A 576,716-nucleotide genomic window follows, 5' to 3' on the forward strand; every position below is an offset into this window, starting at 1 on the left:
CTTTCAAAGAATTCTCATCTTATGTTCTTCATGATTATTTTGTATACATGATTAATTTTTGAGATATTATTTCTTCCGCATCCACCGTTCGTATAAAAATGGGTCACTTCAATCTGTTTTTGATTTACTCCGATATTTGGGAATACATTAAACGTTGATTGGATTTGAACAAATGGTTGTATAGTTTTTGGTTGTTTGAAAATGAAATTTTTTACTAGTATTTTTGTGACGTTACAATTGGTACTAAATCCTTGGTTTGAGGGATTTGAGCATGCTCTCTGGTGTGTCTAAGCTCAAACTGAAGAGTTAATAAAATCTTTTAGAAGAAATGAGTTTTTCCAAAAAAAAAAAAAAGTTTTTAAGAAAAAGTGGTATGATGCGTGCAATCAACTAAGCTCAAGTATGTGAATCCTAAAATACCCATACATGAATGTTATATTCTTGTATGATTGTGATGATTCCATGCTAGAATAGGACTAAGGATCTGTTCAAAGTTTCATCCTAAAATGCCTATTATGAGATATGCCTTTATGATGCCTTGTTACATGCATAGTTTTTCTACTCGAATATTGCTTGCTTTGTGCTTTGTAGGGATTATATTGATGTTAGTTAACTATTAAATGAATGTGTTAAGTTACATGCCGCAAAGGTTAAACTATTTTAGAATGATTGATTTGGCTCTATTGCGCAGATCTTGTTTGATTCCAACCGTTGTAGTGCAAGATCTTTTAGTCAAAAAATTATTTAAGTTTTGTTGCACGTGATTGTATTCGTGAGGTGGTTAGCTAACATTAGTAGGAGTCTTTCAATAGCTAATAGGAGGGTGAGGTGGAATTTGGAAACACTGGGAGAGATTAGGAAGTATTTGATGGGTTTTATAGGCTATAAGAACTATGTGCTTGTGGAATTTAACTTAACACTTAATGGCACATGTAACCTAAAGGATCTATGTCATACACTTTAAATGCAACATACTATGAACAAAAAAAATAGATGAACCCTAATATAAAAAAATAAAATACAATAATTAGAGTTACATACCTTTGATTTGTTGTAGTAAACAAATCACTTCAATCCTTCATTTAAAGAGCTTGGAAAGGTAGAACCAAAAGTATGATGCCTCTAATAGCTCACACCCAAACCCTAGAACTAGAAGACAATTGAGGAGAGAGGAGGAGAGGTATATTTTTTTTAAAAGCTTCTAGGAAAGAATATCCATGAATTTTGATTCCTAAGGGGTCCTATTTGTAATTTAGGAAACTTCCAAGCAAACCAAGATTTAAATGGATTTAATCCCAATCAAAATCTTCTCCTTATATGCATCCAAGAGTTTTCTGCAAACCTTAAGGAGGCTCCGAAAACCTTCCACACTTGGATGGTTCTAGAATTGCCTCTTTTGTTCAACTATTAAACAATTACGATTCACCCATTGCAAATTTAATTAATTCCGATTAATTCTGATTAATAATTAATCAATTCTAATTAATTTCGTATTAATTTATTAATCACATATTAAATTAACAAATCAATTATCTATTTCCAATTAATATATTAATCATATAATATATTAACAAATCATTTATTATAATTTATTAGTCATATAATAAACTAATAACTTTATTCTCTCTCTATAAACATCATTCTAATTAAGTTCTATTTATGAGGGCAACCTAAAAAGGGCTTTGCTTCTAATTACAAGTTCATACCAATTTAGTTATGAGCTCAAACACCTTAATACAATAGTCTCTCACTTAGATAAGTCTATAACTATAACTGTAAGTATAACCTTGAACCAAACAGAAAAGTGTGATTCCCAAGCCGCAACCAAACTTTTATTCAAATCAAAAGCTGAACCTAAGATAAGTGATCAGCTATTCATTCGTTCTATAAGATATCATATGAATAGATTCATGGATTAAATGATCAACCTCATGTTCATTTGTTCTATTTCTCGATTTCCTAATTAGTGATTAAATTCAAACTACAAAATCGAACACATCAATTTAGTCCGGACTAGGCCTAGTTCTTATAGATCAAATCAAGTCACTGACGGGCCCACATATATCACTTTTCCTGTTAAAGAAAAAGGAATGAATAAACTTTGACTACATAATTGTAACCATTACTCACCAAGTCATACATGACACTACATTTTATAAAATCATGTTACTGATGCATTTTCACAATACCAATGCACAACCGACTTGTAAATTACAACTTATGTATCTCCCTTTAAATAATAGAAGATATTATCGTCTTAGAATTACTTGTGGTTAAATCCATGAAGTAATCTCTAAGTGTGGGTTTATCCAATACTTAAAAAATCCTATTTTAAAGTATACATGAATATTACAACAATCTCATGTAATGTCCAATCTCTATGGACAGGCTACAATCGATTCATGAAAGTCTTAATTTACTACTTACTTCCAAAAGTACGAACGACTATGAAATTTTTTAATAATATTTAAATTACTCATGGAAGTAAAACATGCGAAATGAAAAACAATAATAAATTAACTAACTATTGTATCATATCCATTGAATATAAATAAAGCTTTATTACTTAATCACCATAACAAATATAAATTTATTCGTTGTACAATGTTTCAAGTAATCAATTAACCATTTAAATTAAATAACATCAGTCACACCATGTTATGAACATTCATATTATGCCTCTCTATGGTCCTTCATTTGTGAACATATTGATTGGACATTGCTTCAATGATGCTTATTTCATAATTCCAAATTCTTATCATTATCTAAGATGTAGTAGAATTACATCTTTACATGCATTGACCTTTTGTGATGTCGAGGTTCTAAAGTCAAAGAGACTGAGCCTTTGATATTACAAAATGTTCCACTGGAATTTGTTACTTGAAACAATTCCATCGTTACGAATTCTCAAATTCAAGGTACACTCCTTGAGCAATTCTCTTGCATTAAAAGTTCTAACTCATACGTAGATTCTACAAGCATCTCCCATTATGGAAACATTTTCATATTCCCATATGATCGTCAATTCTGACTTCAAATTATCTCAACCCAAAATGTGTCACTATGGTTTTGACCAAATAATAAAATACTTCCAACTGTCCTCAAGCAACCAATCTTTGGTAAAACCTCATAATGTTCTTGATAGTTGTTTAACAACTTTAGTCACATGAAAATATAATCCTTTTCACATAATACTAAAGGCATTTGAAAAATTAGAATAAGTGAATATTATAGCATATACAATCGATCCTATATCCAAAGTATATGGGACTTGACTCATTATGTCCTACATAAGGATTTGATATATGTTGAGTTCCTTGCTAAAATATTTCTATATATTGAATCTCCCATGTCGAAACATTTCAACATGATATTCAGATATGTCTTTGACTAAGTTCTATTAAGCTATACAATCTAAACCGTTAGATTCGAAATGAAGTATGAGCACCGTCTCCCTTAAGTCCACTATAGCGAAATAGTTCCCGAACTTTACAATTTGCAAAACTAGAGACATTGTTTCCTACAAACAATATTTTCAACATGCAATACCAGCATAACAATTATGCTCACACTAGCCTTCACATGTACCTATAAATCAACTAGACTTCTAGAAATCGATACCCTTTGAATTTCTTAAGGAGTGTAGATTTCTTGTTACATGATGCTTCGATAAGTCTCCAACTAGACTCATTAAGCTTATACACCTTAGTTGGATAATGTGTGTATGTGTATGTGTGTGTTTAAACCCTTTCAAGATTTTGATATATATATATATATATATATATATATATATATATATATATATAATTCAAACAATTCCTTTCCATTCCTCACAATTCCAAATATGAAGAGGGATGTCATAATCATATTGTGAGTTTAAGAATACAACTAACATAACCAATATCCATATTGATATTTATCATATCTTTAAAATCTATCAGTGAAAGTATTTCCTCATAATCATTTTTATGAATTAGAGTGAAACCTTTTCCATTTAGATTTCAAGGTGCATACCTTCCCATCCACGTGAAATTGTCATTTCCAAACTATGGTCATAAGACCAGGTTTAGGACAAACCAAATTTAAATTTATTTTTCTTTCATGGACTGAACTTTGCTATTTTTACTTTATTGGCTTTAGGCAACTCAAGGGCCTACTAGTGCTTCCATGTTGTTAGCAGCTCACCCATATTGATTTGTGTACTTTCGATGACCTATATGCTTTACTTTTGTAGTTAAATGAAGAACATAAAACTCATAAGCATTGCCAACTCAACTGGAAGTGCACAAAAATAAGAATATGTTAATTAAACACAACATGTTATCAACCCGAGGCTGCTTGCTAGTGATGACTAAAAGGATCATTGTCGGTTGACTCTTGCAAGATCAAGATCAACATGACTCCCACTGATTTCTTGACATATAAGTTTCTCTTTCAAGGAACATTCCTTTTGATCTAAAACAAATGCTTAGAAGTTTGTCTAAATTCCCGAAAACAAAACACTTCATAGAATAAGACTCGGTTTATCTTTTGTTTCTCGATCCATGAAAAACATCATAACTCCAATTTTAAACATGCTAGAGTAAGAAAACATTACTGCACATGTTACAAGGTATCATCAACCTTCTTAGTTTAAAATGTGTTTTAAGATATGATTTATAGTTACTAGATCATGGATCTAAAACTTGATTTGGTAATGAAGCATGGCTCATCTATAATCAAACCATTTCCAACAATGTTCAATTCCTATTCTGTTCTTGGAAATTTAATTGTGATACAATTCCATGATTACCAAGATGATCATAAAACATGATACTTAAGTACTCTCTTTTCTTTTTAGATTGGAGAATCTTTTATCCTTCTGCCTCATAGATTCTTCTATTCGTTCTGCTACCCTTTGAATATTTTCAAAAGTATTAGAATTATGCTTAATGTTATAAAAAAACCATTTTTTTTCTAAAGCATCAGTAAATCATGACGAATAGAGTTATCATCCCTTGTATTGGATTTGGAAAGTCCATATCAACATGTACTAGATCTATTAGTCCTTCACATAAACATGTGAACAATGAATTACTCATAATTTTTCAATGAACAAGATTCTCATGCATCATGCAATTCGAATTGTATTACTCCAAGTTTCTGTTCAATTGAAACTTGATGGTGAGAGTTCTTTTCACTTGGTTAGTTATGAGAGTACCACAAGCACACTCTAGAAGAATCAATATCCACTATTAATATTCCTATTATTAGAAACATAAGCAACACTTTCATAAATGTCATTGCAAGGAAATATATAAATAAGGCAACTTCATAAAGCAAAACTTCATTTTATTGCTAAAAAGAAAATTGGAACTTGTCCTTACATTGCATAAAATGAAAAACTATATTTCTATACATTTCCGAAGAGTAATAATAATCTATTAAACTATCTTAACTCCTTAGTAGTAGCTCCAAACTCTGGCCATCGAACTATGCGACAAAAGTTCATCTTTCACGATCAGATTTACCTCACTTTATCCAAGCTTCCTTCTTTATTTTAGATCTTGTAATACCATCAAAATGTGATCATCACATTATGTATTACGAGTCTAAGAATATGAACATATGGAGTTAGGTAATGTACGTGAGAAATCCCCATTTTCACGGCCAGAAAAGACCGATTTTGTTTATGCTTTATAAAAATCAGAGTATTTCTTTTCATAAAAATGTTGCGGAATTTGTTCCCAGAAAAACATGATAAATACGTTATCAAAACATTTTTGAAGAAACTTATTTTATTCATTTTAAAACGTTTGGGATGTCATCGTCAATACAGGAACATAAGCATAAACGAAACTTACATTTATTTACACTAGTGATCTATATCTCTTTAAATCTCTCAGTGTAATGTCACTTCATATCGACACATGTGATATAAATAAACTGAGTGGGTCAGGTTGGAAAACCTGGTGAGCACATAGGGTTTTCAACCCATAATAAATAAGTTTATTAACTTTATCAAACAAAACAAACCCGATTACCCGTTCGCGTTATCCTCACTTTACGTCCCTAAAACATCTAACACAAGGGACCTAGTCTAAGGACTATCATCGGGATGGACACTACTGCTAAGGGGATTCCTCAACAAATAAATGTCCTTAAGGCAACCATGTAGGGGATGGAGTACATCTGGTGAGCACACAGTTCAAATAAACACCTACAGGTTGCAAGCCTGCTAGTGTTCCACTGGACTGTCTAGAGTCCGTGGTCGTCATCTATACTCCGCTAGATGACTGGATCATCAATAACATCTATAACGAGGCCTCTCATTATTTTATTTTGTCACACAGCAACTATTACATCTACCCATGTTTTACCCAACACATTTTGTAGATATAAAATACATATACAGTTTAAGTCATTGAAACATGTATAAAACGTTCATCCAGCATAGATAGCAAGTATTCAGATAATATGCACACATAGCACGTAATTTATATAAAATACTTCATATCTATGTGTAAGCTGAAAGTAACTATGCACTCACCTGGTAAGGTGGTGACTCGGCACTCGGACAGCACTGCGTTACTTCTTAAAACAATTTTTCCTTGACCAAAACCTAGTATTAATACCACTAGAGTTTAGTTTTAACGTTAATCGCGACTAATTAATAGTCTAGCTATTATTACTATTATATAAGCGTTAAATAAGACTCAATATAACTGATAATAATAGCCCAAATAATTATTTTAAGGTCCTAATAATGTTACTGTAATTAAATAAAAGCTATATTAAATATAGTATAGGCGTAACTCACTTACAACGGGTTTTTATTAAAAATCGGGCTTCGCTGGAGCAGCGTTTCCGAGCCGAAAGCTTTTCTTTTCGGAACCGTCGGGCGCTCCGGGGCTTTTTTCTTGTGATAGGGAGGTTCCATAGACTTGGGAGGGGTTTAGGGAGGTTAGAGAGAAGTTAGAGAGAGAAAGAAAGGTTTGAAGGTGTGAGGAAATTATGAAGAGTTCATGTCTTATTTATAGGAATTGTATAGTAAAGTAGTCTCCAAGATTCGTCCGTAACTTTTGCATACGAGCTCCGTTTTTGTCTGTCTTCTTACCGTTGAGTTCCTATTAATGAGATCTTCAACTTTCATTTAGATCTCGTTGGCTAATTCTCATTCTATCTCGGATTTACAAAAATGTATCGAATTCGCCACGCTCGAAAAGTAGAGACTAAGCTTCATCCATAACTTTCTCATACGAGCTCCGTTTTTGTCTGTCTTTTTACCGTTGAGTTCATATTAATGATATATTCAACTTTCATTTAGACCTCGTTGGCTAATTCTCACTCTATCTCAGATTACAAAACCGTATCGAATTCGCAACGCTCGAAGAGTAGGGACTAAGCTTCGTCCATATCTTTTGCATACGAGCTCCGTTTTCGACTGTATTTTTATCGTTTAACTCCTATTAACGATATCTTCATTTATTGTTTAGATTATTTTGGCTAAAAATCAACCGATCTAAAATTCAGATTTCGGGTTGTGCACTACTATGCTAAATCTTAGAAAAATCATAACTTCCTCATACGAAGTCAGATTTGGATGTTCTTTTTATGCACACTATCGGTTTAACATATACTACGAATTTCATTTAGATCGCTAAGGCTAAATCTCACTCTATCATAAATTCACTATTTTCGCCTCTCATTATCGTGTCGGTTCCGTCGCGAAACTTCGACGGGTTATAACTTCTTCGTTATAACTCAGATTTCGACGCTCTTTATATGTACGGAAACATTGTAACATATACTAGAACTTGGTTGAGATTATTTATTCTTAATAATCTTTTGTCAAAAAGTCGTTTTCGACCCCTATTGTCTCTAAATTGACTAGCTCGGATCTACGGGTGTTACAATTATCCCCCCCTTAGGATGATTACGTCCCGAATCATCAACGAAACAGGATTGTATAATGACTCCATACGTTATCTCTTCATCCTAGGTAATAACTGTAACTTCTATGTTGCTTCGAACGAGTATCTAACTCTTGGACTCCTTGACTGCAGGCGGTGCTCGGTCTTGCACCTGCTCGTTAGACTTTCAATCATGACCTTCGTGTCACATCCTCATTCTTTATCAGATACTCCTTCTTCTTAACAAACTTAGGATAAGTTAATTTGATTATTACAATTGACCGATGTGTCATATTCTAATGACCTATCATTGTATATAACAATGCTTAGACTCAGGTCTCTTAGAGTCAAATTCCGGAATGGAATATGCCTTCCTTCATCGTCTAATGTGATATAATCACATTTTAACATGTAACATTTCTAGCTACCAACTTCTTTAACAACGAGCGTGATACTTCTATTGATTGCTTTGATTTTAATCGTTTGGTTTAAGTCGGACGCTACATAAAACTTGGTTCTCTGAACCACGTAACCTACTCATCATAGTCGGACTCAATGTGATATGACCACTAGGGTCGGGATAACAACAATCTTCTTAGTCATTACCCAAACAATAGTAACAACATAGTTGAATAAAACAAAATCAATTACTAGTTTCTTGGTAACATTGTGACTTTCCCTGATCCAAGTGTGAGTCCTGTGCTTCCGGTAGTATAGGCCTCTACTACCTCTCACACCTACTCATACTCGTCCCAAGTATTGTCCCGTAGTTTTCCAAGTCACCATACAAGAAAATCACATAGAAACTTAACACATAAAATATCAAAATGAAGGTTTTATATTATTCCTTGAAACGATTACATGGGTGTTCAAGTTCACCCTAGATTATGCCTCTAATAGGCTACACCATATGACACTATCTACATGGCTTCTTCATAACTTGATCTCCATGTATCCATCCTCACTCCTGATTCCTTGCATCGTCAGCTGCTTCGTCTAGGATCATATGGAATGCTCTTGCCTTTGGTTTTGGCGGAATGTTTGGTCTTGCCGCCTCTTTCTCTTTCGGGCAATCCTTAGCAACATGCCCTTCTTCACGGCATTCATAACACACCCTTTTTATGGCAGTGCACTCGTTGGCGTAATGTCCGATCTTCCTACACTTGTAGCAATTCACTTCTTCGCTACATTTCCCAAAGTGATTCTTCTTGCACTTTTCGCACCATTTCACTTTGTTTCCTCCTCCGCTAAACTCCTTTAAACCAGACTTGATCCTCTTATTGGGCCTCGTAGACCCCTCAAACTTCCTCTTTTCGCCAATCTCAATCTTGTTGGCAGCTCTTCCCTTAATCATATCTTTCACAGACTTGGCAGCCCAGATAGCTGCCTCCAGAGTAGGTGCCTGATGCACCGGCACCGCGTACTCCCATGGAAGTCCCTTTGTGTACTTGTCGATTTTCGTCAGCTCATCCGGAACAAGGTGCAAGGCGAACTCCATCTTCTCTATGAAGTTGTTGGTGTATTCATTAATTGACATGCTTCCTTTCTTCAAGGTCAGGAACTGGTTCTCTAGCTCGAGTAAGTTTTGAGCTGAGTAGTACTTTCGTTTAAATTGCACCAGAAACTTTGCCCATGCTAGTTGCAGGGGCTCATTGGGGCTCAAAGTCTTCCTTAGGGTATTCCACCAGTGAACAGCACCTCCTCTGAATTGACGGACTGCAAACGTGGTTTGTAGCTTGCCTTTGCAACCACATGTCATGAAGGCCAATTCCATTTCTGAAATCCAATCCATGACCCCGATCAGATCTTCCTTCCCAATGAAAGTTGATGGCTTGCAAGTTAGAAAATCTCTGTACTTGCATCCATTCCTCTCGAATCCTTCATAATGATTGTTCCTCCTAATCACCGGGGGGATCAGCTTGACCAACGGTCCTGCTGTCGTTCCCTTCCTCAGACTGACCGTCATTCAGCTCGGGCTGTTCAATAGGTATCATAATTTTCTCTCGAGCTTGTTGAAGTAAACGCCTTATTTACTCCATTTGACGATTCACCATCATCTGGATCAATGCTTGCACTCCGGCCATCGTGATTGGCTCGGGTGGAACTTCTACTACGACTAGTATTTGCTGTATCACTGGGGGCTGATCTCGATTCCCATTTGTATTCACGTTTCCGCTACGGGTCTTTGCCATCTTGATCTATACACCGAATAAGGTGAATCTATATCTTTATTTAGGATTGATGTTTAAATCATCTTTATCACTCTGAAACGTTTATATGCTAGTTCTAATATCGTAGTTAAACTCTTAGAATCCTAAACACATAAGGTTTCCAGATCCGTTCGGCAACAGACCATAGATCCGAACAAATAATAGCATGTTAGGCACAAGGCATTTAGCACATAAAAGCATTTTAGGCATAATCCCTAAAATAAGCTAGTGCTCACACCTCACAATCATCGCTTAGCATTCTAAGTTTAAGTCTAGAAATCCTACAAATTTCTAGTTCGCTTAAACTAATGCTCTGATACCAACTGAGACATCCCCATTTTCACGGCCAGAAAAGACCGATTTTATTTATGCTTTATAAAAATCAAAGTATTTCTTTTCATAAAAATGTTGCAGAATTTGTTCCCAGAAAAACATGATAAATACGTTATCAAAACATTTTGGAAGAAACGTATTTTATTCATTTTAAAACGTTTGGGATGTTATCGTCAATACAGGAACATAAGCATAAACGGAACTTACATTTATTTACACTACTGATCTACATCTCTTTAATCTCTCAGTGTAATGTCACTTCATATCGACACCTGTGATATAAATAAACTGAGTGGGTCAGGTTGGGAAACCTGGTGAGCACATAGGGTTTTCAACCCACAATAAATAAATTTATTAACTTTATCAAACCAAACAAATCCGATTACCCATTCCCGTTATCCTCACTTTACGTCCCTAAAACATCTAACACAAGGGACCTAGTCTAAGGACTATCATCGGGATGAACACTACTGCTAAGGGGATTCCTCAACAAATAAATATCCTTAAGGCAACCATGTGGGGGATGGAGTACATCTGGTGAGCACACGGTTCAAATAAACATACAGTTCAAATAAACACCTACAGGTTGCGAGTCTGCTAGTGTTCCACTGGACTGTCTAGAATAGTCCGTGGTCGTCATCTATACTCCGCTAGATGACTGGATCATCAATAACATCTATAACGAGGCCTCTCATTATTTTATTTTGTCACACAACAACTATTACATCTACCCATGTTTTACCCAACACATTTTGTAGATATAAAATATATATACAGTTTAAGTCATTGAAAACATGTATAAAATGTTCATCCAACATAGATAGCAAGTATTCAGATAATATGCACACATAGCACGTAATTTATATGAAATACTTCATATCTATGTGTAAGCTGAAAGTAACTATGCACTCACCTGGTAAGGTGGTGACTCGTCACTCGGACAGCACTTCGTTACTTCTTAAAACGATTTTTCCTTGACCAAAACCTAGTATTAATACCACTAGAGTTTAGTTTTAACGTTCATTGCGACTAATTAATAGTCTAGCTATTATTACTATTATATAAGCGTTAAATAACACTCAATATAACTCATAATAATAGCCCAAATAATTATTTTAAGGTCCTAATAATGTTACTATAATTAAATAAAAGCTATATTAAATATAGTATAGGCGTAACTCACTTACAACGGGTTTTTATTAAAAACCGGGCTTCGCTGGAGCAGCGTTTCCGAACCGAAAGCTTTTCTTCTCGGAACCGTCGGGCGCTCCGGGGCTTTTTTCTCGTGATAGGGAGGTTCCCTAGACTTGGGAGGGGTTTAGGAGGTTAGAGAGAAGTTAGAGAGAGAAAGAAAGGTTTGAAGGTTTGAGGAAATTATGAAGAGTTCATGTCTTATTTATAGGAATTGTATAGTAAAGTAGTCTCCAAGGTTCGTCCGTAACTTTTGCATACGAGCTCTGTTTTTGTCTGTCTTGTTACCGTTGAGTTCCTATTAATGAGATCTTCAACTTTCATTTAGATCTCGTTGGCTAATTCTCATTCTATCTCGGATTTACAAAAATGTATCGAATTCGCCACGCTCGAAAAGTAGAGACTAAGCTTCATCCATAACTTTCGCATACGAGCTCCATTTTTGTCTGTCTTATTACCGTTGAGTTCATATTAATGATATCTTCAACTTTCATTTAGACCTCGTTGGCTAATTCTCACTCTATCTCAGATTTACAAAACCGTATCGAATTCGCAACGCTCGAAGAGTAGGGACTAAGCTTCGTCCATATCTTTTGCATACGAGCTCCGTTTTTGACTGTCTTTTTATCGTTTAACTCCTATTAACGATATCTTCATTTATTTTTTAGATTATTTTGGCTAAAAATCGACTGATCTAAAATTCAGATTTCGGGTTGTGCACTACTATGCTAAATCTTAGAAAAATCATAACTTCCTCATACGAAGTCAGATTTGGATGTTCTTTTTATGCACACTATCGGTTTAACATATACTACGAATTTTGTTTAGATTGCTAAGGCTAAATCTCGTTCTATCATAAATTCACTATTTACGCCTCCCGATATTGTGTCGGTTCCGTCGCGAAACTTCGACGGGTCATAACTTCTTCATTATAACTCGGATTTTGACGCTCTTTATATGTACGGAAACCTTGTAACATATACTAAAAATTGGTTGAGATTATTTATTCTTAATGATATTTTGTCGAAAAGTCGTTTTCGACCCCTATTTCCTCTAAATTGACTAGCACGGATCTACGGGCGTTACAGTATGTACCTGAATTCGAGTCGCACGACTTTAATTTACCATCCTTAAGATCTTTAAGGTATTTTGGGCAGCTTCACTTCCAATGTCCCTTCAGTTGGTAATAGAAACAAATGGAATTATTTGGGTAAACATGTTGAACGATCTTAAAATGAGCCTTTCTCTTTAGCATATGATCAAACGGTTTGACCTTGGCCGATCCCTTTCAATTGGGAAGAGAAACCTTTTCTTGATCACCATTTTTACTATTGTTAATGTCCATGGAATTCTTGAGATTAGAACTTTTAAGCATTTTTGCTTCAGTTGTGTTGTTAAGCATTTTTGCTTCAGCAACCATCAACATATGGATTATATTAATTAGGGTCACATTGAGATTCCTCATATGAAAGTTCTTAATGAACCGGCCATATGACTTTAGAAGCAAAAGAAGAACCAAATCAATGGATTTCTCCTTTTGACACTCATACTTTCCAGCTTGTCAATGTACGATTTCATTTTTTGAACATGTGCACACACACAAACTTCATCTTGATGTCTACGTGCCAGTAAGGCTTCAGTAGTCTCATATCTTTCAACTTGAGGAAAACATAATGTTGGGAGAGTCACAGGAAGAGGAGGTGGAGGTGGAAGAGTTGAAGAAGGACGATGTCTAGTTACACCATTTCCTAAGAAAGGGAAGACATTTCACATTTACTCGAATGTGGAAGACCATCTCTAGAAGAACAAGGAAAAAAATTTCTAAAAGAATGAGGAAGACCATTCCTATCTTCATAAGACATCTAAAATTAGGAGAAGATAGAATTCAAGAGGGTTGGTTTCAATCCTTAATTATTAACCCATAAATTAAATTACGGTTAGGATCCATATTTTCACTTTGTAATATAAAGAGGGATGCCATATTCATATCACAAAATTATTTTAGGTAGGTAGAAGCATTTCACCAATTTCAATCACATGAAACTCCTAGACCTTTTGAGATTCATTGAATCTTATCAATGACATGTTTAATCTCAGATTATTCTCTTACTAGTTGTGACCCCGATGCCGATGATCACAATTAAGATGTGAATAACCATGCAAACCCACTCAAACACCCTTGATCGATTTATAATCTCACATTGATGCGTCGGTTAACCACATACACTCCATCAATAATTATAAACACGATTTGTTTCATCATTTCATTTTTGTAGTCCCAAATTAGTGTGTCGGTTAACCACACACACTCCACTGACAACTCATAAAGAAATGATGTGCGTTTTCGTGGATTAGTATACAATATCACATTTTTTTCTAAAGTAACTAGAGTGAGATTTTAAAGAAGGTTCTAATACACTATAGATTATACTTTTAATCTTTTATGTCTTAACAAACCCATTCGGTTAACGACCCTCCAACATACAAAGGAGCGGTGGGTTAAAAGGACACTCATTCAATGGTCATTTTATAAGCCGTTTCCTTATACCCCTCTTATAACATAGCTTCGTGAATAAGGGCTACTATTGATTTGACAGACTATTAGTTATACATATAATATTAATCGTATAATATATAAGGGTGTATTTTAGAACTTTTTTAAAACACAAGGCTTAAAGATTAATTATCTAAATTAATCATATAATTAATTGACTAATTTAAACCTATCATGGATTTATAATTATCTTTTAATTAATCTTATAATTAAATTAATTATTAAATCCATAAGGATAATATTAATTAATCTTATAATTAAACATAATCTTATTTAAGATTATCTCCTAATATTTAGGGTTTTATTTTAATTATCTAAGATATGCAAAAAAAAATCAGATTTTGGTAGAATTCAAAAAAGATAATTACCAAAAAGTAACCACATCAATCAGATTAGACAGACAATCTTGAATTTTCGCATTTAGTTGGTTTCATGTCGTGACAGGAAGGGTGTCGCGACATGACCAACAAATTTTACCAAAAATAGATTTTGTTCGGTTCATCTCAAGTACAATCAATGTTAGACACACCTAACCTCTGATACCACTGGTGAGTTTTATAGGTTACAAGAACTATGTGCTTGCAGAATTTCACTTAACACTTAAGGGACATGCAAGATAAAGGATCTATGTCATACACTTTGAATGTAACATACAATGAACAACAAAACTAGATGAACCCTAATATAAACTAAATACAATCAAGAATTAGGGTTACATGCCTTTGATTTTTTGTATTAAACAAATCAATTCAATCCTTCATTTGAAGAGCTTGGAAAGCTAGCACCAAAAGTATGATGCCTCTTACTAGAAGACATGGAGAGAGGAGGAGATGTATGATTTTCGTTCATAACCTTCTAGGAAAAAGTACCCATGAATTTTGATGCCTAAGGGGTCCTATTTATAGTTTAGGTAACTTACAAACAAAAAAAAGATTTAAATGGATTTAATCCAATCCAAATCATTTCCTTATATGCATCCAAGAGGCTTCTAGAAACCTCAAGGAGACTACAAAACCATCCACCATTTGATGGTTCTAGAATTGCGTCTTTTGTTTAACTATTGAACTATTACAATTCATCCCTTCCACCTTTAGTTATATCAAATTAATCCCGAATTAATTCCGATTAGTAATTAATCAATTCTAATTAATTTAATATGAATTTATATAAATTAAAAAATCAATTATTTAACAATTGATTACATATTAATTTATTAATCACATAATCAATTAACAAATCAACTATCTATTTCCAATTAATATATTGATCATATAATATATTAACAAATCATTTATTACAAATTATTAATCATATAATAAACTAATAACTTTATTGTAACGCTCATGTTCCAGGTATTGTTCATAAAGGTCCTTTGTGGATTTATTATTAGCAAATTTGTCCCTACACAGGGTGTATTTAATAGGTACGTCGGGTGTAGGTCATTTAAGTGAGTCGTGAATTCTGTCGCATACTCATGCAGGATGAAAACCCTAAATTCTATGGTTTAGACCCTATAAAACCTTATTAACTCCCTTGAGGTAGGCCTTATCTTCATCCTTCATCCACTAAAGCAACCCCCTCGAAACCATAGCCCCATTTGTGAGTTTCTTGAGCTCTTTGAGTGATTTGGTGTGTTTTGGTGCTTATGAAGAACAAGGAGCTCATTGGAGAAGTGCTGGTTAGCTTGGAACTTGTAGATCCAGATTCTACTCTCCTTCATCTTCTTCCAAAAGGTATAAATTCTCAACCTTTATGATTAATTGCTTAGATCTAGTTTAGCATAAGGTTTTGGCATGTTTTGGTCCCATGGGTTGAATCTTGTGAATAAAAGCTACTTCAAATTTTGATATGATAATTTCTTATCATTTATGAGGCTGTGAGATCATAAAAATTAGAACTTGGTTGTTGTATTTCAACCATGCAATATTTGTAGCCCATTAGAGTATGATTTGAAGTTAGGGTTTGGTTTTTGGCTTCATTAAGCCACACATAGGCATAAACTCATGAACTATATTATTTTAGACATTCTTTAGAGTTATATATGAGTATTGTACGTTTTGTGTTAAAGGATTAAGTACTTAATGATAAGCTTAGTTAACAGTGGAGTACATGGGGCATACCCTTTGGGTACACGCAATGCAATGGGTTGAGTCCAATTTCCTTTTCTTTTGGAACCCAGTATGTTAGGCGTAATGGGGTAGTATGCATAGCATACTCACCAAAGGTTATTTAGGCCATTTTGGGCATTGGTTCATTATGAGTTTGGGTCATGGTTGGCTAGGTCAAGTGAGAAAAGAGGTAAAATGGTCTTTTACCCATAGCATGATAGAATGTGATATAGACCATTGATTAAAGGTTATTACTCTGATTACTAATTAGCATTGAGTTTCGATATGTTCAGTATGAGGAGCCATGATAGAAGCAGCCCAATAGTATGATTTGTTATCATCAGACTGAGGTGAGTCTCCTCACTTTACTTGTAGCTCAAAGGCACCAATGTTGGCCGACTGGATTATGTTGTAGGATAGGAGTGGTCTTTATGACACTTTCTGATATACATGTACGTGCTTGTTATCTTTGGGACTCTTTCTAGTATGATTGTATGATTATCTGTAGGGGTGAAATAGACCCATACTAGCTAAAAGATACTGATGTTAGGGTACAAAGTTTTCCATGAATGACTTTGTAATGTTTGACTTTTGTAAAACCCACTTGCATGTGGAGTATTAGCCTTGTGACACATGAGAGATAGAGAGTGAGAGAGAGACATGTAAACACCTCTATAAATAGTGGGTTCATACCACTTGTAGAGGTGTGCTTGAGAGATGTAAAAGTGAGTGTGTAAGTGTGTGTTATTTATGTAGTCTAGATCTAGATCCTTTTTGTAACACCATATACAATCAATATATCTCTTAAACACCCAAATCACCATGTTCAATTGTGCAAGCTTTAATTCCGCATTCCAAACCATGTTCTTATGTCACTACAATTGGTATCAGAGCGGGTCTTCAATATCAAGGTGATTATTGAAGAACGATTCTCGGTTTGGCAACTTTTGTCGCATTTTGAACAATTTTGGTGAGTCTCTCTCTATGATCTCTCTTAATTTCATTGAATTCGTGTGTTGTGTTCTTGATTCATGATTGTTTGACTCATTGGATCAAATTTTTCTTGAAAAACCCTGTTGTGTGATGCAATAATTTTTTGATTAGATCAAGCCAACCAAAATCAAAATCAATTTACTGTTCATTAATGGAGCCCAAAGTTTGTTTAAAATTCAATATGAATGTTATCTTTTACTGTTCATCGGATTGATTCAAAGCTCAATTGATTTCCAATATTTGATTCCTAATATCAATGGCATTTGTATTCATCTAATTGATAAGCCCAAAGTTCCGATTGTTACTATTCATGTTTGTGAGCCCAAGATCGCTTTAAATCCGTTTGACTCTAATTATGTGTTGTTCATCTTTTGTACGCCATATGTTTTAATGATCATAAGCTGTTGATATTCTTGTATCGATTTTCGATCATTTTTTTTCTTCTAATCATCAATCTTTAAAATCGATTAGCAATCCTTGTTTATCAGTACTTGTGAATTGATTTTCTCAACTTTGTTAATACCAAAATCGATGATGATCAAGTCAAAGTGTAGAATTCTAAAATTGGTCCATTGATTTTGATAATCTTGACCAATAACACTTGAATGTAATGAAGAAAAAGTTGAAGATTCTTTGTTTGATCTGAAATTGGGCAATAGAATCATGAATTTGGTGCTTTTTGATCTTTGACTCCGAAAAGTCAAACTGTGAAAAAGTCAAAGTCGATGATTGTTTGATGAATTGCTGAATTGAAGGCTGAAATCATTTGATACAAGTTGAATATTGGCTGTGGATGTCAAAATCTTATTTGATTTGGAATTTGATTTCGAAAATTAGTTGGATTTATGGTCTTGATGTGGAACAAAGATACAGATAACGAATGTCTGGAATCGTGAAGAGTTTCTGTGATACTGAAGATTTTGGAATCGTTGGCCTTTATTAACGAATGGTTGATGATTTATTGACGATTCGTGAAGGAGAAAGCGAAGTCATGGGATTAAACAATTTAGTTAATGGTTAAAGATGTTAACTAGAAATCGACAAATTGGGAAGTCGAATGAGAACGAAGCGTGAATGGATTCCAATCAGTCATGATGTTAAAAACGAAATCGATTTGGTTTGATTTTGCATCGAGTTCTTCATTCGCATTTGTAATTGTGGTGTGAAGACCTGTGAAGATTTGGAGTTCTGTTGGAATCGCATTTGGGTCTCAATATCAATTTCGCATATAAGGTTGTATTGATTGGGGTTAAAGATGCGAAGGCTTTGATTCTATGATATTGATTGGGTTTTGGTTTTGGATTCGGTAATTTGGAATTGAAGGTTTGTGTTGATGCGAATGACGAAAATTATGTGGTTAATGGTAAAACTGTATTCGTATTTGCGTGAATCAAAATAGGGTCTGCATATAAGGATGTGATATGAAGATCGCATCTAGGTTTCAAAGGTTTCAAAAGTATTTCACATTTGGTTAACTGGTTTGAAGGTCAAGATGATTCGCAATCTGTGATATTTTTTTGGAGATGTTCGCATATAAGGTCAAAAAGGTTTGCATTTGGTTACTTTGGTTAGAGATGCGAAGTCTTCTTATTCATGGTTCGCATTCATGTTTCAGAAACAAGCGAATTATTGAATTTTCATTTCCCATACCTACATTTTATGCGAATTGGCAAATTTTACCCAGTTTCGCATTTGGGGTAAAATTTTTGAGAAATGGGAATATTTTTGAATTTGGTCCCTGCAGTTTGTGCGAATTTACACATTCTACCCAGTTTCGCAAATAGGGGTGTGTTTTGCATATTTGGCTGTTTTGGGCGCAACTCGTCACTGCAGAATTTTGAAATTGACAATTTCTACCCATTTTTGAGAAATTTTGTCAAAGGTGATCCGTGAACGAAGCTAAAAATTGATTATTTTTTGGATTTTCCGGATTGAAGCACAAAGTTTATGCCACATGTTAAGGGGGAGTTTTGATACGAAAAATTCCGAATAGAGCACGTTCTTTTTTCCTTTGGAGTTTTATAATCAAATTTCGATTATAAAAAGGGGGAGAAGTTTTATATGGAAATTCAAACTTGAATTTTTCATATTACGCGGATTTGAAGACCAAAGTGATCTTGAAGTTTTGAAGCCTACGAGATAATGCAATTGGAAGTTCGGAAGTGGTGTATTCGAAATGGGTTTGGAATTATTGAAGATTTTTGGGGTGTGTTTTTATGCGCAACTTTAGGGTGATTATTTGGAGTTTGGAATACTCTTGATCATTCGTTGCTGCTCGGATTGTATGGTCTCACATCCTAGAGCCCAAATTGAAGAATCATGGAAGAATTGAAGATTGAAGTTCGTGTTGACATGTGTCACCTTTGAGGCTCGAACCGCGTAGTTGCTCGACTTTGGAAGATTTGAAGTGGGTCATTCATTCCTAACTTTGAGGGGGAGAATGTTAGGGTACAAAGTTTTCCATGAATGACTTTGTAATGTTTGAATTTTGTAAAACCCACTTGCATGTGGAGTATTAGCCTTGTGACACATGAGAGATAGAGAGTGAGAGAGAGACATGTAAACACCTCTATAAATAGTGGGTTCATACCACTTGTAGAGGTGTGCTTGAGAGATGTAAAAGTGAGTGTGTAAGTGTGTGTTATTTATGTAGTCTAGATCTAGATCCTTTTGTAACACCATATACAATCAATACATCTCTTAAACACCCAAATCACCATGTTCAATTGTGCAAGCTTTAATTCCGCATGCCAAACCATGTTCTTATGTCACTAAAACTGAAGGAGTCAGAAGGGACTTAGAGATTCGAAAGGGACTTAGCTATTTGTAAGGAACTTAAGGACTCGGAAGGGAATCAGAGAGTCAGAAGGGCCTCTTGCTAGTATGATTCTACGACACACTTAATGGTTTTGAGATATATGATTGATGGTTTGGTTGATTTTAGACAAAAAAATTTACTTAGTTGGGATGTTACTATTGGATTTGGTGTCTAAGCCTATAACTATAATTGGTATGTACTTGACCTGATATAGTTACCAAGGGACCCTAAGGACCCATCAAGTTGCTAACTTTATGGAGTCCATACACTCTAACTCTTATAGTCATCGACAAACGTGCATAAAATCTTAGATCTAGCAACAAGAAATCAAAAATATTGAATCTTGGTTACTTAAAATGGTCCTGAGTTGTTGCTAAAGGTTGTAAATACAATCTCCAAGTTGAAACTATGCTCCAATGGCGATCTCTTCTTCTTTAATCCACCACAACTCAACCAAAAGAACAAGAATCACAAGGAGAGGCTAGGGTTAGGGTTTTTCTGTGCTTAAGGATGAAGGAGGCTGATAAGTATCCTTAAAATGGTGTTTATGGGGTTTAAATATGAATGAAACCCTAAAAGATCATGGGCTTGGGCTATATCGCATCTCATGTCGTGAGCTCCTATTGCTCACCTTGTAAGGTTAGTTTAAATCAGAATTTTCATCTGATCACTCCTCATGTCATGACCTCTCTATAGTCACATTGTGACACCTTGTTCCAACCAAAAAATCATGCCTTTGACTCCTTGAATCCCTAAATCGATCCATTTTGAAAACCGGGTGTTACAACATTCATGTGATTAAAATAGACCATTGACTGATTTGGGTCGAGTGTGATGTAAGACTATGATTTGGCCTGTGGCATTTACTTGGGGGAAACATACATATTTTCGTTCGTGTGTTGGTTAGCTAGTCATTTCTTGTTTAGACTTAAGGGTTGTTAGATCCATGTTGATGTATAAGCTAGGATAGCCTTTACCATTCAGACTCTTGGTTGGAGTCTCGTTGTTCGACCATTTGAGGGGTTTTCAGCTTTAGCAGTCAACTGGGGATTCTGTATTCTAGTTTACTATTAGGACGGCGTGGGATCAGTAAGATTTCGGACATATTGAATTTTTGAGTTTTTTTGGTCAGTAGGATTGATGTATGGGTTGGTGGAGCTTAAATTGTTGGGGCTCATGTTTGGATTCGCCTTTATATTTGAGTGCGAGGTTGTCGGCATTGGTAGATGGTCATGGAGTCTTCTTTTCAAGTATCAGTAAGGCGGTGAAAAGAGCGGGGAGGTCCTGTTAGAACCAAATTCTATGTGATGGTGGTCAGTATGGGGTGGCCCTATCAACTTGGGAGTTAGGCATGGCGTTGGAATCCTCAAGGATTTGAGTGTAGAAGTTAGTCCTTCTCGTTGAGGTCTAGTGAGGGGCATATTGGAGATCGTTCTTCATCAGGTCACATATCTCTCGTTAAAGATTGTTTCGACACCAGTGTCACAAGGAGATCATTGGTTAGAGGTGTCATCTTAGTGTTATATTAAATGCAATTTTAGCATATGATAGTTTCCGCTTGGTCTTGAGCTATGCGTCTGGTTTTGGAATTCCTTGTGACTATAGTCACAGTTTCGGGCATTCGAAGTGGCATTGTGTCATGCAAAAAGAAAGTGGAATGGGAAGAACCCTCGAGGGGTTTGACAGGTGTTTTAAGAGTGACCTATAAGAACATATTTTGAGGACGAAATCTAATTTAAGTAGGGAAGAGTTGTAACACCCGTTTCCCATCATGGATCAGTTGATGATAGAAAAGAGTCAAAGGCATGGTTTTAGAGGAAAAACCATATGTCACGACATGATGGGGAGGATGTCACGACATGGCATACCAAATGTGTGATCGTGTATTAGGATGGCTGTCATGAAGTGACAAGAGGAGGTTCATGATGTGACAGTAACGACATCCCAAGACAATGATCTTTTAGGTTTTCTTCCATATTTAACCCCCTATAATAAAGGATTAGGGCATTCACTTCAGCCTCCAACCCTTTCAATGAAAGTCTAAACTTTCTCCTCCATTTTTGAGCTCATTTTGGTGTTCTTGGTGACTATTGAAGGAAGAAGAAGTCTCCACCACCATAGAGAGCATCTTGGCAAGCTTAGAGGTTTCATTTAAGCATATACTGGACCTTTGTAAGTAATCAAGTTCCAACTTTTATGTTCTTTGCTTACAGATCTAGGTTTTTTTGTGCATTTTCTCCATGATTGGGAAAGTTTGGAGAGATAGATTCCATAAAGTTGGAAACTTTACGCACCCTTGAGGTCCCTTAAAGGTTATATGTTAGGGATCTAAATTTTGGTTGAGTTTTTGAATCCATGCATGATATTTTGGTTTCAAATTCATTATTTTAACCTAACATGAGCTCAAGACATGCATTTGACATGCATGTCTATAAATCATCAATTTTTAGAATGTCCTTGGAGTAAAAAAGCCCTTTGGAACATTGGGATGGATGGCTTAAAGGATTAGGGCTTAATGCACTAAGCTTCCCCAATGCAATATTCACGGCGTGGCATTATGGGTGTCACGATGTGATGATGAGGCTCCTCGACTATTTTGGATAGACTCTACCACGACGATCGTAATAGTTTTGAGCGGGACTAAGATTTTGACCGAGCGTAGGTTCGTTTTTCACGATGTGACCATGGATTGATCACAACGTGGAAGTCAACTGATGTTGACTTGATTGTTAGCTTTTTGATTGGTTGACTCTGGGGAAAATTGTTAGTATTTTAAGTATGGATAAAAGTTTGACCTTTTATATTTCGATAGGTGCGTTGTAGCACTGGTTTTTGGACTTTTCGAGTTGTGATTGTTCGACTGAGAGAGTGAGGTGAGTCTTCTCACTATATTATGTAGGTTGTTAGTTGGTCTTTGTGTCTCTTGCATGAAAGACTGTGGTTAGATCACAAGACTTGTATGTGAGATTGTGGTTGGATCGCAACACTTGCATGAAAGACTGGGGTTGGATCACAACACTTGTTTGTCTTTGTGACTTGCATGGAAGACCATGTTTGGATCATGGCAGAAAGGCTATGGCTGGGCTGTATTCTGGAAATGACTATAAGACTATGGTTAGATGATAACATTCATATAGGTTGAAATACAACCCTAGGGTTGGGCTCACTGACATGTATGGTATGTGGTACTTTGGAGAAATTCACTAAGCTTGGTGCTTACGGTTTTGTGGTTTAAACTTTTCAGGTACTTTAGGTTCCAAAGGGAAGGGTTTGACATGATCGTACTACATCCCATTGAGTTTATTTCCGCATTATCTGTTTTTTATTTACTCTTATATTTGGGAATACATTAAACATTGGTTGTCTTTGAACAAATGGTTGTATGGTTTTTAAGTGGTTTGAAAATGAAAAATTTACAAGTATTTTTGGGAAATTACAACTCTAAATTTGTAAAACAATGTAAAACCCTTAAGAAATTTTCAATTATATTTTGTGGCTTGCTTTTTAAATTTTAAATTTTTGTTTATTTTAAGCTCAATTTTGATTAAATCGAGAAACCTTGTTTCATTCTCAATTTTGGTTAAAATGATAAACCTGTGTAAAACCCTTAAGAAATTTCATTCATGAGTTTTGAGAATTCTGAGGTGTATATGGACTTTATCTTTTGTGACTTGGTGTTAACATATAACTATGCATGTGATCCATTCTACAACTGTACCCACAACTATATCGTACCAATCGAGAAAAAAAATTTGAAACCAGAAAATGGAAATTTAAGGAACCGAGAACTAAGCTGATTTACATATTCGGTTCCTATATGGTTCTGGTTCTAGTTATGTTCTATGATTCAATTCTTTTGTATTTGGATGAGGTCAGTTTCGGAAACGGATCGTACCGATCTGAAACTGAAAAATGGAAATTCAAGAAATCGAAAACCAAACAAAATACCCTTATGAAGGTTCGGTTCTTCGGGGGCGTTTGACTTAGCTTTTTAAGGGCCATAAGTCATTTTTGGAAAAGTTGCAAAAAGTCAGGTTTTTCTGACTTTTCCAAAAAGTTGATTTTCCTTCTATCAAAAATCTAAAAATAGGTTTTAAAAATGTTTTGCCAAACATCTTTTGCCTTCTATCTTTTTCTAAAAGATCTTTTGGCTTTTCAAAATCTAAACCAAACACCCCTTCAATTAATTAGTACATTCGTAGTATGCACTTTGATAAATTGTTATTATCGTAGCCACTATGGAAAATTTATTGGAAATTTGTTTCGATTTGTACATTTATGATCAATGTTTAATAAAGTCGGTTCTACTGAACTAACTAAGTTAGGTTCAAATTAAATTAGATATTGAGCTAAACCCAAACTCCAGTAAACTCGAAGTCGGTTTTACTGAACTCATTTGTAGTCCTGGTCCATGTTGAATTTTGAATTGACTCCCTTGCTACAGCCTACATGACATTACGCGTTAAATCTTAGCTTCCAAAAGCCTCCCAATCTTTACACTCAAATGGCCGAAACCCCACCACCATCGCAGCCTCAGCCGTCTCCACCACCGTCTCCACCGCATCCAATCTCTGCTGCTGTACCTAATAATCCTCATACCGAATACTGGTGCTACCATTGCGAAAAAAGTGTCGCCGTCGAAGCCCTACCCGATCATCCTGACGTCATCTGTTTTGAGTGCAAACTCGGCTTCGTTCAATCGATCTCCATCCCTCCATCACATATCGGCGACCTAATGGATGATGAAATTCCACCTCTCAGCAACGAAATTGTTCAGTTCCTTAGAGCAATCGCTTCTCCTGAAGACGAAAACGATTTGCCCCTTCCTGATTCTGCTGTCGATGTCTCCGTTCATGTCTTCGGCGGGGTTGAAGAATCGGACGAAAATACCGATAATCATCATGAAGATGATGCCGATGAGAATCGTAATCGAGGAAATCGAGATCGTGAAGGATCGGATGATGAAAACGAAGAAGACGAAGAGGAAGAGTTGCGTCAGAGACAAAGGCGTCATCATCTCCGTCTTCGTCTCCACGACCACGGTTTATCCGCGGCCGTCATGACAGGATTCTCGATTGGGCGGAGCTTCTGTTACAACTCGAAGACCAATCAGTCACATTCGGTCAACAGCGTCTCGAATTTGAAGATGATTACATCGGAAACCCAGGTGATTACATTGACGCAACTGGATACGATTCCTTTTTACAAACCCTAGCCGAGAGTGACAGCAACGATAAGAGAGGACCGCCGCCGGCGTCCAAATCAGCTGTTCAAGCATTGCAAACGGTTGAGGAGAACGCACTGACCTCTTCTGAATCTTGCGCTGTATGCAAAGATGGAATGTTCAATAATGAACAGAAGATTGTGAAGCAATTACCTTGTGGGCATATGTATCATGGCGTCTGTATAATGACATGGTTGGATTCAAGGAACACTTGTCCGATTTGTAGGCATGAATTACCAACAGATGATCCTGAGTATGAAGAAGAGAGGAAACAGAGATTGATGGCGATGGCTTCAACAATTGATCATGGCTGCTCTTCAAGTTCTGGTAGTGGGGTTTAATAACTGGTATGTAACTATGTATGTCCTTCTCTTCACTACTTAAACTGATGATCTTAGCTTTTGTTCTCCTTTTGATGTAAATAACAACAATTTAGTTTATGGGTAGTTATTTGACTTAATTTGATGCCATTTGGAAGTTGGAACAATAACATCTTATGATATATTTGAATCTAGTTTATTGGGCTAACATGTAATGTGGGAAGTATGATATTTTTTTTTGAAAAGTTTAAGAATTTAAAATATGAAATTCATAGATACGTAGTCAACTGACGTTAAGGGACTAATTGGTCGACTGACTTGGATTAATTGTTAGGTTCTGTTTGACGTGATAGTTGAGAAGCCAGCTAAAAGCTGAAAAACTTGCTGTTAAATAAAAAACTACCTAATAAAAAATGATGTTCGGTATAACTAGTTGTAAAATAGCCGGAAGATATAAAATTACATAAAAGGGCATTTAAAATAATGTGTTTCTATAATTAATTAAGGAATGTATTAAAGGGTTGTAAAAAAAAACAACATAAAAAAGCTCAAAAAATAAACTAGCGGTGACGTGTCAAACACAATCTTAATTATAATAGAATTTGTTTTAAAAAAACAAATATTACCTAAATCTCATCAAAATAAGTAAATAAGTAAATAACTATAAAAGTTTGACATATTCAATAGTCAAAATATTGAAATCATTATATATCATAATTTTTAGACTAATTGAGAATCTTTTTCACAATTTTAGTCATCAATCTTGATAATTAAGTCACAAATTATCATAAATTTGAATTACTGTAGATGTTTTTGAAAATTTTGACTTTCTAACTTTTTGATCCTCCTAGACATTAAGCCGTCTAGATACGCCCAAGAGTGACTAGGACCGCCATGACAGATTCGAATTAACTTAACAGACTATCATTTATTGTAGACAATAAAAGCCTAATTTTTACAACGTTGGATGTATCATAAGCTTTCAATCTTACCACTAAAGATAACGTTTTAGATTTAAAATATATATATATATATATATATATATATATATATATATATATATATATATATATATATATATATAATGTATTTTGTGTAGTAAAACATGTCTGAAGAATAGAAAATCGAAGGCCAAATTGCCTCATATAAAACCAAATATGGGTTTATATCAAGATTTAACTTTAATGACTTATGAAATGTATTTTTCGCCATAAAAATACTATTTTAAATTGTTCTAATTATGTTTTGGTCATGGTTTTGAGATTTTTAGTATTTTAGCTACTAACTTGACATAAAATCGATTTACATTCGACTATAACTATTGGTTTTACGGTTTAAAAAATGCATACTAAAAAACACACCATACATAGTACAATATATATGGAATTAAACCACATAGAAACTCAATCACAGCTAAAAGCACAAACAACACAAACATAAAAAGTGAACCATAACCGATCTAAATAGTTTTCAGTTAGCCAAAAATCGTTACAACCACCCTAGGTCTACGGCACCTGAAATTTTATAAGATCAAATTGTATTTCTTTAAACCCAAGTATATGTTGGACCAAGCCCAAAAAGAGAACCTAGCCCAGATCATTCGAATTGAAACTTTTTACTAGATGGACACTTGCACGTTTTAAATTTGCACCTTTATTCGTAGTATTTTTTCCTCTATAACCTTAAAGATTTTGAATTTTTGATAAAAGATAAAAGACCACTTTTATGAGCTATAAATGGTTTTCTGATTATGTCTAGGATAAGTTATATAATTTAACCATGAAAACTTTGCAATTTCTTTATCAAACCCCTTACCTTTTTAATTTTTACAGTAAATTGTAAATAGGGATAAACTTATATCTGTCTTTCCCAATATTTTTTCCACTGGATTTGACAATGTTCGGCAAAAATAAAATAGTTTATTGTAATTTAACATTTGGTTAAAACAAATAACGATTGCTTATCATAGTTTATAAAATATTATCTTATAAGCTAACTTATTGATAATCTAGCTTGAGATAGCGTGATGATCAACTAGTTTATAAGCTAAAAGATAATTTTTAAGCTACTTTGCTAAACAATATCTTTGTATTTTTTCGTTTTCTCCTCTGGAAATCTACATTCAAATCGAAGCATTGAATGTATAGGCAAAATCGAATCATTGAATGTGTAGAGTTAGATACATTGTGGTTTTCACATAGATCTTTCAAAAATGGATCTAGCTATTATGATGTGAAACATGTAACAAAAATATGTGTTGAAAGAAAAAAAAAAGAACAAACGTGATTGGGTCAAAGATTTAAGGTTTGTGTCCAAAATCATAAAGGGGAAAGTTGGAAAATCCTAATCGTTTGATGGTTAATGGTGTGGAGGTTTTCGGTGAAGCGAGATGGGAGTTTATGTGCCCAATTAAAGCCCATACAATTCATGTCATGATTTTTTGCGACATAATCAATATAATCAGGACAACTTCTAATAGGGCTGTGTTTTTGTATAAAAAAAAAATACTTTAGAGTATTTGTGGTTAAATTATAAAAAGTTCCTCGGACGATTAAATTATAAAAGTGACAAACTGTATTTGTTTTATTTTAAAGTATTGTGTGTGTGTGTTTTTTTTTATATTTTCTTTCTTTCTTTTTTAACAACACGAAAAAATTAGAATTAAAAGTATACAAAGATGTTAATACTACCAAAAATAAACCTAAAAAAAGTTGGCAGCATTGAATTATAAGGATATTTTTTAAATTCAAAGTTTTTTAAAATTATAAAAAAAGTCTTTGTAGTTAAAATAAAAAATTAAGAAACTACAATAGTTTTTATATAATTGCCAAAAAAGTGTACTGATGCTATGATAGTTAAAACATTTTTTACACCAACATACTACACTCCCATGAATCATAATCACACACCAATACACCATAGTTAGCTTTTAGTTATCTAAATGAACAACTGAAACAACAAAACACAAACATAAATATAAAAATGAATTAATCCAAATCCGAAATTCTAATTTATCGAACAAAACTAGTAATGATATCAAACTACAAATAGTATAATCAAGACAAAACTACAAAAAATGACAGAACATTGAAAATTGTTATTTTGATCCATAAAATTTGGACTAGCAAAATTGGTTCAAAACTTTTATTTTGTTGCGTTGATCCATTAAAAAAAAATTAAATGCCTATTCTACTTTTTGCATTTTATTTTATTTTCATTTCTTTTATTTAGATTTTAGGTTTTCTAATTAAAACACACACACACATATATATATATATATATATATATATATATATATATATATATATATATATATATATATATATATATATATATATATATATATATATCTTTACTACTTATAAAAGAAATCTAACTATTTCTATAAATAGATTGAATATAATAATATTATTTTTTAAGACGTCCAAACTATTAAGCTTGAAGTACAACCCATTTATAATATAATAATATTAAAACTTTAACCTTATCTTTATCCCCTAAAAATCTCATATCAAATTAATAGAAAAATTAATTTGCAAATTGAATCCGTCAATCTCAACACTTCAGCCATTTGAAACGGTCAATGTCAACAATTTATAGAGGATCTTTTTTCTCACATTGGTAACAAGTCATCTCATAATATTTATCTTCGTAATCCCTTCAAAGTAAGAAAATATACGCACACTCTTTCGAAGAACCCTAACCAGTAACCAAGACAGTATAACCACCACCACCACAGCCGCTCTGCCTCCTTCCGCCTTCAACCAACCACTATCACGACTACCGTCATTCCTCTCACCCACGGCATGAACTTTCTTTTGGAACATAACATTTTTCTTTAAAAAAATATCGTTGAAAGAAGCTATTTATCCCCGCTACTGTGCGCGGGTAACGGCTAGTATATATATATATATATATATACACACACACACACACACACACACACACAGACACACACACTACCTTATAAAAGAAATCTTACTATTTCTATAAATAAAATCAATATAATAATATTTTTTTTAAGACGTTCAAATCTTTAAGCTTAAAGTACAACCAACTATTAATATAATAATATTATAATATATATCTTACAAATGATAATGTAGGGATATAATTATTAAAAACACATTTAAATTAGTATTTTCTTATTTTTAGGGATTGAATTAATATTTTCATCAATTTTGACCCAACTTGTACTCCTAAAATATCTCTTCTCTGGTATCTGGTGCATTCGAAATCTGAAACACTAATTTTCGACAAATCGTTTGAAATTTGAAAGCTCATTCAAATTGGAGTTCCCTAATTTTTTGCATAAAATATAGTTGACTGGAAACTAATTCAAATCTTCATCTCATTTTCCTCAATGAAATCCACCACCATAATTTTTTTTGGTTTTGGCATTGCACTTTTTATTTTTGTGAAAACGATCGATAATGGTGCAAGTGTTCTTAGAAATATAACATGTCTCCGAATAAAACTAATTGCTTGAAAGAAACTATCCGCCGCCGCCGCCGCTTTGCGCGGGCAAACGGCTAGTGTGTATATATATATATATATATATATATATATATATATATATATATATATATATATATATATATCCCCTCCTACTAACCCATCAAACCCCATCACTCTTTAAGAAATTGACCGCATCGAACTCTTTCATACCACTTGCCAGACCAACACCATTTGTCAAAGCCACCATTATTGTTCGGGTTTCCATTTTCGCAAGAGCACCACCATCCTATCGCCATCTGTTGTTATCAGATGCCATATTTTATTTAATTCTTGTTGGAGTTGGAAAGACGGTACATATCTGTTCAAACTCACTAACACACACACCCTAATAATTGTCGGTGTTACCCATTTAGACGATTGTATGCTTTAAGTTTTTGCCACAATACTTTATATACTTTCACAATTTTAGTCCATTTTGTATGTTTCAAGATTTTGCCACAATACATTGTACAATTTAACAATTTTAGTCCCTGGCCTATTGTAATTAGAGATTCACCAAATGTACTTATTTTTCATTACAGATTGGCGATACGTGTTTTAATATTTCTTACTTCCAGTCCCTTTAACCATATTGACCTTTCTTTTGTCGCTTTTCCGTCTACTGATTGGCGACATGTGTTATAATATTTCTTACTTCCAGTCCCTTTAACCATGTTGACCTTTCTTTTGTCCCTTTTCCGTCTACCGATTGTGCTTCCATCTTGGGCTTCTTTTAGTCATTGTTTTCTTATTGTAATCCTTTGTGAATAAAACAAGACACATTTTAGTAATATCGAGTTCAATAAACGTATAAGAACAACTACAAGGGTGACTTGTGGTTCACCATGGGCTCACCTACTAGTTTATACTTATTTTTTACATATAAATACATTTTTATGCGTGTAAATATCTATTTAAGCTTGATATGATTTGGTAGTTTATTTTATTTACTTCTTTTTATTAGTTTGTTTTAGATTTTTAGGTCTTTTTATTAGTATTCCATTGTATTTTATTTATTTTCTTTATTCTGGATCGTATCGGGGACTTTCTATTTTGCATGAGGTATTTTGTAGTATTTTGGAGCTTGTTGCGGTTGTGGATTAGCTTGTAAACAGGCTTTGTGGGCTTTTGAGACATTATTGGGCTTTACGGATCCATTGAAGGAGATTTGAGCTTAAAAAGCTAAAGACTTGGATGAAGTAGGCTTGTGAAGATGGGTTATGAGTTTTTATTTTGGGCTTGGAGCATCCATATTTGAAGCTAGATGATAATTGGTTAATTTGAATCATGTGGGATATGGAGGGGACCAAGGGAATCTTGGGTAGTGGAATGATGTAGTGGAGGAAAAATGAGCCAATAACATTCCAACAATATTTGCGAGGGTAGATTCTCACGCGTGCGGGTATCCGCACAACTGCGCAGTTTTGGGCATTTTGGTCATTTGGCTCACCATTTACCTTGGGGTTGGATCTAACATCAATAACTTCGATTTTCCATGATTAGAGACCAGAAGAGGCGATTTTTGGAGCTTGTGTGACAACCCGAAATTTTCATTCGGACAAACTCTAAAGTCAATCACTTCAAATTAAAAGTCAATTTCATTTTTATTTATTTTTAGCAAATTTAAAGTTTATTTGATTATTATATTAATTATTCTTTAAACGAACGGGTGAAAGCAAGTGCTGTCTCGAGTCTTGAAATTTCAAAACCGCAAATACCACGTAGTTAAGAAATTCACGGCCAAACTTTTATGTTTAGGCCGTAAATTCCTCCTAAAACCGTAATCTCATGCCTTAAGCACGAGTTTACTCCCCAAACTCCTAACTTCTTACTTTCATTCTCAAGAACAACTCCAAAACTCTCTCAACTATCATCCCGTCTTTCACCCGATTTCCCGAAAATGTAAGTATTTCTTGACTTGATTTGTTGTTATATCATAACAACTAGTGATTATACATGTTTTCATCCACCCATTTTCGTGTTTTTCTTAGATTTTCAAAACACCAAGTGTTCTTGGACTTTTGGCTCATTTCAAGCTTCTATATTGTAAGTGCTTCTATCCTAGAGTATCATAGTGCTTAGTATACGTCCATACATAAATAAATCACAAGGAAACACCAAGATCAAAGGTGTTTACGGTCCAAGAACACCTTGGGCCGTAAACCCTTCTTTAGAGGCCAAAAGTGTCCCTAGTCCCTTCCTATGCCTTATTAACTAACATAGATCCCTTCATTGATATGTTAAGGACTTGAAAACATAAAAATACCATGATTAATGAGGGTTTATGACCGTAAACCAAAAGGGAAATGGTCTTAGGGCTATAAACCCCTCAAATGAGGGAAATGGTGCCCTAACTTCTTCCTTAGGCTTATACTTCAAGTGGAAACACTTCTAAGGACTTATAAGGCTTCAAGTCAACAAATGGTCAAAGGAGTGTGAGCTTACAGCGGTAAACTCAAGGGTTTATGACCGTAAACTCAATGGGTTGAGGTCACAAAACCGTAAACTCAAGAAAGGGGTTCTTTTGAACCCTAAACCCAATAGCTTTGTCCTACAACACTTAGATGCAATTGTTGGGACTTATAACACTTATATAAGGTGTTTACCATGTCCTAGGATGTCTTAACTTTGCTTATTAGTTGTTTAGAGACTAATTGGATACATATATGTGATATTATATGATAACTAGGATCCTTGTGTGTGTTCAAGACTTCACTTGACACCTAGCAATCCTATTTCATCTGTTAATCCATACCACTCACTACAGGTGAGTTCATACCCCTTAATTAACCTTTTAAATGTTTTTAAATGCTTTTATGGGGGGGGGGGATACAAGGAAAGTTACTATAGTTATTATATCAATCACATGTTATTAATAACTATCAACAAGTGAATCTCTTACTTTCAAACTATATTACTTCAAACTGTCTTACAAACTCTTTTACATACCAAATGCTTTTACGAAACTTATTTTATACTTTGAAATTTTCAAATTCATGCCTATGTATGTATCGTTACATAAATAGTGTTTAAAGGACTTAGGAAGGCTACCTCGCTTTATCTCCTTTTCCTCGTTGGGATGTGGCTTTAGGGCATCGGTTATCCGTCCGAAGGTCGTCTAAATATTAGTTATATATTATGTATACATATATAGACATAAAAGTTCTATCAGTCAATTCAATACCCTTGGGTAGCAAGGGCATACGTTCATGTTCATAAGTACAAGTCATATTACTAGTAACTACAATAGGTATAGTTTAGGAAGTTACAAATACTATTACTAGAACAGTAAATCATACAATGAGTCAGTTCATACATGATTCAGTACATTACTATACATGCTAGATAGAGAGAGAACACGCAATACAGCTATTGCACACAGTACATTACTATACATGCTAGATAGAGAGAGAACACACAATACAGCTAACACATACATTACATATACATTCATGCAGTTTTGTGAGCCACTAAACGGGGCATGGCACTACCTGTCATGATCGTTTTTGTATCCAGAATCTCCTCAATTGGGGAGCGTATGAGTTTGCGTATAGATCTATACTGGATTGACTATCCTACACCTTGTTGCTCGCTACAGTGGGACTTGCAAGTCTACGGGTGCCAAATGTTATTTCTTACGGTGTCTTACATCGTCGGTTTACTATTGAGTCGGTAGCAGGGTACATGTTGATCACATGGTACTTTAAATAACAATTGGTTTAAGGTAGTTAGTACAATAGTAGTTACTTAATACAATACTATAGTACTATAATATTTCTGCCATTACATTCACTTCGTGAACATTCACACGATGCACGATAATGTAAAAACTATATTTTTGGTTAATGATAGTCGAATTTGGGAAAATACACACTCTTTCAAGAGATACATACACAGTTACTAGATGCCTTGGTAGAAGGATACTTTTAGTAGGAAACATAGGGTTTTCTAGGAGTGTTCAAACAAATATAAACTTATACATTACATCTTACAAATGCTTTCATACAAACTCAGATACTAATATGCTTATGATCTCACCAGCTTTAAAGCTGATAAACTCTTTCAAAATAACTTGTATTCTCAGGTCACCAGTAGACAGGTACTGGTGCTAGGTTTTTTAGAAGATGGAGCTTGTTCAAGAGTCCTCTTTTATTTTGATGTACTTTTTGTTGTCTATATAACTTGACAGAACACAGTTGTATGAAATTATATAATTAATGCAATGGATGATATTGTTGTTTGTTTACTACTTTGCATTGTTGTGATACTATACATGACGTCCTCCACCCCCGTACGATTCCGCCGTTCAGGTTTTGGGGTGTGACAGATTGGTATCAGGGCATTGTTTATAGTGAATTGAGTGTATCAACCCATTAAAAAGATATACGAACTATAAACACAAGCGGGATTAAAACACTCTGATTAAGAGTTTATACTTTTAAATATTAAAATATTTAACTAAGTATACATACCTGCATTCATACTAAAATCCGTGTCACTAGACAGAACAAAAGTATTACGATTATTGGACAACACAAGTAGACTTAGAGACATATGGTCAACCCTGGGAAGATGTAGCCTGATCAACAACATTATTCGAGGAGTGACTAGCATGTGCCTAAGGATGGTTGTAAGGTTGCAACAAGTCTAAAAACTTACCAACACTACTACAATAAGAACAATAGAACATAACATTAAACTTAAAATACTATAGGAGTATTTTGTGTTACTATAATTACTTATCTGAGAACTAAAGGTCTTTATTAATATGGCAATGGTTGTCTAGTGGATACACTAAGGTTATATGTACCTAGGATGTCATAGACTAAGAATCTATGAATCTTTTCTTTATTTCCTGTCCTTGTTTGGTTGTGGGCTTAGAGTTAGGATCACTTATTCGAAGGTCTATCATGTTCCGGAATACATATAATTGGTATACCCTAGACAAGTATTGGAGTAACTGATAAAGATCACCTTATAATTATCTAGTTAGTTCGTCTATTAATTAATTTCTTACCCTTTTTCTCGCATAGATATCATGGCTGGATTCCATCATCATGACGACCCGTACTTTCCACCCAACGACAATGTTGGACGGCTTGAAGCAGAGTCCGATGATGAGCATCAAATTCCTTTGGATGATCATCAAGAAGAAGGCTTCTCGGATGGATCTGACTCCGATCCCGAAGTCAACAACATACCTCAAGTAGGTTAAGCCCTGAATAACAACCCCGACCCACGTTTCAAGGTACCACACCCTTGTGGGCAACAAACTTGAACCGTTGGGGCGATGAACAAGGTCAAACCTTACCCTACATTGGGGACTGAAGCTTTTTCAACATAAGCGGGGGTGGATCGGTTGACCGAGCCCTACCTATCATGGTCTGTAGGATTGCTCGGAATGTAGAGCAAGTCCGAGCAGCCATCGACCGAGTAGTGGAGATTGATGCCAACACTGGTGTCAACACGGTCCACATTCACCATCTCGAAGAAGCAATGGAAAGAGCCAGGAGGACCAATGAGACTCTGTAGCAACAACTAGCTGCCTCCCGAGCTGAAGTCATAGAAATTAGAGTTCGCCAGAGGGCTCACGAATGACACCTCCAAGGAGTGGTCCGGTAGATGGAAGACCTTAGGGTTCGCCCGAGGAATTCCATCGCCATTAGAGGATGTCTAACACGCCTTCTCTTTTGATTAAGGAATAGCCTTTCTTATCCATGCTCTATGAAGTATTTGTTTGTTAAATATTCCTGTCTTTCAAGTACTTTATTAGACTACTAAACTGCCAATATTTTACCCTATGGTATGATGTAAGACCTTCAGTTAGGTCATTTTTCCTGAACTTATGTACATCATAAATACCAGTAATTTTGGCATCTTATCTAGTTTATTTAGAAAACTCATACTATCACCTGTTGTTGAACTATGGCGATTTAGTTCATGAGACACATTCATTCTCTATATTATTGAATTCTTAACATTGTTTTATCTTTTCAACTTATAGTTGAAACATGCCACCTCACAGAAATCCAAGGCGTAACCCAAATAATGAAACACCACCTCCTCCACCTCATCAACCACCTACTCCTCAATTCGACACGACAACTCTAAATGTTGCTGTAGCTGCGGCTGTGGCTACAGCCATGGCTCAATATCATTCATCAAGTTCCACTGGAGGAGGAACCCTTGTCCTATCTACTCATGGTGAAATCCCTATACGCTTGAAAGAGTGCTCCTACAAGGACTTCACCAACTGCAAGCCATTGTCCTTCAAGGGGACTGGCAGAGTCATTTCCCTCTCGCAATGGTTCGAGAAAACCGAATCGGTTTTCGAAATCTGCTCCTGTCTAGAGGAGAGAAAGGTCAAGTTCGCTGCTTGCAATTTTGAAACAAAAGCCCTAACATGGTGGAATAGCCATGTTAAGTCGCTATCTCTCATAGCAGCTAATGCTATGGGATGGGAAACTTTGAAAGACCTCATGATTGAGGAGTACTGCCCGAGGGGCGAGATCCAGAAGCTGGAGGAAGATTTATGGAGCCTAACCATGAAGGGCTCCAATGTAACAGCCTACACCACCAGATTCTGTGAATTGGTGGCCCTCTGTTCCAACATGGTTCATACTAAGGGAAAGAAAATTGAGAGATATATATGGGGGCTGGTGCCACCATACCAGGGATATGTCTTGGCATCACACCCCGCTACATTTGTTAGTGCCAAACGATTGGCACAGCAGCTCATAGACCATGGGGTTCGTACCCCGGCCGCAACAACAAACCTGGCCATCTCAGAACCCGCAAGAACTGCTAATTCCAAGCGGAAGTTTTGGGATGACAAAAAGAAGTCAAAGGCTACCAAAAAGCAGCATGTCGTGGTAGTACATGCTGCAATAGCACCTGCCGCTGCTGCTTCGGTAAAGCAGTATGCTGGAAGTTTGCCCAAGTGCAGCAAATGCAACTTCCATCACGTTGGTACATGCCGGGAAATGCAGTGTTTGAACTGCAACAGGAAGGGGCACACTGCCCGTTTCTGTAAAGCTCCGGCGAAGCCAATCAACCAAGTCCCCGGCGCTGGAGTGGGCCAAGCTTGCTATGGATGTGGCGAGGTGGGCCACTACAAAAAAGAACTGCCTGAAGGCAGGGTTTGTCGGTGGAGTGGCAAGAGTTCTGGCCATAGGCCATGAGGAAGTGGTAGCCGACCCCATAGTGGTCACTGGTACGTTTCTCCTCGATAACGATTATGCATGCATTCTATTTGATAGTGGAGCAGAGAGAAATTTTGTGAACCAAAAATTTGCTCATTTACTTAACCAAAAATCACGAGCACTTAAAGAACCGTTCAATGTAGAAATGGATAATGTCAAGATAGAGAGCACTAGCAGTATATTCGAGGGTGTACCTTAACTTTAGATAGCCATTCGTTTTCGATCGATCTCATGCCAGTCTCAATTAAAAGTTTTGACGTCATTATCAGCATGGATTGGTTGAGTTCTCACCATGCCGACATCATGTGTTACGAAAAGGCTGTTCGCTTAAATCTACCGTTTGGCGAAACCCTAATAGTTTTTGGCGACAAACCCGGCACGAACCTTCATATCATCTCGAGCATTCAAGCTCAGAAATTCTTGCGGAAGGAATGTCGAGCATTCCTTGCTCATGTGGTCGATGTGAGCCAAGAAACAAAAGACATTCAGAACATTCCAGTAGTACGCGAGTTTCTCAACATCTTTCCAGAAGAACTCCCAGGATTACCTCCGCAACGTCAAGTCGAGTTTCGAATCGACTTAGTTCCAGGGGCTACCCCCGTAGCCAAATCGCTTTATTGTCTAGCACCTGCTGAGATGCAAGAATTGTCTTGTCAACTTAACGAACTACTCAGCAAGGGCTTTATAAGACCAAGCTTCTCACACTGGGGAGCTCCAGTCTTGTTCGTCAAGAAGAAAGATGGATCGTTTCGTATGTGCATAGACTACAGGGAGCTCAACAAAATGACCGTCAAAAACCAATATCCGTTTCCTCGTATTGACGATTTATTTGATCAACTTCAAGGGGTGAACTTCTTTTCAAAAATCGACTTAAGATCCAGATATCACCAACTACAAGTGCTAGGGGAGGATCCTCCGAAGACAGCCTTCCGACCTTGTTATGGATACTACGAATTCATAGTGATGCCATTCGGATTAACCAACGCACCCGTAGTATTCATCGACTTAATGAATAGGGTGTGGCATCCTTACTTGGATCAGTTCGTCATCGTCTTCATCAATGAAATACTTATTTACTCTCATAGTAAGGAGGAGCATAGTCAACATCTGCGACAAGTCCTGGAAACATTACGTTCGGAGAAGCTCTACGCGAAGTTCTCGAAATGCGAATTTTGGATCCGACAAGTCGAATTCTTAGGGCACGTGGTTAGCGAAGAGGGAATACACGTGGAACCTTCCAAAGTCAAAGCCATTGAGAACTGGTCAGCCCTATAGACGCCTACATAAATTCGTCAATTTCTAGGCCTCGCTAGCTACTATCGCAGGTTCATTCAGAACTTCTCCCACATAGGAAAACCTCTTACAACACTGACCCAGAAGGGTGTGGCCTTTGATTAGGAAGAGAAGCAGGAGAGATCATTCCAAACGCTCAAACGAGCCTTGTGAACCACACCAATACTATCCCTCCCCGAAGGGATAGAAGACTTCATAGTCTATTGCGATGCATCGAATCAAGGGCTTGGATGTGTTCTGATGCAGCGAGGTAAGGTCATCGCCTATGCCTCGAGACAACTGAAGACACATGAGGTCAACTACACGACCCACGATCTTGAACTGGGAACAGTTGTGTTTTCTCTGAAGATCTGGAGACACTACTTGTACGGAATGAGAAGCACCATCTTTACAGACCACAAAAGCCTGCAACACATATTTGATTAGAAGGAGATCAACATGAGACAACGACAGTGGGTCGAGCTACTTAGTGATTATGAATGTGAAATTCGTTATCATCCGGGTAAAGCCAACATAGTAGCTGACGCCCTAAGTCAGAAAGAATATTCTGGTCGTAGAGTCAAATCATTGACTATGGCTATCCATTCACACTTGTCCACACAAATTAAGGCAGCTCAGCTCGACGCCTTGAAACCTGAAAATGTGGCGGGTGAATCCCTTAGAGTGATGGATAAGAACTTGGAGGTTAAGGGTGGCGGGGCTTATTATTTCATGGATCGGATCTGGACCCCGAAACTCGGTGGTTTCAGAGACTTGGTCATGAACGAGGCACACAAAACTCTTTATTTCATACACCTGGGTTCAGATAAGATGTATCTGGATCTTAAAAAGTTATACTGGTGGCCTAACATGAAAGCAGAGATTACTACCTTCGTGAGTAAATGCCTTACTTGTGCTAAGGTCAAGGTCGAATACCAGAAACCCTCCGGTCTACTACAACAGCCTGAGATACCAGAATGGAAGTGGGAGCGAATTACTATGGATTTCATAACCAAGTTGCCCAAGATAACGGGTGTACTTGATACCATATGGGTCATCGTCGATAAATTGACCAAGTCTGCACACTTCCCGCCGATCAAAGAAATAGACAAGATGGAGAAGCTTACAAGAACTTACATTAGGGAGATTGTACGACTGCAAGGTGTTCCTTTATCCATTATCTCGGACAGAGATAGTAGATTCACTTCGAGGTTCTGGCAGTTGTTACAAAGTTCCTTAGGAACTAGGCTGGACATGAGTACAACCTACCATCCACAGACTGATGGGCAAAGTGAGAGGACTATCCAAACCTTGGAAGATATGTTGCGAGACTGTGTGATCGACTTTGGGAAAGCATGGGATACTCATTTACCCCTTGTCAAATTTTCCTACAACAACAGTTTTCACACGAGCATAAAGGTTGCTCCATTCGAAGCCCTCTATGGCCGAAAGTGCAGATCCCCTCTGTGCTGGGCTGAGGTGGGTGATACCCAATTAGCTAAAGGACGAGTTCCTAACAGCACTTTCACAGGTCCAGATATCATACGGGAAACGACGGAGAAGATCGTTCAAATCCACGAACGATTGAAAGCCTCCAGAGACCGACAGAAAAGCTATGCTGATAAACGTAGGAAACCGTTGGAATTCCAGGTGGGTGACCGTGTTTTATTGAAGGTCTCGCCCCGGAAGGCTTGATACACTTTGTAAAGCGTGGAAAACTAAATCCAAGGTACATTGGGCCTTTCGAGATTCTCGCAAGAATCAGTCCTATAGCTTACAAACTTAACTTACCGCGCGAACTCAGTAACGTACAATCTACCTTCAACGTATCAAACTTCAAAAAGTGTCTGTCCGACGAGACTCCTGTAATCCCACTCGACGAGATCGAGATCAACGAGAGCCTCAACTTCGTGGAAGAACCAGTAAAGATCATGGACCCGGAAGTCAAGCAAATGAAACAAAGCCATATCTCGATAGTGAAAGTTCGCTGGAACGCCAAGCAAGGAACGAAATTCACATGGGAGCACAAGGATTAAATGAAACTGAAATATCCTCATCTTTTCGCTTAGTTATCTGTAATCACTTTATTTTCTAAGACTTTAATTTCGGGACGAAATTCCCTTTAACGGGGGGATGATGTGACAACCCGAAATTTTCATTCGGAAAAACTCTAAAGTCAATCACTTCAAATTAAAAGTAAATTTCATTTTTATTTATTTTTAGCAAATTTAAAGTTTGTTTTATTATTATATTAATTATTCTTTAAACGAACGGGTGAAAGGAAGTGCCGTCTCGAGTCTTGAAATTTCAAAACCACAAATACCACGTAGTTAAGAAATTCACGGCTAAACATTTATGTTTGGGCCGTAAACTCCTCCTAAACCTGTAAACTCATGCCTTAAGCATGAGTTTACTCCCTAAACTCCTAACTTCTTACTTTCATTCTCAAGAACAACTCCAAAGCTCTCTCAACTATCATCCCGTCTTTCACCTGATTTCCCGAAAATGTAAGTATTTCTTGACTTGATTTGTTGTTATATCATAATAGATAGTGGTTATACATCTTTTCATCCATCCATTTTCGTGTTTTTCTTAGATTTTCAAAACACCAAGAACACACACTAGTGTTCTTGGACTTTTGGCTCATTTCAAGCTTCTATATTGTAAGTGCTTCTATCCTAGAGTATCATAGTGCTTAGTATACGTCCATACATCAAGAAATCACGAGGAAACACCAAGATCAAAGGTGTTTACGGTCCAAGAACACCTTGGGTCGTAAACCTTACTTTAGGGGCCAAAAGTGACCCTAGTCCCTTCCTATTCCGTAGTAACTAACATGGATCTCTTCATTGATATGTTAAGGACTTGAACATAAAAATACCATGATCAATGAGGGTTTACGACCGTAAACCCAAAGGGAAATGGTCAAAGGGCCGTAAACCCCTCAAATGAGGGAAATGGTGCCCTAACTTCTTCCTTAGGCTTATACTTCAAGTGGAAACACTTCTAAGGACTTTTAAGGCTTCAAATCAACAAATGGTCAAAGGAGTGTGAGCTTACGACGGTAAACTCAAGGGTTTATGACCGTAAACTCAATGGGTTGAGGTCACAAAACCGTAAACTCAAGAAATGGGTTCTTTTGAACCCTAAACCCAATAGCTTTATCCTACAACACTTAGATGCAATCGTTGGGACTTATAACATTTATATAAGGTGTTTACCATGTCCTAGGCTATCTTAACTTTGTTTATTAGTTGTTTATAGACTAATTGGATACATATATGTGATATTATATGACAACTAGGATCCTTGGGTGTGTTCAAGACGTCACTTGACACCTAGCAATCTTATTTCAACAGTTCATCCGTATCACTCACTACAGGTGAGTTCATACCCCTTAATTAACCTTTTAAATGCTTTTAAATTCTTTTATGGGGGGGGGGGAGAATACAAGTAAAGTTACTATAGTTATTATATCAATCACATGTTATTAATAACTATCAACAAGTGAATCTCTTACTTTCAAACTGTTTTACTTCAAACTGTCTTACAAACTCTTTTACATACCAAATGCTTTTACGAAACTTATTTTATACTTTGAAATTTTCAAATGCATGCCTGTGTATGTATCGGTACATAAATAGTGTTTAAAGGACATAGGAAGGCTACCTCGCTTTATCTCATTTTCCTCGTTGGGATGTGGCTTTAGGGCATCGGTTATCCGTCCGAAGGTCGTCTAAATATTAGTTATATATTATGTATACATATATAGACATAAAAGTTCTATCAGTCAATTCAATACCCTTGGGTAGCAAGGGCATACGTTCATGTTCATAAGTACAAGTCATATTACTAGTAAACTACAATAGGCATAGTTTAGGAAGTTACAAATACTATTACTAGAATAATAAATCATACAATAAGTCAGTTCATACATGATTCAGTATATTACTATACATGCTAGATAGAAAGAGAACACGTAATACAGCTAGTACACACAGTACATTACTATACATGCTAGATAGAGAGAGAACACACAATACAGCTAGCACATACATTACATATACATTCATGCAGTTTTGTGAGCCACTAAACGGGGCATGGAACTAACTGCCATGACCGTTTTTGTATCCAGTATCTCCTTAATTGGGGAGCATATGGGTTTGCATATAGATCTATACTGGATTGACTATCCTACACCTTGCTGCTCGCTACAGTGGGACTTGCAAGTCTACAGGTGCCAAATGTTATTTCTTACGGCGTCTTACTTCATTGTTTTACTATTGAGTCGGTAGCAGGGTACAGGCCGATCACATGTTACTTTAAATAACAATTGGTTTAAGGTAGTTAGTACAACAATAGTTACTTAATACAATACTATAGTACTATAATATTTCTCCCATTACATTCACTTCGTGAACATTCACACGATGCACGGTAATGTAAAAACTATATTTTTGGTTAATGATAGTCGAATTTGGGAAAATACACACTCTTTCAAGAGATACACACAGTTACTAGATGCCTTGGTAGAAGGCTACTTTTAGTAGGGAACATAGGGTTTTCTAGGAGTGTTCAAACAAATACAAACTTTACAAAACTTATACATTACATCTTACAAACATCTTACAAATGCTTTCATACAAACTCAGACATTAATATACTTATGATCTCACCAGCTTTAAAGCTGATAAACTCTTTCAAAATAACTTGTATTCTCAGGTCACCAGTAGACAGGTACCGGTGCCAGGTTTTTGAGAAGATTGAGCTTGTTCAAGTCTCCTCTTTTATTTTGATGTACTTTTTGTTGTCTATATAACTTGACAGAACACACTTGTATGAAATTATATTATTAATGCAATGGATGATGTTGTTGCTTGTTTACTACTTCGCATTGTTGTGATACTATACATGATGTCCTCCACCACCGAACGATTCCGTCGTTCAGGTTTTGGGGTGTGGCAGCTTGGATACACATTCTTCTTATCTTCCAAAGTAATTGTTAGTTTCTTGATGCAATTAGACTTTTGGGATTGTTATTTTGTTGCCATGAGTGGCTGATTTCTCTATTTTGGTCAACCTTAGCTGAAACCTTTGAATATTTGTGGGTTTTGAAGGATTCATGCTTATTTTTTATTTATCTTATGTTTATGATTCTAGTTCATATTTATTATGTTTGTTTAATACTTTTATCATGAGCTTGTTACTTGAATGAGCAATTGTTGGTTTATTTGTTTGGTTTAGCATTGAATCATTGAATTTACTTAGAATAAGGGCTTTATGATGGTAGAAATCATCTCAAGCTTATGAATCATGACTCCTTTATCGATGTGTAAGCATTGACATCCTCTAGAAATTGAGGATTCCTTCATTCTTAAGGCTAGTTAACTTCATGGGTTCGATTGCTTCAATTGAATCCTTGATTTTGTTTAAGAAGGTGTGTTTGGGCTTCCCCAACCTCTATACTACCTATGAGGAATCTTGGTATATCATGCTTAATGATTGCTATAACCAATTTGAGATGAATGATAAGCTTCATATTGAATCCTAATGATAAACACACAAATGTTCACTGTGTTGAATTGCCTTAGTTAACCAATTATCCCTAATATTTGAGCATCTCATCATCTTGTTTAATTGCAAGCTTTTTAGTTATTCAAGTCTTTTAGTTTTCAAGCAATCACAACACCCCCCTTTTAGTTTAATTGTAGTTAGTTAGTTTATTAACACTAGTTCTATTGGATTTCATTGGTGATTGAATACAACCATTTCCCCGAGGATCGATACCCCTTTTTACCATTATATTACGTTTTATTTGCAAACAAAGGGTGTAATTTGCTTGGTAGACTTGACATCTCACCAAGTTTTGGTGCCGTTGCTGGGGAAATTGGTTTTTGTTATTTGATTGTTTATGCCTAGGTCTACAAGAACCGGTGAACTACTCTACAATCCGAAAATGGAAAAAGAAGCAAAGAGGTTGAAAAATTTAGCCAAACAAGCAAAGCTACAACAACTCGTTCAAGCTTTTTTTTAACATCTGGATTTCCAGGTATAATAGTTTTCGTATTTTATTTTGAGACATATGGAGTGACTTGACGAGTTGGTGCCTCAACTCGTCGAGTAGAGTCGTAACCGGTGATGTGGATTAATGAATGGACTCGACGAGTCCGAGAGCCGACTCGTCGAGTCAGCACTGTTAAAGGAAACCCTAATTTCTCCAGCTTGTGGCCTATTTAAAGGACCTTATGGCCTCCCTTAGCGGCTACCTTCCCCAGAGAGAAACCCTAACCTGCCTTTCGTTGTGTAGAGAGAGAGAGAGCGAGCGAGCGAGAGAGAGAGAGAGAGAGAGAGAGAGAGAAAGAGACCTTTTTGAGCATTCTTGGGCATTTTGGAGGAAAGATTTGAAGAGCTTGGTGGGTCTAATCAAGAGGAGGTTGTGAATCTTGCATTCTTCTGTTATTAGCTTCTCTTTTGAGGTAAAAAGCTATTACCTTGTCCTCATATTTGTTAGATCTGATTTTGGGGAGTTTCTAGGGTTTTCTCCCAAATCATCTTGTGCTTTTGAGTTATTTGAACATGGTTGACGTTAGAACCTTAGATCTGAAATAGAGGTCTTAAAAGTCCAAAGATTCGAGCTTTATTGAGCTGGAGGCAAGCTCATGAGCATTTAACCCTTCTTGGAGCTTGTAATGGCGTTATGGGGCATATATACCATGCATAAACGTAAAGATGGAAGCTTTACGTGACATTCGAGCCTAGGGAGTCTAGATCTAGTGTTTGGAGTGATAGATCTACCCAAAAACATCTGAATGGGAGTTTGGACTGGATGGACTCGCCGAGTCCATGTGCAAACTCGACGAGTCGATTAGGGTTTACTTGATAAAGTCTATGCGATGTTACTTGATGAGTAGGCGAGACTACTCGTCGAGTAGAGTTGGTTTTCATAAGGCCCCTGAGGGATCGAGGGGAATCGATGAGTCCTCCCAATGTACTCGACGAGTTAAGTCAACATGGGCCGTTGACTCAAGTTGACTTCCGTTGACTTTGTAGCTTAGACCAATTATGAGTAATGGAGACCATGAAGGGTTAGAATAGTCTTTTACCCTTACCAAGAGTTAGAGAGGGTTAGTAGAAGTTTATTAGAATAATTGGTCTAATTATAGATAATCACCATATGTATTAGGCGGAGGTTGATTTGGTGATTCGTGTACGAGGAGTACTAGCTTGCTTACTTCGAGGTGAGCCTTCTCATTATACTTTACCTAGAGCCGTAGTTATGTGTGACCAGAGGGTCTTATGTGCTTGCTTGAGTTATGCATGTTTGTGTGATATGTATTGTATGCTACATTATTTGTTGCTTAGACCGAACCGGAGGGTCCAACGAACTATGAGGCCGGAGGGTTCTCAATCAGACCGCACTAGAGGGTCCGATGAGCGGTGGGACTGGAGGGTCCCACTAAGACACATTGACCGAGAGGGTCTTCCAAAGCTATAGCCTCGAGTGGCTAATTATTTGTACGTGGTATTTTGGGGAACTCACTAAGCATTTGTGCTTACCGTGTTATGTGTTTATGAGTTTCGGGTACTTCCGAGGATCACGTGAAGGCACCGACGTGACTGTACACACACCCACCGTGTGGGAGTTATATGTTTTATGGATCATGGATTGTGATAAATACTTTTGAAAACTGTATTGTTGATGGATAATTCGTGTTTTGAGAAATGTGATATGTGTTTTTATTATAATTAAAAAGGAAAATTTTGTTTGAAAATTTATGTTGTTACATTTTCCTCTTCTCCGCTAATCAACATAGAAGATCAAGTTCGTACTTCAAGTGATACCGACACCGAACCAAGTTCTCCAATTGTTGGTCATTCCTTTGAAGAGATTATGTTTGAAAACGACATAGCCATAAATCACACTCCACCTCACAATCCCACCCCAAACCCAAACAATCAAGATGCCAATACACCACCCCAATGACCAACACAACAACACCAAGAAACTCTCATTGATATGCTACATTGGAGTCAACCATCTCCTCAACCAAATCAACCCTATTATCAACAACCATAACCACAAAACCAAAACTTCCACCAAAACAATCAACCTCAACACAATGCTTTTCAAGTTCAAGAACAAGTACATTACTCAAATCCACCTACTTACCAACACTCTCCAATGTCCCAACAACCAATGTACCCACAACAACAACTCCCCTACAACCAATATCCCAATTACCAACCTTATCTACCACAAATGTACAATGACCTTCAATAACCATATCTACCTTACCAACCACATCCCAATTACATGAAACGATATCCCAATAACCCCAATCCACCCAATCCCCCTCAAGAGTTGACACTTAGACAAATGATGGAGATAGATGTTACTAATACACCCCTTGCTATTGTTTATCCCACAAACCGCCAAGGGATTGAATTGAAGTCAAGCTTCATACATCAACTCACCAAGTTCCATGGTTTGGATAGAGAAGATCCTCAAAAGCATATGATGTCCTTTCATATGATATGTATTAGCATGTTACCCGGACATGTGATATTGGATGATTTCAATTTAACCGTCTTCCCGCTCACCTTGGAAGATAAAGCTAGAGAGTGGTTATTCAACTTACCACCAGGATCTATTCACACATGGGAAGAGTTACTCAAAGCCTTCAATAGCAAGTTTTATCCCACCACTCGGATATCAAGTCAAAGAAGTGACATTTTGGGGATTTGTCAAGGAAGAATGAGAGTTTTCATGATTTTTGGGAGCAATTGAATAACTTGTGTACAAGTTGTCCTCAACACAACATTCCCGAACAATTACTTCTCCAACAATTTTACGAGGGTATGAATGAAAAAGATCGGAGGATGATTGATGCTTCAAGTGGTGGTGACATATTCAATAAGACACCTCATGAGATACGCTCACTTTTTGGTACCATTTCTTAAAATCAACGAAACTTTGGGACTTGAAATGAAATAAAGAGAAATTCCCCACAAGTGGTTGGTGAAGTTAGCAATACTCAACACTTGGAATCGAAGCACTTGGACTTGACTAATGTGTTAAGTCAAATGGTGGTGGGACATGGTCAAAAATTAATGGTGTGTCATATTTGTGCAATGACAGGACGTTATACGGATAAGTGTCCCATAATTGGAGGAAAACCGGAGCTTGTTGGGCGAAAAATTGCAAAAAATGTCAAAATATGCAACTTGCACGGGTACCCACACAAATGTTGCGCGACCTAGCCCTAGTCGCACAAATCCAAGCTCAAAAATCACCCTAACATAGGATACATTCTGATGTATGCGTGCGGCTGATCCCCCACCCGCTCAGACGTTTGCGCGGCCGACTGCCACCCTCACAATTGATTGCGCGGCTGGCTTCCGCCCTTGCAGATTGTTGCACGCCCGAGAACAAATCTTTCCCCTTCCTTTCAAGACCAATGCTGCTAATTCTTTATATGTGCGACCTAGCCATCACTCGCGCAAAGTTTGCGAGACTACCCCCTCACCCGCGCAGAGATTTGTGCGGGTACCCGCACAAATATGCCACTTCATAATAAAATTTTGATCCGTTGCACCAGCTTCCTTTGCACGCCCAAGCTTTCAACCGTGTGTATTTAGGTGGCCAAGAAGTTCACGCACACATCATTTTGTGACCCATGCATTGCTGCCATACCGTCCTCATGGGCCTCCTCCACCTTGATCCCAGTATGATCATTCCTTACTCTCATCCTAAGCATTGAGGACAATGCTTCATTTTAATCTTGGTGTGAGATATTCTTATATTTGAAAGGGGTGATCTCGTAGTTCTTGGTCTGTGAAGATGCGTTGTTAGGTGCTCCATTTTTATTTTCCCATTGAGGCCAAACCTAAACCTGTGCTCGAGATTTATTTTTGATTGCATTTAGGTTTTATGTTGTTGCATTTAGAGTACATCATTTAGGTCATTCATAAAAATTCAAAATATTGCATATTTTGTGTTTGTTTTTTTTTTTTCTATTTTTCATACTTTTTAGATGCATTCTAGTTTAAGCTCATGCATTTTTGTTCTCTCTTGTCTTCTCATCCTTACGGGTACCATAACATCGAGTCATAAGTATTGAATCATAGATTGGTCCCGGGTCTTGATATGAAATTCCTTGTATTTGATAAATGGGATAAGTTTTGAGCCTTGCAGACCACTTTGTGACCGTTTGTGTGGGGGTCAAATGCAGGTAGCTTGATTGGGTCTAGGTGCAGAGGGATGTGGTTGGTGAAACCGATATGTGTGAGCAAAGATTAGCCTGATATGGTATTTTGAAGACATTGAAGAGTCGTATCTTGGTTTTGGGGGGAATAGTCCTTTGCACTCCCGAGTCTCGTCCGAGCCTTGCTTACTTAGATTCTCACCACCTTTTTAAGATATGTTATCATTTTTCTTGGGATCCAGAGTAGATAGTTAGATAGAATTTGTTTATCACACCTTGCATTGAGGTGCTTGATGAACTTTGAAGTGGGTCCCCCAATTCACATCTTTTGGGACCAAGTTTTTTCGGTAACACCCATTTTTGAGTCATACTCCACCCTTTTTAGTTGATGTTGGCACATTGTTAATGATCGATCGGTGTTCATGTTAGCCTCCATCCTATGGTACATGGTGAAATTCATTAGATCTTCCAAGAAGAAAACACAAACAATGAAGAAATTAGAAAAACAAAGATAATCAGAGACAATGAAGAAGATTAAAGAAAAGCAACAAAAACAATGGAGAAAAATGAAGAAAAAAAAGCAACACAACAAGAAGAACAAGACTCAAAGTTCAAGACTTCTCTTCAAAAAAAGAAAAAAAAAGAGAAAAGAAAAGCAAAGGGAGAGAAATAAGAAGACAGAAGATCGAGTAGCAAGGAGACTGAAGACCAAAATAAAAAAAGTTCAAGATTGAGGATTTAAGTTGTAAGGTTAAGTAGAATTTTTTCTTATTTTATTTTATTTTTGATTTTGGTGAGAAAAGGTTATGCCGATGAGATGGTAGATTACAAAGGACAGTACAAGGAAGAAGCCTCTGAAACCAAATGTTTACCCGGAGGCCATGCTGCAAAACCCTATTTCGTTACTATACACTTTAGCCTGACAAGTGTAGGAATCATAGTGTGTGAAGAGGCGCCTTTACTTCATGCATTATGGTATGTATTGGTGATTTAAAGTGTCCCCACTGGGCGTAACCTCTGTTTCCTTTGTCTTGCATACCGCGACTACATCCAACCAGAATCTATTCACCTGTCAAGTGGTTTGAGAATGTGGGTTATGGCTCTAAACCCGGGAACATTTTGAAGATGTGTAGGTTCCATGAAAGACTAATTCTGACCATGTTGACTAATGTTGACCAAGTTCTATGGTGTCTTTCTTGTTCCCTTTTAGCTTAGCTCATCCCGAGCTCATTTTAGTCTTGTTCTAACTTGAGGACGGGTTAGGTTTAAGCTTGAGGTGATTTGACATTTTATTTTATCTACTTCTTTTTATTAGTTTATTTTAGATTTTTAGGTCTTTTTATTAGTATTGCATTGTATTTTATTTATTTTCATTATTATGGATCATATCGGGGACTTTCTATTTTCCATGAGGTATTTTGTAGGGTTTTGGAGCTTGTTGCGGTTGTGGATTAGCTTGGAAATGGGCTTTGTGGGCTTTCAAGGCATTATTGGGCTTTGCGGATCCATTAAAGGAGATTTGGGCTTAAAAAGCTAAAGACTTGGATGAAGTGGGCTTGTGAAGATGGGTCATGGATTTTTATTTTGGGCTTGGAGCATCCATATTTGAAGCTAGATGATGATTGGTTAATTTGGATCACGTGGGATACAGAGGGGAACAAGGGAATCTTGGGTAGTGGAATGGTGTAGTGGAGGAAAAATGAGCTAATAACATTCCATCAATATTTACGAGGGAGGATTCTTACGTGCGTGGGTACTCGCGCAACTGACCAGCTTTGGGTATTTTGGTCATTTGGCTCACCATTTACCTTGGGGGTTGAATCTAACAGGAATGACTTCGATTTTCCATGATTAGAGACCAAAGGAGGCGATTTTTGGAGCTTTGATACACATTCTTCTTATCTTCCAAAGTAATTGTTAGTTTCTTGATGCAAGTAGACTTTTGTGATTGTTACTTTGTTGCCATGAGTTGCTAATTTCTCTATTTTGGTCAACCTTGGCTAAAACCTATGAATATTTGTGTGTTTTTAAAGGATTCATTATTATTCATCATTTATCTTGTGTTTATGATTCTAGTTCATATTTCTTATGCTTGTTTAAAACTTTGATCATGAGGTTGGTACTTGAATGAGCAATTGTTGGTTTATTTCTTTGGTTTAACATTGAATCATTGAATTTACTTAGAACAAGGGTTTTATGATGGTAGAAATCATCTCAAGCTTATGAATCATGACTCATTTATCGATGTGTAAGCATTGACATCCTCTAGAAATTGAGGATTCCTTCATTCTTAAGGCTAATTAACTTCATGGGTTCGATTGCTTCAATTGAATCCTTGATTTTGTTTAAGAAGGTGTGTTTGGGCTTCCCCAACCTCTATACTACCTATGAGGACTCTTGGTATATCATGCTTCATGATTGCTATAACCAATTTCAGATGAATGATAAGCTTCATATTGAATCCTAATGATAAACACACAAATGTTCACTGTGTTGAATTGCCTTAGTTAACCAATTATCCCTAATATTTGAGCATCTCATCATCTTGTTTAATTGCAAGTTTTTTAGTTATTCAAGTCTTTTAGTTTTCAAGCAATCACAACACCCCCCTTTTAGTTTAATTGTAGTTAGTTAGTTTATTAACACTAGTTCTATTGGATTTCATTGGTGATTGAATACAACCATTTCCCCGAGGATCGATACCCCTTTTTACCATTATATTACGTTTTATTTGCAAACAAAGGGTGTAATTTGCTTGGTGGAATTGACATTCCACCATAGCTCAAAATATTGAGACTTTTTTTTGTCGATTTTCCATTGTTCAATGGCTAAAAATCTAATCTTGGTGTTTGACTTAATATTTATAACATAAGAATATGGAGGAATTTGTGGTAGATCTCATAAAAGTATTCAAGAAAAAAGACAAGAAACGGGTAAAACATTATGTTTTGGAAAGATTTGTGTCTCGAAGAAAGTTCTTTTAAGCACAAATTGTTGAATTAATCTGTTTGTTTAACGGGTTAACATGCGGGCGGGTTGTGGATCATGTGTCATTGGATAGATTCGTATCAACAGAAAACCTGGTCTTTAGTTGACCAAGTTTGGATAAAATAACGTGGTTTAGTAGCTACTTGATTGGTCTCACATGTTTTGCTATCTTCTAGTTTTTTTTGGTGTATGTTAAATAGGTGTGAATTTTCTCTGTTAATGTATTAGATAATAAAAAAAACTAGAAAACTTCTCCATCTCCTTCTGCCTGTTGCAACTTTGGTTTCATATACATACATGAGTGTTATGTGGAGTATGTTGTTGGATTAGTGTCTAAACCCATAACTATAATTGGTATGTACTTGACCCGATTTGGCATGGTTCATTTGGGTTGCACTTCACCTGAACAATTTATATGGATAGTCTTTTGAGAATAATATGTTTATGATTTATATTAATATATAATAAGTTTTAATATATTAATATGGAATCATATTATTTAATTAGTAGTGATCAAGAATTAATTTAGTGATCAAAAGGAACTAATTAAATAGGGACTTTATATATAGTATGGGCCAAGTTCATTTAGGTTGGGCTAAGCTTGCTTGGATAGTCCATGGAATTTTTAACCCATGGATCCTATGGAAATGAAAGGGCATGGGTATTAGGGTTTACATGGATGAAACCCTAATCCTCCATACTATATAAAGAGGTCTTTGGCATAAGAAATGGAACTAGTGTGTGAGGATACAAGAGTGGGCTAATTTCTAGTGTGCTTACTATTCTCTCAAGTTTTCCAAGGTGGTTTTGGTGATTTGTGCTTCCACTTGAGGCTTCCACACTATTGGGCTAAGCTCTTAAAGATCAAGATTTCACGCTTCATCAAAAGGTATGTCTTATAACTTGTTTATATTACCCACGTATCAAAGATTGTATGCTAGTTAGGGTAATACATTGGAAAGTTCAAGTTTGCATGTATAATAGAGAAAACATAGATCCAAGGTATTTAGGGTTGCATGTACACCATAGGAGTGTTAGAATGCTCAAAACCCTTCATATGTAACCTAAACCTACATTTGGTATCAGAGCAAAGGTTGAAGAGGTCCGGTTTGAGAGTCAAATTTTGAAAGGGAGCGTGTGCGAGGTTGCCATTGCAGCCATTGCAAAGGAAGCATGATTATTTGATAGTGATTTTCTTGCGGGGAGTAGTAAACTGTAGGTTTATGGGGAGCAATGTTCGAGACGACGTGGGTGATGGTTCAAATCATGGGAGATTTAGAAGAGGTTCTAAGTGAACTAGTTGCACTTCAATAAGGTTCTGTGTGAGCCGAGTTCAAAACATGAAAATCTATGTGATTAGAATTATCTATGTGATAGAGTTTTGGAGATTAATTAGTGTGAGTTAAAAGAAAGGGTTGTGTGTGTGTTGAATCCAAGTTATGGGTAAACCAAGAAGATTAGAAACCTGTGAGGTGAAGATAGCATGTGTGGAAAAGCAAGTTAATGTAAGAAGAAAATAGATCTATGTGATCAGAAGATAAGAACTGTGTGCACCTGCAAGTGTGTGTGGGCAGGTTGAAGAAAGAAAAGAAGATATGTGTGATCTGTTGGTACTTTACGAGAAAAAAGAATCAAGTTAGGAACAATACCAACAACAAAAAAGGACTTTGGACGTGACCGAGGTGGAGGTAGAGGTCGAGTGTCTGAGAATGGTCGATATGGTTTGAGGTGTAAGTTGTTTTAAGGGTGATTTATTGTTGGTGTGAGTGAATGGCGTGGACAAACCGATTAAGAGGGTGAGTGTTTGGTTAATCGATTTGTTTAATGGGTTAACGAACAAGAAGGTCGTAGATGACATGTCATCGAATAAACTTAGATGAACAGAAAACCTGGTCTTTAGTTGACCTAGTTTGGAGAAAATAACGTGGCTTAGTAGCCACCTGATTAGTCTCACATATTTCGGTATCTTTTAGCTTTTTCTGTTATCTGGTATATGTTAAATAGGTGCAATATTTTCTCTTTTGGCATATCAGATAATAAGAAAACTATAAAACTTCTCCATCTCTTTCTATCTATTGCAACTTTAATTTCATATACATACGATGAGTGTTGTGTGGATTGTGGACCTGAACCTACAAAAATTTCCAAGACTTAATCTTGTTGAATCGGATTAAAAATATTTAGTTGCTAATAGATGTTTCGTTTCGGTTAATTTAAGCTTGTAGTGGGGTTGGGACAGGAAAAACATAATCAAAATTGGTTGCATTGAAAAATCAATAACAATTAATATGATGATTTCGATTTCAATTTCGAATTTTGATTGAGAACCTAACTAAAAAACTAAGAAACAAGAATATGGATACATAAGAAATCGGAACTTAGAAGTCACTTTTTCATTTAATATGATGATATCAACTGTTGGGGAAGAGACTTAACGAAGATGTTGTCTAGAAAATTAATAAAGTTTCGTTTAAAATTCTCCTTTTGCCTCCAAATTTGTTTCCCTATTTCTCTCTGATGCTTATATATATATATATATATATATATATATATATATATATATATATATATATATATATATATATATATATATATATATATATATATATAAAAGCATTAGAGAGAAATGGGAAAACAAATAGGGTATTTATACTTAAATATGTTAGATATATTGGAGGACCATGCCATGCCCAAGTCCTCCCTAATATTGGGTTGACAACTAAAATGTTCATTTACTTTTTTTTTTTAAACAATTGATCATGGTGTAAGATGTGAACATGGTGTGGGCTTTCATGCATTCCAAAAAATGAGCTAAATGATATGACTAGTAATTATATTGTTATTTCATACAATCTGCCTCATGTCCTTGGCTGTTCCCTTATCTTCTTAAACTTAAATTGAACAAGTTGAATATTTATCAAAAACTTATCTTTCACACATACCAAATTGTAAACCATGGCACCTTGGGTGGTTAATAATCACGATGATGAAAATTCAGAATCCGACTCACCAAGTGATTCCTAAGAGATATGGAGGATTTATCTTTGAGTGTTCATTAATTATATTAATTTTGGTCGGTAAAGTGACACCCGGGTAAACTGATATTACATCTTACATTACATTCATTGTCTAATCCCGTATGCCATTATTTGTTCACTTATGTCTATTTAACGTTTCTGTTGCTGATATTACATTCAGTCTATAAACCAATATGAAAATTTTTCACCATGAAATCCACTATATTAATAAAAACCTAAAATAAGATGATTGATCCGTGTAATTACAAAATAATTGACCTAACAAATAATATTAATTGTCATTTTAAGAGACTATACCTTAAATTAAATTAAATATTTATAATGTACTTTATGCGATGGTAGTAAGATCCTTATCGTTGTTTAGTAACTAAAAGCGACAATATACTATTTTTATATATATTAACTTATGTTAGAATAATAGAATTCGAGCAAGTAGCAACACGGGCCCTCCCTTGCACACTCACCAACTGCCGAATATTTTACTTAAGTTAATGTCATACCAACTTTTAATTTTATAAATATAAAGTTCAAACGTTTATCTTCAAAATATGACATAAAATGATGTATTATGTACTTTACCAGCACCAAAAACAAAAACTACTTTATATATTTCTTATGATAAATTGCAACCCAAGATGAAGTAAACAACTATTATTCTTGAATACGATGACCTTTAAATCATTTAAAGGAAAGTGAGAATATTATAACAAAACCAGTAATATTTGCTTCATTTTTAAACAAAGCAAGCAGTTGGATTGTCACCGACCTTCCACCGAATTAAAATTCATAGAATCTTGATTACGATATCTTACATTTTAAATTATTCATACACCTCTTGGATCTGTAAATGTACTTATTTATAATAAAACTTAATGTTTGATATAATTCATAATATATTTAAAATGCCTTTTGCCAGAAAGATGATTAATAGGAGAGAATTTTGGGACCGAATAATTGTTTTTAAAACCGAAATCATTCCCAAACTGGAACCAAGGTTTGTAATTTTATGATTTTTGATAGTTAATATTTACGATGTGTAATGGTCAATTTTTAAGATTCAACTATCACTATAGATTATAGAATAGTATACTATACTTATTCGCTTTTTAATGCCAACTAAAACCAACGTGGCATAATGGATGAAAACAAATAATTCAATGTGAGTTAGCTGGAGAGGAGTTTACCCATGACAATAGAATTTTGTATCTTTAAATAAATTTTTAACAACTTTCCGTTTTTTGGCTGGCTTTTTGACTAACTTTTATTATTAAACAAGTTTACAATAAATATAACTCAAATAAACTTGCAGAAAAAAATATATAGAACTTGACGTTTTTGCAAACATAAAAATAAATTACATTCAAGACTTCCAAAAAACTTATTTTTGCATTCATTATCGATCACCAAAAATAATAAAGCATTAACTATGTACGGCAGTCGATGGGAAGTAAAACGAAAAACAGAAACATAATGCTCATTTTTGAAAAACAAATTAAATAATATTATATTTATATATTCCTGAATGCGGTCAAGCAATTGTAGAACTTTTCTATACAAAATTGCTCAAATGATTACAATTCAATTTTTTTATATATTTTCTTTTTTATAATTGGAAAAAATGAAGGACAATAAAAGAAATTAGTATCAATGCAAGGGCATTATCGGGAATTTGTCTTGTTGATCCTCCAATGGTGAAACTTGGCAACCATGATGAACCGTTTGGTTCATCTTCGAGAACGGGTGCTCTTGGAATCATCGGTGGTGAATTTGTTGTCGTTCCCGTTGATGGATCGGTTGAAGACTTTCGACTGAAAATAACAAAAAAATAAAATAAAAAATCCATCAATCATATATCTATAACATTAATTAAAATCATGTTATTTACTTCTTTGTTATGTAAGTTTACTCAAATTAACGAACATATATAAATGAATAAATGATATGATTTTACCTTGTTGATGTGGGGCAAAAAGTAATTGTATAATCCGCTCCCATGCATGTAAACGTACTAGTGGCATCATCATACGCATAGCTATACGATCTTGGACATGCCGATTTAAATATTTCGGAATACACTGATGGGCGACAAGTATCGGGTGATCCAAATGATCCGCTACAACAATATTCCTCATTCCCAAAAGCCTCACATGCACTTTTGCAAGCTTGTCCATTTCCTACTCTTAATTCGGGTGGACACATTCGGTTCAAATCGGTCACACACCCTGTTGTACCGCATGCGCCCGATCCACCACTAGCATCAACTGCCATAGGTAAATTGTACCCATCCACTAGGCTTACATCATAGAAATCTAGCGTGCTTGACCCTGATACTGATCCTGATACTGATCCGATTGTGAACTCGGCTAAGGTTGCAGGTGGGGTCGCTCCGGCCCCATTACATGACATTTGATTGGAGCCACAGTCAGCGGTTGCACAACTTCCTTGACCATTTGAGTCAAAGGTGCAACCGGTTCTACCCCAAAATCGACCTGACCAACCGGGTGACGCTTGTAAGGACCGTGACTCACCCGGGCTGAGTTCGAACCCCGTGCTATCTAATGGTGTACTGCCCGCACTTGATAATATCCCGGGCCAAACCATGTAATCACACCTATTTTTAAAAGTGAATGTACTTCCCAATATTCCTGAAATTACAAAATCAATAGAAAAAAAAATGTAATTAGAGATTCTTCAAATGTTAATTTCACAACAATTTACTCATAACCATGTTATTTCATATTTTCATTTCACTATTTCTAACTTATATCTATAAGTTAGAAACATTCATTTTTGCATGTATCCATTGTGGAGTACGAAAGAAATGTTTTCTATAGTTAAACTCCAAAGAGTTCACGTGACTACACCTTTTTCATGACTTGAGAATCCGATCTGATTGTGAATATATCAAGGGATGGAAGCTTGCGCTGCAGTCACCAGATCCATCCCTAGTGATTTACAAACAACCCATAAATGCAAGTTTCAAACTTGAAACATTTAATGTATAATAAAAAATTTAGTTACAAGTTACAACCATTTTGATAAGATTACACCATAACTACATGATACATGATATAAATGTCTTTTCAAACTGTTGTTGTATGCTTAGTATTTTCATTGCACGAATGATCATGCATCCCCGTCGATACTAACGTACATAATATCAAGGGTTCGTTTGAAAATAGGGTGAAAATTTTGTTTCTCTATAATCTTTTAACAAATTGTAAGATTAATGTTTGAACTTAATTTGGAAACGTTGAAGTTGCGTTAAGATTCATTGAACCCAAATTAGTAAAATAAAAATAAAAATTGCTTACCTTTAGAGATCGTCAAGAAAAAGAAGGCTACATAGCAAGAACAAGAAACAAATGAACGTGTTGCCATTTATGGAAACATGCAAGTTTGAGTATAAGTTTGTACAACTATTGTTGGAGGGTTCTTCTGGGGTATGAAGCACCACCGATTAGAGGGTTAGAACTCCTTCTAAACGCTAAAGAAATGTAGAATTCAGTTAGGCCTATATGAACTTGAAGTTTTAACAATGAAGTTTTTGGTTTGCTTTGAACGAAAAATGACAGAAAGGGGGATCTTGTGAGATTGCCAAACTATGTTTTATAGGGTGTTTCAATGTACTAGTGTGTGTGTTAAGTATGTGTTTTGTCTGTATGATGTATAGATACAAGCGTGTGTATGGATAGGAATTTTATTTTAATGGGAAAGAGAGAATATAAGGATGGAGATTGGAGAAATGGAGGTGTAAAGTTGAGGCAAACTTTAGGAAAGTTGGTTACTTGTTTTCTATATCACTTTAGGTCGATGTGCTTTGTTACTTGCAATTGTAAGGTGGAAGTTAATATCTTGTTATCCCAAAGCCATTAACTATTTCATTTTTTTTTTTTTTTTTTTTTTTTTAATACGGCAAACATCATTATCATACATACTTATAAAGCTAACATTTATGCTTGAATCTCATGCATTTGAAATTCCTATTCTTTTTTCTTTCACCACATTCATTTGAAACTCCCATGATTTTTCAAATTTCTTTATCATAATAGTTATAATTTGTTAATTAGGTTACGCAAATATCAAATCAAAAGTCTGTTCATATATAAACTAAATTTCAATTATTAAAATAATATCTTTAATTCTACTTATAAAATTATATTTTTTTTTAACTTTTAACATATTATACTTAATTTATTAGTTTTAATATATTGTTGGATGTAAACCATTATCATTTTAAATGTATAATTTTTGAACAATTTTTATAAAATACTTAAATTATTAATTAAAATATAGCATTATAGGCTCAAGTTAAATATAAATTTTATTTAACTTAAACAGTCCAAAGATTATTTTATACATAGTTAAAAGTGATAAATTGTAGTGTCTTTCTAATAATGATTGTAAGTTGGTTAATAAGGTAAAATAAATATCAAACTTAAAGTGTAATCATAAATAGACAAAATTTCAATTTTAAAATAATATATTTACTTCTATTTACAAAGTTATATCTTTAAATTTTAACATATTATACTTAATTTATTAGATTTAAAATGTTGTTGTATGTAAACCATTATAAGTTTAAAGTTACAATTTTTGAACAGTTTGGACAAAATACTTAAATTATTGATTTAAATATAACATTATAGTATAAACTTAAATATAAATTTCAGTTCCACTAAAAAAAACCAAATAATATGTTGTAAATAGTTAAAAGTGATAAATGTAAAAACTAAATTGTAATATCAGTTTATCTAAAATATTTCCTAAATATATTTATATAATCGTTAACAATTTTCAAATAAGTAGCTTAAAATAACTTATAATAACAATAGTTAAAAATAACTCTATATAAATGATTATATTGTTACCTTTAAAATCAAAAAAAATATGTTTGATGTTTTAAATAATTATAATGATATAAATTAAAACATTAAGCAAATAAATTTTAAAAACTTAGTTAAAAATAACAAATACAAATAATATTAAACCACATATAATATTTAATTTCATTGATGTGTAACTCGCGAGTAGAAGTCATTCAAACAATTGAGATTATGACGTTATAATGGATTTATATATTATCATATAATTCAAAATAATATATTATGTCAAATTAATATACAAATTAAAATTTAACAAAAATGTTAGTGTTATATTTTAAAAAATATATATTTGTAAAGACTTTAATTATATAGGTGTTTCTACGCATTACAATGTCAGTTCAAATATAAATTTCAGTTCCATTTAAAAAAAACTAAAAAATATTTTGTAAATAGTTAAAAATGATAAATTGTAGTGATAAAAACAAAAACTAAATTGTAATCTCAATTTAATTGAAATCCTTTTTAAATATATTTTTATAATCGTTAAAAGTTTCAAATAAGTAGCTTAAAATAACTTATAATAACAATAGTTAAAAACAAATCTATATAAATGATTATATTGTTATCTTTAAAATAAAAAAAAAACAATGTTTGATGTTTTAAATAATTATAATGATAGAAATGAAAACATTAAGCAAATAAATTTAAAAAAAAACTAATTAACAATAAAAACAACTATAAACAACATCAAATCATATATTATATTTAATTTTATTCATGTGTAACTCGCGGGTAAAAGTCATTCAAACGATTGAGATTATGAAGTTATAATAAATTTATATATTATCATATAATTCAAAATAAACAATATATTATATCCATTTAGTATATACAAATTATTATATCAAATTTAACAACAACGTTATTGTTATATTTAAAAAATTATATATTTGTAAAGACTTCAACTATATAGGTGTTTCTGCGCAACGTTCGTACATTCGCCTAGTATACTTATAAAACTTGCATTTTTTCTTAAACCACATTCATTTGAAAATCCCATGCAATTTTTCCTTTCACCACATTCATTTGAAACTCCCATGACTTTTCAATTTCTTTCAAATAATTATTATAAGTTGGTTAATAAAGTTAAATAAACATAAAACCTAAAGTGTAATTATATATTAACTAAATTTCAATATTAAAAAAGTATATTTTCTTCTACTTATAAAGTTTGTTTTTAACTTTTAACATATTATACTTAATTTAATAGATCTAATATGTTGTATGTAAACTATTATCATTTTAAAGCTATAACTTTTGATAAATTTGTATAAAATACTTAAATTGTTAATGCAAATATAACCTTACAAGATCAATTTAAATATAAAATTTAGTTCAACTTAAACAACCCAAATAATATTTTGTAAATAGTTAAAAATGATAAGTTGTAGTGTCTTTCTAATAATGATTATAAATTAGTTAATAAAGATAAATAAGTATCAAACCTAAAGTGTAATAAAAAATAATCTAAATTTCAATATTAAAATAATATTTTTAGTTCTACTTATTAAGTTATGTCTTTAACTTTTAACATATTATACTTAATTTATTAGATTTAATATGTTGTTGTATGTAAACCATTATCAGTTCAAAACTACAACTTTTGAACTGTAGAACAAAATACTTAAATTGTTAATTTAAATATAACATTACATGGTCAACTTCAATATAAATTTCAGTTCCACTTAAAAAAACCCAAAGAATATTTTTGTGAATAGTAAAAATGATAAATTGTAGTGCTAAATGCAAAAACTATATTGTAATATCAATTCACTAAAATATTTCGTAAAGATTTTTTTATAATCATTAAAAGATTTGAAATAAGTAGCTTAAAATAACTTACAATAAGAATAATTAAAAATAACTCTATATAAATGATTATATTGTTACTTTTAAAATAAAAATAAAAAATTATTTGATGTTTTAAATAACTAGACTGATAGAAATTAAAACGTTAACAAATAAATTTTAAAAATGAATTAACAATAACAACAACTATAAATAGTATTAAACCATATATTATATTTAATTTTATTCATGACTAACCTGCAAGTAGAGGTTATTCAAAAGATTGAGATTATGCAGTTTCAATAGATGTATATATTATCATATAACTCAAAATAATCAATATACTATATCAACTTAGTATACAAATTATTATATCAAATTTAACAACAAAATTATTGTTATATTTAAAAAAACATATATTTGTAAAGTTTCAGTTATATAGATGCTTCTGCGTAACGCGCAAACATTTGCCTAGTTATATATATTACTTGAAAAAGATCGAGAAGCTAAAAAAACAGATGAAACAAAGGAACATAAACATAACATATTTTAGCACATTTCAGCCAATGAATTAAAACACCGGTCACTCCATCATTATCAAATAGAAAACATTTCAACCAGGTTCTAAAATGCTCGTCATGGCTACAAGTCTTATACTTGACACCAAGCTTTAATATACAAAATAGTTATCTTTCTTTTTTTTGAATGATGGTTTGGTGCAGTGGGTAGTGACATCCGGCCGAGCAATATGCCATAACACCCAACGAACTCGGGTTCTATCCTTTTCCGAAGAGATAACAACAACATCCTTAACAACCTCGTTTCCTATTAAGTCATACCTTACAAACGACGTGATTTTCTATGGCTCGTAAAAACTTGAGGTTTGACTTTGCTGCCAAGTTACACCTAACGTTTATTTAGAACATTGATTTTAAGTATATTTTATCTTTAATTAAAACAACTAGGTTCTATATATTAATATAATTCCCCCAAAATATATAACTAATTTGGGAAATATTAGAAAATATCAAAGAAATGATAGTTGATTCTTACTGTGGTGCTGTATGAAAAAAAGGTGTGGTAGTTATCTAATAATTAAGACAGAGACACTGATGAAGATTTGGGTTGGACATCCACAAATTCTGTCAAAACAGATCTACATATTCTTTAAGAATGCGAAATTGTGATACTTTTTACATCATAGTTCACGAATTTTGTTAGTCTCCAAAAATGACATTTGAATCTCAATCAATCTGCATTAACAATGTTGTTATTTTTTAAGTGCTGGTGCAATGATGTTATTATTTGTCAAAATTGCATTTGCATCATTATTTATCTTATTTTCATTCATGTATTTTACTTTAAAAATATTTTTGTATCTTATTCTTTAATAATGAAAAACAGAAACAGATAATATTTCTATGATATTTAAGTGTTTTGATATAAACTAGTTCGTATAATCTCATTATTTGATATGTTATTAGTTTAAATATTGTATTTGTGTATAATGTTATTCCAATAATGCATTTTTAAGAAAAAAAATTAATTTCATATTCATAAACATATTCTTTAAGAATTAACACCATACTAATAAACATATTCTGTCGGAAAATCTGAATTAAGAGAGCAATTATCCTTTAAAATCATATTTATTTGATTGAAATAATGAATTATCCCTTAAAATTTAGAATTTCGTTTTTTAAATATAACTTAATCAACTAAAATACACTTAAAATGATATTAGTGATATTATATTGTAGATACACTTCCATTTTAATATGATACATTCTAAATCATATCCTTCCATTTTTTTTTTATTGGTCCATAATGGTTTTTACTATTACATAGTACTTGTTATCAACAATATAACATAACTTTTTTTTTTTTTCTCTCTCTCTCTCTCTATATATATATATATATATATATATATATATATATATATATATATATATATATATATATATATATATATATATATATATATATATATATATATAAAACCTAAAATTAAAGCATATTTTTAATAAACCCACTTGTACATCTTGACAAAAAAAAGTTGCATACATGTTGGAAACTTTCGGTGGAATTAGATTCTCAATGATGATTAAACAATTAGATTATGGAGTAATTATGGATAAAACCGTCACTTTTGATTTTTACATGTTTAAGTTAATTAAAGATTAAATTAAATATAAAAGTCCATTAGAAATAGATCCACGTTAAAGTTAAAGTATTGTTACTTTATACAAAATAGTGTTAATAATATAACATCCTAATTTCAACAAAAATAATAGCAATAAAATGGTGTTAAATAAACCACAAATAACCATAAACCCGTAGACATCAAGTGCGTTATAATCACTAGTTGCACATGAAGAATTTTTACAATGTTTTTGTTAGGATGTTTGGATAAATTAGCTTACAACTTATTAACTTATAACTGTGTGAGAAAGCAGTTTTTGCAAAAGTATTTGGATTGAAAATATACTATAAGCTATAAACAAGGGAGATGTTTTTTTTTTTTAAATTAGCTTATTTAGTTTATACTAACCACAATAAACTGATTTTTAATGTTTCCTATACAAACACTTAAAATTAGCTTATAGTAGTGGGGATAAGCCACAATCTGTAAGCACTATCTTTTTCCCTATCCAAACACCTTCTTAGTATAAAGCGAATGTGGTGTACACTTAAAACAGATTGTATATGGAACACCCATAAAATTCATGTTAATTTAAAACTTTTAAATTATTAAAAAACCAATAATTATTAAAAATTTGTTTTCAAAATGGTTTCATGTTAGAGCATCACATAATCAAATCATAAAAAATAAGAAGGTGCACGGTCACGCCTTCGCCTTTTCGCAATCATCAAAATTACCTCAAACATAATCAACAACTGTAAGTTCGAAGCTTAATGAGTTCCCTCAAAATACCAATGCCATACAATCATAATCATATCATATAAACAAACAACCTGCATAATGAGCCATCAACCTGATTGGACCGCCTCACAGGGCCATCAGTCGATCTGGACCGCTCTCCGAGCCATCGCCACGTCTGGACCGCCTCTCAGAGCCTGCAACCTAACCAGACCACTCGCTGAGCCTTTGGGTTGACTAGTATGCCCTCTCGAGCCTGCAGTGTATCCAATTCGCCCTGGGTGTGTTGGCCTTCAGCACAAAGCAGGTCTGCCTCAACTCAACCCCCAAATCAAACAATCATGTGCGCATAAATATCATACGCCATCATATATAACAGTTATACCGATTAAACAGATCTCTAATCATAGCATACCAGGATACCGACCTAATAGGTCAGTAATATAGCATCATCCTATATACCAGGATACCGACCTAACAGGTCACTAGCATAACATCATCCTATATACAATGATACCAACCTAATATGTCACTAGCATATCAACATGTAATAAACCCGGATACAAATCCGAAAAGGGTCGATATTGGTGCCTTTGACCCTGTTAGTATAGTGAGGGCAACTCACATCACAAGTAGCTTGGGATGATAATGTCAAACTCCCCTAAGTATAGCTCCAACTCAAACACCTACATCCACCAATGATCCACTTTCATAAATTTCTAAATTACTAAAATAACCCCCCTCATACTGGTTAACCCTTGGTCAAAGTCAAAGTCAATGGTCAAGGTCAACAATCCAGGTTGACCCAACTCGTCGAGTTCTTCTAGAACTCAAGAAATCGAGAAAACCCTAGCTGACTCGCCGGGTTTCCAAACAACTCGTCTAGTCCATGCGGTGTCTAAATGTTGGGAAAAATTCTAACTAACTCGTTGAGTCATCTTATCGACTCGCTGAGTCCATGCAAAACCAACACATGGAATCTTCATCCGACTCGTCGATTTGACCATGCAACTCGTCGAGTCATTTCATTCCATTTCTCAGTCAGATGTTTTTAAGCTATCCCAAAGCTCCAAATTGTAGATCTATCTTCCTAAGGCATAGTTACCATGTAAATTTGCAAACTTTACGTGCATGCAAGGTCTTAAAGGCCAAAACCAAGCCAAAGAAGAAGTTTTAGGTAAGGAGAAGGCCATAACTTGTTAAGGGCTAGAACTTTATGACTATAAGGGGCCAGAGGAGTCCAGATATGAAGTTCCAACTTCAGATCATGCCCAAAAGCAGAAATAACTCCACACCAAACTAGGAATAGCCATAAACCTTTTCATGAAGATATCTAACTAGAGAGAAGCCAATGTAACGACTTGTTACCTTCAAGATAATGTTAAGATGAAGTAGAAATCAGATCCACAAGCTTCTCCTTGATCCAAGCTCCTTAGAATTCAGTCTCTCTTCACAAAATCCACCTTCCAAGCTTCTTAACACACAAAAATGGAGAGTAGACGCGATTAGGGTTTTCTGAGCTCAAGGGGGATGGTAAGGGTGGCAGAGGGAGGCTAATGACCCTTTAAATAGGGTGTAGAACCCTGGAAACTAGGGTTTGATTTTCTAGCTCCTACTCGTCGAGTAGACCTCCTAAATCACGCGGCCTGAATGGCTTCTACACGACGCGTTGTGGCATCCAACTCGTCGAGTATGTCTAAGAATGTGACTATAAGCTTTAAATTTTATACCTGGGATTCGGGTTGTTAGATTTCCCCCCACTTAAACTAGACTTCGTCCTTGAAGTCTATTGCGGTAAATAACTCTGTCAAACCCCCAAACCAGAACGGCGGAAACGTTCGGGGGCGGAGGACGTCATATTCAATATCATTAAAAGTTCTTAGAAAGGAAAGTACACACCACCATATATATTAAAGTTTCCAAGATGTTTACATAATTGTATTCATTACATGTTCAAAAGATAAATACATAAACATCATTCAAAAGAAGTAATTAACGCCAACACGTTAATCCCAAAAGTTGATTGCCAAACCTGCTTAGCGGTTCCCTGAGAATACAAGTTAATTCAAAGAAAAAGTGTCAACAATTAAGTTGGTGAGTTCATAAGTAGTTTAGAAAAATTGGATGCCATTCCAAAATGGGTGTATGTTTTCCAGAAAACGCAGCATTTCAAATGTAAAGAGTTGTGATTTGTTGTGTTGAAAGTGAATGTATTAGATCCAGAAAATACCATATTTTCCCTAATGGTTGAGATACGAGTTGTTGTGTTTTCCAAGAAAAACCCTTATTTTCTTATAAAAGTATGAAATGCATATGAATGTTCGTGTTATAAGTTGTAAATAATTGCACCAGGAAAATCCCTTATTTTCCTATTAGTTGTTTGGTTTGTATGCAGGAAAAACCCTTATTTTCCTAACATAAATGGCAGTGTCTAAGACCGAAAATCGCAAGAAACCGACGTTCTCAAAAGTTGTGTCATAGTTTTATATAATAAAGCTATACGAAGATCGCATTTGTTAGATGAAGAATAGTTTTAATAGCTACTCGTTCATAAAAGCATAATACCATAATAATTGTATATCCGATGAGTTTTATAACCATACTAAACATAATATGCCTGTAACGACGTTCTTCAGGCGTCGCAGCGTTATGACAACTGTCACCCCAAAAGACGGACTGTAGCTAACAGTCAGGGCGCGGGATCATGACTTCCCGTATAGATCTATACACATTTGACACGTTCTCCGAACGGGAGACTCTGGTTATAGACAGGACTTGCAACATTACTTTCTAATAAAGTAAAGTAACGTTTGAAGATATACACGTCTCATGGATTCTCAACTAAGCCCGTATTAAAGTGATAGTTTTCTATGCAAAGTTTATCCTTTTTCACAATGTTTGACAAAGCAAAATCATAAGTTTTAGAATGTATAAAACGACTTAAAAATGAAAGGTACTTTGAAATCATTATATACTTTGTATAAGTCTAATGCACACAAAGTATGACAAGAGTTTTCCATAATAGTAATGAGTTCCAAGTGATTTATTCGATAAAACAAGTGAAGTGAAACTTTATATAATACACGATAATAACCGTATGTTTACTTGTATTCCCCCCTAAAAGAGTATAAAAGCATTTAAAATGTATTTAAAGTGTGTTTGAAAGGGGTATGAACTCACTTGATTGATTGAAGAAAGCGTGACGAAAACCGAGCAGAACTTCTACTCGAGAAAGCGGATCTCTCGAGATTCTCGGGAAATCTCGGGAGTCTAGGGAGTGTAAAACTTTCTTCCCACCTTGGATATGAAAAACGGGCCTTTGGGATGATTCCGAGCGTTGAAACGCAGAGCTTCGGCGTGAGAAAGGAAGGAAATTAGCAATTTTGGTCGGCACCCTCGCAACCTTTTTATAGGGGTCTGGGAGGTTGCGTTACGCGGGGCGTACTAGAGTACGCACTGCGTACTCATGCGTCATACATGAGCGCATCCTCGGTCGTAACATTGGAGCGATGTGGGCGAACCGGAGCCTAGCATCTGAGTACGCTGGGCGTACGAGGGATCGGACCGGTGACTCCTTCTTCGGATAATACCGGGCTTTAATTTAATTTATATTTAAATTAATTAACAAACTTAAAATTCATATCTTTCTCATACGAACTCCGTTTTCGACGTTCTTTATATCCACGCGAAGGTGAGACTACGATCTACAACTTTCGTTTAGACTCCGTCGGCTAGTTTTGACTTTATTTTTAATATTATATTTTTAATAGGTCGGGATAGTAAAAGTCCGTTAAAGTTCCATAACTTCTTCATCCGACGTCCGTTTTCATCAGACTTTTTACCGTTGCGCTAGAATTATTGATCCCTTTGGTTCTCATTTAGGTTGTTTTGGCCAAAAGTCTCTCGATCTCTATTTCGAGTTTTTAGCTGTCTACTGCTATATCTGTAACTTAGAAAAATCACAACTTCCTCATACGAAGTCAGATTTGGACGTTCTTTTTATGTACGGTTACGGTTTGACGATATCTATGACTTTCATTTAGACACCTAAGGTCAAAAAGTGTTTCATTGAAACTTTGCGTTTTTACGTAACTTCGTATTGCCGGTTTTTGTCGGGAAACTTAGAATGGTCATAACTTCTTTGCTATAACTCGAATTCTAGTGTTCTTTATATGTATGAAAACCTTGTTACAATATCTACCACTTAGTATACTTAATTACGGTTTTATAAAATTTTAAATTTTGACCTGAATTTTGCTATTGTTTTATAAAATTACGGTTACAATATCTACCACTTAGTATAGCTGAGCGTGCATCCTATGATGCTTAGCCTTGACCATCCGGCAGGTCAGGCACCTATTAACACACCATGCAATCTCCCTCTTCATGTATGACCACCGATAACCCAATCGCAAGTCTCAATAGATCTTTGTTGCCACCGGGTGAATAGAGAAGCGAGACTTATGAGCCTCCTCTAGAACAATCTGTCTGACCCCACCAGACATCGGAACCCAAACCTAACCGTAACGGGTCAATAACCCCCGACTATCCTGCAAAAACCGGGTGGTCTCAGCCCTAATCCTCTCAAGCTTCCAATTCTCCTGTCGCATACCCTTAGCTTGAGCTTACCTAATCTAGCTCACAAGTGGAGAATCCACTGATACCCTCATATATATTGCTGGAGTAGAAGATCCAGCTGGCTTGCAGTTCAGAGCATCCATAACCACGTTCGCTTTACCGGGATGGTAAAGGATCTCGCAGTCATAATCCTTGACGACGTCAAGCCACTTGCGCTGTCTCATATTCAGCTTCGGCTGATCCATGATGTGCCTCAAACTCTTATGGTCTGTGTATATGTTATAGCGGACCCCATAGAGGTAATGTCTCCAAATCTTGAGAGCGAATACCACCTCTTCTAACTCCATATCATGAGTAGGTTATCTCGTCTTGTGTGGCTTCACCTACCATGACACTTAAGCTATCACTCGTCCTCTCTACATGAGGACTGCTCCCAGTCCCGTGATAGATGCATCACAGAACACTACAATATCCTCAACTCCCTCCGGGAGAGTAAAGACTGGAGCCTCGCAAAGTCGCTGTTTGAGGGTCTCAAATGCCCTCTTCTGCTCAGGGCCCCACCGGAAATCCACCCCCTTCATTGTCACACGAATGATGGGTACTGCAATCTTGGAGAAATCCTATATGAATCTCCAGTATTAACCTAGTAATCTTGGAGAAATTATTTATGAATCTCCGAGGGAGATTTTGTAACCTCCACTTGCATAACCACCTCGATTTTGGCCGGATCGATCAAAATCCCCTCCTGGTTAATGAGATGGCCAAGGAACTGAACCTCTCGTAATTAAAACTCGCACTTAGAGAACTTGGCATAAAGCTGTTCTCGCCTCAAAACTCCACATAGTTCCCGAAGATGCTCCTCATGTTGCTCTTTGGTCTTGGAGTACACCAAGATACCATCTATGAACACGATGACCGAGCGATCGAGAATCGGTTTGCAGATCCAATTCATCAGGTTCATAAATGCTCTTGGCATATTGGTGAGCCGAAACGACATCACCATGAACTTTTAATGTCCATAACGAGTCCAAAACGCGGTCTTCTCCACGTCCACCTCCCTAACCCTGACCTGATGGTACCCGGACCTCAGGTCTATCTTGTAGAACCAAGATGCCCCATGCAATAGATCAAAAAGATAATCTATCATTGGGAGTGGATAACGGTTCTTCACCGTCAACATTTTCAACTCCTGGTAGTTGATGTACATCCGGTGTATACTATCCTTCTTCTTAACGAAGAGAATCGACGCTCCCAACGGGGAACTGCTCGGACGAATGAAGTGCTTGCCCAATAGTTCCTACAGCTCTTACATCTCTGGTGGTGCCAAACGGTATGACACCTTGGTGATAGGGGCCGCACCTTGCACTAGGTCGAACCTAAAATCGACCTGCCACTCCGGCGGCACTCCGAGTAACTCCTCCAGAAACACGTCAGAGAACTCCCTGACTACCGGAACCTTTGAAACCGTGGTCTGATCCCTGACCTGTGTATCCACCACCTACACTAGATAACCCGTGCTGAATATACTATCGAGCCCTGGAGGCTAAGTAGAACCCTGAAACCAACCTAATGCCCTCGCTGTAGATAACCAGTTCTCCTCTACTTGGGGTTCGAACTACCACTCGCTGGCCCTCGTAGTCGATCATGGCACCGAAGCAACTATGACCCACAATGACACATACATCCCCCATGGGAATCGAAATCAAGTCTATCAGGAAAGATACACCGAAGATCTCCAACACATAACCCCGATAGATAGAAGAAGCAGAAATCCCGTGTTCGTTGGTGATAGAGACTCACAACGGATACTCTAGCACTCCTACTGGAAAATCGAGCTCCCTACTGAATGATTGAGAGACAAATGACCGACTTGCCCTCGTGTCAAATAATACCAAAGCAGGTAAGGAGTTCAATAAGAGTGTACCTAACATTGTACAACACAGATAAGCATAAAACAAATATAATCAGTAAGATAAGGGACATAAACATACCAGCAACCATGTGTGGTATTGCCCTGGCCTCCTCTGCCGTAAGCTGGAAGGCGCATCCTTAAGCGCTTGGTGGCGCTGCTCTACCCTGATTCCTGTCAGTAATCCTCAATGTAGCCAATGCTGGAGCCTGCGCCGGACTAGCAGCGAGCTGTGGATAGTTGGTCTTCACATGACCGACCTGATGGTAGTGGTAGCAGATCCTCACATCTTGAACTGGAGTTGGATAGCGATAATCCCTTGCAAAATGCCCCTCCTTGCCGCATTTGCGGTACACGATACTTGATTTGCAAACCCCTGAGTGACCTTTCCTGCATTTGCCACAAGTGCGGCCCTACTGGCCTGACAACCTAGAATCAGTGGTCTTAGACCGCTTTGGCGCCGATTGCGACTAGGCCGGGGCCTGCCTCTGCTCCCAAAACTGTAACTCGACCTCAAGCTCACACCTCCTAGCGGCCTCCTGTAACTCCAACAGTGTATCACAATGCTAGGTAGCAAAAAACTGATAGATTTCAGTCTTCATCATGCTCAGATAACGTGTCATCTGAGCTTGCTCAGAAGCAAACTCTAGGCAGAAATCTCCCTCTTCGTGAACGTACTGGTGATCTCCATCACCGTCTCTACACCTTGCCTCAAATCCAGAAACTCCTAAGCTAATCGATCCCCCTCAACCAGCGGAATGTAGCGAGCGTGGAAAGTATCCCTGAATTGCTCCCAAGTAACCGCAACTTTCTGATCATCAGTGTATGACCCCGTCATCAACCTCCACTAGTCCTTTGCCTCAGACCTCAGTAAGTACAGGACACAAATGACCTTCTGGTCAGCAGGACATGAGCACGTGAAGAAACACCCCTCCACATCAGAAAACCACCTCATGGATATAATGGGGTCCTGAATCCCCTCAAAAGTCGAGGGATTCGTGTTATCAAAGTCCCGATACTGAAAATCCCGACTGGCTCCTCCCCCTGCCGCCATTACAGCTGCTGTGGCAGCCGTCTCAGTAATGGATGCATAGCGCTCGTCAAAGTACTGAACCATGGCGGTCTTAATAGACCCAAACATCTCTGACAACTATTCCCAGCATAGGGTAGCAACCTTATCATGCAGGATCTCTCTAATCCTAGCATCCAGATCATCCGACCTCATTTGACTAATGACCTCGGGCACTGTCGGTCCCTCCTGACCGCCATGTCCTGATCCTGATCCACTCACAAATCATCTAGTAACCACCATGCTGAAAATACACCAAGAAGATATAAGTTATTGCATATAATAATTCGAGAACCAACTCCCAACAAAGCCCTAGGGGTTGTTACTTCCTTGCTATGCGTATGGGTTCTATGCTTTCAGTAGTACGGGCCCATACTAACTTCCACACCTACCCATATTTGTCTTAAGTATTTTCACAATACCCTAACAATATACATAAGCATGGTGCGTGCTCCATCCTCACTGCTAGAGGAAGGCTAAATATCTCATAACTGGCCTACTGCCCCACACAACCCACCCATGAAACTTCCATCTACCCTGCAACACTCGTGTATGCTAGCCATACATAACGTTGGACCCTATAGACTTTCGAGTACCTGATCCTACCCTAAGCCATTCTTCAAACAAGAACATGAAATAAGGCCAAACCAAACATTCTATGGCTATAGGATCTTAATTATGTATAACCCTGATGCATACACTAAGCAACTACAATAATGATGTTGTAACACCTAGAATCAGAAAGACCAAGAAAGGAAAGGAAAACCCTAAGTTAAAGGGGTGAACTCGGTGAGTGCATGGGTGAACTCGGCGAGTTGGAGTGGCACCCGTGTCGGGGTTTAAGTGACCGACTCGGCGAGTCAGGTCTGGGTTGGAAAACCCTAATTTTCGGGTTTAGTGCCCTATTTAAGCATCATTTCAGGCCTTCACCCCAGCCTCCATCACTCCCTTTACCCTCACTCGAAACCCTAAGCAGCCATTGAGTGTCATTGAGCTTCTCTTGCCATTTTTGAGTGATTTAAAGCTATAAGGAAGAAGGAAGACTTTGGGTGATTCATGAAGTAGCAGTGGACTTTGTGTTGGTGTGTCATTTCAGATCCTAGAAAGGTATGAAGCTCATACCTTGACTGTTATTCACTTAGATTCCCTTTCCTAGTTAGATTTTGTCATTTTGGGCCATTTCCAAAGCCAATTCGTGTATTGTGCCTTTATGAGAAAAGAGAACTTCGGATCTAGGGTTGTCTTGGCCTAGAAACCCATAAAGCAGTAGTGTTTTGTGGGTTGGTGAAGCATGCTTGTCACAAAACCAAGCCTTAGAGTGTTTTAAGCCTATAGCATCTTGGTTTCAAGTAAAGTTTGCAACTTTTCGTGAATGATGGGCCTTAGAAGAGTGGATCTACAGTTTGGAGCCCCTACATGACTCGAAAAGCCACTGTGTTGATTAAGAGCTGAAGCTACTCGGCGAGTCACATGGGTGGACTCGGCAACTTGGATGAGGTTGGGCAGGAATTCGACGAGTTGGAAGAACAAATCGGCGAGTTTGGTGAAGATTGCCTTGGACTCGACGAGTCTGTTCTTGAACTCGGCGAGTCAAGTCACAAAAACACAAACCCTTCAAGTTAAGACTCAGATTAGTGAGTTGAGCGGGGAATTAGTGAGTAGGACAGGTCAAGACTCGAAAATCAGTGGACTCGACGAGTCATGGACTGACTCGGCGAGTCGAGTCGCGAATGGAAGGACTCTGAGCATATGAACTCGGTGAGTCAGTAGGCACACTCGGCGAGTAGGGTTGACCTGGAAGTTTGAATTTGACTACGACTTTGAATTTGATTGGAGTTCACTTAGTTGGAATTTTGGAGTTCAGTTTGGAACTAAGTGTTATGTTGATACTAGTAGCTATTGGAGCTAGTGGAGCAGCGGTTCATAGGGTTGTTGGTCAGCAGCCAGAGGATTATCAGCAAAGTTCAGCAGTGCGAGGTGAGTCTCTTCACTGTTTGTATGGGTCTAAGGCACCAATTTCTTCCCATTTAGTTCATGTACGATAGGAAGACCCGGGGGTTAGCCCTAGGAAAAATGCATGAAAGACCAGGAGGCGGCTCCTGGTAGACAGTATGTTATTATGTATGATAGGAAGACCCGGGGGTTAGCCCTAGGCAATATGCATGAATGACCCGGAGGCGACTCCTGGCACACAGTATGTTATTATGAAAGGTAGGAAGACCCGGGGGTTAGCCCTAGGCAATATGTATGAAAGACCAGGAGGTGGCTACTGGTGCATTGTTTGCTATTATATATGAAAGACCAGGAGGTGGCTTCTGGCACACTGTATGCTGTTTAGCTAAGTAGAGTAGTATGTACGGTTGTCTTTGTGATACTTGAATAAAAGACCTGGGGGGTGGCCCTTGGCACTTGTTTATAAGACCTAGGGAGTGGCCCCAGGTTTGACCAGGAAGACCACGTGCGGCCCGTGGCATAATGGAAAGACTATGCTTGGCACATAGCACCTTAGCAAGACTAGGTTTGGCACATAGCACCTTAGCAAGACTATGTTTGGCGCATAGCACCTTACTTGATTATGGATATGTTGGATTTGAATGGCATGTATGGATCAGTTGGTTTGTATGGTATGTGGTATCTGGGGAACTCACTAAGCTTTGTGCTTACAGTTTTCAGTTTTGGTTTCAGCTATCAAGTTTTCAGAGAAGGAGCTCGAGAGGGTTGCAGTGCACACACCATGACAAGTTAACCTGGGATGTTTTACTCTGATATTTAAACAAGTGTTTGGAAATGAGACTATGATTTGTAATATAAACCCTTTTTGTAAGTTTGAATGACTTAACTATGAATTAGTAATGTTTTTAAAAGAAATTTTTGGACCATATTTTTGGGGCATTACATGTTGGTATTAGAGTTTTAGTTTGACGGATTTGGGCAGACTCTCGGGCGTGTCTGAACTCAAACTGAGGAAGTGGTATAAAATTTCCAAAAGAAAGACCATAATGATAAAATGATTTTGAGGAAAGAAAAGGGTTTTAGAAAAAGCAAAAATGAACTTTGGAAAGAGAAAAGGGTGTGGTGCATGCAATCAGCCGAGCTCAAGTAAGTACCCCTAATACCCATACAAGTTTATGTTGTGATTATCAATTTGTAGAACAGCATGCTAGATTAGGACTAAGGATCTAGGTAGGATGCCTTATGTTCCTTTTATATGTGCTTTGAGCTGCATGATAGTTCTGGTTAGACAATAGTATGATAGCTTGTTTAGGTTATGCCTGAGTTCATGAGTTGTGTTGCATGCTAGTACAGATTCCTGATATGAGATTATGATTTCTTGAGTATGTTATGGTTAGATTTTCCCTTGTCCGAATGCTGCTTGCTTTGTGCATTGATGGATTCTGAGTGATGGGAGTTAGCCATTAGGTGAATATGTCACGTCACATGTGATAAGGGTTGAGTAATCTCAGAGTGCTGGATTTGGCCCTATTGCACAGCTCTCGTTTGAGTCTAATCGTCGTAGGGATGAGTCTTTTACTCGAAGGATTATCTGAGCCTCGCCACATGTGATGGTATTTAGGTGATGGCTAATTGGCATCACAAGGAGGCCTTCAACAGCTGAGGACTGGTTTGAGTTGAGTGAGAGGTTTTCCTAGGGTAAGCCTAGGATGAGATAGTGCTGAGAGGTGTAGTAGTAGAGAATGGGACCTGGTGGAGTCGAAGTAGTTCTTGAGGAAAGTACGGATAGATGTGGAAGGTAGTATGGGCCGGTACTACTGAAAGCATAGGATCCGTACTCGATTTGAGAAAGGCCAAGATGACACCGGGAACCTAGGAGAGTGTGTTAGACCTCTCGAGAGTATGTATGATTCTGACATTTACGTGTGTATTTTCAGCATGGAACAGGAGGGTCTGGATTCGGTTCAGGATCAAGTTCGGGCGCGGGATCCGAGCTAGTTGATGATGTGTTACGCGAGTTCATCGCGTCTGAGATTATGAGAGGCATCCTTGAGGCGATCCCGGTCATTTTCGGGTCGATCAAAGAGGGGATCATTGAGCTGATGGAGGATCGCCTCCGAGCTTTCAGGAGTGATGTGGCGTCTGGCCAGGCGAGTACGCGCACACTGTCATTTAAGGACTTCAGAGGGAGTGGTGCCCTAGATTTTAACGGGGTGTAGGACCCCATTTCTGCCAGGAGATGGATCGCAGACATTAAGTCTTCACAGTTGACGAGCTTCTGTCTGGAGGGGTCGAAGGTCCGCTTTGCGACGGGATGTTTGAGAGACAGAGCTAGACATTGGTGGGAGTCACTTGGTGACTCATTGGGAGCCTCGGTCGTCGAGGCTATGACCTCGTCAGACTTTGTGACTAGGTTTAGGGCAGAGTTTGCACCGGTAGTGGAGCTTCAGTAGCTGGCCAGAGAGTTCCTAGACATGAGACAAACGACAGAGTCGGTGGCGGAGATTACCGCCAAGTTTCGGGAGAGGGCCTTATTAGTGGCTCAGTATGTAAGGGACAATGAGATACAGAGGACCCGCTATCATGACATGTTGAGGGCGGATATTCAGGAGCATGTCAGCTTCTCGGCATGCTCGACCCTGGACTCTATGATTACTAGAGCTAGGGAAAGGGAGATCGATATGGAGCACATTGTGAAGCGGAGGTCAGATTAGACATACACTTTGGAGTGTCCCAGGAAGAGACCCAAGACTTCAGATCAGCGATTAGTAGGTCGACAGGGCCGAAGTCAGTGCAGCACATGCGGGAAATTGCAAGAGGGAGTGTGTCGTTCCAGGGGTTCCGGCTACTACAAGTGTGGTAGTGATGGTCACGTCAGCAGGGATTGCCCACGGGTAGCAAGCCCATTATGTTTTCACTGCAATCAGGTGGGCCACAAGAGTACTAACTGCCCGACAATGAGGGGAGGAGCAGGGAGTGCGTCTACCCCAACAATTATGAGGATTACGAATGGGCGAGAGGGTAGGGCTTTGTAGTGACAAATAAGGGAGATCTGGATTACAGTAGGGAATGTTGCAGGTACGTATCTATGGCTATTTTCACTTCGGTGTGAATTAGGGAAGTTCTTACCCCAGACTCAGTGGATAGTATGAATGAGTTGTCTCTCTGCTTGCATTTGGAATCGTTATGCCAATTGCATACCAGGAGTTATTAGTAGCTAGTGTAGGTCATCTTTCACTTCGGGTTCGAAGTGTCCAGTATCATCTCAGTTACGGCTGAAAACGGTTTAGGGAGTAGTCAGCCACCATCATCAGGGTTTGATGGTTCTAGTCTTGGCGTTTGGGATAGCTGTTGGAAGCATTAAAGGAAGTGGCTTATCACCGAGGAGTTTTCCCTGGGCAGTAGTTATTCAGACCATAAGGACATTAGTTGGAGCTCAGGGGAATTACAGTATCAGGGATATGGGAGGTGTTCATCTAGTATTCAGTAATCATATGGTATTTGGTGTGGGCTAGAGACGGATCGCTAGCAGGGATAGGGTGATGGTGGTTATCATGCCTATCGTGTAAGGAAGGACGGAATGGAAATCTTCGGGTTTTCGCGTGCAGTAAAGACTTAGCTGAAGCTAAGTGGGGGAGAAACAATCAGGTTATGGGAGTAGAAGGGGTTTTGAAACTAGGATAAGTTTCGCTCTCCTTTTAGGAAGAAAGACAGCCCAGGTGACTATATGAATGGAGGACAGTGTAAATTGGAAGTTGGGAAAACTTGCCAATTGTGAGACCTCATTCTCGAAATGTCTGGTCGCAGATTACAGAAGAATCGATTGGGAGTTCCATTTGGGACATAAGTACCACTTGGGGGGTGCTAAATTGTGCTTGTATGATCGACTATGGGTTAGTCGCAGCATCCACTAACAGCTAGTTGGTGTGGAAAGGTGTTGTCAGACTATCGGATGGCCATAGCATTCACCAGTGGTCGGATAATAAGAGAAGTATAGTAAGACTGCGGTGTGGCCCGTAGCATTAGATTAGTAAGACTACGCTGTGGCCCGTAGCATTAGATTAGTAAGACTACGGTGTGGTCCGTAGCAATCGTATCTGAGGATAGTTAGTAAGACTGGGATGTGGCCCGTAGCATTAGATTAGCAAGACTGCGGTGTGGCCCGTAGCAATCGTATGTGAGTATGGTGTGGCCCGTAGCACTGGTTTAGTAAGACTACGGGGTGGCCTGTAGCTTCGGTTGGCTGGCAACGTAGAAGTGTTGTAAGACTACGGGGTGGCCCGTAGCATTCGTCGGTCCCTATTCGCTAGAGCGGATGTATCAGGTGTATGATTCAGTGGCAGGTTTTTAGGTAGTTAAGTTCAAGATGGGGCAGCCACCCGGATGTGAGCAGTCCACATTATGATGGGGTCTGGAAGACGGTAGGTCATTGGTGACCAAGAGTGGCACAAGACTGCGGGTAAGCCGTGGCATTGATTAGTAGCTTGGTTCGTGGAGTGTGGGTGAGGGTCCGTATCTCCGAGGTAGCATGGGGGAAACCGGTATTCCGTGTAATGGTAGACCAGTAGGACCAGGGCGGTCTCGGTTCATCTGGTAGGCAGATGGGAGTCAACAGGACTACAGGCAGGAATGATGGTAAGGGATTCGGTGTGAAAAGCCGTGAGCTGATCGGATGATGCTAAGCTGCTCATCGCAGGATCGAATAATCTCAGAGTAAAGGATTTGGCTCGGTGACGCCGTTCGCGGCTGAGCCCGAAACGTAGCAGAAAGCAATCTGGTACCCGAAGGATTGTCTGAATTCTCAAGAGTGGGTGGAGCTTTCAGTACTAGAGCATTGTATGGGGATCATTCCGTGAGTACTGGTTTGACGGCTGGCACTGGGAGTGGCCGGGATTGCGGTTTCGGCATAGGATTGGTCCTCGAAGGAAATTGGGAAGATTGTTGCTTGTGGAAAGTGCCTTAGAAAGGCCAGTGACAGTGTAGGGTGAAAGAGTAAACCCCTTGCGAATCAAGGGTAGGTGTATCAGGAGTATTGGTATGATTACCGGTTGGATAAAGTGTTGTACTCGAAAGTTGCTAGTAACGGGTTATTCTGAAGATGGCATCTTCAAGTTTTGGATCGAAAAGGGGGAGTGTGCACCTTATGGTAAGTGGCGACCAGATGGTAAGGTAGTTGGTCGTGACAGACTTCGAGGACGAAGTCTAGTTTAAGTGGGGGAGTGTTGTAATACCCAAAATTAGAAATACGAAGAAAGGAAAGGAAAACCATAAGTTAAAGGGGTCAACTCGTCGAGTCCATGGGTGAACTCGGCGAGTTGGAGCGGGACCCGTGTCGGGGTTTAAGTGACCGACTCAGTGAGTCGGAGGGATCGAGTCGACGAGTCAGGTCTGGGTTGGAAAACCCTAATTTCCGGGTTTAGTGCCCTATTTAAGCATCATTTCAGGCCTTCACCCCAGCCTCCATCACTCCCTTTACCCTCACTCGAGAGCCTAAGCAGCCGTTGAGTGTCATTGATCTTCTCTTGCCATTTTTGAGTGATTTAAAGCTATAAGGAAGAAGGAAGACTTTGGGTGATTCAAGAAGTAGCAGTGGACTCTGTGTTGGTGTGTCATTTCAGATCCTTGAAAGGTATGAAGCTCATACCTTGGCTGTTATTCACTTAGATCCCCTTTCCTAGTTAGATTTTTTCATTTTAGGCCATTTCTAAAGCAAATTCTTGTATTGTGCCTTTGTGAGCAAAGAGAAATTCGGATCTAGGGTTGTCTTGGCCTAGAAACCCATAAAGCAACAGTCTTTGGTGGGTTGGTGAAGCATGCTTGTCACAAAACCAGGCCCTAGAGTGTTTTAAGCCTATAGCATCTTGGTTTCATGTAAAGTTTGCAACTTTACGTGAAAGATGGGCCTTGGAAGAGTGGATCTACAGTTTGGAGCCCATGCATGGCTCGAAAAGCCACTGTATGGATTAAGAGTTGAAGCTACTCGGCGAGTCACATGGGTGGAATCGGAGAGTTGGATGAGGTTGGGTAGGAAGTCGAAGAGTTGGAAGAACAACTCAGCGAGTTTGTTGAAGATTGCCTTGGACTCGGCGAGTCAAGTCACGAAAACCCAAACCCTTCAAGTTAAGACTCGAATTAGTGAGTTGAGTGGGGACTCAGTGACTTGGACAGGTCAGGACTCGGAAATCGGTGGACTCGGTGAGTCATGGACTGACTCGGCGTGTTGAGTCACGAATGGAAGGACTCTGAGCATATGAACTCGGCGAGTCAGTAGGCAGGCTCGACGAGTAGGGTTGACTTGGAAGGTTGACTTTGACTAGGACATTGAATTTGACTGGAGTTAACTTAGTTGGACTTACGGACTTCAGTTTGGAACTAAGTGTTATGTTGATACTAGTAGCTAGTGGAGCTAGTGGAGCAGCGGTTCAGAGGGTTGCCGGTCAGCAGCCACAGGATTATCAGCAAAGTTCAGCAGTTCGAGGTGAGTCTCCTCACTGTGTGTATGGGTCTAAGGCACCAATTCCAGCCCATTTAGTTCATGTACGATAGGAAGACCCGGGAGTTAGTCCTAGGAAAAATGCATGAAAGACCTGGAGGGGGCTCCTGGCACACAGTGTTTTATTATGTATGATAGGAAGACCCGGGGGTTAGCCCTAGGCAATATGCATGAAAGACCAGGAGGCGGCTCTTGGCACACAATATGTTACTATGAAAGATAGGAAGACTCGGGGGTTAGCCCTAGGCAATATGTATGAAATACCAGGAGGTGGCTCCTGGCGCATTATATGATATTATATATGAAAGACCAGGAGGTGGCTTCTGGCACACTGTATGCTGTTTAGCTAAGTAGAGTAGTATGTACGGTTGTCTTTGTGATACTTGCATAAAAGACCTGGGGGGTGGCCTTTGGCACTTGTTTGTAAGACCTAGGGAGTGGCCCCAGGTTTGACCAGGAAGACCACGTGCGGCCCGTGGCATAATGGCAAGACTATGCGTGGCACATAACACCTTAGCAAGACTATGTTTGGCACATAGCACCTTAGCAAGACTATGTTTGGCGCATAGCACCTTACTTGATTATGGATATGTTGGATTTGTATGGCATGTATGGATCAGTTGGTTTGTATGGTATGTGGTATCTGGGGAACTCACTAAGCTTCGTGCTTACGGTTTTCAGTTTTGGTTTCAGGTATTAGGTTTTCAGAGAAGGAGCTCGGGAGGGTTGCAGTGCATACACCATGACAAGTTAATATGGGATGTTTTACTCTGATAATTAAACAAGTGTTTGGAAATGAGACTATGATTTGAAATATAAACCCTTTTTGTATGTTTGAACGACTTAACTATGAATTAGTAATGTTTTTAAAAGAAATTTTTGGACCGTATTTTTGGGGCGTTACAGATGTCAATTTCATATAAGGAAAAAACCTAGGCTATTAGGCATTATAATCAGGAAATTCTATCATGAAATTCCTGAAGATCCCTAGCCCAGTACTATCATGCTATTTTATCATATCACAAAATCACATAATCCATAAGGTATTTTGGGGTCTACTCACTAGCTTCGGCTGATCGTACACTTGCATCCTCCTTTAGTATTTTGAAAACTATTTGAAAAACCATTTTAAAATCTTGTCCTTATTTTGAAACTGGAGACACATGAGTATTCCCTCTAATTCACTCAAACCAAGGCTCTGATACCAACTTGTAACATCCATAAAGATCATGCTAATTTAAAACTTTTAAATTATTTAAAAACCAATAATTATTACAAATTTGTTTTCAAAATGATTTCATGTCAGTGTATCCCAAAATCAAATCATAAAAACATAAGGATGTGCACGATCATGCCTTCGACTTCTCGAGATCATCAAAAGTATCTGAAACATAATTAACAATTGTATGCCCGAAGCTTAGTGAGTTCCCCCAAAATACCAACGCTATACAATCATAATCATATCATATAATCAAACAACATGTATAATAAGCCATCAGCTTGACCGGACCACCTCGTAGGGCCATCTGTCTATCCGGACTGCTCTCCGAGCCATTGGCACGTCTGGACCGCCGCTTAAGGTGTTCAGCCTATACGGACCGCTCACCGAGCCTTTGAACTGACTAGTATGCTTTCCCGGGCCTGCAGTCTCTCCGGTCCGCCCTGGGTATGTTGGCCTTCAGCACAAAGTAGGTCCGCCTCTACCCAACCCTAAATCAAAGAATCATGTGCACATAGATATCATAAGCTAGCATATATAAGAGTCAAACTGATCTAACAGATCACTAACCATAACATCATGCTATATACCAGAATACCGACCTAACATGTCACTAAAATAACGTCATGCTATATACCTGGATACCGACCTAACAAGTCACTAGCATAGCATTATCCTATATACCAGGATACCGACCTAACAGGTCACTAGCATATCAACATGCATTAAACCCAGATACCAATCCGAAAAGGGCCGACATTGGTGCCTTCGACCCTGTTAGTATAATGAGGATAACTCACCTCACAAGTAGCTCAGCATAATAATGTCAAACTCCCCCAAGTATAGCTCCAACCCAAACACCTACATCAACCAATGATCCACTTTCATAAATTTCCAAATTACTAAAATACCCCCCAGGAAGTCAAACTGGTTAACTCTTGGTCAAAGTCAAAGTCAATGGTTAAGTTCAACAGTCCATATTGACCCAAATCGTCGAGTGTATCCCACTGACTCGTCGAGTTCTTCCAGAACTCGACAAATCCTAAAAACCCTAGTTGACTCGCTGAGTTTCTATACAACTTGTAGAGTCCATACAGTGTCCAAATGTTGGGAAAAACCCTAACTAACTTGTCGAGTCATCTTACCGACTCGCCGAGTCCATGCATAACCAATACAGGAAATCTTCATTCGACTCGTCGAGTTGACCATGCAACTCGTCAAATCCCTTTTGTCCGTTTCTCATTGAGATGTTTTTAAGTTATCACAAAGCTCCAAATTGTAGATTGTAACAACGAAAATTAATTTTTTTTTCATTTTTGCAAACATCAAAAACCATCATTTAATATTCTAAATTCAAACGTGAACAATGTTATCATAACAAAATACATCCCATGATCATAAAAACAGTTTCTCCGACAGTGTGTATAATCACGCCGGGGCCTTCCGACGGTCCTCGTTAGTACCTGAAACACATAACACAACAACTGTAAGCATAAATGCTTAGTGAGTTCCCCAAAATACAACTTACGCACATACACCTTTCCAGGCCCTGACCTTCCGGTCCATGTGTCTCAGGGGACTTCCATCCCAACTAGGTAAACCTTCTGGTCCTACCTGCATCAACCTTACGGTCCACATCACAACGCCTTCCGGCCCATAACATATACGCCTTCCGGCCCATAACATAATGCCTTCCGGGCCATATCAAGCATATCATACATGGCACATATAAACGATTAACATATCACATACAATGCATATAACTCATAACATATCTGACCTTCCGGTCACACAATAAAACACTTCCGGGTACAGTATAGTGAGAAAACTCACCTCGTGGAAAGTCTAAGATCTCGCATACTCGCTAACTCCAAATCCCAACGACGACTCTACCTCGCCTAATCATAAAAATATCATTTTAATAATCAAAGACTTCCAAAATTAAACTTTACCCCTTATCGTCATTCCTCAGAGGGTAAAAGACCATTTTACCCTTCCTTGACCCAAAGTCTTCATGCTGACCACAACCCTAAAAGTCAACAAAAGTCAACCTTGTGAGTACGTAGGGCGTACTGCTTGATGTAAGCAAGGCGTACATCGCCAACCCATGGACCGGGGTCTCCACCCAGTACGCTGCGCATAATGGGAGTTACACCCAACGTAACCATCAGAATTTAACATACTTCATTTCTGGTCTTAATCGGTTAAGCCATTACTCCAACTTCTAGATCCGACTCTGTTTATGCTTCTATACCCATAAAGTCGAGACCTTTAAGCCTTGGCATGGCTGTAAAGGCTCCAACACTTCTTAACATCATTCTGTTCCAACTCAAGGACCTAGATCTCATGCATGGTGTAACATTCATGTCCAAGATATCATTTTTATGAGTCTACAACTCCAATAGACCAGAAATATGATGGATCTAAGCTTATGCAGACCATTTGCGCAAAACGTCTCCACCTTTGGGACTAAAACCCTAGAAAATGGTACTTGAAGCATATAACATGAACCATATGTCAAGATCCGAACTTTTTACCTGATAACGAAGCTTCAACCTTTGCAAAGCTCAGATCCACACTTGAACACCACTTCTAGCCTTCCCAATGAGCTCTTCTTCTCCTTTGCTACCTTGGAATGGCACCACCAAGCTTAGAATAGTCACAAAATGGCCTAAGAACGAATGCACACTCTCTTTAGGGTTTCTCTCTGAGGGATGGTGGCTGAGAAGTCCAGCCACACATTCCTTTTATAGCCCTCCGAATGGATTAGGGTTTTTAGGTCTGGACCGGTTACGCCCAGCGTACCCGAGGGTGAACGCGTCCAAATGAAGCGCGCAAGTACGCGCAGCATAATCCTGGTACGCTCAGTGTACTCGCCTAACATGCAAACCCTAAATGTAACATAGCAAGGATGTAGGGCTAAATAGAAAGATACCTGGATTTCGGGCTGTTACAATTCTCCCCCGCTAGAGCTAGACTTCGTCCCCGAAGTCTCAAACTGAAAACAACTCCGGATACTGATCCCGCATCTTAGACTCGGACCCCTTCCGATGTTGCCACTGCACTTGTACCAAGGGTACTTCCTTGTTCCTCAGAACCTTAACCTTCAGATCCCTGATCGCCACTGGTCTCTCCATATAGTTCATGCCTGCATCCACCTGAATATCATCTAATGGCACCACTGCCGACTCGTTGGCAATACATTTCCTGAACTGCGAGACATGAAAGGTGTTATGGATCTGTCCTAACTCAGCAGGTAGATCCAACCGGTAGGCTACCCTGCCTACCCTAGCAATTACCCTGAAAGGTCCAATATATCGGGGTCCCAACTTGCCCCTCTTCCTGAATCGTATCACTCCTTTCCAAGGATAGACCTTTAGGAGCACAAGGTTACCAACCTGAAACTCAAGCTCGGACCGATGCCTATCTGCATAACTCTTCTGGCGACTCTTCGCGGTCAACAATCTCTGCCTGACCTGCTGAATCTGCTCGGTCGTCTGGAGTACAATCTTAGTGCTACCCATCACCCGCTGCCCCACCTCTCCCCAGCAGATGGGGGCGCGACACCTCCTCCCATACAACAACTCTAAGGGTGGCATACCAATGCTCGAATGATGGCTGTTGTTGTATGAAAACTCTACTAAGGGTAAATAGGTGTCCCAACTCCCTCCAAAATCCAAAACACATGCTCGGAGCATATCCTCAAGCGTCTGAATCGTCCGCTCGCTCTGTCCGTTCGTCTGTGGGTGGTATGCGGTACTGAAATGCAGCCTCGTACCAAACTCCTCATGAAACTTCTTCCAAAACCTGGAAGTAAATCGTACATCCCGACCTGAAACAATCGACATCAGAACCCCATGCCGCGATACCACCTCCCTCACATATAATTCTGCCAACTTCTCCGCAGAAGAGCTCTCACTGATGGCTAGAAAATGAGCGCTCTTCATCAATCTATCCACAATCACCCAAATCGCATCGACTCCCCTCGCAGTCCTCGGCAATTTGGTGATAAAATCCATGGTAATATGTTCCCAGCTCCATTCGGGAATCTCCAGCGGCTGCAATTTACCGTGTGGACGCTGGTGCTCGGTCTTAACCTGACGACAAGTCAGGCCCCTCTCAACGAACCATGCAACATCCCTCTTCATACAGGGCCACCAATACTCCTTCTTTAGGTGCAAATACATCTTAGTAGCCCTGGGATGAATCAAGAATTTCGATCGATGTGCTTCCTCCATCAAAATAGTACGCGTACCGCCCACAAACGGTACCCAAATCCGACCCTGAAAAGTCAGGAGTCCCCAACCATCCGTAACGAATTCCGATACCTGACCGACAACCCGCTCCCTCTTCTGGTTTTCTGGTCTCGCAGCCTCTGCCTGAGCTCCTCGGATGGTGTGCAAAATCGGAGTCATCACCGTCAACCTCATACAAATGTCTCGGATCGGGGCGCTTTCCGCCCTACGACTCAACGCATCGACCACTACATTCGCCTTGCCCGGGTGGTACAGGATCTCAGAATCATAATCCTTCACCACATCCAACCATCTCCTCTGTCGTATATTCAGATTTGGCTGATCCATCAAGTACTTCAGACTCTTGTGGTCCGTGTATATGGTACACTGAACCCCATAAAGATAGTGCCGCCAGATCTTGAGGGAAAACACCACAGCCCCCAGTTCCAGGTCGTAGGTGGGATATCTCGACTCATGAGGCTTCAGCTGCTTTGAAGCATACGCTATAACGTGTCCCCTCTGCATAAGCACCACCCCTAACCCCGATATCGATGGATCACAGTATACCAAAAAATCCTCCATCCCTTCCGGGAGTGCAAGCACCGGGGCCTCGCATAATTTCTGACGAAGGGTCTCGAATGAGGACTGCTGCTCCGGTGCCTATGAAAATGAAACACCCTTCCGAGTCATCTTAGTAAGTGGCACGACGATCTTGGAGAAATCCTTGTTAAAACTTCGATAATAGCCGTCCAATCCTAGAAAACTCCTGATCTCAGTGGGTGATCTCGACACTTCACATCTCAACACCGCCTCGATCTTGGCCGGATCGACCAATATCCCTTTCTGGTTGACAAGGTGCCCTAGGAACTGGACCTCTCGTAACCAGAAATCACACTTGGAGAATTTGGCATACAGCCTCTCCGATCTCAATACTCTAAGAATTTCCCTCAAATGCTCCTCATGCTGCTCCCTAGACCTCGAATATACCAAAATATCATCAATGAATACGATCACCGACTGATCCAACATCGACCTGCACACCCTGTTCATAAGTTCCATGAACGCAGCCGGGGCATTGGTGAGCCCAAAAGCCATCACCACAAACTCGTAATGTCCATAACGAGTTCTGGATGCAGTCTTCTGAATGTCTTCGTCCCGAACCCTCATCTGATGATAACCCGACCTCAAGTCTATCTTAGAGAACCAAGATTCCCCCTGCAACTGACCGAACAGATCATCGATCCTAGGTAACGGATACCGGTTCTTAACCGTCAACTTGTTCAACTCCCGGTAATCGATACACATCCAGTGTGAACCATCCTTTTTCTTGACAAATAGAATCGGTGCTCCCCAAGGTGAGCTACTCGGTTGAATAAACCCCTTTCCCAACAGCTCCTGAAGCTACGAGGATAACTCCTGCATTTCTGGTGGAGCGAGGCGATAAGGCACCTTGCCGATGGGTGCCGCTCCCGGAACCAGATCGATACGGAACTCCACTTGCCTTTCCAAAGGCACGCCTGGTAATTCTTCGGGGAACACATCCGAAAACTCGCATACTACTGGAACCTCGTCAACCGAAATTGGCCTCCCCGCGGCCACTCGAGTGTCCATCACATAGGCTATGAATCCACTGCAGCCCTGCTGCAAACTCTGCCTCGCCCTGGCAGCCGAACAAAACACTGACCCACACCGGGTCCCCTCGCCATACACAGTAAGCACTACCCCACTAGGGTCTCGTATAGTCACCAGCTGTCTCTCGCAGTCAATGACTGCCCCAAACTTACTCAACCAATCCATGCCCACGATGATGCAGACATCCCCCATCGCTATAGGAATCAAGTCTGTAGGGAACTTGACACCAAAAATCTCGAGCACACATCCTCGAATCACGTCAGTGGGGTATACCGCTTTCTCATCCGCTATAGAAACCCGCAGGGGTCGACTCATCACCTCCCGATCTATACCGATGTGCTGGCTAAAAGCCAAAGATACAAAAGACCGACTCGCACCCGAGTCAAATAATACCAAGGTAGGTACAGAATTCACAAGAAAAGTACCTACTCATATCATAATATAAGCACAATATCTTAGCATAAAAGTAAATACACGAAAGAATACATACCAGCTACGACATCGGGCGCCGCGTCGACTTCCTCCGCAGTCAACTGAAAAGCTCTCCCACGAGCCTTCGGAGCCTCGGTTTTCACCGGCCGAGTCTCAGTAACCCTAGCAGTAGGCGCAGATCCCTGGTGAAACTGAGGGCACTCGGCCTTCCGATGGCCGGTCTGGTTGCAATGAAAGCAAACCATAAATCCCTTGGGGCAATCCCTAGCAATGTGCCCCTTCTTGCCACACTTGTAGCAAGCACCCGATCGACATGCCCCCTCATGACCCTTGCTGCACTTTCCGCAAGTGCGGCCCTTCTGACCTCCCGTCCTCGAATCGGCGGACTTGGTCCGCTTGGCTGCCGACTGGGACTGAGCTGGCCGCCGATCCACCCGCTGAGACTCGGCCTCCTCCCTGGCCTGAGTCCCCAACTCGATCTCTCTCTCTCTCTTCCTGGCATTTTCCTGGAGCTCAACGAAGGTCTGGTATGACGAGTTCGATATGAACTCCCGGATATCCCTCCTCAATACACCTAAATATCGGCTCATCCGAGCCTGCTCGGTGGACACCTGCTCAGGGCAAAACATCGGTCTCTCATGAAACTTCTGAGTGATCACCGTAACCGAATCATTACCTTGCTTGAGGGTCAAGAACACCTGAACCAACCGTTCCCTCTCCACAGAGGGAACATACTCATCTCTAAACATAGAGGTAAACCTCTCCCAAGTCACGACTAAAACCTCCGCAAGAGTGAAGTTCGCTGTCACGAACTTCCACCAATCCTTTGCTCCCAGGCGGAGCTGGTTCATAGCGAACCGTACCCTCAGATGCTCCAGACATGAACAAGTGTAGAAGCATCCCTCAATATCAGTAATCCATCTCATTGCAACGATCGGATCCTACGTCCCGTCAAACTCGGGTGGCTTCGTGTTGCTGAACTCCCTGAACAACGAGTCACCTCCCTGTGGTCTGGCAGCGACCACAGCTGCGGTAGCTGTAGCGGCTGCGGCCTCAGTCACCACGGCGTACCGCTCATCAAATGTCTCCATCAGAGTGGTCTTAATAGACCCAAACATCTTCGGAATCTCGGCCCAGATCGCCGCAGCCACCTCTTCGTGAATCATCTGACGAAGCTCCTCGTCACTCACACCGCTCGTACCAGGTCTGTGGCGTGGTCCAACCATAATGCCTCCGAAATACAGCATAAAAATATCAGAGACTCCATCGAGCATAATCGCACTCGATAACGCTACCCTACTCGGTCTCCGATACACAAGGATTCTTACTTGGGTTTCCCACTGACCCGGTGTCTTCAGTAGTACAGGCCCAATACTACCAACTAAACCACATCAACATTCACCCCAATTCCTCCTCCCCGAACCCCGGATCATGAGTACTCTATTCTTGCCATGCACTGGTTACCCACTCGCTCTCAAAGCCTCTCATAGCAGCAGTTCTCCCTAGACTAAGGCATCACAAATCAGGCCACTCATGTCCTAATATGAATACCTAGTCTACTAGCATGCGTATCATCTCATAACATATCTCACAACACATATTGTAAGAGTATTTTGGGGATTTTACTGTTCGGGCGCTGACTGACCGTACACACTGGTTCTCCTTTGGTTGTTTCGAAATCCCTTATCAAACATTTATTGCTTTTATTAATTAAAATTTTCCTCAAATCCCCGGTTTGAGTTCAGTTACGCCCGAAGGTGTATCCGAATCCCTCAAACCAAGGCTCTGATACCAACTTGTAACAACGTAAATTTTAAAACAAAATTTTCATTTTTGCAAACATCAAAAACCATCGTTTAATATTCCAAATTCAAACGTGAACAATGTTATCATAACAAAATACATCCCATGATCATAAAAACAGTTTCTCCGATAGTGTGTACAATCACGCCGGCGCCTTCCCATGGTCCTCGCTAGTACCTGAAACACATAACACAACAACTGTAAGCATAAATGCTTAGTGAGTTCCCCAAAATACAACTTACGCACATACGCCTTTCCAGGCCCGCTGACCTTCGGTCCATGTGTCTCAGGGGACTTCCATCCCGACTAGATAAACCTTCTGGTCCTACCTGCATCAACCTTACGGTCCACAACACAACGCCTTCCGGCCCATAACATAATGCCTTCCAGGCCATATCAAGCATATCATACAAGGCACATATAAACGATTAACTTCTCACATACAATGCATATAACTCATAAATTATCCGACCTTCCAGTCACACAATAAAACCCATTCGGGTACAGTATAGTGAGAAAACTCACCTCGTGGAAAGTCTAAGATCTCGCGTACTCGCTAACTCCAAATCCCAACGACGACTCTACCTCGCCTAATCATAAAAATATCATTTTAATAATCAAAGACTTCCACAATTAAACTTTAACCCTTATCATCATTCCTCAGAGGGTAAAAGACCATTTTACCCTTCCTTGACCCAAAGTCTTCATGCTGACCAAAACCCTAAAAGTCAAAAAAAGTCAACCTTGTGAGTATGCGTGGCGTACTGCTTGATGTACGCGGGGCGTACATCGCCAACCCATGGATCGGGGTCTCCACCCAGTACGCTGCGCGTACTGGGAGTTACGCCCAGCGTAACCATCAGACTTTAACATACTTCATTTCTGGTCTTAATTGGTTAAGCCATTACTCCAACTTCTAGATCCGACCCTGTTTATGCGTCTATACCCATAAATTCGAGACCTTTAAGCCTTGGCATGTCTGTAAAGGCTCCAACACTTCTTAACATCATTCTATTCCAACTCAAGGACCTAGATCTCATGCATGGTGTAACATTCATGTCCAAGATATCATTTTTATGAGTTTACAACTCCAATAGACCAGAAATATGATGGATCTAAGCTTATGGAGACCATTTGCACAAAAAAGTCTCTACCTTTGGGACTAAAACACTAGAAAATGGTACTTGAATCATATAACATGAACCATATGTCAAGATCCAAACTTTTTACTTGATAATGAAGCTTCAACCTTTGTAAGCTCAGATCCACACTTAAACACCACTTCTAGCCTTCCCAATGAGATCTTCTTCTCCTTTGCTACCTTGGAATGACACCACCAAGCTTAGAATACTCACAAAATGGCCTAAGAACGCATGCACACTCTCTTTAGGGTTTCTCTCTGAGGGATGGTGGCTGAGAAGTCCAGCCACACATTCCTTTTATAGCCCTCCGAATGGATTAGGGTTTTTAGGTCTGGACCGGTTACGCCCAGCATACTCGAGGGTGAACGCGTCCAAATGAAGCGCGTGAGTACACGCATCGTACTCCTGGTACGGCCAGCGTACTCGCCTAACATGCAAACCCTAAATGGAAACATAGAAAAGATGCAAGGCTAAATAGAAAGATACTTGGATTTCGGGCTGTTACATAGATCTAACTTCCTAAGGCATAGTTACCATGTAAAGTTGCAAACATTAGGTTCATGCAAGGTTTTAAAGGCCAAAACCAAGCCAAAGAAGAAGTTTTAGGTAAGGAGAAGGCCATAATTTGCTAAGGACTAGAACTTTATAACTATAAGGGGCTAGAGGAGTCCAGATCTAAAGTTACAACTTTAGATCATGCTCAAAACCAGAAATAACTCCACAACAAACTAGAAATAGCCCTAAACCTTTGCATGAAAGGATGTAACTAGCGAGAAGCCAAGGTAATGACTTGTTACCTTCAAGATGATGCTAAGATGAAGTAGAAATGAGATCCACAAGCTTCTCCTTGCTCCAAGCTCCTTAGACTTCAAGCTCTCTTTACAAAATCCACCTTCCAAGCTTCTTAACACACAAAAATGGAGAGTATATGCGATTAGGGTTTTCTGAGCTCAATAGGGTGGTAAGGGAGGCAGAGGGTGGCTAATGACCCTTTAAATAGGGTGTAGAACCCTAGAAATTAGGGTTATTTTCCAGCTCGTACTCGTTGAGTTGGGGCCCTCCAACTCATCGAGTAGACCTCTTAAATCATGTGGCCTGAACCGCTTTTACATGACGAGTTGGGGCATCCAACTCATCATGTAGGTCTAAGAATGTGACTATAAGCTATAATTTTGATACTCGGGAACTTGGTTGTTACAATATAGTTTGACCAATGATCTTCCTTGATATTATTTAGAAATATAATTGTTAGCTTTGGAAATCAACTAGAAAGTCTATAATGGTCATGGTATGCAAGCGATGCTAAAATCTCAATCTCCACTCTATTATCTCTCTTATCTCTTATTCGTGGTGCTGCCACCGCTACATCCTCCTCAGATTTCATCCCCTTGGTTTCTTTATATTTCTCATCATGGTTGGTGATCAACCTACTACACCGTAGTAGGCTTTCATAGTTACCAAAATTAAGTCCTAGATACCTCTTGTTATTGATTTGGAACGACTAAACAACAACTCTCAATGTGAATTACTCTATACTCGAGATGTCGATGGATTTCACCTTCCTCAAGCTCTCCTTCAATTGTTCTTAATAGAGATTCCATGGCCCTTCAAATATATCTAGACCTAAAAAAACATTTGTTATAATAAATTTAAATGGCCTTCTTGAAAATAGTGAGATACAATATAAACTTAATAGCTAGATACACAATATCTCCATAGATGATCTTTCTATCACAGGCTACTGCTAAAAAATCAAAGATATAACTGACCTTCTTGAAAAACTCGATCTGGAATCCAAGTCCCGAACAAACATCTTGTCATCTAGATTACTAAGGAACTCACCCCTATTTTGACTACGTGGACAGTATTATTAGGCATTGATTACCGTTTCATACCTCCATGGAAACTAGAACGAATCGTGGATTCTCTCCTAACATCATAACTACATGCACCATACATATCATTTATTTGTCCATCCGTTCTCAACACTAGATCAAATGATTCTTCATGTGGAAACAATCATTACAAAAACCACTAACTGCCACTAAACTACCGCTAATATCCGCCAAATATGGAAGAAAACAGTTACGCACGAGCCATCCTCACGACTAATTTACATCCTGCCCAGGTTAGCATCATATGTTGGAAATATGACCATTGTTGCAATAAGTTAGCGATCTTCTATAATTAGCAAAGGTATTTTGTCTGTTGTAATTTAGGTTACACACAAGATAAGATTTAAGCTTAAGATGACAAAAGATAGATTAGAGGGACTAGTTTGTTAATTTATCATGAGATCGTGTTACCTCTAATTATCCTTAATTCAAATTAGTACATATTTATCCCTTAAATTAAGGGATTTGTATACCGATAAATGTGTGATAATGTTTACACATTTAACCCTAGTCATCACTAGGTGTAGAACTGACCCTTTTTCCATTATGTTCCTCTCTTGGTCTCAACAATTTCCCATCCATGATTTAGGGTTTGGTTTTGGCCATTAAAAAAGATAAATGTTAGGTCATATTGCTTGCTCATTGTCTTGTGGTGAGATTACATTAAATGAGTTATGGTTTGGGATCTCCCTTGTGCAAGATAAGAAAAGTATTCGACTAAAAAGAAAGGCACTTGATTCTTAATTAGATTCTCCATTTCTAGTTATTTTATAGTTGCAAGGAATCACTTAATCTTTGATCTTGATGGTGTAATGCCCACGTTTCTGGCTAAGCATTAATATTATGATGTAATAGTTAGGCTTAACAATTCTAACCTATTTTGAAGTAACGAAGAGGAATTATTTGAGTATTATGTGATTTATGTGCTACATATGAGCTTATAACGATGAAATAAAATAATAATAATAATAGGCGTCAAAAATAAAATAATAGTCAGACTCAATATCTATGAAGAAAGTTGTAGTGATCATGACAAGGATTACAGAGATATAAAGAAAGCTGAAATTCGACTTATAACGACGAAGGTATGACCCGCCGAGGTTTTGCTACAAAATCGACACGACATTGTGTATCATAAAAAAAATTAAGTTTGCGATAGCATACGTTTTAGCCTTATCGATCTAAATGAGAGTCATATTATACGTTAAACCTAGAGTGTGTATGTAGAGAACATCCAAATTTGACTTCGTTAGAGAAATTTTTGATTTTTTTACGATTTGGCATAGCAGTATGCAGCTCGGAAATCGAATTTTTATTTCGATCGATTTTTAGCCGACACAATCTAAACCAGAAACGAAGATGTTGTTAATAGGAACTCAACGATATAAAGGCAGACAAAAATGGACGTCGGATGACAAAGTTATGAATTTTTAACGGACTTTATCTGTCTAAGCCTTTTAAAATATAACTTTTAAAAATAAATTCAAAATTAGCCAGCGTAGTCTAAATGAAAGTTGTAGATCACGTCACTAACTATGCGTGGATATAAAGAATATCAAGAAATAGAGCTCGTATGCGAAAATTATAGGATTTAGAAGATAATTAAATTTTGGTTAAGATGCGAGGCTGACACATGTCGCAATCCTGACTGTTTCTTCCTCCCCACGCCTTGCCATCGGATGGTGACACCTGTCCATGTACGCCCAACATACTTGTTATGTCTGTCCCGCGTACTCCGAGTTCCTAGCCTATAAGTAGAGGAACAAATCTCTCATTTTCTTCACACCAAAACCATTATTTCTCTCTCAAATAACCTCCTTAGCCACCCCCCCTCCTTCCTTATAACTTCTAAAGTGTTAGAGGTGAAGCCTGAAGCGCCATAAGGCTTGGAGAAGAAGAGATTTTGGCTTAGAAGTTCTACCCATACAGATCCCGACTCCTAGCTATACGCCCCCCCCCTTGTAAATGAGTTATGCTGACCCTACTTTAAGTATAACTTTTGTTTAAGTTCATTATTGTTATTATGAACCTACAAACAAGATTTATCAGTGATTCAAATTCATTATACTGATTGATCTACGTATGGGGAAGATGTCTAGCAGAGTATAGATGACGACCACGAGCTATTCTAGACAGTATAGTGGAGCACTGACACACTCACAACTTGTAGGTGTTTTTGAACTACGTGCTCACCAGGTGTACTCCATCCCCTTCATGGTTTCCTTTTTGATATATATTGCTAAGGAATCCCCTAAGCAGTGTTGTCCATCCTGATGAAAGAATACTATAATTATTCTTTTAAAGTCGATGAATGAATCTTGTCTTAAGTGGGTCTAAACAGTTTAAAAACAACCACTCGTCCTAAGAACAGAAAACACAATTTGTAAATGTGAACGAAACTAATAAGAAATGTTTATGACAAATTAATTTAAACTAAATAGTTTGATTAAGTATTATTTTTTTCCAATGCTTTTATTGATTTGTATTTATGTTACTTAGATGGTTTTTCGTCACATCTCCGGTCGGCAGTGGAAATGCAGACCGTGCGACGTAGGGACATTGGATCATCGTAACAAGTATATTGAACAATACACAAAAATATAACACAAAATTACTTTTATTTATTATTAATTATTTTAGAGTTACATTGTTTGGAGTTTAAGCATACATCCTATTAATAAGTAAGTAAGCTAAAATGAGTTTCACCAATTTCCTTGATTACTTCTTTCCTTCCACAGATACTATCCACACTCATGTTTCCGAGAATACAAGTATTTTTAAAACTTTAAGATAAAGTTGGTGATTTCACAAGTTTTTATAGTTTTCTGCTTTATCCTTTTTGTTAAATTTGGATTTCCTTTTTATTTGAAAATCTTTCTTTTTAGGACATAATACCTATCCTAAACTTTCAAAATTTTTATTGAAATGATTTTTAAATCAAATTATACAACTACTGAAGGCGTCCATCAAGGAAGTTATGTTAAGATTTCCTAGACAACATTGCCATGAGCCCCTATAATTGATGTTGTTGACCGACTGTAACATCTCAATGTTAAGGTACTTCTAATTTTGACCCTATAATTTGATGGGTTTTGAGCATAACAACAAAAACGTATGTGTTCATGCAACCCTAATGCTTTGGATATAGGTTTTCACTAGTTGAACATGAAAACTTGAATACAAAAGAGAGACCATAATACTTATCTATAAAATCAAAATAAACCTAATACTAGGGTTTAGGTATGGAATGTCCAGTGCCAAAGTCATGGATTTTCGAGCACTATAACATCGCCATGGTGCACATACAACCCTAACGCTTTGGATCTAAGTTTTTTCTAGTTATACATGCAATAAACAATTTTCCAAGGCATGAAGCCAATACTAGCATACAACTTGATATATGAGTCATAAAAACTTGTTAGATGATTACCTTTTGTTGTAGCTTGTTGTAATTGGCCTTTAAGAACGTAGCACCTTAAATGGTTCACAAAACACCACCACAAATTGGAGAACTTGAGAGAGAGGTTAGAGGCACTCAAGAATCGACTATAGTATCTCTAAGATCACTAGTGTGTTCATATTCTAGGCCAAGGGGTTACATATATAGTGTAGAATTCCAAGGGTTATGTGTAAACCCTAATTCTTACACTCGAGCTTGTAATGGACTAACGCTATATGGAAACTTACATAAGTTAGCCAATCACTAATCAATTATGTATTATCAGCCCAACCTATATATATATATATATATATATATATATATATATATATATATATATATATATATATATATATATATATATATATATATATATATATATATATATATATATATCATTGATTTACACAATCAACCCGTGTAAACTTAATTAGTCTCTTTTGATCACTAAATTAATTCCAAATTAATTCTTGATCAATACTAATTAAATAATATGATTCCTCAATTAATATATTATACTTATAATATATTAATATATCTTAAATAACATGTTTCTCAAATGTCCACCCTATCAGATTGTTTTGGTGAATGCAACCCAAAATGGACCATGTTACTCTCGGGTCAAGTACATGCCAATTATAGTTATGGGCTTAGACACCTAATCTAACAGTCCCCCACTTGGATAAGTCTAATAACTATAACTGTAAGTACGACTTAGAACCCGACTAGAAATAGTAGCTGTTAAAAGCCGCTGTCGAACTTTGAAGCGCCATTTTAGATAAGGGATTATATAATCCTCTGTTCTACAAGATATCATGCAGAAAAATACATGGAACATAATCATACTTATTGTCTAACAGTCTGTTTCCCAATTTCGGATTTTCTTAACATAGAACTTAATCGAAAACATCAATCGAACATATCAATCGAACACATCAATCATAACTGTTAAAAGCCATTGTTGAACTTTGACATGCCATTTTAGATAAGGGATCATATAATCCTCTGTTCTCCAAGATATCGTGCAAAAAATACATGGAACATAATCATACTTATTGTCCAGAAGTTTGTTTTCCAATTTCCGAATTTGTTTGACATAGAACTTAATCGAACACATCATATGAGTCCTGACCAAGCCCAACACATAAGTCAAAACAAAATCATCGAGGGGCCCAAGATATCGCTTTTAATCCTCCAAGGATTAAAAAGAACATAGAAACTTCGACTTATATTCTTGTACTAACTACTCGTTAAATCATACACAATATCACATTTTATAACATCAAGTTACTAATGCGTTTTCACACTATCAATGTACAACCAACTTGTAACGCCCGTAGATCCGGGCTAGTCAATTTAGAGGCAATAAGTGTCAAAAATGACTTTTTGGCAAAATATTCTTTAGAATAAATAATCTTAACCAAGTTGTAGTATATGTTACAAGGTTTTCGTACATATAAAGACCGCCAAAATCCGAGTTAAAACGAAGAAGTTATGACCCGTCGAAGTTTCGCGACGGAACCGACACGATACCGGGAAACGTAAATAATGAATTTACGATAGAGTGAGATTTAGCCTTAGTGATCTAAACGAAAGTCGTAGAATACGTTAAACCAGAAGCATCAATAAAAAGAACGTCCAGATCTGACTTTATATGTGGAAGTTATGATTTATCGTAGTTTTGGATTAGGAATGTACAACCCGAAATTCGAATATTAGATTGAGTGGTTTTTAGCCGACACAACCTAAACGAGAATCGAAGATCTCATTATTATTAGCGTAACGATAAAAAGACAGACGAAAATGGACATCAGATGAAGAAGTTATGAGATTTTAACAGATCAATCCTGTCCCAGCCTGTTAAAAATATCACTTTAAAAAAAGTCAAAACTAGCCGACAGAGTCTAAACGAAAGTTGTAAAGTACGTCTCCACCTACGCGTGGATAGAAATAACGTCAAAAACGGAGTTCGTATGAACGAGATACAAATTATAATAGCATATTTACGTATTAAAATAAAGTATAAATCATATATACGTACACATATATATACATATGTATATATCATTAGAATGGTATCGACGATGCGGTCATTATAAGACTAATATTGAGTTCTTTCGATATTAGTTTAGTACAAATACCATTAAATCTATTTAAAATAGTATTATAAAGGGGTGTTTACTTGTTTATATAACTATAAGGTCATTAAGTAATTATGGAGGGTAGTTTTTGAAAATTCAATTAGTATAAATAAGGGACTCTAGCTCTCATATTTCTTGCACCATTCTCTTGATTCAAGAGTCTCTCTCTCCTTATCCCCCGAGCATTTTGGTCCCTCGTGATTCGACTTCTCTTTCTGTAGTTGTAGTATAGTAAGGTGAGCGCTGAAGCGCTGCACGAATCTTTCTTAGAAAGATTCAGCGATGAAGTTCTGCCCCTGCAGAGCCCGACTCCTAGCTAAAATCCCATTGTAAGTAAATTGTGCTTACCCTATTTTAAATATAGTTTATATTTAAATTAGTATTGTTATAATAAATTTATAATAAATATTTGAGCTATTATTATGACTTATATAAGTGTCGTTATAATATCTTTTTAACTAGTCACGGTACGGGGAATCTTGTTTAAAGGGCCGCATAGGGTTGTTGGATTTCAGAAGTGCTATACGCCAAAATGGTCCTGCCCTCCGGTGTTTTATGTCTGGCCCTGTCTTTACATAGTGGTTGGAAAATATTGTTTAAACACTTATATAATAATAATAATAATAAGACTAATAATTAGTCACCGTAAATATTAGACTAAAATCTAGTGGTAATAATACTAGGTTTCGTCGAAGGAAATTATTTTAAAGTAAACGAAGCGCTGTCCGAGTACCGAGTCACCACCTTCTCAGGTGAGTGCATAGTTACTTTCATCTTACACATAGATATGAAGTATTTAATATAGATTACGTGTTGTGAGTGCATAATTACTTTCATATTACACATAGATATGAAGTATTTAATATAAATTACATGTTGTGAGTGCATAATTACTTTCATCTTACACATAGATATGAAGTATTTTATATAAATTACGTGCTATGTGTCCATATTATCTGAATATTTGCTGTATATGCTGTATGAATGATTTTATACATGTTTTAAATGATTTAAACTGTATATGTATTTTATATCTACGATAATGCTGAGGTAAAACATGTGTAGATGTAATAGATGGAATATGAGTTTGATGACGAGTTGAAAGGTGTTATTGACCACGAGGTGAGGGTGAAAGGTGGATGATGTGAGAAACCTTTTCCCAAACGATAGCCCCGTCATTCAGCAGAGTATGGATGATAACCATGGACTATTCTAGACAGTGCAGTGGAACCTTAGCAGGCTCGCAACCTTTAGGTGTTGTGAACGATGTGTTCACCTGGTGTACTCTAAACCTTGGCAACCATGCAGACTTTGTGCCTAAACCTTGGCGATCATGTAGACTTGATGCCTAAACCCTAGAGACTATGTAGACTTAGTTCCCATTGTGTAAACCTTGGTGATCATGCAGACTTGATGCCTAACCCCTGGCGACTATGCAGACTTAGCGCCTATTGTGTAAACCGTGGCAATGATGGACTTCGTGCCGATTCCTTAGGATGATCATTAGGAATAAACGAATGAGGAATAGCTGATTCTTAGGGTAGATCCTTAAGAATAAAGAAGATCATGTGTATGGGTAATTAGGTCGATTGCTTAATTGTTTAAACATAATAATTATATTATTGTGGGTTGAAAACCCTATGTACTCACCAGGTTTCCCAACCTGACCCAATCAGTTTATTTATATCACAGGTGTTATTATGAAGTCACATTACACTAAGAGATGAAGGAGATATAAATCACTAGTGATAATGAATGTAAGTTTTGCTTATGCTTATGTTTCTGTATTGACGATGACACCCCAAATGTTTTAAAATGAATTAAATTACTTTTCTTCGGAATGATTTGATAACCTATTTATCATGTTTTACTGGGAACAAATTCAGAAACATTTTTATTAAAAGAGGTACTCTGATTTTCATAAAGCATAAACAAAATCGGTCTTTTCTGGCCGTGAAAATGGGGATGTCACACAACTCATAGTCAATAACTCATATATCTTGGTTTGAAGATTATATGATATTATCATCTCACAATCACTCTTGATAGATTCAATGAAGTTATTCATGTGAGTGTGGGTTTAATCCAATACTCAGACCTTATGAGTACTCATGAATATTATAGCAAACTATTTCTATGTATAAACACTTTAGACAATCTACAATCTAAATTCATGACAATCTTGCCTCAATACCTACTTCCAAAGTATGATCCATTGTGGATAGTTTGAATAATCTTAGTATTTTGGAAGTTAAAACATGCAAAATGAAAAAAATAGTAAACAATTAACATAAGATAGTAACTTTACTCACAAATAAAACTCCTTTTATTTAATCATCAAATGTCAATTACATTTTATCTATTACAAGTTTCTAAACATCTATCTAATCATTAACACTAGTATTATCCTTCAGCCCAATGCTCCTTGCATGCTGCAAGTGCTTAACCTTACTCAGTCCCTTCTTAAGGGGATCTGTTGGGTTCTCCTCTAATGGTACCCTCTTTGATACGAGGAGTCCTTCTTCTATCCGATGTCTTATGAAGTGATATTTTCTGACGATGTGTCTGGATTTTCCATGATCCCTCGGTTCCTTAGCTAAGACAACCGCACTTTCTCTATCACAAAACATATTCATAGGCTCCTTTATAGCTGGTACAACTCCAAGGTCTCCGATGAAGTTCTTTAGCCATATCACCTCCTTCAACGCTTTACTTGCTGCTATATACTCTAATTCGCACGTTGACTATGTAACTCCCCGACTCTTAGGTGATAATTTTATGGCTTTAATTTTCATAATTTCAAGGTCTACTCGACATGTTGGATGCCCTGATTCGTCGAGTAGAACCGGATTGAGCCACGTGTTTAAGTGACCTACTCGCTGAGTCCAAGTTAGGACTCGACGAGTAGAAGTTGGAGGATAAAACCCTAATTTCCAGGGTATTTCACCTTATTAAAGGATCATTTTCCTCCTTTAGCCCCCTTACAGCCTCTTAAGAGTCCAAAAACCCTAATCCATGTGTGTGATCCATTCCTGTGTGTTTTAAGCTTTGGAAGGTGGATGTTAGTAAGAAGAGTTTGGAGAGCAAGTGACTAAAAGCAAGGAACATGCAAGGATCTAAAATCCACCTCAGTTTGCATCTTCTGGAAGGTATCAAGTCGTTACCTTGACATTCTTTCCTTCTAGATCTGATTTTGTTGAAGATTAGGGCTTTTTCTAGCATGTTAGGTAGCCTTTATTGAGTATGAACTAGGATTTGAAGTTTCAACATCAGATCTGAGCTCACCTTGGTCTTTAAGTCCATAAAGTTCCAGCTTTAGCAAGAATGAACCCTTCCTTCTGATTTAAACCCCATTTCAAGCTTGGATTTGGCATTCTAAGTCATTGGAGCCTAGCATGCACGTAAAGTTTCAAACTTTACATGATAAACATGCCTTGGGAAGTTGGATCTGCAATATGGAGCCTTGGAATGGCTCACAAAGCATCTAAATGAAGAAAGGTCTGAAGGGACTCGGCGAGTCCCATAAATATTTTCGTGGACTCGGTGAGTCAGTAGGGTGACTCGACGAGTCAGCTAGGGTTTTAACAACTTTTGGCTTGCCTGAACTCGGCGAGTTACAGGGAAACTCAAAGATTTATGACTACTCAAGTTCTAGAAGGACTCGATGAGTCAGTGAACTGCACTCGACGAGTCGGGTCAACATGGATTGTTTACCTTGACCGTTGACTTGACTTTGACAAGGTTTGACTAGTTGACTTTTTGGGAATTTTGGGAAAATTGGAAACTTATGAATATGCTTCTATGGTGAATATAGGTGGTGGAGTTTGTGGCGGTGATCTGAGAGTTTGAGCTTATCAATTCTAGTCGACAATTGAGAGGTGAGTTACCTCATTATACTAAGGGGTCTAAGGCACCAATGTTGACCCATTGGATATGATATCCTAGCAGTTTGTAGTATGATGTGTATGAGTTAGTGTTGCATGTTTGTTGCTATTCCAATTAGGTAGATCTGTAGTACTACCTGTAGTATTATGTGATTATCTGTATGTGCATTAGTTGTGTTATATGTCGACATATTATGTGGGATGGGTTGAGGTGATGCTGCTCTGTGTGGAAACCAACAAACCCGGGAGCATTATAGATACTAGATGAGGGAGACTCTTACTGTGGGCTCGATGGCATTTCAGACTCATACTGTGGGCCTAGGGGTAATCAAGTCTATAAAGTTGTGGACCAGTACATGATGTTATTTATATATGTGTTATGTGCATTGTATCAAAATTTTAAGGGAAACTCTCTAGGCTTTCGGGCTTACAGTTTTTAGTTTATTGTTTTAGGTACATCAGGAGATCATGGCAAGGCAAAAGCATGATCATAGAGCTCCTCATGTTTTGTTTATGTTTATGGGAAAAACTCTGATATTATACATTTTGAAAACAAGTTTGTAATGATTTAATGGTTTTGAAATGTTTTTAAAAGTTCAAATTTGGCATGATTTTATGATTGTTACAAGTTGGTATCAGAGCCTTAGATTGAGCGAATTGGAGGAACATTCTTGTAAATACAGTCTCAAACCAAGGAAGGATTTTCAAATAGTTTTAAAATGGTTATCAAAATGAAAAAAAAAGAGGATGCAGAGTGTACGATCAGTTGGAGCTAGTAAGTAGATCCCAAAATACCGTATGGTTATTTGATATTGTGATATGTTAGAATAGCATGCTAGTACTAGGCTATGGATCTTTAGGAATTTCATGATAGAATTGCCTAATTAAATGATGCATGCTAGCCTAGGGTTTTCCTTATATGAGATTGACCTAATTGCTGTAGTTGCTTGTGTATGTATCATAGTTGTACATAATTAAGATCTTATAGCCTAAGAATGTTTGATTTGGCTTTATGTTATGTTGTTTTTGATTTGGGACTTAGGGTAGGATCAGATATTTGAAAGTCTATATGGTCCAGTGTTATATATGGCTAGCATACACTAGTGCTGCAGGGTTGGTGGATGTTTCATGGATGAGTGAGTTGTGTGAGGCCGATAGGTCGATGTGACGCAGTTAGCTTTTCTCTGAGAGTGAGGATCGAGTGACCACCATGTGAATGTATATTGTTAGGGTGTTGTGATGATACTTGAGACAAATGTGGGTAGGTGTGGGAGGTAGTATGGGCCCGTACTACTGAAAGCATAGGACCCATACGCGAAGCAAGGAAGTCACAACCCCTAGGGTTTAGACAGGAGTTGGTTCCCTGTTATTTATGTGGATTATCTGATATCTTTTGGTATGCTTTTAGAATGGTGATGATGAGATGCTTTGTGACTAGATCAGGGTCAGGATTAGGATTAGGAGACTGAGGCCAGGAGGGGCCAACATCACCTGAGGCTGTGGTACAGATGGGTACAGATGAACTAGACGTCAGGATTTGAGAAATCCTGCAGGATGAGGTTGCCACTTCGTTCCAGGCACAACAGCCAGAGATGTTTGGGTTTATTAAGACCATGGTGGTAGAGTAATTCGACGAGCGTTAAGTAGCTCTTGCAGAGACAGCTGCCGCTGCAGCCGCATCGGCTGTAACAGTGGCAGGGGGAGGAGGAGCCAGTCGGGGCTTCCAGTACAGTGACTTCGATAACACAAAGCCCCCTACTTTTGATGGGACTCAGGACCCCATCTAGGCTATGATGTGGGTTTTTGATGTGGAGGGGTTTTTCTTTACTTTTTTGTGTCCTACTGACCAGAAGCTCAAGTGTGCTCTGAACCTAATAATGTCTGGGGCCAAGGACTGGTGGAGATTGATGACACGGTTGTACATTGATGATCATATAGATGCAGTTACATGGGAGCAGTTCAGGGATATGTTCCACGTTCGTTACATCCCTCAGGTTGAGCGGGAATTGGATCAAGAGTTTTTGAGATTGAGACAGGAGGAGGAGTCGGTGACGGAGATCACCCGCATGTTCATAGAGAGGGAAACGTTCTGCCCAGACTTTGCTTCCGAGTTGGCTCAAATGACTCGTTATCTGAGCATACTCAAGACTAACATCCTACAGTTTGTGTCTACCCAGCAATGTGATACTCTTCTGGATTTATAGGAGGCTGTGAGGCGGTTTGAGTTGGAGATTGAGCTACAGTTAAGGGAGCAGCGGTAGGTCCTGACACAATCGTAGCCGATGCAAAAGTGGTCTAAGACCGCTTATTCTAGGATCGGGGATCAGCAGAGCCGCAATTGTGGAAAGTGCGGCAAAAGTCATTTGGGTTTTGTTGAGATGGTAGTGGGTGCTACAGGTGTGGCAAGGAGAGGCATTATGTGAAGGATTGTCACCAGATTGCCTGGTTCCGAGTATGACGTTATGTTATCATCGGTGATTAGGTTGGCCACTTGAAGGCCAACTATCCTTTGCTTTCCGCTAAGCAGGTATAGGTTCCCGCACTGAGTGCATTGAGGACTACTGATGGGAGGCCAGTTAAGGCAGAGCCTCCGAAGGCTTAGGGGTGTGCCTTGCAGCTTACAATAGAGGAGGACAAGGGAACACCGAATGTGGTATTTGGTATGTTTCGATACTCTATTTCTGTTATTAGATTTGTTTTATGCTTTTATGTTGTACCTGTGATTAGGTACATTTTTAGTGAACTCCTTGCCTGTATTGGTTTTATTTGACTCGAGGACGAGTCGGTCGTTTGTATCTCAGACATTTAGTAGGGAGTTCAATATGCCAGTAGGCGAGTTTAAGTGTCCGTTGCGAGTCTCTATCGCCAACGAACATGGGATTTCTGCTTCTTCGGTCTACCGAGGATATGAGTTGGAGATTTTTGGGGTGTCCTTCCTGATAGACTTGATTCCTATTCCCATGGGGGAGGTATACATGATTATGTGGATGGACTGGCTTAGTAGATTCAATGCCATGATTGATTGCGAGGGTCAGCGGGTGGTAGTTTGAACCCTAAGTGGGGAAGAACTGATTCTATATGGCGAGGGCACTAGAGAGGGATCAGGGTTTTGTTCAACTACTAGGGCTTGGTAGTATATTCAGCATAGGTGTGCGGGTTATCTAGCGTTTGTGATGGATACAGAGCTAGGGATCAGATTTCAGTTACAAAGGTTCTAGCAGTCAGAGAGTTTGCTGATGTGTTTCCGGAGGAGTTCCCAGGGATACCTCTGGAGAGGTAGGGCGAGTTTCGGATCGACCTGGTGCCAAGTGCGGCCCCTATCGCCAAGGCATTGTACCAGTTGGAACCACCAGAGATGCAAGAGCTATCATCACAGTTGCAAGAACTACTGGCCAAGCAGTTCATTCGACCAAGCAGTTCCCATTGGGGAGCATCGATACACTTCATCAACAAGAAGGATGCTTCACACCGGATGTGCATTGATTATAGGGAGTTGAACAAGTTGACAGTGAAGAACCGTTATCCACTTCCGAGGATAGATGATCTCTTTGATCACTTGCAGGGTGAATCTTGGTTTTCCAAGATAGATTTGAGGTGTAGGTATTATCAAGTCTGGGTCAGAGAGGAGGACATGGAGGAGACTGCGTTTTAGACTTGTTATGGGCATTACGAGTTCCTGGTGATGCCGTTTTGGCTCACCAACGCACCAGCAGTATTTATAAACCTGATGAATAAGGTTTGGAGACCGATGCTTGATCTCTTGGTCGTCATGTTCATAGATGATATCTTGGTTTATTCAAAGACCCGAGAACAACACAAGGAGCACCTTAGGGAGTTATTGGGAGTTCTAAGACGAGAACGGCTGTATGGCAAGTTCTTGAAGTATGAGTGTTGGTTACGAGAGGGCCAGTTACTCAGACATCTCGTTAAGTAGGATGGGATTTTGGTCGACCCGACCAAAATCGAGGCAGTCATGCAATGGGAGGTGCCGAGATCTCCTTCATATATCAGGAGTTTTCTGGGATTAGCAGGGTACTACTGGAGATTCATTTGGGATTTCTCAAAGATTGCAGTACCCCTCACTCATCTAACGAGGAAGGGGTGGATTTACGGTGGGGCCCTGAGCTGTAGAAGGCAGTTGAGACCCTCCGACAACGTTTGTGCGAGGCTCCAGTTTTGACTCTCCCTGTGGGAGTTGAGGATTTGGTGGTGTCTTGTGATGCATCCATCACAGGTTTGGGACGGTCCTCATGTAGAGAGGACGATTGATAGCCAACGTATCACGGCAGCTAAAGCCAAATGAGACAAAATACCCTACACATGATCTGGAGTTGGGGGCGATGGTATTCGCTCTCAAGATTTGAAGGCATTACCTATATGGGGTCCGTTGTACCATATACACGGATCATAAGAGCTTGAGACATATTATGGATTAGTTGAACCTGAACATGAGGCAGCACAGGTGGCTGGATGTAGTCAAGGACTACGATTGCGAGATCCTTTACCACCCCGGTAAAGTGAATGTGGTGGATTCTCAACTTGTGAGCTTGATCAGAGATGCTCAGGTCGAGGGCATGCGACCAGAGTGAGAACACCCGGTTTGTGCAGGATAGCCGGGGATTATTGAATTGATGCGGCCGAGTATGGGTTTTGATCTCTGGTGGGGTCAGACAGATTGTCATGGAGGACGCTCATAAGTCTCACTTCTCTATTCACTAGGGGACCACAAAGATGTCCAGAGACCTGAGTTTGAGCTACTGGTAGCCATGTATGAAGCAAGAGATCACTTCGTACATCGAAAGGTGCTTGACTTCTAGGATGGTCAAGGCCGAGCATTAAAGGCCGCATGGTATGCTGAAGCCCCTGGAGAATCCCATGTGGAAATTGGAATATATCAGGATGGATTTCATTACCAAGCTGTCGAGGATGGTGAAGGGGTTTGATGGTATATGGGTCATCATTGATCGAGTGTGAAGAGTGCCTATTTCTTGGCTATATGGGAGAGTATCGGCTGAGAAGTTGGCCGACGTGTATGTTTGAGAGATTGTCGCTCGCCATGGGGTTTTGGTCTCCACTGTTTCCGACCGAGATGTTAGATTGACCTCCCATTTCTGGCAAAAGTTCCACGAGGAACTGGGCACACGACTGCATTTTAGCACAACATTTCATCCGCAGACCGACTGTCAGAGCGACCAGACCATTCAGACCTCCGGGGATATGTTGAGGGCATGTGTCATCAACTTCGGTGGAGCTAGTATTCCCACCTATCTCTTGTAGAGTTTGCCTTCAACAACAACTATCATTCCAACATTGCGCCCCCGTCTTTCGAGCTGTTCCATGGTCGGAGATGTCGCTCCCCGATTTGTTGGGGTGAGGTCAGACATAGGGTGATGTGGTGGGCGGAGGTAGTCTTGCAAAGTACCGAGAAGATTCAGCATATCAGGTAGCGGCTGCAGACCACTAAGTGTCGACAGAAGAGTTACACCGATAGGCACCTATCTGAGTTAGAGTTCCAGGTCGGTGACATGGTACTCTCTAAGGTCTCGCCCTGGAAGGGTGTGATCCGCTTCATGAAGAGGCGGAAATTGGGTCCATGATATATTGGGTCATTCAGGATCGTTTCCAGGGTTGGCAAGCTGGCATACAGGTTAGAAGTATCGGAGTAGCTCAGTCCGATCCATAACACCTTTCACGTTTTGCAATTGCGGAAGTGCATTTTGGATGAGGAGGCAATAGTATCATTGAATGACATTTAGGTCGATGAACGCCTGAATTTTGTTGAGAATGTCGTGACCATTCTAGAGAGGAAGGTGAAGGTTCTGTGGAACAAAGAGATGTTGGGTTTTGAGCAATCTAACACTTCCTAAGTGTGCATGCAACCCTAATAAACCTTGGATCTATGTTTGTCTAAATACATGCAAAATAATAATTTTCCAAGGTTTATAACCTATCTAACATGGCATGGGGAACATTTCAACATAAAAGAGTTAGAAGAGATTACATACCTTTTGGTGAGTTTGGTTCTAAGGAGTTTGAGGGCCAAGCACCAATAGTGTGAATGCCTCAAATGGAATCACAAAACACCACAAACTCTTGGAAAACTTTGAGAGAGTATACACACTTGTATAAAATCAGCCACACACAAGCACACACACACTAGTTCACTAGTTTCCTCTTAGGCTCCATTTCATGCTCCATAAGCATGCTTATATAGTGTGCATGGTTAGGGTGAAACCCTAATAACCCATGTCTCTTCCTTTCCAAGGATCCATGGGTTAAAAGCTCCATGGATCATCCATGGACTTCCACATAAGCCTAGCCCATTAACAAATGAGTATTAGCCCACACTATATAAAACAAATAGCCCATAATCTAATTAGTCTTCCTTTTAATCTCTAAATTAATTCATAATTAATTTAAGACTAAAACTAATTAAAAAACGTAACTTCATATTAATATATTATAACTCATAATATATTAATAAACATATGTGTATAACTCTCATAAAATTATCCATAATAGTTTGGATGAGATGCAACCCAAATGGACCATGTCGGTCGGGTTAAGTATATATACCAAATAAGTTATGGACTTAGACACCTTATCCAACAGACTCCCACTTGGATAAGTCTAATAACTGTATTTGCCTATAACTTCAGGAACCAACCAGCAATCGTAGCTCTCGAAAACTCCCTCGAACTATGAAGACTCTGTTGAACTATGAAGCGCCATTTTAGATAAGTGATCACATAATCCTCTGTTCTCATGATATGAGACGGACAAACACATGGAACTATGTCTTGCTTATTGTCTAGCAGTTGTTTCTCGATTTTCCGATTTGTTTGACGAAGAACTTCACTGAACACATCGGTTTAGTTCTGACCAGGCCTGGTACGTGGGTCAACACAAAATCATCGAGGGGCCCAGATATCGCTTCTATTTCTAGAAGGAACATATAAACTTCGACTGATATGCTTGTTCTACTACTTGTTGAATTGTACACAAAGGCACATTTTATAACATCAAGTTACTGATGCGTTTACGTGCAATCAATGCACAACCAACTCATAGGTAACAACTCATAACTCTAGGTTTGAAGATTTATATGATATTATCATCTCACAATCACTCGAGATAAATTCCATGAAGTGATACAAGTGAGCGTGGGTTTATACCAATACTCATAACTTATGAGTACTCATGAATGTTGCAGCAACCAATGCCATGTCTAAACACCTTTAAGGCATCTACAAACCCAATTCATGACAATCTTGATTTATACCTACTTCCGACATATGATTGATTGTGGAGGTTTAAATAAATTAATTATTCTGGAAGTCAAAACATGCAAAACTGAAACAATAGTAAATAATTGACAATGATAGTAACACTTTACTAATAAATATATCACAAATTTTATTCATCATCAAACATCGATTACATTTTACAAGTTTCAGGAAAACTATCTAATCTATAAAACTAATATCGTCCCTCAGCCTGATGCGTCTCGCATGCTGAAAATGCTTAACCCTCGTCAGTCCCTTCGTAAGGGGATCTGCAGGATTCTCATCCGACAATATCCTCCTTGTCACAAGGAGTCCTTCTTTAATCTTGTGTCTTATGAAGTGATATTTTCTGTCAATGTGTCGGGATCACCATGATCTCTTGGTTCCTTGGCTAAGGTAACCGCACTATTATTGTCACAGAAAATCTCCATAGGTTCCTTAATAGCTGGTACAACTCCAAGGTCTCCGATGAAGTTCTTTAGCCATATCGCCTCCTTCGCTGCTTCACTCGCTGCTATATACTCGGATTCACAAGTCGAATCAGCCACAGTGTCCTGTTTGGAACTTTTCCAAGAGATTGCCCCTCCATTTAAGGTAAAAATCCAGCCTGACTGAGAGCGGAAATTATCCCTATCAGTCTGAAAACTAGCATCACTATACCCTAATACTCTCAAGTCATCACTGCCACCAAGGGTAAGGATCCAATCCTTAGTCCTCCGCAGGTACTTAAGAATGTTCTTTACCGCGGTCCAATGAGCCTTGCCAGGGTTCCCCTGATACCTGCTGACCATGCTCAAAGCAAATGCCACATCAGGGCGGGTACAAGTCATAGCATACATGATCGAGCCAACTGCGGAAGCATACGGTAATTGGCTCATCTCAGCTATCTCTGCCTCTGTACTCGGACTCTGAGTCTTACTCAGTTTGGTATTGCTTTGGATCGGTAAATCTCCTTTCTTGGAATTCTCCATGTTGAACCTTTTCAACACCTTATCCAAGTAGGTACTCTGACTAAGTCCAATTAGTTTTCTACTCATTTCTCTTAATATCCTTATCCCTAGGATATAGGTAGCCTCCCCTAAGTCCTTCATGGCAAAGCACTTCCCAAGCTAGGACTTAACCTCCTGCAAGGTTGGGATGTCATTTCCTATGAGTAGTATGTCATCCACATACAGTACCAAGAAGCTAACTATACTCCCACTAGCTCTGACATACACGCAAGACTCATCTTCGCTTCTCGAGAAGCCAAACTCTTTTACCTTCTCATCAAAACAAAGATTCCAGCTACGAGATGCTTGTTTTAATCCATAAATGGATTTCTCAAGCTTGCATACTCTATTAGGGTACTCTGCACTTACAAAACCCTCTGGCTGATTCATGTACACATCCTCAGCCAACTTACCGTTAAGGAAAACGGTTTTGACATCCATTTGCCATATTTCATAATCATGAAATGCTGCAATGGCTAGCATAACCCTAATAGACTTAATCTTTGCTACCGGCGAGAAGGTTTCATCATAATCAATACCTTGAGTTTGAGTAAAGCCCTTCGCAACCAGTCGATCCTTATAAGTATGCACTTTTCCTTCCATGTCTGTCTTCTTCTTGAAGATCCATTTGCACCCGACTGTTTGACGGCCTGGTACATGGTCAACCAAGTTCCAAACTTGATTGTCATACATGGACTGTATCTCGCTGTCCATAGCCTCCTTCCATTTAGCAGACTCTGGGCCTGCCATGGCTTCCTTAACACTGCTAGGTTCATCCAAATTTACCAGTGTACTATCACTGATAAACGTATCACCTTCCGTAGTAATATGAAAGCCATAATAAAACGATGGTGTGTCCTAACCCGTGTGGAACGCCTCGGAGGTACAAACTCGTCAACTGGATCAATAGGAGTTTCCTCCTCAGGTTGATTGCAAGTGTCTGAGGTTCCTTCACCAATTGATTCTTGAATTTCTTCAAGATCAATCTGCCTCCCATTGTCTCCTTGGCTTATAAATTCTTTCTCGCGAAAGATCCCTCTTCGTGCTACAAAGACCACATTCTCACTGGGTCTGTAGAAGAGGTAACCGAAGGATTTCTGTGGGTAGCCGATGAAAATACACCTTTCACTTCAGGGTTCAAGCTTATCATGAGTCTCACGTCTCACGAAAGCGGCGCAACCCCAAATTTTGATGTGGTCCAAATTGGGAACCTTCCCAGTCCACATCTCATGAGGTGTTTTGGTAACCTTCTTTGTAGGGACTAGATTAAGGATATGGGCGGCAGACTCTAAGGCATACCCCCAAAAAGAGATTGGTAACGAAACTAGACTCATCATAGAGCGAACCATGTCCAAAAAAGTTCGATTACGCCTCTCAGCTACACCATTCAGCTGTGGTGTCATGGGAGGAGTCAATTGTGAGACAATCCCACACTCCTTAATATAATCAAGGAACTCGGTACTAAGATACTCACCACCTCGATCGGATCGAACCATCTTAATGTTCCTGCCCAATTGATTTTCTACTTCCTGTTTGAATTCCTTAAACCTTTCAAAGGTTTCTGACTTATGTTTGATTAAGTAGACATACCCATATCTACTAAAATCATCAATAAAAGTCACATAATACCGATTAGCATCCCTTGTGGCGGTTTTGAATGGTCCACATACATCAGTATGTATTAGGTCCAACAAACCCTCACCCCTCTCACAAGTTCCAGTGAAGGGTGATTTTGTCATCTTTCCAAGTAGACAAGATTCACAATTATCATCTGATTTAAGATCAAATGATTCCAAGACTCCACTCTTTTGGAGTTGGCCTATGCGTTTCTTGCTTACATGTCCAAGACGACAATGCCACAGTGATGCTTTATCTAGGCTAGTAGAAGAATCAATATACAACACATTATTTCCTAAGTTGTCTACAATCGACACAGTTTCATAGACACCATCACAAGGTAACACTTTAAAATAATACTCATTTTTAAAGAAAGCATTAATATCACCACATTCATTATCAAACGAAAAGGTAAAACCTTGTTTGTACAAAGCATGAAAAGAAATAATATTCCTCGCCATTTCAGACGAGTACACACATTTATTCAAATCTAATTTTAACCCATTATTAAGCAACAAAGTATAAACTCCAATCTTGGAAACAGGTGAAGCCTTCCTATTCCCCATGATTAAGTTTATCTTCCCGTGCTCCACATCCTCACTTCTTCTTAGGCCTTGCAAATAAGAACATATGTGAATACCACATCCTGTATCAAGCACCCAAGATTTAGAATATGTTGAGTAATTAGACAATATATTGTAAATACCTGCATGGGTGGGTTTCACTTTCCCATCCTTTAGATCCTGCAAGTACTTAGCGCAGTTTCGCTTCCAGTGTGCCTTTTCATGGCAATAAAAGCATTCAGCATCCTTGGGAATGGAAGGAGTGATAGAACCGTTCTTAGTCTTTGATGAGGAGCCTTCAAGAGACTTTCCCTTGGTACCCTTCGAAGGGTGCTTCCTCTTTTTCCCTTTGCCTTGCGCGATAGCTAAAACAGGGTTAGATGTTGGAGTAGGAGTAGTAGAGGTAACAACCGCCTTACCCTTAAGACCGGATTCCGTGGTCTTCAAGAGTCCTTGAAGCTTGCGGAGGGTAACTTCCTCCTTGTTCATATGATATGTCATTCGAAAATGATCATAACAAGAAGGCAAAGAGTGCAAAATGATGTCAATTGCCAACTCCTCAGGGATGTTAACATTCAGCTTCAGCAAACAGTCCACATACCTTTGCATCTTTTGCATGTGGCCCATGACGGATTCACCGTCCTTCATGCGGGTAGTTATTATGGAGGAGATTATTTCATACCATTCCTGACGAGCACTCTGATGGTACCTTTCCATCAGGTCTTGGTGCATCTCAAAAGGGTAGAAATCTTCATATGACTTTTGGAGCTCGGCTATCATCGTGGCCATCATGATACATGCCACCTTAGTAGCATCTCTCTCATGAGTCCTGAATTCAGCGATCTCCTTAGGAGTAGCAGTAGACTCATCAAGTTCTTTTAACTCCTTATCGAGGACATATTCTTTGTCCTCGTAACGAGTAATCATCCTGATGTTCCTAATCCACTCCATGAAGTTGGAACCATCAAAGATGACCCTCCCACAAAGATTCATGAGAGAGAAAGAACCAGTTAGGTTAGAGCCTGAAGCATTAGTGTTGGAAGACATCTGAAAGAAGAGAGTAAGTTTAGATTAGATATATAGGATCCTTAATAAGACACCCAAATGTAATATTAAGGCTAGGACCCAATCACAATATATTATACTTAGAAGAGGGATGCCGTAATCTAAGTAATAATATATTTGAAAGGTAGGTGAATGACGATTCACCAATTTCCACCATGAAAACGAAATGATTTATTAGGTTTAATTGGATTTGAAATTCCTAGATTCTTTTGAGATTCATTGAACTTTTCAATGACATGTTTCAATCTCGATTGTGCCCTTCATGTTTTGTGACTGGGATGCCGAGGATCACAAAACAAGGTGTGAATAACCATGCTAATTCACTTGGTACCCTTAATATTATCACCTAATCAATGTGCTGGTTAACCACACACGCTCCATTGATCTATGACGAACATTAAGTCACCCTTCGTGATCCTTACTAGTCCTAGTTAGTGTGCCGGTTAACCACACACGCTCCACCAACGACTTGGTAAGGTACAAAGTGTGAATTCCATGGACTAGCACCATGTTGACATTTTTCCTAAAATAACTAAGATTGGGAATTAAAAGAGTTTAGTTACTTTATAATAATCATTATACTTTTAATGAGGATTTAAAGTCATTGTTCTACCCGTTCGGCTAACGACCCTCCACCGATCAAGCAAGCGGTGGGTGAGAATGGACACCCATTAAGTCGCCATTTTATAGGCAACAACCTTATACCCACCTTATAGACCGGCTTCGTGAATGAGGCCTACTAACGGTAAAACGACTTATTCTTATACATATATATAATAATTAACCATTAATGTTATAAATAGTATAAGGGTTGAATTTTAACTATTAAAACTCTAAGGGTTGGAATTAAAGTTTATTAAAGTGTGTGAAACTTTACAAATTCCAAAACTTGAGGGCAAGTTTTGTAACTTTGCAAAACTCTTCATTTCATAACTTATGAATTAAAGATTCATAAAAATGAAGACTCTTCATTTTCATGTAACTTATGTGTTTTAAGTGTGTGTTAAATAAAGGTGACCTTTGGAAATCCATAACTTGAGGACAAATTATGGACTCCATTAAAACACATAAATGATCAAGAATTAATCCTAAACAATTCAGCAAATAATTGCTATCATTTTCCAAATTCATAAGAACATGAACATGATCATCAAAAATTCAAGAATTATATGAACACATAAAATCATGGAATTTTGATATATGCTATTGAAAATGGATTAGAACAACCATTATACCAACTAAAATAAGTTTTATAACACCAAAACAGTTTAGGGTAATGTTTCTAGTCCATTTCCAACAGCAAAAGTCGAGAAACTGCACTCTTTCGATCCTACTCGTCGAGTGCATGAACTTACTTGCCGAGTAGGTTGAAGTTTGCCTTGGACTCGTCGAGTCCTCCCCATGGACTCGGCGATTCCATCATGCAGACAGCAATGATTTCGACTTTTATCACTATTTTGCATCAAGTATCAAACAAGCAAGCCTAGGCTCTGATACCACTGTTGGGTTTTGAGCAATCTAACACTTCCTAAGTGTGCATGCAACCCTAATAAACCTTGGATCTATGTTTTTCTAAATACAAGCAAAATAATAATTTTCCAAGGTTTATAACCTATCTAACATGGCATGGGGAACATTTCAACATAAAAGACTTAGAAGAGATTACATACCTTTTGGTGAGTTTGGTTCTAAGGAGTTTGAGGGCCAAGCACCAATAGTGTGAATGCCTCAAATGGAATCACAAAACACCACAAACCCTTGGAAAACTTTGAGAGAGTATACACACTTGTATAAAATCGGTCACACACAAGCACACACACACTAGTTCACTAGTTTCCTCTTAGGCTCCATTTCATGCTCCATAAGCATGCTTATATAGTGTGCATGGTTAGGGTGAAACCCTAATAACCCATGTCTCTTCCTTTCCAAGGATCCATGGGTTAAAAGCTCCATGGATCATCCATGGACTTCCACATAAGCCTAGCCCATTAACAAATGAGTATTAGCCCACACTATATAAAACAAATAGCCCATAATCTAATTAGTCTTCCTTTTAATCTCTAAATTAATTCATAATTAATTTAAGACTAAAACTAATTAAAAAACGTAACTTCATATTAATATATTATAACTCATAATATATTAATAAACATATGTGTATAACTCTCATAAAATTATCCATAATAGTTTGGATGAGATGCAACCCAAATGGACCATGCCGGTCGGGTCAAGTATATACCAAATAAGTTATGGACTTAGACACCTTATCCAACAAGAGATACCTTTGGTAAATATACAGTGGGAGCACGGAAGACGGTTCGAGTGGAAGTGGGAGCCGGAGGCGGAAATGTAGGAGCACTATCCAGGGTTTTTCACGATAGCAGACTTCGAGTACGAAGTCTAGTTCAAGTGGGGGAGAATTGTGATGCCCCGAGTCTCAGGTGATAATTTTATGGCTTTAATTTTCATAATTTCAATGTCTACTTGATGAGTTGGATACCCTGACTTGTTGAGTAGAAGCGGATTGGGCCACATGTTTAAGTGAACTACTCACCGAGTCCAAGTTAGGACTCGACGAGTAGGAGCTGGAGGATGAAACCCTAATTTCAGGGGTTTTGCACCCTATTTAAAGGACGATTTGCCTCCTTTGGCTCCCTTACAGCCTCTTGAGAGTCCAGCAAACCCTAATTCGTTTGGGTGCTCCATTTTAGTGTGTTTTAAGCATTGGAAGGTGGATCTTAGTAAGAGGATCTTGAAGAGCAAGTGACTAGAAGCAAGGAATGTGTGGGGAACTGAAATCTACCTCACTTTGCATCTTTTGGAAGGTATTAAGTCGTTACCTTGACCTTCTTTCCTTCTAGATCTGATTTTGTTGAAGATTAGGGCTTTCTTTAGCATGTTAGGTAGCCTTTCTTGATTATGAGCTAGGAATTGAAGTTGCAACATCAGATCTGAGATCACCTTGGTCTTTAAGGCCATAAAGTTTTAGCTTTAGCAAGAATGAACCCTTCCTTATGAGTTAAACCCCATTTAAAGATTGGATTTGGAATTCTAAGTCTTTGGAGCTTTACAAGCACGTAAAGTTTGCAACTTTACGTGATAAACATGCCTTGGGAAGCTGGATCTGCAATATGGAGCCTTGGAATGGCTCACAAAGCATCTGAATGAAGAAAGGTCTGAAGGGACTCGGCGAGTTGCGTGGCCAACCCGGCGAGTCCGATGAAGATTGTCGTGGACTTGGCGAGTCGTTACAGTGACTCGACGAGTCGGATAGGGTTTTAACGACTTTTGGCATGCATGAACTCGACGAGTTACAGGGAAACTAAAAGATTTAATTGGGGATTTCAAGACTACTCGAGTTCTAGAATGAATCGACGAGTCAGTTAACTACACTCGACGAGTCAGGTCAAGATGGTCTGTTGACCTTGACCGTTGACTTTCACTTTTACAAGGTTTGACTAGTAGACTTTATTGGCATTTTTTGAAATTGGAAAATTATGAATATAGTTCTATCGTGAATATTGGTGGTGGAGTTTGTGGCGGTGATCTGAGAGTTTGAGCTTATCATTTCGAGTCGAGAGTTGAGAGGTGAGTTACCTCACTATACTAAGGCGTCTAAGGCACCAAGGCCAGCCCATTGGATATGATATCCTAATAGTTTGTAGTATGATGAGTATGAGTTAGTGTTGCATATTTGTTGCTATGCCAGCTAGGTAGATTTGTAGGACTACCTGTATTATTATGTGATTATATGTATGTGCATGAGTTGTGTAATATGTCGACATATTATGTGGGATGGGTTGAGTTGATGCTGCTCCGTGCAGCAACCAACAAACCCAGGAGCATTGCAGATATGAGATAAGTGAGAAACATACTGTGGGCTCGATGGCAATCTTGATGTGATCTGTGGGCCTGGAAGGCAATCCAAACTCACATTGTGGGCCCAGGGGTAATCAAGTCTGTAAGGCTATGGACCAGTACATGCTGTTATTTATATATATGTTATGTGTATTGTATCGGTACTTTGGGGGAAACTTACTAAGCTTTCGGGCTTATAGTTTTTAGTTTATTGTTTCAGGTACATCTGGGACCGTGGCAAGGCAAATGTGTGATTGTACAACTCCTCATGTTTTGTTTATGTTTCTGGGAAAAACTTTGATATTATACATTTTGAAAACAATTTTGTAATGATTTAATGGTTTTGAAATGTTTTTAAAAGTTCAATTTTGGCTTGATTTTATCGGTGCTACAGAATCATCTACAATCTCCTATTTGGAACTTTTCCAAGTGATTGCTCCTCCATTCAGGGTAAATACCCAGCTAGACTGAGAGCGGAAATTATCTCTATCGATCTGAAAGTTGGCATCACTATACCTTGTCACTCTTAAGTCATCACTCCCATCGAGGGTAAGGACCCAGTCCTTAGTTCTCCGCATGTACTTAAGAATGTTCTTTACCGCAATCTAGTGAGCTTTACAAGGATTCCATTGACATATGTTGACCATACTCAAAACAAAGGCCACATCATGGCGAGTACAAGTCATATCATACATGATCAAGCAAACTACGGAAGCATATGGTACTCGACTCATCTCTACTGTCTCAGCCTCTGTACTAGGACTCTGAGTCTTACTCAGTTTGGTATTTCTTTGGATAGGTTAGCCACCTTTCTTGGAGTTCTCCGTGCTGAAACGTTTCAACATTTATCCAAGTGGGTACTTTAACTAAGTCTAATTAGTCTTTCAATCATGTTTCTCAATTCCCTTATCCCTAGAACATAGGCAGCTTCCCTAAGGTCCTTCATAGTGAAATACTTCCCAAGCCAGGACTTAAACTCCTACAAGGTTGGTATGTCATTTCCTATGAGTAGTATGTCATCCACATACAACACCAGAAAGCTAACTATACTCCCACTAGCTTTGACATATACAGAGGACTCATCCTCACTTCTCAAAAATCCAAACTCTTTGACTTTCTCATCGAAACAAAGATTCCATCTGCGAGATGCTTGTTTCAATCCATAAATGGATTTCTCAAGCTTACAAACTCTATTATGGTTCTTTGCACTGACAAAACCCTAAGACTAACTCATGTAACCATCTTTAGCCAACTTCCCATTAAGGAAAGTGGTTTTGACATCCATTTTCCATATTTCATAATCATGAAATGCAACTATGGCTAACATAACCCTTATAGATTTAATCTTTGCTACTGGTGAGAAGGTCTCATCATAGTCAACTCCAGGAGTTTGAGTAAAACCCTTTGCAACCAATCGCACCTTATATGTGTGTACTTTCCCATCCATGTAGGTCTTCTTCTTGAAGATCCATTTGCACCCAATTATCTTACGACTTGGTACATTTTCAACAAAGTTCCAAACTAGATTGTCATACATGGATTAAATATCTTTGTCTATCGCCTCTTTCCATTTAGCAGACTCGGAGCCTGCCATGGCTTCCTTGTAGTTGTTAGGTTCATCCAAATTTACCAGTATGATATCACTAATAAATGTATCACCATCTGTAGTAATATGGAAACCATATAACACAGGTGGAACACTAACTTTACTGGAACGCCTCAGAGGTACGGACTCATCAACTGGTTCCATAGGAGTTTCCTCCTCAGGTTGAGAGCTACTGTTTGAGGTTCCTTCATTACTTAACTCTTGAAGCCCTTCAAGGTCAATTTGCCTCCCACTGTCCTCTTGGCATATGAGTTCTCCCTCCCCCCCCCCCTCTCTGTCTCTCTGTCTCTCTGTCTCTCTCTCTCCCTCTCTCTCTCTCTCTCTCTCTCGAAAAACCCCTATCCTCGTAATGAAGAAAACATTGGTACTCGATCTGTAGAAGAGATATCCAAAAGACTTCTGTGGGTAGCCGATGAAAATACAACATTCACTACAAGGTTTGAGCTTATCATGAGTCTCATACCTCACGAAAGCCTCGCAACCCCAAACCTTGATGTGTTCTAATGAGAGAACCTTCGCTGTCCACATCTGGTGAGGTGTTTTGGAAACATTTTTGGTTGGGACTAGATTAAGGATATTGGCGGAAATGTCTAAGGCATACCCCCATAATGAGATAGTTAATGAAGTTAGACTCATTATGGAACGAGCAATTTCTAAAAAGGTTTGATTTCACCTCTCAGCCACACCATTAAGCTGCGGCATCCTAGGTGGCTTCAATTGTGAAACAATTCCACATTCCTTAAGATAGTCTAGGAACTCGATACTAAGTAACTCACCACCTCGATCGGATCGAAGCATCTCTATCGTTCTGCCCAACTGATTCTCCACTTCTTGTTTAAACTCTTTGAAATTTTCAAAGGTTTTCGACTTACGCTTGATTAATCACATATAGCCATATCTGCTATAATCATTAGTAAAAGTCACATAGAAGCGGTTAGCATCCCTTGTGGCGGATTTGAAGGGTCCACACACATCGGTGTGTATAAGACCCAACAAACCCTCACCCCTTTCACAAGTACCAATGAAGGGTGACTTGATCATCTTTGCAATAAAACAAGATTCGCAAGTGTCATCCGACTTTAATTCGAATGACTCAAATACTCCATCCTTTTGGAGTTGGGCCATGCACTTCTTGTTGACATGTACAAGATGACAATGCCACAAGGATGCCTTATCCAAACCATTGGAAAAACCAATATGCAACACATTATTTCCTAAGTTGTCTACAACCATCATAGTTTTATATACACCATTATAAGGTAATGCTTTAAAATACATTACCCCATTATAAAAAGCATTAAAAGAACCAATTTCATTATCAAATGAAAATCTAAAACCTTGTTTGTACAACCCATGAAAAGAAATAATGTTTTTCTCCATATCGGATGAGTAGCAACAATTATTCAAATCAAATTCTAACCCATTACTAAGAAATAAAGAATAAACTCCAATCTTGGTGATAGGCGACATTTTCCTATTCCCCATGATCAAGTTCATCTTCCTGTGCTCGGCATGCCTACTTCTTCTTAGACCCTGCAAATCAGAACAAATGTGGAAACCACAAACTGTATCAAGGACCCAAGAACTGGAATGCGATGAGTTATTCGATAGAATACTATAAATACATGCATGGGTGGGCTTTATCTTCCCATCTTTGACATCCTGCAAGTATTTGGTGCCGTTTCGCTTCCAGTGCCCTTTATCATGACAATAGAAGCACTCTGCTTCTTTTGGATTGGTAGAGGGATTAGCAGAATCAACTTTGGTCCCACTAGAAGAGGATCCATCATGAGAATTTACCTTGCAGTTCTTAGAAGGAGCCTTCCTCTTCTCCCCTTTCCCATGTCCAATTACCAGGATTGGGACAACAATAGTAGGAGTAGGAGTAGATACAACAAATTTTCCTTTCAGACTACTTTCAACAGTTCTCAAAAGTCCTTGAAGCTTGCTAAGAGTGAGCTCCTCCTTGTTCATATGATAAGTCATACGAAACTAATCATAACAAGGAGGAAAAGAGTGTAGGATAATATCAATGGCTAACTCTTCATCGAAGTTAGCATTCAACTTTAGCAAGCGGTCCACAAACCTTTGCATTTTCTGCAAGTGGGCCGTGTTGGACTCTCCATCCTTCATCTTTGTTATGATCATGGAGGCAATGATTTTATACCTTTCATGACAAGCATATTGCTGGTATATTTCCATTAAGTCTTGGTGCTAGCACCCAAATGAAATATTAATGCTAGGACCCAACACAATATTTTACAATTTGGAAGAAGGATGTCGTAATCCAATTGCAAAATATTAGAAGATAGGTAAATGATGATTATCCAATTCCACCATGAAAAACGAAATTGATTATTATGTTTTAAATGAATTGAAATTCCCATATTCTTTTTAGATTCATTGAACTTTGCAATGGCATATTTAAATCTCGATTATGCCCTTCAAGTTTATGACTGGGATACCGAGGATCAAAAGGAAGGTGTGAATAACCATGCAAATATACTTGGTACTCTTGGTGTCATTTATCACCTAATCAATGTGCCGGTTTACGACACACACTCCATTGATCTATGAAAAACATCAAGTTACCCTTTACCACCCTTACTAGTCCAAATTAATGTGTCAGTTAACCACACATACTCCATTAACAACTTGGCAAGGTGCAAAGTGCAATTTCAAGGAATAACATCATTTTCATATTTTTCCTAAAGTAATTAAGATTGGGAATTTTAATAAAACATTTAGTTACTTTATAATTATCATTATACTTTTAATGAATATTAATGTCCTATCTTACCCGTTCGACTAACTACCCTCCACCAATCAATGAAATGGTGGGTGAGAGCGGAAACCCATTAAACCACCATTTTATAGGCAATATCATTATACCCCTTATAGACCCGCTTCGTGAATGAGGCCTACTAACGGTAAGACTGACTTGTCTTATACATATATAATTATTAAACCTATACTAATTATAAACTTTTAAAATTCTATGGTTTGGGATTAAATGTTTCATTAGTGAGACTTTACAAATTTCAAAACTTGAGAGCAAGTTTTTGAAACTCTTCAAAACTTTTGGGTTTCCATAACTTATTAGTTAATTTATTTTAATGAACGAGACACTTGAAGTTCGATAACTTGAGGGGGTAATTGATTCTATATATTACTTTTTAATTGATTTTTCGAATTACAATCAAAACCTAACCGCTATTTTTTTTTAATTGTTGGATAAGGTCAAACATCACCTGGCCCTTATCCATCATCATCATGCATCACTTGGTTACATGTATGGTTGTAATTAGTTGTTTGTTTCATAGATTTTATGATATTTTGAGTTGTTAATATTAAGTGAGATGCACCCAACCTTTTGGAAGAAAGATTAATTTTATTTTTGATAGCTTAGTAGTTTGTATTTTATAGCAAAATTGGTATGTGTTTTTATAAACTTCACCCTGTTTCTTTGATATTTTTATCATTTGAGGGTAATATGTTTGGTGTACAAAATCAACATCCAAAGAAAGTATGGACAATATTCTTTCGTAATCGAATTTTTAGCATATTCTTTTAGAATGAGGAAGACCATTTTAAATATGTTTTATTATTGATTCTTTTTTCAATTTATTGATTCTTGTTTGTATATTCTAAGAGAATAATATTATCTATATAAGAATTGTTTTATAAATAAGAAAACCCTTTCTTAGTTGGATGTTTTTGTGTTAATTATTGTGTTTGTTTGTAATTATTCTGGTAGAACTGTAAGTAAGGTTTTGAAAACAAGCATTCTTAAAGAATATGAACTTGGTAAAGATTCTAATATGAAATATTATGCAATAATGTGTTTTTTTAGTTGGATGTTTTCGTGTTATTTGCTGTGTTTTTTTTGGTAACGATTATGGTAGAACTGTAAGTAAGGTTTTGAAAACAAACATTCTAAAAGAATATGAACTTGGTAAAGCTTCAAATATGAACTATTATGCAATAATGAAACATTGTTATTTTCAATATTAGTATATTCTATCAAAATTACTACAATTTGTTTTATTTTTTGTCATAATAAATCATTCTCACAATTTTTTTTTCTAGATAACATATATATAATACTATATTTTGATAGAATATTCAATTAGAATAATCTATATAAGGTCTATTTTGTTATTAGAGAGTGTTATGTTATTTTAAATACTAGTTTATAACCCGTTGGAACCAAGGGTTATAAAACTAATTAAACTTTTATAATAAAAAGTTATAATTATTAATCAATTATTTTAAATAAATCATTTTAAATAAATTAATAGCTATGAGATATATCATAATTTTAAAGCTATTAAAACCTCAAATTTAGCATATAATTATCAAATTAAATTTGAATTTTGAAATGAGTTGCCTAATATATTTACATGATACATGACGTAATGCTAATGCTAATTAGGAGTTGTATTAAAGTGACACTTGGCAAAATGAGATTAAAACTATTTAATTATTAGAATAAGGATTATTCTTCAAAAAGTTCTATCAATCAAAAATGTATATTATGTAATAACATTTATTATTTTATGGTTGAAGGGTATTGTTATTTTTGAATATACTCATAAACATATTATGTTAGAATGTCCGAATTAAAAGAATTATCATTCGTAAAATCAGATTTTTAAAATTAATAAAATCTATGATCCCTTAAAATATGTAATTTTCTTTATTAAATCTATCCTACTTGAGAAAAATATATTTGCAATTAAATTAGATTGTATTTGTCAATTATCTTTAATTCAATAATATGTGTTATTCACTTTCTTAAAATAACTAAAATGATTATTTCAAAATCAATCCTACATCCACACAATAAATAGTTAGAGTGTAGCCATATATATATATATATATATATATATATATATATATATATATATATATATATATATAGAGAGAGAGAGAGAGAGAGAGCCAAGTTCTTTTGAAAACCAAAAGATTTTTGAAAACATGCGAACTCAAAATAAAGTAATCATTTTTCAAAAAGAAAACATCAATGTTCTCCAAATGGTTCGTCTAAGGCATATCTAGGCTTAAAAGAAAAGATTTGACGATTTTTTTATAGTTTTTTTTGTACGACTATTGATGAACACAATCAACAGTTGTGCGGACTGCGAAGGAGCATAATCAGCAGTCACGTGGACTGCTGGTGAGCACAATCAAAAGTCATATGGACTGATGATAGCTCATCAACAGTCGATATGACTACTGATTGTGCACATCCAAAGTCCATATGACTACTGATTGTGCTCATCAACAGTCCATACAACCGCTAATTGTGCATACATGCAAATTTCGAAAATAAATACAAAAAATTGCCAAATTTTTTTATGAGCCTAGATATGGCATAGACACACCAATCAGAGAATATTGGTGTGTTTGGTGTTGAAAATTTATGAGTTGATTATGAGTTCGCAAGTTCACACATATTTTAGTTCTCACAATAACTCAGCCATATACATACATATATATATATATATATATATATATATATATATATATATATATATATATATATATATATAAAGATGAATTACTATATGTATAAGAAAAGTCATTCAAATCAATAGTAGGTCTCATTCACAAAGCCATGCTATAAGGGCATATAAGGAAACAACCTATAAAATCATTGTTAAATGGTTGTCCTTTTCACCCACAACTCCTCTTTGTACATAGTGGAGGGTCGTTAGCTGAATGTGTTCGATAGGACATAACATTATTAATAGTATAATGACATAAAGTGCTAGAACCTATGTTTAAATCCCACTCTAGTTCATAGGAAAAAATGTGAAATTATATGCTAATCCATGAAAACACACATCGTTTCTTCATGAGTCGTTAGTGGAGCGTGTGTGGATAATCAACACACTAATTTCAGGTTATAAACTGGAAATGATAAAGTAACTCGTGGTTATAATTGTTAACAAAGAGTGTGAGGTCAACCGACACATCAATGGAAGATTTTAAATCGGTATGGGGTGTTTGAGCGAGTTTGCATGGTTATTAATATCTTAATTATGATCATTGGCATCCCAGTTGCAATTGGTAAGAGCATAATTTAGATTTAACATTTCATTGATAAGGTTCAATGAATCTCTACGATATAGGAGTTTCATGTGATTGAAACAAGTGAGATGATTGTACTTACCAAAAATAGTTTCGTGATACGACTACAACATCCCTTTCCATATTACAAAATGAAAATATGGATCCTAGCCTTAATTTAATTATTGGTTAATAACTAAGGATTAAAATCAACTAACTTGACTTCTCTCTTTTCCAACTTTTAAATGACTTATGAAGATAGAAATGGTCTTCTTTGTTCATTTGGATATGTTTTTCATCAATCTTCTACAAATGGTCTTTTAATTTAAAGACAATGTCAAAATGTCTTCCATTCCATAGGAAATGGTGGAACTAGACATAATCTCTCTTCATCTCTTCCACCTCCTCCTCATACGACTCTCCTAAAGTGTCACATACCAAAACCGGAATGTCGAAACCATTTTGGTGCGGAGGATGTCATGTACAATATCACAACAATGCATAATAGTAAACATGCAACAACATCAGACATTGCATTAATAATATAATTTTAATGCAAGTGTGTTATGTGTATAGTTTATAAGACACCAAAAATGAATAACCAAAATAAAGATGAGTCTTTGAAAGCTCCGTCTTCTAAAAACCTGGTAATCGGCACCTGTCTACTGGTGACCTGAGAATACAAGTTATTTTGAAAGGGTTGATCAACATTAAAGCTGATGAGTTCGTAAGTATGTTAATGTCTTTGTTTGTATGAAAGTGTTTGTAAATGTTTGCTGTAAATGTTTGTATGTGTTTGTAGTAATTGTTTGTATCTCTTAGAAAATACTATATTTTCTACTTTAAATGTAGCCTTCTACCAAGGCCAGAATCATCTGTATGTTTGTTCTTTGTAAAGGTGTGTAATTTTCCCAAGTATAACTATCATTACCAAAAGATAGAATACATTATCGGTTATGTGAGAAGATCACAGTGTGAATGTAGTGGAAAAGTAAAGATGTATTGTACTATTGTATATAAGTAACTACCAATGTACTAACTACCTTAAACCAATTTGTTTAATTAAGGTAAAATGTGATATGATTGTAACCATACACGACGCTCGAAGACGTCAAAATGTTATGACATTCGTCACCGGTAGACTTGCAGGTCCCACTGTAGCCAGCAGGAATGTGTACGATAGTCAATCCAATATAGATCTATACCTCAACTCATGCTCTCCCTCCAGGAGACTCTGGTTACAAAACATAACACAATAGTTTGATTCCATGACATGAAGTAGTGGCCCACATTAATGTTATAGTATTCCTTTATACGTAGTATTCTCTATTTGTTTTAGTGTATTGTGTGTTCTCCTTGTATAGTATGTTCTCTTTGTATAGTGTATAGTATGCTCTCTCTGTATAGTGTATAGTATGTTCTCTATGTTTCTCGTTATAGTATGTTTGAACTGAATCATGTATGAAATGAATCTTCTATGTTTCATTGGTTTAGAAATAGTGAGTTATAAACTCTAAACTATACCTATTATAGTTTACTAGTAATGTTTTTTGAATTATTATGTATCTTTGTACACCTTTGCTACCCAAATGTGTTGAACTGAGGTAAAAGCTTTTATATCTATACACATATACATAATATATAACTAAGATTCAAACGACACCCGGACAAACAACCGGAAACCGTAAGTCCATAAGAAAACAAGGAACAAAAAATAAAGTGAGTTATCAGTCCTAAGCCCTTTCACCCTTACTTATATAACTATATCTATATATACATGATTTTAGCAATATATAAGTTTAAAAGAGTTTAACGTATAATGGAATTTTAACCATTTGAATAGTAATAGATGACTTGATGTCCGTTTATAAAATGTTTTGAAGAGTTTTTTTTTATTACAAATAGTTTTGACGTATATGAAATCCACCGGGTTTGATAGTTATTAATCACACGTGATTGATTCAATAACTATAATATTTCGACTTGTATCCCCCCATAAAAGCATTTAAAATCATTTAAAAGGTAGATTAAGGGGTATGAACTCACTTGTAGTGAGTGGTTCAAATGTAAGATCGGAAGAGGATGTTGAGAGCTAAGAGGAATCTTGGGCACAAGCGGATGCTAATAAGCATATAATAACACACATATTGATATAATTAGTGTATTTACAACTAATCATGCAAGGAAACCACCTTGGGGACTAGGGAACACTTATATTGAAGTGTTACATTCACAAAGGATTGGATCCAAGGGGTTTACAGCCACACAATGTAGTTTACAGCCATTGTGTTTACGACCTAAGTTTATACGATGCCTAGGTGTATACGGTCCTAGAGTGTATGGTACTAGAGTTTACGGCCATACACTCATGGAAGGACTTGCAAACGAGGTATTTTATGGCCCTAACAAGTATTCCCTAAGTGTTCACGGTCCTACGTTTGGAGTTAAATGCGTTTGAAGGCCAAAACATGAATCAACACAAGGGTTTCCGACTATGAAAGGGTTTACGACCGTAAAATCTTGATGTTCATGTGTTTTATGATCATTTAAGGGTATGAGTCTAGTGATAAGAAAGCCTAACTAGAAGATATAATAGGTAATCATGTTTTTGAAGCTTGGAAAGGGGTTCATGGTCCAAGAACAAGTAGGTGTTCTTGGTGTTCATAGTGAAAGTAATTTAATACTTGAAGATCTACCCAAAAATATGAATTTCATGAATGAAATCAAAGGGTGATACAAGATCAAGAAGGATATTAACTCGAAAATGGAAGAAATCCTTACATTTTTGGAAGATCAAAGTGAAAAGCTTGATGATAGTTAAGAGAGGATCCGAGTTATTGACTTGGAAGTGTAAGGAATGACTATAAATGAAGGCATAAATCATATATGGATATGAGTTTACGGCGATAAACTCTAGTTTACAACCGTAAACTCCAATTCTTGGAGTTTCCGGCTTTGCATTCTGCACAATGCACTCTAGAATACACTTCCTAAGATTCCTTCTTGAAGGTACTAGGCTTGGAACACTCAAAAAGACCCTTAACAAGGCTAAAAGATAGAAAAAACGAGTCTGCCTTTGGTTGAACTGAATGGTTGTACAAGATTGAAATTTCGGGTTGTCACATCATCCCCCCGTTAGAGGGAATTTCGTCCCGACATTAGAGTTTAAGCAATTACATATAAATAAGCAAAAAGATGAGGATATTTTAGTTTCATTTAATCCTCGCGCTCCTAAGTGAATTCAAGTCCTCTCTTATCATTCCAGCGAACCTTCACTATCAGGACATGGCATTGCTTTGTTTGCTTGACCTCTCAGTCCATAATCTCTATTGGTTCTTCCATGAAGTTGAGGTCTATTCAGTTTGATCCTCACGAAAAGCGAGTATCAGCTTTAAAGCTGGTGAGATCATAAGTATTTAGTGTCTTAATTTGTATGTAAGAATTTGTAAGTCTATGTATTGTAAGAATTTGAAAAAAGTTTGAATCTCTCATAAAAACCTATATTTTATATTAAAGTAGCCTTCTACCAAGGCTTAACTATTTTGTATGCTCGTTTGATGTAAAAGTGTGTAATTTCCTAAGTGTAACTATCATCATCCAAAAATATAGTTTGTACATTTAAAGTTTAAGTGAGGTTATCGCTAAAAATGTAATGGGTAAATCATTGTAGTACTGTAGTTTTGTATTATAGGAACTACTACTGTACTAACTACCTTAAACCGGATTTATATTAAGGTATAATGTGATAATTGCACCATACAATCGACTGATAACAACGACATAAAGAACGGTCGTAATAACGGAATGACGTTTGGCACCCGCAGACCTGCAGGTTCGGCTGTAGCTAGCAGCAAGGTGTAGGATTGTCAATCCAGTATAGATCTATACGCAAACTCAATGCTCTCCCTCCAAGAGAATTATGGCTACAACTCGGGCCATGACATTTAAGGCATGCTCCGATACAGTGGATCACAATTGTTAACGTATTAATGTAAGGGTAATGTTTCTCGTTCTAGTATAGTTGTATATGTTCTCGTCCTAGTATAGTTGTATATGTAATGTTCTAGAAATTATTGACTCATGAATGAACTGACTCATTGTATGATATCGCGTTCTAGTAACGGTTCTAGTATCTTCCTAAACTACCCATATGGTAGTTAACTAGCAGTCTAACTGGTACGTATGGTCATGGATGTATACCCTTACTAATTAAGGGCATGGGATGAACTGGAAAGACCTTTTATGACTATATATGTACACATGATATATAACTAATATTTAAACGACTTTCGGACGAATACCCAATATCCCACCAGACCACATCTCAAGGCGCGAAAAGGAAATAGGGTGGATAGCCTTCCTAAGTCTTTTAAACATTTCTTATATAACTATACATATAGAGGCATGCAATTTATAATATAAAAGCATAAATAAATTTTGTAAGACATTTGAAACATAAATATTATTTTAAGAAAAGATCGACTTGATGTCGATTTATAAAACAATTTGAAGGCATAAGTATGATAAAACAGTTTTGAGTATAAGGAAACATTTGATTGAAACACAGTTGTAAATAAGTTTGAAAGGTAATGTACGGAGTAAGATGTACAGTGTAATAAGTAGTTTAAAACATTTAAAATGTTTATAAAAGTCATTTGAAGGAAACGGTTTGGTAAAACGGCTAACGAGTAGCCAAATCATTTGAATGCAGTATATTAATCACATGTGATTGATGTAATAAGTAAGTATAATCCTACTTACAAATCACTTGTGATTGACATAATAAGCATGTTTCTACTTGTATTCCCCCCCATAAAACATTTAATAATAGTTTAAAACGTTAGTTAAGGGGTATGAACTCACATCATTTAAGTGGTTGATTTGAAATAGTCTAGAGAAGAATCAAGCATAACTTTGACAGGAAGAGTTGAAAACGCGGGAAAATCTCAGGAATCTCGGGAATATCGGGAACACAAAACCTTCCTTCACGACTTGAAAGTGAAAATCGGGGCTTTAGGAGGATCTCGGGGGCTTAAACGCATAGTTTCGGTCCGAGAAAGAAAGGAACTGAGCAATGGAGCTCGGAACCCTTGAAATCTACTTATAGGGGCGTTTTTGGGGTGTGCCACGTCGTGGCAAGTGATCGCCACGTTGTGGGGAGTCAAAATTATCCTCTTCGATTGATTGGACGCCCTCAGTCACTTGCCGGGTCGCGGCAAGCTTGTGCCACATCGTGGCAAGCCTGACAGCCTCGGATTTCGGACCTCGAACTTGTAAAATCCATAACTTTCGCGTACGAGCTCTGTATTCGACGTTCTCTATATGCACGCGTTGCTAAAAACATGATCTACAACTCTCGTTTAGACTTCATTGGCAAATTCTGACTTTATTTTTAATTATTTATTTTTAACGGTCCTGGACGCGATAATTCCGTTAAAAATCCATAACTTCTTCATCCGGTGTCCGTTTTCGTCAGACTTTTCGCCGTTGCGCTACTAATGTTGAGACCTTAGATTCTCATTTAGGTTGTTTTGGTCAATAGTATCTCAAGCTCTATTTCGAGTTTTTAGTTGTCTACTGCTATATCCGAATCTTGGAAAAATCATAACTTTCCCATACGAAGTCAGATTTGGACGTTCTTTTTATGTACGCTCATGGTTTGAGGTTATCTATAACTTTCATTTAGATACTTAAGGATAAAAACTATTGTATTGAAACTTCACATTTTTCGTTTAATCGGTGTTGCCGGTTTTGCCGAGAATCTTCGGTTGGTCATAACTTCTTCGTTACAACTCGGATTTTAGGGTTCTTTATATGTACGAAAACCTTGATACGATTCCTACTACTTTATTTAACCCAAATAAGATTTTAGGAAAGTTATATTTTGACCTAAATTTGATTGGTTTTACATTACATTGTCTTGAAATATCGGGTTGTCACATCATCCCCCCGTTAGAAGGAATTTCGTCCCGAAATTAGAATTTAAGCAAGGAAGTATGCACGAATGATCGAGTCGTGAGGAGGAAACTTCCTAATCGATTGGTTCTCGTGCATCTAAGTGATAACGGGTTCTCGGTTGGCATTCCAACGAACCTTCACTAACTGGCGATGGCGTTTCTTCGTCCGCTTGACCTCTCGGTCGAGGGTCACTAAGGTTCTAATACGAAGGAGAGGATATCGACGAGTGAACTTGCAAGAGTCCTAACGGAAAGGTATGGTTTTACGATAGAGATGCGTAGAGTAGAAAGTACGTTACTGAGTTCACGGAGTATGTCTAGTTTGTGTGAGGCACAGGACCGATTCTGATAAGAATCTCGAAGGTCCTGTCTACCTTGGATTTAGTTTTCCATGCTTTACGAAGCGTATTAAGCCATTCCCAGAGTGAGTTATCCTAAAGAACTTGGTCACTCACTTGGAATCTCAAAGGTTCCTTTTCTTGCGTAACTTCCCAGTCAAAGGCCATCCCTTGCTGGGTCAAAGTCGTACGAGTTTCTGTAGCTTGCGAGGAGTTCTGAACGAACTAAGACGGTAGGTCGGTAAGACCTAGAATCTGGCGAAAGACTGTTGGCGTGATGTCAATAAATGCTCAACGGTTTTGAAAAATTGCAAGAGTGCTCATAATTTCTCACATTACTAACAGTGTGTCTTTGGAAATTTGACTCTTCAATTTCAAGACTCGTGCTTTGAGAACATCGCTAAAAGTTCCTCTGAAGGAAATGTTTTCCCATGGGTTCCTTATTACTACAAGGGTAGATAAGTAAGTCATTACATGGAGAAATGACGAACTGATCCAGGTAAGAAAGACGTACCCTACTCATTTAGCTCATAAAAACTATGGGCGTATTGGTCCTATCCGAAAGGTATCACTACGAACTCGAAGTGTCCGCATCGAGTTCAGGAGATAGCCTTCCGGACATCTTTCCCTAAAACTCAAACTGGTGATATTCGGATCCCGAATCCATTCCTGGAAGTAGTTTCTTTCTTTGCGTTTGCTCAACCATTTTGTCTACGCGCGGCAGAGATAACGATTTCTAATGAAAAATCTCGACGGAGTCTTCGATAACTGAGGTACATGCAATGCGATCCGTCGATCTCTGGAAGAATATGACCGAGGTTCTCTAGGGTGAGAAACCTAGTCTTATAATTCTATTTATGTGTAGTTCGCTAAGTTGTCCAAACTGTTCTTGTATCTCCGTGGGTGTTTAAACTATAAGGTGATCTGTTTACGGGAGTCGTACTGGGTTCTATGCTTGTTCTCATGACGATGTGATTACTCGTACTTAGGTAGTTCTCCGTCCTGAACTTCATATTAGAATTCATACCTAGTTTCACAATCACCCTTTCGTGTATACGAGTCATATATAATTAAGGTTGAAAAGGTAGTCGAATAACTGGTTCTTCTTTAAGTTCACATCCCATCGGGGAAAAAGAATTTAAAGTGGAATCATCAATTCTAAACCTGTAGAACCTTGATTATGTATCACTCTTATGCATACATTCTTCAGTGATAGATCAACCGCATGAATCCCTGGATTAAACTTGACGTACTGCACGAGTGGTACTTCGGGGATTTCTTCGGAAAAAAATAACTAATAGGTATTCCTGGAATGAGTACTTTGGCGTTTTGATGTGACGGTTTCACTGGAAAAGTGATCTAGAAGAAAGAGATGTATGTATGAAGCTGTTTTCGTGAGGATCAAACTGAATCAATTCGTATGATAATGTCGAAATCATACTGAAACTTAAAGACATTGGATTTGAACATAAGACGTTTACAGACAAAGCACAACCGTGCAACCATGAACAGAGTTACAGTTGCACAACCGTGCAACCATAAGACTATTGCGGCGAATAAGATATACTACAAAAGACAAGTATACGCAGCACGAGAATTCCTATACAAACAAGATCTCGCAAAAGGTAAGACTCTAGTTGCACTAGCTTTAGATAGTTTATAAGTCTGTTACAACGAAACGCCTAAATTACATTTAACGTGGCTCCGGAGCAGGCTTTCCTGCGACTGTGATCCTGAGAATCTCCCCGTCTGCGTCAAAGTTTTGTGTTATCGGGAAATCCTTCTGGAGGTGTCCAATTTCACCGCATTGGTAACATATATGGACAACACCCACATTGGTGGTGGAAGTGAAACGTCGAGTAGGAGTTATGGGGACGCGGGTTCTTTCCTTTTTCGGGCAATCTCTCTTATAGTGCCCAAACTCTCCACAATGATAGCAAGTCTGGTTCCCATCGGCGTTGGGTGAATTGTTGATCGGTTTTGATAGGCTCTTGCAGTAACGTTTGGTGTGCCCCTTTATGTTGCAATTTTTGCATTGCAAGGCTCGGCAGATTCCCTCGTGGTGGTAATTGCACCGGTCGCACTTCGGGAGTGTTCCTTTGTATGGTCTGCTCGGTACTGGGATGGCAGAGGTTTCTGCTTGCTGTTGTGGCATGGAAAGTTTTCGGGGTTTCTCGCGTTCTTTTTGAGTTTGACGCTTCCGTTTCTTGTCCTTTGGTTTTTGGCTTTGCGGGCCTAAGTCCGTTACCGTTTGGTGACTTCCGGGATGGTTACCACGATTGGAAACTTCATTCCCATCAGTAGCATTGACTGTGCTGTTAGCGCTACGGTGCGCAAGAACCGCGGTTACGGCAGCCACTGCGACAGCTGTAACTGCCATTTGAAAGGTAGCGGCGTCCATAGGAAAAGTAGAGGTCTCGTTGCTTGGCTGGTTGTTTCCGGATGACGACATGATTCTGTTAACACGAAAGAATAAAGATTTTTTTTTGAGCGATTCTGGTTGACCCTTGATGTACTTAGATTGTTCTTGAAAAGAGTAAGAGTATGATCTCGAAAGTTTGACCTACATCCATATGATGCAGTCCTAGTAAAGAATGAAAATATGTTCGCGAAGGTTTGACCTACATCCCTATGATGCAGTCCTAGTACGGAATGGGAGTATGTTCGTAGAATGGTCGCAAGACGTTTGTCATTCGAGCTGAGGTATCATGGGTTGGTGAATAACAAGATCCAACCACGGAAAGAGACTTGGAAGTGTCTCCGGCGATAAATTGCTATAATCCAATGACTTGACTAAAGCATGTTTCATATAGACTCCAATGAAAGTATGATAAGAGTACTTGAATGAAGAATGACACAGAAGTTAGCCGGCTATCAATATCTTGGATATTTACAATGTAAAGGTTCAGGAAAATGACCTTGTAAAGGTCTTAAATCATATCCATAGGAGATAGTTCCTGACAGCATAAAGACCTAACTAAAGTACTTACGGAACAAGAAAATTTCCTAGAAAATGCCACATCAGGTATAGACAGAAAATTACGATTCTTCTTTATAAGGAAATAAAGTAAAGCGTCTACTACTGGCGACGGTCATCACTCTGGTGAACTCTTAGTTCAGCCAATTGACGTTCCAAGTCAAGTAGGTGTCTTTCGTACACCATCTGGCGTACTCGGAGCCCTATGACTTCAGCTCGTGATTCAGCCAGTGCTTACAGCAGGGTTTCATGGTTTCTCTTTGACCTCTCATGAGCATCTTCTAGACGAACGGTGCGGAGGGTATGCTTTCTAGCATAGGTGACTACTTCTGAAATCTAATTTAGGGCTGTCCTGGCTTGAATCTCCTTTCGGGCCATTCTGCGGACCAAGATTGGCAAGACTCTATCTGCTGAGCCCCCATTGCTCAAGTCGGAAAAGCTTCGGTCGCCATCAAATAGCATAGATTGATCTTGTCCTTGGCTCCATATTTCCAAGCATTCCACTCACTCAGGGCCGGGCCATGAAAAAGCCGGACGAGGGTTAGGAATGGGAAAGGGAGCTGCTCGGGGTAGGTTTTCAACCTCTGCTTTGGAGTTAGCATCATACGAAAAGTCTTCATCATGGTGATCATTCAAGAGGAAAAGGATGATCATTCTCTGGTTATTCTCCAAACCAACAGCTATGACTTCATTTGGAAGGTACTGGTTGTCGAGGGGATGGAGTCCAGTTATGTTTTCTATGCGAGAATTTAAGGGTAAGAGAATAATTATTAGACGAGCTATCTAGATAATTATTTAGAAAACCTTCATTAGTTACATCGCTATTTGTGAAGTGCATACCAGCTATGTGTAATCTAAACAAGATAGACCTTCGAATAAGTGACCTTCATTTCCAAATTCACACAGAATAGGGGTAAGGCAAACTTATCACAGATTCTAAGTCTATAACATCCTAATTACATATAGCCTTAGTGTATCCACTTAGCAACTATCAACTTAGAAATGAAGATCCCGTTTTAGTTCTCAAGTATAAAGTACTTCTAGTAACACCAAATACTCCTATAGTATTTTAAAATTTAATGTTATGTTCTATTGTTCTCATTGTGGTAGGGTTGGTATGATTTTAGCATTGTTGCAACCACACACTTAAGCTTAGGCACATGCTAGTCAACCCTCGGATAATATAGGTGATCAGGCTATATCTTCCCAGTTTTGACCATATGTCTCTAAGCCCACTTGTGTTGTCCAACAATCGTAATTCTTTTGTACTATCCTAGTGACACTGATTTTAGTATGAATGCAGCATGTATACTTACTTAAATATTTTACTATTTAAAGTATAAACTCTTGTTCAGAGTATTTTTAATCCCTTATGTATTTATAGTTAGTATATCTTTTATGGGTTGATATACTTAATTCACCATAAACAATGCTTTGATACCAATCTGTCAGACCCCAAAACCGAGAACGACAGAAACGTTCTGGGGCGGAGGACGTCATGTATAATATCAACAACAATGTAAAGTAGTAAACAAGCAACAACATCATCCATTGCATTAATAAAATAATTATTATACAATTGTATTCTGTCAAATTTTGATAAACACTAAAGCCTAAATCAAAATGAAAGATAAGTCTTGAACAAGCTCCATCTTCCTTTCTCCTTGCATCGGTACCTATCTATGATGACCTGAGGATACAAGTAATTTTGAAAGCGAGTATCAGCTTTGAAGCTGGTGAGATCATAAGTATTTAGTGCTTAATTTGTATGTAAGAATTTGTAAGTCTATGTATTGTAAGAATTTAAAAAAAGTTTGAATCTCTCAGAAAAACCTATATTTTCTATTAAAGTAGCCTTCTACCAAGGCTTAACTGTTTTGTATGCTCGTTTGATGTAAAAGTGTGTAATTTCCAAGTGTAACTATCATCATCCAAAAATATAGTTTGTACATTTAAAGTTTAAGTGAGGTTATCGCTAAAAATGTAATGGGTAAATCATTGTAGTACTGTAGTTTTGTATTATAGGAACTACTGCTGTACTAACTACCTTAAACCGGATTTATATTAAGGTATAATGTGATAATTGCACCGTACAATCGACTGATAACAACGACATAAAGAACGGTCGTAATAACGGAATGACGTTTGGCACCCGCAGACCTGCAGGTCCGGCTGTAGCTAGCAGCAAGGTGTAGGATTGTCAATCCAGTATAGATCTATACGCAAACTCAATGCTCTCCCTCCAAGAGAATTCTGGCTACAACTCGGGCCATGACATTTAAGGCATGCTCCGATACAGTGGATCACAATTGTTAACGTATTAATGTAAGGGTAATGTTTCTCGTTCTAGTATAGTTGTATATGTTCTCGTCCTAGTATAGTTGTATATGTAATGTTCTAGAAATTATTGACTCATGAATGAACTGACTCATTGTATGATATCGCGTTCTAGTAACGGTTCTAGTATCTTCCTAAACTACCCATATGGTAGTTAACTAGCAGTCTAACTGGTACGTATGGTCATGGATGTATACCCTTACTAATTAAGGGCATGGGATGAACTGGAAAAAACTTTTATGACTATATATGTACACATGATATATAACTAATATTTAAACGACTTTCGGACGAATACCCAATATCCCACCAGACCACATCTCAAGGCGCGAAAAGGAAATAGGGTGGATAGCCTTCCTAAGTCTTTTAAACATTTCTTATATAACTATACATATAGAGGCATGCAATTTATAATATAAAAGCATAAATAAATTTTGTAAGACATTTGAAACATAAATATTATTTTAAGAAAAGATCGACTTGATGTCGATTTATAAAACAATTTGAAGGCATAAGTATGATAAAACAGTTTTGAGTATAAGGAAACATTTGATTGAAACACAGTTGTAAATAAGTTTGAAAGGTAATGTACGGAGTAAGATGTACAGTGTAATAAGTAGTTTAAAACATTTAAAATGTTTATAAAAGTCATTTGAAGGAAACGGTTTGGTAAAACGGCTAACGAGTAGCCAAATCATTTGAATGCAGTATATTAATCACATGTGATTGATGTAATAAGTAAGTATAATCCTACTTACAAATCACTTGTGATTGACATAATAAGCATGTTTCTACTTGTATTCCCCCCCATAAAACATTTAATAATAGTTTAAAACGTTAGTTAAGGGGTATGAACTCACATCATTTAAGTGGTTGATTTGAAATAGTCTAGAGAAGAATCAAGCATAACTTTGACAGGAAGAGTTGAAAACGCGGGAAAATCTCAGGAATCTCGGGAATATCGGGAACAAAAAACCTTCCTTCAGGACTTGAAGGTGAAAACCGGGGCTTTGGGAGGGTCTCGGCGGCTTAAACGCATAGTTTCGACGCGAGAAAGAAAGGAACTGAGCAATGGAGCTCAGAACCCTTGAAATCTACTTATAGGGGCGTTTTTGGGGTATGCCACGTCGTGGCAAGTGATGGCCACATCGTGGGGAGTGATGGCCACGTCGTGGGGAGTCAAACTTATCCTCTTCCATTGATTGGACGCCCTCAGTCACTTGCCGGGTCGCGGCAAGCTCGTGCCACGTTGTGGCAAGCCTGACAGCCTCGGATTTCGGACCTCGAACTTGTAAAATCATAACTTTCACGTACGAGCTCCGTTTTCGACGTTCTTTATATGGACGTGTAGCTAAAAACATGATCTACAACTATTGTTTAGACTTCATCGGCAAATTCTGACTTTATTTTTAATTATTTATTTTTAACGGGCCGGGACGCGATAATTCCGTTAAAAATCCATAACTTCTTCATCCGGTGTCCGTTTTCGTCAGACTTTTCGCCGTTGCGCTACTAATGTTGAGACCTTAGATTCTCATTTAGGTTGTTTTGGTGAAAAGTATCTTGAGCTCTATTTCGAGTTTATTGCTATCTACTACTATATACCCGAATCTTGGAAAAATCATAACTCTCCCATACGAAGTCAGATTTGGACGTTCTTTTTATGTACGCTCACGGTTTGAGGTTATCTATAACTTTCATTTAGATACTTAAGGCTAAAAACTATTGTATTGAAACTTCGCGTTTTTCATTTAATCGGTGTTGCCGGTTTTGCCTAGAATCTTCGGTTGGTCATAACTTGTTCGTTATTACTCGGATTTTAAGGTTCTTTATATGTACGAAAACCTTGATACGATTCCTACTACTTTATTTAACCCAAATAAGATTTTAGGAAAGTTATATTTTGACCTAAATTTGATTGGTTTTACATTACATTGTCTCGAAATATCGGGTTGTCACAGTTAATATATTATATGATTAATATATTAATCGAAAAATATGTAGTTGATTTGTTAATTTATTATGTGATTTATAAATAAATATCAGATCAATTATTAAATAATTTATTTGTTAATTTACATGAGTAATAAATTAATATGAAATCAATTACGATTGATTAATTGTTAATCATAGTTAATCTAGAATTAATTCAGAACTAATCGAAATTAAGTAAAAGTGCAAGGGATGAAGTGTAACTATTCAATACTTGAATAAAAAAGGTAATTCTAGAACCATCTAAGAGTGGAGGGTTTTAGGAGAACCTTTAGGGTTTCTAGAAGCCTTCTTATAGTTGGAAAGGAAAGGATTTGAACTGCGAGTAAATATATTATTTAATCATTCAAATCTTGTTTTTTCCTAAGTTACCTAAACTATAATTAAATTTGTAGTTACTCTTTCCAATGAACATATCTTAGATTCGGGCGTGAGCCATTAGAGATATCATTCTTTTGTTGCTAGCTTTCCAATCTGTTCGAAGAAATTATTAAAGTGATTTCTTTGATACAAAAAATCAAAGATATGTAATCCCTTAACCTTAATTTCTTAATTTCTAAATTTATAGGGTTCACGTTAGTTTTTTTATTCAAATTAGGTTGCCTTCAAAGTGTAAGACATAGATCATTTACGGTTGAATGCGCTCTTCTTGGATGTGAGCCATTAGAGGCATCATCCTTTAGGTGCCAACTTTCCAATCTGTTCAAAGGAATGACCGAATTGATTTGTTTGCTACAACAAATCAAAAGCTATGCAACCTCTTAACCTAAATTTCTTAATTTGAAATTTCTAAGGTTCATGTTAGCTTTTGTTACTCGAAGTATGTTTCCTTTAAAGCGTAAGACATACATCCTTTTAGGTTGCATGTTTCCTTCTTAATTGTTAAGTAGTTGTCCTCATTGTGCATATTGTTGTAACCTAATAAATTCATCACTACTTACAAGAGGATTAGAGGAGGAAAAGAAAAAAAAAATTGAAACGATAGAGGTTATAAGGCTGTCAAGAGGGCAATGAAACATTCCCTGGCTAGACATTGTATAGAAGTGCACGACAAAGTAATTGCCAAGTTGTTCACCATGAAGAAGTATACGAACTAATACGAAAATTCATAAAATAGATCATTAGAACCATATACAAGTTCTCATGCGAGTGAAGCACACTAAAAAATGTAACAAGGAAGTATGGTATTTTTATGATTATTTTTGTATTCATTAATAGTTCTATGAAATCTTAGTAATGCCTTTTTTCAGGCTCCTTTTAGTGAAAAACAAAACTGGAAAGGCAAAACATATCTAGGAGTTGAAGAAGATTCACTATAAAGAATGGAGTGGATGGTGTCATCACCGGGGAAAAGAAGATTGGGTAAGTAAAAATTCGCATTTGTATGTTTTAGTATGTTGTTATTTTATGTAAACTATTGTATTGAACTTAGAGTACATTTCATGTATTTCTATTTAAAGTACATTGCTTATATGGTTAGTAGATTGTCATTATAGTAGGTATATTGAAATTTGTGTATTTTTATTCTCATTATTTATAATTGAACATGTTGGTTGTCACTTTTATCATTTTTACTGCAGGATAAATTTGACGACAAATAAAGGAAAATGGAGTATGAGGCGGATGGTGTTGAGTTGATCAATGAGATAAAATGCTTCAAATGTGCACTTGGAGTAAGCGTAGTCATACTTGGGATGTTAGAAAGAAAGTGAAAAATAAATCATCGTAGTCCGTTTCAAGTACTTCTACAAATGCTCAAAACATCAATGCATCTTCTCAAAATATTTGACTAAACTAATGAGCAACAGTTTATTCAATAAATGCAACAAATGATGTTGTCTCAAAACCGTAACTTCTAGCAACCCCTTTTATGGTTTCAATTTTATTTTGACCCCTCACAAGTATGACTTCCAAACAATCATGTCAATCAAGAAGCTTACACAAGTGATATTATTTTTGTATTTGAATTGAATTTGGTTTGTAGAAAAAATAAATTGTGTTTACATGATATTTTACGATTACATTTACTATTTTTAAATGTTTTTATATGAAAAAACTCGAAAAAAAAAAGATGATAAATTTTTAAATGGTCTGTATTGGCTACAACGACTTGTCATCGGTGCACATTTTTTTTGTTATTTCTCTTTATTTTTAAAAATATATGGCAACTAAATTATAACATCGATATGTCATCTCTGAAAGGGACATGTAGCGACGAAATCAATGTCGATGACGGAATAGTTCTATAGCGACTAAGTTGTAGCGACTACATCCATGGACTATGGCGACGACATGTTGTTACCGGCACCTATAGCGACAAGTTTTAAGCCTAAACTTTAACTCAAGACCAAAATACAAGAAACAAATAAGATCATATGGTATTTAATTAGGGTGGTTTGGTTTGGTAACAAAAGTCAAAAGAAGGCGGTTAATATGCATTAAGACTTGTTTATTCAACAAAGAGAAAAAGGTCACTTTAGTTTAGGATAAGATTGAAAAATATCAAATGTTGTACACTGTTAGTTAAATTGGGTGAGTCAATATATACTCAATAGTGGTTCTTGTGGTTGGTTGACCAGGAAACTTGGGTCATCCAACGTGGGACAGTTTGAATATCTTAGTGCATATGTGACGTGCAAAGTTGGAATGACAACACATTCAAACAAAAAAGAAAGCAATCGATACGTATATACTGCGTTGCATGTGATTACGTATATGGTACACTTGGTTCCTAAAATTTCATCCTCACAAATATTTAATATCATCTTAAAGGTTTAAGTTTATACTTTTTATTTAATATCATACAAACTTTAATCATGAACGTGCTAAAAAGTACTCTAGAATTTTTGGATTTGTTAATACATCTTGTTTATTTCCTTTTAATTATTGTTTGATTTTGTGGGATTCTTATGGACAAAATCCGATGTAATAGAAATAACCCCATAGTTGTCTTTATTGTCATGCATGAGGTCACATGCTAATTACCAATGAGTAGGGTTGTAAATGAGCCGAGCCGAGCTCGAGTCTGACCAGGTTCGGGTTTGGTTCGTTTAAATATTTATAGGCTCGAGCTCGAGCTCGGTTCGTTTTGAGTCTTGTGGTACGATGCTCAAAATCGGCTCGTTAAGAATTGTACGGGCTCGGACTCGGTTTGGGCTCGGCTCGTATACAATATATATTCTAATTTCCTAAAATAATGTTTATTAAAATATTATTTATTTTAATATATAAAAAAAAATATTTTTTTTATTATATATATGTAGGTTTGTTTAGGCTCGCGAGCCTAATCGAGCCACGTAACAGAGGCTACAGCTCGAGCTCTTTTAATAAACAAGCTTAATATTAAGCTCGAACTCGCCTCATGATCATTTAAAATCGATCTTGAGTTGAACTTTTAACGATTTGATCTCGAATAGCTCACGAGTAGCTTGACTCGTTTGCACCCCTACCAAAGAGGTTATATAAGGCAATATGTTGTATTGTTTAAAAGAGGTATTTTGTTTATTACATGTATTATCTTATAAGAATGAATGTCGTTTTTTACTTGTATGAAATCTTTGATTGTTAATTAATATATATCATCTTGAAGAAAACTTTAATTTGACAAATTTTTTATGTGGTGACATTAGGTTTTTCATTACTTAATTAGTTAAACCCACGGATAATAGTGTGTCATAAAATGTAAGAAAAGGGGAAACACCATTTGAGTGTATTGCTCATTATATCCGATCCACAACCAGAATAACATAAATATATCATAAACGAAGGTTATATTAAGAATTGAACCTGAAACATCATTTTAGGTTTTCGACTTTTTAATGTTAGGACACAAGTATACCAAAACAACTAGATTGTGGAATGAATTTAATAATGTGCAACTTCGGGTAACTATTCTTTCTATTTTTTTTTTATTTTTTTGTTTTCTAATCATATAATACTAATTTTTATGTAGGAATCAATTTCGTTTTCATTATGTATATATTGCATAATTTCATTTACATAACATTGTTACTTTAGTAGTGTTCACTAGTGCGCATAAACCATTTACTGGGGTCGTTAAAATGATTTTGAACACCCCTATATAACGTTGTGGGTATAGAACCGCACCAAAAAAAGATGACACCCACACCATTAAACATCATCAGAACAGTAACTTCCATGTTCAAAATCTCATATATTGGTTTATTGTTATGTGGGATTGAAGAATCAAGAATTCGATCAATTATCAATTTAACAAAGATATATGAACATCAGAAGTAAATAAATCTCATTCAGCTCATATCATATGGAGTGTTGCAAAGGTATAAGTATTCAAGAATGAGAGTGAAAAGTTACAAATAAAATGTACTAGGAGGCTTTGACACTAAACACAATATATATATATAACCACTTGGGTTGTGGTGACTTGGTAAGGCATGTGGAAGATATGGTGGATAACCTATTGACCCATGTTCAAATCCTGGCACCACTCAGCCCTTGTGGCCATGGAGGTTCGCTTGCAGTGACTCCAGGGCATGAAGGAAAGCTTTATGTTTGCAGCGGGGGATTAGTCGGTGCGCGAAAGCTGGCCCGGAAACCCTCGTTAATAAAAAATAAAATAAAATAAAATAAAATAAAAAAAAAAAAAAAAAAAAAAAACTCTTTCCCAAAAAATATATATATAAAAGCTCCTAGAAATATATATATATATATATATATATATATATATATATATATATATATATATATATATATATATATATATATATATATATATATATATATATATATATATATATATATATATATATATATATATATATATATATATATATATATATATATTTGGACAGCTACACTACCTTATCACATTACAAAACAAGACTTCTCATATGAATATCTTCGTCCCCATTTGCGAAGAGTATTCAAGTCTTCAAACATTTTTTGTATTGTCTTTACCTTCCATCAGCGTCTTCTTATTTCCAAGTACCAACATACAAGTTTAGATAGATTTGTTGTTGAGTACATATCCTTCCCATCTATGTAGAAGAAATGTTTCTTTTGTTTTCCCTTAATATTCTTTCCTTAAAAAACTACTCCCAAAGGTTTCAAGACAATTTCCCCATCATCATATTACTCCAAATCCAAATTATCAATAGTAACCTTTGGATTCTTCTCATGCTTATTATATGCCTTTTTATCTCAAATTCTGACAGACCCAAATGTGCTAAAGAGAAATCGATGCTTATCATCTATCTTTTTGATAATGTAAGCCAACGAGGTTGATGGCCGCGCGTTGTGGCGGGAGTTTAAGGAATTAATTTTTTTTGTATAAAGTTTAAGTCCGCACAATGTGTTAGGGTTTTTCGATCTATAATGTTGGCTGAAAGTTGATAATATACGTATTTGAGTTATGTTATACTTTTTTAATTGCCAAGCAAAAAGCTAAGCATTTATTGATAATAATATACATAAAAAAGAAGTAATATTCAATGCACAGTTCTAGATCGTGTTGAAATGTTTATAATTCACTAAACTTAAACACCACTACGTCTTAAAAGAAGTGCATGGAGTACTCTAGAATGCAATTTCCTTTTACAATGATAGAAAATAAATAAATGAAAGTAAGATGTTTTAAGTGACAAAAAATGGAGTTCATATACACATGAAATAGCAAGACATTTTCATTTTATTTGTTTATTGTAAGCATCATAATTCTATTCTTATATATCAATTTTCAACCCTAAATTAAAAATATTATAATATTAAAGTAGGAGGTTATGATTATAAATTAATATAAGTATGTTGCTATTTCTTTCTTTCATGTGGCACTCTTTTGCTAAGAGTTATTAGCCTCCATGAAGATCAGCAACATAAAAACCCATATCACAACTTCAGCAGCTTCAAGAACCTTTTCTACATGCATAATAAAAATTTAAATAGTGAGACTTTAAGTTGCAAAATTTAATCATGCATGTAACTAATTTGTCGTCTATGATACTAAATTTGGATCCATAGAGCACTAACTATTAAATATTAAATGCCATGATTAATGAGAGAGAGATTTCATATTATGATTTAGATTTTCAAAAAAACAACTAAAATAGTTTTACTATATTTTGTACAATTATTCAACTTTTTTTTTTCAACAAAGTACAAATTAATCTTATTCGTTATCAGGTCAATGTTATATATTTTAAATAACTATAGTTAAATATAATTTACCATCAAACCTATATTTCTTTTTTCATATATTATCACCTTCGTTAGAAAATTTTAAAAATGAAAAACTATTATAAGAAAAACATTGGAGAAAATATAAAAAAAGTGGCCGGACTCTGGTAGATAGAATTTATAACAAAAAAGTGGACTGTGATAAATACAATTTATAAGCAAACCATTGGAGAAAAATAAGCTTAAATTGAAATTTTACATACATGAGTTTCTTGAAATTCAACAAAATAACTTACCTTAAGCCCTAACTTATAGATTCTCCTCTAACCGTCTCCTCTGCCCTTTCTACTTCTTCTAAGGAATAATAACATACACAAAGTGTATTTAAAATGATCATACATTCATACCTCAATTTATGTGGTAATATTCTCTGACATGTTACTTGCATCTCTACTGGTTCGTTTAAATTGTAACTTTCTGTATATATAACATTCCATTTGATCAAGTATTGGAGGAGAATACTGATATGCCTTTATTAAGTAAAATATTTTCAAAGCTTAAAAAATGGAAAATCTTCAAAAAAAAATCCTAAAATTTTAATTCAATTTATGAAAAAGTCTCAAACTAAATTTTGTTTACAGAAAAGCACAGAATACCGGTTAAAACTTCGAAAAAACCTTTTCGGCCGGTTTCGCAGATTTTGTTGCTATTCTGTCATTTTTCGTTAGTTTACTCAAAATTTTGGGACTTTTTGTAAAAATTATCTGATAACCAAAATATTAAGACTTTTCTAAAAATTACCATGAAATTAATGGATATTATTATTAATTTATAAACATAAAAAATAGTTTTATTTAAAAAAAATACATTTGTTGCTAATATTTAGAAAAAATTTGGTGGTCTAAGGACTCATCTATTGCTTTCTGAGCAGTAAAACTCTCTACTTTCTTCCTATGCATTGTTGTGGTTATGATGTCTAGATATACTTAGTTAGCGTTCCTCTAATGTTGGTGTTCCTCTTATGTTGTTTAACCTAACTACTACCCAACATTCTGATGGGTTTTAGCCATAAGAACTTTCCTATGTGCGCATGCAAAACCCTAATGCTTAGATCTAGGCTTTCTAATAAACATGCTTTTGAATCCAAGACTTCTAATGGCTAATTAGGTCAAATAACAATATTGAAACAGATCTAGAATCATACCTTTGAGTTCCTTGTTGATCTTGTTTGTCTTGGAGCTTCTAGAGTCACAATTGTCACTCCTCTAATGGCTTACAAACACCAATAGCAAGCAAGATGATTTAGGAGAGAGGAGAGGGGAGGAATTCGGCCAGAGGTTCCTTGCTTAAGGTTGTGTGTCGAATTCCCTCACCCATAGGGTCTATTTATACTTGTAGACTCCTTAAGGGTTTCACCCTAAACCCTAATTGGATAATCTTCTCTTAAGGCTATCCAAATCCATTCCATAGATAACCCTATGGACGATTTGAGCTATCCTAAAGCTCTTAAAATCCGTCCAAGGTCTATCCTAATGGATTTATAGTCTAAAGTCTAACTATCAAACAATTGACAGTTTATACCCTCTTATTTAATTAATCTCTTTAAGTCACCAAATTAATACCAATTAATTTATGACTTATATTAATCAAATAGCCAAATATTATTCCTTATAATATTACTCTCTCTTAACAAATCATCCTTCAAGTTGCTATGGTGAAGGCAACCCAAAAGGACCATGCACAATCGAATATAGTTATAGCCTTAGACACTATTCCAACAGTCTCCCACTTGGATAAGTCTAGTAACTATACAAGTACAATACGGTTTGCAATCGTAGCTCTCAAAGATGCTGTCAACTCTGATCTAATCAATCTTGTCCTTTAGATAAGGGATCGTACAGTCCTCTGTTAGATATCATGCTGATAATCCTATGGAATGGTTAGTCTAGCATTTTGATTTCTCGATCTCCGATTTATTTGACATAGAACTTAATCGAACACATCAATTTAGTTCTGACCGGGCCCAGCACATAAGTCAAATCAAATCATCGAGTGGCCAAGATATCTCTTCTACCCTCGTAGGATAAAATTTACAGATAAACTTCGACTTATATGCATTTACTTATTCATTAACCAACTATACACAATAAAGCGTTTTATAACATCAAGTTACTGATGCGTTTTCGCATTATCAATGCACAATCAATTAACAAATAATAAACCATATATCTAGGTTTTAAGACTATATGATGTTATCGTCTTGCGATCACCTTTTATATCGTATTCCATAAAGTGATTCCAGCAAGCGCGGGTTTATTCCAATGCTCAAAACTAGTTCATAAGCACTCATGAACGTTGCAGCAACCCTTGCTATGTCTAACACCATTTAGACACTCTACACACCAATTCATGACAATCTTCATTCATATCTACTCCCAACATATGAACGATTGTGGACCATTTGAATAATTCGATTATTCCTAATAAACTCAATTATTCTGGAAGTCAAAACATGCAAGGCGAAACAATAGTTAAACAACTAACATGTGACAGTAACTTTACTCATAAATAACACTCCTTTATTTAATCATCAAATGTTAATTACATTTATCTATTATACGTTTCTAATACTATCTAATCTATGCTAATATCATCCTTCAGCCCAATACTCCTAGCATGCTGCAAGTGCTTAACCCTACTCAGTCCCTTCGTAAGCGGATCTGCTGGGTTATCTTCTGATGATTTCCTCTTCACTACGAGTTGTCCTTCTTCTACACGATGTCTAATAAAGTGATATTTTCTGTCGATATGTCGAGATCTACCATGATCCCTCGGTTCCTTGTTCAAGGCAACCGCACCTTCGTTATCACAGAAAATCTCCATGGGCTCCTTTATGGCCGGCACAACTCCAAGATCACCGATGAAGTTCTTTAGCCATATTGCCTCCTTCGACGCTTCGCTCGCTGCGATGTACTCTGATTCGCACGTTGAATCAGCTACAGTTTCCTGCTTGGAACTTTTCCATGTCACTGCTCCTCCATTTAGGGTAAGGACCCAGCCCGACTGCGAACGGTAGTTATCCCTGTCGGTCTGAAAACTGGCATCACTATACCCTCGCACCTTCAAGTCATCACTCCCTCCAAGGACTAAGAACCATTCCTTCGTCCTCCGAAGGTACTTAAGGATGTTCTTCACCGCAATCCAATGTGCTTTGCCAGGGTTCCCTTGATATCTGCTAACCATGCTCAAAGCGAAGGCAACATCAGGGCGAGTACAAGTCATAGCGTACATGATTGAGCCAACTGCGGAAGCGTATGGTACTCGGCTCATCTCTGCTATCTCGGCTTCGGTACTCGGACTTTGAGTCTTACTCAATTTGGCATTTCCTTGTATCGGTAATTCTCCCTTCTTTGAGTTTTCCATACTAAAACGTTTTAGTACCTTCTCCAAGTAAGTATTCTGACTCAGTCCAATTAGTCTCTTACTTCTTTCTCTTACTATCCTTATTCCCAAAATGTAAGAAGCCTCTCCGAGGTCCTTCATAGCGAAGCACTTCCCGAGCCAGGACTTAACCTCCTGGAGAGTCGGGACGTCGTTTCCTATGAGTAATATGTCATCGAAATATAGAACGAGGAAGCTTACTATACTCCCACTGGCTTTGACATATACACAAGATTTGTCTTCACTTCGTACAAAACCAAACTCTTTGACTTTCTCATCGAAGCAAAGATTCCATCTGCGAGACGCTTGCTTAAGTCCATAAATGGACTTCTCAAGCTTAGACACTCTATTCGGATGCTTCGGATCCACAAACCCCTCTGGCTGAGTCATGTCAACATCCTCAGCCAACTTTCCGTTAAGGAAAGCGGTCTTGACATCCATTTGCCAAATTTCATAATCATGAAATGCGGCAATTGCTAGCATCACTCTAATAGATTTAATCTTCGCAACTGGTGAGAAGGTCTCATCATAGTCAACTCCGGGAGTTTGAGTAAAGCCCTTCGCAACCAATCGCGCTTTATATGTGTGTACGTTCCCATCCACGTCGGTCTTCTTCTTGAAGATCCACTTGCACCCTACGGTCTTACGTTCGGGTACGTAATCAACCAAATTCCAAACTTGGTTATCGTACATGGATTGGATCTCGCTATCCATCGCCTCTTTCCATTTCGCAGACTCCGGGCCTGCCATGGCTTCCATATAGCTATTAGGTTCATCAAGATTTATTAGTGTACAATCACTAATATACGTGTCCCCTTCGGTAGTAATATGAAAACCATAAAACTGGGGTTGAACTCTAACTCTATCGGAACGTCTAAGAGGTAAGGATTCGTCAATCGGTTCAACCGGAGTTTCCTCCTCGGGTCGAATGCCAGCGGTAGAGGTTCCTTCATCTATCGACTCTTGAATCTCTTCAAGTTCGATTTGCCTCCCACTGTCTCCTTGGCTTAGGAGTTCTCGCTCTCGGAAAACTCCTCTCCTCGCAACGAAGATAACATTATCTTTCGGTCTATAGAAGAGATATCCAAAGGAAGTTTGCGGGTAGCCGATGAAAATACATCGCTCACTTCGAGGTTCAAGCTTGTCGTGAGTATCTCGTCTTACGAAAGCCTCGCAACCCCAAACCTTGATATGTGCCAACGAGGGAGCTTTCCCCGTCCACATCTCGTGAGGTGTTTTGGCAACCTTCTTAGTAGGGACTCGGTTAAGGATATGGGCGGCAGTCTCTAAGGCATACCCCCAAAAGAAGATAGGTAGTGAAGCACGACTCATCATAGAGCGAACCATATCCAATAGGGTTCGATTACGCCTTTCTGCCACACCATTCAACTGCGGTGTCCTAGGAGGCGTCAATTGCGAAAATATTCCACACTCCTTGAGATAATCGTGGAATTCAAGACTTAGGTACTCTCCTCCTCGATCGGATCGAAGCATCTTGATTTTCCTGCCCAATTGATTCTCCACTTCATTCTTGAACTCTTTGAACTTTTCAAAAGTTTCTGACTTTTGCTTGATTAAGTAGATATACCCATATCTACTATAGTCATCGGTAAAAGTCACATAGAAGCGGTTCCCATCCTTCGTGGTTAATCTAAAGGGTCCACATACATCGGTATGTATTAGGTCCAATAGCCCCTCACCCCTTTCACAAGTACTCGTGAAGGGTGACTTAGTCATCTTTCCAAGTAAACAAGACTCGCATGTGTCATCTTCCCTAAGGTCAAATGACTCCAACACTCCATCCTTTTGGAGTTGGGCTATGCGTTTCTTGTTGACATGTCCAAGACGACAATGCCACAAGGATGCTTTATCCATACTAGTGGAAGAGTCAATATTCAAAACATCATTTCCTAAGTTATCAACAATCATAACAGTTTCATATATTCCATTACATGGTATAGCTTCAAAGTAAAAGACACCATTTAGATAAGCCAAAATAGAACCATTCTCATTATTAAAAGAAAATCTAAATCCTTGTCTATATAAACCATGAAATGAAATGTTGTTTCTAGACATTTCTGGCGAATAGCAACAATTGTTCAAATCTAAAACTAAACTATTCTTAAGCACTAAAGAATACACTCCAATCTTGGTCACAGGCGACGATCTTCTGTTCCCCATGATTAGATTGATCCTTCCTTTCTCCACATCCCTACTTCTTCTTAGTCCCTGCACATTAGAACAAATGTGATAACCACAACTGGTGTCAAGAACCCAAGAAATAGCATGATTAGAATCGTTAGATTTGATTGCATATATACCTGCGAAAGATGGCTTGATCTTTCCTTCCTTGATGGCTTGCAGGTAATCCGGGCAACTTCTCTTCCAATGTCCTATCTTGTGGTAGTGGTGGCACTCTGCCTCCCTCGGGTTAGAGCAGGGTTAAGAGGGATCAACTTTGGTCCCACTAGAAGAGGAACCATCTCGGGCTTTCACCTTTCGATAGTTATTTGAAGAAGCTTTCCTCTTCTTTCCCTTCCCTTGACCAATAGCCAAGACAGGAGCAGCAGATGGATTGGGAGTTGGTGCAACAGACTTGTCCTTGAAATTGTTCTCAGCAACCCTCAAGAGTCCTTGGAGTTTACTTAGAGTGACCTCCTCTTTGTTCATGTGGTAGGTCATCCTAAATTGGTTGTACATCGGAGGCAAAGAGTGAAGCACCATGTCGATCGCCAAGTCTTCGCCGGAGTCAACATTTAACTTGCGAAGGCGGTCGACATACCTTTGCATCTTTTGCAAGTGCACGGTAAGAGATTCTCCATGACCCATCTTAGCGGAAATCATGTTAGTGAAAATCTCGTAACGCTCTTGTCTCGCGTTTTGGTTGTACCTCTCCAACAAGTCTTGATGCATCTCGTATGGATACATGTCCTCGTAGGACTTTTGGAATTCGGAGTTCATGGTGGCGATCATGATGCAATGTACTTTCGTTGCATCTCGCTCATGAGTTTCAAAGGCGGTGATTTCTTCGGGAGTAGCAACTTCGGGGTTGATTTTCTCGAGCTTCTCATCGAGGACATACTCTTTATCCTCATAGAGAGCAATGGTGCGAATGTATCTTATCCATTCGCTAAAGTTCGTTCCATCGAAGGTGATCTTTTGGCAAAGGCTCATCAACGTGAAAGAACTAGCAGCAGCGTTGTTTGCGTTTGACATCTATAGAAAGAACAAAGATAGATTAGAATAAGAATCCCTAATTATCACCCAATAAGAAAAATTAGGGCTAGGATCCAACAATAACATTTACATACTAGAAAAGGGATGCCGTAATCTAACATGCAAATAAATTGAAGGTAAGCGAATGACGATTCACTAATTCTCCATCACAAAACCTAAACTATTAGTCCTAAGTGTTTTTGAGAATTCCTAGGTTCGGTTGAGATTCATTGAACTATTCAATGGCATGTTTAAATCTCGATATGCCCCTCTTGTTTGTGACTGGGATGCCGAGGATCACAAAGCGGGTGTGAATTACCATGCAAATTCACATGGTGCCTTCATTGTAACGATCACCTATTCGATGTGCCGGTAAACCACACACGCTCCATTGAACTATGATAAACAATGAATCACCCTTTGCCACCTTCGCTTAGAACCAATTAGTGTGGCGGTAAACCACACACGCTCCACTAACATCTTAGCAAGGTGCAAAGTGTAATTTCATGGGATTGCATCAATTCACTTTTCCTAAAGTAACTAAGATTGGGAAGTTTTAAAAAATGTTTAGTTACTTCGTATTTTTTATTATACTTTTAATGAGAGGATGAGATTGCCCTATCCTACCCGTTCGGCTAACGACCCTCCACCAATCAAGCAAGCAGTGGGTGTGAGTGTACACCCATTAAGCGCCATTTTATAGGCCGCAACCTTATACCCACCTTATAGATTGGCTTCGTGAATGAGGCCTACTAGCGGTAAGACTAGCATTTAGTTATACATATATATATATATATATATATATATATATATATATATATATATATATATATATTATTCTAGTAATATCATATAAGTATAGGTTTGCATTTTAAACTTTTCAAAATCTAGGGTTTGAAATTTAAGTTGTCTAAATTAAAACTTTTAATCACAAATATAAATTTCAAAACTTTAGGGTAGGTTTTTAAACATTTAAAAACATGGAGGATCAAATAACAAATAATTCCAATTAACAATTAATATTCTAATTATCTTTATTTGATTTATCTTGATTTCTTTGAAGATAATTACCAAAATAATTAATCATTATCATATAAGGAAATTAAATATTTTATTAGATGATAAATATCTTTAATTAGATCAAGATAACAATCATATTTATCAAAAAATCGGATTTAGATTGATCTAATATGATTAAGGTAAGTTTCCATAAGATAATTATGAAAAAATCCCGAATCTGGCCCTTCCTGACGCCTGGACTCGCCGAGTGCACAAGGGGACTCGACGAGTCAGGCCTACTCGACGAGTCCACCTTGGAACTCGACGAGTCAGTGACTCAAAACCCAAAAAATCGAATTTTGCAGGTTTGTTTCAGTTAATCAAGCAATAATTTAAAGAAAACCAAGCTAGGCTCTGATACCACTGATGGGTTTTAGCCATAAGAACTTTCCTATGTGCGCATGCAAAACCCTAATGCTTAGATCTAGGCTTTCTAATAAACATGCTTTTGAATCCAAGACTTCTAATGGCTAATTAGGTCAAATAACAATATTGAAACAGATCTAGAATCATACCTTTGAGTTCCTTGTTGATCTTGTTTGTCTTGGAGCTTCTAGAGTCACAATTGTCACTCCTCTAATGGCTTACAAACACCAATAGCAAGCAAGATGATTTAGGAGAGAGGAGAGGGGAGGAATTCGGCCAGAGGTTCCTTGCTTAAGGTTGTGTGTCGAATTCCCTCACCCATAGGGTCTATTTATACTTGTAGACTCCTTAAGGGTTTCACCCTAAACCCTAATTGGATAATCTTCTCTTAAGGCTATCCAAATCCATTCCATAGATAACCCTATGGACGATTTGAGCTATCCTAAAGCTCTTAGAATCCGTCCAAGGTCTATCCTAATGGATTTACAGTCTAAAGTCTAACTATCAAACAATTGACAGTTTATACCCTCTTATTTAATTAATCTCTTTAAGTCACCAAATTAATACCAATTAATTTATGACTTATATTAATCAAATAGCAAAATATTATTCCTTATAATATTTACTCTCTCTTAACAAATCATCCTTCAAGTTGCTATGGTGAAGGCAACCCAAAAGGACCATGCACAACCGAATATAGTTATAACCTTAGACACTATTCCAACACATTCATCTCTCACATATTAACAACCATCGGCTAACACACAACTATAAAATGTGAAAAGTAAACCGTGAATGATAATTTATATGGAAACAAATGAACGGTGATTATCTATTTAATCTGTCAATCAAAGTTTACTTTTCACTCTCCATAGATGTGTATAATTTTATGGTTGTTACCGGGTAATGTTTGGAGGTTAGGTGGTAGTTAGGTTAAAGAACATAATGAAAGATCTATATGTTCGTGTAATGATATTTTCTAATAATATGTGATCATATAGCATCATGCCTAATAGCAAGTAAATATTTATTGATTGTGTATTAATAAATATTATCAACTCTTGTATTGGTCACACCTAACAAAATACTTCTCACTATGATACCAACAACGATACATAAGAAGAATATAACGACTTTGAAGTGGTCAACAAACAATAGAGAAGTACATAGTCGACCATTCTATTCCTAAAATTAGCAACAAAATATTTCTTTGTTTATAATAAAAAAAAATATTTTTTATGTTTATAAATGATTTGTTAATAATAATATCCATTAATTCCATAATAATTTTCAAAAAAGTCCCAATATTTTGGTTATCGGGTAATTTTCAGAAAAGTCCTAATAATTTGAGCAAACTAACGAAAAATGGCAGAATACCGGCTAAATCTATGAAACCGGCCAAAATGTGATTTTTCGAAATTTTAGCCGGTATTATTTGCTTTTCTGTATACAAATACTAGTTTGGTACTTTTTCATAAATTAGACTAAAATTTTAGGACTTTTATAGAGATTTCCCATTAAAAAATAGACCAAACATTTATTTAGAGTATCAACTGAAGATCCCATTTTAGTCAATGTGCACACAATTCTATCCAATAATTCATTTTGTAAACAGTTGATGTAAATCTAAACTTTCTATCAGATGCATCATGTAATAAGCTAGGAATGTCTAATGTATTTAACAGGTAAAAAAAATTCAACACAAAAATATAGACCTCATCCTTGATGATCAGAGAAATATGTCACCATGTTTCAAATGTTACATAAACATATAACAATGTAAAATACTAACCCATAATTACTAGAGAAAAATCCGATAGATATAAATAAGAATACAAAACCATAATTATTGGAGAAAAATCCAATACATATGACAATGTGAAATACTGAAATCTCTAGCAAAACATAGAATAAACATATAAAACTCTAATACCTATCAACTTTCTTCATAACATCCATCAATTTCCCCAATTTCTTGAAAGAGCCATTAAAACAGTAAGATCTAGCATTGAAAAATAAACCTAAAAAGTTTCAGACTTGCAACCAATTAATATACACGTTATCATTTGTTTCTAGACCTAACCTTATATAGTGACAAATGAACAGTTGAACCTGTAAGAATTCAAAATATATGCAGGGTTAAAACATTAATCTAGCACGCAATTTTAATGAACATACCAATAAATTATAGATTTTTTATTTGGGTTTTATTTAGTAGTCTCCAGTGAAAAACAGAAGTGAGGAAGGTTTCACACAGGAAGGTGGGATATATGGCATTTTTGGAAATGTAGGGTTGGAGATCGCTTGGATTTTGTTTTGTAATCCAAAGAGTGGTACAACTTATTGGTAGCATTGTAGGTCTGTCTGATGGGATTATGGTGGCAGAAAGGGTAGGGATGGGATGATGATGTTGGTTGAGTTTAGGTTTTTACGATTGTAGTGGTTATTGGTATCAATGGTAAGGTGTGGTTGTGATGAGCAAAGGAGTAGAGGGGGAAGAGTGGGTGACGGTGATGGGTTATCACACCGCTAACAAAAGAGGAGAGAGCATAAGAGGGAGATATAAAGATTACCTTGAAGACGTTGCCAACACTTATGGGGTGGGTGTGTATGTGTGTAGAGGTCGTGAGGGATAATGAGGGAGATTTGTGCAAGATGAAGATGATGGTTGATTCAATAAATCTTTGAAGAATGAAATAAAATGAGGATTTATTACCTTTTTCTTGCTCTTTTTCTCTTTTGGGAGCTCTATTTCTACCACCATCCTTCCAGTTGCTCCTTTTGTGGCCTTCGAAGTCTAGCACCGATTGCAAGGATGGTCGGCAGAAGGGCTCTCAACGTCGACTGAGAGAGAGTATGGAGAGGATTTCTTGATATCAAATTTGAAATCAAAATAATGAGAAAGAGGATTTCTTATTGTGAAAGATTAGCAGTTTAACAAAGAGACATGTAAGTTGACCGGCAGAAGAGTGTTGAGGTATCCAAAAAAGGACCGAGACGGGAAGGGTGGAAGCATGTTTTTCTTCAAACCCATAGTGAAAAGAACTGTTAATATTATTTAACCTTAAAAATAGTAAAATAACATTTGATAAATGTCAATGTTTACAATGTGATTATATCGTTTAATTTCATCAATGGGAAGTCTGCAATAGTAAACTCACAATACACTATTTTCCGCTCTTATCACATTGTACAGATAGTTCTATAATTTGTCTTCGAATAGAACATCCTTTGATATTGAGAGCAGGTTAATAATCCTCTTTAAGTACCAGACTTGTTTTTTATTCTGTCCCAAAACTACATGAGACCTCATCTTCAAAATTTTGAAATTTTCACTTTTATGAAAATTATCAGCAAGTTTGAACCGTGCAAAAGTGAACATTGATGGATTGAAGGGGAAATCCAGTTGAGACATAGGAGAATTCTCAGTTAAAACTCTCTTTTGCAAGCTTCTTAAATGATTCTACTTCTCCAAACACTAGAGATTCTATTGTTTCTTAATTCCACACCTCATTTACATCACCCTTATTCAAACCAGTTGGATCATTTACTCTGCATATTAAGAAATTGTTTAGTTGCCTCAGTTTCTCAGCTTTAATGCTCTTAATTTCTTATTCTATTCCTCTATTCGTTCAGATCCCTTCCTTTTATCTTTACTTGCAGTACCAACATACTTGACTATCAAAGATTTTCCTCCTTCATTGATTGTTAACCCATGCAAAACCAACTACTTTTGCTTTGTTATCACCTCCAAGCTTTGACAATCCACCACTCTATCTCCATGTGACACTTGTGTAGCATGTGGAGCATTTGTGGGTAGGCATAGAACAAGATCCAAAATTGGTGCAAGCTGGGATTTGAATGAACGTTCAATTCAAGACACTGCTTTGGTGACATGTTCATCAGATAGCAAAGAACTTGAATCTAGTGCAACCTTCGAAAGTTGTTCCTTGAAAGTATTGATTGAAGACTTAATACCTTTTAACAAGGTGTCATCATCATCTTTCTTCTTCACAAGTGATTTTGTATAATCAACATTAAATGAACGTACATCTTCCACCAAAGTGCAAGTAGCAGCTAACAAACAATCAACATTCTTTTGAACGCCAAGGAACTAACGATCAATCTTCTTCACTCCCTAATTGAGCAAATCACAAAATTCTTTCATCTTGAGTTCAATATACTTCTTAAACTCAGATAAATTCTTTCCAATGATTTCATGTCATTCCTTGCAACATTGCAAACTTGAGTGAGATCAAACTGAACAGTCTATAAATTGTTATTTATCTTTTCATGAAGTTTACTCACTACTCTTTGCACCAAACATTTATCCTTTGACTCATGGGAATGTAGCAAAGACCCAACTTCCTCCTTGTTGAATGACGAAGAAGTATTCCCAGTAAAAACATTTATGAACTGTAGAATCATATTCATCTTCGAGCTAAAGAATTTGTATTGCTTCCCTAACATCAAAAGTTCACTCCCTAAAACTAAATCATTCATCTTCATCGCCTTCCATATTCTGAGGACTATCCTTCCATTGTTCAAAAGAGTGATTAGTAGATTGCGAAAAAAAACTAATAGCAGTATTGATCATTTCATGATAATGAACCAAGAAATTTTTTGATCATGGGACTAGCTCTAGAATCGCATCAGGGTTCTTCTAATAACTGGAATAGCTTTAGGATCATCAACCAAAATTTTAGTAATATTAAGATAAAAATACACCCACTTCCACTCTTCTAGAAATTGAATGTATGTTTGTTGATAGGCTGTAATAAGAACTACACTCTAATATCGTAGACTTGTAATCTCAGTTGCCTTCCTCGTGTTACTAACATAAGTAGTAAATTCTTCCCATAGCAAAGATGCATACTACACCTTCATGTGATAATACATTCTTGCTAAAAGATAATAGAACTGAAGTTTTTCCTTATCTTGTCTATAACTTCTTCCAGGTAAACAATGAATCAACACCTTAAAGAAGAAACTAATGGGTTTTATAGATAATGAAAATCATTTTTTTTGGCAGAAAACATAGAAACCTAAATTTGCATACACCATAAAGGATCAATGTACTCACTATGGTATGCAAACAACATTTTGAAGTCAAGAATCCTAAAGTAGATTTCTATTTTCAAAATTCGAGTAGGGTTATTAAAAACATACCTTTTAGTTTATTATTGTATATAAACTTGAATTCCTTCTTTTTGGAACTTCAAAAAGCTAGCACCAGAAATCTCGTGCCTCTGATGGCCCACACCCAAACACTAGAAGTTGGAGGCTATTGAAGACAAAAGAGATGGGACATGATTTTTGGAATTCCTTAGAGGATTAATGTGTGCCGAAAATATAAGGCATAAGGTCCCTTTTATATAAGTGACTACAGGGGCTAGGATAAGGTAGGTTTCCTTGGATAAGCGTAATCCTTTTTGTTTTCCCTGAAAGTTTCCTTAGATCCCAAGATGAGCCTTAGAAAGCTTCCAGATGCTCCTTAGAATTCGTTTAACCTCTAGTAAGGCTCTATAATTGGTTGATGCTCATTCTTTTGAACATTTTCACCTTTATTCCTTCCACTTTTAATTATTCCAATTAATCCCAAAATTAATTCTAATTAATTTCTTATTAATTTATAATTAAACAATATAATTTTGAATTATTATATTTTTCTCAAAACATATTAATAAATTATTTATTTTGATTTATAATTAATTTATTAATCATATAATAATTAATAAATTTGTCTCTCTCTCCATATAGCATTCCAGTCTCTTATTAGGTTTGAGGGCAACCGAAAAAGAATTTGTTAATAATTTAAGTTTATAATAATTTAGTTAACGGTTTAGACACCTAATTCAATAGTCTCCCACTTGGATAATTCTATAACTAAATTACAACTTCCAAATTAAACAACAAATTTTGCTTTCCGAATCAACTACGAAAATCTAATCTAAAAACACATGGTTCTTAGATTAGTGACCATTCTACTAGATATCATATAGACATGAGACATGGATTAGAATCAATCTTATTGTCCAAATTTTGTTTACCGATTTCCTGATTTATGATGACGACATAAGACTTTAAATTGAACACATCAATTAAGTCATGGTTGCTCCCAACACTATAAGTCAACACTAAATCACCGTAGGGCCCACATATATCGCTTTTCCCGTTAGGGAAAAAGGAACAAATAAACATTGACTTGTATGTTTTTATCCTTTACTCACCAAATCATACATGATGTTGTGTTTTATAACATCATGTTACTGATGCATTACGCAACACAAATGCACATCGAATTTGTAAATTCCAACTCATATATCTCCGTTTTAAGAATATAAGATATTATTGTTTCATAATTACTCATGATATAATCCATGAAATAATCCTCTAATCGTGTGTTTATCCAATACTTAAATCTCAATTTCTAAGTACTCTTCCATGTTTTAGCAATACAATTGCTATCTCTAACTCCCTTAAACAAAATACAATCCAATTCATGACAGTCTTAATTCGCTACTTACTTCCAAAAGTGTGAGTGACTATGGAATTTGAATAATTAAATTATCCAGGAAGTAAAACATGCAAAATGAAACACAAGAATAAATAATTAACAAAGGCAGTCACGACACTTGTAAAGAATCTCCATTATTTAATCACCAAGAGTTAGTTACATATATTTTGTTAGAAGTTTCAAACTAATCATCTAACTACTAAAAATAATGTCATCTCTCAACCCAAAGCTTCTAGTATATTTTCTATGCTTAATCCTACTCAGAGACTTTGTGAGAGGTTCTGCAGGATTATCTTCTGATGAGACTCTTTTCACTATGAGATGAACTTCTTCAACTCTATATCTGATATAATGGTATTTTCAATCGATATTTCTGCATTTTCCTTGATCTCTCGATTCTTTGGATAAAGGAACCGCTCCTTCATTATCGTAGAAAAGTTCCATTGGTTCTTCAATATTTAGAACTACTCCAAGATCTCCAATGAAGTTTTTCAACCCTGCTGCTTCCTTTGATACTCCACTTGCCGATGCGTACTTTGATTCACAAGTAGAATAAGCCACTACGTCTTACTTGCAACTTTTCCAAGTAACTTATCCTCCATTTATTGTAAATACCCAACCAAATTGAGAATGAAAGTTGTCTCTATACCTAGTCACTCTCAACGTATCACTACCACCAAGGACTAAAACCATGTCTTTTATCCTTCTAAAATACTTAAGAATGTTCTTAACTACTGTCCAAGGAGCTTTGCTAGTATTTCCTTGATAGCGAATGACCATGCGTAAAGCATATGACACATTAGGGCGAGTACATGTCATAGCGTACATGATTGATCCTACAACCAAAGCATAAGTAACTCGACTCATGTCATCTATCTCTTCATTTGTACTTGCGCTTTGAGTTTTAATCAACTTGGCGTTGCTATGAATAAATAGCTATCCTTTCTTGGAATTTTCCATAGAAAACCATTTTAGTACTTTTTCCAAGTATGTCCTTTGACTAAGTCCAATTAGCATGTTCATTCTATCTCTCAAAACTTATATCCTAAGAATATAGGCAGACACTACTAGACCCTTGATAGCGAAACATTTTCCAAGCCAATATTTTAGTTCTTGCAAGGTTGGAATGTTGATTCCCATGTGTAGTATGTCATCAACAAACAATACTAGAAAAGTTACTATACTCCCACTAGTTTTGACATACACATAGGACTTATGTAAGCATCTTCAGCCAACTTCCCATTAAGGAAAGTGCTTTTGATATCCACCTTCCAAATTTCATAATCATGAAAGGCATCTATGGCAAGCATTATCCTAATATAATTTATCATAGCCACTAGTGAGAAGGTCTCATCATAATCAACCCCTTGGGTTTGACTAAAGACCTTCGCAACCAATCGTGCCTTGAAAGTGTGCACATTTCCATCAATGTCAGTCTTCTTCTGGAAGATTCATTTGCAACCAACCACCATTTGACTATGTCATTGATCAACGAAATTCCAAGCTTCGTTGTCATACATGGGTTTGATCTCGTTGTTCATTGCCTATTTCCATTTGGATGCCTCATGGCCTACCATTCCTTCCTTATAGTTAGCTGCCTCATCTAAATTTATCAGTGTTTGATCACTGATAAACGTATCACCATCTGAAGTTATATGGAAACCATAGAACTCAGGAGGCATGCTAACTCTACTGGAACGTCAAAGAGCTAATGAATTGTCAACCAGCTAAAATGGAATTTCTTCCTCTAGTTGAGTGCTAGCATCTTCTAAGGTTCCTTCATTGGTTAACTCTATAATCTATTCAAGGTCAATTGTGCTGCCACTATCCTCTATTGTGACAACTGTCAATTTCTGGTCAAGTCAAAGTCAACCGAAGTCAACAAGTCAAACCGTTCGACTCATTTTGCACGTGGGTACTAGAGTTTATGTTAGGTAAATACTAAACAACTCGCTATTCTAATGAAAGATCATAAATCAAAAAGTGCGAACATCTAGATATCCTTAACCTAAAACTGTGGTACGTGGCGAGCCAAACCGATAAAACAATGTTGCATACTCATCGGGAGTGTGTAAGATCCTTAAACAAGGCTTAACAGGGTTTACGAACCTTGCATTGCGAAGTCGGACACTCACAAATGCCACACGTGAAACCTCTCTCAAATATCTTTTTGTATGAGAAATCTCTCCAAGAATGTCAAATCTCTCCCAAATCTCTCCAAGTATGTGAAATCTCTCTCAAATATCTCTCTGTATGAGAAATCTCTCCAAGAATGTCAAATCTCTCCCAAATCTCTCCAAGTATGTGAAATCTCTCGCAAATATCTCTTTGTATGAGAAATCTCTCCAAGAATGTCAAATCTCTCCCAAATCTCTCCAAGTATGTGAAATCTCTCTCAAATCTCACTCAAAAGCTCCCGTAACTTTTAGAATCATTCGGGTCATTCCGACCCTTAACCGGGTCAAAAACGGCTCAAAACGGAGTGAAAACGAGTAAAATAAGCTTTAGGAACCGAAACCAAGAAGAGAGGCCTCTCGGGCTGAAACTCGCGAGGACCAAGCCTCTGCTCTCGGTCTCCCCTCTCGGTCTCTGTCTCTGCTCGCATCTCGGTTCCATGCCCGCCTCTCTGTCTCCTTCTAACCTCTCGGTCTCTGGTCTCTCTCTTCTCTTCTCTCGGTTTCTGCCCTCTCTCCTCTCGGTTCTAGCATCAGAAGACCGAAACTCGGCCAGATTTCGGAATTTTGTCACTTTTAGCCCATTTTTGATATTTTTAACATTTTAAGCCCGTTTTTCGTGATTTTAACGCGGGATTTTCTCCATGAAAATCGTTATCTAAATAATAAAAATCTAATGGGGGGTTTATTTAAGGTGGAGTGTTCACCTTGCCTTATCTTATGTCACAAGCAACCACCCCACACCCACTTTATGACCAGCCACACCTCCCCACCTTACCTAGGTTACTTCATTGTCCCTTACACTCAATTTCCACCCATTCCCACGTTTTTAGAGCTGGAACAAAACATCCTCTCTCCTCATTTCTCTCATTTGCTCTCATTTCACCAAGTAGCAAACACCACTTTTCTCTCAAACTTTTTCTCTACCAAATTCGAAATTCAAGGCTGATTTTCAAGTGTTCTTCCACTCTTAGTAAGTATAATTCATCATCCTTATGATTATTGCACTTCATTCTACTCAAATCATTGATTGCTTACACAAACTCCATAACTATGATGTTAGATCTTCGAATCTTCAAGTGATTCTTCAAGTGTTCTTGGGTTGAACACTTCTCTTCTTCAACGTTTATCTACTGAAATCACTCAAGGTGAGTTCATAACCCTACATTTTTATGTTTTCTCAAGTTTTCAGGGGGGGGGGGGGGGGAATACAAGTTAAAACACCAAGAACATAACTAAACTTTTCTAACAGCCTTCATCAGAAAAATTCAACTCCATTCACGGACTCTTTTGGGCAACTTAAACATTTTTGTTTTCGAAACTGTATAAGGTGCAAATAGTTTAAGTTCTTAGTTTTAAAATGACTACTTGCACATCAACATACGATTTTTATACAATTTATGGTGATTTTTACAAAACTGCCTATCATTTCAAACAACAATCCGGACCAGTCTGTGATTATGGACTTTTTCAACCAAGTTGGAGGTCATTCAAAATCGTAATAAAAATTATGAGTAAACTAGACATATTTTGGGAACTCTCAGAATTTGCGGATCTAGTTTTCTATATCGTATGATTTTTCTATGATTTTTCCAAAATAGTGCAGAATGGTTAAATTTAGCTAACAGCATATAAATATCATAACACTTTGTATTATGTTGAGCAAAGTGTATAATCAATAGTTCTAATTATTGAATGTGTTTCCTTGTTAGTTTATCATCATAAGCTGAAACTAAGTCATTTATAATAAATATTATTCATTCATTTTAGAACACGTATATTAAACTATAAAAAGCATAGTTTAATGGATTCATAACATTAATGCATTACCATAAAAGAGTTCTTACATATTACAAACGTTTTAGATAAACTATAATAGGTATAGTTTATGATACATCACACAACACACTCGTACAAAAAGGGTACGTTCATACAGGAAAGATTTACATTCACACACATTACACGTAAACTTGTTAACCTAAATTGTGAGACATTCTCTTCCCGTACATCCGAGTGCGGGATATAATTCCTGGTAGTTATAATCAGAGTCTCCTGGAGGGAGAACGTGATACTTGTATATAGATCTATATTGGGTTTGACACCCCACACCTTGCTGCTAGCTACAGTGGGACCTGCAGGTCTACGGGTGACAAATGTCATTTCAGTTTCGCGACGCCTAAGAAACGTCGTGGCAGGTTCATTTAGTCATAGTATGATTATAGCGACTCACATAGGGATATAACAATCCTTAAAGTTTACGGTATTTTATTTATAAAACCTAAATGGGTTTTATGTCGATTTAAAATCACTTTTTATCTCAATGAGTACAGATATTACTGTACACTTTCAGTTTTGGTAATTATGACTATACATCATTTGAAACCACATTTATACCTTTAAGTATGGCCAATACTTGTTATTTCTCGGTCCTCGGATTTAGGACTACATATACATAAAGTATTAACAAACATAAGAATATACGGAAATTTCATTTAATTCTAACGCGTCCATGTCCATTTAAATACATAACATTTTCTATTAGTAAGAGAGGTTACTTATACATTTTGGTCTTCGGTCATAAGACTACATTACACAGATTTTAAAGAAAATATCGGATTTTCTGGATACATATTCTAACGTTTTTACAAGGAAATGATTTACTTTTCTAACGAAATCTCTTATGAACTCACCAACCTTTGTGTTGACACTTTTTCAAAACTACTTGTATTCTCAGGAATTCAGTGAAAACAGGAAATCAACAACGTTTTGAGGATGGGACGATAAATCGTCAAACAGTTCATTTTGTATTATAGATGTGAATCATGTAAACATGTACTTTGATGTAATTTTTTTTTAATTATATTTGTGATGGTTGTATTTACTTTGAGCACTATTATACTCGTTGTTGTGATACTCTATATGAAGTCCTCCACCCCCGTACGTTTCCGCCATCCTTGGTTTGGGGGTGTGACAGATTAGTATCAGAGCATTGTTTATAGTGAACTCAGTATATCGAACCACATAAGATATACAAACTATGAATGCATTGGGACTAAGTTCTCTGATTTAAAGTTTCAAAACAACTATACTTTTAGAAATAAATAGTTTCGTAGTAAAAGTATACATGCATACATACATACTAAGGTCAGCATCATTCTAGAACAAAACAAAAGTAACGATTCTTGGATATCACAGGTAAACTCGGGGATGTATGGTCAGTCTTGGGAGTGGCATATCCTGATCAACTATGCTGGTCCAAGGAGTGATTAGCACATGCCCAAGAAGAGTTGTGATACGGCAACAAGTCTAAAAACTTACCAACACTATCACAATGAGAACATTAGAACAGAACATTAGTTTCATATACTATGGGAGTATTTTGTAATATGATAACTTATATGAAAACTAAATAGATCCTTAATAATAGGTCTATAGTCCCTAAGTGGATACTTTAAGGTTATATATAACTTAGAAATTATAGACTTAGAATTTGTGGTCATTACTTTACTTCCTTTTCCTTGTTTGGATGTGGACCTAGGGTGGGATCACTTGTTCGAAAGTCTATCGTATCTTGTCATATGTAATTCGTATGCACTATGTCATTATAGAAGTAACAAATAAGAATCATCCCCTATAAGTAATTGATGATAGAGTTAGACGCATCGTAATTATCTTTTCCACTCCTATTCTCGCAAATACAGCATAGCAAAATCCTACTTGTCGGACGAACCTTACTTTCATAATCCGAACTCAAGGAATGCTGAATGGTTATGAGAAGAATCATAAGCGGAACCGGAGATAATCAATCCTCCATGCATAGAAAGGGTTCTGCGAACCATTTCGACTATATCGAACCTGTACCCCGTTGAACAATCGTGATCGAGGGTTGAATGTCAACAACAATGACAACAACCACCATGTGGAGACCAACGAGGGTGCTATGACCTCAACCACGGGGGACTGACGGACAGAACCCTCCCGGTGAATACTCGGCGGATCGCGAACATCAGGGATTAAAACAAGAATACTACAACCTGAGTTCAGAAAACTGCGCGCTACTATAGACCCTACCATATCGTGTACCTGTGACTCAGAATTAGACTTCTATTCCTGAGACCAACTCTCTTTTTAGGACTTTATCGCTGCTCGTGAAGAGGAAAGATAGTAACAGGGTAGACACACGGCATTCAAAGGAAGGATGATTGCAGCCAAGTATCGATTGGAAAAGCTACAAAAGGCATCAACCTAGCCTGAGGCATCACGAGGGATGGATCGTCGTGAGTAGAGTTCATACCGCTCACCAGACCTGGTAAATTAGGTTATGAGTATGCGTTGGTACTAGTCTATTATAAGTAAAAGCACAACACTGCAAATTAAGTGGTCATACTAATCGAGAGATCTAGTTACTATCAAAACCCGTCCATGCACAAACGTGAGGTAGACCTGCAGCGAGGTCAAAATTTTCACTGAAACCATGATTTCTAGAGTCATATTAACAAGATGGGCTTAGGAGGTACCTATCACTCTCGAATGTCTATTTAGCCTTAATTATATAACTAAGCATACTTCAATAGGTCATGACAAGGACCTAGCTTGGGTCAAGTGTAAGGTTTCACTTGGATACAGAACTACTAAAATACATGAGTTTAGTATACAAAGAATCTCGTTATAAATTGTTTTCAGAACACCCTAAACAACCGAATTACATTACAAATCGATATGAGATAAACTTAGTTAGAAAACTCGCGACATATAGCCATTCTAAGAACTCATTATCGTCTCACCTTTAAACATTTTGTTGAGAAGTTTCTTCTTCATAGACCTATAGGTGCGATCATACCAACACTAATGCTCCGGATCCCACCGAAACTCCTCAGCCAAATGTGTTCGGACAAACATGATTCTAAGATGAGAAAAGCTTAACGCCCGTATGAAACCTACTCTTACCTACTGCCATAACTCCATCTCGGGAGCATTAGCAGAAACACTAAGAATAGTACAGTAATGTGCAAAAATTTATATGCGTAAATATAAATTGTAAGGATGCACTTAAGATAATGATTTCCACTAACGAAGTCATTTTTTTTTCATCATGAAACAGAGCTATGTCTTCACCAAGAGGCAACAAACCAACTAGCAAGGCGCCAACACTGCAGATAGACGCTACTACTTTTCAGGCTGCAGTCACAGCAGTCGTGGCAGCCGTCATGGCGCAATGCAATGCTAACAACGTCAGCAGGGGTGGAAGCGGTACTAATAATACAAATTGTGGTAACAATCAAGAACACAAATGGGTACCTACCAACAAAAATACATCAGGCCACGAACCTACGAATAAGAAGAGAAAGTTTTGGAACATGAAAGAGCGCAACCAATCTCAAGGATACATTAAAAGACAACAACCTAGGGCCGCCCCTACCATTACAACAGCAGTCATGACACATGCCTCGACACTAGCCATGGGGTCTGCCACCCAAACGCCGGCCAGACCATATGAGGGATCACTCCCAAAGTGCAACCAATGTGGCTTTTATCACTATGGGGCTTGCCGGGAGTTACACTGTAAAAACTGCAACAGGAAATGGCATACCGTCCGTTTCTGTAGGGCCCCGACCCATCACCTCCCTTCAATCACCTGCACCAAGGTAGGCCCAGTATGCTACCTATGCGGTGAAACAGGGCACTTCAAGAGAGAATGTCCAACTGAGAAGAATGACGAAGGGACAGGAGGAGTGTGATGAACACACCAACAAGAGCAGCAAGGGAACCATATTAGGACTTTTGTAATGTTCCCAACGACAAAACGTTTAGGTACTGTATGTTTGTAATGAATTTGGTATGCTTACTAAAGTAACCTTCCTTCTAAAAAGTAGCTAAAGTATTCTCTCTCATACAAATCAAACCAAAGACATTCATATACGACCTTAGGATCATTACCTGTAAGTTGCGATAACCTTGTCCATACATCGGGGTTAATTAAAATCAAAATACTAAAGTCTTGAAACAGATAATTCCATCCTGACTCCGATTCCATGTCTAGTATTAGGGGTTGAGTGGGGTCACCCACTCGATGATTTCATGACATCAACTTGCATACGACGATCATATACCACTCGATCGTAAGGAGACCTGTCAGGATTCATGATATCAAGTATCATTACTGGCTATCGAAAACACACCCACTACCAGTGCTAGACACTGTGGTATGAATCATCTACCATAATCATAACATCAAACAAAATGGAACACACAGAAAAGAAATACAAGACACCCTATCACTCTAGTGATCTCTTCTTACGAATACAACTTATCTCATGTTATCTAAAAAGATATTGTTGTCGTTATCCAATTTTGATTGATATAGCCCTCATCTTCCCGATTTAACGACTACAAAAACGGCCCTTCGCCTACCCCCCCCCCCCCCCCCCGAATATCGAAACCTTCGTCTCTCATAAACATCCAGCACGGAACTTTGGGTCATCTCTCCATGTGGAACTCCAAAACACACACCAAAGGAGTGTTATACTTCCTGAAGCCTTATCACAAGTATTTACAGGAGACCTTTCGGGAATGTCATGCATACAACAGACAAGGTTCAAGCAAGGAAGCTTGGGATGGATAGAACCAGGTGTGAATCTTGCCATAAACATCGGGCCAAGGTTTCCTAGAAGGATGAGTGAATGTCCTACCATCCGAAAAGGCCTAGTCGTGTAAACCAAACCCACATGCTTCCTACCGAGCTACAAGAACTGTCATGTCAAACCTATCGAACCACTCAACAATTAAATTGAAGAACCAAGCTTCTCACCCTGGAAAGCTCTGGTCTTATTCTTCAAATAGAAAGGCAAATTGCTGATAATTCCATCGACTTCAGAGGCCCCGACAATATCTCCAGTAGAAACCTTTACTATCATCCTCGCATAGACGAATAGGCCGACCAACTGCAAGGAACGAGGTACCCTTCAGGAATTGGACCAGAGATCTGAATACCACCAGTCGCGAGTGTTGGAGAAGGATGTCCAAGGACAATCCTCTAAATTCGATACGGACACCGCAAGTCCGTAGTGATATCCCTCGGATAGGACCAACCCGCTCGCATTATTCACGACCTTAATGAATAGGAAATGCCATTCTTACTAAGATCAATTCGTCATTGTCATTGTAAATGACTTACTTATCTACCCTCGTAGTAAGAAGGAAACCAAGGAGAGCAGCTACAACAAACCACGGAAGCAATACGATCAGAGAAGTATTACTCGAAGTTCTCTAGACACGAGTTTTGGAATTGAGGAGTCCAATTTCTAAGACACGTCATTATCAAGGTGGAAATTCATAAGGACCCTTTCAAGTGATCAAAACCATTGAGAAACAGTCCGCACCAAAGACAATAGCTGGAATACGCCAAAATCCTGGGTCTCGCTGACCTACCGTCTTAGTTCCTTTGGAACTTCTCATAAAATACGGAACCCCTCCCAACTTTGACCCTAAAGGGGGCAACCCTTGACGGGAAGAGAAGCAAGAGAGAGAAACCTTTAGAACTCCAGTATAACCGACCAAATTCCTCTGGAAACACTCACTCTGGGAAGGCTTAGTACGCTTCGGAAAGCATGGAAAGCCAATACCCCAAATAATTATGCCTTTCGAGATTCTTTCCAGAATCAGCCATGTAACTCGCTACTTCAATCTACTCCCGCGAGCTTGGTAAAGTACACTCTACCCGACACGTCCCAAACTTACAAGAAGTATATATCCGATGAGACTCTTGCAATTCCCCTCGACGAGATCGAGTTCCACAAGAGGCTCACCTTCTTGGAAGAACCATAGTGACCATGGATCGAGGTCAAGCGGATGAAACAACGCCACTTCCCATTAGTGAAAGTTCACTGGAATGCTAACCAAGGACCTGGAGTCACTTAGAAGCGCGAGAATTAGCCGATTTGGAAGTATCCCCACTTCTTGGCTTGATTATTCATGCCTACTCTTTGCCTAAATTCAAATTTTGGGACGAAATTCCCTCTAACGGGGGGATGATGTGACAACCGTCAATTTCCGGTCAAGTCAAAGTCAACCGAAGTCAACAAGTCAAACCGTTTGACTCATTTTGCACGTGGGTACTAGAGTTTATGTTAGGTAAATACTAAACAACTCGCTATTCTAATGAGAGATCATAAATCAAAAAGTGCGAACATCTAGATATCCTTAACGTAAAACTGTGGTACGTGGCGAGCCAAACTGATAAAACAATGTTTCATACTCATCGGGAGTGTGTAAGATCCTTAAACAAGGCTTAACAGGGTTTACGAACCTTGCATTGCGAAGTCGGACACTCACAAATGCCACACGTGAAACCTCTCTCAAATATCTTTTTGTATGAGAAATCTCTCCAAGAATGTCAAATCTCTCCCAAATCTCTCCAAGTATGTGAAATCTCTCTCAAATATCTCTCTGTATGTGAAATCTCTCCAAGAATGTCAAATCTCTCCCAAATCTCTCTAAGTATGTGAAATCTCTCACAAATATCTCTTTGTATGAGAAATCTCTCCAAGAATGTCAAATCTCTCCCAAATCTCTCCAAGTATGTGAAATCTCTCCCAAATCACTCTCAAAAGTTCCTGTAACTTTTTAGAATCATTCGGGTCATTCCGACCCTTAACCGGGTCAAAAACGGCTCAAAACGGAGTGAAAACGAGTAAAATAGGCTTTAGGAACTGAAACCCTTCTTAGGAACCGAAACCAAGAAGAGAGGCCTCTCGGGCCGAAACTCGCGAGGACCGAGCCTCTGCTCTCGGTCTCCCCTCTCGGTCTCTGTCTCTGCTCGCATCTCGGTTCCATGCCCGCCTCTTTGTCTCTGCTCGCATCTCGGTTCCTCCCACCTCTCTGTCTCCTTCTCACCTCTCGGTCTCTGGTCTCTCTCTTCTCTTCTCTCGGTTTCTGCCCTCTGTCCTCTCGGTTCTAGCATCAGAAGACCGAAACTCGGCCAGATTTCGGAATTTTGTCACTTTTAGCCCATTTTTGATATTTTTAACATTTTAAGCCCGTTTTTCGTGATTTTAACGCGAGTTTTTCTCCAGAAATTATACTTTAACATAATAAACCCTAAATATTCATAATTTAAACATATTTTCATGAAAATCATTATCTAAATAATAAAAACCTAATGGGGGATTTATTTAAGGTGGAGTGTTGACCTTGCCTTATCTTATGTCACAAGCAACCACCCCACACCCACTCTATGACCAGCCACACCTCCCCACCTTACTTAGGTCACTTCAATGTCCCTTACACTCAATTTCCACCCATTCCCACGTTTTTAGAGCTGGAACAAAACATCCTCTCTCCTCATTTCTCTTATTTGCTCTCATTTCACCAAGTATCAAACACCACTTTTCTCTCAAACTTTTTCTCTACCAAATTCGAAATTCAAGGCTGATTTTCAAGTGTTCTTCCACTCTTAGTAAGTATAATTCATCCTCCTTATGATTATTGCACTTCATTCTACTCAAATCATTGATTGCTTACACAAACTCCATAACTATGATGTTAGATCTTCGAATCGTCAAGTGATTCTTCAAGTGTTCTTGGGTTGAACACTTCTCTTCTTCAACATTTATCTACTGAAATCACTCAAGGTGAGTTCATACCCCTAAATTTTCATGTTTTCTCAAGTTTTCATGGGGGGGGGGGGGGGAATACAAGTTAAAACACCAAGAACATAACTAAACGTTTCTAACATCCTTCATCAGAAAAGTTCAACTCCATTCACGGACTGTTTTGGGCAACTTAAACATTTTTGTTTTCAAAACTGCATAAGGTGCAAATAGCTCAAGTTCTTAGTTTTAAAATGACTACTTGCACATCTCCATACGATTTTGCTACAATTTATGGTGATTTTTACAAAACTGCCTATCATTTAAAACAACAATCCGGACCAGTCTGTGATTATGGACTTTTTCACCCAAGTTGGAGGTCATTAAAAATGATAATAAAAATTATGAGTAAACTAGACACATTTTGGGAACTCTCAGAATTTACGGATCTAGTTTTCGACTTCGTATGATTTTTCTATGATTTTTACAAAACAGTGCAGAATGGTTAAAGTTAGCAAACAACATATAAATATCATAACACTTTGTATTATGTTGAGCAAAGTGTATAATCATAAGTTCTAATTATTGAATGTGTTTCCTTGTTAGTTTATCATCATAAACTGAAACTAAGTCATTTATAATAAATATTATTCATTCATTTTAGAACACGCATATTAAACTATAAAAAACATAGTTTAATGTATTCATAACATTAATGCATTTCCATAAAAGAGTTCTTACATATTACAAACGTTTTAGATAAACTATAATAGGTATAGTTTATGATACATCACACAACACACTCGTACAAAAAGGGTACGTTCATACAGGAAAGATTTACATTCACACACATTACATGTAAACTTGTTAACCTAAATTGTGAGACATTCTCTTCCCGTACGTCCGAGTGCGGGATATAATTCCTGGTAGTTATAATCAGAGTCTCATGGAGGGAGAACGTGATACTTGTATATAGATCTATATTGGGTTTGACACCCCACACCTTGCTGCTAGCTACAGTGGGACCTGCAGGTCTACGGGTGACAAATGTCATTTCAGTTTCGCGAAGCTTGAGAAACGTCGTGGCAGGTTCATTTAGTCATAGTATGATTATAGCGACTCACATAGGGATATAACAATCCATAAAGTTTACGGTATTTTATTTATAAAACCTAAATGGGTTTTATGTCGATTTAAAATCACTTTTTATCTCAATGAGTACAGATATTACTGTACACTTTCGGTTTTGGTAATTATGACTATACATCATTTGAAACCATATTTATACCTTTAAGTATGGCCAATACTTGTTATTTCTCGGTCCTCGGATTTAGGACTACATATACATAAAGTATTAACAAACATAAGAATATACGGAAATTTCATTTAATTCTAACGTGTGCCATCCCCAAAATCTCGGCCAGAAAAGACCGATTTTCATTTATGCTTTTAAATAAATTCAGAGTAAATCCTTTTGATTTGAAAGAGTTGCGGCATTTGTTCCCAAAAACAAAACATGATAAAACGATGTTTACCAAAGCATTTCATAAAAGAAACGTATTTTCATTATATAATCAAAACTCGGGGTGTCATGTTCCGATACAGACCAAATAGCATAAACGATAACATTACAAGTCATTCAACAAATATATATACATATACAGACTTGTAAACAAAACAACTTGATGGTCCATCCATCTTACGCCCTTGCGCCACTTCCTGTAATACAAATAAACCAGAGTGGGTCAGGCTTGGGAGCCTGGTGAGCATATAGGGTTTTTAGCCCACAATAAATAATTAAATTAATTATTATCAACCAACAATAACCCAGTTACCCATTCCCGTTATTCTCACATTACGTCTCTAAAATAACTAACACAAGGGACCTAATCTAAGAATATTTTCATCGGGGTGACAACACATGCTGCGGGGGTTCCTCAGCAATATAAGTCAAATAATGCAACTATGAGGGGGATGGAATACAGCGAATGAATACCCAAGTCCATTAACACCTACAGGTTATGAGCCTGCTAGCGTTCCACTGGACTGTCTAGAAAATTCTGTGGTCTTCATCTAAATTCCGCTAGATGACTGGATCAAAACAACAACAAGGCCTCTCATCTGTTTATTACACTCCAACTCTCTACCCATGTTCTACCCAACATATTAGTAGATAAAAAGATACATTTTTATACATATTTTCAAAACCTGTATAGCATGCTTGATCAATACATTTTCCATATAACAGATGAGGCACACACAAATAACACGTATTTCATATAGAAATAATCATATCTGTAAGATAGAAGAAAGTGAATATACATTCACACACACAACAACAAAATATACACATAACACGTATCTCGTATAAAATACTTCATAATTATACGTTAGGAGAAAGTAACAACGCATTCACACGTATAAACAACAATAAACTTAATACACTCGAACCATACTTGTATTATTATTACGTTTATGAAAAGTAGTATACACTCACTTGATCAGAAGATGATCGGACAGCACTACGGCTTGCAGAAGTCGTAATCCTCAGCAGATCTGGAAGATCTCTACGAAAATCGAACTTCTCGTGGGCAGAGCTTCGGCTCGGAAACCGATGCAAAACGATGGTATTTCTGGCACGCAAAACGATGCAAAACGGGAGAGAGAAGAGAAGAAATGACAAAACTTTCGGCTGCCTTCAGATCCTTTTTATAGAGGCTGAGCCTCGCACGTACGCCAGTACGCGGGGCGTATTGGGCTCCGAATGCGTCACTGCAGGCGTCATCCGAAGTGTCGACACTCTTTGGATTACGCGGGGCATACTCAATTACGCGGCGCGTAAGTCGGATCGGACTGCTGACTCGCCTTCGGATAAGGCTTCCGAATTTTGATTTAAAAATAAATACAAATTAATTAATAAACTTCGGAAATTCGTATCTTCTTCATACGAACTCCGTTTTCGACGTTCTGTATATCCACGGAAAGGTGAGACTACGCTCTACAACTTTCATTTAGACTCCATCAGCTAATTTTGAATTTATTATTATTATTTATTTTTTAATAGGCCGGGACAGAAAATTTCGTTATAAATTCATAACTTCTTCGTTTGACGTCCGTTCTCGCCTAACTTTTTATCGCTTTGAAACTAACAACGAGATCTTCGATTCTCGTTTAGATCACTAAGGCTAAAGATCGCTCTAACATAAATCTCACTTTTTACGTTAATCAGCGTTTCCGGTTCTGTCACGAAACTTCGACAGGTCATAACTTCCTCGTTATAACTCGGATTTCGGCATTCTTTATATCTCCTGAAACCTTGTTTCAACTACTACAACATTATCTAAAGATATCATGTTTATTTTACACTTAAATTTTGATGATTATTTTTATACTTAATTAAGCAAACCACATAATTAAGCAATTAAGCACAAAACACATAATACTCAAATAATACACATATTATTTCAAAACGGGTTACAAAGGTTAACCTAGACTATTACATTGCTAAAAATGGCAAGCCCAGAAACACAGGCGTTACAATTCTCCCCACCTTAGAATGATTCCGTCCCCGGAATCACACATCAACAAACAAATGCGGGTAGCGACTCCTCATGTCACTCTCCGTCTCCCAGGTGAGATTCGGCCCATTCGTGTGTTTCCATTGGACAAGCACTAACTCGACCATCTTGCGTCGCAACTTCTTAGTCTTTCGGTCATCAACTGCCACTGGTTCTTCAATCAACATTTTGTTCTCATTGATTCTCAACTCCGAAAGTGGAATCATGTTGGGAACTTCCCCCGTGAACTTTCGCAAATAACACACATGAAAAGTGTTATGAATTCCATTCAGTTCTTCTGGTAGTTCGAGCTTGTAAGCTTGGTTCCCAATCCTCTGAAGAACTTTAAACGGTCCAATAAACCTTGGACTCAACTTTCCCCTTTTAGCAAATCTTATAAGTCCCTTCCACGGCGAGACTTTAAGCAAAACCGAATCTCCAACTTCAATAGTCATCGGTCTTCGCTTTTGGTCAGCATAACTCTTTTGATGATCTTGAGCTACTAACATTCTTTCCCTAATTATTTTCAACTTTTCAGCAGTTTGATGAACCATCTCTGGTCCCATAAACTGGTTTTCCCCAGCCTCAAGCCAACAAGACGGCGTACGACACTTTTGTCCATACAAAGCTTGGTAAGGTGCCATCTTAATGCTCGAGTGAAAACTATTGTTATAGGAAAATTCTACCAGTGGTAAATGTTCATCCCAATTACCTAGGAATTCCAAGGTACATGCTCTCAGCATATCTTCAAGTGTTTGTATCGTTCTTTCACTCTGACCATCACTCTGCGGATGGTAAGTTGTACTTAAACATAACTTGGTACCCATTTCCTCTTGTAGACTTTTCCAAAACCTTGAGGTGAAACGACTATCACGATCCGACACAATTGTTAACGGAACACCGTGAAGCCTCACAATTTCCTTACCATAAGAATTCGCGAGCTTTTCCATAGACCATTTCTCCTTGGCCGCTATGAAATGAGCACTCTTAGTGAATCGATCAATGACCACCCAAATCATGTCGTGACCATTTTTTGTTCTGGGTAGTTTAGTGACAAAATCCATAGCAATGTCTTCCCATTTACCCATAGGCACAGACAAAGGTTCTAAACTCCCATACGGTTTCTGATGTTGTGTCTTGACTCTTGCACAAGTCACACACTCAGCCACATACTTTGCAACATCAAGCTTCATCGTCGGCCACCAGTAGTAGGGTTTCAGGTCCCTATACATTTTAGTGCTACCGGGATGAATCGAATACATGGTTTTGTGAGATTCTTCCATCAGAAGATCTCTAATTCCTCCTGACTTAGGTACCCAAATACGATCTTGGAATACCTTCAGTCCATGACTGTTTGTACCAAACACCAACGTTTTTCCCAAACGTTCCTCCTTTCGGTCATTTTTCTCAGAAGCTTCCTCTTGAGCTTTCTTTATACTTTCCACAATGGTCGAGACAACTTCAATTCTCAACGCTCTTGGCCTTTTCCTTTCAAGATTGACTTTCCGACTGAGAGCATCAGCAACAACATTAGTTTTACCGGGATGGTAAAGTATCTCACAGTCGTAGTCCTTGAGTTATTCTAGCCAGCGTCGTTGCCTCATATTTAATTCCTTCTGATTAAAGAGATATTGGAAACTCTTATGATTAGTGAAAAGTTTGCACTTTGTGCCATAGAGGTAATGCCTCCATATTTTCAGAGCGAAAACTACCGATGCAAACTCCAAATCATGAGTCGGGTAGTTCTTTTCATGCTCTTTCAGCTGTCGAGATGCATATGCTATCACCTTTTCTCTTTGGGTTAAAACACAACCCAATCCAACCCCAGACGCATCGCTATAAACGGCGAAGTATTCAACTCCATCGGGTAGAGAAAGTATCGGTGCCTCACATAGCTTCTTCTTTAACTTCTCGAATGCTTCTTTATGCTTATCACTCCAAGCATAAGTAGCTCCTTTGTGGGTCAAAGCTGTCAATGGAGTAGCGATCGAAGAAAAGCCTTGGATAAATCTTCGGTAATATCCGACTAATCCAAAAAAGCTTCGAATCTCCGTGGGACTTTTCGGTTGTTCCCACTTCATTACAGCTTCAATCTTTGCTGGATCAACCATTATCCCTTCTTGGTTGACCACATGACCCAAGAATTGGACTTCACGAATCCAAAAATCACATTTTGAGAACTTTGCATAAAGCTTCTCTTTCTTCAAAACTTCTAACACTTCTTGCAAGTGTCTACCATGCTCCTCCTGGCTTTTTGAGTAAATCAGAATGTCGTCTATGAACACTATTACGGATTTATCAAGGAACGGATTACAAACCCTATTCATTAAATCCATGAATGCTGCCAGAGCATTGGTTAGTCCAAACGACATAACCAAGAACTCGTAGTGTCCATATCTAGTTCTGAACGCAGTCTTCTCTATATCCTGCTCTCTTACTTTCAGCTGATGATATCCTGACCTCAAGTCGATCTTCGAGAAATAGCTCGAACCTTGTAGTTGATCGAATAGGTCATCAATCCTTGGCAACGGATATCTATTCTTTATTATTGCCTTATTCAGCTCTCTGTAATCAATGCACATTCTCATACTTCCATCTTTCTTCTTCACAAATAACACCGGAGCTCCCCAGGGTGATGAACTGGGTCTAATGAAACCTTTGTCCAATAACTCCTGAAGTTGCATCATCAGCTCCTTCATCTCCGTCGGTGCTAATCGATAAGGTGCTTTTGCTATTGGCGTGGTTCCTGGTAACAAGTCAATTCTTAACTCCATTTGTCTATCAGGCGGTAATCCAGGATGATCTTCAGGAAATACTTCCGGATAATCACACACCACAGGGATACTCTGCATCACCTTCTTCTCCTTCTTAGCATCAATCACAAATGCTAAATATGATGTACATCCCTTGGTCAAACACTTTCTGGCTTTCATTAGGGAAATGATTCCAGAATTCACTCGGCGTTTGTCCCCATACACCATAAATGAATCTTTTTCAGGCGGGTTTACTTTAACAATCTTCTCCTTGCATAAAATTTCGGCATCATTGGCGCTGAGCCAATCCATTCCCAACACGATGTCGAAACTGTTAAGTTCGATAGGCAATAATTCCTCGCGGAACTTATTCCCATTCAAGTCAATTAAGATGTCTTTCATACGATGGCTAACAGGTACAAACTTGCCACTAGCAACTTCGACTAATAAAGCATCATCTAGTCTATCAACAGGCAAAGCTAGTTTTCTACCAAATTCATGCGATATAAAGGAGTAGTTGGCTCCAAAATCAAATAAAATTTGGGCAGGCAAATTGTTAACGAGAAAGGTACCTGAAGCGACATCAGCTTCATCCTTAGCAGCTTCCAATGTCATCTGGAATGCTCTCGCCTTCGGCTTTGGTGGAATGTTGGGCTTAGCTGCCTCCTTCTTCTTTGGACAGTCTTTCAAAATGTGCCCCTCTTCATTACAACCAAAGCACATCCTTTTGTTGTTCGGACATTCATTGGCAAAATGTCCAACCTTTCCACACTTGTAGCAAGTTACATCCTCGCTACATTTCCCAAAGTGCTTTTTCCTACACTTATCACACCACTTCGCCTCTCCTCCTTTTCCCCCACCAAACCTTTTCGAATCAGATTTTGAAAATTTGCTTTTCCTACCGGAACCAGATGTTCCCTCAAACTTCCTCTTCTCACCAACCTCAACCTTGTTGGTGGTTCTTCCCTTTATCATGTTCTCAACAGACTTGACAGCCCAGATAGCTGCCTCTAAAGTATGTGCCTGACGTACTGGCACCTCGTACTCCCATGGAAGTCCCTTCGCATACCGATCCACCTTAGTCAGCTCGTCTGGAATGATACGCAAGGCAAACTCCATCTTATCGGTGAAGTTATTGGTGTATTCATCAACTGACATGCTGCCTTTAGTCAATGTCAGGAACTTGTTCTCCAACTCCAACGAATTTTGAGCCGAGCAGAACTTGCGCTTAAACTGCACCAAGAACTCTGCCCATGACAATTGCAGTGGCTCATTAGGGCTCAAAGTCTTCCCTAGAGTGTTCCACCAACAAACGGCTCCACCTCGGAATTGACGCACGACATAGATAGTTTGCAACTTACCTCTGCAACCACACGTCATGAAGGCTAACTCCATTTCGGAGATCCAATCCATCACTCCTATCGGATCCTCCTTTCCATTGAAGGTCGATGGTTTGCAAGTCAAAAAGTCCTTGTACTTGCATCCCATTCCATCATACCTTCCATCGCGGTTATTTTGCCTAACTATTGGTGGGTTGGCTGGACCAACAGATCCACTGAAGTTTCCACCTTCCGAGTACCCTTCATTCAGTTCAGGCTCTTCCACACGAATCGACAGTTCTTCACGATTTTGTTGAAGCAACCGTCTAGTTTCATCCATTTGACGATGCAACATCGTCTGAATCATCAATTGCACACTAGCCATGGTTATTGGCTCAGGTGCTGCTGCTACAACAGGTCTTTGTTCAATCACTGGTGGTTGATTCCTGTTTTCATCAGCATTTCCAACTCCACTTCTTGTTCTCACCATTTTTGATCTACACACCGAATAAAGTGAAATTAGATCCTTATTCATGATAGATATTCAAATCATCCTTATCACTCCGAAACGTTTACATGCTAGTTCTAATATCGTAGACGTACGCTTAGAATCCTACACACATAAAGTTTCTAGATCCGGTCGGAAACAGACCATAGATCCGTACAAATAATATCATATATGGCAACATATAACATTTAGCACATAAAGCATTTTAGGCAACTTTCCTAAAATAAACTAGTGCTCGTGTCTAAAATATAACAGACACACATCTCAAAATTCCACTTAGCATTCTAAGTTTAAGTCTAGAAATCCTACAAATTCCTAGTTCGCTTAAACTAATGCTCTGATACCAGCTGTGACATCCCCAAAATCTCGGCCAGAAAAGACCGATTTTCATTTATGCTTTTAAATAAATTCAGAGTAAATCCTTTTGATTTGAAAGAGTTGTAGAATTTGTTCCCAAAAACAAAACATGATAAAACGATGTTTACCAAAGCATTTCATAAAAGAAATGTATTTTCATTATATAATCAAAACTCGAGGTGTCATGTTCCGATACAGACCAAATAGCATAAACGATAACATTACAAGTCATTCAACAAATATATACATATACAGACTTGTAAACAAAACAACTTGATGGTCCATCCATCTTACGCCCTTGCGCCACTTCCTGTAATACAAATAAAACTGAGTGGGTCAGGCTTGGGAGCCTGGTGAGCATATAGGGTTTTCAGCCCACAATAAATAATTAAATTAATTATTATCAACCAACAATAACCCAGTTACCCATTCCCGTTATTCTCACGTTACGTCCCTAAAATAACTAACACAAGGGACCTAATCTAAGAATATTTTCATCGGGGTGACAACACATGCTGTGGGGGTTCCTCAGCAATATAAGTCAAATAAGGCAACCATGAGGGGGATGGAATACAACGAATGACTACCCAAGTTCATTAACACCTATAGGTTATGAGCCTACTAGCGTTCCACTGGATTGTCTAGAAAAGTCCGTGGTCGTCATCTAAATTCCGCTAGATGACTGGATCAAAACAACAACGAGGCCTCTCATCTGTTTATTACACTCCAACTATCTACCCATGTTCTATCCAACATATTAGTAGATAAAAACATACATTTTTATACATATTTTCAAAACCTGTATAGCATGCTTGATCAATACATTTTCCATATAACAGATGAGGCACACACAAATAACACGTATTTCATATAGAAATAATCATATCTGTAAGATAGAAGAAAGTGAATATACATTCACACACACAACAACAAAATATACACATAACACATATCTCGTATAAAATACTTCGTAATTATACGTTAGGAGAAAGTAACAACGCATTCACATGTATAAACAACAATAAACTTAATACACTCGAACCATACTTGTATTATTATTGCGTTTATGAAAAGTAGTATACACTCACTTGATCAGAAGATGATCGGACAGCACTACGGCTTGCAGAAGTCGTAATCCTCAGCAGATCTGGAAGATCTCTACGAAAATCGAACTTCTCGCAGACAGAGCTTCGGCGCGGAAACCGCACTTCTCGGGATCTTCGGGATCTCGAGACTCGCTTCGGGACTCGGGAATATTACCGGGGCTTCGGGGTATTTCTGGCACGCAAAACGATGCAAAACGGGAGAGAGAAGAGAAGAAATGAACAAAACTTTCGGCTGCCTTCGGATCCTTTTTATAGAGGCTGAGCCTCGCACGTACGCGGGGCGTACTGGGCTCCGAATGCGTCACTGCATGCGTCATCCGAAGTGTCGACACTCTTTGGATTAAGCGGGGCGTACTCAATTACGCGGCGCATAAGTCGGATCGGACTGCTGACTCGCCTTCGGATAAGGCTTCCGAATTTTGATTTAAAAATAAATACAAATTAATTAATAAACTTCGGAAATTCATATCTTCTTTATACGAACTCCGTTTTCGACGTTCTGTATATCCACGGAAAGGTGAGACTACGCTCTACAACTTTCGTTTAGACTCCGTCGGCTAATTTTGAATTTATTATTATTATTTATTTTTTAATAGGCCGGGACAGAAAATTTCGTTATAAATTCATAACTTCTTCGTTTGACGTCCGTTCTCGCCTAACTTTTTATCGCTTTGAAACTAACAACGAGATCTTCGATTCTCATTTAGGTCACTAAGGCTAAATATCGCTCTAACATAAATATCACTTTTTACGTTAATCAACGTTGTCGGTTCTGTAACGAAACTTCGACAGGTCATAACTTCCTCGTTATAACTCGGATTTCGGCATTCTTTATATCTCCGGAAACCTTGTTTCAACTACTACAACATTATCTAAAGATATCATGTTTATTTTACACTTAAATTTTGATGCTTATTTTTATACTTAATTAATCAAACCACATAATTAAGCAATTAAGCACAAAACACATAATACTCAAATAATACACTTATATTATTTCAAAACGGGTTACAAAGGTTAACCTAGACTATTACATTGCTAAAAATGGCAAGCCCAGAAACACAGGCGTTACATAACGCGTCCATGTCCATTTAAATACATAACATTTTCTATTAGTAAGAGATGTTATTTATGCATTTTGGTCTTCGGTCATAAGACTACATTACACAGATTTTAAAGAAAATATCGGATTTTCTGGATACATATTCTAACGTTTTTACAAGGAAAACGGTTTACTTTTCTAACGAAATCTATTATGAACTCACCAACCTTTGTGTTGACACTTTTTCAAAACTACTTGTATTATCAGGAATTCAGTGAAAACAGGAAATCAACAACGTTTTGAGGATGGGACGATAAATTGTCAAACAAATCATTTTGTATCATAATGTAATTGATGTGAATCATGTAAACATGTACTTTGATGTATTTTTTTTAATTATATTTGTGATGGTTGTATTTACTTTGAGCCCTATTATACTCGTTGTTGTGATACTCTACATGAAGTCCTCCACCCCCGAACGTTTCCGCCATCCTTGGTTTGGGGATGTGACATCTATGCATATGAGCTCTCTCGTGAAATCTTCGTGCTATAATGACCATGTTTTCACTAGGTCTTTAGAACAAATATTCAAAAGAGTTTTGTCAGTAGACAATTAAAATACATCTCTCACTTCTATCTCCTAGATTTTCATGAGTCCCTCGTCTAACAAAATTTTCACAACCGCAGACTTTGATATGTGCTAACGAGGGAAGTTTCCTTGTCCACATCTCGTGAGGTGTTTTGGCAACATTTCTTGTTGGGGCAAGATTGAGGATATGGGCGGTTGTCTTGAAGGCATACCCCAGAAGGAAATAGGAAGAGTGGCTCAACTCATCATGAAACGAACCATGTCCAACAAGGTTCGATTTTGCCTCTCAGCTACACACTTAATTTGTGGTTTACTAGGACGAGTCAATTATGAAACAGTTCCACATTCCTTGAGGTAGTCGTGGAACTCAATACTAAGATACTATCCTCCTCTATCGTATCGAAGCATGTTTATCTTCCTACCTAAATGATTCTCGACGCCATGTTTAAACTCTTTGAACTTTTCAAAGGTTTCTAATTTATGTTTGATAAACTAGATATAACCATATCTACTAAAATCATATGTAAATGTTACGTAAAATCGATTATCATCCCTTTTGGTGGATCTGAAGCGCCCACACACATCTATGTGTATGAGATCCAACAACCCTTCACCTCTTTCACAAGATCCAGTTAAAGGTGATTTTTTCATCTTTCCCAAAAGAAAAGATTCTCACTCATCATTTGGCCTAAGGTCAAATGTTTCCAACAGTAGTTGGGCGATGCGTTTCTTGTTGATGTGTCCATGAGGAAAATGCCACAAGCATTCCTTATCGGATCCATTAGACGAATCAATATGAAATGCACTATTATCTAAGCTATCAACACAAGTCACAATTTCATAGCCACCATTACAAGGTAAATCTTCAAAAATAAAACGCCATTTTTATAAACTAGAATTGAACCATTTAAATCATCAAAAAAGAAGCGAAAACCTTGTTTAAATGAGAAGATTGATAACTCCTAATCTTGGGAACATGAGTAGATTTCCTATTTCCTATGAGCAGATTCATCTTTCCATGCTCTACCTCCTCACTTTCTTTTAGCCCCTGCAAATCAGAACAAATGTGAAAACCATATCCTGTATCAAGGAACTAAGAATGAGTAGATGGTAAGTTATTAGTTTTAATAGTGTATATACCTATCAATTATGACTTCACCTTACCATCCTTGTTGTTTTGTAAGTATTTTGGGCAACTCCTCTTCCAATGGCCCTTTTATTCTTATAGAATGAAGTGGCCTCTTTAGGGTCACTAACAGTTGGAAATGTCTTAGTTCATCTTCGTCTTTGATCCATTGCAATATGACCTTAGATGGCCTTGTTCTTCAAGTTAGCTTTGGAAGAAACCTTCCTTTTCTTCCCTTTTCCATTTTCATTGGCAAGAACGGGAGCATTAGTACCCCTTTAATCTCGACTCAACAGTCTATAGCAAGTTATGAAGTTGGGCCAATGTAGTTTCTGTGTTGTTCAAATGATATGCTAACATCAACTGATCATAACAACTTGGAAAGGAGTTTAAGGCCATGTCAATGGCCAACTCCTCATCAAAATGCACATTGAGCTTAGCGAGATGCTCCACATATCCTTGCATTCTCTACACATGGTTGCAGACAGACTCTCCCTCTTCCATCTTGCAAACCAAGAGAGGCTTGACCAATTTAAAGTTCTCTTGACGAGCTCTCATGTGGTACTTTTCCACAACGTCATTGTTCATCTCAAATGGCTAGTAGTCCTCATATAACCTCTATAATTCAGGACTCATTATGGCGACCATGATAAGCAACTTTTGTTGCATCATCTTAGTCTTTTATGTAGGAGGCTAGTTGTTCAGGAGTAGCAGTGTTTTCATCAACTTCAATGAGTTTTTCTTCAAGGACATACTCTTGGCCCATGAATCGAATAGGCGTACTTATGTTGCACATCTAATCATTATAGTTGGAGCCATCAAAGGTTACTTTAGACACGATGGACAATAAGGAAACACCGGAGTGGTGGGTAGATGACAATGGAGCACAAGAATCAACAGTAGTAGACATCTATGTTACGAATAAATCCGAGAAGAGGAATGCAAAATATCAAGAAAAATAATGAATCAATCACCATCATATGCAAGTAATCTGTCAAAGGTTTTGTGTATATTTATTTTGATTTGAACGTACACGGAAAAACCTTAATTAGGAAAAAGATTACATCAAAAGCTAACCTAATGATTATTTATAAGGAACATAAAATATTTACCATTAGTATAAAACCCTAAAAAGGCTTCCCTAAATAACCAAAGATGCCAAATCAGTTTCAATATCTCAAATTCTCAACAATCTCCCCTAGATGTTGAAACTGATGAAGATCACTATTTTCGATCTTCTTGGCATTTCTCCCCTTAAATTCTAAGACTCATCAGTACATGGGGTCTTCGAAGCAAGAGAAACAAATATTAACTTCCAAATATGAACTCCCCCTTGAATCTTCAATAAATACCATGGAGAGAATGTGGAAAGTTGAGAAGAATGACCAACAATCTTTGTTATCTCATAGAGTAAGTCGTATAACCTGCTCTGTGATAAGGAGCGAGTTTACCAAAATAGATCTCCAAAACCCGTCAGATTTGATGAAATAAATCCTTTTTGAATATTCACGATTCTCAAAAATTAGAACCGGCAAGATAACAAAATTAATTTGTGTTTGTCGGTTTTTAAATATTAGACAAAAAGAATAGAATAAGAGGCAAGTATTTAGAAGGGTTTGAAAAGAATAAGACCAAACAAAAGGATAAGAAGTGAAAATATTTTGATAAGAAGGGGTTAAAATGGTAAAAATCCATTTAATTTGTAAATAATTTTTAGAGCTGGGGTAGTAACTGTCATTTGTGTAAAGACGAAGGGACTGAATTGAAAACTGAAGCGTCTTCTTCGATTGAATCAGTTAGAAACACGCTGTTGACTCAAAAAGTCAAAACAATTTATCTCCGATCGAGTTAATTTCTATTTCAAACTTCCGATGCCAGTAAACTCCGAACGACAATCACGAATTTAGAATAATTTGAATTTCGAATCGACAAGTGCGAATTTAGAATAAGAAAGATTCGTATGTGATTATTGGTTCTGATCAACAGTAAACTCCGAACGCATAAACTCCGACCGCAGAACTACGAATGACTCCGAGCGTTCGGAGAGATTCAAAATCAATTCGGAGAACAATTTTCGAATATGAGTCTCCGGTTCCGAGTATTGATTTCGGATTGCGAATTTTTCCGTTAATTCCGAGATTGTGACTTCCGAATCTGATTTTATTCGTCAATTCCGTTTCACAGGAACAAACTTAAGCTAAGGAACAAATCCTCAGAAATGATCCCTCGTAATTGAAAGAAATGGCAGATTATGCCCACAATGCCGAAATTAACAAATTATGAACAAAGTTTCAATAAATTCCGAATATAACCCCCATTTTTCATTAGTTCCGAATCTGAACCTCCTGTTACAGTACACTGACAACTTACGCCCTTTTTACGGAAATGTGTCAGATGGCATCCCTCTTTTTGTCGAAAATGTGCTTTTTCACCCACTTTTTCAACATTTCATCATTTTGTCGTTACCAACCATTAAAAATCAATACAAATTGATTTCTTCAAAACAATTTCATATATTTGATTGAATTTTCACCAGATTTTGTCACTTTTTTCAAATTTTTTAAGACGAAACTTTTATGAGACCTTTGGTACCCATTTAAGATTCTAGATTGAAGTTGGTTTCTTGCACACTCATTTATTTGAACATAATCGATCATCTTCTGAAAATAATACCTGCTTTTCAGTTGGAATTTTATTTCCAAAAACATCGTTAAACCAACCAAATACTATTTTCTCTTTTCTCCTACTTCTAACATATTCATCTGAAGAAAAATGAGAATTGAATTTTCTTTGAATATTCTTGACTTCAGCTTTCTGAACCTTTTCACATGCATTAGGTGATGGGTTTTAGTCATAAGAACATCCTATGTGCTCATACAAACCCTAATGCTCGGATCTAGGTTTCTTTATTGTACATGCAAGTTATCCAAGACTATAAACCCTAGATCTAGCATATGAGAATCAATATAACATATAATTAGAGTTTAGATCATACCTTGATTGTTATGTAGCAATAACAATCCAATTCCTCCTTGTATTGACTTTAGAAAGCTTAGAGTCACAAATGTCACTCCTCTAATGGTTCACAAACACCAAGAGCAAGAGGATGAAGAGGAGAGAGGATGGAGACTGACCTAAAACGTGTGAAACCCTAGAAGAATGCTTAGCCACGTTTTTGGGTCATAAGGGATGTATATATATTTAGGCTATTAGGATTATCTAACAAGGAAACCCTAATTTGGATGCTTAAGCCCTAAGCAACCCATAGATTCCTTTCCTTAAGGCCTTGGACGATTTCCTCATAGGCTTTTCCATAGAAATCGTCCACTCCTTAATATAAGGAAATCCATAGCCCAAATTGCAATTATCTTAGAATTACAATTCCAGTCCCTTAAGTTTAATTAATCTCTTTTAGTCACAAAATTAATTACCAATTAATTGTTGACTAATATTAATTTAAACAATATGATTTCTCCTTTAATATATTATTCTCATAATATATTATTAAATCATATTTAATCCTTTCTCTCCATAATTCATCCTATCAAGTTGCTTTGGTGAAGGCAACCCAAAAGGACCATGCACCATCGGGTCAAGTACATATCAAAATAGTTATGGACTTAGACACTAATCCAACATTAGGTACTTGTAGCTTACACATCCAAACCTTCCTTATTTTACTCTTGTTCCTCTTTCCTTTAAGATTATGAGGCTTCAAATATGATTTTCGGATCCGAACATGTTCATAACGTTTTAGATTCTGAACATCACAAGCCTTTGGTACACAAACTTTTGGAGATTGGTAAATTTGAACATCTTGAATTGTTGGCTTTCTGTAAGGAATCATTCCTTCAAAAATATCATCAAAACATAAAAAATCATCTATTTGAGTTCCAATTGAACAAAACTTCACTTTCACGATTTTAGAAGAATCTCTTTGAGATTCATCTTCTAAAGTACAAAATTTGGAATGCAACACTTTTGAAAAACTTGAACCACTTGACTCCCCTCAACAGTACATATGAAGTTACTTTTTCTTTAGAAACATGAAGAACATTCTAAACTTTACCAAGAACACCAAGAACATGAAGAACAACTTTCTCTATATTCTCAACTCTTTTCATCTTCGAAATCTATTGTTTATTTTCTCGATTTAAATGTCTATGGATAATACAAAATTTTTCTACTACTCTCTCATCCTTTTGTAACTCACCCATATCAACACATGAATATTCAGATATTTTCCGATCAACAAAATCTTTATATAACTCAGGTACATCCCTCAACGGATATTTACCAATAATATGAAACATAGTCACTTTTTTGACACCATAGATTGGTTTAGTAACATTTAATCCAAGTTCTAAAATGGAGTCAAAGAATAAATGATCCATTGGATCTTTACCAAGAAGCTGAACTTGAAGAGAGAGAAAGTAGATCTGATAATATTTCTAGAGAGAGAAAACAGATCTGAGATGATTTTTAGAGAGATAAAGTAGATCTGAACATGAATATGAGAAAAAAACACGAAATTCTTTTTCAATTTCTCTTCCAAAACACAAACTAAGAACAAATTAGATGAAAGAATGTGTAGAAGACAACATATCTGAACAGGATTTTGCAATAAAACAAGCCATTATACTTTTCTTTTCAAAAAACATGCAAAACTTGAAGAACAAGGTGAGATTCATGAAAAAATATCTCCATAAACAAGATCGATTATTGTAATAATCGCTGAGATCTACCAGAACAACTCTGATACCACTTGTTACCAATAAATCTGAGATGAAAAATGTGGAATATCAAGAACAATCATTAATCAATCACCATCCTATGCAAGTAATCCATCCAAGGTTTTGTGTACATTGATTTTGATATGAACGTACAAAGAAAAACCTTAATCGGGAAAAAGCTTACATCAAAAGCTAACCTAATGATTATTTATAAGGAACATAAAATATTTATTATAAATATAAAACCCTAAAAAGGCTTCCCTAAATAACAAAAGATGCCAAATCAGTTTCAATATCCCAAATATTCAACAATCTATAGAGAAAAAGAATAGTTTTAGTTAGATGACATTTATCCTTAATATTTTAACCCATAGTAAATCATTAAAGCTAAGATCTAAAATAAAATTTTACAAATATGAAGAGGGATGTTGTAATGGTATTGCGAATTTATGAAGGTAGGTAAAAGCAATTCACAAATTGCGAACTATGAAATTCCTAGATCTTCAGAGATTCATTGAGTCTCTCAATGACATGTTTAATCTCAACTTATGCTCTACTATTTGTCACTGGGATACCGAAGATCACAAACTAGATGTGAATAACCATACAAATATGCTTGTCACTCTCGATGTTATTTATCATCTCATTTTAGTGTTCCGATTAACCACACACGCACCATTAATTAATGATAATTTTTAGATGCCCATTATTACTCTTTATAGTCACTATTAGTGTGCCAATTAACCACACACGCTCCACTAACTACTATAAAGTATAATGTGCAATTTTTGGATTCGAATAGTTTTGACATTTTCCTGAAGAACTATGAGTTAGTTTTATAAAAGATGTTTTAGTTACTTTAATAGAATTATAGTTTTAAAGAACGGAATGTCCTATCAGATGCATTCTGTTAACGACATTCCACCAAACAAGGAAGCAGTGGGTGAGAGTGGACACTCATTCAACTACCATTTTGTAGGCAGTTTCCTTATACCCCTTATAGTTCGGTTTTGTGAATGAGGCATACTAGAGATCCAAATGACTTAGTCTTATACATATGGTGTATATATATATATATATATATATATATATATATATATATATATATATATATATATATATATATATATATATATATATAAGGTGTATTTTTAAAACCTTTTTCAAAAATACTAGGTTTAATTTACAAATTTTAAAATTAATAAAATTAATTCAGTTTAAATTAAACCAGTAATGATTAAACAATTTATTTACTATTATTCAATTAATCAAATAAATTTTAGTCAAAAGCTAATACCCTCTAATTTAGAAATTAAGTTTTGGGATTTACCAAATAAATAATACTCCAATTTTAAGGCATTTAAAACTAATAATTATCCAAAACAAAAAAAACCCTACTAAAACCCTAGCAATTTCAAAAATTAAAGAAGGATGTTAGGATTTCTAAAATCCTTGCCCAAATCGAAGACCATCAAAAGGGTTTTTGACCTTATTCAAATTTGTGTCAGATTACGGGGAACATATGCTTTGATACCACTGATGGGTTTTATAGATAACAAAAATCATATTTTTAAGGGAAAATATACAACCTTAAATTTGCATACACCCTAAAGGATCTATGTTCTTACTACGATAGGCAAACAAAAATTTGAAATCAAAAATCCTAAAGTAGATAGGTATTTTTGAAATTGGAGAAGGGTTATTAGAAAACATACCTTTTAGTTTTTTTATTGTAAATGAACTTGATTTCCTTCTTTGTGGAACTTCAAAAAGCCAGCACCAGAAATGTCGTGTCTCTAATGGCTCACACCCAAAAACTAGAAGTTGGAGGTTATTGAAGAGAGAGTAGAGTGAGGAGGATTTCAGAATTTTTAGAGGAATAATGAGTGTTGAAAATATGACGCATAAGGAACCTTTATATAGGTGCTAGAGGGGCTTGGATAAGGTATGTTTCCTTGGATAAGCCTTATCCTTTTTGCTTTCTCCCATGTTTCCTTACAAGCCCAAGACCCATAGAATTCGTCCAACCCTAGGGAGGTTCTAGAATTGGTCAATGCCAATCTTTTGAACATTTTCACCTTTAGTCCTTCCACTTTTAGTTATTCCAATTAATCCCAAAATTAATTCTAGTTAATTTCTAATTAATTTATAATTAAAGAATATAGGTTGGAATTAATATTTTTTTCTCAAAACATACAAATAAATTATTTATTTTGATTTTTAATTATTATATTACTCATATAATAAATTAATACATCAGTCTCTCTCTCTCTCTCTCTCTCTCTCTCTCTCTCTCCCAATAGCATTCCAGTCTCTTACTAGGATTGAGGGAAACCAAAAAGGACTTTGGTAATAATTTAAGTTTATAGTAATATAGTTAATGTCTTAGACACCTAATCCAACAAAAACACCATATAAAAGGTAAATTAGATTTGTGAAAAGCACTGATAAGAGTAATAGGAGGTAATACCTCATTTTATTTAACATAGAAAGAACGTGATCAAGCGTTAGAGTTTCAAACGGACCTTTAGATTTAAGCTTCATAATATGAGTAAACTATATCTTAGTGATATTCTTCTTGCCTTTTGTTTCCATCTGAAACATAATCAGTTCACAATCCTTGATGTGGACAATAGTAGAAAAAGCTAAGGATAATCACTTCATCGGAATGGCAAAGGAAATAGGTAACGCATAATAAAGAACATCATCATTGAAACATTAAACAAGCTTCTTCAATTCTTCATGATAGGGAGCAAGATCAAGATTAAACCAAATGCTATTAGACTGGATCTACATTTGAGGATCTGACCATTCTTCATCGGTAGTGTTAAACTGATCGACATGAGACTTGATGAGGGTTTACGTTAAGACTTTTTGTAGAAAACATGAACGATTTAAGGTTACCGCTCTTGAGAGAAAGATGGAGGTTAGAAAACTTCATAAGAACAGTCAAAACCCTTTTTATAAGTAGCTTCACATTTCAATTTGAACCGTTAACCAATAAAAATCGCCACGTGTAGAGTGAAAAAACTAAAGAGACATGCTCATTATCCAACACATGTAATATTCATAAGTATTTCCCCTCGATCAAAGAGAAAGAAAAAATAGTCTCTGACCTACTCCAAAGTGGTCACATAGTGTTCCCATAACTGAAAATATTAGCAACTGATTATCGAACATGAAACAATCTTTGATATTTATTATTGATAGGGTTACATTTCATCTATTTATAGGTAGAAAACATGGAATCATGAACCAGACTTTGTAGAATCCTGGTACAAGATGGTATTACTTGTAACCTCAAGGATTCTAGTGCAATTATGTTCCAAAGAAAAAGGTAGAATCAATTTCAAGAAAACTTTGGATAAGTCGTGATATCAAAGATTACTTCAATATAAAGGCAGTAAGATCCGGGGAAAAACCACTTCCCTAGATATCAACAAAGATATCAAAGTGTTTGTGTGGTTTCTCATGAATTACAATCGAATACTTATAGAGAAGTATCAAAGGGCCTCTTTACTCAGTATTAAGGGTATTCTACATTTTCAAACATGTTTTCAATTTAACATAAGAACAAAACAATGTACGAAAAACAATGAGCGATCAATGTAATTGTCTTTAAGTAATCATGGATTTGATTGGAAGTAATAAAAAGGATAAAAAATGTTCAAACAGAAATCTCATTTCATGTAAACAAAACCTAGATCTTTTTAGGTAGTAATGACTTGGTATTGGCTAATTTCAGTAAAAGACCATGCATAATAATGATAATGTCATTTTAAACATCATGCAAAGGCATAGTAAAGCTATAAGAAGTTTCTTCTATTAATTCCTTTGTAAAATCTAGAACAATGAATTGTCCATCGCCAATTCCTTAAAGTGTACTGATTGGTGGGTTTCATTTTCATCATGCTAATAATTATTTGAAAATCATAAACAAAAAGTTTGGGCACACATCGATTCTAGTTGGTTTTGACCAAAAATCTTATGGGTAATGCGTCGAAGAGTCTGCATAGTACAAGAAGATAGACAATCGAGTCTCTCTCAAATTCACGCTTAAAACAAAATTGATCATTAAAACAATTTTCAAATAACCAAAATTATAAGTTGGTGTAAACTCAAAATGTCAAGGTTTAACCAAAAATTATGGTTTGTGCTTCCGTCAATTCCATGATGTGCAAAATCAAATGAAAAGAAAAATATTTTTAAATAGACAGAAATAAAGAATTTTTTTTGGAATTTTTGATTTTTGAAATACAGAAAAGAAAAACATTTTTTTGGTATTTTTTATTTATCAACAAGAATAAAAAATATTAAGAATAAAATGAGAATTGTACGAAAACTTTGATTGTAAGCTAGTAACTCCGAATGATTTAGCGCAAAATGCAAATGCAAAGCTCTGTGAAGTTCTGAACATGAACAATAACTTCTGAATTATTCAACAAACATTGCGAAATTGCATGCATATGAAAATATGCATTAAGAAAAATCAACATTATTATCAATACTACAATCTTTAGCTTGATTTTGGTACGTAACATGATTCCATAATTCCCAATCCATTTAAGATTCTTAAGAATGATATTTCCATAACTGGTTTGGTAGAAATTTTTGCAAGTTGATATGTGGTATTCACAAAATAAGATTCAATATTTCCATCTTCGACATGATCTTTGAAGAAATGGTATCTAAAAGCAATATGTTTTATATTGAATGTTGAACCGATTTATGATATATGTGCATTTCACTCGAAGAATCAGACAATCAAGCAATTTTCTTCATATTGATTGCATAGTCATGCAATTAACTTTGTATCTATATAACTTGCAAAGTGCATGTAGCAACAACAACACCAGTCTCCGCCTCTTCAGTAGATACTAACTCAGTGTTTTGTGTAACACCCCGACTCCCAGGTACAAGTTTTTAACATTATATGACATATTTATGGACCTACTCGACAAGTTGGTTTCCCCTAACTCGTCGTGTAGAGGCGGGTAGCCCGCGCATATTATTGGATCTACTCGACGAGTCGGAGGACCCAGACTCGATGAGTAGGAGTTGGAAGATGAAACCCTAATTTTTAGGGTTTGCACCATATTTAAAGGACCTTAAGTTCCTTCCTCTAGTCCTTTATCACCCCCTTGACGGCTCAGAGAAACCCTAATCGATATTACCTTGTTCTTGAGTGTTTATGAGGTTTAAGATAGATTTTGGTTCTTTGTGTGAAGAAGGTGTGAAGTATAAGAAGCTTAGAGAAAAAGGAGCTTGTTGATCTGACTCTACTTCACCTTTGCATCATTTTGAAGGTAACAAGTCATTTCCTTGGTTTATCTTTAGCTAAATCTCTTCATGGTTGGGTTTCGTTCATCTTTAGTACATCTGGGATTCATTTCGAGTATTGCCGCAACATCTGATGTTGTAACTTCACATCTGGAAACCCTTCGGTCCCTATAGCTATAAAGTTATGAGATTTTGTCAAGATTGGGCCTTTTCCTTCGATTTAACCTTTCCCTTAGTCTGGTTTTGGCATTTAGGACAATGCATGTACGTAAAGTTTGCAACTTTACGTGGAAACCATGTCCTAAGAGGTTGGGTCTGCCATATGGAGCTTTGGGGTGGCTTAGAAACATCTATATAAGTGATGGACTGCATGAATTCAATGAGTCATTTAGCTGACTCGGCGAGTCGGATGAAGAGTTCCCATATTTGATTCTACATGAACTCGGCGAGTCACTAGGAGGACTCGATGACTCAGTTGCAGTTTTCCCCGACATCTGGGCATGCATGGAATCAACGAGTTTGGTGGAAACTTGGTGAGTCAATTAGGGTTTTGGTGACTTTTGAGTTCTTAAGGAACTCGGCGAGTTGATAGCTGCACTTGACGAGTTGGGTCAAAATGGACTGTTAACTTTGACCGTTGACTTTGACTTTGACCAAGGGTTGACCAGTTTGATTTTTGCAGCTATTTTGGTAATTGGGAATTTATGGAAGTGAACCATTGGCGGATGTAGGTGTTGGACTTGGAGTTATGTTTGGTGGAGTTTGACTTTATCACTTCGAGCTACTTGTGAGGTGAGGTTTCCTCACTATACTCAAGGGTCTAAGGCACCATGATCAGCCCTTTTGAACTGTTATCCCGATATGTTATGTTAGTAATATCTGTTAGATCAGTATCCTGGTAGATAGGATGGTATTATGATATTATGTTATCCCGAGGATGACTAGACCCACAGTATGTTGGCATTTAGACCTGATGGTTGAGGGCCTGAGGTATTCCAATCTGATGGTTAACTAGACCCATAGTATGCTATTTGTGATTATATTTATATTGTTGTGTGTATGGGTAATTTGGGGGAGGTCACTATGCTTCAGGCTTACAGTTTCAGTTTTGGTTTCAGGTATATCAGATAATCGCGGGAAGGCGAAGGCGTGATTGTACAACTCGTCACATTTTATGATTTTGATTTCTGGGATACTCTAACATGGAAATATTTTGAAAACACTTTGTAATAATTAATGGTTTTGAAATGTTTTAAAATGTTTAAATTTGGCTCAAATTTTACGGATGTTACAAGTTGGTATCAGAGCCTTAGTTTGAGTGAATTGGAGGAACACTCGTGTGAATTCAATATCAAATTAAGGAAATATTTTCCAAAATTGTTTTCAAAAGGTTTTTAAAATAATTCAAAGAGGATCTAGAATGTGCAATCAGTCGGAGCCAGTAAGTAGACACCAAAATACCATGCAGTTATTTGATTTTTTGATATGTTAGAACAACATGCTAGTAGTAGGCTAGGGATCCTCAGGAATTGGATGATAGAATTGCCTGGTTGTATGATGCCTAATAGCCTAGGGTTTTCTTTATATGAAATTGACATCATTACTGTAGTTGCTTAGTGTATGCATCACAACCCTACATAATTAACATCTTATAGCCTAAGAATGTTTGGCTTGGCCTTATTTCCTGTTCTTGTTTGATGAAGGGTTTAGGGTAGGCTCAGGTATTCGAAAGTTTATAGGGTCCAATGTTATGTATGGCTAGCATAACGAGTGCTGCAGGGTTGGTGGAAGTTTCGTGGTTGAGTTGTGTGAGGTCAGTAGACTAGTTATGAAATAGTTAGCTTCCTTCTAGAAGTGAGGATTGAGCAATCACCATGCATATGTATATTGTTAGGGTGTTGTGATGATACTTGAGACAAATATGGGTAGGTGTGGAAGGTAGTATGGGCCCGTACTACTGAAAGCACATGACCCATATGCTTGGCAAGGAAGTCACAACCCCTAGGGTTTAGTTAGGAGTTGGATCCCTGTTATTTGTGTGGATTATCTGATACCTTCCTGGTGTATTTTTTTAGTATGGTGGTTATGAGGCGTTTTCTAAGTGGATCCAGATCGGGATTAGGGCAGGGCAGTCAGGATGCCCCTACAGCGCCCGAGACTATCAGCAACGGTTGGCCAGTGTTGATAGAGGATCGTATCAGGGAGATCATCCGCGAGGAGGTGGTCGAGATTGTTCAGGGTCAGATTCTAGAGATGTTTGGGTCTATTAAGACCGCCATGATGGAGTATTTTGATGATAGATATGCAGCCCTAGCTAAGATGGCTGTTGCAGCAGCTACAACGACTGTAACAGCGGCAGGGGGAGGAGCCAGTCAGGGTTTTCAGTACCGGGACTTCGATAACACAAAGCCCCCGACTTTCGATGGTACTCAAGATCTGATCATATCCATGAGGTCTTTGTCTGACATAGAGAGATGTTTCTTCATGTATTCATGTCCTGCTGACCAGAAGGTCAGATGTGCCCTGAACTTGTTGAGGTCCGAGGCAAAGGACTGGTGAAGGTTGATGACTGGGTCGTAAACGGATTACCGTAGAGCTGTTGTTACTTAGTAGCAGTTCATAGATATGTTTCGTGCTTGCTACATTCCACGGGTCGAGCACAAGCGGCTGTCACATGAGTTTTTGGATCTCAGAGAGGGCACAGAATCGGTGACAGAGATCACCCGCATGTTCACTGAGAGGGCGATGTTTCTCCTGGAGTTTGCTTACGAGCAGGTGCAGATGACACGTTATCTGGAGTTTGTTGCTACCCAGTTATGTGGTACACTGCTAGAGTTATAGGAGGCTAGTAGGTGGCGTGAGATAAAGATTAAGTTACAGTGATGGGAGCAGAGGTAGGCCTCGGCGCAGTTGCAGCCGGCACCGAAGCGGTCCAAGACCGCTGATAACATGTCTGGGGGACAGCCGGGCCGCAGTTGTGGGATTTACAGGAAGGCTCATTCGGGAGTTTGTCGATTAAGAAGCGAGTGCCAGAAATGTGGCAAGCAGGACCATCTTGCAAGGGATTGCAGACACCAGACTCCAACTCCCAGAGTTTGACTTTGTTACCATTATGAGCAGGCAGGCAATCTGAAGGCCCAGTGTCCCCTACTAGCCGCCAAGTCGGGGCAGGCTCTAGTGCCGGCTACATTGAGGATTACTGAAGGGAGTCAGGGTAGAGCAGCGTCCCCGACGGCTCAGGGACGCACCTTCCAGCTTACTACAGAAGAGGCTTGGGCAGCACCCGACGTGGTTGCTGGTATGTTTCTATCCATCATCTTACTATTTTTATTTGTTTTATTCTTAGATGTTTGTACCTGTGATTAGGTACGTTTTTAGTAAACTCCTTACCTGCTTTGGTATTATTTGATTCGGGGGCGAGTTGGTCGTTTGTTTCTCAGTCTTTCAGTATGGAGTTCAGATTGGCAGTAGGAGAGCTAGAGTGTCCGTTTTGAGTCTCTATCTCCAACAAACATGGGTTTTTTGCTTCTTCAGTCTATCAGGGTTGTGTGTTAGAGATCTTCGGGGTATCTTTTCCGATCAACTTGATTCCGATTCCCATGAGGGATGTATATGTGATTGTGGGTATGAACTGGCTTAGTCGCTTCAGATCTATGATTGACTTCGAGGGCCAGTGTGTGGTAGTTCGAACCCCAAGTGGGGGAGAACTGATTGTCTATGGCAAGGGCACGAGATTGGGACCATGGTTTTTTTCAGCCACTAGGGATCGACAGTACATTTAGCACGAGTGTGCGAGTAATTTAGCGTATGTTGTAGATACGCGGGCCAACGATCGGATTTCAGTTTTAAAGGTTTCGGTACTCAAGGAATTTGCTGATGTGTTTCCGGAGGAGTTACCTGGAGTGCCTCTAGAGAGGCAGGTCAAGTTTAGGAGCGACCTAGAGCCAGGTGTGGCCCCTGTCGCTAACGCGTTGTACCATTTGGCACCACTTGAGATGCAAGAGTTGTCATCACAGTTACAGGAACTGCTAGGCAAGCAGTTCATTTGTCCGAGAAGTTATCCATCGGGAGCACCAATCCTCTTCGTCAGGATGAAGGATGGTTCACACCGGATGTGCATTGAGTACCGTGATTTGAACAAGTTGACGGTGAAAAACCGTTATCCACTTCCGAGGATAGATGATCTTTTCGATCAGTTGCAGGGAGCATCTTGGTTCTCCATGATGAACCTGAGGTACGGGTACCATCAGGTCAGGCTTAGGGAGGAGGACATGGAGAAGACCGCATTTTAGACTCGTTAAGGACATTATGAGTTTGTGGTGATGTTGTTTGGGCTCAATAATGCGCCGACGGTATTTATGGACCTGATGAATCGATTATGTAAGCCGAGACTCGATCGCTCGGTTATTATGTAATTAGACGATATCTTGGTGTACTCCAAGACCTGAGAGCAACATAAGGAGCATCTTCAGGAGCTATTGGGAGTTTTGAGGTGAGAGTAGTTGTATGAGAAGTTCTCAAAGTGCGAGTTTTGGTTACGAGAGGTTAAGTTCATTGGGCACCTTGTTAACCAGGAGGGGATTTTGGTCGATCCGGCCAAAATCGAGGCGGTTATGCAGTGGGAGGTTCCGAACTCTCTCTCGGATAATAGGATCTTTTTGATGTTGGAAGGGTACTACAGGGGATACATATAGGATTTCTACAAGATTGTAGTACCCCTCACTCGTCTGACGAGGAAGGGGTGGATTTCCGGTGGGACCCCGAGCAGCAGGGGCTTTTGAGACCCTCCGACAACGATTATGTGAGGCTCTAGTCTTGACACTCCTAGAGGGAGTTGAGAATTTTGTGGTGTTCCGTGATGCATCCATCACTGGACTGGGAGTGGTCCTCATGTAGAGAGGATGGGTGATAGCTTATACATTGCGGCAGCTGAAGCCTCACGAGACGAGATACCCTACTGATAATCTAGAGTTGGGAGACGTGGTATTCACTCTCAATATTTGGAGACATTACCACTATGGGGTCCGGTGCACCATATACATGGACCACAAGAGCTTGAGACACATCATGGATCAACCAAACCTAAACATGAGACAGTGCAGGTAGCTGGATGTAGTCAAGGACTACGACCGTGAGATTATTTACCACCCAGGTAAAGCAAACGTGGGTGCAGATGATCTGAGCCGCAAGTCAGCAGGATCTTCTACCCTAGTGGCATCTATGAGGATATCAATGGATTCTTCACTTGTAAGCTTGATCAGGGAAGCTCAGGAAGAATGTATGTGTCAGGAGAACTAGAAACTTGAGAGGATTAAGGGTGAGAACACCCGATTTGTGCAAGATAGTCGGGGATTATTGACCCATTATGGTCGGGTTTGGGTTCCGATGTCTAGTGGGGTTAGACACACTATTTTGGAGGAGGCTCGTATGTCTCACTTCTCTATTCACCCGGGGGCCACCAAGATGTACCATGATTTAGGACTGAGTTAGTCATGGCCATGCATGAAGCGATAAATCGCTTGGTACGTGGAGAGGTACCTGACCTGCAGGATGCTCAAGGACGAGCACTAGAGGCTGCATGGTAAGCTGTAACCTCTAGAGGTTCCCATGTGGAAGTCGGAACAGATCACGAAGGATTTTATTACCAAGTTACTAAGAGCGACGAAGGGATCGAACGATATTTGGGTCATTGTGGATCGATTGACCATGAGTGCCCACTTTTTAGCGATAAGGGAGAGTTCATTGGTCGAGAAGCTGGTTACCTTGTATATCCGCGAGATTGTTGCTCGCCATGGGGTTCCGGTCTCTATTGTCTTAGACCGTGATGTTCGTTTTACCTCCCGCTTCTGGCAAAAGTTCCACGAGGAATTGGGCACGCAGATGTGATGGTTTTGATCCATAAGAACTTTCCTATGTGCACATGCAAACCCTAATTCTTGGATCTAGGTTTCTCTAATTCAACATGCTATGTATCCAAGACTTTGAATAAGAGATCTATTGTAAACAAACAATACATAACATATGAAATCAAATCTAGAAGAATACCTTGAGTTACTTGCTTGAAAACTTCTTTTCCTTGGAGCTTAGAGTCACAATTGTCACTTCTCTAATGGCTTACAAACACCTACTAGCAAGAAGATTATTTGAGAGAGGGAGAGAGGTGAGAAATCGCCTCTAGGGTTTCCTCATGCATAGAGTGGCTGATTTTTGCAACTCTAAGGGTCTATTTATACTATAAGCTCCTAGGGTTTTACCTTAAACCCTAATCGGATAACTTAGCCTCAAAACAATCCAAAGATCCTTCTAGATAATGCCTTGGACTATTTCTAGGATATCCATATCCTTAAAATCGCCCCTTCCCATATCCATAAGGATTCATAGCCAAAAACACAACTATCACACATTTGATAGTTTATGCCCCTTTATTCAATTAATCTCTTTAAGTCACCAAAGTAATTCCTAATTAATTTATGACTTATATCAATCAAATAATATTATTATTCCTTTAACATATTATTCTTATAATACATTAATAATAATATCTCTTCTCTCTATATAAATCACCTTGTCAAGTTGCTATGGTGAAGGCAACCCAAAAGGACCATGCACAACCGGGTCAAGTACTTACCAAATATAGTTACAGCCTTAGACACTAATCCAACAGTCTCCCACTTGGATAAGTCTAGTAACTATAAATGCAAATACAATCCGATTAGCAATCGTAGCTCTCAAAGACACTGTCAACTCTGATCTCATCAGTAACTTGTCCTTTAGATAAGGGATCATGCAGTCCTATGTTTAGATATTGTGCGGGCAATCTCATGGAACTAATTATCCAGTAGTTGGTTTCTCGATCTCAGATTTATTTTACATAGAACTTAATTGAACAGATCAATTCAGTCCTGACTGGGCCCGACACATAATTCTAATCAAATCATCGAGCGACCGTGATATCGCTTTTACCCTCTTAGGATAGAAGTAACAAATAAACTTCGACTTATATGCATTTACTTATCCACCAATCAATTATACACAACAATGTGTTTTATAACATCAATTTACTGATGCGGTTTCGCATTATCAATGCACAACCAATTTGTAAATAATAAACAATATATGTAGGTTTTAAGACCATATGATATTATTGTCTTGCGATCACTTTTGTCACATTCCATAAAGTCATTCCAGCAAGCGCGAGTTTATTCCAATGCTCAAAACTTGTTTATAAGCACTCATGAACGTTGTAGCAAGCCCTTGCTATGTCTAATACCTTTTAGACAATCTACACACCAATTCATTACAATCTTCATTCATACCTACTTCCAACATATGAACGATTGTGGACTATTTCAATAATTCGATTATTCGTAACAAACTCAATTATTCTGGAAGTCAAAACATGCAAAATGAAACAATAGTTAAACAATTAACATAAGACAGTAGCTTTACTTATAAATAATACTCCTTTATTTAATCATCGAATGTCAACTACATTTATCTATTATATGTTTCCAATACTATCTAATCTAAGCTAATATCATCCTTCAGCCCAATGCTCCTAGCGTATTGCAAGTACTTAACCCTACTCAGTCCCTTCGTAAGCAGATCTGCTGGGTTATCTTCTGATGATATCCTCTTAACCACGAGGTGTCCTTGTTCTACTTGATGTCTAATAAAGTGATACTTACTATCGATATGCCGAGATCTACGATGATCCCTTAGTTCCTTGGTCAAGGAAACCGCTCCTTCATTATCACAGAAAATTTCCATAGGCTCCTTTATGGAAGGTACAACTCCAAGGTCACCATTGAAGTTCTTTAACCATATCTCCTCCTATGATGCTTCGCTCGCTGCAATGTACTCTGATTTGCACGTTGAATCAGTTATTGTTTCCTGCTTGGAACTTTTCCAAGTCACTGCTCCTCTATTTAGGGTAAAGACCCAGCCCGACTGCGAATGGTAGTTGTCCCTGTCGGTCTGGAAACTGGCGTCACTATACCCTCGCACCTTAAGTCATCACTCCCTTCAAGGACTAGAAACCATTCCTTGGTTCTCCGAAAGCAGTTAAGGATATTTTTAACCGCAATCCAATGAGCTCTGCCAGGGTTCCCTTGATATCTATTGACCATGTTCAAAGAAAAGGCCACATCAGGGAGAGTACAAGTCATAGCGTACATGATTGAGCCAACTGTGGAAGCATAAGGTACTCAGCTCATCTCAGCTATCTCGGCTTCAGTACTCGGACTTTGAGTCTTACTCAACTTGGCATTACTTTTTATCGATAGTTCTCCCTTCTTCGAGTTTTCCATACTAAAACATTTTAGTACTTTATCTAAGTAAGTATTCTGACTAAGTCCTATTAGTCTCTTACTTCGTTCTCTCACTATCCTTATTACCAAAATATAGGAAGCCTCTCCGAGGTCCTTCAGAGCGAAACACTTCCCGAGCCATGACTTAACTTCCTACAAAGTCGGGATGTCGTTTCCAATGAGCAGTATGTCATCGACATACAAAACGAGAAAGCTAACTATACTCCCACTGTATTTGACATGTACACACGATTCATCTTCGCTTCGTACAAATCCAAACTCTTTGACTTTCTCATCAAAGCAAAGATTCCATCTGCGAGATGCTTGCTTAAGTCCATAAATGGACTTTTCAAGCTTGCACACTCTATTGGGATGCTTGGCATCGACAAAACCCTCTGGCTGAGGTATGTAAACATCCTCAGCCAACTTCCCATTAAGGAAAGTGGTCTTGACATCCATTTGCCATATCTCATAATCATGAAATGCAGCAATGGCCAACATCACCCTAATAGATTTTATCTTCGCAACTAGCGAGAAGATCTCATCATAGTCAACTCCGGGAGTTTGAGTAAATCCCTTCGCCACCAGTCGTGCCTTATATGTGTGTACATTCCCATCCACGTCGGTCTTCTTCTTGAATATCCATTTGCACCCAGCTGTCTTACGTCCGGGCACATTGTCAACCAAATTCCAAACTTGGTTGTCATACATGGACTGAATCTCACTGTCCATTGCCTCTTTCCATTTAGCAGACTCCGGGCCTGCCATGGCTTCCTTATAGCTGTTAGGTTCATCTAGATTTACTAGTGTACTATCACTAACATATGTATCCCCTTCGGTAGTAATATGAAAACCATACAATTGGGGTTGAACTATAACTCTTTCGGAACGTCTAAGAGGTAAGGATTGGTCAATCGGTTCAGCCGGAGTTTGCTCCTCGGGTTGAGCGCCAGCGGTGGAGGTTCCTTTATCACTCGACTCTTGAATCTCTTCAAGATCGATCTGTCTCCCACTGTATCCTTGGCTTATGATTTCTCGCTCTCGGAAAACCCCTCTCCTTGCAACGAAGACAACATTGTCACTCAGTCTGTAGAAGAGACATCCAAAGGATCTCTGCGGGTAGCCAATGAAAATACATCGCTCACTACAAGGTTCGAGCTTGTCGTGAGTCTCTCGTCTTACGAAAACCTCACAACCCTAAACCTTGATATGTTCCAATGAGGGAGCTTTCCCTATCCACATCTCGTGAGGTGTTTTGGAAACCTTCTTTGTAGGGACTCGGTTAAGGACAAGGGCGGCAGTCTCTAAGGCATACCCCTAGAATGAGATAGGTAGTGAAGCACGACTCATCACAGAACAGACCATGTCTAACAAGGTTCGATTACGCCTTTCTGCTACACCATTCAATTGTGGTGTCCTAGGTGGCATCAATTGCGAAACTATTCTGCATTCCTTGAGATAGTCGTGGAATTCAAGACTTAGGTACTCTCCTCCTCGATCGGATCGAAGCATCTTGATTTTCCTACCCAATTGATTCTCCACTTCATTTTTGAGCTCTTTGAAATTTTCAAACGTTTCTGACTTGTGCTTGATTAAGTAAATATACCCATATCTACTATAATCATCGGTGAAAGTCATGTAGAAGCGGTTCCCATCCTTTGTGCTGGATCTAAAGGGCCCACATACATCGGTATGTATGAGATCCAATAAACCCTCACCCGTCTCACAAGTGCCAGTGAAGGGTGACTTGGTCATCTTTCTAAGTAAGCAAGATTCGCATGTGTCATCTTCCCTAAGGTCGAATGACTCCAACACTCCATCCTTTTGGTGTTGGGTTATGTGCTTCTTGTTGACATGTCCAAGACGACAATTCCACAAGGATGCTTTATCCATACTATTGGAAGAATCCATACACAACGCATCATTTCCTAAGTTATCTTCAACCATAACATTTTCATAAATTCCATTACAAGGCATTGCTTCGAAATATAAAATACCATTTAGATAAGCATAAATAGAACCATTCTCATTATTAAATGAATATCTAAATCCTTGTCTAAATAAACCATGAAAAAAAATGATGTTTCTTGCCATATCTGGCGAGTAGCAACAATTATTTAAATCTAAATTCAATCCATTACTAAGAACTAAAGAATACACTCCAATCTTGGTAACAGGAGACGATCTTCTGTTCCCCATGATTAGATATATTCTTCCAAGCTCCACATCCCTATTTCTTCCTAGTCCCTACAAATCAGAACAAATGTGGTAACCATACCCTGTATCAAGAACACAAGAAATAGCATGAGATGAATCATTAGATTTAATTGTGTATATACCTGCAAAAGACGACTTGATCTTCCCATCCTTGATGGCTTGCAGATATTCCGGGCAGCTTCTCTTCCAATGCCCTATTTTGTGGCAATGATGACACTTTGCCTCCTTTGGGTTAGGGTTGGGCCTAGCAGGATCAACCTTGGTCCCACTAGAAGAGGAACCATATTGGGACTTTCCCTTGTGGTGGTTCTTAGATGGAGCCTTCCTCTTCTTGCCCCTTCCCTTCCTAATAGCCAAAATAGGAGTAGCAGGTGGATTGGGAGTTGGTGCAACAGACTCGTCCTTGAGGTTGCTCTCAGCAGTCCTTAGGAGCCCTTGGAGTTTGCTTAGGGTGACCTCTTCCTTGTTGATGTTGTAGGTCATCCTAAATTGGTTGTAGCATGAGGGCAAGGAGTCAAGAACAATGTCTATATCCAAATCTTCCACAAAGTTGACATTCAACTTGCGAAGACGATCAACATACCTTTGCGTATTTTGCAAGTGCACGGTTAGAGACTCTCCACCTCCCATTTTAGTAGTGATCATAGTTGTTATGATCTCATAGCGCTCTTGCCTCGCGCTTTGGTGATATCTCTCCATCAAGTCTAGATGCATATCATAAGGATACATGTCCTCATAGGACTTTTGGAATTCGGAGTTCATTGTGGCTATCATGATGCAATGGACCTTCACTGCATCACGTTTATGGGTCTCAAAGACAGCCATCTCTTCGGAGTAGCGATTTCAAGGTTGACCTTCTCGAGCTTTTCATCGAGCACATACTCTTTGTCCTCGTAGTGTGTGATCATGCGAATGTATCTTATCCATTCGCTAAAGTTCGATCCATCGAAAGTCACTTTTTCACAAAGACCCATTAACGTGCATGAGTTAGCAGCATCATTGTTTGCGTTCGACATCTACAAATAGAAAGGACAAAGTTTGATTAGTATTGAATCCCTAATTAAACACCTAAAATGAAAAATTAGGGCTAGGACCCAACAACATTATTTACATCTTAGAAAAGGGATGTCGTAATCCAACATGAAAATAATTTGGAGGTAAGTGAATGATGATTCACTAATTCTTCGTCATGAAAAACATAACCTTATGTTTTAAATATACTAAGAATTCCTAGATTTTCCTGGAGATTCATTGAACTTTTCAATGGCATGTTTAAATCTCGATATGCCCCTATCGTTTGTGACTGGGATACCGAGGATCATAAAGTGGGTGTGAATAACCATGCTAATCTACACGGTGCCTTCATTGTTAAAATCACCTATTCGATGTGCCAGTAAACCACACATGCTTCATCGAACTATGATAAACAATGAATCACCCTTTGCCACCTTTGCTTAGAACCAATTAGTGTGCCGGTAAACCACACACACTCCAATAACTTCTTAGCAAGGGTGCAAAGTGTAATTTCATGGGACTGCATCAATTCACTTTTGCCTAAAGTAACTAGGATTGGGAATTTGGAAAACATGTAGTTACTTTATATTTTAACATTATACTTTTAATGAGAAGAGACAGTTTCCCTATCCTACCCATTCGGCTAACGACCATCCACCAGTCAAGCAAGCGGTGGGTGTGAGTGTACACCCATTAAGCGCCATTTTATAGGCAACAATCATATATAGACCGGCTTCGTGAATGAGGCCTACTAACGGTAAGACTAGCATTTTAATTATACTTATATATATTCATTAAGCTTTAATAATATAATTGTATATGGTTTAATTTTAAACTTGTAAAACTCTAGGGGTTGAAATTTAAATTCTTCTAAATTAAACTTTTAATCACAAAATTTAAATCTCAAAACTTCGGGACAAATTTGAACTTTTCAAAACTAGAGGTATCCAATAACAAATAATTCAAATAACTAATTTCATAATTATCTATATTTGACCTAGTCCAATTTTAGTCATTAGATAATTATCAAATAATTTTAAATAGTTAATATTTATCATATAAATAACCAATATTCAAAAGATTTGAAATTATCTATTGTTATGTCAAGGATAATCATAAAATTAAGTCAAAAATCGGATTTTAACATAACAAAACTATTTAGGTATCAAATCCAAGACACAACAGCAACAAAATCCCGAAATATCCTCTGCATGACGCTTGGACTCGCCGAGTTAGCTTTGGACTCGCCGAGTCCAGACACTGACTCGCCAAGTTGGGTTGGGCAGATGCCAAGAAAAATGACTTTCAGCAAGCAAAGCAGGTAAGCATCATATTCAATTGAAGCCAATCAAGGCTCTGATACCACTGATGGGTTTAAGCCATAAGAACTTTCCTATGTGCACATGTAAACCCTAATGCTTGGATCTAGGTTTCTCTAATTGAACATGCTATGTATCCAAGACTTTGAATCATAGATCTAGTGTAAACAAACAATATATAACAGATGAAATCAAATCTAGAAGAATACCTTGAGTTACTTGCTTGAAAACGTCTTTTCCTTGGAGCTTAGAGTCACAATTGTCACTCCTCTAATGGCTTACAAACACCTACTAGCAAGAAGATGATTTGAGAGAGGGAGAGAGGTGAGAATCGGCTCTAGGGTTTCCTCATGCATAGAGTGGCTGATTTCTCCAACTCTAAGGGTCTATTTATATTATGAGCTCCTAGGGTTTTACCTTAAACCCTAATTGGATAACTTAGCCTCAAAGCAATCCAAAGATCCTTCTAGATAAGGCCTTGGACGATTTCTAGGATATCCATATCCTTAAAATCGTCCCTTTCCATATCCATAAGGATTCATAGCCTAAAACACAACTATCACACATTTGACAGTTTATGACCCTTTATTCAATTAATCTCTTTAAGTCACCAAATTAATTCCTAATTAATTTATGACTTATATCAATCAAATAATATTATTATTCCTTTAACATATTATTGTTATAATACATTAATAATGATATCTCTTCTCTCTATATAAATCACCTTGTCAAGTTGCTATGGTGAAAGCAACCCAAAAGGACCATGCATAACCGGGTCAAGTACTTACCAAATATAGCTACAGCCTTAGACACTAATCCAACAGGATGCACTTTAGTACAACCTATCATCCACAGACAGACAGCCATACGGAGAGGATCATATAGAATCTTAAGGATATGCTAAGATCTTGTGTCATTGACTTCGATGGGAGCTAGGACTACTACCTACCCCTTGTATAGTTCTCCTACAACAACATCTTTCATTCCAGTATTGGTGCTCCACTATTTGAGCTATTATATAGACGAAGATGTCGCACCTCGGTTTGTTAGGGCAGGGTCGGTCACAGGGTGATGGGTCGGACCAAGGTAATTATGCAAACTACCAGATGATTCAGTAGATCAGACAGCGGTTGCAAATCGCACAGAGTCGTCAGGAGAGTTATGCCGACTGGCGCCGATCTGAGTTGGAATTTCAGGCTGGTGACATGGTACTCCTAAAGGTGTCATCCTGGAAGGGTGTGATACCCTTCAGGAAGAGGGGGAAGTTGGGTCCCCGATGCATCAAACCATTTAGGATCATTGACAGGGTTGGCAAGGTAGCATACATGATAGATCTTCCATAGGAGCTTAGTCAAGTCCACAACACTTTCTATGTGTCATAGTTGCGAAAGTGCATAGCAGATGAGGGGCCAATGGTACCATTAGATGATATACAGGTTGATGAGAATATGAATTATATGGAGAGGCCAATGGCCATTCTAGAGAGGAAGATGAAGGTTCTACATAAAAAGAAGGTACCTTTGGTAAAGGTACAGTAGGAGAATAGGAGGGGATTCGAATGGACATGGGAGCTGGAGGCAAAGATGCAGGAGCACTACCCAGACTTGTTCGCCGCAGCGGACATTGAGGATGAAGTTTAGTTCAAGTGGAGGAGAATTGTAACACCCTGACTCACAGGTACAAGTTTAAACCATTATATGACATATTTATGGACCTAATCAATAAGTTGGTTGCCCCCAACTCGTTGTGTAGAGACGGGTTAGCCTGCGTGGATTATTGGACCTACTCGACGAGTCAGAGGACCCAAACTTGACGAGTAGGAGATGGAAGATGTAACCCTAATTTTTAGGATTTTCATCGTACTTAAAGGACCTTATGTCCCTTCCTCCAGTCCTCTACCACCCCCCTTAACGGCTGAGAGAAACCCCAATCAATATTACCTTGTTCTTGAGTGTTTGTGAGGTTTAAGAGAGATTTTCGTGCTTTGTGTGAAGAAGGTGTGAAGTATAAGAAGCTTGGAGATAAAAGGAGCTTGTGCATCTAACAGTACTTCACATTTGCATCATTTTGAAGGTAACAAGTCGTTACCTTGGTTTATCTTTAGCTAAATCTCTTAATGGTTGGATTTAGGGCTATCTTTAGCACATTTGGGAGTCATTTCGAGTATTATGGCAAGATCTGAAGTTGTAACTTCAGATCTGGACACCCCTTGGTCCCTATAGCCATAAAGTTATGAGACTTGGCAAGCTTGCGCCTTTCCCTTTAAGTTAACCTTTCACTTAGTCTGGTTTTGTCATTTAAGACTATGCATGTATGTAAAGTTTGCAACTTCACGTGGAAACCATGTCTCAGGAGGTTGGATCTGCAATATGGAGCATTTGGATGGCTTAGAAACATCTGTATACATGATGGACTGCATGAACTCGACGAGTCGCTTAGCCGACTCGATGAGTCAGACGAAGGGTTGTTGTATTTGATTTTGCATGAACTCGGTAAGTCACTAAGAGGACTCAACAAGTTCAATAGGGTTTTCCACGACATCTGGGCACGCATGGACTCGGCGAGTTGGGTGGAAACTCAGCGAGTCAATTAGGGTTTTGGGTGACCTGTGAGTTCTTAAGGAAATCGACGAATTGCTAGCTGCACTCGACAAGTGGGGTCATAATGGACTGTTAACTTTGACCATTGACTTTGACTTTGATCATGGATTGACCAGTTTGATTTCTAGGGGTATTTTGGTAATTAGGAATTTATGGAAGCGAACCATTAGCAGATGTAGGTGTTGGACTTGGAGTTGTGTTTGGTGGAGTTTGATTTTATCACTTCGAGCTACTTGTGAGGTGAGTTTTCCTTCTTATACTCAAGGGTCTAAGGCACTAAGGTCGGCCCTTTTGGATTGTTATATTGATATCTTATGCTAGTAAGATATGTTAGATCAATATCCTGGTAGATACGATGGTATTACACTATTATGTTATGTTAGATCAGTATCCTGGTAGATAAGATGTTATTATGCTCTTATGATCCATTATATCGGTTTGTTTGTCTATAGACTGATATGTGATTATCTGTTATATGTGCACATATTTGATTGGTGGTTGAGGCTTATCTGCTTTGTGCGAGAGCTAACGGACCTAGGCATTCCAACCCTATGGTTGTGGGTCGTGAGTATTCCATCCCGAGGATGATTGGACTTGAAGTATGTGGGCATTCCAACCCCTGGACCCATAGTATGTTGGCATTCCAAACTTATGGTTGAGGGCCTAGGGTATTCTAACCCGATGGTTGACTGGACCCATAATATGTTGTTTGTGATTATATGTATATTGTTGTGTGTATGGGTATTTTGTGGGAACTCACTAAGCTTTGGGATTAAAGTTTCAGTTTTGGTTTTAGTTACATCAGATGATCGTGGGAAGGCGAAGGCCTGATCGTATAATTCCTCACATTTTATGATTTTGATTTTTAGGATACTCTAACATGGAAATATTTTGAAAACACTTTGTAATGTTGAATGGTTTTGAAATGTTTTAAAAAATTTAAATTTTGCTCAAATTTTATGGATGTTACAACTTGCGTTTTCGATTGCAAACTCAATAGTTTCCCATTAGGAAGTTGACAACCGTCAGTTGTACTTTTTCTCTCAAGTTGACAACCACCTAAATCAGCATCAGAATAGGCTTGAATGAAAAATTCTTTTTTAGTAGGATACCAAATTTCCAAGCATATTTATTCGATGTAGACATCAAAAAATATTCTTTAGAGTAGTGAGATGTGGTTCTCTTACCTGACATACTTACATACACAAAACATGATATCATGTTGACATGTAGTTAAATATAACAATGAACCAGTCATGATTCAATGTCTTTATATCAACAACAGATTTATCCATACATGGACTTAGTCAATTTCTACCTACCATAGGTATTTCCACATCTAACCAGTTGGTCATGCCAAATCGCTCAAGAAAATTCTTCGTGTAAGATTCTTGATTGATAAATATGCCTTCTTTTCTTTGGAGAATATTCAACCCCGAGAAATAGTTAGTTTTTCCCATCATGCTCATCTCAAACTAATAGCAAATCAAGTCCTCAAATTCCTTTGAGAAAACAAGGCTAATGGAACGAAAAATAATATATTCTACATAAATTTGAACAAGAATGAGATGATCCCTTACTTTCTTGGAAAATAATGTAGAATCAACTGATCCTTTCTTAAATTTATAGAACTTCAAAATTTGGTTAAAGTTGCATACTAGGCCCTTGGTGCTTGTTTTAAGCCATAAACAACCTTATTAAGAATGTAACAGTGATTAGTAAATTTATCATTGACAAACCCAGATGGTTGTTGAACATACACAGTTTCTTAGAGTACACCATTAAGAAAAGTACACTTAACATCCATCTAGTGAACATCAAAGTTCTTGTGATTTTCATACGCAAGAAAAATTTGAATAACTTAAAGTCTTGTCGTAGGAGCAGAGGTTTAATCATAACCAATACCTTCTTGTTGACAATAACCTTTTACAACAAGTCATGTTTTATTGCGAACAACATTACATTCCTAATCTACATTGCTTTTAAAATCTCATTTAATAGCAATCATAGAAACACTTCTTGGTTTAGGAACCAATCTCCAAACTGTATTTCAATCAAACTCATCCATTTCAGCTTGCATAGTAGCAACCCAATTTGGGTTTTCCAATGCAATCTTAACAATCTTAGTTTCGATTTTTGAAATAATAACATTGAGATAAAAAAGCTTTTGGTGAACATTAAGGATTTCATTTCGTTCTCTAATTTGTGCACGTGCGAAACACCAGACTTGAGATTACCAATCACTTGTTCTTTTGGATGATCATGTTTCCATTTTCCATTGGAGGATAAGATGGATCAAAATCAAGATCAAAATCCTTATAGATGTCATTTGCATCATAAAATTCTTCTATAGCAGAAAGAGTATCATTAGTATCATTAACAAAATATGTATCTCCTAAAGCTACATTGTCATCTTCGACATGTAATGGTTGTCCAACTTCGACAGAAGTTCGACTTTGCTCCCCTATAAATGTGTATCTTCAGTATGTTGTTTCCCCTCAAAATCAGCATTCGACATCGATTGCTCCCTCTCACAATGAGTAGCAGATATCAGTTCCACTTCCCCCTCACAACTAATACTTGTGTCTAAGGTTTCTCCCCCTCGACAAGATCATTTCATGGTGAAGTTACATACTCATCAATTATCTCATCTATGATTATTGAGTCAACTGAATGTGTGAAGCTTCGGGAACTTGACTATCTTCAATATTCACTTCAACATTGATTGACCTGTCATAAATACCAAAAATCAAATTATAATTAATATCAAAGTTAAGAATTAGATCAAAATCTTCTTTTGAGTTAAAAGGAATTGGATTCTAAGGAAAATATTTTCCACTCTTTTAATAGAATAATCATCGAATGTCATATTAAATATTACTTCGAACCTTTATATTATTTTTCTCAGCAACCTATATGAGATAGAGTTTTAACAATATTTAGGAAATATTCCTTCACTGGCTCTAACTTGAAATTTGGAAAGATGATCTTTTAAATTCATGATAAAGCGTCTACAACCAAACACTTGGAAAAACTAACATTAGGTTTCCATCTGTTAATGTTATAATAAGGTTTGATATTGAATCTTCGATGTATAAAAAATTATTTGTGTGTGACACAAGTTGTAGAAATCGCTACTGCCCAATAGTATTGAGGTAGATTCGCATATGTTAGCATGGTTCTAGCTGCTTCATTCAAGGAACAATTTCTCCTTTCAACAACTCCATTCTGATGCGGTGTATATGGTGATGACTAGTGCACTTTCATACTTTTGTCGAAGAAAGTATACCCAAGTGAATTGTGAAAAATCATCAATTATGACCAAGATATACTTTTTTCCACCAATGTACTAAATTTTCGAAGGTCCACATAAATCGAAATGTATAAGTTCCAGGGGTTAATTATTCCGAATTAAAACTTTTTCTCCTTGGAATTGTTTCTTCTTGGAAAATAAAGTATCATTATATGTCTTTTTGTCTAACCTTTTCTTCTAGTCCTAAGTTTTTCAATTTTCTTCCTCATTTGAAGTTTAGTTCGATATAGTTACATCATATATCTTTAGATATTTTCATCTTGGAGTATTTTATCTTGGAACGATCTTTATGAAGTACACCTCAATATTCAAATCCAAAATAGTAATGTGATTTCATGACTTATCTCCTTCTCAGCTATGTTTCTTCCATTCTCAGAACTTAAAGTCTTTTTTAAAAGCATGTCCTCTAAGATCTTCATTCATTTTTACCTCTGATATTCATTTAGAGATTGTTCCATCTCCATATATATATATATATATATATATATATATATATATATATATATATATATATATATATATATCATGTACTAATAATTCTAATTCTTTCCGAAGTATCTTATGACATTTTATCTCATAATCTAATTATTTTGAGACTCATTAAATAAATGAATTTTAAGGTTGTCATTTTACTAAAGATTCCGATTTTTTTTCATAAATATCTTAACGGTAACTTTATATATGATTATCCTCTTAATTCTCAATAAACACTTCTTTGTCACACGTTCCAATAAAGTATTGAGTGTTTTCTGTTCTGAATCGATGGTTTCCATTTTTGAACAAACAAATGTCCCACCATTTTACTCTAACTATAACATAGGAAGCCTTTTTGGCTTGTGCATTAAATGCAATCCGTTTTCGGATTTCGGGTGCCATAATTCTGTTCTATGACCCGACCTGGAACTTCCAACATATATAAGGATTTTGAATCCTAACTGTTCCCACTTTTCACTTTGGCTATCGTCTTCTTATTGCTTTTCTTCTATACTCGGTTCTTCAAGCTTTTCCTTGTTATCTGCAATGGCTTTGAAACCTTCTAAAATGATATCCAAACCTCTAAAACATGCAACAAAGAAGAAATCTTTGAAAGGGTCTTCTTTATCTTTCCTAACCGAACTCATTCTCAAAGAAACTACCTAATTGTTTTCACTTTATCCCGTAGACAATGATGAATCATTGTGGATCATGATCGAGTTTATATATCATCATTCCTCTCACCAATTTCTAACCCTAATTTCTTTCTTAGACTTCTTCACAAAGCCTTTGAAAGAGTAAGGATTGAAGATGGTGTTCTTGAAGTACAGATGACTAACGACAGGATTGTACTAGTTCACAAGGCTACCTTTCTTAGAGCAATTGGAATTATACAAAATTGCAAAGGTTTTCGAGTGAGGAACCATCATCTGAAGAGTTGTAGTCATTTTTAACCCAAATAAGCTATAATGTCGAGTTTAAGGATAAGGAGTTCAAGAAATTTCTTATTCATGGCCATTGGACTCTCTTGATGCACCTAATTCTTAGAGGTTTATTTGGTAAATATGGTGGTACAGACACCATGAGCAAAGACTAGCTTTATGTGATATACAACATCTTCACCGGAAAAGCCAATTTTGTTGATCTATCGGAAGTGTTATGGTAATATTCCAGGAAGTTTCATGTCAAGAGGAAACCAAACGAGATACCAAGTCCGTGATTTTGGGCTCTAACACTGCAACAACTATATTCCAAGAGACATGAAGCCATTCCACTTAATTCAGACATCCAAGAGGTATACCGCTCTTTCAAAACTAATAATACTTATAGGTTACCGCTGTTGGATTAGTGTCTAAGTCCATAACTATTTTGGTATGTACTTGACCTGATGGTGCATGGTCCTTTTGGGTTGCCTTCACCAAAGCAACTTGATAGGATGAATTATGGAGAGAAAGGATTAAATATGATTTATTAATATATTATGAGAATAATATATTAAAGGAGAAATCATATTGTTTATATTAATATTAGTCGAGAATTAATTGGTAATTAGTTTTGTGACTAAAAGAGATTAATTAAACTAAAGGGACAAGAATTGTAATTATAAGATAATTGCAATTTGGGCTATGGATTGCCTTATATTAAGGAGTGGACGAATTCTATGGGGAAACCCATAAGAAATCATCCAAGGCCTTAAGGAAAGGAATCCATGGGTTGCTTAGGGCTTAAGCATCCAAATTAGGGTTTCCTTGTTAGATAACCCTAATAGCCTCACTATATATAGACCCCTTAAGTACCAAAAACGTGGCTAAGCTTTGTTCTAGGGTTTCACACGTTTTTGGGCATCCTCCATCCTCTCTCCTCTTCATCCTCTTGGTTATGGTGTTTTTGAACCATTAGAGGAGTGACATTTGTGACTCTAAGCTTTCTAAAGTCAATACAAGAAGATTTGGGATTGTTATTGCAACATAACAATCAAGGTATGATCTTCAACCTATTCTCATGTTAATATGATTACTTGAATGCTAGAATTAGGGTTTATAGTCTTGGATAACTTGCATGTACAATAAAGAAACCTAGATCCAAGCATTAGGGTTTGTAAGAGCACATAAGATGTTCTTATGACCAAAACCCATCAGTGGTATCAGATCCTAGACTGGTTTCTATTGTATTGATGCATTATATGATTGAAAAATTCGTTTTTTGTGTTTCTAGAGGCTGGACTCGTCGAGTCCATAGATGAACTCGCCGAAACCATGCTGACTCGACGAGTTCATGCCTGACTCGACGAGTCGGCTGGTCAGATGGTGGGAAAACCGGGATTTCTTGTTGTTTTTGCTTAAGGATAGTTGCCTTATCATATTAGATCAATATAAATCCGACTTTTTGATATATATATATATATATATATATATATATATATATATATATATATATATATATATATATATATATGAGTATATTCTTCATCTAATTGAAGATATTTATCAATTAATAAAATATTTGTTTCCTTATGTGATAATTGATTAATTATTTTGATTAAATTGGTAAATTGTTTTGTAAGAAATCATTAAATAAATCAAATATGGATAATTTTGTGATTAAATGTTAATTTAGATTATTTGTTATTTGATACTTTTTCTTTGAAAAGTTTCACTTTTTTCCCCTTTATGTTTTATAGTTTAAATTTGAACTCAAAAGTTTTGTTGTTTTGAAATTTAAATAGTTGAAACCCTAATGTTTTGAAAAAGGTTTCAAAACTTGCCCTCAAGTTTTGGAATTTAAATTTTGATTAAAAGTTTAATTTTGATGTATGCTTAAATTCTAAACCCTAATGTTTTTGAAATGTTTCAAAACTTTCCCTCAAGTTTTGGAATTTAAAAGTTGATTAAAGGTTTAACTAGGAATGTTAAATTCTAAAACCCTAGTATTGTTTTTCAAAAGTTCAAATCACAACCTTATGGTTTTATTAATTAATTAAGGTGTATAATTGAAAGAGGTATGATAAACCCATAATAGTTTTGGTTTAAATTTTAATTGAATTAAAAGGTATAATTATTAAATTTGATCACCTAGTATTTTAAAAGTGTAAAATACACCCTATACTATATATAACATTAAAAGTCTAACATTCTATATATGTATGAGTAAAAGTCAGTCTTACCGTTAGTAGGCCTCATTCACGAAGTTGGTCTATGAGGGGTGTTTAAGTAAATTGCCTATAAAATGGCGATTGAATGGGTATCCACTCTTACCCACTGCACTCTTGACTAGTGGAGGGTCGTTAGCTGAATGGGTAGGATAGGACGAAGTCTTCCATTATAAGTATAATGAATTTCTAAAGTAACTAAATGTTTTTAAAATTCCCAATCTTAGTTACTTAGGCAAAGTGAATTGATGCAATTCCATGAAATTACACTTTGTGCCCTTGCGAAGACGTTAGTGGAGCGTGTGTGGTTTACCGGCACACTAAACGGTTCTAAGCAAAGGTAGCAAAGGGTGACTCAATGTTTGTCATAGTTCGGTGGAGCGTGTGTGGTTTACCAGCACATCGAATAGGTGATTGTAACATGTGAGGGCACAATGTAAGTTTGCATGGTTATTCACACCCGCTTTGTGATCCTCGGCATCCCAGTCACAAACAAGAGGGGCATATCGAGATCTAAACATGCCATTGAAATTTTCAATGAATCTCAAAGGATCTAGTAGTTTTCATAGATTTAAAAGTTAAATTACTTTTTCGTTTTTTCATGGTGGAAATTAGTGAATCGTCATTCACTTACCTTCAAATGTTCTGCAATTTGGGTTACGGCATCCCTCTCCTGAGTTGTAGAATATTGTGTTGGGTCCTAGCCTTAGTATCTCATTTGGGTGATTTACTAAGGACTCAATCAATCAACTAACTTGAATTCGTTTTCTTCCGTGTTGTTGATGTTAAAGTTCGACAACTATGGTCTTCCCAAATCCCATGGAACAAGCATTCCACATGAAGATGATATTCCATGATTCGATCAAGGAACAATAAATCATGCTTCACTTCCTCCTCCTCTTCCAATTGTTCTCCCTAACCCACAAGATCGAAGAATTGAAAGGTTCAATATTGTAACGCCCGTAGATCCGGGCTAGTCAATTAGAGACGTTAAGCATCAAAAATTACTTTTTTATAGAATATTATTTTGAATGAATAATCTTAACTAAGTTATCGAATATGTTACAAGGTTTCCGTGCATATAAAGAACGCCGAAATCCGAGTTATAACGAAGAAGTTATGACCTGTCGAAGTTTCGCGACAGAACTAGCATGACACAGCGCGATGTAAATAGTGAATTTACGTTAGAGCGATATTTAGCCTTAGCAATCTAAACGAAAGTCGTATATTTCGTTAAACCATGAGCGTGCATAAAAAGAACATCCAAATCTGACTTCGTATGAAGAAGTTATGATTTTTCTAAGTTTCGACTTAGCGGTATGCAGCCCGAATAATCGATTTGAGACCGAGCGGTTTTTAGCCGAAACAATCTAAATGAGAATTGAATATCTCATTGCTTGTAGTAAAACGATAAAAAGATAGGCGAAAACGGACATCGGACGAAGAAGTTATGAACTTATAACGAAGTTTTTCTGTCCCGGCCTTCTAAAATTAAATAATAAAAATAGAATTCAAAATTAGCCAACGGAGTCTAAATGAAAGTTGTAGAGCGTAGTCTCACCTTCGTGTGGATATAAATAACGTCAAAAACGGAGCTTGTATGCGAAAGTTACGCAATTTAGAAGTTCGACGAGTCAATTACGCCCAGCGTAATTTGAGAACGCCTAGCGTACTCAGTCGGATGCAACTTGTCTGACCAATACTCGAGTGCCACCAGTCAACGCACGCAATGACGTCAAAGTACGTCCAGCGTAACTCGAGTACGCCCAGCGTACTGAGTATGCCCCGCGTAATTTGAGATTACGCCCCGCGTAATCCCAGACCCTCAGTCTATAAATAAAACTCAAAATCAGCCATTTTCTCTTGTTCAAACTATTTCTTCTCTCTAGTTTTTGCCTCGTTTTGCACGCCGTTTATACCCCGAAGCCCCGGTAATATTTCCGAGCCCCGAAGCAAGATACGAAGCCCCGAGGATCCCAAAGAGCGTTATTCCCGAGCCGAAGCATTGCCCGCGAGGAGCCGGTTTTTGTGAAGATCTTCCAGATCTACGGAGAAACACTACTTCTGCAAGCCGTAGTGCTACCCGGTCATCTTCTAATCAAGTGAGTGTGTGGTTACTTTCTTCTAACGCATAATTATTAAGTATTTAATATAAAATACATGTTATGTGTATATTTTTTTGTTATATGCGTGAATGTATATTCACTTTCTTCTATCTCATAGATACGATTTATTCCCTATGAAATACGTGTTATGTATATGTGTCTCATCTGTTGTTTTGGAATATATATTGAATGAGAATGCTATACAGGTTTTAAACTACGTATAAAAATCTATATTTTTATCTACTAATATGTTGGGTAGAACATGGGTAGATAGTTGATGTGTGATAAACAGATGAGAGGTCCCGATGTTGTTGTTGTTGATCTAGTTATTCAGCGGGGTATGGATTAGAGCAAGAGGTTAGTTTTAGATCTGGGAGTATGTATCAGGTAAAGAGATAAAACTTGCTATTAGTCCAGGAGTATGGATTAAGACTAAGTTAATTATCCCTAGTCCGGGACTATGGATTAGGCACAGTTATTGATCTGGGAGTATGGATCATATCAGGATTAAGGTATAGTTAATTGTCCTTATTTCGGGAGTATGGATCAGATCAGGAGGTTAGTTTTAGATCCGTGAGTATGGATCAGGGGAAAAGGTTAGTTTTAGATCCGTTAGTATGGATCAGGTGAAAAGGTTACTTTTAGATCTGTGAGTATGGATCAGGTGAAGATAATAATTTTAGATCTGTGAGTAGGGATCAGGTAAAGAGGAAAATTTTAGATAGGAGAGTTTAGATCGTGTCGTTGTGAGGATCGATGGGGGTGGGATAAGAGTTGCCTTTATATGGTGAAATTGTACAAGTTTGAATGTTCTATATTTATAAATATATGATATAACATTTTGGGATGAAAACTCTATATGCTCACCAGGCTCCCAAGCCTGACCCACTCAGTTTTCTTTGTATCACAGGTATTAATACGAAGACACATTTAACAGAGAGATTTAAAGGAGATATAAATCAATTGTGTAATTAAATGTAAGTTCTTTTTATGCTTATATGTCTGTATCGGAACATGACATCCCGAGATTTTGTTATATAATGAAAATACATTTCTTTAAATAAATGCTTTGATAATTTTTATCATATTTTGTTTTGGGAACAAATTCTGCAACTATTTTCTTTAAAATAATACTCTGATTATAAAAACAAGCATAAACAAATCAGTCTTTTATGGCCTTGAAAATGGGGATGTCACAGTTGGTATCAGAGCATTAGTTTAAGCGAACTAGGAAATTGTTGGAAATTTCTAGACTTAAACTTAGAATGCTAAGTAATGATTGTGAGGAGTGTGTCTAAAATATATTAGGTAGTACACCTAAATTGACACAAGCACTAGTTTATTTTAGGAATGATGCCTAAAATGATTTTATGTGCTAAATGTTTTGTGTGATAGCTATATTGATGCTATTATTTGTTCGGATCTATGGTCTGTTGCCGACCGGATCTGGAGACCTTACGTGTTTAGGATTCTAAGCGTACGGCTACAGTATTATAACTAGCATGTAAATGTTTCGGAGTAATAAGGATGATTTAATTATATATCGTGATTGAGGATCTGAATTCACCTTATTTGGTGTGTAGATCAAAAATGGTAAGAACCAGAAGTGGAGTTGGAAATGTGAACGAAGACAGGAATCAACCACCTGTGGTTGAGCAAGCACCTATTGTAGCAGCAACACCAGAGCCAATGACGATGGTTGGGGTGCAAGCGATGATACAGATGATGTTGGATCGCCAAATGGAGGAGACAAGGCGATTACTCCAACAGAATCGTGAGGAAGTGTCACTTCAAGTGGAAGAGCCTGAAGTGAATGAAGGGCATTCGGGGGGAGGTAACTACAGTGGGACGGTTGGACGAGCAGAACCCCAGTGGTAGAAAGGAATGACCCGAAAAGGGAAATAAACAGGGATGGGCGTATGTATAAGAATTTCTTGTGCGCCAAACCCCCAAGTATTTCTGGGAGCCCAAAGCCTGTAGAGATTATGGACTGGATCTCGAAAATGGAGATGGTGTTTGAAAGTTGCGACTGTAGCAACAAACAGAAGACTGTCTTTGTAGTTAGACAACTGAAGACTGGAGTCTTGAGCTGGTGGAAGCTAGTGACAGATACGATGCCCAAAGGGGAAGCACTAAGGATGTCTTGGGAATCATTCCTTGAGCAGTTAAGGATGCAGTACTGCTCAGAGATAGATCCGATTGATCTGAACAATGAATTCCAGAACCTGAAGAAAGGTAAATTGAGCATTGATGATTATGATATGGCATTTACCGAAAAGATGAAGTTATTTCCATACTTAGTGCCAACTGAACTCTCAAAAATTGAGAGGTTCGCAAATGGACTGCCTGTCGACTTTGGCCCAACGGTCAAGATGGCAACTACTTTGAAGACATCAGTCTGAGCAGCTAGAAATAGGGAGACCCAGTTAAAGGAAAGGGGTCTGGAGAGAATCGAGGTGGGCAAGAAAAGAAATATTGAAGGATCTTCAAGGTCCGATGAGAAGAGAAAATTTTCGAAGTCTGATTCGAAGAAGCTCGAAGAAGGAGCACAATGGTGTGACAAGTGCAAAAGGAAGCACATTGGGGAATGCTCTAAAGAAATGACCTGCTTCAAATGCGGGAAGACTGGTCATTACGCCAGCAAATGCCCAAACAAAAGAGAATCCTGCTATAATTGTGGTGAAGAAGGACACTTCAAGCAAAACTGCCCAAGAAGAGAAGAGGCTATAAAGCCAAATGCACCACCAAAGCCAAGAACATTCCACATGATCCTCGATGAAGCAGAAAACAATGCGAGGATTCAACGATGAAGACTTCATGTCAATATATAAATTTTGTATCAGGAAGTGTAGCCTACTAGAGGCGTAGTATAGGGTGAACTTGAACTTTTGTGTAATCGTTTCAAGGAATTAATATAAACCCTAGTTTTGCTAACTGATGTGTTGAATGATTGTCTGATTTTCTTATATGGTGACTTGGTCGACTGCGGGACAATACTTGGGACGAGTATGAGTAGGTGTGAAAGGTCGTAGATGCATATACTACCAGAAGCATAGGACTCGCACTTGGATCAGGGAAAGTCACAAGGTTACCAAGAAGCTAGTAATTGATTCCACTTTATTTTGGTATGTCGTTACCATTATTTCAGTAATGACTAGTAATATGGTTCTTGTTCCGACCCTAGTGGTCATATTTAAATTTGAGTTTGACTACGAGGAGTATGTTACGTGGTCTAGAGGACCAAGTTAGATGTAACATCTAACTTAAGTCAGAAAATTGAAGTTAATGTAATTGATAGTGTCGCAATCATTGTTAAAAGAAGTTTGCAAGTAGAAATGCTACATGCTGAAATAGGATTATATCACATTAGAATATGAAGAAAGGTATATTCCATCCTGGAATTTAACTTCATTAAAGACCGAGTCTAAGCGTCACATCGTACGAGGAGAGGTCAATAGAACACGACCCATCGATTTGTTACAATAGATAAATGAAAGTAATTATCTTGAGACGAAGAAGGAGTCCACAATAAGGACTTATCTGGTAACTTGAAGGTTACGATTGAAAGTACAACATAGTACGATAAGCAGATGCAAGATTGGGCATCTTCTGCAATCAAGAAAGCCATAGAGTTAAATACTCTTTCGAGGAAACATAGAAGTTACGGTTATTACCTAGGATGAATAAATAACGTGTGGGATCATTATGCAAGTCCTATTTTGTTGATGATTCCGGGACGTAATCATCCTAAGGGGGAGATAATTGTAACGCTCGTAGATCCGGGCTAGTCAATTAGAGACGTTAAGCGTCAAAAATGACTTTTTGATGGAAGATTATTTTAAAGGAATAATCTTAACTACGTTATAGAATATGTTACAAGGTTTCCGTGCATATAAAGAACGCCGAAATCCGAGTTATAACGAAGAAGTTATGACCTGTCGAAGTTTCGCGACAGAACCAGCACGACACAGCACGATGTAAATAGTGAATTTACGTTAGAGCGATATTTAGCCTTAGCAATCTAAACGAAAGTCGTAGATTTCGTTAAACCATGAGCGTGCATAAAAAGAACGTCCAAATCTGACTTCGTATGAAGAAGTTATGATTTTTCTAAGTTTCGACTTAGCGGTATGCAGCCCAAATACTCGATTTGAGACCGAGCGGTTTTTAGCCGAAACAATCTAAATGAGAATTGAATATCTCATTGCTTGTAGTAAAACGATAAAAAGATAGGCGAAAACGGACATCGGACGAAGAAGTTATGAACTTATAACGAAGTTTTTCTGTCCCGGCCTTCTAAAATTAAATAATAAAAATAGAATTCAAAATTAGCCAACTGAGTCTAAATAAAAGTTGTAGAGCGTAGTCTCACCTTCGCGTGGATATAAATAACGTCAAAAACGGAGCTCGTATGCGAAAGTTACGCAATTTAGAAGTTCAACGAGTCAATTACGCCCAGCGTAATTTGAGTACGCCCAGCGTACTCAGTCGGATGCAACTTGTCTGACCAATACTCGAGTGCCACCAGTCGACGCACGCAATGACGTCAAAGTACGCCCAGCGTAACTCGAGTACGCCCAGCGTACTGAGTGCGCCCCGCGTAATTTGAGATTACGCCCCTCGTAATCCTAGACCCTCAGCCTATAAATAAAACTCGAAATCAGCCATTTTCACTTGTTCAAACTCTTTCTTCTCTCTAGTTTTTGCCTCGTTTTGCGTTCCGTTTATACCCTGAAGCCCCGGTAATATTTCCGAGCCCCGAAGCAAGATACGAAGCCCCGAGGATCCCGAAGAGTGTTATTCCCGAGCTGAAGCACTGCCCGCGAGGAGTCGGTTTTTGTGAAGATCTTCCAGATCTACGGAGAAACACTACTTCTGCAAGCCGTAGTGCTACCCGATCATCTTCTAATCAAGTGAGTGTGTGGTTACTTTCTTCTAACACATAATTATTAAGTATTTAATATAAAATACGTGTTATGTGTATATTTTGTTGTTATATGCGTGAATGTATATTCACTTTCTTCTATATCATAGATTCGATTTATTCTCTATGAAATAAGTGTTATGTATATGTGTCTCATCTGTTGTTTTGGAATATATATTGAATGAGAATGCTATACAGGTTTTAAACTACGTATAAAAATATATATTTTTATCTACTAATATGTTGGGTAGAACATGGGTAGATAGTTGATGTGTGATAAACAGATGAGAGGCCCCGATGTTGTTGTTGTTGATCTAGTTATTCAGCGGGGTATGGATTAGACCAAGAGGTTAGTTTTAGATCCGAGAGTATGGATCAAGTAAAGAGATAAAACTTGTTATTAGTCCGGGAGTATGGATTAAGACTAAGTTAATTGTCCCTAGTCCGGGAGTATGGATTAGGCACAGTTATTGATCCGGGAGTATGGATCAGATCAGGATTAAGGTATAGTTAATTGTTCCTATTCCGGGAGTATGGATTGGGTACAATTATTGATCCAGGAGTATGGATTAGATCAGGAGGTTAGTTTTAGATCCGTGAGTATGGATCAGATCAGGAGGTTAGTTTTAGATCCGTGAGTATGGATCAGTGGAAAAGGTTAGTTTTAGATCCGTGAGTATGGATCAGGTGAAAATGTTAGTTTTAGATCTGTGAGTATGGATTGGGTGAAGATAATAATTTTAGATCCGTGAGTAGGGATCAGGTAAAGAGGAAAATTTTAGATATGAGAGTTTAGATCGTGTCGTTGTGAGGATCGATGGGGGTGGGATAAGAGTTGCCTTTATATGGTGAAATTGTACAAGTTTGAATGTTCTATATTTATAAATATATGATATAACATTATGGGATAAAAACCCTATATGCTCACCAGGCTCCCAAGCCAGACCCACTCAGTTTTCTTTGTATCACAGGTATTAATACGAAGACACATTTCACAGACAGATTTAAAGGAGATATAAATCAATTGTGTAATTAAATGTAAGTTCTGTTTATGCTTATATGTCTGTATCGGAACATGACATCCCGAGATTTTGTTATATAATGAAAATACATTTCTTTAAAGAAATTCTTTGATAATTTTTATCATATTTTGTTTTGGGAACAAATTCCGCAACTATTTTCTTTAAAAGAGTACTCTGATTTTAAAAACAAGCATAAACAAATCGGTCTTTTCTGGCCATGAAAATGGGGATGTCACAAATATCACTAAAGCCCTATTGGAAATGAAACATGAAGATGGAAAACCCATGTGTGCCCACGTTCTAGGAATGAAATCACACATTGATAGGTTGATAATGTTGGGTTTGTCATTCCCAGATGAGTTGGCTGTGAATTTGGTTTTGCAGTCACTTCCTGAATCATATAATGAGTTCAAAAGAAAGTATTATATGATGGATCATGACGACAACCTCATTGACCTAACTTACATGCTCATTGCTGCTGAATCAGAAATGATTTGGCGAAGCAATGGAGCGTATTTGTTGGGAAAGTCAACCGACCATGCTTCCAAGGACGTTCTAGGAGAACCAACCTACGTTTGCTGCCAAAAGAAAGGGCGTTGGATAGAAATCTGCCCCAAGAGCCTGAAGATTCCAAAGATAGGAGAGTCAAAGTGTATGGCTGTGCTTCAGGTAAAATCCACTATCTAAATTAAGTTCCTATTCGTTGATTCTTAATACATGATGTGATAAGATTGCATTTGAATGTTTTGTAGGATCGGTGAAAAGAAAGGAAGCTTGATGAAAGAGCAAGATGAGCCTAATGACAAAGAAATGGATCTCGATCGCATGAACTTGAATATTAGATTTTGAGCTTAGACAGCTATGATAGAGTTGTTAGAAATTTTCTTTTTGAAATACATAGTTTTCAATGGATTTTGCATAGTAAGGACAAATGTTTTCCGTTGTTTTTATAAATAAAATAAATTTTGGTTCGACTTATTTATTTATTTAAATCGTTATCAAAATTGATGTTTGCATATTTCTACAACGAATGGATATGATTCTTGTTTATGTTATTTATGGAAATGTCAAGAATTTACCAAATAGGGAGAGTTTCTCATCGCCCAAATCTCAATTGGACAGAAATTTGGAATCACGCAACTTGGTTGCATGATGAATGAGAAATTTCATATTTGGAAATTAGACTAATTCGTTGACAAAGTGTCAAGTGAAAGGACTAGGAGGTCGAGCACACAAAGTTGTGTGTTGATCAAAGTCCACCACAAGAATAACAAAGATATTCGTCATGATTTACTAAAGGTTTAGTAAAAATGCTTATACTTATAAGATTAAGTGTAATTATGAATTGATTGAAAAAGTTTAAATCAATAGCAGCACGAATAAGAAGAATCAAGTAGGCAGAAAGATAAAAGTTTCTCCATTCTAAGAAGACAGGAGAGTAACTTTTATGCTTTATGATAGGTCTTAATGATTAAGAACCATATCTCAATTGATCCTCTAAGTGAGTCTTAGTACAATTGTATGTTTAAGAAGACGAATCAAGAATTGAAGAAATGGTTAAATCAAAAGGTCAATCATACTTCGTTCCAAAACAAGTCTTAAAGTTAAGATTGTGACAATGAGTGAAAAGTATTAAGAAGGTTTATAGCATTCATCAAATGTGGAAAGTTGTGATATCTTGGATAAGACAAAGGCCAACTAGGACCAATTTATGAAGTGTTTTGATAAAAGCTACACTAACTCTTGAATATTTACTTTGTCAAGAAATGGTTATTGACAAGAGAATCTTATATGTCAGGGAGTCAGTGGGAGTCTTAATGGTCTTGAAAGGTTTCAAGAACAAATCAAATAAACCTTATGGATCATCACTAGCACACGAGTTGAGGTTTACAACCTATCGTGTTGACATTATTTTGTTTCTGTGCTGTTTCCAATTGAGTTAATTATGCATGTGAGTTCTATGAGTTCTCATTTTGAACGCATAAAAGGCAAGGCACCTTGATCAATGAAAGGTACATTGATAGGAAAAGGTGAGCTGCTTAACTACTTGGAAGACATGGTGGGTAGCTGTGCTACCATAAGGCAAGAAATCAATATTAAGAAAGTTCGGTCCATATGAGTTTGAATTTGTCGTAAACTTTGGTTTTAACAAATTCACATGGATAGGAACACATACACCATTTAAATCTAAGTGTCATAAGATTTCCTCCTTCATGAAAATGATTGTGAGGAAATGCTTTCATTAAGAAAGATTTTAAGAAGATAGTGATTGTAAAATTGCATTCTCAAATTCGATTATGATTACGGTATCCCTTTCCATGATTTGAATTGTGTGGTTTGGCAACTAGTCTTAATTGTTTAGACAAACATATGAGCTATCTAAGGAAAAGGTGTATCAGTTTAAGAGGCCTTGATAAAAGATTATCAAATCATTATGTATTAGAAACATGGACTTAAGAAATTCAATAGGTATTGTTTTTCTGAAAGTTAAGATGTTTATGAGTACATGTCGAAGCTAGTGGGACCATAAGTGTTATGTTTTATAATAATCATCATGATAGTGGGAGCATAAATTTTATGATTGTATGATTATTAAGGCACATATTGCAAGTTGATAATATTAATTATAGAAAACAAGAGTTATACCTTTCAAAGTGGTAAGGGTTATAAAGTTGTTTTGCTATAATTAAGGGAGAGAATATTATGCTTCATTTCAAATCTAACGGCTTAGGTTCAGAAATGTTAATAAATTTAGTCAAAGGTACATAGTGTGTTCTTAAAATTTTGATTATGATTACGGCATTCCTCTTCATAATTCGAATTTTGAGAACATAGCAAATAAAACATTATGCATCGTGTCCCACTTCGGGTATAGGATCGATTGCAAATGCTTTAATATTTGACCATTCTAAAATTTTCCAAATGTCTAGCGTATTTAGAGGGAAAAAGGACTAGAATCAGTTTTGACTAAAATAATTAAACAACTATCAAAGGACAATCCAAAGTTCGACGAGGATTGGTTGCTTATGAGTAGTTGGAAGCATGGTATTGAATGGACCATATCGACATTATTATGAATAGAAAAGATTCTATTAATAAGTTGTCATATGGAAAATATGGAAATGTTTCCATATTGGATGGACCATATCGACATTATTACGAATAGATAAGATTCTATTAAGAATGAGTTGTCATATGGAAAATATGGAAATGTGTCCATATTGGGAAATCGAATATTGAAAAATCTATGACTAGATTAGAAACTTTTATGCAAAAGGATGTTCAAAGGAATGTACTTTGAGTGAGAGACATCATATCTAAGGAATTGTCTTCTAACAATCTCCGATAGAGGACTTCGTATTTTCATTGGCAATAGTCTTTGTGACTTTGGTGCAGTGATATTACGAAAGGATGATTGCATAAAATGTTAGAATCTAGCATATTCTATAAGTGGCAAGAATTTGATATTCTTACACTTATGAAAAAGGATTTGGAGTTGTGAAATGAGAATGATTGGAAATGTATTCAATTTGATCTATTTCACAAAGTAAGAACCATAGGTAAACATTGTGTGCATGCGAAAGAGCATGTGACAAGTGTAATAATTCAAGTAAGAAGTTGATTACCCGAAATGACAAATAATGAGTAATCGATATGGTGATAAATAAAAGGTGTTTTATTTATGCTCAAAGGTTTGAGGCCATATGGGATTAGTATTATTCTTGTGTTTCACTTTGCATGTTTTGAATTCCTGAATAATTTAGTTGGTTAAGAACAGTCAAATTATTCGAACGGGCCACAGTCGTTCATATTTTGGAAGTAGGTATGAATGAAGACTGTCGAGAATTGGTGTGTGGATTGTCTAAAAGAGTATTAGACATAAATGTTTGCTGCAGCGTTCATGAGTGCTTATGAATATGAATTTGAGTATTGGATTAAACCCACGCTCACTTGGATCACTCCATAAATTGTATCACGAGTGATTGGTGAGACGATAACATATTATATTCTTGAAACCGAGATATGTGAATTGTATCTTGCAAATCGGTTGCACATTGATAATATGTAAACACACTAGTAAATTGGTGTTATAAAACATATTATTTTGTGTGATTCGTTGAGTGAGTGCAAGCAATCATTGTATCAAAGTTTATCTGTTCCTTTTATCCAAAGTAGTATAAAAGCGATATCTTTGGGCCCCTCGATGATTTAGTGATGACAAACGTAAATGCTCGGCCGGGCTAGGGCAAATTTGATTTGTTCAATTAGTCAATCGTCATAAATCGGAAATCGAGAAATAGTACAAAGAGAATCATTAGAAATCATATCTCATACGATATCTAGAATGGAGGAATATATGATCCCTTATCTAAGGACACACGTATCTGATATGATCAGAGTTGACAGCGGCTTTGGAAAGCTACGATTGCAGATTAGGATCTGAAGTCATACGTAGAATAGTTATTAGACGTATCCAAGTGGGAGACTGTTGGATTAGTGTCTAAGTCCATAACTATTTTGGTGTGTACTTGACCCGATGGTGCATGGTCCTTTTGGGTTGCCTTCACCAAAGCAACTTGATAGGATGAATTATGGAGAGAAAGGATTAAATATGATTTATTAATATATTATGAGAATAATATATTAAAGGAGAAATCATATTGTTTAAATTAATATTATGCGAGAATTAATTGGTAATTAGTTTTGTGACTAAAAGAGATTAATTAAACTAAAGGGACTGGAATTGTAATTATAAGATAATTGCAATTTGGGCTATGGATTGCCTTATATTAAGGAGTGGATGAATTCTATGGGGAAACCCATAAGAAATCATACAAGGCCTTAAGGAAAGGAATCCATGGGTTGCTTAGGGCTTAAGCATCCAAATTAGGGTTTCCTTGTTAGATAACCCTAATAGCCTCACTATATATAGACCCCTTAAGGACCAAAAACGTGGCTAAGCTTTGTTCTAGGGTTTCACACGTTTTTGGGCAGCCTCCATCCTCTCTCCTCTTCATCCTCTTGGTTATGGTGTTTTTGAACCATTAGAGGAGTGACATTTGTGACTCTAAGCTTTCCAAAGTCAATACAAGAAGATTTGTGATTGTTATTGCTACATAACAATCAAGGTATGATCTTAAACCTATTCTCATGTTAATATGATTACTTGAACGCTAGAATTAGGGTTTATAGTCTTGGATAACTTGCATGTACAATAAAGAAACCTAGATCCAAGCATTAGGGTTTGTATGAGCACATAGGATGTTCTTATGACCAAAACCCATCAACCGCTTCAATATGCTTTCAGAACTATTAGAAGTTTACCTTACAACATGTTGGTCACTGTTCCTTTTCGACTCATCACATCTTAAACAACATCCTGATATCTGGGTTGTGTTCGACCCAACACAACCTGCCCCAATCTTGGATGAGAACAAATCAACCACCTATAGAGGATGCATCAAACAGATTTATAAGCAAAAGGCATCCCATTATAAAGTCCAATCCAATAATAGAACTAAATCTTGAGAATCCTCGTAAAGGGATTCACAAAACAAAATTCAACCTGACTCTAGGTCTCATCCTACCCCACCCAACCAATCTTCTGAAATACCCTTTAGAGTTTGAAAATCATTTGCACAGACACACGAGGACTCTTCTCATGATCTCCCCCATCTTCTCAAAAATATGGTATTGGTATTGAACAAACTCCCTTGGAGCCCCATGGGATACACTCATGAGTACTATTGGATATCCTTCTTATCTCAACATAAGCACAATCAAGGGTCCCTGCCTCAGATTCTAATCTTATCGAGAATAGAGTAGTCGCTCCCACCTTGGAAGCCACAACCAATTTGATACCTACCATAAGTAAAGGACGATCAGGTATTCTTAACAAAACCTAGATTAATTATGTAAGCAGAACTCACACCAGGCATACTGTGCTCACCCTAGACCAAGTTGCATACATGCTCATTTCCATGTGTCAATGAGCAGTCCGAAGTCACCTCTCCATCACTTTTCCATCAAAAAAGGAGACATATCAAGAGCTTTGACCATTTCTCAACTCTTTGAAGAAGATTATGAGTGAAAAATTTCCCATTCCTGACAACACAATGGATGATCCTCCTTGGAATGAAGTGTCTTCTAAAGGAGATGCTCCTGATTCCATAAATGTTTCAGATGATCCTCCTCCAACGTTTGTTAGTGCATAAGTTGCCAAGCCTGATGTCGAAGATGATTTCTATGATGAGATTATGTTTGAAGATGATAACATCATTGTTGGTTTGATTCCTATATTCACTGCCTTCAATCTGTTGCAGAAACCTTCTTCCTCAAGACCATATTTTGATTTTTGTCTATCCTTGTCCTCTGAGGAATCTGAAGAAGAAGAAGAAAATTCTAAAGGAAACAAGCACTCCTCTCCTCCTCCTGAAGCCACCTTTGGAGGTGATCAAGGTAACCAAACTCAAGGCAATTCGATTCATGATTCCAAGCCAAACGGATCGAATGATGATGACTAGAAATCTAAGAGTTCAACCTCGGACACGATTTCCTCCGATGAAAATATTTCATATATGTTTGACTTGTTGGAACTCCAATACAATGTTGCCTCTACTAACTCCAATGTTGACAACGTCACTAAGCAGGTCTCAAGCCCATCTCAAAACCCGAACTTCTTCTCAAGTCTCTTTCCAAGGTCAAAGTTGTTACTCTCTAGGAACTTGATAGAGAGAGTCAACTAGATCATCTTATTTCTCTTCGTAACATGCACACTATAGAAGAAGTTGAGCAACGATATAATGACAGCCTCGAACATCACATCTCGACTACCTCCATCATGCTTAAAATCCGTGACAATATGATTACTGATACCAACACACTTATTAAGCAAACTCATGTTCATCATGCGAAGCATATTGAAAGGCTGGAAAGGGAAATTCGTCACAAAGATGCCATGAACATGGCTGTGCAAGAGGTGCTCATCAAACTCATCCGTTCAACTCAACATATTGTGGATGTTCCGAACCAAAATATTTATGAAATGCTCATTATGATGGATGAATCCTTCGGTCATCTCAAAGCTCAAGCTCCAACTGATGAGGCTTAAAAATTCTCTTTCCAAACAAATCAACATGAGCTTAAAGGGTGTTCTAATGTTTAAGCGAGTCGAATTCTGATTCAGTACTTGCATCGGAGGCTAGGCCATCCCATGAAAGAGTGGGAGAATAAATGCAAGTATAATGGAAACCGATCTCGGACTACACGCTCCGAGGTGAATCTATTGATGAAGAAATCGTGGAAGTAGAAACCCTTGAAGAAGAAGATATTAATAAAGAAGATATAGTTGAGGATGTGATTATTGGGACTTCAAGCTATCATGGAGAAACCTACCAAAGTCCTTTTAGAAGTAGAGGAGATGAAATCATCCTTGTTTTCTTGGCCATCATGTTTATGTGAATTCTTCAAAAGTAGTCAAGATATGGCTTATATCAAAACAAAGTTAACAATTGATGCCTTCCGAGCCACTCAGCCAATGCCTCCTCCAATTCGTACTCTGAGGATTGTCCAAATAGATTAAGGTTCTCCCACCAGGAAACCTAAGGAGATCCCTAAAGAGCTTCTGATTCCTCCTTCATCGGAGCTGTATATTAGCCAATCTGGTCATCAAATCATCTCCTCCATCTCTTCTCAAGTTGACCAATCAAAAGACAAAGGCAATAATATAACTACAAGTTCTAACAACCCACTGAAGTCCTTTTAAAAGTCCAAGGGCTGGTCCAAAGAACAAATACAACAAGCACTTGAAGAAGGGATCCTGATTCAAGCACTCAAAGATAATCCTAATCCGATGTTGGGCATCTCTCCTTTGTTCCTAGAAGGAATCTTGCACGACATAGATTTTGTGCCCTTCTTGTACTTCGATCTTCCAACAATTGATGAAAACCAACTTGAAGTACCAATCTCTCCTCATGGACACTTTAACATCAAGTTTGCACCTCCACATCCATCAGATGACCCACAAACCATCATCTGAACTAAGCGTGAGAGGTTAAGAACCTTCTATTCCACTAACACACTACCCCAAAAGAAAGTGTGGTCTCAGAAAAGAATTAACAATATTGTTGGATATAGTAATAAGGTTCAAAGAAAACTTGATCTTGACTGTCTTTTGCACATATATTTCGTATCTCAGAACAAACAACCCACCACCACCATTTCAGATGCAGACTTTCCCTCGATGAATCCAAATGACGTTCTCACAATATATTTGCTCATTTCCGAGATCATCAAACAAATGAATCGAGCATTGGAGCTTACAACGCCGCAATCAGCTTTCTTAACGACTACATTTTTGGATTCTGTAGATCCGATGTGGAGTTTTCTCATATTTTTGTAATGGGAAATATCTTAGCGAAAATCACCACTAAGCTTCATGAAGCCTAGATTTTTACAGAAGGACCGATTGAAGAACCATAACATGGTTATGTCAATCTCAAAAAAAAATTTGATCGGAAAGAATTCTTCCGAGTTCTTGACAAACACCTCATTCCCACCAAGATTCTTCAAAAGTTCATTTCAAATGCTTCCAAGAGTGATTCTTCAAACATTTCATTAAGAAACATATTAAGCATCTCAAATGGTACATCGAAGTCTGAAGCTGGCTTCGAAGTGCCTATCTATTTGTGTTTGATGAAGCTAAGTGATGAGTTGATTGATTGCTAAGGTTACTTACAGGAGATTTTTGATACATGGAAAGTGATCATTTAGCATTCCAAGATGAAGCATGTCTGAGGCGAGCGTATTCTGAAGTGGAGTCCATTATGAAGTGAAGATCAGTTTGAGATGCATCTTTTATTGAAGTTATTTTCAGTTTGTAATAAGCATTTATTGTTACAAGTACTATTTTGCATTGTTCCTTTTGTCTATTAGTATAGTACAAGAGACAAGATCAACAACAACGGATGTGTCAGTCTGTTGATCTTCAAATGTCTCTTAGTCCATGAACTTTATCATATTTTTCATGTAGTCACTCCTTTGACTATTTCAGGAGTAGTCACCTTTGTATCGTGTGTGGAACATACACCTTTCTCATCAATATCAAGAATCATTCAGTCAATCATTCTCTCTAACATTCTTATTGTTCTTGAATATCTTTACATAAATCATACTTATTATTTATTCACTTTGAGCACTTTTCTGAACTTCTTATTTCGAGACAAGACTAGTTACCAAACTTGACTGGATCCTTATTATTAGCAGACATTGATCTTAAGTTAATTCAGTATTTGAGTTCTCATTCGTTGTCCGTGCAAATCCTTGCTTTAACAAGAAACAATCAAATAACATTGTACCTTTATCATTTGTAGATTAAGTCATTGAATCGATCATAGTAGGCTTAAATTGAATTTTATTTCTTCTGTTTGAAATTGGACAATTCATATAAGCATTGAGTCACCGAACTCCTTTATGTTCGTTCGTTGCCTTGAAACGTCTCGTTCAATGTGTTCCAGATCACCCGTGGTGATTTACACCCACATATGTAATTGTAAAATCCTAGAGGTAAATCTCCTCGCAGTTCACGAATACATCTTTTATCATTCACTTCTTTCTTCAATCGTGTTACAATAAAAATATCATCATGAGTAGCAGTACCAACATCTTCAACTGTATTTGCACAAAATGGACCATCTCTGATTGGATGACATAGATCATCATCTATTCCATTTAGGTAATCTTCCATTCGATCAACACATTTATCATAATACTCTGGAAGCAACATTGGGGTTTTTATTGATGAACTGATGATATTTGCATAATTCATCATTGTATTAACATTCATGTTTGCCTAGAATTTGATCATAAGAAATGAAAAGCATGAATACTAATGAAATAAGTTTCAATTAATTGATTCTTGATTGCAGAATTGATAAATCTCAAAGATCGTTTGAAGGACAATAGTTTTCAATTGAAGAATATGTTGAATTCAAAAGAAATGAATCAATAGATGAAAACAAGAAAACAATTCCTCAACTGATTTGAGTATTGAAGAATCGAGATTCGTAGATCGCTTTGATGGTTCCTTGTCGCGAGTTCTCTTCTTATTTGCTAGATGCTTCTTTTTGAAGATGAAGCCTTGTCATCTATTCCACACTTTAAGGGGGGGGGGGGGGGAGAGAGAGAATGTTGGATGCAAAGTTCTACATGGATCATGACAAGGACCCTCTTTGTGACATTAATATGAGGTCGCGTTGATCAATTGTTAGGAGCTGAGGAACTTTGGTAGCTTTGTCACCATTCAAGCTCTATGAATTCCAATTGTTCCTTCTACATAAAACGAAATACTATTTTTTAAGTATCTCTAACAAATTATAACAAATCACTTTGATATGTGAATACTGATAAAAAATAACATTATTAGAATAAATTACTGAAATCGTACATATGGTTTGATGGGCAACTCCAAAGGTTAGATATGTTAGATCTTAGTCCATTTGGCATGTTAAAAGCATAAAAATGTATTCTATTTGATGGATATGAATCCATGCATGAGTCTAGGACCTTTAACTGATCTTTAATGGACTAAAATGGATGTTGGGCTCCAATAAGCCATGCCAAGGCATAAAGTTGCCAACTTTATGCCCTAAGACCCTTTTTCCAACTGATATCTGGTATTGGGATTCAATATCTGCATGGGTAAAACGTCGAACGACTGTATGGGTTGAGTTGGGCAGCATGTTGATCGTATCAAGGTGTACACAACGCGTACTACATAGCGAGCTAGTACGCTGCACGTTCAAGGATTACATCTCGCGTACGCTTCCAGTAAGCTTTTGGGCTTTTGTTGGGCTTTTTAGTCATTTGGGCCCTAATTGGTTTTGGGCCTTGATCTGTTTAGAGTGGATAGGCCTTTGAGCTTGCTAATGGTCCTAAAGTGGCGCAATTGGGCTTGTTGGGCCTTGGGGCCCATTATTGTATTTGAGATCAGGGTTACTTAGGCCATTAAAGGAAAAAAAAATTGGGCCCTTATTTTAGGAATTTGGACTTAGGGTTTTGGCCCATGATTTGGGATTGTGACCTAATTCTAATTTGGGTAATTTGTGTATTCAGTTTGAGATTTTGAGCAGTAGCCGAGCAGTTGGTAATTATCAGCAGACCTAAGTGGGTCTTCTCACTATATTAATGGATCGAAGGCACTGATGACGACCCATTACTTGACATGTGGAATACTAGTTGACTATGAGTTTGTTTGTCTGAAAGACCTCGGGGGTAGCCCATGATACTTGTATGGAAGACCATGGGGGTAGCCCATGGCAAGCTAGAGCATGGGGGTAGCCCATCACACTTAGATATCAGGCCATGGGGGTAGCCCGTGGCATTCCAGGGAAAAGACCATAGGGGTAGCCCATGGAAATTATATGTATGTTTTGTGGTATTTTGCGAACTGCGATTATATATTATGTGGTATTTGGGTAACTGACTAAGCTTTTGCTTATAGTTTGTATTTTGGTTTCAGGTAATTCCGGTACTAAAGGGAACAAGTCGGCTAGATGGCGCAACATTCACTCCGCACTATTTTCTGCACTTACTTATGTTGTTACTCTGATAACTTGACATGTTTGTTTGTAATGGATTTTGGAGATGAGTTATGAATGTAACTCTCAATTAAAAATGAAAATTTTGTATCAGTATTTTTTTAGCTGTTACAACAAGGGATCAAAAGTGCAATAAAATCAAAATCTAAGGCTGTCTAAGTGAAAAAAAACACATAGGGACCAAACGTGCAAATTTCGCAAACCATAGGGATGATTTCTATAATTTGTGCATGTTACTATACCTTCTCGAAGGATTCAGAATCGAAATGTATCATATGGTGGTGGTTCGTGGTGGGTCTTCTCCGTCTGCTGGAAGGAACAAAAAGTAATTATGACCTATCTGGATTCTGGTGGCTTATAAGAAACATTGATGTTGGAAGCAAGGCAACCTGCGGAATAAATCTATTCATCAGAGACGTGACGGCGGGGCGGCTCTATGCTGAGCTTGTTTAAGCAAGGGCTTAGGGCCCCCAATTGTAAGGAGCCCCATATTCTCCAAAGTCCAAAAGTTTAGTTCATTAAAAATCCAATCTGGTAACCACAAAATAAATGAAGCGGAAAAATAAATCATTGACCGTTGCATTCACGAAACTAAAATGACATTGCATTCTTCTACCGATTTTGATTTTTGCGACATATTCATCTTTCGAGTATAGCAAACGCCAAAGGACCCCAAATTTTTGGCTCGCTTTGAGCCCCCATAATGGTTGAGCCGCCCATACGTGGCGGTTAATATAAAAATATCTTTATTAAATTGTATATCAACTAAAGTATTATGGTTAACGGAGGTTCAAACATATTTCTTATTATTTGTTTAAACAAATCATAAACGTACTAATTAATATAAAAATACCTTTATTAAATTATATATCAACTAAAGGATTATGATTTATTAGGATGTCTATAAACATCTTAAAACTACCCAATAAAACAGGCTTGGCACACCCAAGAAACTACGCTTCATAGGATAAACTTTCGTAACACAATACATCAATATATATTCATGACTTCCATACAGATTCGCCGCCAAATCACTAAACTTGTATTCTAGTATTATATATTATTACTTTTTCATGCAAATTTTGTGAATCACAAAATTTGCACGAAAAAGTAATAATATATAATACTAGACTTGTATTTTAGTATTATATATTGATGTATTGTGTTACGAAACTTCGATATAGATTCGCCGCCAAATCACTAAACTTGTATTCTAGTATTATATATTATTACTTTTTCGTGCAAATTTTGTGAATTGTGATACATGATATCAACGTATACAATACATTTATTTAAAAGTACCTAACAAACCAATATGAAACTTATATACCCATAATTTCTACCAAATATGCAGATCTATTGACTTAAAGAAGGCTAAAGGTTGCGGTTTGGCATCGACCACCATTGTCCTTTGACATGTTATGTGTCGTGTAAAGTGGTATAATATATCTATGGATAATCTTTTTTCTTGAAATATCTCTCTTTTTATTTTGCAAAAAGATTTCTTGTCACCCCCTTTGAGCGTAAAGTGAGAGAAGCATTAGGGAGGATTCTCTTTGAAAATATGACAAAAACGTAACGCATCACATGTTGAATTGGGATGGTTAAAGGCTACATTACTGATATTTAAATCATTTCATTGTTCTATTTTTTTTTTCTAAAGCCACTTGTAAAACGGAATAATAAGGTGAATACCGTACAATACCGATTTATTTTTGATAAATACTTTTACCATTCTAACTATAATTTCTATTAAAAAAAAAATCTATCAGTACAATATCAAATATATTTGGTAATAACTTGTTTAGTTGTTTGACTATAAGTTTGGGTGGTGAAAAATGTTAATGATATATTAGCTACTTTTTTTTTTATATATTTTTTTAATTTTAAGTTGTAATAATTAAACACCATTAATGGCATAAGACAATTTTATCGGTCTACTAAAAGAAATTAATAAATTATTTATTTTAGTCTAATAAAAAATACAATTTAATAACTTTGAGGTGACCTTTTTAGTTTTTTTATGATATAACTTGGTAATATCTATTAAATACCATTAAATGGATAGTATCATGCTCTTAAAACTATACAAAGTAAGGTATTGTTTTTTTTTTTTTTTTTTTCTCCATTAAGTCTTGAATTTATAAGTGTGCAAACTGGATAATGATATCCGAACCAATAAAGTATTTTTAATATAAATGTTGTTATTTTTTCAAATTATTAATTTGCTCAAACGATACTATTTTATCAAGGGATAATAACATTGGAGGGTAATAAGGTTTTCAGTTTGTCTGTATTATGTCACCAATGTTTTTTTTGTGCGTATTAGACCAATATGGTTGTTATTACCGTTTAGAAATAGTCTATTTACCGGTTTTAACCGGTAAATAGATTATTTCTAAACGGTAATAACAACCATATTGGTCTAATACGCACAAAAAAACCTTAGTGACCTAATACGGACAAGCTAGAAACTTTATTACCCACCGAAGTCATTAACCCTAATTTTAAAGACAATGAGAATATATGACCATCAACAGTAAACTACTTCGTTTAGAACTCACGTCGTCCCATATAACCTGCTACTCCTCTATATGGCGAAGCTCTTCATCTATAGTCGTCCCTTTAGGGACATCCGATAAAATTGGAACGATACAGAGAAGATTAACATGGCCCCTACGCAAGGATGACACATACAAATCGAGACAACATGTGGATTCTATGGTCAGATTGATCTTCTCGTTGATCTCTTCAACAATTTGTGGCAAGTAAGGGTGATCTTTCTTTCTATAAAGTCTCCTTTAAGTTTTTTACTTTTCCTATCATTAAGTTTCATGCTTTATAAACTTCCATTTATGTGTTGTATATAGTATGTATGTATTTGTTTATGTGCTGATTTTTTTATTCATTTTGCAACTTCAGTTTCTTAGTTTATGTTGTGGTTTTGCTTTTATAAAATAATTGATAATAGACATTATATACAAGTCCCTGTTGGTTTTACATTTCAATTCGTTATCAAATGTAGACATTGATGTGAGGTATCAAAGTGAGATTTTGTTTTTGTACATATGGATATGTTCATGTAAACATTTAAATGACAAAAAAGAAGTTATTGATAAAATGTTGCATATTTATGTAATGAAGATCATCAATCATATGAGTTTCGGACTTAGAAGTTCTGTAAGGGTTGTGAGATAAGTTTAAATGGAAGCAACTATTTTCAGTCAAACAAATCAGTCACTTTGATTAGTAAGCATGTTTTCTAAATAATTAGGGTTAATGACTTAGGAGGGTAATAAGGTTTCCAGTTTGTCCGTATTAGGTCACTAAAGTTTTTTTTTTGTGCATATTAGACCAATATGGTTGTTAGAAATAGTAATTTTTACCCGTTAAAACCGGTAAAATGACTATTTTTAAACGGTAATAACAACCATATTGGTCTAATACGCAAAAAAAAAAAAAAAAAAAAAAAAAAAAAAAAAAAAAAAACTTCGTGACCTAATACGGACAAACTGGAAACCTTATTACCCTCCTAAGTCATTATCCCTTTTATCAATTCCTCAATAATTGTTATAAAATATAAATATACAGAATGAACATTTATTTACTAACCGTAATAAATTTAAAACTACATCATCATACTAAATAATTTTGAAATTTAAAATAAATTAAAAATATACATCATTAGATTGTACCTCACAATGAATAAATGTTTTACCGTCTAGTAAAACAAATTAATAAAGTAATTCTTTTAGACTTTAGTCTAATTAAATATGCTATTATATATAACTTTGAGGTAACCTTTTCAATTTTTTTATAATTTAATTTGGTAATAATTATTAAATACGATTAAATGGATAGTACCTTGCTCTTAAAACCATAGACTCTAAGGCTTTGTTTTTTTGTTTTTTTTATTAAGTCTTGAATTTATAAATTGTACTAAATTGATAATCATATTTGAACTGATAAAGTATTCTTGATAAATGTTGTTTTAGACATAATACATTATCTGAATTTGAACAAACGACTATTTTACCTTTTTGTTTAAAAATGATAAACTACAATTTCTTTAAAAATTGTAATATAATATGAATACATAGAATTAGGGATGAGCAAATGGACCGGGGAACCGGCCGGAACCGGTACCGAAACCGGAACCGGCACCGGAACCGGAACCCGATGGAACCGGTCGGGCCGGGACCGGGACGTTATTTTTGTAGATTTTTGGAACCGGGAACCGGTAGGAACCGGAACCGATATAATCGGAACCGGTAGAACCGGCAAAAACCGGTAGAACCGGCAAAAACCGGAACCGTATGATCCTATTTTTCAAGGACCGGTTCCAATATTCGAAGACACGACAAGAACCGGTAGAACCGGACCGATAGAACCGCCGGGCCAGTTCGGTTCTTGATTTTGGCCGAAGCCGGTTCCCGGTTCCGGTCCGGTTCGGGCCGGTTCCGGCCGGTTCGGTCCTTTTGCTCATCCCTACATAGAATTATCCAAGTTCAAAGAAGTACATCGTCATATTAAATAGTTTTTATATTAAAAATAAATAAAAAATAATATTAAAAATATACATCATCACAACTCGTAATGGATAAATGTTTTAGCGTGTGGTAAAAGAAATTACTAAAATAAATATTTTAGTCTAATAAAACAAATACTATTAAACTACTGTGAGGTAACTTTTTTTTTATATATAATTTAATGTGATAATAACTATTAAATATCGTTAAATGGATAGTATCATGCTCTTAAAATTATAAACACTAATGCCTTATTTTTTTTCTTGGTTAAGTCGAGAATTTATAAAGTGTATTGAATTTCTAAAGTTATATGAAGTGATAAAGTATTTTTGATAGAGTTGTCACGGTGTGGGGAATCATCACTACAACATGACTATGCATTTCTGGTCACGGGTTCCTTTTGACCTGCCACGGCGTAGCCGTCACTAATGTCTTAAACCCTAATTTTTTGGGTTTTGCAACATATTTAAAGGAATGAGGAAGCTCGGGTTTGCTTATCCTTAGGCTTCACCACCCTCCTTAGCCATGAAGAAACCCTATTTAATGCCCGAATCTTGAGGTGGTTTATACTTTCAATTTTTGGCATTTCAGGATTGCCACAACGTAATGGAGGCACCACCACAACTTGGAGAGGAAAGTTGGAACTCATGTTTCACTTAAGCCGCCACAGAGTGGCAGTATTTAGCCACAGTGTGGCAGCTGGCGTGTGGAAAACCCAAATTTTCCGGTTTTGTTCCATATTTAAAGGAATGAGGAGGCTATGATTTGCTCACACTCAGCCTCGACAAGATTTGAAGAAACCCTAATATCTTTCCTCCATTGTTAAAGCCATTTTTAGTGTTCTTGGAAGTTCTTGAATGAAGAAAGAAGAAGAAGTGAGCTAAGATTCAAATAACAAGTCTCTATTCTTCACCCTAGCACTCTTTTGGACCTTTGTTTTGTGTAACATTGGTATTTCTAGTAGCGAGAGCAGTCGTAGTTGAGTAGTGATCGAGATGTGAGTCTTCTCACTATGCTTATGGGTTGAAGACACCAATGCCAACTGTTACACCCCTACCCAGAACAACGGAAACGTCTAGGGGGGGGGGGGGTGACTTCATCTTGTAATATTATCACAGTATATATAAATGAATCATAGACAACATCATCACCATACATTCAATAATACACTATACAAGGTTTACATCATTGTATTTGTTTCACAAAAATTACATGCCAAAATATTAAATGTATTATGGAAGCACAAAAAAAAATACGACATGAGTCCACATGTTCTTGATGATCGACCTGCTCAACGAGTCCCTGTGAATACAAGTTATTTTGAAAACGTCAACATATATAATGTTCGTTAGTTCATAAGCATGTTTGTATGAAAACTTTGTATCATTTTGTAAACGCCAGAAAATCTGATATTTTCTATAAAAATGGTTTGTAAGTTTTGTTTCAAATCTTCTAGCAGAGCATGCGTGTTCTTGTTTGATAATGTATGAATAGAGTTTCCATAAAATACTATATTTTCTTAATATAAAAAAAGATGTGGTCTTAACCCCAAGACCCGAGCAATAAAAATGTATAGTACGTACTTTGTATCACGAAAGAGTATATGTCTTCCGTAAATTTATTTGTTTGGTATTCTCTTTGTGAGTCGCTATTACCATGCTTGATATGACTGTATGCATGTCTTGACGTCTTCATGCGTCGTAATAGGTAAGACATTTGTCACCCTAGACTGACCCATCTAGCTGTAGTGAATAGCTCAGGTGCGGGGGTGTCAATCCCATACAGATCTACACACAAATTCTCGCTCTCCCTCCATGAGACTCTGGTTATAACTATAGGACTTATGATGTACACTAGGTAGGTACGAATGAATGCGTGTCTCACAAGAGCCTTAATTAAATCTACGCGAATACTGCGTCACGTTGTTTAACGCTTTAAGTAATGTTTCAAGTATGTATTTTTATACTACAAAACATTGGTGATGGAAAATACCATTTGTTTTTATCAAAATGTCAAATGGTTATTGTTATTAGCCCAATTAACATAGATTGTGCCGTGAGGCTCAATAAACACGAAATTTAGTATAACCGGCCCAATAATCATGTAATGAGTATATAGGCCCAATACTCATGAAATGAGTATATAAGGCCCAATAAGCATGTAAATGGGTATTTGAGGCCCATTTTTGATAAAATGACATTTTTGGCCCATTAAGTCGAGAATTTACCATAAATGCCCATTTTTGATAAAAATGTTGTTTTTTAGTCCATAAAACCGCGAGTTTTCAAATAAAGCCCGTTTTATGAAAAATTTAGACTTTAGACCCAAATTAACCGTATATTATCATTTAAGGCATTCTTTTACGAAAAATGACACTTTTGGGCCCATAAAACCGTATGTTTAAAAATAAGGCCCAATAAAACCGAAAATCATCAATTTAAGCCCATTAAACCAATAATGGCTCCAAAAGTCCGTCTTGTTTAAAATTTGGATTATTTCTTTACTTTTCTAGTAACTTTTGCATGTTAAATCTTTTCAACATTTTGTAGAGTTACTTCAAGTGATTTAGTTTTTAAACATCACCGGGATTTGGTAGGTATTTCGAGTTTTATGAAAGTTTAACATGTCTTCATGGCTTAATCACAACATATACATGAAAGATACACACATTCATGCATAAATACTTAGATTTAACACAAAACCAACTTGTATTCTCCCCTAAAAGTCACTAAATCACAAAAAAGGAGGGGTATGAAGCTCACCTTGTTGATGGATTGGTTTTGATGAAGAAATGAACGAGAATGAAGGTGTTTTCAGCCTTGGATGCTTCTTTGAGATGAATTTTCGAATCCTGGAGAGTTCTAAGAGTATGACCATGAAAGCAAAGTGTTTATGAGGAAAGGATCTAGCATAAAATGGAATAAATCAACTTGATTTTATATGATCTTACAAAAATGTGAAGCTTGAAGTGATCTTCTTGAAAGCACACACACACACACAAATTCACGAATTTTAAAGTGGGAATGGGGAGTTCTTGGTGTTCCTAGAGAGATAAGGAGTTGTTAGAGTTTTTGTGATTGGATAATGGATGAAGTGAGGAGGGTATGGGGGTCTTCGGCCGCAAGTAGTGGGAGTGAGAAGAGAGTGGGTTAAATGGGTATTACATGGAGGTTAGACTCTAAGTGCATAGACGTTTTATGGTTAAATTGCATGGATAACCTCTATGCATTAATGAGGTGTCAAGTATTAGGATTAGTACCACATTTTTTTAAGATATATATAGGGCTGAGAATTAAGAGAGGGAAGCATGAAAAACACATTGTGCTTAAATTTATTTGTAATTGATATTGTATTGGCCCATTAGGGATTTTCGATCCATGTGGGCTCATATATGAGTTTACGACTAAAAAATGGTTAAGGAGATGGGTGTTCGGCCCAATATGGTTAAATGAGTGAGTTTTCAGCCCAATATGGTCCATGAAGAGTCTTATGGCCCAAAATACTATTGCTTAATGAATGTGGCTCCCATTAGGGTCCAAATAAATGTTTTTGGCCCAAAAGAACCAAGTTGATGGGTTACAGGCCCATTAGGCCGAATAAGAGAATCCTAGTCCAACAAGAGGTTTGAACCGGGAAGTTAGGGTTTCAAGCACAAGGTTGGGTGAATGCAGTGTAATGAATTAGGTTTAGAGTTTACACATATGATTTTGATTCGAATTCTTGTTTTTGAATGAATAACTTGTATAACATAATACTTAGGGTTACACAAATTCACCAAAAGTAATTACACATGGACAGAATTTCCTAGTCTTAAAATACTAGTTGTGACATCATCCCCTTGTTAGAGGGAATTTCATCCCGAAACTCTTTTGAAAGCTGATCTTAAGATCTGGAGAAAAGGTGAGGGTACTTTCGCATCATTTGATCTTCATGTTCCCATGTGAATTCCGGTCCACGCTTTGCGTTCCATCAAACCTTCACAATCGAAATGGGCTTTGTTTTGTACTCTTTACCTCTTTGTCCCAGATTTCAACCGACTCTTCGACGAACAGGAAATTCTTGTTTACCTCAATCTAATCCAGGGGAAAAACAAGGGTTTCATCTGATAGGAACGTTTTTAGATTTGACACGTGGAATACTGGGTGTACGTTGTTAAGCTTCAAGGGTAATTATAGTCTATAGGCTACCAGACCGACTCTTGGTGAGGATCTCGAAGCCCAATGTATCATGGGTTTAGTTTTCCTAGCTTTCCGAATCGTACCATCCCCTTCGAGGGAGAGACTTTCAGTAGCACGCGGTCACCCACTTTGAACTCCAAAGGCTTTCGCCTTTTATCAACATAACTATTTTGTCGGTCTCGCGATGCTTGGAGTCGGGCCCTGATTTGAACTATCTTCTCTGTTGTTTGCCAAATGATTCCAGGTCCTGTAAGAGTGTTGTTTGGTGTTTTCCCTCTTGCTAGCTTAGCGTCTCCCACCTCATCCCATCAAATAGGTTATCTGCATTTCCGGCCATGCAAAACTTCAAAGGGAGCAACCATAATACTTGTGTGGTAGTTGTTGTTGAATGAGAATTCGAGTAGCGGAAAGTGAGTATCCCATGCCTTGCCAAAATCTATCACACAAGCTCGGAGCATATCTTCTAGTGTTTGAATACTTCGCTCGCTTTGACCATCGATCTGAGGGTGGTAGACGGTACTCATGTCAAGTTGGGTCCCCAATGCTTTCTGGAGAGATTGCTAGAATCGTGTGTTGAATTTACTATCTTGGTCAAAGATGATAAATATTGGCACTCTGTGCAGTCTCACCACCTCCCTGATGTAGATTCGAGTTAATCTCTCCATCTTATAATTTTCTTTAATTGGTAGGAAATGGGCGAACTTGGTTAACCGATCAACAATTATCCAGATGACATCCAGACCATTTGTTGTCTTAGGTAATTTGGCTATAAAGTCCATTTTATAAAGACCATGGTTATCCATTCCCATTTCCACTCAGGTATGACAGGTTGTTGTAGCAATCCCGAGGGCTTCTTGTAACGCCCGCATACATGGGCTAGTCAATTTAGAGACAATGAGCGTCAAAATTAAAGTATGAGATAAGCCCAATATCTTTACATAAAGTTGTAGTGTTCAAAACAAGGATTCGGGTATATAAAGAACGTCGAAATCCGAGTTACAATGAAGAAGTTATGACACATCGAAGTTTCGCGACGGAACCGGCACAACACCGGGAAGCGTAAATAGTGAATTTATGATGGAGTCATATTCAGCCTTAGCGATCTAAACGCAAGTTGTAGAATTTGTTATACCGAGATTGTCCATAAAAAGAATGCCCAAATCGGGTTTCGTATGAGGAAGTTATGATTTTTCGAAGTTTAGGCTTAGTAGTGTACAGCCCGAAATCTGAATAATAGATCGATCAGTTTTAGCTAACACAAGCTAAACAAGAATTGAAGATCTCGTTATTTGTAGCATAACGATAAGAAAATAGATGAAAACGGACGTCAGATGAAGATGTTATGAATTTTTAACGAACCAATTGTGACAACCCGAAATTTCTATTTTGAATAATCATTCACTTTAATAGAAATCGGAATGATTTCTACCATCTGTTAATCATTTTGGGAGTCATTTTAAGTGTTTTAAAGCTTAGTACTTCAAGGAATAACAGGAGTGAGGATTCCCTATGTTCATTTTGCATCATTTTCACAAAAACTCTAAGAGTTAGGAGTTTTCGGTCCAAACACTATTTGGGCCGAAAACCCCCTTGAGTATATATATGACACTTAGCCATATTTGTCACCTTTTCACTCTTTCAAGAACAAGGACCGAAATCCTCTCAAGTATCATCCGATTTTTCCTTCTAAATCTTTAAAATGTAAGTTTTTCTTACTCTATGTAGTTAATTCCTCCCATATTTAAGTGTTTTTACATGATTTCATCTATGATATCATTCGATTTATGTAGATCCTCAAGTGTTCTTAGTTACACCAAGAACACACACTAGTGTTTTGGGCCGAAAACACCCTTCTTTGCTTCCACATTGTAAGTATATATCTCTTATACTTGTTATCTAGTAAGGATACTTAATTTAGAGCCTTGAAATCATCATTTTTACAAGAACAAAAGGGGTTTTCGGTTGGTACATCTCCTAAAACCGAAAACCCTAAAGAAAGGTGTCAAAATGACTTTAAGCCTTCCTAATGATTAGTGTTAAGTCTAGAACACTACTTGCTTATTGGAAACCCTTGTAAAACACCTTATGCATCAAAGAATAAGCGTTTTGGCCAACCTTTGGACCGAAAACCTCTTAGACTGAAAGCCAAATAAACCGAAAACCTCTTGGACTGAAAGCCAAATAAACCGAAAACCTCTTGGACCGAAAACTCCCTTAAGTGAGTATACAACCCTTAGATGCAACCCTTAATACTACTATCACTTGAATCAAAGTCTTTTTCCTTATCCTAGGGTGTCTTTACTTGGTTAATTAGTTGTTAAATGACTAATTGTATCCATATATGTGTTACTATATGATAAATAGGATTCGTGTGTGCTCAAGCCTTCACTTGACACTTAGCATCCTAAACCATCTGTTTATCCAAACCATTCACTACAGGTGATTTCATACCCCTTAATTAACCTTTGAAATGCTTTTAAATGTTTTTAAATGCTTTATGGGGGGTGGGGGGAATACAAGTTGAATCATGTTAGTTATTAGATCAATCACATGTGATTAATAACTAGCATACAAATGGATTTTTCATACTTTAAACTGTTTTACTAAACAAATGACTTCAAACAGTTTATCAAACTATTTTACATGTCAAACTTTTCATCAAATTCAATTTGTATACTAAAACTTTCTTGTACAGTTTTCAAACTTGTATATTGTTAAAACCATGTCTACTACATATATAGTTATATGGATAAGGTTTGAAGGACTTAGGAGAGATAACCTACTTTTCTTCCTGTCCTTGTTTGGTTGTGGTCTTAAAGTACCCAGTTGTTTGTCCGAGTGTCGTTGAATCCTTAGTTATATATTATGTATATATGTATAGATATAAAGACTTTTATCTCAGTTCAGTACATTCAATCATACAAACAAGTTTACTAATAAACTATAATAGTTATAGTTTAGAGTTATACTACTTACTACTTCTAGTTCAATGAAGCATAGAAGAGTCAGTTCATTCATGAGTCATTACTTATTACTATGAGAACATGTACAACTATACTATGATGAGAACACATACAACCATACTAGGATGAGAACATATACAACTATACTATGATGAGAACATATACAACGATACTATGATGAGATACAATACATTACATACACAAGTATACTTTAACATAAATGTGATCCACTGTATCGGAGCATGCCTTCATTGTTATGGTCCGAGTTGTGACCAGAATATCCTGGAGGGAGAGCGTGAGTTTGCGTATATATCTACACTGGATTGACTATCCTACACCTTGCTGCTAGCTACAGCGGGACCTACAGGTCTTCAGGTGCCAAACGTCATACCTTTCGATGTCTTACATCGTCGTGTTCATTGTGTATAGTATGGTACAATTAATCACATAATACCTTGATATAAATCCGGTTTAAGGTAGTTAGTACAACAGTAGTTCCTACAATACAACACCACAATACTACATTTATTTACTCGTTACATTTATTTGTTGATCACTTCACCTAAACATTAATGTACAAACTATATTTTGATAATGATAGTTACACTTGGGAAAATTACACACTTTTACAAGAAACAAACATACAAAACAGTCGTGCCTTGTAGAAGGCCACTTTTAGTAAAAAAATATAGGATTTTCTAGGAGTTACAAAATTTTACAAATACTTACAAACATTCACATACTTTTACTACAAACGTTTACAAACTCTTACTTCAAACAATGGTTCAAACATTTTGATACACACATAGACACTAAATACTTATGAACTCACCAGCTTTAATGCTGATAAACTCTTTCAAAATAACTTGTATTCTCAAGACATCAGTAGACAGGTACGGATGCCAGCTTTTGAGAAGATGGAGCGCATTTAAGACTCATATTATATTTTGGTTTATGTTTTGGTGTCTTATATACTACAGAACACACTTGTATTAAAATTATATATTTAATGCAATGGATGATGTTGTTTACTTGTTTACTATTATACTGTGTTGTGATACAGTACATGACGTCCTCCTCCCCAGAAAGTTTCCTCCGTTCTCGGTTTTAGGGTGTGATACCAATCCTGTCCCGACCTGTTAATAATATAACTTTTAAAATTAAGTCGAAATTAGCCGACGGAGTCTAAACGAATGTTGTAGAGTATGTTCCCGCCTACCCGTGTATATAAAGAACATCATAAACGGAGCTTGTATGAGAAAGATACGAATTTTTAATGTTTGGAATCGAAATCACGAAGTCTATTGCGAGAGGGATGATGTGGCCTCATCTCAGCCGTCGATCGTTGATCGCAGACCAACCGTCAGATCGCGCACATCGCCTCGCCTACACGTCGTGTACAAGTTCGGAACGCCCTGCGTAGCTTCGGTCTTATCCCATTTGATGTGTCAGCCAGTTAGTGCAAAGCTGGCAACCCTATTCGAGGAACGCCCAACGTTCCCCTTCCGAACACGCAACGTAACCGAGCTGCTGACCGCCTATAAAAGGCTGCGAAGGGATCTGAGCATTTCACACCAAATCTCATTCTCTCTCTAGCCTATTTTGAGCTTCCTAAAGCCTAGGTGAACCACTAGCACCCAAAGGAAACCCGAGGCTCCCGGTGTCCCGAAAAAGGGGTCTTTCGGTTTAGAAACGTTGCCTCTGAACAAAGCCCGGTTTTCTATAAAACCCGCTGTAAGTGAGCTACGCCTACGCTATTTTTAATATAGCTTCTAATTAATTATAGTAACATCATTAGGACCTTAATAAAATTATTGGGCTATTATTATGAGTTATATAGTGTTGTTTAACGCTTATATAATAAAAATAATAGCTCGACTATTAATTAGTCTCGGTTAACGTTAGACTAAACCCTAGTGGTATTGATACTAGGTTTTATCGAGGAATAATTGTTTTGAGATAACGAAGCATTGTTCGAGGGCAAAATCACCACCATAAAAAGTGAGTGCATAGTCCCTTTAATGAACATGATTTTAATATAAGTATTGACTGAAGTATTAAATATATGTTTATGTGCGAATTATTTGATGTTACCTGAAATACGTGTTCAAGAACATACCTGATTATATATAATAATTTGGGACAAAGAGTAAACCTAAATTAATTATGAGGAATATTGGGTAGTATCTTCTTATGAGTACGAGCGAGTTATACTCCGAGAATAGAACATTAATATATGCCATTAATCCGGGAGCATAGATCAGACATAGTCATTATCCCTAGTCCAAGAGTATGGACTAGACATAGTCAAATGTCATTAGTCCGGGAGTATGGATTTACACATCGACACTTGCTCGTAATCCGAGAGTATGGAATAGGCACAATTATTAATCCAAGAGCATGAACTAGATCCAAGAGTATGGGTTAAGTAAGAGGTAAAATTTAAGGTCTGAGAGTATGGATTGTCTCGTTGTGAGGACTAACGGGGTGGGGTATGAGTTGATTATATATATATATATATATATATATATATATATATATATATATATATATATATATATATATATATATATGGGGGAAAGTGAATATTTTGTGTGTTCTAAATTATATATATGATATAACATTGTTGGATTGAAATCCTTATGTACTCACTAAGATTCCCAACGTGACCCACTCTCGCTTATTTGTATCATAGGTGACGATACAAACCTACTTTACACTGAGAGTTTTAAAAGAGATGTAGATCACTAGTATAAATAAATCTTAGTTCTGTTTATGCTTATGTTTCTATATTGACGATGACATCCCAAGGTTTTAAAATGAATACAAATACATTTCTCTGGAAATGCTTTGATAATGTAATTATCATGTTTTTCTGGGAACATATTCCGTAACATTTTCATTAAAATAAGTACTCTGATTTTTATAAAGCATAAACATAATTGGTCTTTTCTGGCCGTGAAAATGGGGATGTCACACTTCTGGTATTCCATTTTAACCTTGGCGCAAGTGAGGCACTTGCTCATGTAAGTGGAAATTAATGCTTTCATGTTTGGCCACCAATATTGTTGATTTAGTTCCAAGTACATTTTATCAGCACTGGAATGGACTGAATATCTTGTTTTGTGCGTTTCGTTCATGACCACCTCTCTGAACCCTCCAAAATTTAGGATCAATATTAGGTTGATGAGGTAATAAGCTCCATCCTCTTTTATTTTGAGATTCTTGTCTATCCCACGTAGCACTTCAGTCGCAACATTTTCTGGCTTTAGGGCCTCCAATTGAGCATCCCTGATTTGTGTGGACAAGTGGGATTGGATGGTCAATCCTCGCGTTTTCATTCGTTGACTCGTGTATTCCTTCCTGCCCAGGGCTTCAGCCACCACATTAGCCTTGTCCGGATGGTACTTGATCTCGCATTCAAAGTCGTTGAGCAATTCTACCCACCTTCGTTGCCTCATGTTTAGCTCCTTTTGATTTAGAATGTGATGGAGGCTTTTGTGGTCCGTGAAAATGGTGCAATTTGTACCGTAGAGGTAGTGCCTCAAAATCTTCAGGGTGAAGACCACAACTCCCAGCTCGAGATCATGGATGGTGTAATTTACTTCGTGGGTCTTTAATTTTCTGTACGCGTAAGCTATCACTTTTCCACACTGCATAAGAACATAGCCTAACCCTTGATTTGACACGTCGTAATACACAACGAAATCTTCCGTTCCCTCAGGTAAGGATTGTACCAGAGCACTACAAAGGGCTCATTTCAAGGTTTGAAAATTAGCTTATTGCTTGCCAGTCTAATTGAAGGGTACACCTTTTTGGTTTAGAGTGGTGAGGGGCTTGGCGATCTTATAGAAATTATGAATGAATCTTCTATAATATTTGGCAACACCCAAAAAGTGTTTGATCTCCGTTGGCGTCTTTAGAATTTCCCAGCTTTCAATAGCTTTGATCTTGTAAGGATCTACATGAATTCCTTCCTCAGTGACTACATGACCCAAGAAATTTACACTGCGAATCCAAAACTCGCATTTGGAGAATTTTTCATATAACTTCTCTGCTTCCAATGTCTCCAGGACCTGTCGTAAGTGTTGACCATGTTCTTCCTTGTTTCGAGAATAGACAAGTTTGTCATCGATGAAAACAATTACAAAGTTGTCTAGGAATGGCTCGCAAACTCGGTTCATGAGGTCCATAAATGTTGTGGGAGTATTCGTTAGATCGAAGGGCATAAAAACGAATTCATTATGGCCATATCGAGTTCGAAAGGCAGTTTTGGGGATACTGTCACACCCCCAAACTGGAACGGTGGAAACGTTCGGGGGTGGAGGACGTCATGTTTAGTATCACAAGACATGCATCATAGTAATCAAAGTAATAAACAACCATTTCATTAGAAAGAAAGTGTTTACAAAGTATGTGGTTCACATAACATAGACTACAAAGTAAATAACAAAACAAGACTTGAAGCTATACTGCTCCATCTTCTGAATCCCAGTGTGCGTACCTTTCTACTGGTCTCCTGAGAATACAAGTTATTTTGAAAGCGTAAATCAGCATTTAATCTCGTGAGTTCATAAGATTTTAGTGATGTATGAAGTTGTAAGAAACTTGTAGTAAGTTGTAAGTTCTGTTTAGAAAAGTTTGCCTGTTCCTCCAGAAGATCCTATATTTCCTAGTTTGATGAAAGATAAGTTAAAATGACTCCAAAATCCTTTCTATGAATACTAAATGGATACAAGTTATATAAAACCCAAAGTAAACAAACAATCGATTGTGTGTATCTACCCTAAGCCCACAACCAAACAAGGAACATGAAATGAGACTTAAGGGGGGAGTTTACGACCAACCTTGAGTTTACGGCCATAAACTCAAGTGTTGTGGTTGTGAACTCCTTTTGGTGGTGATTAAGGATTGAACGTTGTACAATGACTCTAGCAGGTACTTCCTAACACTCATTCCTTGAATGTGCTAGGCTTAGAACACTCAAATTGACTCTAAACAGTGCTAAAAGATAGCAGTAGCGAGTCTGAATTAAGGTTGATTGGCTTGACTTACAAGGAAAAAAAATTCAGGTTGTCACAGATACTGCTTCCCGGAATGCAGCAGAGTTTACCTCCGGCGGATGCGGCGGCGGTAGTGTCGTGTTTTTTTGTGTATGTACCTTCGGGGAATATGTTGAGATGGAGCAGAAAGATGATGAGTACATAACGAGCTTGGATATCCCTTATTGTCTAACAGTTGCAGTGATGCGATTTTACTTATAAATGAATCTATACAGTAACAAGAAATATCAAGAATTGAACACATAGTAGATATAAACATCACAAATAAAACATAGAACCATTTCATTAATGATAAACTTCATAGTACAATACATGAAAGTTCGCCTTTGAAAGGCATACAGTACATAGAGAAAATCGAATCCATCAGCATAACGGCTCTATGAGTAGTGTAGTCACTTAATAATAAAGTTCGTACTACATACAATAGTACATGAAAAGAGAGAGTCCTATCAATAGTGACGGTGATACTCAAATGTCGAACTGACGCACTAGAAGTTCAGCCAATTCATTCGCCTCACGAGTGATCACATCTTCCCTTTGTTCTGCTCGAACGGCCCTAGATTTGGCCGCAAAGAGTTGTTGCTTGAGGTTGGATACTTCTTCCTCGAGAGAGCCTATATGGTCAGTAGTGATCTCCTTCACCGTGTACTGGGATGGTAGGGTCTCCGAAGGGTGGGCTTCAATAGGGTATTGCTTAATGTCCTTTATCTGAATCCTCGTCAGATTCTCCATCATCATAGTCCATTTCCATATACTCTTCGAGTCTCACTTCTGGATTTTCTTCTTGAACCATTTCTGGTTCTCCTTCAATCCATCCATTAGCCATTAAGACCTTGTAATAGAGGTCTCCTTGTTGAATTTCAACCATGGTGCCTGTGCGAACATGGAGGTGTTAGAAGCGTGTAAAAAGTGTATGTGTGAAGAGTATATGTTATCCCAAAATAATAGTCTTCTAATTGTGTATGTTTGGGTTTCATAAAACTTCTTGGATATGTGGTTGGTAATTTTCTAGATTCATTTCCCACCATGATCACTCCCAAGCACATGTTGGTCATATTTTCAATAAATATAGATTATCATGCTATATTTACCCCCAACACGATTACATAACTGCCCGGGGTTGACCATGATGTTTAGCCCCTCTAAAGACTTTTATTATTTCTTATCGTGACAATACTCTAATATGCACACATAGGTATGTATTTTATTTTTATTCAGAGTGTTTTAGTCCCAATGTATTTAGCATTGCATATCTTGTATTATTAGATATGCCAGTTCACTATAAACATTGTTCTGATACCAATCTGTCACACCCTCGTACCAGAACGGCGGAAACGTCCAGGGGCGGGTGACTTCATCTTAATGTATATAAATGAATCATAGACAACATCATCAACATAGATTCAATAATACAACATACAGGGTTAACATCATTGTATATGGTTCACAAAAACTACATGCCAAAATATTAAATGTATGATGGAAGAAAAAAAATACGACATGAGTCGACATGTTCTTGATGACCGACCAGCTTAACGAGTCCCTGAGAATACAAGTTATTTTGAAAACGTCAACATATATAATGCTGGTGAGTTCATAAGATAGTTTGTATGAAAACTTTGTATCATTTTCTAAACACCAGAAAATCTGATATGTTCTGTAAAAATGGTTTGTAAGTTTTGTTTCAAATATTCTCGTAGAGCATGCATGTTTTTGTTTGATAATGTATAAAGAGAGTTCCCAGAAAATCCTACACTTTCTGAATATAAAAAAGATATGGTCTTAACCCCAAGACCTGAGCAATGAAAATGTATAGTACGTACTTTGTATCACGAAAGAGTATATGTATTTCGTAAATTTATTTGTTTGTTATTCTCTATGTGAGTCACTATTACCATGCTTGATATGATTGTATGCATGTCATGACGTTCTTCAGGCGTCGCGATAGGTAATACATTTGTCACCCTAGACTGGCCCGTCTAGCTGTAGCGAACAACTCAGGTGCGGGGGTGTCAACCCCATACAGATCTACACACAAATTCTCACTCTCTCTCTCTCCAGAAGACTCTAGTTATAACTATAGGACTTATGATGTACACTAGGTAGGTGTAAATGAATTTGTGTCTCACAAGAGCCTTAACTAAATCTACGCGAAAAGTATGCCACGTTGTTGAACACTTTAAGTAACGTTTCAAGTATGTATTATTTGATTACAAAACATTGGTTATGAAAATACTATTTGTTTTTATCGAAATGTCAAGTACTTAATTTTATCAGCCCAATTAACATAGATTGTGTCATGAGGCTCAATAAACACGAAATTTAGTATAACCACCCCAATTATCATGTAATGAGTATGTAAGGCCCAATAGTCATGAAATGAGTATATAAGGCCCAATAAGCATGTAAATGGGTATTTGAGGACCATTTTTTATAAAATGACATTTTTGGCCCATTAAGTTGAGAATTTACAACAAAGGCCCATTTTTTATAAAAATGCCATTTTTGTCCATGAAACCGTGGGTTTCCAAATAAAGCCCATTTTTATGAAAAATTTACACTTTAGGGCCAAATTAACCGTATATTTTCCTTTAAGGCCCTCTTTTATGAAAAATGGCACTTTTGGGCCCATAAAACTGTATGTTGACAAATAAGGCCCAATAAAACCGAAAATCATTGATTTAAGATGTAACACCCGATTCCTGGTACGCATCTAATTCAAGCATTCTTGTGTTTTTCTCTAGGACTCGACGAATTGGATGCCCAACTCGTCGAGTAGTGTCGACATCCGCGGACAGTTTAAGTGACCTACTTAATAAGTCGGGAGACTGACTCGGCGAGTAGGTGCTGTTTGAGTGAAACCCTAAATTTGAGGGTTTGTACCCTATTTAAACACCTTATATTAGCCTTCATCGTCTGTATCACTCCCAGAAAGTTGTATATCAAAACCCTAGCCGTTTTTGTGTGTCCTAAGGACATTTTGGTGCATTTGGTGGATTGTGAAGGTTGAGAAGAAGAAAGAAGCTAGAGAGTTCGAGTTGGGGCTTGGAGATCTAGAGATTTTGGTTCATTTACAGCTTAATCAAGGTAAAATGCCACTGTCTTGGTTTTTCCATGTGTTTATTCGTCCTTAGGGTTTGGATTTTGGGTACTTTTAGGGCTTTCCAAGCCATTTTCGGATTTGTGAAGTGTTATGTGGAGTCTTGACTTCAGATTTGAGTCATTGGAGGCATCTCATGGCATAAAGGTGCCAACTCTATGGCCATGAGAGACCCCATGCATCTTGTAGAACACCTTTTATGGATTTTTGAGCTAATAACCCCATTCATGTTCACTAAGTTTGGAACTTTACGTGTAAAATGAACATTAGGAGGACAGATCTATGGTATTGATGTGTTAAGACCCATTTAAATCGATTGTATAGTAATGGTCAAGAGTGGACTCGACGATTTATTCTTGGAACTCGGTGAGTCGGGGTGTAATGACCACCAAATCCTTTCTGTTGATGGACCAGATGATAGTGTGGAAGGTTCCTCGGTTGTTTAGACTCATAAGGGACGTGTGAATCATGGGATTCGACGAGTGTTCGAGAACACTCAGTGAGTCCAAGGCAATATCCCACTCGTTGAAGATGGATTTGATGAGTTGTTCTTACAACTTAGTGAGTCAAAGATTGTACGAATTCATATGTTGAAGATGAACTCGACGAGTTCAAGAATGAACTCGGCGAGTCCGTTGAAGATTTTCCGATGTGTGATGAAGGTGAACTAGTCGAGCTCTTGATAGACTCGACGGGTGGAGACGGGTTTATGACTTTTGGTTGATATGGGGACTCACCGAGTTAGCGGGACAACTCGGCGAGTTAGGTCAACTAGATGTTGACTTTGACCATAGTTGATTTTGACTGATTTGAGTTGACCCTAGTTAGGGTTGCATATTCAAATTCATAATTTAGAAGGGTTGTCGTGTAGGGGTTGAGGAGTACTGAAGAGTTGAGTTACATGCCAAGGATAATTCAGACACTACACGATATCGAGGTGAGTTACCTTCTAGTAGGGGTGGGTCTAAGGCCACAATGTCGGCCTACCAACAAAAGTAATTGGTAGATAATTGTCTTTGTGATAATTATCTTGGTATGCTTATGTGATATGTTTATGAGTTATGCTTATGAGATATGCTTATATGATATGCTATGTGAGTTAGTGGTAGTAGTAGGGAATAGCTTTTCCCTAACTTGGTTGTTAGGACCAAAGGGTAGGTCAGTACCCCAGATATGCCTGACCGTATGATTATATTTGATATTGTATGATAGAGGTAGGGGTGAAATAGTACCCGATGCTGGTTGAGATAGACCGGAAGGTAGTCGGCACCCCAGAATGGGTTGACATGGGTAGGTCAGTACCCCAGAATGGCTTCACATGGGTAGGTTAGCATCCCATAGTTGCTTGATATGGGTAGGTCGGGCACCCAAAAATTGCACGACAGTATGCATGATATGTGATTGTATGGTATGTGGTATGATGGGGGAACTCACTAAGCTTTGTGCTTACAGTTTCAATTTTGCTTTTAGGTACCTCTTCATCCAAGGGGAAGGAGCCTACAACGTAGCAGCGCATCACACACACACACACATTTGATTTTCGCATAGAGTTTTCTAGGATTGGATTTATACTATTGTTCGATGATGTGATTTTTAGACTTATTCATGATAGTTTATGGGTTGATTTGATATTGAGAATGTTTTTAGTAAACGGATATATATTTTACTTAATTACAAACGAAATTTTTGGACTCGAAAATTGGGATGTTACATAAGCCCATTAAACCGAAAATGCCTCCAAAAGTTATATTGTTTAAATTAATTGTCAAAAATGGCCCTTTTGCATTATTTCTTTGCTTTTCTAGTAAATTTTGCATGTTAAATCTTTTCAACATTTTGTAGAGTTACTTAAAGTGATTTAGTTTTTAAACATCACCGAGATTTGGTAGGTATTTCCAGTTTTATGAAAGTTTAACATGTCTTGATGGCTTAGTCACAATATATACATGAAAAATATACTCATTCATGCATAAATACTTAGATTTCACACAAAACCAAGTTGTATTCTCCCCCAAAAGTTAGTAAATCACAATAAAGGAGGGGTATGAATCTCACCTTGTCGATGGATAGGTTTTGATGAAGAAATGTAAGAGAATGAAGGTGTTTTCGGCCATGGATGCTTTTGTGAGATGAGTTTTCGAATCCTAGAGAGTTTTAAGAGTATGATCACGAAAACAAAGTGTTTATGAGGAAAGGATCTAGCATAAAATGGATAATATGAACTTGAGTTTATATGATCTTACCAAAAGTATGAAGTGTGAAGTGATCTTCTTGAAAGCACACACAAAACTCATGAATTTTGAAGAGGGAATAGGGAGGTATTTGTGTTCCTAGAGAGATAAGGAGTTGAGAGAGTTTTTGTAATTGAAAAATGGATGAAGTAAGGTGGATGTGGGGGTCTTCGGCTGTAAGTAGATGGAGAGATAAGAGAGTGGGTTAAATGGGTGTTACTTGGAGGTTAGACTCTAAGTGCATAAATGTTTGATGGTTAAATTGCATGGATAACCTCCATGCATTAATGAGGTGTTAATTATTAGGATTAGTACCACATTTTTTTAAACATATATATATATATATATATATATATATATATATATAGGGTCGAGAATTAGGAGAGGGAAAGAAAGAAAAAGAAATTGGGATTAAATTTATGTGTGATTGATATTGTATTGGATCATTATGGATTTTCGATCCATGTGGGCCCACATATGAGTTTACGGCCCAAAAAGGGTAAAGGTGATGGGTTTTCGGCCCAATATGGTTAAATGCATGAGTTTGCAACCTAATAAGGCCAATGAAGAGTCTTATGGCCGAACATACTCATGTTTAATGAATGTGATTCCAATTAGAGCCCAAATAAAGGTTTTTGGCCCAAAACAACCAAATTGATGGGTTACTGGCCCATTAGGCCCAATAAGAGAATCCTGGTCCAATAAAAGGTTTGAACCGGGAAGTTAGTGTTTCAAGATCAAGGTTGGGTAAATGCAGCGTAATGAATTAGGTTTAGAGATTGCACAAATGAATTTTTGATTTGAATTTTTATTTTTGAATGAATAACTTGTTTAACATAATACTTAGGGTTGCCAGAATTCACCCAAAGTAATTACACATGGACATAATTTTCGAGTCTTAAAATACTAGTTGTAACACCAACCCACTGGATTGTGTTATGTAGGATGCTAGATGTCTTTGTGAATCTTGCATTTTTTTGTTTGCCTTGAAATAAACCCTAGGGCTGGGACCATAATTGTAAAGTTGGGTTAAAAGAAACCCCAGGGTTGGGCCCATTATTACATATGAGGGTTGAAACATAACCAGGTTTAGGCCCTTGATTGTATGTTGGGTTGGAATATACCCCAGGGTTGGGACCAAATGTATGTATGGTATGTAGTGCTTTGGGGAAGTCACTCAGATTTGTTGTTACATTTTTATGTTTACGGTTTTAGGTACTTCCAGTACGAAAGGGAATGGCCTAGCGTGATTACACATCATCCCCCTCATGATTCCGCATTTAAGGCTATTTTTACTCTGCTGATTTTTGATATACTATATGGTGGTTGATTTTGAGACACATGATGTATGGTATTAATGATTTATGAAATGAAAATTTTTATCACTGTCTTTCGGATGTTACAAGTTGGTATCACAACCTTGGTTTGAGGGATTTAGACACACTTTCGAGTGTTTAAGAACTAAAACTGTGGAATCGACAATTTTTTCAAAAGTAAAATGAATTTTCGATAAGTTTTTTTACAATGAGAAAAGGGTTGTGATACGTGCAATCAGGCGAGCTTAAGTAACACTAGTACAAAAATGACCTATGGTCATACTTTCCGAAAAACGGCCTGTGACATTTTTTCTTAAAAGTGTGGCCAAAGGTCGCGACAAAAATTTAGAGACTGGTTTTGGATACATTTAAATTAGAATGTGTGGTCATTAAATAGACAATCAACACTCTTACCACACTTAATTATACCAAACGTGACAAACATTAGTCACACTCGAAAACTGAGATCATAGATCACAATCAGCTACATGTATGGATTAAGATTGTCATACCTTTTTATGAGAGACAGTAGATAAAAGTATCGTCACATGAGTTAGTTCTCTGTGTGTCTATAACATGGTGTCTTTTTAGCCACATAACAGACAAACTAGCTAAAAGGTGATACATATGGTCACGCTAAATATTTGTGTGTCCATAGGGCGGTTCTGTACTAGTTGTATTTAGTTTAGGCAAGAAATTAAAAGAAGTTAGTATTGGTTACTTATGGTCATTTACTTTTTATTATGTGTGTCAAAATATTATGAATTGGCATTAAGAATAAACAAATATTGTGTGTGTAGGTAGCATTTAGTTACATTTACAGCTATTATATGTGTCTATATGTAAATATAGTCATAAATTGGGATCCCCTTTACATGCTTTACAAACTTTAAATGCTCCTTCTCCAGTAGACTAAGTGCAGCCCGGGTGGGAAATGGCAAAGGTGGCTGATAAGCTGGAACGGACTCAAAGGATTTTTGATCAGACATGCGCCACGTCATGGCCATTGGAGTGCCACGTAGTGGCGAAGCTGGTTCAGCAACTTCTTCACTTTCGAACTTTAACTTCTTTGGTTTTGGATCGGGTTGCTGTGGTTCTTCTTCCAATGCCTCCAGGAACTCAGAGATTGCTTCTTCTTCAATATCGATGGCCATTACGTGAGATTGGGTCTTTACTTCGGGATTCTTCGGGGACAATTGTTCCTGCACTAGAGTGGCTAGTTGACCAAATTGTACTTCAAGGTTATGGATGGAGGCTTGCTGATTCTTTATCAAAGTTTGTTGTTCCATAATGGTAGAATCAGTGGCATCGTGTCTCTTTTCCGAAGCTTCCATAAACTTCATTAAAATGGTCTCTAGGTCGGGTTTCTTCTCGACTGGTGGCTGCTCCTTTTGATAAAAGCCTCGACCTGTCTGCCTATACTTCTCTTCTTTTTGCTTCTTATACTCTTCATATGGCAGCCACTCCTTCTTCGGTTTCCTCCATTCCTCATCATACTTATGCCCACTAGAGTAACACACTTGAGCTTTCCTGTTCCCAAACTCATCTACATTGCAGTCCTTGGTCGAGTGTGGACCACTACATCTCTCGCAACCCACTCTTATGGCATGTATTGACTAGTCCATTTGTGTTATCCTTCGATTCATATTATACAGCATGGCCATTACAGCTTCTATTTCTTAAGTTTGGGCCCCTCCACCGCCTTTGATTTCATCTTGCCTAGGGTTGTGGTATTCGCGATAGTGCTTCATGAATTCTTCAATCAACTCCTTGACCTCCCTTGGATTTTTCTTTGTTAATGGTCCTTGAGAGTCAAGGAGTTGTATCGTCACAATGTTGACCCCATCATAAAAAATTGAGATCTCTTGTTGCACATTTAGATCATGCTGAGGGGATTTTCTGAGCAAGCCCTTGTACCGCCCCCATGCTTCGTATAATGACTCCCCCATCTGTTGCTCAAAGTTGGCTATTGCAATCTTGAGTTTGGCTATCTTGGATGGCGGGCAAAACTGGTCCAGGATTTTCTCACACATTTGAGCCCAAGTGGTGATTGTACCCGGTGGAAGTGATTTTAACCACTCCTTAGCAGCTCCTTTGAAAGTGACGGGAAGCATCCTAAGCAAGACTGTGTTTCTGTTGACATTTGGGACATTGAAGTAATCCGCAATGTCGTTGACTTCATCTAGATGCTTAAAAGCATCCTCATGATCTTTCCCAAAAAATGGGGTATCCTTCAGTGTAGTCAATATGTATCCCTTCAACTCGAATGTGGCAGTGGCAGGTATTGCGGGTTGGACTAAACTGGGACCCACATCTTCTCGGATGCGCTTCTTGTAAGCTCCCATGGACATCTCTTCAATTGCTCCCATCTCGTTCCTTGGCTCATTCTTGGGTTCGCTCGTGTATTCTTCAAATTCCGGCTCGGTATCGCTTTCGGACTCGGTTTGGACAGGCGTATGATCTAAATGCTCAAGATTGCTCTTGTGCCTCGCGGATGAACTTGACTCTCCTGTCTTCTTTCCCGACTTCCTAGAAAAGGCTGACTTCAAATCTTGTAAGGGCGTCTTTTCTTGTGAAGTGCAGACTCGGGATCTTCAAGTGGTGGCACCAAGTGTGTGTTTGAGCTTCTGGTCATGAACTCCTGCAACTTGCTAAACTAAAAAAAAAACGTAAAACTGAACTAAAATAAGAAAAACTAACTACAAACTAAAAATTTAATTTTTTAAACTTCCCACGTCGTGGCCAGTATATGGCCACGTCGTGGACTCTGTGATTAACAGAAAAAATTTTATTTTGCTAAAAAATTAACTTTTTGTGGTTTTTTTTACTCCACAAGAAGGATCGATTAATTTAATGCAAATAAATAAGCTAAAAACTAAGTTGTTCCCCGGCAGCGGCGCCAAAAACTTGATGTGCACAAAAGTACTCACTAATTTTAATAACTATAACCTAACAAACTTAACTAACTATGCACTTATAGGCAGTGTACCTAGTCAAATTATAGTATAGCTTGGGTAAGTCGGGTGTCGATCACAGGGAATGGTGTTCTAATTTAATATATTTACTATTAAATTAACCTAATTTATTAACAAGTTTAAAAGGGGTTTTATCTGGTTTTACAAGATCAGATGAACTTAAATCAAATTCAATAAATAAAAACACACTCTTGTTTAGTTTGAATCCACTTCTCCCTTATGGCTAGCTAATGATTATGGATTATTAAGTTGGTTTTTATTTGTATTAGTAATTTAGTTCTAATTTTACCAATAATTAACCAATTCATGTCAGACCATGTATGTTCACACATAATTAAACACAGAACTCTTTATGAATGTAAATATGCTATGTAAGATTTGTAATATAAACGCAATTATATTCACAATACACGCTCTCTAACACAGCTAAACTCTATTTATTCTAATTACTAACTAAGATTGGTCAATCCTAGCTCTAACAATTCAATGTTCACTAAATCATTAGGTAAACAAGTTCATCCAGTTTAATGGTCACTAAGATACACAGAACATGCAATCAAGCAATTAGAGAAACAAACAATAGCATGCTAGGTTATACAAATCAAACACAAACAATTTTTACCAACTAAAATTAATCCATAAACATTGAACTATTCATAAGTTTAAAGCTTCATCTAGCTAAACAAGAGTAGCTAGATTCAACTGCTCATCATAGCAACTAAACCAACACAGCAAAAAATAATGAAAGACATGTTCTTATTTAACTAGAATAATAACCTCTATTCTTTTTGGTGTTTAAAACCCTCTTCCAGAACTCTTTTTTTGCTCTGAATCATCCCATGGATCTCTTTCCTTCTGCCAAAAAAAGTTCTCTTTCGTAATAATCAGGAGCACTTAAATAATCTTCAAAAACCCGTGCCACGTCATAGCCAGCTGTGCCACCTCGTGGGCTTCAAGTAATCTGTATCCTCTAAGGAAATCTTCCGTGTCACGATGTCTATCTTTTGGAAACCCCGTGCCACGTCATGGGCTTCATCGCCACGTCGTGAATTAAGTATTTATCGTGATTTTATTATTTTCTTGTCTTTCAAGCCTCCCATGTTCCACATATTGTCACTTTTGGTCCCTCTCTTCGAAAATCCTTTATATTGACTGAAAATAACAATTTAAAGTCATAAGTATCATTATTCTAAACATATTATCAATTTATTAATAAAAATGTACTTAAATATATCCTAAAAATAGGTATAAATATGGCAATATCACTAAACCTTAGTAAATCATGAAGAATAGTTTCATTCATCTTTTGTTGTGGAATTTGGCTAGCGCATAAGAATGTGTACTTGATCCCTTAGTCCTTCACTTGAGTCACATATACATGTGAACAAGAAACTAGTCTTAATTTTTCAAAAATGAAAATTCTCATTCATCATGCTAAACAACTCGCATGATTCCAAGTTTCGGTCCAATTGAAACTTGGGTGGTGAGAATCATTCCTTATTTGATAAATTTAGACACTACCACAAATAAAAGAATCAAATTCATATTTCCAATATTGCTAGAAACATACAAGCATCAAGTATTCATGAATGCAATCGTAAGGAGATATAAAATAAAGAAAACTTTTATTTATTTTTCCAAAATGCGGAAAAACCTTTTTGCTTGCAATGCAACTGATATTTCAGGTTTCCTAGCAATCTATCATAACTCATAAGAAGTAGCTCAAGAATCTGATCTTTAAACCATGCGATAGAAATCCATCTACTCGATCAGATTTAGCATACTCTTTTCTTTAAGTTTCCGACCCTTTTCTTGATCCTTTCATACATCAAAATGTATTAAGAATTTTCAAATGAAACTTAAGAGAGTTAGATAGTGGAGTTACCTGAAACAGAGTCAAACTTTTGATTCTTCTTTCTTTCAGGTAGCTAGGGTAGCTTCGATTCCAATACCCCTTTTTCTTCACAATTAAATCATATAGACTCTTTGGGAATGGTACAAAAGGCTCTCCCAGACTTAGACTTTCTCTTTACCTTTTGGTCAACCGGGTTGACCAAGGCCGATCCCTTTCCATTTGGGAAGAGAAAGCTTTTCTGGACTTCAAATGTTACCATTCTCCATGTCCATGGAAGTTTGAGAAATATACCTTCCATCCATATTTGCTTGACAGTTGCACCAAACCATTCTTGATTCAACAACAATAAGCAAATAAGAAAGATCCATTAGGGTCATGTCATGACCTATCACATAGTAGTCTTTCTATATGACTCAGGAAGTGATTGAAAGACCCAGTCAATAGCCAACTTCCTTAGGATAATGACACCCAACATTCTCATCTTGACAATCTGTGACTTCATTCCTAAGACATGAGTGCACACAGGAATTCCATTTTTAAGTTTTATTGTGAGTAGGGATTGAGTGATCTTGAACTTTTCAAGTCTTTGAGCTGGTGGGATAGGGAGAATAATTGAAAGAGGTGGAGGAAGAGAAGTATGATTTCCATGAGACAAACTTGGGAAATCATCTTCATTAGAAAGCTTGCTTTGGGAAGATCATTGGTTTCTAAACTAGACATCTCAATGGGAGGAATTCAAGTAAGTTGATTTAAGTCCTTAATATAACACCCAATATAAAGTATTAAGGCTAGGACCCAACACAATATTTTATAACTTAGAAGAGGGATGTTGTAATCCAAGCTATAAGATATTTAAAGGTAGGTGGATGACGATTCACCAATTTCCACCAAGATAAAAGAAATATTTAATTAGGTTTTAATTGGTTTTGAAACTTCTAGATCTTTTGAGATTCATTGAACTTCTCAATGGTATATTTCAATCTCGAGTGTGCCCTTCAGGTTTTGTGAGTGGGATGCCGAGGATCACAAAAAAAGGTGAGAAGTAACCATGAAAATATACTTGGTACCCTTAATATTTACCCCTCAATCGATGTGTTGGTTAACCACACACGCTCCAACGATACTATGATAAATATTAAGTTACCCTTTGCCTACCTTGTTAAGTATAGGTTAGTGTGCTGGTTAACCACACACACTCCACTAACGGCTTAAACAAAGTGCAAAGTGTAATTTCATGGATTAGCAGCTTATTCACATTTTCCTAAGTAACTAAGATTGGGAATTTATAAGTGTTTAGTTACTTAGTATTTATCATTAATACTTTTAATGAAAGGGGAATTATAGTTATTGTCCTACATTTTTCGGCTAACGACCCTCCACTGATCAAGGAAGTGGTGGGTGAGAGTGGACACCCATTAAGTTGCCCTTTTATAGGTAACAACCTTATACCCCCCCTTATAGACGGGCTTCGTGAATGAGGCCTACTAATGGTAAGACGACTTGCTCTTATACATACGTACATATATATATATATATATATATATATATATATATATATATATAAACTTATAATATTATAATAGTATAAGGGTTGAATTTTAATTCATTAAAAATCTAAGGGCTTAATTTGGAATTAAATTGTTCATAAAAGAAAACTTTTAAAATTCCAAAACTTGAGGGCAAGTTTTGTAACTTTCAAAACTTTTCAATTCCATATATTATGTGTTTAAAGTAGTTTTAATTAAAAAACTCTTCAAGTTCCATAACTTGAGGACAAGTTATGGAAGACTTTAAACTAATTAAGAAAGTGACTCTTCATAATTCATAACTTATGCAAGTTGTTCTTTTCTCATAACTTATGATTTAATGGCTTATTAAAATGAGTGACTTTTCATTTTATGTAACCATTGTGTTCTTTTAATGAGTTTAATAACTTGTGACATTTGGTTATCCATAACTTGAGGATAAGTTATGGACTCCATTAAAACACATAATGATCAAGAATTAAACTACCAAGAAGGTTACAAATAATTCCTATGATCATCAAAACTCATAAGTTCAAGAACATGCATATCAACAATTTCAAGAATCATAAAATTAACCATATAAAACTTGAAATTTTGATAACAACTCTGAAACTGTTTAACCATAATCATTATCACATCAAAAAACAGTTTTTATAAGTCCAAAACAGTTTAAGATAATGATTCTTGACCAATTCCAACACCAAAACTCAAAGATAATATGTCAGGGGGTCCAAATCGTCGAGTGCATGAACCAACTCACCGAGTTGGATGAGTTTTTCCTTGGACTCATCGAGTCCATGAGGGAACTCGGCTAGTCCACTGCCCAGACAATAGAAAAAATTCGATTTTTCAGCAATTGCATCAAGTATACAGGAAAACAAGCCTGGCTCTGATACCACTGTTGGGTTTTGAGCATTCTAACACTCCTATGGTGTACATGCAACCCTAAATACCTTGGATCTATGTTTTCTGTAATATACATGCAAATACTAATATTCCAACGTATTACCCTATCTTGCATACAATCACAGATACTTGGGTAATAATATAGATAGAATACATACCTCTTGTATTGTAGCTTAACTCCATGGGGCTTGTATTGTAGCTTAACTCCATGGGGCTTAGAGAGAAATCCATACTTCATGAAATTGGCTAGCCCTTAATTTACACACATTAGTGGCCGATTTTGGTGAATAATATGATGCTTATATAGTGTGTTACAATTAGGGTTACACCATGTAAACCCTAATTGTCATGACCTTTCATTTCGATGACCTATATGTTAATTAACCTCCATGGAGCATCCTATGGGTTTAACCCAACTTGATTATCCATGGAGCTTTGGCCTACTATATAAGTTATGGATGATTTACACAATCAACCCATATATTTAATTAGTCTCCTTTTGATCACATAATTAATTCTAAATTAATTCTTGATCAATACTAATTAAATATTATTATTATTATTATTATTAATATATTAGAAGTTATAATATATTAATAACCATAAGTGTCTTATTTCTCTCATTTAGTCTATCCAAGTGCATGATGCCATGCAACCCAAATGGACCATGCTGGATCGGGTCAAGTACATGCCAAAAATAGTTATGGACTTAGACATTAATCCAACAGGAAGATCCAGACAAATCAACAAAAAATACCATTTCATCAGACATTAAATAGAAAAAGGACTCCTCGTGGCAAAGAGGGTATCATCAGATGAGAACCCAATAGATCTCCTCACGAAGGGACTGGGTAGGGTTAAGCATCTCCAGCATGCGAGGCGCATAGGGCTGAAGGATGATATTAGTTTTAGTTAGATAGCTCAGAAATTTGTAAAATGTAATTGACATTTGATGATGAATAAAAGTTGTGTTTATTTATGAGTAAAGTGTTGCTATCTTATGTCAATCATTTACTATAATTTCTTTTGCATGTTTTGAGTTCCAGAATATTCATGTTGTGTATTACATAGTATTAAAATTTTCCATAGTTGGTCATATATTAGAAGTAGATATGAATTAAGACTGTCATGAGTTGGTTGTAGAGGTCTAAGATGTTGGATATGGCCTCAATACTCATGAGTGCTCATAAGTTATGAGTATTGGATTCAACGCACGCTCGCTGGTATCACTTCATGGAATTTATCTCAAGTGATTGCGAGGCTGTAACATCATATAAGTCTTCAAACCTAGAGATATGACTTGTTGCCTATGAGTTGGTTATGCATTAATCGTACGAAAATGCATTGGTAACTCGATGTTATAAAACGTGCTTTTGTGTATGATTCAGCAAGTAGTAGAACAAGCATATGAGTCGAAGTTTATATGTTCCTTCTTGGATTAGAAGCGATATATTGGCCCCTCGATGATTTTGTATTGACCTATGTACCGGGCCCGGTCAGAACTAGATTGATGTGTTCGATTATGTTCTTTGTCAAACAAATCGGAAATCGAGAAACAAACTTCCGGATAATAAGTAAGCCATTGTACCATGTATTTGTCCAGCTGATATCTAGAACAGAGGATTATATGATCACTTATCTTAAGTGGCGTATCATCATCTTCTCAGTTTTGTGAGACCTTGAAAGAGCTATGATTGCTGATTGATTCCTAAAGTCATACTTGCAGATATAGTTATTAGACTTATCCAAGTGAGAGACTGTTGGATAAGGTGTGTAAGTCCATAACTATTTCTAGTATGTACTTGACATGGTTTGGCATGGTCCATTTGGGTTTCATGGCATCATGCATTTGGATAGACTAAAATGAGAGAATTAACACTTGCGGTTTATTAATATGTTATAAGTTCTAATATATTAATAATAATCTTATTTAACTAGTATTGATCAAGAATTAATCTAGAATTAATTAAGTAATCAAAAGGTGACTAATTAAATATATGGGTTGATTATGTAAATCACTCATACTTGTATAGTGGGCCTAATGCTCCATGGATTATCAAGTTGGGCTAAGGTTCATAAGATGCTCCATGGGTGTTACAAACCCATGGTTCATGGAAATGAAGAGTCATGTCACATTAGGGTTTACATGCTGTAACCCTAGATGTAACACACTATATAAAGAATATGAGGCACACTAAAATTGGCTACTAGAAGAACAAGTGAGGGCTAGCCAATTTTAGAAGTGTTATACATTCTCTCTAAGTCTTTCCAAGTGTACTTGGTGTTGTGTGAGACATTTTGTCGCAACTAGAAATTTTATGTCTTGTAATCACTATACTCAAGTAAATGTTGAACTCAAAAACTCAAAAGCATGTATGATGCTTACTCAATGGAAAACTAAACCCCAATTCACTACATCAAGCAATTGGAAACCCTAGAAGTTCTTGTCAAGTCCATTTTGGACTAGAACTTCCTTATTGGATCCAAATGGACCCATAAGCTTCCCATTGGACTATCATGGGCTTAGAACCCTAATTGGGCTCTAATTGGACCCACATTCATTTATTTCAATATTATGGGCCATATTGGGCCTAGAATGGAATAAATTGAAAGCCTTGATCAATGATTAACCTAATCTAGCTTATTAAAACATAAAAATCACAATTTTATTTTATAAGGCCAATAAATACCTAAGACTAACTCTAATATTGGGCTTAGGGGCAAAAAGCCCAAAAACCTTTCCTTTCCATCCAAACTCTTGGCCCAAGGCCCAAATCCAAGGAGAAATGAAGAAGGTTGACTAATGCATGCCACCTCTTTATTATATGGTGGTTATCCATGCATTACCCTCCAAACCTCCATGCCATCTCATTTATCCATGCAACTCTATCTCTCTCTTTCCCTCCTCTTGTTCGGCCGAGAGTAGCACACACACATACACCTCACAAATTCTCTCTAGATTACTCAAGAGATCCTCCTTCCTCTCCACATAAAAATCTTGAAAATTAGGAAGCATTCAAGGAAGTTCTTCCACAAAAATCATCATCTAAGGTAAGGTTTTGCTTAGATCTATGACTTGTATTCCTTGTTTTATCAAAATCTCTTCCTAATCCATGCAAAAATCATGATCTTACACTCTAGAAAACTCCATAAACTCGAAAACTTCATCAAGGAGTGCAAGGGCCAAAAATCATTTCATTTCTTCCATTCTTTCTTCAAAAACCGAATCAACATCCTAAGGTGAGTTTCATACCCCTTATTTTCGGTTTTTATAAGTTTTTGTGGGGGAGAATACAAGCAAAGGTGTAGATCCATCATTATGTGTATGTTGTGGTTGATTTCTATGCTTATATGTATGTTTTGTATGATTTTGATGCTAGATCTAGTTATGAAATGCTAAAAACCGAGATATATTTTATTCTAGCATAAAATATACTACTACATGCAAAGTATACTAAGAAAAATAGCCAAATGGCTTGACAACACTTATTTTGGGCTAAAAACTCATTTTTTTGACATAAAATGTTAAAAATACAAAGTTGAAGGGCCTAAAATGAAATATTTCGAAATCTGATGGGTGAGATAGTCAAAAAAGTTTACATAATGTATTTTCTGAAAATATACTATTTGGAGGGTTAAAAACATAAATTCCAAGCTTAATGGGCTAAAAATGACATTTTCGGCCCAATGAGGCCCATTATGCGAAATTTTCTGTTTTGGAGGGCCAAAACCGTATTTTTCTGTAAAACAGTGGACTATAAGTGTTCCAAGTCCTTTTCAAAGGTTTAAAATGCTTTTTAAATTTAAAGTGGACTAAAGTTGCAAAAATTTTACAATTTGGGCCAAAATTGTCAAACTTGCGAAAAAGATGGGTTACAACCGAGAAAACTAAAATTTCAGGGGCTTAATCTGTTTTCTATGAAAAATATGCTGGAAAATATTTATTTCAATAATTTTTGGTATTAAAATGTCAAGAAAATTGATCGAAGTACTAAACCGTAAAGTTTTGAAATAAAGGGGTTGAAAAAGTAAATTTTACAAACAAGGAGGGACTGAAAACAGAAAATTCTCAAGGCTAGTTCAATACATGCAATTTGACCAAATGATGGTACCACGACTATCGACGAAATACAATACATTACAATACCAAAAGTCGTTGTCAAACGAATTGGTTCGGTCTCGAACCAATAAAAATCCGAAACTACTAACACGACGACACTATGACATTACGACATTACAATTCATAACTAATAACGATTGGGAAGTCACTATACATGCGAGTGTGCACAGACGTCTACGCACCATCTTTGGGCCCCAAAAGTGTAAAATCTTGTTTGTTGAGCCTAGCTAGCCCAATGACCTGATCTTAAGGCCCGAAGACCTCTCTCTTACGAAGTGTTGGGTTTTACCGATCCGACATAACGTAAAAGGACTTTCAATGGCAAACATGTTGCTGGTCCCCAAGGGTCCTTCAGTGCTGCTAGTAAAGTCGGTAACTCACGATTGCGGGTTGGGCTTCGGGCCCTTCGCAATTGCAATAGTCTTGAACGACGCGGGGAAATACCGAGGGTTTCACACCTTCTCTCCTTCCCTCCGGTCGTGGGACTACACAAGTCCGGGAGGATTGAGTTGTGTGAATAATTAGGAGTGACGCATAAGGGATCGCTTGTAAGGTTGTCGATTGGACGTTTTCATTAACGCACGTCACAACACTTCACCACCCACTGTACTCTCAATGCCTCCGGAGCTCAACGATTACCTCTAACGCAACGAAACAATAGTACACAAACTAAGTAAAGCAAGGTGATAGGAAAACATCGGGTTTTCCTAGGGTTTTCAACAAGTACAATTACGAATTGCCTGTCGAATTTCACAACTCTTACGCTTACATCTATAGAATTCAAACAAGCATACTCACGGATCTTCACATATTTTTACACTATTCTATTTTTAGAAAATATCGGATTTTCTGGTGGTTTTCAAACAATACATTGGATTTCAAACACTACTTATGAACTCACCAACATTTCATATGTTGACGTTTTTCAAAATACTTGTATTCTCAGGTAACAGATAAGGTGAAGGATGAATTGTACTCTATGACGTTTTGCTATGGTTTAAGTAGTATCAAACAGTTATTTTTGAGAATGTAATGTTTTGAAACAATGTAATGAATGTAAACGCTACCAGTTGTATCATTCCAAATGTTGGTGATGTATAATGTTATGTTTCATGTATATGCATTGTGATGGTATTCAATGAGTCACGATAGCCCTCGGACGTTTCCGCCGTCTGGTTCGGGGGTGTGACACATTTGAGGCATCACACTTAGGGTGCTAGGCTCATAAGGTTTCAAAGGAATCAAATCAATTACAAGGTATGTAATAGTTTATGATACATCACTCAACACACTCGTACAGAAAGAGTACATTCATACAGAAAAGATTTATATTCACACACATTTCACGTAAACTTGTTATCCTATATTGTGAGACTCTCTCTCTCTCTCTCTCTCTCTCTCTCTCTCTCTCTCTCCCCGTACGTCCGAGTGCGGGTTATAATTCCTGGTAGTTATAATCAGAATCTCCTTGAGGGAGAACGTGATACTTGTATATAGATCTATATTGGGTTTGACACCCCACACCTTGCTGCTAGCTACAGTGGGACCTGCAAGTCTACGGGTGACAAATGTCATTTCATTTTCGCGACGCCTGAGAAACGTTGTGGCAGGTTCACATAGTCACAGTATGATTATAGCGACTCACCTAGGGAGATAACAATTCATAAAGTTTACGGGATTTCATAAAACCGAAGAAGGTTTTAGGTTGATTTAAAAATTACTTTCCATATCATTTCAAACTCACGGCATTTCTACTAAGTAAGGATGATTTCTTATACATTTTGGTCTTTGGTTATAAGGCTACATTTTACGGATTTCCAGGAAAATATCGGATTTTTCTGAAACAAACGCGACATTTACATGTGAAAGACTCTACTAAGTTTTATAATAAAAGCTTATGAACTCACCAACCTTTGTGTTGACACTTTTCAAACAACTTGTATTCTCAGGAAAACACTAAATAGGTAATTAAGTGCTTTTGAGGATGGGACGTTAAGGCATCAAACTTTTCATATTTTGTCAACATATTGTAATTGATTTTGAACCATGTAATTCATACAAGTGATGTAACTTTTTCAATTATATATATGTTGGTTGTGTTTGCTTAAATTACTATTCAAATTGTGGTTATGATACTATACATGAAGTCCTCCACCTCCGGACGTTTCCGCCATCCTTGGTTTGGGGGTGTGACAGATTATCATCAGTTCAAAGTTTGGATGGATTCTTGTCCAAAATATAAGGTTGAGGTAGCACAATCTCATAGGTTTTCATATTATTAAAGCCTGTTTTTTGATATTTTTATTATGAAAACTTGAATATAAAAGTGGTTAAGGACGTGAAAAAAAAGTGAGAAACAGTTATTAAAACAACCTTGAAATCTATATTACCATAACACCCTGCAATGTAAACTTATTATCTTTAATTGATATATATATATATATATATATATATATATATATATATATATATATATATGTGTGTGTGTGTGTGTGTGTGTGTGTGTTTTAGTTGTATAAATGTATTATTTTTTTTATGTATTTATGTATTCTTTAGTTCAACCAGTCTTTACCATTTAATTCAATTCTCACAGCTTCTTCAAGTATGTTTGGATGCTTTCCTACATATATTTAAACTTTTCTTATTTGTTTATTCTGAAATTAAACATCAAATTAAAAAAATATCATCCAAATAAGAAAACTAGGGGTTCCACATGAGAGTGGTGAAGTTTTCATATGTATATAAATTATTATTTTGTTATGATCACAATGTATGAGGAAGCCACTTGAAGAAAACAAACAAACACAATAGAGTAGATGAAATTGATATTCATTTATTATTATATTTATTGATTTTTTATTTGAAGAAAAATATTTTAAATATAAAAGTGAATATTTAAAACTTTGGATTTATAAAAAAATAAGAAAAATAATGAATTATTACAATTGAATTTTTTTATTTTTTAAATTTAAATAAATAAACAAAATAAACTAATGAGCTTTAATTTGAGAATTTTGAAATAAAAAAGATAAGTATATTAACGAAATTGATATTCATTTATTACTATATTTATTGTAATTCATACATTAAACTATATGTGGAATTTATTAATATAGAAACTCATAAAATAACATGGGGAAATTAAATTAATTTAAAAATAACCATAAAATTAAATTTGTTAATTTGAATGAAAGTTTGACATGTGGTAAATTAACATTCATTTATTAAAGTAGATGTGGAGTTTTATCTGAAAATCTAGGATGTTTCAAATAAGGAAAATTAATCCTATAAATAATTAATTTTTTTTTTTTAAACCGCAAACTAATCTATTCTTAAATTATGGTCATCTATGTCTCTAACGAAAGTTGAAGCCATATTATCTCAATTGAAAAAACCATTCCGTTCCGCTAAACCAAAGACCCTTTCAACATTGTTAATCTATAAAAACTTATTAAAAGCAATTCTTGGTATTACGATGATAGTAAACACATAAAGATGTAATGCTTTTTCAACATTGTTAATTTATAAAACGTTTCGGTTGATATGCCAAAATTTAAGTAACAATTGTTTACAATTGTATTGGTGGGAGATGGTATCAAGCATGCAGTCAACAAAGACAATTCAATCTTTTTATTATAATCGATATATCCTCACATATAGATTAAATTTGAACACGATTCGTATTATCTTGTTCAGAAAAAAAAAACATAGAATTGTTTACTTCTTGTGGTAACATTTTTATTTCGTAAGATATTTTTTCCCTGCTTTGTAAAAAAATTATGACTTCAGTTCTAATACGAATTCGCATAAGTATAAAATGTAATGGTGTCATCATCATCGAAACATAATCAGGAAAGTGATATGGCTCAGGCCTAAACAAGGGTGCTCGGGAAGGTTTGGGCTGGTCGGCACACAATCCTCGAAAGTGAAGGCTTTGTGACGGTGGGGCTGTGGAACTCGGTGGTGTATTGGGTGTGGTGCTTGTATGTCTACAAGTCTTAAATCCCTAAAAGCATGTTTATCAACCGTCGTAAGCATAGTTTTTATTGCCACATTAGTTTCTAATTAAATTTATGAAACAAAAATTTATTAACTTCAAACCTCTCCGATCATTGACGATTTGGAAAAAAATCAAAAAAGTTATAAACTATCATCATCTAAATTGAAATGTATTATAAAACACTATCATATAATTTGTATATTTTTTTTTTTGACAAAAGATGTATAATTTTAAAATAAAATAATATACAAAAATTTTTTTTTTTGCCTAAAATAATATATTACAAGATCAAAGATGACAAATTGTTACCTATATATTGTAAAAATGGCAAAATATTATATTATAGTTATGTGTTTAATGATTAATATCAAATATTAACATGAAATATTATTTTAATATTTATTAAAAAAATTAATTAGTTAATTAATAATAAAAAATTGACGTTTAATTATAATTAGGGCTGGCATTTCTCAAATTAAAACTTGTTTTGAGATCTACTCTAAATATTCGATTTTTTATCAACCTTTCATGGGAGAGCTCTAATTAATAAAGGCACACGGAGTGCTATAATACATAGTTTTTTCTAACAGAAAACGGACGTTTCTCAAATTAAAACTTGTTTTGAGATCTTCTCTACATATTCGACTTTTTATCAACCTCCCATGGGAGAGCTCTAATTAATAAAGGTACACTAAGTGCTATAGTAGTTTTTTTTTTTTAAAGGTAAATACAATATATTTCTAAACTATTCTTAATTTCTCATAAGAGACTTGAACCTTAAGAGCAATCGGTATGGGCCAAACAAGATGTAACGCCGCTTACGTGGCGCTTGGCAACACCGGCTTAACGGGGGGAACACCGCCCCCCCTCCCCTGCTCGTTGCAACTCGTCGAGGGTGGATCTCGTTGGCGTCACGACCGGATGAAATGAATGAATTGTTACCGTTGAAACGGTTTAATTGCAATGTTGACATCGTTGACCCGGATTAACAAGCTTGGCAAACTTGGTGAATTTGTCAATTCTTGAAGGTGATTGTCTAATCCACTTTACCGTCCATCTAATTATCTCAACCGGCTTATCAACCTTTTTAATACCATCTTGCACCACCAAGTTTAAAATGTCGGCAACACATCTCATGTGTGTCCATTTCCCATTTAAGAGACACTTATTGGAATTTTGAAAGATTTTTTTTTAAAAACTCAATTGCCATGTCAATAGCACTTGCGTTGTCAACGGAAATTGTGAAAACATTTTTTATTCCCGAATCTACTAAGCATTTCCCAACCACTAATCCAATATCAACCCCATGGTTTAATTGCAACGTCGACTCTCTTGAGGACAAAAACTCTCTTGGCGACTGATCAAGAACGTTGACGTCGTTGTTGGTACCTGCAACCCCAAAAATGCATGCCAAATCCATAAATCTTGAGAAGCGACAACCTCTAACACCAACGAAGGTGATCCCTGATGACCACTTGCGTATTGCAATTTCCATGCTATCGGATAATTTTTCCATTTTCAGTGTGTGCAATCAATGCTTCCGATCATTCCGGGAAACCCATGGCGTTCTTCATGCGCCGCATACAATTCTTGCAAATCATGCAACGAAGGTTTCCGCAAATACACGTCTCCAAAAGTTTCAACAACACCCCTTGACAATGTATACAAACTCTCTCTTGCGGTTCTTTCGGACATTCTCATATAGTCGTCCATGGTGTCGGGTGACTCCCCCATAGCCATCAAACGAATGGCCACAGCATATTTCTGCAACGTTGTAAACCCTTGTCTACCTTTAGCATCATATCTTAATTGAAAAAATCCGTCTACCCGAAAATTAATATTCATATCTATTACCCGACCTATATTATTATCGGGTTAACCTATTACCCGAATGTTCATACCTGTTACCCGCTCTACCCGAATTCGGAACGGGTCGGGTGGATAGAATGGGTCTCTTAAATGGGAAATGGACACACATGAGATGTGTTGCCCACATTTTAAACTTGGTTCAAGATGGTATTAAAAAGGTTGATAAGCCGGTTGAGATAATTAGATGGGCGGTAAAGTGGATTAGACAATCACCTTCAAGAATTGGAAAATTCACCAAGTTTGCCAAACTTGTTAATCCGGGTACAACGAAACACTTGGTAAAAGATGTTCCAACAAGATGGAACTCAACTTATTGTATGTTGAATATTGCCCAAGCTTATGAAAAAACTTTTGAGAGATATGATCTAGAGGAATATGAGTTTTGTTCTGACGTTGAAAAGGCGGGTTTATCGATTCCTTCACCGAGTGATTGACTACATGTTAGGCATTTGTGTCATTTTTTAAAACCATTTTGTGATGTTACTGAAAGGATTTCCGGGACACTATACGTGACATCAAACACATGCATTGAAGATATTTATTCCATCCGTACACTCTTGGATGATGCTATTTCCGATGCTAGCCTTTGTGATATTGCATTGGCAATGAGAGTAAAGTTTGATACGTATTTTGGCGATGTAGAAAAAATAAATTTATTGCTCTACTTTGCTTTGATTCTTGACCCGAGGAACAAAGTAAAGTATTTGGTTATACTACTTGAGGATCGTTATGGAAAAGAAAAGATGGAGGAGAAAAAGAAATATATTATGGATTCTATGTATGAATTATATAATGATTACATTAGAATTCATTCTCCAAGTACTACTTCTAGTACAACCAAGTCTAGTAATTCATCGTCGATTTTAGGAAAATGCCAAAATCCGAATGCTACAACACCAAAACCACCATTGAGAAATAAGCTACGAGAAAAGATGAAAACAAATATAGTTGAATCAATTGGTGAGTTAGAAAAGTATTTGAAAGAAAGTGTTGAAGAAGATTCGTCAATGTTTAACATTTTAGATTGGTGGAAAGTGAATAGTCCAAGATTCCCAATTCTATCATTGATGGCTAAAGATTTTTTTGCTATTCCTGTCTCGACTGTGGCTTCGGAATCTGTTTTTAGCACTAGCGGGAGGGTTTTGGATCCGTATAAGAGTTCTTTGACACCTAAGATTGTTGAAAGTATAATTTGTACCCAAGATTGGCTTCGGGGTGGTATAAGTGACAATATCAATTTTGAACAAGATTGGGAAAACCTACAAGAAATTGATAAAGGTAGTTGTTTATCTTTAATATTTTTTAATATTTTGACATGTTACGTTTTGTCTTTTTAATGCTTATACTATTTGTATAGGATTGGGAGAAGTTGGTACGTCTAATTAGAGCTCGGATTGGATATGGAAATGAATGTGACAACGTAAAGATGCAAGATTGATGAATACTTTTGTGAAACTAAGAATCATTTGAAGGTGATTTGAAACTTGGTTATGTTTTCAATTGGGTTATGAATTATGAATTTTAATATTTTGTTATATTTAGACTTTTATTGTTTGGTTGGGTTGTGTTTAGACTTTTATTGTTTAGTTGGGTTATGACTTATGTACATTGTTTGTTCAATCGTGATGATATTATTGATGTTATTATTATATATCTTTTTTTTGGTAAAAAAACAAATATCCTAGGATAGGTACGTGAAATTATTTTGTTTGGTATCATAATTCGTTATTTAGCATCACGGCATCACCACTAAATCTTCAAGCACACTTGAAAATCTTTAAATTAAAAAATAAAATAAAATAAAATAACCTTAAGAAATATTCGGGTATACCCGACCTGACCTCAAACCCGAATACCCGAAACCCGAAAACCCGAATTACAATATAGGTCGGGTATTGGGTATTTTTTTTCTAAGGAAATACCCGTTCTACCCGAAACCCGAAAATTTTACTCGTTCGACACCCCTAGCCCCGGATGCTCCTTTCACGGTGAATGGAAACGAATACAAATATGGGTATTACCTTACAGATGGAATATATCCTCAGTATTCCACATTCGTGAAGGCATTCCGCCACCCGGTTGAAGAACGCGACAATTTTTTAAGAGAAGACAAGAAGGAGCACGTAAGGATGTGGAATGTGCTTTTGGAGTGCTAAAGGTGAAGTGGCATATAGTCGAACATGCAGCACGACCGTTGGATTTAGAAACTCTACGATATATCATGTATGTATGTATCATAATACATAACATAGTAGTAGAAGATAAAGGGCAAAATATTGCACACTATATCCCAATGGAGCTCAGACACGTTCAGTTTCAACCAGGAACAACAGATTATTTGCATCGCGTTGTTGATATTCAGGACGTAAATAAACACAGACAATTTCGAGAGGACTTAGCGGATTATATCTTCTATGGTAACAATAACGATAACGAATAGCGTTGTATTTTTTTTTTTTTTGAATTTGGATGTTATTTCTTTTTTTTTTTTTTTTGGATATTATTTGTAATTTAGTCTTTATGTTAATTTTAATCTTTAAAAATTTTTAATTGTTATTTATAATTTTTAAACATTATGTTTTATTTATTATTTATATTTAAAAAATATTTGTCTAAATTTAAAAAACAAGATCGAAATAAATAAAAAATAAATTATAAAATGGAAAAAAAAGTTGGTGTCATAACAAGATACAACATGTTGTCAATTTCCCCACTTGGTGTTATAACATCATTGATGATGTGATATGTGATGTGGCACCAAAATGGTGTTACATCTAGTTGTCCATACCTTATGGTTTTAAACCTCAAAGAGAAAAAACAATACCTGATACCGCTGGGCTAGAAGACCTTTGGTATAATATATAGTTATATACAAGTAATTGTTGAATTAAAACGAATACTTATGTTATGTTGTACACTAATATCTTGTTAAATGTTTTTTTTTCTTTCACAATTTGCGCGGTCTTTTATTTATTTTTTTTCAAAGCGTCATTTTTATATGTAGATAAGTATAACCGTCTCCATAGTTTTTGACTTTTCAGTTTAAAATGTTAAAAACCATTCAACAAAATGGGCTAAGATCACTATCCAGTTTACAGTTTAGTTCTACCAGAACTCTAGGTTATAAAAGTTAGTCATGCCGTGACAAAGAATGGTTATTACTTTTCTATGTTACAAGTTGCAGCAAGATAAGGGACCACTCGATAAAAAATACAAGATAGGTGACGTGGAAATTAAAGAATGGTAAAGTTTATGTTAAATAAAAAATGGAAAAAAGAAGAGTAAAAAGTTTCTTTAGTTGTCATGCATAAGGAAATTAGAATACGATTTATCATGCAAAAAAGTCAAAAGGATTAGTTAGTGATGTGTAGTCTACTCCCGCAGTCTCATATCTTGCATAAAGTGGTTATCTTTTAAGAATGTTGGAGAGGAACCTAAAGTTTAGTTTCATTGAAGGGTCTAAATCTTTCATCATGTTTCGTATATGTTGGAGATTGAGATCCAAATCTAAAAACATGTTAATTTGTGAGGGAATGATACATAAAACATTAGTACTTAATAAGATATGTGTGAATTAAGAAGCGAATATGAGAGGTTAACAACATGTTTTTTGCAACATTGAAGGCAAACTCTTGTGTTGCCGTGTTGGTCAACCCATCAACACATGTGAATAAGAACAAATCATGTTACGTACCATAAGTTCGATTTGATGCTCAGAATATTGAAATTCATCATAAGACATAGTGTAATCACTTTAGTCTTTCGTGGGAGAAAGCGTTGTATGTTAAATAATGAAATTGAGGTTGTTGTATTGCAAGTATAATCCAACGATTGAAGAGAAGTGCAGGAACATTTGGAGGGATTTATTTACATATGTAATAGTGTTATTACAGAAGTACACAATCAACAAAGTAATGAAATAAAATAAACTAAATTCAGATATATTCAATATACAAGAATCAAATTTACAGAAAACATACTTGTTTGATGATAACACAGAAATATAACCACGAAATTGTAGAGATTGAGGCCTGCTTTAGCAGTGTCCTAAGACAGAAATTTCCCTGGGATGGGTCTGTCTTGAGGATACAACAATCCAATTCAAGAACAGATCTTGAATCTGTCGAAATTCACCATGATCCCTTTGGAAAGATAGACGATTTTTTTGAGAGAAAGTTTGTGTGTTTATTCGCCCTCAAATTCTGTCCAGATCCTTTCATTTATAGGCTGTTGATAATGGTGGTTGTAAACCACCAACCGAAATTAACTGCCAAAAACTGTCTGCAGTTAATCCTTTATTTAACAGAATTTATTTTTCACTGAATTAATAAAAAGATTAATTAAGGACTAATTAATTTCGGATTATATATTAAAAAATATTATTTAGTCAAGAAGAGCCCAAAGGCCCAAGGCCCTATCTTTGACCATTAATATTTAATAATCCAAGCCTACTACTAGCCCAATTAGACTAGTCCAACACCACAACCCAAACCCAATTTGCTTAACCCATTACTTGGTCCATTTGAATAAATGAGTGGGACAAGCCTTATAAGGTGGGAAAAGGTTTCCTCTTCCACCAATGTGGGATAAGTCCCATATTGTAATTTTATAGAGCAAAGTTCCAACAATACCCCACATTTTCTATTCAAACTCCACGAATACCCCACATTTGAATAGAAAATAAGTGAACTTTGATATTCAAATAAGAGAAGTAAGATATGACATGCATCTGAATAGGTGTTGGAAAACTTGAACCTTTCATAGTGAGTACTACTTGGATCTACTTTGTGGGTAGTGAACTAGAGTCTTGAACTAACCACTTCTTATAGTAGAATAAAAAACAAGAAGTATCACACATATCATATCTAAGCATGGTTCATTTCTTACCGTTGTGTTCTTTTCGGTCGTGAACAATCCTTTCTTCATGAGACTTTTAGAGAGCTTAGCCATGTCAGCTCCCAAAGATGCGACCTCACATCCATCTCACATAGGTAGTGCTAATCTGGAACAATCCGTACTATTCCACTATAGAAGCTATCAGCATTATTAAGAATAAATAATTCATCCCTATATCATCAACGGAAAAACACAAAATAGATATCATAGGAGTGAGCATACCTTGGTGTTGGTGGTTCTTTGAGTCTTCCCCAACTAGTTGTCCTATTGAACCTAGACCATGGGATCTCCAATGTTGCTAGGTTAGGTTTCCGCCAGGTGGTGACTCGTTGTGTTGGCTTTAAGCCCATTCCCCTCGATGTGAAGAGAACTTGCTCTCTACTAAGGCCTTTTGTCAAGGGATCATCTATATTTTCCTTTGACTTTATGTAACTAATGGAAATGATTCCATTCTTCAGCAAGTCTCTTATTGTAATATGTCTGCGCCTAATGTGTCTCGACTTGCCATTATATATATGACTTTGTGCTCTAGTAAGAGCAGCCATACTATCACAATGTATGGCAATGGCAGTAACAGGTTGAGGCCACAGAGGAATACCCTCTAGGAAGCTCTTAAGCCATTCAGCTTCTTCAGCAACTTTGTCTAAAGCAACGAACTCTGCTTCCATTGTAGAACGAGTATTCACAGTTTGCTTAGATGATTTCCAAGAGATAGCAGCTCCACCAAGAGTGAACACATATCCACTTGTGGATTTTGCCTCTGATGTATTGGAAATCCAATTTGCATCACAATACCCTTCAAGAACAGGAGGATATTTCGTGTAATGCAGTCCATAATTCATTGTATGCTTTAAATATCTAAGCACTCTCACTAATGCATACCAATGATCTTTTCCAGGATTATGGGAGTAACGACTCAATCTACTTACACTATAAGCCAAGTCCGGTCTAGTACAATTCATAATATACATTAAGCTACCAAGAACTTGAGTAAATTCTAACTGAGCTACACTATCACCTTTATTCTTCTTAAGATGACTTGAAGGATCAAAAGGTGTGACTACCGGCTTGTCATCATAGTGCCCAAACTTCTTAAGTACACTTTCAATATAATGGGACTGAGTTAGAGTATAACCATCGAATCTTATCTACTACTCCCAAGTCCTTCATGGAAAAGGAGGAGTGTAGCATTTTCTTGGTTTGATTGATCACATCCAAATTAGTACCCATTATAAGCATATCATCCACATACAAGCATATGATGACACAAGCATTCTTGTATTGTTTGACATAAACACATTTATCACATTCATTAATTCTAAATCCATTAGAGAGTAATGTGTTGTCAAACTTCTCATGCCATTGCTTTGGAGCCTGTTTTAGTCCATAAAGTGATCTAACTAACTTACAAACTTTGTTTTCTTGACCCTTAACCACAAACCCTTCAGGTTGGTTCATATATATTTCTTCATCTAGTTCACCATACAAGAAAGCAGTTTTCACATCCATTTGGTGTATTTCCAAATTGTGAATGGCTGCAATTGCTACTAATGTGCGAATTGATGTAATTCTTGTAACAGGTGAATAAGTGTCAAAGAAGTCTTGACCCTCTTTTTGACGATACCCTTTAGCCACTAAATGAGCTTTGTAATTCTCAATGGTACGATCAGGTCTAAACTTCTTCTTGAATATCTATTTGTGCCCAATTGGTTTTTGCCCAGGTGGCAAATCTACCAATTTCCAAGTGTTATTCTGCAAAATGGAATCAATCTCACTTTTGATTGCCTCTTTCCAAAAGGGAGCTTCAGACGAATCCATAGCATCCTTGTAGGTTTGTGGTTCCTTATTCACTACATAGGTCATGTAATCAGGTCCAAAATCTTTGGCTATTTTGCCCCGTTTGCTTCTTCTAGGTTCTAAGTTCTCTTCTTGAACCTTAGAAGAGCTCTCTTCATTTGATTGTAAACTTTTGTCTGAAATGGTATCATTTAGTCCATCATCCAGAGGTCTTTTCCTAGAGCAGGTAACCTCTTTCTCTTTATTCTTAAAAGGAAAAATATTTTCAAAGAATTCAGCCTCTACTGATTCCATGATGGTTTGGTTATGGATATCATCAACATGTGATTTAAACACAAGAAACCTATAGGCTGCACTATTCATGGCAGGGCCAAGATAGATGCAATCTATGGTTTTTGGTCCAAGTTTAGTCCTCTTGGGAAGAGGTACTTGTACCTTAGCAAGGCAACCCCACACTTTCATCCTTTTGTAAGAGGGTAACCTCCCTTTCCACAGATGATAGGGTGATTTATCACTCTTTTTATGAGGGATTCTATTAAGTATTGAATTTGCTGCAAGACATGCTTCTCCCCACAGATTATATGGTGCTCCAGAAGTAATTAACATTGAATTAATCATGTTTTTCAATGTTCTAGTTTTCCTTTCTGCCACTCCATTTTGTTGGGGAGTATATGGAGCAGTTGTTTGATGTATAATACCATTTAAAGAACAAAATTCAGCAAAGTCTTTGGATTCATATTCTCCTCCTCGATCAGACCTTAGAATTTTGATCTTTTTGTCAAGTTGATTTTCAACTTCATCCTTGTAATTCTTAAAATAATTCAAGGCTTCATCTTTGGTATTTAATAAATAAATATAACTATACTTGCTGCAATCATCAATAAAGGATATATAATAATTCTTTCCTCCTCTTGTAGGTGTTGCTCTAAAATCACATAAATCAGAGTGGATTAAGCCAAGTATTTCATTAGATTTTTCAATTGATTTATGAGGATGTTGTGAAAATTTTGATTCTACACAAACCTCACATTTTAAATTTTTATCTAATGAACATTTTGGTAACATGCCAAGTTTTGCCATTGTTTGAATAGAACGAAAATTGACATGTCCCAAACGAGAATGCCACAAAATTGAAGGATCATGCATATACATAGAAGAGGGGCTAGTAGTGCCCATTATCGCATTAAGATTAACATTGGTTACATCATTGTTTGGTGTTTCAACACCATAGTACAAAGGTAAGACACTGACTTTGAAGAGACCCTCACTAAGGTATCCCTTTCCAACATACACCCCACCCTTGGTGAGAACAAACTTATCAGACTCAAATACAAGTTTGAAACCTTTGTTACTAAGAAGAGGACCAGAAATCAAATTCTTAGTAATTTCAGGAACATGTAAAACATCATTTAAAATAAGTTCTTTTTCAGAAGTCAGTTGTAGCTTCACTTTTCCCTTTCCTTCAACTTTTGCAGTAGAGCCATTCCCCATAAACATTGGTTCAGAATCTGAGACTTTCTGGTATGTAGAAAACATGGTTCGGGAGTTGCAAATGTGCCTTGTGGCTCCAATATCAATCCACAAATCCACACAATTGCTAACCATGTTGGTTTGAATCACAACAACAAATTGATTTGGTGATTCAACCATGTTGGCTTGACCAGAATTTCCTCCACCAGAATTGCCACCATTGTTTCCATTGTTCCCTCCATTATTCCCTCCATTATTTCCTCCATTTTTTCCTCCTTGACCCCTCCTGAATCTGGAATCTTTGGCCTTGTGTCCCATTTTGCCACAAACATAACATGGACCAGAATTCTTCTTGAAATTCTTCTTGTTAGGGCCATGATTTTTGCCATCTTTGGAAGAGTTTTTGGAGCCTTGCTTCCCTTTCTTGTTTTTGTGCTTTGTCCTTGAAGTGCTTGTTTCTCCAACAAAGTTTGCACTTGGTTCCAAGGAATTCGCATCTGCCTTCTCATTCAATCTGTTATCTTCTTCCACACGAATTCTCAACACAAGTTGCTCAAAACTCATGTCATCAGTTAAGTGTTTAAGATATAGTTTGAAATTCTTCCAAGAAGGAGGAAGTTTTTCAATGATTGAACCAACAAGAAAGTTAGAGTTTATACCCATACCTTCAACTTCAAGATCATGTGCAATGACTTGAATTTCCTCCACTTGTTTGAGGACAGATTTGGTATCCACCATCTTGAAATTCATAAATTTTCCAATCACGAATTTCTTGGAACATGCCACTTCTGTTTTGTATTTCTTTTCCAGTGATTCCCATATCTCTCTTGCAGTAGTCATGGTAGAGTAGATATCATAGAGAGAATCATCCAGGGCATTCAGAATATAATTTCTGCAATTATATTCATTTATGTTCCAAGTTTCCACTGCCCTTTGATGTTCTGCCAATTGGGCTTCATTGGGTGGTGTTGTTCCTTCTGCAGTGGTTATACCAACAGGAGGAGAGGGGGAGTCATCAGTGAGAACATTGGAAACATGAAGAGTTGTTAGATAGAACAACATCTTCTGTTGCCATCTCCGGAAATCTGAGCCTTTGAATTTCTCAGGCTTTTCCACATGTGTTTTGATGATGGAATTTTGATCCATTCTTCACTCTTTGATTTCTGTCTTAGAATGTTATTACAGACGTACACAATCAACAAAGTAATGAAATAAAATAAACTAAATTCAGATATATTCAATATACAAGAATCAAATTTACAGAAAACATACTTGTTTGATGATAACACAGAAATATAACCACGAAATTGTAGAGATTGAGGCCTGCTTTAGCAGTGTCCTAAGACAGAAATTTCCCTGGGATGGGTCTGTCTTGAGGATACAACAATCCAATTCAAGAACAGATCTTGAATCTGTCGAAATTCACCATGATCCCTTTGGAAAGATAGACGATTTTTTTGAGAGAAAGTTTGTGTGTTTATTCGCCCTCAAATTCTGTCCAGATCCTTTCATTTATAGGCTGTTAATGGTGGTTGTAAACCACCAACCGAAATTAACTGCCAAAAACTGTCTGCAGTTAATCATTTATTTAACAGAATTTATTTTTCACTGAATTAATAAAAAGATTAATTAAGGACTAATTAATTTCGGATTATATATTAAAAAATATTATTTAGTCAAGAAGAGCCCAAAGGCCCAAGGCCCTATCTTTGACCATTAATATTTAATAATCCAAGCCTACTACTAGCCCAATTAGACTAGTCCAACACCACAACCCAAACCCAATTTGCTTAACCCATTACTTGGTCCATTTGAATAAATGAGTGGGACAAGCCTTATAAGGTGGGAAAAGGTTTCCTCTTCCACCAATGTGGGATAAGTCCCATATTGTAATTTTATAGAGCAAAGTTCCAACAAATAGCACCGAGTGCTCTGTATTTTTATCCACGTTTTTTGATTTCTGCATGATGAATGTTCATGCTTCTTGCAAAGCATGGAGATCCGGTTTGCGATTTATAAAAGACGCAATTAATTGCCAACGGAGTACTCCCTTCGAAAAAAATGTATGGGTTTATGACATATGAAAATAGATTTTGTGACAGTTTACGACAAACATACCCGTTCGTAGTATACATATCCCATTGACAAGTTTTCGTGAGTCATTCTAGATATCTATAGTTATAACTTTTTTGATTCTTGTTACAGATTTCCAACAAATAATATATGTATTATGCCATCTTTTACCTAAAAATTTCTCTTAACCGATTAAAAAGAGCATTCAATAAATATTACCAATTGTTTGGTAATAAATGCATAAATATTTTATATATAGTCAACAAAGATCAAACAATTGAAAAATGGAGGAGAGTTCATCCATTAGCAGTTGGCTATTGTGAAAACTAAAAACAAACAACAAAAAACGAAAACACTAATATGTAGGAATCAGAATAAATTCATTGTACGGTGGCAACAAAGTATCCTTCACGAAGAAAAATATGATCTCAAAGCCAAATTGGTGTTCAAATATATTCTAGGTGTGGCAATATCACACACATATGCTTCTTCACCACATGTTATTGCTATGTTTGTGTTGGGTCAAATCCTATGATTTGATGTGTCAATGATTTTGATGTTGTCGCTGATGGTCTCGACGTGTGTTTACAGTTGAACCTATTCTTTATAAAAACATAAGGTTGTCTTTAATCTATGGTTATATATAATCAATAACAATGTAAATGTTATGCAAGAGTAGGTTTATAATTAGGGTCTATACTCAAATTAGCTCTTGTGTTTAGGAAACTATTTCTCATCAATAAATATTTGGTTTTAAAGTATTCTTAGTGTTCTTGTGTTGTTACTTGATTGAATCATAAGGGAATAACAACTAGTATCATACTAGAATTTGGATTTATCTAAATTGATATGTTTATCAGTGGATTCATCAAGCTCATCAAAACCTGCATCTTGTTTTCAATTCCACTCCTTAAACAAATGCCCTTCGTTCGATGAAAACAAGTTCACAATGTGGTTAAGCAAAACCTTAATCGTACATGAAGTGTTGAACTACAACATGTTAGACATATTAACTAATGGGCCATAAATTCCAATGAAAAATGTTATTGAAATTGATGCTCCACCTAGAACCATACGTGCTCCCATGGCTAAATTGAATGATGAAGACAAGAAGAGAGAAAATATAGATGATTGAGCAAGAGCAGGCATATAGTAGGCATGGCATTCCCTATATGAGTTTCCCTATATGAGTTTCTACGTATCAGACACAAATTTCGCAAACACGAACATGACATGAATTGGAAGACGTGTCTTGGATATCAAACATGAATACAACAGATAATTAATCTGTGTTACACGTGACACGACACGACATGAATAAATGGATATACACAAATTTAGGTTATATATATATATATATATATATATATATATGTATATACTTATGTGGGTGTGTGTGTGGGTATGTCTTAGGTGTCGCGTGTTTATACGTGTATATATGTTTTTATATGTGTCATGTGTCGCATGTTTATGTGTGTCGTAGGTCAACACGAATTTAATTCGTTTCTACACTTGTTTAAGCAGGTAAATTCGTATTTGACACATGTAAGACATGAAACATGAATTTTTAAATTCACTTCAATATGAATAAATACGAATTTCTAAAACATATACATGGAAAAATCATGTCGTTTTAACCATCTCATGTATTACAATGTTGAGTCTAACATATACAATGTCCTACCATATGATGTCTATCATATGGATGACAACTATGATTTTTCTAAGGAGATTGTAGACACTCTAAAAGAATCTTATATAGGAACAAATGGGTTCGTGGTAACCAACATAATAGTATAAATAGAAGTTGTGAATATTTCTTTGCCCTGAAGAATGAAACCTTGATCGTTCGTTTAATATGTTTAACCGCTTAATAGATGATATGAGAAAACTTAAGAACATCAACTCAAACTTAGTTTTAGTTCTCACGTTTAGGACTCCCATGATGAGTGATGGGAATACCATGTCGATATTCTAAAGGATGGTTAGAAGATCAAGACAATGAATATTTAAAGTGTATTTGGAAATTTGAGGAACTATAAACAAAACAAATCTCAGAGTAAAGAATAAAAAAAATCATAGATATGAAAGAAATTCATACATAAAATTCCACAATCCTAATGTCTAGAAGAAAAGAATTTATTGAAGTATTGTCAACTAATGAAGAGGTTCAAGCTAATTATGATTTCGAAAAAGATGATAAGCTCACAAAATTCTTTGAATTAGCCTCTTAACCCAGTTTGATTATGAAACAGTTTAACAACATCAAGAGCGCATCAGAGTTTATACCAAATCAAACGAAATTCAGTTATGGTTTTAAAAACTCTAAAGTTGATACAACACCTTGCGTTGAAAAGCTAAAAATCATCATTTGTTGACAAGTGTTTCAAGTGTAGTGATACCGAAAACATTTTTAGAGATTTTAAAGTAAAAACATTTGATCAGAATGATGAAACATATAAGGAAAAATACAGAAGACTTATGGCCTCTTGAAAAATATTAAGGATTCTAACTAAATGCACCATCAAGTGAATCATGACATCGAAAAATGAAGGAGGAAAGTGTTTCTCTAACAAACGTAAGGTTAATACAATGTCACTTTGCAACTTGCCTAGGTTACTAACATCAACAACTTTACTACACAACTCATTGAAAAACCGACACAAACTTTGGATTGTTCTCTATACCTTCACGTCTAACACCCCTTTGATTGCAAAAGGGAGAAGTTGTTGCGTTAGTAAATGACAATCATTAGACTTCAAACCCTTCATCTTTGAAACATCAACCGACACGAGATTATTGAAATTGGAGCAATACCCATGAGTCACTTTTATGTTAGACATGGTATCATAAAATAGATGTTTCTCTGAGGAATTCAATGTGTAGCATGCAGGCGGAAGCCAATGCCGATCCCCTTTTGACTGAGTTTGTAATTCAAGCTTAATTCACAACAATTCAAGATCTTGTCATGATTTTAATCCATCCTTCACATAGTGAGGCAAATTCAACATTGTCCCATAAACACTCTCGGTCACATTTTTTTTCTATGTGCATGAGACCTAACTGATGACGAACAGGCAACGTCTTCCAATATTCAAGTTCAAAAAAATCAACTCTTTATGCAAATATTTAGATCTCTCATCAATACTTTCTTTTTTCTTTTTTGACTTTTCCTTTTTTGGCTTTTCCTTCTTTGACACTCCCTTCTTTGACTTTATCTTCTTTAACTTTATCTTCTTCGATCCTATCTTCTTTGACTTTAACTTCTTACCTCCATGTACTCTCAAATTCCGCCAGATAGTCATAAATATTTTCACATGATGATGGTTGTTGCATAAAATCGTGCTCCTGTTGATTGTTGAAATGTTTTTTTTTTCTTTTACGAAAAGGATGTTCAAGTGGGAGGAATCTTCTATGCCCAAGAAAGCATACTTTTTTGGGCTTTGGCAACTATTGTGAGCAAGTATTCTTCGAACATATTGGACAAGCATAATAACCTTTGGTAACACACACTGGAAGATTACCATATGTGGGAAAGTCACTTATAGTCCAAATTAATATTGCTCTTAGATTGAAGTATTCTTTCTTATAAGAATGAAATGTCTCAACGCCAGTTTCCCACATGATTTTTAGATCTTTTATCAGTGGTGCCAAGTAGACATCAATATTGTTAATAGGTTGGTTTAGCCCTGATATCAACAGGGTCAACATCATGAATTTTCTTGACATGCATAAATAAGGGGGTAGATTATATGTTATTAGGATAAACGACCAACAACTATGCTTGGAACTTAATGACTTGGGGATTGATACCATCAGCAGACAAGGCTGATCTAAGATTTCGTTTTTCTTGTCTGAATTCTTTCCAAGTGTTATCAATAAGCTTCCAAGAAGGGGTATCACGAGGATGAGTAAGCTTCATATTATTGACCCGACCTTGTGCATGCCAAGTTAAGTCATGTGCAATTTTCGGTGGTGAAAACATTCTTCTAAATCTAGAGATGATACGAAAATACCACAAAACTTTAGAAGGTACGTTTTTAGTATTCTTCTTCCAACGAGATGTGCCACAAGTTGGACATTGAGAAGCATCCTTATGTTCTTTCCAAAATAGAACACAATCATTTTCACATGCATCAATCTTCTCATATTGTAGACCTACTCCTTTTAGCAACTTCTTGGACTCATATATCGAGCTAGGGATGGTATTGTTTCATGGTAAGATATCTTTTAGGACACACAACAAAACATCGAAACTTGCATCAGACTAGCCAAACTGACCCATCAAATGTTGGAATTGTATTAATCTACTAGGTGCATTATACTTTGAACCTACATAGAGTGGCTTAACACATTCTTCAAGAAGTGATTTCAATGAATCATGTTCTTTCTCTACATATTTGAAGGCATCATGTAGCATATCCTTTGTATAAATAGCATCAGGAGGAATTGAATTGTTAGGGCATCTAGAATCAATCTTGTGTTATTTTTCTCCATGGAAAGACTAAATCTTATAATTTTCATCGAATCCGTGGGCAAACAAATGATAACGGACATTGTTAATTGAGTCGTCACACAAATTGATATAATTTACACAAGGGCATGGAATAACATCTAACTTTGGATTGTTACTTTGTGAAAACTCTAGAAAAGCATTAACAGCTTCATCATATGCAGGACCGCCTCAACCCAACCCCCAACCAAGCAACCATGTGCACATATAACAGATAATCACATAACAGTCTATATAGACAACAAACTGATCTAACAGATCAATAACATAGCAACATCCTATAACCATGATACCAACCTAACCGGTCACTAACATAGCATCATCCTATATACCAGGATATCGATGTGCATATAAATATCATGCACTAGCTCATATCGTATAACAGTCAAACCGATCTAACATATCACTAATCATAGTAACATCCCAATAACTAGGATGCAGACTTAACCGATCACTAAGCATAACCATATCACCATCCTAACTACCAGGATGTAATCAATAAACATATCATGCCATAATCCAAATACAAATCCATAAAGGATCGGCCTTGGTGTCTTAGACCCTATTGATGTAGTGATGATAACTCACCTTGCACTGCTGATCTGAAGTGAAGAATCGAAATCCCGAATCGTTGCCTCACCAAAAATCCCGAACAACTGATCTCTCGACTCCCAAAGCTATCAATACCAAAATATCACTTAGTTTAAAACAATAATCCTCCTTAGGGAAAAATCACCATTTTACCCGCAGTCCAACTTGGTCCATATCTCAGGCTCAAAATCATAATACAAAATAGCCCAACACTGGATGGGCTTCCTAGACCCACTAATGGCCCAATTAGCTAAATTAGGCCCAATCCCTCTTGTGGGCCTTACCCTAAGCCCAAACATCTTCTTGGCCCACATTATCTGACTTTTGATGGCCCACTAAGCCCCAAAGGACCAAAATCCACCTGCATGGCCCAATCCGAGGCCTAAAATCCATAAGGCCCATAACTATGAGTACGTTGGGCGTACTCCTATGTACATTAAGTGTACTAGCCAAATGGTGAGTACGTTGGACGTACTTGCTTGTACGCTCAGCGTACTCCCCTGTTAAGTCATTTTACCATTGAGTGCTTAATACTCAGATTCAGAAGCTACAATCATAGATCCAAGTCCTTTCCAACGTCTTTATCCATAAAGTCACTAACTTGGCGACTTTGTATGCCCCCCAAAAGACCAAATCTTAAAGTATAACATTCTACTTCCATGGAAATAACTCAAACTTCAACATGGATGGTCTTAAACTCTAAAGGTACCAACTTTATGGACCTCGAACCTCAGAAACACTAAGAGGGGCAACTCAAAGCTCCTGGAATGAAATCAAGACCACTAGATCTCATCTTTGGGAGCAAAATGAACTTAAACTCACTAGTAAGAGATCTAAGATATCAATGATCAAGCTTAAAGCTTTAGACCTTCATCAAGTTGAAAATGAGTCCCAAAAGCCAGATCCATAAGCTTCCCTTTGATCCCCATTTTTACACCAAGCTCCACCTTCTTGAAAATGGACCAAACATTCCAAAAATGGATTCCATAAGCTCAAAATGCCACCATCAGATATTAAGGACAATTTTTAGGGTTTAGAGGGATGGAGGCTGAAGATATTAGGGTTAGGCTATGAGGTAAAGAGCTTAATTAGGGTCCAAGTGATGGGTTTTGGCTATAAGAACATCCTATGTGCTCATGCAAACCCTAATGCTTGGATCTAGGTTTCTCTATTGTACATGCAATGTATCCAAGACTTACAATCTTAGATCTAACATATTATAAATTGAAATTAGGGTTTAGAGAATTACCTTTGATTGTTATATAGCAATAACAATCACAAATCCTCCTTGTAATGACTTTAGAAAGCTTAGAGTCACAAATGTCACTCCTCTAATGGCTCACAAACACCAAGAACAAGAGGATGAAGAATAAGGAGAGGGGAGGCTGCCCAAAATGTGTGGAAACCCTAAGGAATAAGTTCACCACGTTTTTTAGTCTTAAGGGTCCTTTAAATAGTGAGGCTATTAGGGTTATCTAACAAGGAAACCCTAATTTGGATGCTTAGACCCTAAGCAACCCATGGACTCCCTCCTTAGAGGCCTAGGATGATTTCTAATGGGTTTCCCCATAGAATTCGTCCACCCCTCTAATATGGAGTCCATTAGCCCAATATTTAACTATCACACAATTGACAGTTCTAGTCCCTTAAGTTTAATTAATGTCTTTTAGCCACAAACTTAATTCTTATTAATTCTTGACTAATATTAATTAAACAATATTATTTCTCCTTTAATATATTATTCTAATAATATATTAATAAATCATAATTAATCCTTTCTCTCCATAATTCATCCTATCAAGTTGCTTTGGTGAAAGCAACTCAAAAGGACCATGCACCATCGGGTCAAGTACATACCAAAATAGTTATGGACTTAGACACTAATCCAACAGTCTCCCACTTGGATAAGTCTTATAACTATTTTGCGTATGACTTCAGATCCTGATCTGCAATCGTAGCTTTCCAAAGCCGTTGTCAACTCTGATCTTATCAGATACGCGTGTCCTTTAGATAAGGGATCATATATTCCTCCATTCTAGATATCATATACTATTTCCCGACTTCCGATTTATGACGACTGACAACATACTACAATTGATCACATCAAATTAGTCCCGGCTCGGCCAAGCGCTTAGGTGCCATCACTAAATCATCGAGGGGCCCAAAGATATCTCTTTCATCCTAGTTTGGATAAAAGGAATGGATAAACTTTGATTCAATGCTTGCTTGTACTCACTCATCGAATCACACACAACAATATGTTTTATGACAACAAGTTACTGGTGCGTTTACATATTATCAATGTGTAACCGACTCGCAAGATACAACTCACACATCTCGGTTTCAAGAATATAAGATGTTATCGTCTCACCAATCACTCGTGATACAATTCATGAAGTGACTCAAGTAAGTGTGGGTTTAATTCAATGCTTAAATCATATTCATAAGCATTCATGAACATTGCAGCAAACAATTGCTTATGTCTAATACACTTTAGACAATCCACACACCAATTCACGATAGTCTTCATTCATACCTGCTTCCAACATATGAACAACTGTGGTCCATTCGAATAATTTTACTGTTCTGAACCAATTAAATTATTCAGGAAGTCAAAACATGCAAAGTGAAACACAAGAATAATACTAATCCCATATGGCCCCAAACTTTTGAGTATAAATAAAACACCTTTTATCTATTACCATATTGATTACTCATTATTTGTTGTTTCGGGTAATCAACTTCTTACTTGAATTATTACTACACTTGTCCCATGCTCTTAGCATGCACACAATGTTTACCTATGGTCTTTCTTTGTGAAATAGATCAAATGAACACATTTCTAATCATACTCATTTCACAACTCCTAATCCTTTTTCACAAGTGAAAGAATATCAAATTCTTACCACTTACAGAATATGCTAGATTCTAACATTTTATGCAATGATCCTTTCATAATGTCATCATACAAAAGTCATAATGACTATTTCCAATGAAATTACAAAGTCCTCTATCTAAGATTGTTACAATACAATTCCATAGACGTGATGTCTCTCACTCAAAATACATTCCTTGAACATCCTTTAGCATAAAGTTTTCTAATCTAGACATAGACTCTCAATATCCAACTCCTAATATGGAACCATTTCCATATTTTCCATATGACAACTCATTCTTAATAGAATCTTATCTATTCATAATAATGTTGATATGGTTCATCCAATACTATACTTCCAACTACTCACAAGCGACCAATCCTCAGCGAACTTTGGATCGTCCTTTGATAGTTGTTTAATTATCTTAGTCAAAACCGATTCTTGTCCTTTTTCCTTCTAAATGCGCTACACATTTGGAAAATTTTAGAATGGTCAAATATTATAGTATCTGAAATCGATCCTTTGCCCGAAGCGTATGGGATACGATGCATAATGTCTTACATAAAGATACGATACTTTATCAATCTTTTGCCATAATATTTTATGTGCCACATTCTCACAATTCGAACTATGAAGAGGGATGCCACAATCATAATCGAAATTTTGAGAACGCATTATGTACTCTTGACTAAATTTATTAACATTTCACAACCTAAGCCTTTAGATTTGAAATGAAGCATAATATTCTCTCCCTTAATTATAGCAAAACAACTATTCAACCCTTATGACTTTGCAAAGTATAACTCTTGTTTTCTATAATTAATATTGCTAACTTGCAATACTTGCCTTAATAATCATACAAGCATAATATTTATGCTCCCACTATCATGATGATTATTATCATATAAGCATAACACTTATTGTAACGCCCGGGTTTCAGGGCTAAGCATATTTGTCAATGTAATAGTCTAGGTCAACTCTTGTAACTCTTTTTGAAGTAAAAAAGATGAAATATTTGAGTATTATGTGAATTATGTGTATTTATGTGCTTATTATTTAATATGGTATAATCCTGATATCTTTATATAAAGTTGTAGTGGTCGAAACAAGGATTCCGGGGATATAAAGAACGCCAAAATTCGAGTTATAACGAAGAAGTTATGACCCGTCGAAGTTTTTATGGCAAAACCGGCACGGCACCGGGAGACGTAAAAAGTGAATTTATGATAGAAGACTTTTTAGCCTTAGTGATCTAAACAAAAGTCATAGAATATGTTAACTTGAGAGCATCCATAAAAAGAACGCCCAAATCTGACTTCGTATCAGGAAGTTATGATTTTCCGAAGATTTGGCTTAACAGTGCACGACCCAAAACTTGAATTTTAGTTCGAGCGGTGTTTGGCCTACGCAACCTAAATGAGAGTTGAAGATCTCATTAATAGGAACTCAAAGGTAAAAATACAGACGAAAACGGAGTCCGTATGAAGGAGTTACGAATTATTTGCGGTCATTTAGCCGACGGAGTCAAAATGAAAGTTGTAGATATTATTTTTACCTACGCATGGATATAAAGAACTTCGAAAACAGAGATAGTATGCGAAAGATATGGACGAAGCTTAGTCTCTACTCTTCGAGCGTGATAAATTTGATACAGTTTTATAAATCCGAGATAGATTGAGAATTAACCAACGAGGTCTAAATGAAAGTTATATTACTCGTAAATACCAACGCGTGGATATAAATATCGACAAAAACGGAGATCGTATGCGAAATTTATGGACGAAGCTTAGTCTCTACTTTTCGAGCACGGCGAATACGATATAGTTTTTGTAAATCTGAGATAGAAGGAGAATTAGCCGACGAGGTCTAAATGAAAGTTGTAGTCCTCGTAAATACCAACGCGTGGATATAAAGAATGTAGAAAACGGAGCTCGTACGCGGAAGATACGGACGAAACTTAGCGGCTATTTTACTATAAAATCCCTATAAATAAAGGGTGAACCTTTCATTATTTCTTCACACCATAAGCATTTCTTTCTCTCTCTAACTTCTCTCTAACCTCCCTAAACCCCTCCCAAGTCTAGGGAACCTCCCTATCACGAGAAGAAAGCCCCGGAGCGCCCGACGGCTCCGAGAAGAAAAGCTTTCGGCTCGGAAACGCTTCTCCAGCGAAGCCCGATTTTTTAAAAACCCGCTGTAAGTGAGTTACGCCTATAGTATATTTAATATAGATTTTATTTAATTATAGTAACATTATTAGGACCTTAAAATAATTATTTGGGCTATTATTATGAGTTATATTGAGTGTTATTTAACGCTTATATAATAGTAATAATAGCTAGACTATTAATTAGTCGCGATTAACGTTAAAACTAAACTCTAGTGGTATTAATACTAGGTTTTGTTCAAGGAAAAATTGTTTTAAGAAGTAACGAAGTGCTGCCCGAGTGTCGAGTCACCACCTTACCAGGTGAGTGCATAGTTACTTTCATCTTACACATAGATATGAAATATTTTATATATTACGTGCTATGTGTGCATATTATATGTATACTTGTTATCTATGCTGGATGAATGTTTTAATACAAGTTTTAAATGATTTAAAATGTATATGTATTTTATATCTACAAAAATGTTGGGGTAAAACATGGGTAGATATAATAAGACGATGTGTGATAAAATGATGAGAGGCCTCAATGTCGTTGTTGTTGTTGATCCAGTCATCTAGCGGAGTATAAATGACGACCACAGACTCTTTTAGACAGTCCAGTGGAACGCTGACAGGCTCGCAACCTGTAGGTGTTGTGAACGATGTGTTCACCGGTGTACTCCATCCCCCACATGGTTGCCTTTAGGACATTTATTGATGAGGAACCCCCTTAATAGTAGTGTCTATCCCGATGATAATCCTTAGGATAGGTCCCTTATAATAGGTGTTTAGGGACGTAATGTGAGGATAACGGGAACAGGTAATCGGGTTATTGTTGATTGATGGAATTAATAAACTTATTTATTGTGGGTTGAAAACCCTATGTGCTCACCAGGCTCCCAAGCCTGACCCACTTAGTTTTATGTATTACAGGTAGTGGCGCTTGAGCATAGATATGATGTTTGGACGAGGGATTACGGATATAGGCCTGTAGATATGAAATAATGTAGTAGGGCTTATATTGTATTGTTTATACTTATGTACTGTATCGAACATGACATCCCAAGTCTTTTAATGAAATACATTTCTAAGGAAATGCTTTTGATAAATCTTTATCATATTATTGTTTTGGGACAAATTCCGCAACCCTTTTATTAAAAGATAACTCTGATTTTGAAATAAAGTATAAACAAAACTGGTCTTTTATGGCCGTGATTTTGGGGATGTCACACTTATGCTCCTACTATCTTTGACATGTATTTAGAAAACAGCTTAACTTCCAGAAAAAACAATACCTATTGAATTTATGAAGTTCATATTTCTAATACTGAATGCTTTGATAATCTTTTATCTAAGCTTCTTAATCTCATGCACCTTTGTCTAAGATAGCTCATATGTGTGTCTAAACAATTCAGACTAATTGCCAAATCTCACAATTCGGATCATGGAAAGGGATACCGTAACCATAATCGAATTCGAGAATACAATTTCACAATCACTATCTTCATAAAATCTCTCTTAGTGAAAGCATTTCCTCGCAGTCATCTTCATGAAGGAGGAAATCTTATGACACTTAGATTTTAATGGTTTATGTGTTCCTATCCATGTGAATTTGTCAAAACCAAATTTTACGACAAATTCAAACTCATATGGACTGAACCTTCTCAATCTTGATCTCTTGCCTTATGGTAACACGAGTGCCCACCATGTCTTCCAAGTAGTTAAGTAGCTCACCCTTTCCTATCAATGTACTTTTCATTGATCAAAGTGCTTGCCTTTTATGTGTTCAAATGAGAACTCATAGAACTCACATACATAATTAACTCAATTGGAATGGCACAGAAACAAGATAGTGTCAACACGATGGGTTGTAAACCTCAAGTCGTGTGCTAGTGATGATCGATAAGGTTTATTCTTGATTAGTTCTTGAAACTTTTCAAGACCATTAAGACTCCCACTGACTCCTTGACATAAGAATCTCTTGTCAATAAACATTTCTTGACAAACAAATATTCAAGAGTTAGTGTAGCTTTTATCAAGACAAAACACTTCACAAAATTGGTCCTAGTTGGTCTTTGTCTTATCCAAAGACATCACAACTTTCCAATTTCAAATGTACAAGAATAAAAAAAAACTTTTTCTTTCAAATTCCACATTTGATGAATGTTATAAACCTTCTTAAGACTTGTCACTCAATTCACAATCTTAGCTCTAAGGCTTGTTTTTGGAACGAAGTATGATTGACTTCTTGGTTTAACCATTTCTTCAATTCTTGATTCCTCTTCTCAGACATACAATTGCACTAAGACTCATTTAGAGGATCAATTGAGATATGGTTCTTAATCATTAAGACCTATCATAAAACACAATAAAAGGTACTCTCCCTTCTTCTTAGAATAGAGAAACTTTTATCTTTCTACCTACTTGATTCTTCTTATTCATCCTGCTATTGATTTAAACTCTTTCAAATCAACTCGGAATTATACTTAATATCATCATATCCACTAAACCTTTAGTAAATCATGAAGAATATCTTTGTCACTCTTGTGGTGGACTTGATCAACACACAACCTTGTGTACTTGATCTCTTAGTCCTTCACTTGACACTTTGTTAACGAATTAGTCTAATTTCCAAATATGAAACTTCTCATTCATCATGCAATACTTGTTGTATGATTCCAAGTTTCTTTCTAATTGAAACTTGGGCGATGAGAAACTTTCCCTATTTATTAAATTCTTGACCTTTCCACAAATAACATAATTAAGAATCAAATCCATTATTGCTAATAATAGAAATCTTCAAACATCAATTTTTTTCATGCATGTCATTGTAAGGATAAATAAATAATATAAAAACAAAATTTTATTTTATTGCGGAAAAATTTGTCCTTACAATGCAATTCATCGAAAAACTATGTTAATACATATTTCTTAGCAATCTTTTCTAACTCTATGCAGTAGCTCAAGAATCCAATCTTCAAGCAATACGATCAAAATCCATTTCTTCACGATTAGATTCCACTCACTTCTTCCCTTAAGCTTCTTCTCCTTTTCTTTAATCCTATAACACATCAGTTGTAATCTTATCACATCATGTATTAAGAATCTAGAATAGGAACTTAAAAGAGTTAGTTAATGGATTTTACCTAAAGTAGAGACATACGTTTTGACTCTCCCATCTCTTAGATCTCTTAGGTAAATAGGGCATCTTCGTCTCCAATGCCCCTTCTCTTGGCAATAAAAGCAAATTGACTCTTTTGGAATAGCACATGGAACTACTTCAGAATTTACCTTTCTCTTATGATCAAACTTTTCGATCATGGCATGACTTTCGTTGCCATTGCCTATATCCATAGAGGTCTCGAAGGTAGATTTACCAACCAATTTTGCTTTTCCAGTGCGCCAAACCATCGCTGATTCAGCAGCAATAAGCATGTAGGTGAGATCTATAAGGGTCACATCGTGGTTCATCATATAGTACTCTCTTACGAACTCACTATACGAGTTAGGAAGTGACTGAAGAACCCAGTCAACAGCCGGCTCCTCATAGACAACGGATCCCAACATTCTTAACATATCAATGTGTGACTTCATCTCTAGGATGCGTGCACACACCGACTTTCCTTCTTCATGTTTACTTGCCAAAAGGGCTTGAGTGAGCTTGAACTTTTCAAGCCTTTGAACTTGTAGGTTAGGGAGAATAATTGGAGGAGGTGGAGGAAGTGAAGCATGATCTCTTGTTCCTCGATCGAATCGTTGAATATCATCTTCATGTGGAAAGCTTATTCCACAGGATGTGGGAATACCATAGTCGTCATACTTTGACATCTACAAAACAGGAGAAAACAAATTCAAGTTAGTTGATTAGAATCCTCGATGTGACACCCAAATGAAACATCGAGGCTAGGATCCAACACAATACACTACAACCTAGAAAAGGGATGCCGTAATCTAGTTGCAGAATATTTGAAGGTAGGTAAATGATGATTTACCAATTTCCACCATGAAAAACGAAAAAGAAATTTAAGTTTTAAATCTATTGAAAATTCCTAGATCTTTTGAGATTCATTAAACATTTCAATGGCATGTTTAAATCTCGATATGCCCCCTCTAGTTTGTGACTGGGATACCAAGGATCACAAAGCGGGTGTGAATAACCATGCAAACTTACATGGTGCCCCCACATGTTACAGTCACCTATTCGATGTGCCGGTTAACCACACAGGCTCCACCGAACTATGACAAACATTGAGTCACCCTTTGCTACCTTTGCTTAGAACCATTTAGTGTGCCGGTTAACCACACACGCTCCACTAAATCTATGGTGTGTATGCCATGTGATCACCCCGAGCTCTTCCCTCCGCTACCGGAAGTATCTGAAACCAAAACTGAAAACCGTAAGCACGAAGCTTAGTGAGTTCCCCACCCTACCACATACCATACAAACACATAACGCATATACTGCCAGGCTATTCTAGGGTGCCTGACTACCCGGTACGGCCGTTCTGGGGTGCCGTCCTACCCGTGTCAAGCCATTATGGGGTGCTGACTACCCATGTCAAGCCATTCTGGGGTGCTGATTACCCATGTCAAGCCATTCTAGGGTGCTGACTACCCATGCGGCCATTCTGGGGTGCCGTCCTACCCATGTCAAGCCATTCCGGGGTGCTGACTACCCGTGTCAAGCCATTATGGGGTGTTGACTACCCATCGGTCCTAACAACCGATCCTCGGGGACTATTTCACCCCCTACTGCTACTATCACATATATCATAACATAACATATTATCAGACATATCTGGGGTGTCTGAACTACCCTTCGGTCTTAACAACCGAACTCGGGGACTACTCCCCTCCTACTTCCTCTAACTCATATAACAGATCATTCTAGCACATAAACATAACATCACATACTGTCAGGCGTTTTTGGGGCGTCTGACTACCCTTCAGTCCTAACAACCGAACTTTACTGATGAGTCATGGAACCCCATCTATGCTCCAACTGGTAGTGAGATACGGGCCCAGCCCATACTCACTCTTTCCCTAACTTGGGCCTCACCCCTGATCTGCTGCTAATGAGATGTGGAACACCATCCACACTCTGCAATTGGTGAGATGCAGGACCTCGCCCACACTCACCTCCCTACCAGGCACATTAAGTATCACACAGACAACAAGTATAAACTATCACATACACCCCTCCTTGGGCACCCGCCCTCTATCATTGGAAATTGTCTGAATATCATACTAGCATACTGTGCCTAGGGCTTACCCACGAGCCTTCTACTCATAACTACATGGGCCGGCATTGTGGCCGTAGACCCATTCATACAAAGGGAAACTCACCTGCACTGGCTGAACTTGCTGATGATCCCACTAGCTGCTGCCTGACCACTCACTGAACTTCGGCTCTACTAGCTTTCCGAGCTATCAATATCAATGCAACACATAGCATACTGACCCATGACAGTCAAACAAGTCAACTCTAGTCCAAGTCAAAGTCCTAGTCAAAGTCAACCTTCCAGACCAACCCTACTCGCCGCGTCCACCTACTGACTCGCCGAGTTCTTATGCTCAACGTCCTTCTAATTGCGACTTGACTCGCCGAGTCAACCCCTGACTCGCCGAGTCTACCGACTCTCAAATCCTGACCTGATCAACTCACTGAGTCCTGGCTTGACTCGCTGAATCGAGTCTTAACTCGAAGGGTTTGGGACCACGCGACCTGACTTGTCGAGTCCAAGAACAGACTCGCCGAGCACCAGGCAATCTCCAACCAACTCGCCGAGTTGTTCATCCAACTCGACGAATTCATGCCCATCTTCATCCGACTCGTCGAGCTGTTCATCCCACTCGTCGAGTTCCTCCTTATCTTCAAGCTACTCACCGAGTCCACTCGAAGGACTCGCCGAGTCTATTCGGTTCCACAAACATGCAGAGGACTTTCGAGTCATGCAGGGACTGCAAACCGTAGATCTACCCTTCCCAAGCCTACTCCTCACGTAAAGTTGCAAACTTTACGTGTAGAGAAGGAGATCTAGGCAAAATGCACCATAAACTAAGGTTTAAGACCAAGAGGCTCCATAATCCACTCCATGACTGATACTTTACGGGATTCTAAACCACAACAAGCATGGATCTGAGGTAGCAACCTCAGATCTGGACCTCAAGCTCGAGATTGATCTTAAACATGGTTTAAAAGCCCCAAAACTCATAAACAAGGAAAATCTGGAGGAGAGAAACGACTTAATACCTTCAAATGCTCTGAAATGATCCCCAAACTTCGGATCCAATGCCACTCCTTGATGCTTCAAAGTTTCCCACTTCTTCTTCTTCCTTTAAATCACTCAAAAATGGCCAAAAGCATGAATGAGCACAATGGGGGCTTAGGGTGCGGCGTTCTGGGTGAGAGAGACAGTAAAGGAGCCCTAGGAAGAAGAATGAGGTGATTAAATAGGCTCTAAGCCCCGGATTTAGGTTTTTCCTCGCACAGACCCTACTCGCCGAGTCGCCTTGGCCGACTCGCCGAGTTGATCATTTATTCCTTGACTCGGGTCCCGCTCGGACTCGCCGAGTTCCTCCTTAGACTCGCCGAGTCCCTCCTAAATTTAGGGTTTCCTTTACTTTCTTGGCTTTCAAAATCTTGGGTGTTACAACTCTCTACCACTTAAACTAAACTTCGTCCTCGAAGTTTACCATGGCCCACCGCCTGCTATCTGCCTCCAATACCCCACCAATTGCTCCAACACCAGCTGCCTACCTTCGTTGGTCTTCCTCCTGCTCATTCTGACTAGCATCAACCCTTGCGGATGATCATCTTGGGTCAATCCTGACCCTGAACATTATGGAACAACACTTACTCAGCCGACAATCCTACTGGTACTTTCCGAGTACCGCACTGAACCCATAGGGGTTCACCCCCCTCTTTCCTCACGCGATTCCCTTGCCTTCCCAAGGCGATGCTCCAAAAACAACTATTTCCTCTGACACTGTGAAGATCCTATCTTCACCATTCCATTATTCCTGCTAAACTCAATACGGGTCATCACCGCCAGTAACCACTAACACTCCTCTCTTGACATAACTTAGTGTCGAGCACCCCTTGACTCAGCGAACTGAATTCCACCATAACCCGCTTACCCGCACTTCTACTGACTGGATATTTCTGCCATCCCTCATCCGCCTTCCGGATGAACTAAGACCACTCTGGTCCCTACCAACCAATCAACATCTAGATTACCGGCTCCCACCGGTAGCTAGACCCAACACCATCACTAGTCGCTCTCAGCGCCTTCCAAAGAAACCTCAAACACCTAACGGCTCGATCAGATCTGCCATTCAGGCACTACAAACCTGGGATCCCCGATCCCCTATCTTGGCACTAAGGTCCCTACCAGGTCCCACCTGCGCTGCTAAAACTCACGGGCCTCGCCCCAACTCCGCTAACAAAGCGACTAAGGAATGCTACGGCTTACCCATAGCCTTACATCACCATCCATTGCTGACTGCTAGTGAATGCTACGGCTGCCCCGCAGCCTTACAACACTTCCACCACTGACTGCTAATACGAAGGCACCCGTGTGCCAATAGCTCTCAAGATCCTCATTCTGACTCCCTCGAGTCATACGGGCGATCCACAACCTGAATTCCCAACCACGAACTAACCATTACCGACACACGCTCTAGCTGATGGGGGGGGGGGGGGGTTTCTCAAACTCCTAACCCTGAAATCCTCAATCCATCGAACGCTGAACTACTTCCCTTCCTTCTCGGAGATCGCGCACTCCTTCTGGGTCTGCGTGCTCCTACCCTGGCTTACTCGGAGGATTCTCCCCCACTTCGATCCTGCTTACCCCTTGTTGCTCAATGCTCAAAGAGAAAACCCAATCCTTGCTACCATTCCATAATCAATCTGCTGAGGAACCCAAGCTTAACATAGCTAGGGATCTAACCAATCCATCTCTGACACAACATGACCCTGATCTAGCGAGACATACCAAGTCCCTCCCAAGCATGCTACAGCTACTGCATCCTATGTAACCTTCTCCAACATGGCACATCCCCTCACTACCATTCGAATATCCAAGGTATGCAGATGGCATATAACTCGATCACAAACAACCGCTCAATCAATAAAATACTCATACCGATAATGATGTGTAACGACCCAAAAATCACGACTAAAAATTTCTTTTAAAACATTACTAAAACTAGATTTATAAACAATGTATCATAAGTCAAACATAACTTTCGAGTATTAAATTCAAAACATAATATCATTATCAGAGTCAAACATTCCCAGGCTAACTGACTATGGTGTGTGCTCTGCAATCTTCCTGAGCTCCTCTTTCAAAACTGAGTACCTGAAACCAAAACTGAAAACCATAAGCACGAAGCTTAGTGAGCTCCCCCAATCTACCACATACCACACAATAACATATAAAGCACATACTGGGCCTTGCCCACTGCATCGGACCAAAGTCCGGACTAACTGGGGCCTTGCCCCCTACATCGGACCGAAGTCTGAAGCTGACTGGGACCTTGTCCCCTACATCGAACCGAAGTCCGAAGCTGACTGGGACCTTGTCCCCTACATCGAACCGAAGTCTGAAGCTGACATCGGACCGAAGTCCGAAGCTGACTGGGACCTTGTCCCTATATCGGACCGAAGTCCGAAGCTGACATCGGACCGAAGTCCGAAGCTGACTGAGACCTTGTCCCCTACATCGAACCGAAGTCCGAAGCTGACTGAACATAGCATAAACATATCAACTAGCATAAACACATAAATCCTATCTGAGCCACAAAGGCATTAAACATACTAACTACTACATCGAACCGAAGTCCAAAGCTGACTGGGACCTTTGTCCCCTACATCGGACCGAAGTCCGAAGCTGACTGAACATATCATAAACATATCAACTGGCATAAACACATAAACCCTGTCTGAGCCAGGAAGGCATCAAACATGCTAACAACTGCATCAGATCAAAATCCGGATACTACTGCTAGCTAAACGGGCCGGCATTATGGCCTTAGACCCGTTCCCACTGAAGGGAAACTCACCTGAACTTCTGAGCTCTGCTGATAAACCTCTGGCTGCTACTCGACAATCCCCTAAACCGCTGCTCCTCTAGCTCCCCGAGCTATCAATATACATATAACACTTAGTCTGACAGTCAACTAAGTCAACTCTGGTCAAAGTCAACCTTCCAGGTCAACCCTACTCGCCAAGTCCTCCTAATGACTCGCCGAGTTCATAAGCTCAGGGTCTTTCTATTCACGACTCGACTCGCCGAGTCATTCTATGACTCGCCGAGTCCAACTAGTTCCAAGTCCTGTCTTGACCAACTCGCTGAGTCACCACCCGACTCACTGATTCGAGTCTCAACTCGAAGGGTTTGGGGTTTCATGACCTGACTCGCCGAGTCCACTAATAGACTCGCCGAGTCCAAGGCAATCTTCAGCCAACTCGTCGAGTTGTTCTTCCAACTCGCCGAGTTGATGCCTAACTTCATCCGACTCGACGAGCTGTTCATCCCACTCGTTGAGTTCCTCCTCATCTTCAAGATACTCGCCGAGTCTATTCAGTCCTTAATCCATGCAGTGGCTTTTCGAGCCAAACAGGGCTTCCAACTCATAGATCCACACTTCTAAGGCCTATCCCCCACGTAAAGTGGCAAACTTTACGTGTAGATCAAGAGATCTAGGCTTAAAACACATTCAAACTAGGGTTTAAGACAAAGAGGCTTCACTATCAACCCAAGAACAGATGCTTTATGACTTTCCAGGCCAAGATACACTCAGATATGAAGTAGCAACTTCAGATCTAGGCTTATAACTCGAAATAGCTCTTAAGCATGGCATAAAATCCCCAAATCACATAGCTAAGGCTGATCTATTAAACTAAAGAGGGAAGGTAACGATTTATTACCTTTGAATGCTCAGAAATGATCCACCAACTCTGGATCCAAGGCCCCCCTTCTTGCACCACAAAGACTAACTTCTCTCTCAAGCTCCAAAAGCTTCACTAAGGGTAGATCTTGCTCCAAAACGATTATGGCGGCTAGGGTTTAGTGCTCTAGGGTAGAGAGGCAGTAAAGGAACCCTAGGAAGGAGAATGAGACGCTTAAATAGCTTCCAAGTCCTGGATTTAGGGTTTTCCTCGTAAAGACCCAACTCGTCGAGTCTCCTTGGCCGACTCGCCGAGTCGGTCGCTTACACCTCGACCGAGATCCCGCTCGGACTCGCCGAGTCCCTCCATGGACTCGCCGAGTCTCCCCTTAAAATTGAGGTCTCCTTTCTTTTCTTGACTTTCCAAACTTTGGGGTGTTAAAACTCTCCCCCACTTAAACTAAACTTCGTCCTCGAAGTTTGCTATGACCAACTGCCCTGCGAACTGCCTCCAACTCTCTATCTGGAAAACTAACACCCTTCTGACCATCGCTCCAGCCACTCACAGTGCTGGTCACTACTGTTGGTACATACGGAATTTTTCTCCTTTCCCTAATTTCCTCAATGTTACTTCCTCCGACTGAGAATTCTGTACGCCTCATCCGCCTACTGGATGCACTGAGAGCAACCTGGTCCAACTAATCTACCGATATCTGAGTTACCGGATTCCCACCGGTCACTACACTTCATCGCAATCTCCCAGTCGCTTCCAGCGACTCCTGAAGATACTTCGACTATCTATAACTGCTCTATCCATTCTACCGCTCGTACTGAAACGATGCTGCTGGAATCAGGTTGCTTATATCCCATCTGATTACTCAACTCCTACTAACTCGAGCCTTCCCTCCTAAAAGAAAAGCTACCTGCCTAGCTATCCTTACAGATGACTTACACTTGGCAGAAGGCTCAACTGATCCTGATGAGAGAGACTTGCCATTTCCAAATCAACCAACTATACCGTCAGCACTTGCATTCCAACACAAATACTAATACTGTCCAAAAACTCTGAAACCTTCCAAACACTGAACTGCCTGCTATACTGAACATGCCTGAAACTCTAAACTGCCTGAAACACTGAACCGACTGAAACGTTGAACGGCCTGAAACACTGAACTGACTGAAACACTGAGCTGCCTGAAACACTGAACTGACTGAAACACTGAGCTGTCTGAAACACTGAACTGGCTGAAACACTGAGCTGCCTGAAACACTGAACTCCAACCCAACTGTGGAGTCAACGGACTCCTCACTTAGTCGCTTCCATGACTTCTGAACGAAATCTTCCTCTAGGACTAGTTTCCACTAGTTATCCTGTCACTGTGGCTTTAGCAACCTTCCGATCTAACCGATCGGGTCCATACGTCACATCCTGACATCATCAATTCCACGACTAACAACATGATGGCTCCCAGACTGACGATAGCCCTTAACATACCCAAACCCCAACGGTCCACTACTACTCTGATCTCTAACCCGTGGATTACCATATCCTCACTGTTGCACCCGAACTGGTGGGTACTACTGCTTTCCCGCGTCTAACACGCGCTCATGCTACCTACCAATCTGATAAAGGCTGCGACTACGCTCGCGGACTTACAACTCTCTAATACTATCTGGCTGCTAGTGAATGCTACGGCTACCCCCGCAGACTTACAACACCACTACTACTATCTGACTGCTAGTGAATGCTACGGCTACCCCCGTAGACTTACAACACTACTACTACTATCTGACTGCTAGTGAATGCTACGGCTACCCCCGCAGACTTACAACACTACTACCATCTCGAGAACATCCTGACTATCCCTAGTCCCACTAGTGATTCCTCATCCCGATTTCCCAAAAACAGCCCTTAGTCTTTGAATACTGCATCATTCTTGACATCTTATATCCTTGATATACTTAGCGCTTCGTGGAGGAACTCTTCGGCTTGGTTCCCAAACCAACCGTCTACTAATCCGGATACAAGAAGCTTTCGTTGGGAAGTTTCCAAAATCCCAACTCCTGAATCCACGCAATCCTGCATGCTAACTCTACCACTGGCTACTAATATGAAAACATCTCCTGCTATCCCTTCTCTGGATCCCCATTCCGACTCACTTGAGCCTCTACAGGTGGTCCTCCAATCCTGGATTCTCAACCAGCTTCTAATCATCTCGATTACATGAACTAATTGCTGGGAAGGTCCTCGAACTCCCAAATCTGAACTCCTCAATCCATCGATCACCGTGCTACAATCACTTCAGAGGCCGCGCAATCATTCTGAGTCTACGTGGCTCTTATTCTTGTATACTTGGAAGGGTTCTCCCCCACTTGGATTCGACTAGATCCTTACTGCTCACTGGTCGAAAGGATTTCCAGCCTTCCTTTCATTAGAAGGGCGATATGCTGACCGCCGACGTTTACCCTTGCCAGCGCTCCAACTAACTCCTGCCAGGTCCGCACCCCTCCTGCTATCTGACTGCGCACCCTTCGATCCTTAACTGTAATTGCCTTAGGGACTACATCCCGAGAATCTGCATTTGGGGTGCACCTCCCCAACCCACTTCCTTACTGACTGCTAGCTACTCCACTAAAACTCTGGACTATCACTCCTGAGAATATAACTGACCATTACTCGACTAATGCCCTCCGCAAGTAGTAAAGCACTACTGCACCTTACATATACATGCTACAGATACTGAATCCGAAATACCCTGATCCAGAGAGAACGACCTCCAATTCAATATTCGAATTCCAAGGTATGCATATGGCATAAACTCAACCACGAGCAGGTAATGCAGCAACATAACAATAATATCACAATAATAGATGACAGAAAAGCAAAAGATACATACCTCCATCACTCAGTGCTGCTCGAATCCCTGCTGAAATCTACCGGAAAACTCGGCTCCGAGCCGTAGGCGCCCTTGCCCGGCCCTGATGTCCGTTGGGCTCTCGAAATCCTATGGGCAGGAGCTGGCACCTGCCCTGCTGTATACAAACTCGAACAGTGGGCCTTCTTGTGGCCTCTCTGACCGCAATGGAAACATCTCGGATCAAGTCCCTGGGCAATGGTAGTAGTACAATCCCTGCTGATATGACCCATTCGACTGCATCTGAAACAGCCCAAATCATCACCATTTCTACGCCTGCACACACCCATGTGCGTCCTTCCGCACTTCCCGCATCGACTGCGGTTCTGATATTTCCTCGTCCTCAAATACGAACCCTTGGGCCTCTTACCCGATCCTGAGGCTACTTGAGTCTCATCCGCTTTCCTCTTCCTTTCCGACTCCCTACCTACCAGCTGAGCAACAGCCGTCTGATCCTGGAGCCTCTCGATCAACCTATCAGTGATCCTTACGACCATGTCAGGCAGATCCTCGCGAATGGCTCGCGAGACTTCCTCAACTATCCAATCATCCAAAGGTCTCTCTTGGAGACAGGATGCCCCACTCACCCCTATCCCCTGATGGCAGAAACTAGAAATGGGATCTCCCTCCCTAGTAGATCCCTGAACTCCATAAGATTCGGGACCTAGACGAGCCCCAATCTGTCTTGAAACTCTCCCGGCCTTAAAGGCCTCAAGATAACTGTCCATGAGCTCCACAATGGCCTCCCTAACTGAACCGAAAATCACTAGAGTCTGATCAATGATGTTGCGCGTGATCTCTGCGGAAATGAAATCCCTCATTTGATCATCAAGCTGCCCGACTCTAAAGCCCGAGCCAGATCCCTCCTCGACATCTGAACTGCTAACTGGTAGCTCGCGCAATGTCACCATGCTGAAAATATAACAATTCCTGATCAATATACAAACTATTTCTGAGGGACCTCTCACACACTCTACCATTCTCTGGTTTCGTCTTGGCCCCTCTTGAATCGAGTACGGATCCTCTGCTTTCAGTAGTATGGGCCCCTACTACCTTCCACATCTATCCGTACTTTCCTCAAGAACTGCCTCGACTCCACCAAGTCGCTCTACTGCTACTGATCTCTGCTACTACCTTCCTAGGCTTGCCCTAGGGAACTTCTGACTCCACCCAAACCAGTCCTCAGCTGCTGAAGGCCTCCTTCTAATGCCAATTAGTCACCACATGAATACCATCACATGCAATGAGGCTCGGATAATCCTTCGAGTAAAAGTCTCGTCCCTACAACGGTTGGACTCAAACAAGAGCTGCGCAATAGGGCCAAATCCAGTACTCTGAGATTATTCAACCCTGAACACATGTGGTGTGACGTCTTCACCTAATGGCTAACTCCCATCACTCAGAGTCCCATAAAGCACAAAGCAAGCAACATTCAGATAAAGGAAACATACTCAGGCAAAACTATTCTCATAACGAGAAACTGTACTAGCATACAATGCTAAGCTCATACTATCAGGCATAACCTACACAGGCTGTCCTACTACTGTCTACTCATTACTAGCATGAAATTCTTATCAAGCTGAAACACATAAAGCAGGCACATAAGGCATCATCCTAGATCCTTAGTCCTATTCTAGCATGTTGTTCTACTGAAACTGAAGCTGAAATTGAAACTGAAACTGGAACTGATAATCGTAACATAACTTGTATGGGTAATTTGGGAGTGCTTACTTGAGCTCGGCTGATTACATGCACCACACCCTTTTCTCTTTTCAAAACTCTTTTGCTTTTTCTAAAACTCTTTTCTTTACACTTTTTCTAAAATTGTTTTCCTTTCTCAAAATTCTTTTGTAATTACGATTTTTCTTTTGAAAACTCTATATCACTTCCTTAGTTTGAGTTCAGGCACACTCGGAAGTGCGCCCGAATCCCTCAAACCAAGGCTCTGATACTAACTTGTAACGACCCAAAAATCACGACTAAAAATTTCTTTTAAAACATTACTAAAACTAGATTTATAAACAACGTATCATAAGTCAAACATAACTTTCGAGTATTAAATTCAAAACATAATATCATTATCAGAGTCAAACATTCCCAGGCTAACTGACTATGGTGTGTGCTCTGCAATCTTCTTGAGCTCCTCTTTGAAAACCAACTACCTGAAACCAAAACTGAAAACCATAAGCACGAAGCTTAGTGAGCTCCCCCAATCTACCACATACCACATAATAACATATAAAGCACATACTGGGCCTTGCCCACTGCATCGGACCAAAGTCCGGACTAACTGGGGCCTTGCCCCTACATCGGACCGAAGTCCGAAGCTGACTGGGACCTTGTCCCCTACATCAAACCGAAGTCCGAAGCTGACATCGGACCGGAGTCCGAAGCTGACTGGGACCTTGTCCCCTACATCGAACCGAAGTCTGAAGCTGACATCGGACCGAAGTCCGAAGCTGACTGGGACCTTGTCCCCTACATCGGACCGAAGTCCGAAGCTGACATCGGACCGAAGTCCGAAGCTGACTGGGACCTTGTCCCCTACATCGAACCGAAGTCCGAAGCTGAATGAACATAGCATAAACACATAAATCCTGTCTGAGCCACAAAGGTATTAAACATACTAACTACTACATCGAACCGAAGTCCAAAGCTAACTGGGACCTTTGTCCCCTACATCGGACCGAAGTCCGAAGCTGATTGAACATATCATAAACATATCAACTGGCATAAACACATAAACCCTGTTTGAGCCACGAAGGCATCAAACATGCTAACTACTGCATCGGATCAAAATCCGGATACTACTGCTAGCTAAACGGGCCGGCATTGTGGCCTTAGACCCGTTCCTACTGAAGGGAAACTCACCTGAACTACTGAGCTCTGCTGATAAACCTCTGGCTGCTACTCGATAATCCCCTAAACCGCTGCTCCTCTAGCTCTCCGAGCTATCAATATACATATAACACTTAGTCTGACAGTCAACTAAGTCAACTCTGGTCAAAGTCAACCCTACTCGCCGAGTCCTCCTAATGACTCGCCGAGTTCATAAGCTCAGGGTCTTTCTATTCACGACTCGACTCGCCGAGTCATTCTATGACTCGCCGAGTCTAACTAGTTCCAAGTCCTGTCCTAACCAACTCGCTGAGTCACCACCCGACTCACTGATTCGAGTCTCAACTCGAAGGGTTTGGGGTTTCGAGACCTGACTTGCCGAGTCCACTAATAGACTCGCCGAGTCCAAGGCAATATTCAACCAACTCGTCGAGTTGTTCTTCCAACTCGCCGAGTTGATGCCTAACTTCATCCGACTCGACGAGCTGTTCATCCCACTCGTCGAGTTCCTCCTCATCTTCAAGATACTCGCCGAGTCCACTCGAAGGACTCGCCGAGTCTATTCAGTCCTTAATCCATGCAGTGGCTTTTCGAGCCAAACAGGGCTTCTAACTCATAGATCCACACTTCTAAGGCCTATCCCCCACGTAAAGTGGCAAACTTTACGTGTAGATCAAGATATCTAGGCTTAAAACACATTCAAACTAGGGTTTAAGACAAAGAGGCTTCACTATCAACCCAAGAACAGATGCTTTATGACTTTCCAGGCCAAGATACACTCAGATATGAAGTAGCAACTTCAGATCTAGGCTTATAACTCGAAATAGCTCTTAAGCATGGCATAAAATCCCCAAATCACATAGCTAAGGCTGATCTATTAAACAAAAGAGGGAAGGTAACGATTTATTACCTTTGAATGCTCAGAAATGATCCACCAACTCTGGATCCAAGGCCCCCTTTCTTGCACCACAAAGACTAACTTCTCTCTCAAGCTCCAAAAGCTTCACTAAGGGTAGATCTTGCTCCAAAACGATTATGGCGTCTAGGGTTTAGTGCTCTGGGGTAGAGAGGCAGTAAAGGAACCCTAGGAAGGAGAATGAGACGCTTAAATGGGCTCCAAGTCCTGGATTTAGGGTTTTCCTCGTTCAGACCCAACTCGTCGAGTCTCCTTGGCCGACTCGCCGAGTCGGTCGCTTACACCTCGACCCGGATCCCGCTCGGACTCGCCGAGTCCCTCCATGGACTCGCCGAGTCTCCCCTTAAAATTGAGGTCTCCTTTCTTTTCTTGACTTTCCAAACTTTTGGGTGTTACATGATGCAGGTCCATAACAACAAAATCATGCACCAATGAAAGAACTGAAAATGGGAAATTGCATACCTGCAATGTCAGGCGTTGCTCGCGTCTCCAAGGTCGTCATCTGAAAAGCCCTGCTCCCTACTGCAGGTGCCTCTACTCGGCCCTGACGGCCATCCGTGATCCTCAAGGCTGCAGGGGCGGGTTCCATCACCCGTCCTGCCGAAGACAAACTGGGGCACCAGGTCTTCTTGTGACCCCGCTGGTTGCAATGAAAACATATCAAGTCTGATCCCTGCGCAGCGGTAACAGTGCAATCCCTGCTGAAATGACCAGTCCGACCGCACTTGAAGCAGCCAGACTCACCACTGCTACCACTCCTGCATGCGCACCTGTGCGCCCTGCCACACTTTCCGCACCGACTGCGGTCCTGATGATCCCTCGATCTCGAATCCGATCCCTTGGGCCTTTTGCCCGAACCCGCAGCTACCTGAACCTCATCCGGCTTCCTCTTCCGGATTTGCTCCAAATCAATTTCCCTTTCTCTAGCCTGAGAAATCATATCTTCCAGCGTCTTACAGCTGGATCTGCTCACGAACTCCCTGATGTCATCCCTCAACATCTCATGGTATCGGGCCTTCTTCATCTCCTCATCCGCGACATACTGCGGTACAAGAAGAGCCCTCTCCCTGAACTTGGCGGTGATCTCCGCCACAGTCTCAGTAGTCTGCGTCAAATCCCGAAACTCTCGTGCCAGCTGCTGCACCTCAATCATCGGCGAAAACTCCGCCCTGAACCTGGCCGAGAAATCGCTCTAAGTCATCGCGTCCAACGCGGCATCATCCCCCAAATCATGACCAATCTCCTCCCACCAATCCCTCGCTCTATCCTTCAGAAGACAGGAAGTGAGTCTGACCTTGTCCCCCTCGGGAAACTTGCTCGTACGAAAAGCGTTGGCAACATCAGCCAACCATCTACTGCTTGCAATGGGGTCCCTAGCCCCATGATAATCTGGAGCCCCGCAGGCTCTAAACTCTCGAAATGTCAAGGTATGCGCTCCCATCAATGCCATCATCTCGGTACGGAAGGCTCCCAGCCTCTCATCCAAGATCTCCAGTATACCCTCCTTGACCGTGCCAAAGATCACAGGAGTCTGAGCTAGAATACTGCACGTAACTTCAGCTGATATCAACTCTCTCATCCCCTCCTCGAGCTGCTCGGCCCCTAACCCGAGCTTGATCCCTCTCTGGCACCTGATCCGCCCGTTGGACTCTCTCGCAATGTCACCATGCTGCAAAAAAAATATACCACAACCACTACCAGAATACTCATCACTGATGCGAGACCAAACATACCCTACCAGGTTCCCGGTCTTGTCTCGGCCTTTCCCGAATCGAGTACGGATCCTCTACTTTCAGTAGTACGGGCCCATACTACCTTCCATATCTATCCGTACTTTCCTCAGGAATTGCTTTGACTCCACCAGGTCCCTTATCCACTTATACTGCTCCCAACACTATCTCATCCTAGGCTTACCCTAGGGCAACCTCTGACTCAACTCAAACCAGTCCTCAGCTGCTGAAGGCCTCCTCGCGATGCCAATTAGCCATCACTTGGATACCATCACATGTGACAAGGCTCAGATAATCCTTCGAGTAAAAGACTCGTCCCTACAACGGTTGGACTCAAACGAGAGCTGCGAAATAGGGTCAAATTCAGCACTCTGAGATTATTCAACCCTGATCACATGTGACGTGGCGTATCCACCTAATAGCTAACTCCCATCACTCAAAATCCCACAATGCACAAAGCAAGCAGCATTTGAACAAGGGAAAAAAAATCTAACCATATCATACTCAAGCAATCATATCCACATAGCAAGAATCTGAACTAGCATGCAACACAAACTCATAACTCAGGCATAACCTAAACAGGCTATCCTACTACTGTCCAATCAGCACTACAATGCAGCTCAAAAGCACAAATAACAGGCACATAAGGCACCATCTCTAGATCCTTAGTCCTATTCTAGCATGTTGTTCTACCAACTGATAATCATAACATGAACTTGTATGGGTATTTTGGGGTACTTACTTGAGCTCGGTTGATTGCATGCACCACACCTCTTTTCTCTTTTCAAAGTTCTTTTCTTTCTGAATTCTTTTTGCTTTTCTAAAACTGTTTTTCGTTCTAAAAATTCCTTTTACAAAACTGTCTTTTTACATTTTGAAAACTTTTTATCCGACCCCTCAGTTTGAGCTTAGGCACACCCGAAAGTATGCCCGAATCCCTCAAACCAAGGCTCTGATACCAACTTGTAACGTCCCAAAATTTAAGACCAAAAATTTTCTTTAATAAAACATTACTTTAAGCATAGACATCATTCCAAAACATAATCTGAGTATAAGTTTTCAAAATACATGTTCATTATCAGAGTAAACATTCCCAGGCTGGCAAATCTATGGTGTGTGTGCCATGCGATCACCCCGAGCTCTTCCCTCCGCTACCGGAAGTACCTGAAACCAAAACTGAAAACCGTAAGCACGAAGCTTAGTGAGTTCCCCACCCTACCACATACCATACAAACACATAACGCATATACTGCCAGGCTATTATGGGGTTCCTGACTACCCGGTACGGCCGTTCTGTGGTGCCGTCCTACCCGTGTCAAGCCATTCTGGGGTGCTGAATACCCATGTCAAGCCATTCTGGGGTGCTGACTACCCATGTAAAGCCATTCTGGGGTGCTGACTACCCATGCGACCATTCTGGGGTGTCGTCCTATCCGTGTCAAGCCATTCTGGGGTGCTGACTACCCATCGGTCCTAACAACCGATCCTCGGGGACTATTTCACCCCCTACTGCTACTATCACATAGATCATAACATAACATATTATCAGACATATCTGGGGTGTCTGAACTACCCTTCGGTCCTAACAACCGAACTCGGGGACTACTCCCCTCCTACTACCTCTAACTCATATAACAGATCATTCTAGCACATAAACATAACATCACATACTGTCAGGCGTTTCTGGGGCGTCTGACTACCCTTCGGTCCTAACAACCGAACTCTACTGATGATTCATGGAACCCCATCCATGCTCCTACTGGTAGTGAGATACGGGCCCAGCCCATACTCACTCTTTCCCTAACTTGGGCCTCACCCCTGATCTGCTGCTAATGAGATGTGGAACACCATTCACACTCTGCAATTGGTGAGATGCAGGACCTCGCCCACACTCACCTCCCTACCAGGCACATACAAGTATCACACAGACAACAAGTATAAACTATCACATACAGCCCTCCTTGGGCACCCGCCCTCTATCATTGGACCTTGTCCGAATATCATACTAGCATAATGTGCCTAGGGCTTACCCCCGGGTATTCTACTCATAACTACATGGGCCGGCATTATGGCCATAGACCCATTCATACAAAGGGAAACTCACCTGCACTGGCTGAACTTGCTGATGATCCCACTAGCTGCTGCCTGACTACTTACTGAACTACGGCTCTACTAGCTTTCCGAGCTATCAATATCAATGCAACACTTAGCATACTGACCCATAACAGTCAAACAAGTCAACTCTAGTCCAAGTCAAAGTCCTGGTCAAAGTCAACCTTCCAGACCAACCCTACTCGCCGAGTCCACCTACTGACTCGCCGAGTTCTTATGCTCAACGTCCTTCTAATTGCGACTTGACTCACCGAGTCAGCCCCTGACTCGCCGAGTCTACCGACTCTCAAATCCTGCCCTGATCAACTCACTGAGTCCTGGCTCGACTCGCTGACTCGAGTCTTAACTCGAAGGGTTTGGGACCACGTGACCTGACTCGTCGAGTCTAAGAACAGACTCGCCGAGCACCAGGCAATCTCCAACCAACTCGCTGAGTTGTTCATCCAACTCGCCGAGTTCATGCCCATCTTCATCTGACTCGTTGAGCTGTTCATCCCACTCGTCGAGTTCCTTCTCATCTTCAAGCTACTCGCCGAGTCCACTCAAAGGACTCGCCGAGTCTATTCGGTTCCACAAACATGCAGAGGACTTTCGAGTCATGCAGGGATTCCAAACCATAGATCTACCCTTCCCAAGCCTACTCCTCACGTAAAGTTGCAAACTTTATGTGTAGAGAAGGAGATCTAGGCAAAATGCACCATAAACTAAGGTTTAAGACCAAGAGGCTCCATAATCCACTCCATGACTGATACTTTACGGGATTCTAAACCACAACAAGCATGGATCTGAGGTAGCAACCTCAGATCTGGACCTCAAGCTCGAGATTGATCTTAAACATGGCTTAAAAGCCCCAAAACTCATAACCAAGGAAAATCTGGAGGAGAGAAACGACTTGATACCTTCAAATGCTCTGAAATGATCCCCAAACTTCGGATCCAATGCCACTCCTTGATGCTTCAAAGTTTCCCACTTCTTCTTCTTCCTTTAAATCACTCAAAAATGGCCAAAAGCATGAATGAGCACAATGGGGGCTTAGGGTGCGGCGTTCTAGGTGAGAGAGATAGTAAAGGAGCCCTAGGAAGAAGAATGAGGCGATTAAATAGGGTCCAAGCCCTGGATTTAGGGTTTTCGTCGCACAGACCCTACTCGCCGAGTCGCCTTGGCCGACTCGCCGAGTTGATCATTTATTCCTCGACTCAGGTCCCGCTCGGACTCGCCGAGTTCCTCCTTAGACTCGCCGAGTCCCTCCTAAATTTAGGGTTTCCTTTACTTTCTTGGCTTTCAAAATCTTGGGTGTTACATTTGAAACATTTCAAAACATTAGGGTTTTAACTATTTAAATTTCAAAACAAAACCTTTAAGTTCGAATTTAAACCATAAAAACTTACATGGGCACAATTGAAACTTTTTCACAATACAAGGATCAAATAACAAATAACAATTAATTTTGTCATTATCTATATTTGACCTAATTTCAATTTCTTGCAAGATAAGTTACCAAATTAATAGAAATAATCAATCTTTAATCATGTAAGGAGGTTATTATCTAATCAATTGGTAATTATCTTGTGTTTTGGCAAGGATAATCTTTTAGAAACATTAAAAATCGTATTTTATAAGTTCAAAATGAATATGGTAACTATCCTTAAGCAAAACAACAATAAAATCCGAAATTCCCTCTGTCTGACGCTCCGACTCGCCGAGTCACACATTGGAACTCGCTGAGTAGGGCAGACTCGCCGAGTCCATGTAGTGACTCGTCGAGTCAGTTCGAACAGAAGGCCAGAATTCGATTTTCAGTTAATAATTCAACATAGCATCACATACAACAGAAACCAACCTGGCTTTGATACCACTAATGGGTTTTGGCTATAAGAACATCCTATGTGCTCATGCAAACCCTAATGCTTGGATCTAGGTTTCTCTATTGTACATGCAATGTATCCAATACTTACAATCTTAGATCTAACATATTATAAACTGAAATTAGGGTTTAGAGAATTACCTTTGATTGTTATATAGCAATAACAATCACAAATCCTCCTTGTAATGACTTTAGAAAGCTTAGAGTCACAAATGTCACTCCTCTAATGGCTCACAAACACCAAGAGCAAGAGGATGAAGAATAAGGAGAGGGGAGGCTGCCCAAAATGTGTGGAAACCCTAAGGAATAAGTTCACCACGTTATTGAGTCTCAAGGGTCCTTTAAATAGTAAGGCTATTAGGGTTATCTAACAAGGAAACCCTAATTTGGATGCTTAGGCCCTAAGCAACCCATGGACTCCCTCCTTAGAGGCCTAGGACGATTTCTAATGGGTTTCCCCATAGAATTCGTCCACCCCTCTAATATGGAGTCCATTAGCCCAATATTCAACTATCACACAATCGACAGTTCTAGTCCCTTAAGTTTAATTAATGTCTTTTAGCCACAAACTTAATTCTTATTTATTCTTGACTAATATTAATTAAACAATATGATTTTTCCTTTGATATATTATTCTCATAATATATTAATAAATCATAATTAATCCTTTCTCTCCATAATTCATCCTATCAAGTTGCTTTGGTGAAGGCTACCCAAAAGGACCATGCACCATCGGGTCAAGTACATACCAAAATAGTTATGGACTTAGACACTAATCCAACACCAAGTCCCTAAAATAGGGTTCTGATCTGACTGGAGTACGCCCAGCATACTCCTGGGAACCTTCGCGACCATCCTGGTCAGTACGCCCAACGTACTCCAAGGTACGGCCAGCGTACTACCTTTTTCACTAGTACGCCCCGCGTACTCTTTGTGTACGCCCTGCGTACGCGGCTAAGCCTGAAAAGCACAAAACTTCCGAAGGCCATAACTTTTTCGTTATAAACCCGTTTCCAACGATCCTTATATCCACGAAAAGGTAACGAGAAGCCACGCACTTCTATCAACTCATACCTTTCTTATAACCTTCCAAACAAAAAACCATTTTACACAAAAGCCCAACTGAAACTTTTCCAAAATACCCCTAGGCTCCAAAACATGAATTAAACACCTGGATCATTTCCAATACATCACCCGCGCCCGAATGGGCCTAGAAACTACCTTTTCAAAAGCCCTAATCCTTATGATGACCAATATTCGGGCCACAGCCCCAGACTAGGAGTCGATCCGGAACAGGGTGTTACACTTAACTATCATTTTGACTATTTAATTACCTTTTTCAACTATTCAATGGAACAGAATCACATACTTACACACACATACATACACTAGGACCACTCAGAATGTAGCACGGTTGTTAGAATGTATCGTTTTAGGGTTTTCATTGGTATGTTCTTTCTGAATCATAAAAGGTGTACTATGTTTTGGGGTTTTTTTGTTTTGAATTTTTTTTACTAGCATGATGTTGGTTTTTGTAGTGTTGGATTGGTTATGCATTGTTAAAGAAGAAGCTTGACAGGAACCAAGTGTTTCTATTGTGAATAAACACTGTAATATTCGTTCAGAATGGATTAGCAACAATATTCTATCAAAATGTATTAGTGTTTTAATTAGATTTCAATGTTTTTATTTGATTTTTACTCATTCACATTTTTATTCTTTAAGAATAAATGTAATCAAACCACTAATACTTGTATTCTTTCAGAATGAATGCCATTTATGTAAGTTCATAGTTGTATTTAGTAAGAATGAATGTAATTACTAATTTTAAGATAATAAACTTCTTTTCATATAAAATTTGTATTCATAAAAAAATATTATCTTGATAATATATATTTTGTTATGAAATATGATCAAATAAAAAGATAAATTATAGAGTATAGAAAGACATGAGAATAAAGAGAACTTGTATTCCAATATTTGTGATCAAATCATCAAGTTTCTAATACATATGGCTCACTATTTATACTATCCAAATAAGATGAAAGATGAGCTATAATATGAATGCACATTATGATGGTGTATTATTACATTCATAAAACACATTGAAATGGTTGTTACTAATGCTAAATAATGATGGAGAGTTATGGGAGAAATGGAGAATCCAATGGTCATTCACAAACTAATATTTCATAACACTCCCCCTTGAATGACAATTGTATCATGCCTCGTTAAAACCTTAATAGGTAAAACCTCATGGGAAAAACCATTTGTTAAGGAAAAAGAGTACATGATTAATAATAGATATTTGGAACAATTGCCTCGTTAAAAACCTTGCTAAGAAAACCCAGTGGGAAAAACATAGCTAAGGAAAAGAGTACAATGTGTTTCCAACTCCCCCTGATCATCACATCACTTGATTTCCTTAAAACGTCGCATTCCAATATTTTGTACCATGTTTTCAAATTTGGATGTAAGGAGCGCTTTAGTGAACAAATCTGCCAAGTTGTTACTTTATTGAATTTTTTGGATGTTGATGTCACAGTCTTTTTGAAGATCATAAGTGAAATAAACTTTGGTGATATATGTTTGGTTCTGTCTCCTTTGATAAACCCTTCCTTGAATTGGGCTATACAAGCCGCATTATCTTCATATAGTATGGTTGGAATGTCCCTGTTAGAAGTTAGACCACAACTCTCACGAATGTGATGAGTTAAATATCTTAACCAAATACATTCACGGCTTGCCTCGTGAATTGCTATAATCTCTGCATGGTTAGAAGAAGAAGCAACTAAAGTTTGTTTAACAAAACGCCAAGAAATTGTGGTACCTCCACAAGTGAATAAATAACCTATTTGGGATCGAGCTTTGTGTGGATCATAAAAATATCCAACATTTGCATATCCAATTAACTCCGCATTTGATGAATTTGAATAATATAAGCCCATATCCATTGTACCTCGAAGATATCGAAGAATGTGTTTGAATCCATTCCAATGTCTTCTTGTTGTGCAAGAACTATATCTTGCTAATAAGTTTACAGCAAAAGATATACCAGGTCTCGTATTATTAGCAAGATACATTAGTGCACAAATAGCACTAAGATATGGTACTTCGGGACCAAGAAGTTTTTCATGTTTTCCACAAGGCCGAAACTGGTTCTTTTTGGCATCTAAATGCCTTACTACCATCGGGGTACTCAATGGATGTGAGTTATCCATATAAAACCTTTTAAGCACTTTTTCTAGATAACTAGATTGATGTACTAAAACTCCATTTTTGGTGTGCTCAATTTGAAGACCCAAACAAAATTTCGTTTTACCAAGATCTTTCATTTCAAAATTTTCTTTCAAACAAGAAGTGTCATTTTCCAATTCTCTAGGAGTTCCAATTATGTTCAAATCATCTACGTAAACAACAATTATCACAAATTCTGATCCGGATCCTTTTATGAATACACATGGGCTTAATGGATCATTTTTATAGCCCTCTTTTAAATGAATGTACTTAAACAATTGAACCACATTCGGCCAGATTGTTTCAATCCATACAAAGATTTATTAAATTTTACCAAATATACTTCACGAGAATTAGGAGTTTGTGCTTCTGGCACCTTAAACCCTTCTGGGATTTTCATATAAATATCATTTTCAAGTGAACCATATAAATAAGCGGTAAATACATCCATTAGACACATCTCCAGTTTTGCATATGTTGTTAAACTTATAAAATAATTGAATGTAATTGCATCAACTACCGGAGAATCTGTTTCTTCATAATCAATTTTGGGCTTTTGGGTAAAACCTTGTGCAACAAATATTGTTTTATAACTCACAACTTCATTCTTCTCGTTTCGTTTGCGCATAAATACCCATTCGTGTCCCACTGTTCTTACTAAGTTTGGTGTACGGACTACAGGTCCAAAAACTTTTCGTTGAGTAATAGAATTAAGCTCTTTATTTATTTCATCTTTCCATTTTGGCCAATATTTCTCTTCATACATTACTCAATATATTTATGTTCAAGATCCTCATTTTCTTTTTAATCGTGCGCGGAACATGATATGAAAAATTATCGTCGACTTCTGTCTTATGAAAAATTATCGTCGACATCTCATCATTTTCATTTTTTTTCCAGGTACCTTATATTCTTTTGTTATGTCATTAGGCTCTTCTAGAGCTTTATTAATCTTTTCAAGAGATTATGTTTTCTCTTTTGGACCATCAATTGTATTTGCTTCATTTCATTTTCGAGGATTTTTATCTTTGGAACCGGCTGATCTTCCACGCTTCAGGCGTGCCTAAGATTCATTTGCAGATGTATTTTTTTTTCTTCCTTCTGGGATATCAATTATAACTTGAGTAAGTATAGCTGGTACATGAGACTTTGTTACCCACTTAGGGTCAGTAAATACTTCTGGCAATTGATTTGCTACATTTTGTAAAGGAATTATCTTTTTATTTGATCATATTTTATAACACGTTATCAGCACGACTCTACCATAGAGCTCTAACTCCTTATTGTTCTTGTAATTTTCAGGTATGCATTTTTTTATAATTTTACATGTACAATGCTTACAACTTATTTTATGGAATTTCTTAACTAACAATTCTTTAACATACAAGTCTTTATTTTGATTTCTATTTTCATTATGGAAAACAATGCTAGAGAAAACTTTCTCTAGTTTTCATAATACTAACATGCTCCTGCAGTAGCAATATTATGAGAAAAGTTTAAAATAAATATGAATTAATCTCATGTCTACTTGTGTCTAAACAAGATAATGAGTTATTGATGAAAAATCACCAATTAATCGTGACCGGTTCTAGTGCATTCCTTGAAGTGAATGCAACATCATATAATCAGAATAGTCATGGGTTTTACCAAGATCTTTCATTTCAAAATTTTCCTTTAGAGCATGCAACACAATTCATTATCTTGAAAAATCTTCTGGTTTTTCAAGGAATGACCACTTGAACATTCAATTATTTTTCGCATCATAATTGATCCGGGGTAGCCCAACCGGTCATGCCAAACTTTCTAGATGTTATCATACCGTTTTTATTTTCAATAGCATGAATCATTATAATATTTGTATAATACAATCTGGAGGACAATACGGGTAATTTTTCCAAAAGACTTTTCTTACCCGATATCATTTTGGTAGTATTGAGATACTCTTTATCACCATCAACATGATATCCGTTGGACCGAATATCCTTAAAACTTAATAAATTTCTTGGTGATTTTGATGAAAATAATGCATCTCCAATTGTAATTATTTTCCCTTGTGGTAATGTGATATTCGCTCTTCCGGAGCCTTCAATCATTTTTGCACTACCCGTTATTGTATTAACATTTGCTTCTACAATTGATCAGTAAGCAAAATACATTTCATTATTAAAAATGTTATGTGTTGTTGCACTGTCTGCAAGACATATATCTTCCTCATTTCTTTTGCGAATATCCATATTTCCTTTCGATAAATAAATAAAATACAAGAAACATGACTTAGAGAAATAAAGTCACATTTTATTAATTTGGGAAGATTGTGACGACATCATTTCTCATGAAACGAATATGACATAAAAACATAATAAATGTCATGAAACAAAACTACACATTATTTTGATCAATCACCATCCATATCACCACTTGTCCCTTCTGGGTAGACAAGAAAATCGGCAACATCCAAATGTGTCATTTCTGGTTGATCTTCATGAATATCACCTTGAATAAAATTTGTTTTGATAATTTATCTTTCTTTAGATTTTAGATAAGTTTGATAATGATCAACAAAATGCTTTGGTAAGCGGCATGTACAAGACTAATGATTGGTCATTCCACATCGGTGATAAACATTTTCAATTTTTTTTTTTTTTTTTTTTTTTTTTTTTTTTTTTTTTTGAGCTATAATATGAATGCACATTATGATGATGTATTATTACATTCATAAAACACATTGAAATGGTTGTTACTAATGCTAAATAATGATAGAGAGTTATGGGAGAAATGGAGAATCCAATGGTCATTCACAAACTAATATTTCATAACATATTTATAATATTCTGTCAGAATTTAATGTCTTTTTTCAAGATAATCATACCCACATTCTTTTAGAATGTCCGAATTAATATATTTATTATCAAAAAATTAGATTTTTAAAGTTTAGAGAATTAATTATTCCTTAAAATCTGCAATTTTCCTTTTCTAAATTTATGTTAATTGACTAAAATACCCTTAGAATGAAATTAGATGGTATTTTTTTTAACTATCTCTAGTTTAATAATATTTTTTATTCACTTTCTTAAAATAAGTAAAATGATTGGCCTACAATCAATCCAATATTCACACAATAATTAGTTAGAATACAATAACACACACACACACACATATATATATATATATATATATATATATATATATATATATATATATATATATATATATATATATATATATATATATATATATATATATATATATATATATATATATATATATATATATATATATATATATATATATATATATAACAGTAGAAAATTTTGCTAGTATAAAACGAATGTCGAATAAACAATGGAAACAAGTTGTGAACATTAAAGAAACATGGTAATTGCAAAATTAGAATAGCAGCAGCCTAACATCAAGACTGACAGTTAACCAACATGTATGTAAATCTTAATTCGAATGATTTTTGGGTTCGATTATGCTAATTGGTTCCATTTGAAACAAAACATTTAATGTATTTCTACTGATGGTTTCATTATGAAACAAAATCGACAATTTACTTGAGTGTATATGTATGTACATCTTAAACAAAACTACAAAATGGTTTGATTTGCTAATCTAGTCGATTTTTGTAACAAAAACTTTTAACAAAATCCGCAATTGCGGTCTGAAACTAAAATTGCAATGGTTGGTTGTATGTGTATGTATGTAGTTTAGACAATGTCCATTCATGAACCGTTTTTTTTCATATAAATCTTTTGAAGTTGAGGTATTGTGTGCATATGTCCATTCATGAAACTTTTCTTTTCATATAAATCTTTTGAAGTTGAGGTATTGTGTCATCACTTTTTAATTTTTTTTGTGCTCTGATTACATATTTTTGAGTTTGGTTTTATATTGAGTACTTGCATTCCACACTTCTAGTATACACATGCGCATACATAGTGAATTAAATCAATATTTTTAAATGATGCATGGTGTTTCATTTTTTATATTTTTGATTTATATGGACTATGTTTCTCTAATGACGTCTGTAATATATGCGTGTTTTATCTTTCTATGTGTGGATGTCTGATGTTTCATGTTGACTCCTACAACTAAATTAAAGACTAAATGCATGGAAGCATCACCGGTTTGTGTTTTTTACGTGTGGATATCCAAGAATTTTATTATAAACCAACAAGAGGTTTCCATTTATTAAGATTCTGTGATTTATAGATGTTTTTCTTAGGAATTATTAGGAAATTTGACTTGGAAAAATTAATTGCATTGGGGATTTTTGGAGTATTGTATGCAAATAAGTCTAATTATTCACACTTTTTGAATTGTCATCTGCGATCTCTCTTAGCTTTTTTCCATATTCGTATGAAAAAAATACTTACAAACGTTGAGGAAATGCATATTTATTCATCCATATAAAAGATCATTTGGTCTTATTTTTTGACAGTTACCTGAAATCAGTGTTTTGAGTGCACTGTTACATAGTAATCTTACAGTAAAAATTCAAATTTGTAAGTAAAACATGTAATTTGTCTGCCATTTTATGTATCTCATGCATATCAATTTTATTCTGGTTCAATTCTGCATCAAAAGATTGAGTAATCTATAAAAAAGTTGATTAAACTTCGGTGTAATTTACTTGCAAAGTTGTTGATGATAGTTTCTATTCAGAGAATTAAATAAAGAATTATGACCATTTACCCTCATAGTCCCTTTTTCCAAAACTTACCTCCTTTTGCTCAATGATGCAGCGGGGATGAACATCAAAAAGAGTCGATAAGATGAGAAAGGTAGTTGAGTTTAGTTGATAAAGAGTGTTCTTGTAATGAGTATTAAAGTTCATTAAACAGGGCTAAAGCCAGTGTATTAATAGTGGTTTTCTTTTTGTAATATTAAGTTCGATTTTATTTTTATATTTTTTTATTGATGTACAAAATAGATATCGAAACATGTGTTTTTTTAGAACTCTCTTCTGCTTTCCTTTATGGTTTTCCTTTTGTGATAATTAGAAATAACATGATGCAAAAACATTTATGAAAAATGAAAATAAATAGTAAATCACAATATTTTTTACAAGCATCGAGTGTTAGAACTAGCAACCATACAAAATTTTCTAGAAGTAATTTGATGTATTTAAAAGACAAACTTTTAGTTTAAAATAAGAATTTGAATGTTTCATTAGGTCTTAAAGTTCACCATCTTTAGGAAAAAAAAAAATCTTTTGGATTCCCAAGCATGTGTCCCCTAGATTTACTTAAAAAAATTCGTTAAATTTTTGTTCATTCTTATAAAATCTTTATTATAAATTGAATGATACAAAACAAGATGATAACACAAATGATGAGCCAACTAAGTGCAAGCATATACATGAGGAGAAAACAATACTAAGAACATATGTTTGAATAACACGGTTAGCCTAATAAGATTTTGAGTTTTATTTTGTATTGGGTCTTTTCGCTAGGAAACTCTAATTAGCTTGTATATATATTAAGTCTTTCCCTTTCATTGTATTTGTACTTCTATTTGATAATAATACGAAACCCTAGCCGTTATACGTCTTTCACTTGTTAGTTTACATGATATCAGAGCTCTGTTGATTATCTGTATTTTTTCATTTTTGGGGGCGAGTTAATGTTCATCGACAATTACTGTTCATGGGGTGTTATTGTTCACGATTATTGTTCATCGACGTTACTGTTCACGATTACTGTTCATTGACGTTATTGTTCACGATTAATGTTCATCGGTGTTACTGTTCATCGGTACTATTCACGTGCACTGTTTATTGCCACTATTGCAATCTTGGGTATGCTTTTCTTGCTAGTTTCTGTGTTCGGTTTGGTTTGATTTGTTCGTTTTGTCGGTTTGGAGGGTTTCGTTTCGTCTAGCTTTGTTAATTTCGAGATCTTGATCGTTGTTGCTGCTACTCGTATTTACTGTTTGACCGATATTGAAATATGGCCCCAAGAGATGATTCTCTTCAGTCTATTAGTATTCAACTTGATGCCAAAAATTATGCCTATTGGATTTATGTTATGAATTTTTTTTTTGCGGGGCAAGACTATGTAGGGGATTGTTACAGGTGATAAGAAGAAACCAACAGACGAGAAGGCCGATAATTATGCAACCTTACTAGATTCATGGGAGACTGATAACTCCAAGATCATTACTTGGATTAATAATTCTGTCATCCAGTCTATTGGTACTCAGTTGCTGAAGTATGACATGGCAAAGGAGGTTTAGGATCACTTGGCTAGGTTGTATACTCAGTCTAACTTTGCAAAGCAGTATCAGTTAGAGTTTGATATTCGAGCCCTCCAACTGAACAATCTCAGTGTTTAGGAATTTTATGCAGCTATGTCGGATTTTTGGGATCAGTTAGCTCTTACAGAACCTCATGTGTTGAATGCTTTTAAGCCTTATATTAATAGAAGGGAAGAGCAACATTTGGTTCAATTCTTGATGGCATTACGTTCAGATTTTGAAGGTCTGCATGGATCAATCTTGCATCATATAATATACACATCTTCCCACTGTTGATTCGGTTATTCACGAGTTGATTGCTGAAGAAACTCGTATCAAGTCCCATGCTGACAAAGTTCCCAAGACATCCACTCCTACTATCTTTGTTGTTCCACAACGACCTCAATCTTCAAACCAAAATCATCCCAGAGTTGCATTTGATGATTGTTCTTTCTGTAAGAAGAAGAACCATTGGAAAGCAAATTGTTCTTTGCTGACAAGCAAGGGAAATCAGTAGCAACAACAAATAAGATCACCAGCACAGTCTCAGTCTTCACACCAGAACATGTCTTCTGGATAGTCACGTCCCTCATTTTCATCTTTTAGGCCACCACAGTACGTTGCTGCTACACCTTCAGTTGAGAATGAAACAGATTTCACACCACCATCAGCCTTGGATCCATAGATTGTTGAGCAGTTCAGAGAGTTCTTAGCTACCAATCCAACTGCCATGTCAGCTTCCATGTCTCATTTAGGACCGTCTTCATCCAACACGTCATGTATTTCTTCATCCTTGTGGATATTGGATTCTGGTGCATCTCATCACATGTCACCACATTTTTCATCTTTTGCTTCATTATCTTCTCATACACCTATCTCTGTTATGTCTACTAGTGCTACAACCATGTCAATATAGGGTGTTGGGTCTATTGTCACTCCTTATATATCTTTAACAGATCTGTATTACATTCCTACACTTGCTTTGAATCTTGCATCGGTCAGTCAGTTGTGTAAATCTGGTTGTTGGGTCTTCTTTTCTGATTCATTCTGCTGTGTACAAGACATTCGGTCTCGGAGGGTGATTGGGATAGGCCGTAGACTTGGGGAGCTTTATGTTGGGTTTTAGCCATAAGAACTTTCCTATGTGCGCATGCAAAACCCTATTGCTTGGATCTAGGCTTTCTAATAAACATGCTTTTGAATCCAAGACTTCTAATGGCTAATTAGATTAAACAACAACATTAAAACAGATCTAGAATCATACCTTTGAGTTCCTTGTTGATCTTCTTGTCTTGGAGCTTCTAGAGTCACAATTGTCACTCCTCTAATGGCTTACAAACACCAATAGCAAGCAAGATGATTTAGGAGAGAGGAGAGGGGATGGAATTCGACCAGAGGTTCCTTGCTTTAGGTTCTGAAAGATTGTACACGAATTCCACACCCCAAGGGCCTATTTATACCTTTAGACTCCTTAAGGGTTTCACCCTAAACCCTAATTGGATAATCTTCACTTAAGGCTATCCAAATCCATTCCATAGATATCCTTATGGACTATTTTGAGCTATCCTAAAGCTCTTAGAAACCGTCCAAAGTCAACCCTAATGGATTTACAGTCTAAAGCTTAACTATCAAACAATTGACAGTTTATACCCTCTTATTTAATTAATCTCTTTAAGTCACCAAATTAATACCAATTAATTTATGACTTATATTAATCAAATAGCTAAATATTATTCCTTATAATATTTACTCTCTCTTAACAAATCATCCTTCAAGTTGCTATGGTGAAGGCAACCCAAAAGGACCATGCACAACCGAATATAGTTACAGCCTTAGACACTATTCCAACAGTCTCCCACTTGGATAAGTCTAGTAACTATACAAGTACAATACGGTTTGCAATCGTAGCTCTCAAAGACGCTGTCAACTCTGATCTAATCAATCTTGTCCTTTAGATAAGGGATCGTACAGTCCTCTGTTAGATATCATGCTGACAATCCTATGGAATGGTTAGTCTAGCATTTAGATTTCTCGATCTTCGATTTATTTGACATAGAACTTAATCGAACACATCAATTCAGTTCTGACCGGGCCCGGCACATAAGTCAAATCAAATCATCGAGTGGCCAAGATATCTCTTCTACCCTCTTAGGATAAAATTTACAGATAAACTTCAACTTATATGCATTTACTTATTCATTAACCAACTATACACAACAATGCGTTTTATAACATCAAGTTACTGATGCGTTTTCGCATTATCAATGCACAATCAATTAACAAATAATAAACCATATATCTAGGTTTTAAGACCATATGATATTATCGTCTTGCGATCACCTTTTATATCGTATTCCATAAGGTGATTCCAGCAAGCGCGGGTTTATTCCAATGCTCAAAACTAGTTCGTAAGCACTCATGAACGTTGCAGCAACTCTTTCTATGTCTAACACCATTTAGACACTCTACACACCAATTCACGACAATCTTCATTCATATCTACTCCCAACATATGAACGACTGTGGACCATTTGAATAATTCGATTATTCCTAATAAACTCAATTATTCTGGAAGTCAAAACATGCAAAGTGAAACAATAGTTAAACAACTAACATGTGATAGTAACTTTACTCATAAATAAAACTTCTTTATTTAATCATCAAATGTTAATTACATTTATCTATTATACGTTTCTAATACTATCTAATCTATGCTAATATCATCCTTCAGCCCAATACTCCTAGCATGCTGTAAGTGCTTAACCCTACTCAGTCCCTTCGTAAGCGGATCTGCTGGGTTATCTTCTGATGATATCCTCTTCACTACGAGTTGTCCTTCTTCTACACGATGTCTAATGAAGTGATATTTTCTGTCGATATGTCGAGATCTACCATGATCCCTCGGTTCCTTGGTCAAGGCAACCACACCTTCGTTATCACAGAAAATCTCCATGGGCTCCTTTATGGCCGGCACAACTCCAAGATCACCGATGAAGTTCTTCAGCCATATTGCCTCCTTCGACGCTTCGCTTGCTGCGATGTACTCTGATTCGCACGTTGAATCAGCTACGGTTTCCTGCTTGGAACTTTTCCATGTCACTGCTCCTCCATTTAGGGTAAAGACCCAGCCCGACTGCGAACGATAGTTGTCCCTGTCGGTTTGAAAGCTGGCGTCACTATACCCTTGCACCTTCAAGTCATCACTCCCTCCAAGGACTAAGAACCATTCTTTCGTCCTCCGAAGGTACTTAAGGATGTTCTTCACTGCAATCCAATGTGCTTTGCCAGGGTTCCCTTGATATCTGCTAACCATGCTCAAAGCGAAGGCTACATCAGGGCGAGTACAAGTCATAGCGTACATGATTGAGCCAACTGCGGAAGCGTATGGTACTCGGCTCATTTCTGCTATCTCGGCTTCGGTACTCGGACTTTGAGTCTTACTCAACTTGGCATTTCCTTGTATCGGTAGTTCTCCCTTCTTTGAGTTTTCCATACTAAAACATTTTAGTACCTTCTCCAAGTAAGTATTCTGACTAAGTCCAATTAGTCTCTTACTTCTTTCTCTTACTATCCTTATTCCCAAAATGTAAGAAGCCTCTCCGAGGTCCTTCATAGCGAAGCACTTCCCGAGCCAAGACTTAACCTCCTGCAGAGTCGGGATGTCGTTTCCTATGAGTAATATGTCATCGACATATAGAACGAGGAAGCTTACTACACTCCCACTGGCTTTGACATATACACAAGATTCGTCTTCGCTTCGTACAAATCCAAACTCTTTTACTTTCTCATCGAAGCAAAGATTCCATCTGCGAGACGCTTGCTTAAGTCCATAAATGGACTTCTCAAGCTTACACACTCTATTCGGATGCTTCGGATCCACAAACCCCTCTGGCTGAGCCATGTAAACATCCTCAGCCAACTTTCCGTTAAGGAAAGCGGTCTTGACATCCATTTGCCAAATCTCATAATCATGAAATGCGGCAATTGCTAGCATCACTCTGATAGATTTAATCTTCGCAACTGGTGAGAAGGTCTCATCATAGTCAACTCCGGGAGTTTGAGTAAAACCCTTCGCAACCAATCGCGCTTTGTATGTGTGTACGTTCCCATCCACGTCGGTCTTCTTCTTAAAGATCCACTTGCACCCTACGGTCTTACGTTCGGGCAAGTAATCAACCAAATTCCAAACTTGGTTATCGTACATGGATTGGATCTCGCTATCCATCGCCTCTTTCCATTTCGCAGACTCCGGGCCTGCCATGGCTTCCTTATAGCTATTAGGTTCATCAAGATTTACTAGTGTACCATCACTAATATACGTGTCCCCTTCGGTAGTAATATGAAAACCATAAAACTGGGGTTGAACTCTAAATCTATCGGAACGTCTAAGAGGTAAGGATTCGTCAATTGGTTCAACCGGAGTTTCCTCCTCGGGTTGAACGCCAGCGGTGGAGGTTCCTTCATCTATTGATTCTTGAATCTCTTCAAGTTCGATTTTCCTCCCACTGTCTCCTTGGCTTATGAGTTCTCGCTCTCGGAAAACTCCTCTCCTCGCAACAAAGATAACATTATCTTTCGGTCTATAGAAGAGATATCCAAAGGAAGTTTGCGGGTAGCCGATGAAAATACATCGCTCACTTCGAGGTTCAAGCTTGTCGTGAGTATCTCGTCTTACGAAAGCCTCGCAACCCCAAACCTTGATATGTGCCAACGAGGGAGCTTTCCCCGTCCACATCTCGTGAGGTGTTTTGGCAACCTTCTTAGTAGGGACTCGGTTAAGGATATGGGTGGCAGTCTCTAAGGCATACCCCCAAAAGAAGATAGGTAGTGAAGCACGACTCATCATAGAGCGAACCATATCCAATAAGGTTCGATTACGCCTTTCTGCCACACCATTCAACTGCGGTGTCCTAGGAGGCGTCAATTGCGAAACTATTCCACACTCCTTGAGATAATCGTGGAATTCAAGACTTAGGTACTCTCCTCCTCGATCGGATCGAAGCATCTTGATTTTCCTGCCCAATTGATTCTCCACTTCACTCTTGAACTCTTTGAACTTTTCAAAGGTTTCTGACTTTTGCTTGATTAAATAGATATACCCATATCTACTATAATCATCGGTAAAGGTCACATAGAAGTGGTTCCCATCCTTCGTGGTTGATCTAAAAGGTCCACATACATCGGTATGTATTGGGTCTAATAGTCCCTCACCCCTTTCACAAGTACTCGTGAAGGGTGATTTAGTCATCTTTCCAAGTAAACAAGATTCGCATGTGTCATCTTCCCTAAGGTCGAATGACTCCAACACTCCATCCTTTTGGAGTTGGGCTATGCGTTTCTTGTTGACATGTCCAAGGCGACAATGCCACAAGGATGCTTTATCCATACTAGTGGAAGAATCAATATTCAAAACATCATTTCCTAAGTTATCAACAATCATAATAGTTTCATATATTCCATTACATGGTATAGCTTCAAAATAAAAGACACCATTTAGATAAGCCAAAATAGAACCATTCTCATTATTAAAAGAAAATCTAAAACCTTGTCTATACAAACCATGAAATGAAATGATGTTTCTAGCCATTTCTGGCGAATAGCAACAATTGTTCAAATCTAAAACTAAACTATTCTTAAGCACCAAAGAATACACTCCAATCTTGGTCACAGACGACGATCTTCTGTTCCCCATGATTAGATTGATCCTTCCTTGCTCCACATCCCTACTTCTTCTTAGTCCCTGCACATTAGAACAAATGTGATAACCACAACCAGTGTCAAGAACCCAAGAAATAGCATGATTAGAATTGTTAGATTTGATTGCATATATACCTGCGAAAGATGGCTTGATCTTTCCTTCCTTGATGGCTTGCAGGTATTCCGGACAGCTTCGCTTCCAATGTCCTATCTTGTGGCAGTGGTGGCACTCTACCTCCTTCGGGTTAGAGTAGGGCTTAGAGGGATCAACTTTTGTCCCACTAGAAGAGGAACCATCTCGGGCTTTCACCTTTCGATAGTTATTTGAAGAAGCTTTCCTCTTCTTTCCCTTCCCTTGACCAATAGCCAAGACAGGAGCAGCAGACGGATTGGGAGTTGGTGCAACAGACTTGTCCTTGAAATTGCTCTCAGCAACCCTCAAGAGACCTTGGAGCTTACTTAGAGTGACCTCCTCTTTGTTCATGTGGTAGGTCATCCTAAATTGATTATACATCGGAGGCAAAGAGTGAAGCACCATGTCGATCGCCAAGTCTTCGCCGAAGTCAACGTTTAACTTGCGAAGGCGGTCGACATACCTTTGCATCTTTTGCAAGTACACGGTAAGAGATTCTCCATGACCCATCTTAGCGGAAATCATGTTGGTGAAGATCTCGTAACGCTCTTGTCTCGCGTTTTGGTGGTACCTCTCCAACAAGTCTTGATGCATCTCGTATGGATACATGTCCTCGTAGGACTTTTGGAACTCGGAGTTCATGGTGGCGATCATGATGCAATGTACTTTCGTCGCATCTCGCTCATGGGTTTCAAAGGCAGTGATTTCAGCGGGAGTAGCAACTTCGGGGTTGATTTTCTCGAGCTTCTCGTCGAGGACATACTCTTTATCCTCATAGCGAGCAATGGTGCGAATGTATCTTATCCATTCGCCAAAGTTCGTTCCATCGAAGGTGACCTTTTGGCAAAGACTCATCAACGTGAAAGAACTAGCAGCAGCGTTGTTTGCGTTTGACATCTATAGAAAGAACAAAGATAGATTAGAACAAGAATCCCTAATTATCACCCAATAAGAAAAATTAGGGCTAGGATCCAACAATAACATTTACATACTAGAAAAGGGATGCCGTAATCTAACATGCAAATAAATTGAAGGTAAGTGAATGACGATTCACTAATTCTCTATCACAAAACTTAAACTTTTAGTCCTAAGTGTTTTTGAGAATTCCTAGGTTCGGATGAGATTCATTGAACTATTCAATGGCATGTTTAAATCTCGATATGCCCCTCTTGTTTGTGACTGGGATGCCGAGGATCACAAAGCGGGTGTGAATTACCATGCAAATTTACATGGTGCCTCCATTGTTACGATCACCTATTCGATGTGCCGGTAAACCACACACGCTCCATCGAACTATGATAAACAATGAATCACCCTTTGCCACCTTCGCTTAGAACCAATTAGTGTGCCGGTAAACCACACACGCTCCACTAACATCTTAGCAAGGTGCAAAGTGTAATTTCATGGGATTGCATCAATTCACCTTTCCTAAAGTAACTAAGATTGGGAATTTTGAAAAAGATTTAGTTACTTCGTATTTCTTATTATACTTTTAATGAGAGGATGAGGTTGCCCTATCCTACCCGTTCGGCTAACGACCCTCCACCAATCAAGCAAGCGGTGGGTGTGAGTGTACACCCATTAAGCGCCATTTTATAGGCCGCAACCTTATACCCACCTTATAGATCGGCTTCGTGAATGAGGCCTACTAGCGGTAAGACTAGCATTTAGTTATACATATATATTATTCTAATAACATCATATAAGTATAGGGTTGTATTTTAAACTTTTCAAAATCTATGGTTTGAAATTTAAGTTGTCTAAATTAAAGCTTTTAATCACAAATTTTAAATTTCAAAACTATAGGGTAGGTTTTAAACATTTAAAAACATTGAGGATCAAATAACAAATAATTTCAATTAACAATTAATATCTTAATTATCTTTATTTGATTTATCTTTGATTTCTTTGAGGATAATTACCAAAAAATAATTAAAACAATTAATTAATTATCATATAAAGAAACTAAATATTTAATTAGTTGATAATTACCTTTAACTAGATCAAGATAACACTTATATTTATCAAAAAAACGGATTCATATTGATCTAATTAGTTTATGGAAAGTTTGGATAAGATAAACACAAAGAAATCCCGAATCTGGCCCTTCCTGACGCTTGGACTCGCCGAGTGCACAAGGGGACTCGCCGAGTCAGGCCTACTCGACGAGTCCACCTTGGAACTCGACGAGTCAGTGACTCAAAACCCAAAAAATCGAATTTTGCAGGTTTGTTTCAGTTATTCAAGCAACAATTTAAAGAAAACCAATCTAGGCTCTGATACCACTGTTGGGTTTTAGCCATAAGAACTTTCCTATGTGCGCATGCAAAACCCTATTGCTTGGATCTAGGCTTTCTAATAAACATGCTTTTGAATCCAAGACTTCTAATGGCTAATTAGATTAAACAACAACATTAAAACAGATCTAGAATCATACCTTTGAGTTCCTTGTTGATCTTCTTGTCTTGGAGCTTCTAGAGTCACAATTGTCACTCCTCTAATGGCTTACAAACACCACTAGCAAGCAAGATGATTTAGGAGAGAGGAGAGGGGATGGAATTCGACCAGAGGTTCCTTGCTTTAGGTTCTGAAAGATTGTACACGAATTCCACACCCCAAGGGCCTATTTATACCTTTAGACTCCTTAAGGGTTTCACCCTAAACCCTAATTGGATAATCTTCACTTAAGGCTATCCAAATCCATTCCATAGATATCCTTATGGACTATTTTGAGCTATCCTAAAGCTCTTAGAAACCGTCCAAAGTCAACCCTAATGGATTTACAGTCTAAAGCTTAACTATCAAACAATTGACAGTTTATACCCTCTTATTTAATTAATCTCTTTAAGTCACCAAATTAATACCAATTAATTTATGACTTATATTAATCAAATAGCTAAATATTATTCCTTATAATATTTACTCTCTCTTAACAAATCATCCTTCAAGTTGCTATGGTGAAGGCAACCCAAAAGGACCATGCACAACCGAATATAGTTACAGCCTTAGACACTATTCCAACACTTTATGTCTTGGAGTAGCTACATGTTGTTGATGTTGCTGCATCTAGTGTCAATTTGTCGTCTTTTCATTTAAACCCTTCATCGTCTCGTTTTTATCTTTGGCATTCTTGTTTGGGACATGTATCAGCGTCTCGTTTACAGTTTTTGGTTTCCTATCATCGAAGCCGTTGACTGCTCCTCGATTCCATTTTCTGTCTTACAGACTCTCAATGCTTATTGTTTTTGCATTGTGAGTTTGAGGGGGGGGGGGGGTGTTAGCCTAATAAGAGTTTGGCCTTTATTTTGTATTGGGCCTTTTCGCTTGGAAACCCTAATTAGCTTGTCTATATATTATGTCTTTCCCTTTCATTGTATTTGTACTTTTCTTTGATAATAATACGAAACCATAGCCGTTATATGTCTTTCACTTGTTAGTTTACAAACAAAAAGATCCGGTTTTCTTAAAATTTTACCTTGTGTCCAACTTGAGAAACCCTTGAATGTGTTCAATTTAGCATCAGATTCATGGCTACCAGGCGCTTCTTCCCCTTGTGTCAACTTTTCTTTTGGTCTTTCTCTTATGTTACTTGGTGAATCGTTTCAACAGGAACACCAAGCTCAACAAGTGACTTCTCCAATATCTTAATGAGACTTAGGCCACGTAAATTTGTTTATTCTCCAATGACATCAGGTGAACCCAAGGTTGTCGGTGAGGAGAAGTCAGTCGGACGAGAACTAACCTAATATCGGAAAAGGAGAGGTTGTTGGCAAGGTGAGGCAATGTGAGGCGAGGTTGCAAAGCCGATTGATTGTAGAGATTTTTCTAACTAATCAGTAAGTGTTATGATTTTTTTGTTTTTGAAAAATCCCTAGAATATTAGTAGTATCTGCGACTATTGTAACAAGACATGCACATTTCATTAGAATTATAAGGCGATAGTTATAGAGGATGCACATTTAAGATAAGGAGCTCTCAGTGTTTTTAATTTTTTTTCTTTAGACACTAATTTAACGACACTCAATAATGTGTGACCTAAATCCTTAAATTTTTTGGAGAGATGACACTATTTTAAGGTCACTCTCTTTAGCGTAACATAAATCAATGTGTGTCGTGGTTTGCATGCCATTAAAGGCATATATTCTACTAGTGTCGTTGAATATTTGTTGATTGATGATTTTGGGATAATGTGACTTTGACTATGTTCTTGAAAATAATGTTTTTGCGTGGTTTATTGATTACTAAAGGGTTTAAAATAGAAAATTTTTACCATGATTTTTGGGATGTTACACTGTTAAATTCTAGAGCTTTTGCTCCAGTTTTTGTATCTCATTCCTCGGCAGTATTCTTCGACGAGAATTTTCTTTAGTTCCTCCCAAGAAAAATGTATGGACTGAGTCAACACTTATAACCTTGGTATGGTAATTCTATTAGGTAAGGGTTATGTGAATAAATGTGCACGTGACAAATTTAACCGAATAGTCCTTTAGCACAAAGACTGATTTGGAATAATGATTCCATCTTTTCAATATAGAGGGTTAAACCAATTACTCTTATATCTCCATACAAGTACCTATGCTTGTACTTCATGAATTCTTTGTAGGTGCATGTTGTGACAACCCGCAATTTCTATCTTGTACAACCATTCAATTCAGTCATAGTCAGACATGTTTCTGCTAACTCTTCGCACTGTTTATAGTTTGTTTGGGCATTCTAAGCCTAGTACATCAAAGGATTATGAGTTAGGATGTGTCAACTAAAGTTCAAAACCAGCAAACAAGCCATAAACCCCTTTATGAGGAGTTTACGGCCAGGACACATGATTTTACGGCCGTAAATTCATGGTGGCCGTAAAATCTTGGCTATATATGTAAAACTTGGCCATTTTCCAAAACTTTTACCATTTCCAACCCAAGAAATTAGGATTTGCTCTCAACTATCATCTGATTTTTACTCTTAGATCTTCAAGATTGCAAGTGTTCTTCCCTTGAATCATTGATACATCTCATTATCTAGTATCACCCTTTGATTCCATCCATTTACTTCATCTTTTGAGTTTGATCTTAAAGTGTTCTTCATTTTCACCAAGAACACCTACTAAGTTCTTGGAATTCAAACACCCCTAAAGGCTTCTAAACTCGTAAGTACCTTCCTTTGTGTATTAATTACTAGTTATGCTACTTGAAATCACCCAATATCCAAGATCAAAGAGAGTTTATGGTCAGGAGCATCTCCCTTGGCCATAAACCCTTGTTAGGTGTTCAAGTTGGACATAAACACTTCCTTATGGCTTGTATTGGGTCTAGAACACTTCCATGATGTTTGTAAGATCTTAAATCACCTCTTTGGCACAAGACTTCATGATTTTACGGTCGTAAATTCATAGGGTCGTAAACCCTATGGTCGTAAACTCATATGGCCATGAACACATGGTCGTAAACACCATAGTGTGACCTTAAACTCCTTAGATGCAACCCTTTGTACTTCTAACACTTCAATCTAAGTGTTTCCTAAGTCCTAGGGTGTGTTCCTTACCTGATTAGTTGTATAAACACTAATTGTATGCATATATATGTCATTATATGCTATATAGGATCCGTATGTGTGCTCAAGTCTTCACTTACCACTTAGCATCCTATACCACTCGTTCATCCAAACCACTCACTACAGGTGAGTTCAGACCCCTTAACTTATCTTTTAAATGATTTTAAATGCTTTTATGGGGGGATACAAGTTGAAACATTATAGTTATTATCTCAATCACATGTGATTAATAACTATCAAACATGTGGATTTACTATAATTTTAACTGTTTTATAAAACAAACTACTTCAAATCATTTTACAAACTTTTTACATGCAAAACTCCTTATTAAACTCTTTCAAACTTATATATTGTCAAAATCATCTCCCCCTCTCTCTCTCTCTATATATATATATATATATATATATATATATATATATATATAAGTAGGATTGAAAGGAATTAGGATTGATAACTCGCCTTACTTCCTATTCCTTGTTTGGTTGTGGACTTAGGGGTTGTTTGGTTTGCTGGAATCTATCGGAATCGGAAGGAATTGGAATTTAATTCCATTACTTTCCTATGTTTGGTTCAAGTTTTGAGAAGGAATTGGATTCCTAAATGTGTCCAACTTTCCTTCCATTGAGGAAAATAAATTCCATCTAAAAGATGAGGAAATTCAAAATCGTTCAAGTGGGAGTGTTGAATATTACCATATTACCCTTTTCATTTTTAACATTAAATATGAAAAACCACTATCATTACTTGCGACCACCTCCACCACAACCTTCGCCACCACTACCCACCACCACCACCTCTGCCACCCACCCACCCACCACCACTAACCATCATCACTAATGTCGTCGCCACTGCCACCACCACCCACCGATTCCGTTACCACCATCACCATCGCTAACACCACTACTACCACCACCACCACTACCACTACTACTGATAACCTCCGTTACCACCTACACCACTACCGTAGTCACTACTAACTCTATCATCACCACCATCACCTCTATTGCCATCACCACCACCACCATCACCATCACCGCCACCTGCACCCACCATCACCACCACCGCCGCCACTAACACCCACAGCCACAACCACCACTGTATCTACCATTAACACCAGTGATGTCACTACTACCACCACCTCTACCTTTTTCACCACCACACACTACTGCCATCATAACCACCGTCGCTTCTGCCACCATCGCCGCTGCCACCACCACAGTTTACTATTTTTATAATTTATATAATATATTTTTGCATATCATTATAAAAAAGTAAAAGTAAGCAAAAACCAAGAATAGTAGTTCTGTCATTTTACACAATTCTAATTCCATTTTCTGCCAACCAAAAAAATAAAATTGAATTTAAAGGTGTACAAACATGTTCATTTATACAAACAACTCTACTAGTAAACTATAATAGGTATAGTTTAGGAAGTCACTACTCACTATTTCTAGTACAATGAAATATACAAGAGTGAGTTCATTCATGAGTCAATACAAGCTTACTATTATGAGAAATAGAATGAACAAAATATGATGACAAACTAAGATAACATACAATACACTACATTATACAAGAGAACATACTATGATGAGAAACAAAGAGAACATACACTACACTAGTACAGAGAGAACATACAATACACTAGAACAAACTATACAAACACTAGAACACTATAACATTAATGTGAGCCACTACTTCATGGCATGACAATATACTGTTGTGTCACGTTTTGCAACCAGAGTCTCCTGGAGGGAGAGCGTGAGTTGGTGTATAGATCTATATGGGATTAAGTATCCTACACCTTGTTGCTAGCTACAGTGGGACCTGTAGGTCTATGGGTGACTAATCATACCATTTCGATGCCTTAGAGCGTCGTGTTATACTAAGTCTATCAAGTATTGTTACAATCACATCACATTTTACCTTAATTAACAAACTGCTTTAAGGTAGTTAGTACATTGGTAGTTACTTACATATAATACTACTGTACAATGTTATTTTCCTATTATATTCACATTGTGATCTTCTCACATAAACGGTAATGTAAACTATATTTTGGTAATGATAGTCATACTTGGGAAAGATACACATTTACAATTACTATAAACTATATGTTGGTAATGATAGTCATACTTGGGAATGATAGCCACCTTTTAGTAGAAAATATAGGATTTTCTAGGAGATTCAAACAATTACTACAAACACTTTCATACAAGCAACGACACTAAAATACTTATGAACTCACCAGCTTTAATGCTAACCTACACTTTCAAAATAACTTGTATTCTCAGGTCATCAGTAGACAGGTATCGATGCAAGGTTTTGAGAAGACGGAGTACGTTTAAGACTCATCTCTTATTTTGATTCATATTTTTGGTGTCTTATAAACTATACAAAACACATTGTATTAAAATGATATTATTAATGCAATGAATGATGTTGTTGCTTGTTTACTATTATACATTGTTGTGATACTGTATATAACGTCCTCCGCCCCCGAACGTTTCCGCCATTCAAGATTTGGGGTGTGATAGATTGGTATCAGAGATTTGTTTATAGTGAATTGAGTGTATCAACCCATAAAAGATATACAAACTATAAACACGTCGGTATTAAAATACTCTGATCAAAAGTTTATACTTTTAAATAATAAAATATTTAACTAAGTATACATACCTGCATTCATACTAAAATCAATGCCACAAGGACAGAACAAAAGTATTATGATTGTTGAACAATAAAATTAGGTTTGGGAACATATAATCAGATATAGGAGTGATATAGCCTGATCAACTATATCTTTTCGAGGAGTGATTAGCATGTGCCTAGGAATGGTTGTGGTGTTGCAGCAAGTCTAAAAACATACCAACACTACTACAACGAAAACATTAGCATAGAACATAAGCTTAAAATACTATAGGAGTATCTTGTGTTACTATAATTACTTATTTGAGAACTAAAGGTCTTTATTAGTAACTCGATAGTTGTTGGGTGGATACGCTAAGGTTACATGTGACTAAGGTGTCATAGACTTAGAATTTGTGATCTTTGCTTTATTTCATGTTCCTTGTTTGGTTGTGGATTTGGAGTTAGGGTCACTTATTCGAATGTTTATCCTGTTTTGATTACATGTAACTGGTATGCACTATGCAAGTATTGAAGTAACTGATAAAGATCATCTTATAATTATCCTAATTAGTACGTCTATTAACTATCTCTTTTATCCCTATTCTCGCGTAGATAACATGGCTGAATTCCATCCCCATGACGATCTGTACTTTCGCAATCAAGGTAACAGAGGATGGCTCGATGCAGAGATAGAAGAAAATCATCCAATCCCTCTGGATGACGACTTCATAGAGAAATTCTTAGAAGATTCTAACTCCGAACCTGAAGTTAATAACCTACCCCCAGTGGCTCAAATCCCAAACCCCAACCATCGTCCAACATTTCAATGTCCCACACCCATGTGGGAAACAAACTTGAATAGACGGAGCCACGAACAGGTTCAACCCTTACCTTACAACGGAGATTGAAGCTTTTATAATTTGAGCGAGGGAGGCTCAACGGAGAAAGTTCTGCCTATTCTGGTCTGCAAGATTGCTCGTAATGATGAGTAAGGTAGAGCAGCCATCAAACGAATCATGGAAGTTGATGTCGATGTGGGAGTCAATACCGTTTGCATTCACCATCTGGAGTTTGCTTATGAAAGGACTCAGAACCAGAATGCAACCCTGCAGAGAGATCTTACTGCAACCCAAGTTGAAGTCAGGGAATTTCAAGCTCGGCAGGCAACGTATGAAAGATGCATGAGGGATATGGAGTGTCGCCTGGCAGAATCAAGGACTCATTCTAGTGGTTCTCATCATAGATAGAGCCTACTCAACTTTATCTTTTGGATATAACTTAGGTCTATGTAAAAGCTCTAGTTGTAGTTTCCTGTCTATGATAAGACTTTAAACTTGTTAAATCTTAATTCTGTTAAAATTTTCCTATCTTGGTTTGATGTAAGACCTACTTCTAGGTCAATTTTCCCAAACTTGTTACATTTGTAATACCAGTATTATTGACATATATCTAATCTCTTGGAAATTAATCTCCAAATGCTTTCATCTTTCTAGTACTAGATCTCTATTCAATCATACTTCCGTTTGTGTTGTTGGACTATGGAGTGTTAGTCCATGAGTCACTCTCATCATTTTCTCTATCAAACTCTTACCAACATCTTTATCCTTGTGATCTTATAGCTACAAGATGCCTCTGCGTCGCTCAGCGAGACGCACTACTCCAATAACTCCAAATCAAACTCCAACTCATCCTCCACAATATAACTCAGAAACTATCCAAGATGGTGTGAATGCAGCTGTTACGGAAGCTTTAGCACAATTCACCACTACCGGTACTAGTGGGAGTGGGACTTATGTGCCTCCCACTATTGTCGAAGCTCCAGTGTGCTCTAGAGAGTGCTCGTACAAGAACTTCACCATCTGCAATCCTAGGGCCTTCAATGGAACTGGCGGAATGATTGCCCTCTCACAATGGTTCGAGAAGACGGAGTCGATCTTTGAGATCTACTCCTGTCCGGAAGGGAGCAAAGTCAAATTTTTTGCCTGGACCTTCGCAGACCGAGCACTGACATGGTGGAATAGCCATGTCAAGTCACTATCTCTTATGGTGGCAAATGCTATCAGTTGGGAAGCTCTTAAAGAGATCATGATCAAAGAATACTTCCTGAGGGGCAAAGTTCAAAAGCTGGAGCAGGAGCTCTGGAGCCTAACCATGAAGGGCTCCGACAAAGTTTCCTACACTTCCTGATTCAGCGATCGGCTAGCACTATGTCCGGGAATGGTCCCTTCTGAAGTAAAGTTGGTGGATAGGTATATCTGGGGGCTGGTGCCACCAGTTCAGGGGAATGTACTAGCTTCAAACCCTGCTACCTTCGATAGTATTGGCACAATGGCTCATTAACCATGGAGTCTGTACCCCGTCAACAACAACAACCTTAGCCATCTCAGAACCCTCCAAATCCGCGGATAACAAGAGGAAATTATGGGATGACAAGAAGAAGAAGGATGTGCAGAATGCTGCCAAAAAGAGGCATTTTATAGCGGCTCATGTTGCGATAACACCTGCCACTGCTACGCTGGTAAAGCAGTACATGGGGAGTTTGACGAAGTGCAACAAATGCAACTTCCACCACACTGGACCCTTCCGAGAAATTCAGTGCTCTAACTACAACAGGAAGGGTCACACTTCCCGTTTCTGCAAATCTCCGGCAACGCCAATTAACCAAGTCCCCAGCGCTGGTGTGGGCCAGGCTTGCTATGGTTGTGGAGAGGTGGGCCACTACAAAAGGAACTACCTGATGGCAGGGAATGCTAGTGGAGTGGGGAGAGTTTTGGCTATAGGCCACAAGGAAGTTGTTTCCGATCCCACAGTGGTCACTGGTATGTTTCTCCTCGATAACTCTTATGTATGTGTATTGTTTGATAGTGGAGCGGAGAGGAGTTTCGTGAACCAAAAATTTGCTCACTTACTTAAGTAAAAATCACGAGCACTTAAAGAACCATTCACTCTAAAACTGGCTAAAGGAAAGACTGAGAGCACTAACAGTGTATACATAGGATGTACTCTAACTCTAGATAGCCATTCATTTTCAACGACCTCATGCCGGTCTCAATTAAAAGCTTCGACGTCATTATCGGCATGGATTGGTTGAGCCTGCATCGTGCTGACATCATGTGTTATGAAAAGGTTGTTCGTCTTAATCTGCCGTCTGGTGAAACCCTAGTAGTCTATGGCGACAAACCCGGCACGAACCTTCGTAACATCTCGAGTATTCAAGCCTAAAAGTACTTGCGAAAGGAATGTCGCACATTCCTTGCTCACGTTGTCAATGTGAGCCAAGAAATGAAAGACATAAAGAACATTCCAGTAGTATGCGATTTTCCTGACATCTTTCCAGAAGAACTCACAGGATTACCTCCGCAACGTCAAGTCGAGTTTAGAATCGACTTAGTGCCAGGGGCTACCGCAGTAGCCAAATCGCCCTATCGTCTAGCACCAGCTGAGATGCTGGAACTATCCGGTCAAATTAATGAGCTGCTTAGCAAGGGCATCGTTAGACCCAGCTTCTCACCCTGGGGAGCTCTGGTCTTGTTCGTAAAGAAGAAAGACAGATCGTTTCGTATGTGCATCGACTATAGAGAACTAAACAAGCTTATCGTTAAGAATCGTTACCCTCTGCCTCGCATAGACGATTTGTTCGACCAACTTCAAGGGACGAACTACTTTTCAAAGATAGATCTAAGATCCGGGTATCACCAATTACGAGTGTTAGAGGAAGATGTCCCAAAGACAGCCTTCCAAACTTGTTATGGACACTACGAATTCGTAGTAATGCCATTCGGATTAACTAATGTGCCCGCGGTATTCATGGATTTAATGAATAGGGTATGTCATCCTTATTTGGATCAGTTCGTCAATGTGTTCATTAATGACATACGTATCTACTCTCCTAGTAAGGACGAGCATAGTAAGCATCTACGTCAGATCTTGGAAACATTACGATCGGAGAAGCTCTACGTGAAGTTCTTCAAATGCAAGTTTTGGATTCAAAGAGTCGAATTCCTAGGTCATGTTGTTAGTGAAGAGGGAATTCATGTGGACCCTTCCAAAATTAAAGCCATTGAGAACTCGTCAGCACCTAAGACACCTACGGAAATTCGCCAATTTCTAGGCATCGCTGGCTACTATCGTAGATTCATTCAGAACTTCTCTAGGATCGCGAAACCACTTACTACATTAACCCAGAAAGGCATGGTCTTTGACTGGGAGGAGAAAGAAGAGAAAGCATTCCAAACTCTGAAACAAGCCTTATGCACCACACCGATACTATTCCTCGTAGAAGGAATAGACGACTTTGTGGTCTATTGCGATGCATCAAATCAAGGGATCGGCTATGTTCTGATGAACCGAGGTAAGGTCATCGCCTATGCCTCAAGACAGCTCAAGACACACGAAGTCAACTATACCATACATGATATTGAGTTAGGAGCGGTTGTGTTTGCTCTGATGATCTGGATACACTACATGTATAGTACGAAAAGCTCTATCTTTACAGACAGCAAGAGCCTACAACATATATTCGACCAGAAGGACCTCAACATGAGACAACGTAGATGGGTCGAGGTACTCAGTGGTTACGAATGTAAAATTCGTTATCATCCCAACAAGGACAATGTAGTAGCTGATGCACTAAGTCAGAAAGAATATTCTTGCCGTAGGGTCAAATCATTGACTATGACTAACCATTCACACTTGTCCACACAAATTAAGGAGGCTCAGCTCAAAGCTTTGAAACCTGAAAATGTGGCGAGTGAACCCCTGAGATGGATGGATAAGAACTTGGAAGTCAAGGGTGGCGGAGCCTTATACTTCATGGATCGGATCTGGATACCGAAACACGGTGGTTTGGTCATGGACGAAGCGCACAACACTCGATATTCCGTCCATATGGTCGTAAATCCTATGGTCATAAAATCCATAGGCTCGTAAACCCTACGGTTGTAAACTCATAGGGTCGTAAACCCTATGGTCATAAACTCATATAGTTGTGAACACATGGCCGTAAACACCATAGTATGACCTTAAACTCCTTAGATTCAACCCTTTGTACTTCTAACACTTCAATCTAAGTGTTTCCTAAGTCGTAGGGTGTGTTCCTTACCTGACTAGTTATATATACACTAATTGTATGCATATATGTGTCATTATATGCTATATAGGATCCGTGTGTGTGCTCAAGTCTTCACTTAATACTTAGCATCCTATACCACTCGTTCATCCAAACCACTCACTACAGGTGAGTTCAGACCACTTAACTTATCTTTTAAATGATTTTAGATGCTTTTATGGGGGGAAGGGGGCGGGAATACACGTTGAAACATTTTAGTGATTATATCAATCACATGTGATTAATAACTATCAAAAATATGGATTTACTATACTTTTAACTGTTTTATCAAACAAACTACTTCAAATCGTTTTACAAACTTGTTACATGGAAAACTCCTTATTAAATACTTTCAAACTTATATGTTGTCAAAATTATGTCTATATAGATATATTTATATAAGTATGATTGAAAGGACTTAGGACTAATAACTCGCCTTACTTCCTGTTCCTTCTTTGATTGTGGACTTAGGGTATTCGGTTGTTTGTCTGACGGTCATTTGAATCTTAGTTATATATTTTATGTATATGTACGAATATTAAAGTTCTACATTTAGTTCAATACCTTCGGGTAGAAAAGGTGTACAAACATGTTCATTTATACAAACACCTCTACTAGTAAACTATAATAGGTATAGTTTAGGAAGTCATTACTCACTATTTCTAGTACAACGAAACATACAAGAGTCAGTTCATTTATAAGTCAATTCAAACTTACTATTATGTGAAACATGTAACACACTTAATCAGGAAGACCAAGAAAGGAAAGGCAAACCCTAAGTCAAAGGGGTCAACTCGTCGAGTCAAGGGTTGAACTCAATGAGTCCGAGCGGGATCCGGGTCGAAGAGTAGGTGACCAACTCGACGAGTCGGAAAGTGGACTCGGCGAGTCCGATCTGGATTGGGAAACCCTAAGTTCGGGACTTGCTGCCCTATTTAAACGTCTCATTCTCTTCCCTAGGGTTCATATGCAGTCTCTCTCACCCAAAATACCGAACCCTAGCCACCATATCCATTTTGAGCAAGATCTAGCCTTAGTGAATTGATTTTAAGCTTGGAAGGGAAGGAGGTTCATGGTGATGGGTTTCGAGCATTCTAACACTTCCTAAGTGTACATGCAACATTAATAACCTTGAATCTATGTTTTCTCTATATACATGCAAATTTCTTTTTCAAGGTTATTTCCTAACTATCATGGCATGGGGATTACATAACTCATAAAAACTAGTAGAAATACATACCTTGTTGTTGCTTGGATTCCTTCAAGACTTTGTAGGCCTAGCACCCCAAATGTTGTGCCTCAAATGCTTCACACAACACTACAACCTTGGAATAACTAGAGAGAATACTTCTACAGTTTAAAATCGGCTATGCCCTTACAAGAATACTTTAGTGCCCGATTTTCCTAGCCATGGGGTCCCTTTTATAGTGGTGTCACAATTAGGGTTTCATCATGAAGACTCATAATTGTCATGACTCTTCCATTCTCATGACCCATGGGTTTGTAACTCCCATGGACTATCCATGGAGCTCCAAATAGTTATATCCATAACCCATAAACCATGGATCATTTAATCCACTGTAAAAGTTTAGATGATTGTCCTAATCAACCCCATATATTTAATTAGTTTCAACTTGATCACCAAATTAATACTTAAATTAATATTTGATCAAGACTAATTAAATAATACTATTATTAATATATTAGAACTTATAATATATTAATAATCATAAGTGACTTACTCTTATTTTGTTTATCCAAGTATTGCAATGCCATGCAACCCAAATGGACCATGCCGGGTCGGGTCAAGTACATACCAAATAAAGTTATGGACTTAGACACTATATCCAACACATAGTGGTGCAAGAGGAAGCATACTTGGTGTGACTTTTCAGATCCTTTGAGGTAATCAGCTGACCATATTGCATTTAGCTCTATCTTATGGTTCAGATTTTGGCATTTTGAGTATGGAAGAGGTTTATTTCGAGTTTCGAGTAGATCTGAGGTTGGTACCTCAAAACTAGGCTGTTAAGGATCCAAAAATCCATAAAGTTTATGCCAATAAGTTGTTGGTAAAGCCCCTTGGTCACAAAACCTAGCCCTAGAGTGTTTTAAGCCCATATCTCTTTGGTTTCACTTAAAGTTTACAACTTTACGTGAGGAATAGACTTGGGAAGGGTGGATCTATGAGTTGGAGCCACTGCATGGCTCGAAAAGCCACTGTATGGATTAAGAACTGAAGCGACTCGGTGAGTCACATGGGTGAACTCGGCGAGTTGGATGTAGATGGGAATGGACTCGACGAGTTGGAAGAACAACTCGGCGAGTCTGTTGAAGATTGTCATGGACTCGGAGAGTCTGTTCTTGGACTCGGTGAGTCAACTTGCGAAACACTAACCCCTTCTGGTTAAGGCTAGGATCAGTGAGTTGAGTGGTGACCCAGTGAGCTGGACGGGATGAGACTTAGATATCGTTGAACTCGCCGAGTCATGGGGTGACTCGGCGATTTGGGTCACATTATGAGTTTTCAGAGTATATGAACTCGACGAGTCAAAGGATTGACTCGACGAGTAGAGTCAGCCAGAAAGATTGACTTTGACCAGAGTTAACTTAGTTTGGCTTCTAGAGTTTAGATGGAACTAAGTGATATATATATATATATATATATATATATATATATATATATATATACATATATATATATATATACACACACACACACACACACATATATATATATATATATATATATATATATTGATATTGGTAGCTCGGGGAGCTAGTGGAGCAGCGATTCAGAGAATTGTCGGTCAGCAGCAAGAGGTTATCAACAAGTTTAGCAGTGCAGGTGAGTTTTCCCTTTGTGTGAATGGGTCTACGGCCACAACTGTTTGCTAGTATGATATTCTGGACCAAGGTCTAATGTCGGGCGGGTTCCTAAGGATTGGTTTGCATGATAGAATATACTTGTTGTCTATGTGATGCATGTATGTGCCTTGTAGGGAGGTGAGTGTGGGCGAAGTCTCGTATCTCACCAATAGAAAAGTATGGACGGTGCTCCATATCTCATTAGTAGCATAGAATGGGCGAGGCCCGAGACAAGCATGGGGTGAGTGTGGGTGGGTTCCCGTATCTCACTTGTCGTATTTGCTTGGACGCGGTTCCATGACTCAGTAGTGACTGGACAGGGGTGAGGCCCAAGACAGGCGAGGCCGAGGGACAAGAATGCAGTAGGATATATTCAGTTATATGTTATATGTTATTTTGTACTATATGTGGTTAGTTGGCGGGGCCCAAAGACACGCGGGGCCTAAAAGAAACAGATTTGTATCCGAGCAGGGCTCGAAGCCAGGCGGGGCCGTTGTAGCGGGTGGGGCTCGAGGTAGGGGGCGAGGCCCGAAATAGCGACTGTAGCCCAGTATATGCTATATGTGTTTGTGTAGGGTATGTGGTAGCTTAGGGAACTCACTAAGCTTTGTGCTTATGGTTTTCAGTTTTGGTTTCAGGTACTTTCGGTAGCGGAGGGAGGAGCTCAGGGTGATCGCATGGCACACACCATTGATTAGTCAGCCTAGGATGTTTTACTCTGATAATGAATTATGTTTTGGAATTAATACTCTGAATTTATGTTATGACTTACGATATGTTTTATGAATATGGCTTTGATAATGATTTAAAGAAAAACTTTTGGTACGGATTTTTGGGATGTTACAAGTTGGTATCAAAGCCTTGGTTTGAGGGATTCGGACATACTCTTGGGTGTGTCTGAACTCAAACTAAGGGATTGGTCTAAAAAATTTCAAAATGAAAAGATAGATTTGTAAAAGAGTTTTGAGAAATGAAATAGTTTTAAGAAATGCGAAAAGAATTCAGAAAGAAAAGAACTTTGATAAGAGAAAAGGGTGTGGTGCATGCAATTAGTCGAGCTCAAGTAAGTACCCCAAAATACCCATACAAGTTTATGTTATGAATATCAGTTAGTAGGACAGCATGCTAGATTAGGATTAAGGATCTAGGGAGGATGCCTTATGTGCCTGTTATATGTGCTTTGAGCTGCATGATAGTGCTGATTAGACAGTGGTATGATAGCCTATTTAGGTTATGCCTAAGTTTATGAGCTTATGTTGCATGCTAGTACAGATTCTTGATATGATATTATGATTGCTTGAGTATGTTATGGTTAGATTTTTTTCCCTTTTCCAAATGCTGCTTGCTTTGTGCATTGTGGGATTCTAGGTGATGGGAGCAAGCCATTAGGTGAATACATCACGTCACATGTGATCAGGGTTGAATAATACCAGAGTGTTGGATTTTTCCATATTGCGCAGCTCTTGTCTGAGTCCAACCATTGTGGGGACGATTCTTCTACTCGAAGGATTATCTGAGCCTTGTCAAATGTGATGGTATTCAGGTGTTGGCTAATTGGCATCACAAGGAGGCCTTCAGCAACTGAAGACTGGTTTGAATGGAGTCGGAGGTTCCCTAGGGTAAGCCTAGGATGAGTTAGTGTTGGGAGCAGTAGTAGTAGAAAAAGGGACCTGGTGGAGTCGAAGCAGTTCTTGAGGAAAGTACGGATAGATCTGGAAGGTAGTATGGGCCCGTAATATTAAAAGCAGAGGATCCGTACTCGATTCGAGAAAGGCCGAGGTGAGACCGGGTAACTTGTAGTGTGTGCGTATGATCCTATAGTAGTGATGAGTATTCTGATACGTTATTGTGATATGTTATCAGCATGGTGACAATGTGAGAGAGACGAGCGGGTGGATTAGGCGGCGGAGAGGGATCAGGATCGAGTTCAGGGTCCGAGCAGCTCGAGGAGCGGATGAGGGATTTGATATCATCAGAGGTTACGCACAGTATCCTGGATCAGACTCCTGTGATCTTTGGCATGGTCAAGGAGGGTATACTGGAGATCTTGGATGAGAGGCTGGGAGAATTTCATACCGAGATAATAGCTTTGATGGGAGCGCATACTATGACATTCTGAGAGTTCAGAGCTTTCGGAGCGCCAAATTATCATGGGGCTAGGGATCCCATCGCTAGCAGCAGGTGGTTGGCCGATGTCGCCAATGCATTCCGTACGAGCTGGTGTCCCAAGGGGGAAAAGGTCAAACTCACCTCCTATCTTATAAGGACAGATCGAGAGATTGGTGGGAGGAGGTTGGTCCTACCAATGGTGATAATCCGCATTGGACGCGATGAGATGGAGCGATTTCACAGCCAGGTTTAGGGTTGAGTTTTTACCGATTATTAAGGTGCAACAGTTGGCACGGGAGTTTCAGGATTTGACACAGCTACTGAGACTGTGGCAGAGATCACCGCCAAGTTTAGGGAGAGGACCCTCCTTGTTCCACAGTATGGCGTGGACGAGCATATGAAAAAGGCCTGATATCACGAGATGTTGAGGGCTGACAATAGGGAGTTCGTGAGCCGGTCCGACTATAAGACGCTGGAAGATATGATTTCTTGAGCTAGAGAGAGGGAGATTTATTTGGAGTAGATCCGGAAGAGGAAGCCGGATGAGGTTCAGGTAGCCAGAGGTTCGGGAAAAAGACCCAAGGGGTCAGATTCGAGATCGAGGGATTACCAAAGTCGCAGTCGATGCGGGAGGTGTGGCAGGATGCACAAGGGTGCATGTAGGAGTGGTAGTGGTGGAGATTCGGGCTGCTTCAGGTGTGGCCGGACTGGTCATCTTAGCAGGGATTGTACTGCTACCACCACACAGGGATCAGACTTGATATGTTTCCACTGCAGTCAGCATGGCACAAGAAGGCCTAGTGTGCTAGTTTGTTTTTGTCAGGACGGGTGATAGCACCTGCGCCTGCAACTTTGAGGATCACAGACGGCCGTTAGGGTCGAGCAGAGGTGCATGCAGTAGGAGGCAAGGCTTTTCAGATGACTACCATGGAGACGCGAGCATCTCCGGGCGTTACAGGTGTGTGTTTTTCGTTTTCTGTTTTCTTTATTCATGATTATATTGCTATGGTTCTGCATCATTATTGGTATAAGTATTTTAGAATTATGTGGCTTGCTTGTGATCTATTTATATGCCATCTGCATACCTTGGATAATAAATTGGTAGTTTAGGGGGTTGTGCCCTATGGAAGCAGGTTACTTAGGATGCAGTAACTATAGCATGCTTATCTGGGACTCAGTAGTGTCCCGCTAGATTCAGGAAGGTGTCATCGAGTAATGGATTGGATAGACCCCTAGCTATGGCAAGCTTGGTTCTTCAGTAGATTGATTGTTGTATAGCAAAGAAGATTGGGAATTCTTCTCAAGCATTGAGCAGTGCGGTATAAGCAGGATCAAAGTGGGGGAGAACCCTCCGAGTGTACAAGGGTAAGAGCGCGCAGATCCAGAATGAGTACACGACCTCTGAGAAGGAAAAGAAGTAGCACAACGATTGATGGGTTGAGGAGTTCAGCGTGGGGAGTTTGGGAGACTTCCCAACAATTAGTTAATATATTCGAGATGGTTAGTATCTGGTTGGAATTTCAGGATGGAGGATCGCCTGCAGGACTCAAAAAAGTTGGGATGAGGATCTTGAGAATGGTTAGCATGGGATGCTTTCATTTTAGTAGTCAATGGCAGAGACAACATGTAGAGCATGTTAGAGCGGCGGGAGAGTCGCATCTTTCCCAGCAATAGTCAGAAGTGGGAAGTGTTGTAAGACTACGGGGTAACCGTAGTATTCACTAGCAGCTAGTGAGTATGGAAGATGTTGTAAGACTACGGGTAAGTCATAGCATTCCCTAGTAGCTTAGTTAGCAGAGTTGGGGCGAGGCCCTTACCTCCTAGTGATCCAGGTAGGATTCAGGAATGAGTAGTGGATGAGAGTAGTATAGAGCTTTCCTGCATAGCCCTAAAGAGGTGAGACCCTGGGAGAGGCCGCTCCAGGATGTAGTTGGGTGAGACCCATGGGCGAGGCCCGTATGAGAGTAGCAATATAGGTGAGACCTGAGAGCAGGGTTGCTCAGTAGTATAGTCAGGTGGGACCTGTGGGTGAGGCCCGTGAGTTTTAGTAGCATAGGTGGGACCTGGTAAGGACCTTAAGGTCGAGTTAGGGCGATTGACGATCCCAGGACTTGTAGCGCCAGAGTAGCAGAGTAGAGGGAGCAGTATTAGGTAGCCTAAGTTTCCTTGAAAGTTGATGGGAGCGACTAGAAGTTCGTGTTGGGGCTAGTGATCGGTAAGAGCCGGTAATCCAGATATTGATAGATCAGTAGGGACCAGGGTGGTCTCGGTTCATCCGGAAGGCGGATAAGGGACAAAAAAAAAATTCAGTCAGCGGTAGTGATGGTAAGCAGGCTATGGTGGAATAAAGTTAGCTGACCGAGGGGTACTATGCACATCACAGCAGGTTGGATAATCTCAGAGGGAAGGGTTTGACCCTATTGCACTACTCACGTCTGATTTTAACCACTGCGGGGATGGATCTTTTACTCGAAGGATTATCCAAACCATTCACTGGGAGGAGTGCTCAGCACTAAGTTAATAGTAGTGAGAAGTGTCCAATAGATACTAACGGTAATGAACCGTACTGGAAGTAGCGGGAGTAATGGAGTTGTTGAAGGATAGGACCTTCACAGTGACAAAGGAAGTAGTTGGTTATAGAACGTTGCCTTGGAGAGGCCAGAAAACGCACAAGGAAAAGGGGGTGAACCTCTAGGGTATCCAGCATAAGTACTCAGGGAGTACCAAAAGGTTTGTCAGTTAAGTAAGTTGTGTTCCTAGGATGGTCAGGGTTAGGGTTAACCCGAGAATATTATCCGCAAGGATTAATGTTAGTCAGAATGACTAGGCGGAAGGCCAGCGGAGGTAGTCAGCAGGTGTTAGGTTTTCTCAAGAAGAGTGTTGATTGCAAGGCATTTGGCCGTAGAGAAACTTCGTGGATGAAGATTAGTTTAAGTGGGGGAGAGTTGTAACACCCTTAACTAGGAAGACCAAGAAAGTAAAGGAAAACCCTAAGTCAAAGGGGTCAGATCGTCGAGTCCAGGGTTGAACTCGACGAGTCCAAGCAGGATCCGGGTCGAAGAGTAAGTGACCTACTCGACGAGTCGGAAAGTGGACTCGACAAGTCCGGTCTGATTGGGAAACCCTAAGTTCAGGACTTGGTGCCCTATTTAAACATCTCATTCTCTTCCTTAGGGTTCATATGCAGTCTCTTTCACCCAGAATACCGAACCCTAGCCACCATATCCATTTTGAGCAAGATCTAGCCTTGGTGAAGTTATTTGAATCTTGGAAGGGAAGGAGGTTCATAGTGGTGCAAGAGGAAGCATAGTTGGTGTGACTTTTCAGATCCTTTGAGGTAATAAGATGACCTTATTGCATCTAGATCTATCTTATTGTTGAGATTTGAGCATTTTGAGTATGGAAAAGGTGTATTTCAAGTTTGGAGTAGATCTGAGGTTGCTACCTCAGATCTAGGCTGTTAAGGATCCAGAAAGCCATAAAGTTTATGCCAATAAGTTGTTGGTGAAGCCCCTTGGTCACAAAACCTAGCTCTAGAGTATTTTAATCCCATATATCTTTGGTTTTAGGTAAAGTTTGTAACTTTACGTGAAGAATATACTTGGGAAGGGTGGATATATGAGTTGGAGCCACTGCATGGCTCGAAAAGCCACTATATGGATTAAGAACTGAAGCGACTTGGCGAGTCACATGGTTGAACTCGGCGAGTTGGATGAAGATGGGCATGGACTCGACGAGTTGGAAGAACAACCTGGCGAGTCTGTTGAATATTGTCATGGACTTGGCGAGTCTGTTCTTGGACTCGGCGAGTTGCGAAACACTAACCCCTTCTGGTTAAGGCTCAAATCAGTGAGTTGAATGGTGACCTAGTGAGTTGGATAGGATGGGACTCAGAGCTCGGTGAACTCGATGAGTCTTGGGGTGACTCAGTGAGTTAGGTCGCATTATTAGAGTTCTGAGTATATGAACTCGACGAGTCAAAGGACTGACTCGGCGAGTAGAGTCAGCTAGAAAGATTGACTTTGACCAGAGTTGACTTAGTTTGACTTCTAGATTTTAGTTGGAACTAAGTGATATATGTATTGATATTGGTAGCTAGGGGAGCTAGTGGAGCAGCGATTCAGAGAATTGTCGGTCAGCAGCAAGAGGGTTATCAACAACTTCAGCAGTGCAGGTGAGTTTTCCCTTTGTGTGAATGGGTCTACGACCACAATGTCGGCCCACGTAGTTATGAGTAGGAAGACTCGGGGGTTAGCCCTAGGCACTATTTTCTAGTATGATATTCCAGACCAAGTTTCAATGTTGGGCTGGTTCCTAAGAAGTGGTTTGCATGATAGAGTATATTTGTTGTCTGTGTAATGCATGTATGTCCCTGGTAGGGAGGTGAGTATGGGCGAGGTCCCGTATCTCACCAATAGCAGAGTATGGACAGTGTTCCATATCTCATTAGTAGTAGAGCATGGGCAAGGCATGAGTTAGGCATGGGGTGAGTGTGGGCGGGGGCTCGTATCTTACTTATCGTAGGAGCTTGCACGGGTTTCCATGACTCACTTGTGACAAGAAAGGGGCGAGGCCTAAGGACAAGAATACAGTAAGATATCTTCAGTTATGTGTTATATGCTATTTTGTACTATATGTGGTTAGCAAGCAGGACCCAGATACAGGTGGGGCCTAAAAGAAACAGATTTGTATCCGAGCGGTGCTCAAAGCAGGCGGGGCCGTTGTAGTTGGCGGGGCCCAAGGTAGGGGTGAGGCCCGAAATAGTTGGTGTGGCCCTGTATATGATGTATGTGTTTGTGCAGGGTATGTGGTAGGTTGGGGAATTCACTAAGCTTCATGCTTATCATTTTCAGTTTTGGTTTCAGGTACTTCCGGTAGCGGAGGGAAAAGCTCGCGGTGATCGCATCGCACACACCATTGATTAGTCAGCTTGGGATGTTTTACTCTGATAATGAATTATGTTTTGGAATTAATACTCTAAATTTATGTTGTGGCTTACGATATGTTTTACGAATATGGCTTTGATAATGATTTAAAGAAAAATTTTTGGTACGGATTTTTGGGATGTTACAAAACAGAACGAACATTCTTTGATGAGAAACTATGAGAACATACATACTATGATGAGAAACAAAGAGAACATATACTACACTAGTACAGAGAGAACATACAATACACTAGAACATACTATACAAACACTAGAACACTATAACATTAATGTGAGCCACTACTTCATGGCATGTCAATCTAGTGTTGTGTCACGTTTTGCAACCAGAGTCTCTTTGAGGGAGAGCGTGAGTTGGTGTATAGATCTATATGGGATTGACTATCCTACACCTTGATGCTAGCTATAGTGGGACCTGCAGGTCTACGGGTGACTAATGTCATACCATTTCGATGCCTTAGAGCGTTATTTTATACTAATCTATGAAGTATGGTTACAATCATATCACATTTTACCTTAATTAACAAACTGGTTTAAGGTAGTTAGTACATTGGTAGTTACTTACATACAATACTACTTTACACTGTTATTTTCCCATTATATTCACATTGTGATCTTCTCACATAAACGGTAATATAACTAAATTTTGATAATGATAGTCATACTTGGGAAAGATACACATTTACAAACAACACAACACACAGAACATTTGGGCCTTGGTAGAAGGTCACTTTTTAATAGAAAATATAGGATTTTCTAGGAGATTCAAACAGTTACTACAAACACTTGCAAACATTTACATCAAACATTTACAAACACTTTCATACAAGCAACGACACTAAAATACTTATGAACTCACGAGCTTTAATGCTGATCTACGCTTTCAAAATTACTTGAATTCTCAGGTCATCAGTAAACAGGTACCAATGTCATGTTTTGAGAAGATGGAGTATGTTCAAGACTCATCTCTTATTTTGATTCATATTTTTGGTGTCTTATAAACTATACAGAACACACTTGTATTAAAATTATATTATTAATGCAATGGATGATGTTGTTGCTTGTTCATTGTTGTGATACTGTACATGATGTCCTCAACCCCCGAACGTTTCTGCCGTTGAAGATTTGGGGTGTGACACATGCCTTTTTACTATGTATGTTATGCCCCCTACATTTTTCTAGGAGTTGTTTTTCCTGTTGATTTTGTAAGTGGCCAAAGATTCAGCGATTAGTAGCATGATCAACACCTTAACGGCGGTTGAGTCTAGTAGTGGTGTTGGTCCTAGTATAGGTGTTAGGAGGCTTCAATTAATTTTTCTTGGGGGCATGATTTCAGCCTATAGTCTATCTAAAAAGAAGGTATAAGTATTTAATACAATTTGATAAAACTATGTAAATGTGTTTGTTTATAAATATTGTAATGCGAGTGTAAATGTTCTTTGGAATCTCAAAGGATTTCTAAGTTGAAATTCAAATTACATTGTTCAAAGCAACAAGTTGTTTTTGTAATGATATATATATATATATATATATATATATATATATATATATCATGTATGTATCTTGGTATCACTTCAAAACTAAATCACAAAAATTTAATGGAATGGAAAAGTTCTATACGCTAGTTTGGAGTCTCGGGTAGTAATGTCCTTTTGAGCTGAGATGGCTCTTTTTTTTTTGTTCACCGCGACACGAAATCATGAACAAGCTGGAATAACTCAAAAAGATAGTGGCGCCTAGTATCTTGTCATAGGTGGAATAAGATTTAGAGAGTCTGATCGTCTAAGTGGCGGTCTAACTTGATGCCTAGTATCCAACCAACTTGTGCTCTAGCAGTATTCTTGATGGTCCTTACGGTTTTACTCATTCTTATGATTTAGTGGTCAATGTGAGTGAGAGGTGGTTTGGTGAGTATGGGATGACTCACACACCTCATATGAAGAGGGTATCCCTTTCTTGTCTCTCTACTGTTGTAGGATATTAGTCATTAAATTCCGAAATCTTTGGTTGATTGCTCATTTCATCTTTAGTATTGGTCGTGGTTGCATTATATGTTAGTGGTCTGAGGATGAGACCGTTCGGTTTGTTCCCTAGGTGTGTTCATGTGAAGTACACTTCTAGAAATGGATCGATATGATTGATGGAATGGTAGGGTAGTGTAGGACTCATTATGATCTCTTTGACCTGTACTAGTTTGATCGTGGGTTTGATTTTCAAGGTCGATATCTATTCCTTATAATATTCTTTCGTATTAGTTGTGTTGGTCATAGTATGGAAGGAAAAGTAGATTAAACTTGTAAGCGTGCTTATTTCCTAACATGGTTAAGTAGCTAATATTCTATATAAACATCATACACTGTTGATGTTTATGAGTGTTGGATTTTTATGAGTATCTGCAATATATTTATCAAGTATAGGTATTCATAGAATATTACTGGTATTCTCGTGGTTCCTTAAGTGTTTTCTTTGTTATTTTGACCGTGGGATCTTTCTTGAAACATGTTAGAATCTCCAAGTGTTTAGTTTATCAATTAAATTATCCAAGCTTAGTTGTGTATTACTCTAACAAAATTTAAACATAGATGACCAGTCTATGTTTAGTTGTGCTTTAGCTGATGTATTATGCTAACATTCCCCATGTATTGAGCTAACCTTAGATATCGTATTTGACCTAAACTCTTAATTTTGTGTTCCTATGGGTTTTTTTGTATGCAACATATATACCTATAAGTGTTCTCATCAAGGGTTTGAGTTTATATACATATAACTCTATATTTGAGTTTTGTTTGTGTATTTTATACATTGTTGTTCAATGCTTCAAGACTATTAACTAAAGATCAGCCAGTCTAGAAAAGTCGAAGGGTAAGATCATTTCAGCTTATAGCTTTTCAGAAATCTAACAACACAAGGTGAAAAGTCCATCCTAGACACCTCTCATGTACATAATATATTAGTAGTTTAATTAATAATTGTTGGGTTATGAGCAAAACATTAATCCTATGGTGCACATGAAAAACCTAAAGCTTTGGATCTAGATTTTTCTAACTGTACATGCAATAATCGTCCAAAGCTTATAAACCCTATAGCTAACATACAAAAAATCAAAATCAACATATATAAGATTAAGAATGTTACCTTTCCATTAAAGCTTGAAGATCCTAGCCGTGAGAGCTTGGTATCACAAATGTAACACCTTTAATCAATCATAAACACCACAAGCAATTAGAGAATTTTAGTGAAAGAGAGAGGAGGAGGAGGAGGAGAGACACTAAAATTGGCTCTATGATCCTTAGGGTTCAAGTGGCCGGTTTTGGGATGCCAAGGCTGTCCTTATATAGCTGAAGAATTAGGGTTTCAGTCAAATACCTAATCAGGTTGCTTAAGCCCTAAGCAACTCATAGGAATCTTCCAGAATCCCTACCATGGACGAAATCCAGTGGGCTTCCACACAGATTTCGTCCAACCCTATCTTTAGGGTTCCTCAGCCCATATATCAATTATCACATAATTACAATATTAGTTCCTTTAATTCAATTAACCTCTTTTGACCACAAAATTAATTCTAAATTAAGTCTTGAGCAATGTTAATTAAATAATATGATTTCTCTTTTAATATATTATTCAAATAATATATTAATAAATCATATTTATCCTCTTTCTCCATTATTCTTCTAGTCAAGTTGCTTTGGTGAAGGCATCCCAAAAGGACCATGCTACAACCGCGTTAAGTAGATACCAAATATAGTTGTGGCTTAGACACTTAATCCAACAATAATAATACTTGTTATTCCTAGGTTTAAGGGATAAACCTTATCAAAGTAGTGAGCCTAGAGCTATTTTTCCTAAGCAAATATTAGTTCACTATAGCTAATAACTCTTATATCAATTTGTCACACCCTGGCTGGCGGCGGAAAGATCGGGTTGTGCGACGTTATCATGGAGCAAAGATATTGATTAAACTAAGCAATTACACAAAAAGTATAACATAAATATCACCCTATTAGAAAATAAAATATTACACACCATACTAAGTTTTGAGACACTGGAAGGTAAAGTACATTAGCACCTTAACAGATAGGTAATGTAATAAGACAAAAGTGGTACAACTGTGATATCATGGTTGTTCCAAAAGATAACATACACCTGATGTTTAAGTTCTTGAGAATACATTTAATTTGAAAACCTCTACATGATGTTGGTGAGCTCACATGCTCTAAATGTTTGTCTCGAAAAGTACATGTATATAAAAACTATGTTTAATGAATGTATACCTTTATATCAAAACTTTGTATATTGAAAGTGTACTTTTAAATCAAAAGTGTGTTTAAAAAGTGTTCTTTCTTGACCGAAAGTATGTTCAATATATATATATATATATATATATATATATATATATATATATATATATATATATATATATATATATATTCAAAAAATTTCAATCATTAAGGTGACTTCTTATAACCGAGATCCTGACAAAAACTTTCCCCCTCACGATGCTTAATCAGACGTCGTAGTTGTTCAGCAATCACCCGGTGTAACTTTTCCGTGAAGGTTGTGGCTACTAACCATAAGTGCGGTTGTCAACATGTATAGAGCTATACATAACTTTCCCTCTCATTTAAGATTTAACAGTTATAGGTTAGAGTCTTTGCTAAGCTTTATCGCTTAGGCGATGAATGTGCCTAATGGTACCATAAACTTAAATAAAACATTCTTGAAGGTTGTAGCCCTAAATTTATAAATTTAAGTTACCAGACCAAATTTGGTGTCCTATAATTATAATAATGTTCTGTAATTATATCGTGTAAAAATTGAAAGAGCAGTGAATGACAGTGAATAATATAGTTTGATATTATGTTGGTAGAGTAATGGCAATGTATCATAAATATTTCATATTATATGGGCAAATTAACAACAAAGTATAATAAATATTTTATATTATAAGGGCAGAGTAATGGTTGTGAATAAGAAATATTTAATATTATACGAGTAGAGTCACCTACTCGCAACAGAGTAAAACTAAGTTTTTGTAAAATGATACATTGATATTTATTACATATCGATAGCCATCGATATATAATAAATAATATAATTGTAACAAGGGGTTGGAAATTCTTCTTTTGAGAGAGAGAGAGAGAGAGAGAGAGAGAGAGAGAGAGAGAGAGGAGAAAGAGGAAATAATTTTTGGTGAAAAATGAATGAATTTCAGTTGGTATTTATAAGATGAGTTGGAGCACGCCACATTGTGGCGAAAGCACGTCGCATTGAGGTGTTTGCGTATGCATCACAAACACGTGTCCGTCCTACCCCCTCGCATCGTGGGGATTGCGTAAGCAACAAGTTTGTGTTCCCGCGGGTATTTTTAAACGCTTTAAAAATTCATATCTCTCGCATATGAGCTCCATTTTCGATGTTCTTTATATTCCGAATTTCATATAAACGAGTACTACAACTTTCTTTTAGGCCTCAATAGCTAACTTGCACTCTATTTAATTTTAATTTTTATTTTTGTGATGGGTTTCTCTAAAAAATTTTAAGAAAATCATAACTCTATCATACAAACTTTGTTCTCGACATACAATCTTTATATCTACGGATTCGTATGCACGAGTAATACAATTGTCTTTTACATTGTGTTGGCTAAAACTCAATCTATTTTCTTCTAACTTTTTATGGCATACATTTTTGTGTCAGGTTGAGTGTAAAACTTAGAAAAATCATTACTTTCCTATACGAAGTTAGATTTTTGTGTTATTCATATTTTCGGGGTCGTTTCAGTGTATACTTTCAACTTATGTTACTATTTATATATAATAACACAAACTTTGTGCGCTTAAATTTTTAGTTTTTGAGTGTTTCGATTTATTTTTCGTATATATTGGAATGTATAACATTATATTTTCAATAAAAAATTGTCAAATATTATACATTAAGTTTATTACATTGATGTTTGTCATGCGTGCGATTGACGATGGTTGATAACCTTTTGATGATTATCACACAACCGCAGAGTCCTCTTCTTTAGTCTTGTTTTGCAGCATTGTTAAACACAATAACCATTCTAACCTTTCTTGATCCAAACTCTTATCCCTTTAATACACTAAAATGAAGTCGCAAACTCATTTCCATAACACAAGGTACATCCATATATATCTTCATTCTACAATAATTGACCTACTCTTATGTCTTAATACTTTAAGACATCATTTAAGCACCAACGGCTCCTTTTTACTTTAACAAGGTAAATATTCCATTACCTTAAGTACAACTTTTTCAATAAATGAGTTTTTTCTAAAGTTCTTATCGGAAAAATATCACTTTTCAAAACCGTGAGTCTTCATGGTTTCATTTTGTTCCATGATTGGTATTTCAAGTGTTAACTCTAATTTTCTACAATTATCTACACCTTTTTATATCATTGGATAATTTTTTTAAGAACACAAGGATACTACATTTCTTGTTATACTGATCATCTCTAAGTTTAACGCCACAGTATAATTACTTTGGATAATTCGATGTAGAAACACTCAATCATTCAATCATTATATTTCAAAATGGAAAAAGTCATTTACCAACAAATATATTAGAGCCTATATAAAAATGTCAATCAGTATATGTTGGGAAAATGACTTATTAATGTAATTAACTTTTCGATATGTTCACATTTGGGAAAACTATTTTTCTTTGTACACATTTAGGTAACAAACATGTTGGAAGTGTTCTAATATGATCATTGTGACCTGTTATAGCAGATTAAATCCTAGATGTGAATTCTTTCATCAAGTTCGTTACCTAGATGTGTATAAAAAAATAGTCCAAATATAAACAAAAAGAAAAGTAAAAGTAAATTACACGAATGGTCCCTGTGGTTTGGGGGAATTTGTGTTTTTGGTCCCTATCTTATTTTTTTAACTTGGATGGTCCCTACTGTTTATTTTTGTTGCACGTTTGGTCCATGTTTTACCTAAAAAGACTATTGTGCCCTTATAATTTGTTTTTTTAATTAATTTTCTTGTTTATGTATTTATTATTAATATATTTAAGAAAAATTAGTAACCCCCATATATTTGTATCTCCTCACCATCCCATCTCTCATCCTTCTCAACTTCTATTTATTTTCTATCTTTAGTGATATCGACGTCATCATCATCCCTTTTTTTTCGGTCCTTCAACTCCGTCGAATCAACACCATAACCTACTATCTCTTCATCTTTAGTGGGTTTTGGTGTTGATTCGACGGAGTTGAAGGACCGAAAAAAGAAATGATGATGAAGACATCGATATCACTAAAGATGAAAAATAAATAGAAGTTGAGGAGGATAAGAGATGGGATGGTGAGTAGATACAAATATGTGGGATCTACTAATTTTTCTTAAATATATAAATAATAAATACATAAACAAGAAAATTAATTAAAAAAAATAAAATAATAAGGGTACAATATTCTTTTTAAGTAAGATAGAAACCAAGCTCATAAAAAAATTAAACAGTAGGGATCATCTGAGTTAAAAAAAATAAATTAGTTAAAAAATAACAGCAGGGATCATCCGAGGAGATACAAATATGTGGAGTCTATTAATTTTTTTAAATATGTAAATAATAAATACATAAATAGGAAAACTAATTAAAAAATAAATTAATAAGGGCACAATAGCCTTTTTAGGTAAGACATGGACCAAACGTGCAACAAAAATAAACAGTAGGGACTATCCAAGTAAAAATAATAAGTTAGGTACCAAAAACACAAATTTCCCAAACCATAGGGAGCATTCATGTAATTTACTTTTTAATTTTCGTTTTGTTCATATTTTGGTAACTATTTCTTTTGTACACATCTAGGTAACGAACTTGTTGAAAGCGTTCACATTTAAGATTTAACCTGCTACAGCAGGTCATAATGGACGTATGTGAACACTTCCAACAAGTTTGTTACCTAGATGTGTACAAAAGAAAAAAAGATAGTTACCTAGATGTGAACATACCGAAAGGTTAATTACCTTAATAAGTCATTTTATCATATATGTTTATGCCTTTGAAGCTAAGATATCACAAGAAATAAGAACATGAGCTATTATCTTGATGATGCTCAAGGTTTTAAAAACCGGTTCGAACCAGTCGGTCGAACTAGGAACCGGTCGGGTGACCGGCTTAATAAGTGCCGATTTTTTGTTGAATTTTATGCCGAAGAGAAGACCAACCGGTTATTGAAAATTTCCGGTTGAACCGGTCATAGTGAACCGGTTATAATCCGTTCAAACAGGTGACTATTGGACTGAACTAATTTTTGGGCTAAATTCTGGAGAATAGGTTCCATAACTTGCAACAAATTTAGTCTACATGTTACATATTTAGTTAACTACATGTTAGGAGTCTTGAAAAATTAGACGAATGTTATCAGCAGCAGCCAAGAGTAGGTTGAATTCTTTTGTATGTCTCCATTAATCGACGTAATCCATAATCACGACTTCTATATTCACGTTGCCCAAATACAATACTGTCGTCCTCTTCCACAACAGTAACCCACATGTAACAAACTAAGAATTGATTATATGCTTTTCTTTTTGAGTTCAAGAACGATACAAACCCTCTGTTTTTTAAGTTGAGTTTAATATACCCTTTGTGTATTGCGTTACGATTATGATATGTTAATTTAGTTTCTTGTTAATGTTTTTCGTTCTTATCACTTTACTATTTTAATGCATATTAGTTTCCTAATATGCAGCACTAAGATTAGTTGAGAAATATGTTTGTTTGCATGTGCATGAACAAAATCTTACCCTAAAAATTATGTTTGTTTTATATATATACATAGGAACAACCTTTTGTTTGTTAGTTGCTATATTTAGCCAAATATAACGATGATGGTCACCATTAATTTATGTTTTAATTTTTATTATGTTGGATTGTATTTTTTTCTGTTATGATAGATTTATGTTATGTATTTCTAACTTTGAAATTGCTATATAGTTTTGTATTATAGTTCAATATGGAATCTAGGGACAAAGAACCAATGGAAATACAATCTCAATCTCGATCCGAAACTTCCGGTCAAACGAATGTACGAACTAAGACAGATAAAGCATGGGAACATATAACTCTATCTAAGGATGACCAAGGAAACAAGATTTCCATACGTAATTTTTATGAAAAAATTTCTATGGTGGTGGCATAAGCAGAACTAAGAAACATCTTGTTGGTGTTATTGGTGACATATCAGCTTGTACAAAAGTAACTCCAGAAGTTCGTTTTACAATGGAAGGTATTTTGAAAGAAACATCACAAAAGGGAAAAACATAAAGCTACATCAAGTGTTACTATCTCGGATGATGATGAAGATATGGAAGAAACACAAGTTCGAAATGCCAAAGCACGATCTGTTAAAGAGGGAAAAAAGAAAGCTACATCAAGTGTTCATCCTTTCCTTAGAAAAGGTATAAATGATTCTTCTCAACCCACTATTAAATCTTCTATGCAAACTAAGAAAAGAATAGATGATGTGGATTTAGCTATTGCAATGTAGGTCTATGATGCATGTATACCTATGAATGCTTGTAACTCTCCATATTTTCAACATATGATAGATAAAATAACAAGTATTGGTTATGGGTACAAAGCACCTAATTATCATGCTCTGAGGGTAAACTTATTGTCAAATGCAACAAAATCTGTTCCGTTGTTAATTGATTCATACAGAAGTCAGTGGATTGAAAGTGGTTGCATGATTATGAGTGATGGGTGGAGGGATATTAGGCAATACCATTTGATTAATTTCTTGGTTTATTGTCCTAAAGGGATATCATTTCTTAAATCTGTTGATGCATCTGATATAGAGAGCAATGCATTGAATTTGTGTAATTTGTTTGCTGAGATTGTTGAGATGGTAGGACAAAAGAATGTAGTATAAATTGTTATTGATAATGTTGCCATTTAAAACCGTGTTGGTAATATGTCATGTGAAAGATATACTTCTATTACTTGGTCTCCACCATGTGCAGCACATTGTCTTAATCTTGTATTAAAGGATGTTTCAGAATTGGATAATGTGAAAAGTTTGGTTACTCTTGCATCTAGGGTTACTGTTTTTTTCTATAACCATAAATGGCCCTTGAATTGGTTAAGAAAAAGAGTTGGTTGGACTGAAATCATCTATCCAGGTGCTACCCGTTTTGGTACCGCTTTTATTGCATTGAAAATTTATATGATCATAAAGACAATTTACAAGCAATGGTTATATCTACAGAGTTTAAGAAGATATTAAAAGTAGGAAATGCGGTTAAATGTAAAGAAATTTTCTTGAACGAATATTTTTGGAAAAATTGTTTGATTACGGAGAAAGTGATGACTCCTTTGTTAAGGCTTTTGCGGTTATGTGATTCGGATGAAAAACCTGGGTTACGTTTAGGAGGGAATGCATCGCGCAAGGAGAGACGTTAAGGAACTATTTAAGAAAAAGAAAGAATTATACAAGCCTTATACCAACATAATTGATAGATATTGGGATAAGATTAAGAAAAAGTATTCATTGTGCAGCATATTGGTTAAATCCAGTTTTCTAGTATGATCGTGAGAATCTTTGTTCTAAAAGAGAGATATTTCAAGGTGTTCTTCATATGGTTGAGAAGAATTTTTGTGGTAGCGGCATTATAGATCTTACAATGTCTCTAGGAAGGTTCCATAACAGTGAACGTACTTTTGGTAGACCTAGTGCCATTGCTTCTCGTACAATTACACGGCCAGGTAACCCTTAAGTTTGTATATATTATTAATAAATATATTATTATGAAATATTTTTTTTGTAATCGTTTCTTTTGTAAGTGAGTGGTGAAAGTTATTTGGTGGGGATACGCCTATGTTGCAAAAGTTTGCTATTAGAATTTTAAGTCAAACCGCATCTTCTTCCGGTTGTAAACGTAATTGGAGTGTCTTTGAATGGATTCACACAAAAAGAGAAATAGGTTGGAACATCAAAGGCTTAATGATCTTGTATTTGTGCACTAGAACTTAGGTTTACAATATAGGTATGTTAAATTATAATAAAATATTTATCTATTTGGCATTTTACACTTTTTTAATTTTTTTAATGGTTTTGTAGACACATGGTTGATAAAAGATATTATGATCCTATTGACTATGAATGTATTGATAAGATGGATTTTTGGGTGGTAGAAAAAGAGTCGAATGGATAACTTGCTTACAATGATTTAGAAAATATGCTTGACGAACAAGAATATGAATTAACTTATCAAACACAAGGTGACACTTCTTTCTATATGTATTAAATTATTATTGTAATTTGTTTATTACTAGTCTACTTAACGTTAACATTGTTTTTTTATATTGTAGAAAGCGAACTTGGTCGTGTTTTTTATGAGAATGAAGTTGATAGTGAATTTCATTTACCAAGTGATCGGGAAATTGATGCGTTTAACACTCCAATGCCTCAATAAAATTCATTTTCTGGAAAACCATGCAATTTCATCTAATAAAAGTATTAAAAAAATTAATTAGGGTGTCCATATTGCAATATGAAGTTTATTTTTAGCCAACCCCTTTACATATATATATATATATATATATATATATATATATATATATATATATATATATATATATATATATATATATATATATATATATATATATAGTTTTAGTACTATTAGGCTTTAGGTTTCTTTTTTTGATCCATTTGGATTGATGTAGAACCTATGATTTTGTTTTTTTAGTGTCTTTAAATTGATCTACAACTTGTTTGTCATATTTATTTTAATGTTTGAACTTCTGAATGTTAAATTATTGTTTTCTATATATTAATATGTATACAGATAATAAAAAAAATACATGAAACTTCATAAAATCGGTTGAATCGGAAATCAGTTATTAAATCAATTCAACTAAAAAACCGGTTATTAAAACAATGATGATGTTTTTTCTTCAATAACGACATATAGCAAAGGAGGAAAGGGGACAAAAACAATCAAAAGTTTCAAAAAAGTATAAACTGTTTTGACTAATTCTGATAACTTTTGGATCATCCATTCATTTCGATCTTTAGCAGAAGATATGTAATTGTACTACAAATTAAATTGGTTCCAAATATGAATTTCATTATTCAAGTTAATGCTTCCATTATGATAAATTCAGGGTTGGTAAGTGCTAGAGCAAGAGTTGTCATTAGATCTATCCTCACCCGTATAACTAGAGATGGCAAAAAAACCCGTACTCGATGGGTATCTGAAACCCTAACCCGAGTTGACCGGGTAAATCCTCGAGTTAACCGGGGATGGGGACGGGGATGGGTATTACCCGAATATAAAAAACAGGGATGGGTATGGGGATGGTTCTACCTATCGGGTACCCATACCCGTACCCGAAACCGACCCCGATGGGTGCCCGATATATATATATATATATATATATATATATATATATATATATATATATATATATATATATATATATATATATATATATATATATATATATATATATATATATGGCTAGGATTAAATGTGAACTACAATTATTGTGTGAATGTATGAATAATTCTTATCCACTTGATTAAAAAAGATGAAGGGTTATGATTCTAGGATACATAATATTAACATAGGATAACATATACCATATCATTACACTTCATTAATTATAAGAATAAATTAGTCAAATGCCATAACAATAATTAATAATTTATGGAAAGTGAGGGTATTAATGAATGTAATTTGAATTATATTTCAAAAAATCAAACTAAGTATTTTTACATTTTAAATTAACTACTATATCCTTCGATATCATTGTTGGTACTGTCTACATTTTTTTTAGTTTGATTCTTGTTTGTTGTTTATGAATTCTTTAAGAATATGGTATAAGAAACTCAAAATATTGAAATTTTTTTAAGAATACATTGATTATTTTGGTTGATTTATTGATTATTTTTTATGTATTATTTAAGAATACGAATTAATACTTTTGAAAATTAACTTTCCTGACCGATTTCTTGGAGATTGATTTGAATTATTTCTAGAGGACACAATTAAATATTTATTTTTATCATTTTCATTCTTCAAATTTTTATTTTTATGATTTTCATTCTTGAAGAATAAAGCACGGATTACAAGTTCATAACTAATATTTTTTAATAATAAAATTAACATTTTTGAAAAAAAGAAAAAACATTCTTAAAGAATCTGATACAATAAATCCTGCATATTGAACGTTTTTTAAAAATACATTCATTCTTTTGGTTAATTACGTTGATTATTTTATCAACATTCTCTTAGAATTAAACATTCTTAAAGAATTCATGTTGTATAAAGAGATTTTATATGATTTAAACATTATTAAAGAATATAACCAAATATATTATAAATAATAAGAATATTCTTAGTGCAAAATTGATAGATTCTACTGAGAATCATATAAAAATTATTACAAATCAAAATATAATATCTTGTTTCATTCTATAAATTGGTAATACATGCTTAAAGAATAAGATTTCTTTTGTGATGTCCATTTTGAAAGAATATCACAACAATAAAAATGGAAGAATTCAATAACGACTTTTATTTCTCTTTTTCTTTGAATAACTTAGAAATGACTAGAAAAATAATTAATAATCATTATGAAAAAATATGTATCTTTTAAATAATATCGTATTATGCATTCTTAGATTATCATATTATGCATTCTTAAAGAATTTGGATAGCAACCATTCCTTTTGATTATCGAATTACAGATCCTTACAAGCTATTAATCCAATTTGTGCATGTTGTTCTCAAGAATAGAAGATTTGAGTCTGACTTGGTTTCACCCTGTTATAAAAATCAATGCAACGGCCAAAACAAATATAACATATTATAAGGATATAATTTCACTTCCATAATTAGAGACTTAGTTTCCATAATAATAGGCTTACAATTTTAGTACGTAATTAATTAGTTAATGCAATTTATTATATGAAATGATTGGTTAAGAATTTGCCATACATTCACACAGTAATTATAGGTTATATATGATCCTAACTCTCTCTCTCTCTCTCTCTCTCTCTCTCTCTCTATATATATATATATATATATATATATATATATATATATATATATATATATAGTAAGGTTTTTTTGTTTGTAATAATGTTATATATAATATTACTTATGTTTTTATTTTTAATAATGCATAAGAAAATTTTCAGTAGACAAAGTAAGGTTTTTTAACAATCAAATGTATAGTTTTGGAAACAATTTTTATGTCTTCATTTTTTTTGCAAAAATGATTTTATTTGTAACCTTGAATGTTATTGTTCGTGTTTGAAGATATTCAGTGATTATAGTGTTTTATATTAGTTTTGTTAGTTTTTGTTTAGTTGGTTAATATATAATTATTAATTGTTTTTCATAAAAATTCAAAACTTTGTAACGGGGAAAAATCCTTGATTACCCATTGGGGATCCCTGATAACCACTAGGGATGAGGATGGGGATAGATTTTTAATCCCCGATGGGGATGTGATCGGGTATGAGGATGGGGATGAGAATTCGGGTATGGGGATGGGGAACACGAAACCCGGTATTCCCATACCTATTGTCATCCCTACGTATAACTATTGTGAAAGAAGTCTCTTACCAACACTTTGGCCACCACTCAACAGCATCCACGGAGTGGTTTGGAAGTGGAAGGAGTCATTGATTCCTTGAAAACCATATATTCCTAGATATAAAACGAAGAAAAGACATTAATTTATCCCCATTAATTATTTGTTGATCTAAGATTACCCCAACTCCAAACATCCATAAAAAATTAAAAAAAGACACATAATAATATAACGCACCGAGTACCTTCACATTGTTGATAGAATCAATGCAGTCCTAAGCGACTCCATACAAGTGTTGTGTGTGGTTGTAACTTGTGATTGCTGGTTGTTGATGTATATGGTAGTAAAGATCCCTTTGAATTGAAACTATATGACCGACCCACGTCAACCCGCCCCGAGAACTATGTGGGAGGTCTGTCGTAGAACATTAACAATATTTTGGGAGTGTCAATGTTTGAACCAAGAACGAAATGGTCAATAAAAATAGGAGTCATCACTAAATGATTTATTGATCAAACTTTTGGTTGTCAATTTTTGCGACTATAGGTTCGTCGTGAATAGTGATCAAGTTATAAAAGTTGTCACAAAATAGTGACTAAAATATATTGGTCACTCGACCATCTGTTTCATCACTAAATGTTGCCACTTAACAGTGAAAGTCAGTCAGTATTTTATCTAATTAGTAGGGAGAACCACAATAAAATCCTTACATATTGACCTCATAATCAATCTAGTATTTATATATTTTTTATTAAATTAAGTCTCAAATACCGTTATCGTATTCAATTTAACCCCTTAACCAGGTCAACAGGTCATCCAACTTTCGAAAATTACATTTGTTGCCCAATTTTCAAAATTTATTACAAATTTGGTCTAAAATTTATACTTTAGCCCATATTTTAAATTTTGTTACAAATTTGATCCAAAATTTACTCTTTTTGCCCAAATTTTAGAAATTTATTATAAATTCATCCTAACTTTAGTTTTTTTACAACTTTTTTTTCTCAAAAAAAAATTATAATATGTTTTTTCTTTATAAAATCATATTTTCACATAAAAATCTTATATTTTCTATATAAAATATTTTTTAAAAGTTTTTAGTATATGAAATATCTACTTATAAAAATAGGTATTTATTAAGTACATAAATATATACAAATCTATTTTTATATAAAAAAAAAAAATTAAGCACGTATTTTACAAAAAAAAAATGAATACAAACACCTATATATATATATATATATATATATATATATATATATATATATATATATATATATATCTGTGTGTGTATGTGTGTGTGTGTATATATATATATATATATATATATATATATATATATATATAATAGTGTTTGTATACATTTTATAAAATATATACAAACACGTATTATATAAAAAAAAAATTCAAACGCGTTTTTATAAAAAAAATGTAAAAACACTTGATTATATATATATATATATATATATATATATATATATATATATATATATATATAATGGTGTGTTTATACATTTATAATAAAATAGGTGATTGCATACATTTTTTTTTTATAAAATACGTTTTTGCATACATTTTTTTTATAAAAACGGATTTTTATATATTTATATACTTAATAAATACTATTTTTCTAACTAGATATTTCATATACAAAAAACTTTAAAAAAAAAAGTTATATAGAAAATATAAGATTTTTATGTGAAAATACGTTTTGTTTGTATAAATATGATTGTATAAAGAAAAAACATTTTAGAAACAATTTTTTGAGAAAAAAAAACTGTAAAAAAAAAAACTAAAGTTAGGATGAATTCATAATAAAATTCTAAAATTTGGGCAAAAGGGTAAAGTTTAGACCAAATTAGTAACGAAATTTAAAATCGAGCAAAAAGTGTAAATTTTGGACTAGATTTGTTATAAATTTTGAAATCTGGGTTAAAAATGTAATTTTTGAAAGTTGGATAATCTGATGACTGGATCAAAGGGTTAAATTAAATACGATTGTCGGTATTTAAGACTTAATTGCCGGTATTACAGTTTTACCTAATTAGTTACCATACCAAATCAACACTATTTCTCAAATTAGTTACCATAGAAAGTCGTCACTTAGTGGCCATAAAAAGTTAATAATTAATTGACTTAGTGGCCATAAAATTTCGTAACTAATATTTGTTGTTATTTCTTGTATTTAACTTGATTACGTAATAGCATGAAACTTAGTCAATGTAAGATATATTAGGACTCATTTATCAAAATATATATCGTTAAAAGATAAATTTAAATTGTTCTCAAACTTAAGTGAACATTTAAATTTTTCTCAAATTATAAAAATAAAAAGGCAGGGAAAAATTATTTTCCACATGGCACACTATCAATTATCATGCAGACATACATCGGCGTATTCAACAAAACAAAACTTTAACATAACTTTCCAGACCAATTACAACTTTCCACAAGGCTCAACTCTTCTCGTTATTCAAACAACATGATTTTCTTCAAGACAAGTTTTTTATTTCTGAGAAAAGACGCTGAACAGTAATTAATGTGACATCCCCAAAATCTCGGCCAGAAAAGACCGATTTTCATTTATGCTTTTAAATATTTTCATAGTAAATCCTTTTAATTTGAAAGAGTTGCGGAATTTGTTCCCAAAAACAAAACATGATAAAACAATGTTTACCGAAGCATTTCATAAAAGAAATGTAATTTCATTAAAATCAAAACTCGGGGTGTCATGTTCCGATACAGACCAATAAGCATAAACGATAACATTACAAGTCATTCAACAAATATTTACATATACAGACTTGTAAACAAAACAACTTGATGGTTCATCCATCTTACGCCCTTGCGCCACTTCCTGTAATACAAATAAAACTGAGTGGGTCAGGCTTGGGAGCCTGGTGAGCATATAGAGTTTTCAACCCACAATAAATAATTAAATTATCTATTATCAACCAACAATAACCCAGTTACCCATTCCCGTTATTCTCACTTTACGTCCCTAAAATAACTAACACAAGGGACCTAATCTAAGAATATTTTCATCGGGGTCACAACACATGCTGCGGGGTTTCCTCAGCATTATAAGTCAAATAAGTCAACCATGAGGGGGATGGAATACAGCGAATGAACACCCAAGTTCATTAACACCTACAGGTTATGAGCCTGCTAGCGTTCCACATGACTATCTAGAAAAGTCCGTGGTCGTCATCTAAATTCCGCTAGATGACTGGATCAAACAACAACGAGGCCTCTCATCTGTTTATTACACACCAACTATCTACCCATGTTCTACCCAACATATTAGTAGATAAAAACATACATTTTTATACATATTTTCAAAACCTGTATAGCATGCTTGATCAATACATTTTCCATATAACAGATGAGGCACACACACATAACACGTATTTCGTATAGAAATAATCAGATCTATAAGATAGAAGAAAGTTAATATACATTCACACACATAACAACAAAATATACACATAACACGTATCTCGTATAAAATACTTTATAGTTATACGTTAGGAGAAAGTAACAACGCACTCACACGTATAAACGACAATAAACTTAATACACTCAAATCATACTTGTATTATTATTGCGTTTATGAAAGTTAGTATACACTCACATGATCAGAAGATGATCGGACAACACTACGACTCGCAAAAGTAATAATCCTCCGCAGATCTGGAAGATCTCTTACGAAAATCGAACTTCTCGCGGGCAGAGCTTCGACTCGGAAATCGCACTTCTCGGGATCTTCGGGATCTCGGGACTCGGGAATATTACCGGGGCTTCGGGGTATTTCTAGCACGCAAAACGATGCAAAAAGGGAGAGAGAATAGAGAAAAATAGCAATTTGGCCGGCTGCCTTCGGATCCTTTTTATAGAGGCTGGAAGCCTCATTTACGCGGGGCGTACAGCAGTACGCAGCGCGTACTGCCTCCGAATTGCGTCACTGCATGCGTCATCCGAAGTGTCGACACTTTGGCTGTACGCGGGGCGTACTCGAGAACGCGGCACGTACCTCGGATCAGAGCTGTGACTCGTCTTCGGATAATGCTTCTGAATTTTCAATTAAAAATAAATACAAATTAATTAATAAACTTCGGAAATTCATATCTTCTTCATACGAACTCCGTTTTCGATGTTCTTTATATCCACGGAAAGGTGAGACTACGCTCTACAACTTTCGTTTAGACTCCGTCGGCTAACTTTGATTTTATTTTTATTATTTATTTTTAATAGGCCGGGACAGAAATTTTCGTTATAAATTCATAACTTCTTCGTTTGACGTCCGTTCTCACCTAACTTTTTATCGCTTTGATACTAACAACGAGATCTTTGATTCTCATTTAGATCACTAAGGCTAAATATCGCTTTAACGTAAATTTCACTTTTTACGTTATTCAGCGTTGCCGGTTCTGTCGCAAAACTTCGACAGGTCATAACTTCCTCGTTATAACTCGGATTTCGGCATTCTTTATATCTCCGGAAACCTTGTTTCAATGACTACAACATTATCTAAAGATATCAAGTTTATTTTACACTTAAATTTTGACGCTTATTTTTATTCTTAATTAATCAAACCACATAATTAAGCAATTAAGCACAAAACACATAATACTCAAATAATACACTTATATTATTTCAAAACGGGTTACAAAGCCTGGAAACACAGGCGTTACAATTCTCTCCACCTTAGAATGATTCCGTCCCCGGAATCACACATCAACAAACAAATGCGGATAGCGACTCCTCATGTCACTCTCCGTCTCCCAGGTGAGATTCGGCCCATTCGTGTGTTTCCATCGGATAAGAACTAACTCGACCATCTTGCGTCACAACTTCTTAGTCTTTCGGTCAACGATTGCCTCTGGTTCTTTAATCAACCTTTTGTTCTCATCAATTCTCAACTCCGAAAGTGGAATCATGTCGGGAACTTCCCCCGTGAACTTCCGTAAATAACACACATGAAAAGTGTTATGAATTCCATTCAGTTCTTCTGGTAGTTCGAGCTTGTAAGCTTGGTTCCCAATCCTCTGAAGAATTTTAAACGGTCCAATAAACCTTGGACTCAACTTTCCCCTTTTACCAAATCTTATAAGTCCCTTCCACGGCGAGACTTTAAGCAAAACCGAATCCCCAACTTCAAAAGTCATCGGTCTTCGCTTTTTGTCAGCATAACTCTTTTGACGATCTTGAGCTGCTAACATTCTTTCCCTAATTATTTTCAACTTTTCAGCAGTCTGATGAACCATCTCCGGTCCCATAAACTGCTTTTCCCCAGCCTCAAGCCAACAAGACGGCGTACGACACTTTTGTCCATACAAAGCTTGGTAAGGTACCATCTTAATGCTCGAGTGAAAACTATTGTTATAGGAAAATTCTACCAACGGTAAATGTTCATCCCAATTACCTAGGAATTCCAAGGTACATGCTCTCAGCATATCTTCAAGTGTTTGTATCGTTCTTTCACTCTGACCATCAGTCTGCGGATGGTAAGTTGTACTTAAACATAACTTGGTACCCATTTCCTCTTGTAGACTTTTCCAAAACATTGAGGTGAAACGACTATCACGATCCGACACAATTGTTAGCGGAACACCGTGAAGTCTCACAATTTCCTTCACATAAGAATTCGCAAGCTTTTCCATAGACCATTTCTCCCTAGCTGCTATGAAATGCGCACTCTTAGTGAATCGATCAACGACCACCCAAATCATGTCGTGACCATTCTTTGTTCTGGGTAGTTTAGTGACAAAATCCATAGCAATGTATTCCCACTTACCCATAGGCACAGGTAAAGGTTCTAAACTCCCATACGGTTTCTGATGTTGTGTCTTGACTCGCGCACAAGTCACACACTCAGCCACATACTTTGCAACATCAAGCTTCATCGTCGGCCACCAGTAGTAGGGTTTCAGGTCCCTATACATTTTAGTGCTACCGGGATGAATCGAATACATGGTCTTGTGAGATTCTTCCATCAGAAGATCTCTAATTCCTCCTGACTTAGGTACCCAAATACTGTAACGACCCAAAAATCACGACCAAAAAAAAAAAAAAAATTCTTTAAAAGCATTACTAGAATCATATTTATGAAATTGTATCATAAGTCATAACATAAGTTCTCGAGTATTAATTCCAAACATCATATCATTATCAGAGTCAAACATTCCCAGGCTAACTGACTACGGTGTGTGCACTGCAATCTCCCCGAGCTCCTCTTTTGAAAACTGAGTACCTGAAACCAAAACTGAAAACCGTAAGCACGAAGCTTAGTGAGCTCCCCCAATCTACCACATACCACACAAAAACATGTAAAGCACATATTGGGCCTTGCCCACTGCTTCGGACCGAAGTCCGGACTAACTGGGGCCTTGCCCCCTGCATCGGACTGAAGTCCGAGCTAACTGGCACCTTGTCCCCTGCATCGGACCGAAGTCCGGGCTAACTGGGGCCTTGCCCCCTGCATCGGACCGAAGTCCGGCTAACTGGGACCTTGTCCCCTGCATCGGACCGAAGTCCGGGCTAACTGGGGCCTTGCCCCCTGCATCGGACCGAAGTCCGGCTAACTGGGACCTTGTCCCCTGTATCGGACCGAAGTCCGGGCTAACTGACTGAACATAGCATAGCATAACATATCAACTAGCATGAACACATATACTGCATACTACATCGGGCCGTAGCCCGGAACACATAACACATAACACATAAAGCATAGCACATAAATCCTGTCTGAGCCACGAAGGCATCAAACATACTAACTACTGCATCGGACCAAAGTCTGGAAACTACTGCTAACTGGACGGGCCGGCATTGTGGCCTTAGACCCGTCCCTACTGGAAGGAAACTCACCTGATGCTGCTGAACTGCTGCTGCTAATCCCTTGACTGCTACCTGACCTCTGACTTCGACTGCTGCTCCAGTAGCTCCTCAAGCTACGAATATCAATAAAACACTTAGTCCAACTGACCTCCAAAGGTCACTAGGTCAATTCTGGTCAAGGTCAAAATCCTGGTCAAAGTCAACCTTCCAGGTCAACCCTACTCGCCAAGTCTTCCTAAAGACTCGCCGAGTTCATAAGCTCAGGGTCTTTCTTATTCGCGACTCGACTCGCTGAGTCAATCCATGACTCGTCGAGTCCCACTAGTTCCAAGTCCCGTCCTGTCCAACTTGCTGAGTCACCACTCGACTCACTGATCCGAATCTCAACTCGAAGGGTTTAGGGTTTCGCGATCTGACTCGCCGAGTCCAAGAACAGACTCGCCGAGCCCATGCCTAACTTCATCCGACTCGACGAGTTGTTCATCCTACTCGTCGAGTTCCTCCTCATCTTCAAGCTACTCGCCGAGTCCACTCGAAGGACTCGTCGAGTCTATCCAGTCCTCAATCCATGCAGTGGCTTTTCGAGCCAAACAGAGTTTCCAACTCATAGATCCATACTTCTAGGGACTATTCCCCACGTAAAGTGGCAAACTTTACGTGTGGATTGAGATATCTAAGCTCAAAACACACTAAATTCGGGTTTATGGCAAACATGCTTCTTCAACATATCAAAGGCTGATACTTTAGGGGATTCTAGACCAAAACCAACATAGATCAGAGGTAGCAACCTCAGATATGGACCTCCAACTCGGATTGGTTACAAAACATACCAATAATGACCAAAACTCACACATAAGAATAGATCTAGGTGCAAAGGGAGTCCAATCAACAGCTTATTACCTCCAAATGATCTGCAATGTCTTCTCAATCTCGGATCTACAGTCCCTTCTTGCTCTTCCAAGGCTTTTCTTCCCTCTCCAAGCTTATAGTGCTCTCTTTGATGCAAGATCTAGCTCAAAAACGGATATGGCGGCTAGGGTTTGATGTTCTGGGGTAGAGAGGCAATACATGAACCCTAGGAAAGGAGAATGAGACACTTAAATAAGCTCCAAGTTCCCGGGTTTAGGGTTTCCCCGTTCAGACCCAACTCGCCGAGTCTCCCTGGCCGACTCGCCGATTCGGTCGCTTTCCCACACACCGGATCCCGCTCGGACTCGCCGAGTTCCTCCATGGACTCGCCGAGTCTCCCTTAAACTTGAGGTTTTCTTTCTCTTGGCTTTCCAAACTTTGGGGTGTTACAACTCTCCCCCACTTAAACTAAACTTCGTCCTCGAAGTTTGCTACGATCAACTACCTTTGAGCTGCCTCCAACTCTCGGTCTGGACAAAAAAATCTAACACCCTTATGCCCATCACTCCAGCCACTCACCATGCCGATCACTACTGTTGGTACATACTGAATCTTTCTCTTTCCATAATTTCCTCAATGATACTTCCTTCGACTGAAGATCCTGTTGCCTCTCAACTGCTTACTGGATGCACTGAGACTACCCTTGCACAACTACTCTGCCAATATCTGAGTTACCATCTCCCACCGGTCATTACACTCCATCGCAGTCTCCTAGCCGCTCCTAGCGACTCCGTAAGATACCCCGACTGACCATAACTGTCCCATCTATTCTGTCATCCATACTGAATCAACTTGCTTATATCTCATCTGATTATTCAACTTCTACTAACTCGAGTCTTTCATCCCGAAGAAAAGCTACTTGCCTAGCTATCTTTACATGTCACTTATACTCGGCCGAAGGCTCAACTGATCCTGCTGAGAGAGACTTGTCATTTCCACATCAACCAATTATACCGTCAACACTTGTATTCCAACTCACTTACAATACTGACCCAAAACTCCGAAACCTTTCAAACACTGAATTGTCTGCAACACCGAACCTGCCTGAAACACTAAACTGCCTGAAACGCTGATCTGGCTGAATCACTGAGCTGCCTGAGACACTGAGTTGGCCGAAACACTGAGCTGCCCGAAACACTAAACTGGCTGAAACACTGAGCTGCCTGAAACACTAAACTCAAGTCCAACTGTGGAGTCAAGGGACTCCCCACTTAGTCGCCTCCATGACTTCTGAATGAAATCTTCCTCAAGGACTAGTTCCCACTAGTTATCCTGTCGCTGTGGCTCTAACAACCTTCCGATCCATCCGATCGGGCCCTTACATCACATCCTGACATCATCCATTCCATGGCTAACACATGACGGCTCCCAGACTGACGGTAGCCCTTAACATACCCGAATCCCCACTATCCACTGCTACTCTGATCTCATAACTGATGTGACGATCTATAGCCAAAATTTGCTGACTTAGCCATAACTGAACCATTTGGGAAATCCGAATCTATCCCGTGGATTCCCATATTCCCACTGTTGCACCCGAACGGGTGGGAATTACTACGTTCCCGCGTTCGACAACGCGCTCATGCTGCTACCAATCTGATAACAGCCACGGCTACACCCGCGGATTCACAACTCTCACATACTATCTGGCTGCTAATGAACGCTACGGCTACCCCCGCAGGCCTAGAACACTCTACTATTACCTGACTACTAGTGAATGCTACGGCTACCCCCGCAGGCTTACAACACTCTACTACTATCCCGAGGACATCCTGACTATCCCTAGTCCCGCTAGTGATTCCTCATCCCGATTTCTCAAAATCAGACCTCAATCAACAGATGCTACATCAGCCTTGACATCTTATATCCTTGATGAAATTAGCGTCCCGTCGAGGAATTCTTCGACTTGGTTCCCAAACCAATCGTCTACTAATCCAGAAACATGAAACTAACATTGGGAAGTTTCCAAACTTCCAACTCCTGAATACACACAACCCTACATGTTGCCTCTGATAGAAACATCTCTTGCTAACCGCTCTCAAGATCCTCCTTTCCGACTCACACGAGTCTTACAGGCGGCCCTTCACCGGAATCCGAACCACATTCTCACCATTACCATCTACACGCACGGACTGATGGGGAGTTTCTCAAACTCCCAACCCTGAACTATTCAACCCATCAAACTCTGAACCACTTCTTTTCCTTTTCAGAAATCACGTACTCGTTCTAGATTTGCGTGCTCTTACCCTTGTACACTAGGAGAATTCTCCCCCACTTCGATCCTGCCTACACTTCGATGCTCAGAAAAGAGAAATCCCAATCCTTACTACCATTTCAAAATCAATTCGCTAATGAATCCCAGGCTTACCATAGCTAGGGATCTAACCTGTCCATTCTAAAACTTATACGGCTCCGAACTAGCGAACATACCGAGTCCCTCCAAGGCATGCTACACTTACTGCATCCTCCGAAACTTCTCCATATGAGCACATCCCCCTAACTACCAACCAATTATCCGAGGTATGCAAATAGCATATAACATAATCACAAGCAAGCCATACTAAAAATACAACACTTATACCACAAATTGATGCAGAACCATAACATTATAATCATGACACAAGCTGTCAGAAAAACAAAAGTTACGTACCTTAATTATTCAGTGCTGCTCGAATCCTTGCTGAAATCTACCGGAAAACTTGGCTCTAAGCCGTAGGCACCCTTGCCCGGCCTCGACAACTGCTGGCGGTACTTGAAGTCCCAAGGGCAGGAGCTGGCACCTGCCCTGCTGAATACAAACTCGGACAGTGGGCCTTCTTGTGGCCCCTCTGACGGCAATGGAAACACAACGGATCAAGTCCCTGGGCGATGGCAACAACACAGTCTCTGCTAAAATGACCAATCTGGCCGCACCTGAAACACCCAGCATCGCCACCACTTCTACGCCTACACACACCCATGTGCAACCTCCCGCACTTCCCGCATCGACTGCGGCTCTGATAGTTCCTCGTCCTCCAATCTGAACCCTTGGGCCTCTTACTCGAACCTGTGACAACCTGAGTCTCATCCATTTTCCTATTCCCTTCCGACTCCCTGCCCGACTCTCACTCCTGCGCTACCCCAATGGCAACGCCTGATGGCTGAACGACAGATGTCTGATCCTGAAGCCTCGCTATCAATCTATCAGTGATCCTCACGACCATGTCTGGAAGACCCTCGCGAATGGCTCGCGAAACTTCCTCAACTATCCAATCATGCAATGGTTTCTCTTGGAGACAGAATGCCCCACACACCCCTGCCCCCTGATAGCAAGAACTAGAAATGGGATCTCCCTCCCTGATGGATCCCTGAACTCCATAAGATTCGGGACCTAGACGAGCCCCAATCTGTCCTGAAACTAACCCGGCCCTAAAGGCCTCAAGATGACTGTCCATGAGCTCCACAATAGCCTCTCTAACTGAACCGAAAATCACTGGAGTCTGATCGATGATGTTGCGCATAATCTCTGCGGAAATGAAATCCTTCATCTGATCATCGAGCTGCCCGGCTCTAAAGCCCGAGCCAGACCCCTCCCCTGCACCTGAACTGCCAACTGATATCTTGCGCAACGTCACCATGCTGAAAACATAACAAAATCCTGATCAATTAACACACTACTGCTGAGGGATCTCTTACATACTCTACTAGTTCCTTGGTTTCACCTCGGCCCCTCTTGAATCGAGTACGGATCCTCTGCTTTCAGTAGTATGGGCCCCTACTACCTTCCACATCTATCCATACTTTCCTCAAGAGTTACCTCAACTCCACCCAGTCCCCTATACTTTTCTACTAATCTCCGCTACTCTCATCCTAGGCTTGCCCTAGGGAACCTCTGACTCTACCCAAACAGTCCTCAGCTGCTGAAGGCCTCCTTGTAATGCCAATTAGCCACCACCTGAATACCATCACATGTGATGAGGCTCGGATAATCCTTCGAGTAAAAGTCCCGTCCCTACAACGGTTGGACTCAAACAAGAGCTGCGCAGTAGGGCCAAATCCAGCACTCTGAGATTATTCAACCCTGATCACATGTAATGTGACGTATTCACCTAATGGCTAACTCCCATCACTCAGAGTCCCACAAAGCACAAAGCAAGCAACATTCGGATAAAGGAAACATACTTAGGCAAAACAATTCTCATAACAAGAAACTGCACTAGCATATAATGCTAAGCTCATACTTTCAGGCACAACCTACACAGGCTATCCTACTTCTGTCTACTTGTTACTAGCATGCAATTTTCATCAAGCTGGAACACATAAAGCAGGCACATAAGGCATCATCCTAAATCCTTAGCCCTATTCTAGCATGCTGTTCTACCGAAGCTGAAACTGAAACTGAAACTGAAACTGAAGCTGATACTGATAGTCATAATATAACTTGTATGGGTAAATTGGGAGTACTTACTTGAGCTCGGCTGATTGCATGCACACACCTCTATCTCGTTAAAAATTTCTTTCTTTCTAGGTGCTTTCAAAATTCTTTTTAGAAGACGTTTTTTTTTTTTTTAAAAAAATAAAATAAAATAAAAACCTTTTATTTCCCCTTAGTTTGAGTTCAGATACGCCCGGAAGTGTATCCGAATCCCTCAAACTAGGGCTCTGATACCAACTTGTAACGACCCAAAAATCACGACCAAAAAAAAAAAAAATTCTTTAAAAGCATTACTAGAATCATATTTATAAAATTGCATCATAAGTCATAACATAAGTTCTCGAGTATTAATTCCAAACATCATATCATTATCAGAGTCAAACATTCCCAGGCTAACTGACTACGGTGTGTGCACTGCAATCTCCCCGAGCTCCTCTTTTGAAAACTGAGTACCTGAAACCAAAACTGAAAACCGTAAGCACGAAGCTTAGTGAGCTCCCCCAATATACCACATACCACACAAAAACATGTAAAGCACATATTGGGCCTTGCCCACTGCTTCGGACCGAAGTCCGGACTAACTGGGGCCTTGCCCCCTGCATCGGACCGAAGTCCGAGCTAACTGGGACCTTGTCCCCTGCATCGGACCGATGTCCGGGCTAACTGGGGCCTTGCCCCCTGCATCGGACCGAAGTCCGGCTAACTGGGACCTTGTCCCCTGCATCGGACCGAAGTCCGGGCTAACTGGGGCCTTGCCCCCTGCATCGGACCGAAGTCCGGCTAACTGGGACCTTGTCCCCTGTATCGGACCGAAGTCCGGGCTAACTGACTGAACATAGCATAGCATAACATATCAACTAGCATGAACACATATACTGCATACTACATCGGGCCGTAGCCCGGAACACATAACACATAACACATAAAGCATAGCACATAAATCCTGTCTGAGCCACGAAGGCATCAAACATACTAACTACTGCATCGGACCAAAGTCTGGAAACTACTGCTAACTGGACGGGCCGGCATTGTGGCCTTAGACCCGTCCCTACTGGAAGGAAACTCACCTGATGCTGCTGAACTGCTGCTGCTAATCCCTTGACTGCTACCTGACCTCTGACTTCGACTGCTGCTCCAGTAGCTCCTCAAGCTACGAATATCAATAAAACACTTAGTCCAACTGACCTCCAAAGGTCACTAGGTCAATTCTGGTCAAGGTCAAAATCCTGGTCAAAGTCAACCTTCCAGGTCAACCCTACTCGCCAAGTCTTCCTAAAGACTCGCCGAGTTCATAAGCTCAGGGTCTTTCTTATTCGCGACTCGACTCGCTGAGTCAATCCATGACTCGTCGAGTCCCACTAGTTCCAAGTCCTGTCCTGTCCAACTTGCTGAGTCACCACCCGACTCACTGATCCGAATCTCAACTCGAAGGGTTTAGGGTTTCGCGATCTGACTCGCCGAGTCCAAGAACAGACTCGCCGAGCCCATGCCTAACTTCATCCGACTCGACGAGTTGTTCATCCTACTCGTCGAGTTCCTCCTCATCTTCAAGCTACTCGTCGAGTCCACTCGAAGGACTCGCCGAGTCTATCCAGTCCTCAATCCATGCAGTGGCTTTTCGAGCCAAACAGAGTTTCCAACTCATAGATCCATACTTCTAGGGACTATTCCCCACGTAAAGTGGCAAACTTTACGTGTGGATTGAGAGATCTAAGCTCAAAACACACTAAATTCGGGTTTATGGCAAACATGCTTCTTCAACATATCAAAGGCTGATACTTTAGGGGATTCTAGACCAAAACCAACATAGATCAGAGGTAGCAACCTCAGATATGGACCTCCAACTCGGATTGGTTACAAAACATACCAATAATGACCAAAACTCACACATAAGAATAGATCTAGGTGCAAAGGGAGTCCAATCAACAGCTTATTACCTCCAAATGATCTGCAATGTCTTCTCAATCTCGGATCTACAGTCCCTTCTTGCTCTTCCAAGGCTTTTCTTCCCTCTCCAAGCTTATAGTGCTCTCTTTGATGCAAGATCTAGCTCAAAAACGGATATGGCGGCTAGGGTTTGATGTTCTGGGGTAGAGAGGCAATACATGAAACCTAGGAAGGAGAATGAGATACTTAAATAAGTGTGACAACCCGGAATTTTCATTTGTACGAACATCATCTATTCAATAGAAGCTAGTCCAATTCCTGTAAATTTCAGACTTGTCCGAACAAGTTTGTGTACTTTAGGGTTTACGTTTCTGGACATATCCGGACGATGGATGCTCCTATGATCGTGAAACTTGAACACTGTAAGTTTCACAATGTTATATTCCGACTTCCAGAATAAAAATATTTTCTGTCAAAATATTTCTGGACTATAAATAGTTTTCTGAACTAAATTAGTTCATTATTCACAATTCCAACTAGAGAAAAGCCAATTCTCTCTGACGGATCTTCGGGTTTTCATCCCGGATTGTGAGTCTACTTTCCTAAACGTGTTTTAATACTTGTTATATGCTTTATAACATCATTTGTATGTCCAAAATACAAGATCCGTGAGTTTACCGCCCAAGAACGTTCTTGGGGAGTAAACTCCAAAACGGAACTTTAATGCTTTCTAGACCCAACCACGTGTTAGAGGACTTATCGAGGACATTGTGTATGATCTTTATAGCTTAGAAATCATCCAAGAAACACAAGTTCTAGGAGTTTACGGCCAAGGAACTCCCTTGGGCCGTAAACCCCTTTTCAAGGGCTTAAATGCCCTAAAACTTCCCCAAATGCTTAAGGACTTGAACTATTAGTACTTGTGCTTGCTTTAGACATGAAAACACTTCTAAATGAATGAGTTTTAGGAGTTTACGGCCAAGAAAAGATCTTGGGCCGTAAACCCCTTTTCCTTGGGTTAAACATGCCCCAAACACCCCTAAGGCCTTAAGACATTTTAGCTTGAACACATGGGACTTGAAAGGGGATCAAAAGACTTCATAATCACTCCTTGAAAGGAGTTTACGGCCAAGGAACATATCTTGGGCCGTAAACTCCAAGTTAAAGCACCAAAGTGTGCTTCTTGTCCCCATAAGCCTTAGATAAATTCATGGAAGCCATCCTTGATGTTTAAGTGCCTCAAATCAATTTAATTCCAAGAGTTTACGGCCATAAACTCTAGGGGGAATGCCTTTGGGCCGTAAACTCCCATATGGAGTGTTCTAGGGTCTTAAACTACTTTACATGTTATTCCAACAAAGCTAGGAGTGAGCTAGGACCAAGATAGCACCACAAAAACACCCTAAACAACCTTTGAGGAGTTCACGGCCATAAACCCATGAGTTTACGGCCGTAAAATCCAAGATGTGGGTTTGTTGGGTGGTAAACTCCTATACAAGGCTATTTGATGTTTCAAACCCTTTTGCCTTGTCCCGTAACAACTTAGATGCAACCATTTGAACCTTAAACACTCATAAGAGTGTTTACATGTTCCTAATTGTGTTAACTTACTTTGTTAAGTTATTATGTGGCTAATTAGTTATATATATATGCTTATTATATGATAACTAGGCTCGTACGTGTGAACAAGTCTCCGTTTGACACTTAGCACGGTACCCGATACCTCAATTCAAGCGACTCACCGCATGTGAGTTCATACCCCTTGAATCAACCTTTGAAATGATTTTAAATGTTTTAAACACTTTATGGGGGGGAATACAAGTCAAATACTTATAGTTATTGCTTCAATCACATGTGATTGCCTTTAATCACATGTGATTAATAACTAGGAAAACAACAATTTTTACAAATGTTCAAACTGTTTATCAAACTGCTTCACTTCAAATGTTTTACAAACTCTTTTTACTTATCAAATGCTTTATTTAAACTTTGTTCTACTTCTTATAAATTGCATGCCCATATACGTATAGATGTATAAATAATGTTTAAAAGGCTTAGGAAAGCCACCTATCCTATTTCCTTTTCCTCGATTTGGATGTGGTCTGGTGGAGCTTCGGGTGACCATCCGAAGGTCGTTTCAACATTAATTATATATAATATATACATGTATAGACATAAAAGTACATCCAGATTCATATTTATCAGTACATCATAGCTTGTTACCATCGGGGTAACACAGTACAATACATATACATATACTAGAAACAATACATATACAATGATGCTAGAAACAATACATATACAATGATACTAGAAACAATACATATACATATACTAGAAACAATACATATACAATGATACTAGAAACAATACATATACATATACTAGAAACAATACATATACAATGATGCTAGAAACAATACATATACAATGATACTAGAAACAATACATATACATATACTAGAAACAATACATATACAATGATGCTAGAAACAATACATATACATATACTAGAACGAGAAACAATACATATACATGAACACTTTATTATTGTGATTTAAATCGGAGCATGACTTAACTGTCATGGCTCGAGTTGTAGCCAGAATTCTCTTGAAGGGAGAGCGTTGAGTTTGCGTATAGATCTATACTGGACTGACAATCCTACACCTTGCTGCTAGCTACAGCCGGACCTGCAGGTCTGCGGGTGCCAAACGTCATTCCGTTATTACGACCATTCATTATGTCATTGTTACTTGTCGATAGTATGGTGCAATTTATCACGTAATGCCTTAATATAAATCCGGTTTAAGGTAGTTAGTACAGCAGTAGTTCTTATAATACAAAGGCTACAGTACTACATTAATTTACCCATTACATATTTTTAGTGATAACCTCACTTAAACGTTTATGTACAAACTATATTTTGATAAATGATAGTTACATTTGGGAAATTACACACTTTTACATCAAGAGAACATACAAAACAGTCAAGCCTTGGTAGAAGGCTTCTTTAATAGAAAATATAGGATTTTCTGAGAGATTCAAACTTTTACAAACGATTGCAAACTTTTACATACATTTTACAAACTTATACTTGATACAGATTCAAACATTTTTGAAGGACAAATACAGACACTAAAATACTTATGAACTCACCAGCTTAATGCTGATAAACTCTTTCAAAATAACTTGTATTCTCAGGTCATCAGTAGATAGGTACCGAGGCCAGCTTTTGAGAAGATGGAGCGCATTCAAGACTCATCTTATTATTTTGATATACGTTATTTTTGGTGTCTATAATGTACAGAACACGCTTGTATTAAAATTATATATTTAATGCAATGGATGATGTTGTTTGCTTATTTACATTTACTGTGTTGTGATACTTACGTGACGTCCTCCGCCCCAGAACGTTTCCGCCGTTCTTGGTTTTGGGGTGTGACAGATTGGTATCAGAGCATTGTTTATAGTGAATCAAGTGTATCAACCCATAAAAGATATACTAAACTATAAACCCATTTGGGATTAAAACACTCTGACCAAGAAACTATACTTAAAATACTAAAATATTTAATTAAGTATACTAGTCTACATTCATACTAAAACCAGTGTCACAACGACAAGAACAAAAGTATTACGATTGTTAAATATCACAGGTAAGCTCGGGGATATATGGTCAGTCCTGGGAATGGCATTACCTGATCAACTATGCTGGTCTGAGGAGTGATTAGCATATGCCCTAGAATGGTTGTGATGTGTTAACAAGTATAAAAACTTACCAACAAATACCACAAGAAGATTCAATAGGACTTAAACTTAAAATACTATAGGTGTATTTTGTACTATCAACTACTTGTATACTATATCTTTATACCTCTCTTCTCGCGTAGATTTAGATGGCTGGATTCCATCACGGCGACCCGTACTTTCCAAATGAAGGCAACGCAGGATGGCTCGAAGCAGAGTCTGATGATGAACACCCGATTCCATTGGATGATCATCAAGCTGAAGGCTTCTCAGATGGATCAGACTCTGAGCCTGAAGTCAACAACCTACCTCTAGTAGGTCAAGCCCCGAACAACAACTCTCGACCAGCTTTTCTAGGTCCCACTCCCTTGTGGGTAGATAACTTGAACCGATGGAGTGACGAACAGGGTCAACCCTTACCATACTTTGGGGACCGAACCTTTTACAACGTCAGCGATGGTGGCTCTGCTGACCGGGCTCTACCCGTCCTTATTCGTAGGATATCTTGCAATGTCGAGCAAGGTCGAGAAGCCATCGACCGGGTCGTGGAGATTGATGCCAACTCTGGTGTCAACACCGTCCGCATTCGCCGTCTCGAAGAAGATATGGAACGGACCCGGGGAGCCAATGAAATTCTGCAACAACGTCTGGTTGCCTCTCAAGCTGAGGTCATGGAACTTCGAGCTCGTCAAAGAGCTCATGAACGACACCTTCAAGAGGTGGTACGTCAAATGAGAGACCTCAGGGTTCTCCCGAGGAATACTCATCGCCGTTAGATGATGTCTAGTACATCATTATCTTTTTGGTTAAGAATCAGTCTTTTAACATCTGTGCTCTAAGTAGCACTTATCTGTAAAATATTCCTAACTTTCAGTACTCTAATTAGGAATCTAGGAACTGTCAAACTTTCTGTATGGTATGATGTAAGACCTACTACTAGGTCAATTTTCATTGAACTCATTACATCAGTAATACCAGTATTATTTGACAACTACCTACACTGTGGGATAAATCTTTACATTTGGGTTTTCCTACACATCATTCTGGTTATGAACACACACACTCATTCAATTGTTGGACTATGGTTAGTTAGTACAGGGGTCATTCGCACATTGCTTACAAATTGATTCTTACTACTTTCTCATCTTTATAAACTTATAGTTGAAAGATGCCTCCTCGTAAATCTCCGAGGGCTAGGAATAATCCTGTGCCTCCACCGCCTCCTCCACCTGCAGTCATCGATACTGCCGCTCTGAACGCTGCCGTAGCTGCAGCAGTGGCAACTGCCATGGCTCAGTATCACTCATCGGATGCTAGCAGAGGTGGAACCCCGGTTAACTCTATTCCGGTTGAAACTCCTGTGCGCTCGAGAGAGTGCTCTTATAAGGATTTCACCAACTGTAAGCCGAAACCCTTCCATGGGACCGGCGGAGTCATTGCTCTTTCGCAATGGTTCGAGAAGACTGAATCAGTCTTCGAAATCTGTTCGTGCCCTGCTGCATCCAAAGTGAAATATGCCGCATGCACATTCGAGGGTAAAGCCCTAACGTGGTGGAACGGCCACGTTAAATCTCTAACTCTCGTCGTGGCCAACGACATAGGTTGGGATACGATGAAAGACCTCATGATTGAGGAATACTGCCCGCGGGGCGAAATCCAGAAGTTAGAACATGAACTCTGGAACCTGACCATGAAGGGCACCAATGTGATCGCTTACACTGCCCGCTTTAGCGAACTGGTGGCCCTATGCCCCAACATGGTTCCCACTGAAGGGAAGAAGATTGAAAGGTTTGTATGGGGGCTAGTTCCTCCGTATCAGGGGAATGTCTTAGCATCCAACCCCGCTACCTTCGACAGTGCCAAGCGACTGGCACAACGACTCATTGACCATGGTGTCAAAACCCCTACAACCACAACAACCCTAGCCATCTCAGAACCATCCAAACCCGCTGAAACCAAGCGGAAGTTCTGGGATGACAAGAAGAGGCAGCGAGCTGCCAAGAAGCAGCAAATTGTGGCTGTACATGCCGCAGTAACCCCTGCTGCTACTGCACCGACGAAGCAGTATGCTGGAAGTTTGCCGAAGTGCAACAAATGCAACTTCCACCACAACGGCCCCTGCCGTGAAATGCAGTGCTCTAACTGCAACAGGAAAGGACACACCGTCCGTTTCTGTAAATTCCCGGCGCAACCGATCTCGCAAGTCCCTGGCTCTGGCGCGAGCCCAACTTGCTATGGATGTGGCGAAACAGGCCACTATAAGAGGGACTGCCCGAAAGCGAGGAATACTAGCGGAGCAGGGAGGGTACTAGCTATAGGCCACGGGGAAGCAGTCGCTGACCCGACAGTGGTGACTGGTACGTTCCTCCTCGATAACTCCTATGCATGCATTCTATTCGATAGTGGAGCGGAGCGAAGCTTCGTGAACCACAAATTTGCTCGCATGCTTAAACCACAACCACACGCACTTAAAGAACAATTCACAGTAGAAATGGCTAATGGCAAAACAGAAAACACCAGTAGCATATACTTAGGATGTATCCTAACCCTAGATAACCATTCATTCCCAATCGACCTCATGCCGGTCTCAATAAAAAGTTTCGACGTCATCATCGGCATGGATTGGTTGAGTCTTCATCGCGCCGACATCATGTGCTTCGAGAAAGCAGTCCGACTAAACCTTCCGTCTAACGAAACTCTTATAGTCTACGGCGACAAACCTGGTGCGAGTCTTCGCATTATATCAAGTATTCAAGCATAGAAATATCTGCGCAAAGAATACCACGCATTCCTTGTGCACGTCGTCGACATGAACCTCGAAACGAAAGAACTCAAGAACATTCCTGTAGTGAGCAACTTTCCCGACATTTTCCCAGAAGAACTACCTGGATTACATCCGCAACGACAGGTCGAGTTCCGAATCGACTTAGTCCCAGGAGCTACCCCAATAGCCAAGTCGCCCTACCGATTAGCACCTGCAGAGATGCAAGAATTATCCGGTCAACTTAACGAACTGCTCAGCAAGGGTTTCATAAGACCAAGCTTCTCACCTTGGGGAGCACCGGTCTTGTTCGTTAAAAAGAAAGACGGATCATTCCGTATGTGTATTGACTACAGAGAACTCAACAAACTGACGGTCAAAAATCGTTACCCTCTACCTCGCATAGACGATTTATTTGACCAACTGCATGGGGCGAACTATTTTTCAAAAATTGATCTGAGATCCGGATATCACCAGTTACGAGTGCTAGAGGAGGATGTTCCAAAGACAGCCTTCCGAAATCGTTACGGACACTACGAGTTCGTGGTGATGCCATTCGGATTGACCAATGCGCCAGCAGTTTTCATGGACCTGATGAACAGAGTATGCCGACCTTACTTGGATCAGTTCGTCATCGTTTTCATTGACGACATCCTGATCTACTCTCGAAGTAAGGAAGAGCATGGCGATCACCTCCGACTAGTTTTAGGAACTTTACGAACGGAGAAACTTTATGCGAAGTTCTCGAAATGTGAATTTTGGATCCGAAGAGTCGAATTCTTAGGACACGTGGTAAGCGAAGAGGGAATCCACGTGGACCCATCCAAAATTAAAGCCATTGAGAACTGGTCAGCACCAAAGACGCCGACAGAAATTCGTCAATTTCTGGGTCTTGCTGGCTACTACCGCAGATTCATTCAAAACTTCTCCCGAATAGCGAAACCTCTTACGACCCTAACCCAGAAAGGCGTGGCCTTTGACTGGGAAGAGAAACAAGAAAGAGCGTTCCAAACGCTCAAACGAGCCTTGTGCACCGCGCCAATACTATCTCTCCCCGAAGGGATAGAAGACTTCGTAGTCTATTGCGATGCATTGAACCAAGGGCTTGTGTGTGTTCTGATGCAACGAGGTAAGGTCATCGCCTACGCCTCCCGACAGTTGAAGACACACGAAGTTAACTATACGACATACGATCTGGAACTGGGAGCAGTGGTGTTTGCTCTGAAGATCTGGAGACATTACTTGTATGGAACGAAGAGCACTATCTTTACCGACCACAAGAGTTTACAACACATATTCGATCAGAAGGAGCTCAACATGAGACAACGACGGTGGGTCGAGCTACTCAGTGATTACGAATGCGATATTCGTGGTCGCAAGGTCAAGTCATTATCAATAACCATCCATTCACACTTGTCTAACCAAATTCAGGCGGCACAACTTGAAGCCATGAAACCTGAAAATGTGACGGGTGAATTCCTTAGAGGAATGGACAAGAACTTAGAAGCCAAGGGTGACGGAGCCTTATACCTCATGAATCGGATTTGGACACCGAAACACGGTGGTTTCCGAGACCTAGTCATGACCGAGGCGCACAACACTCGGTATTCCGTCCACCCAGGTTCAGATAAGATGTATCTGGATCTTAAAAAGCTATACTGGTGGCCTAATATGAAAGCAGAGATTGCTACCTTCGTAAGTAAATGCCTTACTTGCGCAAAGGTAAAGGTCGAGTACCAGAAGCCCTCTGGTTTACTACAACAACCAGAGATCCCGGAATGGAAGTGGGAGCGGATCACTATGGATTTCATAACCAAGTTGCCCAAGACAACGGGTGGACTTGATACCATATGGGTCATCGTTGATAGATTGACCAAGTCTGCACACTTCCTGCCTATCAAAGAAACCGACAAGATGGAGAAACTTACGAGAACATACATTAGGGAAGTCGTACGATTGCATGGTGTACCTATATCCATTATCTCCGATCGAGATAGTAGGTTCACCTCTAGATTTTGGCAATCACTACAACATTCCCTAGGAACAAGGCTGGACATGAGCACAGCCTACCATCCACAGACTGACGGACAGAGTGAGAGAACAATCCAGACTTTAGAAGATATGTTGCGTGCTTGTGTAATTGACTTTGGAAAAGCGTGGGATACTCATTTACCTCTCGTCGAATTTTCCTACAACAACAGTTATCACACGAGCATAAAAGCAGCACCATTTGAAGCTCTCTACGGCCGAAAGTGCAGATCCCCTCTGTGCTGGGCTGAGGTGGGTGATACCCAATTAGCGAGAGGGAAAGCTTCCGACAGTACTCTCACTGGTCCGGAAATCATTCGGGAAACGACAGAGAAGATCGTTCAGATTCGTGAACGATTGAAAGCCTCTAGAGACCGACAAAAGAGCTACGCAGATAAACGCAGAAAACCTTTGGAATTTCAGGTGGGAGACCGAGTCCTTCTCAAAGTCTCACCCTGGAAAGGCTTTATACGCTTCGGTAAGCGTGGGAAGCTTAATCCTAGGTACATAGGGCCTTTCGAGATTCTTGCAAGAGTCGGCCCCGTAGCTTACAAACTTGATCTACCCGACACACTTCGTAACGTACATTCTACATTCCACGTATCTAACTTGAAAAATTGTCTGTCTGACGAGACTCTCGTAATCCCACTCGACGAGATCGAGATCAACGAGAGCCTCAACTTCGTGGAAGAACCTGTAGAGATCATGGACCGTGAGGTCAAGCAGATGAAGCAAAGCTGTATCCCTATCGTGAAGGTTCGCTGGAACGCCAAGCGAGGACCCGAATTCACTTGGGAACGCGAGGATCAGATGAAACTGAAACATCCTCATCTTTTCGCTTAGTTATTTGTAACTTCTTATTTGCTTAAATTCTAATTTCGGGACGAAATTCCTTCTAACGGGGGGATGATGTGACAACCCGGAATTTTCATTTGTACGAACATCATCTATTCAATAGAAGCTAGTCCAATTCCTGTAAATTTCAGACTTGTCCGAACAAGTTTGTGTACTTTAGGGTTTACGTTTCTGGACATATCCGGACGATGGATGCTCCTATGATCGTGAAACTTGAACACTGTAAGTTTCACAATGTTATAGTCCGACTTCCAGAATAAAAATATTTTCTGTCAAAATATTTCTGGACTATAAATAGTTTTCTGAACTAAATTAGTTCATTATTCACAATTCCAACTAGAGAAAAGCCAATTCTCTCTGACGGATCTTCGGGTTTTCATCCCAGATTGTGAGTCTACTTTCCTAAACGTGTTTTAATACTTGTTATATGCTTTATAACATCATTTGTATGTCCAAAATACAAGATCCGTGAGTTTACCGCCCAAGAACGTTCTTGGGGAGTAAACTCCAAAACGGAACTTTAATGCTTTCTAGACCCAACCACGTGTTAGAGGACTTATCAAGGACATTGTGTATGATCTTTATAGCTTAGAAATCATCCAAGAAACACAAGTTCTAGGAGTTTACGGCCAAGGAACTCCCTTGGGCCGTAAACCCCTTTTCAAGGGCTTAAATGCCCTAAAACTTCCCCAAATGCTTAAGGACTTGAACTACTAGTACTTGTGCTTGCTTTAGACATGAAAACACTTCTAAATGAATGAGTTTTAGGAGTTTACGGCCAAGAAAAGATCTTGGGCCGTAAACCCCTTTTCCTTGGGTTAAACATGCCCCAAACACCCCTAAGGCCTTAAGACATTTTAGCTTGAACACATGGGACTTGAAAGGGGATCAAAAGACTTCATAATCACTCCTTGAAAGGAGTTTACGGCCAAGGAACATATCTTGGGCCGTAAACTCCAAGTTAAAGCACCAAAGTGTGCTTCTTGTCCCCATAAGCCTTAGATAAATTCATGGAAGCCATCCTTGATGTTTAAGTGCCTCAAATCAATTTAATTCCAAGAGTTTACGGCCATAAACTCTAGGGGGAATGCCTTTGGGCCGTAAACTCCCATATGGAGTGTTCTAGGGTCTTAAACTACTTTACATGTTATTCCAACAAAGCTAGGAGTGAGCTAGGACCAAGATAGCACCACAAAAACACCCTAAACAACCTTTGAGGAGTTCACGGCCATAAACCCATGACTTTACGGCCGTAAACTCCAAGATGTGGGTTTGTTGGGTGATAAACTCCTATACAAGGCTATTTGATGTTTCAAACCCTTTTGCCTTGTCCCGTAACAACTTAGATGCAACCATTTGAACCTTAAACACTCATAAGAGTGTTTACATGTTCCTAATTGTGTTAAATTACTTTGTTAAGTTATTATGTGGCTAATTAGTTATATATATATGCTTATTATATGATAACTAGGCTCGTACGTGTGAACAAGTCTCCGTTTGACACTTAGCACGGTACCCGATACCTCAATTCAAGCGACTCACCGCATGTGAGTTCATACCCCTTGAATCAACCTTTGAAATGATTTTAAATGTTTTAAACACTTTATGGGGGGGAATACAAGTCAAATACTTATAGTTATTGCTTCAATCACATGTGATTGCCTTTAATCACATGTGATTAACAACTAGGAAAACAACAATTTTTACAAATGTTCAAACTGTTTATCAAACTGCTTCGCTTCAAATGTTTTAAAAACTCTTTTTACTTATCAAATGCTTTATTTAAACTTTGTTCTACTTCTTATAAATTGCATGCCCATATACGTATAGATGTATAAATAATGTTTAAAAGGCTTAGGAAAGCCACCTATCCTATTTCCTTTTCCTCGATTTGGATGTGGTCTGGTGGAGCTTCGGGTGACCATCCGAAGGTCGTTTCAACATTAATTATATATAATATATACATGTATAGACATAAAAGTACATCCAGATTCATATTTATCAGTACATCATAGCTTGTTACCATCGGGGTAACACAGTACAATACATATACATATACTAGAAACAATACATATACAATGATGCTAGAAACAATACATATACAATGATACTAGAAACAATACATATACATATACTAGAAACAATACATATACAATGATACTAGAAACAATACATATACATATACTAGAAACAATACATATACAATGATGCTAGAAACAATACATATACAATGATACTAGAAACAATACATATACATATACTAGAAACAATACATATACAATGATGCTAGAAACAATACATATACATATACTAGAATGAGAAACAGTACATATACATGAACACTTTATTATTGTGATTTAAATCGGAGCATGACTTAACTGTCATGGCTCGAGTTGTAGCCAGAATTCTCTTGAAGGGAGAGCGTTGAGTTTGCGTATAGATCTATACTGGACTGACAATCCTACACCTTGCTGCTAGCTACAGCCGGACCTGCAGGTCTGCGGGTGCCAAACGTCATTCCGTTATTACGACCATTCATTATGTCGTTGTTACTTGTCGATAGTATGGTGCAATTTATCACGTAATGCCTTAATACAAAGGCTACAGTACTATATTAATTTACCCATTACATATTTTTAGTGATAACCTCACTTAAACGTTTATGTACAAACTATATTTTGATAAATGATAGTTACATTTGGGAAATTACACACTTTTACATCAAGCGAACATACAAAACAGTCAAGCCTTGGTAGAAGGCTTCTTTAATAGAAAATATAGGATTTTCTGAGAAAGGTGGGTTGCACCTGATCCTACATCGGCTTGGAAGGAGAACGAAACATCTACTTATAAGGGGTGTGGATACCTTCTCTATCACAACGCGTTTTAAAGCCGTGAGGGCAGCAGATCCCATAAGAACTCTGCAGTTAAGCGTGCTCGGGCGGGAGTAGTACCGGGATGGGTGACCCCCTGGGAAGTCCTCGTGCCGAGTGGCCCAAAGCGGACAATATTGTGATACGTGCCAGAGGGGGGTGTTACAAATGGTATCAGAGCTAGGGCACGGGTCGATGTGTTCGACAGGGACGTCGAACCCTATAATGGGGGGTGAAGGTGGGTTGCACCTGATCCTACATCGGCTTGGAAGGAGAACGAAACATCTACTTATAAGGGGTGTGGATACCTTCTCTATCACAACGCGTTTTAAAGCCGTGAGGGCAGCAGATCCCATAAGAACTCTGCAGTTAAGCGTGCTCGGGCGGGAGTAGTACCGGGATGGGTGACCCCCTGGGAAGTCCTCGTGCCGAGTGGCGCAAAGCGGACAATATTGTGATACGTGCCAGAGGGGGGTGTCACACCCCAAAACCAAGAACAGCGGAAACATTCTGGGGCGGAGGACGTCATGTAAGTATCACAACACAGTAAATGTAAATAAGCAAACAACATCATCCATTACATTAAATATATAATTTTAATACAAGCGTGTTCTGTACATTATAGACACCAAAAATAACGTATATCAAAATAATAAGATGAGTCTTGAATGCGCTCCATCTTCTCAAAAGCTGGCCTCGGTACTTGTCTACTGATGACCTGAGAATACAAGTTATTTTGAAAGAGTTTATCAGCATTAAGCTGGTGAGTTCATAAGTATTTTAGTGTCTGTATTGTACAGAACACGCTTGTATTAAAATTATATATTTAATGCAATGGATGATGTTGTTTGCTTATTTACATTTACTGTGTTGTGATACTTACATGACGTCCTCCGCCCCAGAACGTTTCCGCCGTTCTTGGTTTTGGGGTGTGACAATAAGCTCCAAGTTCCCGGGTTTAGGGTTTCCCCGTTCAGACCCAACTCGCCGAGTCTCCCTGGCCGACTCGCCGAGTCGGTCGCTTTCCCACACCCCGGATCCCGCTCGGACTCGCCGAGTTCCTCCATGGACTCGCCGAGTCTCCCTTAAACTTGAGGTTTTCTTTCTTTTCTTGGCTTTCCAAACTTTGGGGTGTTACAAATACGATCTTGGAATACCTTCAGTCCATGACCGTTTGTACCAAACACCAACGTTTTACCCAAACGTTCCTCCTTTCGGTAATTTTTCTCAGAAGCTTCCTCTTGAGCTTTCTTTATACTTTCCACAATGGTCGAGACAACTTCAATTCTCAACGCTCTTGGCCTTTTCCTTTCAAGATTGACTTTCCGACTGAGAGCATCAACAACAACATTAGCTTTACCGGGATGGTAAAGTATCTCACAGTCGTAGTCCTTGAGTAATTCCAGCCAGCATCGTTGTCTCATATTCAATTCCTTCTGATTAAAGAGATATTGGAGACTCTTATGATCAGTGAAAAGTTTGCACTTTGTGCCATAGAGATAATGCCTCCATATTTTCAGAGCGAAAACTACCGCTGCCAACTCCAAATCATGAGTCGGGTAGTTCTTTTCATGCTCTTTCAGTTGTCGAGACGCATATGCTATCACCTTTTCTTTTTGGGTCAAAACACAACCCAATCCAACCCCAGACGCATCGCTATAAACGGCGAAGTCTTCAACTCCATCGGGTAGAGAAAGTATCGGTGCCTCGCATAGCTTCTTCTTTAGCTTCTCGAATGCTTCTTTATGCTTCTCACTCCAAGCATAAATAGCTCCTTTGTGGGTCAAAGCTGTCAACAGACTAGCGATCGAAGAAAAACCTTGGATAAACCTTCGGTAATATCCAGCTAATCCTAAAAAGCTTCGGATCTCCGTGGGACTTTTCGGTTGTTCCCACTTCATTACAGCTTCAATCTTTGCTGGATCAACCATTATCCCTTCTTGGTTGACCACGTGACCCAAGGATTGGACTTCTTAAATCCAAAAATCACATTTGGAGAACTTAGCATACAACTTCTCCTTCTTCAAAACTTCTAACACTTCTCGCAAGTGTCTGCCATGCTCCTCCTGGCTTTTTGAGTAAATCAGAATGTCATCTATGAACACTATCACAAATTTATCAAGGAACGGGTTACAAACCCTATTCATTAAATCCATGAATGTTGCCGGAGCATTGGTTAGTCCAAACGACATAACCAAGAACTCATAGTGTCCATATCTAGTTCTGAACGCAGTCTTCTCTATATCCTGCTCTCTTATTTTCAGTTGATGATATCCTGACCTGAGATCAATCTTCGAGAAATAGCTCGAACCTTGCAATTGATCAAATAGGTCATCAATCCTTGGCAACGGATATCTATTCTTTATTGTTGCCTTATTCAGCTCTCTGTAATCGATGCACATTCTCATACTTCCATCTTTCTTCTTCACGAATAACACCAGAGCTCCCCAGGGTGATGAACTAGGTCTAATGAAACCTTTGTCCAACAACTCCTGAAGTTGCATCATTAGCTCCTTCATCTCCGTCGGTGCTAATCGATAAGGTGCTTTTGCTATTGGCGTGGTTCCTGGTAACAAGTCTATTCTGAACTCTACTTGTGTATTAGGTGGTAATCCAGGAAGATCTTCAGGAAATACTTCCGGATAATCACACACCACAGGAATACTTTGTATCACCTTCTTTTCCTTCTTAGCATCAATCACGAATGCTAAATTTGATGTACATCCCTTGGTCAAACACTTTCTGGATTTCATTAGGGAAATGATTCCAGAATTCACTCGGTGTTTGTCCCCATACACCATAAACGATTGGTTTCCAGGCGGGTTTACTTTAACTATCTTCTTCTTGCATAAAATTTCGGCATCATTGGCGCTGAGCCAATCCATTCCCAACACGATGTCGAAACCATTAAGTTCGATAGGCAATAATTCCTCGCGGAACTTATTCCCATTCAAGTCGATTAAGATGTTATTCATACGATGGCTAACAGGTACAAACTTGCCACTAGCAACTTCGACTAATAAAGCATTATCTAGTTTATCAACAGGCAAAGCTAGTTTTCTACCAAATTCATGCGATATAAAGGAGTAGTTGTCTCCAGAATCAAATAAAATTTGGGCAGGCAAATTGTTAACGAGAAAGGTACTTGAAGCGACATCAGCTTCATCCTTAGCAGCTTCCAGTGTCATCTGGAATGCTCTCGCCTTCGGCTTTGGTGGAATGTTGGGCTTAGCTGCCTCCTTCTACTTCGGACAGTCTTTCAAAATGTGCCCCTCTTCATTACAACCAAAACACATCCTTTTGTTGTTCGGACATTCATTGGCAAAATGTCCAACCTTTCCACACTTGTAGCAAGTCACACCCTCGCTACATTTCCCAAAATGCTTTTTCTTACACTTATCACACCACTTCGCTTCCCCTCCTTTTCCCCCACCAAACCTTTTCGAATCAGATTTCGAAAATTTGCTTTTCTTACCGGAACCAGATGTTCCCTCAAACTTCCTCTTCTCACCAACCTCGACCTTGTTGGTGGTTCTCCCCTTTATCATATTCTCAACAGACTTGGCAGCCCAGATAGCTGCCTCTAAAGTAAGTGCCTGACGTACTGGCACCTTGTACTCCCATGGAAGTCCCTTCGCATACCGATCCACCTTAGTCAGCTCGTCTGGAACTATACGCAAGGCAAACTCCATCTTATCAGTGAAGTTGTTGGTGTATTCATCAACTGACATACTGCCTTTCGTTAGAGTCAGAAACTTGTTCTCCAACTCCAACAGATTTTGAGCCGAGCAGAACTTGTGCTTAAACTGCACCAAGAACTCTGCCCATGACAATTGCAGTGGATCATTAGGGCTCAAAGTCTTCCCTAGAGTATTCCACCAACGAACGGCTCCACCTCGGAATTGTCGCACGGCATAGATAGTTTGCAACTTACCTCTGCAGCCACACGTCATGAAGGCTAGCTCCATTTCGGAGATCCAATCCATAACCCTAATCGGATCCTCCTTTCCATTGAAGGTCGATGGTTTGCAAGGCAAAAAGTCCTTGTACTTGCATCCCATTCCATCATTCCTTCCATCGCGGTTATCTTGCCTAACTATCGGTGGGTTGGCTTGACCAGCTGATCCACTGAAGTTTCCACCTTCCGAGTGCCCTTCATTTAATTCAGGCTCTTCCACACGAATCGACAGTTCTTCACGATTTTGTTGAAGCAGCCGTCTAGTTTCCTCCATCTGATGATCCAACATCGTCTGAATCATCAATTGCACACCAGCCATGGTTATTGGCTCAGGTGTTGCTGCTACAACATGTCTTTGTTCAATCACTGGTGGTTGATTCCTGTTTTCATCAGCATTTCCAACTCCACTTCTTGTTCTCACCATTTTTGATCTACACACCGAATAAGGTGAAATTAGATCCTTATTCACGATAGATATTCAAATCATCCTTATCACTCCGAAACGTTTACATGCTAGTTCTAATATCGTAGACGTACGCTTAGAATCCTACACACATAAAGCTTCTAGATCCGGTCGGCAACAGACCATAGATCCGAACAAATAATATCATATATGGCAACATACAACATTTAGCACATAAAGCATTTTAGGAAACTTTCCTAAAATAAACTAGTCCTCGTGTCTAAAACATAACAGACACACATCTCAAAATTCCACTTAGCATTCTAAGTTTAAGTCTAGAAATCCTAAAAATTCCTAGTTCGCTTAAACTAATGCTCTGATACCAACTGTGACATCCCCAAAATCTCGGCCAGAAAAGACCGATTTTCATTTATGCTTTTAAATATTTTCAGAGTAAATCCTTTTGATTTGAAAGAGTTGCGGAATTTGTTCCCAAAAACAAAACATGATAAAACAATGTTTACCGAAGCATTTCATAAAAGAAATGTATTTTTATTAAAATCAAAACTCGGGGTGTCATGTTCCGATACAGACCAATAAGCATAAACGATAACATTACAAGTCATTCAACAAATATTTACATATACAGACTTGTAAACAAAACAACTTGATGGTTCATCCATCTTACGCCCTTGCGCCACTTCCTGTAATACAAATAAAACTGAGTGGGTCAGGCTTGGGATCCTGGTGAGCATATAGGGTTTTCAACCCACAATAAATAATTAAATCAATTATTATCAACCAACAATAACCCAGTTACCCATTCCCGTTATTCTCACTTTACGTCCCTAAAATAACTAACAGAAGGGACCTAATCTAAGAATATTTTCATCGGGGTGACAACACATGCTGCGGGGTTTCCCCAGCAATATAAGTCAAATAAGTCAACCATGAGGGGGATGGAATACAGCGAATGAACACCCAAGTTCATTAACACCTACAGGTTATGAGCCTGCTAGCGTTCCACATGACTATCTAGAAAAGTCCTTGGTCGTCATCTAAATTCCGCTAGATGACTGGATCAAACAACAACGAGGCCTCTCATCTGTTTATTACACACCAACTATCTACCCATGTTCTACCCAACATACTAGTAGATAAAAACATACATTTTTATACATATTTTAAAAACATGTATAGCATGCTTGATCAATACATTTTCCATATAACAGATGAGGCACACACACATAACATGTATTTCGTATAGAAATAATCAGATCTGTAAGATAGAAGAAAGTTAATATACATTCACACACATAACAACAAAATATACACATAACACGTATCTCGTATAAAATACTTTATAGTTATACGTTAGGAGAAAGTAACAACGCACTCACACGTATAAACGACAATAAACTTAATACACTCAAACCATACTTGTATTATTGTTGCGTTTATGAAAGGTAGTATACACTCACATGATCAGAAGATGATCGGACAGCACTACGACTCGCAAAAGTAATAATCCTCCGCAGATCTGGAAGATCTCTTACGAAAATCGAACTTCTCGCGGGCAGAGCTTCGACTCGTAAATCGCACTTCTCGGGATCTTCGGGATCTCGGGACTCGCTTCGGGACTCGGGAATATTACCGGGGCTTCGGGGTATTTCTGGCACGCAAAACGATGCAAAACAGGAGAGAGAGAAGAGAGAAAAATAGCAATTTTGTAACACCGTAAATTTCAAGGAAAAATTTTCATTTAAAATAATCATTTAATATTAAAACACTTGTTAAAAATCTCGTTCATAATTGAATTACAAAGCATAGTTCCATTTTCACTTGAATAGAAAACCGGGATCCTCCAAAATTTGACTCTTTTGCTGGTGTGTACAATCGAGCCGGTGCCATCCCGTGTTACTAAAAGAACCTGAAAACAACATAATATAAAACACCGTAAGCACGAAGCTTAGTGAGTTCCCCAATATACAACTTACGCATATACGCCTTTCCAGGCCCTGACCTTCCGGTCCACAACACAACCCGCTTTCCGGCCCTTAACATAATCGCCTTCCGGCCCGTAACATATTCGCCTTCCGGCCCATAACATATTGCCTTCCGGCCCATAACATACACGGCACATAATACATTTATCATAACACATATAGCACATATATCATATATCATATCCGACCTTTCGGTCACATAACATATTGCCTTCCGGCTCATACATATTGCCTTCCGGCCCATATAAACATACATAGCACGCATAGTAATTATCTCACCACATATAGCACTTATAACACATATCATATCCGACCTTCCGGTCACACAGTCAAACCCTTTCGGGTGCAGTTTAGTGAGAAGACTCACCTCGAGGACACTGGAAATCAGCAACTCCTGAAATCACTCGTACTCGACCCGCTGAGCTACAGACTCCCTGGATAATATTGTGCATCGCTTATTAACACCTTTATCTTTCAAGACAACTGACCCTAAGAAATCACACACAGGTCAACTCTGGTCAACAGTCCGCGGTCAACTCGACCGGACTCGGCGAGTACTCTGGCGACTCGGCGAGTCTAGTCGTCCTCCAATCCTCTAAGTTTTCCCTTCTACTCGTCGAGTATCCTCCTTGACCCGACGAGTTACTCCTGGAAGAATCGCGGGGCCACCCCGACTCCACTCGCCGAGTCTGATGAACAACTCGACGAGTCCCAGTTATTCTTCAAGCTACTCGCCGAGTCTGCTCATCTGACTCGGCGAGTCCATGCCATGCAGCCGCGCAAACTGCTTCCTAAGGTCATAACTGCTCCGACCATTCATAGGTCTGGCCTTCCTCGACTAGTCCATTACATAAGGTCTTCATTTAGGTGCTCATGATACACCCCAAGACTTATAATTTACATGTTGACCTAAGGCATAAGGATTTCAATCCAAAACCTTCACCAATTCCCGAAATGCACAGACATGGGATATTCTGGACCTCCAAGGGTCCTAATACAGGGTTACAATCGTTTGGGGAACAAGGGTAACATTCAATCTATCCATAAAAGGGTTCCATAAACCCTAATCCTCAAAATACATCACCATAGTAGAGTATACACGAATTCTTACCTGGACAATGTGTTCTCTGTGTCCCCAATCCTCAGAATGTGACCCCCTTGCTGTTCCTTAGCCAAGCCCTTCTCTTCTTTGCACAACAACTCCTTCAAAATCACCAATGGCCTTTAATCTTGATCTAGATGCACACAATCGATTTAGGGTTCTTCTCAGAAGGCTAAAACGAACAATGAAGGCCAATAATGTAACAGCTCAAATTTTCAAACAAATTTTTCATTTAAAATAAAACATCATTATTCGACAAAGAATTTATTTCAAGTTTATTTCAAAAATATAAATAACGAATCCCCAAGATCTTCAACAATGGCAGTGTGTACGTGTCACGCCGGCGCCTTCCCACGGTCATCACTAGTACCTGAAAATCATAAACACAACTAGTAAGCATAAATGCTTAGTAAGTTCCCCAGTATACAACTTACCCACATACGCCTTCCGGCCCGGACCTTTCGATCCACATAACATTGCCTTCCGGCCCGTAACATAATCGCCTTCCGGCCCATAACATATCGCCTTCCGGCCCATAGTATTTTGCCTTCCGGCCCATAATAGTATAAAACATAGCACATATAACATATCACACATAACACATAAGTCACACATCATACCGTTCTTTTTATCACATAAAGTCTCGCCTTCCGGCCCGTATAAGCATACATCACATATAAAGCATCTACCTCTCTAGACATAGCATAAATATAACACATACGACCTTCCGGTCACGCAGTCAAACCCTTCCGGGTGAAGTATAGTGAGAAGACCCACCTCGTAGTATGCAAGCTATAAACCCTTCGAGCCACTCGCACTCGATCCGCTAATCTGCAGGCTCTCTATAATACCACATACCTTTATTAATGATCTTATCAAACAAGACAACTGACCCTACTAAATTACATACAGGTCAACGGTCAACTTGACCGGACTCGTCGAGTGCAAAGGCAACTCGGCGAGTCCTAGTGAATCTTCAAGCTACTCGCCGAGTCTGATCATTGGACTCGGTGAGTCCTCGCCATGCAGTCAAACAACTGCCTCCTGTAATTCGCATGATTCCGTAATATATAAATATGGGGCTTCCTGGACCTTTACACATTCTATTACTGGGATTTAAACACTTATAACAACACTATAATCTATCAAATCCTTAAATGGGTTTCCTAAACCCTAGATTCGTGTACAACACCAAAACTACAGAAATGATCCGAGGATTACCTGGAAAACGTGTTCCTTGTGTCCCCAACCTTCAGAGCTCGACCCCCTTGATCCTCCTTTGATCACCACCTTGCCTCTCCTTGCCTAACAACCTCTTCAAGCTTCCACTAGCCTTCACCCTTGTTCCAGACGCCCACAGACTATTTGGTTATCTTCAATCGGCCAAAAGACGAGACATGACGGCCCTAAAGGCATTATATACGATCCAGAATCAAAACGGCTAGGGTTTCAGCTGAACAGCGTCGACTCGCCGAGTCCCTAATGGACTCGTCGAGTCCAGTCGCGAATCTGTGACCAAGATCGTGGTCCTACTCGGCGAGTCAGGCACTAACTCGCCGAGTCCCCTCCTAATTATGCCCCAAAAATAATTTAAAGAAATACCTGAAATTCCGGGCTGTTACAACTCTCCCCCACTAGAACTAGACTTCGCCCTCGAAGTCTCACTCTGTGAATAACTCCGGATGTTGCTCCCGCATTTCACTCTCCGGCTCCCAAGTCATCTCCGATCCCTTCCGATGTTGCCACTGAACCAACACTAGAGATATCTCCTTGTTCCGTAGAACCTTGATCTTCCAATCCCTGATAGCTACTGGTCTCTCGGCGTAATTCAGGCTTGCATCCACCTGAATATCCTCTAACAGAACCACTGCCGATTCATCGGCCATACACTTCCTCAACTGTGATACGTGAAAGGTGTTGTGAATCTGATTCAGCTCTGCTGGCAACTCCAACCGATAAGCTACCTTACCTACCCTTGCAACTACACGAAATGGACCTATGAACCGGGGCCCCAATTTGCCCCTCTTTCTGAACCGAATCACTCCTTTCCAAGGAGAAACCTTTAGGAGAACGAAGTCGCCAACCTGGAATTCGAGCTCGGACCGGCGTCTGTCCGCGTAACTCTTCTGTCGGCTCTGGGCTGTCAATAACCTCTGCCTCACCTGTTGAATTTATTCGGTCGTCTGAAGTACGATCTCTGTACTGCCCATCACTCTCTGTCCCACTTCTCCCCAGCAAATGGGAGTCCGACACCTCCTACCATACAACAACTCAAAAGGTGGCATACCAATGCTCGAATGATGGCTGTTGTTGTAGGAAAACTCAGCCAACGGCAGATGCGCATCCCAGCTACCCCCGAAGTCTAGCACACACGCTCTAAGCATGTCTTCTAATGTCTGAATCGTCCGCTCGCTCTGACCGTCGGTCTGGGGATGGTATGCGGTACTAAAATGCAGTTTAGTACCCAACTCCTCATGGAATTTCTTCCAGAACCTGGAAGTGAAACGTACGTCGCGGTCCGAAACAATCGAGGTCGGCACTCCATGCCGAGATACTATCTCTCTCACGTATAACTCTGCCAACTTCTCTGCTGACGAACTTTCGCTAATGGCAAGGAAGTGTGCACTCTTTGTTAGCCTATCCACAATCACCCAAATCGCATCGACTCCCCTGGCAGTTCTCGGCAATTTGGTGATGAAATCCATCGTGATCTGTTCCCACTTCCACTCAGGAATCTCCAAGGGCTGCAACTTACCATGCGGTCTCTGGTGCTCGGCCTTAACCCTACGGCAGGTCAAACACCTCTCAACGAACCACGCGACGTCTCTCTTCATGCAAGACCACCAATATTCCTTTCTCAAATCCAAATACATCTTCGTAGCACCGGGATGGATCGAGAATTTCGATCTATGAGCCTCCTCCATCAAAGTAGCATGCGTACCGCCCACGAATGGTACCCAAATCCGACCCTGAAACGTCAGAAGTCCTCGTCCATCCTTAACAAATTCTGAAATTAACCCAACGACCCGCTCTTTCTTTTGCATCTCGTATCTCACAACCTCGGCCTGTGCCCCACGAATAGCATCTAATACCGGAGTCATCACCGTCAGTCTCAGGCATACGTCTCGCAATGGAGTGATCTCCGTCCTACGACTCAATGCGTCGGCTACCACATTAGCCTTGCCTGGGTGGTACAGGATCTCACAGTCATAATCCTTAACCACATCTAACCATCTCCTCTGACGCATATTTAGGTTAGGTTGATCCATCAAATACTTTAAACTCTTATGGTCCGTGTATATAGTACAACGAACCCCGTACAGGTAGTGACGCCAAATCTTGAGAGCGAACACTACTGCCCCCAACTCTAAGTCATGCGTGGGATATCTCGTCTCGTGAGGCTTTAGTTGCCTCGATGTGTAAGCTATCACATGGCCTCTCTGCATCAACATTGCACCCAGTCCCGAAATCGATGCGTCGCAATATACGACAAAATCCTCCATCCCCTCCGGAAGAGCTAATACCGGGGCTTCGCACAGTCTCTGACGAAGTGTCTCGAAGGAAATCTGCTGCTCGGGTCCCCATGAGAATGTAACACCCTTTCGGGTCAACCTGGTGAGCGGTACCGCGATCTTGGAGAAGTCCCTAATAAACCTCCGATAGTACCCCGCCAACCCAAGGAAACTCCTGATCTCGGAAGGTGACTTCGGTGCCTCCCAACTCATCACTGCTTCCACCTTGTCCGGATCGACCAATATCCCTGCCTGATTAACCACATGTCCAAGAAATTGGACCTCCCACAACCAGAAGTCACATTTGGAGAATTTTGCATATAGCTTCTCCGACCTCAGTACCTCAAGGACCTCCCTCAAATGTCCCTCATGCTGCTCTCTAGTTCGCGAATACACTAGGATGTCGTCGATAAATACGATCACAGACCGATCCAGCATCGGCCTGCATACCCTGTTCATGAGGTCCGTGAACACTACCGGGGCATTGGTGAGCCCGAAAGGCATCACCACGAACTCGTAATGCCCATACCGCGTCCTAAACGCTGTCTTCTGGACGTCCTCATCCCGCACTTTTACCTGATGGTACCCTGATCTCAAATCGATCTTGGATAACCAAGATGCCCCTTGCAACTGATCGAATAGATCATCGATCCTCGGTAACGGATAGCGGTTCTTGACCGTCACCTTGTTCAACTCCCGGTAATCAATACACATCCGGTGTGAACCATCCTTCTTCTTGACGAACAGAATCGGTGCTCCCCACGGCGAGCTACTCGGCCGAATAAATCCCTTTCCCAGCAACTCCTGGAGTTGCGAGGACAACTCTTGCATCTCGGGAGGTGCAAGACGATAAGGCACCTTCGCAATAGGCGCAGCCCCCGGAACCAGATCGATACCAAACTCTACTTGCCTCGCAGGAGGTACTCCCGGCAAATCCTCAAGAAAAACATCTGGAAACTCGCGCACCACTGGAACCTCCTCCACTGTCCTCGGTCTCTCGGTAGTCTTCCGCGTATCCATCACATACGCCACAAAGCCTCTACATCCCTGCTGTAGGCATTGCCTCGCCCTAGCGGCCGAACAAAAAGCTGATCCCGAACGGGTACCCTCGCCATATACCGTAAGAACTCCCCCACTAGGGTCTCGTATAGTCACCAGCTGACGCTCGCAGTCGATGACAGCGCTGAATCAGCTCAAACAGTCCATGCCTACGATGACACAGACGTCCCCCATCGCAATAAGAACTAGGTCAATCGGGAACGCGACCCCGAAGATCTCTAGCACACATCCCCGAAGAACCTCCGTAGCACAAACCACCCTCTCGGCCGCAATAGAAACACTCAAAGGTCGACTCAACGGCTCACGACTAGTGCCGATATGCTGACTAAAGGCTAACGATACAAACGATCTACTCGCACCCGAATCAAATAACACTAGAGCAGGCATAGAGTTCATAAGAAAAGTACCTACACATACATTAACATAAGCATAACATTTCGACCTTTAAGTAAATACATGAATGATAACATACCTGCCACAACATCGGGTGCAGCGCGGACCTCCTCCGCAGTCAGCTGAAAGGCTCTTCCGCGAGCCCTCGGGGCCTCGACCTTCGCCGGTCGGGTCTCAGTAGTCCTGGTAGTAGGCGTAGCTCCCTGACGAAGCTGCGGACACTCGGCCTTCCGATGGCCTGTCTGGTTGCAGTGAAAGCAAACCATAAACCCCTTAGGGCAATCCCTGGCAATGTGTCCCTCCTTGCCACACTTGTAGCAACCACCAGCTCGACACGCTCCCTCATGACCCTTGCCGCACTTCGCGCAAGTGCGGCCCTTCGGACCTCCCATCCTCGAATCAGCGGACTTGGTCCGCTTGGCTGCCGGCTGAAACTGAGCCGGTCGCCGGTCCGCCCGCTGAGACTCGGCCTCCTCCCTGGCCTGGGTCTCCAACTCGATCTTGCGCTTCCTGGCGTTCGCCTGAAGCTCAGTAAAAGTATGATATGTGGAGTTTGACACAAACTCCCAGATATCCCTCCTCAACACGCCCAAGTACCGGCTCATCCGTGACTGCTCCGAAGACACCAGCTCTGGGCAGAACATCGCCCTCTCGTGAAACTTCCGTGTGACCACCGCAACAGAATCAGTACCCTGCTTAAGGGTCAAGAACTCCTGAATCAATCGTTCCCTCTCCACTGGGGGAACATACTCGTCCCTGAACATCTCAGTAAACCTCTCCCACGTCACCGCTGTAATCTCCGCCAGAGTGAAGTTCGCCGTTACGAACTTCCACCAATCCTTCGCTCCCAGACGGAGCTGGTTCAAGGCGAACCGTACCCTCAGGTGCTCCGGGAATGAGAAGTATAGAAGCACCCCTCAATGTCGGCGATCCACCTCATCGCCGCAATCGGATCCTGCGTCCCATCGAACTCAGGGGGTTTTGTGTTGCTGAATTCCCGGAATAGCAACGAATCACCCCTTGCGGCCTAGCAGCGGCCACAGCTGCGGTAGCGGCAGCGACTGCAGCTTCAGTCAGTGCGGCGTACCGCTCCTCAAACTCCTCCATCAGGGTGGTCTTAATGGACCCAAACATCTCCGGGATCTCAGCCCGAACCGCCGCAGCTACCTCCTCCTGAATCATCTGACGAATCTCCTCGTCACTCACACCGCTCGAACTCGCTCTGTGGCGTGTCGTAACCATAATGTCTCTGAAATATAACATAAGATTATCAGAGACTCCATCAAGTACTGTTACACTCGATAACACAACCCTACTCAGTCTCCGACATCCAGGGATTCTTACTTGGGTCGCCCGCCGACCCGGTGTCTTCGGTAGTACGGGCCCAATACTACCGACCACACCGTATCAGCATTCGTCCCAAATCTTCCTCCCCGAACCCCGAATAGTGAGTACTCTACTTTTAATATGCACTACCTACCTGCACGCTACCGAATATCTCATATAAGCAATCTTCCTAGACTAAGGCATCACAAAACAGGCCATACTAGTCCTATCATGTATACCTAGTCTTCTAGCATGCATAACAATTCATAATTGAGTGCATAACATAACATTGTAAGGTATTCTAGGGATCTTTACCATTCGGGCGCTGGCTGATCGTACACACTGCTCCATTCTTGTTTTACCGCCTTACCATTTATGAAATGTTGTGTCCTTATTATTTTAAAAAGGTTTTTCCTCAAATCCCCGGTCTGAGTTCAGTTGCACCTGAAAGTACACCCGAATCCCTCAAACCAAGGCTCTGATACCAATTGTAACAGCTCAAATTTTCAAACAAATTTTTCATTTAAAATAAAACATCATTATTCGACAAAGAATTTATTTCAAGTTTATTTCAAAAATATAAATAACGAATCCCCAAGATCTTCAACAATGGCAGTGTGTACGTGTCACGCCGGCGCCTTCCCACGGTCATCACTAGTACCTGAAAATCATAAACACAACTAGTAAGCATAAATGCTTAGTAAGTTCCCCAGTATACAACTTACCCACATACGCCTTCCGGCCCAGACCTTTCGGTCCACATAACATTGCCTTCCGGCCCGTAACATAATCGCCTTCCGGCCCATAACATATCGCCTTCCGGCCCATAGTATTTTGCCTTCCGGCCCATAATAGTATAAAACATAGCACATATAACATATCACACATAACACATAAGTCACACATCATACCGTTCTTTTTATCACATAAAGTCTCGCCTTCCGGCCCGTATAAGCATACATCACATATAAAGCATCTACCTCTCTAGACATAGCATAAATATAACACATATGACCTTCCGGTCACGCAGTCAAACCCTTCCGGGTGAAGTATAGTGAGAAGACTCACCTCGTAGTATGCAAGCTATAAACCCTTTCGAGCCACTCGCACTCGATCCGCTAATCTGCAGGCTCCCTATAATACCACATACCTTTATTAATGATCTTATCAAACAAGACAACTGACCCTACTAAATTACATACAGGTCAACGGTCAACTTGACCGGACTCGTCGAGTGCAAAGGCAACTCGGCGAGTCTAGACACCCCGACTCCACTCACCGAGTCTAAAGAACGACTCGACGAGTCCCAGTAAGTCTTCAAGCTACTCGCCGAGTCTGAAGAACAACTCGGCGAGTCCTAGTGAATCTTCAAGCTACTCGCCGATTCTGATCATTGGACTCGGCGAGTCCTCGCCATGCAGTCAAACAACTGCCTCCTGTAATTCGCATGATTCCGTAATATATAAATATGGGGCTTCCTGGACCTTTACACATTCTATTACTGGGATTTAAACACTTATAACAACACTATAATCTATCAAATCCTTAAATGGGTTTCCTAAACCCTAGATTCGTGTACAACACCAAAACTACAGAAATGATCCGAGGATTACCTGGAAAACGTGTTCCCTGTGTCCCTAACCTTCAGAGCTCGACCCCCTTGATCCTCCTTTGATCACCACCTTGCCTCTCCTTGCCTAACAACCTCTTCAAGCTTCCACTAGCCTTCACCCTTGTTCCAGACGCCCACAGACTTTTTGGTTATCTTCAATCGGCCAAAAGACGAGACATGACGGCCCTAAAGGCATTATATACGATCCAGAATCAAAACGGCTAGGGTTTCAGCTGAACAGCGTCGACTCGCCGAGTCCCTAATGGACTCGTCGAGTCCAGTCGCGAATCTGTGACCAACATCGTGGTCCTACTCGGCGAGTCAGGCACTAACTTGCCGAGTCCCCTCCTAATTATGCCCCAAAAATAATTTAAAGAAATACCTGAAATTCTGGGCTGTTACAAATAAGTCCTCTTTATACGTCCCAAACCTGAACGGCTAGGGTTTTCGCTAAACAGCGCAGACTCGCCGAGTCCCTATCTGACTCGTCGAGTCCAGTCGCGAACCCGCGACCAGGTCTGCGATCCTACTCGGCGAGTCTGGCTCCAACTCGCCGAGTCCCCCCTTTAAAACACCCCAAAATATAATTTTAACAATACTTGAGATTCCGGGCTGTTACAAATTTGGCCGGCTGCCTTCAGATCCTTTTTATAGAGGCTGGAAGCCTCATTTACGCGGGGCGTACAGCAGTACGCAGCGCGTACTGCCTCCGAATTGCATCACTGCATGCGTCATCCGAAGTGTCGACAGTTTGGCTGTACGCGGGGCGTACTCGAGTACGCGGCGCGTACCTCGGATCAGAGCTGTGACTCGTCTTCGGATAATGCTTCCGAATTTTCAATTAAATATAAATACAAATTAATTAATAAACTTCGGAAATTCATATCTTCTTCATACGAAATCCGTTTTCGACGTTCTTTATATCCACGGAAAGGTGAGACTACGCTCCACAACTTTCGTTTAGACTCCGTCGGCTAATTTTGACTTTATTTTTATTATTTATTTTTAATAGGCCGGGAGAGAAATTTTCGTTATAAATTCATAACTTCTTCGTTTGACGCCCGTTCTCGCCTAACTTTTTATCGCTTTGATACTAACAACGAGATCTTCGATTCTCGTTTAGATCACTAAGGCTAAATATCGCTTTAACGTAAATTTCACTTTTTACGTTATTCAGCGTTGCCGGTTCTGTCGCAAAACTTCGACAGATCATAACTTCCTCGTTATAACTCGGATTTCGGCATTCTTTATATCTTCGGAAACCTTGTTTCAACTACTACAACATTATCTAAAGATATCAAGTTTATTTTACACTTAAATTTTGACGCTTATTTTTATTCTTAATTAATCAAACCACATAATTAAGCAATTAAGCACAAAACACATAATATTCAAATAATACAATCTTATTATTTCAAAACGGGTTACAAAGGTTAACCTAGACCATTACATTGCTAAAAATGGAAAGCCTGGAAACACAAGCGTTACAATTAACGACATGAACCTGAACCTAAAAGATTCTACATTTTTTTCTTTTTTGCTTAATTCTGAATAAAAAATTAGTCTTTAATTTTGATGGCCTCTTGAGTTTTGTCGTCCATTTTGTTAAAAAAAATGGTTGGAAACTTTTCTATAAAAAAAAAAAAAAAAAATTAAAAAGCCACATTGCATACCTTTCCATCATTGCAAACTTTTCCTTCATAACTCAAGTGAAACTCAAGGTCAAAACTCTCAAAAATCCACTTGAGCTCACCCATAACCACATCATCAACCGTATATAATGTATGTAAATCTCATAAAAAAATTAATCATTTAAGGTAAGAAGTAACTAAAAAGAGAAAAGTCAAAATGAAAATTAATGCCAAATGGTAAGTCATAATAGAACTATAATATTTTTTTGAAAATAAAAAAAATAATTAAATTGAAATTTCAATTTTTTTAAACACTTGTGTTACTAAAGATTACACAGTAAAGGAGAAGACAAAGTAAAGTTGTAAAGCCTTCACTCAAGAATGAAAGAAGCTTATTAGAACATTATACTTGTAAAAATTTCCTAGTTATAGAAGTGATTTTCTTTGTATATGGATTACCGTCCTATATTTTGCAAAGAACAATGTTGTAATAGGAAAAAAATATAAGATATTATAATAAATAAATTGAATGAAATATGTTACTATTTCTTACGTTTAACCATCAAAGAAGAAATAACAACAAATGAATAATTTGTGAAAATTTCAAATTATACATGTATTTCTGAATAAGAACAACTTAATTGATAAAGTTAGAAAGTGGAATTGCTCAGGTTATCCATAACCGTTGACCGATCGTTTGAATTCTTTGTAAATTTGTTGCAACTTCAGAACCTTTATGGTGAGATTGTTTCAAAAAATGTCAGAATCATATCAACATATAATACAATATCAAGAATGTTTCTATTGAATATCTATTTCTCTAATACCATAGACATAAAATGAGAGTTTGAAATGGAAAAAGTTTTGGCACATTTGATGATCTAATAATATATACGAGGGATAGTGTGGTAATTCAAGTTAACCGTCAAGTTCATAATATGTAAACACAATTAACCAAAATAGATCTTTGATTATTATGAGAAAATCATTCAAAACTCATGGTGTTTACAATGTATCTCAATGATCATAACTCAATCTAAAACAATGTATATATAATCCAAGATACTGACTTGTAACATAGAATAAGGAAACTAGCTTTAGACCGACTTGCCAAATACTAGATTGCTTGGTCTCCAAGGTCCTACGTAACTTAGGCTTCAAACAATCACCCCCAAATCTCTAAGTCCTTCTAGAGACTTCTTCAATCCCAATCAAGCTCCACTTTTCCTTGAACTTGGTTCGAGCTAGTGGTTTTGTAAGAATGTTCGTATTTTGTTCTTCACCGGGAATGTACTCCACATCTACTTGTTCGTTTTCAACATAATTATGAATGAAGTGAAACCTTGTGTTGATGTGTTTACGACTTCCATGAAAAACGTGATTCTTCTTTAGTTTGATAGTCGAATTCTTATCAACTCCTAGAACCAGCTTCTATTGTGCTTTGTTCATGATTTCTCCTAACAAATCTTAAAGCCATATTTTTTTGACATACGGTTGTGGTGGCTGCCATGAAATCGACCTTGCAAGATGATAAAGTAATGGTATCTTGTTTTTGAAAACACCATGTAATCGGGGATGACCCATAGTTGAAAATATGATCGCTTGTACCTTTTTCGTCATCCGGGTCAACATTGTGACTACTAGCACTATATCCAATGATTCGGTTTTGTCCAATCCTCTCGTGCTTTATTATGTATCTTGTTTTTCCTCGTAAGTACCTTAGGATACATTTGAATTCACCACCATGTGATTCTCTTGGACATTGCATGTATCGACTAACAACTCTGACCGCGTATGCCAAATCGAATCTTCTTTGGAGGAGATATCTAAGGCATCCTACTACCTTTTGGTATTATGGCATGTCAATTTTGGGTTCATTTTTGGCCTTCTGCAATTTATTTCCTAGTTCAATTTGGATCGGATTGCAATCATGTAAACTAGATTCTTTTAGAATGCATTGAGGATACGCTTCTTGGTTTATAGTAATCCCATGTTTTTCTTGTTTAACTTCAATGCCAAAGTTAGTAAAGTAATCTTCCAAGATCTGACACCTCGAAACTCTTTAACATCTCCATCTTGAATCTTTTAATTATGCTCAAACTTGTACCTATGACAAATAAGTTATCAACATAAACCGCTAAAATCAAGAAGTTAGCTCCTTCATTTTTTCGGTACACCGATGGTTCTTTCATGCACTTTTGAAATTCCATACTCTTCAAAATCACGTCAAGCCTCATGTTCCGAGCTCAAGGTGTTTGTCTCACACCATATAGTGCTTTTGTAAGGCTACACACTTTATGATAGTTTCCTTTCTTTTTATCCTTCCGATTGCGATATGTAAACACTTTATGCTAGTTTCCTTTCTTTATTCTCCATGCAAGAATTCTATTTTAACATCTAAATGGTGAAGCTCTCATCCATTAGTAGCAGCTAGGCTATAATAATTCGGATGGTTTCTATTCGAGCTACCGGACCAAATACTTCATGAAAATGAATACCGAGTTGTTGCACGTAACGTTTAACAACAAACCTTGCCTTGAATTTATTAATGGTGTTGTCCACATTTCTCTTCAATTTGAACACCCATTTAAGTCTGATTGGCTTCAACCCATAGGCTTGTTCAAGAGAGTCAAAGTATTATTCTTGGTTATCGAATTGATTTCTGCATGCATGACTTTGACCCACTCCGGTTCTTTCTTCGCCTTTTCAACCGATATCTGTAACAACCGGTAAAAATTGGTTAGAGTTCGGTGGTCAAACCGCTATGCAATAAAGACCAATTACATTTAATTTTATGTTTGTAAAGTATATTAAATAACTTATATTCATAACTCAAGCGGCCTAAAACCCTCTATCGTTGAGATCAAATCGAAAATCGCCATCAATTTAATTTTTGGTGGCGTTAAAAATAAAAATTTATGTTAAATATATTTTAAAGTTATGGAATAGATATTTGAGTATATTTTGTTATCCAGATTTCGTGGATATAACGAAACGACCAAAACAAAGGTTGTATGAGAAAATTACGACTCTTTAAAATTATAAAAATCAGTATTTATTAGATTTTCTTGAAACAACCATACACTATTTCGTTTGGAACAACTACGAGTCTCGTAAACCATATTTGAACACATTTTTGAATTCTAACTATGGTCTATTATTTTATTATATTTTGATAATATTTTAAAACTCAACGGAAATCAGATTTGAAAAATCTGTCGAATCCAATCCTATTAATCACGAAACTTTAAACGGATTTTCCCGGAGTTCCACTTATCGGATTTAAGATTCGTCTGACTTTTTGGAAACCTTATAACCGAGATTATCATTTGTGATTTCCAGAAAAATTATTTAATATCCGGATCGATGGCACAAGAATCGAGAATGTTAGAAAATATCATCATTTTTAAGATATTCAAATATGACATTGTACTTTTGGCACTTTGAAAGCATAATTGAATTTAAACTTTTAACAATATATCTGTATCATCTAAACTTGCATTTTCCACCACATCACTCAATACATATATACAGAATATGTTAATACATATACAAAATACATGTTTTTCCATACACAAATACATGATTATACATACACAAATACATGTTAATAATTGAAGCAATACATTACTTCTAAAATTACCTCAAAGTACAATAATAAAGAAAATTGAAGTGATGTTTCTCCTATACTTCAACTTACCCTAAACTAGACACAATGGAAAACACTTCATTTTTGTTTTGTTATTGTTTCTCTTCTCAAAGGGTGGCTATCAAAAAACGAAGGAGTCTAGGAACTTTTTCTTCCGTCTTCTTCTTCTTGGGCTGTCAAAGTAACAACCGAAGGTGGTTACTATTTCCAGTGAACATCAAGGAGGCAACAACCTCTTGCCCTTTCTCTTCTCCCTGTCGATTGAAATTGCAAAACAGTCATGAAATCACTGATCCAGAATTGCTTCTTCTTTCCTTTTTCTTCTTCACAAATTTCTGCCAAGGTACCACCAAAGTGGTTGGTTGTTGCATCGAGACCAAAGAGGGCAACAGCCACTTGGTTCTTTCTTGTGCACTTACCGGTCAACTGAATCAACCCAAACCTCCACCAAAAGTGGGGATTTTCTTGCAATCAAGAAGACATCAAGACCTTCACGTTGTGGTCCTTGCTTACTGTCAAACTAAGAAGTCAAACACCCCCCACCGGAACTACTATCGCCGCCCATTTTTCCCCTTCGTATCTCACTGCCGAAGCAAAAAGAGAGCAGCTTCGCTGCCTCTTCTCTTCTTTTTTCTTCGGACCAACCGAGCACCGGAGGTGCTCCCCTCCTCGCTATCTCTTAGCCACCACCAGTACATCCCTTGGCTGCCTTCGTTCGCCAGTCACATCTCCGGTCTGATGATGACGAAGATGAGGACCGAAGTCCCTTTTGTCAGTCCTCCTCTTTACGATTGGCCTCCTCCACCGAGCCACCTGCTGCCGCCTTCGATTTCTTTTCCCTTCGCTCGACGGATGAGTCGCTGAAGGCGTGCGTGTGTCGTTTGCGCTTGTTCCTCGCGTCTGATTCTTTCTTTTGATCGATCGGGCAAGATGAGGGCGCAAAAGCCCTAAAATCCTTTGTTTATAATAAATAGCCATATCAGCCCCTACAAATGTTGCGTGGTGCCAAAATAAACCCCATTTGAAACGATTTATCAAAACTGATCTCTTGTGGTTAAGGAATTTACTAAACAACCCCCATTTGTTGTATTATTTCCCAAAACAGCCCTACAGTTGCTAAAATACACCAAAGCTCTCTCTTATTTGTTTTGATTCACCAAAACTATCATTTTAGTTAATTAAACTACAAATCAAATCGGGTTCTCTTTTACTTTAATCAAAATAGTCCTGATGGTTTGTTCCAAATTTACAAAGGTGTAAATTACGGTTCCTCACGACAAGCTTCAACAATCGAGATCACGCATCGAATGTGAGTTTCTACGGTCCCTCATTTACATTCTTAATTTTGGCGGAGAATACATGAGTGTCTACTTAAAGTTTTGATGATTTTCAAATCTTATGCATTAACTGCATCATATTTTATTATTGGTTAAGAGTTTATGAAAATAACAATCTAAAAGGTATAAAGCATTAATAAATTATATAAGTTATAGTAGAATGCTATAAATGATCAAATTATACATTGTTTTGACATATTAGTTAATATTAATAAAAATCACAGGTTTATAAGTATATTGATATAATTATATAAGTTATTCGACGAATCCTAAACTGTAATATTCGTCGTATATTTGTGCGCGAAAATATTGAGAAAGCATAAAAAGACATTATACCCATAACAAAATATGGTATTCAATATAATTGTGTACAAATGAAATGTACATTGTCTTAAACGACTATAAACGAAAATTTGACAAATATATATAATAATTAATTGAAAAAATACCAAAAATCAATTATTATTTTTATACTCCCGATCATAATGTGGAAACAATTACTAAGTAAATGATATAATTTATTTTTATAATTATTATAAAAATATAAATCATTTTAGTTGTGATACAAAACTCGTCACATATGATAATATAATTAATTCTCGAATTTTTGGGGATTATTACCTAATAAATTATATATCATATAAATTATGCAACTTATCGAATATCGACATAAGTGAGTATTCGGCTACGCGAACGAACATCCTCCTTATCGGCTGAAGTAAGGAACTACTCAAATGATTATCGCCACAATAGTTGAACACTATTTAACTAAATTCACTAAGCTTCAAAAATCTTAATAATCTAAGATTTGCGTTAGTGACCCTAGTGAATGACGAATTTTATGAGTCGAAGAATTGTCATCATGGATTTTTCGGATTGTGTATCATGTGTGTGCTTGTGAGAGAAATGTATCGAAAAGGGGTGAAAGAGGGAGTTTTATGATGGTGTGTTTTTCCTTCGTAAGGATCAAATCCTAAATTGACACCTAGCTTTATAACCATTAATCCATGACGGATCATATATTGTAGGTCGATGTACACAACATAGATTTATAATAAAGAACAATTGATGTAGATATATTTCTTTTGGAAAGATTTATGTGAATTGTTATTTTCCATCTATGGTTGCTAGCTACAACTTTGTCTAACAAGGAAACACTACAACTTCCTTTGACAAGGCAACATGCGTCAAGTGTTTCTTTCTTCGTTACTATACGACTGCTTTTAAACGTTAGTAACGATCTTGATTCCTCCATTTTTATTTATATTGTGCTTGTGTGGCTTGTTTATTGTGCCTATATGGCTTGTGGAGGAGCGACGAATAGTGTCAGTTATAGAAAAATTGTTATATTGAAGATTTTTGTTCGAATAAGTATATGTCTAGATTGAGTCAATCCTCCCAATTTGGGCCGAGTGTGTAAGAGTGTTCAGGTTGTTAACTACCTCTCCCAACAACAAAATTATCCGTACGCAGAGATGTTTCAAATAACAGAATTGTAAAGAGAATAATTAATATTTGACGTTGAAATTATACGAGTGGCAAAAATACGTGTTTATAATTTACCGGTTGTTGAAAAGTATTTTGGGATGAGTTTGTCCCACTGGTTAAGTGCCAATTTTCAAATTAAGTAAGATACTGCTTAATTAATAATACGACACGGATTTACAAAGTTTATAAAATTCGAAAATTATGAGTTTTACATATAAACTATATAAATGCTTGTACAAGGTTTCAAGAATACACTTGGCTACGTTATGTTTTCACTAAGTGTGATATAACTTTATTTTATATAAATTGATATTCAAAATCTTTATATAAAAATCACTTTGGAAATGGGAACGGTGAGAATTTGTTATCGGTTTGGTTTATATATATATATATATATATATATATATATATATATATATATATATATATATTATAAATGGTGTATTTTTGGATTTGAGCAAATTACAATTCTAAATGAGTTTAAATATACTTTTATGATTCAATTATTTTATACTTTCGATAGAATAATACGTGTTTATAAAAGCTGGTCAACTAGATACATTTTATAAAACATTTTTTGGTATAAAAATACTTTGTGTCAAAACCTGTAGAACTCACCAACAATTTTGTTGATGTATCTTAATGCATGTATTCTCAGGTTATTTATAAGGTCGGAAGAGTTCATACAGAAGATCCTCTGAAATTCTTATCACACAATTGCGAATGCCAGATTGTTAGGCGTGTGTAGTATTCAGCAATAGTCTTGTCAATGTAATTTCATTTCGGTAATAATAAAACATTATATTTGTATTGTTCAATGTATGTTGAATAACTGTGATTATTGATTTACGTCATGCACTTCGGCGTTTCCGCCGTCAGCCGAAGGTGTGACAGATTGGTATCAAAGCTATTGGCTATAGCAAACTAGTACTTTCTTAGGAAAGCGCGACTATAGCCTAGGGATTACTCTTTTAGGTTAGCTATATTCCTTAGCCTACAAATATAGGGTTATACATATATACATATAGAAACTCGAACCCTCGAATGCTAATACTGATGGGTTTTAGCCATAAGAACTTTCCTATGTGCGCATGCAAAACCCTATTGCTCGGATCTAGGCTTTCTAATTAAACATGCTTTGAATCCAAGACTTCTAATAGCTAATTAGGTTAAATAACAATGATGAAACAGATCTAGAATCATACCTTTGAGTTCCTTGTTGATCTTGTTTGTCTTGGAGCTTCTAGAGTCACAAATGTCACTCCTCTAATGGCTTACAAACACCAATAGCAAGCAAGATGATTTAGGAGAGAGGAGAGAGGAGGAATTCGGCCAGAGGTTCCTTACTTTAGGTTATGTGTCGAATTCCCTCACCCCTAGGGTCTATTTATACTTGTAGACTCCTTAAGGGTTACATCCTAAACCCTAATTGGATAATCTTCTCTTAAGGCTATCCAAATCCATTCCATAGATAACCCTATGGATGATTTTGGCTTATCCAAGCCCTAGAAATCGTCCATCCTATCTAGGATAAGGATTTACAGTCTAAAGTGTAACTATCAAACAATTGACAGTTTATACCCTCTTATTTAATTAATCTCTTTAAGTCACCAAATTAATACCAATTAATTTATGACTTATATTAATCAAATAGCCATATATTATTCCTTATAATATTTACTCTCTCTTAACAAATCATCCTTCAAGTTGCTATGGTGAAGGCAACCCAAAAGGACCATGCACAACCGGATATAGTTATAGCCTTAGACACTATTCCAACAGTCTCCCACTTGGATAAGTCTAGTAACTATACAAGTACAATTCGGTTTGCAATCGTAGCTCTCAAAGACGCTGTCAACTCTGATCTAATCAATCTTGTCCTTTAGATAAGGAATCGTACAGTCCTCTGTTAGATATCATGCTGACAATCCTATGGAATGGTTAGTCAAGCATTTAGATTTCTCGATCTCCGATTTATTCGACATAGAACTTAATCGAACACATCAATTTAGTTCTGACCGGGCCCGGCACATAAGTCAAATCAAATCATCGAGTGGCCAAGATATCTCTTCTACCCTCTTAGGATAAAATTTACAGATAAACTTCGACTTATATGCATTTACTTATTCATTAACCAACAATACACAACAATGCGTTTTATAACATCAAGTTACTGATGCGTTTTCGCATTATCAATGCACAATCAATTAACAAATAATAAACCATATATCTAGGTTTTAAGACTATATGATATTATCGTCTTGCGATCACCTTTTATATCGTATTCCATAAGGTGATTCCAGCAAGCGCGGGTTTATTCCAATGCTCAAAACCAGTTCATAAGCACTCATGAATGTTGCAGCAACCCTTGCTATGTCTAACACCATTTAGACATTCTACACACCAATTCATAACAATCTTCATTCATATCTACTCCCAACATATGAACGATTGTGGACCAATTGAATAATTCGATTATTCCTAATAAACTCAATTATTCTGGAAGTCAAAACATGCAAAGTGAAACAATAGTTAAACAACTAACATGTGACAGTAACTTTACTCATAAATAAAACTCCTTTATTTAATCATCAAATGTTAATTACATTTATCTATTATACGTTTCTAATACTATCTAATCTATACTAATATCATCCTTCAGCCCAATACTCCTAGCATGTTGCAAGTGCTTAACCCTACTCAGTCCCTTCGTAAGTGGATGTGCTGGGTTATCTTCTGATGATATCCTCTTCACTACGAGTTGTCCTTCTTCTACACGATGTCTAATGAAGTGATATTTTCTGTCGATATGTCGAGATCTACCATGATCCCTCGGTTCCTTGGTCAAGGCAACCGCACCTTCGTTATCACAGAAAATCTCCATGGGCTCCTTTATGGCCGGTACAACTCCAAGATCACCAATGAAGTTCTTTAGCCATATTGCCTCCTTCGACGCTTCGCTCGCTGCGATGTACTCTGATTCGCACATTGAATCAGCTACGGTTTCTTTCTTTAGCCATATTTCCTTGTATCGGTAATTCTCCCTTCTTTGAGTTTTCCATACTAAAACGTTTTAGTACCTTCTCCAAGTAAGTATTCTGACTAAGTCCAATTAGTCTCTTACTTCTTTGTCTTACTATCCTTATTCCCAAAATGTAAGAAGCCTCTCCGAGGTCCTTCATAGCGAAACACTTCCCGAGCCAGGACTTAACCTCCTGCAGAGTCGGGATGTCGTTTCCTATGAGTAATATGTCATCGACATATAGAACGAGAAAGCTTACTATACTCCCACTGGCTTTGACATATACACAAGATTCGTCTTCGCTTCGTACAAATCCAAACTCTTTGACTTTCTCATCGAAGCAAAGATTCCATCTGCGAGATGCTTGCTTGAGTCCATAAATGGACTTCTCAAGCTTACACACTCTATTCGGATGCTTTGGATCCATAAACCCCTCTGGCTGAGCCACGTAAACATCCTCAGCCAACTTTCCGTTAAGGAAAGCGGTCTTGACATCCATTTGCCAAATCTCATAATCATGAAATGCGGCAATTGCTAGCATCACTCTAATAGATTTAATCTTCGCAACTGGTGAGAAGGTCTCATCATAGTCAACTCCGGGAGTTTGAGTAAAGCCCTTCGCGACCAATCGTGCCTTATATGTGTGTACGTTCCCATCCACGTCGGTCTTCTTCTTGAAGATCCACTTGCACCCTACGGTCTTACGTTCGGGCACATAATCAACCAAATTCCAAACTTGGTTATCGTACATGGATTGGATCTTGCTATCCATCGCCTCTTTCCATTTCACAGACTCCGGGCCTGCCATGGCTTCCTTATAGCTATTAGGTTCATCAAGATTCACTAGTGTACCATCACGAATATACGTGTCCCCTTCGGTAGTAATATGAAAACCATAAAACTGGGGATGAACTCTAACTCTATCGGAACGTCTAAGAGGTAAGGATTCGTCAATCGGTTCAACCGGAGTTTCCTCCTCGGGTTGAATGCTAGCGATAGAGGTTCCTTCATCAATCGACTCTTGAATCTCTTCAAGTTCGATTTGCCTCCCACTGTCTCCTTGGCTTATGAGTTCTCGCTCTCGGAAAACTCCTCTCCTCGCAAGAAAAACAACATTGTCTTTCGGTCTATAGAAGAGATATCCAAAGGAAGTTTGCGGGTAGCCGATGAAAATACATCGCTCACTTCGAGGTTCAAGCTTGTCGTGAGTATCTCGTCTTAAAAAATCCTCGCAACCCCAAACCTTGATATGTGCCAACGAGGGAGCTTTCCCTGTCCACATCTCGTGAGGTGTTTTGGCAACCTTCTTAGTTGGGACTCGGTTAAGGATATGGGCGGCAGTCTCTAAGGCATACCCCCAAAAGAAGATAGGTAGTGAAGCACGACTCATCATGGAGCAAACCATATCCAATAAGGTTCGATTACGCCTTTCTGCCACACCATTCAACTACGGTGTCCTAGGAGGCGTCAATTGCGAAACTATTCCACACTCCTTGAGATAATCGTGGAATTCAAGACTTAGGTACTCTCCTCCTCGATCGGATCGAAGAATCTTGATTTTCCTGCCCAATTGATTCTCCACTTCATTCTTGAACTCTTTGAACTTTTCAAAAGTTTCTGACTTTTGCTTGATTAAGTAGATATACCCATATCTACTATAGTCATCGGTAAAAGTCACATAGAAGCGGTTCCCATCCTTCGTGGTTGATCTAAAGGGTCCACATACATCGGTATGTATTAGGTCCAATAGCCCCTCACCCCTTTCACAAGTACTCGTGAAGGGTGACTTAGTCATCTTTCCAAGTAAACAAGACTCGCATGTGTCATCTTCCCTAAGGTCGAATGACTCCAACACTCCATCCTTTTGGAGTTGGGCTATGCGTTTCTTGTTGACATGTCCAAGACGACAATGCCACAAGGATGCTTTATCCATACTAGTGGAAGAATCAATATTCAAAACATCATTTCCTAAGTTATCAACAATCATAACAGTTTCATATATTCCATTACATGGTATAGCTTCAAAGTAAAAGACACCATTTAGATAAGCCAAAATAGAACCATTCTCATTATTAAAAGAAAATCTAAAACCTTGTCTATATAAACCATGAAATGAAATGATGTTTCTAGCCATTTCTGGCGAATAGCAACAATTGTTCAAATCTAAAACTAAACTATTCTTAAGCACTAAAGAATACACTCCAATCTTGGTCACAGGCGACGATCTTCTGTTCCCCATGATTAGATTGATCCTTCCTTCCTCCACATCCCTACTTCTTTTTAGTCCCTGCACATTAGAACAAATGTGATAACCGCAAAAGGTATCAAGAACCCAAGAAATAACATGATTAGAATCGTTAGATTTGATTGTGTATATACCTGCGAAAGATGGCTTGATCTTTCCTTCCTTGATGGCTTGCAGGTAATCCGGGCAGCTTCTCTTCCAATGTCCTATCTTGTGGCAGTGGTGGTACTCTGCCTCCCTTGGGTTGGAATAGGGCTTAGAGGGATCAACTTTGGTCCCACTAGAAGAGGAACCATCTCGGGCTTTCACCTTTCGATAGTTATTCGATGAAGCTTTCCTTTTCTTTCCCTTCCCTTGACCAATAGCCAAGACAGGAGCAGCGGATGGATTGGGAGTTGGTGCAACAGACTTGTCCTTGAAGTTGCTCTCAGCAACCCTTAAGAGACCTTGGAGTTTGCTTAGGGTGACCTCCTCTGTGTTCATGTGGTAGGTCATCCTAAATTGGTTGTACATCGGAGGCAAAGAGTGAAGCACCATGTCGATCGCCAAGTCTTCACCGAAGTCAACATTTAACTTGCGAAGGCGGTCGACATACCTTTGCATCTTTTGCAGGTGCACGGTAAGAGATTCTCCATGACCCATCTTAGCGGAGATCATGTTAGTGAAAATCTCGTAACGCTCTTGTCTCGCGTTTTGGTGGTACCTCTCCAACAAGTCTTGATGCATCTCGTATGGATACATGTTCTCGTAGGACTTTTGGAATTCGGAGTTCATGGTGGCGATCATGATGCAATGTACTTTCGTTGCATCTCGCTCATGAGTTTCAAAGGCGGTGATTTCGGCGGGAGTAGCAACTTCGGGGTTGATTTTCTCGAGCTTCTCATCGAGGACATACTCTTTATCCTCATAGCGAGCAATGGTGCGAATGTATCTTATCCATTCGCTAAAGTTCGTTCCATCGAAGGTGACCTTTTGGCAAAGGCTCATCAACGTGAAAGAACTAGCAACAGCGTTGTTTGCGTTTGACATCTATAGAAAGGACAAAGATAGATTAGAACAAGAATCCCTAATTATCACCCAATAAGAAAAATTAGGGCTAGGATCCAAAAATAACATTTACATACTAGAAAAGGGATGCCGTAATCTAATATGCAAATAAATTGCAGGTAAGTGAATGACGATTCACTAATTCTCCATTAAAAAAGTTAAACTATTAGTCCTAAGTGTTTTTGAGAATTCCTAGGTTCGGATAAGATTCATTGAACTATTCAATGGCATGTTTAAATCTCGATATGCCCCTCTTGTTTGTGACTGGGATGCCGAGGATCACAAAGCGGGTGTGAATTACCATGCAAATTCACATGGTGCCTTCATTGTAATGATCACCTATTCGATGTGCCGGTAAACCACACACGCTCCATCGAACTATGATAAACAATGAATCACCCTTTGCCACCTTTGCTTAGAACCAATTAGTGTGCCGGTAAACCACACACGCTCCACTAACTTCTTAGCAAGGTGTAAAGTGTAATTTCATGGGATCGCATCAATTCACTTTTCCTAAAGTAACTAAGATTGGGAAATTTTTAAAACGTGTAGTTACTTTGTGTTTCTTATTATACTTTTAATGAGAGGATGAGGTTGCCCTATCCTACCCGTTCGGCTAACGACCCTCCACCAATCAAGCAAGCGGTGGGTGTGAGTGTACACCCATTAAGCGCCATTTTATAGGCCGCAACCTTATACCCACCTTATAGATCGGCTTCGTGAATGAGGCCTACTAGCGGTAAGACTAGCATTTAGTTATACATATATATATTATTCTAGTAATATCATATAAGTATAGGGTTGTATTTTAGAACCTTTTAAAATCTAGGGTTTGAAATTTAAGTTGTCCAATTTAAAACTTTTAATCACAAATATAAATTTCAAAACTTTAGGGTAGGTTTTAAACATTTAAAACATGGAGGATCAAATAACAAATAATTCCAATTAACAATTAATATCCTAATTATCTTTATTTGATTTATCTAAGATTTCTTTCAAGATAATTATCAAAATAATTAATCATTATCATATAAGGAAATTAAGTATTTTATTAGATGATAAATATCTTTAATTAGATCAAGATAATAGTCATATTTATCAAAAAATCGGATTTAGATTGATCTAATATGATTAAGGTAAGTTTCCATAAGATAATTATGAAAAAATCCCGAATCTGGCCATTCTTGACGCCTGGACTCGCCGAGTAGACAAGGCGACTCGCCGAGTCAGGCCTACTCGCCGAGTCCACCTTGGAACTCGCCGAGTCAGTGACTCATAAACCCAAAAATCGAATTTTGCAGGGTTGTTTCAGTTAATCAAGCAACAATTTAAAGAAAACCAAGCTAGGCTCTGATACCACTGATGGGTTTTAGCCATAAGAACTTTCCTATGTGCGCATGCAAAACCCTATTGCTCGGATCTAGGCTTTCTAATTAAACATGCTTTGAATCCAAGACTTCTAATAGCTAATTAGGTTAAATAACAATGATGAAACAGATCTAGAATCATACCTTTGAGTTCCTTGTTGATCTTGTTTGTCTTGGAGCTTCTAGAGTCACAAATGTCACTCCTCTAATGGCTTACAAACACCAATAGCAAGCAAGATGATTTAGCAGAGAGGAGAGAGGAGGAATTCGGCCAGAGGTTCCTTACTTTAGGTTGTGTGTCGAATTCCCTCACCCCTAGGTTCTATTTATACTTGTAGACTCCTTAAGGGTTACATCCTAAACCCTAATTGGATAATCTTCTCTTAAGGCTATCCAAATCCATTCCATAGATAACCCTATGGACGATTTTGGCTTATCCAAGCCCTAGAAATCGTCCATCCTATATAGGATAAGGATTTACAGTCTAAAGTGTAACTATCAAACAATTGACAGTTTATACCCTCTTATTTAATTAATCTCTTTAAGTCACCAAATTAATACCAATTAATTTATGATTTATATTAATCAAATAGCCATATATTATTCCTTATAATATTTACTCTCTCTTAACAAATCATCCTTCAAGTTGCTATGGTGAAGGCAACCCAAAAGGACCATGCACAACCGAATATAGTTATAGCCTTAGACACTATTCCAACAAATACACCGCAAGGTTTTAGGTCAAACACCATAACTAAGTTGATTGTATGTGGGCCGAACCACAACTAGACATAGACTGATCACCTATGTTTAATTATGGTTGGACCGATGAACAATTATGCTTAGATTTGGTTGTTGATAGACTAAAACATTGGGAGTCCAAAATATTTAAGGAAAAATCACAGCTTAAAATGCTTAAGAACCCTCAAAAGTTTATTAAACACTTTACGAATATTTGGAAAATATTTACCTCAAATGGTCATGAAACTGTAAGTATCATAAACATAAATCATGTCCGATGATTAACTCGGAATACTAATTTCTCGGCTATGATATGGTATGAATCCTCTTGTTAGACATCTTAAGGATACCATGTAAAATACTCACATTTACAAATCATTTCGAATTTGGATTAGGTATTCAATCAATTTGTTTCTTTCTGTTGCGAACCGTCCGACTTATGTTTGAACCATCCAAGTTCAAAAAAAAGGACACCTACGCCAACCATTCATCTTTTGTGACCCTTTTGTAAGGAGAATAAAACAGACACGATAAAAAAAATGTGAAACATGAAAGTTGTTAAGAATCTTGTCTACATCTAAAATATCTTGATTCTAATAAATTGTAACTTCGGAACTCGTGATATAGTCAAAATATCGAGTTGTAGATACTTTTCCTGTAGCATTTTTTTCGTAAATTTTCATAACTTGTTCCAATACTTGCTAGTTTCTTTTCACTCGTTCCAAGTGTAACATTTCACCCTTGGTGGTACTATAGAAGTTTGCTACATCTAATACTCGTAGTAGAGTTAGTCTCAGGAAAACCCACATCAATTATACACGTTTGGCACAATTGTAATCTTATCACTAATGTTCACAACGATATTTTCACGTGACTTATTTCTTATTAAGCACTCGTATGCTAGAGTATTTTTGTTTTAGGTGTGTGGCGAAATATTTGTGAACCTTAAAGTTAAACCTATTCTACGTAATGAATCCGATAGATTGGAGGAAACCTATAGAGTAAAGACAACTACTGAGCAATGGGAAACCTACTCGCATAATTTTAAATAAATTTCATCCTAACACTTACTAATCATGTTTGTCACGTCAATCTCATATGTATGTCACCAAAAGTCCAATATCGTTGTCTATATGACATGATTTTGTTTGTGTCACGTCAAGTCGTTATACGACCCCCTTTAACTGTAACCATCAACGATCGATCATTACTTATAAACTTTATGCCAATTCCGAGCAGAAGCTTGGACATCATCTTAGGTATGAATCAGCTACCTCCCCATTGTATCTAGATTTGTACTAAAAGGAAATTGTATGACGAAGCGTACCCCACAAGAAAGACATGGTGATTTTTAATTACAAGTTGGAGAAGAACCAAAATTTGCTGTCTCACCCTAAAGATCAAAGGTCAAGGATTTGATAAAATGCGAATGATTTAATCAAATATGAAGTATTTGATCTAATGTGGAAGTTTAAGTGAAGACTTCTCCCCAAGAAATGAACGCTGGAATTTTAACAAAAAAAAAGGAATTTATGTTGGAAACTACCAGTGACCATCAAGGACTTGTTTATGGTAGCCCAACTATCAAGTATGTTAACACCAAAAAGGAAACAAAATCCAACTGGAAATTAAGCAAGATAATATATTCCAGAAGATGGAACAACTATGGTGTAGAGCAGAAATCCTACCCTTCTGAAAGAATAGAGAACTTGTTTGTCCACGACGACATGTACATAAAGGATTGATGTGCACATAGAGGAATTGAGATAAGGTTTTTGCCTATGATTTTGGTTGAATGACATAAATGAGAAAATTGTTGTCATCATGATGGGTGAGATTCGTTAACATTGTAATGAGATTGACATAGTAGAAAATTTCTTGAGCCAAAAAGTGTTGGGTTTTAGCCATAAGAACTTTCCTATGTGCGCATGCAAAACCCTATTGCTTGGATCTAGGCTTTCTAATAAACATGCTTTTGAATCCAAGACTTCTAATGGCTAATTAGGTTAAACAACAACATTAAAACAGATCTAGAATCATACCTTTGAGTTCCTTGTTGATCTTCTTGTCTTGGAGCTTCTAGAGTCACAATTGTCACTCCTCTAATGGCTTACAAACACCAATAGCAAGCAAGATGATTTAGGAGAGAGGAGAGGGGAGGAATTCGGCCAGAGTATCCTTGCTTAAGGTTGTGTGTCGAATTCTCTCACCCATAGGGTCTATTTATACTTGTAGACTCCTTAAGGGTTTCACCCTAAACCCTAATTGGATAATCTTCTCTTAAGGCTATCCAAATCCATTCCATAGATAACCCTATGGACGATTTTGAGCTATCCTAAAGCTCCTAGAATCCGTCCAAGGTCAACCCTAATGGATTTACAGTCTAAAGTTTAACTATCAAACAATTGACAGTTTATACCCTCTTATTTAATTAATCTCTTTAAGTCACCAAATTAATACCAATTAATTTATGACTTATATTAATCAAATAGCTAAATATTATTTCTTATAATATTTACTCTCTCTTAACAAATCATCCTTCAAGTTGCTATGGTGAAGGCAACCCAAAAGGACCATGCACAACCGAATATAGTTACAGCCTTAGACACTATTCCAACAGTCTCCCACTTGGATAAGTCTAGTAACTATACAAGTACAATTCGGTTTGCAATCGTAGCTCTCAAAGACGCTGTCAACTCTGATCTAATCAATCTTGTCCTTTAGATAAGGGATCTTACAGTCCTCTGTTAGATATCATGCTGACAATCCTATGGAATGGTTAGTCTAGCATTTAGATTTCTCAATCTCCGATTTATTTGACATAGAACTTAATCGAACACATCAATTCAGTTCTGACCGGGCCCGGCACATAAGTCAAATCAAATCATCGAGTGGCCAAGATATCTCTTCTACCCTCTTAGGATAAAATTTACAGATAAACTTCGACTTATATGCATTTACTTATTCATTAACCAACTATACACAACAATGCGTTTTATAACATCAAGTTACTGATGCGTTTTCGCATTATCAATGCACAATCAATTAACAAATAATAAACCATATATCTAGGTTTTAAGACTATATGATATTATCGTTTTTGCGATCACCTTTTATATCGTATTCCATAAGGTGATTCCAGCAAGCGCGGGTTTATTCCAATGCTCAAAACCAGTTCATAAGCACTCATGAACGTTGCAGCAACCCTTGCTATGTCTAACACCATTTAGACATTCTACACACCAATTCATGACAATCTTCATTCGTATCTACTCCCAACATATGAACGATTGTGGACCATTTGAATAATTCGATTATTCCTAACAAACTCAATTATTCTGGAAGTCAAAACATGCAAAGTGAAACAATAGTTAAACAATTAACATGTGATAGTAACTTTACTTATAAATAAAACTTCTTTATTTAATCATCAAATGTTAATTACATTTATCTATTATACGTTTCTAATACTATCTAATCTATGCTAATATCATCCTTCAGCCCAATACTCCTAGCATGCTGTAAGTGCTTAACCCTACTCAGTCCCTTCGTAAGCGGATCTGCTGGGTTATCTTCTGATGATATCCTCTTCACTACGAGTTGTCCTTCTTCTACACGATGTCTAATGAAGTGATATTTTCTGTCGATATGTCGAGATCTACCATGATCCCTCGGTTCCTTGGTCAAGGCAACCGCACCTTCGTTATCACAGAAAATCTCCATGGGCTCCTTTATGGCCGGTACAACTCCAAGATCACCAATGAAGTTCTTCAGCCATATTGCCTCCTTCGACGCTTCGCTCGCTGCGATGTACTCTGATTTGCACGTTGAATCAGCTACGGTTTCCTGCTTGGAACTTTTCCATGTCACTGCTCCTCCATTTAGGGTAAAGACCCAGCCCGACTGCGAACGGTAGTTGTCCCTGTCGGTTTGAAAGCTAGCGTCACTATACCCTCGCACCTTCAAGTCATCACTCCCTCCAAGGACTAAGAACCATTCTTTCGTCCTCCGAAGGTACTTAAGGATGTTCTTCACCGTAATCCAATATGCTTTGCCAGGGTTCCCTTGATATCTGCTAACCATGCTCAAAGCGAAGGCTACATCAGGGCGAGTACAAGTCATAGCGTACATGATTGAGCCAACTGCAGAAGCGTATGGTACTCGGCTCATTTCTGCTATCTCAGCTTCGGTACTCGGACTTTGAGTCTTACTCAACTTGGCATTTCCTTGTATCGGTAGTTCTCCCTTCTTTGAGTTTTCCATACTAAAACGTTTTAGTACCTTCTCTAAGTAAGTATTCTGACTAAGTCCAATTAGTCTCTTACTTCTTTCTCTTACTATCCTTATTCCCAAAATATAAGAAGCCTCTCCGAGGTCCTTCATAGCGAAGCATTTCCCGAGCCAGGACTTAACCTCTTGCAGAGTCGGGATGTCATTTCCTATGAGTAATATGTCATCGACATATAGAACGAGGAAGCTTACTACACTCCCACTGGCTTTGACATATACACAAGATTCGTCTTCGCTTCGTACAAATCCAAACTCTTTGACTTTCTCATTGAAGCAAAGATTCCATCTGCGAGACGCTTGCTTAAGTCCATAAATGGACTTCTCAAGCTTACACACTCTATTCGGATGCTTCGGATCCACAAACCCCTCTGGCTGAGCCATGTAAACATCCTCAGCCAACTTTCCGTTAAGGAAAGCGGTCTTGACATCCATTTGCCAAATCTCATAATCATGAAATGCGGCAATCGCTAGCATCACTCTAATAGATTTAATCTTCGCAACTGGTGAGAAGGTCTCATCATAGTCAACTCCGGGAGTTTGAGTAAAGCCCTTCACAACCAATCGCGCTTTGTATGTGTGTACGTTCCCATCCACGTCAGTCTTCTTCTTGAAGATCCACTTGCACCCTACGGTCTTACGTTCGGGCACGTAATCAACCAAATTCCAAACTTGGTTATCGTACATGGATTGGATCTCACTATCCATCGCCTCTTTCCATTTCGCAGACTCCGGGCCTGCCATGGCTTCCTTATAGCTATTAGGTTCATCAAGATTTACTAGTGTACTATCACTAATATACGTGTCCCCTTCGGTAGTAATATGAAAACCATAAAACTGGGGTTGAACTCTAACTCTATCGGAACGTCTAAGAGGTAAGGATTCGTCAATCGGTTCAACCGGAGTTTCCTCCTCGGGTTGAATGCCAGCGGTAGAGGTTCCTTCATCTATCGATTCTTGAATCTCTTCAAGTTCGATTTGCCTCCCACTGTCTCCTTGGCTTATGAGTTCTCGCTCTCGGAAAACTCCTCTCCTCGCAACAAAGATAACATTATCTTTCGGTCTATAGAAGAGATATCCAAAGGAAGTTTGCGGGTAGCCGATGAAAATACATCGCTCACTTCGAGGTTCAAGCTTGTCGTGAGTATCTCGTCTTACGAAAGCCTCGCAACCCCAAACCTTGATATGTGCCAACGAGGGAGCTTTCCCCGTCCACATCTCGTGAGGTGTTTTGGCAACCTTCTTGGTAGGGACTCGGTTAAGGATATGGGCGGCAGTCTCTAAGGCATACCCCCAAAAGAAGATAGGTAGTGAAGCACGACTCATCATAGAGCGAACCATATCCAATAAGGTTCGATTACGCCTTTCTGCCACACCATTCAATTGTGGTGTCCTAGGAGGCGTCAATTGCGAAACTATTCCACACTCCTTGAGATAATCGTGGAATTCAAGACTTAGGTACTCTCCTCCTCGATCGGATCGAAGCATCTTGATTTTCCTGCCCAATTGATTCTCCACTTCATTCTTGAACTCCTTGAACTTTTCAAAGGTTTCTGACTTTTGCTTGATAGATATACCCATATCTACTATAATCATCGGTAAAGGTCACATAGAAGCGGTTCCCATCCTTCGTGGTTGATCTAAAAGGTCCACATACATCGGTATGTATTAGGTCTAATAGTCCCTCACCCCTTTCACAAGTGCTCGTGAAGGGTGACTTAGTCATCTTTCCAAGCAAACAAGACTCGCATGTGTCATCTTCCCTAAGGTCGAATGACTCCAACACTCCATCCTTTTGGAGTTGGGCTATGCGTTTCTTGTTGACATATCCAAGACGACAATGCCACAAGGATGCTTTATCCATACTAGTGGAAGAATCAATATTCAAAACATCATTTCCTAAGTTATCAACAATCATAACAGTTTCATATATTCCATTACATGGTATAGCTTCAAAGTAAAAGACACCATTTAGATAAGCCAAAATAGAACCATTCTCATTATTAAAAGAAAATCTAAAACCTTGTCTATATAAACCATGAAATGAAATGATGTTTCTAGCCATTTCTGGCGAATAGCAACAATTGTTCAAATCTAAAACTAAACTATTCTTAAGCACTAAAGAATACACTCCAATCTTGGTCACAGGCGACGATCTTCTGTTCCCCATGATTAGATTGATCCTTCCTTGCTCCACATCCCTACTTCTTCTTAGTCCCTGCACATTAGAACAAATGTGATAACCACAACCGGTGTCAAGAACCCAAGAAATAGCATGATTAGAATCGTTAGATTTTATTGCATATATACCTGCGAAAGATGGCTTGATCTTTCCTTCCTTGATGGCTTGCAGGTAGTCCGGGCAGCTTCGCTTCCAATGTCCTATCTTGTGGCAGTGGTGGCACTCTGCCTCCTTCGGGTTAGAGCAGGGCTTAGAGGGATCAACTTTGGTCCCACTAGAAGAGGAACCATCTCGGGCTTTCACCTTTCGATAGTTATTTGAAGAAGCTTTCCTCTTCTTTCCCTTCCCTTGACCAATAGCCAAGACAGGAGCAGCAGACGGATTGGGAGTTGGTGCAACAGACTTGTCCTTGAAATTGCTCTCAGCAACCCTCAAGAGACCTTGGAGTTTACTTAGAGTGACCTCCTCTTTGTTCATGTGGTAGGTCATCCTAAATTGGTTGTACATCGGAGGCAAAGAGTGAAGCACCATGTCGATCGCCAAGTCTTCGCCGAAGTCAACATTTAACTTGCGAAGGCGGTCGACATACCTTTGCATCTTTTGCAAGTGCACGGTAAGAGATTCTCCATGACCCATCTTAGCGGAAATCATGTTAGTGAAGATCTCGTAACGCTCTTGTCTCGCGTTTTGGTGGTACCTCTCCAACAAGTCTTGATGCATCTCGTATGGATACATGTCCTCGTAGGACTTTTGGAATTCGGAGTTCATGGTGGCGATCATGATGCAATGTACTTTCGTCGCATCTCGCTCATGAGTTTCAAAGGCGGTGATTTCGGCGGGAGTAGCAATTTCGGGGTTGATTTTCTCAAGCTTCTCGTCGAGGACATACTCTTTATCCTCATAGCGAGCAATGGTGCGAATGTATCTTATCCATTCGCCAAAGTTCGTTCCATCGAAGGTGACCTTTTGGCAAAGGCTCATCAACGTGAAAGAACTAGCAGCAGCGTTGTTTGCGTTTGACATCTATAGAAAGGACAAAGATAGATTAGAACAAGAATCCCTAATTATCACCCAATAAGAAAAATTAGGGCTAGGATCCAACAATAACATTTACATACTAGAAAAGGGATGCCGTAATCCAACATGCAAATAAATTGAAGGTAAGTGAATGACGATTCACTAATTCTCCATTTCAAAACTTAAACTTTTGGTCCTAAGTGTTTTGAGAATTCCTAGGTTCGGATGAGATTCATTGAACTATTCAATGGCATGTTTAAATCTCGATATGCCCCTCTTGTTTGTGACTGGGATGCCGAGGATCACAAAGCGGGTGTGAATTACCATGCAAATTTACATGGTGCCTTCATTGTTACGATCACCTATTCGATGTGCCGGTAAACCACACACGCTCCATCGAACTATGATAAACAATGAATCACCCTTTGCCACCTTCGCTTAGAATCAATTAGTGTGCCGGTAAACCACACACGCTCCACTAACATCTTAGCAAGGTGCAAAGTGCAATTTCATGGGATTGCATCAATTCACTTTTCCTAAAGTAACTAAGATTGGGAAATTTAAAAAAAAAATTTTAGTTACTTCGTATTTCTTATTATACTTTTAATGAGAGGATGAGGTTGCCCTATCCTACCCGTTCGGCTAACGACCCTCCACCAATCAAGCAAGCGGTGGGTGTGAGTGTACACCCATTAAGCGCCATTTTATAGGCCGCAACCTTATACCCACCTTATAGATCGGCTTCGTGAATGAGGCCTACTAGCGGTAAGACTAGCATTTAGTTATACATACATATATATATATATATATATATATATATATATATATATATATATATATATATATTATTCTAGTAATATCATATAAGTATAGTGTTGTATTTTAAACTTTTAAAATTTAGGGATTGAAATTTAAGTTGTCTAAATTAGAACTTTTAATCACAAATATAAATTTCAAAACTATAGGGTAGGTTTTAAACATTTAAAACATGGAGGATCAAATAACAAATAATTTCAATTAACAATTAATATCTTAATTATCTTTATTTGATTTATCTTAGATTTCTTTGAAGATAATTACCAAAAATAATCAAAATAATTAATTAATTATCATATAAGGAAACTAAATATTTAATTAGTTGATAATTACCTTTAACTAGATCAAGATAACACTTATATTTATCAAGAAATCGGATTCATATTGATCTAATTAGTTTATGGAAAGTTTGGATAAGATAAACACAAAGAAATCCCGAATTTGGCCATTCCTGACGCTTGGACTCGCCAAGTGCACAAAGGGACTCGCCGAGTCAGGCCTACTCGACGAGTCCACCTTGGAACTCGACGAGTCAGTGACTCAAAACCCAAAAAATCGAATTTTGCAGGTTTGTTCCAGTTAATTAAGCAACAATTTAAAGAAAACCAATCTAGGCTCTGATACCACTGTTGGGTTTTAGCCATAAGAACTTTCCTATGTGCGCATACAAAACCCTATTGCTTGGATCTAGGCTTTCTAATAAACATGCTTTTGAATCCAAGACTTCTAATGGCTAATTAGGTTAAACAACAACATTAAAACAGATCTAGAATCATACCTTTGAGTTTCTTGTTGATCTTCTTGTCTTGGAGCTTCTAGAGTCACAATTGTCACTCCTCTAATGGCTTACAAACACCAATAGCAAGCAAGATGATTTAGGAGAGAGGAGAGGGGAGGAATTCGGCCAGAGTATCCTTGCTTAAGGTTGTGTGTCGAATTCTCTCACCCATAGGGTCTATTTATACTTGTAGACTCCTTAAGGGTTTCACCCTAAACCCTAATTGGATAATCTTCTCTTAAGGCTATCCAAATCCATTCCATAGATAACCCTATGGACGATTTTGAGCTATCCTAAAGCTCCTAGAATCCGTCCAAGGTCAACCCTAATGGATTTACAGTCTAAAGTTTAACTATCAAACAATTGACAGTTTATACCCTCTTATTTAATTAATCTCTTTAAGTCACCAAATTAATACCAATTAATTTATGACTTATATTAATCAAATAGCTAAATATTATTTCTTATAATATTTACTCTCTCTTAACAAATCATCCTTCAAGTTGCTATGGTGAAGGCAACCCAAAAGGATCATGCACAACCGAATATAGTTACAGCCTTAGACACTATTCCAACAAAAAGAACGTACCAAACCTCGTTGAGTATGAATGTTAATTATGAATATCCATTCACAACCTACAACTCGAATTCGAGAAGTTTAATTCAAGAATCTGAGGGAGGAAAGGCTTCGCGAGATAAACTCTGTGAAAGATGGATAAATAAGTAAATCTTAAGGATGGCGGGATGCGATGCTTTTTGAGCCAAATTTGTACGTCTAAGTGCAGTGATCACGGGAGCATAGTCTTAGACGACGCACATAGACTAAAGTGTCTCATCCATCTAGGCTTCTGACATAATGCTCTTATATCCAAAGGAATGATAATGGTGAACATCCATGAAAGTATAGATTACCAATGAAATGGATAAATATCATACTTGTCTTAAAGGCAAAATCTCAGAAACACTCAAGACTAGAGTAATGATAGAGAAAAACCCAAGTAAAAGTGGGAACCAACGTCAATGGACTTTATATCAAAACTACCCAAGAAAGCTAAAGATTTCTATTCATGTAGTGGTTCACGGATTGACTAAGTACGCCCACTTCGTGCTAATCTAAGAACCATGTGAAATAGTTGCAAAAGAAATCGTCAGACTACACGAGGTGCCAATCTCTATCATCCCCCATTAAGATAGTAGATTCACCTATTAGTTATGACAATCATCAAAATCCTTAAGTATGTGCTTAGACATAAGCCTAGCTTACTCTCCCCAATGGTTAGACCGAATGAACCATATTGACGTGAGTAATATGCTCTATACATCTCTGATAGACCTTTGGATATTTCTTGGAATGCTCATTTTTGTTAATTGAGTTTCCTACAATGATAGTTGTCACACTAGCATAAAGACCTCACCACTTGAGGCTTTGTACGGAGAAAGTGTTAATCCTCGATATATTGAGTAATGATTGAAGATGATAAATTAAATAAAGAGCATATAGATGATATGTTGCACTCTGATCCAAGAAGCACTAACCGGAGACAGATTTTAGACTGGTCAGGAATGACAAGAGAGTTATGTGAACAAAAAATGTAAGTATCTTGACTTCCAAGTCAGAAACTGTGTAGATTTAAATACCTAATCTTTTAGAGAAAGGATTCGGCTTAGAGAACGAGACATGTTAAACTTGCAGCTCAAAGGACATTAGAAATTGTTAATAGGATTTGGTCCCGATATTATATCGAATTATCTTGAGAACTAAACGACAAACACGACACTTTTTCATACGACAAGTTTCAAAGAGTGTCGGTCCCATGACACACTTGTCATATCTTTTTCAATGAAGTTAGCTAGGAAACCATGTGAGTATTTCACAATTGGGAAAGTATACCTAGTAGAAAGGTATATAAGATTCGATAACCTTAAAAGACTTGATTCGATTGTATTCCCTATTCATTTCTCTTTGTAGGGATTAGAATAAAACTATCTATTCAACCGATTAACCAATCTATAGTTATACGACTTATAACGACTATAGAATGATCATGTGTGAATAAATCAAAAAGAAAATTTCACCAATCGTTTTATAATATTTTATCTACACGTTCAATTTCGGGAGGAAATTCATTTCAATGGTGGATAATGTAACTACTAGTAAAAATTGGTCAGAGTTTGGCGGTCAAACCGTTATGAAATAAAAACCAATTACATTTAATTTTATGTTTGTAAAGTATATTAAATAACTTATTTCATAATTGCTTTTAAAACATCTCAAGCGGCCTAAAACCCTCTATCGTTGAGATCAAATCGAAAATCGCCAAAAATTTAATTTTTGGTGGTGTTAAATATAAAATTTTGTATTAAATATATTTTAAAGTTATGGAATAGATATTTGAGTAGATTATGTTATCTTGATTTCGTGCAAATAATGAACGACCAAAACGAAGGATGTATGAGAAAGTTAAGACTCATTAAAATTTTAAAAATCAATATTTATATAATTTTTTTGAAACAAACATACATTGTTTCGTTTGGAAGACTATGAGTCTCGTAAACCGTATTTGAACATGTTTTTGAATTCTGATTATGGGCTATTATTTTATTATATTTTTATAATATTTTTAAACTCGACCGAAATCAGATTTGAAAAATCTGTCGAATCCAATCCTATTAATCGCAAAACTTTAAACGAATATTCTCGGATTTCTACTTATCGGATTTAAGATCCGTCTGAGTTTTTGGAAACATTATAACCGAGATTATTATTTGTCATTTTCAGAAAAAATATTTAATATCCAGATCGATGGCACACGAATCGAGAACATTAGAAAATATCATCATTTTAAGATATTGACATTGTACTTTTGGCACATTGAGTGAAGCATAATTGAATTTAAACTTTTAACAATATAACTATAGCATCTAAATTTGCATTTTCCGCCACATCACTCAATACATTCACAAAATATATACATTCACAAAATATGTTAATACATATACAAAATACATGTTTTTACATACACAAATACATGATCATCTACGAGGTGGTTACCATTTCCGGTGAACATCAAGGTGGCAACAACCTCTCGATTGAAATTGTAAAACAATAATGAAATCACTGATCCAAAATTGCTTCTTCTTACCCTTTTCTTCTTCACAAATTTCTGCCAAGGTACCACCAAAGTGGTTGGCTGTTACATCGAGACCAAAGAGGGCAACAGCCTCTTGGTTCTTTCTTGTGCACTTACCTGTCAATTGAATCAACCCAAACCTCCACCAGAAGTGGAGATTTCCCTGCAATCAAGAAGACATCAAGACCTTCACGTTGTGCTCCTTGCTTACTGTCAAACGAAGAGTCAAACACCCCACCACCGGAGCTGCTATCGCCACCCGTTTTTTTCCTTCGTATCTCACTGCGGAAGCAAAAAGAGAGCAGCTTCGCTGCCTCTTCCCTTCTTTTTTGTTCGGACCAACCGAGTACCGGAGGTGCTCCCCTCCTCGCTATCTCTTAGCCACCACCAGTACATCCCTTGGCTGCCTTCGTTCGCCAGTCACATCTCCGGTCTGATGATGACGAAGATGAGGACCGAAGTCCCTTTTGTCGGTCCTCCTCTTTACGATTGGCCTCCTCCACCGAGCCACCTGCTGCCGCCTTCGATTTCTTTTCCCTTCGCTCGACGGATGAGTCGCTGAAGGCGTGCGTGTGTCGTTTGCGCTTGTTCCTCGCGTCTGATTCTTTCTTTTGATCGATCGGGCAAGATGAGGGCGCAAAAGCCCTAAAATCGTTTGTTTATAATAAATAGCCATATCAGCCCCTACAAATGTTGCGTGGTGCCAAAATAAACCCCATTTGAAACGATTTATCAAAACTGATCTCTTGTGGTTAAGGAATTTACTAAACAACCCCCATTTGTTGTATTATTTCCCAAAACAGCCCTACAGTTGTTAAAATACACCAAAGCTCTCTCTCATTTGATTTGATTCACCAAAACTATCATTTTAGTTAATTAAACTACAAATCAAATCGGGTTCTCTTTTACTTTAATCAAAATAGTCCTGATGGTTTGTTCCAAATTTACAAAGGTGTAAATTACGGTTCCTCACGACAAGCTTCAACAACCGAGTCTAGATCGAGATCACGCATCGAATGTGAGTTTCTACGGCCCCTCATTTACATTCTTAATTTTGGCGGAGAATACATGAGTGTCTACTTAAAGTTTTGATGATTTTCAAATCTTATGCATTAACTGCATCATATTTTATTATTGGTTAAGAGTTTATGAAAATAACAATCTAAAAGGTATAAAGCATTAATAAATTATATAAGTTATAGTAGAATGCTAAAAATGATCAAATTATACATTGTTTTGATATATTAGTTAATATAAATAAAAATCACAGGTTTATAAGTATATTGATATAATTATATAAGTTATTCGACGAATCCTAAACTGTAATATTCGTCGTATATTTGTGCGTGAAAATATTGAGAAAGCATAAAAAGACATTATACCCATAACAAAATATGGTATTCAATATAATTGTGTACAAAGGAAATGTACATTGTCTTAAACGACTATAAACGAAAATTTAACAAATATATATTATAATTAATTGAAAATATACCAAAAATCAATTATTATTTTAATACTCCCAATCATAATGTGGAAACAATTACTAAGTAAATGATATAATTTATTTTTATAATTATGATAAAAATATAAATCATTTTAGTTGTGATACAAAACTCGTCACATATGATAATATAATTAATTCTCGAATTTTTGGGGATTATTACCTAATAAATTATATATCATATAAATTATGCAACTTATCGAATATCGACATAAGTAAGTATTCGGCTACGCGAATGAACATCCTCCTTATCGGCTGAAGTAAGGAACTACTCAAATGATTATCGCCACAATAGTCAAAACTATTTAACTAAATTCACTAAGGTTCAAAAATCATAATAATTTAAGATTTGCGTTAGTGACCCTAGTGAATGACGAATTTTATGAGTCGAAGAATTATCGTCATGGATTTTTCGGATTGTGTATCATGTGTGTGCTTGTGAGAGAAATGTATCAAAAAGGGGTAAAAGAGGGTGGTTTATGATGGTGTGTTTTTCCTTCGTAAGGATCAAATCCTAAATTGACACCTAGCTTTATAACCGTTAATCCAGGAGGGATCATATATTGTAGGTCGATGTACACGGCATAGATTTATAATAAAGAACAATTGATGTAGATATATTTCTTATGGAAAGATTTATGCAAATTGTTATTTTCAATCTGTGGTTGCTAGCTACAACTTTGTCTGACAAGGCAACACTACAACTTCGTTTGACAAGAGGCGTCAAGTGTTTCTTTCTTCGTTACTATACGACTGCTTTTAAACATTAGTAACGATCTTGATTCCTCCATTTTTATTTATATTGTGCTTGTGTGGCTTGTTTATTGTGCCTATATGGCTTGTGGAGGAGCAAAGAATAGTGTCAGTTATAGACAAATTGTTATATTGAAGATTTTTGTTCGAAGAAGTATATGTCTAGATTGAGTCAATCCTCCCAATTTGGACCGAGTGTGTAAGAGTGTTCAGGTTGTTAACTACCTCTCCCTACGACAAAATTCTCCGTACGCAGAGATGTTTCAAATAACAGAACTGTAAAGAGAATAATTAATAATTGTCGTTGAAATTATACGAGTGGTAAAAATACATGTTTATAATTTACCGGTTGTTGAAAAGTATTTTGGGATGAGTTTGTCCCACTGGTTAAGTGGCAATTTTCAAATTAAGTAAGATAATGCTTAATTAATAATACGACACGGATTTACAAAGTTTATAAAATTCGAAAATTATGAGTTTTACATATAAACTATATAAATGCTTGTACAAGGTTTCAAGAATACACTTGCCTACGTTATGTTTTCACTAAGTGTGATATAACTTTATTTTATATAAATTGATATTCGAAATCTTTATTTAAAAATCACTTTGGAAATGGGAACGTTGAGAATTTGTTATAGGTTTGGTTTATATATATATATATATATATATATATATATATATATATATATATATATATATATATATATATATATATATATATATATGTATGTATATATATATATATATATATATATATGTATATATATATATTATAAAAGGTGTATTTTTGGATTTGAGCAAATTACATTTCTAAATGAGTTTAAATATACTTTTATGATTCAATTATTTTATACTTTCGATAGAATAGTACCCTTGTATAAACGCTGATCAACTAGATACATTTTATAAAACATTTTTTGGTATAAAAATACTTTGTGTCAAAACCTGTAGAACTCACCAACAATTTTGTTGACGTATCTTAATGCATGTATTCTCAGGTTATTTGTAAGGTCGGAAGAGTTCATACAGAAGATCCTCTGAAATTCTTATCACACAATTACGAATGCCAGATTGTTAGGCGTGTGTAGTATTTCAATAATAGTCTTGTCAATGTAATTTCTTTTCGGTAATAATAAAACATTATATTTGTACTGTTCAATGTATGTTGAATAACTGTGATTATTGATTTACGTCACGGACTTCGGCGTTTCCGTCGTCGGCCGAAGGTGTGACAAACTGGTATCAAAGCTATTGGCTATAGCGAACTAGTACTTTCTTAGGAAAGCGCGACTATAGCCTAGGGATTACTCTTTTAGGTTAGCTATATTCCTTAGCCTACAAATATAGGGTTATACATATATACATATAGAAACTTGAACCCTTGAATGCAAATATACCGCAAGGTTTTAGGTCAAACACCTTAACTAAGTTGATTGTATGTGGGCCGAACCTCAACTAGACATAGACTGATCACCTATGTTTAATTTTGGTTGGACCGATGAACAATTATGCTTAGATTCGGTTGTTGATAAACTAAAACATTGGGAGTCCAAAATATTTAAGGAAAAATCATAGTTTAAAATGCTTAAGAACCCTCAAAAGTTTAATAAACACTTTACGAATATTTGGCAAATATTTACCTCAAATGCTCATGAAACTGTAAGTATCATAAACATAAATCATGTCCGATGATTAACTCGGAATACTAATTTCTCGGCTATGATATGCTATGAATACTCTTGTTAGACATCCTAAGGATACCATGTAAAATACTCACATTTACAAATCATTTCGAATTTGGATTAGGTATTCAATCAATTTGTTTCTTTCTGTTGTGAACCGTCTGACTTATGTTTGAACCATCCAAGTTCAAAAAAAGGACACCTACGCCAACCATTCATCTTTTGTGACCCTTTTTTAAGGAGAATAAAACAGACACGATAAAAAAAATGTGAAACATGAAAGTTGTTAGGAATCTTGTCTACATCCAAAATATCTCGATTCTAATAAATTGTAACTTCGGAACTCGTGATATAGTCAAAATATCGAGTAGTAGATATTTTTCCTGTAGCATTTTCTTCGTAAATTTTTATAACTTGTTCCAATACTTGCTAGTTTCTTTTCACTCGTTCCAAGTGTAACATTTCACCCTTGGTGGTACTATAGAAGTTTGCTACATCTAATACTCGTAGTAGAGTTAGTCTCAAGCAAACCCACATCAATTATACAAACCCACATCAATTATACACGTTTGGCACAATTGTAATCTTATCACTAATGTCCACAACTATATTTTCACGTGACTTATTTCTCCTTGAACAAATTGTAATGAGAAAAGATATATCTCACAAGATACGGTCAGTAATCGTCCGACACCGACACAATCGCTTGTCGCAACTATAATCGAGTTAATGATCGAACAACTAGTAGTTAACACCTTGGTCACTTACAAGGTCAACAGGAACAACGAATTTGTACAAGGTAGATTTCGTAAGCAACAAACATAGAAATAATAGTGACATTAACCTAGATGCTTCTACGACATTGAAGGAATTGTAGGAAAGACTCCCTATAGCGAAAAAATGGAATCGTTATTTCATGTCAGCTCCAATATGGAAGGCTATAGTGTTAAGTTTGACACCTACACTTTTAAGGACGCAAATTTTACCAATTAGAACTATTATGTGTAAATTACGGGCATCGAATCTGCTTATGCAATGACTTGAGAAGGACTACAGGAGATGCTCATAAGAGTGTGATACTAAGAGATGAAATGTAGAGATTAGAGGAAGAAAAGCTTCTTACAAAAATGGTGAAAATTGGCACTTTGAGAGAAACTGCCCAAGACTAAAGAACTAGGAGGTGAAAACTCGATTCAGAGCAATCGTGATCAAAAAAGGGAATGAAATCCATGACACATCAGTAGTAACTAGCGCGTTTCTTATTAAGCACTCGTATGCTAGAGTATTTTTGTTTTAGGTGTGTGGCGAAATATTTGTGAACCTTAAAGTTAAACCTATTCTACGTAATGAATCCGATAGATTGGAGGAAACCTATAGAGTAGAGACAACCAGTGAGCAATGGGAAACGTACTCGCAAAATTTTAAATAAATTTCATCCTAACACTTACTAATCATGTTTGTCACATCAATCTCATACGTATGTCACCAAAAGTCCAATATCGTTGTCTATATGACTTGATTTTGTTTGTGTCACGTCAAGTCGTTATACGACCCCCTTTAACTGTAACCATCAACGATCGATCATTACTTATAAAGTTTATGACAATTCCGAGCAGAAGCTTGGACATCATCTTAGGTATGAATCAGCTACCTCCTCATTGTGTCTAGATTTGTACTAAAAGGAAATTGTATGACGAAGCGTACCCCAGAAGAAAGACATGGTGATTTTTAATTACAGGTTGGAGAAGAACCTAAAGTTGCTGTCTCACCCTAAAGATCAAATGTGAAGGATTTGATAAAATGTGAAGGATTTAATCAAATATGAAGGATTTGATCTAATGTGGAAGTTTAAGTGAAGACTTTTCCCCAGGAAAAGAACGCTGGAATTTTAACAACAAAAACGGAATTTATATTGGAAACTACCAGTGACCATCAAGGACTTGTTTATGGTACCCCAACTATCAAGTATATTAACACGAAAAAGGAAACAAAATCCAACTGGAAATTAAGCAAGATAATATATTCCAGAAGATGGAACAACTATGGTGTAGAGGACAAATCCTACCCTTCTGAAACAATAGAGAACTTGTTTGTCCACGACGACATGTATATAAAGGATTGATGTGCACATCGAGGAATTAAGATAAGGTTTTTGCCTATGCTTTTGGTTAAATGACATAAATGAGAAAACTGTTGTCATCATGATGGGTGAGATTCGTTAACATTGTAATGAGATTTACATAGTAGAAAATTTCTTGAGCCAAAAAGAACGTACCAAACCTTGTTCAGTACGAATGTTAATTATGAATATCCATTCACAACCTACGACTCGAATTCGAGAAGTTTAACTCAAGAATCTGAGGGAGGAAAGGCTTCGCGAGATAAACTCTGTGAAAGATGGATAAATAAGTAAATCTTAAGGATGACGGGATGCGATGCTTTATGAGCCAAATTTGTACGTCTAAGTGTAGTGATCACGGGAGCATAGTCTTAGACGACGCACATAGACTAAAGTGTCCCATCCATCTAGTCTTCTGACCTAATGTTCTTATATCCAAAGGAATGATAATGGTGAACATCCATGAAAGTTTAGATTAGCAATGAAATGGACAAATATCATACTTGTCCTAAAGGCAAAATGTCAGAAACACTCAAGAATAGAGTAATGTTAGAGAAATACCCAAGTAAAAGTGGGAACCAACGTCAATGGACTTTATATCAAAACTACCCAAGAAAGCTAAAGATTTCTATTCATGTAGTGGTTCACGGATTGACTAAGTACGCCCACATCATGCTAATCTAAGAACCATGTGAAATGGAAAAGCTGACCAATACTTGCAAAAGAAATCATCAGACTACACGAGGTGCCAATCTCTATCATCCCCCATTAAGATAGTAGATTCACCTATTAATTATGACAATCATCAAAATCCTTAAGTATGTGCTTAGACATAAGCCTAGCTTACTCTCCCCAATGGTTAGACCGAATGAACCATATTGACGTGAGTAATATGCTCTATATATCTCTGATAGACCTTTGGATATTTCTTGGAATGCTCATTTGTGTTAATTGAGTTTCCTACAATGATAGTTGTCACACTAGCATAAAGACCTCACCACTTGAGGCTTTGTACGGAGAAAGTGTTGATCCTCGATATATTGAGTAATGATTGAAGATGATAAATTATATAAAGAGCATATAGATGATATGTTGCACTCTGATCCAAGAAGCACTTATGAGATCACAGAAAAGATTGTATAAACCGGATAAAGATTTTAGACTGGTCAGGAACGACAAGAGAGTTATGTGAACAAAAAATGTAAGTATCTTGACTTCCAAGTCAGAAACTGTGTAGATTTAAATACCTAAACTTTTAGAGAAAGGATCCGGCTTAGAGAACTAGACATGTTAAACTTGCAGCTCAAAGGACATTAGAAATTGTTAATAGGATTTGGTCCTGATATTTATATCGAATTATCTTGAGAACTAAACGACAAACACGACACTTTTTCATACGACAAGTTCCAAAGAGTGTCGGTCCCATGACACACTTGTCATATCTTTTTCAATGAAGTTAGCTAGGAAACCATGTGAATATTTCACAATTGGGAAAGTACACCTGATATAAAGGTATATAAGATTCGATAACCTTAAAAGACTTGATTCGATTGTATTCCCTATTCATTTCTCTTTGTAGGGATTAGAATAAAGCCATCTATTCGACCGAGTACCCAATCTATAGCTATACGACTTATAACGACTATGGAATGATCTTGTGTGAATAAAGCGAAAAGAAAATGTCACCAATTGTTTTATAATATTTTATCTACACGTTGAATTTCGGGACGAAATTCATTTCAATGGTGGATAATGTAACTACTGGTAAAAATTGGTCAGAGTTTGGCGGTCAAACCGTTATGAAATAAAAACCAATTACATTTAATTTAATGTTTGTAAAGTACATTAAATAACTTATTTCATAACTGGTTTTAAAACATCTCAAGCGGCCTAAAACCCTCTATTGTTGAGATCAGATTGAAAATCGCCAAAAATTTAATTTTTGGTGGTGTTAAATATTTAATTTTGTATTAAATATATTTTAAAGTTATGGAATAGATATTTGAGTAGATTATGTTATCTTGATTTCATGGAAATAACGAACGACCAAAACGAAGGATGTATGAGAAAGTTAAGACTCATTAAAATTTTAAAAATCAATATTTATTTAATTTTTTTGAAACAAACAAACATTGTTTCGTTTGGAAGACTATGAGTCTCGTAAACCGTATTTGAACATGTTTTTGAATTCTGATTATGGGCTATTATTTTATTATATTTTTATAATATTTTTAAACTCGACCGAAACCAGAATTGAAAAATCTGTCGAATCCAATCCTATTAATCGCAAAACTTTAAACGAATATTCTCGGATTTCTACTTATCGGATTTAAGATCCGTCTGACCTTTTGAAAACCTTATAACTGAGATTATTATTTGTCATTTTCAGAAAAAATATTTAATATCCAGATCGATGGCTCACGAATCGAGAACATTAGAAAATATCATCATTTTAAGATATTGACATTGTACTTTTGGCACATTGAGTGAAGCATAATTGAATTTAAACTTTTAACAATATAACTATAGCATCTAAATTTGCATTTTTCCGCCACATCACTCAATACATTCACAAAATATATACATTCACAAAATATGTTAATACATATACAAAATACATGTTTTTACATACACAAATACATGATCATCTACGAGGTGGTTACCATTTCCGGTGAACATCAAGGTGGCAACAACCTCTCGATTGAAATTGTAAAACAATAATGAAATCACTGATCCAAAATTGCTTCTTCTTACCCTTTTCTTCTTCACAAATTTCTGCCAAGGTACCATCGAAGTGGTTGGCTGTTACATCGAGACCAAAGAGGGCAACAGCCTCTTGGTTCTTTCTTGTGCACTTACCTGTCAATTGAATCAACCCAAACCTCCACCAGAAGTGGAGATTTCCCTGCAATCAAGAAGACATCAAGACCTTCACGTTGTGCTCCTTGCTTACTGTCAAACGAAGAGTCAAACACCCCACCACCGGAGCTGCTATCGCCACCCGTTTTTTTCCTTCGTATCTCACTGCGGAAGCAAAAAGAGAGCAGCTTCGCTGCCTCTTCCCTTCTTTTTTGTTCGGACCAACCGAGTACCGGAGGTGCTCCCCTCCTCGCTATCTCTTAGCCACCACCAGTACATCCCTTGGCTGCCTTCGTTCGCCAGTCACATCTCCGGTCTGATGATGACGAAGATGAGGACCGAAGTCCCTTTTGTCAGTCCTCCTCTTTACGATTGGCCTCCTCCACCGAGCCACCTGCTGCCGCCTTCGATTTCTTTTCCCTTCGCTCGACGGATGAGTTGCTGAAGGCGTGCGTGTGTCGTTTGCGCTTGTTCCTCGCGTCTGATTCTTTCTTTTGATCGATCGGGCAAGATGAGGGCGCAAAAGCCCTAAAATCGTTTGTTTATAATAAATAGCCATATCAGCCCCTACAAATGTTGCGTGGTGCCAAAATAAACCCCATTTGAAACGATTTATCAAAACTGATCTCTTGTGGTTAAGGAATTTACTAAACAACCCCTATTTGTTGTATTATTTCCCAAAACAGCCCTACAGTTGCTAAAATACACCAAGGCTCTCTCTCATTTGTTTTGATTCACCAAGACTATCATTTTAGTTAATTAAACTACAAATCAAATCGGATTCTCTTTTACTTTAATAAAAATAGTCCTGATGGTTTGTTCCAAATTTACAAAGGTGTAAATTACGGTTCCTCACGACAAGCTTCAACAACCGAGTCTAGATCGAGATCACGCATCGAATGTGAGTTTCTACGGCCCCTCATTTACATTCTTAATTTTGGCGGAGAATACATGAGTGTCTACTTAAAGTTTTGATGATTTTCAAATCTTATGCATTAACTGCATCATATTTTATTATTGGTTAAGAGTTTATGAAAATAACAATCTAAAAGGTATAAGCATTAATAAATTATATAAGTTATAGTAGAATACTATAAATGATCAAATTATACATTGTTTTGGTATATTAGTTAATATAAATAAAAATCACAGGTTTATAAGTATATTGATATAATTATATAAGTTATTCGACGAATCCTAAACTGTAATATTCGTCGTATATTTGTGCACGAAAATATTGAGAAAGCATAAAAAGACATTATACCCATAACAAAATATGGTATTTAATATAATTGTGTACAAAGGAAATGTACATTGTCTTAAACGACTATAAACGAAAATTTGACAAATATATATAATAATTAATTGAAAATATACCAAAAATCAGTTATTAGTTTAATACTCCCAATGATAATGTGGAAACAATTACTAAGTAAATGATATAATTTATTTTTATAATTATTATAAAAATATAAATCATTTTAGTTGTGATACAAAACTCGTCACATATGATAATATAATTAATTCTCGAATTTTTGGGGATTATTACCTAATAAATTATATATCATATAAATTATGCAACTTATCGAATATCGACATAAGTGAGTATTCGGCTACGCGAATGAACATCCTCCTTATCGGCTGAAGTAAGGAACTACTCAAATGATTATCGCCACAATAGTCGAACACTATTTAACTAAATTCACTAAGGTTCAAAAATCATAATAATTTAAGATTTGCGTTAGTGACCCTAGTGAATGATGAATTTTATGAGTCGAAGAATTATCGTCATGGATTTTTTGGATTGTGTATCATGTGTGTGCTTGGGAGAGAAATGTATCGAAAAGGGGTGAAAGAGGGAGGTTTATGATGGTGTGTTTTTCCTTCGTAAGGATCAATTCCTAAATTGACACCTAGCTTTATAACCGTTAATCCAGGAGGGATCATATATTGTAGGTCGATGTACACGGCATAGATTTATAATAAAGAACAATTGATTTAGATATATTTCTTATGGAAAGATTTATGCAAATTGTTATTTTCAATTTGTGGTTGCTAGCTACAACTTTGTCTGACAAGGCAACACTACAAATTCGTTTGACAAGGCAACAGGCGTCAAGTGTTTCTTTCTTCGTTACTATACGACTACTTTTAAACGTTAGTAATGATATTGATTCCTCCATTTTTATTTATATTGTGCTTGTGTGGCTTGTTTATTGTGCCTATATGGCTTGTGGAGGAGTGACGAATAGTGTCAGTTATAGACAAATTGTTATATTGAAGATTTTTATTCGAAGAAGTATATGTCTAGATTGAGACAATCCTCCCAATTTGGACCGAGTGTGTAAGAGTGTTCAGGTTGTTAACTACCTCTCCCTACGACAAAATTCTCCGTACGCAGAGATGTTTCAAATAACAGAACTGTAAAGAGAATAATTAATAATTGTCGTTGAAATTATACGAGTGGTAAAAATACATGTTTATAATTTACCGGTTGTTGAAAAGTATTTTGGGATGAGTTTGTCCCACTGGTTAAGTGGCAATTTTCAAATTAAGTAAGATAATGCTTAATTAATAATACGACACGGATTTACAAAGTTTATAAAATTCGAAAATTATGAGTTTTACATATAAACTATATAAATGCTTGTACAAGGTTACAAGAATACACTTGCCTACGTTATGTTTTCACTAAGTGTGATATAACTTTATTTTATATAAATTGATATTCGAAATATTTATATAAAAATCACTTTGGAAATGGGAACGTTGAGAATTTGTTATAGGTTTGGTTTATATATATATATATATATATATATATATATATATATATATATATATATATATATATATATATATATATATTATAAAAGGTGTATTTTTGGATTTCAGCAACTTACATTTCTAAATGAGTTTAAATATACTTTTATGATTCAATTATTTTATACTTTCGATAGAATAGTACCCTTTTATAAAAGCTGATCAACTAGATACATTTTATAAAACATTTTTTGGTATAAAAATACTTTGTGTCAAAACCTGTAGAACTCACCAACAATTTTGTTGATGTATCTTAATGCATGTATTCTCAGGTTATTTGTAAGGTCGGAAGAGTTCATACAGAAGATCCTCTGAAATTCTTATCACACAATTGCGAATGCAGATTGTTAGGCGTGTGTAGTATTTCAACAATAGTCTTGTCAATGTAATTTCTTTTCGGTAATAATAAAACATTATATTTGTACTGTTCAATGTATGTTGAATAACTATGATTATTGAATTACGTCACGCACTTCGGCGTTTCCACCGTCGGCCGAAGGTGTGACAAACTGGTATCAAAGCTATTGGCTATAGCGAACTAGTACTTTCTTAGGAAAGCGCGACTATAGCCTAGGGATTACTCTTTTAGGTTAGCTATATTACTTAGCCTACAAATATAGGGTTATACATATATACATATAGAAACTCGAACCCTCGAATGCTAATACACCGCAAGGTTTTAGGTCAAACACCTTAACTAAGTTGATTGTATGTGGGCCGAACCTCAACTAGACATAGACTGATCACCTATGTTTAATTTTGGTTGGACCGATGAACAATTATGCTTAGATTCGGTTGTTGATAGACTAAAACATTGGGAGTCCAAAATAATTAAGGAAAAATCACAGTTTAAAATGCTTAAGAACCCTCAAAAGTTTAATAAACACTTTACGAATATTTGGCAAATATTTACCTCAAATGCTCATGAAACTGTAAGTATCATAAACATAAATCATGTCCGATGATTAACTCGCAATACTAATTTCTCGGCTATGATATGCTATGAATACTCTTGTTAGACATCTTAAGGATACCATGTAAAATACTCACATTTACAAATCATTTCAAATTTGGATTAGGTATTCAATCAATTTGTTTCTTTCTGTTGTGAACCGTCTGACTTATGTTTGAACCATCCAAGTTCAAAAAAAGGACACCTACGCCAACCATTCATCTTTTGTGACCCTTTTTTAAGGAGAATAAAACAGACACGATAAAAAAAATGTGAAACATGAAAGTTGTTAGGAATCTTGTCTACATCCAAAATATCTCGATTCTAATAAATTGTAACTTCGGAAGTCGTGATATAGTCAAAATATCGAGTAGTAGATATTTTTCCTGTAGCATTTTCTTCGTAAATTTTTATAACTTGTTCCAATACTTGCTAGTTTCTTTTCACTCGTTCCAAGTGTAACATTTCACCCTTGGTGGTAGTATAGAAGTTTGCTACATCTAATACTCGTAGTAGAGTTAGTCTCAAGCAAACCCACATCAATTATACACGTTTGGCACAATTGTAATCTTATCACTAATGTCCACAACGATATTTTCACGTGACTTATTTCTCCTTGAACAAATTGTAATGAGAAAAGATATGTCTCACAAGATACGGTTAGTAATCGTTCGACACCGACACAATCACTTGTCGCAACTATGATCGAGATAATGATCGAACAACTAGTAGTTAACACCTTGGTCACTTACAAGGTCAACAGGAACAACGAATTTGTACAAGGTAGATTTCGTAAGCAACAAACATAGAAATAATAGTGACATTAACCTAGATGCTTCTACGACATTGAAGGAATTGTAGGAAAGACTCCCTATAGCGAAAAAATGGAATCGGTATTTCATGTCAGCTCCAATATGGAAGGCTATAGTGTTAAGTTTGACACCTACACTTTTAAGGACACAAATTTTACCAATTAGAACTATTATGTGTAAATTACGGGCATCGAATCTGCTTATGCAATGACTTAAGATGGACTACAGGCGATGCTCATAAGAGTGTGGTACTAAGAGATGAAATGTAGAGATTAGAACAAGAATTGGTGGAAGAAAAGCTTGTTACGAAAATGGTGAAAATTGGCACTTTGAGAGAAACTGCCCAAGACTAAAGAACTAGGCGGTGAAAACTCGATTCAGAGCAATCGTGATCAAAAAAGGGAATGAAATCCATGACACATCAGTAGTAACTAGCGCGTTTCTTATTAAGCACTCGTATGCTAGAGTATTTTTGTTTTAGGTGTGTGGCGAAATATTTGTGAACCTTAAAGTTAAACCTATTCTACGTAATGAATCCGATAGATTGCAGGAAACCTATAGAGTAGAGACAACCAGTGAGCAATGGGAAACGTACTTGCAAAATTTTAAATAAATTTCATCCTAACACTTACTAATCATGTTTGTCACATCAATCTCATACGTATGTCACCAAAAGTCCAATATCGTTGTCTATATGACTTGATTTTGTTTGTGTCACGTCAAGTCGTTATACGACCCCCTTTAACTGTAACCATCAACGATCGATCATTACTTATAAAGTTTATGCCAATTCCGAGCAGAAGCTTGGACATCATCTTAGGTATGAATCAGCTACCTCCTCATTGTGTCTAGATTTGTACTAAAAGGAAATTGTATGACGAAGTGTACCCCAGAAGAAAGACATGGTGATTTTTAATTACAGGTTGGAGAAGAACCTAAAGTTGCTGTCTCACCCTAAAGATCAAATGTGAAGGATTTGATAAAATGTGAAGGATTTAATCAAATATGAAGGATTTGATCTAATGTGGAAGTTTAAGTGAAGACTTTTCCCCAGGAAAAGAACGCTGGAATTTTAACAACAAAAACGGAATTTATATTGGAAACTACCAGTGACCATCAAGGACTTGTTTATGGTACCCCAACTATCAAGTATATTAACACGAAAAAGGAAACAAAATCCAACTGGAAATTAAGCAAGATAATATATTCCAGAAGATGGAACAACTATGGTGTAGAGGACAAATCCTACCCTTCTGAAACAATAGAGAACTTGTTTGTCCACGACGACATGTATATAAAGGATTGATGTGCACATCGAGGAATTAAGATAAGGTTTTTGCCTATGCTTTTGGTTAAATAACATATATAAGAAAACTGTTGTCATCATGATGGGTGAGATTCGTTAACATTGTAATGAGATTTACATCGTGCTAATCTAAGAACCATGTGAAATGGAAAAGTTGACCAATACTTGCAAAAGAAATCATCAGACTACACGAGGTGCCAATCTCTATCATCCCCCATTAAGATAGTAGATTCACCTATTAGTTATGACAATCATCAAAATCCTTAAGTATGTGCTTAGACATAAGCCTAGCTTACTCTCCCCAATGGTTAGACCGAATGAACCATATTGACGTGAGTAATATGCTCTATACATCTCTGATAGACCTTTGGATATTTCTTGGAATGCTCATTTTTGTTAATTGACTTTCCTACAATGATAGTTGTCACACTAGCATAAAGACCTCACCTCTTGAGGCTTTGTACAGAGAAAGTGTTGATCCTCGATATATTGAGTAATGATTGAAGATGATAAATTAAATAAAGAGCATATAGATGATATGTTGCACTCTGATCCAAGAAGAACTTATGAGATCACAGAAAAGATTGTATAAACTGGAGAAAGATTTTAGACTGGTCAGGAACGACAAGAGAGTTATGTGAACAAAAAATGTAAGTATCTTGACTTCCAAGTCAGAAACTGTGTAGATTTAAATACCTAATCTTTTAGAGAAAGGATCCGGCTTAGAGAACTAGACATGTTAAACTTGCAGCTCAAAGGACATTAGAAATTGTTAATAGGATTTGGTCCTGATATTTATATCGAATTATCTTGAGAACTAAACGACAAACATGACACTTTTTCATACGACAAGTTCCAAAGAGTGTCGGTCCCATGACACACTTGTCATATCTTTTTCAATGAAGTTAGCTAGGAAACCATGTGAATATTTCACAATTGGGAAAGTACACCTGATAGAAAGGTATATAAGATTCGATAACCTTAAAAGACTTGATTCGATTGTATTCCCTATTCATTTCTCTTTGTAGGGATTAGAATAAAGCCATCTATTCGACCGAGTACCCAATCATGTGTGAATAAAGCGAAAAGAAAATGTCACCAATTGTTTTATAATATTTTATCTACACGTTGAATTTCGGGACGAAATTCATTTCAATGGTGGATAATGTAACTACTGGTAAAAATTGGTCAGAGTTTGGCGGTCAAACCGTTATGAAATAAAAACCAATTACATTTAATTTAATGTTTGTAAAGTATATTAAATAACTTATTTCATAATTGCTTTTAAAACATCTCAAGCGGCCTAAAACCCTCTATCGTTGAGATCAGATCGAAAATCGCCAAAAATTTAATTTTTGGTGGTGTTAAATATAAAATTTTGTATTAAATATATTTTAAAGTTATGGAATAGATATTTGAGTAGATTATGTTATCTTGATTTCGTGGAAATAACGAACGACCAAAACGAAGGTTGTATGAGAAAGTGAAGAGTCATTAAAATTTTAAAAATCAGTATTTATTTAATTTTTTTGAAACAAACATACATTGTTTCGTTTGGAAGACTTTGAGTCTCGTAAACCGTATTTAAACATGTTTTTGAATTCTGATTATGGGCTATTATTTTATTATATTTTTATAATATTTTTAAACTCGACCGAAATCAGATTTGAAAAATTTGTCGAATCCAATCCTATTAATCGCATAACTTTAAACGAATATTCCCGGATTTCTACTTATCGGATTTAAGATCGATCTGACTTTTTGGAAACCTTATAACCGAGATTATTATTTGTCATTTTCAGAAAAATTATTTAATATCCGGATCAATGGCACACGAATCGAGAACATTAGAAAATATCATCAGTTTAAGATATTCAAATATGACAATGTACTTTTGGCACTTTGAGTGAAGCATAATTGAATTTAAACTTTTAACAATATAACTATAGCATCTAAATTTGCATATTCCGCCACATCACTCAATACATTCACAAAATATATACATTCACAAAATATGTTAATACATATACAAAATACATGTTTTTACATACACAAATACATGATCATAAAGGAGGTGGTTACCATTTCCGGTGAACATCAAGGTGGCAACAACCTCTTTCCGTTTCTTTTCTCCCTGTCGATTGAAATTGTAAAACAATAATGAAATCACTGATCCAAAATTGCTTCTTCTTACCCTTTTCTTCTTCACAAATTTCTGCCAAGGTACCACCGAAGTGGTTGGCTGTTACATCGAGACCAAAGAGGGCAACAACCTCTTGGTTCTTTCTTGTGCACTTACCTGTCAATTGAATCAACCCAAACCTCCACCAGAAGTGGAGATTTCCCTGCAATCAAGAAGACATCAAGACCTTCACGTTGTGCTCCTTGCTTACTGTCAAACGAAGAGTCAAACACCCCACCACCGGAGCTGCTATCGCCGCCCGTTTTTCTGCTTCGTATCTCACTGCGGAAGCAAAAAGAGAGCAGCTTCGCTGCCTCTTCCCTTTTTTTTTGTTCAGACCAACCGAGTACCGGAGGTGCTCCCCTCCTTGCTATCTCTTAGCCACCACCAGTACATCCCTTGGCTGCCTTCGTTTGCCAGTCACATCTCCGGTCTGATGATGACGAAGATGGGGACCGAAGTCCCTTTTGTCGGTCCTCCTCTTTACGATTGGCCTCCTCCACCGAGCCACCTGCTGCCGCCTTCGATTTCTTTTCCCTTCGCTCGACAGATGAGTCGCTGAAGGCGTGCGTTTGTCGTTTGCGCTTGTTCCTCGCGTCTGATTCTTTCTTTTGATCGATCGGGCAAGATGAGGGCGCAAAAGCCCTAAAATCCTTTGTTTATAATAAATAGCCATATCAGCCCCTACAAATGTTGCGTGGTGCCAAAATAAACCCCATTTGAAATGATTTATCAAAACTGATCTCTTGTGGGTAAGGAATTTACTAAACAACCCCCATTTGTTGTATAATTTCCCAAAACAGCCCTAAAGTTGCTAAAATACACTTTTTGATTCACCAAAACTATCATTTTAGTTAATTAAACTACAAATCAAATCGGGTTCTCTTTTACTTTAATCAAAATAGTCCTGATGGTTTGTTCCAAATTTAAAAAGGTGTAAATTACGGTTCCTCACAACAAGCTTCAACAACCGAGCCTAGATCGAGATCAGGCATCGAATGTGAGTTTCTACGGCCCCTCATTTACATTCTTAATTTTGGGGGAGAATACATGAGTGTCTATTTAAAGTTTTGATGATTTTCAAATCCTATACATTGACTGCATCATATTTTATTATTGGTTAAGAGTTTATGAAAATAACAATTTAAAAGGTTTAAAGCATTAATGAATTATATAAGTTATAGTAGAATGCTATAAATGATAAAGTTATACCTTGTTGTGATATATTAATTAATATTAATAAAAATCACAGGTTTATAAGTAGATTGATATACAGATAGAAGTTATTCGACGAATCCTAATCTATAATATTCATCGTATATATGTGCGCGAAAATATTGAGAAAGCATAAAAAGACATTATACCCATAACAAAATATGGTATTTAATATAATTGTGTACTAAGGAGATGTACATTGTCTTAAACAACTTTCGAAGAAGATTTTACAAATATATATAATAATTAATTGAAGTTATACCAAAAATCAATTATTATTTTTATACTCACGATCATAATGTGGAAATAATTACTAAGTAAACGATATAATTTATTTTTATAATTATTATAAAAATATAAATCCTAATCTTAGGGTTTACACCATATTTAAAGGACCTTAAATCCTCACATCAGCCTCTTTGTTACCCCCATGAGAGTCAGTAAACCCTAATATCATGTGTTAGACTTTGGAGTGAGCTTGGAAGCTTTGGAAGGAGATTTTAGCAAGGGAGGCTTGTAGATCAAGGGTATAGCATCAAGGGACTCATATAGATCCAGAATCTACTTCAATTTGTGCACATTTTTGAGGTATGCAGTTGTTACCTTGATCCTTTCCTTTCTAGATCAACTTATGGATGGATTTGCGGCCATTTTAGTATCATTAAAATCCATTTCAGGTTATGGGTCTAGATCTGATGTTGCAGCTTTAGATCTAGACTTGCCTTGGTCCAGGAAATCATAAAGCATCAGCCCTTTGTTTGGTTGTGAAGCATTCTTTCCTTAAACCCTGGCCCTAGCCTTTTTTGGGCTAATAGCACCTTATACTCACGTAGAGTTGGCAGCTTTACGTGAGTTTCATGCCCTAGGAGGACGGATCTACAATATGAAGCTTCTGCATGGCTCAAGAAGTGCCTGTATGGATGAAGGACTAAAGAGACTCGACGAGTCGCATGGCTTGACTTGGCGACTCATATGATAATGGGCATGCACTCGACGAGTTGGATGAACAACTCGGCAAGTCTGATGAAGATTTTTGTGGACTCGACGAGTTTGTTCTTGGACTCAGCGAGTCATAACACAGAACCCCCAACCTCTCCTGGTTAAGAATCAGATCAGTGAGTTGAGTGGTGAATCAATGAGTTGGATAGGATAGGACTCAGAGATTGATGGACTCGATGTGTCATGGGGTGACTCAGCGAGTCGAGTCATGATATGAGAGTTTTCTGAGTTTAAGAGCTCGGCGAGTCAATGGGTTGACTCGGCTAGTAAGGTCAATCAGGAAGGTTGACTTTGGACACGACTTTCACTTTGACCCGTTTGGCCTTCAAAGGTATTATGGTAATTTGGATATTTATGTCAATGAATCATTGATGGCTATAGGTGTTGGATTCTGGAGCAGTGCTTCGGGATTGTGCTTCGTGGTTCGGTTCGATAGTTGCAAGGTGAATTATCCTTAGTATACCCAAGGGGCTAAGGCACCAAGGTTGGCCCTTTGATTCGTTGTTTGAGATAGTTACTGCTATGATATGTTAGTTGGCATTCTAGTTGAAAGGATGATTATGTGTTTGCATTGTTGGTTAGATCGGTATCCTGGTAGACTGGATGTGGCTATGCTTAGTGACCTGTAGTTGGTCTGGTTGTCTGTATGCTGGTAGGAGATTGACTGTTATATGTGCACTTGGTTGATTGGTAGTGGAGGATATTCCATCCCGAGGATGATAGGGCCCTATTATCTTGTCTCTATAGATTGTTAGTATGTGGGCATTCCAACCCGATGGTTGTGCGCCAAGAGTATTCCATCCCGGTAGGATGATTAGACTCATAGTATGTAGGAATTACAACCCGATGGTTGTGAGCTAGGAGTATTCCATCCCGGTAAGATGATTGGACTCATAGTAGGTGGGCATTCCAAACTGATGGTTGTGGGCCAGGAGTATTGCATCCCGGTAGGATGATTGGACTTATAGTAGGTGGGCATTCCAACCCGAGGGTTGAGGGCCTGGGGTATTCCATCCTAATGGATGATCGGACTCATAGTAGTTATTGTTTTTGTAGGAGTGTGGGCATTCCAACACGATGGTTGTGGGCCGAGAGTATTCCATCCCGAGGATGATTGGACTCGTAGTATATTGGCATTCCAACCCGATGGTTGAGGGCCTGGGGTATTCCAACCCGATGGTTGACTGGACCCATAGTATGATGTTCATTCTTGTATGTGCATGGTTGTATATGTATGGGTATTTTTGGGGTAACTCACTAAGCTTTCGGGCTTACAGTTTCAGTTTCTTGTTTCAGGTACATCAGGAGATCGTGGCAAGGCAAAGGTGTGATCGTAACGCTCCTCATATTTCATGATTTTGTGATTTGGTTATAGGGATACTCTGATGTTTAAATTATTTTGAAAACAAGTTGTAATAACTTAATGGTTTTTGAATGGATTAAAATGTTTTAAATTGGCGTAAATTGTATGGGTGTTACAAGTTGGTATCAGAGCCTTGGTTTGAGTGAATTGGAGGAACATTCGTGTGACTCTAGTCTCAAATCAAAGAAAGGTTTTCAAAATAATTTCTACAATGGTTTTCAAATAACTAAAGGAGGATGCAGGGGGGTACGATCAGCAAGATCCAGAAAGTAGACCCCAAAATACCATACAGTTATTTGATTATGTGATATGTTAGAACATCATGCTAGTGCTAGGCTAGGGATCTTCAGGAATTGCATGTTAGTATTGCCTGATTACATGATGCCTGCTAGCTTAGGGTTCTCTTTATATGGAATTGACATCATTACTGTAGTTATTTAGTGTATGCATCACGGTTATACATAACTAAGATCTTATAGCTTGAGAATGTTTGATTTGGCCTTGTGTTCTGTTCTTGTCTGATTGGGAACTTAGGGTAGGATTAGATATTCGAAAGTCTATAGGGTCCAGCGTTATGTATGGCTAGCATACACTAGTGCTGCAGGGTTGGTGGAAGTTTCATGGATGGGTGGGTTGTACAACCGATAGGTCAGTATGAGATATTTAGAACTCCTCTAGGAGTGAGGATTGAGTGCTTGCTATGTTTGTGTATGTTGTAAGGGTGTTGTGATGATACTTGAGACCAATATCAATAGGTGTGGAAGGTAGTATGGGCCCGTACTACTAAAAGCACAGGACCGATACGCGTATCAAGGAAGTCACAACCCCTAGGGTTTTGGTTGGGAGATAGTTTCCAGGCTATTATGAGGAATGTCTAATGTCCTTCATGATGAATTTCAGTATGGTGGTTACGAGGCGCATTTGAGCAGGATCTGGTTCAGGATCAGAATCAGGAGAGGGTGGTCAGGATGGATCACCACCACCCGAGGTCATTGGTCAGATGAGGACAAATGAGTTGGATGCTAGGATTCGTGAGATCCTGCATGATGAGGTTGCTGCTATGTTTTGGGCTCAGTTACCGGAAATGTTTGGGTCGATCAAGACCGCCATGGTTGAGTAATTTAATGAGCGCTATGCAGCTCTTGCAGAGACAGCTGTTGCGGCAGCTGCAGCAGCTGTAGCAGCGGCATGAGGAGGAGTCGGTCGGGGCTTTTAGTATCGGGACTTCGATAATACGAAGCCCCCTACCTTTGACAGAGTTCAGGATCCGATTGTTGCGATGAGATGGTTTTTGGACGTGGAGGGATGTTTCTTCACGTGTTCATGCCCTGCTGATCAGAGGGTGAGATGTGCTCTGAACCTGCTAAGGCTTAGGGCAAAGGATTGGTGGAGGTTGACTACAAGATCATATTCTGATGCGCAGTGGGCTACGGTTACTTGGGATGAGTTCCAAGACATGTTCAGTACCCGTTATGTTCCGTGGGTTGAGCGGGAGAGGTTGGCTCAGGAGTTTTTGGAGCTGAAATATTATTCAGAGTCGGTGACGGAGATCACCAAGATGTTTACAAAGAGGGCAATGTTTTGCCCTGAGTTTTCTTCGAAGTATGCTCAGATGACCCGTTACCTGAGCATGCTCAAGAAGGATATCAAACAGTTCGTATCTACGCAGAGATGTACTACCTTGTTGGAGTTGCAGGAGGCCTCCAGGTAGCGCGAGTTAGAGATTGAGCTCCAGCTGAGGGAGCAAAGGCAGGCTTCTTTGCAGTCGCAGCTTGCGGAAAAATGGATGAGGGCCGCTGATTATCGTCAGGGAAGTCAGAGGATTCACACTTGTGGGAAGTACAATAAGGTACATGATGGAGTTTTTCGGTCTTCTTCTATGTGCCACTAGTGTAGCAAAGAGGGGCATATAGGCGGGGATTGTAGGCAGTAGGCTCCGGCTGCTGGAGTCCGACTATGTTATCATTGCGATCAGGTGGGCCATATGAAGGTCCAGTGTCCTCTATTGGTTGACAGGCCAGTGCAGGCCCCAAAACCAGCCACTTTGAGACTTACTGACGGGGGTCAGGGTAGAGCAGAGCCTCCAAAGGCTCTAGGGTGTGCATATCAGCTCATCGTCGAGGAGACCGGGACAACACCAGAGGGGATAACCGATATGTCTTTTTCTTATCTTTTGTTCGTATTTGTATTATGAGTTCCGTTTCTTTTTGTGTAAGTTATTAAGGCGTAGGAGATGCTAGGGAGGATTTATTGTTACGGGATTCTAGAGGGATAGTATACGGTGGTGCATTCAAGAGAAAGAGAGGTTATAATTCAGGGATTCAGAATCATTAGCCGAAATTTGGATTTCCTTGAAGTTCATTTTCTCCGATTGGGACGATTGAGTAGCGTACCTGCTTCACCACCGGTAGACATTTTAGTGCTCTAAGTGGGGGAGAATTAGAAATTCTCGGATGGGGTGTTGTTTTGAAAGATGTTGCCTGACGCAGTTTGGATGTCGGTATTGGAGTGGTGCAATAAGGTGGACCAGTTATCTTACAGACCTTGTATGTACTGTGGATCTATGAGCAAGCATTGAGGATACTGCTATGCTATAGAAAACAGTGGGATTATCCCCAAGTGTCGAAAATGTTGAGAGGTATGCGGAAGACTCTTTATGGATTGATAGTTATGTGATCAGTTTCGGCGTATGTATACATGTTATGGGATACCGACATGTTCCAAGTGGATGATGTAGGGTAAGGTTCTGATACTGTGGCACTGATTGAGGTTGTTAGGTCATGGTTTAAGCCTCCTCGGAGGTTGGGAAGGTGAATATCTCTTAGATGGAGATTTAGACAGTAGAATTGGGAGTAGCGGGGTTGATAGACTCGGTAGCAATCTAGACCTGTACTGAGAACCTGATGGGTTTTAGCCATAAGAACTTTCCTATGTGCGCATGCAAAACCCTAATGCTTGGATCTAGGCTTTCTAATAAACATGCTTTTGAATCCAAGACTTCTAATGGCTAATTAGGTCAAATAACAAAATTGAAACAGATCTAGAATCATACCTTTGAATCCCTTGTTGATCTTGTTTGTCTTGAAGCTTCTAGAGTCACAATTGTCACTCTTCTAATGGCTTACAAACACCACTAGCAAGCAAGATGATTTAGGAGAGAGGAGAGGGGAGGAATTCGGCCAGAGTATCCTTGCTTAAGGTTATGTGTTGAATTCCCTCACCCATAGGGTCTATTTATACTTGTAGACTCCTTAAGGGTTTCACCCTAAACCCTAATTGGATAATCTTCTCTTAAGGCTATCCAAATCCATTCCATAGATAATCATATGGACGATTTGAGCTATCCTAAAGCTCTTAGAATCCGTCCAAGGTCCATCCTAATGGATTTACAGTCTAAAGTCTAACTATCAAACAATTGACAGTTTATACCCTCTTATTTAATTAATCTCTTTAAGTCACCAAATTAATACCAATTAATTTATGACTTATATTAATCAAATAGCTAAATATTATTTCTTATAATATTTACTCTCTCTTAACAAATCATCCTTCAAGTTGCTATGGTGAAGGCAACCCAAAAGGACCATGCACAACCGAATATAGTTACAGCCTTAGAAACTATTCCAACAGTCTCCCACTTGGATAAGTCTAGTAACTATACAAGTACAATTCGGTTTGCAATCGTAGCTCTCAAAGACGCTGTCAAATCTGATCTAATCAATCTTGTCCTTTAGATAAGGGATCTTACAGTCCTCTGTTAGATATCATGCTGACAATCCTATGGAATGGTTAGTCTAGCATTTAGATTTCTCGATCTCCAATTTATTTGACATAGAACTTAATCGAACACATCAATTCAGTTCTGACCGGGCCCGGCACATAAGTCAAATCAAATCATCGAGTGGCCAAGATATCTCTTCTACCCTCTTAGGATAAAATTTACAGATAAACTTCGACTTATATGCATTTACTTATTCATTAACCAACTATACACAACAATGCGTTTTATAACATCAAGTTACTGATGCGTTTTCGCATTATCAATGCACAATCAATTAACAAATAATAAACCATATATCTAGGTTTGAAGACTATATGATATTATCGTCCTGCGATCACCTTTTATATCGTATTCCATAAGGTGATTCCAGCAAGCGCGGGTTTATTCCAATGCTCAAAACTAGTTCATAAGCACTCACGAACGTTGCAGCAACCCTTGCTATGTCTAACACCATTTAGACACTCTACACACCAATTCATGACAATCTTCATTCATATCTACTCCCAACATATGAACGATTGTGGACCATTTGAAAAATTCGATTATTCCTAATAAATTCAATTATTCTGGAAGTCAAAACATGCAAAGTGAAACAATAGTTAAACAATTAACATGTGACAGTAACTTTACTCATAAATAAAACTCCTTTATTTAATCATCAAATGTTAATTACATTTATCTATTATACGTTTCTAATACTATCTAATCTGTGACAACCCGAAATTTTCATTTGTACGAACATCATCTATTCAATAGAAGCTAGTCCAATTCCTGTAAATTTCAGACTTGTCCGAACAAGTTTGTGTACATTAGGGTTTACGTTTCTGGACATATCCGGACGATGGATGCTCCTATGATCGTGAAACATGAACACTGTAAGTTTCACAATGTTATAGTCCGACTTCCAGAATAAAAATATTTTCTGTCAAAATATTTCTGGACTATAAATAGTTTTCTGAACTAAATTAGTTCATTATTCACAATTCCAACTAGAGAAAAGCCAATTCTCTCTGACGGATCTTCGGGTTTTCATCCCGGATTGTGAGTCTACTTTCCTAAACGTGTTTTAATACTTGTTATATGCTTTATAACATCATTTGTATGTCCAAAATACAAGATCCGTGAGTTTACCGCCCAAGAACGTTCTTGGGGAGTAAACTCTAAAACGGAACTTTAATGCTTTCTAGACCCAACCACGTGTTAGAGGACTTATCAAGGACATTGTGTATGATCTTTATAGCTTAGAAATCATCCAAGAAACACAAGTTCTAGGAGTTTACGGCCAAGGAACTCCCTTGGGCCGTAAACCCCTTTTCAAGGGCTTAAATGCCCTAAAACTTCCCCAAATGCTTAAGGACTTGAACTACTAGTACTTGTGCTTGCTTTAGACATGAAAACACTTCTAAATGAATGAGTTTTAGGAGTTTACGGCCAAGAAAAGATCTTGGGCCGTAAACCCCTTTTCCTTGGGTTAAACATGCCCCAAACACCCCTAAGGCCTTAAGACATTTTAGCTTGAACACATGGGACTTGAAAGGGGATCAAAAGACTTCATAATCACTCCTTGAAAGGAGTTTACGGCCAAGGAACATATCTTGGGCCGTAAACTCAAAGTTAAAGCACCAAAGTGTGCTTCTTGTCCCCATAAGCCTTAGATAAATTCATGGAAGCCATCCTTGATGTTTAAGTGCCTCAAATCAATTTAATTCCAAGAGTTTACGGCCATAAACTCTAGGGGGAATGCCTTTGGGCCGTAAACTCCCATATGGAGTGTTCTAGGGTCTTAAACTACTTTACATGTTATTCCAACAAAGCTAGGAGTGAGCTAGGACCAAGATAGCACCACAAAAACACCCTAAACAACCTTTGAGGAGTTCACGGCCATAAACCCATGAGTTTACGGCCGTAAACTCCAAGATGTAGGTTTGTTGGGTGGTAAACTCCTATACAAGGCTATTTGATGTTTCAAACCCTTTTGCCTTGTCCCGTAACAACTTAGATGCAACCATTTGAACCTTAAACACTCATAAGAGTGTTTACATGTTCCTAATTGTGTTAACTTACTTTGTTAAGTTATTATGTGGCTAATTAGTTATATATATGCTTATTATATGATAACTAGGCTCGTACGTGTGAACAAGTCTCCGTTTGACACTTAGCACGGTACCCGATACCTCAATTCAAGCGACTCACCGCATGTGAGTTCATACCCCTTGAATCAACCTTTGAAATGATTTTAAATTTTTTAAACACTTTATGGGGGGGGGGGAATACAAGTCAAATACTTATAGTTATTGCTTCAATCACATGTGATTGCCTTTAATCACATGTGATTAATAACTAGGAAAACAACAATTTTTACAAATGTTCAAACTGTTTATCAAACTGCTTCACTTCAAATGTTTTACAAACTCTTTTTACTTATCAAATGCTTTATTTAAACTTTGTTCTACTTCTTATAAATTGCATGCCCATATACGTATAGATGTATAAATAATGTTTACAAGGCTTAGGAAAGCCACCTATCTTATTTCCTTTTCCTCGATTTGGATGTGGTCTGGTGGAGCTTCGGGTGACCATCCGAAGGTCGTTTCAACATTAATTATATATAATATATACATGTATAGACATAAAAGTACATCCAGATTCATATTTATCAGTACATCATAGCTTGTTACCATCGGGGTAACACAGTACAATACATATACATATACTAGAAACATTACATATACAATGATGCTAGAAACAATACATATACAATGATACTAGAAACAATACATATACATATACTAGAAACAATACATATACAATGATACTAGAAACAATACATATACATATACTAGAAACAATACATATACAATGATGCTAGAAACAATACATATACAATGATACTAGAAGCAATACATATACATATACTAGAAACAATACATATACAATGATGCTAGAAACAATACATATACATATACTAGAACGAGAAACAGTACATATACATGAACACTTTATTATTGTGATTTAAATCAGAGCATGACTTAACTGTCATGGCTCGAGTTGTAGCCATAATTCTCTTGAAGGGAGAGCGTTGAGTTTGCGTATAGATCTATACTGGACTGACAATCCTACACCTTGCTGCTAGCTACAGCCGGACCTGCAGGTCTGCGGGTGCCAAACGTCATTCCGTTATTACGACCATTCATTATGTTGTTGGTACTTGTCGATAGTATGGTGCAATTTATCACGTAATGCCTTAATATAAATCCGGTTTAAGGTAGTTAGTACAGCAGTAGTTCTTATAATACAAAGGCTACAGTACTACATTAATTTACCCATTACATATTTTTAGTGATAACCTCACTTAAACGTTTATGTACAAACTATATTTTGATAAATGATAGTTACATTTGGGAAATTACACACTTTTACATCAAGCGAACATACAAAACAGTCAAGCCTTGGTAGAAGGCTTCGTTAATAGAAAATATAGGATTTTCTGAGAGATTCAAACTTTTACAAACGATTGCAAACTTTTACATACATTTTACAAACTTATACTTGATACAGATTCAAACATTTTTGAAGGACAACTTCTGACACTAAAATACTTATGAACTCACCAGCTTAATGCTGATAAACTCTTTCAAAATAACTTGTATTCTCAGGTCATCAGTAGACAGGTACCGAGGCCAGCTTTTGAGAAGATGGAGCGCATTCAAGACTCATCTTATTATTTTGATATACGTTATTTTTGGTGTCTATAATGTACAGAACACACTTGTATTAAAATTATATATTTAATGCAATGGATGATGTTGTTTGCTTATTTACATTTACTGTGTTGTGATACTTACATGACGTCCTCCGCCCCAGAACGTTCCCGCCGTTCTTGGTTTTGGGGTGTGACATAATCTATACTAATATCATCCTTTAGCCCAATACTCCTAGCATGCTGCAAGTGCTTAACCCTACTCAGTCCCTTTGTAAGCGGATCTGCTGGGTTATCTTCTGATGATATCCTCTTCACTACGAGTTGTCCTTCTTCTACACGATGTCTAATGAAGTGATATTTCCTGTCGATATGTCGAGATCTACCATGATCCCTCGGTTCCTTGGTCAAGGCAACCGCACCTTCGTTATCACAGAAAATCTCCATGGGCTCTTTTATGGCCGGTACAACTCCAAGATCACCGATGAAGTTCTTTAGCCATATTGCCTCCTTCGACGCTTCGCTCGCTGCGATGTACTCTGATTCGCACGTTGAATCAGCTACGGTTTCCTGCTTGGAACTTTTCCATGTCACTGCTCCTCCATTTAAGGTAAAGACCCAGCCCGACTGCGAACGGTAGTTGTCTCTGTCGGTTTGAAAGCTGGCGTCACTATACCCTCGCACCTTCAAGTCATCACTCCCTCCAAGAACTAAGAACCATTCTTTCATCCTCCGAAGGTACTTAAGGATGTTCTTCACTGCAATCCAATGTGCTTTGCCAGGGTTCCCTTGATATCTGCTAACCATGCTCAAAACGAAAGCTACATCAGGGCGAGTACAAGTCATAGCGTACATGATTGAGCCAACTGCGGAAGCGTATGGTACTCGGCTCATTTCTGCTATCTCGGCTTCGGTACTCGGACTTTGAGTCTTACTCAACTTGGCATTTCCTTGTATCGGTAGTTCTCCCTTCTTTGAGTTTCCCATACTAAAATGTTTTAGTACCTTCTCCAAGTAAGTATTCTGACTAAGTCCAATTAGTCTCTTACTTCTTTCTCTTACTATCCTTATTCCCAAAATGTAAGAAGCCTCAACGAGGTCCTTCATAGCGAAGCACTTCCCGAGCCAGGACTTAACCTCCTGCAGAGTCAGGATGTCGTTTCCTATGAGTAATATGTCATCGACATATAGAACGAGGAAGCTTACTATACTCCCACTGACTTTGACATATACACAAGATTCGTCTTCGCTTCGTACAAATCCAAACTCTTTGACTTTCTCATCGAAGCAAAGATTCCATCTGCGAGAAGCTTGCTTAAGTCCATAAATGGACTTCTCAAGCTTACACACTCTATTCGGATGCTTCGGATCCACAAACCCCTTCTACAACGTCAGCGATGGTGGCTCTGCTGACCGAGCTCTACCTGTCCTTATTCGTAGGATATCTCGCAATGTCGAGCAAGGTCGAGCAGCCATCGACCGGGTCGTGGAGATTGATGCCAACTCTGGTGTCAATACAGTCCGCATTCGCCGTCTTGAAGAAGATATGGAACAGACCCGGAGAACCAATGAAACTCTGCAACAACGTCTGGTTGCCTCTCAAGCTGAGGTCATGGAACTTCGAGCTCGTCAAAGAGCTCATGAACGACACCTTCAAGAGGTGGTACGTCAAATGAGAGACCTCAGGGTTCTCCCGAGGAATACTCATCGCCGTTAGACGATGTCTAGTACATCATTATCTTTTGGGTTAAGAATCAGTCTTTTAACATCTGTGCTCTAAGTAGCACTTATCTGTAAAATATTCCTAACTTTCAGTACTCTAATTAGGAATCTAGGAACTGTCAAACTTTCTGTATGGTATGATGTAAGACCTACTACTAGGTCAATTTTCATTGAACTCGTTACATCATTAATACCAGTATTATTTGACAACTACCTACACTGTGGGATAAATCTTTACATTTGGGTTTTCCTACACATCATTCTGGTTATGAACACACACACTCATTCGATTGTTGGACTATGGTTAGTTAGTCCATGGGTCATTCGCACATTGCTTACAAATTGATTCTTACTACTTTCTCATCTTTATGAACTTATAGTTGAAAGATGCCTCCTCGTAAATCTCCAAGGGCTAGGAATAATCCTGTGCCTCCACCGCCTCCTCCACCTGCAGTCATCGATACTGCCGCTCTGAACGCTGCCGTAGCTGCAGCAGTGGCAACTGCCATGGCTCAGTATCACTCATCGGATGCTAGCAGAGGTGGAACCCCGGTTAACTCTATTCCGGTTGAAACTCCTGTGCGCTCGAGAGAGTGCTCTTACAAGGATTTCACCAACTGTAAGCCGAAACCCTTTCATGGGACCGGCGGAGTCATTGCTCTTTCGCAATGGTTCGAGAAGACTGAATCAGTCTTCGAAATCTGTTCGTGCCCTGCTGCATCCAAAGTGAAATATGCCGCATGCACATTCGAGGGTAAAGCCCTAACGTGGTGGAACGGCCACGTTAAATCTCTAACTCTCGTCGTGGCCAACGACATAGGCTGGGATACAATGAAAGACCTCATGATTGAGGAATACTGCCCGCGCGGTGAGATCCAAAAACTGGAACAGGAGCTTTGGAGCCTGACCATGAAGGGCATCAACATTATCGCTTACACTGCCCGCTTTAGCGAACTGGTGGCCCTATGCCCCAACATGGTTCCCACTGAAGGGAAGAAGATTGAAAGGTTTGTATGGGGGCTAGTTCCTCCGTATCAGGGGAATGTCTTAGCATCCAACCCCGCTACCTTCGACAGTGCCAAGCGACTGGCTCAGCGACTCATTGACCATGGTGTCAAAACCCCTACAACCACAACAACCCTAGCCATCTCAGAACCATCCAAACCCGCTGAAACCAAGCGGAAGTTCTGGGATGACAAGAAGAGGCAGCGAGCTGCTAAGAAGCAGCAAATTGTGACTGTACATGCCGCAGTAACCCCTGCTGCTACTGCACCGACGAAGCAGTATGCTGGAAGTTTGCCGAAGTGCAACAAATGCAACTTTCACCACAACGGCCCCTGCTGTGAAATGCAGTGCTCTAACTGCAACAGGAAAGGACACACCGTCCGTTTCTGTAAATTCCCGGCGCAACCGATCTCGCAAGTCCCTGGCTCTGGCGCGAGCCCAACTTGCTATGGATGTGGCGAAACAGGCCACTATAAAAGGGACTGCCCGAAAGCGAGGAATACTGGCGGAGCAGGGAGGGTACTAGCTATAGGCCACGGGGAAGCAGTCGCTGACCCGACAGTGGTGACTGGTACGTTCCTCCTAGATAACTCCTATGAATGCATTCTATTCGATAGTGGAGCGGAGCAAAGCTTCGTGAACCACAAATTTGCTCGCATGCTTAAACCACAACCACACGCACTTAAAGAACAATTCACAGTAGAAATGAATAACGGCAAAACAGAAAACACCAGTAGCATATACTTAGGATGTATCCTAACCCTAGATAACCACTCATTCCCAATCGACCTCATGCCGGTCTCAATAAAAAGTTTCGACGTCATCATCGGCATGGATTGGTTGAGTCTTCATCGCGCCGACATCATGTGCTTCGAGAAAGCAGTCCGACTAAACCTCCCGTCTAACGAAACTCTTATAGTGTACGGCGACAAACCTGGTGCGAGTCTTCGCATTATATCAAGTATTCAAGCACAGAAATATCTGCGCAAAGAATACCACGCATTCCTTGCTCACGTCGTCGACATGAACCTCGAAACGAAAGAACTCAAGAACATTCCTGTAGTGAGCGACTTTCCCGACATTTTCCCAGAAGAACTACCTGGATTACCTCCGCAACGACAGGTCGAGTTCCGAATCGACTTAGTCCCAGGAGCTACCCCAGTAGCTAAGTCGCCCTACCGATTAGCACCAGCAGAGATGCAGGAATTATCTGGTCAACTTAACGAACTGCTCAGCAAGGGCTTCATAAGACCAAGCTTCTCACCTTGGGGAGCACCGGTCTTGTTCGTTAAGAAGAAAGACAGATCATTCCGTATGTGTATCGACTACAGAGAACTCAACAAACTGACGGTCAAAAATCGTTATCCTCTACCTCGCATAGACGATTTATTTGACCAACTGCAAGGGGCGAACTATTTTTTAAAAATTGATCTAAGATCCGGATATCACCAGTTACGAGTGCTAGAGGAGGATGTTCCAAAGACAGCCTTCCGAACTCGTTACGGACACTACGAGTTCGTGGTGATGCCATTCGGATTGACCAATGCGCCAGCAGTTTTCATGGACCTGATGAACAGAGTATGCCGACCTTACTTGGATCAGTTTGTCATCGTTTTCATTGACGACATCCTGATCTACTCCCGAAGTAAGGAAGAGCATGGCAATCACCTCCGACTAGTCTTAGGAACTTTACGAACGGAGAAACTTTATGCGAAGTTCTCGAAATGTGAATTTTGGATCCGAAGAGTCGAATTCTTAGGACACGTGGTAAGCGAAGAGGGAATCCACGTGGACCCATCCAAAATTAAAGCCATTGAGAACTGGTCAGCACCGAAGACGCCGACGGAAATTCGTCAATTTCTGGGTCTTGCTGGCTACTACCGCAGATTCATTCAAAACTTCTCCCGAATAGCGAAACCTTTTACGACCCTGACCCAGAAATGCGTGGCCTTTGACTGGGAAGAGAAACAAGAAAGAGCGTTCCAAACGCTCAAACGAGCCTTGTGCACCGCGCCAATACTATCTCTCCCCGAAGGGATAGAAGACTTCGTAGTCTATTGCGATGCATCGAACCAAGGGCTCGGGTGTGTTCTGATGCAACGAGGTAAGGTCATCGCCTACGCCTCCCGACAGTTGAAGACACACGAAGTTAACTATACGACACATGATCTTGAACTGGGAGCAGTGGTGTTTGCTCTGAAGATCTGGAGACATTACTTGTATGGAACGAAGAGCACTATCTTTACCGACCACAAGAGTCTACAACACATATTCGATCAGAAGGAACTCAACATGAGACAACGACGGTGGGTCGAGCTACTCAGTGATTACGAATGCGATATTCGTTATCATCCGAGTAAAGCCAACGTAGTAGCGGACGCCCTGAGTCGGAAAGAATATTCTGGTCACAAGGTCAAGTCACTATCAATAACCATTCATTCACACTTGTCTAACCAAATTCAGGCGGCCCAACTTGAAGCCATGAAACCTGAAAATGTGACGGGTGAATCCCTTAGAGGAATGGACAAGAACTTAGAAGCCAAGGGTGACGGAGCCCTATACTTATTGGATCAGATCTGGACACCGAAACACGGTGGTTTCCGAGACTTAGTCATGACCGAGGCGCACAACACTCGGTATTCCGTCCACCCAGGTTCAGATAAGATGTATCTGGATCTTAAAAAGCTATACTGGTGGCCTAATATGAAAGCAGAGATTGCTACCTTCGTAAGTAAATGCCTTACTTACGCGAAGGTAAAGGTCGAGTACCAGAAGCCCTCTGGTTTACTGCAACAACCAGAGATCCCAGAATGGAATTGGGAGCGGATCACTATGGATTTCATAACCAAGTTGCCCAAGACAACGGGTGGACTTGATACCATATGGGTCATCGTTGATAGATTGACCAAGTCTGCACACTTCCTGCCTATCAAAGAAACCGACAAGATGGAGAAGCTTACGAGAACATACATTAGGGAAGTCGTACGATTACACGGTGTACCTATATCCATTATCTCCGATCGAGATAGTAGGTTCACCTCTAGATTTTGGCAATCATTGCAACATTCCTTAGGAACAAGGCTGGATATGAGCACGGCCTACCATCCACAGACTGACGGACAGAGTGAGAGAACAATCCAGACTTTAGAAGATATATTGCGTGCTTGTGTAATTGACTTTGGAAAAGCGTGGGATACTCATTTACCCCTCGTTGAATTTTCCTACAACAACAGTTATCACACGAGCATAAAAGCAGCACCATTTGAAGCTCTCTACGGCCGAAAGTGCAGATCCCCTCTGTGCTGGGCTGAGGTGGGTGATACCCAATTAGCGAGAGGGCAAGCTTCCGACAGTACTCTCACTGGTCCGGAAATCATTCGAGAAACGACGGAGAAGATCGTTCAAATTCGTGAACGATTGAAAGCCTCTAGAGACCGACAAACGAGCTACGCTGATAAACGCAGAAAACCTTTGGAATTTCAGGTGGGAGACCGAGTCCTTCTCAAAGTCTCACCCTGGAAAGGCTTGATACGCTTCGGTAAGCGTGGGAAGCTTAATCCTAGGTACATAGGGCCTTTTGAGATTCTCGCAAGAGTCGGCCCCGTAGCTTACAAACTTGATCTACCCGACACACTTCGTAACGTACATTCTACATTCCACGTATCTAACTTGAAAAAGTGTCTGTCCGACGAGACTCTCGTAATCCCACTCGACGAGATCGAGATCAACGAGAGCCTCAACTTCGTGGAAGAACCTGTAGAGATCATGGACCGTGAGGTCAAGCAGACGAAGCAAAGTCGTATCCCTATCGTGAAGGTTCGCTGGAACGCCAAGCGAGGACCCGAATTCACTTGGGAACGCGAGGATCAGATGAAACTGAAACATCCTCATCTTTTCGCTTAGTTATTTGTAACTTCTTATTTGCTTAAATTCTAATTTCGGGACGAAATTCCTTCTAACGGGGGGATGATGTGACAACCCGAAATTTTCATTTGTACGAACATCATCTATTCAATAGAAGCTAGTCCAATTCCTGTAAATTTCAGACTTGTCCGAACAAGTTTGTGTACATTAGGGTTTACGTTTCTGGACATATCCGGACGATGGATGCTCCTATGATCGTGAAACTTGAACACTATAAGTTTCACAATGTTATAGTCCGACTTCCAGAATAAAAATATTTTCTGTCAAAATATTTCTGGACTATAAATAGTTTTCTGAACTAAATTAGTTCATTATTCACAATTCCAACTAGAGAAAAGCCAATTCTCTCTGACGGATCTTCGGGTTTTCATCCCGGATTGTGAGTCTACTTTCCTAAACGTGTTTTAATACTTGTTATATGCTTTATAACATCATTTGTATGTCCAAAATACAAGATCCGTGAGTTTACCGCCCAAGAACGTTCGTGGGGAGTAAACTCCAAAACGAAACTTTAATGCTTTCTAGACCCAACCACGTGTTAGAGGACTTATCAAGGACATTGTGTATGATCTTTATAGCTTAGAAATCATCCAAGAAACACAAGTTCTAGGAGTTTACGGCCAAAGAACTCCCTTGGGCCGTAAACCCCTTTTCAAGGGCTTAAATGCCCTAAAACTTCCCCAAATGCTTAAGGACTTGAACTACTAGTACTTGTGCTTGCTTTAGACATGAAAACACTTCTAAATGAATGAGTTTTAGGAGTTTACGGCCAAGAAAAGATCTTGGGCCGTAAACCCCTTTTCCTTGGGTTAAACATGCCCCAAACACCCCTAAGGCCTTAAGACATTTTAGCTTGAACACATGGGACTTGAAAGGGGATCAAAAGACTTCATAATCACTCCTTCAAAGGAGTTTACGGCCAAGGAACATATCTTGGGCCGTAAACTCCAAGTTAAAGCACCAAAGTGTGCTTCTTGTCCCCATAAGCCTTAGATAAATTCATGGAAGCCATCCTTGATGTTTAAGTGCCTCAAATCAATTTAATTCCAAGAGTTTACGGCCATAAACTCTAGGGGGAATGCCTTTGGGCCGTAAACTCCCATATGGAGTGTTCTAGGGTCTTAAACTACTTTACATGTTATTCCAACAAAGCTAGGAGTGAGCTAGGACCAAGATAGCACCACAAAAACACCCTAAACAACCTTTGAGGAGTTCACGGCCATAAACCCATGAGTTTACGGCCGTAAACTCCAAGATGTGGGTTTGTTGGGTGGTAAACTCCTATACAAGGCTATTTGATGTTTCAAACCCTTTTGCCTTGTCCCGTAACAACTTAGATGCAACCATTTGAACCTTAAACACTCATAAGAGTGTTTACATGTTCCTAATTGTGTTAACTTACTTTGTTAAGTTATTATGTGGCTAATTAGTTATATATATGCTTATTATATGATAACTAGGCTCGTACGTGTGAACAAGTCTCCGTTTGACACTTAGCATGGTACCCGATACCTCAATTCAAGCGACTCACCGCATGTGAGTTCATACCCCTTGAATCAACCTTTGAAATGATTTTAAATGTTTTAAACACTTTATGGGGGGGAATACAAGTCAAATACTTATAGTTATTGCTTCAATCACATGTGATTGCCTTTAATCACATGTGATTAATAACTAGGAAAACAACAATTTTTACAAATGTTCAAACTGTTTATCAAACTGCTTCACTTCAAATGTTTTACAAACTCTTTTTACTTATCAAATGCTTTATTTAAACTTTGTTCTACTTCTTATAAATTGCATGCCCATATACGTATAGATGTATAAATAATGTTTAAAAGGCTTAGGAAAGCCACCTATCTTATTTCCTTTTCCTCGATTTGGATGTGGTCTGGTGGAGCTTCGGGTGACCATCCGAAGGTCGTTTCAACATTAATTATATATAATATATACATGTATAGACATAAAAGTACATCCAGATTCATATTTATCAGTACATCATAGCTTGTTACCATCGGGGTAACACAGTACAATACATATACATATACTAGAAACATTACATATACAATGATGCTAGAAACAATACATATACAATGATACTAGAAACAATACATATACATATACTAGAAACAATACATATACAATGATACTAGAAACAATACATATACATAAACTAGAAACAATACATATACAATGATGCTAGAAACAATACATATACAATGATACTAGAAACAATACATATACATATACTAGAAACAATACATATACAATGATGCTAGAAACAATACATATACATATACTAGAATGAGAAACAGTACATATACATGAACACTTTATTATTGTGATTTAAATCGGAGCATGACTTAACTGTCATGTCTCGAGTTGTAGCCAGAATTCTCTTGAAGGGAGAGCGTTGAGTTTGCGTATAGATCTATACTAGACTGACAATCCTACACCTTGCTGCTAGCTACAGCCGGACCTGCAGGTTTGCGGGTGCCAAACGTCATTCCGTTATTATGACCATTCATTATGTCGTTGTTACTTGTCGATAGTATGGTGCAATTTATCACGTAATGCCTTAATATAAATCCGGTTTAAGGTAGTTAGTACAGCAGTAGTTCTTATAATACAAAGGCTACAGTACTACATTAATTTACCCATTACATATTTTTAGTGATAACCTCACTTAAACGTTTATGTACAAACTATATTTTGATAAATGATAGTTACATTTGGGAAACTACACACTTTTACATCAAGCGAACATACAAAACAGTCAAGCCTTGGTAGAAGGCTTCTTTAATAGAAAATATAGGATTTTCTGAGAGATTCAAACTTTTACAAACGATTGCAAACTTTTACATACATTTTACAAACTTATACTTGATACAGATTCAAACATTTTTGAAGGACAACTTCTGACACTAAAATACTTATGAACTCACCAGCTTAATGCTGATAAACTCTTTCAAAATAACTTGTATTCTCAGGTCATCAGTAGACAGGTACAGAGGCCAGCTTTTGAGAAGATGGAGCGCATTCAAGACTCATCTTATTATTTTGATATACGTTATTTTTGGTGTCTATAATGTACAGAACACACTTGTATTAAAATTATATATTTAATGCAATGGATGATGTTGTTTGCTTATTTACATTTACTGTGTTGTGATACTTACATGACGTCCTCCGCCCCAGAACGTTTCCGCCGTTTTTGGTTTTGGGGTGTGACATAATCTATACTAATATCATCCTTCAGCCCAATACTCCTAGCATGCTGCAAGTGCTTAAGCCTACTCAGTCCCTTTGTAAGCGGATCTGCTGGGTTATCTTCTGATGATATCCTCTTCACTACGTGTTGTCCTTCTTCTACACGATGTCTAATGAAGTGATATTTCCTGTCGATATGTCGAGATCTACCATGATCCCTCGGTTCCTTGGTCAAGGCAACCGTACCTTCGTTATCACAGAAAATCTCCATGGGCTCTTTTATGGCCGGTACAACTCCAAGATCACCGATGAAGTTCTTTAGCCATATTGCCTCCTTCGACGCTTCGCTCGCTGCGATGTACTCTGATTCGCACGTTGAATCAGCTACGGTTTCCTGCTTGGAACTTTTCCATGTCACTGCTCCTCCATTTAAGGTAAAGACCCAGCCCGACTGCGAACGGTAGTTGTCTCTGTCGGTTTGAAAGCTGGCGTCACTATACCCTCGCACCTTCATGTCATCACTCCCTCCAAGAACTAAGAACCATTCTTTCGTCCTCCGAAGGTACTTAAGGATGTTCTTCACTGCAATCCAATGTGCTTTGCCAGGGTTCCCTTGATATCTGCTAACCATGCTCAAAACGAAAGCTACATCAGGGCGAGTACAAGTCATAGCGTACATGATTGAGACAACTGCGGAAGCATATGGTACTCGGCTCATTTCTGCTATCTCGGCTTCGGTACTCGGACTTTGAGTCTTACTCAACTTGGCATTTCCTTGTATCGGTAGTTCTCCCTTCTTTGAGTTTTCCATACTAAAACGTTTTAGTACCTTCTCCAAGTAAGTATTCTGACTAAGTCCAATTAGTCTCTTACTTCTTTCTCTTACTATCCTTATTCCCAAAATGTAAGAAGCCTCAACGAGGTCCTTCATAGCGAAGCACTTCCCGAGCCAGGACTTAACCTCCTACAGAGTCGGGATGTCGTTTCCTATGAGTAATATGTCATCGACATATAGAACGAGGAAGCTTACTATACTCCCACTGGCTTTGACATATACACAAGATTCGTCTTCGCTTCGTACAAATCCAAACTCTTTGACTTTCTCATCGAAGCAAAGATTCCATCTGCGAGAAGCTAGCTTAAGTCCATAAATGGACTTCTCAAGCTTACACACTCTATTCGGATGCTTCGGATCCACAAACCCCTCTGGCTGAGCCATGTAAACATCCTCAGCCAATTTTCCATTAAGGAAAGCGGTCTTGACATCCATTTGCCAAATCTCATAATCATGAAATGCGGCAATTGCTAGCATCACTCTAATAGATTTAATCTTCGCAACTGGTGAGAAGGTCTCATCATAGTCAACTCCGGGAGTTTGAGTAAAGCCCTTCGCGACCAATCGCGCTTTATAAGTGTGTACGTTCCCATCCACGTCAGTCTTCTTCTTGAAGATCCACTTGCACCCTACGGTCTTACGTTCGGGCACGTAATCAACCAAATTCCAAACTTGGTTATCGTACATGGATTGGATCTCGCTATCCATTGCCTCTTTCCATTTCGCAGACTCCGGGCCCGCCATGGCTTCCTTATAGCTATTAGGTTCATCAAGATTTACTAGTGTACCATCACTAATATACGTGTCCCCTTCGGTAGTAATATGAAAACCATAAAACTGGGGTTGAACTCTAACTCTATCGGAACGTCTAAGAGGTAAGGATTCGTCAATCAGTTCAACTGGAGTTTCCTCCTCGGGTTGAATGCCAGCGGTAGAGGTTCCTTCATCTATCGACTTGCCTCCCACTGTCTCCTTGGCTTATGAGTTCTCGCTCTCGGAAAACTCCTCTCCTCGCAACAAAGATGACATTATCTTTCGGTCTATAGAAGAGATATCCAAAGGAAGTTTGCGGGTAGCCGATGAAAATACATCGCTCACTTCAAGGTTCAAGCTTGTCGTGAGTATCTCGTCTTACGAAATCCTCGCAACCCCAAACCTTGATATGTGCCAACGAGGGAGCTTTCCCCGTCCACATCTCGTGAGGTGTTTTGGCAACCTTCTTAGTAGGGACTCGGTTAAGGATATGGGCAGCAGTCTCTAAGGCATACCCCCAAAAGAAGATAGGTAGTGAAGCACGACTCATCATAGAGCGAACCATATCCAATAAAGTTCGATTACGCCTTTTTGCCACACCATTCAACTGTGGTGTCCTAGGAGGCGTCAATTGCGAAACTATTCCACACTCCTTGAGATACTCGTGGAATTCAAGACTTAGGTACTCTCCTCCTCGATCGGATCGAAGCATCTTGATTTTCCTGCCCAATTGATTCTCCACTTCATTCTTGAACTCTTTGAACTTTTCAAAAGTTTCTGACTTTTGCTTGATTAAGTAGATATACCCATACCTACTATAGTCATCGGTAAAAGTCACATAGAAGCGGTTCCCATCCTTCGTGGTTGATCTAAAGGGTCCACATACATCGGTATGTATTAGGTCCAATAGCCCCTCACCCCTTTCACAAGTACTCGTGAAGGGTGACTTCGTCATCTTTCCAAGTAAACAAGATTCGCATGTGTCATCTTCCCTAAGGTCGAATGACTCCAACACTCCATCCTTTTGGAGTTGGGCTACGCGTTTCTTGTTGACATGTCCAAGACGACAATGCCACAAGGATGCTCTATCCATACTAGTGGAAGAATCAATATACAAAACATCATTGCCTAAGTTATCAACAATCATAACAGTTTCATATATTCCATTACATGGTATAGCTTCAAAATAAAAGACACCATTTAGATAAGCCAAAATAGAACCATTCTCATTATTAAAAGAAAGTCTAAATCCTTGTCTATATAAACCATGAAAAGAAATGATGTTTCTAGCCATTTCTGGCGAATAGCAACAATTGTTCAAATCTAAAACTAAACTATTCTTAAGCACTAAAGAATACACTCCAATCTTGGTCACAGACGACGATCTTCTGTTTCCCATGATTAGATTGATCCTTCCTTGCTCCACATCCCTACTTCTTCTTAGTCCCTGCACATTAGAACAAATGTGATAACCACAACCGGTGTCAAGAACCCAAGAAATAGCATGATTAGAATCGTTAGATTTGATTGCATATATAGCTGCGAAAGATGGCTTGATCTTTCCTTCCTTGATGGCTTGCAGGTAGTCCGGGCAGCTTCGCTTCCAATGTCCTATCTTGTGGCAGTGGTGGCACTCTGCCTCCTTCGGGTTAGAGCAGGGCTTAGAGGGATCAACTTTGGTCCCACTAGAAGAGGAACCATCTCGGGCTTTCACCTTGCGATAGTTGTTCGAAGAAGCTTTCCTCTTCTTTCCCTTCCCTTGACCAATAGCCAAGACAGGAGCAGCGGATGGATTGGGAGTTGGTGCAACAGACTTGTCCTTGAAATTGCTCTCAGCAACCCTCAAGAGACCTTGGAGTTTACTAAGAGTGACCTCCTCTTTGTTCATGTGGTAGGTCATCCTAAATTGGTTGTACATCGGAGGTAACGAGTGAAGCACCATGTCGATCGCCAAGTCTTCGCCAAAGTCAACGTTTAACTTGCGAAGGCGGTTGACATACCTTTGCATCTTTTTCAAGTGCGCGGTAAGAGATTCTCCATGACCCATCTTGGCGGAAATCATGTTAGTGAAAATCTCGTAACGCTCTTGCCTCGCGTTTTGGTGGTACCTCTCCAACAAGTCTTGATGCATCTCGTATGGATACATGTCCTCGTAGGACTTTTGGAATTCGGAGTTCATGGTGACGATCATGATGCAATGTACCTTTGTTGCATCTCGCTCATGGGTTTCGAAGGCGGTGATTTCTTCGGGAGTAGCAACTTCGGGGTTGATTTTCTCGAGCTTCTCATCGAGGACATACTATTTATCCTCATAGCGAGCAATAGTGCGAATGTATCTTATCCATTCGCTAAAGTTCGTTCCATCGAAGCTGACCTTTTGACAAAGGCTCATCAACGTGAAAGAACTAGCAGCAGCGTTGTTTGCCTTTGACATCTATAGAAAGGACAAAGATAGATTAGAATAAGAATCCCTAATTATCACCCAATAAGGAAATTAGGGCTAGGATTCAACAATAACATTTACATACTAGAAAAGGGATGCCGTAATCTAACATGCAAATAAATTGAAGGTAAGTGAATGACGATTCACTAATTCTCCATCACAAAAACTTAAACTATTAGTCCTAAGTGTCTTTGAGAATTCCTAGGTTCGGATGAGATTCATTGAACTATTCAATGGCATGTTTAAATCTCGATATGCCCCTCTTGTTTGTGACTGGGATGCCGAGGATCACAAAGCGGGTGTGAATTACCATGCAAATTCACATGGTGCCTTCATTGTAACGATCACCTATTCAATGTGCCGGTAAACCACACACGCTCCATCGAACTATGATAAACAATGAATCACCCTTTGCCACCTTCGCTTAGAACCAATTAGTGTGCCGGTAAACCACACACGCTCCACTAACATCTTAGCAAGGTGCAAAGTGTAATTTCATGGGATTGCATCAATTCACTTTTCCTAAAGTAACTAAGATTGGGAAATTTTTTAAAAAAATTTAGTTACTTCGTATTTCTTATTATACTTTTAATGAGAGGATGAGGTTGCCCTATCCTACCCGTTCGGCTAACGACCCTCCACCAATCAAGCAAGCGGTGGGTGTGAGTGTACACCCATTAAGCGCCATTTTATAGGCCGCAACCTTATACCCACCTTATAGATCGGCTTCGTGAATGAGGCCTACTAGCGATTAGACTAGCATTTAGTTATACATATATATATATTATTCTAGTAATATCATATAAGTATAGGGTTGCATTTTAAACCTTTCGAAATCTAGAGTTTGAAATTTAAGTTGTCTAAATTAAAACTTTTAATCAGAAATATAAATTTCAAAACTTTGGGGTAGGTTCTAAACATTTAAAAACATGGAGGATCAAATAACAAATAATTCCAATTAACAATTTAATATTCTAATTATCTTTATTTGATTTATCTTGATTTCTTTGAAGATAATTACCAAAATAATTAATCATTATCATATAAGGAAATTAAATATTTTATTAGATGATATATATATCTTTAATTAGATCAAGATAACAATCATATTTATCAAAAAATCGGATTTAGATTGATCTAATATGATTAAGGTAAGTTTCCATAAGATAATTATGAAAAAATCCCGAATCTGGCCCTTCCTGACGCTTGGACTCGCCAAGTGCACAAGGGGACTCGACGAGTCAGGCCTACTCGACGAGTCCACCTTGGAACTCGACGAGTCAGTGACTCAAAACCCAAAAATTCGAATTTTGTAGGTTTGTTTCAGTTAATCAAGCAACAATTTAAAGAAAACCAATCTAGGCTCTGATACCACTGATGGGTTTTAGCCATAAGAACTTTCCTATGTGCGCATGCAAAACCCTAATGCTTGGATCTAGGCTTTCTAATAAACATGCTTTTGAATCCAAGACTTCTAATGGCTAATTAGGTCAAATAACAAAATTGAAATAGATCTAGAATCATACCTTTGAATCCCTTGTTGATCTTGTTTGTCTTGAAGCTTCTAGAGTCACAATTGTCACTCCTCTAATGGCTTACAAACACCACTAGCAAGCAAGATGATTTAGGAGAGAGGAGAGGGGAGGAATTCGGCCAGAGTATCCTTGCTTAAGGTTATGTGTTGAATTCCCTCACCCATAGGGTCTATTTATACTTGTAGACTCCTTAAGGGTTTCACCCTAAACCCTAATTGGATAATATTCTCTTAAGGCTATCCAAATCCATTCCATAGATAACCATATGGACGATTTGAGCTATCCTAAAGCTCTTAGAATCCGTCCAAGGTCCATCCTAATGGATTTACAGTCTAAAGTCTAACTATCAAACAATTGACAGTTTATACCCTCTTATTTAATTAATCTCTTTAAGTCACCAAATTAATACCAATTAATTTATGACTTATATTAATCAAATAGCTAAATATTATTTCTTATAATATTTACTCTCTCTTAACAAATCATCCTTCAAGTTGCTATGGTGAAGGCAACCCAAAAGGACCATGCACAACCGAATATAGTTACAGCCTTAGACACTATTCCAACAGAACCATGTGACGGTATTCCAATCATAGGTTGTGGGCATAGAGATTGTGATAGATATGTTCCTGCCATGGTAGTGTTGGAGTAGACGTATTGTTGAGGTTGGACGAGTCGTACTCGGTTATGTCAAATCAGAGAAGTTTGAGGGAGCTTCAAGGTTAGATCCTTGGGTTCCAGGTATGGTTGTAGGTGTGGGTTATGTAAGTAGTGGTATTCCAATCAAGGGTATTCCATCATAAGGATAACCGAACCCTATGATTGATTGGACCTGGTGTGTTTGGTATTCCAACCCAAGGTTCTGATTGGGGCAAACATGCATGAGAATGCGAGGGTATACCATCCTTGGGATGACTGGACCCATCATAGGCGTACCTGGTATTCCAGCCCGAGGCTGATTGGGCTAGGTACGAATGGTTATGTGATATATCTGGTTAATTCATGGGAGTTGCTAGAAGCTAAAGGATGCATCATCATGTCAGTACGAGAAGGGAATAGATTCAGGGAAGGGACAGGATGAGTTCCAATATTGCGAGTTACTCGGGTTATCGCCAGTTTTGGAAAAAGGGAAGGATAGTTTGGCACTGTGAGAGGACCCAGTGAATTATTGTGGTATCTAACTTTCGCAAGTCACAAAAGTGGGTTCATGACAGGAAGGTGGCCGTTTCATCGGGTGATAGTTGGTTGATGTGTGTTGTCATTAATTAGAAAAAGTCGATGGTCGGCTTGGAGTATTGGTAGGATACTTCAGTTTAGGGGTGTTATCCAAAATTGTGTGTTGTAGTAGGCTTTGAGGATGAAGCCTAATTTAAGTGGGGGAGAGTTGTAACATCCCAAACTTCAGAAATATGATTTAAGGGGTTAAAAGTGTAAATTGAGGAAGCTACTCAACGAGTAGGTGCGATTACTCATTGAGTCGGAGCGAGTTCTGGTCACGAGTTAAGAGACCAACTCGTCGAGTCGGGGGCTGGACTCGACGAGTTGGTGCTAGGAAGAGAAAACCCAAATCTTAGGGTTTGCACCCTATTTAAAGGACCTTAAGTCCTCACCTCATCCTCTTTGTTACCCCCTTGAGAGTCATAAAACCTTAAAATCATGTGTGAGCCTTTGGAGTGAGCTTGGAAGCTTTGGAAGGAAATTCTAGCAAGTGCGCCTTGTAGATCAAGTGTATAGCATCAAGGGACTCATATAGATCTAAAATGTACTTCAGTTTGGGCACATTTTTGAGGTAACAATTTGTTACGTTGATCCTTTCCTTTCTAGATCAACTTATGGATGGATTTGGGACCATTTTAGTATGATTAAGATCCATTTCGGGTTATGGGTCTAGATCTGAGGTTGCAACTTCAGATCTAGACTTGCCTTGGTCCAGGAAATCATAAAGCATCAGCCCTTGGTTTGGTTGTGAAGTATGCTTGCCTTAAACCGTATCCCTTTCTTGTTTTGGGTGAATAGCATCTTGTACTCATGTAAAGTGGGCAGCTTTACGTGAGATTCATGCCCTAGGAGGATGGATCTACAGTATGGAGCCTCTTCAAGGCTCAAAAAGTGATTGTATGGATGAAGGACTGAAGAGACTTGGCGATTCGCATGGATTGACTCAGCGAGTCATATGATGATAGGCATGGACTCGACGAGTTGGATGAACAACTCGGCGAGTCTGATGAAGATAGTCATGGACTCGGCAAGTCTGTTCTTGGACTCGGCGAGTCATAGCGCAGAACCTCCAACCTCTCCTTGTTAAGACTCGGATCAGTGAGTTGAGTGGTGAATCAGTGAGTTGGATAAGATAGGAGTCAGAGATTGATGGACTCGACAAGTCATGGGGTGACTCGGCGAGTCGAGTCGTGATATGAGAGTTTTATGAGTTTAAGAGCTCGACGAGTCAATGGGTTGACTCGGCTAGTTAAGTCAATCAAGAAGGTTGACTTTCGCCAGGACATTGACTTTGACCCGTTTGACCTTCAAAGGTATTATGGTAATTTGGATATTTATGTCAACGGATCATTGATGGCAATAGGTGTTGGAGTCTGGAGTAGTGCTTCGGGATTGTGCTTTGTGGTTCGGTTCGGCAGTTGCAAGGTGAGTTATCCTCATTATACGCAAGGTTCTAAGGAACCAAGGATGGCACTTTTATTCGTTATTTGAGATAGTTACTGCTGTGATATGTTAGTTGGTATTCTGGTAGAAAGGATGATTATGTGTTAGCATTGTTGGTTAGATCGGTATCCTGGTAGATTAGATGTGGCTATGCTTAGTGACCTGTACTTGGTCTGACTGTCAATATGCTGGTAGTAGATTACCTGTTATATGTGCACTTGGTTGTTTGGTAGTGGAGGGTATTCCATCCCAAGGATGATAGGGCCCTGTTATCTTGTTTCTACAGACTGTTATATGGTTATCCGATAGGTGCACGTGTTTGTTAGTATGTGGGCATTCCAACCCGATGGTTGTGGGCCAGGAGTATTCCATCTCGGTAGGATGATTGGACTCATAGTAGGTGGGCATTCCAACCCGATGGTTGTGGGCCGAGAGTATTCCATCCTGACGATGATTCAACTCGTAGTATATTGGCATTCCAACCCAATGGTTGAGCGCCAAGGGTATTCCAACCTGATGGTTGACTGGAACGATAGTATGATGTTCATTGCTGTATGTGCAAGTTTTGGGGGCAACTTGTTAAGCTTTCGGGCTTACAATTTCAGTTCATTGTTTCAGGTACATCAGGAGATCGTGGCAACGCAAAGGCGTGATCGTACCGCTCCTCATATTTCATGATTTTGTGATTTGGTTCTGGGGATACACTGATGTTTAAACTATTTTGAAAACAAGTTGTAATAACTTAATGGTTTTTTAATGGATTAAAATGTTTTAAATTGGCGTAAATTTTATGGGTGTTACATGAACGAACATCCTCCTTATCTGCTGAAGTAAGGTACTACTCAAATTATTATCGCCACAATAGTCGAACGCTACGTTAGTTTCACTATTTAACTAATTTTGCTAAGGTTCAAAAATCTTAATAATCTAAGATTCGCGTTACTGACCCTAGTGAACGAAGAATTTTATGAGTCGAAGAATTGTCATCACAGATTTTTCGGATTGTGTATCCCACGTGTGCTTGTGAGAGGAATGTATCGAAAGGGGTGAAAGAGAGAGTTTGATGATTGTGTGTTTATCCTTCGTAAGGATCAAATTCAGGAATTGACAGTTAGCTCTATACCATAAATCTAGGAGGGATCATATACTATAGGTCATTGTACATGGTGTAGATTTATAATAAAGAACTTTTGGTGTAGATCTATTTCATGGAAAGATTTATGTGAATCGTTATTTTCCGTCTGTGGTTGCTAGCTACAACTTCGTCTGACAACGCAACAGGCATCAAGTGTTTCTTTCTTTGTTACTATACGACTTCTTTTAAACGTTAGTAATGATCTTGATTCCTCCATTTTTATTTCCTTTGTGCCTGTGTGGCTTGTTTATTGTGCCTATGTAGCTTGTGGAGGAGTGACAAATAGTGTCGGTTATTGTCTTGAATATTTTTATTCGAAGAAGTATAGGTCTAGATTTAGTCAATCTTCCTAATTTGGGCTGAGTGTGTAAGAGTATTCAGGTTGTTAACTACCTCTCCCTACGACAAATTTCTCTATAAGCAAAGATGTTTCAAATAACGGAATTGTAAAGAGAATGATTAATATTTGTCGTTGAAATTATACGACTGGTAAAAATACGTGTTTATAATTTACCGGTTGTTGAAAAGTATTTTGGGATGAGCTTGCCCCACTGGTTAAGTGCCGATTTTCAAATTAAGTAAGATAATGCTTAATTAATAATACGACGCGGATTTACAAAGTTTATAAAACTCGAAAATTATGAGTTTTACATATAAACTATATAAATGCTTGTACAAGGTTTCAAGAATACACTTGGCTACGTTATGTTTTCACTAAGTGTGATATGACATTATTTTATATAAATTGATATTCAAAATCTTTATATAAAAATCATTTTGGAAATGGGAACAGTAAGAATTTGTTATAGGTTTGGTTTACATGTATATATTTTATAAATGGTGTATTTTTGTATTTGAGCAAATTACATTGCTTAATGAGTTTAAATATAATTTTATGATTCAATTATGTTATACTTTCGATAGAAAAATACGTGTTTATAAAAGCTGGTCAACCAGATACATTTTATAAAACATTTTTTGGTATAAAAATAATATGTGTAAAAATGTATAGAACTCACCAACAATTTTGTTGACGTATCTTAATACATGTATTCTCATGTTATTTATAAGGTTGGAAGAGTTCGTACAGAAGATCCTCTGAAATTCTTATCATACAATTGTGAATGCCGGATCGTTAGGCGTATGTAGTATTTCAGCAATAGTCTTGTCAATGTTATTTCTTTTCGGTAATAATAAAACATTATATTTGTGCTATTCAATGTATGTTGAATAACTGTAATTGCTGATTTACATCGCGCACCTAGGCGTTTCCGCCGTCGTCCGAGGGTGTGACAGATTGGTATCAGAGCTATTGGCTATAGCGAACTAGAACTTTTCTTAGGAAAGTGCGACTATAGCCTAGGGCTTACTCTTTTAGGTTAGGTATATTCCTTAACCGACAAATATAGGGTTATACATATATACATATATAAACTCGAACCCTCTAATGCTAATACACCGCAAGGTTTTAGGTCAAACATCTTAACTAAGTTGATTGTATGTGGGCCAAACCACAACTAGACATAGATTGATCACCTGTGTTTAATTGTGGTTGGACCGATGAACAATTAAGCTTACATTCAGTTTTTGATAGACTAAAACATTTGGAGCCCAAAATATTTAAGGATAAAATCACAGTTTAAAACGCTTAAGAATCCTAAAAAGTTTAATAAACACTTTACGAATATTTGGCAAATATTTACCTCAAATGATCATGAAACTGTAAGTATCATAAACATAGATCATGTTCGATAATTATCTTGGAATACTAATTTCTAGGATATGATATGCTACGAATACTCTTGTTAGACATCTTAAGGATACCTTGTAAAATACACACATTTACAAATCATGTCGAATTTGGATAAGGTATTCAATCAATTTGTTTCTTTCGGTTGCGAGCCATCCGACTTATGTTTGAACCATCCAAGTTCAAAAAAAGGAAACCTACGCCAACCATTCATCTTTTGTGACCCTTTTTGAAGGAGAATAAAACAGACTCGATAAAAAAATGTGAAACATAAAAGTTGTTAGGAATCTTGTCTAGATCCAAAATATCTCGATTCAAATAAATTATAACTTCAGAACTCGAAATATAGTCAAAACATCGAGTAGTAGATTCTTTCCTTATAGCATTTTCTTCGTAAATTTTCATAACTTGTTCCAATACTTTGTAGTTTCTTTTCACTCGTTCCAAGTGTAACATTTCACCCTTGGTGGTACTGTAGAAGTTTGCTACATCTAATACACATAGTAGAGTTAGTCTCGGGCAAACCCACATCAATTATACACGTTTGGCACAATTGTAATCTTATCACTAATGTTCACAACGATATTTTCACGTGACTTATTTCTCCTTGAAAAATATGTAATGAGAAAAGATATGTCTCACAAGATGCAGTCAGTGATCGTCCGACACCGGCACAATCGCTTGCCGCAACTACGATCGAGATAATGATCGAACAACTAGTAGTTAACACCTTGGTCACTTACAAGGTCAACAGGACCAACGACTTTGTACAAGGTAGATTTTGTAAGCAACAAACACAGAAATAATAGTGATGTCAACCTAGTTCCTTCTACGACATTGAAGGAATTGTAGGAATAACTCACTGGAGCAAAAAGATGGAATCGGTATTTCATGTCAGCTATCGTATGGAAGGTTATAGTATTAAGTTTGACACCTACACTTTTAAGGACACAATTATTACCAAGTAGAACTATTAAGTGTAAATTGTGGGCATCAACCCTGCTTATGCAACGACTTGAGAAGGACTACAGGCGATGCTCATAAGAGTGTGATACTAAGAGATGAAACGCAGATATTAGAACAAGAATTGGTGGAAGAAAAGCTTGTTACGAAAATGGTGAAAATTGACACTTTGAGAGAAACTGCCCAAGACTGAAGAACTAGGAGGTGAAAACTCAATTCAGAACAATCGTGATCATAAAGGGGAATGAAATCCATGACACATCAGTAGTAACTGGTGCGTTTCTTCTTAAGCACTTGTATGCTGGAGTATTTTTGTTTTAGGTGTGCGGCAAAATTATTCGCGAACCTTAAATTAAACCTATTCTAAGTCACGAATCCGATAGATTGGAGGAAACCTATAGAGTAGAGACAACTAGTGAGCAATGGGAAGCCTACTCGCAAAATTTTAAATAAATTTCATCCTAACACTTACTAATTATGTTTGTCACGTCAATCTCGTACGTATGTCACCAAAAGTCCAATATCAATGTCTATATGACTTGGTTTTGTTTGTGTCACGTCATGTCGTTATACGACCCGCTTTAATTGTAACCATCAACAATTGATCATTACTTATAAACTTTATGCCAATTCCGGGCAGAAGGTTGGACATTATCATAGGTATGAATCAGCCACCTCCCTATTGTGCGTAGATTTGTACTAAAAGGAAATTATATTATGAAGCCTACCCCACAAGAAACACATGGTCATTTTTAATAACAGGTCGAAGAAGAACCTAATTAAAGTTGTTGTCTCACCTTAAAGATCAAATGTGAAGGATTTGTTAAAATGTGAAGGATTTAATCAAATATGAAGGATTTGATCTAATATGGAAGTTTACTGAAGAGTTCTTCCCAATAAATGAATGTTGGAATTTTAACAAAAAAAAAAAAAGGAATTTATGTTGGAAACTACCAGTGACCATCAGGGACTTGTTTATGGTAGCCCAACTATCAACTATGTTAACACCAAAAAGGAAACAAAATCCAACTGGAAATTAACCAAGATAATATATTCCAGAATATGGAACAACTATGGTGTAGAGCACAAATCCTACCCTTCTTAAAGTAAGAGGACTTGTTCGTCTACGACGACATGTACCTAAAGAATTGATGTGCAGATAGAGGAATTGAGATAAGGTTTTTGCCTATGCTTTTGGTTGAATGACATAAATGAGAAAATTGTTGTCATCATGACGAGTGAGATTCGATAACATTGTAAAGAGATTGACATAGTAGAAAATGTCTTGAGCCGAAAACAACGTACCAAACCTCATTGAGTACGAATATTAATTATGAATATCCATTCACAACCTACAGCTCCAATTCGAGAAGTTTAACTCAAGACTCAGAGAGAGGAAAGGCTTCGCGAGATAAACTTTGTGAATGATGGATAAATAAGTCAAGCTTAGGGATGACGGTATGCGATGCTTTGTCAGCCATATTTGTACGCCTAAGTGCAGTGATCACGGGAGCATAGTCTTAGACGACGCACACCGACTAAAGTGTCCCATCCATCTAGGCTTCTGACCTAATGTACTTATATCCAAAGGAATGGTAATAGTGAACATCCAAGATAGTAGAGATTACCAATGAAATGGACAAATATCATACTTGTCCTAAAGGAAAATTGTCACAAATACTCAGGACTAGAGTAATGGTAGAGAAACACCCAAGTAAAAGTGGGAATCAACATCAATGGACTTTATATCACAACTACCCATGAAAACTAAAGATTTCTATTGAGGTAGTGGTTCACGGATTGACTAAGTACGCCCACTTCGTGCTAATCTAAGAACCATGTAAAATGGAAAAGCTGGCCAATACTTGCAAAAAAATCGTCAAACTACATGAGGTGCCAGTCTCTATCATCCCCCATTAAGATAGTAGATTCACTTGTTAGTTTTGACAATCATCAAAATCCTTATGTATGTGCTTAGCCATAAACTTAACTTATTCTCCCCAATGGTTAGACCGGATGAACCATATTGACGTGAGTAATATGCTCTATACATCTCTGATAGACCTTTAGATGTTGCCTGGAATGCTTATTTTTGTTAATTGAGTTTCCTACAATGATAGTTGTCAGACTAACATAAAGACCTCACCGCTTGAGGCTCTATATGATGAAAGTGTTAATCCTCGATATATTGAGCAATGATTGAAGATGTGAAATTAAACAAAGAGCATACAGGTGATATGTTGTACTCTGAAAACACTGTATGAACCATAGAAATATTTTAGACTGGTCATGAACGAAAAGAGAGTTATGTGAACAAAAAATGTAAGTATCTCGACTTCCAAGTCAGAGACTGTGTAGATTTAAATATATACTCTTTTAGATATAGGATTCGGCTTAGAGAATGAAACATGTTAAACATGTAGCTCAAAGCACATTAGAGATTCTTAATAAAATTTAGTGCTGATATTTATATCGAATTATATTGAGAACTAAACGACAGATACGACACTTTTTCATATGACAAGTTTCAAGGAGTGTCGGTCCCATGACACACTTGTCATCTCTTTTTCAATGAAGTGAGCTAGGAAACTAGGTGAATATTTCACAATTGGGTAAGTACACCCGATAGAATTGTATATAAGATTCGATAACCATAAAAGACTTAATTCGATTGTATTCCCTATTCATTTCTTTTGGCACATTGAGTGAAGCATAATTGAATTTAAACTTTTAACAATATAACTATAGCATCTAAATTTGCATTTCTGCCACATCACTCAATACATTCACAAAATATATACATTCACAAAATATGTTAATACATATACAAAATACATGTTTTTACATAGACAAATACATGATCATCAAGGAGGTGGTTACCATTTCCGGTGAACATCAAGGTGGCAACAACCTCTTTCCCTTTCTTTTCTCCCTGTCAATTGAAATTGTAAAACAATCATGAAATCACTGATCCAAAATTGCTTCTTCTTATCCTTTTCTTCTTCACAAATTTCTGCCAAGGTACCACCGAAGTGGTTGGCTGTTACATCGAGACCAAAGAGGGCAACAGCCTCTTGGTTATTTCTTGTGCACTTACCTTGTAACGACCAGAAAATTTAACATAATTTAAACTTATCAAAACAATCCATTTTAATAACATTATTACAAAAAGGTTTTCAATACATTATTTATCAGAGTATTCCCAGGTTCATTTCATAAAACATAAATGCGAGGAACAGTACGATCACGCCTTCGCCTTGCCACAATCTCCTGAAGAACCTGAAAAACATTAAACCACAACTGTAAGCCCGAAAGCTTAGTGAGAATCCCCTTAAAATACCAACCACGTATACGCCTTTCCAGACAACGACCTTCCGGTCCAAAACATATTTCCTTCCGGCCCATAGCATAAATAGCATACATAACATAGCAGGACATAGAACAGTCATGTATATCGGGTTTACTGTGTGACTGGTCCGCCGTATCGGGCCTTTAGTCCACCGGATCCACCCTCCGAGTCTAGTCATGTCCTTCGAGTCTACAGTGTGGTTGGTCCGCCCACACCGGGTCTTCAACCCACCTGGTCCACTCTCTGAGTCTACAGTATGACTGGTCCGCCCGCATCGGGCCTTCAGTCGGCCTGGTCCACTCTCCGAGCCTCGGCACGTCTGGTCCGCCCTCATGGGGCCTACAACCTATCCGGACCGCTCGATGGGCCTTCGGAACAACCGGTCCGCCCTGGGTATCTTGGCCTACAGCACAAAGCAGGACCCACCTCAACCCATCTCTAGTCCATGTGCATATAACATACAATCATATAACAGTCATAGTCAACAAACCGATCAAGCATATCACATAACATATCATTACCCTAACCAGGTTACCGACCTAATCGGTCACTAGCATAGCATCACTCTACATATCGGGAAACTGACCTTAATCAAGTCTCCAGCATATACCATCCTAGCTACCAGGTAGGGGTGAGCATGGTGCGGTTTGGTGCGGTTTTCAGACCAAACCGAACCGCAAACCGTATGGTGCGGTTTTTGCATTCTTAAAACCGTTGGGTGCGGTTTTGCAATGGTTCGGTTTTTCGGTTTTTAAATGCGGTTTCGGTTTGTATCGATGCGGTTTCGGTTTTTAAACCGTGTTAAGAATTTGGTGCAGTTTTTTTTGTGCGGTTTTTTAAAACTGTAAGAACTGAAAACCATGTACATATAAGCTTGTATTGTGCTGTTTTTTTTTAATATATTCATTTTCAGCTCAAAACAAAATTACATAATAAAAAATTGTAAGTCGCTTAAAATACAACTTGTGACCACTCTCACAAACTAATTAATGATTGAAGGTTGGTTGATTTTGACTTAAATTGTTACAAGCTTATTACATGTAATCGATTAGTACGTTTGGCTAACAATAGAACATTTCTTTTGCACCCCATATAGTTTTATACAAACACAAAATAAACATATAATAAATATATTATCGTTTATAACTATTTTAAATAGAATGTATATAATATACATTGATTGATTTATTACTATACACGCTTAAGGTGCGGTTCGGTTTTGATTGACCGGTTTTTAGGATAGAAACCGCACCGCACCGTTGACCTTCCGTTTTTGCAAAAATTAAATCCGCACCATTGGTTTTTGCATCGGTTTTGGTTTTTCGGTTGCGGTTTATTGCGGTTTTATCGGTTTTTCTTTAGCCGGTTCGGTTTTTGCTCACCCCTACTACCAGGGTGCAGACATGTCAAGAAATAACATAACAACCATATCCGAATCACAATCCAATAAAGGGTCGGCCTTGGTGCCTTAGACCCTGTCGTTATAGTGAGGATAACTCACCTCGCGAATGCCGATACTCTGAACGGAAGAAGCAGGCTCTCGAACCACCAACTCACCGCAAATCTCGAACTAACCAACATAACAAGCATAAGCATTAGGTCAACATACTTCCACTTATCGGGCTAAGACCAAAGTCCCAATCTCACACAAAGTCCAACATTGGCCCAATTTACCAAATTGGGCCCACCTCACCAAAAGGGACTAGATCCAATATTCATAATATTAATTGGGCCCAAAATACTCTATTCATAATTTCCAGACTTGGCCCAAACACCAACAACCCACAAATGGCCTAACACAAACGCCCAAAAGGAAGTCCACAGGAGGAGTACGCGGGGCGTACTCTCCTTGGTACGCGGGGCGTATAGCAAAGATCGCTAAAGTGAAACGGGGCACTAGCCCGCTACGCGGGGCGTACCACCATGTTACGCGGGGTGTAACTGCGAATTCTATTAAGTCCTTCTTACAGCTTAATGGCTTAAGCTCTTAAGCCCAAACTTTAGATCCATAGGCCAAATGTGATTAGAAATCATAAACTCTCAGACTTTATCACTTGGGACGTCCTTAAGCTCTTAATCCAAGGACTTAATCCATTAAGACCCACATAACTCATACATGGAATAACTACAGCCCTTGGGACCTCATTTTCATCACTCAAGACCTCTCCAAAGGTCTGAAAGGACAACTACACTTGACCAAATCGGACTATGCAACAAGATGAAGACTTTAGGGACAAGAATGATAACAAAGCTTCAAAATGCATAGATCTAAGCAATATGAAGGCCAAGCAAGAAGCTTCATACCTTAAACCAGCTCCAAAGGGTGGTATTTCTTCAGATCTACAAGTTCCACACGTTCTTCTTCTTCTTTGACAACTTCCCTTTTCTCTTTCAAGCCCTTCTTTTGCCAATACAAGCTTTTCAAGGTCAAACACACTCAAATATGGAAGGAATACGAGATTAGGGTTTCTCTGAGGTTGAAGATAAGTATAAGGAGGCTGAGGGGTGAACCATCATATTCCTTATGTAGTGGCTGACCCTAAAAATAGGGTTTGGGATTCCTGAGAGTACGTGGGGCGTACCACCCTGGTACGCGGGGCGTACTCACTCGACTACCTGCAATTATTCGAGCCATTACGATGGGCGTATGTCCAGCTTACGATGGGCGTACCCAGCTACCTTTCAAAACACATAAGCATGCATGCATGGAACCATTTCCTTCTTATTCCACAAAGAACTATAAGCAATGATCAACTTCGAGGCACCGCAAATCCTCTAATCTAAACTCACTATCAAATAACTTGACATTCAAACGAGGGTGACGAGAAGCCCCAATACTTGTAACACATACACTCGCCCGAAACCTACTCTGATGAAACTCACTTCTCGAAAAGGACCAGAATTACCTTTCTCTTAAACTTCAGGGACTTATAGTTGAACATTCGAAGAACGGAGTGTTACAATTCTCCTCCACTTAAATTAGGCTTCGCCCTCGAAGCTTGCGACAACTCTACTCCGAACTAACCTTGCAATACTCCGCCTGGCGATCACCAGACCAAGCTTCCCAAGACTCGACCATCGAGATCCGAAACCCAACTTACCTTTCTTGCTGACCGAATGAACGAGCTTCAGCCCTAGAGAAACTCCCACGAGTTATCCATCGCAATCTCATAACCCACCAAAATGGCTCTAATTTCCTCGTGTTAGGAAAACCCCGATTCACTAATGACACTTCCAAATACCCTTTCCGGATGCATTTTTACCACATAACAAATCTATCTAAAGTTCCGAATTCCAACCATGCATTCCTGCCTAGTCTCAGCAACCATCCAACCCGGATGTGCTCCATACCACTGTCGAAATCTCGCTGCTAAATGTCCATAATTGGGCCACTCCCATTGCAAACCTGCGCTGCTGCTTCTACTTCCGTGGATTTACAATCCTTTAGCATGACCGCTATCCTTGAGACATACATGTCCTGAACCTGCTCGCAAGGACTCTCGAGTCCATGCACCACCTTTGCTACTCACAATCAATACACGGGGCCAGACCTCCTAATGCTAACACATCACAACACACCTAACCCATTTCCTCGAACCGATTCGATAATACCTACAGAGTCTTCAGCATGACTGGGCCATCTCACCAGGTCTTCAGTCAATCTGGACCACTCTCAAAACCTTCAGCCAATCTGGGCCGCCCTCCAGGGCCTTCAGTCTGGCTGGACCGTCCCCGAGCCTTCGGTCTGACTGGTACGCCTTCTGGCATTCAATCTATCCGGACCGCTCAACTAGCATTCAACATTCCGAGTTATCTCTATGGGAAATCCTCCCAAGCATTCTGTTCTAGCCCTCTAGGGGTTCTGAACTCTAACTCCATCATACATACTCGATCTCAACCTGATCCCAGGCCCTACACAATCATTGCCATAGGTCTGTATCCCGCCCCACACGCCCGCTACTCACCCAGTCCAACCTGCTCTCGGATGAAAGAATTACTACCGAAACCCAAGCAGCTAAGTAACCGCTCCAATCTATCGATCATCCGTAGAATTTCCAATTCTCCCCCACTTAAGACACTGACTATCAACCACCGATCGCCATCACCGACCTCCCAAAAATTAACCTTGCACAAATTCCAACGTTTACATGCAGACTGATTCCTACTAGCCTTAGCAACCTTCGCAAAACACATTCCCACACTGACTATTCCGCCCAAAAGTGCTCAATACTCAGCTAACCACTCCTCAGACTGCCGATGCTACCCGACATTCAAACCAACGCCGCATCTCCACTAATAACCTTCGCGAATGATAACCAACAATAGCCCGAAACACTAATCCATAACCATACTAAACCTTCAAAGAACAACGGATACCAAAACAAAAACTCGAAGCACTACCCCATGACCATGCCAAACTCTCAAGGAACAACGAATACCAAAACGAAAACCACCCAACGAGACTAGCAGATAAACGATACTCCACAATAATCATAAGTAAACAAGACAACAAGGAAGAAACATACCTGTAGCTGCATCCGGCACTACTCTAACCTCCTCCGCTGCAAGCTAAAAAGCACGACCCTAAGCCCTTGGGGGCTCCGCTCCACCCTGACCTCCACCTGTGATCCTCAAAGTGGCCGATGCTGGAGCCTGCACCGGTCCTGTAACAAGCTGTGGGCAGTTGATCCTCAAGTGCCCAACCTGATGACAATGATAACAGATCCTCAAATCCCGAACCGGCACTGATTACCGACAATCCCTCGCATAGTGCCCCTCCTTTCCGCACTTGCGGCATGCACCACCAGACAGACAAACTCCGGCGTGACCCCTCCCACACTTTCCACAAACGTGGCTGCCCTGATCTCCCATCCTGGAATCAACGGTCTTAGACCATTTCGTCGCCGGCTGCGACTGAACCGGAGCTTGCCTCAGCTCACGCATCTGCAACTCAATCTCTAACTCACGCCGCATGGCGGCCTCTTGCAACTCCAACAAGGTCTCGCACCTCTGTGTGGACCCAAACTGTCTAATGTCCCTCTTTAACATACTCATATATCGGGACATCTGAGCCTGCTTTGAAGCGAACTCAGGGCAAAACATCGCCCTCTCAGTAAACATCCTGGTGATTTCCGTCACCGACTCCGTATCCTGCTTCAGCTCAAGGAACTCCTGAGCCAACCTCTCCCTCTCGACCTGCGGAACATAGCGAGTGTTGAACATCTCTCTGAACTGATCCCATGAAATCGCAGCCCTCTACGTATCCAAGTATGACCCCGTGGTCGATCTCCACCAATCCTTTGCCCCGAGCCTTAACAGGTTCAGAGCATAGCTCACCCTCTGACTAGCAGGGCATGAACACGTGAAGAAACACACCTCCACGTCTGATAACCATATCATAGCAACGATCAGATCCTGAACTCCATCGAAGGTGGGAGGCTTCGTATTATCGAAGTCCTGATACTGAAAACCTCTACTAGCTCCTCCCCCTGCCACTGCTACAGCCGTTGTAGCCGCCGCGGCAGCCATCTCCGTGAGAGCTGCATAGCGCTCAACAAAATACTCCACCATGGCGGTCTTGATCAACCCAAACAGTTCCGGCAGCTCGGCCCGGAACAATGCAGCGACCTCATCATGCAGGATGTCCCGAATCCTCGCATCCAACTCGTGCGTACTCATCTGACCGATAACCTCGGGCGGTACTGACCCGTCTGCAACTCCTTCTCCTGCACCCGATCCTGACCCGTATCCACTCCCAGCATGCCTCGAAATCTCCATACTGAAAATAAACGACAAAACCTCAGACGCTTCCCACTATCCTGGGAACCAACTCTCAACCCAACCCTAGAGGTCATGGTTTCCCTGATACGCGTATGGGTCCTGTGCTTTCAGTAGTACGGGCCCATACTACCTTCCACACCTACCCATATTTGTATGAAGTACTACCACAACACCCTAGTGACAAATATACATAGCAATCGTTCGATTCTCACTCCTAGAGGAACACTGGAACTCTCAATAGAGGAAAACCCTAGGCAGGCAGGCATCACATAACAGGCAACATTATCATGTAACCCTGAAGATCCCTAGCCTATCACTAGCATGCTGTTCTATTAAATCTCAAATAAACAAATGTCATGAATGGTAATTTGGGGTTACTTACTGACTCCGACTGATCGTACCTCCGTGTTCTCCTTTTACTTAATTTGAAAACCATTTTAATTTCTCTTTTTAAAACCCTCCTCGATTTGAGACTGGAGTCACACGAGTGTTCCTCCAATTCACTCAAACCAAAGCTCTGATACCAACTTGTAACGACCAGAAAATTCAACATAATTTAAACTTATCAAAACAATCCATTTTAATAACATTATTACAAAAAGGTTTTCAATACATTATTTATCAGAGTATTCCCAGGTTCATTTCATAAAACATAAACGCGAGGAACGGTACGATCACGCCTTCGCCTTGCCACAGTCTCCTGAAGAACCTGAAAAACATTAAACCACAACTGTAAGCCCGAAAGCTTGGTGAGATACCCCCAAAATACCAACCACATATACGCCTTTCCCAGCTACGACCTTCCGGTCCAAAACATATTGCCTTCCGGCCCATAGCATAAATAGCATACATAACATAGCAGGACATAGAACAGTCATGCATATCGGGTTTACAGTGTGACTGGTCCGCCGTATTGGGCCTTCAGTCCACCGGATCCACCCTCCGAGTCTAGTCATGTCCTTCGAGTCTACAGTGTGTTTGGTCCGCCCGCATTGGGCCTTCAACCCACTTGTTCCACTCTCTGAGTCTACAGTATGACTGGTCCACCCACATCGGGCCTTCAGTCGGCCTGGTCCACTCTCCGAGCCTCGGCACGTCTGGTCCGACCTCATGGGGCCTACAGCCTATCCGTACTGCTCGATGGGCCTTCGGAACAACCGGTCCGCCCGGGGTATCTTGGCCTACAACACAAAGCAGGACCCGCCTCAACCCATCTCTAGTCCATCTGCACATAACATACAATCATATAACAGTCATAGTCAACAAACCGATCAAGCATATCACATAACATATCATTACCCTAACCAGGTTACCGACCTAACCAGTCACTAGCATAGCATCACTCTAGATATTGGGAAACTGACCTTAATCAGGTCTCCATCATATACCATCCTAGCTACCAAGATGCACATATGTCAAGAAATAACATAACAACCATATCCGAATCACAATCCAATAAAGGGTCGGCCTTGGTGCCTTAGACCCCGTCGATATAGTGAGGATAACTCACCTCGTGAATGTCGATACTCTAAATGGAAGAAGCAGGCTCTCGAACCACCAACTCACCGCAAATCCCGAACTAACCAACATAACAAGCATAAGCATTAGGTCAACATACTTCCACTTATCATGCCAAGACCAAAGTCCCAATCTCACACAAAGTCCAACATTGGCCCAATTTACCAAATTGGGCCCACCTCACCAAATGGGCCTAGATCTAATATTCATAATATTAATTGGGCCCAAAATACTCTATTTATAATTTCCAGACCTGGCCCAAACACCAACAACCCACAAATGGCCCAACACAAAGGCCCAAAAGGAAGTCCATAGGAGGAGTATGCGGGGCGTACAACAAAGATCGCTAAATTGAAACGGGGCACTGGCCCGCTACGCGGGACGTACCACCATGTTATGCGGGGCGTAACTCCGAATGCTATTAAGTCCTTCTTACAGCTTAATGGCTTAATCTCTTAAGCCCAAACTTTAGATCCATAGGCCAAATGTGATTAGAAATCATAAAGTCTCAGACTTTATCACTTGGGACATCCTTAAGCTCTTAATCCAAGGTCTTAATCCATTAAGAGCCACATAACTCATACATGGAATAACTACAGCCCTTAGGACCTCATTTTTATCACTCAAGACCTCTCCAAAGGTCTGAAAGGACAGCTACATTTGACCAAATCAGACTATGCAACAAGATGAAGACTTTAGGGACAAGAATGATAACAAAGCTTCAAAATGCATAGATCTAAGCAATATGAAGGCCAAGCAAGAAGCTTTATACCTTAAACCAGCTCCAAAGGGTGGTATTTCTTCAGATCCACAAGTTCCACACGTTCTTCTTCTTCTTCGACAACTTCCCTTTTCTCTTTCAAGCCCTTCTTTTGCCAATACAAGCTTTTCAAGGTCAAACACACTCAAATATGGAAGGAATACGAGATTAGTGTTTCTCTGAGGTTGAAGATGAGTATAAGGAGGCTGAGGGGTGAACCATCATATTCCTTATGTAGTGGCTGACCCTAAAAATAGGGTTTGGGATTCCTGAGAGTACGTGGGGCGTACCTCCCTGGTACGCAGGGCGTACTCACTCGACTACCCGCAACTATTCGAGCCATTACGTTGGGTGTACGTCAGCTTACGCTGGGCGTACCCAGCCACCTTTCAAAACACATAAGCATGCATGCATGCCATGCATGCAAGGAACCGTTTCCTTCTTATTCCACAAAGAATTATAAGCAATGATCAACTTCGAGGCAACGCAACTCCGCTAATCTAAACCCACTCTCAAATAACTTTACATTCAAACGAGGGTGACGAGAAGCCCCAATACTTCTAACACATACACTCGCCCGAAACCTACTCGGATGAAACTCACTTCTCGAAAAGGACCAGAATTACCTTTCTCTTAAACTTCAGGCACTTATAGTTGAACATTCGAAGAACGGGGTGTTACATACCTGTCAATTGAATCAACCCAAACCTCCACCAGAAGTGGAGATTTCCCTGCAATCAAGAAGACATCAAGACCTTCACGTTGTGCTCCTTGCTTACTTTCAAACGAAGAGTTAAACACCCCACCACCGGAGCTGCTATCGCCGCCCGTTTTTCTCCTTCGTATCTCACTATGGAAGCAAAAAGAGAGCAGCTTCGCTGCCTCTTCCTTTCTTTTTTGTTCGGACCAACCGAGTATCGGAGGTGCTCCCCTCCTCGCTATCTCTTAGCCACCACCAGTACATCCCTTGGCTGCCTTCGTTCGCCAGTCACATCTCTGGTCTGATGATGACGAAGATGAGGTCTGAAGTCCCTTTTGTCAGTCCTCCTCTTTACGATTGGCCTCCTCCACCGAGCCACCTGCTGCCGCCTTCGATTTATTTTCCCTTCGCTCGACGGATGAGTCGCTAAAGGCGTGCATGTGTCATTTGCGCTTGTTCCTCACGTCTGATTCTTTCTTTTGATCGATCGGGCCAGATGAGGGCACAAAAGCCCTAAAATCCTTTGTTTATAATAAATAGCCATATCATCCCCAACAAATGTTGCGTGCTGCCAAAATAAACCCCATTTGAAACGATTTATCAAAACTGATCTCTTGTGGTTAAGGAGTTTACTAAACAACCCGCATTTGTTGTATTATTTCCCAAAACAGACCTACAGTTGCTAAAATACACCAAAGCTCTCTCTCATTTGTTTTGATTCACCAAAACTATCATTTTAGTTAATTAAACTACAAATCAAATCGAGTTCTCTTTTACTTTTATCAAAATAGTCCTGATGGTTTGTTCCAAATTTACAAAGGTGTAAATTACGGTTCCTCACGACAAGCTTCAACAACCGAGCCTAGATCGAGATCAAGCATCAAATGTGAGTTTCTACGGCCCCTCATTTACATTCTTAATTTTTGGGGAGAATACATGAGTGTCTATTTAAAGTTTTGATGATTTTCAAATCTTATACATTAACTGCATCATATTTTATTATTGGTTAAGAGTTTATGAAAATAACAATCTAAAAGGTATAAAGCATTAATAAATTATATAAGTTATAGTAGAATGCTATAAATGATCAAATTATACATTGTTGTGATATATTAGTTAATATTAATAAAAATCACAGGTTTATAAGTATATTGATATAATTATATAAGTTATTCGACGAATCCTAAACTGTAATATTCGTCGTATATTTGTGCGCGAAAATATTGAGAAAGCATAAAAAGACATTATACCCATAACAAAATATGGTATTCAGTATAATTGTGTACAAAGGAAATGTACATTGTCTTAAACGACTATAAACGAAAATTTGACAAATATATATAATAATTAATTGAAAATATACCAAAAATCAATTATTATTTAATACTCCCAATCATAATGTGGAAACAATTACTAAGTAAATGATATAATTTAGTTTTATAATTATTATAAAAATATAAATCATTTTAGTTGTGATACAAAACTCGTCACATATGATAATATAATTAATTCTCGAATTTTTGGGGATTATTACCTAATAAATTATATATCATATAAATTATGCAACTTATCGAATATCGACATAAGTGAGTATTCGGCTACGCGAACGAACATCCTCCTTATCGGCTGAAGTAAGGAACTACTCAAATGATTATCGCCACAATAGTCGAACACTATTTAACTAAATTCACTAAGGTTCGAAAATCTTAATAATCTAAGATTTGCGTTAGTGACGCTAGTGAATGACGAATTTTATGAGTCGAAGAATTGTCATCATGGATTTTTCAGATTGTGTATCATGTGTGTGCTTGTGAGAGAAATGTATCGAAAAGGGGTGAAAGAGGGAGTTTTATAATGGTGTGCTTTTCCTTCGTAAGGATCAAATCCTAAATTGACACCTAGCTTTATAACCGTTAATCCAGGAGGGGTCATATATTGTAGGTCGATGTACACGGCATAGATTTATAATAAAGAACAATTGATGTAGATATATTTCTTATGGAAAGATTTATGCGAATTGTTATATTCCATCTGTGATTGCTAGCTACAACTTTGTCTGACAAGGTAACACTACAACTTCGTTTGACAAGGCAACAAGCGTCAAGTGTTTCTTTCTTCGTTACTATACGACTACTTTTAAACGTTAGTAACGATCTTAATTCCTCCATTTTTATTTATATTGTGCTCGTGTGGCTTGTTTATTGTGCCTATATGGCTTGTGGAGGAGCGACGAATAGTGTCAGTTATAGACAACTTGTTATATTGAAGATTTTTGTTCGAAGAAGTATATGTCTAGATTAGGTCAATCCTCCCAATTTGGGACGAGTGTGTAAGAGTGTTCAGGTTGTTAACTACCTCTCCCTACGACAAAATTATCCGTACGCAGAGATGTTTCAAATAACAGAACTGCAAAGAGAATAATTAATATTTATCGTTGAAATTATACGAGTGGTAAAAATACGTGTTTATAATTTACCGGTTGTTGAAAAGTATTTTGGGATGAGTTTGTCCCACTGGTTAAGTGCCAATTTTCAAATTAAGATAATGCTTAATTAATAATACGACACGAATTTACAAAGTTTATAAAATTCGAAAATTATGAGTTTTACATATAAACTATATAAATGCTTGTACAAGGTTTCAAGAATATACTTGGCTACGTTATGTTTTCACTATGTGTGATATAACTTTATTTTATATAAATTGATATTCAAAATCTTTATATAAAAATCACTTTGGAAATGGGAACGGTGAGAATTTGTTATAGGTTTGGTTTATATATATATATATATATATATATATATATATATATATATATATATATATATATATATAGATAGATATATATATATATATATATATATATATATATATATATATATATATATATATATATATTATAAATGGTGTATTTTTGGATTTGAGCAAATTACATTTCTAAATGAGTTTAAATATAATTTTATGATTCAATTATTATACTTTCGATAGAATAATACATGTTTATAAAAGTTGGTCAACTAGATACATTTTATAAAACATTTTTTGGTATAAAAATACTTTGTGTCAAAACCTGTAGAACTCACCAACAATTTTGTTGACGTATCTTAATGCATGTATTCTCAGGTTATTTATAAGGTCGGAAGAGTTCATGAAGAAGATCCTCTGAAATTCTTATCACACAGTTGCGAATGCCAGATTGTTAGGCGTGTGTAGTATTTTAGCAATAGTCTTGTCAATGTAATTTCTTTTTGGTAATAATAAAACATTATATTTGTACTATTCAATGTATGTTGAATAACTGTAATTATTGATTTACGTCACGCACTTCGGCGTTTCCGCCGTCGGCCGAAGGTGTGACAGATTGGTATCAAAGCTATTGGCTATAGCGAACTAGTACTTTCTTAGGAAAGCGTGACTATAGCCTAGGGATTAGTCTTTTAGGTTAGCTATATTCCTTAGCCTACAAATATAGGGTTATACATATATATATATATATATATATATATATATATATATATATATATATATATATATATATATATATAGAAACTTGAACCCTCGAATGCTAATACACCGCAAGGTTTTAGGTCAAACACCTTAACTAAGTTGATTGTATGTGGGCCGAACCACAACTAGACATAGACTGATCACCTATGTTTAATTATGGTAGGACCGATGAACAATTATGCTTAGATTCGTTTGTTGATAGACTAAAACATTGGGAGTCCAAAATATTTAACGAAAAATCATAGTTTAAAATTCTTAAGAACTCTCAAAAGTTTAATAAACACTTTACGAATATTTGGCAAATATTTACCTCGAATGCTCATGAAACTGTAAGTATCATAAACATAAATCATGTCCGATGATTAACTCGGAATACTAATTTCTCGGCTATGATATGCTATGAATACTCTTGTTAGACATCTTAAGGATACCATGTAAAATACTCATATTTACAAATCATTTCGAATTTGGATTAGGTATTCAATCAATTTGTTTCTTTCTGTTGTGAACCGTCCGACTTATGCTTGAACCATCCAAGTTCAAAAAAAGGACACCTATGCCAACCATTCATCTTTTGTGACCCTTTTTTAAGGAGAATAAAATAGACACGATAAAAAAATGTGAAACATGAAAGTTGTTAGGAATCTTGTCTACATCCAAAATATCTCGATTCTAATAAATTGTAACTTCGGAACTCGTGATATAGTCAAAACATCGAGTAGTAGATACTTTTCCTATAGCATTTTCTTCGTAAATTTTCATAACTTGTTCCAATACTTGCTAGTTCCTTTTCACTCGTTCCAAGTGTAACATTTCACCCTTGGTGGTACTATAGAAGTTTGCTACATCTAATACTCGTAGTAGACTTAGTCTCACGCAAACCCACATCAATTATACACGTTTGGAACAATTGTAATCTTATCACTAATGTTCACAACGATATTTTCACGTGACTTATTTCTCCTTGAACAAATTGTAATGAGACAAGATATGTCTCACAAGATACGGTCAGTAATCGTCCGGCACCGACAAAATCGCTTGCCGCAACTATGATCGCGATAATGATCGAACAACTAGTAGTTAACACCTTGGTCACTTACAAGGTCAACAAGAAGAATGAATTTGTACAAGGTAGATTTCGTAAGTAACAAACATAGAAATAATAGTGACATTAACCTAGATGCTTCTACGACGTTGAAGGAATTGTAGGAAAAACTCCCTATAGCGAAAAAAATGGAATCGGTATTTCATGTCAGCTCCAATATGGAAGGCTATAGTGTTAAGTTTGACACCTACACTTTTAAGGACACAAATTTTACCAATTAGAACTATTATGTGTAAATTACGGGCATCGACTCTGCTTATGCAATGACTTGAGAAGGACTACAGGCGATGCTCATAAGAGTGTGATACTAAGATATGAAATATAGAGATTAGAACAAGAATTGGTGGAAGAAAAGCTTGTTACGAAAATGGTGAAAATTGGCACTTTGAGAGAAACTGCCCAAGACTAAAGAACTAGGAGGTGAAAACTCGATTCAAAGCAATCGTGATCAAAAAAGGGAATGAAATCCATGACACATCATTAGTAACTAGCGCATTTCTTATTAAGCACTCGTATGCTAGAGTATTTTTGTTTTAGGTGTGTGGCGAAATATTTGTGAACCTTAAAGTTAAACCTATTCTACGTAATGAATCCGATAGATTGGAGGAAACCTATAGAGTAGAGAAAACTAGTGAGCAATGGGAAACCTACTCGCAAAATTTTAAATAAATTTCATCCTAACACTTACTAATCATGTTTGTCACGTCAATCTCATACGTATGTCACCAAAAGTCCAATATCGTTGTCTATATGACATGATTTTGTTTATGTCACGTCAAGTCGATATACGACCCCCTTTAACTGTAACCAACAATGATCGATCATTAATTATAAACTTTATGCCAATTCCGAGCAGAAGCTTGGACATCATCTTAGCTATGAATCAGCTACCTCCCCATTGTGTCTAGATTTTTAGTAAAAGGAAATTGTATGACGAAGCATACCTCACAAATAAGACATGGTGATTTTTAATTACACGTTGGAGAAGAACCTAAAGTTGTTGTCTCACCCTAAAGATCAAATGTGAAGGATTTGATAAAATGCGAAGGATTAATCAAATATGAAGGATTTGTGCTAATGTGGAAGTTTAAGTGAAGACTTCTCCCCAAGAAATGAATGCGGGAATTTTAACCAAAAAAAATGGAATTTATGTTGGAAACTACCAGTGACCATCAAGGACTTGTTTATGGTAGCCCAACTATTAAGTATGTTAACACGAAAAAGGAAACAAAATCCAACTGGAAATTAAGCAAGATAATATATTCCAGAAGATGGAACAACTATGGTGTAGAGCACAAATCCTACCCTTCTGAAAGAATAGAGAACTTGTTTATCCACGATGACATCTACATAAAGGATTGATGTGCACATAGAGGAATTGAGATAAGATTTTTGCCTATGCTTTTGGTTGAATGACATAAATGAGAAAATTGTTGTCATCATGATGGGTGAGATTCGTTAACATTGTAATGAGATTGACATAGTAGAAAATTTATTCAGCCAAAAAGAACGTACCAAACCTTGTTGAGTACGAATGTTAATTATGAATATCCATTCACAACCTACGACTCGAATTCGAGAAGTTTAACTCAAGAATCTGAGGGAGGAAAGGCTTCGCGAGATAAACTCTGTGAAAGATGACGGGATGACGGGATGCGATGCTTTATGAGCCAAATGTGTACGTCTAAGTGCAATGATCACGAGAGCATAGTCTTAGACGACGCACACAGACTAAAGTGTCCCATCCATCTAGGCTTCTGACCTAATGTTCTTATATCCAAAGGAATGATAATGGTGAACATCCATGAAAGTATAGATTACCAATGAAATGGACAAATATCATACTTGTCCTAAAGGCAAAATGTCAGAAACACTCAAGACTAGAGTAATGGTAGAGAAATACCCAAGTAAAAGTGGGAACCAACGTCAATGGACTTTATATCAAAACTACCCAAGAAAGCTAAAGATTTCTATTCATGTAGTGGTTCACGGATTGACTAAGTACGCCCACTTCGTGCTAATCTAAGAACCATGTGAAATGGAAAAGCTGACCAATACTTGCAAAAGAAATCGTCAGACTACACGAGGTGCCAATCTCTATCATCCCCCATTAAGATAGTAGATTCACCTATTAGTTATGACAATCATCAAAATCCTTAAGTATGTGCTTAGACATAAGCTTAGCTTACTCTCCCCAATGGTTAGACCGAATGAACCATATTGACGTGAATAATATGCTCTATACATCTCTGATAGACCTTTGGATATTTCTTGGAATGCTCATTTTTGTTAATTGAGTTTCCAACAATGCTAGTTGTCACACTAGCATAAAGACCTCACCACTTGAGGCTTTGTACGGAGAGAGTGTTTATCCTCGATATATTGAGTAATGATTGAAGATGTGAAATTAAATAAAGAGCATATAGATGATATGTTGCACTCTGATCCAAGAAGCACTTATGAGATCACAAAAAAGATTGTATAACCCGGAGAAAGATTTTAGACTGGTCAGGAATGACAAGAGAGTTATGTGAACAAAAAATGTAAGTATCTTGACTTCCAAGTCTGAAACTGTGTAGATTTAAATACCTAATATTTTAGGGAAAGGATTCAGCTTAGAGAATGAGACATGTTAAACTTGCAGCTCAAACGACATTAGAAATTGTTAATAGGATTTGGTCCTGATATTTATATCGAATTATCTTGAGAACTAAACGACAAACACGAAACTTTTTCATACGACAAGTTGCAAAGAGTGTCGGTCCCATGACACACTTGTCATATCTTTTTCAATGAAGTTAGCTAGGAAACCATGGGAAAGTACACCTGATAGAAAGGTATATAAGATTCGATAACCTTAAACGACTTGATTCGATTGTATTCCCTATTCATTTCTCTTTGTAGGGATTAGAATAAAGCCATCTATTCGACCGAGTACCCAATCTTTAGTTATACGACTTATAACGACTATAGAATGATCATGTGTGAATAAAGCGAAAAGAAAATTTCACCAATTGTTTTATAATATTTTATCTACACGTTGAATTTCGGGACGATGTTCATTTCAATGGTGGATAATGTAACTACCGGTAAAAATTGGTTAGAGTTTGGCAGTCAAACCGTTATGAAATAAAAACCAATTACATTTAATTTTATGTTTGTAAAGTATATTAAATAACTTATTTCATAATTGCTTTTAAAACATCTCAAGCGGCCTAAAACCCTCTATCGTTGAGATCAAATCGAAAATCGCCAAAAATTTAATTTTTGGTGGTGTTAAATATAAAATTTTGTATTAAATATATTTTAAAGTTATGGAATAGATATTTGAGTAGATTATGTTATCTTGATTTCGTGGAAATAACGAACGACCAAAACGAAGGTTGTATGAGAAAGTTAAGACTCATTAAAATCTTAAAAATCAGTATTTATTTAATTTTTTTGAAACAAACATACATTGTTTCGTTTGGAAGACATGAGTCTCGTAAACCGTATTTGAACATGTTTTTGAATTCTGATTATGGGCTATTATTTTATTATATTTTTATAATATTTTTAAACTCGACCGAAATCAGATTTGAAAAATCTGTCGAATCCAATCCTATTAATCGCAAAACTTTAAACGAATATTCCCGGATTTCTACTTATCGAATTTAAGATCCGTCTGACTTTTTGGAAACCTTATAACCGAGATTATTATTTGTCATTTTCAGAAAAATTATCCGGATCGATGGCACACGAATCGAGAACATTAGAAAATATCATCATTTTAAGATATTCAAATATGACATTGTACTTTTGGCACTTTGAGTGAAGCATAATTGAATTTAAACTTTTAACAATATAACTATAGCATCTAAATTTGCATTTTTCGCCACATCACTCAATACATTCACAAAATATATACATTCACAAAATATGTTAATACATATACAAAATACATGTTTTTACATACACAAATACATGATCATCAAGGAGGTGGTTACCATTTCCGGTGAACATCAAGGTGGCAACAACCTCTTTCCCTTTCTTTTCTCCCTGTCGATTGAAATTGTAAAACAATCATGAAATCACTGATCCAAAATTGCTTCTTCTTACCCTTTTCTTCTTCACAAATTTCTGCCAAGGTACCACCGAAGTGGTTGGCTGTTACATCGACACCAAAGAGGGCAACAGCCTCTTGGTTCTTTCTTGTGCACTTACCTGTCAATTGAATCAACCCAAACCTCCACCAGAAGTGGAGATTTCCCTGCAATCAAGAAGACATCAAGACCTTCACGTTGTGCTCCTTGCTTACTGTCAAACGAAGAGTCAAACACCCCACCACAAGAGCTGCTATCGCCGCCCATTTTTCTCCTTCGTATCTCACTGTGGAAGCAAAAAGAGAGCAGCTTCGCTGCCTCTTCCTTTCTTTTTTGTTCGGACCTACCGAGTACCGGAGGTGCTCCCCTCCTCGCTATCTCTTAGCGACCACCGGTACATCCCTTGGCTGCCTTCGTTTGCCAGTCACATCTCCGGTCTGATGATGACGAAGAGGAGGACCGAAGTCCCTTTTGTCAGTCCTCCTCTTTACGATTGGCCTCCTCCATCGAGCCACCTGCTGCCGCCTTCGATTTCTTTTCCCTTCGCTCGACGGATGAGTCGCTGAAGGCGTGCGTGTGTCATTTGCGCTTGTTCCTCGCGTCTGATTCTTTCTTTTGATCGATCGGGCAAGATGAGGGCGCAAAAGCCCTAAAATCCTTTGTTTATAATAAATAGCCATATCAACCCGTACAAATGTTGTGTGGTGCCAAAATAAACCCCATTTGAAACGATTTATCAAAACTGATCTTTTGTGGTTAAGGAATTTACTAAACAATCCCCATTTGTTGTATAATTTCCCAAAACAGCCCTACAGTTGCTAAAATACACTTTTTGATTCACCAAAACTATCATTTTAGTTAATTAAACTACAAATCAAATCGGGTTCTCTTTTACTTTAACAACCGAACCTAAATCGAGATCACGCATCGAATGTGAGTTTCTACGGCCCCTCATTTACATTCTTAATTTTGGGGGAGAATACATCAGTATCTATTTAAAGTTTTGATGATTTTCAAATCTTATACATTAACTGCATCATATTTTATTATTGGTTAAGGGTTTATGAAAATAACAATTTAAAAGGTTTAAAGCATTAATAAATTATATAAGTTATAGTAGAATGCTATAAATGATAAAATTATACCTTGTTGTGATATATTAATTAATATTAATAAAAATCACAGGTTTATAAGTAGATTGATATACAGATAGAAGTTATTCGACGAATCCTAATCTATAATATTCGTCGTATATATGTGCGCGAAAATATTGAGAAAGCATAAAAAGACATTATACCCATAACAAAATATGGTATTTAATATAATTGTGCACTAAGGAAATGTACATTGTCTTAAACAACTTTAAAAGAAGATTTTACAAATATATATAATAATTAATTGAAGTTATACCAAAAATCAATTATTATTTTTATACTCCCGTTCATAATGTGGAAACAATTACTAAGTAAACGATATAATTTATTTTTATAATTATTATAAAAATATAAATCCTAATCTTAGGGTTTACACCCTATTTAAAGGACCTTAAATCCTCACATCAGCCTCTTTGTTACCCCCATGAGAGTCAGAAAACCCTAATATCATGTGTTAGACTTTGGAGTGAGCTTGGAAGCTTTAGAAGGAGATTTTAGCAAGGGAGGCTTGTAGATCAAGGGTATAGCATCAAGGGACTCATATAGATCCAGAATCTACTTCAATTTGTGCACATTTTTGAGGTATGAAGTTGTTACCTTGATCCTTTCCTTTCTAGATCAACTTATGGATGGATTTGCGGCCATTTTAGTATCATTAAAATCCATTTCAGGTTATGGGTCTAGATTTGATGTTGCAGCTTTAGATCTAGACTTGCCTTGGTCCAGGAAATCATAAAGCATCAGCCCTTTGTTTGGTTGTGAAGCATTCTTTCCTTAAACCCTAGCCCTAGCCTTTTTGGGCCAATAGCACCTTATACTGACGTAAAGTTGGCAGCTTTATGTGAGTTTCATACCCTAGGAGGATGGATCTACAATATGAAGCTTCTGCATGGCTCAAGAAGTGACTGTATGGATGAAGGACTAAAGAGACTCGACGAGTCGCATGGCATGACTTGGCGACTCATATGATAATGGGCACGCACTCGACGAGTTGGATGAACAACTCGGCAAGTCTGATGAAGATTTTTGTGGACTCGACGAGTCTGTTCTTGGACTCAACGAGTCATAGCGCAGAACCCCCAACCTCTCCTGGTTAAGACTCGGATCAGTGAGTTGAGTGGTGAATCAGTGAGTTGGACAGGATAGGACTCAGAGATTGATGGACTCAACGAGTCAAGGGGTGACTCAGCGAGTCGAGTCGTGATATGAGAGTTTTCTGAGTTTAAGAGCTCGGCGAGTCAATGGGTTGACTCGGCTAGTAAGGTCAATCAGGAAGGTTGACTTTGGCTAGGACTTTGACTTTGATCCGTTTGGCCTTCAAAGGTATTATGGTAATTTGGATATTTATGTCAATGAATCATTGATGGCTATAGGTGTTGGATTCTGGAGCAGTGCTTCGGGATTGTGCTTCGTGGTTCGGTTCGATAGTTGCAAGGTGAATTATCCTTAGTATACCCAAGGGTCTAAGGCACCAAGGTTTTCCCTTTAATTTGTTATTTGATATAGTTACTGCTGTGATATGTTAGTTGGCATTCTAGTTGAAAGGATGATTATGTGTTAGCATTGTTGGTTAGATCGGTATCCTGGTAGACTGGATGTGCCTATGCTTAGTGACCTGTAGTTGGTCTGGTTGTCTGTATGCTGGTAGGAGATTGCCTGTTATATGTGCACTTGGTTGATTGGTAGTGGAGGGTATTCCATCCCGAGGATGATAGGGCCCTATTATCTTGTCTCTATAGATTGTTATATGGTTATCCGATAGGTGCACGTGTTTGTTAGTATGTGGGCATTCCAACCCGATGGTTGTAGGCCAGGAGTATTCCATCCCGGTAGGATGATTGGACTCATAGTATGTATGAATTACAACCCGATGGTTGTGAGCTAGGAGTATTCATGCCGGTAAGATGATTGGACTCATAGTAGGTGGGCATTCCAACCTGATGGTTGTGGGCCAGGAGTATTGCATCCCGGTAGGATAATTGGACTTATAGTAGGTGGGCATTCCAACCCGAGGGTTGAGGGCCTGGGGTATTCCATCCTAATGGATGATCGGACCCATATTAGTTATTGTTTTTGTAGGAGTGTGGGCATTCCAACACAATGGTTGTGGGCCGAGAGTATTCCATCCCGAGGATGATTGGACTTGTAGTATATTGGCATTCCAACCCGATGGTTGAGGGCCTGGGGTATTCCAACCCGATGGTTGACTGGACCCATAGTATGATGTTCATTCTTGTATGTGCATGGTTGTATGTGTATGGGTATTTTTGGGGTAACTCACTAAGCTTTCGGGCTTACAGTTTCAGTTTCTTGTTTCAGGTACATCAGGAGATTGTGGCAGGCAAAGGCGTGATCGTACCGCTCCTCATATTTCACGATTTTGTGATTTGGTTATAGGGATACTCTGACGTTTAAACTATTTTGAAAACAAGTTGTAATAACTTAATGGTTTTTTAATGGATTAAAATGTTTTAAATTGGCGTAAATTGTATGGGTGTTACAAGTTGGTATCAGAGCCTTGGTTTGAGTGAATTGGAGGAACATTCCTGTGACTCCAGTCTCAAATCAAAGAAAGGTTTTCAAAATGATTTCTAAAATGGTTTTCAAATAACTAAAGGAGGATGCAGGGGGTACGATCAGCAAGATCCCGAAAGTAGACCCCAAAATACCATACAGTTATTTGATTATGTGATATGTTAGAACAGCATGCTAGTGCTAGGCTAGGGATCTTCAGGAATTGCATGCTAATATTGCCTGATTACATGATGCCTGCTAGCCTAGGGTTCTCTTTATATGGAATTGGCATCATTACTGTAGTTATTTAGTGTATGCATCACGGTTATACATAACTAAGATCTTATAGCTTGAGAATGTTTGATTTGGCCTTGTGTTCTGTTCTTGTCTGATTGGGAACTTAGGGTAGGATTAGATATTTGAAAGTCTATAGGGTCCAGCGTTATGTATGGCTAGCATACACTAGTGCTGCAGGGTTGGTGGAAGTTTCATGGATGGGTGGGTTGTGCAACCGGTAGGACAGTATGAGATATTTAGAACTCCTCTAGGAGTGAGGATTGAGCGATCGCTATGTTTGTGTATGTTGTAAGGGTGTTGTGATGATACATGAGACCAATATCGGTAGGTGTGGAAGGTAGTATGGGCCTATACTACTAAAAGCACAGGACCGATACACGTATCAAGGAAGTCACAACCCCTAGGGTTTTGGTTGGGAGATAGTTTCCAGGCTATTATGAGAAATGTCTAATGTCCTTCATGATGAATTTCAGTATGGTGGTTACGAGGCGCATTGGAGTAGGATTCGGTTCAGGATCAGGATCAGGAGAGGGTGGTCAGGATGGATCACCACCACCCGAGGTCATTGGTCAGATGAGGACAAATGAGTTGGATGCTAGGATTCGTGAGATCCTGCATGATGAGGTTGCTGCTATGTTTCGGGCTCAATTACCGGAAATGTTTGGGTCGATCAAGACCGCCATGGTTGAGTAATTTAATGAGCGCTATGCAGCTCTTGCAGAGACAGCTGCCACGGCAGCTGCAGCAGCTGTAGCAGCGGCAGGAGGAGGAGTCGGTCGGGGCTTTTAGTATCGTGACTTCGATAATACGAAGCCCCCTACCTTTAACAGAGTTCAGGATCCGATTGTTGCGATGAGATGGTTGTTGGATGTGGAGGGATGTTTCTTCATGTGTTCATGCCCTGCTGATCAAAGGGTGAGGTGTGCTCTGAACCTGCTAAGGCTCGGGGCAAAGGATTGGTGGAGGTTGACTACAAGATCATATTTTGATGCGTAATGGGCTGCAGTTACTTGGGATTAGTTCCAAGACATGTTCAGTACCCGTTATGTTCCGTGGGTTGAGCGGGAGAGGTTGGCTCAGGAGTTTTTGGAGCTGAAATAGGATTCAAAGTCGGTGACGGAGATCACCAAGATGTTTACAAAGAGGGCAATTTTTTGCCCTGAGTTTGCTTCGGAGCAGGCTCAGATGACCCGTTACCTGAGCATGCTCAAGACGGATATCAAACAGTTCGTATCTATGCAGAGATGTACTACGTTGTTGGAGTTGCAGGAGGCCGCCAGGCAGCGCGAGTTAGAGATTGAGCTCCAGCTGAGGCAGCAAAGGCAGGCCTCTTTGCAGTCGCAGCTTGCGGGAAAATGGATGAGGGCCGCTGATTATCGTCAGGGAAGTCAGAGGAGTCGCACTTGTGGGAAGTACAATAAGGTACATGATGGAGTTTGTCGGTCTTCTTCTGTGTGCCACAAGTGTAGCAAGGAGGGGCATATAGGCAGGGATTGCAGGCAACAGGCTCCAGCTGCTGGGGTCCGACTTTGTTATCATTGTGATCAGGTGGGCCATATGAAGGTCCAGTGTCCTCTATTGGTTGCCAGGCCAGTGCAGGCCCCAGCACCAACCACTTTGAGACTTACTGACGGGGGTCAGGGTAGATCAGAGCCTCCAAAGGCTCTAGGGTGTGCATATCAGCTCATATTTCATGATTTTGCGATTTGGTTCTGGGGATACACTGATGTTTAAACTATTTTGAAAACAAGTTGTAATAACTTAATGGTTTTTTAGTGGATTAAAATGTTTTAAATTGGCTTAAATTTTATGGATGTTACACGAACGAACATCCTCCTTATCTGCTAAAGTAAGGTACTACTCAAATTATTATCGCCACAATAGTCGAACGCTACGTTAGTTTCACTATTTAACTAATTTTGCTAAGGTTCAAAAATCTTAATAATCTAAGATTCGCGTTACTGACCCTAGTGAACGAAGAATTTTATGAGTCAAAGAATTGTCATCACAGATTTTTCGGATTGTGTATCCCAGGTGTGCTTCTGAGAGGAATGTATCGAAAGGGGTGAAAGAGAGAGTTTTATGATTGTGTGTTTATCCTTCGTAAGGATCAAATTCTGGAATTGACAGTTAGCTCTATACCATTAATCCAGGAGGGATCATATACTATAGGTCGATGTACATGGTGTAGATTTATAATAAAGAACTTTTGGTGTAGATCTATTTCATGGAAAGATTTATGCGAATTGTTATTTTCCGTCTGTGGTTGCTAGCTACAACTTCGTCTGACAAGGCAACAGGCGTCAAGTGTTTCTTTCTTTGTTACTATACGACTTCTTTTAAACGTTAGTAATGATCTTGATTCCTCCATTTTTATTTCCTTTGTGCCTGTGGCTTGTTTATTGTGCCTATGTAGCTTGTGGAGGAGCGACAAATAGTATCGGTTATAGACAAATTGTTATATTGAATATTTTTATTCGAAGAAGTATAGGTCTAGATTTAGTCAATCTTCCTAATTTGGGCCGAGTGTGTAAGAGTATTCAGGTTGTTAACTACCTCTCCCTACGACAAATTTCTCCGTAAGCAAAGATGTTTCAAATAACAGAATTGTAAAGAGAATGATTAATATTTGTCGTTGAAATTATACGAGTGGTACAAATACGTGTTTATAATTTACCAGTTGTTGAAAAGTATTTTGGGATGAGCTTGCCCCACTGGTTAAGTGCCGATTTTCAAATTAAGTAAGATAATGCTTAATTAATAATACGACGCGGATTTACAAAGTTTATAAAACTCGAAAATTATGAGTTTTACATATAAACTATATAAATGCTTGTACAAGGTTTCAAGAATACACTTGGCTACGTTATGTTTTCACTAAGTGTGATATGACATTATTTTATATAAATTGATATTCAAAATCTTTATATAAAAATCATTTTGGAAATGGGAACGGTAAGAATTTGTTATAGGTTTGGTTTACATGTATATATTTTATAAATGGTGTATTTTTGTATTTGAGCAAATTACATTGCTAAATGAGTTTAAATATAATTTTATGATTCAATTATGTTATACTTTCGATAGAAAAATACGTGTTTATAAAAGCTGGTCAACCAGATACATTTTATAAAACATTTTTTGGTATAAAAATAATATGTGTAAAAACGTATAGAACTCACCAACAATTTTGTTGACGTATCTTAATACATGTATTCTCATGTTATTTATAAGGTTGGAAGAGTTCGTACAGAAGATCCTCTGAAATTCTTATCATACAATTGTGAATGCCGGATCGTTAGGCGTATGTAGTATTTCAGCAATAGTCTTGTCAATGTTATTTCTTTTCGGTAATAATAAAACATTATATTTGTGCTATTCAATGTATGTTGAATAACTGTAATTGCTGATTTACATCGCGCACCTAGGCGTTTCCGCCGTCGTCCGAGGGTGTGACAGATTGGTATCAGAGCTATTGGCTATAGCGAACTAGAACTTTTCTTAGGAAAGTGCGACTATAGCCTAGGGCTTACTCTTTTAGGTTAGGTATATTCCTTAACCGACAAATATAGGGTTATACATATATACATATATAAACTCGTACCCTCGAATGCTAATACACCGCAAGGTTTTAGGTCAAATATCTTAACTAAGTTGATTGTATGTGGGCCAAACCACAACTAGACATAGATTGATCACCTATGTTTAATTGTGGTTGGACCGATGAACAATTAAGCTTACATTCAGTTTTTGATAGACTAAAACATTTGGAGCCCAAAATATTTAACGATAAAATCACAGTTTAAAACGCTTAAGAATCCTAAAAAGTTTAATAAACACTTTACGAATATTTGGCAAATATTTACCTCAAATGATCATGAAACTGTAAGTATCATAAACATAGATCATGTTCGATAATTATCTTGGAATACTAATTTCTAGGATATGATATGCTACGAATACTATTGTTAGACATCTTAAGGATACCTTGTAAAATACACACATTTACAAATCATTTCGAATTTGGATTAGGTATTCAATCAATTTGTTTCTTTCGGTTGCGAGCCGTCCGACTTATGTTTGAACCATCCAAGTTCAAAAAAAGGAAACCTACGCCAACCATTCATCTTTTGTGATCCTTTTTGAAGGAGAATAAAACAGACTCGATAAAAAAATGTGAAACATAAAAGTTGTTAGGAATCTTGTCTAGATCTAAAATATCTCGATTCTAATAAATTATAACTTCAGAACTCGAGATATAGTTAAAACATCGAGTAGTAGATTCTTTCCTTATAGCATTTTATTCGTAAATTTTCATAACTTGTTCCAATACTTTGTAGTTTCTTTTCACTCGTTCCAAGTGTAACATTTCACCCTTGGTGGTACTGTAGATGTTTGCTACATCTAATACTCATAGTAGAGTTAGTCTCGAGCAAACCCACATCAATTATACACGTTTGGCATAATTGTAATCTTATCACTAATGTTCACAACGATATTTTCACGCGACTTATTTCTCCTTGAACAAATTGTAGTGAGAAAAGATATGTCTCACAAGATACAGTGAGTGATCGTCCGACACCGGCACAATCGCTTGCCGCAACTACGATCGAGATAATGATCGAACAACTAGTAGTTAACACCTTGGTCACTTACAAGGTCAACAGGACGAACGACTTTGTACAAGGTAGATTTCGTAAGCAACAAACATGGAAATAATAGTGATGTCAACCTAGTTCCTTCTACGACATTGAAGGAATTGTAGGAATAACTCCTTATAGCGAAAAAAATGGAATCGGTATTTCATGTCAGCTATCGTATGGAAGTCTATAGTGTTAAGTTTGACACCTACACTTTTAAGGACACAAATTTTACCAAGTAGAACTACTAAGTGTAAATTGTGGGCATCGACCCTGCTTATGCAACGACTTGAGAAGGACTACAGGCAATGCTCATAAGAGTGTGATACTAGGAGATGAAACGCAGATATTAGAACAAGAACTGGTGGAAGAAAAGCTTGTTACGAAAATGGTGAAAATTGACACTTTGAGAGAAACTGCCCAAGACTGAAGAATTAGGAGGTGAAAACTCGATTCAGAGCAATCGTGATCAAAAAGAGGAATGAAATCCATGACACATCAGTAGTAACTGGTGCGTTTCTTGTTAAGCACTTGTATGCTGGACTATTTTTGTTTTAGGTGTGTGGCGAAATATTCGTGAACCTTAAATTAAACCTATTCTAAGTCACGAATCCGATAGATTGGAGAAAACCTATAAAGTAGAGACAACTAGTGAGCAATGGGAAGCCTACTCGCAAAATTTTAAATAAATTTCATCCTAACACTTACTAATTATGTTTGTCACGTCAATCTCGTACGTATGTCACCAAAAGTCCAATATCAATGTCTATATGACTTGGTTTTGTTTGTGTCACGTCATGTCGTTATACGACCCGCTTTAATTGTAACCATCAACAATCGATCATTACTTATAAACTTTATGCCAATTCCGGGCAGAAGGTTGGACATTATCATAGGTATGAATCAGCCACCTCCCTATTGTGCGTAGATTTGTACTAAAAGGAAATTATATTATGAAGCCTACCCCACAAGAAAGACATGGTCATTTTTAATAACAGGTCGAAGAAGAACCTAATTAAAGTTGTTGTCTCACCTTAAAGATCAAATGTGAAGGATTTGTTAAAATGTGAAGGATTTAATCAAATATGAAGGATTTGATCTAATATGGAAGTTTACTGAAGAGTTCTTCCCAAGAAATGAATGTTGGAATTTTAACAAAAAAAAAAGGAATTTATGTTGGAAACTACCAGTGACCATCAGGGACTTGTTTATGGTAGCCCAACTATCAACTATATTAACACCAAAAAGGAAACAAAATCCAACTGGAAATTAAGCAAGATAATATATTCCAGAAGATGGAACAACTATGGTGTAGAGCACAAATCCTACCCTTCTGAAAGTAAGAGGACTTGTTCGTCCACGACGACATGTACCTAAAGAATTGATGTGCAGATAGAGGAATTGAGATAAGGTTTTTGCCTATGCTTTTGGTTGAATGACATAAATGAGAAAATTGTTGTCATCATGACGAGTGAGATTCGCTAACATTATAATGAGATTGACATAGTAGAAAATGTCTTGAGCCGAAAACAACGTACCAAACCTCATTGAGTACGAATATTAATTATGAATATCCATTCACAACCTACAGCTCCAATTCGAGAAGTTTAACACAAGACTTTGAGAGAGGAAAGGCTTCGCGAGATAAACTTTGTGAATGATGGATAAATAAGTCAAGCTTAGGGATGACGGTATGCGATGCTTTGTGAGCCAAATTTGTACGCCTAAGTGCAGTGATCACGGGAGCATAGTCTTAGACAACGCACACAGACTAAAGTGTCCCATCCATCTAGGCTTCTGACCTAATGTACTTATATCCAAAGGAATGGTAATAGTGAACATCCAAGATAGTAGAGATTACCAATGAAATGGACAAATATCATACTTGTCCTAAAGGAAAAATGTCATAAATACTCAGGACTAGAGTAATGGTAGAGAAACACCCAAGTAAAAGTGGGAATCAACATCAATGGACTTTATATCACAACTACCCATGAAAACTAAAGATTTCTATCCAGGTAGTGGTTCACGGATTGACTAAGTACGCCCACTTCATGCTAAACTAAGAACCATGTGAAATGGAAAAGTTGGCCAATACTTGCAAAACAATCGTCAAACTACATGAGGTGCCAGTCTCTATCGTCCCCCATTAAGATAGTAGATTCACTTGTTAGTGTTGACAATCATCAAAATCCTTATGTATGTGCTTAGCCATAAACTTAACTTATTCTCCCCAATGGTTAGACCGGATGAACCAGATTGACGTAAGTAATATGCTCTATAAATCTCTTATAGATCTTTGGATGTTGCCTGGAATGCTTATTTTTGTTAATTGAGTTTCCTACATTGATAGTTGTCACGCTAACATAAAGACCTCACCGCTTGAGGCTCTGTACGATGAAAGTGTTGATCCTCGATATATTGAGCAATGATTGAAGATGTGAAATTAAACAAAGAGCATACAGGTGATATGTTGTACTCTGAAAAGACTGTATGAGCCATAGAAATATTTTAGACTGGTCATGAACGAAAAGAGAGTTATGTGAACAAAAAATGTAAGTATCTCGACTTCCAAGTCAGAGACTGTGTAGATTTAAATATATACTCTTTTAGATATAGGATTCGGCTTAGAGAATGAAACATGTTAAACATGTAGCTCAAAGGACATTAGAAATTCTTAATAGAATTTGGTCCTGATATTTATATCGAATTATATTGAGAACTAAACGACAGATACGACACTTTTTCATATGACAAGTTTCAAGGAGTGTTGGTCCCATGACACACTTGTCATCTCTTTTTCAATGAAGTGAGCTAGGAAGCTAGGTGAATATTTCACAATTGGGTAAGTACACCCGATAGAATTGTATATAAGATTCGATAACCATAAAAGACTTAATTTGATTGTATTCCCTATTCATTTCTTTTTTGGGATTAGAATAAAGCTATCTGTTCGACACAGTACCCAATCTTTAGTTATACGACTTATAACGACTATAGAATGATCATGTGTGAATAAAGCGTAAAGAAAATTTCACCAATTGTTTTATAATATTTTATCTACACGTTGAATTTCGGGACAAAATTCCTTTCAACGGTGGATAATGTAACAAATGGGAAAAATTGGTGAGAGTTCGGCAGTCAAACGGTTATGCAATGAAGACCAATTACATTTAATTTTATGTTTGTAAATTATATTAAATAACTTATATTCATAATTGCTTTTAGAACATCTCAAGCGGCCTAAAACCCTCTATCGTTGAGATCAAATCGAAAATCGCCAAAAATTTAATTTTTGATGGCGTTAAAAATAAAATTTTGTATTAAATATATTTTCAAGTTATTGAATAGATATTTGAGTAGATTATGTTATCCTAATATTGTGGATATAACGAACGACCAAAACAAAGGTCGTATGTGAAAGTTACGACTCTTTAAAATTATAAAAATCAGTATGTATTTGATTTTCTTGAAACACCATACACGGTTTCGTTTGGAACAACTATGAGTCTCATAAACCGTATTTGAACACATTTTTGAATTCTTAATATGGTCTAATGTTTTATTATATTTTTATAATATTTTAAAACTCGACCGAAATCAGATTCGAAAAATCTGTCGAACACAATCCTATTAATCGTGAATCTTTAAACGAATATTCCCGGATTTCTACTTATTGGATTTAAGATCCGTTTGACTTTTTGGAAACCTTATAACCGAGATTATTATTTATGATTTTCAGAAAAATTATTTAATATCCGGATCGATGGCACACGAATCGAGAACATTAGAATATATCATCATTTTTAAGATATTCAAATATGACATTGTACTTTTGGCACTTTGAGAGAAGCATAATTGAATTCAAACTTTTAACAATATAAGTATAGCATCTAAATTTGCATTTTCCGCCACATCACTCAGCACATTCCCAAAATATGTTAATACATATAGAAAAGTACATGTTTTTACATACATAAATACATGATCATACATACACAAATAGACGTTAATAATTGAAGCAATACACTACTTCTAAAATTACCTAAAAGTACAATAATGAAGAAAATTGAAGTGATGTTTCTTCTACACGTTCAACTTACCCTAAAGGCCTAAACTACACACAATGGAAAACACTTCATTTATCTTTTGTTATTGTTTCTTTTCTCAAAAGGTGCCTACCCAAAAAAGAAGGTGTCTAGCAACTTTTTCTTCCGTCTTCTTCTTCTTTGGTTGTCAAAGTAACCACCGGAGGCGGTTACTATTTCCGGTGAACATCAAGGAGGCAACAGCCTCTTTCCCTTTCTCTTCCCCTTGTCGATTGAAATTGCAAAATAGTCATGAAATCACTGATCCAAAATTGCTTCCTCTTTCCCTTTTCTTCTTCACAAATTTCTGCCAAGCTACCACCGAAGTGGTTGGCTGTTACATCAAGACCAAAGAGGGCAACAACCTGTCAATTGAATCAACCCAAACCTCCACCAGATGTGGAGATTTCCCTGCAATCAAGAAGACATCAAGACCTTCACGTTTTTCCCCTTCGTATCTCAAAAGAAGAAGTCGAACACCCCCTCACCGGAGCTGCTATCGCCGCACGTTTTTCCCCTTCGTATCTCACTGCCGGAGCAAAAAGAGTGCAGCTTCGCTGCCTCTTCCCTTTTATTTTGTTTGGACCAACCGAGTACCGGAGGTTTTCCCCTCCTCGCTATCTCTTAGCCACCACCAGTACATCCCTTGGCTGCCTTCGTTCGCCAGTCACATCTCCGGTCTGATGATGACGAAGATGAGGACCGAAGTCCCTTTTGTCAGTCCTCCTCTTTACGATTGGCCTCCTCCACCGAGCCACCTGCTGCCGCCTTCGATTTTTTATCCCTTCGCTCGACGGATGAGTCGCTGAAGGCGTGCGTGTGTCGTTTGCGCTTCTTCCTCGCGTCGGATTCTTTCTTTTGATCGATCGGGGAAGATGAGGGCACAAAAGCGCTAAAATCCTTTGTTTATAACAAATAGCCATATCAGCCCCTACAAATGTTGAGTGGTGCCAAAATAAACCCCATTTGAAAAGATTTATCAAAACTGATCTCTTGTAGTTAAGGAATTTACTAAACAACCCCCATTTGTTAAATTATTTCCCAAAACAGCCCTACAGTTGCTGAATACACCAACGCTCTCTCTCATTTGTTTTGATTCACCAAAACAATCATTTTGGCTAATTAAACTACAAAACCAGGTTCTCTTTTACTTTAATCAAAATAGTCCTGATGGTTTTTTCCAAATTCATGAAGGGGTAAATTACAGTTCCTCACGCATCGAATGTGAGTTTCTACGGCCTCTCTTCTACATTTTTAATTTTGGGGATAATACATGAATGCCTATTTAAAGTTTTGATGATTTTCAAATCTTATACATAAAATGGCATCATATTTTATTACTGGTTAAGAGTTTATGAAAATAACAATATAAAAGGTATAAAGCATTAATAATTATATAAGTTATAGTAGAATGCTATAAATGATAAAATTATACCTTATTGTGATATATTAGTTAATATTAATAAAAATCAAAGGTTTATAAGTAGATTGATATAAAGATATAAGTTATTCGACGAATCATAAACTGTAATATTTGTCGTATATATGTGCGCGAAAATATTGAGAAAGCATAAAAGACATTATACCCATATCAAAATATGGTATTCAATATAATTGTGTACTAAGGAAATGTACATTGTCTTAAATGACTATAAACGAAGATTTGACAAATATATATAATAATTAATTGAAAATATACCAAAAATCAATTATTATATTTACACTCCCGATCATAATGTGGAAACAATTACTAAGTAAACGATATAATTTATTTTTATAATTACTATAAAAATATAAATCATTTTATTTGTGATAAAAAAAAAACTCGTCACATATGATAATATAATTAATTCTCGAATTTTTGGAGATTATTACCTAATAAATTATATATCATATAAATTATGCAACTTATCGAACATCGACATAAGTGAGTATTCGGCTACGCAAACGAACATCCTCCTTATCGACCGAAGTAAGGAACTACTCAAATTATTATCACCACAATAGTCGAACACTACGTTAATTTCACTATTTAACTAATTTCACTAAGGTTCAAAAATCTTAATAATCTAAGATTCACGTTAGTGACCCTAGTGAACGGAGAATTTTATGAGTCGAAGAATTGTCATCATGGATTTTTCGGATTGTGTATCTCGTGTGTGATTGTGAGAGGAATGTATCGAAAGGGGTGAACGAGAGAGTTTTATGATGGTGTGTTTTCCTTCGTAAGGATCAAATCCTCGAATTCACACCTAGCTCTATAATTGTTAATCTAGGAGGGATCATATACTGTAGGTCGTTGTACATGGTATAGATTTATAATAAAGAACTTTGGTGTAGATCTATTTCTTATGGAAAGATTATGTGTAACATCCCGAAATCCAGGTAAAGCTATTAAACCCTTCCATTTTGTCAAGTTGTCAAGAGTGGTCCCTTGAGAGAACTCTTGTAGCAAATGAGTACGCTGGGCGTACCCAGGGTTACGTTGGGCGTAATGGGTCCAGATGCAAACCCTAAATGTTTGGCTTGTTCACTATTTAAATGATGCTAAGGTTCATTTCTAAGCCTCCATATCAGAGAGTGAAACCCTAAGTGTCACACCCTGAAACCAATGGCGGAAACGTTCCGGGGAGGAGGTGACTTCATGTTAAGTATCACAACCAATGTACATAGTAAACGAAGTAAACATAACCATTACATTACATAAAAGTATTTACATTTTTTTGAAAATAAAGTGTTACAAGTTTATACATGTATATCATATGAACAAAAGTTAAGCCGAGTCTTATATACGCTTCGTCTTCTCCAAAAGATCGTTGTGTACCTGTCTAATGTGGACCTGAGAATACAAACAGTTTGAAAATCAGCATAAAGCTGGTGAGTTCATAAGCTGTTTGTTTATGTTAAAAGAACATATTTCCTTTGGTTTTTTGAAAAGTTGTTATCCAAGAAAATCCCATATTTTCTTATAAAGACAGTTTAGTTAGGACTTCTAAATTTCCGTTTGGTACAACAGTAGATAGTTTAGTACGTAAAACTATTGATTGAAAACCCCTGGGAATACCATCTAGTACAACAGTAGATAGTTTTAACATATAAAACTATAGATTTAAGGAAGATATAGAATCCGTAAATAAACTTACATTTTAATACGGATTGTGAGTCGGATAACCATGATAATATGACACCAGACCTCCTTGACGTTCTTCAGGTGTCGGACGATATCCACAATTTGTCACCCCAGGCGTGCCCGCCCAACTGTAGCTAGCAGTTAAAGTGTGGGATTGTAAGTCACGAATAGATCTATTCACAAATTCCACGCTCTCACTCCAGGAGACTCTGGTTATACTTCCGGGGAGGATTTACTGATAACCCGAAGGGTTTAATGAAGACAAATCTCACAAGCTAGTATTAAATTATTCACGGTGTACTCGGTCGTTATCAAACATCATAATCGTTTTTGAAACATAATACAGTAAAAACAATTGAATACAAATAAATTATCTGCCATGATATTATAAATTAAACAGAGATAAACTGAATTAGACATAGTTTATCTATTAACTTTGCATGAAATCCGAATTCATAAAATGAGAATTGAAGATCCCAAATTATTCCCATAATAATTTGATTGGTTTGATTGTTTCCTTTACAGTTGTAACGACCCAAAATTTAAGACCAAAAATTTCTTTTAATAAATCATTACTTAAAGTAAAGTCATCATTCCAAAACATAACGAGAGTATAAGTTTTCAAAACACATATTCATTATCAGAGTAAACATTCCTAGGCTGTCTAATCTATGGTGTGTGCCATGCGATCACACCGAGCTCTTCCCTCCGCTACTGGAAGTACCTGAAACCAAAACTGAAAACCGTAAGCACGAAGCTTAGTGAGTTCCCCATCCTACCACATACCATGCATAACCACATACTGCACATACTGGGCCATGCCCCCTATCTTGGGCCTCGCCCGCTACAACGGCCCCGCCTGGCTTCGAGCCCCGCTCGGATACAGATCTGTTTTACTTAGGCCCCGCCTGTCGCAGAGCGTCGCCCGCCAACAAATAATAACACATAAACATTTCATAACTAACACATACAACTGGTTTTGTCCTAAGGCCTCGCCTATCCTGGGCCTCGCCCATATCCTGCTACTGATGAGTCATGGAACCCCGTCCACACTACTAATGGTAGTGAGGTATGGGCCTAGCCCACTCCCACTCCTGTTCTAGTTCGGGCCTTGCCCCTATTCTGCTACTAATGAGATATGGAACCCCATCCACACTCTGTTACTAGTGAGATACGGGACCTCGCCCACACTCACCTCCCTACCAGGCACATACATGTATCACACAAACAACAAGTATAAACTATCATATAAACAATTCCTTAGGCACCCGTTCGCTATTACAGGACCTCGTCCTGAAAATAATACTAGCATACTGTGCCTAGGGCTAACCCCCGGGTCTTCTACTCATAACTACATGCGCCGGCATTGTGACCTTAGACCCATTCACACAAAGGGAAACTCACCTGCACTGGCTGAACTTGCTGATGATCTCACTAGCTGCTGCCTGACAAGTCACGGAACTCCTGCTCCCCTTGCTCCACGAACTACCAATATCAATGCAACATTGAGTCTAACTGACCCCCGAAAGACAACCAAGTCCACCCTGGTCTAAAGTCAAAGTCCTGGTCAAAGTCAACCTTCCAGGTCAACCCTACTCGCCGAGTCACCCTACTGACTCGTCGAGTTCAAAATGATCAGATTCCTTCCATTCGCGACTCGACTCGCCGAGTCAGTCCATGACTCGCCGAGTCTACCGATTTCTGAGTCCAGACCTGTCCAACTCACTGAGTCTCCACCCGACTCACTGATTCGAGTCATAACTCGAAGGGTTTGGGGTTTCGCGACCTGACTCGCCGAGTCCAAGAACAGACTCGCCGATTACAAGGCAATCTTCATATGACTCGACGAGTTGTTCATCCCACTCGTCGAGTTTCTCCACAACTTCATGCTACTCTCCAAGTCCACTCAAAGGACTCGCCGAGTCCCTTAAGTTCTCCTTACATGCAGAGTATTTTTGAGTCATGCATGGACTCCAAACTATAGATCCACCCTTCCCAAGCCTATGCCACACATAAAGTTGCAAACTTTACGTGTAGAGAAGGAGATCTAGGCAAAATATGCCATAAACTAGGGTGTAAGGCCAAGGGGCTTCAAAATCAACTTAATGGCTGATACTTTATGCTTCTCCAGGCCATAACACACTTGGATCTTAAGTAGCAACTCCAGATCCGGCTTCTAACTCAAAATAATAAAATTATGGCTAAAGAGCCCTAACAACCACACATAGATCTAGGTGCAAAAGGATCCAGGAACTAGTTTATTACCTCCAAGTGCTCAGAATGAACTCACAATCCCAGATCTATAGCTCCTTCTTGCTCCTCCAAGTTCCTTCTTCCTTTTCCAAGCTTTAATGCACCTTCTAAGGCTCAACTAGGAGGTGTGACGGCTAGGGTTTGATATCCAGGGCTAAAGAGGCAGTAAGGAACCCTAGGAAGAAGATTAAGACATTTATATAGGCTCCATGTCCCGAATTTAGGGTTTTCCACGCACAGACCAGACTCGCCGAGTCACCTTGACCAACTCGCCGAGTCGGCCCTTAAATTAGGGCTTTTCTTTCCTTTCATGGCCTTTGAAACTTTGGGTGTTACAACTGTAATTGAAATCCATGTAGTTATATTCGATAAAACATCCCTTATGCTCCACATAATACATAAGGGGTAAAGATATCTAAATGTTTGCTAGATATTTATAGAATTTCACCAGTTTTAAGTTTCGAAAACATTTATAATTTGCTTGTATCCCCCCCCCCCCCTGAAAACATTGAAAAACATGGAAAAAGCATAGGGGTATGAACTCACCAGTCGAGAAGTGTGTCGGTTGGATGCTAAGTGTCAGTTCTTGGCTTGAAAACACGCGAGGTTCCTATGTAATATGAAGAGATACATAATTTGTATCTAATTAGACCTTGATCTATTAATTAAATAAGAATAAACACTTCTAGACTCAAAAACACTTCAATTCAAGTGTTTGGAGTGAGTCGGGTAGCATTTAAGGGTGTGTAGGGCCTAAATAAGGTGTTTACTTTTCAAGAGTAAGCCCTTGGGGTGTTTTGTTGGAATAATGTCTAAGGCTGCAATTATATTAAGCAAGTATTTGACCTGATTGAGCATGGTCCTTTTGGGTTGCCTTCACCATAGCAACTTGATAGGATGATTTACAATGAGAGTTGAAATATTATAAGGAATAATATTATTATTATTTGATTAATATAAGTCATAAATTAATTAGGAATTAATTTGGTGACTTAAAGAGATTAATTAAATAGAAGGACATAAACTATCAAATGTGTGATAGTTATACTTTAGGCTGTAATCCTTTATGAATGGTATGATGGGTGATTTTAGGGATTAGGATAATCCTAAAATCCGTACAAAGGGTTATCATAAAGGGATTAGGATCGCTTTGGGCTTAAGTTATCCAATTAGGGTTTAAGGGTGAAACCCTAGGAGCCTTACAAGTATAAATAGACCCTTGGGGTCATGGAAATTGGCACCCTTTTCTGTAAGGAAACCCTGGCTGATTTCTAAGTCCTTTCTCTCTCTCAAATCATCCTCTTGCTAGTTGGTGTTTGTAAGCCATTAGAGGAGTGACAATTGTGACTCTAAAGCTCCAAGAACAAGAAGGTCAAACAAGTGATTCAAGGTAAACTTATAACTATGATTTCTCCTTGTTTTTATGATAGAATAACCATTAGAAGTCTTGGATTCATGCATGTTCAATTAGAGAAACCTAGATACAAGCATTAGGGTTTTGTATGTGCACATAGGAATGTTCATATGGCTAAAACCCATCATTGGTATCAGAGCTTAGACTGGTTTCTATTGAATTGATGCATTGGTTACTTGTTTGAGGCTTGCAAAATTCGATTTTGTGTTCCTGCCTGATGAACTCGGCGAGTCCCATAGTGGACTCGATGAGTCCATTATGGTTCTCGGCGAGTTTGAGTGTCAGAAAGAGCTAATTGCAGGATTTCTTGTTGTTTATCCTTTTGAAACTTACCTTAATCATATTAGGTCAATATAAATCCGATTTTTTTGATATATTTGAGTATATCCTTGACCTAATTGAAGATATTTATCAATTAATTAAATATTAGTCTCCTTATGTGATAATTGATTAATTATTTTAATTGAATTGGTAAATTATTTTGCAAGAAATAATTAAACAAATCAAATATGGATAATTATGTGATTAAATGTTAATTTAGATTATTTGTTATTTGATCATCTATGTTTTGAAAAGTTTAAAACCTGCCCTCAAGTTTTGAAATTTATGTTTTGTGATTAAAATTTTGATTTGGACAATTTAAACTTCAAACCCTATACTAATATAATATTACAAGATTAATATATATATATATATATATATATATATATATATATATATATATATGTATGTATAATTAAAATGCTAGTCTTACCGTTAGTAGCCCTCATTCACGAAGCCGGTCTATAAGGTGGGTATAAGGTTGTTGCCTATAAAATGGCGCTTAATGGTTGTACACTCACACCCACCGCTAGCTTGATCGGTGGAGGGTCGTTAGCCGAATGGGTAGGATAGGGCAACCTCATCTCCTCATTAAAAGTATAATATGAGATACAAAGTAACTACATGTTTTTCAAAAAATTCCCAATCCTTGTTACTTTAGGAAAAGTGAATTGATGCAATCCCATGAAATTACACTTTGCACCCTTGCTAAGAAGTTAGTGGAGCGTGTGTGGTTTACCGGACACTCATTGGTTCTAAGCAAAGGTGGTAAAGGGTGATTCATTGTTTATTATAATTCGATGGAGCATGTGTGGTTTACCGGCACATCGAATAGGTGATCGTGACAATGAAGGCACGATGTGAATTTGCATGGTAATTCACACCCACTTTGTGATCCTCGGTATCCTAGTCACAAACGAGAGGGGCATATCGAGATTTAAACATGCCATTGAAAAGTTTCAATGAATCTCATCCAAACCTAGGAATTCTCAATACATTTAGAACTTAAAGTTATGTTTTCATAGTGGAGAATTAGTGAATCGTCATTCACTTACCTTCAAATTGTTTGCATGTTAGATTACGACATCCCTTTTCTAATATGTAAATATTTTTTTTGGATCCTAGCCCTAATTTTTCTTATTGGGTGATAATTAGGGATCCAAATTCTAATCTATCTTTGTCCTTTCTATTTGTAGATGTCAAACACAAACAACGCTGCTACAAGCTCGTTCACATTGATAAGCCTTAGCTAAAAGGTAACTTTCGATGGAACGAACTTTAGTGAATGGATAAGATACATTCGCACGATTGCTCGCTACGAGGACAATGAGTATATCCTCGATGAGAAGCTCGAGAAGATCAATCCTGAAATCGATACTCCGGCTGAAGTGGATGCTTTTGAAACTTACGAGCGTGATGCAAAGAAGGTACATTGCATCATAATAGCCATCATGAATTCCAAAGTCCAAAAGTCCTACGAGGACATGTATCCGTACGAAATGCACCAAGACTTGTTAAAGAGATACCATCAAAACGCGAGACAGGAGCGTTACGAGATTTTCACTAACATGATTTCTGCCAAAATGGGTCATGGAGAATCTCTTACCGGGCACCTGCAAAAGATGCAAAGGTATGTCGATCGACTTCGCAAGTTAAATGTTGACTTTGGGGAAGACTTGGCGATCGACATGGTGCTTCACTCTTTGCCGCCGTGTTACAATCAATTTAGGATGACCTACCACATGAACAAGGAAAAGGTCACCCTAAGCAAGCTCCAAGGTCTCCTTAGGGTTGCTGAGAGCAATCTCAAGGACAAGTCCATTGCACCTACTCCCAATCCACCCGCTGCTCCTGTTTTGGCCCTTGGGCAAGGAAGAGGCAAGAAGAGGAAGGCTTTGTCTAAGAGCCACCACAAGGGAAACTCCCGAGATGGTTCCTCCTCTAATGGGACAAAAGTTGATCCCACTAAGCCTACTTCTAACCCAAAGGAGGTAGAGTGCCACCATTGCCACAAAATAGGGCATTGGAAGAGAAGCTGCCAGAGTACCTGCAAGCCATCAAGGAAGGAAAGATCAAGTCGTCTTTCGCAGGTATATACACAATTAAATCTAATGATTCATCTCATGCTATTTCTTGGGTCCTCGATACCGGTTGCGGTTACCACATTTGTTCTAAATTGCAGGGACTAAGAAGATATAGGGATGTGGAGCATGGAAGAATAAATCTAATCATCGGTAACAGAAGATCGTCGCCTGTGACCAAGATTGGAGTGTATTCTCTAGTGCTTAGGAATGGTTTATCTTTAGATTTGAACAATTGTTGCTATTCGCCAGAAATGGCAAGAAACATCATTTCATTTCATGGTTTGCTTAGACAAGGATTTAGATTTTCTTTTAATAATGAGAATGGTTCTATTTGTGCTTATCTAAATGGTGTCTTATATTTTGAAGCAATACCATGTAATGGAATTTATGAAACTGTTATGATTGTAGATAACCTAGGAAATGATGTTTTATGCATGGATTCTTCCAATAGTATGGATAGAGCATCCTTGTGGCATTGTCGTCGTGGACATGTCAACAAGAAGCGCATAGCCCAACTCCAAAAGCATGGAGTGTTGGAGTCATTCGACCTTAGGGAAAATGACACGTGCGAATCTTGTTTACTTGGAAAGATGACTAAGTCACCCTTCACTAGTACATGTGAAAGGGGTGAGGGTTTATTGGACCTAATACATACCGATGTATGTGGACCGTTTAGATCAACCACAAAGGATGGAAACCGCTTCTATGTGACTTTTACCGATGATTATAGTAGATATGGGTATATCTATTTAATCAAGCAAAAGTCAGATACATTTGAAAAATTCAAAGAGTTCAAGAATGAAGTGGAGAATCAATTGGGCAGGAAAATCAAGATGCTTCAATCCGATCGAGGAGGAGAGTACCTAAGTCTTGAATTCCACGACTATCTAAAAGAGTGTGGAATAGTTTCACAATTGACGCCACCTAAGACACCACAATTGAATGGTGTGGCAGAAAGGCGTAATCGAACCTTGTTGGACATGGTCCGCTCTATGATGAGTCATGCTTCGCTATCTATCTCATTTTGGGGGTATGCCTTAGAGACTGCTGCCCATATCCTTAACTGAGTCGCTACTAAGAAGTTTGCCAAAACACCTCACGAGATGTGGACAGGGAAAGCTCCCTCGTTAGCACATATCAAGGTTTAGGGTTGCGAGGCTTTCGTAAGATGAGACACTCACGGCAAACTCGAACCTCGTAGTGAGCGATGTATTTTCATCGGCTAACCGCAGAAATCCTTTGGATATCTCTTCTATAGACCGAAGGACAATGTTGTCTATGTTGCGAGGAGAGGAGTTTTCCGAGAGCAAGAACTCATAAGCCAAGGAGACAGTGGGAGGGAAATTGAGCTTGCAGAGATTCAAGAGTCGATAGATGAAGGAACCTCTACCGCTGGCCCTCAACCCGAGGAGGAACCTCCGGTTGAACCAATTGACGAGTCCTTACCTCTTAGACGTTCCGAAAGAGTTAGAGTTCAACCCCAGTTATATGATTTTCATATTACTATCGAAGGGGAAACGTATATTAGTGATAGTACACTAATAAATCTAAATGAACCTAATAGCTATAAGGAAGCCATGGCAGGCCCGGAGTCTGCGAAGTTGAAAGAGGCAATGGACAGTGAGATCCAATCCATGTATGACAACCAAGTTTGGAATTTGGTTGATTATGTGCCCGTTCGTAAGACCGTAGGGTGAAAATGGATCTTCAAGAAGAAGACCAACGTGGATGGAAACGTACACACATATAAGGAGCGATTGGTTGCGAAGGGTTTTACTCAAACTCCCGGAGTTGACTATGATGAAACCTTCTCGCCAGTTGCGAATATAAAATCTATTAGAGTGATGCTAGCAATTGCCGCATTTCATGATTATGAAATTCGGCAAATGGATGTCAAAACCGCTTTCCTTAATAGGAAGTTGGCTGAGGATGTTTACATGGCTCAGCCAGAGGGTTTTGTCGATCCGAAGTATCCAAATAGAGTGTGTAAGCTTGAGAAGTCCATTTATGGACTTAAGCAAGCATCTCGCAGATGGAATCTTTGCTTCGATGAGAAAGTTAAAGAGTTTGGATTTGTACGAAGTGAAGATGAATCATGTGTATATGTCAAAGCTAGTGGGAGTATAGTTAGCTTTCTCGTTTTGTATGTCAATGACATATTGCTCATAGGAAATGACATCCCGACGCTGCAGGAGATTAAGTCCTGGCTCGGGATGTGCTTCGCTATGAAGGACCTCAGAGAGGCTTCCTATATTCTGGGAATAAGGATAGTGAGAGAACGAAGTAAGAGACTAATAGGTCTTAGTCAGAACACTTACTTAGATAAGGTACTAAAACTTTTTAGTATCGAAAACTCGAAGAAGGGAGAATTACCAATACAATATAATGCCAAGTTGAGTAAGACTCAAAGTCCGAGTACCGAAGCCGAAATAGCATAAATGAGCCGAGTACCATACGCTTCCGCAGTTGGCTCAATCATGTATGCTATGACTTGCACTCGCCCTGATGTAGCCTTTGCTTTGAGCATGGTCAGTAGATATCAAGGGAACCTTGGAAGAGCCCATTGGATTGCGGTGAAGAATATCTTTAAGTACCTTCGAAGGACCAAGGAATGGTTTTTAGTCCTCAGAGGGAGTGATGGCTTGAAGGTGCGAGGGTATAGTGATGCCAGCTTTCAGACCGACAGGGATAACTACCGTTCGCAGTCGGGCTAGGTCTTTACCCTGAACGGAGGAGCAGTAACTTGGAAAAGTTCCAAATAAGAAACCATAGCTGATTCAGCATGTGAATCAGAGTACATTGCAGTGAGCGAAGCGTCGAAAGAGGCAATATGGTTGAAGAACTTCATTAGTGATCTTGGAGTTGTACCTACCATAAAGGAGGCCATGGAGATTTCCTGTGATAATGAAGGAGCGGTTGCCTTGACCAAGGAACCAAGAGATCATGGTAGATCTCGACATATCGACAGAAAATATCATTTTATAAGACATCATGTAGAAGAAGGACAACTCATGGTGAAGAGGATATCATCAGAAGGTAACCCAGCAGATCCGCTTATGAAGGGACTGAGCAGGGTTAAGCACTTGTAGCATGCTAGGAGCATTGGGCTGAAGGATGATATTAGTATAGATTAGATAGTTTTAGAAACATATAATAGATAAATGTAATTAACATTTGATGATTAAATAAAAGAGTATTATTTATAAGTAAAGTTACTATCCTATGTTAATCATTTAACTATTGTTTCACTTTGCATGTTTTGACTTCCAAAATAATTGAGTTTATTAAGAATAATCGAATTATTCAAATGTCCACAATCGTTCATATATTGGAAGTAGGTATGAATGAAGATTGTCATGAATTGGTGTGTAGATTGTCTAAATGGTATTAGACATAGCAAAAGTTTGTTGCAACGTTCATGGGTGCTTATGAACTAGTTTTGAGCATTAGAACAAACATGCGCTTGCTAGAATCACCTTATAGAATGTGACAAAGGGTGCTCGCAAGACAATAATATCATATGGTCTTAAAACCTAGATATATGGTTTGTTATTTATTAATTGGTTGTACATTGATAATGCGAAACTGCATCAGTAACTTGATGCTATAAAACACATTGTTGTGTATAGTTGGTTAATGAATAAGTAAATTCATATAAGTCGAAGTTTATCTGTTACTTTTATCCTAAGAAGGTAAACGCGATATCTCGGCCGCTCGATGATTTGATTTGACTTATGTGTTGGGCCCGGTTAGAACTAAATTGATGTGTTCGGTTAAGTTCTATGTCAAATAAATCTGAGATCGAGAAACCAAATGCTAGACAATTGGTTCCATATAAATGTCAACATGATATCTATACAGAGGACTGTATGATCCGTTATCTAAAGGAGAAGATTGATTAGATCAGAGTTTGACAGCATCTTTGAGAGTTATGATGGTTGATCGGTGTATATAGTTACTAGACTTATCCAAGTGGGAGACTGTTGGAATAGTGTCTAAGGCTGCAACTATATTAAGCAAGTATTTGACCTGATTGAGCATGGTCCTTTTGGGTTGCCTTCACCATAGCAACTTGATAGGATGATTTACAATGAGAGTTGAAATATTATAAGGAATAATATTATTATTATTTGATTAATATAAGTCATAAATTAATTAGGAATTAATTTGGTGACTTAAAGAGATTAATTAAATAGAAGGACTTAAACTGTCAAATGTGTGATAGTTATACTTTAGGCTGTAATCCTTTATGGATGGTATGATGGATGATTTTAGGGATTAGGATAATCCTAAAATCCGTCCAAAGGGTAATGTAACAACCTGAAATTTCCGCATCATTTTAATGTAACTCTTTTCATAATTCAACTCGCGCAACCGATCGTTGTTCCGATTTCCGACTTCCGATCTTCCGTTTAATTAAGTCATTATCTAGTACACATTTAAAATGACTTAATGGGTGTCTTAATACATTTAGAAATCATTTTAACACCCAACTTTAGTGATCGGAATAATTCTAGAACTTACCGTATCGGGTTACGGTAACTCAATCGGGTACAACCAAAAACCCCGTCTAACATCGGTATCGGGTAGAATTCCACCGTGTCCAAAACTTAAACACTATATAAACGTGTTTAGGACTTCATTTGAAGCCTTTGGCCAAATTACATTAAACATTTCCCACCTCTCTCCTAATCCAAGTTTAAGGGATCAAAACTCAAAATTAAAGCTTCTAATCTCTAAGGTACCTTCCTAGCTTTAATCTCTAACATATTTGGCATCCAAATTCGAGTTCAAATCATGAATTAGACCAACATTCATGAGTTTACGGCCATGGAACCTTCATGGGCCGTAAACTCATATTTCAAGGGTTTTTAAGCCCTAAAACCCTTCCTTTGCTTAGTTAGACACTAGATATGACTTAAGGGTTTAAAGGGAAGAACTTATTACATGTAGAACATGGATTTAGAGGGACAAAAGTGAGTTTACAGCCAAGGAACATTCTTGGGCCGTAAACTCATATACAAAGGGTATTTGAGCCATTTAACCCCTCTAAAACCTAGTTGGGACTTAGACATCAACCTTGGACTTGCTAATCTAGACTTGGAACACTTTAAACTTAATTTTTGTGTAACAAAGAAGAGTTTATGGCCAAGACACTCTCTTGGGCCGTAAACTCCTCTAAAAGGGGGATTTAAGGTCTTTAAACATGTTCAAATGCTTCCAAACTCAATCTATGGCTTTGTGGTAAAATCTAGATGCATCTAAAAATGGTTTAAAGGATTGAAACACATCAAAAGTATGGTTTAAGGGAGTTTACGGCCATAGAACATATCCTTGGCCGTAAACTCATAAAACAATGTTATAGATGCATCAAACACACTCAAATGGTTTGTACAAAATTCTAGAATCACATGTGATTGTTTTAAGCACCAAAAACTATCTTTTTCTAAGGTAAAAGAGAGTTTACGGCCTTAGAACATTCCTCTAGGCCGTAAACTCCAACAAAGGTCTTAATTGATGTTCTAAAATCATACAAATGCTTAGAAAATTAGTTGGAATCACATGTGATTACCCTAAGTAGCTTAAATCGATTTTTCAAAGCCATTGTGAGTTTACGGCCGTAAACTCAAAGAGTGTGGCCGTAAACTCATGTTTTAAGTGTTTTAAATCCATTCAAAGTGTTCCAAGGTGTTTAGATAATTATTTCTAGCAATCCCTAAGTCCATTTGAGCCCTTAAAACACCAAAACCTCACCCACATGAGTTTACGGCCGTAAACTCATGTATGTGGGTGTTCCAATGTTGTAAACTCATTTAAATGTTTACTTATGGGGAGTAAACTCAAGTCCCAAGTCCCTAGTGTCATTACAAATCCAAAGATGTCACCCGGGTCACTCCAAACGCTCGTTTTGAGGTGTTTAACCTCATTGGAGTGTAATGTTCCATATAATTAGTGAATGTATCTCTAATTGTATATATATGGACATTATATCATTTTACATAGGGTCATCGTGAGTAATCAAACCCCGAACCGACGTCTAGCATTCAAAACCGACACGTTTCCGAGTCCGGTGAGTTCATACCCCTACCCTTTTCACTGTTTTCACTGTTTCAGGGGGGGAACACAAGCAAAGTACAAGGGAATTCTTGTACTCAAAACATGTTTTCAAATGTGTGTTTCATATTCTTATGCTTTTATAACTGATATCTACAACTGATAACAGATCGAACATAAAGATCACATAACATATATTTGTGAAATAAGTCTTTAAACTAGTATGTTTTACATGTATTTCACAAATGGTTTTCCCACATTTTATCAGTTAAAAGCATGACATTAAAACATTTGAACATAATACCCGTACACTGTTTTGTCCTCGGTAACACTCCACACACTTATACGAGTGGAGGACTTTCATATTATTACTAGTAAATTTGTTATTCCGGTATGATTGGAGACACGTCCTCGAAGAACACTCCACCTGGATTACGCGAGTGGAGGACTACACCCACAACCAGAATCTCTGGTATTTAGAGAGCGTGACTTGAGTGTATAGATCTATACGGGGCCGACTACCCCACACCTGGCTGCTAGCTATAGCCGAACCGAAATGGTTCAAGGGTGACGAAAGTCATAAGTATGTGGACGACTTATTGCCACATGTGGACCACTTATTGCCACAGGTTTCAGTCTATTGTATGGTTATGGAACTCGCAATTAGGATAACAGAGATTTACTTATAGTAATAATGGATTACTTTATACATCGTTTACATCTTTTACATCTTTTACTTACTGTAACTAACATTCAGGAAGGTACGGGACCTTCCTGGGGAAAACATGGAACCTAATCATGATTACATTTTTTACATCTTTCACATCGTTTACATAAGATACATACATACAGGAAAGCACGGGGCTTTCCTGGGTAACACTTACATAATTAGAAAGAGTCACAGAATGGATAACATTACATCTTTTACAACTTGTATCATACAATAAGGAAAGTATGGGACTTTCCTGGTTACACACAATAAGTAAGCAGAACAGTTTAACCAGTTAGATAACCAACTGTACATTTTCATATGAGTTAACATGTTTTCAATGTACAAACCTACTATACTTTACATTTGTGAAACAATAACCAACTTTTAAGAAAATACGGGATTTTCTTGGTGTACATAACATTCAGAAACAGAAAGGAAATCGAAACATTTTCACAAACAAAAACCGCTTATGAACTCACCAGCTTTATGCTGATTTTCAAACCGCTTGTGTTCTCAGGTCAGCGTTAGAACAGGTACCCGAAGATCCTTTTTGCTTGAAGACGGGGTACATGAAGATCCGTTACATTTTGTTTATATATACTATGTATCATAACTGTACAAACTTTACTTTTGAAACAACTGTAAAACTGTTATTATGTAATGTAATGCTTGTTTTACTTTACTTACTATGTACATTGGATTTGATACTCAACGTGGCAGTCCACCCCGGAAATGTATTCCGCCTTTGGTTTTCGGGGTGTGACAGATTGGTATCAGAGCCCTTGTTTATAGTGAATAAAGTATACCAAACCTTACATGGTATAAAACTATAAACACTAAAGGGCCTAAGTGCTCTGAATTAAAAGTATCTTCAAACTACAAGTATTTTCAAAAGTATACAAGTATACCGAACCATCGCCATCCGTAACTACAAGTAGAACAGAACATAATTAAATGGGTGTTGTGTACTATGGTTAAACCTGGGCAGTTATGTAGTTGTGTCTAGGATCAATATGGCCTGGCCAACTATATTCATTCGAGACACGGCCAACATGTGTTTGGGAGTGACTGTGGTATGTGGCATGCCTAAAACTTACCCTAATATCCCAAACATCGAATCATTGTCGTAAACAATTCATGAAATACTATGGGAGTATTTCTCGACCTCGATCCTTTGTAGTAATCCTCATTCGAGCGACTTTCTGTGATTGTCTTAGCGATAAATTATCTATTCGATAACTCTTTCCTGTTTTATCGCTTACTCGAATCATACAACTGTCGTATCTATCGATTCAATGTAGAGGACTTACCATCCTCTCTTTCTTGATCTTATTAGATCAAGATGCCTCCTCGAAAGAGACCTAGCTCAAAGAACAACAACAATCCTTCTTCACCGCCACCTCCTCCTCAGTTTGACCTAGCATCAGTTCAGACAATGATGACCGCTGCGATGGTAGCAGCTATGTCACAAATGAACCCTAGTGGTTCAGGTGGTGGTACACAATCTCAAAACCCTGAGGGTAGCCAGGGACACCAAAGAGGGGGTTCCTACAAGGATTTCATGAATGCGAAACCAACATCCTTTAATGGCGCTGGAGGTGTCATTTCTTTATCTCGATGGTTCGAGAAAATTGAGTCCATCTTTGAAATCTGTACTTGCGCGGAATCCGATAAAGTCAAATTTGCAGCGTGTACCTTCGCGGATAAGGCTTTGACTTGGTGGAATGGCCGAGTCAAATCTCTGACTTACCCGTAGCCAATGCCATGGGCTGGGAAGCCATGAAGGAACTTCTCATTGCTGAGTATTGCCCCCGTGGTGAAATGCAGAAATTAGAGCACGAGCTCTGGAACCTGAAGATGAAAGGTTCCGATATTACTGCATATACTTCCCGATTTGATGATCTCGCACTTCTCTGCCCGGGGCTAGTCACTCCTGAAAACAAAAAGATCGAAAGGTTCGTTTGGGGATTATCTCAACCAATAAAGAGTCACGTTTTGGCTGCTCGTCCGGATACCTACGATAGTGCTAAGACCTTAGCACAAATTCTGATTGATCACAACGACGATGTTAAGGAAATCACTACCACTTCTGAGCTGACTCAAAGGAGTGGTGAAAAGAGGAAATTCTGGAAAAAGAAGAAAGGTCAATCTTCTCAAGGATCATCCAAAAAACAACAGACGGTAGCAGTCCATGCTGCTACTACTTCTCCTGTTGTTGCTGTTTCTGCCATGGGATCCACTGCCTCAACTCCTACCAGTAAATATGCTGGTAACCTTCCTCTGTGTGACAAGTGTAAATACCATCATCATCCCGGTCCCTGTCGAGAATTGTCTTGCACCAACTGTGGTAAGAAAGGGCACACAGTTCGATACTGCAGAACTCCTACCCAATCAGCCAACCAATCATCGGGAGCAGGTTTTAGTCAAGCCTGCTACAACTGTGGTGAAGTTGGACACTTTAAAAGGGATTGTCCCAAGAAGTCAACTGCTGGTAACACTGGAAGGGTTCTAACCATGGGACAGGAGGAAGCAGTTGCTGACCCCACTGTTGTTTCGGGTACGTTCCTTCTCGACAACTCATATGCTAGTATTCTTTTCGATTCAGGTGCTGAGAGGAGTTTTGTTAGTCATACATTCAAACATAATCTAAAACCAAATCCTCAACCACTAACTGAAACGTTTACCGTCGAGATGGCTAATGGTGAGAAAGAAAGCACTAGCGATGTATTCATAGGGTGTACGCTTACTCTAAATGATCACTCATTTCCTATAAACCTCATGCCCGTTTCCATTAAGAGCTTTGATGTTATCGTTGGCATGGATTGGTTGAGTCCCAATCATGCTGACATTCTTTGTTACGAAAAAGCTATCCGTCTCAATCTTCCTTCGGATCAAACTCTCGTAATCTATGGCGATAAACCCAGTTCCAACCTTCATATCATTTCTTGCATCAAAGCTCGAAAGCTCCTTCGAAAGGAGTGTGTTGCATTCTTAGCTCATGTGATCAACGAGAAACAAGAAGTTAAAGACCTCGCGAGCATCCCCGAAGTCTGTAACTTTCCCGATATATTTCCCGAAGAACTTCCAGGAATTCCTCCCGAACGTCAGGTCGAATTTCGTATTGACCTAATTCCTAGAGCTACTCCTGTAGCAAAATCCCCGTATCGCTTAGCTCCGGCAGAAATGCAGGAGTTATCCAGTCAACTCAATGAGTTACTCAGTAAAGGATTCATTAGACCGAGTTCCTCACCCTGGGGAGCTCCGATTCTGTTTGTCAAAAAGAATGATGGATCCTTTCGGATGTGTATCGACTATCGTGAACTGAACAAGTTAACCGTTAAGAACCGATATCCTCTTCCAAGAATAGACGACCTCTTTGATCTACTGCAGGGAGCCAGCTACTTTTCTAAGATAGACCTTCGGTCAGGGTACCATCAGTTACGAGTCCAGGAGAATGATGTTCCCAAGACAGCTTTTAGGACTCGGTATGGACACTACGAATTCGTAGTGATGCCCTTTGGTCTAACCAATGCACCGGCTGTGTTCATGGATCTGATGAACCGGGTGTGCCGTCCTTTCTTAGACAAATTCGTTATCGTATTCATTGACGACATCCTCGTATACTCCAAGAGCGAAGAAGACCACAAACAACACTTGAGGCTAGTGTTGGAAACTCTTAGATCCGAAAAGCTTTACGCGAAATTTTCCAAATGTGAATTCTGGATACGGAAGGTAACTTTCCTCGGTCACGTAGTAAGCGAGGAGGGTATTCATGTAGATCCTTCCAAGATTAAAGCGATAGAGAGTTGGTCGGCACCGAAAACACCCACAGAAATTCGTCAATTCTTGGGTCTCGCCGGCTACTATCGACGATTCATTCAGAACTTTTCCAAAATCGCCAAACCTTTAACCACTCTAACACAGAAAGGTGTACCCTTTTGTTGGAGTGATAAACAAGAAATCGCATTCCAAACGTTGAAAAGAGCCTTATGCAGCGCACCTGTCCTGTCTCTGCCCGAAGGGACAGAGGATTTTGTTGTCTACTGCGATGCGTCTAATCAAGGCTTAGGCTGTGTGCTTATGCAAAGAGGAAAGGTGATTGCCTATGCCTCTAGACAACTGAAAACACACGAGGTCAACTATACCACGCATGACTTGGAGCTAGGAGCGGTAATCTTCGCATTGAAGATTTGGAGACATTATCTCTACGGAACCAAGTGCACAATCTTCACTGATCACAAGAGTCTGCAGCACATTTTTAATCAGAAAGACATAAATATGAGGCAACGGCGATGGGTAGAATTACTCAGTGATTATGAGTGTGAAATCCGTTACCACCCCGGCAAGGCCAATGTGGTAGCAGATGCCCTTAGCCGAAAGGATAGTACGAGTCACAAAGTGAAGAGCCAGACGATGACCATCCATTCCAATTTACCTATGCGGATCCGAGAAGCCCAGTTAACAGCCCTTAAACCCGAAAACGTGTCAGATGAAACCTTGAGAGGAATGGAAAAGAAACTTGAGATCAGAAGTGACGGAGTTCACTGTTTCATGAATCGAATCTGGATTCCCAAATCCGGTGGATTCAGGGAAATAGTCATGGAGGAAGCACACAGAACCAAATACTCTGTTCACCCAGGTTCGGACAAGATGTACCTGGATCTCAAGAGGCAATACTGGTGGCCGAACATGAAAGCTGAGATAGCTACGTTTGTGGGCAAGTGTCTGACTTGCACCAAAGTCAAAGTTGAACATCAGAAACCTTCAGGTCTGCTCCAACAACCCGAGATTCCCGAGTGGAAATGGGAGATGATTACCATGGACTTCATCACTAAATTTCCCAAGTGTTCTAGTGGGTACGATACCATTTGGGTAATTGTCGATCGCCTGACAAAATTCGCCCACTTCATTCCGATCAAAGAATCATACAAGATGGAGAGACTCGCGCGAACCTACATCCAGGAGGTAGTACGTCTACACGGTGTACCTGTTTCCATTATCTCTGATAGAGATAGTAGGTTTACCTCCAGATTCTGGCAATCCCTTCAGAAAGCCCTTGGAACCAAACTAGATATGAGCACGGCGTATCATCCTCAGACCGATGGACAGAGTGAGAGAACAATCCAAACCCTGGAGGACATGCTTCGGGCATGTGTCATTGACTTTGGAAAGTCGTGGGATACACACCTATCCTTGATCGAGTTCTCGTACAACAACAGTTACCACACCAGCATTAGGGCTGCTCCGTTCGAAGCCCTATACGGTCGTAAGTGCAGATCTCCTCTGTGCTGGGCCGAGGTGGGGGATACACAGTTAGCCAGGAGTCGAGTCCCCGACAGTGCTCTCACTGGTCCTGAAATCATCCGCGAAACCACCGAAAAGATCATTCAAATCCGTAACCGACTGAAAGCCTCACGTGTTGTCAAAAGAGTTACGCTGATAATCGTCGGAAACCACTAGAATTCCAGGTTGGAGACCGTGTCCTGTTAAAAGTCTCGCCCTGGAAAGGCACTGCACGCTTTGGTAAGCATGGGAAACTTAATCCGAGGTACATTGGACCCTTTGAGATCCTCTCTAGGATTGGTCCAGTTGCCTATAAACTTCATTTACCTCATGAACTCAGTAACATTCATCCTGTCTTCCCTGTTTCAAACCTCAAAAAGTGCCTATCCGATGAAACCCTAACAATTCCCTTAGACGAGATCGAGATCAATGAAAACCTCAACTTTGTGGAGGAACCGATCGAAATCATGGATCGAGAAATCAAACGTACAAAACAAAGCCGCATCCCGTTAGTGAAGGTTCGCTGGAATGCCAAGCGGGGACCGGAATTCACTTGGGAACGGGAAGACTCAATGAAACAGAAGTACCCACAACTCTTTTCTTATCCATGATTTGTCTCTTGTCTTATGTTCTAAACTTGAATTTCGGGATGAAATTCCCTTTAACGGGGAGATAATGTAACAACCCGAAATTTCCGCATCATTTTAATGTAACTCTTTTCATAATTCAACTCGCACAACCGATCGTCGTTCCGATTTCCGACTTCCGATCTTCCGTTTAATTAAGTCATTATCTAGTACACATTTAAAATGACTTAATGGGTGTCTTAATACATTTAGAAATCATTTTAACACCCAACTTTAGTGATCGGAATAATTCTAGAACTTACCGTATCGGGTTACGGTAACTCAATCGGGTACAACCAAAAACCCCGTCTAACATCGGTATCGGGTAGAATTCCACCGTGTCCAAAACTTAAACACTATATAAACGTGTTTAGGACTTCTTTGAAGCCTTTGGCCAAATTATCATTAAACATTTCCCACCTCTCTCCTAATCCAAGTTTAAGGGATCAAAACTCAAAATTAAAGCTTCTAATCTCTAAGGTACCTTCCTAGCTTTAATCTCTAACATATTTGGCATCCAAATTCGAGTTCAAATCATGAATTAGACCAACATTCATAAGTTTACGGCCATGGAACCTTCATGGGCCATAAACTCATATTTCAAGGGTTTTTAAGCCCTAAAACACTTCCTTTGCTTAGTTAGACACTAGATATGACTTAAGGGCTTAAATGGAAGAACTTATTACATGTAGAACATGGATTTAGAGGGACAAAAGTGAGTTTACGGCCAAGGAACATTCTTGGGTCGTAAACTCATATACAAAGGGTATTTGAGCCATTTAACCCCTCCAAAACCTAGTTGGGTCTTAGACATCAACCTTGGACTTGCTAATCTAGACTTGGAACACTTTAAACTTAATTTTTGTGTAACAAAGAAGAGTTTACGGCCAAGACACTCTCTTGGGCTGTAAACTCCTCTAAAAGGGGGATTTAAGGTCTTTAAACATGTTCAAATGCTTCCAAACTCAATCTATGGCTTTGTGGTAAAATCTAGATGCATCTAAAAATGGTTTAAAGGATTGAAACACATCAAAAGTATGGTTTAAGGGAGTTTACGGCCATAGAACATATCCTTGGCCGTAAACTCATAAAACAATGTTATAGATGCATCAAACACACTCAAATGGTTTGTACAAAATTCTAGAATCACATGTGATTGTTTTAAGCACCAAAAACTATCTTTTTCTAAGGTAAAAGAGAGTTTACGGCCTTAGAACATTCCTCTAGGCCGTAAACTCCAACAAAGGTCTTAATTGATGTTCTAAAATCATACAAATGCTTAGAAAATTAGTTGGAATCACATGTGATTACCCTAAGTAGCTTAAATCAATTTTTCAAAGCCATTGTGAGTTTACGGCCGTAAACTCAAAGAGTGTGGATGTAAACTCATGTTTTAAGTGTTTTAAATCCATTCCAAGTGTTCCAAGGTGTTTAGATAATTATTACTAGCAATCCATAAGTCCATTTGAGCCCTTAAAACACCAAAACCTCACCCACATGAGTTTACGGCCGTAAACTCATGTATGTGGGTGTTCCAATGTTGTAAACTCATTTAAATGTTTACTTATGGGGAGTAAACTCAAGTCCCAAGTCCCTAGTGTCATTACAAATCCAAAGATGTCACCCGGGTCACTCCAAACGCTCGTTTTGAGGTGTTTAACCTCATTGGAGTGTAATGTTCCATATAATTAGTGAATGTATCTCTAATTGTATATATATGGACATTATATCATTTTACATAGGGTCATCGCGAGTAATCAAACCCCGAACCGACGTCTAGCATTCAAAACCGACACGTTTCCGAGTCCGGTGAGTTCATACCCCTACCCTTTTCACTGTTTTCACTGTTTCAGGGGGGAACACAAGCAAAGTACAAGGGAATTCTTGTACTCAAAACATGTTTTCAAATGTGTGTTTCATATTCTTATGCTTTTATAACTGATATCTACAACTGATAACAGATCGAACATAAAGATCACATAACATATATTTATGAAATAAGTCTTTAAACTAGTATGTTTTACATGTATTTCACAAATGGTTTTCCCACATTTTATCAGTTAAAAGCATGACATTAAAACATTTGAACATAATACCCGTACACTGTTTTGTCCTCGGTAACACTCCACACACTTATACGAGTGGAGGACTTTCATATTATTACTAGTAAATTTGTTATTCCGGTATGATTGGAGACACGTCCTCGGAGAACACTCCACCTGGATTACGCGAGTGGAGGACTACACCCACAACCAGAATCTCTGGTATTTAGAGAGCGTGACTTGAGTGTATAGATCTATACGGGGCTGACTACCCCACACCTGGCTGCTAGCTACAGCCGAACCGAAATGGTTCAAGGGTGACGAAAGTCATAAGTATGTGGACGACTTATTGCCACATGTGGACCACTTATTGCCACAGGTTTCAGTCTATTGTATGGTTATGGAACTCGCAATTAGGATAACAGAGATTTACTTATAGTAATAATGGATTACTTTATACATCGTTTACATCGTTTACATCTTTTACATCTTTTACTTACTGTAACTAACATTCAGGAAGGTACGGGACCTTCCTGGGGAAAACATGGAACCTAATCACGATTACATCTTTTACATCTTTCACATCGTTTACATAAGATACATACATACAGGAAAGCACGGGGCTTTCCTGGGTAACACTTACATAATTAGAAAGAGTCACAGAATGGATAACATTACATCTTTTACAACTTGTATCATACAATAAGGAAAGTATGGGACTTTCCTGGTTACACACAATAAGTAAGCAGAACAGTTTAACCAGTTAGATAACCAACTGTACATTTTCATATGAGTTAACATGTTTTCAGTGTACAAACCTACTATACTTTACATTTGTGAAACAATAACCAACTTTTAAGAAAATACGGGATTTTCTTGGTGTACATAACATTCAGAAACAGAAAGGAAATCGAAACATTTTCACAAACAAAAACCGCTTATGAACTCACCAGCTTTATGCTGATTTTCAAACCGCTTGTGCTCTTAGGTCAGCGTTAGAACAGGTACCCGAAGATCCTTTTTGCTTGAAGACGGGGTACATGAAGATCCGTTACATTTTGTTTATATATACTATGTATCATAACTGTACAAACTTTACTTTTGAAACAACTGTAAAACTGTTATTATGTAATGTAATGCTTGTTTTACTTTACTTACTATGTACATTGGATTTGATACTCAACGTGGCAGTCCACCCCGGAAATGTATTCCGCCTTTGGTTTTCGGGGTGTGACATTATCATAAAGGGATTAGGATTGCTTTGGGCTTAAGTTATCCAATTAGGGTTTAAGGGTGAAACCCTAGGAGCCTTACAAGTATAAATAGACCCTTGGGGTCATGGAAATTGGCGCCTTTGTCTGTAAGGAAACCCTGGCCGATTTCTAAGTCCTTTCTCTCTCTCTCTCTCTCTCTCCCTCTCTCTTTCTCTCTCAAATCATCCTCTTGCTAGTTGGTGTTTGTAAGCCATTAGAGGAGTGATAACTGTGACTCTAAAGCTCCAAGAACAAGAAGGTCAAACAAGTGATTCAAGGTAAACTTATAACTATGATTTCTCCTTGTTATTATGATAGAATAACCATTAGAAGTCTTGGATTCATGCATGTTCAATTAGAGAAAGCTAGATCCAAGCATTAGGGTTTTGTATGTGCACATAGGAATGTTCATATGGCTAAAACCCATCATGTTTATGGTCCAATGACCATATCCCCATGAGTTTACGGCCGTAAACTCATGGGTGGTGTGTTCTTGGATGTTTAAAGGCCTTACAATGCACAAAGGAAGGTTCTAGGGTTGATTCCATGGCTTAGGAAGTGATCGGGACTTGAATTGACCTTGGAAAAGGAGTTTACGGCTCTTGAATGGCACTTTGGGAGTTTACTATCGTAAACACATGAGTTTATGACCATAAACTCATGTTTGCCCATGAATCATGTGTTTTGGTGGTTATTGGTTAAGCATTCAAGGTTCTAGACCCAAATCTAAGTCATGCAAGGTGTTTAGGGCACTTAAAAACCCCATTGAAGGTGTTTACAGTTTTGGGAGACCTTCCCAAACCACAAACACAAGTATGACTCATTTCTATATGTTTTAGTGCATCAAATGAAGGAGTACAAGGTTCTAGGCACTCATGGAAGCCTTTGGAGGTGTTTAAGGGGCATTTTAACACCTTAAAAGGTGTTTAAGGTCTATGAAGATGTGTTTATGGTTCAAGAAGGTTCTTGGACTGTAAACTCATGCTTACCACCCAAATGATATGATTTTGGTGCTCAAATTTCATGCATCCAAGTCCTTAAGCCATATCTATGCAGTAGAAGGGATTTGGAAGGGTTTTGGGGCTTCAAAACCCCTTTAAAGGAGTTTACGGTTTTGGGAGGTGTTCCCAAACCGTAAACACATGTTATTGATGGTTTTTGGTAGTTTAAACATAGATTTGCTAGATAAACAAGCTTAGAAACATGCTAGGATAGTTTACTTACCAAATTGAAGCTTGAAAGTGGAGTTTTTGGCCAAGTTTCGAGTTTTAGAGAGAGAGTAGAGAGAGAAAGTTGTGAGGTGGGTAAAAGTCTTCAAATGATGCCCACTCACCCTTTATATAAGGGTTGGGTTTGAGATCGGGAGGAAATCTACCCGAAATCGACATTAAACGGGGTTTAGAATTTTACCGGAATAATTTGCTGTAATTACGACTTAGTCGTAAATAAAAATTTTCCAAATAAATAACCAGGGTATTTTTTATGTGTTTCTAATGGATTTGGACAACCATGAGTCCATAGTAAAAAGTCCCCATTTTAATTAATTTAAACCAAAAGTTAACGGAAAAAATGGAATACGAACGGTTTTATTAACAGGAACGGGTTACAGTGACGTAATAAATTACAGGTTGTCACACTAAGAGAGAGCCTTCCATCATCCATAGCTTGAGTGTGTGTATTTTGGAGATAAAAGTGTTTTTGTGTGTTAGTGAAGAAGAAGGAGAAGATCTTGTCGAGGCCAGAGCTTGAAGTGCAAGGTTGGATCTGACATCTTTAGAAAAAGGAGCTTCATTTAGAGGTATAAAGTTCAAAACTTTCCTCCTTATTTGGTTTGATGTTGCATGGGCCATTTCTAGGGTTAAAAGTCGTAGAGGTGGAGACTTTATGAATGTAATGTGCTCAATGGACCTAGATCTATCCCATCCATTTGTATTCGTGTTATAGATCCATAAAGTTTCCATGTTGGTTGTTGATATGAGGTCGTGCTTGAGTTATGAAGCTCTCTAGATTTGGGAAATGGAATATTATGGGTGATAGTGACTTGTACAACCATGCAAAGGCTTAAAGTCATCAACTTTATGGATTAAGAGGCTTAGAAGTGGTCAGATCTTGAAGTTAGACGTGGGTCTTCACTGTTTAAGACCCCAAAAGCTTAGAGTCTGAAACTGGGAGTTACGTGGGGTGTAATCTCAGTATGTGCAGCGTAAGGGGCCGCACACCCCAGTTCTGTAAAGACACCGGGTACGCCCAACGTATATGTTTGGTATGCACAGTGTAACTCGGAGAGTTGACTTTTATTGACTTTTAGGTTTGGTTAACTTTAGAATCTTGGAGCCATGAGAGGGGTAAAATGGTCTTTTACCCTTCTGAGAGTACTAAGAGAGGGAATAGTCTAGCCTTGAGAGATGTGTTGATTTAGAGTGTTTATTTCATATGATTAGGTGGAGGCTAGATCAGATTTTACAAAGTTCGAGATTACCGAGTTACCCGAGGTGAGTCTTATCACTATATTTTACCTAAAGTAGTAATTAGAGTTATTTGACAGAGTATGTTGTATGTTGTTTATGTGATTCTGATGCGTTGCATTATTTCTATGTGATTATGTTGTATATGTTCCAGAGTTTACAGAGTTAAAACCGGAAGGTTCACAGAGTTAGGACCAGAGGGTCCACAAAGTTAGGACCAAAGGGTCCACAAAGTTATAGCCTCGAGTGGCTAATATGTGTTATATGTGGTATTTTGGGAAACTCAGTAAGCATTTATGCTTACAATGTTGTGTTATGTGTTTCAGGTACCAATGAGGATTGCGGGAAGGCGTCGTCATGATCAGTACACACATGAGGAGTTTTTATGTATTATGATATTGGGTTGTGTTTCTATGGTTGTTATATGATACAATGACATTTTTAACAGATTTATGAATGGAAGTATGTTTTTAGAAAATGTAAAAATTGTTTTGAAATTTTGGGTGTTACAAGTTGGTATCAGAGCCTTGGTTTGAGGGATTAGGGTGCACCTTCGGGCGTATCTGAACTCAAACTGAGGATTTGAGAGATTTTCAAAATAAAATTCACAATATTTTCTCAAAGAGTAAAAAGTTTTTGAAAGAGCAGTGTGTACGATCAGCCAGCGCCCGAACAGTGATTTCCCAAAATACCCTTTACATTATTAGTTATGAGAAATGTTATGATATGATATGCATGCTAGAATAGACTAGGTATTCTTATTAGGACTAGAGTGGCCTGATTTGTGATGCCTTAGCCTAGGGGTTTTGCTAGTAGATGCTTGAGAGCATGTAGATAGTAGCGAGGAGCTATGAGTGATCTGCTAGAGAGTAGACTATGCATAGTGAGAGTAGAGTACTTGGGACTTGGGATCCTAGGAGGAGGACTTGGGATCAATACTGATGCGGTGTGGACGGTAGTATTGGTCCCGTACTACTGAAGACACCGGAGTAGTGCGCAACCCAAGTAAGAATCCTTGGGGTACTAGGGAACGAGTAGGGCAAGTTATCGAGTGCGTGTATGTTCGAGTGAGTCTCTGATATGTTTTATGTTGTATTTCAGAGACATCATGGTTGGGATACGCCACAGACCGGGGACCAGCAGGGTGAGCAATGAGGAGCTCCGCCAGATGATTCATGAGGAAGTGGCTGTGGCTATATGTGAAGAGATTCCAGAGATGTTTGGGTCTATCAAGACCACTCTAATGGAGACTTTCGATGAGAGATAGGCGGCGGTTACTGAGGCTGCAGCCGCTGCAGCTACCGCAGCTGTTGCTGCTGCCAGACCTCAGGGTGGCGATTCGTTGCTGTTCCGGGAGTTCAGCAACACGAAGCCACCAGAGTTTGATGGGACGTAGGATCCAATTGCTGCGATGATATGGGTTTCTGATATTGAAGGATGCTTCTATACGTGTTCATGTCCAGAGCATCTGAGGGTCCGGTTCGCGCTAAACCAGCTTCGCTTGGGAGCGAAGGACTGGTGGAAGTTTGAGACAGCGCACTTTTCATCTGTTGAGCTTGTCGCAGTGACCTGGGAGAGGTTCACCGCTATGTTTTGTGATGAGTATATTCCCCCGGTGGAGAGGGAGCATTTGGACCTAGAGTTTCTGACCCTCAAGCAGGGTACTGAGTCTGTTACTGTGATCACCAGGATGTTCCATGAGAGGGCGATGTTCTGCCCTGAGCACGTGTCTACCGAGCAGGCACGTATGAGTTGGTATTTGAGTATTATGAGGAGGGACATACGAGAGATTGTGGTGAACTCGTCATACCGGACATTTTCCGAGCTTCAGGAAAATTCTCGGAAGAGGGAGATAGAGTTGGAGACTCAGGTTAGGGAGGAGGCGGAGTCTCAGGAGAGGGATCAGCGACCGGCTCAGTCCCAGCCGGCAGCCAAGCGGGCCAAGCCCGCCAATTTGAGATTAGGGAACTAGAAGGGCCGTACTTGTGGCAAGTGCGGCAAGGGTCATGAGGAAGTGTGTAGAGAAGGGTCTTGCTACAAGTGTGGCAAGGAGGGGCATATGGCTAAGGATTGCCCCCAAGGGATTTGCAGTCTATTTTCACTGCAACCTGACCAGACACCGGAAGGCCAAGTGTCTGCAGCTGTAGGGGTTTGCCCCTACTGCTGTTCGAGCTACAGAGAGCCGGCCGGTGAAGGCCGAGGCACTGAAGGCACGAGGGAGAGCTTTTCAGTTGACCGCGGAAGAGGTCCGCACGACGCTCGATGTTGTGGTTGGTATGTATTCTTTCACGTATTTAATATGATGCCTATTATATTGTGTTTATATTATGTTATGCATAGGTACTTTCCTTGTGTGTTATGTGCCTGCGTTGGTGTTATTTGACTCGGGTGCGAGTCGGTCTTTTGTATCGTTAGCCTTTAGTCAGCACATCAGTATCCATCGAGAGGCATTGAGTCGACCTTTGCGAGTTTCCATAGCTAACGAGAGAGCAGTGTATTCCACAGATGTGATTCAAGGATGTGTACTCAAGATCTTCGGCATTGAGTTTCCGATTGATTTTTTCCCGATTGCTATGGGAGATGTCTGTTTCATTGTGGGCATGGACTGGTTGAGTAGATTTGGAGCGGTTATCGACTGTGAGTGATAGCTGGTGACCATACGAGACCCTAGTGGGGGAGTTCTTACGGTTTATGGCGAGGGTACCCATCCTGGGTCAGCATTTTATTCAGCCGCAAGAGCGAGGCAGAGTCTACAATAGGGCTGTAGTGGGTTTATGGCTTATGTTGTGGATACGAGAGTAGGAGTAGAGAGATTGAGGTCGTGCGTGAGTTTCTGGATGTTTTCCCCAAGGAGTTGCCGGGTGTGCCTCCCGAGAGGCAGGTAGAGTTTCGCATCGATTTGGCTCTGGGGGCAGCGCCCTATCGCCTTGAACCTACAGAGATGCAGGAGTTATCCTTGCAGCTTCAGGAGCTGCTGGGAAAGGGGTTTATACGGCCGAGTAGCTCGCCGTGGGGAGCGTCGATCCTTTTTGTCAAGAAAAAGGATGGTTCACACCGGATGTGCATTGATTACCGGGAGTTGAACAAGCTGACAGTCACGAACCGTTACCCCTTATCGAGGATCGACGATTTGTTCAATCAGTTGCAGGGAGCGTCTTGGTTCTCCAAGATTGATTTGAGGTCTGGGTATCATCAGATGAGGGTGCGTGATGAGGATATCCAGAAGACAACATTCAGGACTCGTTATGGGCATTACGGGTTCGTGGTGATGCCTTTCGGGCTTACCAATGCACCGGCAACATTCATGGACCTCATGAACAGGGTGTGCAGGATGATGTTGGATCGTTCGGTAATCGTATTCATTGATGATATATTGGTGTATTCGAGGTCTAGAGAGCAGTATGAGGAGCATTTGAGGGAGATCCTTGGAGTTCTGAGATCAGAGAGGCTTTACGCTGAATTCTCCAATTGTAATTTCTGATTACGAGAGGTTCAGGTTCTAGGACACCTTGTCAACCAGAACAGGATATTAGTCGATCCGGTCAAGATCGAGGTGATGATGAGTTGGGAGGTGCCGAGATCCCCCTCGAAGATCAGGAGTTTTTTTGGGGCTGGCCAGCTATTATCGGAGATTTACCAGAGATTTCTCCAAGATTGTGATTCCTCTCACCAAGTTGACCCGGAAGGGCGTACCATTCAATTGGGGTCCAGAGCAGCAGACCTCATTTGAGACACTTCGCCAAAATTGTGCGAAGCCCGAGTGTTGGCCCTTCTGGAGGGAAAGGAGTACTTTGTGGTATATTGTGACACATAGATATCGGGACTCGATGCGGTGGTGATGCAGAGAGGGCATGTGATAGCATACGCTTCGAGGCAGCTGAAGCCTTATGAGACGAGGTATCCCCCCCTCGATCTGGAGTTGGGGGCAGTAGAGTTTTCCCTCAAGATCTGGCATCACTATTTGTATGGGGTTCGGTGTACTATATACACAAACCATAAGAGCTTGAAGTATTTGATGGATCAGCCCAATCTGAATATGCACCAGAGGAGATGGTTGGACGTGGTAAAGGATTATGAGTGTGAGATCCTATACCACCCGAGCAAGGCTAACGTGGTAGTTGATGCCTTGAGTCATAGGACAGAGGGTGTCCCATTGCGAGATGTTTGTTTGAGGTTGACAGTGATGACCTCGGTGTTGGACATCATTCGGGAGGCCCAGGTAGAGGCCATGAGACCGGAAAACCGCAAGCAATAGTGGGTAATCGGATAGATATCTGAGTTCGTTACTGATAGTCGGGGGCTTATGACCTTTCAGGGCTGGATCTGGGTGCCATTTGAGGGCTAGGCACATGCCATTTTGATGGAGGAGTCGCATAGGTAGAGGTTTTCGATCCATCTTCGGGCCACTAAGATGTATTTGGACCTGAAAAGAGACTATTGGTGGCCCTGTATGAAGAGGGATGTGACGTGGTTTGTAGAGAGGTGCTTGACCTATCGCAGGGTTAAGGCCGAGCACTAGTGTCCACATGGCAAGTTGCAGCCACTTGAGGTTCCCCATCGGAAGTTGGAATATATTTCCATGGATTTTATCACCAAATTGCCGAGAACTACGAGATGCATCGATGCAATTTGGGTAATCGTCGACCGGCTGACAAAGAGCACTCATTTTCTTACTATCAGTGAAGGATCTTCCATAGAGAGGTTGGCAGAGGTGTATGTGAGAGAGGTGGTATCGTGGCATGGTGTACCGATCTCGATTGTGTCAGACCGAGATGTGCGTTTCACTTCCAGGTTCTGGAAGAAGATCCATGAGGAGTTGGGTACTAGGCTGCATTTCAGTACCGCTTACCACCAACAGATGGACGGACAGACTGAGTGGACAATTCATACGCTCGAGGACATGCTTCGAGCATGTGTGTTGGACTTCAGAGGGAGTTGTGACACGTATCTGCCTTTGGCAGAGTTTTCTTATAACAACAGCCACCATTCGAGTATCGGTATGCCTCCCTTTGAGTTATTGTATGGACGGAGGTGTCGGACTCCCATCTGCTAGGGAGAGGTCGGGCAATGAGTGTTGGGTAGCACTGAGTTAGTACTTCAGAGGATAGAGCATATACAGCAGGTCAGACAAATATTGTTGACAGCTCAGAGTCGCCAGAAGATTTACACGGATAGGCGACGATCCGAGCTCGAGTTTCAGGTCGGAGATTTTGTACTTCTAAAAGTGTCTCCTTGGAAAGGAGTGATCCGATTTAGGAAAAGGGTCAAGTTGGGGCCCCGGTACATTGGACCGTTCAGGGTGATCACGAGGGTGGGCAGGGTAGCATATCGATTGGAGCTACCTACGGAGTTGAGCCAGATTCATGATACCTTCCACGTATCTCAGCTGAGGAAGTGTATATCCAACGAGTCAGTGGTATTGCCGTTAGAGGATATACAGGTGGACTCAGGGATGAATTATGTTGAGAGACCGATCACCATCTTGGACCGGAAAGTCAAGGTTCTGAGGAACAAGGAGGTGCCTTTGGTTTAGGTCCAGTGGCAGCACCAAAAGGGGTCCGAGCTGACTTGGGAGATGGAGTCAGAGATGTGGGAGCAGCATCCAGAGTTGTTTTCAACATAAGACTTTGACAGTGTAGTCTGGTTCTAGTGGGGGAGAATTGTAACATCCCAAAATCCAGGTAAAGCTATTAAACCCTTCCATTTTGTCAAGTTCTCAAGAGTGGTCCCTTGAGAGAATTCTTGTAGCAAATGAGTATGCTGGGCGTACTGGGGAGTACGTTGTGCGTACTCATGCGCTTAATTTGGACGCAGACTAGCTTGGGTACGCTGGGCGTACCCAAGGTTACGTTGGGCGTAATGGGTCCAGATGCAAACCCTAAATGTTTCGCTTGTGCACTATTTAAAGGATGCTAAGGTTCATTTCTCAGCCTCCATATCAGAGAGTGAAACCCTAAGAGAGACCCTTTCATCATCCATAGTTTGAGTGTGTGTATTTTGGAGCTAAAAGTGTTTTGGTGTGTTAGTGAAGAAGAAGGAGAAGATCTTGTCAAGGCCAGAGCTTGAAGTGCAAGGTTGGATCTGAGATCTTCAGAGAAAGGAGATTCATCTAGAAGTATAAAGTTCAAAACTTTCCTCCTTATTTGGTTTGATGTTGCATGGGCCATTTCTAGGGTTACAAGTCCTAGAGGTGGAGACTTTATGAATGTAATGTGCTCCATGGACCTAGATCTATCCCATCCATTTGTATTCGTGTTATAGATCCATAAAGTTTCCATCTTGGTCGTTGATATGAGGTCATGCTTGAGTTATGAGCTCTCTAGAGTTGGGAAATGGAATATTATGCGTGATAGTGACTTGTCCAGCCATGCAAAGGTTTAAAGTCATCAACTTGATGGATTAAGAGGCTTAGAAGTGGTCAGATCTTGATGTTAGGCGTGGGTCTTCACTGTTTAAGACCCCAAAAGCTTAGAGAATGAAACTGGGAGTTATGCGGGGTGTAATCTCAGTACGTGCGGCATAAGGGGCTGCACACCCTAGTTCTGTAAAGACACCAGGTACACCCAACACACATGTTTGGTACGCGCAGCGTAACCCGGAGAGTTGACTTTTGTTGACTTTTAGGGTTTGCTCAACTTTAGGGTCTTGGAGCCATGAGAGGGGTAAAATGGTCTTTTACCCTATTGAGAGTACTAAGAGAGGGAATAGTCTAGCCTTGAGAGATGTATTGATTTAGAGTGTTTATTTCATATGATTAGGTGGAGGCTAGATCAGATTTTACAGAGTTCGAGATTACCGAGTTACCAGAGGTGAGTCTTCTCACTATATTTTACCTAGATTGGTAATTAGAGTTATTTGACAGAGTATCTTGTATGTTGTTTATGTGATTGTGATCCGTTGCATTATTTCTATGTGATTATGTTGTGTATGTTCCAGAGTTTACAGAGTTAGAACCGAAAGGTTCACAGAGTTAGGACTAGAGGGTCTATAGGGTTAGGACCAGAGGGTCCAAAGAGTTGTTGCCTCGAGTGGCTAATACATGTTATATGTGGTATTTTGGGAACTCACTAATCATTTATGCTTACAATGTTGTGTTATGTGTTTCAGGTACCAGTGAGGATCGTGGGAAGGCGCCAACATGATTAGTACACACATGAGGAGTTTTTATGTCTTATGATCTTCGGTTGTGTTTCTGTGGTTGTTATATGATACAATGACATTTTTATCATATTTATGAATGAAATATGTTTTTGGAAAATGTAAAAATTGTTTTGAAAATTTGGGTGTTACAATATGCGAATCGTTATTTTCTGTCTGTGGTTGCTAGCTACAACTTCGTCTGACAAGGCAACAGGCGTCAAGTGTTTTTTTCTTCGTTACTATATGTCACACCCCCAAACCGAATTGGCGGAAACACTCGGGGGTAGCAGACGTCATGTACAATATCATAACAATGCATAATAGTAAAACATGCAACAACTTCCATTGCATTAATAGAATAGTTAAATACATGTGTGTTCTTTAGTAAAGTTTAAATGACACCAAAAATGTATAAACAACATAATGATGAGTCTTGAATCCACTCCGTCCTTCAAAAGTTGCGTGGGTGTACCTCTCTAATGGTTCCCTAAGAATACAAGTTAGTTTGAAAGAGAGTATTAGCATTTTATGCTGGTGAGTTCATAAGTGTTTAGTGTCGTTTACAGTAACTAAAAACTTCGAATGCTTGTATTAAAACCTTGAAAATGTTTGTAAAGTTTTCCCACAAAATCCTATATTTCCTGCTTAGATGAAAATGGCCTTCGACCCGAGGTCCGACTGTTTACATGTTTGTTTTCATATAAAAAAAAAGTAATGTATGCATATGTACTTGGATAGTATGGATAAGTTTAGTAGTACTTTATATTTGCATAAAATATGTTTTTCCCATTTATAAATATCTTTTATTAGGAATCTAGTATGTCTTAACCCAGTAGTAATGTTACTGAATAATGAAATGGGAAAATATGAAGAATCCTAGTCGCATTAAATGAACTATATACATTGGGGAGTCTTATTGTCTTTAAAACCGGTTTGGTTAAATAAAGAATTAAAATGTGATGTAGTTGTAACCATGCTGGTTCACGGCTGAATACACGACGACCTTTTGGTGTCGAAAAATAATGAGGTGACATTTTGTCACCTCTTGGCCTTACCAGCTAGGACCGTAGCTAGCAGTCGAGGTGTGGGAGTGTTTGTCCCATATAGATCTATACACACAATGCCCGCTCTCCCTATAGGAGACTCTGGCTACAAATGTGATACAACAATGTATTGTTATATCATGAAGTAGTATTTCACATTCTCATTATCGTGTTCTTTCTGTACTTGTATATATATATATATATATATATATATATATATATATATATATATATATATAAGTTCTTTCCTGTTCTTGTATATGTATATGTATATGTATTTGTTCTCTTCCGTTCTTTGTATATGTAGTTGTATATGGATATGTTCTCTAAACTATACCTATTATAGTTTACTAGCAGGTTTAGTTTTTTCTCGACTTATAGAAAGGAGTCAGTTGTTCAGCTGGAACAATCGAGTTAAGTATACTTTTATAGATAAAATTTTATATTCATATATGCATTTGGCATGTATAACTATGAGTTAATCAACATTTAGACTAGTGTATCCTACACTAAGCTCACAATCAAACAAGGAACATGATTCAAGGTTATAAGCAATAGTCCTAAGTCCATTAAAGCATACTTATACACTAACACACAATTGAATATTGTTTTGAAAGTAAAAGAGTTTGAAAAAAATTTGAAAAGAGTTTAAAGGTAGTTACAAAAGAGGTTTGCTATAAAGTCTAACAATGTTTTGAAAGTAGTTTGAAATGAGATAATCGACAAGTATATAAACATTTATACTAACACAATTTAATTGTGTTCAACTTGTATCCCCCCCCCCCCCCTAAAATCACTTAAGATAGTTAAAGGTTGATTGTAGGGGTATGAACTCACGTGTAGTGAGTGATTTGAATATAAGATTGGTTGTAGGATGTTAAGTGTTAAGTGAAGTTTCAAACACAAACGGATCCTATTTAGCATATAATAACACATATATGTATCAAAGTAGGGTATATCACAACTAGTGATGATAGGAAAACACCCTAGGGACATGGAAACACTTGAAAACAAGTGTTAAAATCATATGTGATTGAATGAAGGAGGTTCACGGCCACACTAAGGTGTGTAAAACCATGAGTGTACGACCATACAATCATGAAGAAGTGTGCAAATGAGGTGTTTTTAAGGTCCTTTCTAGCGTCAAGGAAGTGGTCTAGGTCCTATGCTTAGTTTAAATGAAAGTTTAAGGCTAACAATGAGAATTAAAGAGGGTTTACGGCCCTAGGAGGTGTGTACGGCCGTACAAGGGTGTACGGTTGTACACCCTTCATGTTCATGTTAAGTTGGTCGATTTCAAGGTGAATAACAATCATTTCTAGTAGATAACAAGCACATGAAGCAGTTACTTACGATTTGAAAGCTTGTTGAGGGTTTACAGCCACCATGAACTAGTGTGTGTTCTTGTTGTTCTTGGTGAAAGATGAAGATCTAGCCAAAGATGAAATTATTGATATGAAACATGGATTCACCACTAGATAAAGCAATGTAGCAACAAATCAAGGTGGGAAATGCTTACATATTTGAAGATCTTGGTGAGAAATGTGATGATAGTTGAGAGAGAGTTCTGAAATCTAGGCTTGGAAGTGTAAAAAGTGTTGGAAAATGGCTAAGTACCACTTATATAGGGAGAGTGTACGGCCATGAGGGGGTGTACGCATGTGTACGACCGTACACTCCTCCTGAAGGAGTGTTTGGCCCGAAATGCAACTTTATGAATCTGGAACTCATTCCTATACCTCAACCTTGATTACAATAAGCTTAGAACACTCAAATAGACCTTAAATAATACTAAAAGATAGTAGAAACGCGTCTGACATTGATTGAATTGAATGGCTTATACAGAAGAGAAATTTCGGGTTGTCACACTATATGACTGCTTTTAAACGTTCGTAATGATCTTTATTCCTCCATTTTTATTCATAGTGTGTCTGTGTGGCTTGTTTATTGTGCCTATATGGCTTGTGGAGGAACAACGAATAGTGTCGGTTATAGACAAATTGTAATATTGAAGATTTATATTCGAAGAAGTATAGGTATAGATTGAGTCAATCCTCCTAATTTGGTCCGAGTGTTCAGGTTGTTAACTACCTCTCCCTACGACAAAATTCTTCGTAAGCAGAGATTTTTCAAATAACAGAATTGTAAAGAGATTGATTAATATTTGTCGTTGAAATTATATGAGTGGTAAAAATACGTGTTAATAATTTACCGGTTGTTGAAAAGTATTTTGGGATGAGTTTGCCCCACTGGTTAAGTGTCGATTTTCAAATTAAGTAAGATAATGCTTAATTAATAATACAACACGGATTTACGAAGTTTATAAAATTCAAAAATTATGAGTTTTACACATAAACTATATAAATGCTTGTACAAGGTTTCAAGAGTAAACTTGGCTACTTAATGTTTTCACTAAGTGTAATATGACTTTATTTTATATAAATTGATATTCAAAATCTTTATATAAAAATCATTTTGGAAATGGGACTGGTGAGAATTTGTTATAAGTTTGGTTTACTTATATATTTTTATAAATGGTGTATTTTTGGATTTTAGTAAATGACATTTCTAAATAAGTTTAAATATACTTTTATGACTCAATTATTTTATACTTTTGATAGAAAAATACGTGTTTATAAAAGGTGGTCAACTAGATAAATTTTATAAAACATTTTTGGGTATAAAAATATTTTGTGTCAAAACCTGTAGAACTCACCAACAATTTTGTTGACGTATCTTAATGCATGTAGTCTTAGGTTATTTATAAGGTTGAAAGAGTTCGTACAAAAGATCCTTTGAAATTCTTATCATACAATTGAGAACGCCTGATCGTTAGGCCGTGTAGTATTTCAGCAATAGTCTTGTCAATGTAATTTCTTTTCTTTAATAACAAAACATTATATTTGTACTGTTCAATGTATGTTTAATAACTGTGATTACTGATTTACATCGTGCACCTCGACGTTTCCGCCGTCGGCCGAGGGTGTGCCAATATTTGCTCCTCATTACTTGTTACAAGGAGTTCTTCGAGATTATGAAGATCAAGATCATAATCTTGAAATCGTTTTGGAGGTACTCTTGGTGTTGGGGGCCTTTGGTTTCCAACTCCTTGTTGAACATTATATTTGACCAAATTTGGTTGTTCATTATCTTGTACTTCCGCTCCTCTTCAAACTCATGATCTGATTCAATCAGTTCAATTGGATCATTACTTACAACGTTTCCTTGATTATTGTTCTCCTCGTCTTACAGGTAGTCCCATGGTACTATGAATGTGCTCGGTTGTTCATTGTCGGTTATTGCTTCTTTAACCCAATCCCACCCTTTGGTTTCATCAAAAATAATGCCTCGACTCATAGTTATGTTTTGTGTTTTGGGTTAAATAGTCGATAGGCTTTCGTACCCGGTTCGGAACCAAGATATACTAGTGGTCTTGATCTTGCATCCAACTTCTTGAGATTTACCGGTTCAACTTATGCATGTGCTAGACACCCAAATATATGAATATTTTCTGAATTTGGTTTTCTTTTATAAAACTTTTCGTATGGAGCTGCATCACCAAGGACTCGTATGTCAACGCAATTAATTAGATTTGTAGAGTGATTTACCGCTTCTCCCCATAAGTAGTTTTGAACATGCGTTGCCTTCATTATGCTTTGTGGCACGCCCATAAGTGTTCGGTTTCTTCATTCCACAATTTTGTTTTGTTTCGGTGAATATGGGATGGTAAGGTGATGTTTGAGTCTGTTTATTACAAAAAGAATTAAACTCAAGAGATGTAAAATCACCTCCTCGATCACTTCTAAACACTTTCAAATGCTTTCCAATTTCATTCTCCACCAAAGCTTTAAATTTTTTGAAGTGTGTCAATGCCTCACTTTTTTCTTTCATTAGATAAATCCACATGACTAGTAAAAAGTCATCAATTTGTATTAAGACATATTCATTTTGACCATTGGTTTCCGGTGTGATCGGACCACATAAATCACCATAAACTAGATCCAATGGTCATTTTGCTTTGTATGTTATCATAGTCGGGAATGAATTTCTTATTTGCTTACCCACAAAGCAAGATTCACACAGTTGATTCCCATGATCAAATTAGGGCAACCCTTTGACTAGACCCTTCCTGGACATCTTTTTCATTGACCAGAAATTTATGTGACCAAGTCTTGCATGCCATCACCATGTGTCTTCTCGTAGTCTTGAATGAAGGCAAATAAGAACTCCAATTTTTAATTTTATTTTATAAAGGTGGTTTGGAGTTCTTTGTACCTTCATTAATAAGTAATTATTGGCGTCGTGCATGGTCAAGTAGTTGTCTTTCATCCGAATATCATACTCGGCTTCGGTTGCTTTTCCGAGACTAATAGTATTATTCTTTAAATTTGGTAAGAAATAAATCTCCATCATCAATTTTTGTTTCCCCTACTTTCCTTGGAATAGGATAAAGCTTTTTCCATTAAATTATACACATGAATTATCTCTAAATTTAACCCTCCCGGTTATGCCTTTATCGAGTTCACGGAAAAACGACCGGTTTCGAGTCATATGATTGCTCGTCTCATTATCCAAAAACCACACATTGTTATCTTGTGAGTCATATCGAAACGGTATCACCTTTTTTTTCGTTAAAAAACACAGTCTCATGTAAAAATACGGTTACATCGGTATCGTGTAATTCGGTAAAATTACTTTCTTGTAATTTTCGAATTCTATCCGGAAACTAAGATGCAAAGTGCCCTGGTTTATCGCACCAAAAACACAAGACTTTGGATGAACAACTCGGCGAGTCATATGAAGATGGTCATGAACTCGACAAGTTGGATGAACAACTCGGCGAGTCCGATGAAGATTGCCTTGGGCTCGGAAAGTCAGCCGATGACTTGGCAAGTCAGCTAGGGTTTTCCCAACCTTTGGACACTTATAAACACGACGATTTGTAAGGGGAAAACTGGCCGAGTTGGCCAAGGAGTTACGGCCACTGATACTAGGAACTCGACGAGTCACTCAAGTGACTCGGTGAGTCAGTGAGTATGCAAGGAACTCGGCGAGTGGCTGGTTGTACTCGGCGAGTTGAGGTCAACATGGACTATTGACTTTGACAGTTGACTTTGACCTTGAACCAAGGGTTGACCATTTGGACTTTTGAGAGTAATTGGTAAGCGAGTATTTATGAATTTGATCATTGGTGGTTATAGGTGTTGGAGTTTGGGATAGTGTTTCGGGAGCGAGATTTTGTGGTTCACTCTGGCATTGCAAGGTGAGTTATCCTCACTATACTCAAGGGTCTAAGGCACCATGGCCGACCCTTTTGATTTTTACTTGGTATGTTATGCTGGTATGATATGTTAGATCGGTATCCTAGATATTATGTGATATGTAGTATGACCCATTAGATTGGTATCCTAAAGGGTAGGATAATGTTATGCAACAAGTGGTATGATCTGTTAGATCGGCATCTTGGTAAATAGGATGGTATTATGTGCTATGTAGTAGGATCTGTTAGACCAGTTGTTGTCTATAGACTGATATGTGATTATATGTTATATATGTATGTGTACATGTTTGTTTGGCGGTTGAGGCTCACCTGCTTTGTGCAGAGGCCAATAGACCTGGGCATTCCAACCTGTTGGTTGTGGACCGTGAGTATTCCATCCCGAGGATGATTAGACTCATAGTATTTGGGCATTCCAACCTGTTGGTTGTGGGCTTGGGGTATTCTATCCCAAGGATGATTGGACCCATAGTATGTGGACATTCCAACCTGTTGGTTGTGGGCCTGGGGTATTCCAACCCGATAGTTGATCGGACCCATAGTATGTTGTTTATGATTCTATGTGTATTACTATGAGTATGGGTATTTTCGGGGAACTCACTAAGATTTCGGGCTTATAGTTTCAGTTTATTGTTTCAAGTACATCGGGGGTCGCGGCAAGGCAAAGGTGTGATCGTAGTGCTCCTCATCCTTTGTTAGGATTTCTGGGAAAAACTTTGATATATACTATTTTGGAAACAATGTTGTAATAAATAATGACTTAAAGTGTTTTTGAAAAATTTAAATTTGGCTTGAATTTTATAGGTGTTACAATTGTGCGTAATGGAGATGAGATCCTTCGATGTTTCAAAGTAAGGGCATTGTTGCCATTTTCAGTAGATAAATTATGAAGTGAAATTAAATGTAATATATTTATCTAAATGATAATTTTCTTAACTGAGTTTGTATTTACGATCATACAATAAGCATCAAATGGTTGAAAATTATTAACATGAAATAATCAGGCATCTATGTAATGACACCATAATTTCTAACTAGTTGTGAGACTCTTGTATTACATTGGTTAATTTTAAAAAAAAAACTAATATTTTTATCAAAATATTTGAGAATTTTGAATTTATAAGAGAATTAGAAAAAATAATGAATTATTAAAATAGAAATGTGTAACAACCCGAAATTTTTTGTTTTGAAAGCTCAGCCAGTCAACTTAATTGAGTGTCAGACTCATTTCTGCCATCATTTAACCTTGTTTAGATTCCGTTAAAGGGTCCAACTCTTAGTACATTCAAGCATTAAGCATAAGAATGGATCGCGTACACTTTTAGCAACAAAATGAAGCCATACACTCCATTTAAGGGAGTGTATGCCCGTACACATGAGTGTACGGTTGTACACATGAGTGTACGGCCGTACACCCATGTTGGGCCATACACACCCCTCCTTAAGTATGTAATCCCTTCATTTCTAGGCCATTATTCAGTTTTCAAGTCGAGAACATCGAGTTTTTCTCTCAACTATCATCCCATCTTTCATATGGATCTTCAAAAGTGGTAAGTGTTCTTCCCTTGATTTGTTGCTAATCTTATTAAACTAGTTACATCCTTTGATTTCATCCATTTGAAATCATGTTTTGGCTAGATCTTCAAATCTTCATCCATTTCACCAAGAACACCAAGAACACACACCTGTTCTTGGTGATTTTGAGCCCTTTTTAGCCTCCAAATCGTAAGTACTCTTTCCTAATGTTTGAATCTTGTTAGAATACTAGATTAACACCTCAAAAATGCCCAAAACTCATGAACATGAGGTTTCTATGGACGTACACCCATGTGTGGCCTTACACTCCTCAAAACACCCTTAAAGGGCCTTCAATGTGCACTCCTAACTTCCACACTTAAAGAGCAATTGTCCCTCAAGCATTTTCTACCCTTGGAAAATGTTTTTGTGCACATAGTACCATGAGTGTACGGCCATACACTCCCTAGCCATACACCCATGGCCGCACACTCCTTATAGTGGCCATACACTCCCCTTAGTTCAATCACATGTGATTCCAACACTTGGTCAAAGTGTTTCCTAGTCCCGTGAGGTGTTTCCTTGCATTTGTTTGCTCCTAAAAACTATATTAATGTCAATATATGCCATTATATGTCATCTAGGACTCGTTAAGTCTCGGAACTTCATTCATGGAACTTCTCATCCTTACACGCGTATTCGTTTGAATCACCCACATCAGGTGAGTACATACCATGTAATCGATCTTTTAAATTGTTTTAAATGCTTTTAAGGGGGGGGGGGAGGGGGAATACAAGTTGAACACAATGATAATTGTGTAAATGTTTGTTACAAACATCTTTCAAAAGATTTCTTATGTCTTTTATAAGTGATCAAAACATTTCAAAAACTCTTTTAGAGTTATGTTACTTTATAGTTTAACAAAACTCCATTTTTAAAGTACAAGCATAACTTAGTAGATAAATGAGTCTTTTCAATAACGGTTCAAGTGAAACATTAGTAAACTATAAGGGATATAGTTTAGGTTCAGTTCATACTAGACAAGAGAACATACTAAATGAGAAACAAAACATACTATATGAGAAACAAACAGAACATACTACATACTAGACAGAGAGAACATACAATACTTTATTACATACGATACACATACAAGTATACTATAACATAAATGTGAACCATTGTCCGGGGCATGGCATCACTGCCATGTTTCGATTTGTATCCAGAGTCTCCTGGAGGGAGAGCGTGAATTTGTGTATAGATCTATACTGGATTGACTATCCTACACCTTACTGTTCGCTACAGTGGGACTTGCAAGTCTAAGGGTGCCAAATGTCATTTCTTCCGACGTCTTTCAAACATCGTGTTATTAGTCGATAGTATGGTGCAATTATTTCATATTATACCTTAAATAACAATTGGTTTAAGGTAGTAAGTACAACAGTAGTTACTATAATACAACACTACAATACTTTATTATATCCTCATTGCATTCACAATATGATCTTCTCAAATTGTGATTTTCTCAAATGCAAACTATTTTCGAGTTAAGATAGTTATAAACTAGGGAAAGCTTACATTTTTACAAACATATATAACATTTGATGCCTTGGTAGAAGGCTACGTTTAGTATAAAGGGACCATAGTGTTAACCATATGATTCCTTAATGTATAAATCAAAGGATATATATATCAATAGGACCCGATAGATAATAGGATGTGTGTTCTCCGCTTCACTTCCTGTTCCTTATCTGGTTGTGGGCTTGGAACGGATTCACCCAGTCTATTATCTATTCGATTCTAGATATATGTATGTTTCGTATACATTAAGTCATCATAAGGGTACCAAGTATGGGTCAAGTCATAGGACACAAAGTCAATGCATAGTTTTCTAGTACAAAACATACTTTTCAAATCAGAACTTTTGGTATACAAAACTAGAAACGTACCAGTAAAGGGTTTAGGTGATTAACTCTATAATAATCTATTTTATACATCATGGTTATATATCATTAATACCCAAAAGGTAGTTGGATGTGTTTTTTCTCCTTTACTTCTTGTTCCTTGTTTGGTTGTGGGCTTAGGGAAAATTCATACAATTAACTATCTATTCGAGATTAGATTATATATAGCCAGTATAAACTAAGTGATTATAGAAGTAATCACTGTGGTCACCATTTTATTATAAGAAATAAGGGTTTTATTAAAGAATATTTTCATTAAATATAAAGGAACTATTATAATTAACTCCATGAGTAACAAGTGAATACACCAGGGTTATATACCACAATGATCAAACAAACAATGGGATGTGTGTTTTCCACCTTAGGGTAGATGCACACAATCGATTATTTGTTTACTCTGAGTCTTATATAACTTGTATCCATTTAGTACTCATAGAAAGGATTGTAGAGTCATGTTTACTTATCTTTCATTAAAGTAGGAAATATTGGATTTTCTAGAGGAACAGACGAACTTTTCTAAACAGAACTTACAACTTACTACACTTTACAACTTCATTTTTCAACTACATTTTACAACAACTTTCTACAACTTACTTACATCACTAAAATCTTATAAACTCACCAGCTTAATTGCTGATCAACTCTTTCAAAATAACTTGTATTCTCAGGAGACTAGTAGACAGGTACTCGTGTTGGGAATTCAGAAGATGGAGCATAGTAGCTTCAAGTCTTGTTTTGTTATTTGATTATGTATTCTATGTTTTGTGAACACACACATTGTAAACACTTTCTTTCTAATGAAATGGTTGTTCATTACTCTGGTTACTATAATGCATGTCTTGTGATACTAAACATGACGTCCTCCACCCCGAACGTTCCGCCGTTCCGGTTTTGGGGTGTGACAAAATGTTTTTTATCTTTTAAATTAAAAAAAATAATTTAGATAAATAAATAAACAAAAAAATAAAGAACTTTAATTTTGGAATTTTAAAATTAAAAGGTAAGTTGATTAATGAAATTGATATTCATTTATTACTACATTTATTGTAACTATTACATTAAAATATTATTTGGAATTTAATAAAATAGAAAAACTAATAAAATGACATGTGGAAAAAAATGAAATCAAAATAACCAAAAAATGACATTTAGCAAATTGAATGAGTGTGACAGGTGGCAAAAAAACCTTCATTTATTCGAGTAGATTTATTGTAACTATTACATTAAAATATATGTGGAATTTAATAAAATAGAAAAACTCATCAAATGACACGTGGAAAAAAATTAATTCAAAATAACCAGAAAATGATATTTGGCAAATTGAATGAGAGTGTGATAATTGGCAATAAAACCTTCATTTATTAGAGTAGATATTGTGTTTTTCATGTGAAACTACCATAATGCCTTTCAATCAAAATGGTAATTACCAAACTATCCTCGTGATCATTTACACAATTATATATATATATATATATATATATATATATATATATATATATATATATATATATATATATATATATATATATATATATATATATATATATACACACACATATATATATATGGGAAAAGTGAATTTGTGGCTTTAATATATGTAATATTAGGTAAAGAACTATCAAAACCGACTTCATTTTGAATAAAAAACACAATTGTTTTCATTGTTAGCTTCCTCTTATTGCTTTTGAGCTCATATTATTTCCGATTCATAATTTATCTCCAACATCTATGTATTTCAAATGTGTTGTTTATATTAAACCTTTAGTAGGCTTCATAACTTTTTTTATACATCCTATATATATATATATATATATATATATATATATATATATATATATATATATATATATATATATATATATATACTTGCATGGTTCTTTTTGATGTGTTATGGGAAGAAGTTTATTGGGTTTTTAATGAGCAATTTCAATCTTTTATTTTTAGTTTTCTATATTAAATTTGACTATGAAGATTTATAGGTAGCTGATAATGTATTTTTATACATGGTTTGTGTTGAAAAATTAAATATTTAAAACTACATAAAAATATTTACAAAGCTTATCATCTAGTCTAATAGAGAATACAAGAAAGATGGTAGAGAGATTTCATCGCATTTTGTTAAAACGATGTAGTTTTTGATGGTTCTATGCCTAATATTAGGTACATAACAACCACATATTCCTTAAGCACATATATATATTATGATGTGATTTTGAGTGTATGTGACTATCATGGAAGATCATAGTGAAGAGATTGTAAATAGTTTAGAAGTTGTCGTCAACAATATAATATACTTTGTTAATCATTAACCCTTATGTTGATAATAATGGTAAGGTTTAGAAAAAAAATAAGGGGTTGTGTAATGAGTTTGATAAAGAAAATTTCCATTACAATCCAATATTAACAGTTATTAATCAATAGTAACAAAGATGATTGTAACGCCTGATTCCAGGTATGTATTTTAGTTTGTAATTCTTGAGGATTTTCGTTGTCCACGAAGTGGTGAAAGGACTACCACGGTGTGGCATTCTATAGGGAACATGAGTTTTCATTAAAGGCACCACGACATGGTAGCATGCTTGCCACAACGTGGTGACGGATGATGTAAAAAAGCCCTCATTTTCGAGCTTAAGGCCATATTTAAATCATCTTTGAGTAACCCTGACCTCCCTTTGAAGTTCTTGGCTCATTTTGGTGCAAGGATCAAGCAAGCAACTCCTTTCCATCTTTGGAATCACTCTCTAGACCATTTCTAAGACTCCAAGACTTATTATTTTTTGTTCCTTCTTAATAGATCTAGGATTTGGTTGCATTTATAGGTTCATAGTTGTGACTGGAATGGTACTATGAGATAAAGTTTGCAAATTTATAACTCATATCACTCCCTTGGTCACTATATCTTATAGATCTAGAAGTTGAATGAGTTTTAAGAGCCATACAAGTGTTTTAAGCCATTTTATCATCCTTTGACCTAATTGGGTGAAGGAAATGCATGGGTCATGCATGCCCATAAAGTTTGGACTTTTATGGACCATTAAGGTCCCAAGAAGCATCCTAGAAAGTATGAACAAGTGGCTTAGTGGATTTAGGACTGAATCCATTAAATCATTCAAATTATAGTAACCACGACGTGGTGAAGAAGGGTTTTGCGACTATTTCGCCTGAAACCTGCAGGGTGGTGGCATGTTAACCACATCATGGTAGCAAATTCTGATTGCGACTAAATTTTGTAGCCATGGGTTGGCCACAATGTGGAGGTCATTTGACCGTTGACTTTTTGACATGGTTTGACTTTTGGTCAATTGCTAGTATTAGAAGGTAGACTAAGGATTTACCTTTTATGATTCGGTTGGAGGTGTGTAGCATCTGCTTTTTTACTATGAGAGCTCGTTAGCTATTGAATGTATTTATGAGGTGAGTCTTCTTACTCTACTATATAGGATGCTAGACTATCTTTGTGACTCTTGCATGAAAGACTATTTTTGGATCACAACACTTGTACGGAAGACCATGGTTGGATCATGGAAGGAAAGATTATAGATGGTTTGTAGCAACAAAAGTGATTATAAGATTATGGTTGGATCATAGCATTCACATGGGTTGAAATATACCCCTACGACTGGGCCCATTGATATGTATAATATGTGTTATTTTTGGGAACTCACAAAGCTTTGTGCTTACAACTTATGTTTAAATGTTTCAGGTAATTATGGTTCCAAAGGGAAGGACCGGACATGATTGCATCGCATCCACTAGAGATTCCACACTTTGATTTTGGTATTACTCTAATGTTATTTTTAAACACCTTTCGATACTCTGTCTATCTTTTGGATGTAATGAATGAATGATTTGGTTGATTTAAAAATGAAAATTTTACCTTGTATTTTTGGATGTTACAATGATCAAGTCATATTGCCTTGTGAAGCACTTGCGTTGTGTATGTGTAAAATTATAACTCTAACATGATACCTTGGTGAAATTATGTTGATGCTTTATATTGGAAATCATATCCATTATGAAATTAAGCTAAAATTGACACTTTAGAAGCAATGGGTTAGTTAGTAGTTCTCAGGTTTTTTGTAAACTATATTCAGGGTGGAAAACATACTATCTAACTAGATGATTAGATCGATACTTAGGATGCATGTGTTTTAGGAGCTATAGGGTTACATGTTGGTAACCGGCTCTATTAATAATATAACAAGGAATAGGTTATAGATGCGTTTACTTTGAAAAAAAAGCTTAGGTTTAAACGTAAAAAAAAGGAATAAATCTAGGTTTTTATGGAATAAAAGCAATTTAGCTCTTAGTAACTCGCTCTATTAATCAAAGAACAAGGAATACGTCAACATTGGATTGATTTTGTAAAAAAAAGGTTTTAGGTCTAAAATGCGAAAATAAATACAAACTAAAATATCTCTTATTGAATAAACCTTATTTTATATAAAATAACTTCTGATTTTATTGTGATAAAACTTGAATAAAGATGAAACAAATATAATAGCGAAACCAACCTCATTTTGTCAAACAAATAGCTTCACAACGAATGGTTTACTAAAAGGTTTGTATAAGATGGAACGTTTAGTTGTTATACAGTAAATCTACCCTAATAAATGAAAATGTATTCTGCCACTTGTCATTTTCTTATAATTTGTATTTTCCTTTCACTAGCTCCCTAAAAATGACACATAAGCTTTTTCCACTTGTAATTTTATGAGAGTTTTTTTATTTTTTTTAAATAATAAAATTAATAGTCGTTAATTGAGAATCAAATTAACACCCCTTCAATCCGGCGGTTTTCAATCTTTTGGAATTACAATTACATTTACCTTATATATAAAAATCTAACTTTTATTCATAGTTTTAATATCTTTTTATTATATATACGTTTTTTACTTGCCTTTTCAAGTTTTGTAACCCATGCATATCTTCAATAATAAAAGCATTATGTCCGTTTAATTTATTTTTCTTTGGAACCAATAAAACTATTTCCTTTTGCATCATTTTTTATTTTTATGTCAATGGGTTGTGTGTAACCCCAAAACTACAACTCTACAAGTCATTTGCTATTTTCCTGCAAACCATTTTTATTTTTACAATAATAATATTTTATTTTTTCTATTGATTAAAACTTATTGAGTGAAAGGTCCTTTTAAATCCTAAAAAGTGTATAAAAATAAATAATAAATATTAGATATTTAAAATTTCCTTCCCAATAAATGTTTAAACTATGGGTTTTATAATATTAGCTTTAGTTTTATATTTTATTATTTAATTTTGTTTTATATTCCTCATAGTACCAATTGACTTTTAAAACTCATAGATATTAAAAAATTCGTTATTACTTTTCTAATTCGAATTACTAGGCAAATTGGATTCCGGGATAAGTTTGCATCCTTAAAAATCAACAAATCACAATAAATGGGAAATAAAATTGTATCCAAAAAACTGAATCATATAAACCATATGGTTGGAGGCGGTGATATTTTGACAAAAACTTCTTGCTTTTTTTCTTCTGGTACTGTTCATGTACGATGTCAATGTATAGCAATTGATAAATTGGTATTAACAACCGATTTTTCAGTTATGTTACTAAAAAATATTAATCAGAAGTGTGGTTTGTATAATGGAATGTAAGAGTCTCTATCGAATGTGAAGTTGCTTTTAAGAAAACTAATGTTTGCTAATGGACAGTTATATATTGCATTGTTAATAATTAAGAACAAAAATGAATTAAATATATTATTTTAAATAATAACGGTAAACTTAGAAATAAGGTATCTAATGTTGTATTTAAATAAGTTTTTGAAATTTGTGATTCTAAAAAATTATTTAAAATACCTTGATAATTTTTTTATTAATATAGTTTGAATTTCTTCCTTATTCAACATTTCATTGGTATTTGTTTAAACATTTTAATTTAAAAATACTTAAAGTTTATATTTTGATATTTAACTTTTTTTTAACCAACCCGTGTATTACACGGGTTTCACACCTAGTTCAATAATACTGCAAAGTCATGTTAGTGTTTAATGAATATGAAAATCAATACTCTTTAATAAATAAAAAG

At 38.0% G+C, this 576,716-nt stretch overlaps 4 protein-coding genes, 2 non-coding genes and 1 pseudogene across 7 annotated transcripts; 5 read left to right on the forward strand and 2 right to left on the reverse strand.

Moving 5' to 3' along the window:
* Positions 1 to 24,491: 24,491 nt before the first annotated feature.
* Positions 24,492 to 25,825, forward strand: LOC145030747 (E3 ubiquitin-protein ligase CIP8-like; annotated as a pseudogene).
* A 30,497-nt stretch (positions 25,826 to 56,322) lies between these two features.
* Positions 56,323 to 58,516, reverse strand: LOC145030748 (thaumatin-like protein 1). 2 transcript variants are annotated; one of them, XM_078979154.1, is made up of 4 exons: positions 58,160 to 58,513; positions 57,710 to 57,790; positions 56,797 to 57,490; positions 56,323 to 56,653 (listed from the first exon to the last, which is right to left on the reverse strand). In XM_078979154.1, exons 3-4 carry the CDS (start codon positions 57,444 to 57,446, stop codon positions 56,449 to 56,451), a joined length of 855 nt encoding a protein of 284 aa, XP_078835280.1. In that variant the 5' UTR covers positions 57,447 to 57,490; positions 57,710 to 57,790; positions 58,160 to 58,513; the 3' UTR covers positions 56,323 to 56,448. The 2 variants fall into 2 exon arrangements, with proteins under 2 accessions (XP_078835280.1, XP_078835279.1); XM_078979153.1 differs by lacking the exon at positions 57,710 to 57,790 and having other exon boundaries at positions 58,160 to 58,516.
* A 179,915-nt stretch (positions 58,517 to 238,431) lies between these two features.
* On the forward strand, positions 238,432 to 238,534 carry LOC145033102 (U6 spliceosomal RNA). The gene has a single exon (XR_013677344.1). It is a non-coding gene; the product is annotated as a U6 spliceosomal RNA (small nuclear RNA).
* Positions 238,535 to 261,070: 22,536 nt separating this feature from the next.
* LOC145033157 (small nucleolar RNA R71) lies at positions 261,071 to 261,177 on the forward strand. The gene has a single exon (XR_013677395.1). It is a non-coding gene; the product is annotated as a small nucleolar RNA R71 (small nucleolar RNA).
* A 14,915-nt stretch (positions 261,178 to 276,092) lies between these two features.
* Positions 276,093 to 276,419, reverse strand: LOC145029578 (uncharacterized). The gene has a single exon (XM_078978077.1). It carries the CDS (start codon positions 276,417 to 276,419, stop codon positions 276,093 to 276,095), a length of 327 nt encoding a protein of 108 aa, XP_078834203.1.
* A 101-nt stretch (positions 276,420 to 276,520) lies between these two features.
* Positions 276,521 to 276,877, forward strand: LOC145029579 (zinc finger BED domain-containing protein RICESLEEPER 2-like). Its single transcript, XM_078978078.1, has one exon. It carries the CDS (start codon positions 276,521 to 276,523, stop codon positions 276,875 to 276,877), a length of 357 nt encoding a protein of 118 aa, XP_078834204.1.
* Positions 276,878 to 277,048: 171 nt separating this feature from the next.
* On the forward strand, positions 277,049 to 278,599 carry LOC145029580 (zinc finger BED domain-containing protein RICESLEEPER 2-like). Its single transcript, XM_078978080.1, has 3 exons — positions 277,049 to 277,721; positions 277,801 to 277,815; positions 278,472 to 278,599. Exons 1-3 carry the CDS (start codon positions 277,049 to 277,051, stop codon positions 278,597 to 278,599), a joined length of 816 nt encoding a protein of 271 aa, XP_078834206.1.
* The last annotated feature ends 298,117 nt before the right edge of the window (positions 278,600 to 576,716 follow it).

The sequence above is a fragment of the Lactuca saligna genome, chromosome 2 (assembly GCF_052625555.1).
Source record: "Lactuca saligna cultivar CGN05327 chromosome 2, ASM5262555v1, whole genome shotgun sequence".
Taxonomy (NCBI): domain Eukaryota; kingdom Viridiplantae; phylum Streptophyta; class Magnoliopsida; order Asterales; family Asteraceae; genus Lactuca; species Lactuca saligna.

Excerpts from the sequence above, each read along its gene's own strand:
- LOC145029580 (XM_078978080.1), top strand. The coding sequence starts at position 277,049 with ATGAGAGTAAAGTTTGATACGTATTTTGGCGATGTAGAAAAAATAAAT.
- LOC145029579 (XM_078978078.1), top strand. The coding sequence starts at position 276,521 with ATGGGTCTCTTAAATGGGAAATGGACACACATGAGATGTGTTGCCCAC.
- LOC145029578 (XM_078978077.1), bottom strand. The coding sequence starts at position 276,419 with ATGAATATTAATTTTCGGGTAGACGGATTTTTTCAATTAAGATATGAT.
- LOC145030748 (XM_078979153.1), bottom strand. The coding sequence starts at position 58,226 with ATGGCAACACGTTCATTTGTTTCTTGTTCTTGCTATGTAGCCTTCTTT. Across the intron at positions 57,491-58,159 it reads TTTCTTGACGATCTCTAAAG|GAATATTGGGAAGTACATTC; the intron begins GTAAGCAATTTT and ends TTGTAATTTCAG. Across the intron at positions 56,654-56,796 it reads TTTTGCCCCACATCAACAAG|TCGAAAGTCTTCAACCGATC; the intron begins GTAAAATCATAT and ends TGTTATTTTCAG.